The sequence below is a fragment of the Macaca nemestrina genome, chromosome 4 (assembly GCF_043159975.1).
Source record: "Macaca nemestrina isolate mMacNem1 chromosome 4, mMacNem.hap1, whole genome shotgun sequence".
NCBI classification, from domain to species: Eukaryota; Metazoa; Chordata; class Mammalia; order Primates; family Cercopithecidae; genus Macaca; species Macaca nemestrina.
The window spans coordinates 92,247,879-92,824,594 of NC_092128.1; the positions used below are offsets into that span (position 1 = coordinate 92,247,879).

The following is a 576,716-nucleotide window of genomic DNA, read 5'->3' on the forward strand; positions in this document are numbered from 1 at the left end:
GAAAATCCTTCTCTCCCTCCACCCTTGTCCACGTTATGTATCTGATGACCTAAACAGTAGCTCCCTGTTATATTTGTCCTTCACCTACTTATTTCTGTCTCTAAACCAGATATTAAAATTCCTCAAGTCACATGGTTTTCTCAATTTTACCTTCTTTTTTTTTTTCTCTTTGCAAAACCTTAAGTTGACCTCAGTCAGGGGCTTCTGCTAGAATAAAGTTCCTTTAACATTTAGCCATACTTAAAAAAAATAGTAATAAAGTATTCATCATTTATGGGAAATCACGTTAGTGTAAAGTGGTATTTCCAATGATGTTATATATGTAGCAGTGGCATCTGAGACAAAAACACCTTCATACCTCTCTTGGTTGACTACCAAATGAATGCTTTTTCCCCTTCCCTCACTAAGAGAACCCGGATTTTCCTCAGGCTCCTCCTAGTGGCTCTATTCTTAGGAGGTGGCTGGAGATGAATCTTGAACTTGAGAGTGATGATTTAGGATATCTGGTGGAAGAAATTTCTAAGCAGCAAAGCATTCAAAATGTGGTCTGTTTTCGAACAGCAAAAGCTGTTCTAACAGCTGCTTCTAACAGCATATGGTCAGATGCATTCACAAAGAGATGGTCTGAAACTGGAACTTACATTTTAAAGGGAAATAGCATAAAAGTTTGGAAAATTTGCAACCTGACCATGTGGTAGAAAAGAAAAACTCATTTTCTGGGGAGGAATTCAAGTGGTTACAGAAATTTGCATAATTAAAGGGGGGCCAAATGTTAATGGCCAACAGAATGGGGAAAATGCCTTGAAGACATTTCAGAGACCTTCACAGCAGCCCCTTCCATCACAGGCCTAGAGGCCTAGGAGGGAAGAATGCTTTTGCTGGCTGGACCCAAGGCCCTGCTGCCCTGTGCAAACTTGGGACACTGCTCCCTGTATCCCAGCCACTCCAGCTCCATCTGTAGCTAAGAGTACTCCAGATACGCCTCAGGCTGCTGCTCCAGAGGGTGCAATAAGCCTTGATAGCTTCCATGTGGTTTTAAGCGTGCAGGTGCACAGAGGGCAAGAATTCAGGCTTCAGAGCCTCTGTCTAGATTTCAGAAGATCTATGGAAACACCTGGATGTCCAGGCAAAAGTGTGCTGTAGGGGCAGAGCTCTACTGGAGAACTTCTACTAGGGCAGTTTGGAGGGGCAATGTGTGTGTTGGAGAGCCCCCACAGAGTCTCCACTGGGGTCCTGCCTAGTAGAGCTGTAAGAAGAGGGCCACTGTCCTCCAGATCCCAGAATGGTAGATCCACCATTGACTTGCACTGTGTGCCTAGAAAAGCTGCATGCACTTAGTGCCACCCCATGAATGCAGCAAAGGTGTCTGTACACTGCAGAGCAACAGGGGAGGAGCTTCCCAAGGCCTTGGGAGCCCACCACTTGCATCAGTATTACCTGGATGTGAGACATGAAGTCAAAGGAGATGATTTTGGAGCTTTAATATTTAATGACAGCCCTGCTGGGTTTCAGACTTGCATGGGGCCTGTAGTCTCTTTGTTTTTGGCCAATTTCTCTTTTTTGGAATGGGAGTATTTCGCTAATGCTTGTACCCAAATTGTATCTTGGAAGTAACAACTGGTTTTGATTTTACAAGCTCGTAGGTGGAAGGGACTTGCCTTGTTTCAGATGAGATTTTGGACTGTGAACTTTTAAGTTAATGCTGGCATGAGTTAAGACTTTGGGGGTCTATTGGGAAGGCATGATTGTATTTTGAAATGTTAGAAGGACGTAAGATTTGAGAGGGGTCAGGGGCAAAATGATATGGTTTGGATTTGTGTCCCTAACCAAATCTTATATCAAATTGTGATCCCTAATGTTGGCAGAGGGGCCTGATGGGAGGTGATTGGACCATGGGGGCAGATTTCCCCCTTGCTGTTCTCATGATAGTGAGTTCTCATCAGATGTGTTGTTTAAAAGTGTGTGGCACTTCCCCCTGCACTCTATTCTTCCTGCTCCAGCCCTGTAGAACATGCTGGCTTCCCCTTCACCCTCCACCATGATTGTAGGTTTCCTGAGGCCTCCCAGCCATGCTTCCTGTACAGCCTGCAGAACTGTGAGCCAATTATACCTGTTTTCTTTATAAATCACAGGTCATTCTTTATAGCAGTGTGAGAACGGACTAATACATTGCCCTTTTCCTTTCTCCTCAGGGCAGTCTTTTCCCTTTCAGTTATTCAGAACCTTCCTATTCTTTTAAAATTCTCTGCCCATCAAATTTTAGAGTTGTGAGATTGGATTATTAATCCTTATAGAATAATAGGAGACTGGAAATAATTTTATATTGTTATTTATTAGTGTGGTACTGAAAGCTAAGTATGAATTCATCCTTGGGGTGTTCAGCATGAATACTATTTTCCCAAACAAGAGATTGCATATTTACCATACGTTAGATGAGTTATTTAATCTGTCAGCTGCCTTGTATGTTAAATGGAGATAATAACTGCAATATCTCTAGAGTCACTGTGAGAATTATGTGAGAAAAGTCACATAATCACCAAACTTGTAGTCATCCCCAGACCCCTGGCCACTCCTTCACAGAGCTCTTGGCACACTATCACTCTGTCCAACACCACTTCCGTAACAATTTTTAGTGCTTTCAATAGCCATAGAGATGATTCTTCTAAAGCCTTAATTATGTGACCTCTTCTCTTATAGTGATCCTCAAGTTCACCCTACCTCAGCTACTGACCCCACTGGTCTTACCCTAGACCTCTTCATTTCCAGTAACTGTAAGTAAGTACCCCCATTACATTAATTCACTTCTAACCATTATATTATTGCTGCTACCTCCTATCTTTCTAGCTCACTTACTCAACTACTCACACTTCAAAAATCTTTGACCCCATCTGGCTGAGCAATCCATTGATGTCATTGCCTTTTTACTGCCTCTCAATTTCTTCATGTCTTCACTTCCCTCCTTACCCAGTTTAGCTATTATAGTAAAATATTAATGAGTCACTTTTATATCCCCTGAATTCTCCTGCCCTAATGTCTCTCAATCACACTATCCTGGCAAAATCCAAACCAGTCATGGTTAAATCCAGCCAACATAGCTCAAATAACCATGCAGTTGAATAAGGTTGGAGGAAAACATCCAAATCCATGATAATTACACTCAAGTGGGCCTTTATTGCTGCTCTGCAAATATACTATATTCCATAGTTTATTCACTTTTCCAGTCTCCTGAACACTTCCTCCCTATTTTGCATTCTTAGTTGATATTTTGCTTTTATTTCATTAGAAAATAGACACAATCAGGGCCAGCATGGTGGCTCACAAATCCCAGCATTTTGGGAGGCTGAGGTAGAGGATCACTTGAGGCATGAGTCTAGGAGTTCTAGGCCAGCCTGGGCAATAGGGTAAAACCCCATCTGTACCAATAAGAGAAAAAAAAGAAGTTGAAAATAGACATAAGCAGAAGAGAACCTCCACAAACTCCCATCCCCACTTTTATCAAGCTACCTGTATCTTACTCTGCCTTTCCTCCTGCTTCTATGGATGAAATCTGTGTTTCTAAAGGTTAATCTCTATTTAAGGCTAGATTGCATCCTTTTCTTACCTACTCAAAGATAGCAATTCCTTCCTTTTCTCTCCAGCATCAGCAACTTTTCCCTCTCTATTGAATCACTTTCATCAGAAAAAGAAAATGCAGAGATATATTTTAAAAATAAGAAAATCCCTATAAAAAGAAAACTGTTTTGTTTCTAGACCTACTTTCTACTCCATTTCTCTGTTCCTTCTAGAAAGAGTTTTCCACATTTACTCTAAATTTTCTTCTTCCATTCTCTCTTAAACTTATTCCAACCAGACTTTTGACCCTACTGCTCCATTGACAGACTTCTTTTCAAAGTCATAAGTAACTGCTCCGTGTAATGAGGTCCAGCAGTTCATTCAAGTCTTCATCTTACTTGACCCCTCGGCATTTGCACAGTTGGCTACTCCCTTTTTCTGGAAGTCCTCTTTTTTTCTGTTGGTGTCTAGAACTCTGCTTTCACTTGGTTCTCTTTGTACATCATATGCTTTTTATTTCCCACTCTACCTCAGCTACTCACCGTCATGGTCTTACCAGAGACTTCTTCATTTCTGACAACTGTAAGTAACTACTCCGTTATTTCATTGCTAATCGATACACTCTCTCGCTGCTACCCCCTATCTTTACCAGTTTTCTTTTCAGCGTTCTTTACTGGTGCCTCCTCAGCCTCAGGGTTTGGTCTTTATACAACCTTAGGTAACCTCATCTAGTCTCATAACTTCAAATATAATTTCTGTGCTGATGATTTCCAAATTTATTTATCTAAGTTGGACCTCTTTCCTGAACCTCTACTATAAATCCATTTGTCATTTCACTATCTCCATGTGAATGTTTAATAGACACCTCACATTTAACATACCCAAAGCCAATTCTTCATTTCCTTCCTCAAATCTATTTTATTCTGCAGGTTTCCTTATCTCAGCATTTTTTTTTTCAAGACAGGGTCTCACTCTGTTGCCCAGGCTAGAATACAGTGTTGTGAGTGTGGCTTCCTGCAGCCTCAACATCCTGGGCTCAAGCAATTCTCCTGCTTCAACCTCCTGAGTAGCTGGAAGTATAAGCGCATGGCACCATGCTCAGGTAATCTTTTTAAAACTTATTTTTACTAGAGATGTGATTTCGCTATGTTTCCCAGGTGGTTCTCAAACTCCTGGCCTCAAGCAATCCTCCTGCCTCAGCCTGCCAAAGAGCTAGGATTATAGGCATGAGCACTGCACCCAGCCTCTCATCACATTTTAAAGCTATCCTTTACTTTGTCAGAAAAAAATTATATTAATTCATACTCATTACTTTTTATGTATCTTATATTCAAATCATTAACAACTCCTTGTGGCTTCACTTTAAAAACATATTCAGAATCTAACCACATCTCATAACTTCTCTCTCCCTTTTAAAAAATTCCAACTTTAAGTTCATTGGTACATGTGTAGGATGTGCAGGTTTGTTACACAGTTAAATGTGTGCCGTGGTGCTTTGCTACACAGATCATCCCATCGCCCAGGTATTAAGTCCAGCATCCATTAGCTATTCTTCCTGATGCTCTCCCTCCTCCCACACCCCACCCTCTGATAGGCCCCAGTATGTGTCATTCCCTAAGTGTGTTCAGGTATTCTTATAATTCAACTCCCACTTGTAAGTGAGGATGCAGTATTTGGTTTTCTGTTCCTGCATTAGTTTGCTAAGGATAATGACATCCAACTCTATCCATGTCCCAGCAAAGGACATGATCTCATTCCTTTTTATGGCTGCACAGTATTCCATGGTATATATGTACCATATTTTCTTTATCCAGTCTATTATTGATAGGCATTTATGATGATTTCATGTCTTTGGTGTTGTGAACAGTGCTGCAATGAACATATGAACATACACATGCATGTATAATATAATGATTTATATTCCTTTGGGCATTTACCCAGTAATACGATTTGCTGGGTCAAATGGTATTTCTGCCTCTAGGTCTTTGAGGAATTGCCACACTGTCTCTCACAATGGTTGAACTAATTTACTCTCCCACCAACAGTCTAAGAGCATTCCTTTTTCTCCACAATCTCACCAGCATCTGTTGTTTTCTGACTTTTTAATAACAGCCATTCTGACTTATGTGAGATAGTATCTCATTGTGGTTTTGATTTGCATTTCTCTAATTATCAGTGATGTTGAGATTTTCTTCATATGTTTGTTGGCTGCCTATATGTCTTCTTTTGAGAAGTGTCTGTTCTTGTCCTTTGGCCACTTTTTAATGGGGCTGTTTTTTTCTTGTAAATTTATTTAAGTTCTTTATAGATGCTAGGTATTAGACCTTTGTCAGATGAATAGATTGCAAAAATTTTCTCCCATTTTGTAGGTTGTCTGTTTACTCTGAGGATAGTTTCTTCTGCTGTGCAGAACCTCTTTCATTTAATTAGATTTAATTTGTCTATTTTTGCTTTTGTTGCAATTGCTTTTGGTGTCTTCATCATGAAATCTTTCCCTGTGCCTATATCGTGAATGGTATTGCCTAGATTTTCTTCTGAGTTTTGTTTATAATTTCGCATTTTGCATTTAAATCTTTAATCCATGTTGAGTTGATTTTTGTATATGGTATAAGGAAGGGGTCCTGTTTCAATTTTCTGCATATGGCTAGCCAGTTAATTCTCCCAGCACCATTTACGAAATAGGGAATCCTTTCCCTATTGCTTGTTTTTGACAGGTTTGTCGAAAATCAGCTGGTTGTAAGTGTGTGGTCTTATTTCTGGGTTCTCTATTCTGTTCCATTGGTCTTTGTGTCTGTTTGTATCTGTTCCTGTACCAGTACCTGTTTTGGTTGCAGTAAGTAGCCCTGTAGGATAGTTTGAAGTTAGGTAGTGTGATGCCTCCAGCTTTGTTTGTTTGTTTGTTTGTTTTTTGTTTTTTTGCTTAGGATTGTCTTGGATATTCAGGATCCTTTTTGGTTTCATAAGAATTTTTAAATATTTTGTTTTCAGTTCTGTGAAGAATGTCAATGGTAGTTTAATGGGAATAGCATTGAATCTATAAATTGTTTTTGGCAGTATGGTCATTTTCATGATATTGATTCTTTCCATCCATAAGCATGAAATGCTTTTCCATTTGTTTGTGTCCTCTCTGATTTCTTTGATCAGTGGTTTATAGTTCTCCTCGAGAGGTCCATCATGTCCCTTGTTAGCTGTATTCCTAGGTATTTTATTATCTTTGCAGCAATTGTGAATGGGAGTTCATTCATGGTTTGGCTCTCACCTTGCCTATTGTTGGTGTATAGGAATGCTAGTGATCTTTGCACATTGATTTTGTATTCTGAGACTTTGTTGAAGTTGCTTATCTGCTTAAGAAGCTTTTGGGCTGAGACAATAGGTTTTCTAGATATTGGATCATGTCATCTGCAAACAAAGATAGTTTGACTTCCTCTTTTCCTATTTGAATACCTTTATTTCTTTCTCTTGCTTGATTGCCCTGGCCAGAAATTCCAATACTATGTTGAATAGGAGCAGTGAGAGAGGGCAAACTTGTCTTGTACCAGTTTTCAAGGGGAATGCTTCCAGTTTTTGCCCATTTAGTATGATATTGGCTGAGGGTTTGTCATAAATGGCTATTATTTTGAGGCATGTTCCTTCAATACCCAGTTTATTAAGAGTTTTTAACATGAAGTGGTGTTGAATTTTATTGAAGGTCTTTTCTGCATTTATTGAGATAATCATGTACTTTTTATCTTTAGTTCTCTTTATGTGATGAATCACATTTATTGATTTGCATATGTTGAACAAGCCTTGCATCACAGGGATGAAGTCTACTTGATCATGGTGGATAAGCTTTTTGATGTGCTGCTGGATTTGGTTTGCAGTATTTTGTTAAGGATTTTTCCATCAATATTGATCAAGGAATTGGCCTAAAGTTTTCTTTTTTTGTTGTATCTCTGACAGGTTTTAGCATCAGGATAATGCTGGCCTCATAGAATGAGTTAGGGAGGAGTCCCTCCTTTTCAATTTTTTGGAATGATTTCAGTAGGAATGGTACCAGCTCTTCTTTCTACCTCTGGTAGAATCCAGCTGTGAATCCATCTGGTCCTGAGCTTTTTTTGGTTGGTAGGCTATTTATTACTGACTCAGTTTTAGAACTTATTATTAGTCTATTAGGGGAGGCAATTTCTTCTTTCTTCTAGATTTTCTAGTTTATGTGCATAGAGGTGTTTATAGTATTCTCTGCTCGTTGTGTGTATTTCTGTGTGGTCAGTGATGATATTCCCCTTATCATTTCTGATTATGTTTATCTGAATCTTCTCTCTTTTCTTATTAGGCTATCTAGCAGTCTATTTTATTGTTATTTTTTCAATTAAAAAACAGCTTTTGGATTCATTGATTTTTTTGAAGGGTTTTTCAGGCCTCTATCTCCATGGTTCAGCTCCATTATTGGTTATTTCTTGTCTTCTGCTAGCTTTGGAGTTTGTTTGCTCTTGGTTCTCTAGTTCTTTTAGTTGTGATGTTAGGTTGTTAAGTTGAGAACTTTCTAGCTTTTTGATGTGGGCATTTAGTGCTGTAAATTTCTCTTAACACTGTTTTAGCTGTGTCCCAGAGATTCTGGTACCTTCTCTTTGTTCTCGTAGTTTCAAAGAACTTCTTGATTTCTACCTACATTTCATTATTTTACCCAAGAATCAGTCAGGAGTGGATTGTTCAATTTCTGTGTCGTTTTACAGTTTTAAGTGAATTTCTTTTCTTTTTTCAGACAGAATCTTGCTCTGTTGCCTAGGCTGGAGTGTAGTGGCACAATCTCAGCTCACTGCAACCTCTGCCTCCTGAGTTCAAGTGATTCTTCTGCCTCAGCCTTCTAAGTAGCTGGGATTATAGGCATGCACCACCATGCCTAGGTAATTTTTGTATTTTTAGTACAGATGAGGTTTCGCCATGTTGGCCAGGTTGGTCTCGAACTCCTGGCATCAAGTGATCCACCTGCCTTGGCCTCCCAAAGTGCTGGGATTAAAGGTATGAGTCACCACCCTCAGTCTTGAGTGAATTTCTTAATCTTGAGTTCTAATTGGACCGTGCTGTGGTCCAAGAGACTGTTTGTTATGATTTCAGTCCTTTTGCAGTTGCTGAGGAGTGTTTTACTTCCGATTATGTGATCAATTTTAGAGTAAGTGCCATGTGGCAATGACAAGAATGTAAATTCTGTTGTTTTGGGGTGGAGAGTTCTGTAGATGTCTATCAGGTCCCTTTGATCGAGAGCTGAGGTCAGGTCCTGAATATGTTTGTCAATTTTCTGTCTCAATGATCTGCTTAATATTGTCAGTGGGGTGTTAAAGTTTCCCACTACTATTGTGGGAGTTTAAGTCTCTTTGTAGGTCTATAAGAACTTGCTTTATGAATCTGGGTGCTCCTGTATTGGGTGCATATATATTTAGGATAGTTAGGTCTTCTTGTTGAATTGAATCCTTTACCATTATGTAATGCCCTTCTTTGTCTTTTTTGGTTTCTGTTGGTTTAAAGTCTGTTTTGTGAGAAACTAGGATTGAAACCCCTGCTTTTCTCTGCTTTCCACTTGCATGGTACATTTTACTCCATCCCTTTATTTTGAGCCTATGTGCGTCTTTGCAGGTGAAATGGTCTCTTGAAGACAGCATACTGATGGGTCCTGGTCCTTTATCTAGCTGCCCATTCTATGTCTTTTAATTGGGGCATTTAGCACATTTACATTTAAGGTTAGTATTGTTATGTGTGGATTTGATCCTGTCATCATGATGCTAGCTGGCTATTTCTCAGGCTTATGTGGTTGCTTCATAGTGTCACTGGTCTGTGTATGTACTTCAGTGTGCTTTTGTCATGGTTGGTAATGGTTTTTCTTACCATATTTACTGCTTCCTTTAAGAGCTCTTGTAAGGGAGGTCTGGTGGTAACAAATTCCCTCAATATTTGCTTGTCTAAAAAGGATCTTATTTCTCCTTTGCTTATAAAGCTTAGTTTGGCCAGATATAAAATTCTGGGTTGGAAGTACTTTTCTTTAAGAATGTTTAATATTGGCCCCCAATCTCTTCTGGTTTGTAGGGTTTCTACTGAGAGGTCTGCTGTTTGTCTGAAGGGCGTCCTTTTGTAGGTGACCCGGCCTTTCTCTCTGGCTGCCCTTAACACTTTTTCCTTGGAAAATTTGATGATTATGTGTCTTGGGGATGATCTTCTTGTGGAGTACCTTACTGTGGTTCTCTGGATTTCCTGAATTTGAACATTGGCCTGTCTTGCTAGGTTGGGAAAGTTCTCCTGGATGAGGTCCTAACATATGTTTTCCAATTTAGTTTCATTCTCTCCATATCCTTCAGGGACATCAATTAGTCATAGTCTCTTTATATAATCCTATATTTCTCAGAAGTTTTGTTCATTCCTTTTCATTCTTTTTTCTCTATTCTGCCTGTCTTATTTCAGAAAGATAGTCTTCAAGCTCTGAGATTCTTTCCTCTGCTTGGTCTACTCTGCTATTAATACTTGTGATTGCATTGTGAAGTTCTTGTAGTGGGTTTTTCAGTTCTATCAGGTTGGTTATGTTCCTCTCTAAACTGGTTGTTTTGGCTGTCAGCTCCTGCATTGTTTTTTGTTTGTTTGTTTGTTTGTTTTGAGATGGAGTCTCGCTGTGTCACTCACGCTGGAGTGCACTGGCATAATCTAGGCTCACTACAGTCTCCACTTCCCAGGTTCAAGTGATTCTCCTGCCTCAGCCTCCTGAGTAGCTGGGATTATAGGCATGTGCCACCAGGCCTGGATACATTTTGTATTTTTAGTAGAGATGGTGTTTCACCATGTTGGCCAGGCTGGTCTTGAACTTCTGACCTCATGTCATCCACCTGCATCGGCCTCCCAAAGTGCTGGGATTACAGGTGTGAACCACCATGCATAGCTCCTGCATTGTTTTTATCATGATCCTTAGCTTCTTTGCATTGGGTTACGACATGCTCCTTTAGCTCAGCAAAGTTCATTTTTATATTTTTATCCACATTCTGATGGCTACTTCTGTCATTTCAGCCATCTTAGCCTCAGCCCAGTTCTGAGCCCTTGCTGGAGGAGTGTTGCAGTCATTTGGATGAAAGGGGGTTGTTTGAGTCTAGCCACTCTTCCGTAGGGCTGCTGTGGTTTGCTGGGGGTCTGCTCCAGACCCTAGTTACCTCAACTTTTTCTTTACCTAGAGGTAACACCAGTGAAGGCTGCAAAACAGCAAAGATGGCAGCCTGCCCTTTCCTCTGGAAGCTCCATCCCAGATGCGTACTGACCTTTTGCTGGCCCAAACATACCTGTAGGAGGTGGCTGGAGACCCCACTTGGGAAGTCTCACCCAGTCAGGAGGAACAGGATCAGGGACCCTCTTAAAGAAGCAGTCTGGCTGCTTTTTGGTAGAGTAGCTGTGCTGTGTTGGGGATCCCTTCAGCTCCTGATTGGTTTGAGCTCTCCAAGACCCATAGACTTGACTGACTGAGACACCCAAACAGCCAAGGTGGTAGCCTGTCCTGCACTCTGGGCAACCCATCCCAGGGGGAATTTAGAACTCTGTTGGCTGTAGAACATGGGTGGGGGTGCCAGGAGGCCCCAGCTGGCTGCATTCTCTTTTCTTAGCTGTATATTACTCCATTGTTTGAATGTTAGATAGTTTATTGAACCCCTCTCCTATGGCTGGATATTTGGCTTATTTCCCGTCTTTTGCTCTTACCATTAGTGCTATAATGACTAATCTTGTGTATAGATTTCTAGAATAAAGATGCATAGAATTTTTTCTAGAAATCAGTGAACTCTATGGGGTTATATCATTTTGAATTTCCAGAAGTGATGTACGAAAGTGCCTGTTTCCCCAGTCATGCCAATAATATGATGTCAGTCTTAAAGCTAATAAGTGAAAAAGTAGTATTGTACTCTTGTTTGAATTTGTATTTTTCTTTTGTGAGGGAAGTTGAGCATCTTGTTATATGTTTAAGGGACATTTGCATAATTGAACACGGTTCAGCATTTCATGTTGATATACTAGTCAGCAAGTTGGAAAGACAAGAGGAAATGGAGAACTGGGAAATTCTAAGGGTATGATATAAGCATTTTATACCTCATTTACTTTCACTTCACATTAGCTACAAAGAAAATTTCCTAGTTTCCCTTTTAGCTAATGTGAAGTGAACGTAAATGAGGTATACAGTTTGGGTGAACATGAGTCCCATTAAAACTTGGAATAGGGGTAAATGTTGTATTACCAAGAGAAGGAAAAGGTGAATGGACACTGGGGACAGTTAGCAGTTTCTGCTACATCATCTTCTTTTAAGAAAATCCTAGCTGTTATCACAGCCCTATGAGATTTTTGTCTCATATTTCTTCTTTGTCCTTATCTCTTGCTATTCTCCCTCTTACTGGCATTCTTGCTGTTTCTCCAAAAATCAAGCATCCTCTCTTGTGGGTCTACTTGCTCTTCCCTCTGCCTGAAATGTTCTTCCAAAACCCATGGCTCACTCTCAGAATTCTGCTCAAAAGTAAGCCCTTCCTTAAACACTGATGGTAATTAACATGCTCTCCATACCCAACCTTTTACAGTCTGTTGCTTTTTTTCTTAGAATTTATCATTTGTGTCAATCAAGGAAAATGACGAGACAAGTCTCAATCATTTTAGGAGATTTGTTTGCCAAAGTTAAAGACACGCTGGGAGACAAGTCTATGCTTTTCTCCAAAGATAAATTTGAGGGCTCCAAATTTAAAGGGGAAAGGGGAGGATATTGAGAAGCACACAGTTTTCACATAAACAAAAGGGGGCAGAGGAAGAATGTGAGGAATCGCATTTTACATAAGATAACAAAATGGGGTAGGGGAACAATCAGATACTCATTTGTGTCTGGTGGGTGATTGCACCTGGAAAGACAAGCTATCAATTTGCATTACCATGGTGAAGTTTTAACAGCTCACCAATAATTTCCCTGTGGGCAAAGTATGGAGGAGGCATGTAGCCTTTCATCTTGTAGCCATCTTATTTAGGAACCAAAAGGGGGAGGCAGGTTTGCATGACCCAGTTCCCAGCTTGACTTTTCCCATTGGCTAAATGAGTTTAGAGTCCCAAAATTTAATTTCCTTTCACATGTGACATAATAAACATATTATATCTTTGCTTGCCTAGTTTCTCATATTTCCCCTCCACAACTAATAATAAATGTGCCAGGCATGGCCTAAGTGTTTGTGCTTTTAACATATTTAAGCTGAATTATTTCTCACAACAACTCTATGTGGTATATCATTTACTATTACCATACTATCACTACATAACAAACCTCACCACAACTATGTAGCTTAAAACAATAATCACTCATTATTTACATGCATCTGTGGGCTGACCGAGGGTAGACTGATCAAGACTAGCCCTCGCTGGACTTGCCTCTGAGCTACAAAAGTCAGGTCCAGGCTGGTTCCTTGCATTAGCAAGCTAACTAGGGATGTTCTTCTCAAGACAGTGGCAGAGGCACAAGAAGGCAAGCCTCACCATGCAAAGACATTCCAAGCCTCTGTTTGCTACTACACTTGATCTTAGCCAAAAGAAGTGATGCTTTTTGTTATGTCTGCCAATATCCTATGGACCAAAGCAAGTCACATGACCAGCCACAATTTTAATAGCACAAAAAGATATAAGCATACTCTTTCCACGAAGGTGGGGTTGGGGGAGAGATATTTGCTAAAAACTAATCTCATCTACTATTTTATTTTTCCTATTTCAGGTGAGGAAATTCAGGCACCCAGAAAACAGAAATGGAATGCAAATTCAGTTGGTATAGCTCCACTCTATCCAGTAGAATCTAGCCTGTATCACCAATATGAGGGTAGAAAATCGGTTTTGTTTTCTGTTATATTTCTCAACACCTAGAACAGTGCTTGGCACTTAGTAGGCATTCAGTAAAGATTTGTTAGACAAATGAAAGAATTCAGCACAGTACATGTCACATAGTTGGTATTTGATCAATGTTAGCTATTATTATTGAGAAAAAATGTATAAAACTTGGGAAAAAGGTAAAGGCATATTCATTCATTGTCACATTGAAACACTGCTTCACTGGCCAATGAAAGGATTATTAATTATTTAGGGAAAAGTATCTTTTTTGGACTCATTAACTACTATTGATCAAAGGCTCAAACTCTGTGAAGTTATGTTTTTATTTACAGATTTTTGTTCATTACAGATGTAATTTATTTCAGAAAAACAAATTATTTTTTAAAAAACAAAGGATTATTTTGCCCTGTATGGCATTAATGGTATTGTATTGAACCTAGCAATCTGACTCACCCTATCTTTCTCCAATGCTGCTAAATTTCTTTCTCTAACTGTCTTTGGAACTTACATCATTTTGTTGCTTTCCTCATTTATGAGTTAAATAAATCGTTGACATGTCTTCATCCTATATTTCGAGTTACATATTTAACTTTTTGGAAATTGCACTTTAAAGTTAGCATTATTTAAACAATTTTCCTGCTAGATTTGAAAGTGGTTATTCACTTTCAATTTAATTCAACTATTATTTGCAGAATTCCTGGTTTTCTAAGGTACAGGGATGTGAAGCTGGAATATAAGAGGGGAGAGAAGGAACTGGTGATTGCTAGCCTTGTATACCAGCAACTGGGAGCCCCAAAGACTAATATGGATGATATAAAGCAGCCTTGACAGGCTAGAAGTCATTATCAAAGTTTTCCAAGGGCCTGTGTTATTTCAAGATTCTGATCATATAACTGGAAATGTGTAGATGGTTTTCAAGGGCAGTTAATATCCTGAAAAGAAAAAAAAATTTTGAAGCCCCATCTTCTGGAAATGTTTATCAACATTCAGGTATTAAATGGACTATTGTGGGCAACAGTCCTTCAGTAGCCCCCATCGAAGAGGTGGGGGTTGAAGACTTTAGTTTGAAATAAACAATTAACAAAGGAGACTTAAAAGTTCAGTGTGAGGACTCCTCAACAAAATTCTGGTTACTTTAATAACTAGAATTTCCATATTAGTCTCAACAAAAGCCACTAATGGACCACAATGAAATCCTATTTCAGTATCATGAAACTGTTTCTAATTTGAAGCTTTTCCTCTTTGACCTTTTTACTCTTGAATTAAATGATAAATCTATAGATTTTCGGAACGTTTTGGAGATCACGAAAGGGCACTGTGAGTTCTCTTACTGGGTGTATGGACATTCCAGTAAGTGTCAGGTTGAGGATGGGAATCAGGAGGACTTTGAGTACTTAGATCTTGGATTCCCACAACTAGGAAAGTTAAATTGCAGGACTGACTCTTTTCTGGTAATATTTGGACACCTTGGGAAAGGTGAATAATAGCCTTCAACTTGAGCCCCGAAACTTCTCTGTTACTTATTTTTGTAACTTAGTCCCTTGCCCATAAAACAAAGACTGACTAGTCAGAGACCTGGCTTTCTACGGATTATTCTACGGTCAAGGTAAGAGATTTAGCACGGAGCTCGGCACAAGAGAGCATTGCTTCATCCAGAGCACTTAACCAACGCTGGGATCCCCATCAAGTGTCCAGTAGGCGAAGGAGCCTGAGGGCAGTGGAGCTAGCGCACGGGGGAGCTCAGACCGACCCGGACACGCGTCTTCTCTGCCAGGTTCGGGACCTAGAGCCCGAGGGCCGCTCCCCTCGGCCTTGGCCTTGGCGTCTACTGGACAGTGGCGCGGTGCGCTCACTCCGCCCCCAGCGGGCTGGGGCGGGGACACAGTCCCCCGGGAAACGGGACGCGCTGCTTGTCCCAGGCCTTCGCCTCGGCCTGCCAGGCTACCGCTGTGCGCAAGTGGCGCGGCTAAGTAGCAGCAGGTGGGAGACTAGGATCTGCGCTCGCGGCAACCGCGGAGGAGGGTGGGCGCCTCCCAAGGTGTCCTCGCTCACTTCGGGCTGGCCCAGAGTCTCGGGTGAGGAGCCAGCCGGCCCCGCGTTCCCTCGGACGGTTGCCCAATGGCAGCCCCGGTGGTAGCCCGGGAGGCGCGAGACTTCCGAGAAGCCCCGATCCTTCGCCTAACGTCGGGGGCCGGCCTGGAGGCAGTGCGCGCTTTGGAGCTCGAGGAGGAAGAGGAGGAGGAGGAGAACGAGGAGGAGGCGGCGGCCAGGAGAGCGCGGAGTTTCGCCCAAGACGCGCGGGTGCGCTTCCTCGGCGGCCGCCTGGAGATGATGCTGGGGTTCACGGAGGAGAAATGGAGCCAGTATTTGGAAAGCGAGGACAACCGGCAGATTCTTGCGGAGTTTCTGGAAAGCACTAGCCCGGCTTGCCTTGTGTTTAGCGTCGCCGCCGCGGGGCGCCTTGCGGCTTCCCAGGAGGTAAGAGACGACGGGCAAGGGGACCTGCCCACCCAACAAAACTACCCAGGGGAGACAGCCCAGTCGGGCCCCTTTGCATTCCCGCGGGGCGCTCACTCGGGCACTTTGACAAACTTGGTTTGAAGTCCCCATCCTGAGGCCCGCAGAACTGCTCCCCACGTGCACCCACTCTGCAGTTCAGCAGCTTCAGGTTAGTTTCCTAGGTCAGCTGTTTGTATCTGATGGAGAATCCCCCGTTGAGCCTGTTCGACCAGGGTAATGCAAGAAAACCAGCGCTTTCTTTAGCTGCCTGGGTGTTAGGCGCAAGGTAGGCTTTCTGTGCCAGAAAACTTGCGTTTCAATTGCTCTTGGGTCTCCCTGGAGTCACATCCTTTAAAAAAGGTGGTGTTTGGCAGAGCGCATATAACTTGTCACGTATTTTGACTACATGCCAACCACGCTTCACCCCAGGCAAAAGCATTGAGTCCTTAAGGAATGCCCATGCAGTCTTCGCACACATGGGTGTTTACTAACCATTTAGGGGGAGCAGTTCCCTCCTTCCTTCCTCTCTTTTTCTTCTTGAATTTAGATTACTCGTCCACTAAAAGGTTAACGTATCATCTAACGTACAGCACTTGTATTTAGCATTTTTCAAGTATGATGAGTTAGGAGCAAGATTCACAATTTTTAAATAGCCCCGTGCTCAGTTTAACATGTTATATCGTTTTTATCACTAGCTGTGGTCATTATAATAGTTGGGAAATAGGATCTCAGATAAGAGAGAAACAGGAAGGCTGCCTTAGGGTATTGTGAATTTTGAATTCTTTTGTTTTAGTACTCTCCTAATTGTAATTTTTTAAAAAATAAGTTTGTCAGTAGATAACACGATAGAACACTTAACTCTAGTATTACCTAAGTTAAATAGTTATTATAATGTTCAATAAAATGACTCAGTAGTTGTGGAAATGTTAGCATGTTTTGGTTATACATTTCTATTCTTTGATAGAAATACAAATTAACCTCTTGTGCCTTGTCTTTATCTCAGTTTGGCTTATTTCCAAACCAGAGAAGATTATAAAAACCCATTAGGATTGAAACATTCTACATGCCTACATGCTCCTTATTTGTTTTTAGTTATAGGATTTTTTTTTTAATATATAATGATCTGGTATAATTGACATGCCTTTAAAAAGGTGATATTTCCACACCAGTAATGCTGTGAAATTAGCATTATAAAAGAACGAAGAAAACTGTATACTCTGCATAATAGGGAAGAGCGGTAGAAGGACCTTGTTCATAGAGCAGGCAAGACACCAGGTTTTGTTTCTTCTGCTAGCAATACAGCTACAAGTTGGATATAGTAAATCCTGCTCGTTAACAAGAACACAACATGGTGAACTAGAACTAATTATCCTGCTCTTGTTTTAGATTCCAAGAGATGCAAACCATAAACTTGTTTTTATTTCCAAGAAGATTACTGAAAGCATTGGAGTGAATGACTTTTCTCAAGTGGTTTTATTTGGAGGGTTACCTGCATTGTCTCTTGGACATGTATCTGCTTTCCTCGATGAGGTACTGTACTGGTCTGTCTTTAATATTTAAAGCTTTCACTTATCTCCGTGACATTTGGAATTATTCAGGACGACTCTTATAATTAAAAGAAGAGCTAGGATGGGGAGGGGAAGAGAAGGGGATTGTGGGGGTGGGGAAAGCTTGTAGAAGCCAGGAGTCTCTAGCCAGGTGAATGGAGTCATAACATCTACACTGTTCCTGAAAGGAGCTCATGCTTACAGATGTTAATATTCAATAGGTGGCAGTTGCAGGGATCATTCTCTCCCTTTCTTTCTTCCAAGATAATAGAAGCAAATAAAAAGCAACTTGAATAGGCTCTTGCACCTTAGCAGTAGGTTTTAAACTTCACATTCAGAGTAGAGACAAATTTATACTTTGAAAACGAGTATTATCAGTTCTTTTTTATACTTGTTAGAAACTAACAGTTAAAGACTTAAGTTTCACTCATGGCAGATAATGGGAAAAGGTGATGAAAGTGTTAGAAATGGTTCTTAAAATTTCTTTTTCTCTTCTTAAATTAGAGAAATGCTCTTCAACCAATGTTACTGACACTTGAATGTGCGTAAGAACTGCCTGGGGATTTTGTGAAAGAGGCTGGTTCATTCAGTCTAGAGTGGAGCCCGAGGTTCTGCATTTCTAACCTGATGCTGAGGCTGTTTGTTCGTGGACTAGCTTGGAAGAGCAACTACCGAATAACCAGGTTCCATGGAACTAGAACCTCGGCTCTCAAACTTTGCTGAACATTAGAATCATCTGGGGATCTTTTAACATCATGCCTCGGTCACCCCTCACCAATTAATTTAGAACGTCCTGAATGGGAGCCAAGTGGCAGCAGTTGTTTAAGATCCCCAGGTGACTCTAATGTACAGTGAGCTTTGGGAACTGCCTGGTTAGATATCTGTCTACCAGGCCAATTTCTAAATCAGACCTCTTTAATCAGTGTAGTCCTGCCAAGGCCGATATTTAAGGTAGGAAAAATTGCTGACATATTTATTACTAGTTATTTAGCAGTCTCTCATGATCACACCTCTTCTACTTTTTGAGTGTCTTCTGTCTTTTTCAAGGGAGGTGTTTTCCTGCTGGACTAACCAAAGTCTCTCACCCCAACTTCTGTACCCTGCCTGGGTTTCCCTTTGCTCCTGTTGAATTTAATTGACTTTAACTGATTTCAGGGAGGTGCTAGGAAGACAGTCTTTTAACTTCAGTGCCAGGAACAATTTTTGGTATGCAACAAGTGCTCAGATTTTAATTGAACTGAATGAATCTGATGACTTCGGTTCATTATGTGAATCTAGACCACTATCAACTGGAACTTGGAGGGGCAGGGTTACATTATGAGATTCTTGCTCTGCTGTGTCTGGCAACAGAAGATACAAGCCTTTTCCAAATTTCTCTACTCTTTATCTCAGTACCAGGATCTGCATAACATTCTGAAAAAGGTATGCCTGCCCCTCAACATTATGATTTGTTTCCATATGTTGTTATTTGTCACCAGATTGTATTATATAATTATACTTAGCAAAAGTATTTAAAATGTCATATGGTTATTTCTTTATGTATCACACTGGCCCACATTTCAAAAGAAACAATAATTGTGAATGCTTACCAAAGCCTAAAGGGAAGATCATTTGGTTCTTCTCAGTCAATATCTGGGCCCCATCCTTGGAAATTCCAATTTAAAAAATCTAGAGGGGCCCAGGCTCCTGTATTTTGAAAGTGTTTCCTCAGTAATTGTATTGAATGGTTTAAGAACGGTCATAAAGGGAAACCCCACAGTTTAAAAAAAGAAACAGAAGGTAAGTAAAGAGATCCACGGCAAAGGCACATTTGCTCCTTTATCTACAGGTGTATATGTGCTAGGTGAACCTTACTTTGGTTCATAGAGAAAGTTTATTTTTCTTACAAATGCAAAAACTACACAAACTTACACCTAAAATAAGACAAAACCTCAAATTAATTGACTTACTTTGTATATATTTGATAAAATTTATTGTAATTAATAAGTACATCCCAGGTCTATTTGCTTTAAATCATATTTCTAGAGATACTTTAGCTGTTTGAGTTACTAATTGCTTTCCAGAGCATGTGGCTCAGAGTTTCCTAGTGTTTTATCTACAGCTCATGATACAAACATTAAGTTTTAAAAGAAGTTGGCTTTGTCATAGAATAATGTGAGAAACACATTTATCCTTCCAAACCCAAAGGATGGACTCGGAGACACACAGAACAGCAGAAGCAAGACTTTTAATGGCGGTCTTGCAAGATGGGGTGTTTGGTAGGCAGGCACACCCGGGGCAGTTACAGCAAGTAATTTATCTCCTAGCACATAAGTCCCTCTCCCAGTTCCTCACTGGTTGAGTACTATGGGGTTACAATCTTCCTGGACATTGCCTAAGTTTCATTATGCCCCTTGTAAGTTTATACCCTGGCCCCCTTCCTCGCTTATATTTTGATTTCCCAATAATGAAACTTTCTTCCCTTTTATGGACTGACTCCTCGTCTACATTCTGTTCACTTATCATGACTTTCTAGGTGCATGAGCCATAGGTTTGCATATCCACAGACTGGCTGCCAGTACTTAGATTTATCATGGCTTGAAAATGGACCATTTAAAATGTTTTCTCACAAATTCCCTCCTCTTTTCTATTTACTTTCTTTGGCTTTATTTTTGTCCAAACCCTTTTGGTTCTTGAATCACTCTAGAAGTTGTTTACTTTTTTTTTTTTTTTTTTAGGAGAGCGAGTTTAATTTGGTTTCTAATAGTACAGGTTATTTTGCTAGTAAGTTATGCACATTTGTTTATTAATAGCTCTTTTAATTTTTGTGCTAGTCCCCTTACACAGGGGGAATACAACATCTTACTGCTGTTAAGACTCCTGCCCCATTTATGAGAGATGTAGGAATTGAACCTATTATACCTTTTCATATTTTAAAACAACCTTCTACCCAACCCATTAATGGGTTATTAATTTCAGCATTTTTGGCTAGTTTGTTGGCTAGGGTTGTTCTTGTAAAGCTTTTGTGATGGTGCCATCTGGGACGGTATTCTTGGGAATGAAAATACAACACTTCCCACCCAGCATAACACATATACCCCCTTTTTCTGCTGGTATCATGTTGAGAGCAAGACTGTTTTCTCAGGCTATTTGGCTGGTGGCATTTAACTGGCTAGCTACCCCTTTGAGGGCATCCTGAGTATAATTGATGAATTTTTGTTGAATATAATAGATATAGTTAATTTAATCCATATTTTTATTAATAGTTGACCACCGAAAGAGTGCTAACGTAAACCCAGATCCCTTTGGTTTTGGGCCTTAAATGTATTAGGCACCCCCCTAAGGACTTCTACTGAGTTAACATATATATTGGGATTAAAAGAATTTGTCAAATATCTCCAGTTTTAGTGGCCATGTGTATTTTTGGCTATCTTAGGAAATGCCAGAGTGAAGGCAATTGGACTAAAGTACAAGTCCTGATCCAACTGGAGGGTAAGAGTTTACAGAGGTTCCTTTTCCCACAATACCACCAGACATTAGCCTGGGGCATATGGATACCTGGGTAATTGCCATTGCTTGACTCGCTTGTGATATTTAGGAAGTGGGTGCAATTGAGACTTCTCCCATGGGCTTATTGAATTTTGTCCCCTGCCTAGAGAGGCAAGAAGAGTGGATCATATTGCCTATGGAGAACAAGGGAATTGCTCTGGGATCTGACCTCCGCAATGCGGGAAAGAGCAATGGCAGACTTTTTTTCTTTTTGAAACAGAGTTTTGCTCTTGTTGCCCAGGCTGGAGTGCAGTGGCACAATCTCGGCTCACTGCAATCTCTGACTTGTGGGTTCAAGCGATTCTCCTGCCTCAGTCTCCTGAGTAGCTGGGATTACAGGCACTCGCCACTGTGCCTGGCTAATTCTTTGTATTTTTAGTAGAGACGGGGTTTTACCATGTTGGCCAGGCTGGTCTTGACCTCGGGTGATCCACTCACCTTGGCCTCCCAAAGTGCTGGGAATACAGGCATGAGCCACCGTGCCTGGCCAGTGACAGACTTTTATAAGTCTCATTTCCCCATGCATCCTTGTCCTGGTATAGAGCCAACAAATGGTGCATTTCTTTAAGATTGGTATCCCATCCTAGAGAAAACAGAACCACCTGTGCCTGAAGTTGTTCTACTGCACATGCATAACAGCTACTCTTGTTGAGGGCTTGTACTGAAAATTTGACCCAGGCATTCATATTTCTGTACCCTGTCTCGATTTCTAAGATTTACCTTAAATCTTTTACCTTATTTTTACCCTTTTAGGGTCATTATTTGGTGAACTAAAGTGTTTATTAGGGTTTGATGTTGGAGTAGTCCTAGGCAAATGGCAGGTTGAGTTTTGTGTTAGTTTGCTGTAGGGGTTTTTCCCTGTGATATTTGCCCCAACCCATATAACCGAGATGCTACTTTTGGTTCTTGGTTTAGAACAGCTGGACTATCAACGGTGATGAGTTATAGGATTGCATTTTAAATTCTGGCAGTTATTTGATGAGCCCTTGGACAGATGTAATTTATTCTTTAAGAGTCTCCAGGTTGGAGTTACCCACCCCATGTTTACTATCCAACCCTGAAATTGGGTAGTCCACCATATATTATCCCGGCTGGGGCAGGATGATACTCTACTGTAACCTGTATTTGTTTCAGGGCAAAGATATTTATCCACCTGAGAGAGCTGTTTCTGATTTTCCACATTCCCACAAGGTTAAACCTGGCAGGCATTAAATCTTACAGTCTGGGGTGCTACTGTCTTGGTTACGTTAATTAGCAACCTGATTGGGTAGGGAGGGTTTTGACCTGCTCTTTGTATAGTAGCCCATCCCAGCCATATTAACTTCCAAAATGGGGCCAGCCCATGTTTTCTTTTTAGGTTTCTCTCAGAGTTAACTTTAAGGGTTCCTTACGTGACCTGTGCACTTTCCACTGATCTTTTTTTTTTCTCCCTTCCATTTTTTTTTTTTAAACCAATCTCTTGACTTGAGTATAGTGAGTTCACCCCAGTTTAGCTGTTTGCACAGCCAGCTCAGTGGTCAGGAGCACTTAACAGGGACCTTTCGAGTTTAGGTGGAGCTTGTCTTCTTTCCAAGTCTTGATCAGCAACAAGTTGCCAGCCTGGAAGTGGTGAGCCATGAACTCAAGAGGTGAAGTTTGAGTCAGAAGTCCTTTTAACCTAAGGGATACCAGGGTGGAGTATATGGCCAGTATATAATTTCTTAAGAATTGATCCTTGGTTTCCATAGTAGGGAGATCTCTAGCTGTACCCAAATACAGGATCTCGTATAATAACTTGTAGAGGGACAATCCCAAGTCTTTTCTTGGGGCTGTTCTAATCCTAAGGAGTGCTATTGGGAGACATTTGGTCCAAGGCATTTTAGTTTTTAAGATTAGTTTAGCGATATGCTTTGTGAGAGTTTGATTCATTCTTTCTACCTTTCCAGAGGAAGGGAGATGCCAAGGGGTGTGATAATCCCATTTAATTCAAAACCTTTCCCTAAGTCCCCTTAACACCCTTGAGGTAAAGTGGCTCCCATTATCAGAATTAATATTTTCCATGAGGCCAAATCTAGGTACAACCTGTTTTAGTATTATTTTGACCTCATTCCCAGTGGTGACTGTGGAAGGGGAAGGCTTCCACCCAGCCAGAAAGGTGATTTATGATTACCAGTAAATTCTTTAGTCTTTCTACTTTGGACTTGAATGCTTTCAAATAATCTTAGTCTGGGAGGTCTTTCTCCCATGGCCTATTTTCTAATCACCTTTTTGTTTGTCTTTTGACGAGTTACACTACTTCCACATACTTAGCGAGAATATAAATCCCTATACACCCATAATTCCTAAGTGTTGCATCACACAGAGCCTGGGCTCCCCAAAGACGCCCTTTGTGTAATAAAGATATTAATTTTCTCATGGAGTTTACTTATTTCTCTCCCATCAAGAAGTACCCATTTGATGTCTTCAGTTTGACCCCTATCCTGTCTAATTCTTCCTTCTTCTCTCTGGTAAACTGGGGCCTTAATACTACCTTAGGGATGTCTGGGATCAGGCTAAATAGTCTTCTAATTTCTTCCTCCAGGGAGGCTTGCTCAGCAGTGCCACGTGCAAGCTTGTTTCCTGTAGCTTCTATGGTGTTCCCTTTCTGAGGACCATTTACATGTACTATGGTTACCTCTGCTGGAAGCAGGAGGCTTTCTAAAACCTGTTTGACCAATTCCACATGTACCAATTCTTTTCTGCTGCTATTTATTAGGCCCTACTTTGTCCAGATTTTTCCAAAAGTGTGTACCACCCCACAGGCATATTTAGAATCAGTACATACAGTGCCTTCTTGGGCTTTAAGGAGCTTAAGGGCCTGGTTAAGACCATATAATTCACAGGTTTGGGCTGACCACCCATTAGGTAATCTACCTTTCTCACACAAGGAGTGTTTATTCCCATCAATGACAGCATGGCGATTATGTCTCTTGCCATCTATCACTCAGGATGACCTTTCCACAAACAGTCTTATCCCATCCTGTAGTGGAGCTTCCCTAAGGTTTGGTCTAACTTTTGTTTGGTATTCTATGATATCTAAGCAGTTCTGGTCTGATGTCTCTCTTTTTCTCCTCTCCTTTCCATAGGAAACTAGTTGGATTTAGGCAAATATTTGTTATGAGCAAATCATTTTTTTTTTAAACTGCTATGGCTTCATATTTTAGAGTCTGAGAATGTGTTCAAACTGTCTCTCGGCTTTTGATTTAATATATTCCTGACTTGGTGTGGGTTGCTTACTATTAGGGCCCCACCAAATGTTAACTTTCCACTCTCCTAGCAGCAGGGCTGTGGCAGCACTGCTTGCACACATTCGGGCTGTCCCCAAGAGACAGGACCAAGAAGCTTGGAGACAAAAGCAACAGGTTCCCTCTTCTCTCTCCAGGTTTGAGTGAGCACCCCAGGGGCCACGCCCTGGTCCATTGTTACAAACAGATGGAATGGTTTCTCTAAAGATGGGAGGGCCAGGACCAGGGCAGTAACGAAGGCCTGCTTTAGCTTTTTTACTGCCTGAATTTCCTTTGGGACCATAGCAAGGGATCGGGTTTCTCTTCTAGTAACTTGAGATAGAGTCTTTTTTTGAGCATATCAGTTAATTTATTACCTACAGTAGCCAGTTAAACGTAAAAATTTTCGGAGTTCTCTCTTTGTCTTAGGCAAAGGCAGACCCACTATTGCCGATATTCTTTCCAGGTTTAGTCTTCACTTCCCTTTGCTAATTAGGTGTCCTAAATATTTAACTTCTTTTTCTACAAACTGCAATTTGTTCTTGGAGACTCGCAATCCCCATTCGTCTAGGAAATTAAGTAGGCTTATGGTGGTTTCTGATACCTTGGCCCTCTTCTCCCCAGAAATTAAAAGATTTTCTTTGTATTGTAACAACTGGGTTCCCCTGGAAGGTTGGAATTTCTCCAGGACCTTTTCTAAGATTTGACCAAATACGTTTGGGGCTTCCATGAATCCTTGTGGCAGCAGGCCAGGCACGGTGGCTCATGCCTGTAATCCCAGCACTTTGGGAGACTGAGGCGGGTGGATAACGAGGTCAGGAGATCGAGACTATCCTGGCTAACACGGTGAAACCCCATCTCTACTAAAAAAAAATACAAAAAATTAGCCGGGGATGGTGGCGGGCACCTGTAGTCCCAGCTACTCAGGAGGCTGAGGCAGGAGAATGGCATGAACCTGGGAGTCGGAGCTTGCAGTGAGCCGAGATCGCACCACTGCACTCCAACCTGGGTGACAGAGTGAGACTCCATCTCAAAAAAAAAAAAAAAAAAAACCTTGTGACAGCACAGTCCAGCGGTACCATTATTTTCTCCCAGTTATAGGATTTTCCTATTTAAAGGCAAAGAGGTCTCTCTACTCCTAAAGTCTGAGGACATGCCCAGAATACATCTTTTAGATCCACCGCACTGAACCACTTGTGTTCATAGGATATCTTACTGAGGAGGGTGTAGGGGGTAGGCACCACAGGGTGGTGGGTCTGGACAGTCTGATACATAGCCTTTAGAACTTGCACCAATCTCAACGACCCATTAGGTTTTTAGACTGAGACAATTGGAGTATTGTATGGGTGACATGCAGGATTTTAATAGTCCATCTTTCATTAATCCCTTTATTACCGGTTGGTTGGAGATATTTTCTCCCTTCAGTATAAATGGGATTTTTTTTTTTTTTTGCAAACTACTTCTCTTGGTCGTTTTAGTTTAATTTGTGAGGGTGTGGTTTTTAACCCTCCCCATTCCCTTTTCTAACCCACGCAAGGTTATTAATTTTCTTTCCTCCTCCTCTTTTGGGAGGCCCATTATTACTTTTATTTGTCCTTCCTTTATTCGTAATCGTAAACCCAATCTCACAATCAGGTTTCGACCCAGGCTGTTAGTTTCTGCTTTAGGAACATATAAGAGTGACCAATTTGTTTTGGTCCGAATCTAATTAACATTTTCTTGAATATCGGAACCTGAAATCCCTCCCCTTTACCCGGTCCTATCAGTTTTTCCTTAGAGAGTTCTGTACCCCTTGGTTGGTGAATTAGGGAGGAGCGATCCACACCAGTACCAACCAAAAATGTCACTTCTTCTCTCTCAGGTCCCACCTTCAAATTTATTCAGGGTTCCTGGTGGGACCTACTCAGAAGAAACTCTCACCCAGTCTTCATTAGCAGTCACGAGGTGGATCCCCATTTCTTTTTTCCATTTAGGACATTCTCTTTTAAAATGCCCTGGCTTTACATACTTGTAACATCCACTCATAGTCTTAGGAGCTTTTCCGTGTATTTCCCTTCTTTCTTTGTGTCGAAATCTATCATTCTCCTTGTATCTTTCGAGGGGGATCTTGATCTAACCTTTTTTTTTTGACTACGTCTTCCACAGTGGAACCATGAGTTTCACTTTTTTTTAATGCTTCTCTTCCTCTCTCCTTACAAAGACCTTCTGAGCCTCCCTTGGTAATTTCTCAAATGGTTTCTCATTCCATCCATTAGTCCTTTGTAATTTTTTTTTTTAATGTCAGGCCAGTTCTTTCTTACAAAGTAAGAATATTAAAACTTTCAAAAGGCCTTGCCCTACTGGGTCCTCTGGATCTAATCTGATGTATTCTCTGACCTTCTGCAGGAATGCAGAGGAAGTTTCCTCTTTTGGTTTTTGTTGAATCTCCAATGCCTTTGAGACCTTTTGTGTCCTAGTGGTGGACTTTTTTATCTTTTTTACAATTAGTTCCCTGAGGTTCTGCATTTGTGTCTGTTCTCTGGGTTTTTTGTTTTGTTTTGTTTTGTTTTGTTTTGAGATGGAGTCTCACACTCTGTTGCCCAAGCTGGAGAGCAGTGGTGCAATCTTGGCTCACTGCAGCCTCCACCTCCCAGGTTTAAGTGATTCTCCTGCCTCAGCCTCCTGAGTAGCTGAGATTACAGGTGCATACCACCATGCCCGGCTAATTTTTGTATTTTTTAGTAGATATGAGGTTTTGCCATGTTGGCTAGGCTGGTCTTGAGGCCCTGACCTCAGTTGATCCACCCACCTCGGCCTCCCAACGTGCTGGGATTACAGGCATGAACCACGCACCTGGCCCCTGAGATCATTATTATCTCGTTTGGGATTGACATTTGGAAATTTTTGTTCAGCTGGTAAGACTTCTTGCCCACGGGGTTGTTACCTCTCCCAGATGGTTATGGCCCCTCTCCTAATCATTCCCCTTTCTTTTCCTGTGATAAAGGATCCTTGTGCTAGACATCATTTCAGCCCAGGTGTAAAAGCTGGGTTCTAGGAATTGATTTCAGCTGGTTTGCTAAACCCAGGGGATGTTTTAGAAGTGGTTTCATTTCCTTCTTGAAATTCGTAACTTCAGTACTTGTAAGAGGAGCATTTACAAAGCCAATCTCTCCCTGTCTGTGGGAACTTCCCTGAGAGGGAACATGCTAGATGTCTGCTGTGTGGAAGGGATAGGGAAGTCTCAATATCCCTCTTACACTGTTCTAATTCTTTTCTCAAATTTGGATAAGGATTTAAAGGAGCAGTTGGTTCGACTCCGCCATGGTCTGCAGGTCTTTATTCCTAACCCTCCTGCTGCTCCTTGATTTTCCTGTCCCCTATTTTGTGAGACACATGGAGACATATGGATGATAGGGGGTCCCAGGGCTTTTCACTGGGCAGAAGCTTTTTACTAGGCTTTTTTTCTTCTTCTTTGAAGGGGAACATGGTGCCTAATTCCTTGATCCAGCAGAGAGAGTAACCCATCTCCTCTTGTGAGGATGGGGTTTTATCATTCACATAGAGAATTAAAGCTTGGCATACCCCATTTTTATCTGAGCCAAACTTAGGCCAAAAGACCAAACGCTTACGAATGGGGTCTTTAGGCCCGATAAGCAGCAATACTTTATCATTTTTTGCTTTTCTTTGTCCCTGATTCAAGGGTTATCCCTTCAATCCTCATTCTTCCCAAAGGACTATCTGGGGGAATGTCAGAGGGAGTCTGTTTGGCTCCCTCTTTCCTTTGGCCCATAGGCCTACAATTTCTGTATCCCATTTTTGGTCAGTCTTTGTGTCCAGGCTTTTCCCTGTGTACTCAGCCCCCCACTACTGGAGGTTTCTTGCACACCTCAATTGCTTTGCCTGTCTGTGGACATTTCCTTCATGGGAGAACAGAACTACGGATTGGGATTTGAACTCCGCACTTTCTTCATATCTAGGTTACATCTTAGTCACACACACTTGACTTCTGAAAATGCCCAACCACCAAGGCAGTACTTATAGTTCAATTTTCCTCCCTTGCCTCGCGCATGACGTTGCCTGGTTGCCGTGGTGCCTGCTTTTCTCCCTGTGTTGCCTCCACTGCCTCCTGAATCACAGTCTTGGGTTTGTTTATGGCCTCTGCAGGGATCCAGGATGCCTGGACAGAGCGGGCCACTTAAATTGTGTGGGACGTGTTTCCACTCTCGGCTGGAGTCCTACTCTGCACAGGCACAGAGTTCCCAGACGAGCCCCCAAGTTTGTGAGAAACACATTTACCCTTCCGAACCCAAAGAATGGACTTGGAGACACGAAGAACAGTGGAAGCAAGACTTTTAATGGCGGTCTTGCAAGATTGGGTGTCTGGTAGGCAGGCACACCCGGGGCAGTTATAGCAGGTCATTTATCTCCTATCATGCAAGTTCTTCCCCCAGTTCCTCGTTAGTTGAGTACTATGGGGTTACAATTCTCACGGACATTGCCTAAGTTTCATTATCCCCCTTATAAGGTTATACCCTGGTCCCTTTCGCCGCTTAAGTTTCAATTTCCCAACAATGAAACTTTCTTCCCTTTTAGGAACTGACCCATTCGCTACACTCTGTTCACTTTTTGTGACTTTCTAGGTGCATGAGCTGTGCGATTTGTCACATCTGCAGGCTGGCTGCCAGTACTTAGATTTATTATGCCTCAAAAATGGACCAGTTAAAATGTTTTCTCAGAATAGTAAATAAAGTGAAGTCTGAAACAGTACCCAGTACATTAGAAATGTTGAATAACTTTAATTTTCTTTCAGCTTGACTTTTAGAAAAAGCTATTGATGTCAGTGATTTAATCTAGAAAACAGTCTCCCAGTAGGTAATGCATGTTAAGTCCAACAAATCTAAACTCTTTTTTTCTTTCCAATTTTTATCTTAGATTCAAGGGCTACAGGTACTGGTTTGTTACCTGGGTAAATTGTGTGTCATGGGAGTTTCGTATACAGATAGTTTGTTACCCAGGTAATCAGCATAGTATCTGATAGGTAGTTCTTTAGTCCTCACCCTCCTCCCACCCTCCACCTTCAAGAAGGCCACAGTGTCTGTTGTTCTTTTCTTCGTGTCCATGTGTACTCAATGTTTAGCTCCTAGTTATTAATATAAGTGAGAACATGGATGGCCGGGTGCAGTGGCTCACACCTGTAGTCCTACCACTTTGGGAGGCCAATGTGGGCAGATAACTTGAGGCCAGGAGTTTGAAACCAGCCTGACCAGCATTGCAAAATCTCATCTCTACTAAAATACAAAAATTAGCTGGGCATGGTGGCACATGCTTGTAATTCCAGCTACTCAGGAGGCTGAGGCAGGAGAATCACTTGAACCCAGGAGACATGGAGGTTGGGGTGACCCAAGATCTTGCCACTGCACTTCAACCTCAGTGACAAAGTGAGACTCTGTCTCAAAAAAAAAAAAAAAAAGAAAAGAAAAGTGAAAACATACAGTATTTGGTTTTTCTGTTCCTGTGTTAGTTTGCTTAAACCTAAACTCTTCAGCCTGTTTGCAAAGTTCTTCACAAACTACCCCTACCTTCCTCACAGCCCAAGTATTGCCGTTTCTCTCAGGGGTGCTGGCTCTATTTCCAGGATGGTCATACTGGCGGTTTCCTACAAGCACCATACTCCCTGAGTCCCCATGATTTTATCAGTGTTCTGATTTCTGGAATGCTTGTTGTCTTACTTTGTTCAGGTTACTATCACAAAATAACTTGGTGGGATATAAACACTGGACATTTATTTCTCACAGTTCTGGAGCTGGAAGTTCAAAATCAAGGCAGTAGTAAATTCAGGTGTCTGAAGGCTGCTTCATGGTTTATAGATGGTCCCTTCTAGCTATTTCTTCACATGGTGGAAGGAGCGAACAAGCTCTGTTGGGCCTATTTTATAGGGACACTAATCCCATTCATGAGGACCCGGCCCTCATGATTAATCACCTCCCAAACACGCCACCTCCTAATACCATCGTTTTGGGGGTTAGGATTTCAATATATGAATTTTCAGAGGACATATATATTCACATCGTAACAACTGCCTTGCCCTATTCTTTCATCTTAAAGATTCAAACCAAGTAACGACTTCTCTGGCAAATCTTTCTTAAAACCATTCTCTCCCAGAGGCACATATTTCTCCCATGTTTTCATATGCATCCTGGACATACCTCTAATTGTAGCAGGACAAGCCGCAGACAAAACTCCTCAGACACCGGATTAAAGAAGGAAGAGGCTTTTATTCATCCGGGAGCATCGGCAGACTCGCGTCTTAAGAGCCGAGCTCCCTGAAGAAGAAATACTTGGCCTTTTTAAAGGCTTACAACTTTAAGGGATCCATGTAAAAGGGTCATGATGAATCAAGCAAGCGTGGAAAACGTGACGGGGGGCTACATGCATCAGCTAACAGAACAAAAAGTTTTACAGTGCTTTCTCATACAATGTCTGGAATTTACAGATAACACTAGTAGTTTTGGTCAGGGGTTAATATTATTTTAACGACCAGGGCCAGGTGGTGGCGCCAAGGTCGTCTAGCTATTTATCTTCTGTTTCTTTCCAACTTTTTGCTTTCTCCCCCTTCTCCTGTCTTATAAACTAGGGAAAAGGGGAGATGGGGAAAAGCTGGGAAGGACAACAGGAGAAGTGGTGGTCTCATTCTATATAATCATGGCACGTCTTATCTTGAGCGTCACAGTTCCAGGATCTCACCTACTGAGCTCACTGAGGGCGGGGACTATTTTGTACTAATTTCTGTATTACTAGCTTGACAGGTAATGGGTGCTAAGTAGGAAAAGATAATAATAATAACATTTGGAGACATTTGTTTCAACACCATTCAAAAATGAAAGTGAATTTTCAGCTTGTTTTTAGTTAACTAGAAGATTGTATCAAACTAAACTCTAAAAAGGTAGAATAAACATTTTCTGAGCATTTTGGCTAATTCAAATTTTATAGTAAAATGTTTATAAATTGGTCAGGTTACATATAGATTATATATAAGAAAAATGAAAAAAAGTTTAAAATGAATAGATACTTCAAGGGAAAGCAAGAAGAGACCAACTTCATTAATGCAGCATTCTCTTATTGATTACATAATATATTCCAGACTCTGGAAATGGAAAATATACTTTTTGAGAGTTTTCACATAGTTTCATTGATGTGTCCCATTTCATGGTGGAAGAAGTTCTGAATAAGGTCCATGAGGCTGAATAAACATGTTTCTGACTATCCAAACTTTAATCCTCTGGGATGCCACCCAGGGCTTGAGAAGATTAATTTACTTCTAGCTTCCATATGATTCAGAAAGATTGTTTTCATTAATGTGCCTGCCAGTGTGCTCAGTTTGCATTATGAGGGCAGTTTACTTACTTGACATGGCTGCTTATTTCATGTAGTGTTTGAGTTATTGGGAACCTCCACAAATGTTTGATAAATGGGTAAGTGAATGAACAGGCAGTATGCTAATTCCACTTTGACAGAATTTATGTCTAATTGATTAAGTCTAAATGGGTCATTGACTTTGTCCTCTCTTTGTAGATTTCATATTATTGGATGATATTTATGAAATTGGGCGGTCTTGTTGCCAATTTTGTATGACAAGAAAATCTTTGAAGGAACACATTTTCTGTAAATTAATATGACTGCTTTTAACAATGTTTCTCTTTCTCTAGATTTTAGTGCCAGTTCTTTCTAATAAGAACAACCATAAGTCCTGGTCCTGTTTTACTTCACAAGATATGGAATATCACATAGAAGTCATGAAAAATAAGATGTATATTTTTAGGGGCAAAATGTCTAGAAGAACTCTTCTACCAATTCCCACTGTTGCAGGAAAGATTGATCTGGATCAGAATTATTCAGAGAACAAGTACGTAACAGTACAGTATATACAGGATATTAAAATGGAGAGCCAGGCCAGCATGGTGGCTCATGACTGTAATCCCAAGCAGTTTGGAGGCCGAGATGGGAGGGTTGCTTGAGACCAAGAGTTCAAGACTAGTCTGGGCAATATAGTGAGATTTCATCTCTACAAATAAAATCAAATAATAAAATAAAATGGAAAGTCAGCATACCCATTTAATATCACACCCCTAGCAAATTCATTAGCAAATAGAGAATTACAACTACATCATATTTTTAAAATAAGTGCAGAAACACCATGTGTATTATTTCCTTTCAAAGTATGCTTTTAAAAAGCAAATTATACAAAAAGCAAACTATAGTAATTGCCATGCCAATAGCAGTATTCCTTTAGTAAAATGGGTTTTGGGGATATAATTCTTTGTGTTTTTTGAGGTTGGAGACATGTCAATGACAGAATAACATAACCCCACAACTCAAGAACATAAACATAATGGATTTTGAAGAATTTATTTTTAGGAAACTAGTTTATGGATGCCTAAAATAACTTTTAAAATCTGTGTCTTTGGATAAAATGATTCATCTTTGAATTATTTTATTTTAATGTTTGTAGGCCACCACAGTCAAATGAAAGGATAATACTTCATGCAATTGAATCTGTGATTATTGAATGGTCACATCAAATCCAAGAAATTATAGAAAGAGATTCAGTGCAGCCTTTGTTGAATGGTCTTCACTTGTCTCCTCAAGCAGAGCTAGATTTCTGGATGATGAGGAGAGAAAATCTGTCATGCATTTATGATCAAGTAAGTAGATAGCCCTAGAAATTGTAAATTAAATTAGCAAAGTCTCCTGAGCAGCAATGACCAATAGTTTTAAAGGTTTAACACACTGTATAATTTACTGGTCTGCCCTCTTTTCTTAATCCAGAGTTCTGTATGTATGGTGTGCACTTTTGACATTAAAGTAACTTTGCCTTTATGAGAATATTTTGACAGCATTTGAGATGATTGGAAATATTGTGATACCCTGGAAGAGCAGTACTTCCCCAGGGAAATGTTGAAGACTGGAAAATGTAATTAGTCAACCTAATTGATTTGGGAAGGAGTGAGGTCTTGCTTGGTAGAGAGACACAGCTTTGAAGGACTAACTTCGGTTCCTCTGCTGGGTGCTTGCCATACAAATTACTTACTTAAGGTTCTAAAAGTTAAGACATCCATTCACATGGCTTTTGGAGATTTTCTGAAACAAATTTCATATGGCAAAATTAATATTTTACATATATAATGTATTAGGTTCTCTAGAAGGATACAACTATAGCATATATGTATATAGGAAAGGGAGTTTATTAAGGAGAATTGACTCAAAAGGATCACAAGGTAAACTTCTACAATAGGCCGCCTGTAAGTTGAGGAGCAAGGAAGCCAGTGGTGAATCAGTCTGAGTCCCAAAACCTCAAAAGTAGGGAAGCTCACAGTGCAGCCTTCAGTCGGTCGCCAAAGGCCCAAGAGCCCCTGGCAAACCACTGGTGTAAGTCCAAGAGTCCAAAAGCTGAAGAACTTGGATTCTGATCTTTGAGGGCAGGAAGCATCCAGCATGGGAGAAAGATGAAGGCCAGAAGACTCAGCAGTTATGCTTTTCCATCTTCTGCCTGCCTGCTCTATCTATTCTTGCTGCTCTGGCAGCTGATTAGATGGTGCCCACCCAGATTGAGGGTGGGTCTGCCTCTCCCAGTCCATTGACTCAAAATGTTAATCTCCTTTGGCAACACCCTCACAGACACACCCAGGAACAATACTTTGCATCCTTCAATGCAATCAAGTTGACACTCAATTAAAACTATCACATATAATTATATCCAAATTTAAAAACTTAAATGCAAAATAAAATACAAGGCTAAGAAAACAATGTATTTTGAAAATTATTTTCAACTTGAAACCAGATCTCACTTTGAGTATTAAATACTGAATCACTTGTGAATGAAATAGAATTTAAATATTTTATTACAGAATGCATTATTTAGTAATCGAGTTTATATTTATTAAAGTTTTTTTTTTCCCTTTAACTTAGCTTCAGGCACCTATTGTCCTCAAAATGGTTAAGATCCTGACAGCTAAACAAAGCAGCTATTTTCCTACTCTGAAGGACATTTTTCTGGCTGTAGAAAATGGTAAGACTCTTGTTCCTCAGCCTGGCATCAGTATCACCATCTGCTCATGATCCAGCCCTTGCCTGCTTGGCCTTGACATTTACCCTTCCACCATGTTCGGGGAGTGATTGCTCTTGGCTCTTCTGATGATAAATTCATCTCACCCTTTGTACTTTATTCTCCACCCATACTAAACTACTTTTAGTTTATCTGGTATGTAGTAGATACCTGCCAAAGTGGCTCCAGATTGAAATTTTAATTAGACTGTTTGTGGAGGAGTGAGGCCTTCAGTATTGAGCAGAGGAAAAAAAACTCCGGATAGAGGTTTTCCAGCCAACAGATTGGGCTATGATGAGTCTAGTTATTCACCAGTTCAGTTCTCTGAGTGTGTTTGATATCCACCAGTTATTTAGCTTGCAAACACTCAAAGCCATCATTGAAGTTTTGGTGAAGATGAAATGTACAGAGTGGAGGGCTTGTTGAATTTTGAATAGACAATGCATGCATCTTATTACAAACCAGGAATCATAAAATGATATCCAGTTGACAGTCTTCTCACCGTCCTTGCCCGTCCACTATCTAGTTTCAGCCCCATCCAAAGATGACAATCCTGCTCAGTTCCTTGATTTCTGTTCATGTTTCTTTGCACATGGATAAGCATTTACTTACGGATATACATGATGCTGAGGTTTTAAATAATAAAATTGGAGGTAATATGGACAAGTAACTTTTGTCTCTAATACTAAAAAGTTTATTTTTCCCATATGACATTTGGAAAGTTAGGAAATACTGAAAATTCACTTCAAATATGTTTTAATACATCTTTAGGGTTTTCTGCATGAATTCAGTTTAAAAGAGGGCATAAGATAAGGAGGAATATATACAGCAGGGGCTCTGTAAGATCTGAATTCCTGTCCCAACCCCACTTACTGAGCATTTTAAATTTGCTAAGCCTCTGGTTTGTATTGGCCTATTAACACCTTCCTTGAAGAATTGCTATGTGGATTTAGTATTTCTCAATCTTGTCACAATCAACATTTTGGGTTAAATAATTTTTTGTTGTCGGGGGGCCATCTTACATATTGTAGGATATTTAGCAGTATCTCTGGCCTTTACCTGCTGGCGCCATCCCTGTTGTGGTGATCATAAATGTCTCCAGACATGGCCAAATGTCCCCTGGGGGCAAGATTTCTCCTGGTGGAGAACCACTGGGTTAGGGATAGCATATTATACACTGTACGAGGTACTGGGCATGTAGTAAGTATGCTTCAATACATAGAAGCTGTTGGCATTTTTTTTTTTCTGTGTTAGCATAGGATGAAAATTTTCTCTGGATGCAGCTTCTGCAGGAATGAATCCCGGGGTCCTCTGAGCCTTATGTGCGTGTGGCCTGGAGATACAGAAATAAAACACTTCTCAATAGAACAAGTGGCCCAAACCGATGGTCAAGCTGGAGGAAGAAAGCTCTTCTCAAAGACATAGTTCAGGCATTGTGGAGTCACCAGACATGCTGATCACATTTTAAGGATACTTAGTATTTCAGGGCACTTACCTACTAGATACAGTTATTTAATGTTGACATAAACATTGATAAAAATACTAATTTTGAAACATGAGTACATCTTGAAAAGAAAATAATTCCTGAACATTCTTTTTATTCTCAGGCTTTATTGTTACATAGACAAATTAACTGTTTACACATCAAGTGGCTGGGTGCGTCCTTGACTCCTGGTGACAAAATTCAGCAGGGTTTCTTTGTTCTTGACACAAGTCTTTTGGGTTAACACCAAAAACTAGAATTTACTTGACCTTGTTCCATACTTTGATAATAAAATTTGTTCTCAGTTCATCAGGGGTATTTGTAGCCTTGGGAGCAAAATGGAATATCATGGAAATCCACTTAGGGTATATTAAAAGGACCAGTGCTAAGCAAGAGAAAACTTTGGATTCGATTAAGCAGTCATTAATGAGAGTTAAATATTTAAATGTTTCTTCATATCTATAGCATTCTTTGGTTTGATTTTTTTCTTCCCTTTTCTTTTTTGGAGACAGGGTCTTGCTCTGTTGCCCAGGCTGGAGTGCAGTGGTATGATTATGGCTCACTGCAGCCTCGACCTCCCAGGCTCAAGTGATCCTTCCACCTCAGCCTCCTGAGGAGCTGGGACCACAGGCAGCTGCCACCATGCGCAGCTAATTTTTAAGTTTTTTGTAGAGATGAAGTCTTGCTATGTTGCCCAGGCTGGTTTCGAACTCCTGGACTCAACTAATCCTTCCAAAGTGCTGGGATTACAAGCCTGGACCACTGCACCTGGCCCTCTTATAGCATGTGAAAAAAAATATTTACCATGCTTAACATTTGTTTTATTGAAATAAAATTCACATAACATAAATTAACAATTTTAAAGTGTATAATTCATTCAAGTTTTAGTACATTCATGTTGTAGTACAACCTCACCTCTGTCGAGTTTCAAAGTACTTTCATCACTGTTCTTAACAATTTTAAACCTTTATTAATGATATAATTTTTCTCAGTCATTACATGAGTTACTGTCATAGGAAACCGGAATGAGAGAGTAAACAATTCAATTGTGCTTATACCAAGTTCTTAGAAGGAATTAACATTCTAGTGATGAAGTTTGTAATCCAAGCCATGAAGTGACAACATTGCAGAGAGGTTTTATTCCCACAGTTTCCACAGGGTTGAGTAAATTTCTTTAGACTCCAGGGGTATTTTCCCCTTGTTTTTTCCATCACAATTTATTTATGCTATGTGGGTAACTAGATCAGTGCTCTCCCAAATGACTGAGTTACAGATGGCCAGTGTCTAAAGTCTTCCACATTGCTCATGTGTAGATTGTAGGATAAGTAATACAAAGGGAACTATGACAACATTTAAGTGTGGCCATGTTGTTTTACGTGGCTCTCTTTTACATGTAAAGTGAATTTAGAAAAAAATAATAGTACACCGGAATCACGTTAATGATGGTTCTTTGCTTTCAGCCCTTCTCGAAGCCCAAGATGTGGAACTTTACCTGAGACCTCTGAGGAGACACATCCAATGTCTCCAGGAGACGGAATTCCCACAGACCCGCATATTAATCGCTCCATTATTTCATACCATCTGTCTGATCTGGAGTCATTCCAAGTTTTATAACACCCCTGCTCGGGTTATAGTTTTATTGCAAGAGTTTTGTAATCTCTTCATTAACCAGGTATGAAGCATCAAAAAACAGGAACAATAAGAATTGTTGCTGTGAGGTAGGTTTTACTAGACTAGTGAAGAATAATCTAGTATACAGTAAGAACACCATCTTTCTTTTTCTTTTTTGAGAAAGGACATTTATGGTAACAAAGGCCAAGTAACCTTTTAATCCTAAATGGCAGAAAGCTATGAAAATAAGTCAGACATAAAGGACAAGTTGTTGGTGGGTTTTGTTTGTTTAATATCTGTACCTTTCTTCAAAAGGCTTTAAGGCAGCTTCCAGTAAAAGACAGATGTGTAGTACGTTCTTTGTAGCCTTCCTTTCGTTTTCACAGAAACACTGACTGATAAAAGCCTTTTGGAAAGTGTGGTAAGTTAAGAGCATCTGGCAAAAAGAAAATCCTAAAAATATAGTAGTAGAATTGTATTGAAAAACTTCTGATTCATTGTTAGTCTTTTAAAATCTCTTTTGTAATTGCTTCTCTATTTCTTACTCAACCTGCGAAATGTTAAAAAATAAATAAATAAATAAATAAAGGACCAGCTCCCTCTGTGTCCTCATCCTGTCTCTGTGAATGTGGATTCTTCCATGCTCACAGTACCAGAGGGTATTACGTAATTTGAGAGCTAAAAGATACTTGGATGCTACATAATCCAGTGGTTCTTATTTGGAGGTGTGTCTTAGTCTACTCAGGCTTCCATAGCAAAGTACTATGGACTGGGTAGGTTAAACGTCAGAAATTTATTTTTTCTCGTATTTCTAGAGGCTGAAAGTCTGAGATGAGAGTGCCAGCGTGCTCAGGTTCTGGTGAGGGCCCTCTTCCTGGCTTGCTGATGACTGGCTGCCTTCTCACTGTGTCCTCACCTGGCCATCTTCCTCTTTTTTATTTATTTTTAATTTTATTATTTATTTTTTTTTTGAGACGGAGTCCTGCTCTGTCACCCAGGCTGGAGTGCAGTGGCCGGATCTCAGTTCACTGCAGGCTTCGCCTCCGGGGTTCACGCCATTCTCCTGCCTCAGCCTCCAGAGTAGCCGGGACTACAGGCGCCCGCCACCTCGCCCGGCTAATTTTTTTGTATTTTTAGTAGAGACGGGGTTTCAGTGTGTCAGCCAGGATGGTCTCGGATCTTCTGATCTCGTGATCCGCCCACCTCAGCCTCCCAAAGTGCTGGGATTACAGGCGTGAGCCACTGCGCCCGGCCGGCCATTTTCTTCTTGTAAGACCACAGTCCTATCGGATTCAGTTCCCATCTTTATAACCTCATTTAATCACAGTTACCTCCTAAAGACCCTATATCCAGATACAGTCACATTGGGAGTTAGGCTTTCAACATGTCAATTTGAAGGGACGCAGTTCAGATATTTTCAAATGAATTAACCAACACTGGAAAAATGGTGTCATTTGCTCAATTTCCCTAAGAAAGGAGGAAAGCCAGACCAGAGAACAGGTCTGCAGACTTGCAGCTTAGAGTTTCTGGAGTATGAGGTTGCATTGTTAGTGTTTTTCATCTCTTTCTCTCTCTGATTCTGAAAAGATGGAGTGGTGTGTGGGAAAGGCTTTGGACCCAGACCAACCTGGATTCGAATCTAATTGACCCACTTAAGGGAAGTTAAATTACTCCTCAGTTTCCACATCTGTCGGTGGGGATAATGCCTAGTCCATGGCTATTGCGAGGATTAAAAGATAACCTAAGTGAAATCCCCAGCATTGCTTGGTGTTTAATCGAGTTTCAGTAAATGTTAGTTGCCTTTTGTTCTTTTGACAAACTGTTGACTTACAGGCTAGTTGCAGCTGTTGGTAGGAGATAACAACAGGTCGATATTTTATCATCATCTCCTCTGGTTTTGTTCAATTTCTATTACTCTATTGGGCAAACTCAGTTTTGCCCTTTTGTTAAACAGGCTCCCTGGACCCTAATGGCTTGGGTGTCTATGTAAAACACCACAATCACTGTTGCAGGGTCAAAAACTATAACCACCACTTCTCCCAAACCCCTTTTTAGGGACCTATTTCTCATTTTGAGAATAATTGAAACTGTTTCATTGCAAATCCTTGTTAATGTATAAATCACAGAGGGGATTATTTGTTAGCACAGGTGACTTATTGTAAGTCCTGGTTACCTGTAAGCCTGTAAACTTCTCATCTCTGACTTCTACTCTGTGTCAACAGCCAGATTCTGCCAAGTTCCTGATAAAATAATGTGGCTTCTCTTGTTCCTTAGTTCTGGCTTCTATCCAAAGGTTTCATTGACCTGATTCCTTTGATTCTATGAACAGCAGATTTCAGACTTTGTGGTAAATATGCCCAACATGTTAGGAGTCAAAAGTTAACAATTAGCCAGTATCTATAGCTGGTTCCCTGAAGCACTAGCCACCAGCCACCAATTTTACTACTTTTATATAGTTATTTAACAAACACTATATCATACTTATTCAGGAGCTTTTCCAAGCCCTTTACAAAAATTCAAAAGTTAAGCAACACTATGACATAGGTATTATTAGTAGCTTCATTTTATAATGAAAAAAACCCTGAAGCCTAAGAAGATAAGTAACTTTCCAACCCAGCAAGTCAATAAGAGTTCTCACCCATTGTACCATGCTCCATATTTTAAAATAAGTTTTTTTATGTCTGAATGTGACCTAATACATGGTATGCTAATGATAATTGTAAAACATTCTCATTGCATAGTGTTGGAACAATGGAAATAGTTCTGCAGTTTTATCACTCTATTAAGCATTTATACATTTTATCATATGTACAATTTTGTACTAACTTCTTGAAAGATTTTGTTATTGCTGTATAGTTGCTTCCAGCTTCCTTGATTATAACAAACATGCAGAAAACTATACAAAGATCCCCTCTTTTGACTGGAATAATTGGCTTACTATAAATTCCTGATGTTGGTCAAAAGGTACAATCTTTTCATGGCTCTTCGGCAATATTTAATACTTAAAAATTATTTTCTAAAAGGTTATATCAATTACGTTGCTATTATCAACGTGTAAAAGGTTTCACTATGACCTGTCAACTTGGAGCATTGCCATCTTTCAGAAAATTGGGGGTCATTTATTGTGTTCTAGTGGTAACATGTTTTTAAATTTGTACCTTGCATGATATGTGTGATTACACATTTTATGTTTTCTATAATTGTATTTCCTCTTGTCACCTACATGTTCTTTGCATTCACGAATTTATTGATCAAGTTTTTGTGAAAATTCAAACCCTTCCTATGTTACATATTAGAGGTCATAAGCTGACATGCTATCAGCACATTTGGCCCAAAGATCAATGCAGTGTTTTTATTTTGTATAATATTTTTTAATTTAAAAATTGTTGTTAATACTTAAATCTCATTTAAATGCCAGCATTTCAGCCTCCAGTGAAAACTCAGTGCTTGCGCCATCCCCATAGGCGCAGCCAGTGACTACAGCTTCAAATGCTGCTTTAGGTGAAACAGGTGCTTTCTAGATGACCATGACCTTCTCTGTTCAGTCGTTTCTGATCTACTTTACTCAGTTTCATTATATGCCTGACCCTATGACTGGAATGCCAGTCAGAGTCAGAAACCCTTTGTTACTTTAAAAACAAACGTATTTCTTTTCTCTTGTTTTCTAGTGGTGACCACTAACATCATTATTTAGGCTAGACACATAAAAGGCATCACCTGTTCACCTTGCATGCTAGACAGGCTTTGCTAATGGGGTCTTAATGCCTTGCCTTTCTTCTCTGGTAACCTGACTCTACTCCCTGGTCCTTGTGTGTCATTACCACTCTAGCCACTGCCTTGTCTATTCCATGGCTTGGTGTATCTGTTGTAGACATTGTCACCTACAAGATCCTAGGTGAGGAAGAGTTTAAGTCTGAGTAGTGGAGTAGAGCTGTCAGGATTGAGCTAAAACAACAGTCCGTAAAAACACATGCAAAAGAATAGAGAAGCAGCAGCAGAGAGACAAGCCTCAAACTAACAATATCATTGGTAAATTGGTTAATCGATCAGCTTATCGATAAATAAGTTGGTTAACAGTATTTTAGTTTATAAGTCCTCTGAAGTGGGACCAGTTCATCCTAAATCCTGGTGGCTTTTAGCTTGTTTGTGCTGGCACCATTAAGTACGCGATGATAGAGCTGCTGTGGTTAGGCATGCTCCAGAGCGGGTACTGTGAGAAGTCGAAAAGAATTTAGAGTTTATGAGCTAAAAGGGATTTTGAGATTCACCTAATTCATTTCCCTCATTTTGCAGCTAAGGAAACAGATCCTCTGAGACAACTTAACTAGTATCACAAAAGTAGTTCATGGCCCCTAGAAGGATCACAGCCAGCCCCTGCCTCAGGTCTTGCTTTTTCCCTCACACATTCTGCCTCCCCATGCAAGGAGACAGACTGGGTGTTTTCATTTAGGACATTAAGTACTATAACCTGTCTTAGGAGGCCTTACTCAACAGTGGTCTGTATGAACAGGAGGTTCCTTGTCTATGATTGTCTCATCTGTGTGAGGGCCAGCCAGGAAGCACATGAATAAACATTAAGCATGGATTGTCCTAGGGACGTTACTTTAAACACAAGTAATTAGGTAACAGGGGGCTGCTAAAGCAGAAGGGGCCACTCAAGCAAAAGATGGAGTCGTTTGCCATAGATTTTTCAGCATCCTAAAAAGATACATTTACTATAAAGAATACATAGAGATAAAGGTATATGGAATACACCATATACCATATCAAAGTGTAAACTCTTTTAAAATTCACATTGCTAAGGGATTCCTGGTGGTTCTCTTCACTGTCCTGAATGACTTGCTATTATAGCAGCCCTCATGTTGAGGTTAATTTTCTATCTAACGTGATTGGGAAATAAAAGCATAGATTGGGAAGGAGTCTAATCAGTAGGGGTTTTAGACACTAAATGAATGATTTTCTTATTGCCTTACAAATTCATGGCACAGAGCCTATATTGCCTGTAAAACTGTTTTCATTAATGGGAAATGGAAGGTCATATGCCTACATTTAAGGAAGAAGTGCTTCCCTCTGCTATTTTGAACTCAGGGCTTTCATTACATTATCCATTGACATCTTGAACAACTTTCTAAGCAACTACAAAATTGAAGGCACACAAATTAAACCTATAATTCATATGAGGTTAAGATGCATCAGGAAGAGGTAGCATACAAAAGAACCTTCAGAATGCACAGGTTCTTGGTCCTTGAAGAGGGGAATTCTGAATGTGGGTATCAAATATGAAGAGAGAAGAAGTTGGGAGTGTTGGTTGGTCCCATGAGAATTTGACCAGTGCCACATGGATCTTCTAGTCTTTTCTTTCTCTTTTACCCTTCTCTTCTCTTCCTTTCTTTTCCTCTATTCAAAACTAGTTCATGTGGGACATGTCAGCTAGACTGTATGTCCTGTAATGTTACTTAAGCCCCCAGAAGAGAAGTTTGCTAACTTGAAAGAATTTCCACTGTTACACACTCCTAATCAGGTCTTTCCCTTTGCAAGTGGCCCTGAACTACCAGATAAAGTGAGTGTACTTTAAAAATTCATGTTCTGATAGATTTCCTTGTCTGGCTTATATATTCTTTATATGAGAAAATGATTGTTCAGAATATTTGCTGGCAGGCACACTCATGCAAATTACATGACAGTTGTCATATAATGAGGCTTAGCAACAATTTAGTCATTTGCTAGAATGTAAAAATCCAGAAATAGTAGGGTCTCCTGTATAAAATTCTAACTTATACAAGTATGTAATCGAAGTCCAAGTAGCTGAATTTCTAGAATTTGTGCTTGCTTTCTTTCAGCATTGCTGGCCCACCTTTAGATACTGGCATTTAAAAATGATTCTTCGAAACAAAGACAGTTACAGGGAAGAATTATTAAACACAGTTTTGATCATTGTTCCCTTTCATTAAATCCTAGGCAACAGCTTTCCTTTCACCTGAGGACCTTTTGAAGGGAGAAATAGAGGAGTCACTGGAAAAGGTGCAGGTGGCTGTTAACATCTTAAAGACTTTCAGAAACTGCTTTTTCAACTATAGAAAAAAATTGGCAAGCTATTTTATGGGAAGTAAGCTGAGACCATGGGATTTCCAGTCTCATCTGGTGTTTTGCAGATTTGACAAGTTTCTTGATCGTTTGATAAAAATAGAGGTAATCTTTTTTTCTTGCACTTATTCATGTTGAAGGTGGGTTCAAAAAGGCCGTAGCTTTTCACATGATTCATGGAATGGTTTACTTTACATCATAGGTGGAGGCCTCCTTTCCCAGTGATTCTCAATAAGGAGCTCAGCAGGCCAATGCTATGATGATACAAGGGCAATTTTTAAATCTTTCATTTTGATTTTTTAAAAGTTCATTTTTGATTCTGTTATTACACTGAGTATAAGTAAATCTCTTTATATATCAGTGACTGTTAGAATTTACTAATCTGGAAGAGTGTTGTAAATCAGGAAGCAGTAAACTAATCCTCTGTAAATAAATCCACTTTTCCTTTTATATATTTAATCCTTAAAATTGCTATTTCATACCCTAAAACCCATTGGATAATTTAAATTATCACACTATTTTTTAGTATATGAATATATGCTATACTATAAAAATATTAAAACTGCTGATAAAAATAAAACATGGAAATACGTGCTCTGTAAATTAAACACATACAACACACAAACTCTTACACTTGTATGGTGCCTATTGGCTTAGATTTTTTTAAAAAAAAGTTTAAATTGATGACATTGCCTTATTTTCTTTGTAAAGCTGTAAGAATTTTGGACATTGTCATTGATATAAGATTTGTTTTATTTCATTCAAAATTAGAGCTTTATGTCTTGAGAATTCTCATAATCACTTAAATGAGTCTGAATGCCTCTTCTGTCTCTGAATGTGAAATACCTAATGAAGGGCAGCTTACATATCCCTTCCTTAACAGTTTCCTGGGCTCATTTTCAGTAAAACAGCTGACTCACAGCAAAGTATGGGGTGATGAAAACAGGAGTTTTGGATACTACCTGGGGATCTGACTTACATTTAGGAGGATATAAAACTGGGGGAGTTATATGTCTAGCTATGGTGAATTAGAGGTTACTTACACTGAGAGATTCTTTTTTTTTGTTTATAGAGACAGGGTCTCATACTGTCACCCAGGCTTAAGTGCAGTGGTGTGAACACAGCTCACTGCAGCCTTGACCTCTTGGTTCAAGTGATCCTCCCGCCTCAGCTTCTCAAGTAGCTAGGACTACAGGTGCATGCCACCATGCCTAGTTCACTTTTTTGTGTTTCGTAGAGACAGAGTCTTTGTTGCCCAGGTTGGTTTCAAACTCCTGGGCTCAAGCAATCCTCCTGCCTTGGCCTCCCAAAGTGCTGGGATTACAAGCGTGAGCCACTGCACCTGGCCAGTGAGAGTTAATTTTTAATAAATATGAAAATGGGAGAGTAATTTTAAAAATTAGCAATGACTTTGTTAATTAAATAATTAATATTTATTTTCTGTCATGTAAGTGTCCATTGACTCATTGATTTTGAACACTTGAAAATGTTCTTGATTTGAAACTTTAAAATATTTTGCTGCTCAATATAGTGGAAAGGTCTTTACTGTGTTTTTTTACAAAGGATATATTTGTGAGCACTTTGGAATTTGAAAAGCTGGAAAGACTGGAATTCGGTGGTACCAAAGGAGCAATTTTAAATGGACAAGTTCATGAGATGAATGAAGAATTTATGGAACTCTATAAAGTTTTTAAACAGAGCACTTATGACCCATCTGATTGCAATAACATGGTAATGTTGTACCTTTGCATTTTCATTTCATGGGATCCTATAATTTCATAGCTGAAAAGGAAGATTGGTCTCAGTAATAATAGGAGCCGTCCATTCCAACATCTCTAGGACCAGAAGAGGTTAAATGACTTGCTGAAGTCTTGTAGCTACTTAGTTAGTAGATCAGGGATCAGAACTTAAGCTTTTGCGTTTTCAGTTCAGAATGATGGCTGATAAAACTGCAGACCTCAGTCTGGATTTGTATCTTGTTTGTGTATACTAAACAGAAACTTTCCACACTAACTCATTTTGATCTGATGTCCATGTAACTCACGTGCTTTATTTTAGCCTTTTCTTGAATCACTGGCTATTTTTTTTTTTCACCTGAACACTTGGTTTCACCCCATTCATTACGTGTATCATTAGCATGTTGGTTGTTTCTTACAATTTTTGTTATTCTTGAGAGCTGATTATAATTTCGTATTTCCAACCACAGGAAAGGGGGAAGCTTTCTGAGTTAAGCTGCTTCTGTGCTCTGTCAGTTCCAGCATGTTAGTAGCCAGGGAGCTACCTGTGAGCATCCCTGCAGTTCTAGGATAAAAATAGCTTCATTTTAGTAGTTTGCCAAGAACAGTGAAGCCCAAGTCCAAAAGAATGAGGATTTAGCTCTTGTTCTTATTATTTTATACGTAAGTTTATTCACTGTTGTTTATATTTGGCCAAACAATCGATTCTTTGATGTACGAGTACAGTATGATAGCTTTATAAGGATGTAGTTAGCAAACTTAAGCCCTCTGAATTGTAGTCAGTTTTGGAAAGTGGAGTGAATGGTAGGACACTGCTCTAGTGGGTGACTCTTTGCTAAACCAGCATCCTACAGTTTGTGAAAATGTATGAGGAATATAGGATCATGGTGATGAATAATTTGAGTGAGCTCATCCCCAAAGCCTTGTAAGATGCCTGGCACTTGGAAGGCATTCAATAAATATGTACAGAATGGGATTCTTCAGAGAGCCTCTAGGTTAGCCCCGCTGAATAAGCTAGTGGAGGAGGAGTGTGAGACTGAGCCTGCACAAGATCCTTGGGGACATTTGAATAGCAAGAGAGTCTTGATTTTGTTACAACTGCAAAAACTGGCAAGTTTTCAGAGTGCCAGAATTAGAGAATGTGGCCAGGTTTGATTGACGTCACTGCCTTGGCAATGCCAAAGGTCCTGATTTTACTCCTGTCTCTGCCTAAGGCCTGCACAGCCACAAACATGTAGGAATAGAAAAGTCATTTGCTCTTGAGGTGTATACCTGCTTGGTATTTGTATTTTGGAAGCCCCTTCTATTTTGCAGAGAAGGTGGGCAGTGTTTACCTCTGATCTTCAGTCTGGTTGGAGACATCATAACCTTCCCCTGAAGTTCCCTTCATCCTCCTGGCTGATTCTTGCCTTAGAGTGTAGAAGCTCCTTGAGTTTGGTAATTCCCTAAAATTAAAACGTGAATTAACTAAAAGTTAACTTAATTGGCATACTTACGTTGAAGACGACCATTGCTTTTTTAAAAAACGTGTCTTGGCTCTCATTGTTACTTTAAAATACTGCATTTATCGTATATTTTTGCTTAATAAACTGTTCATTTTGGTGCTTTTTAGCTGAGTTCCCTGTACTTTGACTTCATGATGAAATCAGTTGGTAATTTTTGAGACGTTATTTCAACAAACAACTTCCAACCTAGTGTATGCATGTATTTGTATGTACATATGAATACATGCCCAAACCCTGCCCTTCCCCTCCCATTGCATACAGCCCCATGTTACTGCTGCTGCTCCATCCCCTCTGACTAGACTAGTGCTTATGTAACAGGGAAGTGTGTCAGGGTCAGCCATTCTACCCTTTGGTATATACATGGTTTAAATATGTTCCAGTAAATTAAAGAAATGATCGCTGGTAATTTGCTGTTTGAAATGCTGTTGTTTATTTGTCTTCTTATCAATCTCAAGCCTATTAATCAGGCTTTGAGCTTTGCCGTACCAAAAGGTTTGCTGCTGTGGTCCATTTACAGAATGTGGGGATTTTATCAGGTGTACCCACAAAAATGGTTTTGGGTTTCTCAATTGCTGAATGTTACTTTAGGTATTTTCTTTGACATCTTCTTAGGGGACTGTTTGAAATCTAGAAAATTATGAGAAGAAACTTGCTTTTTTCATAATTGATGTTGAACAGTTAGTCCAGCAATATTAGACTCAGTAATTTTGCTGTCATTCTATGGTGTTTCTTGATGAAATCCCTCAGATACCTAAGCAAAGATGGTCGCTATTCTTGTTGAGGGTAACCTCTTGTCTCCACTTAGTCTCTGCTAATGAGAGCCAATTAATATTTACGGAACAATGCTGGGTGCCAGGCATGGTGCCAGAGTTTTCCCACATTATATACCTGCTTAATTCTCACTATAACCCAGAGAGTGGTCCCCTAGGCAAATGACAGTTTCACTAAATTATCTGAGATTATAGTTTCCAGTTGGTGGAATGGAAGTTTGAATCCAGAACTCTCAACCACAATCCCTGCATACTTTTATTTTCCCTCCCTCCCTTCCTTCCTTTTTTGTTTTGTTTTTTTTTTTTTAAGAGAGAGTCTCACTCTGTCGCCCAGGCTGGAGTGCAATGGTGTGATCTCAGCTCACTCCAACCTCCGCCTCCCAGCTTCAAGTGATTCTCCTGCCTCAGCCTCCTGAGTAGCTGGGATTACAGGCACGCACCACCATGCCCAGGTAATTTTTTTGTACTTTTAGTAGAGACAGGGTTTCGCCATATTGGCCAGGTTGGCCAGGTTGGTCTCAAACTCCTGACCTCAGATGATCCACTCGCCTTGGCCTCCCAAAGTGCTGAGATTAGAAGCGTGAGCCACTGCACCCGGGCTTGCTTTTTTTTTTTTTTTTTTTTTGAGACAGTCTCACTCTGTCACCCTGCACCCTGGTTGGAGTGCAGTGGCATGATCTCGGCTCATTGCAACCTCTGCCTCCCAGGTTCAAATGATTCTCCTGCCTCAGCCTCCTGAGTAGCTGGGATTACAGGAGTGTGCTACCACGCCCAACTAACTTTTGTATTTTTAATAGAGATGGGGTTTCACCATGTTGGCCAGGCTGGTCTTAAACTCCTGGCCTCAAGTGATCCACCTGCCTCGGCCTCCAAAAGTGCTGGGATTACAGGCATGAGCCACCACGCCCAACCTCTGCATTCTTTTCACTACACCACCCTGTTAGTATTTATCTTGCTTGTTGTGTCCTCATTGAAATGAAAGGAATAAGTTCATCTGGGGGAACTCACCTGAGGACCCGTGCCCGGAGATGGAGAGATCCAGGTAGCTGTGCCTGTTTTTCTGCTGATTTTCAGTGGGAAGCTTTATTCAGGTGCCTAGCTCACCATGATATCAGAATCTAAAATACATTTTAAAAGTAGTTATTTAGTTCACCTGTACTAGGTTGTATTCTATTTCCTAGAACGAGTCTATTGTTCTGCTGTCACCCACTGAACTATTCCTTTGCTATTACTTTATGTAGTGTTTTCTCATTTTAATTATACAGATTTCATCTTTATTAGTCATACACAGTATTTCCATGTTTTGCCTGCATATTATTCAAGATGAAATGAATTATTTCGCAACCTTCCTTAGTAATTCTTTTGGAAAGGTAACATTTGTAAAAACTTGGTCCTCTTTTTCTCACCCTATAGCCTTTTCCCTAGTCTTCCATTTGTCCTCCCCAAAGGCATCTCTATTAAAAATTTCTTATATGATGTTCCAGAGATATTTGGTGCATGCACTGGCATATACATCGTTTTCTGCTTTTGCATTAATAGCATTTATACCTTGCTTTTATCACTTACTATATTTTGACAGTCATTCTGTATCACTACAATAGCATTGCTCATCTTAAAACAACTGCACATTCCATCAGTTTTGTATACGAAAGTTTGTCTTATTTATTTTAAAATGTTGTTTAGTAGATATCATTGTTTAAAATTTTATTAGAAACGTCTGCTTCTGGAAAGAGGGAGATGTACTTTTCCCTATTCCTCCCACTAAGTGCAACTAAAACACTGGCCATTATACAATAGCATGGTTCACCTGTGACCAAGACTCCTCTAGCTCTTGTTGCTGCTGATTATCCTACCTGCTGGCAATGGAGATTAACTCTGAGGCTCCGACATGATATTATCCCTTGAGGAGACCAAACAGCTGCTTGGTGGGAAGGTAATTACCCAAGAAGGACAGCAATTCATCTTGTATAGGATTGATACATATTCCAAGAATGTGTCTTCCTTGCCTGCCCGAAAGGCCTCAGCAAGCTTGGCGGCCACAAACAGCCCTTGAAAATGTCTATTGCAGGAAGCCCAGAAAGGAAGCACCAAGTTGGTTTAAGGGACTGTTCTTGGAGTTGTAGGGGAGAGGAGATAAAAGGAAGCCAAGATCTGAGATCCCAGAAGATATTAATACTGACTCAAGACCCTCTTGAAAGATGTAAACTCTGATAGAGGGTATGGATGATGTGTTTGATCCTTTCTGGGGCTTAAGCCAAGACCCTATCAAGCAAGTAAGTGAGAGATGGTGCTTATAAACAGCTCTTTTGAGGTAAGACAGATGTTCTCCTTGCTTCTTAGAATATTTTAGGCCAAAGCATTTTGTGGGCATAAATTAGTCTAATATTAGTGTCAGTGCTCTATTTCAGCTTACTCGTGAAGGCCTGGTCTTTGTGCTGTAAGCAATTAAGAAAGACAGAATTCTTAAGTGTATTTCAAGGAAATGTAAAGAAAAAGTGTTCAATGCACACTTATGTATATATATTATGTTTATAACAAAAGTATAAAAACATACATGGGAAAGATTGAAACTTACTTTGGGGTAGTGGTTTTCTGGGCAGGCAGGAAGAGAAATGTGTCTATATGTGTTACTTATTTCTGAAATGAAATAACAGTATCTGAGCCAAAAAAAAAGACAAAAAAATCCACTGGCCATTATATATAAAACAGACATAAGAAGAATCTGAAAGGTGAAAATAAAAAGGCAGAGTGGCTAAGGATATTGGGACTCAAGAAACAACAACGTGATGAGTTCCCTGGATTTTCCTGTTGCCGGAAGTAACAGACTTGGAGCTGAAAACACTGGCAACCAGGAAATGCCAGTGGGCACAGACCAGAAAAAAAGGCCAGTAAAAGCCTGATCTCTCCCTAGCCAAAGGCTCAAGAAGGAGAGAACTTAGCACAAAAGAAGATCTGTCAAACCATAATCTCTCCACTCTAGCCAAACACCACAGAAGAAACTGTGCCCCACCCCTCCCCTTGCCAGGAAAAGGTGAATAGGGAACCTAGACTTACACCCTGTCTGTCTGAAAATGCTCCAACTCCCACCCTTGCTGGGGTGGTGTCAGAGATGACTACATAAGAAGCCATGATTTTCATCCCTCCTGGCCAGGAATTAACTTCATTCTCTATGGTGTCTGGAGACCATGTGGGAACCCTGGATTTCCTTCTTCACCCAGCCTGATGTTGGAGCAAACCTGATGGAGAGTCCAGACTATCACCCTGAGGTCAAGTGGTAACAAGGCCACCTGCACTTGTGGCATCAGTAGAGACCACATGGGGAACTGGAAGTCCCAGCCCAGCTGTAACAAGGAGCCCTGCCCACCCTTGGGGATGAATAGATGCCAAGTGGAGAACCTGGACTGTCTCTACTTTATTATAATGAGGCTGGAGCAGTATCAGAGAAAGTCAGCAAAAACAAAAGGTTTAAATAAGAGTCAGAGTCTTATAATAATATGAAATTTCAGTAGAATATCAGTTAGTATACCAAGAACCAGGAAGATCTCAACTGAGTGAAAAAAAGACAATCATTAGATGCCAATGCCAATATAATAGAGATTTTGGAATTACTTGAAAAAGATTTTAAAGTAGTGTATTAGTCCATTTTCACATTGCTACAAAGAACTACCTGAGACTGGGTAATTTATGAAGGAAAGTTGTTTAATTGACTCACAGTTCCACAGACTTAACAGAAAGCATGACTGGGAGGCCTCAGGAAACTTACAATCATGTTGGAAGATGAAGGGGAAGCAAGGACCTTCTTCACATAGTGTTTAGAGAGAGAGAGCAAAGGGGGAAGTGCCACATACTTTTAAACCATCAAATCTCATGAAAACTCACTGTCATGAGAACAACAGAGGAAAGTCATGCTCCATGATCCAGTCACCTCCCACCAGGCCCTTCTTCCAATTTGTCATGAGATTTGGGCAGGGATACAAATCCAAACCATATCAGTCCACCCCTGGCCCCTCTCAAATCTCATACCCTTCTTCATATTGCAAAATAAAATGATCCCTTCTCAACAGTCCCCCAGTCTTATTTCAGCATCAAAACAAAAGTCCACAGTCCAGATTCTCACCTGAGGCAAAGTAAGTCCCTTCTGTCTATGAGCCTGTAAAATAAAAAACAGGTTAGTTATCCAAGATACAATGAAGGTACAGGCGTTGGGTGAATGTTCCCCTTCCAAATGGGAGAAATTGACCAAAACAAAGGGGCTACAGGCCCCGTGCAAGTCTGAAACCCAGCAAGACAGTCATTATGTCTTAAAGCTCCACAATAATCTCCTTTGACTGTATGTCTCACATCTAGGGCACGCTGATGCAAGAGGTGGGCTTCCAAGGCCTTAGGCAGCTCCACCCCTGTGGCTTTGCAGGATACAGTCCCGACAACTGCTTTCATGGGCTGGTGTCGAGTGCCTGCAACTTTTCCGGGTGTGTGGTGTAAGCTGTCAGTGGATCTACCATTCTGGGATCTGGAGGACAGTGACGCTCTTCTCATAGCTCCACTAGGCAGTACCCCAGTGGGGACTCTGTGTGGGGGCTCCAACCCCACATTTCCCTTTTCCAACCCCACACTGCCCTAGTAGAGGTTCTCCATGAGAGCTGTGCTCCTGCAGCTGACTTCAGCCTAGACATCCAGGTGTTTCCACACATTCTCTGAAATCTGGGTGGAGGTTCTCAAGCCTCAACTCTTGGCTTCTATGTACCCACAGAAACACATGCCAAACACAACTGCCTACTCAACGTCTCCACTGAGATATTTCATATACATCTCAAAATCACATTCAGATCTAAACCCCTGCCTATCCCTCCCCAAACCTACTCTTGCCTGTCTCTCCAACTCATTAAATGGTATATGTAATGGGCTACGTAGAAACTTTGAGTCATCTGTGATCTTGCTCATTTTCTCACAACAAACATCCAGTTCTTTCAGATATGCCTTGAAAGTATTTCCAAGTCTTTTCTGTGACTTGGATTATTGTGCTTGCCTCCAAACTGCTCCCTCTTCCCCATCTTGGCTTTGTTAGTTTATTCTCCACATGGCAGCCTGAGTGCCTTTTAGATACTAAGTCAAACCATGGCTTTTCTCTAATTACAACCCTTCAATAGCTTCTCATGATGCTAATAAAGGCAATTATGCAGTTTTCAGAATACAGTAACATTTTTATAATGATTTCTGAATAATACTAGCACATCATTTATTCTGTAATACATATTTATTGAGAAACAAGTATGTCCTGGGAACTCTATTAAATATTGGTACTGTAATTGTGAAAAAATAAATAAACCTGGCAGTTACGCTCAGAGATTAGAATCCAAAGGAGAACGTAGATAGGCAGTTGTCATATGGGTGCCCGGTGCTGGGGTATGAAGAGTACAGAGTGCTCTGAGAACATTTACATAGGCCTCCTTTCCAGAGGAGGTGAAATGTAAACTGAGACCTGTAACATAAATAGAAATGAAGCAGGTGAGAAGTGGGTGAAAGAGAGACACAAAATGTGATAAGGCTCCATGGCTGGATCCGAGAGTGTGAAATTGGGAGAGGTGGCAGAATAGTTAGCAGTAAGTGGCATCCAGACCACATAGGGTCTTATGTAATAGATTATGCTAAGACCTTTGGACATTATCCTGAGAAACTGACAATTCTGAATTAAGATTGTGAGTTAAAGGATTCTAAATAAGAAAGTGACATGATAAGATTTCTATTTTTAAAAAGATTATTTAGTCAGCCATTGGAGGATGAATCAGAGATAAGACTAGAGGCAAAGAGTAGAAAGTGGTTAACAGATATCCAGATGAGCAGTAATGGTGACCTGGGCCAAGGGCATCCTGGAGAGATGGAGAATAGTGGAGAGATGGAGAATAATAGAGAGACTCCAGAGGTAGTTAGAAGAGCATTTGACAGAGAAGTCAAGGAGGTTGCCCAAGTTTCTATTAGGGTGTATAAAAAGAAGAGCAGCTTTGTAGAGAAGATAACGAGTTCAGATTTGTACTTGAACAAATTAAGTATGAATTTTCTGTGGGACTTTCCAAGGGAGAGGGCCCATGTGCAGTTCTAAATTTGTTTTCAGGAATGAGTGAGTGAGGAGGGAGGGGGGTGAGGGAGAGATATCAGGGAGGGAGACTAGCATATTTTTCTCTCCCTGAGATACTTATTCAATTAATTCTGAATATTCAATTAATGTTTGGTGACCTTAAGCCATATGTTCTCTATTACCATACTAAGAAGAGGGATGTTAGGCTTGTTAAAACTTGTTGGGAAGTTGTGTTTACTTTATTAGCCAATGAGCCTTGAATGAAGAGATTGCTTGGCTCTAATTCAGAAGTGGAAACTTCTTCTTGATGCTAAATATAACATTGTGGTGTGTGACACATAGTGTCCTAGAACTTTGCTGTTACCCTGCTTTTCCGTGTGTGAAATTCAGCATAAGGTGCCCTCTGTTTAGGTTGCTATAACAAAATACGATAAGCCGGGTAGCTTGTAAATGACAGAAAATTATTTTTCAGAGTTTTAGAGGCTGAGAAGTCCAAGAGCAAGGCTCCCACAGATTCAGTGTCTGGGGAGGGCTACATCCTGGTTCACAGATGGCACTTTCTAGCCGTGTCCTTACTTGGCAGAAGGATGGAGGGGTCTCTCTCAGGCCTCTTTTATATGGGCACTGATCCCATTCATGAAGATCCCACACTTATTACCTAGTCACCCTTGAAAGCACCACTTCTTGATATCATCGTGTTAAGGGTTAGGATTTCAAAATAAAATTTTTCAAGGACATAAAACATTCAGACCCTAGCAGGTATATTCCTTCAAAGAAACATAGCATCTGGGATCAGAAGCCAGGTTGCCTGGCTTTAAATTCCAGCCCTGACATTTACCAGTGGTGTGATTTTAGGTGAATCGTTTAACTTCTCTGAATTTGTTTTGTCACCTATAATGCGGAAAAAAATATTACCTACATGAGATGTTGTAAGAGGTGAGTTAATCATGTGAAACATTTAGAACAGAATTACTTACATGCTAGCTGTCATTTATTCTATTACTGTTATTACTGTTAATAGATGGAGGCTCAGTTTACAGAGGTGGCAAAGGCCTTCATTATGAGAAATCTGTTGTGTGTACTTCAGAGGCCTTTTGACTGTAAAGCACCAAAATGTTTCTGAAATCCTGGGATTTCTTTACTGGAGACTCAACTGTGATGCTATGAAGATCATAGTTATTCTTTCACCGTTTCATACATAACCATGGTTATGTATTAGGAGGAAACTGAGGGATGTTAACTACATATTAATAAAAAACTGGGAAAATGTAAGAGTATTTGTTTCCTCTGTATCACTAATGATGTTTTCTTACCTGTGGATTTCAGTTTACACCTGAAGAAATAGTGTTTCCATGTAGATTTTCAACTCCGTGAAAAAGCAAACAAAAACCCTTCCTGTTTAAACTTATAGATGGACTAAAGTTATAATGAGGATAGGTTCTTTTTTATTTTCTGAAAAACTTCACTTTTTCATTTATAATCAAAATGAATTGGGATAAGGAGGAGAGACTGAGGCTTCTATGTGAGCACGTGGACCAAAGCACTGCTGTTGGGGCCTGAGCCACTGAAAAGCACTGGGAAAGCATAGGGGAAAAGTACTAAGCTTTCAGTGATTCTGTAAGGTGGCACTTGTAGTCAGTCAGATATAGCTCTTTCTTGATCTTCCCTGGAATCCTGCTATGAAAAATAAATTCACTCAGAAGGCGAGAGAGAGCTAAAGTAAGGTCACGCTTGTGTGATTGCTATTTTCACTGTTGGATTCTTTCCAATGCACTAATATTTCACTTTGAATTTTACAGGAATTTGAAAGTGATTATGTGGCATTTAAGTCCAAAACTCTGGAATTTGACAGAAGGCTTGGGACAATTATTTGTGAAGCTTTCTTTAACTGCAATGGCTTAGAAGCTGCATTTAAGGTTAGTTCTGAAGAAGCTATCATAAAAAATGTTTTACTAATGAATAATATAGGCTGTTAGATGAAAGGGGTGAATTCTCATTCAGGTAGAGTATTAACTAGGTTAACTAGTCATATTCCCTTCAAATTCAGCTCACTGAATAATAAACTTTGAATAATGTACTAATGAATAATGACACTTTGTACAAGATGATTTTAGGACATTTAGTTACTGTCTTTTTCTTGCATTCACAGTGTTTTAGCTCTCATTATCTTCACAGAAAATTTGGCCTGGCCAGTGAAATACTGATTCAAAATTAAGTCACAGTAAAAAGTGAAAAATACCTTAATTCAGGAATTTCTTTTATTTACCATTGTTTAGATATGTTAGGTTCATCTGCCTATTTTATTTTTCTGACTGAAACAAATAGCAATTTATATACTGTATTTACCCAGGCATAAGACATCACTGATGATCAGACACACCATTATTTTGTGTAACAATTAAAAAATGCTGCCAAATAATTATAATTTCATTGATTGCATAATGTATTTCAATTGCAGAGATTTTGAAACATAAAAGTATGCTTGTCACAGAATTGATGAAATACAGTTAAGAGTTACATAAAAGAAAAGCATCTCAATAGTGTCCCCATATGAAAAGCTTATAATATGGGGAATAGGAACACCATGTAAAACTTGCTTGACAAAAAAAATTACAAATCAAGTATAAATTAATAATCAGATAACATCCCAAAAGAGGGATGGAGGGTTCAGTATCAGAAGAAAAAGAGCTAAGAAATCATGGGTATAATTCATTGAGAATGGCAGTGTCAAACAATATAGCAGACACAGATTTTTTAAAGATATTGTTTGATTTTGACCTGTAAATGAATTGACTAGTCAGTGGTGAAGCCATCAGCGTTCTCAGGCCCCAGTTGAGCATTTTAACCTAAAGAATTCATGAGGATCTGGATGGGAAGAATCAATGTGGTGAAAATGACCATACTGCCCAAAGTAATTTATAGATTCAATGTTATCCCCATCAAGCTACCACTGATTTTCTTCACAGAATTAGAAAAAACTACTTTAAATTTCATATGGAGCCAAGAAAGAGCACGTTGTAGCCAAGACAATCCTAAGCAAAAAGAACAAAGCTGGAGGTATCATGCTACCTGACTTCAAACTCTACTACAAGGCTACAGTAACCAAATCAGTATGGTTCTGGTACCAAACCAGGTATGTAGACCAATGGAACAGAAATAATGCCACACATCTACAACCATCGGATCTTTGACAAACCTGACAAAAACAAGCAATGGGGAAAGGATTCCCTATTTAATAAATGGTGTTGGGAAAACTGGCTAGCCATATGCAGAAAACTGAAGCTGGACCTCTTCCTTACATCTTATAGAAAAATTAAGATGGATTAAAGACTTAAATGTAAGGGATAGGATGATGACCTAAAACCATAAAACCCCTAGAAGAAAACCTAGGCAGTACCATTCAAGACATAGGCATGGGCAAAGACTTCATGACTAAAACACCAAAGCAATTGCAACGAAAGCCAAAATTGACAAATGGGATCTAATTAGACTAACATGCATCTGCACAGTAAAAGAAACTACCATCAGAGTGTACAGGTAACCTACAGAATGGGAGAAAATTTTTGCAATCCATCTGACAAAGGTCTAATATCCAGAATCTACAAGGAACTGAAACAAATTTACAAGAAAACAAAATACCCCATCAGAAAGTGGGTGAAGGATATGAACAGACACTTCTCAAAAGGAGACATTTATGTGGCCAAGAAACATGAAAAAAACCTCATCATCACTGGTCATTAGAGAAATACAAATCAAAACCACAATGAGATATTACCTCATGCCAGTTGGAATGGTGATCATTAAAAAGTCAGGAAACAACAGATGCTAGAGAGGATGTGGAGAAATAGGAATGCTTTTACACTGTTGGTGGGAGTACAAATTAGTTCAACCATTGTGGAAGACAGTGTGGTGATTCCTCAAGGATCTAGAACCAGAAATACCATTTGACCCAGCAATCCCATTACTGGGTATATACACAAAGGATTATAAATCGTTCTATAAAGACACATGCACAAGTATGTTTATTGCAGCACTGTTCATGATAGCAAAAACTTGGAACCAACCCAAATGCCCATCAATGATAGACTGGATAAAGAAAATGTGGCACGTATACACCATGGAATGCTATGCAGCCATAAAAAAGATGAGTTCATGTCCTTTGCAGGGACATGGATGAAACTGGAAACCATCATTCTCAGCAGACTAACACAGGAACAGAAAACCAAACACCACATGTTCTCACTCATAAGTGGGAGTTAAACAATGAGAACACATGCACACAGGAAGGGGAACATCACACACTGGGGTCTGTCAGGGAGTTGGGGGCTAGGGGAGGGATAGCATTAGGAGAAATACCTAATGTAGATGATGGGTTGATGAGTGCAGCAACCACCATGGCACATGTATGCCTATGTAACAAACCTGCACATTGTGCATATGTATCCCAGAACTTAAAGTATTAAAAAAAGAAAGAATTCATGAGCATCAGATAGTTCTTTGTTTTATAAGAACTCTTCAGTGAAACTCAGGTGCCATCAGCCACAATATACAGCCTGTTGTTATAAAATGACCTGTAATCTAATATCTCATATCTAACATTTATAATAGTCATATATAATTATTATATTTAATACTGCCACTATTTTTTGTCTAGATCTGCATACTTGTTTCTTTTTGACAAAAATGACATTATATTTTCATCCTCTACTGTAATCTTCACTTAACAAAGAGTCATACAATTTTTTCTTGCCTTTATAACAGAATTCAACTATTATTTTTTTAAATGTCTGTGTGATAGTCTATCATATTCTTTGCTACTGGAACTAGTTTTCTTTCATGCTTTTATAAATAACCAAAAAAAAATGTAGAATGAAATCTCAATTACAGAGGCTCCTGCCATTTTCAGTTCAAGTCTCTCTTTCTCACAACCATTAATATAAATTCTGTTATAGTAGCTGCCAGTTAATTTTTTTCTAAACAATTTAATCTCTTAGGTAAAAGGTTTTTTTCTTTAACTTTTCACATATTTGACCTGTTTACTGAACAAATATGAGATCCTACTGTCATAAGCTTGGCGGAGGTGTGGCATCATCTTACAGCTTCTGTGTAGATTGCCTTCCATGGTGACTTGTACAAAGTGGCATTTAATAACTACTTGAGGTGAGGTGGACTGACTGGTAGTTCAAGTAATGAAATAACATACTGATGAGGGTAAACTGCTGCAAGTGTAATGGCAGAGGAAGAAATTACAAGGGTGTGTACTTACAGAGAAAAATATTTCACCTATAGGGATAGGATGATGAGCTCTGACCGTTTACTGTTAGTCCCTGGGAAGAAAAATATCTGTAGACTGTTCTCTGAAGACTACTGTTACAATATCTGCTATTGTCAAAGACGTGGCCAGGAAGGGCACTGGGACTGAGGGCTGTTCTACTCTAATATAAAAGTATAGTACTTCAAAATCTAAAGTGCTAGGTGTGCTCACCAAAAAACAAAAACAAATACTACTGAATGGCTCTCTAAAATTTACACGAAAGCAAACCGAAGTGTGTAAAAAAAAAAAAAATTTGTCTAGAAAGGACTTCAGCTTTGCAAACTATTAAAATATGAAGTGTATGTGGTTTAGGTGGCCACGGATTTTTAAAAATCATTGAAAGTGGCACACCTAGGAAAAATATAAATATGTACTACACTGAACAATGGCAATAGTGTTATGAAAAGCTGTATTATGCAATGAAAGAAGTGGAGCAAAATTAAGGCAAACCTTGCAGATCTCAGATGGGATATTTGGAAAGAGAAGCATGTGGTGGGAATTACTCTTTAGTCCTGAAGTCAATGTGAAAGAAAACATCTCTACTCTTCATAAAATAGCTTTTAGTTTTACTGTGAACAAAGAAGCAAGAGCTTGAAATGACCTTTACTCTCCTCCTGGAGGGTAATTTTTATACATTTTGGATGACAAACAATTACAATAATGTATACTGCCTAAAACTTTGAGACTTTTCCTACTACTTTTTGGCTTTACAACCTCGCCTCAGAATATTTTCCTCTTGAAAACTTGGAGTTAAGGACCGCTAAGCTGGTAGGCAAGATATGATGTAGCTAGGAAACTTCTACTGTTCTTTCCATTGTGGTCAATATGATAAGTGTTTAAAAAATAATGTTGTGAAATAAATATACTTATAAATTCTTTTTGGGGTATACTTTTTTGATATGAGACAATGTTTACTTTAGAAATTTTATTTGAAACCCAAACTCAACAAAAAAATGACTGTGGGAAGAAAGTTAATCAGTTACGTTTTGCTAGGTAGCAGCTGAGTAGTAGATTTAAAAATATTTAGCAGTTTCTACTGCAGTTATAATTGATGTTACCAGAAAAAGTCAGAATGTGTTTGTCTAAATTGACCCCTAAGGTATAGTTATAGTTACATTTTAGTTTCTATAATTTTTTCATGGTAATTTTATTTTCAGTGAAGGTAGTTTATGGAAATATTTGCAAATTTTTATTATAAAGCTGTTTTTTAAGTGAAACACATTTTAGGGAACATCTATTATTTCCTTAAAAAGAACAAAGCCCCCTCCTTTGCCATATTGCTAAACAAGGCATGACCTTGGATACAGTTTATCTGCCACTGTAAATATACTTAGTTGTTTTGATATGTCTTCTTTCAAAGCAAATATCTATATGACAGGCTTAGTAACTAACGTATTATGAAGCCCACACAGAATGATCAGATGACAAAATGATATAACTTTCAATGGCATATTAGCTGATGAGAAGCTACACAGTGAAACAGAAACCCAAATGCTAGACTGTCTGGTTTCAAATCCCAGCTCCGCCACTAGCTGTTATTTGGGAAAATCGTTCCCTCCTTGTAACTCAGTTTCCTCACCTGGAATGTGTAATAACAGCACTTTTAAGGCCCTTGACGTATAGTTCCTGGGACATAGCACTATAGAAACATTGGTTATATACAAATAAAATTTGTTTTATACAAATTTATATACAAATAAATGTCATTTTGCTTGCAAGGAAAGAGCTATTTTATGCTAGCACACAAAAGAATCCACACTGGGTAGTAAACAAGAGACTAATGGGAATCCAAAATCAGACTCACTGGATAACTAAGCTTTGTGAACACTGGCAGTGAAGGTAAGTTTGAAATCTAGGGGACTCCATTGACTGAACAAGAGGAGCTTGTGAGACTTCACACCTGCTTTGCTGGTGATGTGATCCTGTTCAGTCTGTGTGTCTGCTTTCTGCTGTCCCACCATCAGTTGGCTTCCTCTGCTTGCTAGTAGTTTCTGCTCACTGATAATTTTAGCCAACATGGATTCAGCCAGGCCCTGACTCTGAGAAAGAATCTGATTAGCTCAAGGCATTGATTTGAGCCAGGACATTCATGTCAAAGGAGTCGTCCACCTGTGGAGTGGTTGTCCTTGTAACAGTCACCACTGTAGCCCCAGGACACTGTTGGGGGTGGCTGGGTCACGTGGATGTACCAGGGGCCATAGGCATGCGTCCATGGTGACTGGCACATCTGGTATAATTATTCATGCTGTGACCTAGAGGGCCTCAATATGGATATATGGATATTTATATCTAAAGAATACATATGTAGGAGGGAAGAACAATAACAAGCACATGAATCTTGTTTCTATTCTTGTGTCTGCAAAGCGTCTTCTGAAACGTTACCTGCCACCCAACAGGAAATAATATTAGCTGTGAGGAGAAAGTGCAGACAGACAATGGTTCCTTTCTGCTGAGAAAGGGAAATTATTTTACATCTAGAATTGGTTTATTGGATGTACAGAAATTTTAGGGAGATGCAAAAAATACATTTTACATTTTGAAGCATCACAGGATACTTTTAAGATTCTAAACTAGTCATGTAAGAGATTTGAAGGGGGACATTGTGAGCTGGGTATTTGTGTTAAAAACTCATAGTGCTTAACGTTGCCTTAACTTTGATTTTTATAGCTTTTGACCGTATTTGGAAATTTTCTACAGAAGCCAGTTGTCATGGAAATTTTCAGCCTACATTACAGCACACTAGTGCATATGTTTAATACAGAGCTGGATGTGTGTAAGCAACTGTATAATGAACACATGAAACAGGTAAGTGGTGGATAAGGTTGGACACATTCACAGCATCATTTTTGTAGATAATGACCATCAACTAGAACTCTGTGATTATATCTAAAGACTAGATATAGGCACTACCTTTTTGTGCTTTTATTTAACTGGTTTCCTCATGGAGATGGTAAACTTGCTTTAGGACTGTAACTCTTCTAGTAATCAAGTGATTAAACACATATGTTTTATACTACTGTAAAAATACTAAAATGAACAATTGGTTACAAGGTTGGAAACCATTCTGACTGAATGTTCCCTTTCTTCCTCTTCACCAAAATATCAACTTGCAGATTGAACGTGGACATGTAGTTCTTAACAAGAACATGCCATTTACCTCAGGAAATATCAGATGGGCCCAACAGGTCCTCCAACGACTTCAAATGTTTTGGTCAAACTTTGCATCTCTCCGTTATCTGTAAGTAGTTAAGCTTAGGTCATGGCAAATTATTCTAATGGTATGGGTGACGTTTTATATAAGAGAGTGAGCTGTTCATATTAGCACTTAGGAAGCCATTGCCCTGTTCACTTCTCTCACTGGTTGGGTTTGTGGAGAGGGATTCATTCCCATGGTTTTGGAATATTTATAATGGGACTCTTAGAATTTCATATGCTTACATGTTTTCTGGACCTTTTTTCTTTTCACTTGTCCTTTCCACCCACCATGTTTGGAGTTTCTTGCTGTTATTGTTTTTCCTTTTTCCAATAAGTAACACTGCTTTTATTATGCAGTCTTTTTGCGTTTTTCTTCTCTTCGTAGGAGCCAGTAGCTTGTTGCTATCAACATTTAGTAACATCTTGAGTTTCATTCATCTTATAACTTTATCTTTTAAAGCAAAAGCAATTCATAGGCATAATTTAGTCTTGACTGTTTCTCTTCCTGGTTGTTTATAGTGCATTATCATATTTTATATATTTTATATTGTGTATTGTATTACTATACAATTATTAAGCTGAAATCTATCTAATATATGTATAAACCAGTAGAAAAACCTTATTCCTACAGATTTTTGGGCAATCCTGATAATGCCTTAGTTTATCAAAAGTATGTTGAAATGACCACTTTGCTTGATCAATTTGAAAATCATGTCTATAATGAATGGAAAAGTAATGTGGATGAAATCTGTGAATTCAATTTGAATCAACCCTTGGTTAAATTCAGTGCCATAAATGGTCTTCTCTGTGTCAATTTTGACCCAAAGGTAGGGATTTCATTTTTTAAGATGATTTATTAGAAGCATGTTTCTGGTATTTCCAGTCATTTGTAATTTACATTTGGGAAAATGTCAGAGTTGCGAGGACTATAACTGTAAACAATTTCTTGTAGGTCTTTGTTGTAGAGATTTCTCAAATTCTACTCATTACTCTATTAATTTGTATTGTAATTATTTCTTTACCACTCTACCCTCACTAGATAATGAGCCACCGAGAGTAGCATCCATTTCATTGCGTCTTTGTACTCTGTTTCTCTAGTTTAGTGTCTGGTGCTTGGTTACACTTGGTAAATGATAGCTCAACTGAATTGAATCATTTGTCTTTACCAGATAGTTTCTGACTTAAATATATTCATAACATACACCAGTGTTTTCGTTAAAATTTCATCATATAAGTTAAGATTTGGGGAATCAACAGAATACACGGAATGAAAGACATGTCACATTTTTGATGAGCACTGGTAAATTTTAACTTATCGTCATTTCTTTCAAAGGGACAGTAAGCTTGTATATGGTAATTAAATTGATGGTAATTTTAAAAAACATAAAACAATATAAAAATATTAACAGTTAAATAATATCCAGGATGAATATTTTATTTATTAAACAGGTCTTTTGTTACTGCATGGTAAATCATGTAACAAAGGAAATTTCATATATTTTCTCAATTCATTTTCTCATAATTTCATTACATGTTATGTAACAATGGGACTTTGTTACCATTCATATATGTGTATGTGTATATAATTATATGTGCAAATATTTAAATACTAGATGTACATGTACATATGTATACACATTGTATATTTTTTAAACAAACAATCTCCAAGTCTGGCAACTTGCTAGACATGAGACACAAAATAAGCTTTCTTTTCTGTTTACCACCATGGATATGCTTTAGGGTAAGGGGCAAGCTTATAAGACTATCTATTTGTAATTTCCATGACAAAACACAAAATGCCTTAAACATCTGGCTGGATTTTTAGGGGGTGAAGATTATACATTCACTCTTAGTGATTACCTGGAGTCTCTCATGACAGTCCATATGCATGCCTAGGAAGTGGGAAAGTTAGCCTCACTGAGTTGGATAAGCATACTCTGTACCCGAATTCTGATCTGTTTCCCTAAAACATATACAGAGAATAACTGACTTTATTTTGTTAGTAAAACTCAGCACACATACCTAAATATATGACACAGTAAACTGAGGATTCCTTCTACTTTCTAATTTCATAAAACCAATTTATAGAAACTAATTTCTTGAGAGGTTTTAGGGATAATTCATATACCTTTACTATATTATGGAATGTATGATATTTGTTTTTAAAAAATATATGAAACAAAAGCCCATTTACCTTGTTGATTTGGAAATATAGTAATCCTTGGATAACATCCTAAGTGTTTCAAGTTAAACTTGAGTTAAAATAGAGTGACATTATTAAAATATGCGATAATTTTAATAATTGTTGTTTTAATAGCTAGTGGCTATATTGAGAGAAGTGAAATATCTTCTGATGTTGAAGAAACAAGACATACCAGATTCAGCTTTAGCCATCTTCAATAAAAGGAACACTATTTTAAAGGTTTGTGTTTTTTGTTAAAAAAAAAAAAAAGATACTAGGGCCTATTATGAATATAAATATTTTGAATTGTAATTATTATATAGACCTATATGACATTTTTACGCCTTTAAGAGAGAAAATAGCTAACATATTTGGCACTTTTTGTTTTGTTGTTTTCTTTGCTCAGTACATTGGAAATCTTGACCTTCTTGTGCAAGGGTATAATAAGCTCAAACAGACGCTCCTGGAAGTTGAATACCCTCTGATTGAAGATGAGCTGAGGGCTATTGATGAGCAGCTGACAGCAGCCACAAGGTGGCTGACGTGGCAGGATGACTGCTGGGGCTACATCGAGAGGGTGAGGGAGGCCACGTCCGAGTTGGAGCACAGAGTTGAGCGCACGCAGAGCAACGTGAAGGTGATCCAGCAGACCATGAGGGCCTGGGCCGGGTGCGTGCTACCTCCCAGGAGAGAGCACAGACGAGAGGTGGCCTTCACCTTGGAGGACAAGGGTGATTTGTTTACAAAAAAATACAAGTTAATCCAAGAAGATGGCTGCAAGATCCACAACTTGGTTGAGGTAACGGCTTTTAAGCTTTCAAGATTTATGGATCTTTTCATTGAGTTCAGAGAAGAGCAAAAATGCTTAACCTAATAATGTGGGACTCTTTTATCAAGCCTGAAAGAACTTCATGAATGGTTTTATTAGGCATTCGAAATGGGAGAATTTGTGTTACTTGCCTACAATTTCTGTAGCCCTCACTACTCTCATTTCTGAGGGAAGAGATCAGAATGTGAGATGTGTTGATGAAACAGAAAGGCTAGTGATAGAATCTTTACCTTGTCACAGTTGCGTCCTCTTTTGGATGCTCCTAATAGCTACCACTGTTTGTTGACTGCCTTGTATGTGCCAAACAAACACCTTGCTTAGGTCATCTCAAGGAACCCTCTCAACCATCTCCTAAGGATGACAACAATAGTTACTCTCCTTTTAACAAAAATTTGAGTTCCTAAAACAGTAACAGGCACTAATCTAGGGTTATGAATTCAAGGAAAAACAGAAAAAAAAAAAAAACTAACACAAAATGCAGAAGGCAGGAAAATAAAAGCAAACAAAAAAGCCCCCCCTCCCCAGCCAAAATCCTTTATTTCATGGAGCTTACACTCTAGTCAGAGGAAGTTAGCAAGAGAAATGAACAAATAGATAATATGTCAGTTGTGTTAGGAGTAGTGATGAAAAATAGAGCCGAGCAAGTGGAATAAGGAGTCGCTTGGGGGTAGGGTGGTTGGGCAGGCCTCTTTCCTAAGATAGTATTTCTGCAGAGAACTGACAGGGAACAAAGCATACGGATATGAGGAGAAGGACATTCTGGAGAGCAAAAGTGTAGACACTTCGAGGCGGGAGCAGCCTGTCCTGTCCCAGGATCAGTCAGCAAACTGGGAGCAGAATTTGCAAGGGGAGTGGTAGTGGAGGATGAGGTAGAAGAGACTAATGGCACATTATGTGGGGTTAGCAGGCTGTTATGAGGACTTTGGATTTTACTGTAAGGGGAAAAAGAACAGCCAGAGACTTTCTGCTCAAAGGCTTTCCCTGTGGAGGGTAAGCCACAGGGGAGCAAAGAAGTGGTTGGCAGGGAGACTCTTCAGAGCCTACGCTAATAATCCAGGTGAGAAATGATGCTGCCTTGGGTCACGGTGCTAGCGATCAAGGCAGTTCATATCCTGCATATATTTTGAAGGCAGGGCCAGCAGAATTTGCTTTGAGGAATCAGAGGAGAGAGAAGGATGATTTCAAGGTTTTTGGTCTGAGTGATTGGACTGGACTGGAGTTGCCCTTTAATATGAGGGCAGATATGAGGAAGACTGTGGTGAGCAGATTTTGTAGGGGAAAAAAAAGGTTTGCTTTTGGACAAGTTAGTTAGAGATGCTCGTCCTAAGGGACAATTTTGAGTAGACTAGAATTGCACCTGTGTCTTGTGTTCGGGTCAAAATCCAGGTAAGTAGCAGAGAATTGAGATTCATGCACATATGTATGGTATTTAGAGGCATATAAATAAGAACATGTAGGAATTATAGATAGAAAAGAGGCCCAAAAACTAGCCTCAAAATCCTCCCTAGGTCAGGGAGAAGAGGAAAATCCTGCACAGGATGCTGAAAAAGAGAGAGTGATGCCCTGGAAACCAATAAAGAAGGAATTTCAAGGAGGAGGAAGAGCTCAACTCTGTCCCATCCTGATGTAGGACCCGAAAATAAAGACGGAGGCTAACCCTCAGATCTGGCAACATGGAAGTCATTGGGATGAGAAGAGGCAATTTCATATGGTGGCGGAATGGAAGCCTGATGGGAGTGGGCTGATGAGAGAATGGGGAAATGTGAGTGGAGGCAGCCGAGGAGATCCTGAGGAGCTCTGCTGTGGGGCAAACCAACAACTGGGCAGTACCTGGGGCCTGTGTATCAGGGTAGGGAGGGTTTTTTTTTTAACAGTGGTTGATGTTTCAGGATGTTTGTATGTTAACTGCAGTAATCTAGGAAGGAGAAAAAATTGTTGGAAGAAAGCCATTGAGGGAATGGGATTCAATAAATACCTGTAGAAGGTGTCTTAAGATAGAAGCATGAAGCATTCATCTGTAGTACAGGATGGAGGGAAGGCAAAGGTAGCAATGTGGTGCTCACAGATGTGCAGTGCTGATGATAGCAACATGGGGAGTTGATTTATTGTCGTTCCTATTTCTTAAGGAAAAAAGGGATGGGAATGAAAGAGCGTATTTCATGTTTCCTCTGAGCATCCTTGTTATGTGGAGTCTTCTCTATAGACAGGCACGGTCCTTAAACCATGAATACTCTCCTTTGGACAAGGCAGACAGACCTCGCCCGCCACCCACAAACACAAAATCTCTCTCGCTCTCACATACACTCTTTTTCTCTGTATGTCACACACTCTCACACACACTCTTCCTCTCTCACATCACACACACACTCTCTCTCCCTCATGCACTCTCTCTCTCTCACACACACACACACACACACACACACACACACACACACACACACACACACTCTGAAGCCATCATAAAGTAGCACAGTGTGGGGTAGGGAAAGTGTCCTTGGTAAAGGCTGGAAACCACAGTCTTCCAGAGGTTGGGCCTGAGTTTTCTCATGTGTAAAATGAAGGTCCTTGTCTCTAGGCTAATTCTCAGCAGAACAAGAAATAGATTATGGTTTTCCTGCTGGGAATTGTATGCAACCCATTATCTATCTTGTCTTTGCAGTCCATCATCATTCACTTATTTGAGAAATATTTATTGTGAGCCTTGCGTGTACCCACCACCTTTCTAGGTTTTTGAAATATGAAAGAGAGCAGAGCAGACAAAGATCCTTGCTCTCATGGAACTTGAATCTAGTGAGGGGAGAGAGATAATAAGCAGTGACATAGTAAGTCGTGGTGTGTCAGAACTGGTACATGCTGCAGGAAAAAGATCAAATTGGAGCAGGGCAAGGGAATTCTGGAGGGTGGGGTCGAAGATGCAGTTTTAAGTAGGATGATCAGTGTAGGCCTCAACCAGAAGGTGAAATTTGAACAAACACTTGATAAAGGTGATAGAGTCAGCCAAGCAGACCTTTGGTGAAGAGTGTTCCAGGCAGAGGAGATAGCTGTTGGGCAGGGGCTCCCTGGGCATGCTCGAGGAAGAGCAGGGAAGTGTTGGGGGGGCAAGTAGAGGGAGCTGAGTGGAGAGTTGTTGAGGTGAGGTCAGATGCTAAGCTGCATGGGGAGGGACTGGCAGCTCAGGGGAGGCTTCATAGACCCTTGTGCAGACACTGGCTTTGGCTCACTCTGGTATGTGAAAGACACTGCAGAATTTTGAGGAGGGCAGTAAATACAATCTGACTTTCATTCTAAAAGGATTTCTGGCTATTGTGTTGAGACCCTCTGTAGGGAGGCAAGGGAAGAGGCAGGGTGACCTGGTAGGTTGCAGTTCTTACTAGTAATCTAAGGGGTTAGTATGTTCAGGCTGCTATAGCAAAATACTGAAAACTGGGTAACTTTAAAACAACAGAAATGGTTTTCTCATAGTTCTGGAGGTCTAGGTGCCAGCATGATCAGTTTCTGGCAAAGCCCCTCTTCTAGGTTGCAGACTGCCAACTTTTCACTGTGTCCTTGCATGGAAGAAGTTCCCCTGGGCCTGTTTTATATAGGCAGTACTCCCATTCATGAAGGCTCTGCCCTCAGGACCTAGTCACCTCCTCCTAAACCCCTCCTCCTAATACCATCCCCTTGGGGGTTAGGATTTTCACTTTTGAATTTGGGGAGGACATAAGCATTCAGACCGTGGCACAGGCACGTAACAGATGATGGTGCTGGAGCAGGGTGGTAGCAGTGAAAGTGATTATAAGTAGTTGGATTCTGGGTATATTTTGAATTAAGTGGAGCAAACAATTTCCTAAAGACTGGATGTGGAGCATGAAAGAAAGACACGTTAAAGATTATTCTACACATTTCGTCATGATCAACTGGAAAGGTGAAGTTGCAATCTATTCGGATGCAGAAGGGTGTGAGAGGAAGAGACTTAGCAAGGAAGGTCAAGATTTCAGTTTTGGCCTTTTTGAATTTGAGATGCTAATTAGCCAAGTAGAGGAATTGAGTGGGCTATTGGATTTACTCATTTAGAGTAAATGAGAGGGGTCCAAACTGAAAACACAAATGAAAGAGGAGTGGGTGACAATGATATTTAAGCCAGGAAACTAGATGAGATCACTGAGAACATGAGTTTAGCTAGAGAATAGATGAAAATCAAGGACTATTGGCTGGACCACCATTCTTCCCTTAGGAGACTGGGGAGAAGAAGGACCAGCCAAAGATACAGAAAAGGAAAGGCTGAGACAGGAGGAGGAAAACCAGGGCAGGAAGCTGAGTGAAGAAAGACTTTGAAGGGTAACAGATTTTCTTACCAAAAAGTAAAGTACAGTACGTTTGATATGCTCTAGTGGATAGAGCATATTTTCTAGAAGAAAATAAAAAGAAGTACATAATTAACATGGGTTTCAATGTTTCTGTTGACTTCCAACATTTTCTGGAATTTCTAAGAAAGTTTTAATTTTCCCGTCGATGACAGTTTGCTAGGGCAAAGACTTTGTTTCTATCTTCCTTAAGTACTGCCTGGAATAGCATCCCAAGGTTGCTATGACAAGGTCCACAAACAGGCTGTCTTGAAATGAAAGAAGTTTATTCTCTCATAGTCTAGAGGCTAGAAATCTGAAATCAAAGTGTGGGCAGGGCCCTTCTCCCTTGGAAGGCTCTGCCAAAGACCTGGGTAGCCTGGAGAGAATCTCAGGGGTGTCCTGACATGTAAAGGAGGCATTTATCTGGAAATTAATTTGTTTTTCAGCAGTATCTTAACTAAGTCACGCCATAGACTATTTCTAGTTGTTCACTGAAATGCTGTGAATTATTCTGTGACTTTTAAGACACCTCTACAACCGTTTATGTGTTAGAATCTGTCTCATAGGGGACAGATGATGGATTACAATTAGTTTTTTTCTGTTACATTTTCTTGGTAATAAAAAAATATACTCCCCAAACTTCAAGGATTTTAAACCATTAAGATTAATTAATCCTCATGAAAATGTATTAAAAGTGTGGCCAAGACATGACTAGAAATCGTCATAAAAACAAGATTTTGCATTGTCATCTCAGAGAAAAATGTTAGAATTTGTTCTATTAATAAGTGGATCCTCCTATTTTTGTCCTTCAGGCAAAAACTAAGAAGCTTTGAAATCACCGTTCTCAATCTGAGAATGGAAGAGAGCTTTTGCCTTGAGGGAATGTAAGCCAGCTTTAAAATGGAAATGAAATGATTATTTGTTTTCTTTAGTTGGGTCTTTTAAGTGATTATTTTCCTCTTGACTTGAGGAACATGGTTTGGGGAAAAGCTGTAGAAATATGGCCAAGGGTGAGTCAGTTCTGCCTTTTACATGTTTTCTGGTCAGTGGGATGTCAGTGAGTGGTCTGGAGTCAGAGTTAAAGATGAAGAGAAGAGAGGAACAGGACCATGGAATATTGGGTCTGGAAGGGACCTGAGTGATCATTCAGTTGTCTAAAGCTCTCCTTTCTCTTCCTTTTGCTCCCTTTATCCTAGTGTGCTGAAGATACAGCATTTCTCATCAACGTGACTGTAGTGATATAAAGTGGATCTCTTGGTATGAAAAAGTGTATATGACTGTGACATGATGGGAAAGGCCCTACTCTGGGAGGTTAAGGGGGCTGGTTTCTAGTCCTAGCTCAGCTGTTAACTTCCTACTAGTGTGACGCTGAATGTATATTAGGTCTTTGTTTTCATGTCTGTGTTAGTCTGTTTTCACACTGCTGTGAAAAAAAAGAACTACCTGATACATGGTCATTTATGAAGAAAAGAGATTTAATTGACTCACAGTTCCATATGGCTGGGGAGACCTCAGGAAACTTACAATCATGGCAGAAGGCAAAGGGGAAACAAGGTCCATCTTACATGGTGGCAGGAGAGAGAGAAAAGGGGAAGAAACATGCACTTATCAAACAACCAGATCTCATGAGAATTCTATCATGAGAACAGCGAGTGGGGGATTGGGGCAGGGAGTCCGTCCCCATGATTCAATCACCTTCCACCAAGCAACTCTCCCAACACGTGGGGATTACCATTCAAGATTAGATTTGGGTGAGGACACAGAGTCAAACCATATTAATATCTCTAAGATGATGGTCTCTAAGGATTTTTCTTTAGCTGTAAGAAAAGAAAAAGAAGATTTTTCTTTAGCTATACTTTTCCCTTTTAGTGCCTACATAGGGGCCAGGACAGCTGTGTATACTTCCTGGGATGTGTACTGCACAATTCCAGGTGTGCATGTCACATGATTACCCAGATTTGAATGGTTCCACCTGGCTGATGGGCAACACAGCATTCCTGAGAAGGAGCAGTTCTTAAATTTGTTTCAAGGCTAGGATTCTCTCATCTCTGCCCTGCCTTATTAGAATCTATACTCACCTTTCTAGTTCTGATTCTTGCTTAAAGCATACACCTTTGCATCCTGGATCATATATCCATAGTAAAGAATAATCAAAACAGAGTATAGTCCACTTTATAATCAGATCTTATTCCAATGTCTTCTTTGCTCTGTGCTACACTACCTCCCTTGGGCATCTGCTGTCTGATCTGTATAGACTAGTTTAGCCACTCAGATAGCCTCTCTGGAATCAACTTTGCTGCCCACCTGACCTTTTGAAACCTGTGTCTCTGGGCCATGCACACCACGTGCTCAGCCTGTAGTCGTCTTTAACCACACTTCTGCCTTCAGGTCCTGTTTTGCCCCAACTGACTTGTCCATTATGTCGCCCAAACTCTTGGGAGACACTAAGGTGCAAGAATCTCATATTGTTGATGCAAGAAGGGAGCTTAGAACTTCCCCAGTCCAGTGTTTTCCAAACTGGGTCTATTCCACAGGTTGCTTATTACAGATGGTTTGCAAAGTAAATACATACATACATACATACATATATACATACATACAAACAAAATATTTGTGCTTAAACAAGGTCTGAAAACAATTGGGCTAAACCACATTTAATGGACTTAGAGTAAAAGTAAAAAGTAAAATAAACTTTTAAGTTCAGGGGAATATGTGCAGGTTTGTTAGATAGGTAAACTTGTGTCATGAAGGTTTGGTGTACAGATTATTTTATCACCCGGGTATTAAGCCTAGTACCCATTAATCATTTTTCCTGATCGTCTCCCTCCTTCCAACCTCCATCCTCCTTTAGAGATCCCAGTGCGTGTTGTTCCCCTCTATGGGTCCATGTGTTCTCATAATTTAGCTCCCACTTATAAGTGAGAAAATGCAGTATTTGGTTTTCTGCTCCTGCATTAGTTTGCTGAGTGTAATAGCCTTCAGCTCCATCCATGTTCCTGCAAAGGACATGATCTCATTCTTTTTTATGGCTAGTTAGTATTCCATGGTGTACATGTACCACATTTTCTTTATCCAGTGTGTCATTGATAGACACTTAGGTTGATTCCATGTCTTTGCTACTGTGAATAGTGCTACAGTGAACATACATGTGTGTGTCTTTATAATAGAATGATTTTTATCCCTTTTGGTGTATACCCAGTGATGGGATTGCTGGTCAAGTGATACTTCTGTTTTTGGGTCTTTGAAGAATTTTCACACCGTCTTCCACAGTGGTTGAACTAATTAACACTTCTACCAACAGTATATAAACATTCTTTTCTCTATGCAACCTCACCAGCATCTGTTATTTTTGACTTTTTAATAATAGCCTCAATGGACTTTAATAGAATACATACATTGTGAGTCTCCAAGAATGGCATAGAGTACATAGTACTTTCCTGACTTGATAATCTTCAGATGTTCCAGAATAATGTTCTCTGAAGGACCAGTTCAACAGATCTCTTTATGATAGGGAAGGCCCTGGAAGACAAAGTCTAAAGACACAGAGTTAGTGACAGAGCAAGAACTAGAGCCCGGGTCCGATATGTCTAGAATTCATTGGGAACTAGTGTATTTCCTGTCTGCATCTGAAGATAGCAATCTTCATAGAGAACTTTCCTTGAAAAAATGACTTTTGAATGTATTTCATGTGTGAACTTAATGTTCTAATTCCTGCTTAGATCTTTGACATCTAGCTTAAGGTTCTGCAACTTAGTATTTGAATGTTCCTGTCTTGTGCACAAAAATGCAGTCTCTTCTTTTACAAACGATTTAAATGGAAAGTTTTAATTTTATGCTAATTATTTGTGTATATTCATCTACTAATACTTGTCTGTTTCTAGGAAAATAGGAAGCTCTTCAAAGCCGATCCCTCTCTGGATAACTGGAAAATTTATGTAGAATTCATTGATGACATTGTGGTGGAAGGCTTTTTTCAGGCTATAATGCACGACTTAGACTTCTTTCTGAAGAATACAGAGAAACAGTTGAAACCAGCACCATTTTTTCAAGCACAAATGATCTTGTTGCCTCCTGAGATTGTGTTTAAACCTTCTCTAGACAGAGAGGCTGGGGATGGCTTCTATGATCTGGTAGAAGAAATGTTATGCAATAGTTTTAGAATATCTGCCCAGATGAACCGAATAGCAACACACCTGGAAATTAAAAATTATCAGGTATTTTCTTAGTTAATGGGTATTTAGCTTTTATATTAATGATTCAAAAACAAATTGTGGCTGGGTGTGGTAGCTCATGCCTGGAATCCTAGAACTTTGTGAGGCTGAGGCAAGAGGATTGCTTGAGCCCAAGAGGTCAAGACCAGCCTAAGCAGCATAGGAAGACCGTCTCTACAAAACATGAAAAAATTACCTGGGTATGGTGGCATGCACTTGTAGTCCAAGTTACTCAGGAAGCTCAGGCAGGAGGATTTCTTGAGCCCAGGAGTTAGAGGCTGCAGTGAGCTGTGATAAAGCCAGTGCCCTGTAGCTTGAGCGACAAGGCGAAACCCTGTCTGAAAAAAAAAAAAAAACACCAGAAAACAAAACCCAGAACAAATTAGAATAATGGTAAGCACAGGGAAAAAAGAAGTTGGAAAAAGCAACATGATTTTTAATTTTTCTAACTACTTTCCCTTTGAAGAATTACCTTGGTAATGTTATGTTGTAGATAATTGATAAAGCAAGGTTGGTTTGAATAAGTGCTGTGTTTTCCTCTCATTTAGAATGATATGGATAACATGTTAGGCCTGGCAGAGGTCAGGCAAGAGATCATGAACAGAGTGTCGAATGTCGTCAACAAAGTCTTAGATTTCAGAAACACCCTGGAGACCCATGCTTACCTCTGGGTGGATGATCGAGCTGAGTTTATGAAGCATTTTCTCTTGTATGGCCACGCTGTATCTTCTGATGAAATGGATGCTCGTGCAAATGAAGACATTCCCAAACAACCACCAACTCTTGAACAATTCAAAGAACAGGCAAGGAAAACTCTTAGCATTTAATGCAGTGAACTGGCTTTTCATTGAGTTGTTCTAGTTAATTTTTTTCTAACTACAGATCGACATTTATGAAGCTTTGTACGCTCAGATGAGCAAATTTGATGACTTCAGAGTGTTTGATAGTTGGTTCAAGGTGGACATGAAGCCTTTCAAAGTGAGCTTGTTAACCATAATTAAGAAATGGAGCTGGATGTTTCAGGAGCATCTTTTGAGATTTGTCATTGACAGGTAGCCTTTGTACTTTGGTATTTGGAATTATAACTTTCTAAACTGCTTTCTAAAACTGAGATGGTACTTTTAAGAGTGTTAATGTTGCCAATTTCATGATAGAGATAAATAACGTTTAATCGGGTACATAATGAAAATAAGATTCAATCAGAAGTCTTATACTAAATGTTTTAATAAACTTATTTTTTTGTGTATGTACATATATATTTAATAGTCTGAATGAGCTACAAGAATTTATAAAGGAGACAGATGCAGGACTTCAAAGAGAATTAAATGAAGGTGATCATGATGGTTTAGTTGACATCATGGGGAATCTTCTGGCTGTAAGAAGCCGACAGAGAGCTACTGATGAACTCTTTGAACCTCTAAAAGAAACCATCACCCTCTTGGAAAGCTATGGCCAGAAGATGCCTGAGCAAGTCTATATTCAGCTAGAGGTAAGTGCAGAGGTGAAATAATCGTAATTACCATAAATTGAGCATCTCTTTTATTAAAGTACTTTACATGTACTCCCTTATGATGTCCTTACAACAATCTATACTGTACACATTTGATGTTTTCAGTGTACAAATTAGGAATCTGATACTTAAGGAGATTTAATAACTTTCTCAAGGTCACACAAATAGTAAAGCCAGCCAACACTCTTAAGTGTGTTTTTTTTGTTTGTTTGTTTTTTGTTTTTTGAGACGGAATCTGGCTCTGTCGCCCGGGCTGGAGTGCAGTGGCCGGATCTCAGCTCACTGCAAGCTCCGCCCCCCGGGTTTACGCCATTCTCCTGCCTCAGCCTCCCGAGTAGCTGGGACTACAGGCGCCCGCCGCCTCGCCCGGCTAGTTTTTTTGTATTTTTTTAGTAGAGACGGGGTTTCACCGTGTTCGCCAGGATGGTCTCGATCTCCTGACCTCGTGATCCGCCCATCTCGGCCTCCCAAAGTGCTGGGATTACAGGCTTGAGCCACCGCACCCGGCCTAAGTGTGTTTTATGACAAAATACTCTTAACCACTGTGCTCCACTGCCTTCTTATTAGAAAGAATGTAGATTGTAAAGAACCTATGAGTTGCTTTTTTGAGTTCAGTTTTACCATCATTTTCGCATATGAAATATATCCATACTTTTTTTTTCGTTCAAAAAAACTACCTATCAGTCAAGAAGTGTCCTAGTCTTGCAAACATATCATGGACACATTAATAAAGAATAAATAGGCAAGGTGTGGTGGCTCACACCTGTAATCCCAGCACTGTGAGAGGCTGAGGCAGGCAGATCACCTGAGGTCCAGAGTTCAAGATCAGCCTCGCCAACATGGTGAAACCCCATCTCTACTAAAAATACAAAAATTAGCTGGGCATGGTGACACGCACCTGTAGTCCAGCTACTCAGGAGGCTGAGGCAGGAGAATCATTTGAACTCGGGAGTTGAAGGTTGCAGGGAGCTAAGATCACACCACTGCACTCTAGCATGGGGACAGAATGAGACTGTGTCTCACAGTAATAGTAATAAGTAAATGAAACTCAATTTGGATGGGGAAATCACTGTGTTTTCTGAACAGATTTCTATGCCATCCACCTGTTTCCATGCTGTGGAAAGATTTGGGGGCTTTTTAGCAACAAAGTTTCTTTAATTATAACTGAAACCATGAACCACAGTCTCACAATTGAGGTTCTTTTTGTATGCCAATATTGATATTTTATAGATTGTGTGTGTGTGTGTGTACACACATGGGTACTTGAATTTTGCAAGTGTGATCAGTGGACACATTAACCAAAAAGCTTTCACTGGATTCTAGTTGATCTAGTTTAGTAGTCAGAGCACAGAACTCAAATTTAGATTTGTTTTGAAGTACTGTATGAGTTCATCTTTTCTGCTTGCCTTGGCAAGTTTGTTAATGTCTGAGACCACACTTCCTTTTGGTAAAATATGCCTCATGATCGCTCATTTAAACAATTTCTCTATACTCGCTCCCATCAATTTCTGTTTTTTTCTTTTTTTATTGAGGTGAAATTTACTATTCAGATAACATATAAAAGTAACCATTATAAAATGTACAATTTAGTACAATATTGTGTAACTACCACCTCTATCTAGTTCCAGAAATTTTCATCACTCCCAGAAAGAAATCCCATACCACTTCTCTGTCTCTCCCCATTATCCTCCTCCATGCCCTGCCAAGCCCTGCCAAGTCCTACCCACCAACCCTTGGCAATTGCCAATCTATTTCTGCCTTTATGGGTTCATTTACTCTAGATGTTTCCTATAGATGGAATCATACAATATGTGACCTATTTTGTTAGGCTTCTTTCACTTGGTATAATGTTTTCCAGGTTCATTCACATTGTAGCATGTATCGGTACTTCATTTCTTTTTATGGCTGAATAACATTCCATTGTATGTCCATACCACCATTGGCTTATCCACTCATCTGTCAATGGACATTTGGGTTGTTTCCATCTTTGGGCTATTGTCAATAGTGCTGCTGTGAACATTGGTGTGTATTTATTTGAGTATCTGTTTTCAATTCTTTTCAGTACACTTAGGAGTGGAATTGCTGGGTAATCTGGTAATTCTATATTTAACTTTTTGAGCCATTGCCAAGCTATTTTTCACAGTGGCTGTTTTGTTTTATATTCTGTCATTTTGCTTTGTGAGGATTAAATGCAGCAGGGTATTTACAAGTGTTCTCTTGACTATAAAGACTATGAGAATTACTGTATGTGAATTGTTAAATTCTATTTAAGTATGAAACTGCCCTTATAGCTTGCAAGCCAGTTAGACATGGAGCAAGATGACAAGTTCTAGACAGATAGATACATAACAAGACCAAGAGATAAAACAGTCACAATAGAAGCAACTATAAATATTTCTTGTTTCTAGGAAGACTTATATATTCCTTGAATCAGATGTTGAACCTTAAACTATATATCATAGAGGGAGTAGTCATAACATAAGTAATTGATGAGGGAAGTTTAGATATGGCCTCCAGAATTTGTATTATAAAAGTTTAGTTCACTCCTTCAGGTGATGGTAGTATTTGAAAGTATTAGGCTTTTCAACATTTCAGAAGCAGGGTACAATTTTAGCTGTGTGTCAGTAATTTAGACTTGTCAGGAGGAAAAATAAGATTCATGGGTGGTATGTGGTGTATTTGGAGGGTGACGGGGCCCAATTTTATTTTAATTTAAGCAACTTCAAGTGATAGTTACTTTCAGTTTCTCCTTTATTATTATGAGAAGTCATAACATTTTCCAAATAGTTGTCTATGCTTAGTTCTGTGTGAAAACACCCTAAAGTCTGGCTGTGCCTATTAAGAGTTGAAGTATTACTTCCTTAAAGTCATGGGGACTCACCACCAGCAAGATGATCTTTCTCTTGGTGGAGCATCTCTTCAGTCTTTTGCCTCTTTTCATTGCTGTTACACCCGCTTTAAATTTAATTTAAGCTCTTGTTACTTCTCACCTCCCAGCAATAGCTCCTTAATGCATCCCATTCTTCCTCACACCTCACCCACAATATACTCTGAAACAAGATGAATTCTAATCTGCAGGACTTATCCAGTCCTTTTTCTCTTCAGAAACCTTCACTAACTGCCCCTAACTTCCCGAATGCTGTCCAGCTTCCATAAGAGCTCACACACTCACACCATCCTATATTGGTCGTCATACCTCAAGGGATCTCACCCTAATCTCTGCCTGTTGAAACCTAGTCATTTCGTTAAGCCTCAGTTTCAATGTTACCTCCTCCTTGAGTGGATCATCTGACTTCAAGAGGCTTTGGAGATCATCTGATCTTTTGGGTTTCAAGAAAATTTATTTTTATCAAGTAAAACTTGTTTGGGATCCCCAAATATAAAGCAGATTTGCTGTGTTTGAAGAGGGATAAGGGGGCATGAGCTCATGGATGTAACTTCTTCCTGGCTCCCCAGCCATGGCCTCTGAGGGACTCCATGGAATACTTAGGTTCCATGGAATGGAATTGGAAATGCAAAGTGAGACTCTGTACAGAGGGAGAATGCAGAGTTTTGATGAGAAGCCACAAGAGGGAAGGACAAGGGGGTTTAGTGCCCAGGTCCCTTGTTTCCTGAGCTAGTTTGGTATTCCTGTCATGTCACCATATTGTCTCCCAGCTGTTTTGATTCCATAACACATAGACATCCTGATAGTTAACACATTTTGTTGTGTAGAATAGTTACTGTGTGTGCCTCCTGCTCACTCTGACAGATTATAAAACAATTTAAATCAGAGAATGTGTTTTGCCTTTTTAGCACCCTGTTCGCCACACAAATAGTATTTAGACTTAGCACAGTGCGTTCTTCATAATTGGCAGTTACTGAATCATTCATCAAATATTTATTGAGGGTTACAAAATAGTCTTTAGAACCTTTGAGTTTTGCACTTCAGCTACACAGGTAGAGTTCCATCACTATGGGTGGTTTTGTATGACAAAACAATTTCAGTGTCCCAGGAGATGACCCAGAGGAACAGTGCTTTGTTAGCTGGGACACAAGGAATGCTTTTCAACAGTAATTATGCCCCATGCATGGCTCCTCAAAGAAAATAACTTGATTTTGTCCTATTTGCATTGTAGGCAGGGAGAGCAGAGTTGAGTTGGTACCTGAACTATTTATTGTGTCTTTTGTCCTACATAGAGTAGGAATTCACCTTTCTTCCCTTTGCCTCTTCTCCCTTCAAAAACTCCTAGTCCCCTAAAATAAACCCAACCTCAATCCTCAAACTCTCCAACAAGAAGGAGAATGTACAGAGCTTTGGGAGCTGGAGAAAAGCTGAGGATGAGATTGATTCACATTTTCATCCTTGCCCAGCATTTTCAAAGCATCTTTTTTTTTCACTTGCTAAATTACTAAATATGGCTGGCTTCCATTTCTAGTTGTTAGAGATCAACAAAGTCATTTCCAGAGCACTTTAATTTTATTCCCACAGCAGCAAAGCAATTGGGTGATTTGTGTTTATTTTAAAAAGATTTCCATGGATTCTGAGATGAAAACAGTTCTGGTACATGTTTTGGAGTTCTGAACCCAGCAGTGCCAGTGAATCAGCCTGTACTGCAGCCCTGGTTCTAAGCCTTTTCATCACTTTCATCCTTTTTTTTTTTTTTTTCTTTTCATAAACTCATTATGTAAGAATGAAGAGATGTCATGGGTTAGTGTAAAGAAATTAGAATCATTTACCTGGGCATGGTGGCTCATGCCTGTAATCCCAGCACTTTGGGAGCCAGAGGCAGGTGAATCGCTTGAATTCACTAGTTCAAGACCAGCCCAGACAACATGCTGAAACCCTGTCTCTACAAAAAATATGAAAATTATCCGGGCATGGTGGTACCTGCCTGTAGTTCCAGCTACTGGGGAGGCTGAGCTGGGAGGATTACTTGAGCCTGGGAGGCGAAGGTTTCAGTGAGCTGAGATCATGCCAGTGCACTCCAGCCTAGGGGATAGAGCCAGACCTCATCGCAAGAGGAAAAAGAAAAAAAAAGAAAGAAATTAGAGTAATTTAATCCTATAGGGTTGATTTGTTTTAGGAATTGAAGTAATTTCTCATTTGTACCTTTGCTTTTGCAGGAATTACCTGAAAGATGGGAAACTACCAAAAAGGTCGCAGCAGCTGTCAGACAGGAAGTCTCGCCTCTCCATAATGTGGAAGTCACTCTTATAAGGAAAAAATGTATTTTGTTTGACGTAAGCTAGTTACCAAGTTTTTGCTTTAAGAAAGGTTTTACAACGATAATTGAAGTATTTGTTTGAAATTCACTTTGTTTTTTTTTGTTTGTTTGTTTGTTTTTTGCACTGATCAGGGAAAGCAGGCCGAGTTCAGAGAGAGATTCAGATGCTATGCCCCTCTTGGATTTAATGCAGAAAATCCATACACAGCACTTGATAAGGTAATACAGATCTCAAATATCCTATGTGCCTTAAAATAGCTACTTTAAAAAATGTAAGTTTAGACACAAAATACTGCCACATTTTGTCTCTATTTTGCTGTAATAGGAATTGATTTATTTAAAACCCAGTTATAAGCAATTTCCCCTTAAGTAAATTGTATTGTATTTCAAATCATGCCTCCCAAAACCATCATCATCATTGTATTAGGGTTCTCTAGAGGGACAGGACTAATAGGATAGATGTATATATGAAAGGACGTTTATTAAGGAGTATTGACTCACACCATCACAAGGGGAAGTCCCACAGTAGACTATCTGCAAGCTGAGGAACAGGGAAGCCTCTCTGAGTCCCAAAATCTCAAAAGTAGGGAAGCCAACACTGCAGCCTTCAGTCTGTGGCCAAAGGCCCCAGAGTCCCTAGCAAGCCCCTGGTGTAGGTCCAAGAGACCAAAAGTTGAAGAACTTGGAGTCCAATGTTCGAGGACAGGAAGCATCTAGCATGAGAGAAAGATGGAGGCCAGAAGACTCAGCCAGTCTAGGCCTTCCACGTTCCTCTGCCTGCTTTCTCCTAGCTGTGCTGGCAGCTGATTGGATGGTACCCACCCAGATTGAGGGTGGGTCTGCCTCTCCCAGTCTACTGACTCAATTGTTAATCTCCTTTGTCAACACCTGCACAGACACACCCAGGAACAATACTTTGTATCCTTCAATCCAATCAAGTTGACACTCAGTATTAACCATCACAATCATCGTAGTAATCATACTAGAGAGAGTAACAACTACTACTATTTTTTGAGTCCTTACTATATGTCAAGAATTTTGTTAAGCATATGACTTACATTATTTCTTTTAAATTCTCACAGTCTCCTTATGATATGGCTTATATTACTTTTCCTATTTCAAATAAAAAAACAAACTTGTGGCCGGGTACAGTGGCTCACACCTGTAACCCAGGCACTTTGGGATTCGAGGCAGGCGTATCACGAGGTCAGGAGATCAAGACCATCCTGGCCAACATGGTGAAACCCTGTCTCTACTAAAATACATATTAAAAAAAAAAAAATTAGCCGGGCGTGGTGGTGGGTGCCTGTAATTCAAACTACTCAGGAGGCTGAGGCAGGAGAATCGCTTGAACCTGGGAGGTGGAGGTGCAGTGAGCCGAGATTGCGCCACTGTACTCCAGCCTGGTGACAGAGCAAGACTTCATCTCAAAAAAAAAAAAAAGGCTTGTATAATTAAGTAATTCCTTACAGATTTCTGTTAGTAAGTGACAGAACTAGGATTAACATTCTGGCTATCTAAACTTTTCTTTTTTTTTTAATCAGAAATTTTAAACACTATACCCCTTCTCTTGTGATTCTTTTACTTATAACTTTTAACCATAGTCAAGGAAGCCCATAACTTATACTTAACCCTGGACATGAAGATTGTTGAGTCATTCAATCCTAGTTTATAATGAGCAACTGTACTTTATTATAGTTGACTATAAGAATGAATATGGTGGGCAAAGAATCCAAATGATAAGTAATTCACAGAACACTTAAAAAGATGTTTTAAAATTTTGTTAGAAAAATGGTGTCTTTGTTTCTCTAGGAACTTTACCTAGCAACCAAAATAAGAAAATAATTGTGTGAAGTTTAGATTTAGGAGCTGGGCACCTTTCTGTGTTGCTCATCTAGCCTGTCATCCTGAATTCACTTCATGCTGGAGATAGTCTTAACTCCTTCGCCGGGTGCAGCTGACAGAGCCCTTACCTCTCTTTCCAAATTTTGGGTTGAATTTAGATTTAATTGCTTTAAACTTATTCAGAAAACACCATTCTATAGCATCATGTTGCCTCTTTCACTTGGCAGAAGGAAATTGGTTAACATATTCATTGAAAAGGGAGTAGGTTAGAGTATGCTAATATACTTGGTTTTATTTTTTATTTTTTTAAGATTATGTCTAAATTGCAGGTGGTCTGAACAGATTGTGGATGGGGAAACGTTTTTACTTGACTAACCAACATGCTGTATGTAAACATTTACTACAGTTATTTATTGAATTTTATCATGTTCCTGCTATACTATAACAGCATATAGTTACATATTGAAAAGTCAGAGATGCTTATGCTTGTAACTACAGGAATATTTTGAATGTAGTAGGGCTGGGTGAACTTTTTCTTAAAGTCATGTTGTTGGTGTATTTGTTCAGCAGACATATCTAATGTTAATCTAGTTAGACTCAGCGAAAGTCATATGAATTCTTGCTCTGGGCTGGTATAGTGGACCCTGGTACTGAAGGCATCTCAGTCCACAAGACAGAAACCACTGACTTTCCACAAATAAGGGGAACAGTGCAGTGAATCCCTCCCTTTAAAATGAGGCTCGGTGGTAAAGTGCTACCTTTTCTTCACAGCCAAAGATATAGTAACCATCTAATAACCAGCTAAATTAACATAACTGGATATTTCTTCCTTTCCTTTCCTTTCCTTTTCCTTTCCTTTTCTTTCTTTGACAGAGTCTTGCTCTGTTGCCCAGACTGGAGTACGGCAGCATGATCTCAGCTCACTACAACCTCTGCCTCCCAGGTTCAAGTGATTCTCCTGCCTCAACGTCCCAAGTAGCTGGGACCACAGACAGGCACGCATCACCACACCTGGATAATTTTTGTATTTTTGGTAGAGACGGGGTTTTGCCGTGTTGGCCAGACTGGTCTTGAACTCCTGACCTCCAGTGATCTGCCTGCCTCAGCCTCCCAACGTGCTGGGAATATAAGCGTGAGCCACTGTGCCTGGCCATAACTGGGTATATATTTCTAGGAATAATGGAATTAGTATACATAATAGGAAAAAAAATGATTAAAAAATAAATCAAAGGGATATTGACTTTGGAGATTATGGTAGACCAGACATTTTGAAAAGCCCTCTTTCACAAAACAGATGCTGAACACATACTCACAAATGTGTAATTTTTAATCTATTGCTGAGCTCACAAGAACATAAGACAAATCTCTAAAGGACAAGAAAAAGTAGAGGCAAATGCCGAAGCCTGTGCTGCTGTAGTGAAAATGAAAATATCAGAAGTCTAGAACTATGAGATTAAGTTTCTCATGGAGAAATAAAAGATGCTCTTAAGGGTGATACCCTCATTGGAGAGTGAGCTAGGGAAGGTCTGCAGCCTGCAAAGGAAGCCTATGAGTCTCTCTGGGTCTTCGCTAATGCTCAGAGTAGGGTGAAAAAAACAGAAAATGATGCTCTGGGAGTTTGTTAACATATTCCTGTTCTCACAAGGGTCTATGGTCCAGTTTTATACTACCCATATGATTAAGGAATTTCTAAGCCAGGAAATTGAAATGGTTACAAGTATCTTCCTAGCAACTAGTAGAAGCAAACCTAAATCATCTCTGGAAAAAAGCACTCTCATTCAGTCTCTTTAGGGGGTCCAACAGATTAAGTTCAGTCAAATATGAGTCCACAATAAAACAATAAACACACCATTACACATAAGAGTCGGTTGAAATAAACTACAGATATGGATCCATACAAAGCTTTAGATATTAGAAGGGAATAAAAGATAATATTGAAAAAAATGAGCAAGTTCTCAGTTTTGAGACTATCAACAGTGATCAGTTGAATTTGAAAAAGGGCCAGATACTTATGAAAATGAAAAATGCAGTTGTGAAAAAAAATACAACTCAGCAGATGGGTTAAAGAGCTCATTAAAATTGGAAAGAGAATTAGTGAAATACAAATTACATTGGAAGAAATCACTTAGAATGCAGGAATAGGTGTAAGGAGATGGAAAATATAAAAGAGCTTAAAGGACACACAGAAGTTAGAATGCCATCCAGCTCTTCTATTGGTACTTCCTGGAAAAGAGAATGAACAGAATATAGTCTGCAAGACAATAGCTGAGACTTTTAAAGACTAGTTGTGATGGTTAAGTTTAGGTGTCAACTTGACTAGATTAAGGGCTACCTACAGAGCTGGTAAAACATTATTTCTGGGTGTGTCTGTGAGGACACAGGAGAGACTGGTTTGTGAGTTGGTGGACTGAGTGGGGAAGATCCACCTGCAGTGCGGGTGGGCATTGTCCAATTGGCTGGGGGCCCAGATAGAAGAAAAAGGCAGAGGAGAGGCAAATTCACTGTCTCCCCTGGAAAAGGAATACTTTTCTCCTGGTCTTGGACATCAGAATTCCAGTGTCCCTGGACTTTGGACTCCTGGACTTGAACCTACAGCTCCCCACCCTCAGCATCTGGTTCTTAGGCCTTTGGCCCCAGACTGAGGATTGTACTATCAGCTTTCCTGGTTCTGAGGCCTTTGAACTTGCACTGAGCCACACTACTGGATTTCCAGCTTGCAAATGGCTTATTGTGAGACTTCTCAGCCTTCATAATCGTGTGAGCCAATACCCCTAATAAAACTTCCCTCATATATCTATTTGTTTTTCCCTGTTGGGTCTATCTTTCTGGAGAACCGTGACTAATACACTGGTCAAAATATGAATCAATAGATTCAGGAAATTCACTGACTCCCAACCAGGATAAATACAAAGACTGCATCTAGACACATCACAGTGAACTGCAGAATACCAAAAGCAAAAAGATTTTCAAAGCAACCAGATAGAAAAGACTGGTCACTTGTTAGAAATGATGATTAGGCGAAGGGCATGCTTCTCATTAGCAAAAATGAGAGCCAGAAGGTAGTGGATGATGTCTTTCAATTCTACTGGGAAAAATTATATCTCAATAACAGTGAAATGAAGATATTTCAGGTAAACAAAAATGTAACATATTTACTACCAATAAGCCATCACTAAAATAGCTCTAGTTATTTATAGTAAACCATCACTAAAAAATAGCTCTAGTTATTTATAGTGATGAATAACTAGTTTTACTCCAAACAATGCCAAATTTGGTTCTTAGAAAAGACTAACTCTGTGGACAAACCTCTGGTGAAATCATCAAGGGAAAAACAGAAAAAAAGGAAAATTAACAGTATTAGAATAAAATAGGGAATGATTGTGCAGAAACAGCAGACATTCAAAAATATAGAGCACTATTAACAAGAAGCTTAAAACCTTAAACAAAATGGATAAATTTTTAGAAAAACAGAATTTACCAAATTCTGTGCTGGAGTGAAGTAGAGCTGAGACCGGAGTTGGGCCTTCTATGGCAGAGGGTAGTCAGGGGTGAAGGCCAAATTGAGCTGATTTTCCTGCTGCTGCTAGGAGGAGGCCTGCTAGTGGAAGGAGATTTAAGTTAGAATTTAGGGCTAATATTTGTTGAAAGTCTCATGAGTTGCAATGTAGGAGAAATCATGTTATGGCTAGGATAAGACCAATGTCACCAATGCGGTTGTATAGGATTGCTTGGATGGCTGCTGTATTGGCATCCGTTCGAGCGTGTCATCAGCTGATTAGGAGAAAGGATATAATTCCTACGCCTTCTCAGCCGATGAAGAGTTGGAAAAGGTCGTTGGCGGTGACTAGAATTAGTATGGCAGTGAGGAAAATAAGGAGGTATTTGAAGAACTGGTTGATGTTTGGGTCTGAGCTTATGTACCATAGTGAGAATTCTATAATGGACCAGGTAATGAATAGTGCGATTGGAATGAATATTATGGAGAAGTAATCTAGTTTAAAGCTTAATGTTAGATTTAATGTTTGGGTTATTACTCAATGTCAACTCCAAATGGTTGTTTCTTGGTTTAAGAAGATGTATAAAGTTGTTGAAGGAAGACTAGTAATAAAAGCATATATTACGGTTATTTTCACATAGTTTGGGTATGAGCATTTTTTACTGGGGTTAATGAGGGTGGCAAAAATTGGAAGAGTTAGGGAGATGAGGGTTGTTATCATAATAGGAGTGTACATGGTTATTACTTTTATTTGGAGTTGCACCAATATTTTTGGCTCCTAAGGCCAATGGATGGCTGTCATCCTTTAAAAGTTAAAACTGTAATTTTAAGTACGGAGACATGGATTAGCAGTCCTTGCGAGTTTTCTTGGTAAATAAGCAGTGGTAAGCTTCTATAGTTAGATTCACAGTCTAATGTTTTGATTAAACTATATTTACAGGAAGTAAACCCTAGAATGATGTTGGGGTTGAGGGATAGGAGGATAATTGGAGCAAGGTGTATGAATATTAATATGTTTTCTCGTGTGAAGGGGGGTTTTATGTTAATTATGTGGTGTGTAAGTGTTCCTCGTTGTATTGTGATGAATATGTGGAGAGAGTAGAGAGCTGTGATTAGTATGTTAAGTCCTGTTAGTATGATGGTAATATGGGATCAGGAAAATGAGGTTGCGATTACGAAGAGCTCGCCTAGTAGATTGATAGTGGTGGGTAGGGCAAGGTTAGTAAGGTTTGCTGTGAATCATCAAAAGGCTATTAGTGGGAGTAGGATTTGGAGTCCTCGGCATAGTAGTATGATACGGCTGTGGGTACGTTCATAGTTTGAATTAGCTAAGTAGAAATATATGGAGGAGGTGAGTCCGTGGGCAACTATAAGGATGGTTGCGCCAGAGAAGCTTCAGGGGGTTTGAATAAGGGAGGCTACAATTACTAGGGCTATGTGACTTACAGAAGAATATGCTATGAGTGATTTTAGATCTGTTTGTCGGAGATATGTTGAGCTTGTTATGACTATGCCTCATAGGGATAACATGAGGAATGGGTAGGCTATGTTTTCTGTTAAGGGGTTAAGAATGGAAGTGAGTCGTATTATGCCGTAGCCACCTAGTTTTAGGAGTACTGCGGCAAGAACTATTGATCCTGCAATAGGGGCTTCAACATGAGCTTTGGGAAGTCATAGGTGTAGACCATATAGGGGTATTTTTGCCATAAAAGCTATTATACATGCTAGTCAGGTAAAGTCGTGGGATCAGGTGGTTGTTAGTTTTTGGTCTGTGAGTGTTAGTAGTATAATATTTAATGAGCCTGTGTTGTTGTAGGTATGGTTTAGTATGATGAGTAGGGGTAGGGAGCCGGTTAGCGTGTAGAATAGAAAATATGTGCTTGCGTTGAGACGTTCTGTTTGGTTTCCCCATTTAGTGATGATAATTATGGTAGGAATAAGGGTAGTTTCAAATAGGATGTAGAATATAATTAGTTCTGTAGCCATGAATGTCAGAATTAAAGTGATTTGTAGAAAAATTATTATGGAAAGGTAAAGTTTTTTTTGTGATGGGGGTTCGTTGCATAGGTGATATTGGCTCGCTATAATCATGAGAGGTAGGAGTCAGGCAGTTAGCGTTAGGAGGGGTGTTGTTAGTGGGTCAGAGGATAAGTAGGTTGAATGATTAAGGAGGTTGCTGTTGGTTTGGTTGAAGAATAATAGGGGAATGAGGCTGACAGGCTGTATATGGTCAAGTTGATTCAGATTATATTATTTTTGGAAAGTCATGTTATAGGCAGTAGTATGGTTGTGGGAATAATTATTTTTAGCATTGAAGCAGGCTTAGGTTGTGGATATAATCTAATCCGTATGTATTGGAGATTGAGATTAGTAAGGCAAGACCTACTGCTGCTTCGCAAGCGGCAAATACTAGCAGGATAATGGGTATGATGTTGATTAGAGGGAAGTGTATGTTCGAGGCAATAAGGGCAACTATGATAAAGAGTGATATCATTATTCCCTCTAGACAGAGGAGAGAAGCTACTAGGTGTGAGCGGTAGGTTAATATGCCTAGGAGTGAAATGGTAAATGCTAGTATAATGTTTATATAGGTGTTTATATAGGTCTCAGTAAATCTGAGTAGTCATATAACTATTCAAACTTAGCCAGCACGAAAATAAAAAGAAAAATATTAACCAGTTATTAAAACACGGGGAAAAAAAAAAGTTTCAAAAGAGAGACTAAGAAGCCCTGATGGCTTTACAGGTGAATCTTAAGAAGCTTTCAAGAAACATCCCATTCACAAGATTCCAGCAACCTGAAGAAGAATGAACACTCAAAAATTATTTTATGAAGCATGTCTGATTTTTATAAACCCATAGTATAAGAAAGGAAAAAAATATAGATCAGTCTTTCTCATGTACATGTAGATACAAACATACGAAACAAAGCAATCAAATACCAATATACAAGTTTTCATTTAAGGAAAATAAGTTTCACTTAACATTAGAAAATCAGTATAATTAATTGCATTAACAAATTAGGAAGAAAAAATCATATGATTATCGCAAGAAATGCCAAAAGAACTTTAGCTATCATTCAACATTCATTCATGATAGAAACACTTAGAAGACATTTTTTACCTAATAAAAGAATTAAACCTCTACATAAAATACTATACGATAGGGAACATGAAAGTTCTTAGTAGCATTAGTAATAAGGGTGAAATATAGGAAAAGCCAAAATGACTATTAGAAGTAAAAAAAAAAGTGCATATTCATATAATGTAGTACTGTGCAGTAGTAGAAATGAGCTTCACACACATCATCGTGAATATATAAGTGAACATAAATATCAATTGAAACGTGACATATGTAGTAAACTACATTTCACAAACATAAATTTTAATATCTAGCATTTAGCAGTACATTAATGTGAAAATATAAAAATTAGACTATTACATAAAAAATTAGGTTTTGTGGTTAAATAGTAGGGAAAAGGGATAAAATTGAGAAAGGCATTAAAAATTATTAGTCATATTTCTTAGGCTAGATGGGGAGCAAACTCATATCTTTTTACGTGTATAAAATGTTTCATAATAAAACATTTTAAAACTAAGAATTGCAGTTCTTGTTTGTGAAGATATAACTTGTGAAAATGAAAGCAGGATACTAATATTCTTCTTTACATAGTAGGAAATGAAGAGAGCAGAGCTGGGGTTGGGAAGATGTTAGGCAAGGGCAGAAAATTTCAGGAATAAGTTCACAAGACTTCTTGTACAACATAGTGACTATAGTTAATAGCAACATACTGTATTTTGAAAATTGCTGAGTACATTTTAAGTGTTCTTACCATAAAAAGTGTGAGATGATGAGGTATGTGAGGTAATGCATATATTAATTAGCTCTATAGAGCCATTTCACAATATATAGATTTGTTTTGTTTTGTTTTGTTTTGTTGAGACAGAGTCTCACTCTGACCAGGCTGTAGTGCAGTGGCACGATTTCAACTCACTGCAGCCCCAACCTTCCCTGGTCTCAGGTCATTCTCCCACCTCAGCCTCCCGAGTAGCTGGGACTACAGGCACATGCCACCATGCCCAGCTAATTTATTTTTATTTTTATTTTTTTGCACTTTTAATAGAGATGGGGTTTCGCCACGTTGCCCAGGCTGGTCTCAAACTCCTGGGCTCAAGTGATCCACTCACTATGACTTCCCAAAGTGCTGGGATTACAGGCATGAGCCACTGTGTCCGGTCTCGCAACTTCAAAGCATCATGTTGTACGTGATAAATATGTACAATTTTTATTTGTCAATTGAAAAAGAGTTGAAGGTTGATGGAACACAAAAGCATTAAGTATGGGTATTTAAAATTCAAAGAAACTGAAGCCATACAATTGTTGAATCTTGGGAGGAGGATGGGAGAAAATAGAAAGTGGAAAAACAAAGTCAAATCCTTCTTTTGCAAAGCCAGTAGTAACCTAATATAATGTCTAAATGTGATCAATCAAGAGAGAGCAGCTTGAGCACAGAATTGGGAGTTACAGAAACAGCATCCGAAAGAATGAGAGTGAACCTGAAGGATTGCTTTCCTGCCTTGCAAATGCTCCTCTACACCTTGAACTTTTACCATGTAAACATAGTACCATTTTGTTAATTAAAGATGAAAATTAAGAGTTGGTTCATCACAAAAGAAAAAACATGCCAGTATTTAAGTTTGGTGTAAAATGTAAACTGTTCTACATAGATGGCATATATACGTGAACCTTGATAAAGATAGTCATATGGTGATGTTTTCATACTGGGCTGTGTTTTTAGCTTTGTGCTTTATTTCACAAATTCTCTTCAGTGCATTTGATATTATTGATAATCTGTAGGGTATTTTTTAAATCTGAAAGTTTTAATAAACAGTCATTATTAAAAAGATAATTCATTCTTACGTGGAAGTTTCTAGAGCCCCACCTTTTGTTCCTCAGAGAATTCCCCAGTTCTCAGTACAAAAACCAAGAGGAAAAATTGTATTCAGAGAACTCTGATGAGGAGGAAATTTTGCTAAAATACGTGTATAGGGAGAGGATTGTTAAGTTACTGTGTTTAATAGTAGTCGATTCTCACTTTGAGTAGCTGAGTTTGCTCTTCTAAAACCTTCTACATTTTGCCAATAATTATGCTGCAGATTTCTTTTTATTTTCCTTTTAAAAATCAAAGATTGAAATGTCGAGATAACCAGAACTCCAGAACTGCGCGTCTTCTCTTTCTCTGGCAGTTTGTATGCAGGTGTTTATGTTCTCTCCTTAGGCAAATCAAGAGCTCGAGGCCTTAGAAGAAGAAATGTGGCAGATGCAAGAATCTACTCGTCTTTTTGAAGTGGCTCTTCCAGAGTACAAACAAATGAAACAGTGTCGCAAAGAAATAAAATTGCTCAAGGGACTGTGGGATGTCATCATTTATGTTCGAGTAAGATGTACTTTTTCAAAATCTGCTTTTTATTTAGTAGTTCTTTTATATATGCAGTTTGTAGAGCCTGGGCATTCTATTTGGGTTTTGTAATGCCTTGAAATATGTGGAAATTAGGTCCCCACCCCAGCCCCAAATTAGAATTCATATATCTCTGTTAGTGGATTATTATTCTTTGAATAGCAGTTGTTTTTATTTTTAGTTCAGGATGCAACTTTGTATAATAAGCTAACTGCCTCAAATCCTTTGGGGAGATTGTATAGAATATAAATAAAAATTAATATATAAATATATATTACACATGTAGTCATCTGTGCATACCAACTCATACATATACCTATGCTTATACTTACATGCCTGGGCATATACAAACAGACCCTTACTAGAAATAATTTGTATATGGTTAATTAAGTTAAAAACTTAAGTGAAAAAATAAGTTCTAGGGAATGAGGCATATTGCAACAAGCACTATAATCTTTTAGGGTAATTGAAAGCCATATAGAAATATAATTATAAAATATGGTCAAGAAATGGTTAATGAGAGTTTTGTTTATAATGGATGAAAATTTTCATGTGAAAGCTTATTACATGTAGAATTGTAAAAGTCTGTTATTTAATCTACTTATCAGTTTATTCAAAGTACACAGGATTAAGTGATAATGATGGTATGTGTATGGAATTTATCATCGTTACTATAAATTAATATATCATAATGTTTTAGCCTTTAGTTTGACATGTTCTGACAACTTTTTTGTTTTGGTGATAGGGAAGTTTTGACAAGTGCAGTTAATATTTAAAAAATTGACTTTCCACTGGATGATAGAGTTACTGTGAATCATCAGTTTATATATTTTGCTGCAGAGACTTGCTTTCACCAAATGTTGTTGACACTTTTATCTGCTTTTGCGTTTTCAGAGAAGCATTGATAATTGGACTAAAACCCAGTGGAGACAGATTAATGTGGAACAGATGGATGTAGAACTCAGAAGGTTTGCCAAGGCGAGTTCCATAACTGTCTATTACAACAATTTATCTTTCTCAGCACCACCTCCTTCCATCTCCCCTAACCTAGTATCTGGTGTATTGGGCTGCATGTACTTATTTACTTCTAACAGAGTGATAACAGACAGTGTTTTTTTCACCCTTAGTCAGTTGCACTTCTAATCAAGCCTGCCTTTCTGTGAGTGAATTGATAGAAGCATATTAGGGTTAATGAATTTATGAGAAGCTACTCTAATTATGAGCTTCCTACAGCTTCCTAGAACAGAGAGGAACATTATCAGGGCCAAGGGGTCAGACTTCTGAAAGCTTTTGATTTCTTTACTTAGCAACCATAAACATTTTGTATCTGAAAAGGTACCTTTTGGTTCTGGAATTTGGGCAACTAATAGGAATATGCCACCTCTGGATTTATGTGGAATACTGTGATCTCTGTTCTTATTAATGACTCTGGTATCCCAAGGGAGCTCAACATATTACAGAACTGAGCCGATTGTAATTTGGTACTTACTGGACTTTGATATCTTTTCTGCATAGCAGTATGCCCTCTGAAGACAGAGCATCTTTGGATAAAGCCAGAATGCATATCAGTGAAAGGCAGTTAAAAGTGACAGGGCCATTTGCTTTTTTCCACCCCAGGGCTTCTTTGCTTCGGCTCCTACCCACTCTCGCCTGTATTTTCCCCTATATTATGCCAGTCCCAAAGACCCAAACTAAAATGTCCCTTCATTCTTTTGGATGTCATGGGGTCACATTGCCCTTTATTTAGTGCTGAGTTCTAGTTATTTTCTTATGGGTTTTCTCATTCACAATTGCTGATGTCGTTCCTTGGGCTGAGAGGACCAGCCAAGTCAAGGGACCTATTTGGCATTTTAAGATGGTGAAATATTTAAGTTTCAAGAAACAGGCACTCAAAGGTAATCATCATTCCAAAGCTATTGTTTAAATGAGTCATGTATTCCGAAGGAGATCTTAGTAATCCAATAACAGTCTGTTTTCATTTATTTATGTTTATAGAGGAAACATTCTTTATTGCACGTGTCCTGTGAACTCTGTTACTTACCTGTGTTTCCTCATGGGACATTCGGTTAGATCTTGTGAATGAGAAAGCAATGTATCCAAGTGGCTTGTACATAGTAGACTTGCAATGTACAAATGAGTGGATCCCTTTCCGTTTCTCTGGTTTTGGTCCTTGGTCTAGGAGTTCAAATGCTTTCACTCTTTTCTAATCCAGGAGTTGGGAAATGTATGTTTATTCTTCCAAAGGAGGCAAATTATTAATATATACTTGTTGTTATATCTTTGGAGCCAGGTTTTATCCTCCACTTTTCTTTAGGAAATTGGGTCACTCAACAAGGAAGTCCGCATCTGGGATGCTTACACAGGCCTGGAAGGCACGGTTAAGGATATGACAGCCTCCCTGAGGGCCATCACAGAGTTACAGAGCCCTGCCCTCAGGGACAGGCATTGGCACCAGCTAATGAAAGCTATTGGGGTCAGTATCCTCGGTCTCACTAATTGAATATTTTTGTGACTGTGAAGTGTTACTTCTTGGTTTGCATCATCCAGGATGAAGTGTAATTTATGAAAAGGTCTCTAGTCAGACGTAGGAGATCAAGCTCTTTGAGGGGACCAGTGGTCTTGGATGCCCAAGGTCCTAGTTCTTGCTCCCCTTTTTTCTCTTACTGGCTATGTGACCTTAAGCAAGTCACTTAACCTCTTTCATTTGAGTTTTGCTTTTTAGTAATCAAATGGGAAGGGATGCTATCTGCTCTTATACATTAGGGGTATCTTGCAAGGAATAAGTGAGATAATATGAAAACATTTTATAGAGCTAGCCATCTGGTGAGATGGCTGCAAAGAATCTTTCTATGGAAAGGGTCACAAAGCATAAAAGTGAATTTGTGGGAAAAAGGAATCCAAAATTGTGATTTCTTTTTCACCCATAATTCATTTAATAATGGTGCCTTTTTTTCATGGTCTTTTGATGATTTTGATTTTATTGCAGGGCATAAAGTGGTTTCTCATGTGTCCAGGCCACTTGAGCTTCTATTTTCTTGCCTTTCTATGTCTATTGAAAGCAAATATAACAACCTTATGCACTCTTCACGGAAGATGACCTTTATGAGTTTAAAATATATAAAAAGTCTAATATGTGTATGTTTTCATTAAGCAAATCAAGAGTTTGAGGGGCACACTGAAGAAAGACTCTCAGGATGTGAAGGGGTGTTGCAGAGTAGGAAAACGGGCAAGGGCATTGTGGAGAAGTGGGGACAGCCTGGGCTTTGTGGTTCTAACCCTAACACTTAGCAGCTCTGGAATCTGGGACAAGTTGCCTGTTCTTTATGACTCGGTTAGCCCTTTTATAAAATAAATATAATACTTCCCATGCAGACTGGGTGAACACATTGGAAATTTTATATATATGTGTGTATATATACACACACCCACACACATACGCATACATATATATAATATATAAAATATAGATGTACACACATATATACACATATATTTAAAACACACATATGCATACACATATATACACATAGTCATGCACTGCATAATGACATTTCAGTCAGTGCTGGACCACATGTACTATACTGGTCACATAAAAAGATACTGTATTTTTACTGTAGCTTTTATATGTTTAAGTATGTTTAGATACACAACTACTTAGCACTGTGTTATAATTGCCTGCAGTGTTCAGTAACGTGCTGTATAGGTTTGTAGCCTAGGAGCATGGCATAAATGGCATAGCCTACTACACACCATCTACCCTAGTTGCATAGTAGGCTATGCTATCTAGGTTTGTGCAAGTTCACTCCATAGTGTTCACACAATGACAAAAATCACCTAACAATACATTCCTCAGAACATATCCCCATTGTTAAGTGATGATTGACTATATATAAAGGACCTAGTATGTAGTAAGTGCTTAATAAATGGGTCTCTGAAGCTATTGTCACTATTGTATTTTTTATAGAGTCTTTTAGACATTGGCTATTTAGACTTTGTAATTAATTTGTGCATTCAGAAAATTTGTATCGAATCTTTGAATGTGTAGTAGATTATGTGCTCTGCTCCCCATCCCCTTCTCATATTTCTGCCCATAAAATTTTGTCTCAGCATAGCCTCTACTTGCCTGTGTTATGCCTTTTTGCCAGCTAGAAAAAGTCGCCTGCTCTGACAGACAATTTAGAAAAAGGCACCCTCCTCCAGGCTGTCCCCAGGACAGCAGAGCAGAGGCTGGATTCCATCTCCATTTGTCATCTGGGCTGGTGTCCATGTTCAGTACACAAATTGCACAACTAATCAGGGTGGCCCTATTACACATCTCTGCTCATTCCTTCTCAAGGGCAGACCTAGCTCCCTGGTCCCAGCAACTCTAGAGTGAGGCCAAAATTGACACAGAGATAGCCTGGCAAAACTCATCTGGTTTTCTCAGGACTTTCCAGGTTTTAGCACTGAAAGTCTTACATCCCTGAAATCCACTTGCTAGAAACCCCTCAGTCCTGAGCAAACGAGGGCGTTTGGTCCTCTTATGCAGAGGGATGGATGGTACTGAAGAATGTTAGAGGGTAGGGAGGGGCAGAGCAGACAGTGGCAGCTTCCCAGAAGCAGTTCTGGATATTCTTAGCAAAAGCAGGAAAGAAAATGGCTTTCCTGCAACCCTGTGGCTGTCTCAACTCTTCACTTTCAGGAGACATGAGTGAGTTTGGGTATGTCAAAGAGCTGAGGATGTCTTCAAGACCAAATATAGGGTAGGGAAGGGTAGTCAATGTGAGAGAAGAGGAGTCATTGTCACAAGGCAATGTGGAAATGAGAATTATTTTTCACATGGTAAATATGAAGAATGACACTATGAGTAAGAGTATTTTTTGCCAATGAACTGAGATTAAATTAGTGGTAAAACTAGGTTAAATCACAGAAGCAGCTGGGAATTATGTTCAGTGAATAGGGTTCTTTAGGAAGAAAAGACAAATGAGCCACTATCTGATTCCTGGGATTTCAACCAAATTATAATAAATGAACAATGAGATTCTCTTTAAAAATGGGTTTTGTGGGCAAAGGAGCTAAGAAACGTGCTGACAAGGGAAAGATAAGAAACAAAGAAAATAGGGTAGCACAAAAGTGACTAAACCTTGGCCCTTGCTTCTGGCAGGTGATGCCTCAGGAATTGTGAGTTAAAAAGGAATGTCTTAGATTGTCCACATCTTTCAAGACGAGACATGTATTCAGCACCTGACTTGAGTATATTTTAGTTAGGATTCATTTTACCAGCCTTTAGGCAAAAGGAACCGTTAATGTATGTGGAATATAAAGTCTATCTTTTTTTCACCCCAATCAGGTCAAGTTTTTAATAAATGAAGCCACAACTTTGGCAGATTTGTTAGCACTGCAGTTACACAGAGCAGAAGATGATGTCCGAAGGATTGTGGACAAAGCAGTGAAAGAGCTGGGGACTGAGAAGGTAGTGTCCTTGGGCTGGGTCATTTCTACTTGGTTAATTTTGGGTATTTGCATAGAAGCCAACTTAGAGAAAAGTCCTTTTGATGTCCTGGGAGCCTGGAGAGATGAGTCCCACTTTGTTCCTTGCTGTTCATTAGGTGTGGGATGAGCAGGAACTAGGATCATTCTAAGCCATAGTAAAACAGGAGGATTGGTCCTGTTGATGATGATGATTATAGCAGAAAATACTTACATATCCTTAATATAAATAAAGCCACTCTAAGTGCTTTATTTATATTAACCCATTTAATCTTCTGAGGTAAGTAATAGTATCTCTATTTTACAGATGGGGAAACTGAGGTATACAGAGGTAATTAACTTACCCAGATTCACACAGAACACTGAGATTCACATTTAAGGCGTTAGCTATTTCATGCTGGCTAATTTGTAAATAATATCTACCAAACATTTAGGTAGTCATTTAAGTCCCTTCTTGCTCTCAAATTCTGTTTTGGTTAGGGATGATAAACTCACATTCAATAGAAGTTTGATATCCGTGTGATGCTCATTCCTTTGATGTGATAATATTCATTCTTCAAACCCCATCACTGTGAATTACTTGGAGGAAAAAACTGAAGCCAATAATACTTGATATCAGTTTGCATTTTTGAAAATCGAAAAATAATTAATTCCAGATAATAGCCTAGATGTTGATTCTCAATTAAATTTTGTGCACATTAATTAATTTATATTGTTGATTACTAGGTTATTAATGAAATCAGTCAGACCTGGGCAACCATGAAGTTTTCTTATGAAGTTCACTATCGAACAGGCATTCCATTACTAAAGTCTGATGAACAACTTTTTGAAACTCTAGAGCATAACCAAGTAAGATGGATATTTTTATTGCACATGTTTTTTAAATTTTATTTTTATTTAACAAATAATTGTATATATTTATAGGGTAGAATGTGATATTTTGATACATGTTTACAATGTGAAGTGATTAAATCAGTCTCACATACTTAACATTTTTTTTTTTTGTGGTGAAACACTTAAAATCTCCTTTAGGAATTTTGAAACATACAATGTGTTATTATTTATTATAGTCACCAACTGTGCAATAGATCACTAAAGCTTATTTCTCCTGTCTAACTGAAAATTTGTACCCTTTGATCAACAGCTCCTCTTTCCCCCTCCCCCAGGCTCTGGTAACCATCATTCTACTCTCTATGAGTTCAACTTTTTTAGATTTCATGTATAAGTGACATCATGCATTATTTGTCTTTTTGTTCCTGGCTTATTTTGCTTAGCATAATGTCCTTTAGGGTCATCCATGTTGTTGCAAATCAGGATTTTCTTCCTCTTAAAGGCTGGGTGGTATTCCATTGTGTTTATATACCACATGTTCTTTATCCATTCATCTCACAATGGACACCTAGGTGGCTTTCATATCTTAGCTACTGTGAATAATGCTGCAATGAACCTGAGAGTACAGATATGTCTTCAGTCTACTGATTTCATTTCCTTTGGGTATATACCCAGAGATGGGATTGTCAAATCATATGGTAAGTCTATTTTGAGTTTTCTGAGGAGCCTCCATCCTGTTTGCTGTAATAGCTGTATTAATTTACATTCCTACCAACAGTGCAAAAGGGTTCTCTTTTCTCTGCACTCTCACCTACACTTATCTTTTGTCTTTTTGATAATAGCCATTCTAACAGGTGTGAAGTGATATCTTATTGTGTTAAATTTGCATTACCCTGATGATTGTGGATGATGAACATTTTTTCAAATATCTGTTGGTCATTTATAAGTCACCTTTTGAGAAGTATCTGTTTGGGTCCTTTGCCCATTGTTTTGATTAGGTTACTTGGTTTTTTGCTTTTGAGTTAAGTTTCTTATATATTTTGGAAATTAGCCCCTTATTATATCTATGGTTTGCAAATATTTTCTCCCAATCCATGCATTGTAGCTTTGCTGTGTTGTTCCCATTGCTGTACAGAAGCTTTTTAGTTTGATGCAACCTCATTTCTTTGTTTTTGCTTTTGCCTGTACTTTTGAAGTCATATTCAAGAAATCTTTCTGTAGACCAATGTTGTAGAGCACTTCCCCTAGTTTTCTTCTAGTAATTTTATAGTTTTAGGTCTTACATTTCAGTCTTTAATCCATTATGAGTTGGTTTTTTTATACGGTGTGAGATCAGGGTCCAATTTCATTTTTCTACTTGTGGATATCCCCTTTTCAAAGCACCACTTATTGAAGAAATTGTCTTTTCTCCATTGTGTGTTCTTCTAAATTTTGTTCAAAATCAATCTACCATAAATATGTAAGTTTATTTCTCGGCTCTGTATTCTGTTCCATTGGTCAATGTGTTTGTTTTTATGCCTGTACCATGTTCTTTTGATCACTATAGCTTTGTAATAGATTTTGAAGTCAGGTAGAGTGATGCCTCCAGCTTTGTTCTTTATGCTCAAGATTGTCTGGGCTATTCTAGGTCTTTTGTCATTTCATCTAAATTTTAGAATTTTTTTTCTATTTCTGGAAAACATTACATTGGAATTTTGATAGGGATTGCATTGATTCTGTAGATCTCTTTGGGGTAGTGTCTTAGTCTGTTTTATGCTGCTACAACAGAATACCGCAGACTGGGTAGTTTACAATGATCAGTAATTTATTTGGCTCACTGTTTTGGAGACTGAGAAGTCCAAGATCAAAGGGCTGCCATTGGTAAGGGCCTTATTGCTGTGTCATAACATGGTAGAAGGCATCACGTGGTGAGAGAGAAAGAGAAGGTTGAACTTACTTTTAAAACAAACCCAGTCATGATAATGAACCCACTTTCTTTTACATGTTTTTTTTCTTTAAAAATTTTTTTGCACATGGTGACTGACAAGAATCCACTTTCTTAATATAACTAATTCAATAATGAGGGCAGAGCCCTCACAATATCTCTTAAAGGTCCCACCTCAAACACTGTTGCATTGTTGATTAAGTTTGCAACACATGAGCTTTGAGACACAATAGCAGGTAGTACAATAAATAGCAGGTAGTATGAACATTTTAACAATATTAAATACTGGGATAACTTTAAATATTGAATACCTTTCCATTTATTGGTACTATCTACATTTTTTTCATCAATGTTTTGTAGTTTTTACTATACAGATACTTCACCTCCTTTGGTTATATTTACTCTTAAGTGTTTTATTGTTTGATACTATCATGAATGGGATTGATTTCTTAATTTCTTTTTCAGATAGTTTGTTGTTAGTATAAAAGAATGCTGATTTTGTGTGTTGATTTTGTACCTTACAAGTATGCTGAATTCATTTGTTAGTTCTAACAGTTTTAGGGTGGAGCTTTTAGGATTTTCTAAATAGAAGCTTATATCATCAGCAAACAGACACAATTTCACTGCTTCCTTTCCTATTTGAGTGCTTTTTATTTGTTGTCTGATTGCTCTGACTAGAACTTCCAGTACTGTATTGAATAGAAGCATAAGAGTGGGCAACCTTCTCTTATTCCTGCCCTTAGATGAAAAGCTTTCGATTTTTTGCCGTTGAGTATATTAGCTGTGTGCTTTTCATTGTTCAGCCTTTGTTGTGCTGAAGTACATTCTTTCTATGCCAGATTTGTTGGGAGTTTTTAATCATGAAGTGATGTTGAATTTCATCAAATGCCTTTTCTGCATATATTCAGATGTTTGTTTCATTTTGTCCTTTTAAATATGGTATATCCCATTGATTGATTTGCATATCCTTGCATTCCTGAGATAAATCCCATGGATCGTGGTGAATGATCCTTTTTAGTGTACTGTTAAAATCAATTTGCTAGTATTTGGCTGAGGATTTTTAAAATGTATGTTCATCAGGGATATTAGCTTCTAATTTTCTTTTCTTGTGGAGTGTTTTTGGATTTGGTATCAGGATAATGATGGCCTCATAAAGTGAGTTTGCAAGTATTTCTCAAGTTTTTTTGGAAGAGTTTGAGAAGGATTAGTATTAGTTCTTCTTTAAATGTTTGGCAGAATTCCACCATGAAGCCCTTCTGTTCTAGGCCTTTCTTTTGAGGGGAAATATTTTAGTATCAAATCAGTGTCTTTACTCATCTGTTCAGATCTTTTATTTCTTCTTGATTCAGACTTTGTAGATTGTGTGTTTCTAGGAACTTAACCTTTTCAATTTGTTGGCGTATAACTGTTCATAGTAGTCTCTTATGATCCTTTGCATTTGTGTCGTATCAGTTGTCATAACTCTTCTTTCATTTCTGATTTTGAGTTATCTCCCGTTTTTCCTTAGTCTGGCTAAAGGTTTGTTGATTTTGTTTACTATTCAAAAAACCAATTCTTCATTCCATTGGTCTTTTTGTTGTCTTTGTAGTCTCTATTTCATTGATTACTGCTCTGATCTTTATCATTTTTTCCTACTATTGATTGTGGGCTTAGTTTGTTCTTCTTTTTCTAGTTCCTGAAGGGTTAGCATTAAGTTGTTTATTTGAGATTTTCTTGTTGTTGTAAACATTCATTGCTAAAAACTTCCCTCTTAGAACTGGCTTTGCTGCATTCCATAAGTTTTAGTATGTTGTGTTTCTGTTTTCATTTGTGTCAATATATTTAAAAATTTCTCTCTTGATTTCTTCTTTGACTCATTGGTTGTTCAGGAGCATGTTATTAATTTTCATGTATTGGTGAGTTTCCAAAATTCTTCCTGTTATTAATTTCTACTTTTATGCCACTGTGATTGGAAAAATACTTCATGTTATTTTTGATCTTCTTAAGTTTTTATCTAAGATTATCTGGCAGACTTAAAAAACATTTATGTTTTTTCATATGGATGCATAAGAGATGTTCATAATTTGGAGATACATGTGATAATTTAATATATTCATATAAAACATAAAGATCAAATCAGTGTAATTGGGATGGCCATCATTTTAATATTTGTCTTTTCTTTGTGCTAAAACTATTGGACTTTTTCTCTTCTAGCTCTTTTGAAATACACAATAGATTATTGTAAACTGTAGTCACCCTACTGATCTATCTAACAGTGGGTCTTATGAGATCCACTTTTTAAAAAAATTTCCCACATGTGAGTGGGAATATGTGATATTTGTCTTTCTATACTTGCCTTATTTCACTTAACATAATTTCCATCCACATTGCTGCAAATGACATGACTTCATTATTATTTTTATGGCTGAATAGTATTCTATTGTATATACCATTCTTGAATCTGTTAGTGGGCACTGAGGTCAATTCTATACTTTGGCTATTATAAATTAGTACTGCAAAAAAACATAGAAATGCAGATGTTTTTTCAACATATTGATTTTCTTTCTTTTGGGTATATACCTAGTAGTGGAGTTGCTGGATTAAATTTTTTGTTCTTTGAAAACTCTCCATACTGTTCTCCATCGTGGCTATACTAATTTACATTTCTACCAACAGTGTAAAAGCGTTTCCCTTTCTCCACATCCTTGCCAGCAGCATCCATTGTTGCTTATCTTTTTGGTAAAAGCCATTTAATTGGGGTGAGATCATATCTCATTGTATTATGATTTGCATTTCTCTGATGATTAGTGATGTTGAGCATTTTTTTCATGTAACTGTTGGCCATTTGTATGTCTTTTTTTTTTGAGACAGAGTCTCACTCTGTCGCCCAGGCTGGAGTGCAGTGGCGCGATCTCGGCTCACTGCAAGCTCTCGACTTCCGGGTTCACACCATTCTCCTGCCTCAGCCTCCTGAGTAGCTGGGACTACAGGCACCCGCCACCATACCTGGCTAATTTTTTGTATTTTTAGTAGAGATGGGGTTTCACTGTGTTAGCCAGGATGGTCTTGATCTCCTGACCTTGTGATCTGCCTGCCTTAGCCTCCCAAAGTGCTGGGATTACAGGTGTGAGTCACCGAGCCCAGCCTGTATGTCTTCTTTTGAGAAATGCCTATTCAAATTTTTTGGCAATTTTTAAATCAGATTAGGATTTTGTTTTGTTTTGTTTTGTTTTGCCACTGGGTTGTTTGAATTTCGTATGTATTCTGGTTATTAATCCCTTATCAGATGAGTAGTTTGCAAATATTTTCTCCCATTCTGTAGGTTGCTTCTTCGCTTCATTAATTGTTTCTATTGTTGTGCAGAAGCATTTTGTCTTGGCATGATCCTATTTGTCCAGTTTTGCTTTTGTTGCCTGGCCTTTTGAAGTCTTACACACACAAAAACCTTTGCCCACACCAATGTCCTGGAGCATTTCTCCAGTGTTTTCTTCTAGTAGTTTTATAGTTTCAGGTCTTAGATTCAACTCTTAATCCATTTTGATTTGATTTTTGTTTACATTGAGAGATAGGAATCTAGTTTCATTCTTCTGCATATGGTTATCCCGTTTTCCCAGCACCATTTATTGAAAATACTGTCCTTTCCCCAATTGTATGTTCTTGGCACCTTTGTTGAAGATTAATTGGATGTAAATGTATGGGTTTATATCTTGGGTCTCTATTCCGTTCCATTGGTCTCTGTGTCTGTTATTATGCCAGTACTATTCTGATTTGGCTACTATAGCTTTGTAGTAAATTTCAAAGACAGGTAGTTTGATGCCTCTAGTTTTGTTCTTTTTGCTCAGGATGCTTTGACTATTCAGGGTCTTCTATGATTCCATATAAATTTTGAAACTTTTTCTATTTCTGTGGGAAAAAAGTCATTGGTATTTTGATAGAGATTGCATTGAATTTAGACATTGCTTTGGTAGTATTGTCATTTTAACAATACTCTTCCAATCCATGAGCATGGAATATCTTTCTGTTTTTTGTGTGTGTCTTCAGTTTCTTTCATTAGTGTTTCATAATGTTTCTCATATAGAAACTTTCACTTTTCATCTTTCACTTCTTTGGTTAATTTGATTCTTACATATTTGATATTTGTAGCTACTGTAAATGTGATTGTTTTCTTGATTTCTTTTTTCAAATGTTTTCTGTTGGTACATATAAATGCAACTGTTTTTTGTATGTCTACTTTATATCCTGCAACTTTCCTAAACTTGTTTATCAGTTCTAACAGTTTTTTTGGTGGAATCTTCAGGTTTTTCTAGGTACAAGATCATGTAATCTGAGAACAAGGCTAATTTGACTTCTACCTTCCAATTTGAATGCCTTTTATTTCTTTCTCTTGCCTATTTGCTCTGACCAGGACTTTTAGTACTATATTGAATACGAAGAGTGAAAATTTTTACATTTCCTTCTTAATTTCTTCATTGATTTATTGGTTAGGAGCATGTTGTTTAATTTCCATGTGTCTGTGATGTTTCTAAGGTTCCTCTTGTTACGATTTCTAGTTTTATTTCATTGTAATCAGAAAAGGTACTCAATATGATTTCTACTTTTTAGAATTTTTTGGAACTTGTTTTGTGCCCTAAGATATAATCTATTCTGGAGAATCCATGTGCTGACAAAAAGAATGTGTATTCTGCAGCAGTTGGGCAGAATGCTCTGTGTCAGTCAGGCCTACTAGGTCTAGTGTGTAGTTTGATGTTTCTTTGTTGGTTTTTGAAATCTGGAAGATCTGTCCATTACTGAGAATGGGTGTTAAAGTCCTGTACTATTATTGTGTTGCAGTCTATCTTTCCCTTTATCCCTTTAGGTCTATTAAAGTTTGTTTTATATACTTGGGAGTTTAGGTGTTGGGTGCACAGATATTTAATATTTGTAATTATTATATTCTCTTGCCTAATTGATTCCTTTATCATTATGTAGTCACCTTCTTTGTCTCTTTTTACAGTCTTGATTGTAATGTATTTTATCTGATCTAATTATAGCTACTCCTACTCTTTTTTGGTTTCTAGGTGCATGGTATATCATTTTCCACTCTTTCACTTTCAGTCTATGTGTGTCTTTATAGGTGAAGTGGGCTTCTTGTAGGCACTGTATAGTTCTGTTACATTTCTTTAGCTGTTCAGCCACTTTATGCATTTAATTGGAGAATTGAGTCCATTTATGGTCAGTGTTATTAAAGACTTATTACTGCCATTTTGTTACTGATCTTCTCGTTGCTTTGTAATTCCTCTTTTTTACTTTCTTACTGTTTTCCTTTATGGTTAAGTGATTTTCTCTGGTAGTATGTTTTAATTAATTGCTTTTTATTTTTAGTGAATCTATTATAGGTTTTTGCATTGTGGTTACCACGAGGTTTAGAAAAAATATAACAAGTTATTTTAAAGAGATGACAACTTCTGTTAGATCACAAAGAAAAAAAAACTAAGGAAAAAATGAAGAAGAAACTCCATTCCTTCCCCTACCCCACATTTTGCGCTTTAGTTGTCTCAATTTGCATATTTTAATATCATCTACCTCTTAACAGTTTGCTGTAGCTATTGTTTTTGATAGATTTGTCTTTGGGGCTTCATGATAGAGGTATGAGTGGATTACACACCATAGTTATAGTACTAGAATATCCTATGTTCATTCATGTATTTAATTTTACCACTGGGTTTTATGGCTTTAAACAAATTGTTTAATGTCAGTGTTTTTCTGTTTCAAATAGAAGAATTTCCTTTAGCATTTTGTGTAAAACTAGTCTGGTGGTAGTGAATTAGCTCAGCTTTTGTTTGTTGGGGAAAAGACTTTAATCTCTCCCTCATATTTGAAGGATAAGTTTTCTGGACACAGTATTCTTGATTAGCAGGGTTGTGTTTTTGTTACATTTAGCACTTGAAAATGTCATTCCACTCTGCTGGCCTGTATTCTTTCTTTTGAGATGTAGCTTGTCAAATTGGAGCTCCTTTATATCTTATTTGCTTCGCTTCTTTTGTTGCTTTAGGATTCTCTATCTGTCCTTGACCTTTGAGAGTTTGATTATTATATGACTTGGAGTAGTATTATTTGGGTCCATTCTATGTGGTGTTCTCTGACCTTCTTGTACCTGAATATTTATATCTTTCTCAGGTTTTCAAAAGTTTTTAATATTATTTATCTTGTAGATAATCTTTACTGCTTTTCATTCTTTTTTCTCTTAAATTTGTTAAGACTTGTTTTGTGGCTGTATTAGTGTGTTTTCATGCTGTTGATAAAGACATACCCAGGACTGGGCAATTTACAAGAGAAAGAGATTTATTGGACTTACAGTTCCATGTGGCTAGGGAGGCTTCCCAATCGTGGTGGAGGGTGAAAGGCATGTCTCACATGGCCGCAGACAAGAGAAGAAAGCTGTGCAGGCAGACTTCCCTTTCTAAAACCATCAGATCTCTTGAGACTTCTTCACAGTCAGGAGAACAGCACAGGAAGGGCCCGCCCCCATGATTCAATTACCTCCCACTGGGTCCCTCCCACAACATATGGGAATTCAAGATGAGATTTGGGTAGGGAGACAGCCACACCATATCATTCTGCCCCGGCCCCTCCCAAATCATGTCCTCACATCTCAAAACCAATCTTGCCTTCCCAACAGTCCCCCAAAGTCTTAACTCATTTCAGCATTAACTCAAGAGTCCATAGTTCAAAGTCTCATCCAAGACAAGGCAAGTCCCTCCCACCTATAAGCCTGTAAAATCAAAAGCGAGTTACTTCCTAGATAAAATGGGGATACAGCTATTGGGTAAATACAGCCATTCCAAATGGGAGAAATGGGCCAAAACAGAGGGGCTACAGGCCTCATGCAAGTCTGAAATCCAGCAGGGCAGTCCAATCTTAAAGCTCCAGAATGATCTCCTTTGACTCCATGTCTCACATCCAGGTCACGCTGATGCAAGAGGTGGGTTGCCACAGTCTTGGGCAGCTCCACCCTTGTGGCTTTGCAGGGTACAGCCTCCCTCCCACCTGCTTTCATAGGCTGGTGTTGAGGGTCTGTGGCTTTTCCAGGGGTATAGTGCAAGCTGTCAGTGGATCTACCATTCTGAGATCTGGAAGACAGTGGCCCTCTTCTCATGGCTTCACTAGGTGGTACCCCAGTAGGGACTTTGTGTGGGGGCCCTGACCCCACATTTTCTTTCTGCTCTGCCATAGTAGAGGTTCTCCTTGAGGATACTGCCCCGACAGCAAACTTCTGCCTGGGCATCCAGGCATTTCCATACATCTTGTGAAATCTATGCAGAGGTTCCCAAACCTCAATTCTTGACTTCTGTGCACTGGCAGGATCAACACCACTTGGAAGCTGCCAATGCTTGAGGTTTGCATTCTCTGAAGCCACATACTGAGCTCTATATTGGCCCCTTTCAGCCATGGCTGGAGTGGCTGGGATGCAGGGCACCAAGTCTCTAGGCTGCACACAGCATGGGGGAAACCCCTTTTTCCTCCTAGGCCTCCAGGCCTGTGATGGGAGGGCCTGCCATAAAGATCTCTGATGCCCTGGACACATTTTCTCCATTGCCTTGGGGATTAACATTCAGCTCCTGGTTACTTTTGCAAATTTCTTCAGTCAGCTTGAATTTCTCCTCAGAAAATGGGATTTTCTTTTCTATCACATTGTCAGGCTGCAAATTTTCTGAACTTCTATACTCTGCTTCCCTTATAAAACTGAATGCCTTTAACAGCACACAAGTCACTTCTTGAATGCTTTGTTGCTTAGAAATTTTTTCTGCAGATACCGTAAATTATCTCTCTCAAGTTCAAAGTGCCACAAATCTCTAGGGCAGGGGAAAAATGCCACCAGTCTCTTTGCTCAAACATAAAAGGAGTCACCTTTGCTCTAGTTCCCAACAAGTTTTTCATCTCCATCGGAGACCACCTCAGCCTGGATTTCATTGTCCATGTCATTGTCAGCATTTGGGTCAAAGCCATTCAAGTCTCTAGGAAGTTCCAAACTTTCCCTTTGTGTGTGGGGCCCTGACCTCACATTTTCTTTCTGCACTGCCATAGCAGAGGTTCTCCATGGGGATACTGCCCCTACAGCAAACTTCTGCCTGGGCATTTTCCCGTCTTCTTTTGAGCCCTCCAAACTGTTACAACCTCTGCCTGTTACCCAGTTCCAAAGTTGCTTCCACATTTTCAGGTATATTTTCAGCAGCACCCTACCCTACTGGAACCAGTTTATTGTATTAGTTCGTTTTCATGCTGCTGATAAAGACATATCCAAGATTGGGCAATTTACAAAAGAAAGAGGTTTATTGGACTTACAGTTCCATGTGGCTGGGGAGGCCTCAAAATCATGGCAGAAGGTGAAAGGCACGTCTTCTATAGTGGCAGACAAGAGAAGAGAGCATGTGCCTGCAAACTCCCCTTTTTAAGACCATCAGATCTTGCAAGACTTATTCACAATCATGAGAACTGCATGGGAAAGACCTGCCCCTGTGATTCAATTACCTCCCGCTGAGTCCCTCCTACAATACATGGGAATTCAAGATGACATTTGGGTGGGGACACAGCCAAACCATATCACTGGCTTAACACATGATCTGTTTTGGAGACTGTTTCATTTGCACTTGAGAAAAATCTACATTCTGCTATTGGATGAAATAGTCTGTCTATGTGTCTATCAGGTCTATTTGGCCTAAGGTGTTCAAGTCCACTGTTTCTCTCTTGTCTGTCCAGGTGATCTATTCATTGTTGAAAGTGGAATATTGTAGTCCCCTACTATTATTATATTGCAGTCTATCTCATACTGCAGATCTGTTCATATTTGATTTATATATTTAGGTTCTCTGATGTTGGTTACATATGCAGTTTAAATCAGATTTTATTTTAAATTGTGATTTTTTACTTTTTTCTAGTTCTAATACTCAACATGTATTTATTTATTCATTGAGCATCTAACTGTTACCAGCTCCAGGTACGATACCATTTGTGATCTAAAGTTATGAACACTTGTTCTCTAGGAAGATGCACTTGAGTAGGGAGACAAGCAAAAGGACTCCAAGGAGTCTCAGAAGAGACAGGGAGGCTTTGTGATTAAGGTGGGTGAAAGACCCAGGGAGGGCCTTAGAAGATGATGGTGCTTATGCTGAGACTTGACAGATACTCTATTATTCAGTCTATTATTCTTCAAAAAATGACAGTCAGGAAAGGGTGTTTAGGCAATGAGGACAATATTAGTAGCACCTTGGAATGACAGGATGTCTCTAGCGTTCAAAGGTAATGTTAAGACTTTAGTTTCCTTGAAATACAGATTTTCTTTATAGGGATAGTGAAAGGTAGGCCTGGACAGATAGTCTGAGCACGTGCTGTATGGTCTTGAATTCTAAAATCGTAGGTGTTAGCGTCTCTTCAGACATGAGAAGAAATGTGGAAGAGACAAACTATTCAGAGGAAATAACAGTAGTATTATTACTAGATGTGAGATATTTAGGAAAAGAAACTGGTTTGGAGAGATGACACTGTTGTTATTGGTTTATTCAGTGTGAGAGCCGTTTATGCAAAGGTGAAACCAGACCACAGCTCAACACAGAGGTTCAGCCAAGAACTGGTGTCTGGGAGTTCACTGTCAGTATTTGAGACTTGATGAACTAGATAGAGAGTAAAGGAGATAAGCCAGCTGAGGATAGAGCATTGGAAAAGGCTGAATTTGGTGAACAAGAGGAGAAGACAAAAATGAGGCAGCAAGAGAGTGGTAAGAGAAATAGTTGAAATAGGATACTGTAATATCATAGAAAAGTCAAGGGATAAGGGTTTTCCCTCAAAGAAGAGTCAAGAATGTTAAATACCTAGAGTAGAGAAAAATGAGGAGTAGAGGTCATTCTACTCAGTGACTTTCTGAGATTTCAATGTCATAGAATGGTGAGAAGTACTAGCTAGACTGCATGGCATTAAAACAAGTGCTGCTGGGCTAAATATTGAGTACCCATGGACACAAAGTAGGGAATGATACACACTGGGGCCCACTTGAGGGTGGAGGGCAGGAGGAGGGTGAGGATCAAAAATGTACCTGACAGGTACTATGCTCATTACCTTGCTGATGAAACCATCTGTACACCAAACCCCTACAACGTGCAATTTACCTATGTAACAAGCCTGCATATGTGCCCCCCAAACCCAAAATAAATATTGGAAGGGAAAAAAAGACATATGAGGACAGACTTAAAACATTTAAGTTAGGCAGATATGTAATGCTCTGTGATAGAAGCGTTTCAGACGTACTAGACTTATTTTAATTAAAATATAATTTGTTAGCTTTTCTTTTAATATAAACATGAGAAACAAAAACCACATTAATTATAGCATTCTTTTCAAAATAAAACTGCAACCAATAATTGAAAAAAAACAAAAAACAAAAACAAGCACTGGTGATAGGAGAGCTGTGGAGCTTAGCAGTAACTGAAAAGGGAGGAAAGTGGAAGCTCGAGGGCCTAGCAGGCTGGTGGGGGGCAGTTTTGTTTTATTATATTATATTTTATTTTATTTTATTTTATTTTATTTATTTATTTATTTATTTTTTTGAGACGGAGTCTCACTTTGTCGCCCAGGCTGGAGTGCAGTGGCCTGATCTCGGCTCACTGCAAGCTCCGCCTCCCAGGTTCACTTCATTCTCCTGCCTCAGCCTCCAGAGTAGCTGGGACTACAGGCACCCGCCACCATGCCCAGCTAATTTTTTGTATTTTCAGTAGAGACGGGATTTCACCGTGTTAGCCAGGATGGTCTCAGTCTCCTGACCTTGTGATCCGCCCACCTCAGCCTCCCAAAGTGCTGGGATTACAGGCGTGAGCCACCGCGCCCAGCCTATTTTTTTAAGATTAATAAACATATACCTACACAATCTTGGCATGACTAATAGGCAGGGATGAGGGGAAGAGCAATGAAAGAATACAGTTTAATTCCCAATGCTGAACCCCGATACACAATTTTTTTTTCTGCTGGCAGTAGATCCTGGGCCTTTTTGAGGAAGACATATGAGATACAGCTGCTTATATTTACCTTTTCTCTTTTTGGAAAAATGTTAATATGAATATTTACTACCATTAATTCACTCATTCACTCATTTAGCAAAAACTTATTAAATGCCAGTTCCAGATATTACATGCTACGTCTAAGAATCCAGCAATAAACAGATATAGTGCCTCCCTCATAGCACTCACATTCTACTAAATTTAGCTACTATTTAAAATTCTTCGCCTTTATTTTAGGTTCAGTTGCAGACTCTTCTTCAAAGCAAGTATGTAGAATATTTCATTGAGCAAGTGTTAAGCTGGCAAAATAAATTAAACATAGCAGACTCGGTCATCTTCACCTGGATGGAAGTCCAGCGAACTTGGTCTCACCTGGAAAGCATTTTTGTCTGTTCAGAAGATATTCGAATCCAGCTTGTGAAAGATGCTAGAAGATTTGATGGGGTGGATGCTGAATTTAAGGTTTGTCAAAGACAGGTTGTATGCTATTCTAGCAAAGTTTTGTAAAGAAACATGATTTGGAGCATCGTATTTATAAAAATGAATATATTTTTGCGTGAGTAAGCAGGAGTCAGGATACTTTTCCTGCAACGGGTCAGGTAATAAATATTTCAGGCTGCGTGGATCATGCAGCCTCTGTAACACCTTCTGAATGCTGCTATTATAACATGAAAGAAGACATGGGTAATATATAAACAAATGGATATGATTGTATGTCAATAAAGCTTTACTTGTAGATACTGAAATTTGAATTTCACATAGTTTTCATGTGTCACAAAATATACTGTTTTTTATTTTTATTTTTATTTATTTATTTATTTGTTTATTTTGAGGCAGAGTCTTGCTCTGTCTCCCAGGCTGGAGTGCAGTGGCCTAATCTCAGCTCACTACAACCTCTGCCTCCCTGGTTCAAGCGATTCTCCTGCCTCAGCCTCCTGAGTAGCTGGGAGTACAGGCATCCGCCACCACTTCTGGCTAATTTTTGTGTTTTTAGTAGAGGCAGGGTTTCACCATATTGGCCAGGCTGGTCTCGAACTCCTGACCTTGTGATCTGCCCACCTTGGCCTCCCAAAGTGCTGGGGTTACAGGCGTGAGCCATCGCACCCAGCCGGTTATTTTTTTCAGTGATTTAAAAATGTAGGCTAGGCTCGGTGGCTCACACCTATAATCCCAGCCTTTTGGGAGTCCGAGGTAAGAGGATGACTTGAGGCTAAGAGTTCAAGACAAGCCTAGACAATATAGTGAGACCCCTTCTCTACTAAAAACTTTGTAATAATTAGCTGGGCAAGGTGACCCACACTTGTCTAGCTACTCGGGAGGCTGAGGTGGGAGGATCACTTGAGCCAAGGTAGTTTGAGGTTACAGTGAGCTATGACTGCAGCACTGCACTCTAGCCCAGGTGACAGAATGAGACCCTGTCTCCAAAATAAATGTAAAAACCATTTTTAGCTTCTAGGTCATGCAAAACAATCATCAGGCCATATTTGTCCCAGGTACCATAGATTGCCGACCCTTGTGGTAATAAAGGTAAACAGATTCATCCTTAGAGGTAAAAGACTGAGAAAAGACAACAGGTAGAAAATACTACTACTAGTTTCGGTTTTTCTTTTCTGTAAAAGCCATAGAAAGCACGTGGCATGGTGCACATAATGATAATTGATTGGAGAGATTTCTAGCAAAGGACAATGACTATTTCTTTCTCATAAAAATTGAGATTAAATGTTTTTTCTTTCTACCTAAAGTAGAAGTCACAGATAAATTTTAATTCATTTCACTTTTGAGGAAGAAAAAATAGATTGTTTAGGTCTCTCTCATTTTTATATGTAGGTGTGCTTTTTAAGATTCTGGGCGCTCTCTCATTCTCTCTCTCTCTTTCTCTCCCTTTCTCCCTTTTCCTCTCCCTCTCCTCCCCCACACTGCTCCTACCTGTCTCCCTTTCTCTTCTCTTTCCTCTTCCCATTCTCCGTTCCCTTTCTCCTTTTGCCTTTCTTTATTCTTTTTCGTTTGATTTAGAAGAGAAAAATTCTCTGGGCCTAAAGTGGTGACAGAGCTTCTCACATTTATTTTGATAAAAACGGTGTGCTTGTACATGCTTTTGATCTTCATCTAAGAGTTGAAAAGCAAAAGTAAACAGATGTGATGTCAGACATTCTTAGAAGTATCTTTAACCTTGCCTCTTCATTCTTTGTTCTTCATTTTTTAATTCTCGAAACGTTTAAAAGTTTAGAAAATATTGTTCTAATATCCACGGCTCCGTATTGCACTTTCATACAGGAGTTAATGTTCAAGACAGCCAAAGTAGAAAATGTGTTAGAAGCAACATGCAGACCTAATCTCTATGAAAAACTTAAAGATTTACAGTCCAGGTAAGAATAAAGCTATCGAAGATGATCAGTTTACTGTAATTTTATGAAGTCCCTTTCACATACCTAATAGTGTTTAATACTGTGTTAGGGAGGTGCAACCTCTTGTAAATTATTTTGTAATTTTGCTTATAATAGTCTAGTTGTCTCATACATATTACATGGAACATACATATAGTAAGTTAATGTAAATAAATCCAAAAATATTTGTTTTCTGAAAGGAGTATTATGCTAATATATCTTCTTATCAAGATAATTGACATGGTTGATTGATCAATTCTTTCATCAAACTATCCTGTAAATATTGATTGAGCACCTACTGTGTGCCAGGAACTGGGATTGCACTCTGTTAATGTAGTCCTTTAATTTCTGTACGGTTTCATTTGATTAGAAATTATCCTGAGGCAGCACAGTAGCACTTTTGAAATCATGGTCCCAAGGGCCATTTGTAAAATAATTTTCACATTTAATTCTGGCTTTTGATAAAAAATGGTCAGATCTGCTACTAAAATGATGGGTTGTGGAACTGCGATCCTTTTTTTATTGCAAGGTAAGGAAAGACCTAAATAAAATTTTGTATTACATAAACAAAGCAGTTTTAGAGTCTGAAAGTTTTTTTGGTAATGAAAAGGGCAAAGTTAATTATTTCAGTTGAGTGATGCTCTTTGGGGCTTTGGGGCTCTGCCTCTGGGTCATTTCTGCTCTGCTGAGGGCAATAAAGTGGAACCAATTCTGGATCTTATGACTCCTCTGAATACCTGACAGGAGGGAAGTCACTTGTGTTTTGTAGACATCCAGTGGGGGAAAAGAAGACTGTAAACCAATTACATCTTACTAGTGCATTTTGCTCTCAGGTTGAAGGATGGCAACCTGGTCTTCTCCACTGCTGCTTAGGAGTGTCATTCAGAAAAGCAGTGAATAACGTAATCCTAAGTCTAATTCATATTTAGCCACAACTAATGGGGTGTGTGTGTGTGTGCGTGCGTGTGTGTGTATTTGGCATAGTCCTCTTCTACTTGGCATAACTTGTATATTAGTCATAAGCAAGATAGATGATGGTGTCAAAAAGAAGGAAGTAAGCTACCTGTTAAACAGTAAGTTTACTGTAATGAATGGACAGGACTTGAGTTTTGTTTTGCTGAAGTTTTAATGACTGAATGGACAAGATATGCTTAAAAAGATTTTTCATTCATATAGGCTTTCTCTTTGTGAAAAAGCTCTCACTGAATACTTGGAAACCAAGCGCATAGCCTTTCCTCGCTTCTATTTCATCTCTTCTGGTGATTTACTTGACATTCTTTCAAAAGGAGCTCAGCCTAAACAGGTAATATTTCTTTGAAAGTCTCGTATTATACTGTGTTAGCAGAGGAAAGTCATAGTGTCTCTATCATTGTCAGATGCTACCTGTCATGTCACGTGGGCCAGGAACTAGAAAATCTGCAGTTAAAATTTGTAATGCAGCACCAGAGGTATGTCAGAGGCTGTGCAAAAGGGAGTGGGAAGAATAACTGTCTGGTGCTCAGTAAAGAGGAACGATATTAAATGTGTAAGGCTTACAGTGCTGAAAGAAGTTGATGGAAAGAAACACTATCACCAAATCCCCCAGAATTCTGGGACAAGAGCTGGGGCATCCATTGCCTGGTTAGCAGCTTTCCTAGGGGAGAAAGGGTCACTTGGAAAGAGATCATGGCTGGTACCTTCTTACTCCTCCCTCCAGAGTCACCTTCATAATTACGACATTGGGCTAATCTTCAGTGCTGTCCAAGTTAGATTTGTGTAATTTCAGGATCATCCTGAATTAACCCTCGAATTTTCCCCTATCTGTGCAAAAATAGTGCATCACCTTTTTGCTGATTCCCACGTCAATATTTAAAGCAAATCAAAACAGATATTATCGTGTGTAATCTGAAAGCTCAGATCAGAGACAAACTTTGTACAAATTCCAAAGCACTACTTCCTGTAAACTTTAAGAGAATGTTGTCTTTCATTTAGACCTACTCAGTCATTCCTGTTCACTAAGATCTTACAGTTGTTGTGGCTGACGTAGCTGGGCGCTCCTAGAGTTGACTGTGTATTACAGATTATTTTGAAACTCAAGCTTGTGCTATATAATTGTGGAGTTTTCTCCAGTTTTTTTTCTTGGAAAAATTTTTCTCTAGATATTTTTTATGCCATTTTCTTTGGAATGTGTGTCTCTTTACACTGCAGTTCCCTGAATTTTGCTGTTCTTTGGGCGCAGTATTTATCTTAATGATTTCTCTCTTCATCATTTAACTTTGAACCTAAATTCAATTGGTTGGCTATTCTTGTTGTTGATAATATAAGTGCGGTTGTGCTATTAGTAACAGAATTGTTGGACAGTTTGGGCAACGTGTTCAGGGTCACCACTCAGGTAGTATTGTTTTGTATATTCATGCTAATTTCCAGATGGCTTTGCAAATAAAATCTCTGTGATTAAACTGACGATGAATCTACTATATCCGTCTTTTACATACTTATTAGCACACAATTAGATATCTTTAAAAAAACTATTTTGAAACATAATAGTTGTAACTACACTATGCTTCAATAAGCCCCTGAGGGCATCCTCATGACCAGCAGCTGAACCCTCTGCCCAGGGTGACTGTATGAGGGTAGCAGGTATTATATTTCATTAAAGTACCTGTTTCTGAATACTTTTCAAATCTGACATGCTTACAATGCCAAATGAATTTTCAATAAGTTAGCAGAGAGGTGCATAAATCTGTAAATAGGTAAGCATTCTTTTTCTTTTAATCATATTATTTAAACAGAACGAACACTAATGTGACTGGTTTATTGAATAATATTAATTTCGTGGAATAACAGTCATGAAACAGTTTTATCTTTCTGCAATTACTAATCTCACATGTGCCCTTCTGAATCTCTTTGCACCCGTAGCAGACCCCTTTATAATATTTCGGGCAGGTATTGTAATTTCCTGGTCTTCCTTTCTTATTAAAAACTTAAAAAATAAACCAAAAGCAACTCATCATATTCTAGTTGGAAATTTCCATCTCACTCCATGTCAAGACTAAGCTGTCATTTAATAACTTGGGGTTGAGAGGGAGACTTTGGCCCTTTCCTCCCCCGTCTCTGCCCATTTATCATGGAGAGGGGTTTAGAGGTGTGATCTCTCTGTTGTTGCCCTTTCTTAATGACTGCTCCTGCTTCCCTCACCAGCAGTGACTGTTCATCTTCACCCTTAACAGCAAGGATCCACATGCTGGGTTTCTGGTGGAACATGTGTGCAGGTCCTCTGGACAAAGGGAACCTCCCCAGGGATGTATATGCCAGAGCCACCCCCACTTTAATCCTTCCAGTTCTTGCTCCTGGCAGTGTAACCAGCCACCTGGTTCCATCTTCCTTCTCCTTTTCTACCTAGGCAGGTGTCCAAACAAGGGGCACATCAAAGATTCACTTCCTACTGGTACCCAGAGTTTTTACGAGTGATTCTCCTATTCCTCTTGCTTGACCTTAGAGTGGAGGTTGGGGGACCCAGTCTTCTATCTTACCCACAAAAGGGGAGGGAGATGCCATGGCCTCCGCATCGTGGCTGATAACTCACACTGTGCAGATGGCCTCCTTTGCCCTCTTCCTCCCTATGGTACTTTCTGTAGAAGGCGTGCATGGAGGTAGAGGAGGGTGGGGTATTGAGATGTGTCTTACCAAACCCTGGAGGGACTAACTGTCCTAACCCACATCCGTTACCTTCAGAATGTGCACATACTCACTTCCTCTTTGTCCTTAATCGAAGTCCTACTCTGTGCTAGAGGAAAAGATCTCTCAATGAATTCTTGTCACCAACTCTGTTCACCCTCCTTTTAAATCCTCAAAAAAATCCTTCGTGCCTTAGCTAAACTACATGTTGACTCACAGTCTGTGCATCCCTGATGCCAGTTTATTTTTCAGATTTCAATGATGTGCTTTGTAAACCCTTTAAAAAATTTTTCACAACATGACTTTGGTATTTTACAGAGTGCTATCTTCTCCTTTATCAGTGTGACTTACTGTGGATGTGTCCTCGCCTACCCCATTCATAGCATTTTAGCCATGAGTTCTAAATCCGTGAATTCCAGGTACATTGCTCAGTACTAGTACCCCTCCTTAATGAATGACTAGATTATATAAGGCTTTTGAAACATTTGAAATTATGATGAAGCTGAATGTTAAAATCACAGCATGGAGCTCTCCAAACTCCCTCACAGCTGTGCTGATAAATGCCACCATGCTAACAAAGGGAGGTGGGTATTTCTTCTTGCCAGCTAATAGGATCTAGCCCTGTGGCCACAGTATAAACATGCTTACAGTTCTGACACACAGATTTGAAGTGGTTGGATATATTTTTGATGTATTTTGAAATTTTGAGAAAATTTGTATTTCAAGTTGTGCTCAAAATGGGATTTCATTGAGGTCTTTTTGTGTACACTACTTAAATTTTGAACAATTAAAATTTGCATAAAATGCTATCACACTGTTACTAAAGGTCTATTATTAGAAGAAGTGTTTAGCAGCCTTTCTGGTACAAATAACTATCCAAAAGTGACTTGTTGAAAAGGAGCTAAGGGTCATTTGAGTCATCTAGAGGAATAGCCGGCTTCTTTCCCTGAAAGAAATGGTTCTGCAAATTCAACATGCATTCTTAATTCTTGCTCACTAACTATGGAATAGTTAATGCTACAGGCTGTTAACGCCAGATAGTGTGATCTTGCCACACTCTCTTACCCTCTTTTCATTATTAGAATCAGTTTCAGACCACCAGACTTAGTCTTTCCGTCTATGCCTTGTGTGCTAACATTCCTGAATGTGCTCCCTGTAGTGTGACCAAGATAACATGGCAACTGCAGCTTGTGGAGCAACAATGCAATTTCCCCATAAAAGGCGCCCTTTGTGGGTAGATAACTCATCTTGACATCTTGTGAATGACTTGAATTTTCCAGGCCCCCCTCCTTTACCCACCCACACTCCATTTAAGAGTGTTGGTCCAAGTGAGAGTTTCTGTAGTTAATTGTGGAATGTGATCAGCTTGAATAGACCAGCCAGGGAGGTCTGATAACCACTACAACCCGAATTCTGTAAGCAGAAACCCCCAGTTTAAGATACAAGAGTTGGAATGGTAGAGGGATGAAATTGGTGTGTCTAGAATGCTGTCAGTAATTATTAGGTTTTGGTAAGTTTGGTTAACATCAAGTTTTAAAAATTTTCTTCCCCCCAAATTCAGCCTGACCTCCCAAGGTTATCAGTTAACTAAAGGATGGTGGATACAGGTGCTGCTTAACTTCAGTGGTCAAACTCTCTCGTAGTTGCTGTAGAAATAAAACTTAAAGGTGTATTTGCAGGATTCATTGATGTGGTACAATAGTTACGGACAACTGACCTGAAGTCCTTATGGGATTCAGTATTAACATTCTTTGGTATTTTTTTCCCCTTTCGGAAAAAATTTGTATTTTTTAACTGAATTAGTACAGTGGTTAAAGTTAGACAAAATAATATCAGTTTACCCCTTTGCACCCTTTCAGGTTGTTATATACTACCTTAAAATAACTGAAAACTTTGGGCAATCAAGGTGTTTGTAGCCACTGATTCCTAATGTGAAAGGTCTTTTTGTCTGAGAACAGTTTGCACATTTTCTTTCTCTCATCTATGAAACATTTAACTTCTCCATGAAGGTGAGGTCTGGAGAAGCTAACCCACAATGGAGCTTATACTAAAGAAAGACTTGCTGTCAATGTGATCGGCTCTACTTGTGCTTCTAATGGGGTAGCTGTGACCCTTACATGGCCACTGAGCACTTGAAATGTGGCAGCTAAGGAACTGACTTTTTATTGTAATGAATTGCAATTGATTTAAATCTAAACCTTGATATTCGATTCAGTTATCGGAAAACATTGTGTGTTTGAAACAACTTGGGTGTGTGAATCTACCTTTGCCCCTGCGTATTCTATGAAATGAAAATACATGTGTAGCATTTTCAGATGAAAAATCCAAATTGAGCTGTGCTGTAAATATAAAATACATACCTGGTTTCAAAGACTTGCCACAAATAAAATAAAGGAAAAGATCTCACTTTTTGTATTACTCACATGTTGAATGATAATATTTTGGGATATACTGGATTAAATATACATTAAAATTAATTTCACCTTTTAAAAATATGACTTAATGTGGCTGTTAGATGGTTGTAGCTGTGCAAATTGAAGCCACAATGCATTCTCTAAAATGACAAGATACATACACTCAGGAATGCTGAATGTTTGCATGAAGAAATGCCCTTCAAGGGCATCTGCATCAGTCTACACACAAGGAAATCTGCCAACTTGTCTTTGGAGAAATCTCCTAAATTGCAGTGATGAGACAGATGGTACTCAACTGATACCTCTAATAGACTGTAAATATTGGCATTCAAAAAGGTGCTTGTGAGAAATGAGCTTTATATTAGGTGATGAAAAGCACCATTGGATCTTAAAGGAGCAAATATCTGGACCCCACATTCCCACAAGCACAGTATGTTTTTATGCAGAGCTTCCATTTGGTTATCTTCCTGATGGAGTAAAAGTAAAAGTGTCTCAGCATATGAATTTCAAGAGGATGGAGCTCAATGATCATTCATAGTATGCCAAAACCTTCGCTGACAGGAGGAGATTCTTCTTTAGAAAATTAATAGGAAAAGGACGCAAAATGTACATGGTAAGTTGAGGGCATGCAAGAATGAATTTTAGTTAAAATGAAATAAAACTTCTAACTTTCCTAAAGGAAGTAGAAAGCTGGAAAGATATGAGGTGTCTAAAGTGAAGGAAGTGGTTGCTCCTGAGTTTAAGTTGGGGCTGAAGAAGGAATGAGAAAGAAGGAGCAAAAGGGCACAGAAAAGGGGTCGTGGTTTTGACCATCTTGCCATTGGCTCTGTGTACCTGCAGCTGAGGAGCAAGGAATAGAAGCTGCTCGTGAAAGGGTAGTCTGTCACAGAAAGTGCAGCATAAGAGCAACTCTACTTGTCATGACTTAGGAATGTGTAATATTTTAAATGGATACCTTAATAAAAATGCAGCCTGATTCACTTAGAGGTTCAGGTATTTAGGTGTATGACAAGAAAATAGAGAATCCACTTTCAAAATAAATGTCAAATTTTATATCCCATGGAGATTATCCTTGATTATCTTCTCAAAATGATAAATATGTGGTTAATCACAAATTATATAACAATATGCACAATTTTTTCTTCATTTTGCATATGTGTTGCCACTGCATTCTATTCTGTTGTAGCCCCTTTGGAATTCTCTCCATGGCCAATGTATAAGTTATACAACAGCATTAGGGTTATTACAATGTGCGGTTAAAGTAAAATATCACTTCGATGTTATGAGATCCAAAAATTAAATGTTGTGAACGTGGGGTCCTGCCAGCAAGGAGTTCTAGGCCCTTGTATGGAATATGAAATTGTTCTGGTCTCAGCCTCGCTTTGATGCCACTTGATGAAGGTTGTCCAGTTCCAGCTTAAACTCAGTGGGTAGAGCTTCCAGCTATAACAAATTAGCTTTTAACAGAGTACCGTTCTTTCTGGGAACAACTAGAAAAGTGGCTAAAATATTTAACTAAATCTGTTTAAATGCACTGAAGAACATTTAAAGAGCATTGAAGAAGTTAGTGTTTCAGGGGCTAAGATAGCAGCAGAAGAAAGCACAAAGAGATTTGCCTAATGTTTGATGCTGCTTTTCTCCTTGAGACATTTGATAATTCATAGATGTGGCCAACGGCATGAGAAGCTGATCAGAGGTTTCAGGAGGCTCATGGAAATTTAAAGAAGGAGGAAAATAAAATAAAAACTGGAACTCAGACCCCGTTAAGGAGGATATTATACAGAGAATCAAACAATAATAAGAAATGGCTCTAAGGCAGATTGGATAGAAATTTGCCAGGGTTGGGGGAGGAGGAATCTACTAGATCTAAAAATTAGATATCTAAATCAGATATCTAAAAATTAGATGTCTACCATATCTAAAAATCAGTTCTAGATGGATGTAGATCTAAATGTGACAAGTAAAACAATGAAACAATATACAACGTGTGAGGAAGGATATCTTCATGATCTTGGAATAAGCAAAATATCTTAAACTGGACACAAAAGTCCTAACTACAAAGGAAATATTGGATAAATTTGACTATGTTAAAATTTTAAAACTTTAGCTTATCAAAAGATACTTGTTAAGAGAATAACAATGCAAGCTGCAAAGTGGGAAAAGGTGTTTGCAATACAAACTAAAGACTCATATATGGAATATATAAAGAATTCCTACAAAAGAACAAAGGCACATAATCTAATATAAAAGTGGGCAGAATCCTTAGACAGTTCACAAAAAAAGATTCTAATGGTTAGTAAACATAAGAATGGTTGCTCAACTTCAAAAGTTATCGGGGAAAAATGCAAATTAAAACCACAACAAGAGGTATATTTTCTGTTTCTGGCCAAGATGAAAGGAACTGGATTTACCTTCTTGCCTGAAACTTAATGAGCCCAAACACACAAAAACAGGAAGAAAACTACACCAAATTGCTCAAATTGGTCAAAACAATATGGAATTCTCAAAATCATCCATAAAACCAAATTTTATACAAGTGAACAAACATAAGGATGACAACAGACTTCACACTGGAAACAATGCAAGTGAGCAGACAGTGGAGTAGCAATTTCTATTTTCTTTTTTTTTCTTTTTTGAGACAGAGTCTCGCTCTGTTGCCCAGGCTAGAGTGCAGTGGCCCGATCTCAGTTCACTGCAAGCTACACCTCCCAGGTTCACACCATTCTCCTGCCTCAGCTTCCCAAGTAGCTTGAACTACAGGCACCCGCCACCACACCTAATTTTTTTGTATTTTTACTAGAGACAGGGTTTCACCGTGTTAGCCAGGATGGTCTTCATCTTCTGAACTTGTGATCCACCTGCCTCAGCCTCCCAAAATGCTGGGATTGCAGATGTGAGCCACCATGCATGGCCTACAGTGGAGTAGCAATTTCAATGTACTGAAAGAAAAAAACACCTGTAACCCTAGAATTTTATACCCAGTAAAAATACCTTTTTAAAAAATGATAGCAAAATAAAGATGTTTTAACACATTCAAAAACTCAAAGATTTCATCACCACCAGACTGGCACTACAAGAAATGTTAGAGGAAGTTCTTCAAGCAAAAGGAAGATGACACTAGATGGAAATTTGGATCTATACCAAAAAATTATGAACACTGAAATGTCAACTGTATGGAAGTAGACAAAATTGGAGCATTAGCCAATCACTAGAAGATGGAATGGTATCAAAAAAATAGGAACATTGAAATAATATATATGTAAGTTTAAATACTGGCCCTATTGATTACTGACAATGTTATTGCTTAACGTTTCTGAACCTCAATATCCTTATATACCAAATGGGGAAAGCATTAGGTATTATCTCTTTGGCTTCTAAGTAACAGGCAAAACAAAGTGCATAAAGAACCAGTAAAAGTATATAACATATAATATTGTAAAATTGGCCACAAATTCTTTGCTTTCCTGTATCCATGCCCTTTCAATGTGGTGTGGCAGTATTTATCAAGGCTAGATACTAATTCTCCATTTGGGTTGCCATATCACTTGTTTTGGCCACTGTGTCATTAGCAAAAGCTTGAAAAGTTTTTGTATGCCAGCACTTGCCCTTTTGCTGCTCTTTGGAAACCTGTAATCACCCCATCATGAATGAGTCAACACTAGCCTGCTGGATAATGAGATGAACATGCCCATACCCAAGCTACCAGCTGGGCAACCATCACACATGTGAGAGAAGCCATCGATCACCAGCAGACTACAAATGTGTGGAAGAGCCCAGCTGGACTAGCTGAGGCAACCCAAAACCAACACACAGAATTGTGGCTCATGAAGAAGCCAGTAAATCTTGGGGTATTTTGTTATACTGCAAGGTTAATTAATATATGTTCTTTATGTGTTTACATATTTATATATGTGTATGTGGATATATATTCATCAATATCAAAGACTTTATGTGCTACTGATTTAAAATATTTTACTTGAAATTTAAAAACAAAGCAAAAAATTTATTAAAATCAAGTACTAATTCAAGTTTTTATTTTCTTTTATTTTTTCCCTTCTTGAATACATTGATATCGTTGTTTTGACGTCAGTGAGTTTGGGAAGATTGGGGAAAACAGCATAAGTTAATGTGTTTCTCTTTACTAGACGGAAATACTCTGCCTAGTATTAATTTTCCCTTCTCTTTTTAATTTGCGTGGATATTTCCTAAATTGTTAATATGATTTGGGATTCAAAAAACACGTATGCTTGCTAATACAATGAGATATCAAGATCAAACTCACCAAAGGCTAAAATTAAAACTCACGAAACAATAGGATGTGGAGTAATGGGAATGTTCATATCTAGCCATCAGGATTATAAATTAATACAACTACTTAGGGAAACTGTTTAACAGCATCTTCTAAATAGGAATATATCATACATTTTTATCTAGCAGTTCACCTTCTCAGTGTACATTCAGCAGAGATACTTACATATATGGACCAAAAGAAGTATACAAGAATTTTCATAGCTGCTTTTTTATAATAGTCCCAAACCGGAAGCAATTTAAATGTCCCTTAACAGTGGAATGGCTAAATATATTGTATATATTGTATTGTCTTTATACAGTGGAATACCATATAGTAATAAAAATGAAAAAAACCTAGTGCTATACCAAATAACATGAATGAATTCAAGTGACATAATATTGAACCATAGGAGGCAGATGCAAAAGAGTGCATACTATGTGAATTCACTTCTGTAAGGATAATGTCCCTTTTTAGAGAAATAGTAACTGGCAGCATCATGAGGAGTCTTATGGGTGCTGGTATCCTATTCTTTTTTTTTTTTTTTTTTTTTCTGGAGACCGAGCCTCACTCTGTCACCCAGGCTGGAGTGCTGGAGTGCAATAGTGCAATCTCGACTCACTGCAACCTCCACCTCCTTGGTTCAAGCAATTCTCATGCCTCAGCCACCTGAGTAGCTGGGATTATAGGTGTGCACCACCACGGCCAGCTAATTTTTGTATTTTTAGTAGAGACGGGGTTTTGCCATGTTGGCCAGGCTGGTCTCAAACTCCTGGCCTCAGGTGATCTGACTGCATTGGCCTGTAATCCCAAAGTGCTGGGATTATAGGCATGAGCCACCATGCCCAGCCACTATTCTATTCCTTAATCTTGTGGTAATCACAAGAGTTGTGCTTGCTTTGTTAAAATTTATTAAGTTGTACACACATGATGTTTTCCTGTTTTTCTGCATATGTATTCCAATTTCCAAATATTTAAAAAAGCCAGCATTTGTGTTGTGAACACATTTATACAAAATTATATAATTCATGCATGTAAACATTTTATGAAAGAAACACAAAATCAATCCTATATGCACTGATGATACATGGATATGTTTAAGTTACAGTAGTAAGTGAAAAATCAAATTACAAAATATTATACTGTGATTTTATTTTTGGTAAAAGCAAATCTGAATTATGTAAGTAATTGCATGTTCATTATTGAAAGTTTGAAAAATATAGAAATACATTAAAAATGAGATTAATATACTCATTGCTATTTTTGAGTGATCATAGTTTTTTAAATGTGTCTGTGTTTGTGAGTTATAACATATATACTTAATCAAAATTGTAATATTCCTCTACCATTTGATGTTTTGTAGCTATAAGAGATTTCATTTTATGAATGTGCCATACTGATTTAACTAGTTTCTAGAAGGCTTTTTTTTTTTTTTTTTTTTTAGATTTAGTCTCTTAACCGTATTGCATGCCTATTTCCCTGTACATGACCAAAACTGTTATTTAATTTTATTATTTTTTTATTATTTTTTTCTCTGGAGATGGAGTTTCATTCTTGTCGCCCAGGCTGGAGTGCAGTGGTGCAATCTCAGCTCACTGCAACCTCTGCCTCCCGGGTTCAAGCGATTCTCCGCCTCAGCCTCCAGAGTAGGTGCGTGCCACCACACCCAGCAAATTTTTGTATTTTTAGTAGAGGTGGGGTTTCACCATATTGGCCAGGCTGGTCTCAAACTCCTGACCTCAGGTGATCCACCTGCCTCTGCCTCACAAAGTGCTGGGATTATAGGCGTGACCCACCGCACCCGGCCCAAAACTGTTATTTAAAACACACACACACACACACACACACACACACACACACACACACACACAACCATTTACTATTTTGACACATTGACTTAAGTTTTTACACATGTAAAAATCATGGACTCACTTTATCTCATTCTAGAGAATATCATCCACAAAAGACCAGGGTTGCCCATATTTTGGTCATGATTTATATTGTTACAAATATTATTATTGTGAGTATTGCCATTATGAATAAATCAGTTAATGAAGACATATGAAGGAGTCCTAAGGTGCTCACCAGGCCAGGAGTGGCACTAGACTTGGTGTATATTTTATCCCATTTATAAGCAGCAGCTACATCTTTAGGTAGATAGGGCAAATACGAACTTAGATATAGGCAGAAAGCAAGCATTAAGGTTTGAGAATATAATTGTAAGCTATTGTAATTTCATCTTTTTTCCCTTTGTTTTCTAAGTGAACAGTAGCTGTAAGTCATGAAGGTAGATTAACTGATCACTGTACCGGTATGCATTTTAAATTATAAAATTACCTAGTGATTAAGTATTTTCAGTTAGTTACAATTAGATAAATGTAAGTTCTTTTATTTCATAAGAGGTTCTCCCTGTGCACAGTTCTGATATTTATGAATTTCAGTTACTAAGGTTTGGTTAAATAACGCTAGTGCCCTGACAACACGGTTCACATTTCAGATACTACGGTATGTTAACTCTGAGTGATTGCATAAAGCACATACTTGATTACTAACTCTTCAGCCCACAGAAATCACTGCCTAAGTAACAGATGTGCATCATGATCAGTGACAGTCATGTCACATCTTTCTAATTCTGTCAGTGATCAGCCACTGTGCTGCTTTTACTCACTTCACACACAGGCAGCTAAGCTTGTAGTTAGTTCTATGATGAACCTACATGACATTTTTCATTAGTTAATGGACAGAAGGAAATAGTAACAAAGTTGGAAGTATAGCAAAGAAATGAAAATTGATAATGCTAGAAGCAAAAATGGAATCGAACGTAGATGGGAGTCCCAGAAGAGAGAGATGATGGGCAGTGACGACCGAACACCACTGGAGAGAGTGATATGCAGCCAGGGGAACTTAGTGAAGATAAACTCGGGAATATGAATGACAACAGTGGTTTTGACAAAAAGGATGAAAATGTACCAGAGAAAGTGATGCCAGCAAAAACAAACACATTAAATAAAACAAACCCCCCCAAACAACAAAAACTGACTTCACATTAAAGAGATTTACAAGAAATTTCATGACATTGAATGCTTGAAAGATAAAATGTTGATGGCCGGATACAAATTCAAAGGGAGTATGAGTTTGTCAAGGCAGAGAAAAGATGCTCGTTCTGGACCTTAAGTAGTAAGATGAGAAGGAGGCAAGTGCTATTCAAATAACTTAAGTTTTCTGCAGAGAAAACTGTTTAGTGTTTTAAAATGCAGTCGACAAAATATTTGTTGATGGTTTTTTTTGATCACCCTGTATGTTTATAACAAACAGAAGCTTTATATGTTTTGACAAAAATTTGTAAAGGTTGTTGTCCCATCATAGGTTACTCCCATTGATCATTCAGATTGCATAATGTGATTTCAGCCAGTGTGGTCATTTTTATGATTTTGTACTATTCTGCAAAGCCAGGACTAAGTGTTTTCAATTTTTGCACTAATCTTTTAGAAACCTACTTAAAATACATGATGAGTTGTTGGTTCTTTTTAAAAAATGATTTGAAGTGCTCATTTCCTTTCTCTATCAAAAGAGGGGCCTACGAAGTCTTCGTTTATTTATTTATTTATTTATTTTGAGATAGAGTTTTGCTGTTGTTGCCTAGGCTAGAGTGTGGTGGTGCCTTCTCGGCTCACTGCAACCTCCGCCTCCCGGGTTCAAGTGATTCTCCTGCCTCAGCCTCCCAAGTAGCTGGTATTACAGGCATGCGCCACCATGCCCGGATAATTGTGTATTTGTAGTAGGAACGGGGTTTCACCGTGTTGGTCAGGCTGGTCTTGAACTCCTGACCTCAGGTGATAAACACGCCTTGGCCTCCCACAGTGCTGGGATTACAGGTATGTGCCACAGCACCCAGCCTAATTTATTCTTTTTAGTTGTAAAATGAAAGGCCTTTCCAAACAGCTCACTGGGAAGAAGGAATTTTAATTTTGGGTTAACAAATACAAAGAGATCTCATTAAAAATAGAACAAATCTGAGGGCAACAGGGTCCACACTAGTTAAAAAAATAGTCTTGTTCCCTCAGAAAGTTTAAATAGAAGACAATACGAAAACATCTAACTTCAACTATGCCATATATAAGAAATAGGAGAACTCTGCCTAAGGTTTGTGTTTCCTGGTCATTGAGTTACTACAGAGCTAGAAGTTCTCAAAATTATTTTCTCACCCAAGCAATAATGTGTGAGGGTGTCTGATGGCTGAAGTCTCATTTATCCGAAGGTTTTTCAGTTGAATATTATCTAGGCCCATTACACAGTAGAAGCCATTCAACATCTGTGTACTTCCTGGCCACTTCAGCTGTGAGAGTGATTTATGAGATTATTGGAGACTTTCTCTATATTAATATCCTCTGGGTAATGTACAGGGATGGAGGAGAACAGAACTCAAGCTGTGATCAGGCAGCTACCACACTATCTGTGTTTAAAGTAAGCGAGAGTCTCAAAAACTCATCTATTTTAAACTCAGAGGACTTCTTGCTGTGATTTTCTTTGATACTAAAACTGCATGTACAGCAAAAATGAAAAGGCTGAAAGCTTCAAAGATTAAATCACCCTAAAGAAGTTCCTTACCAATATTGGTGTTGGTCTTGTCATGCAGAAAATTTAGGCAGGTTGCTATTGTTTCTAGAAGCTGCTATGGTATACTTACCATGTCCGGTTAAACTGCATTTCAAGAAAAGTTTGTTACAGCAATGGAGACTATATGCTTGGAAATGTTTTGTATTGCTTCACCCTATCTTCTGGTTATCAGCAGCTCATATTTTTTTCTGTTGAGGTAAAATTTAACATAAAATTAACTGTTTTAAGTATGCAATTCAATAGTATTTTATACATTCACAGTGTCTTGCAACCACCTTTAATCTAATTCCAAAACATTTTTATCAAGCAGAAAGTAAAACCCCCTATCCATTAAGTAGTAGCTTCTCATACCCCTCCCTCCTGCCCCTAGCAGCCACCAATCTGCTGTCAGTATCTGTGGATTTATCTACTGTGGATATTTCATATAAATTGGATAATACAAGATATGACGTGTAGTATATTGTGACTGGTTTTCATTTAGCTTGTTTTCAAGGTTCATCCAAGTTGCAGCGTGTATCAGTAATATTCCTTTTAATGACTGAACAATATTCCATTGTATGGATATACCACATTTTGTTTATCCATTCATCATTTGATGGACATTTAGGTTGTTTCCACTTTTTGGCTATTGTGAATGACGCTTCAATGAGCAGAGATGTACAAATACCTGTTTGAGTTCCTATTTTCACCTCTATGAGTATATACCTAGGAGAGGAATTGCTCGATCATTGGTAATTCTGTTTAAGTTTTTGAGGAACCACAAAACTGTTTTCCACTTAGCAGCTTTTATTTGCACCATGATAACAAGGGAACATGTATTCCCATTTCTGATACTTCTTCTGGGCTGACCCCTGCCCTTGACTCAGTCTACCCCAAGAGAGATGATAGAGTAACTTCCCTGATTAGTAAAGTCTGTTCTCTTTTGTCCCCTTGGGTGTGAATTTACCTACGCAACACATGTCATTGTTTCCTTTCCTCCATGACAAAAACATAGGGCAGCGCTCCCCAGAGGAGGCTTGTTCTGGTCTGTACTAATGTAACGAGATGAATAAGTGTTGTACATGCTGGGATTGCGGTTGGAGGCCAGTTAGATTTTGTTCTTCAAACTGACTTCTGCAAAATAAATGCTAATATTTTGTCTTTCATCTGATCTTTGTTGTTGTTTTTTTTTTCTTTCCCCAAATTGTCTGGAACCTGCATAGAGTTCAATGTACTATTTACTGGTTTTCTACTGGAGAATGCAAAACTTAGGATGTAAGAGGTTATGACACCAGAAGAACTTGATCTGTATAGGTGTGGCCTGGAATTATAGATTCAATGTCTAACTGCCACTTACTTTTATATGTCAACTTGGAGAATTTACTTAATATTTTAGTTTCAATTTCCTTATCAATGAAAAGGGGGAAATCCTACTCACCTTTCTTATGTACCAAGGATACTGTGGGGCTCACCAAAGTATCAAGGCAAGTGCATGTTAACAGACAACCGCCCTCAAAAAAAAGTAAGATTCTTTCTAATTGACATTTTTCATTTCAGACACGTTAATAGCTTTTTCATAGTGTACACTAATGCTGTGAATTTGAATTTTTAAAATTTGACTACAGAAGGCCCAGCAGGATGCACGTCTACAGGAATATGGTAGAGATAGAGAAGTCAGTAATCCTCCAGTCATCAAGTAGAAAATAGATCACTTTTCGTGGTAAGCATTCGTCAGCCAATATGTGATAGTTTGACCAGAGTGCCTGGCCACTTCTCCACCAAGATCCTTTCAAGCTCTGATGTTTTAGAAGTAACTTTTATCTTGAGGGAAAACATTTTGAGAAAACTCTAACTCCAGAAAGTTTCATGACTTCATATTGCATCATCTCTAGATTATCAGAATACACCTACAGTGAGAAATGCTCTTATCTTTTCTAATATTCTCATTTTAGGTAACACATCACCTTGCCAAACTTTTCGACAGCATTGCAGATCTGCAGTTTGAAGACAATCAGGATGTCTCCGCACACAGGGCAGTTGGAATGTACAGCAAAGAAAAGGAGTATGTCCCATTCCAAGCCGAGTGTGAATGTGTGGGCCATGTAAGATTTGATTATGAGATTTTCCATGTTAGGGGAGTATTTTCAGCATACTCTTAGAAGGTTGAATTAAACAAGAAAAAAATTCAACTCAGGTCAAATCAGGCTCTGCTTAGTTTTGGGCTGGGAGGTTCCTTTTTACCTGTGTCCCCTGTGACAGAGGGCTCTTCTGCCATGCATCCCAGTTTCTACTCATGTGGCTTTGGCACCCAGCAGGGTCTCAGAGATGCTAGGAATTGAACTAGACGGAAGCAACTGTCACAGATTGAATGAGTGACCCCAGAATTAGTGGCAAATGCAGCTCAGTGACTGAGTCTCCTACAAAGCGTATTCTGTTTTCACCACTGCTCAGAGAACAGAGAAGGGTTATAGTGAAGCAGCACCTTGCAATAAAGCTTGTTTTAAAGAGGCTTTGTGGTTCAGTAGTCCATTGTGAATGTTATAAATGGCTCCTCGTAAATACAGTTGATTGAGTCTAGCAAGCTGATGTCCTATACTCTAATTACCATGTGCACAGAATTAAGTTAGCATATTCTCTCCTCTCGCAGCCAGATACCTCAAAAATATTCTTAACAGTTATCCACAAGAATGGCTCATTATGATTTATGAAAGCATTTCTGGTGTTTTCATCTGATTTAGGGGAATTGCATCTTTTTATGATGATGATCGCATAGCTTGGGTTAATCCACAGAGTGACTGAAGGAATAGCGTCTATTGGAGAACCATTTGGGTTGTGGCAGGGGTTCCTTAAAGTATTTGCAGAAATGCGAGTTGCAACCTTGTTTTACAAGGGTTTTCTTTACTCCTTTCTGTTCCTTTTTAATATTGTACCAGAAAAATCCTGCCAAATGAAGGAGAAGCAGATGGTGGAATACTTTGATTAAAATATATTTTTTGATCTCTTGGGCTTTTTAGGATGATATTATAATGATTAGAAAAAGTTGCCATAAACTCTCTTGACAAAAGTGTGTTGCTTGTCTGCTCCCTCCCAGCAAACTGCTCGCTGACTGGCATGATGCCCGGAGGGGGTAGTCCAATTGATGGATGTGTTTGTCACTAGCAGGAACCCTTGATATTGAAAGTTTTTATAGTGCTCTAATTTATTCTGTATAAGCAACTTATGCTAGAGACTTGTAAACATATACAAATTCACCCTCTAATTGCCTTCCTTTTATAAAAAGATGCTTTTAATTTGGTGCTTTTTTTTGTATTTCTGCACTCTTTTAATTGGATTCCCCCCAATTTAGTCCATTAGTATATTCTTCGGCAAGTGTTGAATACCTACTGTGCGTCAGATGCTAGGTCAGGCTTTTGGGAGTTCAGAAATGGCCCTTGTCTTCGAGGAGCTCTTAGGCCCATTGAGAAAATGGATATGCACATAATAATGGAGGTAGCAATTGTTGTTATGGGGGTTGGTTGAGAAGTACCAAAAAGGGAAGGATCCAGCAAGCACCTCATCAGAGCTTAGTTCTCAAAGCATACTGAGTTAGGTTGTCATTGTTGGCACAGTCATCTGTACGTGAGCTGACATATTGACATATATGTGTGTTTGGTCTTCCCAAATGGACTGCAGAGTTCTTGAGAACAGGTGGCCATGTGGAGGATGTGGATCCCAGGGTATCCAGGAGACGTACAATAATGACTGAATTAGTGAGGGAACTTGTTGCTTGGTGACATTAAGAGTTACCCTTAGTTATTAAGGCAGAGATACCAGACCCCATTGGTTAGATCAGAACAACCTGATCTAATTCGATTAATCTGAACTCCTGCTTGTTAACAAAGCACAGTTGTGAAGCCAGAGGGACGGCCCTTAAGAAGAGATACTGAGGCTGTTGCCAGGGCAGTGTTTCCTGTTTCTTTCAAGAGAGGAGGTTGTCAGCTTGTTAACCACATATTACTCCATCCCAGTTCTCCAGAGGTTCTAGGAATGCTGCTGCTCTCTTCACAGGGGTGGAGGAAGAAATCAGTTGTATCATCTTAAGAATCTCATGTGATTCTTGGTATTTATTTATTATAGTCACTTTTTATTGCTATGGTCAATTATTTGCAAATAATATATGTATCCTTTTAATTATATGATATCCCAAGGAAACAAATACCTGGATTAATGTAACAAAATACATTTGACAGGATGGAAAACTGGCTAAGTTGTATTTGTGGGAGCAAAGTAAGCTTCAATTAAAAAAAAAAAAAAGATTAAGTTTGACAAGTCAGCAGTTGTTCTATCTCTCATACTCTCCTGTGGTCTAATTTCTGACAAGTGTGAAGATTAGAACCAGTAGGGAATATAATTAAGGTACTTGCTGAAAACATTTTATCTTAAAACTATGAATTATGAAGATTTTAGAGAAGAGTTCAGTAGATTTAAAAATTAATAGGAAAAAAATTTAACTGAATTTGTATTATTAAAGCTCTAGAATATGACTCATACCTCTACAGGTGTCTGTGACATTTGGTTTCTGAAAACACTGTGTGTTACCAGAGGGGAATCTTGGTCTAGAACCTCTTTGCTTTCAAAGCTGAGAAATGAGTAATGGAGAACCCCTTTTCTGTTTAAGCTGTTGAAAGTTGTTAGCCAGCTGGTGGGTAAAGTAAGATGAGCATTATTCCTGGGAGAAGACAGGTTCATGTAGGAGAAAGATTTCACCATCAGTTCACTTTCCTCTATGAGTTATCCCTCTTGCAGTTTTCTACCTGGGTTTAAAATGAATCCACCTGGGGCATTACCCGCTGCATGGCCTTAGAGCCAGTAGGAGGATGAAATTATCCTTCCGTAGTTAATCCTGTGTTATAACATTTCAACTTGCTTCCAAAGGTGGAAACATGGCTTCTGCAACTTGAACAGACTATGCAAGACACAGTGCGTCATTCTATCACAGAAGCCATAGTGGCCTATGAGGAAAAACCTAGGGAACTGTGGATTTTTGATTTCCCGGCTCAAGTTGCACTAACCAGCTCACAAATATGGTGGACCACAGATGTAGGAATAGCCTTCAGTAGACTGGAAGAAGGCTACGAAACAGCCCTGAAGGATTTCCATAAAAAACAGGTATTTTATAGATTTGTGATTTTGAGACATAAAGGAACTTCAAGATGTAAGCTTGCTTCATTCATTCTTTTAGTCATTCATTTACAGAGTGTCTTCTGTGTGCAAAATACTATGCTGGGAAGATTTTAGCAATCAGTTGTTAAATCATTTTTTACCTTTGTGGTATCCTTCTAAATTTCTATATGGGTTTTTAAAAAGTACATCATGTCTATTGTCTTCTAAGACTCTAGGATAGCACTCATCCTAGATACTGTACATACTTATTTTCTTCTCTGTAAGACTCTCCAACTAGGCAGATCATGTATTTATTAGAAAACATGTGCATGATTTGCATTATTCAAAATGGTGGAGGGTGGCTTAGCAAGAGCAAATATTTTCATGGGCTTTGGTTTTCTGTTAATTATAAATTACAGATGAGAACTTTGAAAAATAATCTGTTTTGAATTCTGTTGATCCCAGTTACCCTGTGACCTTTCCTTAAGTCTTTCATCTTACTATGTGCTGTGAGCTAGATAACAGTTCAGAGATGTAGTCTTTCTTTGAGCTTATAGAATCAGAGTATATTAGGCTTGAAAAGGAGTTTAAGTATTAGTTCGTCTACTCTTCTGGTTATCAGTGGATAAAATCTGAATCCAGAAATATGAAGTGGCTTTCCCAATGTTGCACAGTTTATAAGTAAACCTGGTAGGATTGCACCCTCTTCCTGGTACTGAGTTAAAATGCTTCCCAATGTTCCTCATCACCCCTTTTCTGCCTTAGCAGTACTTTTACTTCAATACCTTAAGAATCAAATGGATTTAGATAGCGAGTGATCCTTGTATTGTTAACACATTTGAAGATTCAAGTGTAGATTATTCCTTTTAATTTTGCTCTTTCAATCTTGCATAGTGACCACCCAGCTTATTTATAATACTAAAGAAGTTTTTGTACCACTTACTTTTGGAGAAAAAGAAATTCTTGATTTTACACTCTTAGGAAGATAAGGTAATGGTTTCTGTTTAATAGACTTGAAGTTACAGGATTCAATTTAAAGAAGTGGCTGGTTTCTTCCTAGGGTGCCATCTTTGCAATTCTAGTAACTGCCACTTGGTTGCTGAAGCTGAGTAGTTAAATTTTTTTTTCATGGACATAAATAACTGAGATAATTAAATGCAATTCTATTATGCCTTTCTTATAAAATAGCCTCTGGTTAATTTATTGATATTTATGCTTTTATTATGACCATTTACATTATGCATTTAAGGACATTTAAAAATACTTGGTTAAAATAATATCCTCTTTTAAATTTCAGCTATTATCAATCATTGCTCAAACTTAAATCTTTCTATAAGCATATTCCTACTTATTTTACTCTGTTATTTTTCTCTTAACTCTTATCTCCAACTTGTCTTTTTTTGTTGCTATTTTATTGCTTATAAGGTTAAATGATGTTTTATGGGTATTATTTATGTCAGCTTTATTTTTATTTTATGGTTTCTTTGTTATTGTTTGCTGTTAAAGATGATAAAGCAAAAATAGTCACAGAAAATGAAAAGAAGGGACATAACATTTAAACAACATCCATAAATTCATTTTCAGGAGAAAAATTATTAACATTTTGGCATGCAAACATCAAAAGTTTTTTCTCTACTGTTTATCTTTATCTGTATTTCCCTATGTATGTATAGACATCCCTATTTATAGGTATAAGCATGTGTAAATCTCTAGCTATTTATATATTAGTGTAGTTATTTATGTAGCTATGTATCTGTGTCTATAGATATACATTTTTAAAAATTCTTTTACATTCCATACATTTATTTGATTACTGTATATTTTCACTCAATATATTATCTACATTTTTTCTTGTCATAAATATACATCGATCCACACTAAAAGTGACTGAATATTATTTCTTTATATAGGTATACCAGAATTCATTTTCTTTCTTCTCCTTTCTTTCGGTTTACTCTGGTTCTCTTTTTTTTTTTTTTTTTTTTTTTTTTTTTGAGACGGAGTCTCGCTCTGTCACCCAGGCTGGAGTGCGGTGGCCGGATCTCAGCTCACTGCAAGCTCCGCCTCCCGGGTTCACGCCATTCTCCTGCCTCAGCCTCCCGAGTAGCTGGGACTATAGGCGCCCGCCACCTCGCCCGGCTAGTTTTTTGTATTTTTTAGTAGAGACGGGGTTTCACCGTGTTAGCCAGGATGGTCTCGATCTCCTGACCTCGTGATCCGCCCGTCTCGGCCTCCCAAAGTGCTGGGATTACAGGCGTGAGCCACCGCGCCCGGCCTACTCTGGTTCTCTAACTTCTTATCAGGCACTGTTCTAGGTTCTGTGGTTCTAGCAGTGATGTTCCTCCACTCAGACACTTACATTCTAATTAATTGTTAATAGATCTTACGTCTCTCCTCAAGAATCTTAGGATCATTTACTCTCTTCTCCATCCCCATCTTACATGCAGTCATTTAAACCTTATTTTTAAAAATTTATCCATTAATTAGGGTGGGAGTGGTATTATTTCAGATCTTAATTAGATTCACCAACATATTTACCAATGACTTTGCTCACTTTCTATTTATTTTTCACCTGATTCCCTATTTGCGAATTCAGCTCTCTTCTTTCTATAGAATATATTTTAGCAGTTTGTGTAGTGATGAATTGTTACAGGAAAATTTCTGGTTCCTTGTCTTTATTTTGACGTCCTTTTTAATAATGTAGCTGGGTATATAATTCTAAGTTGATAATTTTTTTAATACCTTAAAAATATTTTTCCATTTATCTTATGGCTTTTATTGTTGTTATTGTAAAATCTTATGTCATTCAAAGTATTTTTCCACTATGAGCTGTCTGTCTTGTTTTGGGATAATTTTAAGATTTCTTTCTTTTTGTGGTTCTGATAAAACTTTTTTTCCTTGTAGCATATGATCAAGAAGAAAGAGGAATCCAGGGCCAGATTAAGTAGGCTCAAATCTCAGCTTCTACTATTTATTAGCTGTGTGACTATGGACAAGCTATTTAACTGCTCTGTGCCTTAGTTTCATCATCTGCAAAACACGGACAATGACAGTACTTGCATCATAGGATCATTAGAAGGATTACTTAGTTAGTATATGGAAAATAATTTTTTTTTTTGAGACAGATTTTCACTCACTCTTGTTGCCCAGTTTGGAGTCCAATGGTGTAATCTCGACTCGCTACAACTTCAGCGTCCCAGGTTCAAGCAATTCTCCTGCCTCAACCTCCTGAGTAGCTGAGATTACAGGCACCTGCCACTATGCTCAGCTAAGTTTTGTATTTTTAGTAGAGACAGGGTTTCACTGTGTTTGCCAGGCTGGTCTCGAACTCCTGACCTCAGATGATCCACCTGCCTCAGCCTCCCAAAGTGCTGGGATTATAGATGTGAGCCACCGTGCCCAGCCAAATACTATTTTTAAATAGTGTTGATGTGCTATATAAGGACTGGCTATTGCTGCTGTTGTTAATGCTATGATAATAATGACGATGGTGTCCAGTGTGATACACAACTCATTTAATAGATTTTTCTTAGTAATTTGTAATAAAAGTTTTCAAACATACAGAAAAGCTGAAAGAATTTTGTAACATGTAGATTCTATAATTAGATTCTATAATTACTATCTTGTTTTATTTTCTTTATCACATGTCATTTATCAAACCCTATAACCATCCATCAATTCATTTTGTATCTGTGAATCATTTCAAAGGAAGTTACAGATACCATAATCTTTACCCCTAAATATTTCATTATTTAAAATTTTACATTTTAATTGAAAGGTAAACACCATGTATATTTATGGGTACACATAATGTTTTGATATCTGTATGTATCATGGAATGCCTAAATCAGGGTATTTAACATATGCATTACCTCACATACTTTTTTGTGTGGTATGTTTAAAGGTACTTTCTTAGCACTTTTCAAAAATATGTTATTTTGTTACTAACTGAGGTAATCGTGATATACAGTAGACCTCTTGAACTTACTCCTCCCATCTGAAATTTTGTGTCCTTTGACTAATCTCTCCCCAGACCTTCTACCCCTCAGCCTCTGGTAACCACTATTTTGCTGTTTATATAAATTGGACTTTCTCATTTAAAATTTTTAAAAATTTTATTGGCATAAATGTATGAAGTACAAGTGCAATCTTGCTACCTGCATTGAATTTGTAATGGTGAATTTAAGGCTTTTAGGGTATCTTTCATCTGAACAATGTATACTGTGTCCTTTAATCTCTCATCATCCACTCCTTACCACCCCCTAACGATTCCCAGTCTCCATTATCTATCATTCCACACTCAATATCCACGTGTACACATCGTTTAGCTCCCACTTATAAGTGAGAACATGTGATATTTGTCTATGTCTCACTTGTTTCATTGAAGATAATGACCTCTAGTTCCATCCATGTTGCTACAAAAGACGTGATTTTATTCTTTTTTATGATGGAGTAGTAGTCCATTGTGTATATATGTCACATTTTCTTTTTCCATTCATCCATCGATGGCCACTTAGGTTGATTCCATAACTTTGCTATTGTAAATAGTGTTACAATAAACGTAGGAGTGCAGATATCTTTTTGATGCAATGACTTATCTTCCATTCAGTAGATACTTGGTAATGGATTTGCTGGGTCAAATGCTAGTTCTATTATTAGTTCTTTGAGATATCTCTGTACTGTTTTCCACAGGGCTTGTACTGATTTATGTTCTCACCAAGAGTGTATAAGAGTTCCCTTTTTTCTGCATCCTAACCAACATCTGTGTTGTTGTCATTGTTGGTCTTTTTAATAGCCATTCTGTCTGTTATAATATCTCATTGTGGTTTCAATTTGCGTTTCCCTGATGATTAGGGATGTTGAGCATTTTTTCGTGTGTCCTTTGGTTTTTGTATATCTTCTTTTGAAAAATGTCTATTTATGGAGTTTGGCATTTTTATATTCCACATAAAAGTGAGATCATACAGTATTTGTTTTTCTATGCCTGGCTTATTTCAATTGACATAATGTCCTCCTGGTTGTCACAAAATGACAGGATTTCCTTTTTTTTAAAAAGGTGGAATAATATTTCATTGTGCATATTTACCGTATTTTCTTTATTCATCCATTGATGGACACCTAGGTTGATTCCATAGCTTGGTTATTCTGAATAATGCTGAAGAGGTACAGACATCTCTTCAACATATTGATTTCAGTTCTCTGGTATGTGTCTTTATTAGTCAGATTGCTGGATCATATGGTAATTCTATTTTTAATTTTTTGAGGAAACTTTATGCTATTTTTCATAATGGCTACACTAACTTACATTCCCACCAACAGTGTACAAGGATTCCCTTTTCAAACACTTCAATTTACATACCCAATTCTTCAGTTTAAGTTCAGTTATTATATCTCAGTTTCCCAAAGTTGGTTTTTATGTTTGTTTGTTTTTTTTGTTTTTTGTTTTGCTTCTTTAAAAATCAATTTTATGATGACCTATCTTGTCATTGTGGTTTCTATTCTTTAATCTCATTAATTATTTTAAAAAGATGTTTAATAGTTTTACTTAGATTGTTCTACTAGCTCTAGTTCTGGGGCTGGATCTCCTGTTAAATTTGATTGTTTTTTAATGTTCATTTTTAAAGGTTATCTTTATGTTTGTTTGTTTTTTTCTGTAGGAATTTTCTTCCCTAAATTGAGCAAATATCCTTACAGTGTATCTCCCCTCCCCCGGCCCCGCAATTCTTTCAGGTCTCTATAGATCTCGTAAGTTCTGGATGATGATGATTGGTTAGGATTACGATTGAGATTGAGATTATGATTGAGACAGTCTTGCTCTTTTTCCTGGGCTGGAGTTCAGTGGAGTGATCATGGTTCACTGCAGCCTCAAACTGCGGAGCTCAAGCTAACCTCCCACCTCCTAGCTCATGTTCCTGAATAGCTAGGACCACAGGTGCATACTACCACACCTAGCTAATTTTTGTTTTTTTCTTGTAGAGAGATGGTCTAACTATGTTGACCAGGCTGGTTTTAAACCCCAGACCTCAAGCTGTCCTCCCACCCCAGTCTCTCAAAGTGCTGGGATTACAGGCGTGAGCCACTGCCTTGGCCGGTTGTAGATTAATTTTGCAGTTACTCAGTTTAGGATTTTCTGATCACATTAGCAGGGTTAATTTGGATGCCACAGCTTCACATGGTATAAATGTGAGATTTTGATTTCTTTTAAGAGATTTTTTCTGGTCCAAAGCCTCCAGATACTTCCAGCTTTCATGTTGCTTCTTGAGCTGACAGGTAGAGTTTTTCTAGAATTGTAACACTTTCAGTATCTCAACTTTATGTTCAACGTCTCAGTTCCAACTTTCTGCATTGCTCGAGGGAGTATGAGAGGCACAACTGAAATGGGAACATTTCTGTTCCCATGTGGCAGTTTAAACCTCAGCTTCGGATGTTTGGCTCTCTATACAAATTCTTTGAGCTGCCATGGCATTCACTTATCAACCTCATCATACCTCTTCACTTTGAGGCCCGTTCCTGTTGTCAGGAAGGGATCAATCTCCTTTCTCTCTCTCTCTCTCTCTCATTCACTCACTCACTCACTCACTCACTCACTCTCTCACTCACTCACTCTGTCTTCCCCTCCCTCCCTCCCTCTCACTCCCTCTCACTCTCTCTCTCTCACTCCACTATTGACCACTCCCCCTTTTTCTCTCTCCTCTCCCTTTCCACCTTTCTCATGTTTGGCTATGTACTTTATATTTAGGTATGTTCTGTTTTATTTAATATTTCTGTGTTAACAAATTGTCCATGTTCATTTAATCTAATATATTGCAATACCACCTATTATTATGATTATTATTATTGTTGATAATACTGGCTAGTTGGGTTGCTTTTTCATTTTTGGTTATCGTTAATAATACTGCAAGGAAGAGCCTTGTATAGACATGTCACATGCATTTTTATTTATTCAGGATAAATTTCTAGATGTCAAATTGCTAGATCAAAGCCTTTGCAAGATAGTGCCAAATTTACTTTCCCAATATCAGTGTATAAGAAGTGTCCACTCCTTCCCCTGTCAGCAACATTGGACTGGTTCTTTTTCTTCTCATTCTTATAAAGGTATTCATATCCCAGTAGCTTTGGCTTGTTCAACTAACTCATGGAATTTAGTGTTTGTCTCTTAACATCTTTTAAAAGTTTTCTACTTTGTTCAAAAGTTATACAGTGCTTCTTTTTTCATGTTGGATGAGAAGTAGAGAAAGGGGATGATTTGTGAAGAAAGCATTTATCCACGTAATTATAAAACACTTCTCGCATGAATTGAAGTGTTTGACAGACCAGACAAACAGATGCCTTTACTACAGTGTTTCAGTTTTGTGACTGGCACTAACATGTATATTACAGAAGCTAACATTTGAATTCTACTAAAGCTGTGGTTTGGGTCATGAGAAATGTTTGCATCTAAGTTGAAACCTTTTCCGTTTTCTTCCTTTCAAAATGAATGTAACCATCTGCTGGAGTGTACTTTTAATTAAAATTATTCTTACTAATACTGCAAGCAGTTTGTTTAATGAGCTTTAGTCATTTAAAATAACTTAATTTTAAAACTTGTATCAGAGTTGTATATAATTGATGATGATAAGTAATTCCTTTCCTTGGTTATCCCAAATTGTAGTGAGATAAATAAACCAAGGTAATAATTTTAAACTCTATTTCCCCCTGGATCTATGGTGATTGCATATTAGTATTGCGATTAAAAGCAAAAATACTGCATTTTGAATATATATCGATCATATATATATATACACACACACACACTGCCTTGTCAGAGTCTTTGAAAAAAGTGGCAAGTATGATCAATTTAATTTCTCAGATTTGAAGGTTCCTTGGTGAAAGTGTTTTGTTTTGGAGGCTTGGGATATGGTAAGAAAGTTTCTCTACTCCACTTTTATTGTTGAGCTGTGTGAAAATCATCAAAAGAGAGATAGAAGTGTTTTAAACTTGAAAAAATTAATATCTGTAGTGTGCAGGGACATTACCCAGAGACTTTTGCTAAGAACTCATGATAAATAATATACAACTTTTCTCATTAACCATCCTCTCCCTCTCAACAAAACTCAGAAATACCAGTATACATATAAGAAAGAGACCCTCATTTTGCTGCTGAAAGCCAATTTTTGGCCTCACTTTTAGTTGCTAAGAAATTCTTTTAAAAAATTTGGATACAATATTGCTAGCATTCTTATCTTGTTTCAGCCCTATTACTGAATAGAGAGGCCTGTCAAGCCTGGAGCTACGAAGTGTATACTGGACACAAGTATTTTTTTTTTTTGACCTTTATATAACAACATGATCTGATATCTTTATGCTTTATAATCCAGCAGTAACTCACAAGATCATGAGTAGAGCACATACTCCCTACCTCCCCTCTCATCAAATATTACATTGAATGACGGGTAAGATATATGAAAAAAAATCATATTGTTCCTAGAAATACAGGAATATATGATTTGAGGAATGCCAGGAACATATGAAATTGATTTGATAGCTGACTAAGAACAGAGAAAATCAGTCCAAACCTATAAAAAGAGGAAGCTATTGCAATGGAAAGCCAATTTCCACCCAGGAAAATTTCAGATAAATTATGAACTCACCTTAAACAAATATAAGAAACGTGGAATTTATGGTTAGTGATAAGGATTAAATCTAGAAGAAATGGACAACTGGAGCCGCTTCTCTCCCCTGTATATCCCAAGAGGCTATTAGTAGAAGTGTTTGTCCCCAGTACAAAGCCCTGAGAAATGCTTTGCAAGCAAAGTGAGCCATTTATAGAGGGCTTCTGTCATGAATATGTCTCGACTGAAGAGCAGGAGTTGGCCTACTTTTTCTGGGCAGAATCAGATAGTAATTATTTTTGTCTTTGTAGGCCACATAGTGTCTTCTGCATGCATGCATCTCTATTGTGGTGGTTGCAAAGAAGCAATTGGTAATTTGTAAGTGAATAGGTATAGCTGGGTTCTAATAAAATGGTATTTGCGTAAACAGGTGGTGGGCCAAATTTGGTTCATGGCCTATAGTTTACCACCTTTGCTTTAGAGAAAGAAGCAGAACAAATCCTGAAGTAACTGAAAATCCCCACAATGAGAGATGGAGGTAAGAGAAAAAAGGATTTGTCACCCATACATGCCGTTTGATTTCAATATGATCCATTAACATGAGAGTTGGTTCTTTGAACAGACCAATAATGCCAAGAAATTTTTGCAGTTCGGAGAAGAAATTAAAAAAAAATACAATAAAGGGATAGGGAAAAAACATCCCTATAAGTAACAGATTTTAAAATGACTGTGTAAGTATGTGATTTTTTTTTTTTTTTTTTTTGGTAATTAAGTCAAAATCTAAAATAAATGGATGTTTTTCTATGAATACTTTTTCTAGAATTGAATCAAAATAATTTAGAAAACTCAAGCAGATCATTGACAATGGAAGAATTGAAATGGTAGTCATGGTAGTCAAAGATGGGCACTCCTTCCTAAAAAGGACCCTTTTTCAGTGATTTTATCATGGGAAAGATAAACACCATGTTACGTCAACTGTTCTGGAATGTAAACAGAGATGTAAGGATTTTCCACTCCTTCTATAAAGTTCTAATATACTTAATACAAAAACCACACAATGATAAAATACAAAGGAAAGTTTTTTTCGGCAAATCTCCTAAGTTAGCATATCTTCTTTTTTGTGTGGATTTTTTACTTAATATTGGGAGATAGTCCTTATGGGTCTTACATTTGTATACATCTTATGAACAGAGGTAATGACTGCCCTTTGTTCCAGATATATTTTTATAGTGAACATTCTTGAAAATAGAGACAGTATCTCTCTCCAGAGCAAAGGGCATTTTGACTTGTTATTTCGTATAATAAAAATAATATCTCTTCCTGGGGCAAATGTCAGACATGCTGTCTTTTATAAAAGATTTGCACTCCCTAAATCCAGAACGTTTCTCTTGTAACACAGCTCACTGCATGTGCTAGCCCTCTTTGAATATCCTTTGAAAATCTGTACTCAGAGATAGTGCAAATGCTAATGTTCTACTATTGTTCGTGATATTGCTGTAATAAACTGTCCTTTATCTCTGACCCAGGAGTCTCATGTCTTCTGCCAGCATCCATGACTTGTTAGCCTGCAAGTAGGATAAAATTTCAGACCCTTCACATTTTTCAATGAACATATTTTTGAGATTCATGTCTGTTGTTGCATGTATTTGCTGTTCATTATTTTTTATTGCTTACTAATATTACATTGTATACATGTACCACAATTTTTCTACCCATCCTGTTACTTGATGTTTGGGTTTCCAGTTTGAGGTTATTGTTTCTAAGGCTGCTTTAAACATTATTGGATAAAGTCTTTTTGTGAACATACATTTTCATATCTCCTGGGTAGAAACCTAAAAGTGAAATTGCTGGATCACAGAGAAAGTATACATTTAACCATTTAAGAAACAGCCAAACAGTTCTCTATTGTTATATTCCTATGAACAATGTAACAGAATTTCAGCTGCTTTACATATTTGCCCATATTCATATTGTCAGTCTTTATAATTGCAACCATTCCAGTGGGTATAAAATAGTATATCATTGTGATTTTAATTGGCATTTTTCTAATGTCTAAAGATGTTGAGCAACTTCTCATGGGGGCATTCATACATCCTCTATTGTGAAGCATCTATTAAGATCTTTTGATCTTTTGCTCCTTGTTCAAGTAATTGGATGATTTGCCTGATATATTTTTAAGACAGGGTCTCACTCTGTCAACCAGGCTGGAGTGCAGTGGCATAGTCTGCAGCCTCAAACTCCTGGGCTCAAACGATTCTCCTGCCTTAGCCTCTTTTGTAGCTAGGACTAGAGGCAAGCACCACCATATTCAGTTAAACATTTTAAAAATTCTTTTTGCAGGTCTTGCTATGTTTCCCAGGCTCTCTAGAGCTCCTGACCTCAAGTGATCCTCCTGCCTCAGCCTCCCAAAGTGTTGGAATTAAAGGTGTGAGCCACTGTGCCTGGTCTTTTTTAATTGTTGATTGTAGGATTTCTTTATTTATTTGGGATACAAGTTTTCTGTTACAAAATGGACTAATTTTCTTAATGGCATATTTTATCAGAAAGGTATAATTTTGATGCAGTGTAGTGTATCAAATTTTTTTTTTTCATGGCTAGTGCTTTTTGTGTCTTTTTAAACATTTTTTTTCTTTCTGTGTGTTGTGTGTGTGTGTGTGTGTGTGTGTGTGTGTGTGTGTCGGTGGGGGTGGGGGGGAGAGAGAGAGAGAGAGAGAGAGAGATGTTACTGCCTGTCCAAAAGTCATGAAAATATACTTCTGTTTCTTTCAAGGTGCTTCATGGTTCTGGGTTTTTCCCATTAGGTCTACAATCCTTACCTCTTTCCTTTTTCTATTGAGTTAATGTGACACCTTGGTCAACAGTCAACTGACTATATATTTATGTGGGACTATTTTCAGATTCTCTTGTTCCATTGATCTGTTTTTCTGCCTTCATGCCAAATCCACCTTTCTTAATTACCATAGCTTTATAGTAATCCTTAAAGTCATTTTATATATATCCTTCAACTTTGTTCATTATTTTCCCCAAGATTGTTTTGACTGTTTGAGGTTCTTTTCTATATAAATTTTACAATCACATTGTTTATTTTTACAAATCAAATTAATTTTTAGCCTAATTAAATTGTGACTGGGGCAGGCTCTAAATATAAATTTTGGAAGAATGAACATCTCAATAATTATGGTTCTTGTAACCCAAGAACATGGTATATCTCTTTATATAAGTTTTTTCTACCTTCTCTCAACAATGTTTTCTGTAGTTTTCAATGTAGAAGTCTTGCACATTTCTCATTAGATTTATTTTTAGGTAGCTGATATGTTTTTTATTCTATTTTACATACTAATTTTTAAATTTTATTTCCCAATGTTTTTGGCTGGTATATAGAAATTTATTGATTTTTAAATATTCACCTTATATCTTGGGGCTTTGCTAAATTTACTTACTACATTTAGTAGTTTTTAAATATATATATATGTATACTCTACAGGGCTTCCTATGTACAGAAATACATCATCTATAAGTAATGACAGTTTTCTTCTCTTCCATTCTTTTTCCTTTTGTTTTTTATTTCCTTTTTTTGAGTTATTGAATTGACTGGGCCTCCAGCACAATGTTAAATAGAGGTAGTGAGACATCCTTGTCCATTTACATTCTTTGGGAAGAATAATGTTTCTCCAGTAAATATGATGTTAATTGAATGTTTCTTGGAGATGCCCATTATCAGATAGAGGAAAGTCCTTTCCATTACCACATGCAGAGAGTTTGCATCTTAAATCAGCATTGAGCTTTCTCAAATCTCACAAGATGACCATGCCATTCTGTTATTGTGGTGAATTTTCGAAAGTGAAGCCAACTTTGCGTTCCTGAATAATAAACACTTGGTTATGAATTATCCTTTAAGTGTGTAGGGGTGTGTGTGTGTGTGTGTGTGTGTGTGTGTGTGTGTGTGTGTGTATCTTTGGCTGGATTCTATTTGCTATTATTTTGTTAACAAATTCTACATTTATGTTTATCAGGGACATTTGTCTGTAATTTTCTTTTTCTATGATATCTTTTCCAGATTTTGAAATCAGGGTATACTCTTAGAAGGAGTTGGAAAGTGATCCATTTATGTCTGTTTTGTGAAAGAGTTTATGATAGACATCACTTGTGATGCATCTGGGCCTGAAGTTTTGTTTGTAGAACATTTTTTATTATAAATTGATTTCTTTTATACATATGCAGCTGTTTAGTTTTTTTTGGGGCTTCTTCTTTTCTTGTGTCAGTTTTGGAAGTTTGTATTTTTCAAGATATTTGCCCATTTTAAGTAATTCAGCATGTGGCAAATTACAGACCTCTGGCCAAATCTGGCCCAGTGTCTATTGTCTGTGGCTATTTTCACATCATGATGTCAGAGTGGAGTGGCTGTGACAGAGACTGCATGGCCTACAAATCCAAAAAGATTTACTATCTGGTCCTTTACAGAAAAGGGGCCACTCTTGGTCTATACTTTTCAATTTATTGATGTAAGTTGGTCATGCTATTTCAGTATTATCCTCAGAACATCTGGAAGGTCTGCCCAGATGTCCTACTTTCATTTCTGGGGTTGGTAATTTTTTTCTCCTTTTTTTCTTGATTGAGTTTTCTAGGTGTTTATCAATTTTATTTCTGTTTTCAAAGAACTAACCTTTGACATTATTGGTTTTCTCTATAGTTTGTTTTATATTTCACTTATTTCTGCCCTTATTTTGATTATTTCCTTTCTTCTTCTTTAAGCTTAATTTGTTCCTTTTTTTCAAGTTTCTTAAGGTGGGTGCTTATTGACTTTATACCTTTTTCTTTTCTAATATAAGCATTTAAAGGAACTTTTAAAACTTGAAAAATATCTACCAGAAACCTGCAGAGAAAATCATACTTAATGGTGAAACATTAGAGTCATTTCCATTAGTGTCAAGAACGAGGTAATTAAGCTCACTATCTCTGACATTCATTGCTCAATTTTGCACTAGTGGTTTTAGCAGTAGTATTAAAGGAGAAGTAGGAAGTGAGCATTGGGAAGGAGAACAACAAACTGAAATTCAACAATCCATGTTCTGATAGTTTTAAGAGTATGGGACTTGGTCTCTTTGTCATTTCCTTTGCTCTGGCTGGTGGAAATGAAAATTCATTGTTTCTGATATTGCTGAAGGTGAAACTGGTAGGTTTCAAGATTAGAGGTCCTTGTTGCTCTTATGAAACAAGAAAAACTTCAGTATTATGTCCTGTTAGAAAGGGATTGAGAGTTCTGGTAACTGATCCCCAAGGTGCTATACTAGTTATATTGTAATGTTCACTTTGATCTGCTAAGCTGAGGACTTCTAGCTCCAGACGACTTTTCTATTTTTAAGAGACTGGGTCTCGCTCTATTGTCCAGGCTACAGTGCAGTGACATGATCATAGCTCACTGCAGTCTCAAACTACTGGACTCAAACAGTCCTCCTGCCTCAGTCTCCCAAGTAGCTAGGACTACAGAGGCCTGACACCATGTCTGGCTAATTTTTAAATTTTTTGTAGAGATGGGGTCTTGCTGTGTTGCCTAGGCTGGTCTCAAACTCCTGGCCTCAAGGAATCCTTGCTCCTTGGCCTCCAGAAGCACAAGGGTTACAGGCATGAGCCACCAAATCTAATGTCCAGATCTCAACTTTTCTGCAGAATGGCCTCTTCCAGCTTCTTTGCTACCATGGCTTGGGTGTCCCCATATTGGAAGATATGCCATGGCTGATGCTGGCAAAACTGCAATGCTTCTGCTGCAAGGAAGATTTTTTTTTTCTTTGTTGCCTGATTTAAACCTATATTATTTAGGGATACACTCTTTAAATTCACAGTATGACCTCCTTCTACCATGATGCCATAGGAGCCAGGATGGAAAAAAATGGGGGACCAGCCACCACTATGTATCAGGAATCACTGCTTCTCTCTGACCTTGAGTCTGTTACTTTCTAGGTCTGACATTGTCCTACATGGTGAACCCACCATCATTCTACCGCGCTCACTGACCCTCTTTGGGAACACTGTAGTTCCCTTAGATATGTGTATCCTATAAACCCCAATGGTGGTCAAGATCATGCCTTTTCCTTTTTCTTTTTTTCATGGTATGTGACATAGAAGGTGTAAGATCTTGTCTTTTTGTTAGGAAGCATTTCTATGTTTATATAAATAAGAGAATTCATAGGTGGGGTATACTGAGTTATCTCTCGCTCCTCACCTTAATCATTGGAGGCCAGCACTTGCCTGGTCTGATGCCCTGTTATCCACATAAGAAGGTTTTGTATTTGTAAAATAAACAGTAAGATCTTAGAATTGTGTACTAGCCCCTGGCTCCACCATTTATAACTGTGTGATCTCCGGCAGATTATCTCATATTCTCACATGTAAAACTGGAATACTAATTGTGCCTACTTCATAAAGTTGTGATGATTAAATTAGAAAACACACAGTACACATGTACACATACAATGCCTGTCAGTCAGTGCTTTTATTATCTGCTGACATCATCAGAGAGGAACTAGAGCAATGGCCATCAGGCTGATGTCCCTCCCCCGATACCATCCTCCAGGTAGGAGGCAAGGGTGACCTCCACTGTCCAGAGCCTTTTTCCACCTCTGCTCTGGGTCCCTTCTGCTCTGACCTCGCTCAAGGCTGCCCTGACTTTGTTTCCTCCCGTTTCTTCAGTTTCTCCCTCTTGCTCATTCCCATCAGTAATTAACATGCCCAACTCCCTCATTACTCAAAATAACTAAAAATTATTCATTCATGCCACATCTTTTATTTCCTGCCTTATCTCTGTAACCTTTTTTATAATCAAGCTTGCTGACCTAATGTCTATACTTGCTCTTTCCTTTTTCTCATCACCACAGCCTATTTCTACCACTTGATTGAGTTTATTTCTATTTTCTTCAACTTAGAAAATACTTCCTAGTTCTTCACATTACTCTCTTCCTTTATATTCATGTTTTTTTTGAATTCTAGTTTTCTAACTAGAAAACTTGGGCAGCTCTTTACTTCACCTGGCTGGTCTTCCTCCTGCTCCTTAAATATTCCTGTTCCTTATGGCTGTATTCTGTTTTGGTTTGTGTGTGTGTGTGGGAGGGGGGGTTGTTTTGTTTCGTTTTGTTTTTGACGGAGTTTCACTCCATCGCCCAGGTTGGAATGAGGTGGTGCAATCTCGGCTCACTGCAACCTCTGCCTCCCAGGTTCAAGCAATTCTCCTGCCTCAGCCTCCCAAGTACCTGGAATTACAGGCGTGATCATGCCTAGCTAATTTTTGTATTTTTAGTAGAGACGGGGCTTCACCATCTTGGCCAGACTGGTCTTGAACTCCTGATCTCAGGTGATCCACCCACCCTGGTCTCCCAAAGTGCTGGGATTACAGATGTGAGCCACTGTGCCTGACCTGTTTTTGTGTTTTGTTTTGTTTTGTTTTGTTTGAGACAGGGTCTCGCTCTGTCGTCCAGGCTGGAGTGCAGTGGTGTGACTTGGCTCACTGCAACCTCTGCCTCAAACAATTCTTGTGCCGCAGCCTCCCAAGTAACTGGAGTTACAAGTGTGCACCACCATGCCCAGCTAATGTTTTTGTATTTTTAGTAGATACAGGGTTTTGCCATGTTGACCATGCTGGCCTGATCAAGAGATGGATCACTCTAGTGATCCTGCATCTCTCTGCTGAAGCACAGCCAGAAACAGATAGGGATTTTTCACTGAAGTCTCACAGGCACATCCAACCTAAAAGATCCAGTGTACATTCGCTCTTCTCATACTTGCCTCCCAATGTGCCCGGCTGCGGGAAAAACAATAACAACAACAACAACAAAACAACAAAAAAACCCAACATTCTTCACTAGTTGCTCACACTAGAAGCCCGCTTGACTCTTCTTTTGCTCAACAGCCAATCAACCACCAAATCTCTTTAACTGTCCCGAAGATCCCTATTCTCACTGCCTTCTCCAGCTGCTTTGATAATATCCTAGACCAAGCCACTCTCTTCTCTCATCTAAATGACTGTAGCATCCTCCTCTCAGGTCTTTTTTCTTCCAGTCTTACTTTCCTCCAATTCATTGTTTACAGCATAGCCTGAGAGATCATTTAATAACACAAATCTCATGATCACTCTGCCTTCTAGACCTTTCAGCACCATCTCATTGTCCTAACTGAGCTGAGTAAGCCCTGCACACGTGGGCACTTGCTTTCCTCTGCAGCGTCTTTAAACACCTGTCCTTCCTCTGCCGCCCACTCCTGCCATGGGTGACCTCTTTCAGTTCTTCCACAGAGCCACCTGTCCATTCAGGGCCTTTCTGCAGGCTGCTCCCGGTGGCTTAACGACTGCCTCCCTGTTGGCCAACCCCTAAATTCTTCTCAACCTAAATCCTGCTCATTCTTTAGGTCTTAGTATACATTCCTCTAAAGTGCCTTTCTAAGCCCTAGATCAGGCAAGCCCTATTTCTGTGTGCTGTCAGAGTACTTTCTACTTGCCCTAGCAAAACAATTTTAATTGTTTATCTGCATTCCTTGTTGTCCTGTAGGGTCTGGAAACAAGAACCACATTTGTCATCTTGTATGAATGAGTGAATGAGAGAACAAAAAACTGTTGTTCTGGTGTGTATTGTTGCTATTGTTCATTCGTTCATTTCTTCCTTCATCAATTCATACAGCGAGTGTTGACTTGGACACATTCTTTATGCTGGCTGCTATGCTAAGCATGAGAACACAGCCCAGAATAAGATAGATATGGGCCTTGCTCCTTTAGAGCTTAGGGTGGAGGAGACAGACAAATACATGATTGGTAGGATGCTCATAAGTTCCATAAAGATAATAAAATAGAAGCATTTAGAATAAATAGGGGGTAATAGTAAATAGAATGGCCAGGGAAGGCCAATTTGAGGAGGTAAATTTGAACTACAACTTTGAATAATGAGAGGAAGCCAATCATACAAGGATTAGAAGGAAGATGACTCCAGGCACATGAAATGGTTGCTGTGGCATTAAAGCAGCTGTGATAGGAGAACAAAGGGAAGGCCAGCATGGTTACTGAAGTGAGATAGGAAAGGAGTGGTGTGAGGTCATGGAAGACTTTGTACTCCAGGAACAAAAGTTTGGATTTTACTCTAAGTTGGGCTTATTTCTAGTTCAAGATATATGCTGTACTTGCACTCTAATGAAGCCAAGATGTACCAGGAAAACAGCCACTTGAGTTTCAAAGGGACGTAGGTAGACTTGAGCCAGACATCCTTGATCCGGTAGAAAATCATGTAACACTATTGCAATCAGTGGCAAGAATATGTACTGATTACACGATAGGGTTTATTTTCTTAAAGTTGCTAAGGAATGTTTTATATGTCACATACCATAAACTTATATGCAAGTACAGTACTGACCATGATGATTGCTACCTGTTGCCACTGCCCAAATACTACAGACATTTTTTAACTACATTACATAACTATGGGTGCAGAATTTTATTACTTACTAAAGAGTATCATCAGAGAAGGTTTAATCTTGATATACAGTATAAGATCCCCAACATATGATGCTGTGCAGATTATGTTGACAAGCTGTGTTTTTAATCATCTTCCATTTGACTGCACTTCTGTGAAAAATGAATCAATAATGCAGAAATCACAGGTTGTTGGGAGGCTCAGATAAGACAATGCATGTGAATGCACTTAAAATTATAAATGTTCTTATAAGGCATACGATATTATTACTGTTGTTGCAATCACCCTTTTTTTTTAACCAAATACTGATAGTGGTATAAGATTGGATACTACAAAGACCAGATATCTTGACCCAGGTAAGAAAATATCCAAGGCCTAAATAACTCTTTTCTCACTAAAGTGTATATTAATTTTCCTTAGAAACTTGTATAGGCATGGGTTGTTATTGTACATTAATTCATCTTTTCAGCAGATACACATTGAGCACCCACACTCTGACAGTTCTTCAGTGGCTCTGGGATAAGGCACCAAATAAGATAGATGCTGTCCTTGACTTTATGGAACATAAAATCTAGGGGATGATGAGCAGTGAACATATTAGACATAAAACAATAATCACATCTGCTTTTTAAACATTTAACTACTTTTTAAAGATGCAGTTTATTAAAATTCAGGTGTATCTTATTTTACTGTGATTTGCTTTACTGTGCTTTGCAGATACTGCTTTATTTTTGTAAGATTTGTGGCAACCCCCTCTATGCTGGGCATTGACATTATCATTCAAACAACATGAACTTGCTTTGTGTCTTTGCATCACATTTTAGTAATTCTTGGAATATTTAAATTTTTTATTGTATCTATCATAGTGATCTGTGATCAGTAATCTTTTTTATTTTTTGAGACAGAATCTCACTCTGTCACCCAGGCTGGAGTGCAGTAGTGTGATGTCAGCTCACTGCAGACTAGACCGCCCAGATGCAAGTGATTCTCCTGACTCAGCCTCCCGTGTAGCTGGGATTACAGGTACACATCACTATGCCTGGCTGATATTTTTTTATTTTTAGTAAAGATGGGGTTTCACCCCATTGGCCAGGTTGGTCTTGAACTCCTGACCTCAAGTGATCCACCTACCTCAGCCTCCCAAAGTGCTGGGATTACAGGCGTGAGCCATCATGGCCAGCCTGTGATCAGTGCTCTTTTATGTCACTCTCGTAGTAGGTTAAGGCACATCATTACCAACAATATCTTTTGACTTTTTTTATTATAGCCACTGTAGTAGGTGTGAGGTGATAGCTCATTGTGGTTTTGATTTCTCTAATGATTAGTAATTTTGAGCATCTTTTCATATACTAGTTAGCCATTTGTATGTTTTCTTTGGGAGAATGGCTATTCTGGTCCTTTGCCCATTGCTAATCAGGCTATTTGTTGCCATTGAGTTGTATGAGTTCCTATATATTTTAGATATTAACCCCTTATCAGATATATTGTTTGTAAATATTTTCTTCCATTCTATAGGCTACCTTTTCATTTTGTTGATTTTTTCTGTTGATGTACAGAAACTTTTTAGTTTGATATAGTTCACTTGTTTTTTATTTTTTTATTTTGTTGTCTATACTTTTGGTGTCAAGTCCAAAAAACCATTGTCAAGACCAAAGTCATGAAGCTTTTCCCACATTTTTAAATGAGTTTTACAGTTTCAGGTCTTATCTTTAAGTCTTAGATCCATTTTGAGTTTTTTTTTGTGTGTGTGTATAAGGGTCCAATTTCATTCTTTTGCATGTGATGTCCAGTTTTTTCCAACACCATTTATGTAAGAGCCTTCTTTCTTCACTGTTTTTGGTTCCTATGCTAACAATCAGTTGAAAATTTTATTTTTTAACTCTCTGTTCCATTGGTCTTTGTGCCTTTTTGTATGCCAGTACCACACTGTTTTGATTACTATAGCTTTGTAATATAATTTGAAATCAGGAGATGTGCTGCCTCCGGCTTTGTTTTTCTTGCTTAAGATTGCTTTGGCTATTCGGGTTCCTTGGTGATTCCATACAAATTTTAAGATTGTTTTTTCTAAAACTGCAAAAAAAAAAAAAAAATGCCATTGAAATCTTGATGCAGTTGCATTAAGTCTACAGAGAATTCTGGGCAGTACAGAGATTTTAACAAACATAAATTCCTCTAACCCAAGGGCATGGGATAATTCCATTTATTTTTGTTTTTAATTTTTTTTCTTTGAGTTTTGTAGTTTTCAGTGTACAGATCTTTGACCTCCTTGGTGGTTGGTAGGAAGTAGTATAGCCATTATGGAAAACATTATGAACATTCCTCAAAATATTAAAAATAGAACTACCATATGATCCAAAAATCTCACTTCTGGATATATAGATAAAGGAAATAAAATCACTATTTTGACAAGATATGTGTACTCCCGTGTTCATTGCAGCTTTATTCACAATCACCAAGATGTGGAAAAAAACCCAAGTATTCATTGATAGATGGATAAAGAAAATGTGTAGACACTCATGCAAGCACCCATGCACATACACACACCGAGGAATATGATTTAGCCTTTACAAAGAAGGAATCCCACCATTTGTGACAACCTGGATGAATCTGAAGGTCGTTATTCTATGTAAAACAAGCTAAACACAGACAGACAAATACTGCATGATCTCACTTATAAGTGGATTTTTTTAAAAAGTCTAACACATAGTAACAGTAGAATGGTGGTTATCAGAGGATGCGGGGGAGGAAAACAGAAGATATTGGTCAAAGTGTACAAACTTGCAGTTGTAGCATGAATAAGTTCTAGAGACCTAATGTAGCATATGGCAACTATAGTTAATAATAATGTAGTGTACACTTGAAATTTGCTGAAACAGTAAATATCAAATATTCTCACTTAAAAGATATGTGAACTGATGGATATGTCGATTAGCTTCCTTGGGGTAATAGTTTCACAATATATACATATATCAAAATATCACATTGTATATCTTAAATTTATACAATTTTTATTTTTCAATCATACCTCAATAAAGCCAGAGGGTGGGGGAAATAGGACAAATGCTTATAAAGCTGTCGTGTATCCTGAGTGTCTAGGGGATATATAATAATATTTTTATTTCTTTAAGCCAGCTTTCCTTTGTGTTTGACTTTGAGTCTGTCCTGAATGCTTCTTGCACAGCTACAGTTTCTCAGACCTGAAGGGATGGGTAGGTCTTGTGGAGGCTGGAGAGGGTCTATGTGATGAATCTGAAGTCAGACTGTTGGAATTTGAATTTCCCCTCCCTGGATTGGCAAATGTGGTTAATAGGCCTTTGACTCAATTTTCTCATCGGCAAAGTTCAGATAACAGATTGTCTTAAGATTAAGTGCAATGAGATCAGCAACGTGCTTAGTCAGTGCCTGGAACACTTCTGTGTTCTCATTTCATGGAAATTGCGCATGTTACGGTTGTCTCTTCCTGCCTTTCTTCTCCCTTCTTATTCCAGCTGTATGACTTTCTCCGGCCTCCAGCTGCACAGCAATCTCAGGGAAGTGTGCAGGCTTTTGCATTTTCCGGGGCGTGATAGTAGTACAATAGCGAACCTGTATTTGACAGTAGGCTACAAAGGGTTGAGTCTCTGGTGACCTGTCATATTCACTTACCGCCAGCTTTCTCAGGTGCTAGCAGTTTGTCATTGACTGTCCTTTTGCAGAGCTGAAGAGAAAAGGGGATGGTATTGTTTCACAGTATGATACCTGGAATAAGGCAGAAATACTGGTTTTGTAAATAAGGCTTGAGTAAGGGAGAAATCTTTTTGTGTAAATAACCATACTAACAAAATGACCACCTAAGACAGAATCTTTCAAACCTCTCTGACCACAATTCACCATAAGAAATATTTTCTATCAGATCCAAGTTCATATGTTTATGTAGGTAGTCAAAACAGAAATAAAACAGCATGAAACAATACATTCTCTTACTACCTGTAATGCTGTATTTTCTATTCCAGTCACTTCAATGAATTGTCATTCGTGGCATTCCATTTTATTCCTTTCCATTCTATGAAAAAAAGACCAGCAGTTTGAAAAATACTTATCTACGAGTACAACGGACCTAAACAAGAATAGGGATGTAAATACGAGTAAAGGAGGACATTCTTCAGCTCTACATTTTAAATATTTTTTCAGTAATCATCACTACCTTGTATTTTTAAAAACCAAAGCAAACACAAATTGTTAGGTGAATGCTTCTCTAAAGAAAAATAGAATTTGTCATTTAGCTCTTACTATGCTTTTTTAGTCTAATTTGGCCTTTTAAGATTTGTGGTCATTTCTGTTTCAACAATGTTATGGACCAGATTATCATTAGGGTAGAGGGTCAGTTCAGTGCAGCCAGGAAACCCTGTGTCTGCCCCGGCTTTGTCATTACTCACAGGTTCTCTTGTCCTTCATCTGTGTGAGGGAATAATAATATTGTCATTCCTATACCAAGGTTCTTTGAGGACCAGGTGGGGTAACACATTTGAAATTGTTTTGTGGCCAGGCGTGGTGGCTCATGCCTGTAATCCCAGCATTATGGGAGGCCGAGGTAGGCAGATCACTTGAGATCAAGAGTTTTGAGACGAGCCTGGCCAAAATGGTGAAATCCTGTCCCTACCAAAAATAAAAAAATTAGCTGGGTGTGGTGGCGGGCACCTGCAATCCCAACTACTAGGGAAGCTGAGGCAGGAGAATTGCTTGAACCCAGGATGCAGAGGTTGCAGTGAGCTGAGATCGCGCCACTGCACTCCAGCCTGGGTGAGAGTGAGACTCCATCTCAAAAAAGAAAAAAAGAAAGGAAGAAATTGTTTTGCAAACTGAATCAGTCTTTACAAATATGAAGAATTTGGGGCTCTTAAATTTTATATTTGTAACCCTTCCCTCCTTTTTAAAAAATGATTCCTTCTAGATTTCTCAGCTGAATACACTGATTACACTTTTGCTGGGAGAACTTCCACCTGGAGACAGACAGAAGATCATGACAATTTGTACCATAGATGTCCATGCCAGAGACGTGGTGGCAAAACTTATTTCTCAGAAGGCAAGTTGTTTGTAGAAATTTTATGTATTCATTATTGTTTCCTGAAAGTGATGTTTATTGCCAGAGTAGTTCCAAGAAAGTCATTGTTTTTTGAAAGTTTGTATGTTTTAATTAGTCCTGAAAGGTTGTGGTTTACTTGGGTGCATTTGATTTTGGTTAGCCAATATATTATCCTGATGAGACTTATTCCAAGTGATATCCCAAAAGGTTTTGCCAAGTTAGGAACATCAGATCATCAAAAAAATTTTATCACAACGGAAGAACCATGAGAAATCACTGTGTTCATCTCTCTGTGTGTGACCATCTTGGTCATTGGCCTGTGAGCCTCACCTCTGTGATTTACACAGCCAATAGCAGTAAGATGATGTGTATGTAATTTAAACCAGGTCTGTGTGCCTTTGATACATTTCCCCTTGAAGAAAGAGGTGTTGGTCATAATTCTAGGTTGTCACTTGGGTAATCCTTTGTCTCTTCCTTGAACAACTAGATTATTGTCTTGTAAGAAGTTATTTTCTAATTCTTTTAGTATACTAATAACCTTTCTTTTACATATCTTTAAAATGTCTGTGTGTCTTTAAGTGTTGGCAGTGTTTAACGTGAAAGGAGAATTTTGTCATCCTTCTTTCCAAAATATATTCCTATTTACAAAAGTCAGGAATATGCTTGTCTACTGGGTTACGCTTGTTTGGTAGTACTAAAACAAGGCAATTCCTTTCACAATTCGAATGCCTGTATGTATTGTGAAATGTTTCTGTGGTTTTTCTGTTTCTTTTTCTCAATTTATTAAAAGCAAAGTGAATTTAAATTATTTGTATAAAGTGCAAGAAAATGCTTCTTCATGTAAACCATAAACATACATTAATATTCCTTGATCCAGCTTCAGGACCACTAGTGAGTGATATTCTTTAATTGCTAGTCCAAAACTTTTCCTTGCAAAACATCACTTACCATGTGTTCTCATTTTAATAATGAACTGTTGATAACTACTCCTTTAATATGGTCTTGTATCTTCTTATATATTTTATTCTGTTTTATAAGTCTGATGATTTGCAGTAGGATAAATTCTGATTTAAAATATGTCCTTTATTTTGTACTAAAAATACTTTTGTCTAATTCCCAACCATCTTATATACATGAATATGCAATGCTGAAACCTATGTAGTCATCAGACAAATTAGTATACAGTAATTTTGGTAAGTTCAACTGATTCTCAAGAAATCCAAGGGTCACATTTATCTTGAAAGAGACAGGGATTTTTAACTGGAAGATGAATAGTTAGGGTTGAGTAGATGGGAAAGAATAGCAATGAAAAATACTGTTATTTGATGTGATTAAAAATGAAGCAGAAAATCTCTGTACTAAAAGCAGATTGGTTTCAGACTGAACTTGGTTGAAAGTGTAGTTTATTTATGCCTCTGCAATGCAGAAATTGTGGATTATGTATCATTTAAATATGGAGAGTGTATTTTTCCATCTGACTTCAGTGATATGAGTATAAAGTTACAAAATTTATCTAATCCCCTGGGGTGATTCATAAAAGGGGTAAAAAGCATTGCTTGAAGAAATTCATATTGTTTTATATAAAAGTTTAAAATGAAGATTTATTACATGCATATTTCTTATTAAGTATTTAACCATGTATGTGCCATTATAATTTGCAATAACATGCAAGAGATTTCCTGTTTGTGATAATTTTAGAAATAAAGTGTGAAGCAGTAGAGTTGATTAGATTAATAATTTGCTGCCCCCAAACTACCAGTGTCCTGTGTGTGATGATTATGCAATGCCTTTAGGTTGTCAGTCCCCAAACTTTTACATGGCTGTCTCAACTTCGTCACCGATGGGAGGATACCCAGAAACACTGCTTTGTTAATATTTGTGATGCCCAATTCCAGTACTTCTATGAATACTTAGGCAACAGTCCTCGACTGGTGATCACTCCTCTGACTGACAGGTAACAATTCTAAGTTTCCATCCAGATGGGAAAAACCAACCCAAAAAGGTCCCCTAGCTTGAGCAGAGATGTGTGAGAATAAAAAGGAAGGAATGAGAGGAAACCATGAACAAACAATGAACTATGCAAAAGTGGTATGTAAAGTAATAAATAAGGTAAGGTAGTGAATGTTGACTTTAGGAAAAGGTGAAGAGAACTGAATTAGAGAAACAGAATTACAGAAGCTGCACAATGCACAAATGATGAAATCATGAGTGGATTAATATGGCTCAAGGAAACATTTTTGATTCTGCCCAGTTATCTACAACTAACATTCTGGTATCAGGATCTATCACCACCTCCCTCCATCCCCACAGGATTCCTTTATTGAAAGCGTAAAAATAACTAGGAATTGCCTGTGTTCAAATTAATATTTGAGGAATTGCATACAGTGAAAGGAAGGGAAGGGGAAGAACAAAGCATTCATTAAATGATTCAACAAGTACTTCTGAAGTACTCTGCTAAGTACTATTCCAGTGTTGAACAGACAGAGTTCCTGCTGTCACAGAGATTACTTTCTAGTAAGTGGGGATAAAGAGAAACAATGAACAAATAAATTAACTAATATAATTATTTTAGGCTGTAATATATGCTATGACAAAAATTTAAAAAAGGTCAATGTGTTTAAAATTATCTTGAAGGGAGAGCCTACTATTGTGGAGAGCTTGAGCTGGAACCTAAAAAATGAGGAACCAGTTAGTCAGGGATCCTGGGTCAGAAAGTTACAGGCAACAGCAAGGACAAAGTTTCCAAGGTGGGGAGACACGTGGCCAGTTCCAGGGATAGAAAGAAAGCCAGGGTGGCTCAAGTACTTCAAGGGGGCAAGAGGTTACTATTATTAATAGTTCATTTCCACTTGACTCCAAGTAAATACATACTTAGTCAGAATATTGCAGAGATAAGAATATGTCACATCGAGAGGAATTTCTTTGTTAGTATTCCAATCTCTGCTGACCTGTTTGATGGGAGACAGCACATTTAATCTTTGGCATTCATGAAGCAGAAATCACACCTCAAGGTCATAGTAGCAGGCCCAATTATCCACTATCACCGAAGTGTAGACAGTTTCAAATGTAAGTCTATAAAGCTGGTTTGCTATGGTAGTCCTGAGAGGCTGGTAGGATCCTCACACTACATTTGTGATTGTTCTTGCACATATTAATCTCATAATTGCAACATTTGTGTATTGTATAGTTTCTATAATTATATCTAATTCATTTCTAACTTGTCTCTGATTAAAAGTCAGCATTCACTGTCCTCATTAGTTAATTTATGCACTGCTCTCAGTGAGAGGGATTAAAATTGGAGCTTGACAGTGTCACTTGAGAATAGTCAAAACTGCAAATGTGAAGAGTCTACTGTATGCATCCCATTGTCAATAGAGAAGGAGGAAAGGGAGGCCCAGGGTATGGGAGAAAAAGGGAAGAGGCATTTTAAAGTTTATCGTTATGTGAGGCCTGATAGTTTATTAACTTCAAAATTAGAAGAATCACTATGTGGGTTTTTTGGGAGCTAAAAGGAAGATGAATGTTCCTTTTAATAGTGTGAATTGCATTGGATAAAATGATTCCATTTCCATTTCATTCTTTGAATTATTTACTAACTGTTTACATTGACAAAATGATGCCCTTCAAATTCTTCCATTATATTTCATTTGGTGCTGACCATCCCTTTGTGAGGTAGGCAGGGGAGACAGTGTCTCCTTCTTCCATATGTGGGCAGGTTCAGAGACTTAAGTCTATGTATTGGCTAGGAGGATGCCAGTTAAGCTGCTGTTAGATATTCCAAACAAAACACAATGGCTGAAATAACACAGAAGCAGGTGTCTCACAATCCAGAGGTGAGTGGGGCAGCAGTACAGACTGGCAGGTGGTTGACATGCTAAACATGGTTTCCACATGTGTTTTAGCCAGTGAAAAGGGAAAAAAGAGAGTCCAGGTCAAATATCTCCAAGGACGTGTTCTAGGAATGGCACTAATCATTTCTGCACATATACTATTGGTTGGAGTTTGGTCACTTGGCAACTCCTGACTGGAAGGAAGGCAGGAAATGTAGCCTCTAAGCACTGGCTGCCATGTGCCTACCCAAAACTTGGAACCACTGGAGAAAATTACAAGGCGAAAATCTCTACTACAAAAAGTACCCTGATTCCTAGTCTGGGAGCCTTTTCACTCATTCATTGTAAGATACACTGAAACATGCAATGGATATCAAATGCAGAAACACTTTCTGTTTTCATAATTAATTGCTTCTATTTGCATAGTACTTTCAATTTTTTAAGGCATTTACCTTTGGCCTTCTGAATATTTTCCTACAATTAACCTCATTTAATGGAGGAGAAAACTGAGGTGTGTTGATGTCAAAAGACTTATTTAATATTAGCATCTGATGATTGGCAAAGGAGACATTAGTCTCTCGTCTCCTGACCTCTGTGTGTGTATCATTTCACTAGACCTGCTGTCTGTACTAAGAGAAAAACGATTTTATGCATCGGAGGAAACCCCAGATAAAGAATAAAGCCATTTGATGTCCTTGCTATGTGTTTTGTCTTCTTTTATTAGATATTCTTGCTTCATGATTTTCTAAGAACCTCTGAGTCTTTGCTGCAAAAATAAGTATTATGGTAATCTAAGTGCATGTAGCAACACATTCCAAAGGAATTTCTAAAATATATTTAAATACAATAAATTGCCCTTTTATATTTGCTTTATATATTGAAATAGGGATATATTATTTGTATGCTATGTATTTATAGACATTACATATTTCTTAATGTATTAAGTAGCAGTTTAATTCAGCCAATGTTTAATTCATTCATCATCTAAGACTTCTCTTCTACTTTTCCTTTATAAACAATAGTTTGAGATGTTGTCTGCCGTATTAATAGTATCTTTACCTAGAAATATCAGAAATTTAACAGCGGTACAAATCCAGTGTTATTGGTATTCAAATACACAGCTCTTAGGAAATGAGATCAATAAACAAAGAAATACATTCTTTTCTAGTATTTTTAGACAGCTAGCCCAAAAATAAATGTGATAGAAAATATTCTGATTCGTTATTGCCGTGAACAAATGAGAAGTAAATCAGTATTTGATGCTACTGTCACATTCTAGAGCTTCGTAAACTTTTTTCCTAATGTTTTGCCTCTGATGTTTTACAAAAATCTCATATTAGACTCTGATATTTGTGTTTTCTGTTGCTTAAAGGTGTTATATTACTTTAACTCAATCACTTCATCTAACCATGAGTGGGGCTCCTGCTGGCCCTGCGGGTACTGGGAAAACAGAGACCACCAAAGACCTAGGACGTGCCCTTGGCATGATGGTTTATGTATTCAACTGTTCAGAGCAAATGGACTACAAAGTAAGTTAGTAATCATGTGTAAAACTGTATTCTATAACGTTATTCCTGATTGGGAATTATTCAGTATAACAGCGTAAAAACCCCTTCTGTTAAATTCTGAGTGCCTCACATTATCATTTAGTCCATAGGAAATATCTATAAGGGATTGGTGCAGACAGGAGCTTGGGGCTGCTTTGATGAGTTCAACCGAATCTCCGTGGAAGTTCTGTCAGTGGTGGCAGTGCAGGTGAAAATGATTCATGATGCCATCAGAAACAGGAAAAAGAGGTGAGTGCCGTGTGGGTTGTCTCTTGTTACAAATAGAAAAGCATGGAGTCATGAAGGTAACCTCCCCTTCACTGTCTATTGCTACCTCTCCCTGTCTCATGAAATAGATAAAGGAAGAGTCTGGTCGATTTGGGGGAATTATTTTGAATGGTCTCCCATTTTTATTAGTGGTTTCTAAGTGTTGAGTACAACCCATGTGTATTACATTACTTTAATCACTTAAAAAACAAACAACTTCTAGGATTGCCCAGACACAGTGACTCACGCTTGTAATCCCAGCACTTTGGGAGTTTGAGGCGAGAGGATTGTTTGAGCCCAGAAGTTCAACACCAGTCTAGGCAATATAGCGAGACCTGGTGTCTACAAAATAAATAAATTTTAAAAATTAGCCAGGCATGGTAGCATGTGCCTGTAGTCCCAGTTATTTTTGAGGCTGAGGCAAGAGGACTGCTTGAGCCCAGGAGGTCAAGGCTGCAGTGAGCTATGTTTGTGCCACTGAGCTCCAGCCTGGGAGACAGAGCAAGACCCTTTCTCCAAAATTCCAAAAGACTTCTAAGATGCTCATTCCATTGATCAGTTCTCAGTCCTCATCTTTCTTGACCTCTGGCAGCATCTGATGCAGTTGGTCATTCTCCACTGCGTGATACACTTTCTTCACGTGGGTTGAGGACAACACCTCTCCTACATCTCTCTCCCCTCACAGCTGCTTCATTGCTGGTTTCTTCTCATCTATAAAATGGGGGAAAGAAGAGTACCTGCCTTATAGACTACTGTGATGATTAAATGCAAAGTACCTGGACAAATGCCTACCACATAGTAAGCACCATATCTATGTTTGCTGTTATGTTTTATTGTTATTTCCTGGCCAATTCATGTTAGACATCACAGGCCCTTCTTTGGATTTATTTTCTTTATATTTTCTCCCCTTGTTGATTTCAACTAGTCCCAGGGCTTTAAAAAACTCTGTCAATGCTGCTGAGTACCAGATGCCCAGGCCTCCTTTCTCCTCATCTCTGGACTGACCTAAACAACTGCCTGGAGCATCACAAGACTCTACTGGAGGTCTCCCAGTCTTCTCATATTTAATATATCCAAAATCAAAATCTTAGTCCTTCCACCAACTCCTTCTTTGCTATTTGTCTCATCCCAATAGGTTATACCTTCTTGTTCTTCCAGTAACTTGGGCCAAGACCTTTCAAATTATATTTGAAATCTAAATGCTTCTCAACACGATGCCACACTCCAAAAAGCAAAACGCAACTGGCACTTACCTTTGATGGCTTAATTTGAGAAATAAATTAATATAGTACGCAGCACAAATCTGGTTCTCTTTTTAACATTTTTATCAACAGGGCAATCTTATTTATCTGGCCTACCTGTGCCCCCTTAGTTTTTAGAATATTTTTCTCAGCTAGCTATCTTGTCCATAGGAACATTTTCATTCTCCCAAGGATTATCTAGCTTCTTGGACTGTGTACCTGTTGTAGAAGTTTCCAGGTTATCAGTAGATATATTTGGATATTTCTGCCTTCTAGAAAATATCTCACTCAGCCCTTCTGCCACGTGGACCTTGGGCCCCAGTTTTACGTGTTCAGGTGTCTGTTTCCTGACCTGCCCCATCTCTAAGGCCGTGATAGAGAAGCTCAGTTCTTTCTTCTTAGATCTCCAGCTATATTTTATCTAGCTTTTAGTCAAAATCTTTTTATTTGCTGTAACCCAGATGTCATTTGAGGCCATCCTTTCTTATGGAGATTTATGTAACTGATCCATGTACTGATTTCTGAACATTGCCAAGAATACTCCTTGGTAGTCTCCTCTTGTCTGAATGTCTGTGGGTCTTCTCTCTTCATCTTATTTTAGCCCATATGCAGACAGCTCTGCTCCTTCTTATTTCATGAGCTTATTAAATTCTCTTTACACATGAAGATTTAAGAGATGGGACCATGCCTCGGTTACAAAGCCTTCTAGTGCCTTGCCAGCTCTACCCTCTGGAGGTCCACACCTTTGACCGTGGCTGTCTCTCCTGTGTACAGTGGGAGAGGAGGCAGTTATCCTGTGGCAAGAGCCACCTCTCTGTGTGTGAGCAGCCCTGTCAGCCTGTCTACCTTCCCTAGCCTGACATTCTGGGAAATGAAGTTTTCCCCATTTTTATCTTGACTATACAAAATCCACCTGCTCCTAATTACCTAGTATCTAAGACACTCTTAGTCCTAAAAACTGTGGTTTCTGTCTTCTCTCTTTCATGATGCAGACCGAGCTCCTTAACTGTTTCAGCCCTTCCCTCTCAGCAATGCAAGAGATCAGCCTTATATTTTGTCTCATTTACTCTCATTGGAAAGTTTCCTTCTACCTATCTCTCAATATGGCTCCCATAGCACATTACCATTCATTACCCTGGCCAGCAACAACCCTCTAGGGTCCTCGCAAATCTTTGTGAAAACCTTTCACTATTTCTCCAATGCAAATCTTTCACTGTTTCTCCAATGCCTTTAAGTGACAGTAATAGCATTAGTCATAGCTAACATCTCTTGAGTATTTTCCATGTTCTAGGCATTGTACTTTTACCCGTTTATATTTATAATCCCTTTAAATCCTTGCATAATCCAATAAGGTGGGTAATATGATTATTATTTTTAGTAGATGAGGGAATTGGAACATAGGATAATCAACTTGCCTAAAGTGATATGGCTGGTATCTGAATACTCACAGTCTGGCTCCAGAGCTATTGTACCTCTTAGTGATATTTAATGGATTTTTCTTGAGTCAGTGGAAGGTATGGAGGGAAAGAGGAAGAGAGAGAAGTTGAAGAAATAGACAAAATTTAAGACTGAATAGGACGTCCCTTTCTCCTCTTAGTTTGGGCATTCTCTGTCTATGCAGCATCCCATTCAAGGAATTGCAGCCCATGTTGAAGGTAAAAATGACATCACCTTCCATTAAATGTTAAAATTATCAAGTCTTTATTTTTATATTCTAGGATTCTAAGGCTATGCTAAAATAAAAAAAGAATACTTCCCATTTTTATAATTCCTCTGGGAAAAGGGAGGGTATTTTTAATAAATATGCTTCAAAACATATTCAAAATATGTATGCTTATGAATTTTAAAGAAAATTACACAGAATAAACAGCTTCCTAATAATTTGCATTTTGCAGTGGTTTGCATTTGTCAATGTGCATTCATATTCAATGAACACATTTAATTTCATCAACATTCTTTTTATGGTAGATTTGTATTTCTTGGGGAAGCTATCGCACTGAAGCCATCAGTTGGAATATTTATTACTATGAACCCGGGTTATGCTGGTCGAACCGAATTACCGGAAAATCTCAAAGCTCTTTTCAGGCAAGTGTTATGCTTTGTGGCTTAGCATCTGGTGCACTCATGCCACCTAATGTTGTTGTTCTGCACTGTTAAGTGATTTGCTTTCGCTTGAAAATTCCTAAGGAAAACCCTGTATTATTTCTTTGGGCTCCTTTTACAGATAGAACTTTCACCACGATAAATTAACCCTTTTGAATTATAAAACCAGGACTCAAAATCAGTATTTAAAAGTTACGTGGTATATTTTCATATTTACTGTTAGCTATTTTGTAATGTATATTTTTATTATAAACATAATTTTCATAAATTATGAACTATTTGGAAAATATAGAAAAGAATAAAGAAAAAATTATATCACCATCCAGAAATAATGATTGTTATGTTTTCTAGCCTCTTTTATAATTTATATTTTGTGGGATTAAGATATTACGGTAGGCACGATTTTTCCTTAGTTCTCTTCATTTAATATTTTGGCATACATATTTTAGCGTATTATTAAAAAACCTTTAGAAATGCCTCGTTCATAAATGTCTTAACCATTCACTGTTGTCTGTCACGTAGGGTTTCTCGTTTCCTTTTTCTTATTATAATGAAGTAGCAGACCGTAAACTTCTATTCACATGAAAAATTACTCTTATTTCAGAATAGATTTCTAAATGTAGAATTACTTAAGTGAATGATTAAAATCTCTATTGATGACCTGCTTTTCAAAAGTACTCTGCCAATGCACTTAGCAGGAGTCTATAAGAGAGCACGTATTACTACATCTAGTATCAGTTATGATTCATTTATAATTTAAGTCAACTTCATTCAGGTATCATTTTTTTTGGTTCAGTTTTCCAGAAAACTCTGTATTACAATTTTACAGAATTGAAATATGGTTTATGTTTTATTAGAGAATGAGAGATCAGGTTTAGAGATAAAATTATAAAGTTTATCACCATACCAGGTGATAGTAAAAACATTCAGGTATAATTTAATACAATCAAGTGTACAGTTGGTGAAAGCATAACCACAATCAAAGTACAGAATATTTTCACACCCCCAGAAATTCTCTTCTGCCTCTTTGAAGTGAGCCTGCCATACCAATGATGTACTTTCTGTGATTATAGATTAAATTTGTCATTCCTAGAGTTCATGTAAATGAAAGCAGACAATATGTACTTATTTGCATCTGGCTTCTTTGAGCATTGTGATTTTGAGATTTATCCAAGTTGTTGAGCGTATCAGTAGTTTGCCCCTCTTTCTCACTGATTAGTATTCTATTATATAGACCTACTGCAATTTGTTGATCCATTCACTAGTTGATGGACACTTGGGCTGTTTCCAGTTTGGGGCTATTATGAATAAAGCGGCTATGAACATTCATGTGCAATCTTTATATGAACATGTATTTTTATTTATTTGGGACAGATATCTGTGGCTGGAATTGCTAGTCTACATGGCAAATGTATGTTTTACTTATAAGAATCTGCCAGTCTGGTTTCCAAAGCGATTTTACAAGTTTACACCCTCACCATCAATGTATGAGAATTTCTTGTCAAAAATTGATATTGTCAGCCTTTTTTATTTTTAGCCAATCTAATAGATAGGTAGTAGTGTGTCATCATAGGTTTAGTTTGCATTTCCATGATGGCTAATGATGTTGAGCCTCTTTTACATACTTGTTGTCTATTGCTATACCATCTTTTGTGAAATGCTGCATTCTGCATACAGTTCCTTTGTTAGATACATACATTGCAAATATTTTTTCTCTCAGTTTGTGGCTTGCCTTTTCATTTTCTTGTGTCCAGCAAAGATAGAAGTTTTAAATGTGATGAAATACAATTTATCAATTTGTTTTTGTTTTTAATATCATATTCGAGAAAATGTGCTTAGCCCAAGCTTGCAAAATTTTTTAACTATGTTTTGTTTTATAAGCTTTGTTGTTTTATAGTTTTCATATGGGTTTTCTCCTTTATTCAATGTGCTGAACTATATTGATTGATTTTCAAAGGCTAAACAGTCCTTCAGTGTTGCATTCCAGAGATAAGCTCCATTTGGTCAGGAAGTATTTTATTAATAGGTACTGCTAGATTCAATATGACACTCTTTTGTTAAGAAATTTTTAAAAATCTATGCCATGAGGGATATTGTTCTACAGTGTACTTGTAAAATGTTTTTCTGGCTTTGGCATCAGAGTAGTGCTGACATCATGAAATAAGTTGGCAAGTGTTTTCTTCTCCATCTTCTTAAGAGTTTGTGTAGAATTGCTGTTATTTAATCCTGAAGTATTTGATTGAATTAATCAGTTAGGCCATTTGGACCTAGAGATTTTTATTGGAATCTTTTTAATAATGAATTTAGTTTCTTTAATAGACATAGGGTTTTTCTGATTTTTAATTTTTTCTTGATTTGATTTTGGTAATTTAAATCTTTTAAGGAACTTATTGGTGTTATCTAGTTGAATCTATTGGCACACATTCGTTCATTGTATTAGTCCATTCTCACATTGCTATAAGTAACTACCTGCGAATGGGTAATTTATGAAGAAAAGACGTTTAATTGACTCAAAGTTCCAGAGGCTGTACAGAAAGCATGGCTAGGAGGCCTTAAGAAACTTACACTGATGGCAGAAGGCTAAGGGGAAGCAAGCATGTCTTACAAGGTGGAGCAGGAGAGAAAGAGAACATGCGTGAGGTGGGGAAGTGCCATGCACTTTCAGCCCACATATCTCATGAGAACTTACTCACCATCATGAAAACCACCATTCATGAAGCATGGGGAAAATCTGCTCCCATGATCCAATCACCTTCCACCCTCCCCCAACATTGAACTGCAATTCAACATGAGATTTGGGTGGGGACACACGACCAAAGCATATCATTTTAATATTCCCTTATTATTATTTTTTAATTTTTACTTTTATTGTACTTTAAGTTCTGGGACACATGTGCAGAATGTGCAGGTTTGTTACATAGGTATACACGTGCAATGGTGGTTTGCTGCACCCCTCAACCCATCATCTAGGTTTTAAGCCGCCCATGCATTAGGTATTTGTCCTAATGATCTCCCTTCTCTTGCCCCCCACCCCCTGACAGGCCCTGGTGTGTGATGTTCCCCTCCCTGTGTCCATGTGTTCTCGGTGTTCAACTCCCACTTATGAGTGAGAACATGTGGAGTTTGGTTTTCTGTTCTTGTGTTAGTTTGCTGAGAATGATGGTTTCCAGCTTCATCCATGTCCCTGTAAAAGACATGAACTCATTCCTTTTTATGGCTTCTTAGTATTCCATGGTGTGTATGTGCCACGTTTTCTTTATCCAGTTTATCACTGATGAACATTTGGGTTGGTTCCAAGTCTTTGCTATTGTAAATAGTACTACAGGAAACATACACATGCATGTGTCTTTATAGTAGAATGATTTATAATCCCTTGGGTATATGCCCAGTAATGGGATTGCTAGGTCAAATGGTATTTCTGGTTGTAGATCCTTGAGGAATTGCCACACTGTCTTCCACAATGGTTGAACTAATTTACACTCCCACCAACAGTTTAAAAGCATTCCTATTTCTCCACATTCTCGCCAGCATCTGTTGTTTCCCAACTTTTTAATGATTGTCATTTTAACTGGCGTGAGATGGTATCTCATTGTGGTTTTGATTTCCATTTGATGACCAGTGAAGATGAACTTTTTTCCATAAGTTTGAACTCCCATTCACAATTGCTACAAAGAGAATAAAATACCTAGGAATACAACTTACAAGGGATGTGAAGGACCTCTTCAAGGAGAACTACAAACCACTGCTCAAGGAAATAAGAGAGGACACAAACAAATAGAAAAACATTCCATGCTCATGGATGGGAAGAATCAATATCTTGAAAATGGCCATACTGCTCAAAGTAATTTATAGATTCAATGCTATTCCCATCAAACTATAATTGACTTTCTTCACAGAATTAGAAAAAACTACTTTAAATTTCACATGGACCCAAAAAAGAGCCTGTATAGCCAAGACAATTCTAAGCAAAAAGAATAAAACTGGAGGCATCACGCTACCTGACTTCAAACTGTACTTCAAGGCTACAGTAACCAAAACAGCATGGTACTGGTACCACAACAGATATATAGACCAATAAAACAGAACAGAGGTCTCAGAAATAATGCCACACATCTACAACCATCTGATCTTTGACAAACCTGACAAAAGCAATGGGGAAAGGATTCCCTATTTAACAAATGGTGCTGGTAAAACTGGCTATTCACATGCAGAAAACAAACTGGACTCCTTCCTTACACAAAAATTAACTCAAGATGGCTTAAAGACTTAAACATAAAACCTAAAACCATAAAAGCCCTAGAAAAAAACCTAGGCAATACCATTCAGGACATAGGCATGGACAAAGACTTCATGACTAAAACACCAAAGCAATTGCAACAAAAGCCAAAATTGACAAATGGGACCTAATTAAACTAAAATGCATCTGCACAGCAAAAGAAACTATCATCAGAATGAACAGGCAACCTACAGAACGGGAGAAAATTTTTGCAATCTATCCATCTGACAAAGGTCTAATATCCAGAATCTACAAGGAACTTAAATTTTACGAGGAAAAAAATCCCATCAAAAAGTGAATGACGGATATGAACAGACACTTCTCAAAAGGAGACATTCATGCGGCCAGTATTCCCTTATTATCTGTAGTGATGTCTTGAATTCCATGCCTGATACGTGGGTAACTTGTATCTTCTCTCTCTTCCTTTTTCCTCCAAGATAAGCTAGAGGATTATCAGTTTTATTTTGGGTTTTTATTAGGGTGCTCAATATGTGTGCTCAATACTATTCAGTGTGCTTTTAAAATAATAATATTCCACTTCACATATAATCTAAGAACCTCTACAGTTTTTAGTGTGATCTCCTTCCATTCTTTCAAACTTAAAGTTTGCTTGTCCATCCATCTGGATATTTAACCATATTTTATTTGTATTTTCTTCTAATTTTTATAGTATTACTATACTTATTAAATTTAATCTGATAAGAACTTATTTTGGTTGATAATATGAAATGAGTGTTTAAACAATTATTTTCCCTAATAGTTAATCAATTATTCTAACATTGTGTATTGAATGTTTTTCTTTCCTCATAATAACCACTTTCTCTAGCATAATGATTTTATAATGTCTAACTTTCTTGAAAAATTCTAGATAGAGAATAACCATTCTAGAAATAAATGTAATAACTACAGAATAGCTTTGTTTGAAAACTGTGTGCCTTTCCAGTATCCTATTTGTGACCCAACTTATCTCATACTTTCTTTCATTTGGGTCTTGAAATTTGAAATTGTTTTGTGAATTTTTTAATAACTTTAGTGGGTGATGAAAGTATTACTCACGCATGGAGGCCATATGCTTGTGCCTTTGGAGTATTCTGATTCCACCAATCACCAACCATGAGGCCTACAGCATGTGCTTGAACTTCTGAGAACATCAGACTGCATCTCTGTAAAATGAAGATAAGAGGAGTGGACACCTCATAGTGTTGTGGGGATTAAGTGAGAGAATGCATAAAAAGATTTTAGCACCCAATATGGTATGAAGTGCTCAGTAAAAATTAGTTGCCTATATTAATGTAAATATAAAATATGTAGATATGCTAGCCTTTTCTCTCTCCGTTTACTCTTCATCTTCTGGTGTCACACGAAAAGTAATAAATGTGTGAAGAAATATGGGGTTAGTTTACATAGAAGAGATGTAGAATAACCTAGATCCAAAGATACTCTAAGGTTGGATGTTTGGGATGAAAATTAGGTATGCAAGAAGTAGACTACAATTATATTTACAAAAACAGGTAGGCAGGTATTGGAATGTATACTTTACGAAGTCTAAAATAATGAGCTTATTTATTTACTCTTCCTTCTTCTTTGCACTTGACTTCAGTTGAGTGGAATGTTTTCAAACATTGCTATGAATAGCAATTGTCTTTGGAGAGGGACTTTTTGGAAGTCCCTCACCAAAAGAAAGGAGATTTGAAGCTGTGTTTTTCTGAAAGTCCCTTTAAAAGTCTATCCAAGTTGGTCCTAGGTAGTGATGTGCTGGCAATGGCTGGTACAAGCTTTTGGTAGCTGATGGTTAAGTTTTCATGAATGTTCTGAGTTGGTTCTTTAGTTTAATGAAAACTAAATTATATCAACTTTTGATTCAATAAGTTGTATTAAAAACAAAGGTGATAAATACTCCAAACTGGTCACTTTATTTATTTTACTGATATTTAGGCTCTTGAGGTTATTTCTGTCTGTTGTGTCTATATATGGTGGTATACTTCTCAGCTCCACATTTAGTGATGCTGTGTTGGTATCCTGGAATCAGCCATGGTGGAAGGGTTTATTCCATGGAAATAAGCAAATGCTATTTTCTAGACAGCCGGTTGTGAAAACATTAACCTGCACACCATTAACCACAGGTAAAGCCTTGGCCCTAGCTCAAAACATAATTATTCCTCTTTCTGCAGTGACAACTTATACCAGAAGTTTACGGAATGTATTCATGGATTTTATTTGAACTCCTACACCTGTGCTTCTGCCATTCCAGACTTTCTATCATTTTTTGTGTCCAGTAATGAGTGGACATTTTTTAAGTTGAAATGAAGGGTCTTATTAGCTGTGATTGACAGACATAATTATGATCTGCTTAGGAATGGTTAAAATGTTGGTACGAAATAATCAGTTGATTTAAGCAATTTGTGCTTATCACCTTGTCACATTTTAAAACTAAAATTCATATTTACGTTTTAGACCCTGTGCCATGGTGGCCCCAGACATTGAACTAATCTGTGAAATCATGTTAGTTGCTGAAGGTTTTGTGGATGCACGTGCATTAGCCCGAAAGTTCATTATGTTGTATACGCTTTGCAAGGAGCTCCTCTCCAAGCAGGTGAGGGATCATTTGTTACATTTTCTTGGTTTTTACATGCAACTGAAAAAGCTTTTGAAGTATGGATTTTAGGTAATTTATCATTCAAATTACATTAGACATTAAAAATTTTTTGTACTTTAAAAAAATATTCAATAGTTTGGGGGAACAGATGTTTTCTGGTTACATGGATAAGTTCTTTAGTGGTGATTTTTGAGATCTTGGTGCACCCATCACCTGAGGAGTGTACACTGTACACAGTGTGTAGTCTTTTATCCCTCACCCACCTCCCACCTTTCTCCCAAGTCCCTGTAGGCCATTATATCATTCTTATGCCTTTGCATCCTCATAGCTTAGCTCCCACTTATAAGTGAGAACATATGATATTTGGCTTTCCATTCCTGAGTTACTTCACTTAGAATAATGGTCTCCACCTCCATCCAGGTTGCTGCAAATGCCATTATTTCATTCCTTTTTATGACTGAGTAATATTTCATGGTGTGTATATACCACATTTTCTTTATCCACTCATTGGCTGATGGAAATTTAGGCTAGTCTGTGTTTTTGCAATTGCAAATTGTGCTGCTATAAATAGGCATGTGCAAGTGTCTTTTTCATATAATGACTACTTTTCCTCTGGGAAGATACCCAGTAGTGGGATTGCTGGATCAAATGGAGATTCCTTTAAAAACTAGAACTACCATTTGATTTGATGTTAGAAATATTTTTATATTATCTACAAATTTTGAAAACTTTATTTTATAATTTTTATTTTTTTCTGAAGTTAAATTTGAGATATTTTAGTTCTGATACTTTATTTGTATTAATACTTTTTTAAACCAACAAGCTGTGTGATTTTCTTTAGCTTTGACAATTTTGTAATTATAAATGGAATTTTATGTTGCCTCCCTTTCTTCGTGAAAATATTTTCTAGTAAGATAGGGCAGGAGTATTCATAAGAGTAAGATAAGGCTAATTTTCTGAAGAATATCTCAGGGAATGTTAAAATTATTCTCTTTTATTGGTAATTCTTTATTTAAAGGTAGGGTTGACTGATTTTCTGTTCTTTTAAATTTTTGCTCTACAATTTCCTTGTCTCTAAAATGGGTCAAATTTACATACTCTCTACTCTCCAATCATAAGCTTCTTGAAGATGTATTGAAGCTGCTGATAAGCCACAGAAATTACGTATATGTCAGCATCAATATTTTAAAATTTAGCTGTATGATCATTTTTGACTTTTGATCTTTTGATAACATTTCATTAATTACTGGTGACATTATTCTGTAGTCAAAATGAAAGTATCAAAATACCACAGTTGCAACCACTCAGTTACCTTACTGCCACATATTCATTTTAACTTGCTCATTGTTAGGGCAAAATATGGAATATGAGAGTGATTTATGTTGTCCTTTTAGTAACTGTGAATTTACATTGAGTGGGTGGAATCATAATTTTTAACAGTTGTCTCTGGATGGTAAGATTATGGGTATTTTTTTTCCTTATTCTTATCTTTTAGTGAGCCTATTTTAATTTTATCATGGTAAAAAGTCAGAAGAAAAAATGTAATAGAGCCCAGGGAATGTGGCGTTTCAACTGTATCCATTTTCAGTAGTAATATTTAAACATTTAATGAGCGTCTAGTATATCTAAGTAATGTGCTTTTTGCTGACCATGATGAATGGGTAAGATTCAAAACAAATGAAACACACACCCAGATGTATGACTTTGAAGAATTTAGGTAATTCAGTTTACATGACATAAAAATTGGGAGACAATGGAGAATGAAAAGATTATCAGAGTTTTCAAGGGAGAAAGGAACCAGTACTTATTGAATGGGTACTATGTGTTATGTTACAAGATTGTCAAAAGAAGTTTACAAGTTTGATTTTATTAGCCCTGTTTTACATATGAGAAAACTGAGCAAAGCAACCTGTCCCAAGTCCGTATAGCTAACAAGTGGTAAGAGCAAGATTTGACTTCAATTCTTTCTAATTCTGTCTAAGACACACCTGTGGCCAATTACAAGCGGAAGGTGTTGGGAGTACAGGTAGAACAAAGAGAAAAGAGTTTGCTAACTCAGAAATGTCACAAGTGAGAGGAGCAGAAAGAAATCTAGCCAGGACAGAAGAGCTGTGTTAGGAACACAATTCAAGGATACCTTTCTGTGCTATAGAAATGGATTTGGGAAAAGAATCAGTAGACATTTTTGACCAATAGAATGATATGATGAAAATTGTGAAGATACTTTTAGCAATTTGCATTGTTTAAACTTTTAGCAGAGGCACCAAGTCCTCTGAAATCTGTGGTCCAAAATTTCTTCTGCATCCACTCCTTTTATTGTTACTGCATGAATTAGCGACTTCCCATTGAGTCCTCAAAGTTCTGATTCTCAGAAATACCATTTGACCCAGCAATCCCCTTACTAGGTATATACTCAAAGGATTATAAATCATTCTGCTATAAAGACACATGCACACATATGTTTATTGCAGCACTATTCACAATAGCAAAGACTTAGAACCAACCCAAATGCCCATGAATGATAGACTGGATAAAGAAAATATGGTACATATACATCATGGAATACTATGAAGCCGTAAAAAAGGATAAGGTCATGTCCTTTGCAGGGACGTGGATGAGGATGGAAACCATCATTCTCAGCAAACTAACACAGGAACAGGAAACCAAACACCGCACGTTGTCACACATAAGTAGGAGTTGAACAGTGAGAACATATGGGCACAAGGAGGGGAACATCACACACTGGAGCCTGTTGTGGGGTGGAGGGATAGGGGAGGGATAGCATTAGGAGAAATACCTAATGTAGATAACAGGTTGATGGGTACAGCAAACCACCATGGTACGTGTATACCTGTGTAACAAACATGCACATTCTGCACATGTATCCCAGAACTTAAACAACAACAACAAAACCTCTGGTTCTTTCCCCTCCCTTTCCTCTTCAAGCCTCGTCCTACTCCATCAGTGGCTTTCAAATGGTCTTTACCATGACCCACAGTAAAAAATACTTCTTCTATTGCAACTCAGTGTATACATACATACACAACTGAACCATACATTTCACCAAACACGTTTTCCTTTTTTTTGTTTTTATTATTTTGAGAGAGAGTCTCGCTTTGTTACCCAGGCTGGAGTACAGTAATGTGATCATAGCTCACCGCAGCCTCGACCTCCCTGGCTCAAGCGATCTTTCCCTCCCAGCCTCCTAAGTAACTGAGACTCTAGGTGTGCATCATCACACCCGGCTAATTTTTCTATTTTTTGCAGTGGTGGGGTTTCCCCCTGTTGCCCAGGCTACTCTGGAACTCCGCCTCAGCCTCCCAAAGTGCTGAGATGACAGGCATGAGCCACCACACTCAGCCACTTTTTGCTCTTATTTGCACCACACCATGGTGTTTTTCATTTCGTTCCATTTTATTACAGACAAAAATGATGGTCAAGACCTACTAAACTGATTTTATTATCCACTAATGGAGTAAATGGGATGTTTACGCATGTAACATTGTTTCACTGCCCACAAAAAAAAAAAAAAATTGTACTCACATTAATTCACTTTACTCCTACAACCACTTACAAAGTAGGTGGATGCTTTTATCTGCCTTTTTATAGATGATGATTCTGAGGCTCTGGGAGGTAAAGTGGCTTTCCCACAGACACAGCTGAGAGACATTTGAGAGATGGGTTGTTACTATGTGGATTGTAGCTGGATGGCGAAAGAGAGAAGGCCAGTCCCGTGTAAGCAGTTAGTTCATTTGGAATATCTTTACTGAGCACCTACCCTGTGCCACGCACTGTGCTAGCCCCAAGAAGACAGTGAGTATATGGGAAATAAGTTTAGCATGAGAAAAAAACAGAAGAAAAAATGTAATTGGACCCAGGGAGCATGGAGTTGCAATTGTATCCAATCTCAGAAGTAATATTCTGAGATCCTCCAGGAGCCCAGACCCTGTGGGAGGAGTCTTAGGGATAATGTTGAAGTCTCATAAAAAGATAATTGAATCTTAAGGACATGGTTTTTATTATATTATGTGCTGGCATCTAGGCAGAAGTGTCTGATTAAGAGATGGAGTAATTAGGGCCATTAGGGATCGAAGTCTGGGGAGAAGTAGAATATCAGGGCCCTTGATAAAACCAGCACAGGTGGAGAAATGTGTTTCTGGTTGGAGGTGAAAAGGTGGAATTTGTTGAGCTGCTGAGTTAGCAGGGCTGTTGAGAGAGTACAGCAAGGGAGGTGGACGGAGCCTTGGGCAAATGTTGCAGTTAGGTGCTATGGAAAGAAGAGACTTGCTGACAGAGGCCAAAAAACAAAAACACAGGCAAAAGAAACAGGACGACACTACGGGGACGTGATTTTCACAGTCTCAAAGAGGAGAAGAAAATGGTATTTTGAATCATTAAAGGGTGTATTTATCTGAACTCCTTTTTTTAAACTTTCAGCTCTTACCTCTGGAACGAGAATCTTACTCCGTCATACAATTTTTGAGAAAATAAACCTATGTTTTGATTTTAGGATCATTATGATTGGGGACTTCGTGCTATTAAATCTGTCTTGGTTGTGGCTGGCTCTCTGAAACGAGGAGATAAAAATAGACCTGAAGATCAGGTACTGCAATGCTAATATGATTTTGCTGAGTGAGTAGCTGGCCAGCTTCACAGAAATGAAAGTATATGCCTGGATGGTGGGGCATGCACAGCACAACTTTTAAAAAGCATAACATCTATTGTTAATGCAGGAGATTTGAGGATTGGCATTCCTTATAAGAGGTCACAAGTGTTCTTGAGTACAAAGATATGAATCTGGAAAAGAAAATGTGATTTTACAAGTACTTTTGAAATAGCCCCAAAAAGTATTTTGACAGTCATAATCAAGTAATTCAGTAATCACTGATTTCCTCTGAGGAACATTTAAGAAATCTGAGTGAGTTGGGATGTTAATCCTGGAAAGTCAGTGAAGGCATAATGGGAGAAAGAACATCCATTTCATGGGACGTAAGATGGGCTTGCAGAATGAAACAGGAAAGGAGGGTGCCTGACACCAATGAAATGCTTGATTGGTTGGTCAGAGCTATTGGAGAAATGTTCTGCTCTCATTCCTGGAGAGAAATGATAACACATCATGGATTTTTCTCTTAAGTAGCGAGAGCAATGGATTTATGTGTTATCAGTCCATTTTCACACTGTTACAAAGAACTACCTGAGACTGGTAAATTTATAAAGAGGTTTGATTGACTCACAATTCCACAGGCTTAACAGGAAGCATAACTGGGAGAACTCAGGAAACTGACAATCATGGAGGAAGGCAAGGGGGAAGCACGGACCTTCTTCACATGGTGGCAGGGGAGAGAGAGAGTGAAGGGGAAAGTGCCACACACTTTAAAACCATCAGATCTCGTGAGAACAGCAAGGAGGAAATCTACCCCCTTGATGATCCAATCACCTCCCACTAAGCCCTCCAATTTGACAGGAGATTTGGGTGGGGACACAAATCTAAACCTATCAATATGTATCACCATGTGTATGTGCAATATGACTTGAGAAATAGCAAAAAAAAAAAAAAAAAAAAAAAAAAAAAAAAAAAAAAAAGGTCCTTTTTTAAATTGAGGGATATTTATTATGTATTTTTCTACTTTGCCAATATTTCTCTCTTTTCCTCTTAATTTCCTTGTAATTTAGTACTAGGTCAAGATTTTCTTTCGTTTATTTGTTATCTTGCTTTTTAAAATTTTTGTTGGAATGCTTAGCTCTTTCTGTAAAAGTTATCCTGACGTTTGAGTTACTGCTTTTAAAATCTTTGGCTTACAGCTAAGATAGAACAACAACAACAAAACTAAAAATGTTTGAGATTATCATTCTAAGATTCGCAGAGGACTTTGGACAAAATGATCTGATGAGCTTGATTAATTTAAATTCTGGAGTTTGAGGATTCAAGAGAGAAGGCCCTTAGATTGTTTCTAAAGATCAAAACAGATCATTGGCAGGGAAGGAAAAGGCCTCTTTGCTGTTCTTATTCTAAGGATTGTCCATGGTATCAGTTCAGCCTTCTCATGTTCTGATACCTCAGTTTTAAACATTTAACCTCCCTATTGATAGAATGCCATCTTAATGGAGAACAGTAACAATATCTCATGCTTCACATATGAGGATTAAAAATAACAAACATCTTTAGTTCTTCAGGTGTTTGTTAGAACTTGTTTTGGCTTTTTTATAAATTTTTTTTTTTCCCCTAGGTACTCATGAGAGCATTAAGGGATTTCAACATGCCTAAGATAGTGACTGACGACATCCCAGTGTTTCTTGGCCTGGTCGGTGACCTGTTTCCAACCCTGGATGTGCCCCGGAGGAGGAAGCTGCACTTTGAACAGATGGTCAGGCAGTCTACCCTGGAGCTCCGCCTGCAGCCTGAAGAGAGCTTCATTCTCAAAGTAAAAGGAGCATTTGCTTTTCATGGCAGCTGTTGGGATTGTCAGTTGAAATAATTGTGGCTAACTGATGCTAAAGCAAGATGTTAACTTGTACCCTAAGCTTAATAGGATCTTAATATATGCTTTCAAGCATTTTCATATGGCAGGATTAAGTAAACATAAGTATTTTAGTAGCCCCACTCTGTAAGGTGAAAACAGATATGATTGACATGGCTTTAAATGTAAGCATACTTTTAGTTAGGTTTAAAAACTTGTTGATTCTTGGAGACATGCACTAAAAATGTACTTTGTTCTTTCCTCCTTTTTAGAGAACATTGGAAGTAAAATCATTAGTGTATGCTTTTAATGAGGGAAGAATGACAACATGTATGAGAATAAGTTAGGTAGATATTATCTGACATATCAAAGCCTTGTGCATATTATTCAGTTTGAATTCAGTGAATGCATGGACATTAAACACTGTATACATTATCCATTTTAGATATTCTATACGATATAAATCATTACTCAGTTGTAGATGGTGATTGGCTATGTACAGTGTTTGTTCAAAACTTCATGAAGAGTTAACGATTTTTGTAAGTAACCCCTGCCATATACTGAGTACTGCATAAAATCACGGTTTGGCTTTAGTCTTATCCCTGTGGTCTACATGGGAAATCCAGGAAAAATTATACTTTTCACTTATGGTCTATTTTAACTTTCTGTGAACGTACTATTGTCAGTGGGGGCTGGTCTGGGTGTAAGGAAAGAAGAATTGGGCAAAAATGGTAGGTCATCTTTTTGTCACCAACTCATTAAAGGAAACCAGCAACTGGCTGTTTGCTCTGCAGGTTGTCCAGCTTGAGGAACTGTTGGCTGTGCGGCACTCGGTCTTTGTGGTTGGAAATGCAGGCACAGGGAAGAGTAAGGTATAGTAAATTGCCTAATAGCTTACAGCTATGGAAAGAACATTTGTCGTTATTGTGGTTTGGCCTATTTTCAATGCTACTCAAAAGAATTCCCCACCATGAAGCCTGCCATAATTTGGGGTCAGAATCTGAGACTCTAATCTTGCTGCTTGATCAATTGATCTTTTCCATTATATTGGGTCAGCAGTGGGGAGAACAAGAAACAAATAGAGCATTGCATTCACATAGGAAAAGCAAGCTGACATGAAGATTGAGCTTTCCACATGAGATTTTCAGTATCAGATGAAGGCATTTCGATACACGCCATCCTACCTTACGCACCTTTCAGTACATTTATGCTTGGATTCTTTTATCAAAGATAAACATATTAAGAGACTGTGGAATAAGATATCTGGCTGGAAGATTTGATTGGCTCTAGCCACATTTATCAAACCTATTTTCTTTTCCAAGTCATCCTTGATTCTCCTCCCCACATCATTCAGAAAAACAAACCCAAATATTTTCCTTCAGTACTCCCTCAGAAATATAACCCTCTATATGGCCAAACAAAACCTAAAAATAAAAGGAAGTGGCAAAACCCACATTTTTGAGGTACCTATTACATGCTGTGCTAGGTGCATTATGTATGATTTACTCTGCACAACAATGATATACTATGGGTGTTATTATCCCCATTTTTAGTTCACCGCTTGATTTTGTTTGGTCTTACTGACAGTCCTGGCAACATACTTATTTTCTTGGTTGGCAGACGGTATATGCAGAACTGCATGCATTTTAATTCAGGATGCTTGGGTATAAACATACTTGGTAGCCAACAGCTAAAAATAATCAGATTGAGCATATGAGATTTTAGAGGATGGCAGTATATGGAACTTGCCAGTATTTAGATCAGAACCCAAAGTGGAACAACTGTAAGATAAAAAAAAAAACTCTGTGTAGACATTTTTCTAGTGAAAAATATAATAAATGAAATATTAAAGTAGATAACTGATAGACCTGTAATTATTTTGTTAGAGTAAGTTACAGATGTAGGCCACAGTTCAAGGAAGGATAAAATCAAATTCCATACTTTCCAGTAGATTAATGGTTTCTAAAAATATAAGCTTAATATTCCTAAGGCATTTACTTACTTTCTTCTAGTCTTCACCAGTTCTGTTCTACTCAACAGGTACGTAACCCGAGATACCCGGAGCGCTGCAGCTCAGGGTGACGTTCTTTAGCATCTTATCATTTCAAAGTGTTTGTCAATTGTTTATCCGTTTTTTCAAAACCCCTGTGAGTAGGGGTTTTGTCAGCATGATAAATATCTAAGACAAAAGCCACAGCTTTTCAAAGGAGCAAAAGGGAGAGTAAGGGCAGATATTTGACTGAAGGTATCAATTAATTGAATAGACATACACTGAGCACTTGTTCTGTGAGTTCACATTCTCAAGGCTTTTCCTCAATTATCAGGATCAGGGTTTCTCAGCCTCAGCACTGTTGACATTCTGGACTGGGTAACTCTGCTATAGGGGGCTATCCTGTGCATTGAAAGATATTTAGCAACCTCCCTGGTCTCTATCCACTAGATGCCCAGAAGTCCCTTCCCCTTTCTTCCCCCTAGTCAAGACAGTCTGTTTTTGAGAACCACTGCCCTAAGTCGCTAGGTCTCAAAGCATGGCCAGACCAGTGTCATTGGCATCAGCTGGGCCCTTGTTGGAACTGCACATTACTGGCCCCACCTCAGACCTACTGAAACAGAAGCTCTGGGATTGGGCCCAGCAATCTGTATTTTAATACCCTCCAAGCAATCTGATGTAGGCTACATTTTGAGAGAAACCAATCTTGCTGATTCAGGCAGGGTAGAATTTTTTTTTTTTTTTTTTTTTTTTTTTTTTTTTTTTTTAGTCTCGCTCTGTCACCCAGGCTGGAGTGCAGCAGGCGGCGTAGATTTTGTAATCAACATGGATGCTTATTTATGTATGGTCCTCCACTTGGCACACATGATTAAAAATCTCAAATGAGAAAGTGACTCCCTTTACTCTAAATGGTTCAAAGAGTCAAGTGAACTGATTCTGTCTCGCTGAGTATTTGTAAGATGAAGCTTTTCAAGATGGTAATGGAAATGCACATATGTGCATTTTTCCCCTTCTGGATCTTAGCGCACACAGAGCATCTAGGAGCATATACTGAATAAGGAAAACTCTTCAGAAATCTTTTACTTTCCATTTGGCTTATGTTAGTATTAATTTTTTTTGGCTCTTTCCTCCTTCCCCTCAGATTTTGAGAACACTGAACCGAACATATGTTAACATGAAACAGAAGCCGGTTTGGAATGACTTAAACCCTAAAGCTGTGACAACAGATGAACTCTTTGGTTTCATACATCATGCTACCCGAGAATGGAAAGATGGCAAGTAGTATTTCCCCTTTAGAAGTGCTAAAATTTTTTTTTCTATCCAGAAAGCTGTTTTTCAATACAAGCCAATTTTAGTCATAGTCACAGACTCACTGTTTATATGTTGGCATTATTGGAAATATAGCAGATCACAACAGCATTTATAATGTATAAATTAAAACTAGATTTGAATAAGTACTTGATTTGCATTCAGTGGATTTGTACTCAGAGCTGTTGTATTTTATCCCACGTCAATTATGTCAGGGCTCCCTGTAAATCAGGAGTGAAGTCAACATGAATGCCTCAGGAAACATCTATAAAGTACCTGATACGAGACACTGACTGAAGTTCAGGCAGACGTTCCAGGTGCCAGGGACAAAAGTAAATAGGGCATGTTTCCTGCCCTGAGAGTATTTGTGAGCAAACAGATCCCTTTGTGACAATCTGTTAGGAGTTCCTTTTACAGTAAATGTGCTAACCTTGGCATCATCTTTGAGGCCTGTCTCCCTGTCACACCCTACATCCAACCTCACAGCAAATCCTATAGGCTTTACCTTTAAAATGTATGTGAATTCCGGTTCTTCTCACCTTCTCCATAGATGCCACGTTAGTCGAAGCCACCATCATGTCTCGCCTGTACTACGGCAGTGGGTAATCTCCTCCTCCTGGTTTCCCTGCAGTTCATTTGACCTAAAGCAGACAGAGGGGCTTCAAATGTTACTTCTCTGCTTTTGATTTCAAGTGGGTTCCAATCACCTTTAGAATCCAACCTTTTCCATGGCTTATAAGGCTCTATGTAATTGGATCCCTGCCCCCGTCCCCAAATCCCACCATCCCTGACTTCGTTTCCCACCACTTCCTATAATCCATTCATTCTGGCCTCTTTGCTATTCCTTGAACTTGTTCCCATCACGGGACCTCAGCACCTCATGTTCCTGTCATCAGCAACACTCTTCTGGATGCCTGCATGACTTGCTTCTTTATCTTGCTTCAGCATCTGGTCAAACGTCACATCATAGAAGACTTCCCTGATGGCTGATCTAAAGTAGAAATGCAAATCAAAATCACAATGAGATAGAATCTCACACCAGTCAGAAAGACTATTATGGAAAAGTCAAATGATGCTGGTGAAGCTGTGGAGAAAAGGAACCACTTACAGACTTGGTGGTTCAGTCACTATGGAAAGCAGTTTGGAGATTTCTCAAAAAATTTAAAACGGAACTACCATTTGACCCAGCAATCCCATTACTGGGTATATACCTAAAGGAAAACAAATTGTTCTACCAAAAAGACACATGCACTCATATGTTCATTGCAGCACTGTTCACAATAGCAAAGGCATGGAATCAACCTAAGTACCCATTAATGGTGGATTAGATAAATAAAACGTGGTACATATACACCATGGAATACTATGTAGCCATAAAAAAGAACAACATCATGTTTTTTGCAGCAACATGGATGTAGCTGGAGGCCATTATCCTAAGTGAATTAATGCAAAAACAGAAAACCAAATACTGCATGTTCTCATTTACAAGTGGGAGCTAAACATTGGGTACGTGTGGACATAAAGATGGGAACCATTGACACTGAGGCCTACTAGAGGTGGGAGGGAAGGAGAGGAGCACGGGATGAAAAACTACCTGTTGGTTCCTATGCTTACTACCTGGACGATGGCACCATTTCTATCCCAAACCTCAATGTCACACAGTGTACCCATGCAACACACCTGCATGTGTATCATCTGAACGTAAAATAAAAGTTGAAATTTAAAACACAGTAATAATAAAGCAGGACACCTTTTGTCATTCTCTATCCTCTCGTCTTGTGTACACTCCTTTTTCTGTGGGACAGTTTTTGCTGTCTCAGGCTAGCTTCTGTCTTTTTGTAAAGAACTATGGCAGGGAGAGTACCTATCTATTTAGGCTGAAAAACTGTGGAAACTCTTCGAATCAGTGACTATTAGAAAAGTTTACTGGCTGCTTTATGAATCGTGGTGGCAAGTTCCATTAGATACTGTCACTTTTGGCACAAAATATGTCACAGAGGAAACATCATACATGCATCAAAACAATTTTGTTCACAATTCTATTAGATTTACTAGAGCTTGAAAAATTTGCAACTGTTAAATCTGTCACATCAAACACACAATGCTTAGATATGTACTAATGGCAAAAAGGACTGTAGATTTAAAATGTTATTGCGTATACATCTTGTTAAGGAATGATGAGTTACTATCCCATTGAACACATTTCTGTAAGAGATGTATAGTGCTTCTGAATGCTTTAGCGTCAGAATTTTGCCCTTGAAAATTGGTATAGAAAAATGGAGAAAGGGTGAAATAAACAAATATTTGATCTAAAATGAATACTGAACATACGTGTATGAAGAAGGATCATGTCTTCATTTGGTGTAAGTTTTGAGTTTTATGTACGTTACCTTCTACAGATCCCACAACTGTTCATGAAGGAAAGTTTTTGTTATCTCTGTTTGGCATATGGGGAAGCTCAGTCGTGGAAGTTAAGGGTCCTTCTCAGTGAGGTGAAGCTTGCACATTGGTAAATAATAGTGCTGGATCTGGAACCCATGTGTGACTCAAAAGGTGTTACACACTGCTCACTAGAAAGAGGCAGCAAAATCGTTTTTATTTAGTTAATAAAAGAGCTTCCAACATGAATTATACCAATCTATTGTAGAAATAAACAGCACTCAACGACTTTATATATTAGGATTGTTTACTCTTGTTTTATAGGTCTCTTTTCATCCATTCTGCGAGAACAAGCAAATCTTAAGAATGATGGACCAAAATGGATAGTCCTGGATGGAGATATTGACCCCATGTGGATTGAATCACTCAATACTGTAATGGATGATAACAAGGTGAACAAAACTTCAGTTGTAAACCTTAAATATAACATCCTGAGTGTATTAAGAGTTCCATTCACTTGTTGGTGTTAATACTAGTTTTTGCTCATTAACCTGGGATTCTTTATGTAACTATTATTTCGGTAAGTGCTGTTTTCCTGGTAATTTTTTTAAATTTCACCATTAAAGAATTTCAAGGAATATGTTCTCTCTGTTTCTTTGAATGCAGCCACCTTTACTGAGAGTTAGATACAGATCTAAGAATTTAGTTTACACATCTTACCACTTTCTAAGAGGTAGGCATAAATTATTATATCTTGTCATCTTTAAGTATAAATACTTAATGAAAGAATGGGTTTGTGCTATATGATAATTGAAATTAACTAGTTCCTATGGCTATGGATTGAGTTAAAATGTTTTTCCAAGCTTTTTGCCACAGTTAATTCAGCATTCCCAGCAAAAACAAAAGGTGATGGTACAGGTCTGTGAGATATCATTCAAGCAACACAGGGTCTATTGTTGGGGTCAGCAGAGAGAGATCAGTAATCATCATTACTCCAGAATAGATTTAGTAACCACCTTGAAGTAACAGTAATTACTGCTTACTCAACTGAGACACTGTTCATCATAAAATACAGGTTTGGTATCTTTATACTTGTGTAAGTTTCTTTGGACAATTGATAATCATGGTATTTCAGATTCTAAAGAAAGTTTTTTTACGGTATTCAGGTCCTTTCATGTGATTAATTTTTATAATAAATGTCTTATCTTTGGCTTAGTAATAAAATTACTACAATTATGTAAAGGTTGCCATTCACAAGTCCATTTAGGTGAGTTTGTTCCTCAAGGGTCAGTCAGGTCATCTCAGGGGTGAGCTTAGATCTTTATTCAGACTGCACTTCTGATTCAGGACAATGAGCCCACAGCCTGTGGTACTTCTGATAGGGGAAAGTACTTGTTGCTTCTATATGTTTGCAGCATTGCTTTTGCCCATGGGTGACAGTGCACCTCTGTGCACCGCTGTGCTGCTCACTCCAGGTGCTGACCCTCGCCAGCAATGAGCGCATCACCCTCACTCCCTTCATGAGGCTTCTGTTTGAGATACATCACTTAAGGAGCGCAACCCCGGCCACTGTTTCCAGAGCTGGTATTCTGTATGTGAACCCACAAGATCTGGGCTGGAATCCGTGAGTATTTCTTTTTTGTTTATTGTAGTAAACTGTATGTAACATAACATTTACCATTTTAATAAATTTTGCTTAAGCACATTCATGTTGTTGCACAGCTATCACCACCATCCATCTCTGGAAGTTTTTTATCTTCCCAAACTGAAACTCTTTATCCACTAAACAATAACACCTCATTGTCCCCTCCTCCCAGCTCTTGGGAACCTTCGTTCTACTTTCTATCTCTATGAATTAGACTACTCTAGGTAGCTCATATAAATGGAATCATACAGTGTTTGTCTTTTGGTGACAGGTTTATTTCACTTAGCATAATGTCTTCAGAGTTTATCCACGTAGCAGCATATTGCAGTATTTCCTTTTTTAAGGCTGAATAGTACTCCATTATGTGTATATACTGTATTTTGTTTACCCATTCATCTATAAATGAACACGGATTTCTTCTACCTTTTGGCTATTGTGAATAATGCTGCTGTAAACATGGGTGTACGAATATTTCTTCAAGACCCTGCTTTCCATTCTTTTGGGTAGAACTCAGAAGAATTGCTAGATCATATGTTAATTCTAATTTTAATTTTTTGAGAAACTGACACATTGTTTTCCACAGCTGTTACCCATTTATATTCCCATCAACAGTGGACAAGCCTTCTAATCTCTCCACATCTGTGCCGGCACTTGTTATTTTCCTTTATTCTAACAGTAGCCGTGCTAATGGGCATGAGGTGATATCTCATTTTAATTTGCATTTCCCCGATGGTTAGTGATGTTGAACATCTTTTCATGTGCTTATTGGCTGTTTGTACGTCTTCTTTCGAAAAATGTTCACGTAAGTTCTTTGCCCATTTTTTATTCAGTGCTTTTTAAAATTGTGCCTGGATCTTGTTAAAATCTTAGTATAAAATTCTAAATATTTATATGCTCACTTGAAGGTATTAGCAATTAAATTTAAAGCTAATGAATTAGGCTAATTTAAAGATAATTAAGTTAGCACTGGAATGCCTTTGTCATTTTTACTTGGACATTACCTGATTCACATACCTTGAAGATGTTAAGAACTCAGTAAATATTTGTTGAGTAAGTGAATAAATAATGAAAGCTTATATGGAACACTTATATAAAAAGAAATCGCTTAGGTTATGTATGTTTGCATGTATATATACTATGCATATATGAACAGTTGTAATGCTTTGATTTAGAGCAACTTTACGGTGCCCAGTTGCTTACTCCTCAAATGCTTACATTTTCTACAGTTCATTCTGGTTGTAACTTGTCACCTCCAGCATTTGCACTTAGAACTGTAGGAATCGCTGAGCTCTGCCACTGAACCCATGCTTGTGCCTGGCATGCTTCTTATGTCAGAAATCTTTTGTTTACCTCTCTGGACACACTCTCCAGCCTTCTCACCCTCTTCTGTGGTCTGTATGGACCACATTAGTGGGCTCCTTGCCTTCCGGCTTCTGGTTGGTTTGGCTAATGAAGAATCCTGGCAGGAAGTGAGAGGGAGAGAGGACAGTGAGGTCAGGCTATTTATTCTCCTTCCCAACAGGGTCATGTCAGGATGGTTCTGTCTCTCTGTGACTGCAGGTCACAGCTCATCTTATATCTCTCCATTAAGGATCTTTCCTTCCAGGTTCTGGCAATCCTTCATTCTCTTGTCCCTCCAGGCATAGGTACAGTAACCATTCCTTGTAATTACTCTCTTGGCATGGTACTGTCCCTTCCATTTTCTCTACTCCTTGCCCACACTTCTGTAACTAGTCCTTTTATTGATCCTTCCCTTATTATCGTGATTTGGAGATGACATCTGTTTCCTGCCAGAGGCCTAACTGATGTACTTCTGCAGGCTGCCTTTCCTGTGTGTACTGATGCGCTCACTAAAAGTCTCATTCCTTACCTCTGCGGCATAGTAGAGCCATGCCCAGGCTTTTGCTTTTGACAAAGTCTTTATTGGATATGTTTTGGAGAAGGAGTGATTTTCAAAAGTTTTAAATGGAGTGTTTTTCTTGGGATAATAACTCCTTTCCACACTTGGGATTCTGTCTCCTGGGATGCTTCTATTGGTTGGGAGCTACCTGAGGGAGTTTCTACAGCAGCCCTGACTCCCTCTGTACAGAGAACCTGGGCACTGCATTCATTTCCTTCATGAGACCTCTTACCCCTCCTGGGTGTGCCCTGATTGCAGTAGTGAACCTCACAGCTCCCGAGGCATATGTCATTCAATCTCAATCCTATCCTGTGGAGATTTGTGCTCACAAAAGCTGGGTCCAAATCTCTGTTTAAAGAAGGACTTTCATGTAATACATCAAAGGTCATGGGTTGGCTAAAGAGACACCCAATTTTTATTCCTAAGAGAGTCAAACAACGCTGTCTTCACCATTCGATTTTGCTTTTGGGTTTTTTTGTTTTGTTTTATCCAAAATTATTGGGTAGGTGTTAATTTTCATGGATGTGACCAAAGAATTCATCCAGGTCATTTTCCAAAATAATGGAAATCTTCTCTAAAAGGTATTTTTCTATTTTCACCTCCCATTGCAATAAACTTTCAATAAGTCACGAAATAGCTATTTTAGGATAAGGGGTATTTTTTCCTCTCCATAGTTATTGGAGACCTTCACATCTTACTTCAAGGTAGTTATATTAACAAAATGATAGCTTTATACATATTAATTCATTTAATACTCAGTTACCTTCTGAAATAGACATAATTATTAGCCCAGTTTTCCAAGCGAATCTCTTAAGTCTCAGTTGTCAGCAATGCTTTTTTCAGAGTCAAAACTTTGAAATAAAGTTCAAAGCTATAGAAAAGTTGGAAAGGTAGTACAATGCACAGCAGAGACGCTTTTCCTACAATCACTAACCATTTTACCACTTTTACTTTCTCTCTCTTTCTCTCTTTCTCTGGCATAGAGGCACATTTTCTACTTTTATTAATGTTTGCTGAGATATATGAAACTAAGATGGAGACATTAAGACACGTCATCCTGGCCGGGTGCGGTGGCTCACGCCTGTAAATCCCAGCACTTTGGAAGGCCGAGGCGAGTGGATCATGAGGTCAGGAGATCGAGACCATCCTGGCTAACCCAGTGAAACCCCATCTCTATTGAAAATACAAAAAATTAGCCGGGCGTGGTGTCAGGCTCCTGTAGTCCCAGCTACTCGGGAGGCTGAGGCAGGAGAATGGCGTGAACCCAGGAGGCGGAGCTTGCAGTGAGCCGAGATCACGCCACTGCACTCCAGCCTGGGCGACAGAGTGAGACTCTGTCTCAAAAACAAACAAACAAAAAAAAAAACAAAAAAAAAAGTCATCCCTAAGTCTGATTATGAAAGACTAGATACTGCTAGATGACTCTTGGAAGCCACAGCTTTAGATCATCCTCTTTCTTCTATTACTTGAGCTTAAAATATTCTTCTGGCTTTGTATCACTAATACTTGCACCTATATCAAATGAGCGTATTGTCTTCTTTCCCTACAATCCCAATGCCTCATATTTGGATACTGTATATATTATAAACATGCAACTTCAGAAATAATTGGTATACACTGCTAGTCAGCATGTGCTGCTGACTGTCTACCATTTTTCCAGGCCATGGTGAATGACAGAGAACTCAAAACTTGCTCTGAGGGTAGACTTACAGTTTGTTCAATTCCTTCTATCTGATACAACAGGATCCAACCCCAGAGGACTGAGTAATAAATAAAAAGTTTTCAGAGGTCTGAGAACTTTGGCTACTCTAGAAAGTTTAGAAACCACAGGGTTTTAGACTTCACTTAATAAACCTGGAACAGTTCTGGAGGAAGGAGGAACAACTGAGCTGCTGATAGGAGGACTCATTTGCAAATTCTGGAAAGCCAAAACTCTCTGTTAATAACCTGCATGTTGCCATTAAGATGATACATTGGGGCATTACAATGTAGCCGTTTCCTGAGGTGGGGCACCAATGTGGGTGATCTTTTCTGTGGGCAAGGAAATGCCGTTTTAGTATGCCATTTTCAATTGTATGTAATATAATAGTAGTCATGTTCACATCTATCACATCTTTTAAAAATCATAAGGAATTTTTTTTTGTGAAGCAGTGTTGCAAGAATTGCACACAAGTGTAGCTCTATAGCTTCAGTGTTTGCTGAAGGGTAACAGTTTCTCCTTCTAAATTTACCGTCTTTTAATGTGTATTTTATTCCTAAGCTATGAAAGTTTAGCAATAATTTCTACATAAATTTTTAAACTGTCCAGCAACATAGCCATTTTTACTCTCTATCCTGTGCTGTGTGGTGTGATTGATCCCTAGTAGAGGTCATTTATCTGATTCTCCCACACACACACACTTTTTTTTTCTCTCTCTCAAGCAGAATCAGCTCTTACCACATCTCCTGGTTTGGTTGGACTGACTTTTTTCTGGAGCAACTCTCACTTGTGGAAGTAATTTGTGCAAAAGCATCATTTGCTAGTGGGCTCAGTAGATTTTCTCTGAGACTTTAGTTGCTGCTGATATGACTCCATGAAGTCGCTATTACCTGCACCCTAAGTGCAAAGCCCACTTCTTCCTTCTGGGCTACTTTTTGAAGTTACTGCTCCTAGTGATCCTTGCCATGGCTTTCTGCTCCCACAGAAACCTGGAAGAAACTTTGTTGGGAAGTGGGGTGTAGGTTTTGTTATATCCATCAGAATCCAGGATGCCAACTCTTGTGCCCAATGGGACACTACTGCCTTTAGGAGAAACACAGGGAGATGGAGCCGCAATCTAATCCTGAGTTTCCCAATGCCACCAACTCTGTACTAATGAGTAACATTTATTGAGAATTTGTCAGATGCTAATGTAAGCACTTTGCACATGCAAACTTGCATAATCCTCACAACCACCCCAGGAGGTTCATATTATTACCATCTCCATTTACAGAGGAGAAAATTGAGGCACAGAGAGGTTAAGTAAGTTGCCCAAGGTAACAGTTTAAAAATGGTGGAACGGAGATGCATATCCAGGCAGTCTCACTTTAGACTTTCCTTTCCCTGGGCAATCCTCTTTCCCCTTTCTTGATAAGCTCTAGATACAAAAATTCCACTTTCCACTCTGGCAGCTGATATAGGGTAAAATCAGTAGTTGAGAGGGTGGCCTTCATTCCTTTGTCCCCAGGCACTGACACCTGCTTTCCATCGTTCCGCAGTTCCCACTGTCACTACCACACAGAGACACTCTATCAGGTTACTCTTATGCAATTGGACTTCTACTGAAACCCATTTATCTTAGACCTGAAAAAGTTTTGACAGTTGACATTTTATAAATTTCATCAGAGTGTAACATAACTGACTGTTTAATAAACTCTATTGTGAAGCCTTGCGAAAAGTGAAAGTCTTGCCTTAATGTCTCCTGATGCTCAAAATGCAAGGTGTAGCTGAAATTGACCTGTGGTCATACTGCTTCTCTGCTGACTGCTAAATGTATTTATTCCCCCTGCTTCATCCTTAATGAGAACTTTCTGAGGGATTATTTTTAGTTTAACATCATACATTTTTGCCCTGTAGACTACTATAGGTGCTACTAAGTCATGCTTTGTTTTACTGATAAGTATTATTTTACTAATACATTAAGGATATTTAATGTATCAGATTGATAACATTTTATGTTTCAGATTACACACACACACACACACACACCCAAGCATGAAACGCCGTGTCAGAGCCACCTATTGGAAACTCATTTGCAGCTATCAGATTGGAGTTACATTTAGTCCACTGAAAAAGGAGGCACTTTGAAATAGCCCCTATGGAATTTTCATCTTTTTATTTGTAACTGATTTCTCATTACTAAATAATTGATGCCAAGATTAATCAAGAAAAATCACAAGCTGTTTTCATAAATAAGGCCTACACTATGGGAATAGTTTGAGCCCTTCAGGAAATGACACACTGCACTTCCTCATAAATGCTCAGTAATGGTCTACTTATATTCCATTATGTTTGGCTTCTAAGTGCTATTAGGAGTTTCTTTTACAGTCTTTTCATTAAGGTAAAATGGCCATTAAAACAAGTTTTTAAAGGACCATTTTAAAATATTTGCAGTTTGAGAAATAGAACGAACTCACTAAACGTGTCCCTGAATTGTTGCACCAAGCTGTGTTGAAGGAGGAAACTTTTGACTTACTGAAATTCTGCTTTTCAAGCCTAGTGTTCAATAAAAGCTTTTCTGTGTTCCTTTTCAGGTATGTGGCCAGTTGGATAGACAGAAGGCGGCATCAATCAGAAAAGGCCAATTTGACTATTCTTTTTGATAAATATGTCCCCGCATGCTTGGATAAGCTGAGAACAAGCTTTAAAACCATCACTTCAATTCCTGAGAGTAGCCTGGTGCAGGTTTGTCTTCGGTTACACCATTTAACATTCCAGTCCTGATGCGGTAGTGTTTGTTGATCAAGGCAACAGAAGTTCTTGCTTGCCCAAGAAAATGAGAAGATTTCTGGAACTGTTAGATTGCCCCAACCCTCCAGCCCCTGCCCCCGCCCCCCATGTTCTCTGGAGCTTTTTGCAAACCTCTATCACATTCTGTTGGCGTTTGAGTTTGTGCTGTCCTCCTTTTCACAATCTTGTGAATGAAGGTTGGAACCAGGTTTTATTGATTTTTTTTTAATATCCCCAGATAGCTCTTAGCACATAGTAGGTGCCAGATATGTGTTTGTTGAACCATTGTGTTCCTTTCCAGTGTCTTTGCACAGAATTAGAACAACAAAGTTTCAATAGCTTTATTTATTTTTCTGGTTCCTAAGTAACTTGCCCAGAGAAGGTGCTCAGTATGTTTTCTGAATAAAATAAACTTGTGCAATTAAAGATGCCAGCCCGTGAGTAAGAGAAAGCCTCTGAATTCTACCACCTAGGTGCCACCGCTCACAGACCTCCCCCTCCCAAAAATATTCATGGAGGCGTGTCAGTCTGGATGAAGAGTTCATAATATCCCAGGGATATATTTTTTCTCATCTTCATCTTGAGACAGATGGTAAGAGTGAAGGGCACACATGATAGGTTGTCATGGAAGCCAATGAAAATAATTCACAGCACACAGAAATGAAGGCTGTGATCTTAATCTCAGCATGAAGAGAAACTATCCCCAGCCCTTACAAGCAAAAAACTTCATGAAAGGTTTACAATTTGAAAACCCCCCACACCCCTTTTTTCCTATAGGAGCAAAATTGCTTTCTAAGTGCTTTGTTACCATTAAGTGAGTGCCTTACCAAATTTGTTTGATGCAAAATTAGACATAGTCACAAGCATAATAAGAGAAAGTTCAGGTTTTTTGATAATTCACACACCAATTAAATAAACGATAGTCTTCAACAGTAATTATCTGAGGTATAATTTATTTCTGAAAGCAGGTCTGAATTTATTCATTATGAATTAATTATGTAGTTAGCCTAATTAGACTTCCTCTGGTGTAATACTTGCAAAAAAGCATGATCGTGTTCTTTCTCAAGTTGACTTATGTATTTGTGTGATTCTCTGTGGTGTGAACTTTTCCATTCAAGAGTAGTGTGAAAATAGGTCAGTAGGAATTAATATGACTTCTGCTCTACTTCTTTATTTCACTGTATTCAGAAATGGCATTTAATTTTTAGCTCCTTTTAAGCTGTTGTTTTATAGAGTAATTTCTCTTCTGTGGTTACTAATAAGTATGGGAATTTGAGACAAAGATGAATGTAAGAAGATAGTAACCTGAAATGGCTATCTTGAGAAATTAATGCACTCTGTTTTCGGATGTATGATGCCTCTTTAAATTTGGTAAGGTGTATTAACTCTTTCAGATTGTGCATTAAAGTGTGTTAAGTGCTGACACAGAACTCAAAATGTTTCTCAAGTACTGTGGGAGAAAATAGAAGAAACATGGCCTTATTCATGTGCTCATCTCAGCAGATAGCGTCACGTTGAGAGCCTTCAGTCTTTTTTGTTTTGATTTCAACAGTTCCTTAGAACAACATGGCTTCTACTAAAAAGTAACGAAGCCTCAGTTTTACACTGTGTTTCTTAATAGCAAATTGGTGGGTTTTATTCTATTAAAAGATTATTTCAAATTGGCAAATGTGGCACAACGTGAAATAATAGAAATCAAGAAAGAAGATTTAAAAATGTAGTAAGTGCTCAACAATTTAAATGAAAAGTATTTCCCCATCTTTTGTGGCGAGGAAGGAAAGGCACACACACGGTGCTGACCTGATTTGTGATAGCTTGCGTTGCTGTGTGTATAACAGAGATGAAAATCTATCTTTGCCTGCAAAAACCGGGGGAAGAGTCTCTTGAGTTTTTAGGATCTGTAACAGTGCTAATTAATGACAACTTTCTGTGCTTTAGAGAACTAGCCCCCAAACCTGTTCATTACTGGTTATTATTGCACATGGTGAAGTCCCCTGCAGCGGCCGCATTCCCCTCGTTGCTGACGCAACTGCCCTAAGCATGGGCTAGGTCTATTAGGACCGCCCAGCACGTTGCCATTTCACCTGGAGGGTATGAACATGTGCCTGAGTTCCTGAACAGCATTTCTTTCAAGGTTAAATTTAGTTCGGTGTCCAAAAAACTGCCACAGGCCTAAGCTGCCAGTCCAACATTCTAAATTTATGACAACAGGTGGGAAAATGACTGCCAAAGCGCTTACCGAAAGAGGTTTATCTAAATGTCCAACAAGAAGGAAATAGTAAAATAAATGCCTGTTCATCCAATGGAATCTTCTGCATCCATTCCAGTGATGGTGTAGAGCAACACTTATTGATAAGGAAAGATGTCTTCAGTTTTTAGTCGAGGAAGTGGATTATAGAATACTATTTAGAAAATGGTTTCCTATGTATAAAAAGGTGAATACAGATATATGCCCCTTTTTTTTTGCTTACATGTGATTTTTGGTTTGTATACTGATTATTAACTGGAATGTTTAAATTTTTATTTTTAAAAAATAGTTTGTTATTACCTAGATCATTTTGGTTGAAAGGGACAAGTTTTCTACTGTTAACTTAGACACCTAAGGTGGTAATTTTTGTCTCTCCCAATGTAGCAAATCACAGTTGGGAAACGATGTACTCTCTTAAGGATAGAGTGGAGTTGTAAAAATATTCTTTGAACTTACTCCACTATTTGAAAGATGTTGCCTTATTTGACTATTTCTTTTTCTTTAGACTATATGTGTTCTTTTGGAGTGCTTGCTAACTCCTGAAAATGTGCCTTCTGACAGTCCAAAAGAAGTTTATGAAGTCTATTTTGTATTTGCTTGTATCTGGGCTTTTGGAGGCACCCTGCTACAAGATCAGGTATGTTTAGAAGTAGTTTACAGGACCAGTTTCCAGTCTTGTGTGGGACAGGGTCAGGGGGAGGTTAAAATATGTGATCCATACCTTTTTGTTATGTTATAGGTCTATACTACTTGCCCTGTTCTCTCCTAAGTCTGTGCATTCTCTAGGTAGTCCCATCCCTGATGGTTCTAACCCCAGCTGACAATGCCAAATCCATACCCTCCAGCCTGGCTGTGTCTTCTGAACTGAAAGTTCTGTGTTCCAGCTGCCTCTGGGGCTTCACCTCCAGCATGCTCTTCTACAAGAAATCCCACTCAGCGTGCCTGAGACAGACCGTCTCCTCTGCCCCATACTCCAACTTGCCCCTGCTCTTCCTTCTTTTCTTTTGCTACATTCTTCCCGGTAGCTCCAGTTAAAAACGTGGGAGACATCACTCTTCCTGATTTCTGTGTCCTGTGATCTCAGACCCTTTTCAGTTGCACCTGTAAAATAGCTGCCAACCCTGTTCCCTCTTCTCCATCCCTGCAGCCTAAATTCAGGGGCAATGCATCTTTAGATTGCCCTGGCTATCATAGTGTCTTAGTAGCTCAGATCGCCATAACAAAATACCACAAATTGGGTGGCTGAAGCAATAGAAATTTATTTCTCACAGTTCTGGGGACTAAAAGTCCAAGATTATGGTGTCAGCATGGTTGAGTTCCAGCAGGGACTCTCTTCCCACCTTTCAGACCCCCACTTTCCCGCTGTGTCCCCATGTGACAGAGAGAGAAAGACATACTGGTTTCTCTTTTGACGAGGATACTAAACCCATCATGAGAACCCTATATTCATGACATCGTCTAAATCTAATTATGTCTCAAGGCCGCACCACCAAATACCATCACACTGAGGGGTAGGGCTTCAAAATATGGATTTGGGGGTGGGACATGGAGGGGGCACAATTCGGTTGTAGCATACGATAACCTTCAAATTGGTCTCCCTGTCTCCAGTCCCTCTTGCTTCTAACCAGTCTCACACACTATTCCCAGGATAGTCATTTGTGAACCATAGTCAACCCTGGGCCAATTTCTTTATCACTGGTCTTTTTTTTTTTTTTTTTAGCTGAAAGTGAAATATTCATGCCTGTACAGATTGCTTGCATAGCCCTTTTGTGGCTTCTGATTAACACTTGAGACAAACATTTGCACCAGCACACATATCCCACGAACTGCTTAGGCCTACCAAAGTGCAAAGTGGGAATTATTCAACTTTAGAAATTTGCAGATCTAATTGCCACCATGTACCTCTATGTGTAATTTTTCTCCTGTGATCTTTACCCTGATTCTTCAAGCTATCCTCATTGCACAAGTAAAGTAAAGCTCAGAGGGGCAAAGTAACTTGTCCAAAGTCACGCTGATGGGAAATGGCAACATCAGGATTCCCACCTGAGTTTCTTTCTCCAAAAGCCACACCTTCCATGGTACCTCAGGGCCTCTCATGGTTCATAGTGCTTCTATGGGTGCCCCTGAATTTTTACACGAAAAATAGGTAACACATTTTCCAGGCTTCCTCCCTCTTTCCAGGTGTAAATGGGGTATTTACACTGAAAGGCATCACAGCCAAGAGTGACCTATATTGCTGTTGGTTTGCTCACTGTAGATCAGAAAATAAATGGTTGATATAATCTGTTGGCCAGTTCCACTTCTCGCCACTAAGTTACCATAACTCGTGCCTATTATTATAATAATATATTTGGAATTCACTTGGCCTCCTAGATCTTATTTCAGCCATTCTCAGAAGCCAGATTCCTTCTGTAATTTCCAAGTGCTCTCTAAAGATTAGCAGCCGATACTATGTGAGTGAGAGTCAAGTGTTCGTGTCGGGGACTTCATGTGTCTTTCTCAGAGGCACAGTTTACAACATGTGTGGGTTTCTTGTTTATGGAAGCCACATGCAGACAATAGGCAACCCTCCTCATCCACCAGATATTTCTTTCAATATTTACCACAAGTTTTCTCGCTTTCTAGGACTATAAAATCAGTGGGATGTTGACAGCGGACATCTTCCCCCTCCTGCTCATAACCCCTCACCTCCCTCCCAGCTGACCCTCTTTTAATCTTTCCAATTTCCAAATGTATCAGCCTTCCCCCCCCTAGTTATATAAGCTGGAAGCTGGATATCACTGGCACCTTCCTTTCTGTAATTAATAGTCAACATGAGCAGCAGCAGCAGCTTAAAATTTTCAAAAGGGCTCTAACTACAAAGCATTCAAAAACAGGCCATGATGTTGGCAATATGCGTGAAACAGACACAAGAAATGTTCTCAGGATAGCCACTTGGTAGCTTAACAAACTGAGTGCCTAATATGTGTCAAGGAATATGCTTAGAGCTTTTCATAGGGTACCTCATTTAATCTTCAAAAACAATAAAACCCTATATGGATTGGTACAACTATTCTTTTACAAATAAGGAACTGAAGCTTAGAAAGGTATATTAATCTGCTTCCAAGTACAAAGCTAACCCATGCCTCAGCCAGGTTCAAACAGCAGCTGACTGACTTAGGACCTGTGTTCTTTAGTCGTTGCAGCCAACCTCCAAAACGAGTTTCAATTCAAGCTCATCTGAACTCCCATAAACCGCCATCATTTCTCACGTGGCTTCTGAAGTAGCCTCCTCACTGGGCTTTCTGTTTCTACATTTGTTCTGATAATTCATCATCCACTCAGCAGTCAGGGTGATTTTTTGAAATGCACATGAAATCATATTATACACTCCAGAGTTGAAAACACTTGAATGGCTGCTTATTGCCTTTAAGATAACATTTCAAATTTTAATTCTGTTTATAAGGCCTCTGAATCTAGCCCTGCTTAGCTCTTCCTGTTTCTTCTTCTGCCACTCCCTCCCCCACTCCCCACCCTCCCCCGCCGCCCGCCCGCCCGCCAGCTACGGGGTCCAGTTTCTTGAACACACCAAGTTCTTTCATCCCACAGGAATTTTGTACGTGCTGGACTCTTCCTGAAATGGCACTTAAAGATGACTTCCCTGAGCATCCAATTAAAATACATTGCCTCTGTTACTCTCACTTATAGCAAACCACTTTCAAGGCAACTGTTGATTTCTGCATTTGTTGACTTAGCCTCAGCTGGATGACACATCTTCATATTCTTCCCCTCTATCTTCCCCATAAACTCCGTGAGAGGAGAGACCCTGTTTGTTTTCTTTTCTACTTTAGAACAAATGCACTTTAGTTGAATGAATTAATGAATGAAAGATTTGTCACCAAAATCATTTTGCCTATGTAGTGGTTAGGTGAAGCAAAGTTTGATGTAAAGTAAAAGTTAAATGTAGTCTGCCTACAGAGAATGGTGCCAGATAAGTGATATCGTCTGAACTGTCCTGGCTCAAGACCAACTTTTATAGGGTGAAGAAATGTCTTCTGCCACCAATCTGAAAATAATTTAAATGAACCTAAATGCATAACTCATGCATGGGGTGGTAGAAGGATGTTCTCAGCTGGTTTGGAAGATGGTGGGGCAAGTTGTCCCTGTGAACACTGATCACCCCCCCTGCCCAGTTTATAGGCCATAATCCATGACATAGGGACATCAAAGTAAAAGCAGGTTTAAAAACTTCTCTGCGGAAAAATCACAGTTGAAGTCATAGATAAAAATGAGATTGTTGAAAGCAGTAGACACACACAGTATTTTTAAAAGTTCATCAAACTCACTTTGTCAGGTCATGCTATGGATATAGGATACACTGGGCCAGGTCTCCTGTGGATATAAGAGGCACTGAGCCAGGTCATCCTATGAATACAAGGGTCACTGGGGCAGGTCATCTGTGCATATGGGAGTAACTGGGCCAGGTCATCTGTGGATATGGGAGTAACTGGGCCAGGTCTTCTGTGGATGGATAGAGGTGTCACTGGACCAGGTCATCATGTGGCTATGGCAGTGACTGGTCAGATCATCCTATGGATATAGGAGTCACTGGGCCAGATTATCCTGTGGATATAGGAGTCACTGGGTCAGGTCATCCTGTGGACATGGGCATCACTGGGGCAGGTCATCCTCTGGACATGAGCATCACTGGGCCAGGTCATCCTCTGGACATGAGCATCACTGGGCCAGGTCATCCTCTGGACATGAGCATCACTGGGCCAGGTCATCCTCTGGACATGAGCATCACTGGGCCAGGTCATCCTCTGGACATGAGCATCACTGGGCCAGGTCATCCTCTGGACATGGGCATCACTGGGCCAGGTCATCCTGTTGATATAGAAGGGTTTTTCTAGTTGTTGCACACAGTTGTCCTCCTCTTTATTTTCCAAACCCTAATCTAGCAGTAAATGACTTCTATCTATACTCATATTAAAACAAGCACCTCCCAGTAAAGAGAGTCTGTTCCTTGCTACTATAAATCTCTCTGGAGGCTGAAAGTTGGTCCCTATGCAGTTTTCAACTACAACCCTTAGATCTGGTCTGGTGGGAAAACAGGTCCATGTGTTTCTCCATTCCTCCATCTCTCATGGCAGGGATTCCCAGGTTTAGAATTCCAGAGATCAACAGAGTTTCAATGATGATGTGTAGGAATGGTATAGAGTTGCCAGTTGTTTACTTTTCTAAGCCAGAGCATTTATAAAAATAACTATTTATCACCATAATTTTATAAGGGAAAATTATTTTATTATTGAAAGGGCCAGGAAAGCTATAAGCTCAGAACAAAGGACAGTATTTAAATCAAATAGTGTTATTAATTTTTTAAAAGTACTCCATTCTTATTTTTCCCATTTTCCCATAAATTGTTGTGAACATTGGTAGAAGTGAACACCACTGTTCAATAGTGACTACCTAGCACAGGAATTTGCATAATATATTGTCATTAGATTGAATAACCAACAGGTAATCTGGCATTCACCTAACTTTACCTTGCTTTTTAAGTTAATTATTTCACAAAATTTGTGCTTGATGGGTATATGGTAATTTTAGGCTTCTACTCCTATGATGATATTATTCATAATTTGTTTCTTGTTTTTTTTCATAGTTTTAATTACCTTTGAGTCTACAATAAGTATTTCTCTTGTTCTCCTTAGCTTTCTGATTATCAAGCTGACTTCAGCTGGTGGTGGCAGAAAGAGATGAAAGCAGTGAAATTTCCATCCCAGGGAACAATCTTTGATTATTATGTGGACCACAAAACGAAGAAATTATTGCCTTGGGCTGACAAAATTGCCCAATTTACTATGGATCCAGATGTGCCTCTGCAGGTAGGTGTGTGGAACATAGCAATTGTATTAGTCCATTTTCATATTGCTATATATATTTTTTAAAAACCCTGAAACTGGGTAATTTATAAAGAAAAGAGGTTTAATTGGCTCATGATTCCACAGGCTGCCCAGGAAGCATGATGCTGGCATCTGCTGGGCTTCTGGGAAGGCCTCAAGAGATCACAGGGGAAGGGGAAGCAGACACTTCACTTGGCCAAGGCGGGAACAAGAGAGAGTGAGGGGGCAGGTGCTGCACACTTTTAAATGACCAGATCTTATGAGAGTGAATTCACTATCATGAGAACAGTACCAAGATGGATGGTGCTAAACCATTTATGAGAAACCGCCCCCATGACCCAGTCACCCCCCGACCAGGCCCCAACTCCAACATTGTGGATTACAATTCAACATGAGATTTGGCGGGGTCACGGATCCAAACCATATCACCAATATTCAAGTGAAGTGTGCTGATGTGATCCCTTTAAAAAAAAAAATCTTTTTTTTTCTTTCTTGCCTGATGAATAAGTTATTGTGTTAATATGCTCAGCATATGACATATATCACTGGGAGAGAAGAATCGCAGCTATAAGAATGCTTAGTGAGATGGCTGTTATATTTCTGCATCCTCTTTTTAAAAAATAGTACAACTTAAATCTGCAATAACTATAAAATATAAAGAAATAATTTGTTTATATTTTCCTAGAAACTTTGTGAGTTTGTAAACATTGAAGGCATATTTCTGTTCAGTGATTCTTACTTCTGAACTTATTGTAAATTTCTTAGATAGCGCTTTTCACATATAACTTTCTTCTTATACCCTCCAGCTATCAAATGAATATGTTTAATCTCCTCTTCTCACTGAGTCACGTGACAGCTGATGATCCAAATGAAACTTTCTCTCTTCACTGTTTCTTTGCATAGATCACTCTTCTGCATTTCCCTTAGATTCAGTTATTCTTTGATCATCTTATTCTGCCTCAATGTGTTTTCCTTTTCATTTTATTTCTTCCTCGAAATCATGTCATTCTGATTCGTTTTGGAGCTTATTATTTTGGGAGTGCTGTATGAGTGGCATATAGGTGATTTCTGTGGCATTTATTAGGAGGCAGTTAGTGCCAAATAACAGAAAGCCCAGTGCATTCATTTCCTGGAGCTGCCATAACAAAAGACCAAAGACCAGGTGGCGTAAACAGTAAAAACGTGTTTTTCTCTTAGTTCTAGAGGCTAGAAGTCCAAGATGGAGATACCAAGGGGTTTTGTTTCTCCTGCAGCCTCTCTCCTCAGTTTGCTGATAGGCATCTCTTGCTGTGACCTCACATAGCCTTTTCTCTTTGTGCACATTCATGGTCACTGTCTCCCTGTATGTCTAAATTTCCTCTTCTCCTAAGAACGCCAGTCACATTGGATAAGGGCCTACCCTAATAACCTCATTTTAACTTAATTATCTCTTTTATAAGTCCTATTCCCAAATACAGTCACATTCTGAGGTATGAGGGGTTGAGGCTTTAAGAGATTAATTTTGGAGGAGACATAATTCAGCCTGTAATAATGTGCCCTCTTGACTCCCAAAATTCAAGTCCTACTAACATACAAAATACATTCACCCATTCCAACAGCCCAAAATTCTTTTTTTCATTTCTTTCTTTTTTTTTTTTTTTTTTTTTGAGACAGTCTCACTCTGTTGCCCAGGCTGGAGTACAATGGTGCAATCTTGGCTCACTGCAACCTCTGCCTCCCAGTTTCAAGCAGTTCACCTGCCTCAACCTCTCTAGTAGATGGGATTACAGGCACCCCACCACCATGCCCAGCTAATTTTTGTATTTTTAGTAGAGACAGGGTTTCACCAAGTTGGCCAGGCTGGTCTTGAACTCCTGACCTCAAGTGATCCACCCACCTTGGCTTCCCAAAGTGCTAGGATCACAGCCATGAGCCACCACACCCAGTCTACCAACGGCCCAGAATTCTTAATCCATTCCAGTATCAACTCTAAGTCCCAAATATAATCCAAGTATCATCTACATGATACACTTCATCTATCAATTCATGAAATAAATTGAGGTACAATTCATCCTGAGGCAAAATTCCTCTCTAGCTGTGAACTTACAAAACCAGAGAAGTTACCTGCTTGCAAAGTACAGTGGTAGAACAGGCATAGGATAGACCTTTCCATTTGTAAAGGGAGAAATCAGAAGTCCAAAACTTAGCAGAGCAAATTCCTTTAGATTCTTAAGACTTTAGAATAATCTTCTTTGGCTCAATGCCCTATACCAGGGCCCACTGGGATGATGGCCCTGCTTCTGGACCCACTGAGGTGGCAGTGTTGCCCTTGAGAGCAGCCCCACCTCCATGGCCTTGGGCAGCAGCCCTGTCCCTGGGGCACCAGGCAGTAGCATCCTAGCTCACTGACAGAAGTGGTAACCCCACTCCCTGAAAGTGAGGGAGAAATAGCTTCATCTCCCTGATCTGTACCTTTTGGGCCAGTGATGGCATCAGTGGATGTTCTGCTGATCTCTGAATTGCCTTTGGAGTTACTTTCCCTTTTCTTGGAGGTTAATACACATTTGCAGCCAGGTTGCTAAATTGTCTTGTCCTGTAGAACCTAAGAAGTCTTACCTTCCTTCATTTTGTCCTGTTTCCATCCTCTTTACCCCAAGATGGCAATATTTCTGCTGGTATAACCACATCTGTATCTCTGACTTCTTTTGAAATAGCTGATTTTGTCTAAGAATTACACCCATAATTTCTTTATGGAGTCATCTTCTGGCCACACTTTGGCTGGCCACACTTTGGTGTTCTCTCCAGAATACACTTTCTCATGTTCTGCATATGGAGAAGCTGAGAATTTCCCAAATCTTTAAATTCTAGTTCCTTTCTGCTTAACAGTTACTTCTTCAATATGTCTTTCACCTCTTTAATTTTGCCAGCAATAAGGAGAAACTAGGTCACACCTTCAACACTTTTCTTAGAAATCTCCTCAGTTAAGTACTTGAGCTAATCACTCACAGATTCTATCTTCCACAGAACACTAGAATGCAATTCAGCCATGTTCCTTGCCACTTTATGACAAGAATTGCTTTTCTGCCAGTGTCAAGTAGCATATTCCTTATTACCATCTGAGGCCTCACCAGAAGCCTCTTTAATGTTCATATTTCCATCAGCAATCTCTTCAATGCAATCTAGGCATTTTCTTGCCTGCGCCTTAAAACTATTCTATCCTGTTTTCTTATCCTGTTCCAAAGTCACTTCCACTTTTTTAGGTATCTGTTACAACAGCAGCCCACTTCTCAAAATCAAAATCTGTATTAACCATGATGAGATACCACCTCACACCTGTTAGAATGTCTGTTATCAAAAAGACAAAAGATAACAAGTGTTGTCAAGAAAAATGAGAAAATGGAACCTTTGTACACTGTTGGTGAGAATATCAATTAGTACAGCCATTATGGAAAACAGTATGGAGGTTCCTCAAATTAAAAATTGAGCTACCGTATAATCTAGCAATCCCACTTCTGGATGTATATCCTAAGGAAACAAAATATCTGCACTCACATATTTACTGCAGCAGTATTCACAATAGCCAAGATATGGAGTTAACCTAAGTGTCCATCAATGGATGAACGGACAAAAAAAATGAGGTTCATACACACAATGGCATATAGGTTGAGCATCTCTCATTCAAAAATCTAAAATGTTCCAAAATTGAAAACTTGGAGGGCTGACATGATGCTCAAAGAAAATGTTCATTGGAATAGTTTGCATTTCAGATTAGGAATGCTCAACCAGTAAGTACAATGCAAATATCCCAAAACCCCCAAAAATTGAAATCCAGAATACTTGTGATCACAAGCATTTCAGATAAGGAATATTCAACTTGTTCCATTCAGCCTTTACAAAGAAGGAAATCCTGTCCTTTGCAGCAACTTGGATGAACCTGGAGTACATTAAGTGAAATAAGTCAGACACAGACAAATAATGCATGATCTCACTTATTTGTGAAATTTTAAAAGTTGAACTCATAGAAGTGGAGAGTGGTATGGTGGCTACCAGGGGCTGGAGTTAGGAGGTTGGGGAGATGTTGGTCAAAGAATACAAAATTTCAGTTAGACAGGAGAAATAAGTTCAAGAGATTTGTTGTACATGGTGACTATAGTTAATAACAATGTATAGTATTTGTAAAAAGCCATTAAGAGAAAAAATTGTAAGTATTCTTCCCATAAAAAATAAGCACGTGGGGCTGGGTACAGTGACTCACACCTGTAATCCCAGCACTTTGAGAGGCTGAGGCAGGTGGATCACCTGAGGTCAGGAGTTCAAGACCAACCTGGCCAACATGGCGAAACCCCGTCTCTACTAAAAATACAAAAAATAGCTGGGCGTGGTGGCATGTGCCTGTAATCCCAGCTACATGGGAGGCTGAGGCAGGATAATTGCTTGAACCTGGGAGACAGAGGTTACAGTGAGCCAAGATTGCGCCATTGCACTCCAGCCTGGGCAACAAGGGTGAAAATATCTCAGAAAAAAAAAAAAAAAAAAACAAAAAAAAAACAAAAAACTATGTGAATTGTAAGTGTATGTTAATTTGCTGGATTTAGCCATTTTACAATGTATACATATTTCAAAGTATCACGTTATACACAATAAATATATATAATTTTGTCAATTAAAAATTAACTTTTTTTTAAAAAAAAGCATATTTTAGCTCTGTGATCCAAAAAAATTAATTATAGTTGTAACCTAGAGAAACCCAACCACACATACAAAGATGATCATGGTCATGTTGTTCCTGACAACAACCAAAAAAAGGAAAATTGAAAAACTAAGTTGTAATGTATTAGTAGAATGGAAATCTACACAGCAGTAAGCAAAATTACCTAGACCTAGATACACCAATATGAGCATATCTCAAAAGTATAATGTTGATTGAAAAAAGCAAACTACAGAATAATCTGTATATTCTGAAACTGGTTGCGTAAATTTACAAATAAAAATTCAAACAAACAAGCAAATCTGTACAGTAGTCCCTCACTTATCCATGGCTTGGCTTTCTGAGGTTTTGGCTACCTGTGGTCAACAGTGGTCCAAAAATATTCAATGGAATATTCCAAAGATAAGCAATTTATAAGTTAAATTGCACACTGATCTGAGTAGCAGAATGAAATCTCGTGCCACCCCACTTCATCCCACCCAGGATGGTAACCATCCCTTCATCCAGCTGTCTTGGTGACCAGGTCGATTATTGTGTATTGCAGTGCTTGTGTTCAAGTAACCCTTCTTTTACATAATAATGACCCAAAGTGCAAGAATAGTGCTGCTGACAGAATTGTTCTATTTTATTATTGTTAATCTCTTAGTGTACCTCATTTATAAATTAAACTTCATTATAGGTATATAGGTATAGGAAAAAACAGTATATATAGGGTTCTGTACCATCTGTGGTTTCAGGCATTCCCTGGGTGCCTTGGCACATACCTCGCCAAAGTTAAAGGAGGACAACTGTATTAGTTTGCTAGGGCTGCCATAACAAAATCCCATAGACTGGGCAACTTCAACAACAGAAGTTTCTTTCTTCACAGCTCTGGAGGCTAGCAGTCCAAGCTCAAGGTGTCAGCAAGTTTGGCTTCTCCTGAGGCCTCACTCCTCATAGCCACTTTCTCTCTGCATCCTCACATGGCTTTTCTCTGTGCATATGTATCCCTGATGTCTCCCTGTGGGTTCAAATTTTCTTATAAGGACACCTATCAGATTGGATTAGGACTCAGTCTAATGGCTTCATTTTAACTTAATCGCCCCTTTAAAGCCTCTGTCTCCAAATACAGTCTCATTCTGAAATACCGGGGTTAGGACTTTATGACATGAATGTTGTGGGGACACAACATTATCAGCCTGTAATATTACTCCAGTATGACTTCATCCTAACTCATTACATCTGCAGCAACCCTATTCCCAAATAACATCACATTCTGAGATACTGCAGATTAGGACTTGAACATAGAAATTTGGGGAGGAGACAGTTCAACCCCAAGCAATGAGGAAATTTATTATTTCACAAACAAGGAATTCAGAGGTCGAATAACCACAATGCAGATTAATTCTGTGACTTGGCGGCATCACCAAGGATTCTGATCATCCCGTCTTTCTGTACTGCTCTTCTTAACATTGACTTGAATTTAAGACAGCCATCCCTTTTGTCTCAAGATGTCTCTAGTGGTTCCAGAAAACAACTTCAAAGGAGGCAGGGACTTTCTCCTATCTTTTTATTAAGAGTGAGGAAACCTTCCTCAGAAGTCTGGAGCTGACTGCCTCCTGCATCTAATTCTGCAGACTGGGCCATGTGCCACCTCTAATCCAGTCTCAGGCCTCGGTAGCGGGGCTGCCGTGATGGGCTTTGATGAGTCCTCACATCCTGCAGGAGCCAGGCAGAGCTTCCTGTGGAGCACATGGCTATGTGGGGGAGGGGTGAGGACTTGGACAAAGTGGGGTCTTTCCCAACAAAGAAGAAGCAGGGAAGGCCGGGCGCAGTGACTTACGCCTATAATCCCAGCGCTTTGGGAGGTCAAGGTGGGTTGGGTCACCTGAGGCCAGGAATTTGAGACCAGCCTGGCCAACATTGTGAAATCTCTTCTCTACTAAAAATACAAAAAATTAACTGGGCGTGGTGGCTGGTGCCTGCAGTCTCAGCTACTTGGGAGGCTGAGGCAGAGAATCGCTTGAACTCGGGAGGCAGAGGTTGCAGTGAGCCAAGATCGCGCCATTGCACTCCAGCCTGAGCAACAAGAGCGAGACTCCATTTCAAAAAAAAAAAAAAAAAAGAAGTCAAAAGTGTCTGCTCCATCTACTTTATCTATTTGAAAATCTTGCTTTTTGTTCAAGCTACCTAGAATTCAGCTATCTACAAGTATAATCTAGCTGGTTGAAGGCTGAGAACATGTAATCAACCAAGAACTGCTGAAGACCTGAAAACTGCTATCACAAGGTTGATGCACCTTAGTGATGATATCTTGTATTCAACAGAGAACCTATGAGCAGTTTGTGCTCTTTCTTTCCACACAGTTGTACCAAATGTGATTACTTAATTAACAGCATCTTAATATAGTGGAAGATAACCATAGAAAGTCAATAATAATAGAAATACTAATATTATGCTGTTATATGTCAAGCGCTTTACTGAATGCTTTACATAAAGCAATCCTTATAGCAACCTTCTAAGGCAGGAACTGTCACTAGCTCCCCCCCCCGGCTTTTTTTAAAAAACATATGGAGAAACAGGCACGAAGAGAAGAAATATATCCAGAGCTATACAGGTAGTAAGTATAGGATGACCAACAGTTCTAGTTTGACTGGGATTAAAGGAGTTTCGGGAACATTGGACTTTAAATTTTGAAATCCCTAGCAAACTAACAAGAGTTGGTCACACTAAAACAAGCAAAGCAGGATTCACAGCCAGGCAGCCTGGCTCCAGAGTCCATGCTCTGAAGAGCATTCTATGTGTAGATAAGAGAGAGGTCAGGCTCTGACTTGGGTTTGAATCGAAGTACTGCCACTTACTAGTAACCATGACCTTGACCAAGTCGGTTATGTTCTTTTAGCTTTAGTTTCATCACCTCTGAAATAAAAATAGCAACTGTCTTTATAGGTTTGTTATGGGTGTCTTATGACATTATGCATGTAAAGTGCTTAGCATGGTACCTGCCACACCTATATACTCATTTCTCAGTAAGTGTGAATTATTGGTATTAGTATGTGAAAAAAGGCCAGCAGACAAATTTAAAAGCAAATGATGACAACTAGCAGCAAGAAAGGAGAAAAAAATATGAGATGCAGCTCAAATGTTTATTAAAGAGTAGTCTAGAACTGTTTAGTGTAGCACAGAACAGTTCTGTCTTTTAGGAAACCCTAAGAGTATCACTGAATTAAAATGAAGTTCTAGAGTACATGTTCAGTCATGAAGATGATCTTGAATTGTGTATAAAATATTCAGTTAAGTCAGCCTTGGTGGCTCACACCTGTGATCCTAGCACTTTGGGGTGCTGAGGCAGGTGATCGCTTCAGCCCAGGCGTTTGAGACCAGTCTGGGCAACATGGCAAAACCCCGTCTCTACAAAAAATACAAAATAATTAGCTGGGCATGGTGGTGCATGCCTGTAGTCCCAGCTACTTGGGAGGCTGAGGTGGGAGAATAACCTGAGCTCAGGAAGTCGAGGCTGCAGTTAGCCATGATCATGCCACTGCACTCCAGCCTGGGTGTAGGAGTGAGACCCTGTCTCAAAAAAAATAGTCATTAAAAAAACTCATGATGGGCTGGGCACGGTGGCTCATGCCTGTAATCCAAGCACTTTGGGAGGCCGAGGCAGGGAGATCACAAGGTCAGGAGATCAAGACCATCCTGGCTAACACGGTGAAACCTCGTTTTACTAAAAATACAAAAAATTAGCCGGGTATGATGGCAGGTGCCTGTATTCCCAGCAACTTGGGAGGCTGAGGTGGGAGAATAACCTGAGCTCAGGAAGTCAAGGCTGCAGTGAGCCATGATCACACCACGGCACTCCAGCCTGGGTGACAGAGTGAGACTCCATCTCAAAAACAACAACAACATAAAAAACAAAACCAAAAAAACAAAAACCTCACAATATTCCATTGTGTTTAGTATATGCTAGCCAGGTAGAGAAGAATTTCATCCATTATAGACTTTATGTGGATTTCTTACAAACAATATGAATCTTGCAGGTAGATTCTCCCCTCCTTTTAAATTTGAACACCAAGAAATGCAACAAATCATTAATTATCTTTTGTATTTTGTGTTTTGTTTTGGTGCCAAAACCCAGAATCACCTATCTTTTAATCACTGAGCAAAATTCTGTTTACTGCATATCTACATCTACTTCTTGTTCTGATCTTACATTGTAATGTGTTCCCTGAGTTTGATTTTTATTTATTTGTGTTCCTGTAAGCCACTTCAAATTGTTTGTAAAGTAATAGAGTGCATAAATAGCCAATTTTTGAAACATAAAAATTAAGTTTTAGTTTTTAACAAAGCAAGGCATGATATGTTTCAAATGTGTTTTGGTTTCTTCATATTCCACTTAAAAGCCATCATTTCTCCCTAAACTGGTCTCTTCCCACACTGAACTCCTTTAGCATGCTGAATCATTTAGCCATTTAATCTAATGAGGCCAAGGAATTGGTCCCAATTTTCGTTTGTGTGTGTCTTGACTTCTCGAACATTTTCTCATCTCCTGAAATGTTGTAGATAGTTTCTTATATGTTTACTGTATTCCCTTCTGTGCTTACCACAATGTTGGGTAGAGTAGGTATTCTGAAATAAGGAGCCTTGGGGGCTAGTACTTAATTTGGAAATGATAAATCAGTTGTTTACTTTATGGTACGTTGATGGCATTATCTAATTGCTCCCCTCAAGCTACAAAGTCTGAACAACGACCATTCAAAACTGAAAATAAGGTGGAATCTCTCCCATTGGGTGCTAATCTGAACTATGAATTATTTGGATCTCAATTCTAAAGTGACTGTGTTGAGTTTGATAAATAATTTTGAAATGCCTCTCGCTCGCGTGAGCGTGCTCTCTCTTTCTGATTTTTGTTCCATTCTGTTTCTCCTCCCAGACAGTTCTGGTTCACACATCAGAGACAACTCGTCTTAGATATTTCATGGAGTTGTTGCTTGAGAAAGGAAAACCTCTAATGCTAGTAGGAAATGCAGGAGTGGGAAAAACAGTCTTTGTAGGTGACACATTGGCAAGTCTCTCTCAGGATTACATAGTATCACGTGTGCCTTTCAACTACTACACAACATCCGCAGCTCTGCAAAGTAAGTGCACCTGTTTATTTTCCAGAAACAAGGGATCAAAAATCATCAAGGTGGGAACATGTGGCCCAAAAGACTCATAATACCTTTCCCTAGAATTTAGAGTTGTTGCTTGGGCCTCAGATGAATTTGTACTTATCATCCTTGTTAAATATACGTTCTTTAAATATTGTTGTGATTTTGGCTTTTTGTGTCACTCATGGCTTTATTTGGGTGATTATGCTTTAGAGCAGCAAGAATATACATCAGTAGTGTTAATTTGGTACCTCAAAACCACTGGTTACCTTTAATTGCCTGGAGTCTTACCAATATAAGGGTATACTCAAGGAGGTATGTTCTGGCTACTTTTTCAAGTAAGAGATTAATTTAGGATAAATTCATTAAAACTGAGTAAATGACAGAACCAAGAGGCATTAATGAAATCTTAAAGTCGGCCGGGCGCGGTGGCTCAAGCCTGTAATCCCAGCACTTTGGGAGGCCGAGATGGGCGGATCACGAGGTCAGGAGATCGAGACCATCCTGGCTAACACGGTGAAACCCCGTCTCTACTAAGAAATACAAAAAATAGCCGGGCGAGGTGGCAGCGCCTGTAGTCCCAGCTACTCGGGAGGCTGAGGCCGAAAAATGGCGTGAACCCGGGAGGCGGAGCTTGCAGTGAGCTGAGATCCGGCCACTGCACTCCAGCCTGGGCTACAGAGCGAGACTCCGTCTCAAAAAAAAAAAAAAAAAAAAAAAAAAAGAAATCTTAAAGTCACTAGAACTAATTTTGAACTACTGAATAACTAATCAATGTAATCAAAAGAACCTCACAGATCTGGGGCATTCCCAGAGTTAGGTAGGGTGAGCAAGAGACATGGGAAGTAGAGGGGAAATCACAGAGCTGATGTGGGAAGGCCAGTCACTCTCCAGCAGAGAAAGGGGGCTCTGTTGGGGGACAGCCAAACTCTCTGATGTCCAATTGTTTATTAAAACCATTGAGTTGTCCTGAATGTGAGTTTCCGAGGTGTCTGTTTATATGTGGATATATGTTGTTTTCTTAGCTATATCAGTGGAGACTAATAATACTAAAAAATACAAAAAACTAGCCGGGCGAGGTGGCGGGCGCCTGTAGTCCCAGCTACTCGGGAGGCTGAGGCAAGAGAATGGCATAAACCCGGGAGGCGGAGCTTGCAGTGAGCTGAGATCCGGCCACTGCACCCCAGCCTGGGCAACAGAGCGAGACTCCATCTCAAAAAAAAAATAATAATAATAATAATACATTTTCTTACTCACTGACATCATTAACAGCCAATAGTGATTTTTCTATCAACTTTTTATTAGTCATTTGGTCTTATCTTTATGAATGGAACCCTTAGAAAGCCAACTCAAGCCAGGTGTGGTGGTACATGCTGGTAGTCCCAGCTATTCAGGAGGCTGAGGTCGGAGGATTGCTTGAGCCCAGGAGTTTGAGTCCAGCCTGGGAAATGTATTGAGATACCTGTCCCCCAAAAAGAGCCAGTTATTTCATTCATCTCTTCAGAAAATACATATTATTTACCTACTTTTTCCCAAGCATTATGTGGGGTATATGTTTTTCATTTGCAGATATGAAAGAAAGACTCTATGATTTATAAATGGAAGATTAGGCTACAGTTCAGTAGTTGAACAAATTACTTGACTATGATGTGAGGGCATCTTGCTAATTCCTAAAAGGAATACAGGCATGAATAAGATTTAGAGATGGCCTATTAGTATGAGGAGTAGAAAGAGCTATGGTTGTCAGTATACTTGTAAAGAGAATTATGGTTTCAAACATTTGAGTTGGGGCGACAAATAGGCAAAGAAGAAGATTAGGATAGAAGGACCAGCTTAAGGAAAGACATGGAAGAAAGAAAATTGTGGGACACAGTCAACGAATTGAATCTCTGTGATGCCTGAAGCATGATGATTGGGTGGAAGATATGGAAAAGGCTAAGCTATTGATGTGGAGTTATACTGCAGATAGGGTGACCACCTATCCAGTTCGCCAAAAGACCAAAGTGTTTTCTGGAACGTGGGACTTGTAGTGTTAAAACTGGGACGGTCCCAGGCAACCACCGATGGTTGATCACACCAACTGGAGAGAATGCTGAGACACAAAATGAGGGGACTGTGAACCATTGATAGGGAAGCAAGTAACTGACAAGGTGGGCACTGTCTTTTGAGAAGAGAGATCTGAGGTGGGGAGATCAGTCCCCCTGAGTAGTATAAGAGCTATATGTAATGTGACCCTGGACCAGAGTTGTAGAAAAGGAGGTGGCAAGTTGGGAACATATGGAAATGACATGAAGTACCATTTATAGGCTGTGGTTGGAAAACACGGGACTAGGAGAGAGAGATTACTGGGAGGCTTTGCATCTGGCTGACTGGGCGTGTTAACCCCATAAGCAAGAGCACAGAGGCAAAAGGGAAGAGGTGAATTATGAGTGAGGAAGAGAAGATGTTAAGCTGAGTTGGAAAAGAGGCAGATTTAGTGTTGGCTGAACGTTGGATGGTAATGGCTAGTAAGAATTAGTGCTCAGCAAGTGTTTGGAAATGTGGGTCTGCCTCTTGGAAAAGGTGTTTATTTATTGTATGATTCTTTGTTCATTCATTCATTTGTTTGCTCATTTTAAAAAAGTATTTGTTGTGGCCATTGTTGGTGGTATAGCAACGAATATGACATAGTTCCTTGGTCTCAAAATACTTACAGTCTGTTTGGAGAGTCAACAAATAATTAGATACTACATCTCAGACACACACTGTTCTGGATTTCCTTCACCCAGGACTTTAAAAAATAGACACAAAGTCATATAGACACAGGAAGAAATGTAACTTTATTTATACACGGATGGTGTCTACATTGTGGATAGTGTCTACGTACACTGTTCTTGTGCTTCTGCACTCCAGCCGCCTAAGAAGACAGGTATGGGAGACTTTCCTGAGCTGTTCCCAGACTCTCCTGCAGAGATGATAAGAGAAGAGAACTGAGAGACCAGGCCATAGCTGGACTAGCAGTGGCCATATAGAATGGGTACAGGGGAGGAAGTACACAGATCAGGAGTTGAGTTGTTTCAGCTGTGATGGACAAGGTGATGTCGTGCTGCACATGTTGCAGTCTCCATAAAGGAGAGGTGGAGTGACTTCTGGCAACAGGAGGGAGATTGGCAGGAGAGCATGACACAAAAGGAGGGGCCAGATACACATGTCAGGTCTCTTAACCTATGAAGAGGTGATACCTGAAACCATGGGGTAGATGAAATCAACAGAAGAAGGTAAGAACAAAAGAAAAATGACTAAACAGAACATTTACATTCTATTGATTGGTGGACAGAAATATATGTTTATTTCAGAAATTCTTGAGAAACCCCTAGAGAAAAAAGCTGGTCATAACTATGGTCCTGGAGGAAATAAAAAATTGATTTATTTTATCGATGACATGAACATGCCTGAAGTGGACTTATATGGCACTGTTCAGCCTCACACCCTGATCCGGCAGCATATTGATTATGGACATTGGTAAGCAATTCTCTGTAGTTTACTCTCTCCCAAAATCTAATAATTATTATGGATAATAATATTTATCCATATTTATTATGCATAATAAAATTTAAAAAAATATTATGAATAATTATTATGGATGAATTCAAGTGGAATTATCACCAGTTTCTTCTAAGGAATATCTTTTGGGTTTACTTTGTATCTCTTTTCATCATATTGAATGGAATAGTTTCCCTTTGTATCTTTGGAAGATTGGATTGAAAAGTATCTCAGAAATGTTAAGACTGTCTAGAAATCATGTCCTCTTTAAGTGTTAACTCACACCAAATTATTTAAGAGAAACTTGATCTGATTTGGCAGGGTGTAAATGTTTGGGCACTGTAGTCATCAATCCCTGACAGTTAACTATAGGGACAGCCCCCAGCCCATCCACTGGAGTCTTGCTGTGGATACAAGATAGCTTCTACAGAGTAACATGAGAATCAATAAGCAGTAATAGTTTATATTGATGCAGCTCTTGATCTTGATTTTGGCATCAAAGGAGTTAAGTCACCTTCAGTTTTTTGAGCTTCAGTTTTGATGTCTCTCAAATAAGGCTCACAAGGTCAACCTCACAGAGTGTTTATAAAGATAAGGAGATAATCTGTGATGAAGTCCTTTATGAACTGTTATATTTTGTTGTTTTGTCATCTCCAGTTTTTGGATTTAAGGTTCTATTTTCTGTCTTTCAGGTATGATAGACAGAAGGTGATGCTTAAAGAAATCCACAACTGCCAGTATGTCGCCTGCATGAATCCAATGGTGGGCAGCTTCACCATCAATCCTAGGCTACAGGTAGGGTGTTGAATACTGCACTCAAAAACTGTAGATCTGTATTGTACTGCTTTTGAGTACAGATTAGGATTCCTATGGGACATCTGATTAAGCATGTTTTTCATGGCAGCTGTACCATATTTTATTCCCACTAACAATAGACAGGGGTTCTAATAAGCCTTTTTGTTTTAATTAGTAGACTTTTTATATCAAAGTTTATAGCAAAATCAGCTGGAAGTACAGATAATTCCTATGTACTCTCCTAATGCCCCCACTTGTTTTACCCTATTATTAACATCTTGCATTAGTTGCAATGATCAGCCAATATTGACACAGTATTATTAACTGAAGTTCAGAGTTTACATTGGGATTCCTTCTTTGTATTATATATATTCCATGGGTTTTGACAGATGTATAATGACAAGTATCATCTGTTAACAATATCATATAGAATAGTGTCACTGCCCCAAAATCTCTGTACTCAACCAATTCATTCCTCTCTCTTTTCCCTCTGAGTCCCTGGTAACAATTGATCTTTTGTCTTTTCTTTACTATTATTATTGTTGTAAAATATATGTTACATAAAACTTACCACATTAACCATTTCAAGTGTACAGTTCAATAATATTAACTACATACATAATGTTGGGCAGCCAAGATCACCACCCATCTCCATAACTTCGTCTTGTGAAACTGAAACTCTGTATCCATTGAGCTCCCCTTTCTCTCCTCCCCACTTTCCGCTGGCAACCACCATTCTACTTTCTGTGTCTATGATTTTGGCTATTTTAAGTACCTCATATAAGTGGAATTATCCAGTATTTGTCTTTTTGTGGCTGGCTTATTTCACTTAGCATAATGTCCAGGGTTCATCCAGTTGTGGCATGTTGCAGAATTTTTTCCCTGTTTGAGACCGAGTCATATTCTAGTACATGTATTTACCACATTTTCCTTAGTCATTCATTTGTTGATGGACACTTGGGTTGCTCCCACACTTTGGCTAATGTAAATAATGCTGCTGTGAACATGGGTGAACAAATATATCTTCAAGACCCTGCTTTTAATTATTTGGGGTGTACACCCAGCAATACAATTAATGAATTGTATCAGAATTCTACTTTTAATTTTTTGAGAAATCATGATACTGTTTTCCATGACAACTATACCTTATTTTATTCCCTACCGACAGTGCATCAGAGTCCCAGTTTCTCTACATCCTCACACACATTTATTTTCTGTTTTGTTTTGTTTTTTGACAGCAATCATGCTGTTGAGTGTGAGGCAGTATCTCGTAGTTATGATTTGCATTTTCCCAGTGATTAGTGATGTTTTTATGTGCTTGTTCATTTTTGTATCTTCTTTGGAGGAATGTCTATTCAAGTCTTGTGCTCATGTTTAAATTGGGTTATTTTGTTGTCATTGAGTTTTAGGAGGCCTCAATGTATTCTGGATATTAATCCCTTAAGCACTGATATTTTCTCTGTTTCTATAAATTTTGCCTTTTCCAGAATTTCATGTAGTGAGAATCGTAGGATATGTAGTCTTTCCAAATAGGCTTTTTTTCACTTAGCTTAACTATGCACTTAAGATTTCTCCATGTCTTTCCATGGCTTGGTAGTGCATCTCTTTTTATTGCTGAATAGTAATCACTGTATGAATGCATCACAGCTTGTTCGTCCGTTCATCTACTGAAGGACACCTTGGTTGCTTTCACTTTTGACAATCATGAAGGAAGCTGCTACAAACATTTGTGTGCACGTTTTGTGTGCGCATATAAGCTTTTTAATCATGACAACAGAAACAGCTACCGCCAACATACATTCAGTAGCATACAGTGGTTGCTTATTCATCTGGACTCAGCTGAGACTGAGCTCAGTGACTGCTGATCTTGGCTGGGCTCATCTGTGCATGTTGGGGATAAACTGTCAGTTAATTTGATGTGGCTTTGGCTGGAGTAACTGTGACAACATGGCCCTGCTTTATGTGTCTCTCATACTTTAGGGCCTGTAGAGTTTATGGCAAAGTCAGAGGCTTAACAAAGTAAGTAGAAATATACACCTCTGACAACGACTGGCACACTGTCACTTCTGCCTCCTTCTATTGGCTTAAGTAAATCACATGGCCTACCCCAGAGTCAGAGTGGAACACTAAAAAGCTACATGGTAATGGGCCTGGATACAGGGAAGAGTGAAAAAATCAGGTCTTTGCAATTTTCTGGTACAATCGTAATCTTTACACTCTTATATTCGTTTTTCTTTTCAGAGACATTTCACAGTGTTTGCATTCAATTTTCCATCTTTGGATGCACTAAACACCATCTATGGCCAAATCTTTAGTTTCCACTTCCAACAGCAAGCATTTGCTCCATCAGTTCTCAGGAGTGGCCCCACTTTGATCCAGGCAACAATAGCATTCCATCAGACAATGATGTGTAACTTTTTACCCACGGCTATTAAATTCCACTACATCTTTAATCTGAGAGATTTATCAAACGTCTTCCAGGTACCTTGACTGCTCTGTGTTATGCCTCTTGAGTAGACAAATAATTATAATACTATGTATTAGCCCACTTTTTGTGTCACTATAGAGAAACACCTGAGGCTGGGAAATTTATAAAGAAAGGAGGTTTAACTGCTTATGGTTCTGCAGGCTGGACTAGCATGGCCCCAGCATCTGCTTCTGGTGAGGGCCTCAGGAGCTGACAATCATGGTGGAAGGTCATGGGGAGCCAGTATTTCACATTTTGCATGGCAAGAGCCAGGAGCAAGAGAGTGAGTCGGGGCAGGTCCCCAAACTTTTAAACAACCAGATCTTGTATGAACTAACTGAGTGAGAATTCACTTATTACAGGGGGGATGGTCTAACCATTCATGAAGGATCTGCCCCCATGATCCAATCACTCCCCACCAAGCCCCTCCTCCAACACTGGGAATCACATTTCAACATGAGATTTGGAGGGGCACACATCCAAACCATGCCATAACTGTTAACGGTGTTCATTTATAAAACAGCTTAAAACTATGGTTATATACTTTCATATGTATTCTTTAACTTTACTCATAAACTTCTCAGGAAGTAAATATGGCAGGTTTATTATTCCCATTGCATCAATGAGAACAGTGCTTCTCCACAAGTCATATAATGTCTTTGTCTGTGCTGCTGTGACAAAATACCTGAGATTGGGTAATTCGTAAATAATAGAATTTTATTTCTCACAGTTATGGAGGCTGGGAAGTCCATGATTAAGGCACTGGCAGATTCAGTGTCTGGTGAGGGCCTGGTCTCTGCTTCCAAAATGGTGCTTTACGTGATGCATCCTCACAGGGCAGAAGGGACAGAGCAAATGGGGCAAATGCCCAGCACCCCTTTCATAAGATCACATTGCCCTCATGATTTAGTCACCTCCTAAAGGCCCCACCTCTTAATATTGTCACATTGGCAATTAAGTTTCAAGACATGAATTGTAGGGGCCATTCAGGCCATGGCATATGGTGACTTGGCAGTGGAAGCAAAGGTAGATGTCTGGGCTCTTCAGATTGAGTGAGTGAGTGCTTACTGTTCTGAGTGCCAAGTAAGAAGGATAATTGATCATGTATTTGCATAAGGCATTTATGTGTGATTTTAACCATATGTTAAGAGAAATGGTAATTTTTAAATTATTGGATCATTTTGGTTTAATATTGAAAATTACCTTGCTTACCTGGTAAAAGGACAGTGTTTATGTATTTGACTTAGGAAATTCTGAAAAGGGAATTGAAAGTCTGGAATTATTTTTTTAAATCCAACTAATGCGGTCTACACTGTACAGTACAAATGGATGGCTGAAATTTCTTTTGTGAGAGAGGTGGTATATTGATTAAATATGAAAACTCCATAGGACTTCTTTATATTTTTATAACCGTCTTTTCAGTATCACGCCACAACTGCCTCAAGTCCATAACACAGCATTAGTCAGTTGCTTCTTATGAACACGGAGCAGCTCTTTTCATGTCTGTGTATCTAGCTCCTGCCGGAAAGATTGCTTAATACCGTGCTGTTTAAAAGCAGAATTTTAATCTCGGAAGGACAGGGAAGAGAGGTCATAGGTGAAATGGGACGAGAGGACTGCCTCCTTACTCTTCATATCCAGCCTGTCAGCTGCACCTGACACTGCCAAATAATTTTTTAGCCTTTTGCAACTTAATTCTCCACAACCCCCTTACTATTCTCCTGTGCATCCAGAGTAAGCAGCCTCTCTCCATGACGAGTGAGTGGATGTGAACCTAAGATACTGAAAGCACCATGAGTGGGCACAGGAGTCACAGTGTGTTGGTGCTAGACCCAGATCTACCCATAACGTATGAATTTGGGTACTTTACTTTTGGTCTTGTATTCATCTGTGAAATGATTAGACTGATATCAAATGATTTTGTAGTAAAAAAAAATACGATTCTGTGACTTTCATGTTAGTACTGTGACTTTCTGTTTGTACTTTGGTTTTGTAAACTTAGTCCATTGTAAGGCTTAATAGGCTCAAGTACTCAGATGTGATATTTCACACCTGTGCTGGCTCTTGAAATGGTCTTACTTGCATACCTAAAAATGGGTATAAGCATACTAAAATTTTCAAATATTGCACTTTTCAAAAAGTAAACCTACTTTTATACATAAACATGCACATTACTATTGATGATATTTCTTTTAAGCATTTGCTAAATTCACATTTTAGTTTAAAAAGTGTTAAACTTATTTGGAATGTCATCAACCTTTGAATTTAAGTTATTTTCCCCCATTTTTGCCTTGTAGGGGATTTTATTTGCTTCTCCTGAGTGTTTAAAAGGTCCACTTGATTTAATACGTCTGTGGCTTCATGAATCTGCCCGTGTTTATGGAGACAAACTGATAGACACAAAAGATTGTGATTTGTTTCAGAAAAAAATGCTGGAAACCACTTATAAATATTTTGAAGTAAGTGTGTGAATGTCAGAGGTCACTACTTACTCCAACACCAACTGGGTATTGGGACCAAAGTTAGATGAGGATATGAGAGAGGTGCACAAGGGCTTACCTTTTTGCAATGGCTGTGACTCCAGAATACACGTGGTCTATGCTTGGGAACATTCCACCCATGCTTGCATGGGTCTGCAAGCATTTCTCTTGCTAGGTCATGCTGCCCGCAGCCGGACCTCGGTGGATGATTAACATGCCATATTTTCCCCTTTCTCATCCTGCAGGGTATAGATAGTCACATGCTACTTCAACAGCCCCTCATCTATTGCCACTTTGCTAACAGAGGGAAGGACCCACATTACATGCCAGTGAAGGACTGGGAAGTGCTGAAGATGATTCTTACGGAAACCTTAGACAACTACAACGAACTAAATGCTGCCATGCACCTAGTTTTATTTGAAGATGCCATGCAACATGTGTGAGTTAGTCACGATGCTTTTTCATAAAAGGAAGAATCGCTGGGTATCCACAACTGTCATTTTTCAATAGATCATACTAAGCACTCTGAACCACCAGTTCTTATCTGCTGTTTGACATATAATTTTAAAGTATAAGAGGGTTGCTTTTTAATGTCACATTCTTAATAATGTCTTACATAGGCACACTGTTTTCTGAGATGCCATCATATCCATTATTTTACTTGAATATTAAGAAAGTGGAAACGTAAATTACTTGTTCAAAGTCACATAGTTCATAAGGGACAGAGGACTGATTTTCATTGATTAAGCAGGTTTTGTTGAGTGCCAGCTAGGAATATTGCCAGCCTTTCAGCAATTTTGTGCAAATTATTTAAAATGGGAGAGGGTTCATGCTGTGTTGGCAGAAAATTAGAAAAAGGCACCTGTCCTTGGATAGAGCATGGCTGATAAGGTTCTCGCTCACCTCCTAGACCTGGTACCTCATGTAGTGCACAGACTGTGCAACCATCTACAGCCCCTCCTATCAGACATTGTTCTAGGTGCTGAGATACAGCAGCAGTGAGCACAATCCAGTCCCCTCTATAGTTGAGCTTACATGTTAGCGATGAAGATGGACATCTATAAGGACATGAACAACTAAGCAAGAGAGTGAGCAAGAAAAATATCCAAGAAGGAAAATAGGTTGATTCTGTGAGAAATACAATATGTGAATTTCCAAAGAGGGACTGGGCATCTCTGTGAAGAGGTGACATTTAAAGTGAGACCTGAGTGATAACTAGGTGCTACACATGGAAAGATCTGGAGGAAGAACATTCTAGACAGAGATAAGATTGCATCTGACCCTAAGGCAAGAATGTTTGAGATACAGAAAAGAAGACCAGTTAGGCTGCAGCATAGAGAAAAATATGATAAAAATGGAGAGGCAGGAAATGGCCTTACCAATAAGGAGTATTTCCTTATAACCAGAAGAAGGAAGTTTGATTTTATTCTAAGTGCAGTGAGAAGTGGTTGGATGGGTTTTAGCATGGGGATGACACAGTTCATTGTCTGGGCTAAACAACTTAACATTGCCACTGCTGTGTAGAAAGTTCATCACATGTTTACATCTGATACTGCTCTGGTAGTCCAAGTCACCTTCATCTCTCATTGACACCAGCAAAGACTTAAATAAGTGACAACAGCCAAAGACTTGAAAAAGAAAAAAGAAATCATTGAAAACAAGAAGAGGCTGAGTGTGGTGGCTCACACCTATAATCCCAGCACTTTGAGAGGCTGAGGCAGGAGGATCCCTTGAGGCCAGAAGTTTGAGACCAGCCTGGATGACGTTGTGAGACCCCATCTCTACAATTTTTTTTTATTTTGATGAGCTGGGTGTGGTGGCATGTGCCTGTAGTCTCAGCTACACAGAAGGCTGAGGAGGGAGGCTTGCTTGAGCCCAGGAGTTTGAGGCTGCAGTGGGCTAGGATTATGCCACTGCACTCTAGCCTAGGCAACAGAGTGAGACCCTATCTCTCAAAAATAAAAGAAAAGAAGAAGGAAAAATCCAGAGAAAATAAGATGTGGAGAATTCAGTTTTTAGAAGAATTAATCTTTAAACTTATGTTGGGCCCCAGAACCTACAAAAATAGTAGAGCCCTTCCTGTCATCATAACTAAGTGTTGGTAGTTTTATTGATCCCGTTGCAGTTGTGATCCTTCCTCTGACTATGCAAAGGAAGTTTCAATTGGAATCTAAGACCGTGGTGTTAAATCAACTATTAGCAATGCTATCTGTCATTGGGTTAATATACAGTCACTGTGTATGTGCGTCCTGGCTCAGGTGAAACAGAAACCTCCCATTGATACTGAGGAGACGTTTTCCCACATAATCCCTCAGTACGGAATTTTCAGTGGCCTAAAAGGTAAGGCTGTTTCTTTGATCGGGGATTATGAGCTAGAAGCTGATTTACTCAGCATTAGAGGTGATTTAAGAGCATGTCCTTGAGTGTTATAGAAAGGGACTTTGCCACTTAGTGAATCTTGTGAGGTTAAAAACCTCAAAGCATACATTAAAATGAAATGAAAACCCTGCTTTATAGCTTGGGGTATCTCTCATGTCAGAGTAATTTTATAGCTTTCCCCAAGGTTGTGTTGTTGTGTGGTCATGTGAAGTAAAATTTAATGTGATTACTGAGCTTGTAAAAATAACCTATCTTTTCTGTTATTGGAGGTTTTCAGAAAATGTTCACGTGTGCTGGTCCTAATATAAGTGATCCCAACTTAATCTTTTTCAAAAAGCACTGTTTAAAACAATTTATGTAGATTATTCAGGTTCTGAAGTTTAAGTTCATTTCAGAAAAGTAACCTAGAGCAAAATGATGGCATCAAATTCAGGTGTTTTACTATCTACATGCTTATATTTTGTTTTTTTTGGTTTTCTTAATATTTTTAACATAATTATGAACTATTTATTCAACCAAACCCATCTTTTGTTAACGTTAAAGCCAGTTTATTTATAGCTGTAAAATATAGCAGTAGTATAAATAGATTAAGCATTCAGAATGCCTTGGATATTACAGAACAAGGGATTAGTTGACCTTGGTGGAAATTTAACTTTGCGGTGCTGAATGGCTTCAGAAAATTATTCTAGAATGGTGTAGTTACAAGGGAAGGCTCTAGTGTGAAGGAAGCAAAAATTACATTAAGAAACAAGTGCTTGATTTGCTGAGTAAGTCACACGGAGAGATCTGTTGGTCTAAACAAATCCATTCTTTCCAAAATAATTCTACAGCAAAGATTTCTGGCACAAGGCTACTCCTCCTTTGATGTCCTCATACTTGGATGCTGGTGTGGAATTCGGATCTTTCTTGCCAATCAAAATATTTTGAAGACTTTAACACAAGGCCTTTGCATATATTTTCTTTTTGGACTTTTGGTGGTGATAGCAAAGCACTAAAAGAATTCAAAATGTTATTAGCATAGGATGGTTTGTCATGGGAGCAGTTCAAGGGTGAGGGTGAAGATACCATCTTTGATGGGGAAACAAATGAACAAGGACTAGAGGTTTCCAGTAAAAACTGGAATTTAGTCTCTCACTATTTATCTAAAGAATAAACAAAACAGACATAGGCCAGGCGCTGTTGCTCACGCCTGTAATCCCCGCACTTTGGGAGGCCAAGGCAGGTGGATCACTTGAGGTCAGGAGTTCAAGACCAGCCTAGCCAATATAGTGAAATCCCGTCTCTACTAAAAATACAAAAATTCGCGGGGCATGGTGGTGGGTGCCTGTAATCCCGACTACTTGGGAGGTTGAGGCAGGAGAATCACTTGAATCCGGGAGGCAGATGCTGCAGTGAGCCAAGATCACACCACTGCACTCCAGCCTGGGCGACAGAGCAAGTCTCCATCTCAAAAATAAATAAGTATATAAAAATAAACAAAACAGACATAGTCCCAGGGCATTTTCGATTCTGTGCCACGATGGGCGCTTTCTTTCCCCAGGTGTCGCATCAGCCGGATCTTACGAACCCCTCAGGGCTGTGCTCTCTTGGTTGGAGTGGGGGGCAGTGGCAAGCAGAGCTTGTCCAGGCTGGCAGCTTACCTTTGTGGCCTTGAGGTCTTTCAGATCACTCTGACCGAGGGCTATGGAATCCAGGAACTTCGGGTGAGTAAAGGAGACAGGCAGTTCTTCTGACCCTTCTGCTTGGCAGTTAAAGCCGAGGCTCCCAGTGCGCCCACCTGGGCTGTGACTCCCAGATTTGGCCAAGGCCTCCCCAACCACAGGACAGCGGGAGCTCTTTAGAGCAGTAATTGACCTTTGGCGGTTTTGCCTTTATGGTCAAATTAGTAATAATAAATTTTTACAAGTTTTATGTAGGTTTAATAACATGTAAACCTGGCTTAGAAAATATTTACTTAAATACTTGCTTACACAAATGTCTTTCTGTTTTCTATTAATCAAACCTGATGCTTATCGCCATTAGTGTTCCTGTATGACAGGTTGGGGAAAAAAGACACTAACTTCACAAGTGAAAATAGATTTCTTCCACATTGGATAAGAATAGGAGAAGATGATGCAATAGGAGTAACACGTTCAGGAAACTCTCGTGTGTTTTTCAAGCTTTGCTTTTTAGTAACAAATGTACTTACAAAATAGTACCTACAATTTGTGCCAAGTGATATTTTAAATTTTAAAAAATCACGTATTTTTAATATATAAATTTAATGAAATAAAACCCATTTTCAGTAAAATAGGACAGTTGTTAAAATGAGCAGACTTCTTTTTATGGCACTGCTTGAAAAAGGCGTCAATGAATTCGCTTGTACTCAGTGAGAAGGGAGTTGGTGATCTGAGTCTGTTTTCATCTCTCTGCTGCAGTAAGCCAGAAACACAACACTTATCCTTACATGTCGGAAATGGAGGTGGTGTCGCACTGCTGTCCCCTAGAATGGGGTCTCTCAGAGAAGGAATATGTGAACCAGTGAAAGGCACCCCACAGTGCTATGGCGATACAGTTACTCAGTTCTCCCCGGCACTCACACACATCCTCCCAACGCCGCATCAGCATTTTAACACAACATGAATGATGGCCTTTCCTTACAGGTAGATCTTGCCAATTTGTACATCCGAACTGGAGCCAAGAACATGCCCACTGTATTCCTGCTGACAGATGCCCAGGTTCTAGACGAGAGCTTCCTCATGCTGATTAATGACTTGCTGGCATCAGGTGATTAAACCAACACCTTTCTTGAAAGATCTTCCCCAATGACAAATTATCTGTAGTTTCAGTGAACTTTAAAGAGAGAGAATTCGTCTTTGAGATGTTTGCTGGGCAGTCTTTGGGGAGAAACCTATAAAGCTAACTAATTTGAGGTGTATGGCTTTCTTAGTCTGTTTATGGATGAGAAGGCCTTCAGTGAAGCAAATGTTCTTCCTACATGTGTGGGTGTAGAGGGTGTGTTCATCATGGCTTATATGTGTTGTGTGTCTTGTAAATAAAAAAGCAACATGACATTTCTGATTTGAAACTCATCATTTATGCTGAACTTTGTCTTGTAAAACATTTCAAACGTTTAAAAGTTACATGTAAAATTTAAATTGCAATGATCTTTTAGTAATTCTACTCATTCTTTGGGGCAGGAGAAATCCCAGATCTGTTCAGCGATGAAGATGTGGACAAGATAATTTCTGGAATTCATAATGAAGTTCATGCTCTGGGCATGGTGGACTCCAGAGAAAACTGTTGGAAATTCTTTTTGGCCAGGGTGCGACTACAGCTCAAAGTAAGAAATACTTGCTTAATTGGCATATTAGTTAAAACCTGCTATTGCAACTATCTGGTTCTATTCTGAGTTTTTTATTATGAGTTTGGATTTCAGTAATGCATTTTGAAAGGATGTGTGCATTTTTACACACCTGTATCTGGAGTGTATCTTCCTAAAGTGTCCCATGATGCTGGGCTCCTGCAAAGCACTGCTGAGCAGTGTGTGCAGTCCTCAGCTGAAGCGCCTGTGGTCTGTGCCCTTGAGGAACTTACACTGTTATAGAACACAGGAGACATCACAAATAATTATCATACAATATAAATGTAAACAGTGCTGTGGGATTACAGAGGAGCGCAGTATCCTTCGTCACTGGAGCTGGTCATCCTGGAGGAAATGATGAGCCACGTGTCAAGCATGGAGAAGAATTCAAAGGGAGGAGTTTTCAGGGACAGGAAATGGCATTTATATAAAGGTCAAGTGCATGGTACACATTTGGAGAAACCCAAGTTACCTCTAAAGGCCTGGAACATAGAGTTCTTATAGGGAGAGTGAGATCAATAAATCTGGAAAAGTAAATTGGAATGAGATAAGAGATTTCTAAATCATGAAGTGAATAGTGAGGAGAGTTTTGAATTAAGAAAGTGATGATGATGTCAGTAACTTCAAGGAAAGGAATTTAGAAGTAACACTCAGATGGGCCAGGCGCAGTGGCTCACGCCTGTAATCCCAGCACTTTGGGAAGCCATGGCGGGAGGATCACCTGAGGTCAGGAGTTCAAGACCAACCTGGTCAACATGATGAAACCCCATCTCTACTAAAAATACAAAAATTAGCCAGGTTTGGTGGCATGCGCCTGTAATCCCAGCTACTGGGGTGGCTGAGACAGGAGAATCACTTGAACCCAGGAGGCAGAGGTTGCAGTGAGCCAAGATCACGCCATTACACTCCAGCCTGGGTGACAGAGTGACACTCTGTCTCAAAAACAAAAGAAGTAATGCTCAGATGTTCTGAAGGATTACCCCAGTGTTCTTCCTCATTGGCTGCTCTGTGCTATAGTGTATCACATAGGCAGACAATATAACCAGATAATAGAACAGTAAAGGTCAAGTATCACAAGATAACAGGGAGAGCCTCCAAACTCATCAGGAAGCCAATTTAAGAATGCTGCTAGGACAATTCAGGCTTTCTAGTATGGAATGGTTAGTAATCTAGGAATGCTGCTGCTTAACTGTTGCTTCTCATGTTGTTATGCCTGTCAAGTTAGTGGCAGGCTGTGGCAGCTATAGAGCTGGAGTATTTAAGGACAGGAGATGGGGACTGGCACTGGCCCTGAATATGCCTTTGATTGGACATTAGGGAGTAGAGTCACTAAGTTTCTCCAACATTCTGCTATTTCAAGTTTCACATTAATTTTACTAAGCAATTCTGGGCTGAGGTTAGAAGGTTAGAGCTTAAGGTTCAGTTGCCCAAAGAGGTTTCTCCCCATCAAAAATAGACTAAGAATACATTTGTCAGCTAGGAACAAGGCCAGGGATTTCTTCCTGTTCCCTTGTGATATACTAGAATCAAATTTTCTTTATCAAATGGGAAAACAAGTACAATGTTAGAATTTGAGGTAGTAATAGTATAAATCAGTGGTTCTCATAATCTATTGCTCAGAGCTGCAGAATCAACATCAACAAGAAACTTTTGAAAAATGTAGTTTCTCCAACTCCACCCCAGACCTCCTGAAGCAGAAACTTTGGGTGGCCCCAGAAATCTCTCTTAACAAGGCCTCCAGGTGATTCAGAGGCATGATGAAATTTAAGAGCCATTGTTATAAATAGTGCCAGAATGAACATTGTATATATCTTGCATGCTCAACTTTGCTTGCATCTACAGGATAAATTCCTAGAATGGATATTGCTAGATTCAATAGTTACAGCTTGTGGTAGTTTTAAAACATGCCTTCAAATTCTTTGATGCTCTTCTTACTCACAGGTGGCATCTAGATCCCCTCTTCTTGAATTTGGGTGGGGAGCTTATGAATCTTCAGCTAATATCCAGTATGACAGAGGTGATGCTGAGCAACAACTAAGGCTAAGTCATAAAGGGCTCAATTTGCTATTGGATTGTACATATTTTTGTTTATAAGAGTTCTATGTATTTATATGTGTCTCATGTATATTTTTCCTATTCTTTTGTCTTTTAAATGTACTTATGGCGCATGTTCATTTATAGGTCTGTAACTTTCCAATTTTTTAACGGTTTATGTATTAGATTAATCAGTTTTTCCCTTAATGGATCCTCAGATCCATTTCTTAGAAAAGTATTTTACTCTTCAAGATAATCTCTTTTTATTTTTTGTTTTTATTTATTTACTTATTTATTTTTTGAGACAGAGTTTCACTCTTGTTGCCCAGGCTGGAATGCAATGGCGTGATCTGAGCTCACTGCAGCCTCTGCCTCCTGGGTTCAAGTGATTCTCCTGCCTCAGCCTCCCAAGTAACTGGGATTACAGGTGCCGGCCACCACACTTGGCTAATATTTTGTATTTTTAGTAAAGATGGGGTTTCACCATGTTGGACAGGCTGGTCTCGAACTCATGGCCTCATGTCCACCTGCCTTGGCCTCCCAAAGTGCTGGTATTACAGGCATGAGCAAGATAATCTTTACTAGAAGCAGTTGGAACTCACATTGAGCTACAGTAAGAGAAAACTCAACAGTTTCTTGAAGCCTTTCACAATAGCAAGTCCAGACTGGCTCAGTATTACCCTTAGAGGCCCCTTAGAAAAGATGCTCATCTCTCATCTTTCCCTTCTGCCTGCTTTTGTCGTGATGCCTCTTGCCTCCTGATCACAGGTGGGTACAGTATGTTTATGTTCCAGGCAGGGGGATGGAAGGGGAAGAGGACCTGGAGACTCTGTACCAGGAAACCTAAGCTCCTCCCCAAAACCCTAAGCTGATGTCTGACTGGCCTCAAATGCTTCCCATGCTGTCTCCAGCTACTAAGGAGTCTGCGGGAGTAAATATTTAATTTGGGGACGTTGCCTTTATGAGTAAAATTTGAAATGGGTTTTGGAATAGTTTTAAAAAGAAGCAGTATCAGTCATTTCAGTGCCTATATGCTTTCATGCTCTGTTTAAAACTTTGCTACCTCTGAAATACATTTTTTATTAAATATGGTGAAGTGTGAGCTGAGAGGTTTCAGGTTATTTTTCCCAAAAAGACGTCTTCTTGCCTAAACACCATGTGTTTCTTCCTTACCAGCTTCAAATACCATCTTTAGTGTGTGTCCAATAGCCATATTAATTGTGTCTGTTTCTAAATTCTCTGTTCTCTTTTCTTGTTAACTCTCTGCTACTGATTTCAGCATTGCACTATAAATTAGTAAAGCTTTATCATTTATTTCCATTTCCAGTTGCTCTTTCTTGTTAAGCTTTTTCTACTTATTCTCCTGTGTTTATATGTTTGGATAAGTATTAGCATCATTTTGTCAAATTCTTAACACACTCCATGTCAACTTTGATTGAAATCATGCTGAATGCTTATTTTATATTAGAATTTAATCTTCAGGGTACAGTGTCTTTTATTGCTTTTAGAGAAAGATTGTTTCATAAAGTTTTGTAATGGTGTATTATTTGTATATAGGAGAGCTATTGATTTTTAACTTTATAATCAGCAACCTTACTGTCTCTCTTATAGTTTCTAATAGTTGGTTGATATCATATAGCCTGCAAGTAAATATATTTTGTCTTTCCTGCTATTCTGTTTTTCTGCTCTTCTCCCTCATTGCATTGGCAAATATTGCAGAACATTAAGTAATTTTGATAATAGTAGGAATTCTCTCTTAATTCTTACTTTAATGGGGATGTGTCTAATGTTTCACAGTTAGGTTTTATGTTGGCTTTTGATTCAGAATATGTATCTTGTCAAAGAAGTATCAACCTAGTAAATTCATTTTCAGCATCTATTGAGATATGTATATGTTTTTTTCCTTGTACTTACTAATATTCATATAATACAGAATGATATACGGAAGTTTTACATTTTTATATTTTTATATCCATCAGCCTTTTTCTTTGTTTCCTTTGGGTCTGTGTGTAGGCAGACCTTACCGAAACTGAGGTCAGTTTTGTGTTCATCTCTATTGTTGTCTAATCCTTTTTATGGTCTCATTTTTTAGTATTTAACTCAATGCAAGATGGAATTTATTTTGGAGTTAGATTTGGATAATTCCCCACCCCTACCCCCCGATCATCACAGGACTATTAATTGAATGACTTATCTCTTCCCTACTAAAATGAGTAGGAGGTTGGTTTTGTTTTTGTTATGTGCTATTTTGTTTTTAACATCGAGTAGAAATAGGATATCTCTGTCAGAAGAAGGGATCCCACTTCTGATCCCCTTTGGCCTTGTCACTTAGTTCGATCCATCCTGCAGAAGGCTGATGGTCAGCACCATGACCTCTTTACCTTGAAGGAGAACTGTTATGGTAAAAATGAGTAGTATTTTAGCCTGAAAATGCCAACTTCTTTCTTTTAATTTATGTATATTACCCCCACATCCTTGGAATTTTAAAGAAGAATTCCAAATTGCTCTATGTTATTTTCAGATATCATGATACTCACCAGTGTGTACTAAAGACTCAGAATTTCTGATGAGCTGATATCTCCTTTGCATACATTCCAAGCCGGGCACCATGGAAAGCTTAATGTGTTACAAGGGGTTGGTGAGCACACCTGGCAGGTCAAGCTAAATGATGTGAAGTTGCCACCCCATTACCCATGCTCACCACCCAAAGTCAGTTCCCACTTGGAATGCAGAGACAATGAGAACCTGTTGGCATGCCAAATGTGACCTCTGAATCCCAGAGGGCAGTTCTCATTAACAACCATCAGATGTGTGTCCTTGGATTGCCTCAAATAAGCCAATGAATAGCAATGCCAGATGCCTTCTCTCCTTCACATTTGTCTATGTGCATCTTTTCCCACACAGTTCTCATCTTACAGCTAGAATACAGAACTTCCGTCTCCTCTCTGGTGGACCTTAGTTAACCCAGTAACTTTTCTTTCTTACTTTCCTTCCTGACCATCTGATGCTGTAGTGCAGAGGACACTTGATTTATGTGGCAGCCTCTGATTCCCTCCCAAGATTTTAGATATTTGCCTCGTTATCTACCTACTTAAGTGTATATATAGGATCCATTTCTGATCATTTAAAAAATATATACTCATTGGAGAGAATTTAAAAATACAAAACAACATGAAAACAATATTTTTAAACTACCCTTAATAATATTGCCTAGAGATAACATATTGGTATCTTTCCTCTCAGTTTTCTAAGTGCATATAAACATATGAAGTATATATTCAGAACTAAAAAATTTTTATTCACATCTCACGCAGTCTTCTTTAATTACCTACCCATTTCCTTTTCTGATTAGAAGGCTCCCATAGCGGGTAAAAATCAAATGATTCAAGAATTTGGTGAATGGAATGAACTATTTAACTGAAATGCACTTTATTCTAAACAACTCTTTGTAGAAAAAGTCCTTTATCCATTTATAGCTTTTTCCAAATTTCCTATTGGTTTGCTGTAACTTCATATTGTTTTATATGAGCACTTTATATAGTGGATATTATTTATATGTCCAGAATGTTCTGGTATGGTGTTTCCAGTTCTTTTTTTAATTTATCATAATTCTGCTAACTTTATGATGACCTCCTGTTTTACATTCATATGTGTTAAAAATGTTAAATTTTTATTTTATGGCTTTCATGTGTTAAGGCTTTTTTAGGAAGCAATTTTTGCACTCTATGGTTATAAAAATATTATTCTGAATTTTCTTTACATTAATTTATAATATTTTTAATGTTCAGCCAGACAGTTTTGTGTAAATTATAAGATGGCTTTCCTACTATTCCACCCCTGAATACCCTCAATGCCATTTATTATATAAACTCTCTTTTATCACTGATTCAAAATGCTATTTATCTCATCTATTAAATTCCTAAATATATGAGATTCTATTTGGGGCTGTCTATTATGTCCCATTAATTTGTTTCTGCATAATTGCCACACTGCATAATAAACACACATAATTGGTGTGTTTGTTATAGCCTTATAGTATATTCTGGAATCTAGTAGAGCAAGATCACCTTCCTTTTCCACATTTACTTAGTTATTTGCACCTTTAATTTCCTGGATTAAGTATGAAATCAGTTTGGCGACTTTTAAAAAAATTCAATGAAAATGTATAGACTGATTTTGGGGGATAATGGATATAATTACAATATTGAATATTTTTATTCATTCACCTACACTGTTTTCCTTGTTATAATTTAAGGTTTATTCTTGATAGTGTGAATTCTTTCACAACAACAAAGGGTATTATTCCAGATATCCTTTGATCTTCTTACTCGTTTTTATTCTGGCTGAACTTTAAAATCATTTTGCTAAATTCTGCTAATCCTGTTGGGAATTATTAGAATCACCTGAAATTTGTTAATGAATGTGGGAAGAATTAGCATCTTTATAATAATTGACCTCTTCCGAGAATGTGGCACATCTCTTCCTTTAGTCAAAATGTCTTTGAGCTTGGAAAAAGCAACTAATTGTCTTCAATTCATTTTACACATTTCTCATTAAGTTCTTTTCTCAATATTTTATAGCATTTTCCACTCCTGCCAAATTTCTAACTGATCACTGTGGACATAAAAGAAAGCCATTGGATGGAGGGAAGGAGGAATGATGGGTATTTAGTTATGTGTTTGTTTTACCAACCAATTCAGTGCACACATTAATTCCACTAGCTTTTGCATTTTGTTCTTTAGAGTTTGCTGAGTAGACAGATCATCTTTTAATTTTTAATCCTTTTAATAATCACCACTTTCCTATATCTTGGGACAGTCATACTTTCTGAACAACAGTTAAAATTTTTAAGTAACTATAATGATCATCTTTATTCATTTATTTATTTATGTAATGGGAATGCCATTAACTTTCCATCATTGAGTATTGGATGAAATGTTGGCCTGAGGTATTTTAAATATTTTTTAGGAAAAGGTGTTGCAGTTTATCCTATTCGTTTTTATTTAAACCCCCTTCTTTTATCTTCTTTCTTCATCTTGGCTAGTTCTACTATGAATTTCTATTATTTTCTTTCCTTCCAACCTCTTGAGAGTGCTATGCAAGTTTTTATTCTTTTCTTCAGGTTCTTATATTACATCAACTTCAGAGGAATTAGCTGCCTTGCAGTCTGCAGGAGCTTTTCTGTTTTTCTTGGTTTTATAGTATTTCTTCCTCTGGCTCCACTTAGGCTTCTTCCCTCTTCTTCCTTCTTGGATAGTAGAGACAGCAATTCACAGCTAAAGTATGGCAACAGACAAGTTGGGTGATTTCCTCCTGGCTCACGCTGCGTCATGTGCAGGGACCTAAGAGTGTCAACAAAAATGTCAAGCCCACTTGTATGCAAGCAACAGATTAACACAGACACACATGGCATAAGCCAAAAGACTTAGTAGTAACGCAAGTAATTTTCAGGGTATGTTTTTCATTTTGTGTAAAACCTCAACTACTCACCTGGCCAGTGGAAAATCAGTTACCGCAGAACCTTATCCTTATAAGATTGTGTAGTCGAGTCTCTTCAAACCTACCTCTGGCTGAGGAGCAGAACGTTTGACTTCTTTCCCTTATGCGGATAGCCATCTCGACGGCTTCATTCATGAGAGGGGCACTCTTCACCCCTCCTGCCGTACATCCTGACACATGCACTAATGAGGAACAAGAAACACTCTAACAGCCAGCTTGCCCATCACTGGTTCCAGAGCTCTGTGAGTCTCTATGCTGCCAACTGTGTTTTGCTTTGCAGGACCATATCTCTCTGGATACAGTGCTCTAGTTTCTGTCCTCCCATTTTCTGTTATTATTTGATGTAAGTAGAATGAAAAGAACTTTAGAGAAAGACAAAAGGTGCAACCTTGTACTCTGTATCTGAGGTTCACCCTCTTTAAGATTAGATAAAACAACAAAACCTCAAAAAAATTAGGACACAAATATCAATGTTTTATTTTGCCCAGAAAAGCTTTTTTCAAACTGCTATATGTTTACTCATTCATTTAGCCATTCATCACTCAGCAAATATGTACTGAGTGCCCGTGATGTGCTGAGTCCTTGGAATGTGACAGGGAGCAAAGGCTAACCCAGCCACTGCCCACCTAGAGCCACCTCATTCAATCCAGTAATCACACACAAAAAGTAAAATCACAACGATGTACTTGAGAGATAAAGGTTATGTAGGATAACAGAAGACAGGGCAAGGAAGATGTCACGAAAAAATAGTGATCAAGAAGAGAGTTCCAAAGCATGAATAGAAGTCTTTCTATTATTTTATATTGTAAAAGAAAATTTTTACACCAGAAATCCAGTGCTTAATCCCTTGAGTAAGAATATCACTGTGTGTTGAATAGCCTTTGCATTTTGGAAAGCATGTCGTGCTTTTCTCATTTTGCTAGCATTCAGCTGTGGGGCTTGCTGGTAGAGTCTGAGGCCTGTTCTTGCAATGATGCATGTGTGTAGAGTTACCCCATTGCATCAGCAGAAACACCGGCTACTCTAACAGAGCAGTGCTGATCGGAAGCCAGAGACTTGGCATGACACAATTCAAATAAAGCCCCAGCCAGAAGAAAGAAAAATAGGCATCTGATTTTCTTTAAAAACAAAACAAAACTTATACGTTGTTATGGGGCTAGAGACTGGCTTGGAACGCAGTCTGTGACCAGTGCAGGCGCTGGTGACAAGCACGGCAGCTGAGACAAGGGCTCTACTTCCTGTCTTCCCCCTCAGGAATAGGTTTGCTCTTTGCTATCTGTTGGGATTCCACACACAGTTTTCTTTGTGAATAGGAGACTTTTGTTCAGAAAAAGAAAGAAAAATTAACTAAAACTCCCTGATGTCAAACATTCTTCTAGCAAAAATTTGTAATGTCCAATATTTACACAAGTCAAAGATTATGGGAATGAGTTCATTGTGTGCTATCTAAAAGGGAAATAAATAAGAAAATGTATTGAGTGTGCACATGTTGAAGCTATTGGATCTTTTAAGAACAAATTGAAATTGAAAGGTAATTAGATAGGGGGGTGATACAGGAAGATATGAGGACCATGATAAAGTGACCCTGAAGCAGTCAAACCTGGGAAGGTTTTCCCCACTAAACCTCCATTCCTGCGAGGGTTTCCTCAGTTTTAGACGTGATTATTCTTGAAAAATACTGAGACTTTTGAGGATAAATGCAAACGTAAGTGATGAACGGAAGCTTCTGAAGTAAATATGTGGGAGGGTTACTACCATCTGAGAATAAACTGTATCAACTGGAAAAAACATACAGAGTGACTGTAGCAATTCACATTTTCATTACCAGATGAAAGGGACTGAGTCCCGTTAGTGATCTACAAATAAATATGTACTGACGATGAGATCTTATCTAAAAGAAATGAAAACATATTACAAAGCATGGGGAAAAGTGGGTTCCTGCAAATGAGTCATAGCACCTGTGTGGGCAAAAGAAAAAAAAAAAGGAATAGAAAATTCTATGGTATGAATTCCAAAAGCAAGTTCCTGACATCCAAACGTTAGAGCTGCAGGAAGTACAGAGATGGTGATTTCAGGGTTTGCTTTTTACTTGTGAGAATTTGCTTTGAGAAAAAAGCACAGCTGCCAGAGGCATTTTTAACTTTTTTTTTTTTTTTCCCCACCGACTTTCCTTTCTAATCCCACTGTTGGAAACTAACTTAAGCCAATTTGCGCACTCGCAATTATCCAGAACTTTTTGGTGGGGGTGGGAGGAGAAAGGACGGTGTAGTTCAGTGAGTTTAGGTACTTCAAGGTAGATGACACCTGTTGGGTGAGGGAGAGGGCTTTTCCCCCAAATCTCCCAACTCAAGGTATGCTTCCAGGAAAGGATGTCTCAGACTGAAGCCTCCTACAGAGAGTTGATTGCTGATAATAAGGAGACACACGCAGAAGCCTTACAACCTGCCCTATAATCTTAGTGTAATCCCAGCTCTGTTCTTCTGGGGACCTGGGTTGCCCATCCCTGGAGGTTTCTTTGGGGCAGATGTGGCAATATTTCCATGGAAAGATTCAGCTGATCTCGTTGGAATCACATCAAAAGGCTAGACTCTTTATAAGCAGTTTACCAGAGGACTGGTCAAGTTCCAAAATCCCAAGGGCCGCTGCCCAAAATATAATTATTGGGATACCTTGATACTTAGATTTTTAAATTTTGTTCATACCTTGGCACAGCTATGCACACATTTTTGGTGGGGGGATTTTGTTTCATATATCTTGAACATTACTTATTTCCTCAGTGAAAAATCATGTCTACCATCCATGATGCTGCCTAACCAAACATTTATGTTGACAAGAGAAGTAGTTGGCTAAGAGCTTCTGGTAGCTGGCTCTGCAGTGTGGGCTTCCGTTAGAGTCCATGCAAGACTGATTAGCCACCTCCCCACCAGTCTGTGTAGCCCTTGGTGGTGTATTCCAGATATTAACCAACAGCCCCTAAGGTGTAAAATAAAATGACTATTCACATGCATATTATACTACTAGTTAAATTATAGGCAATATAACACCCTTTTAAAATTATTTATTTTGTTTTTATTTCTTATAAGCCCTTTGCTATACTAAGTTTTCATTAAATTAAGGGAAATATAATGGGAAAATTATTTGGAATGATTTTTCCCTCACAGTAATGTTCCTTGTGACAACTGGGGTTTACCTCAGGTTATCTGTAAAGTTGTGTAAACTATCTTAGAAAAGAGCAGAATAACCAATGGTTTCTAGACATTAGCATGGGTTTCTGAAAAAATCTCATATGACACCACTACCAAGGAAAGCTGCGTGGCAGGAGAAATTTTATGCTCAATTTTTAGCAAAACTAGAAATTACTGAGCAATGAATTGGGTCAATTACTGCACTTTCAAGGCTAGCGTGACACTCTCCTTTCCCTTCAAAGGAATTACTAATGAACAAGTATATTTCTGTAATTTAATTCCCAGAGTCTAGTTTAGCTGATAGAATTTAGATTACATATAATTATGTATTTAAAATTCTCTAAATTTTTCATCTTACTCTGTGTGTAGAGACCTAGATTCTATGCATATTTAATGAACTGCAAAAACATGGAAAAAGTCAATGTTTCATTTAAGTATTCCTGTAGACAATTTAAAACTATCAGGCTGTCACTGTGGGTGTCAGAATCACCTGAGAGTGTTTGTTGAAGGCACACATTGCTGAGTCCCACCCCCAGAGTTTCTGATTATTTATGTCTGGAGTTAGTCCAAGGATTTGCATTTCTAACCAACTCCTAGACAGTTCTTTGAGAACAACTGGTCTCCATGCCACCCTCCCAGGCCCACTCACAATATGCAATTTTACATAGTGTTGTAAGGATCCTTATTTAAGCAATAATACATAACATAGGAGAAAATATCTTCAATAATAAAATTGTAGAAAAGAAAAATAGTTCTCTAAGTGACCATTCTATATTATTTTTCAATAAATAATTAGTCCATTCTCACACTGCTATAAAGAAATACCTGAGACTGGGTAATTTATAAAGGAAAGAAGTTTAATTGACTCACAGTTCCACATGGCTGGGGAGGCCTCAGGAAACTTATAATCATGGCAGAAGGGGAAGCAAGAACCTTCTTCACATGGCAGCAGGAGAGATAAATGCATGCAGGGGAAATGCCAGATGCTTTTAAAACCATCATATCTCATAAGAACAGCATGGGGGAAACCACCCCCATGATCCAGTCGCCTCCCACCTGGTCCCTCTCTCGACACATGAGGATTATGGGGATTTCAACTCGAGATGAGGTTTGGGTGTGGACACAGAGGCAAACCATACCAATAACAAAGGCTTATCACTCAAGTAACTCAGGGAAAGCATTTTTGCCTGAGGTTGAACAAATATGGTTCAGATACAGTATTTTCTAACACATTCTTAAGATCGGATACTATGCCAGTTACAAGCGTGGAAATAAGTGTAGAAGTGATGAAAATACTTGGGATCTTGTCAAATAAAAGAGGCCTTTTTTCCTCTGCCTTTGCTAACATTATGTGTAAATGACATTTCTAAAATTGGCACAAATGACAGATGAGTTAGGTGTGGGAAACCAACTTGGGAAGAAAGGATAAATATTCAAGTATGGGGAAAGCTGTTAGAAGAAACCTAAGAATTAAGATATAAGTAAAAACTATGCATTTTAACTAAGGCTTGTTAGCACATTAAATATTACAGCAATTATTTAGTTTGTAATTAGAATTTTATATAATGAAAAAAGATCAGTCAGCTTATGCAACATTAAAAACCATTAAACCACATGCAAAAAATGAAATTGGACCTTATATTACAACCTATGGAAGAATCAACTCAAAATAAATTAAAGACTTAAATGTAATATAGGGGAAGTCTTCAGAAGATTCATCTTGTCAATGGTTTCTTTGATATGACGTCAAAATCCCAGGAAACAAAAGCAAAAACAGACAAGTGTACTACATCAAACTAAAAAGCTTCTATACAGCAAAGGAAATGATCAACAGAATGAAAGACAACCTATGTGAAATGGGAGAAAATATTTGCCAACTGTATATTTGATAAGAAATTAATATTTAAAATATATAAGGAACTCCTATAATTCAAGTTTAAAAATCTGATTTTAAAATGGGCAAAGGACTTGAGTAGACATATCTCTAAAGAAGACATACAAGGCCGGGTGTGGTGGCTCACACTTGTAATCCCAGCACTTTGGGAGGCTGAGGTGGGTGGATCATGAGGTCAGGCGTTTGAGACCAGCCTGGCCAACATAGTGAAACGCTGTCTTTACTAAAAATACAAAAATTAGCCCAGCGTGGTGGCACGTACCTGTAGTCCCAACTACTCAGGAGGCTGAGGCAGGAGAATCACTTGAATTCAGGAGGCAGAGGTTGCGGTGAGCTGAGATTGCGCCATTGCACTCCAGCCTGGGCAACAGAGCGAGACTCTGTCTCCAAAAAAAAAAGACATACAAATGTCCAACAGGTATAGGAAAAGATATACAACATCCCTACTAATCAGGGAATGCAAATCAAAACCATGATGAAGCATCACCTCACATAGGATAGTCATTATTAAAAAAACAAAAGCAGAAAATAAGTGTTGGTGAAGCTGTGGAGAAATTGGAACCCTTGTGCCCTATTGGTGGGAATGTAAAATGCTGCAACTACTATGGAAAGCAGTCTGGTGGTTCCTAAAAAAATTGAAAACAGAATTGCCATAAGATCCAGCAATCCCTCTTCTAGGTATATAGCCGAGGACATTGAAACTAGGATCTTGAAGAGATATCTACACTTTTATGTTCACTTCACAATAGCTGAGACATGCAAACAACAAAAATGTCCATCAACAGACAACTAGATAAAGAAAATGTGATATATACACACACACACACACACACACACACACACACACACACAATGGAATATTTTCATCTGTAAAACAAAATCTTGTCATATGTCAACATGGATGAACCTTGAGGACATCATGCTAAGTGAAATAAGCCAGTCACAGGACAATTACTGTATGATTCTGCTTATGTGCAGTATTGAGAGTAGTCAAACTCCTAGAAACAGAAAGTTGAATGGTGATTACCAGGAACTAGAGGGAGGGGAAATAGAGAGATTCCATTCAATGGGTGTAGAGTTTCAGTAATGCAAGGTGAAAAAGTTCTAGAGATCTGTTGCACAATGCTGGGCTTACAGTTAACAAAACTGTACCATACACTTAAAAATGTGAGAGAGTAGATCTCATGTTTTTTGAACAATAAAAGAAAACATTTTGATCTTAATATTTATATAGCTTGAATTGTTGAATACACATGGCAAATAAAATAAACATAAAACACTTGTTAAATGAGATACTATATGGGTTCATATATGCTGGAATTTTTTATGACATGGATTTTTTTAATGCTGTAGGTAAAAAAAAAAAAATCACATCCTTTGAAAAACTATTTCATCAATTGCCCGATCTCAAAGTGTTAAGAGACTTAGAGGCAGCCACGGGGTTTGATATCATCAGGTCTGAGCCATTTCTAGAGAAGAGGAAACCAAGATTCTCCCTCTCAGACCTTACCCCGATTGACAGTTCTCTTCCCAGTGTCCTCACATACACAGGGACTTGAGAAGAAAAGCAGAGAAGGAAAGGGTGCTTACTAAACACCTCCTTTATTTTAGCATTTACACAAGGTGTCTCTGATGAACCTTCTGAAACACACAGGAGCTGACCAGGTGCTCCTCTCACTGAGTTTCTGTGACCCACTGTCATAGCCAGACATCACAGCCACCCTCGCGACTCCTGACAGAATCCCTTGTGTCCCTAAAAAAACTATGGAAATATATTTAGATTTAAATCAACTTTTAAATTGTTACATAACTATACAAAGCTTTAGATTTACAGCAGAAACTTAAAAAATTATCAGCAGGAGAATGTTTAAACTGATTTTTTTTCTTGATGAGTGTCATAGTATAAACAGAATTTTTAATTCCTTTAAAAATCTGAAGTGGGAGCTCACGTAGATTATTTCATTTTAAATGGAAACATAAACATTAAAGATGATAAAACATTGTTTTTAAAGTGTATTATGCAGCTTTATGGAGCCTGATGAATTACAAAATGGAAGGAACAGAAGATGAAAACATTGGTATTATTGTATCATGGTGATTTCTTTTTAATTTTTATTTTTTATTATAATGTTACTTGTGTAATGTAAATGAATAAAATTTCCCCCCATTAATGATAATCATCAAAAATGTTTGAGCACAGAGAGACAAATTTTAAGGAAAGCACACAGCAGTGTTTCTGTGTGTCCAGTTGAGCAGCCTCTTTGGACAGGTTTATACTTTGATTAGCAAGGAGGTTAATGTTGCTGTCCACTCTCTAGGGCTTTAGGGTAGTTTAATGTCACGGTTGGCTGCACTCCTTTCTCTCATTGTCTAAGACTGCAATGTAATTCTCTGCTCACTCATCACCCGCCTGTTTCTGCCTTGCCCCCATGTCTCCACAGATCATTTTGTGTTTCTCTCCAGTTGGTCACACGCTGAGAGTTAGAGCTCGGAAGTTCCCAGCCATAGTTAACTGCACGGCTATTGACTGGTTTCATGCGTGGCCGCAGGAGGCTCTGGTCTCCGTCAGCAGGAGGTTCATTGAGGAAACCAAGGGAATTGAGGTATGCTGTGTCAGCATGCGTCTCTCTCTCTCTCTCTCTCTCTCTCTCACACACACACACACACACACACACACAGAAAATCCTCAGTAGATAAGTACTTTCCAAAATACATCTCCTATCAGAAAGTTATCCTGATTTGTTTAAGACGCTAAACTTAGCCGTTAGTTTACATTCTAAGGAATATGATGGCTGACCTTTTTTTTGCCATACGTATTGAGGAGGATGTGCAGACGTGTGTGAACATGGACTTGCACACAGCACTTGAGTGTGTCCTTACTCCTGCACTGACTCACTGGAAGCTCAGGATCATTACTTCCTTGAATCATAATGGGACTTACTGATTATAAATCCTTTAAGTCCAAACTAAAAGCCCAGACAGAAATGTAGTCACCGTAGCCATGCACTGCTTGCTTCTTAACCAAGTAAGGCAGTGAATTGTGATTATTTTCATAGTATCGATAGTTGAAAAATAGCTCCCATATCCCATAACCAGTAAGTCAAATAATAGATCTGCTTATGGTTTTACAGATTTATGGGTTATATTTGTACCTCCCATGGCATTTTAAAATGGTTGTACAAAACAAAACAACAAAAGCTTCAAACATTCAGATTCAGAGGGAAAAAGGATGTAGATATGAGGTTATCATTTAGATTTCCTGAAGATGAAGTTTTATTCGTGTCTAGCGCCTCTCTGATTACATAGCTTGGAAAAGTGATTGCGGACATTTCCCAGGGAGCTTTGTCTTCTCATTCCATTGAGTGATAAGGTGAAAGGTTCCTAGAATAGGTCAGACACTGAAAGTGACTCTCAGAGGCAAACACAGAACTGGAGATATGTAAGGAATGATATCTGTTTCTAGTTGAAAGATTATCATGAACAGGTACAACCCATTGTAGTCCCACCCTTACTCCAAAAGGCATAACTGCCACCTTTCCAAAACAATCCTTTTACATTTTGTTGTATATTGTATCGTTCGGCAGCCATATGGTTAAAAACCTGGTCATATTTACATATTTAATTGTTTGTATGCAGCTAGCTTTATTGTTCATAATATCATTTTCCTTTGCTTCTACTACAAAAAAAAAAGCAGCTATAGAGGTAAGTACACATGCAGGTATTCACTGATACCTACAGAATTTTGTGGAGGGAGACCTCTTCTCCTTTAGTCTTTTCCTGAAATGTTTATTAATCTAATTATTTGGTGCTGGATTGCTAGGGAAGAGCTGTCAAGCAATGTCTAACTTGGAAGATACATATGTATATATACACACACACACATACACACACACATATATACACATACATATATATACACACATACATATATATATGCACATACACATATATTATATATATGGTAGAAACTTTACGATATTCCACTACCTCCCCTCTCCTTCTCTCCTCTACACTTACACTTAAAACATTTCCACAAATAAATGAAAATGATAAATTATCTCTTCTAAAGTCTGCCAGGAACATTTTGTACTCTAACATCTGGAAAATCATTAAATATGACAAATAATTGTCATAAATATTAACACAAATTTCTTATGCAATTTCCAGGTCTGTTGCATTTCTGGAATTCTCTAGGGCATCATTTTATCTTGTGATAGTTACAAGAAGGGTTCAGAATGCTGCTTTATTACAGGGAGAGAGTCAGTATGTATCTTCCAATAGCAACGTTCTGTTTTATCAGGCTGGTTTGGTAAGGAAGAGAAAGGGACCAGAGCACTTTGTTTCTGCATGTTGCTTTCTCAAATGGTAGGAAATTAGAGCTAGTAGCATGGTTTAAGTTGGCATTTGGCACAGTGCCTTTTGAAGTTCCTTCCCTTTGCTGCTCTTTGCAGGCTTTTTCTTGTCCAGGTGGGCGCCGCTTTGAAAACAGCTAAAGGAGCTTTGATATGCCAGTGACCGTTGACATCTGCTGGATGAGGCAGGACTTGCATCATGTTAAGTGCAGAGGGCTCCCGTCAGGTGCTAAGCTCCATCTGATGGTGTCATAACGCCTCCTATAGGATGCTGAGCGCCAAATAGGAATTTTAAAAGCACTTTACCATTTCTGATGAACTGAATTGTGCCTCAAAACAAATTAGATGATTTCATTTCAGTGCAAGGTGCTTATTTAACTTCCCCACCTTCCTAATTTGTTGCGCAGGAGCAATAATTCTAATTCAGAGTACAATGTGTCCATGGTCTTCTAAAAACGTGTGGTGTCTTTTCTGTAGAGGTCAAAAACAGTTTTTAAGTTTTTTGAATGAGCACAATTTGATCACTCTTTTAGTCTTAATTTCCTTTTTTAAGACTGAAAGTTATTGGCATAATTTAGGCACTTCTTAATTATTGACCTCATTTGCTGAGCGTAAGGTACTTATACAAGGTGACCACCTTTGGCCACAGAGAAAGGATTCATTAAAGGCAAGCAGTTTTGTGTGTGTTGACATGTAATTTTCCATCAGTACACACTCAGCACCCAGGGGTATGGGTTGACTGCATCTAAATAAATGTTTGTGCTATTTTTCTCTTGCCTAATATTGAACTAAATGACAGCTGACAAGTAATGACCGAAACAGTTTGACACTTGTGTTTATCTGAAGACTTTGTCAACACACGCTACCTCTCCAAGGCGATTTTGAAATGGAGATGGGAGGAGGTGTGTAAGGAGGGAGAGAAGGAAAAGCCCTCTGGGTAAACCTGGCCACAGTGTTGGAAAGGCTGTGAGAAGCTCATTGGAGAGAGAATTGGGTGAAGACCTTGGTGATTACTACATGGGTTCTACAACGAAAATTCAAGAGAAGCCGGGGTGTTGAAAAACAAGTGATGTTTTTGCTTTTCAAGGTAAAATGAATCATAAACATCTTTGAAAGTGGGGCCAGATGAAAGGAGAAGTTACTGAATGGAAATGAAACAGTGAGCTGTCTGGTGAAGGAGTGAGATGTGTGTTGGATGGTGTAGAGTAGATCTGAGCAAGGTGAAAGAGGTCATCTTTTGGGGGCATGTTGACCAACCAATGAGTTAAAATCCTCTGTCCTTATGTGGTGCCACTTAAAAGTAATGACACAAACTCTGTATCATCAGCTTTTTCAGGGAAAAGCAGTTATTCCCCATGCAATCACCCCTTCAATTGTTGAAGAGTTTGGTAGCTTGTGAAGGAAATATTTTACTACTGTTTTCCACAACTGATTGTGAGAAAGTCCACTCTAAGAGGACAGTTATTTTACTGCTATATTTAAAGACTTGTTTCTCCAATGGTCTGTAAATTCATTTTTAAAATGGCATGCCAAACACAAAGGGTATAAAACAACATTTTGTCAGTGATAGCTATATTAGCAGAGTTTCTATTATATTAATGACTTTAAGCACAGTTCTTTCCTTGAAATATAAATTAGGATTATTCAATATGAATAAAAAGTAGAAAGATAACCTTATGCAATAGAAATTGTGTGAATTTGAGGAAAATAATTCTCATTCTAAGGAATATTGAAGCCATTTAAAAATATTAAGACAAAAACAAATGCAACCAAATTTATCTTGATTCTGCCTAAATCTTCTAAGACTTGTGTCTGGGCCTGGCACGGTTCCATCAGGCCCTCTTACCAACCCAGTCCTGTCTGTGACCAGAGCATGCGGGAGGTGCACATCCATGTAGAAGAACCTCTCACTGGCTGCCAGCTCTGGATTTTTGAAATAATTCCTAATGAATGCAGTCTTGCCCAGGCTTAAGCATACCTTCAGATGGCTGAGGAAAGACCCAAGTAGTTGTAAACATCCTTCCCCATTCTTCAGGCCTCGACCTCATAAGTAGGGTCCAGATTTTGTAGCTCCCTAGGAATCTGGACATGCATATTCAGCTGAAAGTGTAATTGACTTAAATGGAGCTGTCACTGTAAGTTTGTAGTTTTGAGGCTTTTCTCTAGGTGCTGGCCTCACCAGAAGCAACCACACCATTCACACCATCTCCTGCTTTGTCCTCTTGCTATAAAAGAGGCAGCTGGATTTCTTTTTTTTTCTTTCTTTCCTTTTTTTGAGACGGAGTCTCACTCTGTCACCCAGGCTGGAGTACAGTGGCGCGATCTCGGCTCACTGAAACCTCTGCCTCTCGGGTTCAAGTGATTCTCCTGCCTCAGCCTCTTGAGTAGTTGGGACCACAGGTGCACACCACTACGCCCTGCTAATTTTTGTATTTTTAGTAGAGACGGGTTTCGCCATGTTGCCCAGGCTGATCTCAAACTCCTGACCTCAGGTGATCTGCCTGCCTACACCTCCCAAAGTGCTGGATTATAGGCATGAGCCACTGCGCCCGGCCTGGATTTCATTTTTCCTCCACTCCTCCTGAGTCTTCAATTGCTTCTTTGTTTTAACTTTCTGGCAGAGAACCATTGAAGGTACCTTTTTCAATGACTGAAAACTCACCTAGGAAATTATTGGCTTCTGTTGGACTTTGTCTTGCCTCTGACCAGTAGTTGAGCTCCAGAATTAAAGGCAAGATACAAAAAGCATAAGCAAATAACAATATAATGCACTCACCAGATAACTCAGAACAAAAAAACAGCACACGATTTAGAAAATTGTACTTGGTGCTACATTTAACACTTGTCGCTGCCCTGTGTAATGGTAGTAATCTTACTGCAACTGCTGTTGGTGCTACTTCTACCACAGCAGCAGAACTGATACAGGTTGAGTATCCCTTATCCAAAATACTTGGGACCAGAAATATTTTGGGTTTCAGATTTTTTTTATTTTGGAATATTTGCATTTACATAATGAGATATCATGGGGATGGGACCTAAATCTAAACACAAAATTCATTTTTGTTTTATATACTCCTTATGCACATAGTCCGAATGTAATTTTATATAAGATTTTGAATAATTTTGTGCATGAAGCAAAGTTTTGACTGTGACCCATTACATGAGGTCACATGTGGAATTTTCCATTTGTAGTGTTAAGTTCGCACTCAAAAAGTTTTGGCTTTTGGAGGATTTCAGATTTTGAATTTTCGGATTAGGGATGCTCAGCCAGTTCCTGCTAAAAGAAGAAAGGAAACAGAATTTTTAAAGGAGCAATGTTGTGGGCAGGAAGAAGTACAGGAGGGTATGCAGTATCTTACTAGATTTTTCAGAACTGGAAATCTAGCCCAGGTCCTAGGATTCAAACCCTGTGTCCCTGGCTCCCTCCAGAATCTTCTTCTCAGAGTGAAACAGCTATGAACAGCTTAGGACAAGTGTTAAAATGCAACACTGCTCATTTTATGCATTAGTGAGTTTTCTTTTATAAGCCATCAAAAACCACAAATATCTTATTAATATATTCTTTTACCAACCCTAAAAGGAGCAAGAAGATCAGATAGATTGTATAGCACATCAGTTTGACATATTTAAAAATTAACACAGAAATAATTTCTGAGAAAAATGTTCAAGACTTACTGTAGGTATATGGCATTTAATGTGACAAAATTGTCCCAAGTTAAACTTCAAATAGAGAGAAAGTAGATTCTTTCACCTGCCCTTTTCTCTTTTGCCCTTCCTCCCTCCCTCCCTTGAATACAATGCTTTTGAAAGCCCAAATTTAGGATTACAGACCAGTGTAGTCTTCTTTACTGGTCTTGGGAAGGTATCAAATCCTAAATTGACTTAGTGCTGACCTCTGGGTATTGGTTTACATTCCACTCTGCTATTTGTCATTTTCAAGAGGAATATACTGGCACTTGCTTGAAGAGCCAGGTGGCTGGAGTACTCGGTGTGGCAGAGACTACGACTGCCCGAGAACTGTCACACCAAATAGCAGAGATCTGTTTATGTTTTTGTGTTTACAGTAAGCCAACTGAGAGAGTAGAAATTAAACACATTTTCTTAATGTGGGGAAAAGCAGTTTCATCTTTGCATTTGATTATGCGTTGGAGACAGCATCACTTTCCAGAACATCTTAGTGAGGAAACCTTGAGTTTATAACCATTCAATACTGGCACTCTGCTTATTTTTATTTTTGCCATCATCATGATTAGCTGCTAAATGACTATAAATGGTTATCAACTGGTTTTTATTAAGAGGCCAAATCTAGCAGGAATGATATTCTCCCCTCACGTCTCTCCAAGTGAAAAATACAGCATTGTGTAGCCCTCGCTGCAGCGGCACCAGCAGCAGCTCCTCTCAACTCTCCCCCACGCCCCCCACCAAAAAAAAAAAAAAAAAAAAAAAAAAACCGAGATAAATGAATGGCAGAATAAATAATTTATGCTAATGAAATTACTGCAATTAGTAGTTCTACAATGACCCTTTTAAAAGCCACAGCTGTTAATGTCAGGAAGTGCTGTCACTACTGACCTTATCATAAGAGAAAGTGACAAATTGAGAATGCAGGGAAGACCAGTCATCAAAGAGGTCTGTTCTGGAACGATTAGAGTTTTCTGAAAAACAGTGTGAATTACAACCAGCTGCTCCCTGGCTCAGCGAGTCTCCCATGCTGTGCCATTTTGTTAAGCCCGATAACAATAGTTATTTTACCCCATTGAGACAAGTTGTCTCGGGCCACTTTCAGCTCTACCGGAAACCACTTCTTCCATCCCCGATTTACAAATGAAACTGTTGTTAAAGAGAGCTTTCAGCGCCTCCAAGGAGCCTCCTCATAAGGATCATGGCTGGGCAGAGGCCAGAGTGGTTTTTTTTCTTTCTTTCTTTCTTTCTTTCTTTTTTTTTTTTTCTTCCTGTAAGGAGGTTACACTTGGCTGAGGAATTATTTATCTATATTGTAGAAAGGTATGTATGTACCTTTAGTTCCCATTAAAACAAGACAGGACAGGTTAAATTCCTGCACATGTCTGTAGTGAAGTCAAGCTCTTGTAAAAATAAAGTCTCCAAAGAATTATGATTTATATGAAGTTTATATAAACTTCTTCATAAATTTTATTTTTCTGAGTCCACCATTTGGAAATATATTTGTATCAATAGGGTCCACTAGAAACCAAGAATATTCAGAATTTATATCACATTATTTTTAACTTTTGTTTTAGTAATACATTATTTCAGTTACTGGTGAGATGGATTTTTAATACGCAGCACAATCCAATATGGAGGTATTTTAAACCCACTCGGGAATTTGTCATGATGTTGGAAAGTTGATTGTTTAAAGACATTGTTCAGGAGCAGTTGTTTTTCACCAACAAGAATTGACCTATCTCTCCTCACCCCTCTGCTTGTAATATTAATGGTGCAGGTTTGAAACGTTTAACTGCATCACCAGCCACTTGTGTGCAGTTTTCCCAAAGATGTCTGGGCATTATTGACAACACTTTGGTAAATTATGTGTGACTTTCCTAAGAGTTGGTGTAGCTCATTTAATTCATATTAATTGATTTTTAGGCTTCCCTTGATTAATTGAACCTGGTTCATCTTGTACAGAATGCAATAAATAATCATTAAAATGAGGGAGATGTGACTCCACAAATTAAAAAGTTAACTACTTCAGAAGTCATAGAGGACAAAATAGAAGGAATGTATAGTGGGGGGTCTTCCAGTAACTCACTGAAGGAGAGTTGCTCTTTTGTGGGTTTTCTTTGCCAAATAAGAATAGAAATGGTCATGACATTTTTCTCCCAGCAGCAGTGACATTTATACCCTACTATCCAGTTTGTGTTTACATGAGTTCTCACAAAACTGTGAGTTTCTAAGTTTTGGCTTTTTTTTTTTTCCAGTGACTTTGCAGGGTTATTGCTTCTCTTTGTCTAAAGCTTAGTTTGAAAGCAGTGGCAGAAATATTTCTCAGGATATCATGTCTGTTTCTCCACCTTCTCTTTCACACACTTGGTAGATAAAAATCAAGTTGTGAAGAGCTGTATATGTTGGCTTTTGCGTTTGGTATGTGGAGCGCATAAAACCCCTTTGTCCTACTTGGCAAGAAGAAGGTTAGTCAAGCTGAATGCTTTATTGTAATCTCCCAAATCCTGTGGATAATGCTTAAAGATTAAATAAGTTTTCCTAGGTTATACTATAATCTTTTTCTGACTTTTAGGAAAAAAATGATCATTTTCTTGATTTTTCTTCTGTTTTTTTTTTTTAGTTGTATTTAACTTGAAAGGATTTCACATGAACTGTAATGTTTACGTTTTCAGCCACTGCACGAAGACTCTATTAGCCTTTTCATGGCACATGTTCACACCACTGTAAATGAAATGAGCACCAGATACTACCGGAATGAGAGAAGGCGCAACTATACCACCCCAAAGAGCTTTCTAGAGCAAATATCACTGTTTAAGAACCTGTTGAAGAAGAAGCAAAATGAGGTATCCAAGAAAAAAGAACATCTGGTGAACGGCATCCAAAAACTAAAAACCACAGCCTCTCAGGTATGACCAGGATGTGTTATTACTGAGTGACATTTATGCTGTTTAATAGAAAAATATATTTCCTTTTGAAGCACTACTAAATCCATTTATTTATTTATTTATTTTTTTATTTTTTTATTATTATTATTATTATTATTATACTTTAAGTTCTAGGGTACATGTGCACAACGTGCAGGTTTGTTACATATGTATACATGTGCCATGTTGCTGTGCTGCACCCATTAACTTGTCATTTACATTAGGTATATCTCCTAATGCTATCCCTCCCCCCTCCCCCCAAATCCATTTCTATAAGATGCCAACTGGTGAAATTTACAGTTTCATGACACCAAGAACACACTGCTACTGCTTTCCAAAGCCTACAATGGAGTTGGCTGATTACTGTGTCACAGCTGGATTAGGGAGAAGCCTTCTCTTCCCGGCCTGACTCAGTGCAAGGCAGTGTGGAATACTGAAGGAGCAGACACAGCCGATTGCCTCACTTGTCTGTGACTTCTTCAGTGCACGGCACTTGTCGTCAAAGTTTTTATCATCCTAGGATGGACCAGTATCTTTTTTGGTCTCAGATTCTCAACCTCCAGTGAAGGCATCATTTTCTGGCTAATGACTGTGGCGAGATCCCAAAGTAGAGTCGTTTCTCCTACTTTAGTGACTGGTCTGCTCCTCTTAGCCACCAGCTCTCTGAGATAAAAGTGTCCAGGCTCATCTGTGTCCTCAGTCCTAAGGCCCCTGCTCCCTCAAAGGGTGACGTCTCTAACTTGCAGGGGTAAATCAGGAGAGAATCAGCACAGGATGTTAATCATGTGTGGTTCTGTACACATATCATCATTATTTAGTTGTTAAAAAATAAAGGATTTCATGAAGTAGGTGTTGCTACTATAATTTTATATATGAGGCGTGAAGAGTTTAAGGCCAGAGAGTCAGTGAGGTTGGGTTTTAGACCCAGGTATGTGGTGCGCTGATGCTCGTGAGTTGTCCATGGCACCATGCTGCCTCTCTGTGGCTGGAAAGAAGACATTGGAATGAGAGACTCTGGAGACTTTGAAGAGTAGCCCAGCCTTTCTCTGAGCCAGCCAGGACTTAGAGCTGGAGTGAGAAGAATTCTCTCTAGTGATCACCTCAAGACTAGAAATACTGGTGGCCTCAGAGTGAATGTTGTCAGGTCAGACTCTGATATGCTTTACAAGGATTGGGCCAGTGGTTTCCCCAAGTGGCCTGGGTAACCCAGCTGTGGCTAGGCTTGAAATAAACCGAGACCCGAAGGAGGGAGCACCTTTTCACATGGGCACCTTTTCACTCTGAAGGGCTCTCTGGCCACGTCCTTCAGTCACTCTGGGCCAAAGCACAATTGCCTCTTTCCCTCTTAGTTTTCTATACCGAGAATGACTCTGTGTTCAAAACACTGTGATCTGTACTAATAGTGAATAGATGGACCACAATTAGGAAAGAGAAACCAGAGTGAGGAGGTTTCCAGGATGGTTGGGATCAAGTGGCATTAAGAATAGTTACTAGGAAACCCACAAATAGCATATCCATATTTGTGCACCTTCTCCTTTCCTCTCAAAGAATGCCTATCTAGGCCAGGCATGGTGGCTTACACTTTTAATCCCAGCACTTTGGGAGGCTGAAGGGGGAGGATTGCTTGAGTCCAGGAGTTTGAGACCAGCCTGGACAACAAAATGAGACCCAATCTCCACAAAATTTTTTTAAATGAGCCGAGCATGGTGGCGCACACCTGTACACCCAGCCTCTTGAAAGGTTGAGGCAGGAGGATCCCTTGAGCCCAAAAGTTTGACGTTACAGTGTGCTGATTGGGTCACTCAACTCCAACCTGAGCAACAGAGCAAGACCCTGTCTTAAAAAAATAAATAAATAAATAAAAAATAAAAAAGTCTGTCTTTCCTGATTCTTTTTATTCACACTTTATTTTACTTTCTTGTCTTTTGCCCCTCTCCATGTCTGTTTTCTTCTATCTGTCTATCTCATTTAAATCAAGACGGCTTTCTGTAAGAAAGATTTTCCCTGGAGTCTTGTTGTGCTAAATAAGACAAGGAAGGAGCTCTGTGTCACAAAGCATTTATATCCCTTTGAATGTCATCCCAAACTGAACCTGTTGACTTTGCCCACTATCAGGAAATGATAGTGTTGTCACCCAAACTGAGCTTTCAATACTGTGGGGGCATCCTTGGCAAAGTGCTTGTGCCATACTTAAAGGGTTGTTTTCCCAAATGACAGAGCTAAAAGCAAGTGGGGTACCATCCTGAACCATTGCAGTGGTGGCAGCATCTCAGCCATAGGAAAAAAGAAGAGGAGAGAGACTGTGATTTCTTAATAATCACCTCAGTTATATATTGATGAGTCAAGGGGATAGGAGAGGAGCAGGAGAAGGGAGTACTAATTCACTGTGTCTGCCAAGTCCAGGGCTGCTTGAGTCTCTTTACTCCCTCTTAGCTAAGAACCCCAGGCAGAAAGTCTATAGACACAAGATGTCTTGATTGACACATGAAGTCTTGATGGAAAGACTGACGGTGATTTCTTTTCATTAGGTATTTGTGCATAGAATGCTCCTAATATCAAAAACGTGGTTGGAATATTCAACAGCTACATGACAGTTTTAGAAATAAGTGGGTTATAAAAAGGAAGGGTGGTTTCCTATGTGGAGAATTGGAGAGCCATATAGCGTAAGATCAGGTTGTATGAAAAGCGTAATGCCTATATATTGGGGCATGCATCCTCTAAGGGTCTGCCTTAAGGAATGCCATGTCATTTGAAAACCTTAGCAATGCTCATTCTTTACAGTAAAGCTGTAAGCCCCTTTTATAGCCAAATAACCTCTCTCTAGAAGTCAGCTTAGGTCATCACAGATAGTCCTAGTGACCTTTCTTCGTAGATAAAGCCTTGCTTCCACAGCTTCAGTCACTTTGAATATTTCAGAGTTAACAGCTTCCTTAGAAACTGAAATTAGGGCTTGAAATAACATAATTTTGTCCTAGTCTCTTGGGTGATTCTTTTTGCTTTATTTCTATTTTGAGATGATAATAGATTGAGAAGAAATTACAAAACATACTACAGACAGGTCCCTGTCACATCTTATGGGTTCAATGGTAGGTTCATCCTGCATAACTAGTACAATGTCAAAACCAGGAAAATGGCATTGGTACAATCCACAGACCTTATTCAGATTTCCTGTTTTACTTGTACGTGTGTGTGTGTGTGTGTGTGTGTGTGTTTAGTTTTATGCAGTTTTATCACTTGTAGGTCTGGGTGCTCACACAGTCAAGACACAGAAAAGTTCCATCTACAGAAATATTCCATGTTACCATTTTATAACCACACCTACGTCACCCCCACTTCCTCCCCACCTCCTGAATCCTAGTTCCTGGCCATCACAAATCTATTCTCCATTTCTGTAATTTTGTCATTTCAAAAATGCTATACAAATGGAGTCATAAAATATGTAACCTTTGGTTATTGGTTTTCTTCACTCAGCATAATTTCCCTGAGATCCAGCCAAGGTATTAGGTGTATCCATAATTTGTCCTTTTTTATTGAATAGTATTCCACAGAATGGAAGTAGCACAATTTAACCATTCAACCACTGAAGGGCATCTGGGTTATTTCTGGGTTTTGGCTATTATAAATAAAGCTGTTATGAATACTCATGTATAGGTTTCTTTTTGTAGACATAAATCCACAAATGACCAAAAATGAATTGTTTGGTACTTGCATGTTTACATTTATAGAAAACAGGCAAATACTTTCCAGAATGGCTGTGACATTATACATTACTACCAGCAGTGTATGAGAGAGCCAGTTTCTCAGCTTCTTTGCAATAATTTGGTGGTATCTCTGATTTTTGTTTTACCCATTCTAATAGGTGTGTTTTTACTTGCATTTTCCTGATGGATGATTCTTTTGACTATGGCCTAACATAACACTAGTTTCATATGGCTAAAAAGAATGGAGAGGCATGTCAGTATGCAAAGTTACCCTGAATTCATAGAGAGGCTGAAAAATCAGTCATAGCTTAATCTATAATAGTACAAGTAGCAGTCATAGTAGTAATCACGCTTTTTAGGTAGAGTGTGAATATACTGTGTTGGATGGAAACTACAAGATTACTTGGATATAGTAATGGGATGTTGTTCCACAAGATGAAACCACTGAAATGTCTTTAGCAATTGAGTTAAAATAAATGGTTATGATTGTTCTTTGCTGCTGTGATTTTTAAAAATGGTAATACTTACACTTTTGGAAGAGAAATGTAATGAAGAGAGAATTATTGTGATGTATAAAGCTGCTTTCAGATATTTCTGAGAACTGAGTCATGTCTTTTTCTCTATTACCTCACTTCTGCTTTTAGTTACATGACCTTCAAACTGAGGAACCTAGTAATGCCTTCTGAACCTAATGAAATTTTAGCTCAAAAAAGTGGACGGTTCTTTTTAGCAGATGAATTTATGGATTCCTTGGAAGGCTAAGTTCTCCAAGAGCTCAGTAAGGTTATTTAGTGATAGACCAATGGGAGACATTTATGTCCCTGAAGCTCACTGAGTTTTGGCCACAGCATAGTAATACCTCAAACACACGGTTTGCTCTTCTTAGTAGGTATTAAGTTGAATATTGGGTTAGCTTCACGATCATCAATGAGGTGAAAAAAATCAAGAGGGCCATTTTCCATTTGATGGGAAGAGGTGAGACCTATCAGTGGGCATTTTATGTGTGTGTGGTTTTTTTTTTGAGACGGGACTCTCGCTCTGTCGCCCAGGCTGGAGTGCAGTGGCGCGATCTCCACTCACTGCAAGCTCCGCCGCCTCCCGGGTTCACGCCATTCTCCTGCCTCAGCCTCCCTAGAAGCTGGGACTACAGGCACCCGCCACCACGCCCAGCTAAGTTTTTTGTATTTTCAGTAGAGATGGTGTTTCACCATGTTCGCCAGGATGGTCTCGATCTCCTGACCTCGTGATCCGCCCGACTCGGCCTCCCAAAGTGCTGGGATTACAGGCGTGAGCCACCGCCGCGGCCACAGTGGGCATTTTAATATGCAGCCAATTAATCTGCAGTCAGGCAAGGAGTATTCATGTCTTCAACTTACTGAAGCCTCCAGCAACCTTCTGTTGGACAGTGAAGAGGCATAGTTCTTCCAGGTCGTGACCAAGTATGTCTTCCCACGACCTCTGCTTCCTTGAGCCCGAGCTGCCTAGAACCCAAAAGCAGACATGGCTGGAGGAGCATGCGGTCAGACAGAGGGAAGAGCAACTTCCCGACTCAACCTCTTAGTACTGACAAAAAATAATTATATGTCCTGCAAAATCATTGGAAAATATTCTGTTTGTTCTCACGTGGAGAAAAGCAATGTGGCTGCATTTGTGCAAATCAGAAGACAGTGAAAATCAGGGTAGAGACAGATGCAAGATACAAATTGTTAGGAATCCCTGAATTCATTCCCAATCATAAGCTCTACCTGGGATTTGTTGTGAACAAGGCCAGTGACGTCGGACTTTTGCTTTAGGTGGGAGATCTAAAAGCCAGACTTGCCTCTCAAGAAGCCGAGTTGCAACTGAGAAATCACGATGCGGAAGCTCTGATCACAAAGATCGGCCTTCAGACGGAGAAAGTGAGCCGGGAAAAGACTGTGGCTGATGCTGAGGAGCGAAAGGTCAGGCTAATTCCACCATTTAGAGTACTGAGCTATATTTAGCACAAAATAAACCTTGGTAGGTGAACAATTTTGAACAACTTCCTCTCCAGGGAGCGTAAAGTCTAAAGAATTATTATAGTTACACATGTAACAGCATTTCACACCATGATTACCACTTGACCTTTCTTTACATTATGCATTTCCCCAACCTTTTAGCTCTTTTAATGATATGAAAGAACAATAAATACTGAGCTCATTCAAGCATATAATGGATGTGGATCTTGAACATCAGGCCTATTTGTATTACAGTAAAGGTCAGGAAGTCATCTCTGAGGTTTTTAAAGGTTTCCACTTTTTAGGCAAATTGAACAACTCAATTGTTAACAAAGCCCATTCCATCACTTTGCAAGATGGTTTTCAAATTTTGCATTTTAATAATACAACTGGAGTTTATTATTAAGTCCTAAGCTAAATTTGTTCTTTTTGATTCGATTGAGGCCCTGGCATTCTGTATTATGTTTTATTGTTGGAAATAATTCCTTTTAACATTATATAGATTCTGCTTGCTTTCTACTCAGGTTTCTAGCAATTCTGAAATAAATACAATGTCTTTTGTCATCTTCTTTTACCAAAACATCAGCTACAAATGGAAGACATAGTTTTGTACATCTGATTTCTCAAAAGAAATACCATAGTAAACAAAAAATTTAATACATATTTATTTAAAAATTGAGTGTATATGTTTAAAGTAAAAATTTCTTATTTTAGAAAAAAGATTATAATCAGGGCCTAATTAATAAAAAGTTGTAAGTTGCTAACATTCTCACAGCCATTGAATCGGTAGTGATTATGCCATTTTTCTTACCTTTTAGGTTACCTGAAAATATGTGAGTTTTTCTAGTGGTGTTGCCATTCATATACAATTGAGTTGTTTTTCTTTTTTTCCAATGTGTATTGAGCGTGTCTTCCTTGCACAACTAAAGAGTTGAAAAGTTTGTTGAACATCAAAACTGTAAACAGACAGTTTTAAGAAATAAGATTATGGCATTTAAAATTGAAGATAAGACACATTTGGCACGCCCTATGTGATCAGCGGGCATAAAATTCCTAATTTGAGTTGTAAATGTTTCTGTTGAGTTGCAGATAAGTGGAGAATGTCCTTAAAAGTATATTATTGGACTGGGCACAGTGGCTAATGCCTGTAATCCCTGCACTTAGGGAAGCAGAGGCAGGAGGATTGCTTCAGCCCAGGAGTTCGAAACCTGCCTGGACAACATAATGAGACCCCATTCTCCATCAAAGAGGAGCAAAAAAGACAAAGTATATTATTACATTGAGCAATTAGTTATCACACATGATACAATCACCATGAGCTAATTCTACCCAGGGAGTATTTTTCAGGTATTACATAAACGTGTGATGTTCTAGTGGTTATTATATCATAACTTATCATCACAGATACTTTTGGAAACTTAAAATATAAAGAGGGGTTTTTTTGCATTTTTACATGTGAATTCTTAAGGAAAAATTTCCCTCATAAAAGGAGAAAGAAGTTTTAGCAAATTAGAACTCATCTGACAGGTTGTTTAGTGAACTTCAAACACAAAGAAGGCACATACTATTTTTTATGTTTAATCCATACCAAGACATAAAAATAATACTTCTAAGCATTTTCATTGGAGCTTAATTTAATTATAAATAACAAATATTAACGTCTATTTTTTCACCAGGCACTGTTGTAGACTATTAGGGATATTTCACAAGCAGGGTGCTCTCGTGTAGATTACATTGCAATGGAAAAGACTGACAGGAGACAAGTCACACATTGAGAAGCTGGATATATCGAGATAGGTGCTCTGATGAAAATCAAGTAGAGAGACATGATGGTGGGAAGGAACTACTGTAAATTAGGTATTCATGGAAGAAAGTTCTTTCGTAATTAAACTAGGAAGCATCTAGAAATTCATCAACACCTGAGTCCCTGCTGTGGGCTCACATTTGTCATATGTTCAGCAATGTGCTAGATACTATGCTATGCCATACTAAAGGGGGTGAATATGGACTGTTTCTGGTCCTATGAAATTGGGGTCTCAAGTCTTCAAACATAGGCACTAATTTAAAAGTAATGCTTCACAGCTCACAAAGTACACAGCCACGTTTAATATGACTAAACTAATGTTGGGGTTAGAGAATGTCTTGCCGTGAACCTCGACAGCCCATGTAGAGAAGCAGGTTGAAATCATTGCTTCAAATCTATAAGGTAATCAAGGGCAATTTGAACCACTGGCATTGCCAGCAATGACTTCAAGTGACACAAGCATCATCAAGCCTGTGAAAATTAGTTCTTCTTCCACCTTGGTTTGGCTTCTCAGCTCCAAATTCTAAAATGCTAAGAATTCTCTGATTGCTTTCCAACTGTGTTCTCCCTTGAGTGGAGTGTAAACCTTCATGAGTAGAGGCACCTTCTAAATTGAAGCGCTAATATCATCGCTTCAAAAGTTGAGCATCAATCTTGATTTGGAATGGCTATCAGTTTTTGTGTGTGTTTCTGTCCTGAATGTGGGTGGGCCTGGGTTTTAGAGGATCATAAGGAAATTCTTACAATCCAAAGGCTGATAAGTGTACTGTGTCAGCTTGCCAAGGCTGCCATGACAAAAATACCACATGGGGTCTTTTGGGAGATTGGGAGGCTTAAACAGTAGAAGTTTATTTTCTCCAAGTTCTGGAGGCTGGAAGTCCAAGATCAAAGTATTGGTAAGTTAGGTTTCTCTTTCTGTGACTTGCAGATGGCTGCCTTCTGCTGTGTCCTCACGTGATCTTTTCTCCGTGATTACTTCCACTGATGTCTCTTGTGTGTGTCCGAACTTCTCACCCCAGTCAGTTTGGATTAGGGCTCACCCTAATGACCTCCTTGTAAAGGCCCTGTCTCCAAATACAGTCACATTCTGAGCTTGGGTCTTCAACATATGAATTTTGGGGGGGACACAATTTAGCTCATAACAAGCAGTTTTTGGGACTTTATTCTGTTTATCCTCTCCCTGTGTTCACCACTAAATCTTAAGAACTTCTGCAAGGGGCTGTTGATGAATGCAAGGCAGAGAATTTCTTGTCTGCCCATGGGTGAAACTGTCTCCAAATTCCTGCTTTAACTTACAGGGTAAGGGAAAAGCACACTCTCTAGGCACTCCATGCAACTCTTCTCTTGTTTTATAGGTTGAGCATTGCTGACCAATACCTAGGAGCCACTGGGCAAAGGAAATTGTACACTGGCTTAACAGCTTACTGAGATATACAGAATTTTCACTCCTCTAGTATTGTTGCACCTTAGGGTGAGAGGTATTGAGAATGAGAAATAAGTTGACCAACCTGAGAATTTTCTTCATTTGTATGAGTGGGTTTTTATTTAATGTTCAAAATTGTTTTGTTTATAAAAATTACCCAAACGAAAAATACTCCATTAATAGTAAAGGAGTCAGAAATGAGTAGCAGCTACTAGACTGATAGAAATAGCACTTTAGCCAGGCGTGGTGGCCCATGCCTGTAATCCCAGCACTTTGGGAGGCTGAAGCAGGTGGATAACTTGAGGTCAGGAGTTCAAGACCAGCCTGGCCAACACAGTGAAACCCCTCTAGTAAAAATATAAAAAATCAGCTGGGTGTAGTGGAGCGCGCCTGTAATCCCAGCTACTTGGGAGGCTGAGGCAGGAGAATTACTTGAATCCAGGAGGTGGAGGTTGCAGTGAGCCAAGATCATGCCACTGCACTCCAACCTGGGTGACAGAGCGAAACTGTGTCTCAAAAACAAAAAAAAAAACAAAAAAAAAAGAGGAAAGAAAGAGCACTTAAAAGAAGTACTCTTTAAGGTTTTATCCAGTACTAAAAACCTATGATCCTGAGTCCAATTTAAAATGATTTTTTAATGATGCCGTTATAAATGGCAACAAATAGCATTTATAGATTCACTGTATCCTTATGGTAATTACATAAACCTGAGGTGATAACTCCTTTGCTCACATAAACTCGTTTATCTGTAGCAGTGTTCTGTAGCATACAGAAAATTTTCATGGTCCATTCCTGGCAGTTTTTGAGGGTTGTGGTTTTTGAGTAGTTCTCAGTAAACATGCAGGGTTTCCTTATTTACATTAACGATAGCTGTGTGTATATTAGCAGGAGGTCACATATCTACCCCGAACCAATTATCTTCATAAAAGGTACAGTACACAGCAAAATAATGGTTAATCAGGAGAAGCGTAATTACTGCTAATAAAGCTGTAGTAGACAACATAATTTGTTGTGAGCAGTGTTTAATTTTATGGTATAGTTAAACTTGTTCATTTCAAACACATCTGAAGAAATATACTTTTGTTCACACTTTATATTCCACAATCACCATCACCACAGGAACCATCTCCCATGGTGGCTAGATCCTGGTGCCTAGTGCCACAGCTTTGAAATTCAAATTTCTACTGAGGACTAAAAATTCACTCTTCCTGGCCTTTCAGATTCTATAGGTATCTTAAGGGGAGGATAAGCCACCTCCCACCTCCGCCCTCGCTTCTCATTTTGGTTTGGTTCAGGTTTACCAGCGTGAGTTTCCTCTATATTATATATCATGTCAGAAGGCTGATGCAGCACCCTCTGTGTCCTGGGAAGAGGTGCCACTGGATCCACAAGAGGAGAGTGGGTATCAATGTTATCGTTCCAATACCAAAGGCAGATGTGGGCTCTTGCATCTGTGGTTTCTTACCATGTCCTTGGAGCAACCAGTAGTTTTCACTAACATTTTATTTATAGTTAGGCATGCAATCCACAACCACAGAATAGAATATATTGTAGATAGTTGATCAAAAGAGCTTCAAATCTGTTCTTTAGTAATAGCCAACATGGCTTCTAAGCAAAAGTTAGCAAAAATTAGAGAATCCTAGCAAGAATATTTTGTGGTCTAGGTTACTAAGCTAACCCAGATGTTTGTTAATCCAGGACTCTTTAAAAAAGAAAACTGAAGAACAGAGGAATCACTTAATTTTGCTTTTACTATTAGTGGTACCTTATAATTAAATGAGTCAAAGCTTTTCTTGGAGCATTTTGAAACTTGAATCCATTTATATTGAGATTTGTTACTGTGTGTTTTTTACATTTACAAAACTTTGTATACATACTATGTCTAAAGGAAAATTAGTCTATTTAACAAATTCCTCACCTGTTCAAAGTACAGAGAAATGAATTATTTAGCAGTGCATCTGAGTCAACCTCCATTTCTCTTTAGAGATATCTGTGATAATAATTTGTATAGCTTTGTGTGCTTTTTGTCTCTAATTAGGTGACAGCCATTCAGACTGAAGTGTTCCAGAAACAGAGAGAATGCGAGGCTGACTTACTCAAGGCTGAGCCTGCACTGGTGGCTGCTACAGCTGCACTCAATACACTCAACAGGGTAAAGATGATTTATTGGTCCCTGAGTTTCTTCAGAGTAATATTTAAAGCTTATTAGACTTTGAATAACTGAACTGAGAGTGTAGCCCATGCAGCGAAAAAGTATTTTAAAAGGAAAGAAACACCCATGAAATATTAAAGTTGAAACAAACCTTTGAGGTTGTCATTATAGTTCAACTTTTTTTTGCCATCCAGGACTCTGTGCTACAGCAACCCAATAAGCAGTCTCCTTTTGAATATTTCCAACAGCATGGGATTTATACTCTTATGAAAGGCAACTGGATTGTTGGTAACTGGATTTGACCCAAATCCAATTTTTCATGTCATGTGTTGCTTTAAGAACTAGGCCAAGGATTCTTTATTTCCTCTGGAATATAAAGAGTAGCACTGATGAGAGACCCTCATGGAAAGAACAATGGGAGCAAAGATACATAGGTTTGGTCCCCACCATTTCTTTGAGTTTCGTGTTGTTGGTGAAACCTCCCTAAGCACTCAAATTCTTAGAAAGTAAGCTGTGTTCATCACAAGCATATTGTTAGGGAAAGTGAAATGGAGGGCAGTGTTCTTTTAAGAGCCTGCAGCTAATCTCATCCTGGGGTCTTCTCCCAGTCCTCTGGGGAGAGCTCAGGAAATCACTGGGCCTGAGATTCTTCAGATTCCATTTCAAAAAGTAAAGAATCTAGATCTTCACTGTTCTTCATAGAAATACTGAATTCGTTTTCTAAGTATTTTTTTGAAGAAAATAATTTTGACTGTGACTAAAGAGATACTTACATGGGTATTTCTTACAGTATTTCCATAAAACTGAAAAATGTTAAATGGAAACATACCATGATAGAATTCCAATTATTACACCTTCAAATACCCTTATGCCTTTAAAATAATATTTTTAAATGCTAATTAGCAATGTGACACATTAACCATGATATATTAAGTGAATAAGGCAGATTATAAAATAGGGTATTTCATATGACTAATTCTTTTGGTAAGAATATGTGCACAGAAAAAGACTGGCAAAAAGTAAGATTAATTGGTTATCTCTGAGTAATGGAATATTTATTTTCTTTATTGTGTTTCTCTAAATTTGCAAATTTTTCTCTGAATAATTACTCTTTACTCAGGCAAAATAGCACCACTTATAAAGCTGTGTATATTTATAAATTATAAAAGAATCTTGGTTAGCCAGCTCTCAATTATTAGCATATTTTAAGTATTTGTTTTTGTTCTTGCTTTCACTCTCTTTCCATTCTTTGTAATCATATACCAAATAAATAGGCAGCTTCTGATAAGGGAGCAGAATCAGGTTCAACATTTGATAAGGTTTTATAAGCAAGAGTGTATTACATAGCACATAAAATATCATAGGAAATACCTGGTTGGTTTTGGTTTTTAAATCATGTATTAAATATCATAAGCCTACATGAGCTTCTTATATGTGCTAGTTCCTGCCTCATAGTATTTGCCCTGATACCATATAATTTATACTATTAACATCATCTGTTGGATTAATCAATGGTCTGACCTGAGGCGATAAAGGAGTAGAGAAGAAGGTTTAGCCTATCTTGGCCCTCTCCTAGTTGAGAGTCCCTGTAGTGTAATGGAAGATATTTCTTGCTTGTACATGTAAGACAGAAAAACAAACCTAAGAGACACTGAATTAAGGAATTATGTGTCTGGGAGGGGTTTGGTTAAGATGCGAATCTATTACATAGTGGGACAGAACCTATAAATATCTTACAACATATACACACATACACACACGTGTGTGTATATCCTGGTCTCAGTGGGCAGAGCTCTGCAGGACTGACATATAGATCATTTTTCTTGGAGGCAAGAAAGGGCAGTGATGTCTCCAGAGTATCAGAGAAGTTCCCAGCAAGAATTGAACCTCCTGGAGTTCCAAGGTGGAGTCCCCAGGTGGCAAAGAATTGCCAAATTGAGACTCGTTTGATAAGGAGAGTAGGCCACTGAAGACTAGCATGACAACTTACAGAGCTTCACCAGACCTCCCCTAATCCTGTCTGTCTGTCTATGTGTGTGTGCGCACATGCGTATTTTGCTTCAGGTCAACCTCAGTGAGCTGAAAGCCTTTCCCAACCCGCCCATTGCAGTTACCAATGTTACTGCAGCCGTGATGGTCCTTCTGGCTCCTCGGGGAAGAGTGCCCAAAGACCGAAGTTGGAAAGCAGCTAAAGTCTTCATGGGAAAGGTATCAGCGTAGCCTGGCAAGATGAAAACCCTGATAATTTCCATACTGTTTTCAGTACTCTGGTTATGCTTAATAGCAAAAGATGTTCAGGTCAGAAGAAATCATCTTCACAGTTGCTGAATGTAATCTACTGTATATGTTCTCTAAACTTACAGTTTTTGTTTGCCAAGTTGGAGGTTAGCTTGGAGTTATGGCATACCTAAGTCAATGCCAGCAGCAGGTGGAAGGTTGCTAATTATTTGCAAAATTATGAAAGCAGTTAAGTGTAGGAGGGAGAAAATTACATGGATTTCTTAGGTTGGAAAAATGTTACTAATGTACAGGAAGGTGAAGCACAGGGGCTTTTTGGTGTGTTTTTGCTTTTTCTTTTCTGCCTGCCTTTTCTTCAAAATGTGAATACCTCCTGTGCTGGGACTGAATATTTTACCCCGGGATAGAAGAGGTTTTAAAAGTGTCCATTGCTAATTCTAACTTCATACTACAAAGACTGAAAAAGTCGAACAGTAGGATAAATGCAGCTTGCCAATTTTGCTTTTGTAATGTGAGTCCTAAAAGCTGATTTTAACTTTTGATCTTGGAATTTTCTCTGCAGCCAAAATGGGTTCATTGCCATAAATCTTTTTGCTTTGCAGGTTGATGATTTTTTGCAAGCATTAATGAACTACGACAAAGAGCACATTCCAGAGAACTGTCTAAAAGTGGTGAATGAACAGTATTTGAAAGACCCGGAGTTTAATCCAAACCTGATTCGAACCAAATCTTTTGCAGCAGCTGGCCTCTGTGCCTGGGTCATCAACATCATTAAATTCTATGAGGTATCAATCCTAAATTGAGTGTTTACAGATGTTATCCACAAAGGGCCACAAACGCATCAATTTCTAGGTCAGCAAAAAGAGTAAAATTTGTTATTTCGTTTTCTGAATGAGGATATATAGTTCGAAGAATAACACATGAGCATGTTAGAGTAAACAGTTATCTACAGGAGGTTATTTGAAATGTTAGAAACTATCTTTTTTTCGGGTAGAGTGATTGGCTGCTTTATATTAAAGAGCAATAAGTAGTTAGATGAAAACTTATATATGAATTTTACTTATTTACATTTAAATATTTAATTCCTGTTGACTTAAAACAACTGCAAATCTGAATTCACCTCAAATTAAATGTGGCCCCTGCTCTCAAAGCAAATATTCAAACCATCTGTATTGTTGACATAGTGAGATAAGGAAATAACCATTTCTTTGCGTTAGTATTTTAATGACAGGTAAGTTTTGTGCCTATATGTGATCTAATCTAAAATTTGTACTTTTCAGCAGTGTAGAGATAGATTATAATTTCATGCATTTATTTATCAAATATTTATCGCCAACCAACTGTATCCCAAGCACTTTGCAGAGCACTTGATCTAATAAGGGAACTATGCATGGCCCACGACTCTGAAGAACTCTCATCTTTGTCTTGGAGGGTCGTATGTTATATTCAAATATGGAATTAGAAAAAGTCAATATAGTCAATTCAATTCCCAAAGTAATTTTCATAAAGCCAGGCTATTTCCTTTATACTGTGGGGCCCACAAGAATAGGACTGTCTTGATCTCTCTCTTTAGTGGAAATCTTCATAAAACAAGAGTTTAGACAGGTTGTGGTTGATGTACAGCCTCTCTCCATAACGAAATGTCTCAGCCCTGTCTTCTACTTGTATAATAGGTGAAAACACAAGCATAGAGCTTGACTGTGGCTGCATTCTGTCTTATTTTGCTATAAAATAGGAAAGAAAATTTAATTGTCTCCCTCTCTCCCTACCAGCAGAAAAATTGATCCACCTAAATTCTCAGATGGTCCATTCAAACAACGTGTGCTTAAAGTGGTCGGGAACTTAGAAAAGAAAGTGACAATGTGGTTGATGTTGTGTGGATATCTCCCACTCTCTTTTCTGTGTTGAGAATTTTTCCACAGTTATTTTCTGCCTTAAAGGCTAGACATGATCTCGGCTTTGGCTATGGTTTCTGCACGATGTAATTTCTAGTAATATGAGGAGTATCTTCACATTTTATGATAAATTGATTTTAGTATCTTAATGGTGTTTGACTTACATCACATTTTATGCAAGTACTTGTAACTCTAAGGTCCAGATGAAATAAGTAAAATAATGGTGGACCAGAGACAATGTGGAAGGCTATGTGGATTGTGCTCTGCCTTTAGGTGGTACCATGTCTGAAAAATAACAGACTAGGTGTGGTGGCATACACCTGTAATCCCAGCACTTTGGGAGACTGAGGTGGGAGGACCCCGTGAGCCCCAGAGTTTAAAACCAGTTTAAGCAACATGAGAAGACCCCATCTCAATAAAAAAAGAGAAATGGCTAGGTGAATTAGAGATTTTAATTATAAAGCATCCATCCTATCTAGGATTGAATGATTACTTACCCTCCTTGTATCTTTATGAATTCATGAATTTTCAGGTCTACTGTGATGTGGAGCCAAAACGCCAAGCATTAGCCCAGGCAAACTTAGAACTGGCTGCAGCAACTGAAAAACTAGAGGCTATCAGGAAAAAGCTTGTGGTAAGTGCAAGCTATGACATTGAAATGGTTCCCAAGAGGTGGTCCCTGCCTCCACCTTAGGATTCCACCCTCAGACAGCACCTTATCTGAGCCCTATCAAGCACAAAGGAATTCGATCTTCCATGAGTGTATTTCCTTATATAGCATTCAGTAGGTATTTCTTATCTGCTCTATGCTAGACACTGAACTGGGAAAGTGCAAATGTTCATGGTTTCTACAGCTAAGAAACATTTGCAGTCTGATAGCAGAAAGGGGAGGGCAGCACACAGCGATTCCAGGCAAGCCTTCTGGAGTCAGACTCTCTGGCTTATATCTTGGCTCCACTGTTTACTGTTGCATCCCGTACAAGGTAGTTAACTTCTATGAGCCTCTGTTTTCTCATCTGCGAAATAGGTATTATGATAATAAGCTTTTCTTTCTTTCGTTCGTTCGTTCGTTCCTTCCTTCCTTCCTTCCTTCCTTCCTTCCTTCCCTCCTTCTTTTCATTTTCTTTTCTTTTTCTCTTTCTCTCTTTCCTTCCTTCCTTTTCTTCTTTCTTTCTTTTCTTTTCCCCTCCCTGCCTCCCTTCCTTCTTTTTATTTTAAGTTCCAGGGTGGATGTGCAGATTTGTTATGCAGGTAAATGTGTGCCACGGTGGTTTGCTGCACCTATCAACCCATCACCTGGGTATTAAACCTATCATGCATTAGCTATTATTCCTGAGTAGCATCCATTTCTCAGATAGAACTGTGGGGATTAAATAAGAGTAATTCATATTAAGAATTTACCATGGTACTTGGCACATAGTAAGAGCTTCGAAAATATTTTTGGCCGGGCGCGGTGGCTCACGCCTGTAATCCCAGCACTTTGGGAGGCCGAGGTGGGTGGATCACGCAGTCAGGAGATTGAGACAATCCTGGTTAACATGGTGAAACCCCGTCTCTACTAAAAATACAAAAAAGAAAAAAAATTAGCTGGACATGTGGGTATGGTAGTGGGCACCTGCAGTCCCAGCTACTCCAGAGGCTGAGGCAGGAGAATAGCGTGAACCCGGGAGGCGGAGCGTTCAGTGAGCCGAGATCGCGCTACTGCACTGCAGCCTGAGCGAGACTCCATCTCAAAAAAAAAAAGAAAATATTTTCAATGAATATTATATGTACTACTAAATACCACTACTGTTTTTACAAATATGTAAACCAGTCATCCTAGTCCAGAATTATCTATATATGTGTCTATATACAGAACATACCAAAAAGTACTGAGCCCAAAGAAATTAGAGGAAGTTGCTTAGTGAAGGTGGGTTGACATGGGCTTTTAGATGTTGCTTAGGAACCACCAGGATAACTAGGATGGGAAAGGTTTTCCTGACAGAAAGCAAGGAAAAGAGGGAAGGAGCAGTTGGGACACTTGAAGAGTCCAGCAGGCCAGAGCCCTGCAATGAAGGTTTTGGAGAGTACAGGGAATCAATGAAAAATGAACTTGCAAAGGTGAGCGTAGGCTTTCTTTGCCTTTCATGCTACAGAATTTAAATTTTATCTGATTGGTGACACTGAGCCTTTGAAAGATTTTAACAAGTTAATGATACAACTGAAGTGAATCAATGCTGGAAGAAGAAAAGAACCTAGAGGCAGGCAGACAAGTGAGAAAGCCACTGCTGTGGATCCCGTTAGAACCTCAGCTCAGGCAGGAGCAGCCATGATGGAGGGAGGGAGATACGCTCAGGCCTGGCTGATGGGATACAGAGAGATGGGAGGAATACAGGAGCAGGATGAGGAGCGTGAGGTGCCTGGCAGGGCAGCATGGAGGACAGCCAGCAGAGCGATGAGGCGGCACAACCCTGGCAGCTTACAGAAACCCCTGGAGCTTCAGTTTCTCATCTGTCAAGTAGTGGTAACAGAAACTACCTCTCAAGGTGGCCATGTGTGATTTGGGGCTACCCAGCATCCAGTCTGCCAACTTTGAGTGAAAACAGCTTGATTTTCTTTAGGGATGAATCTCTCCGCATTGGATGCACTCAGGCGAGGCTTTTAGCAGGAATGACCTTGCCTTTTCAAGCTAAGGACTCGATATATGATCCAACCTTTCCCAACTTGATCCCCCCTCTCTGGAGTTTGAGTCGTGAGCAAAAGGAATAAAAGACTGAAAACAGAATCCATAACATTGCAGAGATAATGTCCTGATGAGACTTGTAAACAGCTCCTGCTCCCAAGACTCTCTGGGACACCTTGATGCCTATATGTGGTTCTCAGCCTTTCTTGCCCTCCTAAGAGCTCCCCCATCTACTTCTGGCAAGCTCCCTTCAGCTTAAATTAGCTAGAAGTGGTCTCCATCATTCCCACCTATGATTCCTGATGCATTAAGATACTATTTAGTGTGCAGCACACAATAGACACTTCATAAATCTTAGTTCCCACCCTCTTCTTACAGAAAAATCCATATGTAAGTCTGCAGCAGTCATGACTGGAGTTTGAGAGAAAAGCCTGGGTCAGGAGTATATATTTGGGAATGGTTGGTGTATTCATCTGTTCTCGCATTGCTATAAAGAAATACCTGAGACTGGGTAACTTATAAAGAAAGGGGTTTAATTGGCCCGTGATTCTACAGGCTATACAGAAAGCATCACAGTTCCTGCTTTGGGTGGGGCCTTAGGAAACTTTCAACCATGGCAGAAAGCAAAGGAGAATCAGGCATCTTACGTGGCAGAAGCAGGAGTGAGAGATGGGGAGGGGCTTTTAAATGACTAAATCTCACGAGAACTCACTCACTGTCATGAGGACAGTACCAAGAGGATGGTACTAAACCATTCATGGGGTGCTAAGCATCCTCATGATCCGATTGCCTCCCACCAGGCCCCACTACCAACATTAAGGATTACAATTCGACTTGGGATTTGATGGGGACAGAGATTCAAACCATACTAGTTGGTGTAAAGATCATGTATGTAGAAATATTGCCTAATGAAAATGTGAAGATTAAGAAGCAATGGGAACTTAGGGTAGACCTCAGAGAGGATGCTTCTAACTCAAAGTAAATCCTGCCATTGGTCCCTGAGGAGGTAAACTCGGCAGCCACTGCAGTCTAGAATATGGTGCCCAGAGTGGCCAGGCAGCCAGGCCGGGCTTCCTATAGAATGGGGTTTGAATTTGACCTGCTTATGGCTGGGGCCACTACTTGGCAACTTGGCAATAAAAATAAGGTGAAGGACATTTTCTAACAGCACCTCCAAGATTTCAGGGCAAGTTATCAAAAGCAGAGGAATAAGATCAACTTGTCAGAGCAGAGCCCAAGGCATTGACTGATTTCTCGAATATACCAGAAAGGGCTTAAATTGCCACTCTCGTTTTGACCTTCAATAATTACAATGCATCTTTTTATGACATTATTTTAATAAGATGGTTAACAGTCCCAAAAGCTCTCTCCTTACAAGATGGATAATTTCAGCCCCTCTCATAATAATGCACTCCCTCTTATCTTTTAAGGCTCCTGTTTCTAATAGGCCCTCCTGACCACCACTCCCTGGCCAGGTGACCTGACCATCCCCTCCTCTCTCTCCAGGCAGGGCATATTCCTGCTGTAGCATGAAGCATACTGTTCAATGAATATCTGGTGACTGGTAAAAGAAAAGTGGGCAACAACAACTGCTGGTTTAGACAAGTTTAGGATAAACATATTAATTTTGTAGAAATTACCTTTGTTCATTAGTCAAAATTCTCCCTTTCAACTTAACTAAAACCTTTAGAAAATGTTATCTATTCTTAATGGTTTCATATCAATATTAGAAGTAATTAAATGTTTATAGGAAAAATATGAGGATACTTAAGACAACCATAGAGTTAACCATACAGTTAATACTTTCTGTGGTTACAGAACTAGTAATCCTTTGGACGTAGCCTGCAACTGGCTGAAAAGAATTATTCATACCAATTATTTTCAGAGATCTACAATTTAAACAGAAGTTTACATATTAATAAGCCTCAGAACTAACTTTTCGAATACAGAGAAAAGGAGCACAAAGTAATAATCAAAATAGCTTTATGAAGAGTGGGTCACCTCGGTCCCCCTACCAAGAGTGGATTTGGTATGAATATGACAAAACCTCTGGCTGTAGTTCCCCCCAAGGTTTAAGTCTCTACCAAGGCCATGTGGCTGGTTATGCTAAGGACAAGGTACCTTTGAATAGTTTCTGCCTGTTGGGATGCAGTCAGATAAAGGTTTGAGCACATGTGAAGGTATAATTTTTGCTAGCTTTGCCTTCATTTGCTCCAGCCTCTTGTTTCTCCTCCTCCATGAACTTTCCCTCCTGCTGATCTTATGCCTCCTGTTGCCTTCTTGCCTCACAAAGCCAGGATATGCCTGATTTCAGCATCTCTGCTGCAATGGAAATTCATTCATACCAGTGGGCTGATCTCTATGTATTTGTTCTTTTGAGGCTTTGTTTCTAAATTCAGACTAAAAGAAGGCTTCATATTGAAGTGAAAAAAAAAATTGCTGAGCTGGGTGGAACAAAGACCATCATGTCTTGCAAACATACAGGGCCTAAGGCTTACTCTAAATAAAATCCAAATTCAGTCTCTTTAGGGCAGTGTTTCTCAAAGTGTGTTCCCTGACCAGCAGTGTCAATGTCACCTGGAAACTTATTAGACATACTGATTCTCAGATCTAATCCCTGACCTGCTGAATCAGAAACTCTGGTGGTGAAGCCCAGGAACCTTGGTTTTAACAAGCACTTTGAGTGGTTCTGATGAATGTTCAAGTTTGAGAACCATTGGTTTAGGGTTTCTGGTGCACTCAAATCCTTGGGCCAAGTCCCTCCTTCCTCACTCTATTTATTTCTAGAAACTGAGAGGCCAGAGTCTGTCAAGAACTGTGAAGGCACCAACATTTTACCCTACTTGCAAACTAACAAGTTAGTCTGCCACAGTTTCATGGATGATGGAAGAAGACATGAGACTCGTAGGTCAGAGACCAAAGGATTTCATTACTCACAGCACAGCAAGGAGACTGAGCTTCGTGTTCATACCAGTTCCGCTTACCTCCCAAGTCCTGTGGGAATGATGCAAAGAAGACAGGTGGATGCTACATACACAGTTTATGTCATGGATGAGAAATCCCAAGCTTAGGAAACTCCAGGATAAAGAGAACCACAGGCAAACCTCCTGAACCTTTGCCCCAGATGGAAACATTATCTTTGGTATTGTGGTTAGGTAACAAAGCTGTCTCCTACTTCCAGGGAAACAACATCTCTGTCTTTCAAGCCCGTGATCTATCCAAATATGGTTAGATTATCCAGAACAAGAGCTGCCATTTCTTCTTCACAAGAGGCACAGAAACAAAGGAAACTGTGGTCTCCCAACACCCAGCTCCTTTTCCCAACTTTATGAAGGGAACTGATATAAGTCATTTTATACCTTAGCTCTGTGTGTATTTAGGTCATTCTGTTTCAATCTTGAAGGGCTGTGCATCTCAGTGTGGAGCTAGGAGGTATTTCCTGTGAAGCAACAGAGTCACTAATGTCACTTTCTATAGAGACTTATACAGCTACCACATATCCTATTCTGTTTCCAGTGCCCAAATAAAAAACATAGGCAAAACCTCTATTCTTCCTCAAACTGGAGAGCTAGTCACCAAAGTCTGGTAAATTTAACTCCCAAAGTAGAGGTCATCCATATTAGTGTGCAGAAAAAGACACCCAAGGAGCTTATAAAATACAGTTTTCTAGACGCCACACAAGTACAAACTCTGATTCTGAAGTTTTCAACTGGGGGCTCCAGAATCTGAATTTTAATTAAGAATTCCAGAAGATCCCAATGCTAGTAGGTCAGGAGATTTCACTCTAAGAAATCACTGTTAAGGCTGTCTTGTGTATCTATCTCAATCTCTTTGGCCCTGCCATCTTCTGATTTATAATGAATTGGATTCATGTTAATTTGGATTGCTAAAATAACCTCCTCACTGATTTCCCTAGTGCCAGTCTCTTGTCCTTTCAAATGAACTTTTATACAGTACAAATTCTACCCTATCACTTGGATGTAAAAAACATATTCCATTCAGCCAATACCATCCTCTTGGTAAAACTGTTATTGAACCAGGCATGTTTTGCCCATCACACAGTTTGCCAATCACTGAGATAATGAGTTTTGCAGCAGAGAAAGGGTTTATTCACAAGGCAGCAAAGTGAGGAAATGGGAGAACAAGTTGCACATCTACTTCCTTTAATACAGGTTTTAGGGATATTTATGAGATAAAGAAGCAGGATGGTCTATGATGGGAAGGTGATTGGAGGTAAGGAAAAGTGAGGTAATTGGCAGTCTTCACAAGCATAGTCAGAATTTATGGCTCTTCGTGGACACAAGTTCAGAACATGGCAGTGTTAGCATGATCTGAGGGTGGAGTTTTGGGCCCAGTGATGTCAAAAGGCCACCCATCAGGCACTCATGCAAGCCCAGATGTATGATAGGGAGGCTCAGCCAGTTTGAACTGGGCAAGAGTGGACTCCAGGTCCCTGAAAAACAATCATTAGTGTGGTGACCTATACATCACAGATGTTATCTATAAGGAAGCTAGTGGGAATTTAGATATATATTATTCAGCCATGTGACTTTTAGCTATATAGGATTTTTTAATCAACAAAAAGCAAGTGATTAAAAACAAGTGAGGCAAGTAAAGTTTGGTGGACCTAGTCAGGTTAGACCATGGTTTCAAAATGCTATCTCATTTAGTATGTTGTCGTTGTCATCATCGTCGTCGTCATTGTCGTCGTCATTGTCGTCGTCATCATCATCATAGCTAACACTTAAAGGACTCCTGCTCTGTGCCAGATGCAAATCTAAGCATACAGTGATTTAATAGAGTCATCTTCAAAAACCTTAAGAAGAAGGAACTGTTTCAGCTCCAGTTTATAGATGAACATCACAAGGAGGAAGATAGAGCTGGAACTGGAGCAAGGGCAGTCTGCCATGATGGGTGACTGTTACTCTATACCAGATAACCAAATTTCTTCTGTAAATCATAACTATATTAGGCTTTGTAGGCCAGGAGTCAATGTTCTCAACTCTTTTTTAAAAACTTTATTTAGCTAGCTAATTCATGAGCTAGCTTGGACATATTCTGCTACCTTTTTAAATTGATGCATAATGTATATATTTTGGGATACATGATATTTTGATATATTCATACAGTCTGTAATGATCAAATCAGGGCAATTGGGACATTGATCACCACAAATATTTATCCTTCTTTATTTTGGGAGCATTCTAATTCCTCTCCTCCTGCTGTTGTCAACTATGCAACAAATTATTCTTAACTATAGTCCCCCTACTATATTATCAAATACTAGATCTTATTTTTTCTAACTATGTACCCATTAATCAACCTCTTTTTATCCCTCACCTCCTCCTACACTTACCAGGCTCTGATAACCATCAGTCAGCTCTCTACCTCCATGAGATCCACTTTTTTAGCTCCCACATATGAGTGAGAACATATAGTATTTATCATTCTGTGCCTGGCTTATTTCACTTTGCATAATGACCTCCAATTCTATCCGTGTTTGCAAATGACAGGATTTCATTTTTTAATGGCTAAATAATATTCCATTGTGTCAGTATACAACATTTTCTTATCCATCCATTGAGGGGCATTTAGGTTCATTCCACATCTTGGATATTATGAACAGTGTTACAATAAACATGGAAGCACAGATATCTTTTTAATATGATGATTTCCTTTCTTTTACATGTTCTTTCTCCACATACTCACTGGCATCCATTATTTTTTGTGTTTTTGATAAGAGTTATTTTACCTGGGGTAAAATGATATCTCACTGTGATTTTGATTTGCATTTCCCTGATTATTAGTGATGTTCAGCATTTTTTGTATACCTGTTAGCCTTTTTGGTATCTTCTTTTGAAAAATATCTCTTCAGATCTTTTGCCCATTTTTAAATCAGGTTATTTGTTGTTTTACTGTTCCATTATTTGAATTCCTTATATATTCCAGATATTAACCCCATGTCAGATACATACTTTGCAAATACTTTTGCCTACTCTGTGGGTTGTCTTTTCACTTTGATTACTTCCTTTGCTATGTGATCTTAATATGATCCCATTTGTCTCCTTCTTCTTTTGCTGCCTATGCTTTTGAGGTCTTACAGTGGAAATTTTTGCCCAGACCAATGTCCTGAAGCATTTCCCTAATGTTTTCTTCTAGTAGTTTTACAGTTTTAAGTCTTGGATTTAAGACTTTAATCCATTTTTATTTGATTTTTGTGTATGGTGAGAGATAGGGGTCTAATCTCACTTTCTGTATGTGGTTATCTAATTTTCTCTCTACCATATATTGAGGAGACTGTCCTTTTCTCAGTGTATGTTCTTTATGCCTTTGGCAAAAATGAATTGGCTGTTCCATCCTGCTGCATTGGTCTATGTGTCTGTTTTGTGCCAGTACCATGCTGGTTTGGTTATTATGGCTTTATAGTATACTTTGAAATCATAGAGTGTGAGTCCTCCAGCTTCATTCTTTTTGCTCAAGATTGCTTGACTATTTGGAGTCTTCTGTGGTTCTGTATGAATTTTAGGGTGGTGGTCCTATTTCTGTGAAGAATGTCATTGGTATTTTGATAGGGATTGTGTTGACCCTTTAGATTGCTTTGGGTAGTATGGACATTTTAACTGTATTCTTCTAACCTATAAGCATAGGATACTTTTCCATTTTTGTGTCTCCTCTTCAATTTCTTTTATCAAAATTTTGCAGTTTTTCCTGTAGAGCTATTTTATTTCTTTGATCGAATTTATTACTAGGTATTTTATATTTTTTGTAGCTGTTTTAAATGGGATTGTTTTCTTGATTTCTTTTTGAGACTGTTCATTGTTGGTGTGTAGAAATGTCAATGTATGTTGATTTTGTATCCTTCAACTTTACTAACAGTTTTTTTGTGAATTATTTAGGTTTTTCTCGGAATAAGATCAGGTCATCTGTAAACAAGACTAATTTGACTTCTTCCTTTCCAACGTAGATGTCCTTTGTTTCATTCTCTTGCCTAAGTGCTCTGGCTAGAACTTCCAGTACTAGGTTGAATAAAAGTGGTGAAAATGTCCTGTGTTATTTCACATCTTAGAGAAAAGGAATTCCATTTTTCTGCATTAAGTGTGATGTTAGCTGTGACTTTGTCATATATGGCCTTTTTTGTGTTGAAGTATGTGCCTTCCATAGCCAGTTTGTTGAGCATTTTTATCATAAAGGGATACTGAATTTTGTTGAGTGTTTTTTTAGCATCTATTAAAATGATCATACAGTTTTTGTTCTTTATTCTCTTAATAAGATGTATTATATTTACTCATTTGCATATGGACTGTTCTTGTATCCCTGGGTTGAATCCCATGTGGTCATGCTGAATAATCTTTTCAATGGGTGTTGTATTCAGTTTGCTAGTATTTTGTTGAGAATTTTTGCATCTGTCTTCATCTGAGATACTGACTGTAGTTTTTTGTTGTGTTCTTGTCTAGTTTTGGTGTCAGGTAATCCTGGTCTCATCAAATGAGTGTGGAAGTATTCCCTCTTCAATTTTTTGAAAAAGTTTGAGTAGAATTGGTATTATTCAATTGTTTGGTAGAATTCAACAGTAAAGCCATTAGGTCCACGGGTTTTCTTGATGGACATTTTTTATTATTGCTTCAATCTCATTACTCATTACTGGTTTGTTCAGATTTTCTATTTCTTCATGGTTCAATCGTGGTAGATTGTATATGTGTAGGAATTTATTTATTTCTTGTAGGTTTTCCAATATGTTGGCATGTACATGTTAATAATAGTTTCTAATGATCCTTCATATTTCTGTGGTATCAGTTGTTATATATTCATTTTCATTTATTATTTTATTTGGGTCTTCTCTCCTTTTTTTTTCTTTATAGGTTAGCTAGTTTTGTTTATCTTTTCAAAAAATGAACTTTTCATTTCATTGATATTTTGTGTTTTTTAATCTCAGTCATTTACTTATGCTCTGATTTTTCTTATTTCTTTCCTTCTAAAAATTTTGGGTTTGATTTGTTCTTGCTATTTTAGTTCCTTGAGGTGTATCATTAGGTTTGTTATTTTAATTTTTTTATTTTTCTATGTAGGCATTTGATGTATTGCTGTAAACTTCTCTCTTAGTATTGCTTTTGCTGTATTCCATAGACTGAATATGTTGGGTTTCCATATTAATTTGTCTCAAAAAATTTTTAAATTTCCTTCTTAATGTCATTGACCCACTGAGTAGGAGCATGTTTAACTTTCCTGTGTTCGTATAGTTGCCAAAGCTCCTCTTTTTTTTTTTTTTTTAATTTTTTTTTTTATTATTATACGTTAAGTCCTAGAGTACATGTGCATAACGTGCTCTTGTTATTGATTTCTAGTTTTATTCCATTGTGATCAGAAAAGGTACTTGATATGATTTTTACTTTTTTGAATTTGTTGAGACTTGTTTTGTGGGCTAATATGTGGTCAGTTCTGGAGAATGTTCCATGTGCTGATGAAAAGAACTTGTCAGGCCGGGCACAGTGGCTCACGCCTATAATCCCAGCACTTTGGGAGGCTGAGGTGGGCGGATCACAAGGTCAGGAGATAGAGACCATCCTGGCCAACGTGGTGAAACCCCATCTCTACTAAAAATACAAAAATTAGCTGGGCGTGGTGGCACATGCTTGTAGTTCCAGCTACTCAGGAGGCTGAGGCAGGAGAATCGCTTGAAGCCAGGAGGCGGAGGCTGCAGTGAGCCGAGATCATGCCATTGCACACCAGCCTGGGTGACAGAGTGAGACTCTGTCTCAAAAAAAGAAAAGAATTTGTATTCTGCAGCTGTTCAATGAAATGTTCTATAAATGTCACTTAGACGTATGTGATCTAGTGTTTAGTTTATCATTGATGTTTCTTTGTTGATTTCATGTCTGGATGATCTGTCTATTAATAAGGGTGGGGTGTTGAAGTCCCCTACTATTACTGTATTTCAGTCTATCTCTCCACTTAGATCTGTTCGTGTTTACTATATATACTTCTTTCTTTGAACAAGCTTTCTGCATCTTGCTCTTTTCAAACTCCCTCTTGAACTCCAGTGACTGTTAGATGTGCTCTTTTGAGGTCATTCTCTGTAGACATTTGTTTGTTTCATCATTTTTCCTTTTTTCACTTCTGCATATTTTCAAATAGCCTGTCTTTGAAATTACTGATTCTTTCTTCTGCTTTACTCATTCTGCTCTTTAAAGCCTCAAATTCATTTTTTACTTCAGCAAATGTATTTCTTAGTTCCAGGATCTGTTTGATTTTTTAAAAATTATTTCAATCTCTTAAACTTCTGATAAATTTATGAATTGCTTTTTTGTATTATCTTGGAATCGGCTGAGTTTTCTTAAACTACTATTTTGAATTATTGATCTGAGAGCTCCCATATCATCATCCCATTAGAGTTGGTCATTCACTCCTTGCTTTGTTTGGAGAGGTCATGGCTCCCTGTTTGCTGCTGTTTCTTGTGGACATACATCTATGGCTTTACACTGAAGGATTAGTTATTTATGCCAGTCTTTGCTGACTGGCTTATTTTGGTCTTTCTAGAGTATGTTTGCTTACAGGTTATTTGTATTCGCCTGTTGAGTTCCTTAATTCTAGATCACTGCTTGCTTTTCAGCACTATATGGAACATTAAGCCCAGGTTTGCCTTGACTCTTAGAAATGCTCGAAGTACTGACCATCCTAAATTGAGGGTAAGGGGCCCCCCAAAAATACTCTGACTTTGTGGAAAAGCTAGCTAGGGGCTTTGTGCCCAGAAGACCCATGGAGTGTGCCTCGTACAGTGTGGTGCTGTTGAAAAGCCACTCTGATTTGGCATCGCCTTTGGCTGAGATAAAGGGCAGAGTTTCATGGGTTGCAGTTGCTAGTCTCACCTTCGCTCTTTATCACTAGATGCTTTCAGGGATTTTTGTCTCTATAGACACTTAGAATACTTCCCACGGGTTGAGGTAAAAAGCAGTTTTCCTGCAAGGGAATGTAAGGTGGCTGAGTGGGGAAAATGACTGCCCACCTCAGTCTCACTTTCTCCAGTGTAGAAACCATGAGTCTAGGGGGCATTTTCTACGTGCAGTGCCTGAGTAAATTTGGGTAGGGGCATTGCAGATAGAGACGTTCTTTCTTCTACTGCTCAGAGTGTTTTATTTCTCTGCGGCTCTGGGTAACGTCTCAGCCTCAGATTTGAGTTCTGGGATGTTGCTGGTGATAGTCTTAGCGCTGGATATTTGTTTTGGGTTTTCTGTAGGCAAGAGTGAAGTCAGATTACTTCGACTCTGCCATTTTGGTGATATCCCTCTGTGTTCTCAAATCTTTGCACAACTGTTCTCAGGTAAAGGTTAATATTTTTTACATTTAACATTTAAAAATGTAAAATCCATTCTTTACTCATAGGCCACACAAAACCAGATGGCTGCTAGATTTGGTGTGTGGGTCCTAGTACCTAGTACCTAGTGGGTACTGACCTTTGCTGTGTACTAACACTGAAAGCTATTTGGGATCTGGTACTTTATCATCTGCTAATTCTCGCTGTTCTCCTAGATCAAGCTTGGACTTTAGGGGAACTCCTTGGAGAAAATACTTGATCAGTTTCCCTATTATTCCACACACCCTACACATCAGTTGTACACTTCATCCTAACATGTGAACTTTCATTTCCTTTGTCTTCCACACTGTGAGCTCCTTAAAGTCTTCTAACTTTTTATGCCTAGCAGCTGACACATGAGAGGAACTCAAAAACTATTAGTTAAATTGACAAACAGAACCATATATTATATTTTAACTAAAGGTTTATTCTAGTTGAAGGACTCACTTTCCTTTTAACAGTTAACAAACATTTTGTAACACTGGACTAGGCACTGGAGTCAGGGGGACACAGAAGGCTCAGTCTCTGCTCTGAAAACTCTTACAGATTTGCTAAATGCTGTTTAATTTGCTAAGTGCTGCCAAGGGAGGTTGCACTGGCTGCCACTGGAGTGCAAAGAATGGCGTTGGTCAGTTCTGCAGGTGAGGATGTAGTTGGGTGCTCAGGAAAGGTTTGGAGAAGCAGTTTCCTCTTGAATCAAGTCTTAAAAGATGAATAGGTTTTCACCCAGAAGATAGGGAAAGGGTATTTCAAGAAAGAGGGTCTTGTGTCCTGTGGACAATAAGTACCTCAACATGGCTGAAGAATAGAGTATAAATGTCACTGTGTGGGGTCACTTGTGGTGAAAAGCGAGGCAGGGACATGATCACACAGGAAGTTGCAAGGGGTTGGTTAAGAAGTAAGTGTTTGTCCTATAGGCCAGAATATACTAAGCTCCCTAATATTGAAGACTCTTAATGCCAAAAAAAAAGTCCCAGACAGTCATGAATAGTAGTTATATTTTCTTTTAACTATGTTACAGACAATGACTAAGGCAAACGTAGATTCAGTGAGCTCTAGCAGAATAAACTAGCCCCAGTAGGGATCTGTGAGCTGTATATGAGAACTGCCGCTGTCAGACAGGGAGAGCAGTTGAAGAACTGCAGTTGGGGGCAGGAGGGTTAAACTGATCACATTTACCTTTTGGAAAGATAACTGTGGGCCAACAAACAAAGGGGAAGAGACTGGAGGCAGAATGAACATGGGTGAGGGAAGCAGAATGAAAACAAAGTCAAGGAGAGAAACTTGGATTACAAACAGTTTATAAACTGGATACAGAATGATGATATCTGAAAGAGCAAGAAAAAGAGATGGTTAGGAAGGTGAATGAGGAGCCAAGAGAGATTGCTGTCATGGGGGCCGAAGGGAACCATCACCTGGAACAAACAGTAAAGAGGGCAGATACCACAGTGCATCTGAGCATAGGCTGTGGGGCCAAACATCATGTGTCACATCTTAGCCCAGTACTTCCCGTCTGTGTGAGCTTGAGTAACTTTTTTGCCTTATTGACTCTAATTTCCTCGCCTATAAAATGAAAAAATCTGAGACTTACCGAAATGATCAAATGCATTAACACATGGAAAATACTTAGAATAGTGCTGGGTGCTTGCTAGAGGATCAGTAACTGTTAGTTGTTATTGTTTGTTTGTTTATTGTTTGTTTTTCAAATAATGATTAGTAACTTGAGAGAATGAAGCTTGTTTATCAGAGTCATAGGTGGTTTGTATCACATATGTTTCAGTAAAATGGTAGGAAAAAACAAAGAAAAAAAGTGATAGGAATAACAGTCCGATTAAAATAGATGAAGGAGAGAACGGGTGGTGAGAAAAGAAAAACAGCAAGAAAAGAGTTTTCTATAGAGAAAAATTTTTTGAAAACAAGGAGAAAGGTACAAGCAATATTAAGACCCATCAGAAAATATTTTGGAAACCTAATCATATTTATTTTAGAGTAAAATCATCTTGATGATTATATATTTGCTTTGAACTTTTTCTTTTTTTTCTTTTTGAGATGGAGTTTCGTTCTTGTTGCCCAGGCTGGAGTGCAGTGGCGCATTCTCAGCTCATTACAACCTCCACCTCCCAGGTTCAAACATTTGCCATTAAGTTATGTTTTCATTCAATGAAAAAATGAACCAGAGTGAATTTGTATCCCATTTGAAATAAACTCCAATGATATTTGCAGACCAAGCTAACTTCACATGTGCTTGCTGAATGTGCTATGCCATATTTTACATGTATTAACACACATTTGATTCCATAGCACACCTACCTATGAAGTAGGTATTAGTCGTAGTAGTCCCATTTTACAAATGGGAAAATATAAAGCTCACATAAAGTGAAAAATGAGCCCATACCACCAGGACCAGTAAGAGGTAGAGGAACTAAAACCAAGACATACATACATACATTCATTCATTCACTCTTATATTCATTCATTCATTCATTTGCGACAGTCTCATTCCATCATCCAGGTTGGAGTGTGGTGGCACGATCTCAGCTCACTACAACCTTGACCCCTAGATTCAAGCAATTCTTGTGCCTCAGCCTCCCGGGTAGCTGGACTGCAGGCATGCACCACCACACCAGGCTAATTCTTTGTATTTTTAGTAGAGATGGAGTCCCACCCTGCTGGCCAAGCTGATCTTGAAGTCCTGACCTCAGGTCACTTCAGCCTCCCAAAAAGTGCTAGGATTATAGGTGTGAGCCACCGTATCTGGCAGAACCAAGACATTTTTAAACTCAAAGCTGGATACTGTTAACTATACAGTATACCATGTGTGATCTGACTGGGAAGCCTGGAAGTATTTGCTCTGTCTCTTCACAACTGGACCTTCTCAAACATCTATTTTGTTAAATGCCTTCCATTAAATTGGTCCAGGACTCAGAAGGTTTGGGTTCATAGCCTTGTTTTTTTTTTCACTCACTAGCTAGTGAAACTATAGCAAATCACTCAGCTGATTTTTGTCTCAGTTTCCTCTCCTGCAAGTTATATAAGGCATTGTCTGCTTTATTCACCTTCATTCTCCAGCAAGCATAGAGCAGAGCTTTTCAGCGGTTGTATGACATGCAGCACCTCAACAGATTGAACGCAGTAGCAGGTATAAGAATCTGACAGGCTTCTGTTAAATAAGACATTAAAATTAGGTTCACAAAAATCTAAATTCCATTTTTCATTAATTTTGTTTGGGTAATATTGTTATTTTTAATAGAATTATGCTAATATATGGTGAGTTTATTCATATTCTTAAATTAATTTTTAAATTTTTGTCAGTTTTGCCGGGCGCGGTGGCTCAAGCCTGTAATCCCAGCACTTTGGGAGGCCGAGACGGGCGGATCACGAGGTCAGGAGATCGAGACCATCCTGGCTAACACGGTGAAACCCCGTCTCTACTAAAAAATACAAAAAACTAGCCGGGCGAGGTGGCGGGCGCCTGTAGTCCCAACTACTTGGGAGGCTGAGGCAGGAGAATGGCGTGAACCCGGGAGGCGGAGCTTGCAGTGAGCTGAGATCTGGCCACTGCACTCCAGCCTGGGGGACAGAGCGAGACTCCGTCTCAAAAAATAAATAAATAAATAAATAAATAATAAAAAAAAAAAATAAATTTTTGTCAGTTTTAACTTCTAATACCATAAATATTACTTGATATCATCTGTATGAACCAGTGCCCTGTAGGGGTCTGAATGTAAAAGGGTTTTGACACCAAAAATTTTAAGAACCATTGCCTTCCACTGTCCTAGGTATTATTCTATGAATCATCAAAATTAATCCTCAAAAAATCACCCCTTTGAGCTAGGTAACGTTATTAATTCTATTTTTAAGATACTGAAGTTGAAGCATAGAGAAGGTAAATAAATAGCCCCAACTTGATACTGCTTAGCTGGTAGCAGCATTCAAATATCAACCCACGGAGTCTGATACTAGAGCTTTCATGTGCTTCTGTGTTTGATAAACTGTAAGTACCCTTAATAACCCAAAATAGACCTGTAATATTTTTATTTCCATCTTTTTTTTTTTTTTTTTTTTTTTTTTTTGAGATGGGATCTTGTTCTTGTTTCCCAGGCTGCAGTGCAATGGCTCAATCTCGGCTCACTGCAACCTCTGCCTCCCAGGCTCAAGCGATTCTCCTGCCTCAGCCTCCAGAGTAGCTGGGATTACAGGTGCCCGCCACCACGCCCGGCTAATTTTTGTATTTTTAGTAGAGATGGGGTTTCACCATGTTGGCCAGGCTGGTCTCGAACTTCTGACTTCGTGATCCGCCCGCCTCAGCCTCCCAAAGTGCTGGGATTACAGGCATGAGCCACCACACCCTGCCATATTTCAAACTTATTTCTAGTGATGTATAATATCTCCATCAATTCTCATAAATTTGATGCTATTTTACATATTAATCTTAAATTTGATGTATATACATATTTATGTATATATATATACTGCTTTAGCAATATAAAGTAATGGTGAAATAACTGGGTCATCGACAAATATAGTCTCTAAATTATTAATAGGTTATATTCTGCAAGTTTTCTTGTTAAAGTTTCTAGGAACTTTGCATGCACCTACAAAAGCAATGTTATAAATCTTATTAGGTTTGTTGGAACTTAATATGCTAGCAAGATACCATAGTGAGGAGTCTCACAAGCATTTGACATCTCAGTCAAGACTTCCTGGCTATAAGTGATATGAACTCATTCAAAACACCTTAGCCAAAAAGGACACAAAGACAAACTCCTGGACAAAAGGTGACCAGGGGCCCCAAGAGATCTAGGAAACAAGAAGCTGCCATGAACTTCTCTTGGAGTCTCTAGGGCTGTGTGACTTCTCATCTTGCTTCTCTTTGTACGTCCCTTTCATCCTTTTCTCTTTCTCCACAATGGTTTTCTCTATTTTTTCTGTGCCCTGGTGGAAGGTGTTCCCTCTTTAAATGAAGCCCTCTGATTCACACATCCTCCAAGGTCTTTCAATGCTAAAGACAATGGATTATCTCTGAGTTTCAATTCCTACCTCCAGAAGAGAAAAATGTGGGCCAGGCACAGTGGCTCACGCCTGTAATCCCAGCACTTTGGGAGGCCGAGGTGGGTGGATCACTTGAGGCCAGGAATTCAAGACCAGCCTGGCCAACATGGGGAAACCTCATCTCCACTAAATCTACAAAAATTAGCTGGGCGTGGTGGTGCACACCTGTAATCCCAGCTACTCAGGAGGCTGAGGCACAGGAATCACTTGAACCTGGGGGGCAGAGGTTGCAGTGAGCTGAGATTGCACCACTGCACTCAGCCTGGGCAACAGAGCAATACTCATTCCAAAAAAAAAGAAGAAAAAGAAAAATCTGATTGGCCTAGCCAGGTCTAAAGGGCTTAGTAATTAACACCCCTCTTCACTGCCTGAATTATGAACCCAAAGAGAAAAGAATCAGTAGGTGGAGAAACAAAACAAGTCACTCTTGTCTTTAATAAAGCTGGTATTGGAGGATGAGGCTTAGGTGCAAGAAGAGCAGAGGGGAATGATAGTGCACCTACAGCACATTTGCATCTTCAGGGCACATCCATTCACCCCAGTGGCTCCTTGCATTCTGCCCAGTGGAGATGAAAGGGAAGAAGACCACATCGTGAGCTGTTAGTTTATAGTGGCACTGATGTGTTTATTTCATTGTATCCTCCTTTTCCTTCTTCCCTAAAATACGTATGGTAAAGGGACAAAGGTTAATGGGGGGAAGAGCTTTGTCCATTTACCTTACAGTAACAGATGTTTTAAGATGATTGTAATCTCTCTGTTTTAACTAAAAATGACTGAAAAGTTAATTCAATTCTGATTCAGGATCTGGATCGAAATCTGAGCAGACTCACAGCATCATTTGAAAAAGCAACAACTGAGAAAGTCCGGTGTCAAGAAGAGGTGAACCAAACCAACAAAACCATCAAATTAGCTAACAGACTTGTCAAGGAACTTGAGGCAAGTTAAACCTTTTCTTCCAAACATTCTAACTAAAATATTCAGATCTGCTCGTGGGAATTTTATTATTTGCCACCAATATTAACTAAATAGACATGGAATTAACAACAAAGGATAATATTTAAAAATCACTCGTACTGTGGCTCTAACTCACCAGAAGGAAGAAATGATCAAGTACATATCTTTTAATATATAGTCCTGAACTCAGTGTGCCATCAGTCTGATCTCCAATGAAAACAGGGAAGACATATACTTTATCAGAAGTTAGTGGTCTTGTATCCACTTTAAGACAATGGAGTACATCAGCTGTGGGTGGGTTATGTATTTATTTTTTCTACTTTCCCCCTTCCTTCCTTTCTTACCACATTGTGAAAAAAATCCTTTAAAAACAAAAAGAAAGCATGGTTTTCTTGAAGTAGGTTATAAAACTCAGGATGGCTGCTAGATAATTGTGAAATTGAACTGTTTGTTGTCTGATCCTTTTAATATACATTTGCCATTGAATTCTACCAGCAAATGATTTCTTTCAAGTTAAACCTGGTTGGCTTATGGTTTTGTTGTTACATCTTTTTATAGGTGACTGACGTGCTAATGTTAATAGTTATTCCATTAGGTAAAGGTTTTTTATAATTCTTATTAACATCCTCTTGCTTGAACGTGAGTGGTAGAGGAACATATGTTCTGTGACATCAGTGTTCACAGATTTTGTTTGCTCTACAATGTGGCATTCAACAGTTTTGGGGAAATCACCAAACATCTTCAACTTTGTTTTCTTGTGTCTAAAACAGGGATGTGGATAATGTTTCCCTTACAAGGTTGTGATGATGCTCAAAAGACATAATGTATGTTCAAGTATTTCCTAACAAAAGTCAAAGAGATAAATAACCAAATTTTAAAATAAGAAAAGGATTTGAATAGACATTTCACCATACAAGATACGCAGACAGCACATGAAAAGATGCTCAACTCCATTAGTCATTAGGGAAATGCAAATTAAAACCACAAGATACTACTTCATAACCACCAGGATGACTGTAATAAAAAATATGGACAGTAATGGTATTGGCAAACGATATGGAGAAATGCTGGTTGGAATGTAAAATGGTTCCACCTCTTTGGAAAACAGTTCTGCAGTTCTTCAAAACATTAAACATGAAGTTAGCATGTGATGCAATCATCTACTCATAGGTATATACCCCAAATAAATGAAAATAAACGTCCATTAAAAAGCTCATATGCAAATGTTCATGGCAGTATTATTCATAATAGCTAAAAATAGAAACAACCCAAATGTCCATTAATTGATAAATGGACAAATAAAATGTATATCCATATAATGTAATAGTATGCATCTATAAAAATGAATACTGAGTTATGCTACAATGTATGAGTCTTGAAAATATCATGCTAAAAGAAAGAAACCAGACACAAAAGGTCACATATCACATGATATGTGGTATCATATATCATACAGAGGCACATTCTGCCTGTGTACGAAATGTCCAGAGCAGGCTAATTTATAGACACAAAATAGACTAATGGTTGCCAGAGGCTGGACAAGGGTGTGGGGTTTGGGGAGTGACTACTACTGGATACACGGTTTGTCTTTGGGGTGAGGGAAACGTACTAAAATGAGCAAGAGGAGATAATTGTGCAAGTTTATATAGATAGTAAAAACCACTCTACTGTGTATTTTAAAGGGTGAGTTTCATGGTATGTGAATTATATCTCAATAAAGTAGTTACTTTTTAAAGTATAAAGTCTATAACTGCACTATTAGAAAGTACATAAAATATATAAGTAAAAAGTAGTAACAGTGTATAATTAAAAAGTATATAACTGTATTATTAGAAATGCCTTTAGCTGACAAGTGTGTAACTGCACTAAAATATGTAACTGCACTATTAGAACTGCATTTGGCTGGAGGTGATATCTAACTTTTACAGTGGCTCAAACAAATGGGAGCTTATTTTTCACATATTACAGAAAATGCTAAGGCTAGACCATTATCAGTGTTGATCTAGATGATTAGTGACCAGCCACCTAGGCTCTTTGTTGCCCTCTGCCTCTCCACACTTAGCAAGTGGTCATTCACCCTCATGTGTTTTGCCTCATGGTCTCAAGACCGTTGCTACACCTTCAGATTCAGAGAGACAATAGAGAAAGGGAACAATCTATATCAGCTGGGGTTTTCTCCTTTTATGAGAAAATCTTATGTTTTTCTGGAAATGTCTCTGACAGACCCCCACTTAAGTTTCTTTTGTCAGAACTAGATAAACTCCTAACTCCACCCCACACCTCCTGCCCAAAAAAAAAAAAAAAAAAGTCTGGAAAAGGGGGAATGGGGCTATCATCATTTGCTTAGCAAGTCACCATTCATCTCATGGAACTGGGCGCATTACCATCCTATTCAGATTCAGGGTTCTCTTAGCAAGAAAGGGGGAAACATGTTTTAGGATAGCTAGGTGATAGCCTCATTTCTTGTAGTAGATTTTTTTTTTTTTTTTTTTTGAGAAGGAGTCTTGCTCTGTCACCCAGGCTGGAGTTTAGTGGCGTGATCTCGGCTCACCCCACCTCCTAGGTTCATGCCATTCTCCTGCCTCAGCCTCCCGAGTAGCTGGGACTACAGGCACCCGCCACCACGCCCAGCTAATTTTTTTGTATTTTTAGTAGAGCGGGGTTTCACCGTGTTAGCCAGGATGGTCTCGATCTCCTGACCTCATGATCTACCCACCTCAGCCTCCCAAAGTGCTAGGATTACAGGTGTGAGCCACCACAACCAGCCTATAGTAGATTTTTAAAACCCTAAATTATTACCACAAATTTAATTCACCACAAGTTGAAATACACTATCTCTCTGAAATGCATAGTTCATTATGCAGAAACTCATAATTCACCCTGCAAATCCCCTCTCCATTCCATCTCAGTAACTGCAATTCTGTTCTTCCAGTTTTTCTGGCCCAAAGCTTTTGAATCACCCATGACTCTTTCTGACATCCAGTCCATCAGCATATTCTGTTGACTGTGCTTTTCAGGTTCATTCCAAATCCCAGCACTTGGCATTCTCTTCACCTCACCATGCTGGTCCAGGCTGCTGGCATCTCTCCCCAGGATGCCTCCGCAGGCCCCACCATTACCTCCTAAAGCTTATTTCCCTCATTGCAGCCAGGTGATATTTTACAAACTTAAGTACATTCCCATCACCCCTTCACTCAGAACTCCCCGATAACTAATTAATCACTCAAAGTCCAGTCTAAAGGCTTTACTGACCTACTAGGCCCTACATGATGATCTGTCTCCTGGATACCCCCCTGTCCTCACCTCTGCCACTTCCCTCTTGCTCTGTCTTCACTGGCCTTCTGTCTCTCCCTCATACTTCCAGGCACTCTCCTTCTTTGTGCCTTAGCCTTTCCCAGGCAATCACATCACTGGCTCTTCACTTTGTCAGGCTCTGCTGAAAGTTCTCATTATCAATTGGTTTTCTCTGACATCCCCACATAAAAGAGCCTTCATCCAACACACATGAGTCCCCCCCCCCCCAATTCATACACGCACATACAAGCACACATACGCATCTCTATTTTCTCCACTTGCTCTGTTACCGTTTTTTGATAGCATTTATTGCATGAACATAGTTGTACATGTATGCATACACACAAATACTTTTTTTGGTCTTTTTTTTCCCCAATTGAAATATGAGCTTCTCAAGAACAGGAAACTTCACCTTTTTTGTGCACTGCTTGATCCCAAGCATATAGAATAGTCCCGGTGTGTCATCGGCATCACTAGATATTTACTGAATGAATACATTAATAAATGGGTGAGTTTTGGGAGCCTCCTGTATTAAAATTCTGGAGCCTTTTGAAGACTTGCTTTTCTTAGGTGAGTTGAGAAATTTCACCAGAAGCAGTTTGAAGAGTTCACCATTTCTGAGGTACCTGAGAAAAAGTGTCATATAATTAGACTGTTTTCCTGGACTAGTTACAGAATGTCTGAAAGTTTTATCAAGGGGAAAGCAGGTCCTACCACGTGTCTCTAACATATAGCAATATTTCCAAAGGCTTTGCTTACTCATGATGATTTAGACAAGGAAAGGAAAAGAAGATTGTAGTATGTGAACTAAGAAAAAATATATATTTTTAAAGGATTCATTGAAGATGTCAGATCTTTTTCTTTTAGGATAAATTCTTTCTGACTAGAACAGGAGACAGTTAACTTCTGAAAAACATCAAGACTGATGATTTTGTCTGTATAGCATTGACCTGGAAGCTCAGCCATTCAGACTAATAAATCAGGCAATTTATATTTAATCATTAACTAACTCCTGAGTTGAGCAGCTGTTCAAAATTAGAAATGGGTCACCCCAGCCAGGATGACATTACAGGCAATCTATAATGCATTAGAATAAAATTATAGTGATTTTTAACTGTCTAGAAATTTATTACAGGACATGTTCCAACTCTTAAACCCTTGTTAGCCAATGTCAGTAATGATTTATGTTGCATGGATACTATAGCAAAATTATTGACGATTTCGATAGCCAATAAGTCTATGTTTAGTAAATCTTCAAATTTCAAAGCTGTTTTGGAGAATGAGGTGGGTACATTTTATTGTTTATCCTTTACAAACCAAAAACAACAAAGATAGAGGGTAGGTGAATGAGAGATTCCTCCTGAAAATTAATGGATATGTTGTCTGTGGCTGAGGAAGGAAAGTAATAAATTCTGTAGAGGGCTAGAGAGCTGAAGTTCCTTAGTGTTTAATTATATAGTTAACTTGTGGTGATCTTTATCAAGCAAAGCAAGGAGATGATCTTGAAACCACTTTGATAACCATTTTCACATGCTAATTTCATGACCTCCGACCTCAGTGTTGTAGATATTAAGATGGCTTGCAGGGAACTGGCATTCCAATCCATTATGACATCATTTTTGTTTTCTGTGGTCAATCTACTTTCATGGGGAAAGCAAAATTTCATAGGGTGCCTCTTTGCTTGTACTAACAAATTGCTGATTTCTTTTCAGGTTCCATTAATTTGCATGTTCTTAAAATGTTGTATTTTTAGCATACATTGAAACAAAATAAATTAGTAAACTACCCTGCAGTTCAGTCAATCTATACATATTTATTGCAGTTTTATTCAAATCCAATATTAAGGGCTTCAGATATTTAACCTGTAAATCAGATTTTAAATGGCCATCCAACTAGATATAAGGACTTCAACAGCATTCTCGGAGAGTATTGTGAAGTCCTGATTTCCACCTTTTTACATAGATCATAGCTTCCTCCACTGATTTAATGATTATATTAGAAAACTAACCTGATTTTAGTAACTACTAATGCTACTCTTTCATTAGTAGAATCCAGAATAGATGGCTATTTCGGCTTTATGTTTTAACTAATTAAGAAGAGTTGTGTTTGTCATTTCCCTTTGTCTGTAATCAGACCATTGCCAGCATGTTAAAAATAGGTAAGTAAATAAAAAGTTTGACTAGGGCAGTGTAGTGGGAAGAATGGAGAGCAGCTAGGCTGACATTAAAAATCCTGATATCAGGCCAGGTGTGGTGGCTCACGCCTGTAATCCCAGCACTTTGGGAGGCCAAGGCAGGTGGATTGCTTGAGCTCATGAGTGTGAGACCAGCCTGGGCAACATGGCGAAGCCCCATCTCTACAAAAAAATACAAAAATTTGCCAGGCATGGTGGGACATGCCTGTAGTCCCTGCTACTTGAGAGGCTGAAGTGAGAAGATGGCTTGAGCCCAGGAGGTAGAAGTTGCCATGAGCTGAGATGGTGCTACGGCATTCCATCATGGGCGATAGAACCAGACCTTGTCAAATAAATAAGTAATCCTAACATCACTCATTCTTGGCCACAGCTCTTGGTCATCCTCCACTCCCAGAGGGACAGGGGAGAGACTGTCAGCCTTTCAAGAAGGACCTCAATCATAATGGAAGAGTTGGGATGTCCAGTGAGAAGAGATGTTAAAGAACTAATGTCACTTTGTGATAAACTCCACTGAGGAGAGTATGAGAACTCCATCATAATGATGGGTTTCAAACACATGAAAGATTATAATAGTCACACCAAACCATTACACTCTGTTCCTTCTAGTGACTGTGTGGAAGGACATAAACTGTGCCATGAGGTAATTGCATTAAGCATTTGTGGAGTTGACGTTCACCCTGCAATTACAGCTGAGTAATTTCATCTTTCAGTCAGAGAAGATTCGCTGGGGTCAATCCATTAAGTCCTTTGAAGCTCAAGAGAAGACACTCTGTGGAGATGTTCTTCTCACGGCAGCATTTGTGTCTTATGTCGGACCCTTTACAAAGCAGTATCGCCAGGAGCTGGTGCACTGCGAGTGGGTTCCCTTTCTTCAACAGAAGGTAAGTTCAATTCCTCACCTTGCCAACAGGTAGAAAGATCATATTGCGATTTGCGTAGTAAAACCCACGTATATGCCAGACACTTTTGGACCTCTGTAATGAAAACTGACCAGAAACTCCACGGTGAAGGTGTGTCTTATGTGCTGCAGTTTTTCTTATTTTTACAAAATTCATATTTCATTATTTTAAAAATGTTTTCATTGATATATTATACTCATATGTCTTTCGGGGTAATGTGATAGTTTGATACCTGTATACAATGTGTAATGGTCAAGTCAGGGTAAGTAAGATATCTATCACCTTAAACATTTATTTTTTTCTCTGTGTTAGGAACACTATAATTCTTCCTTTCTAGCTATTTGAAATATACAATAAATTATGAACTACAATTTCCCTACTGTGCTGTTGAATGCTGGCACTTACTTCTTCTATCTAACTGTATTTTTGTACCTGGTAACCAACTTCTCTGCATCCCCTCTCCCCCATTTCCCTCCCTCTAGTTCTCTGGTAACCATCATTCTACTCTCTACCTCCATAAGATCCACTTTTTTAGCTCCCACATGTGGGTAAGAACACACGATATTTATCTTTTTGTGCCTGGCTCACTTCACTTACATAAAGTCCTCCAGTTCCATTCATGTGGCTGAAAATGACAGGATTTCATTGTTTTTATGGCTGAATAGTATTCCATTATGCATGTATGTCACATTTTCTTTATCTGCCCATCTGTTGATGGACAGTTAAGTTGATTCCGTGTCTTGGCTCTTGTGAATAGTGATGCAGTAAACATAGGAGTGCAGATATCTCTTTGACATACTGATTTCCTTTCTTTGAGTATATGCTCAGCAACTGGATTGCTGGATCGTATGGTAGTTATTTTTTTTAGGAACCTGCATACTGTTTTCTGTAGTGCTATACTAATTTAAATTTCCATCAGCAGTACAAAAGCTTTCCCTTTTCTCTACATCCCCACCAGCATTTAATATTTTCTGTCTTTTTAATAATAGCCATTCTAACTGAGGTGAAATGATATCTCATTGTGGTTTGGATTTACATTTCCCTGATGACTCGGTGATGTTGAGCATTTTTCATGTTACCTATTGGCCATTTGTACATCTTCTGAGAGAAATATCTATTCAAGTCCTTTGACCATTTTACAATCAAGTTTTTTGCTTTTTTGCTATTGAGTTGTTTGAGTTCCTTATGTATTCTGGTTATTGGTGCCTTGTTAGGTGACTAGTTTGCAAGTATTTTCTTCTATTCTCTAGATTATCTTTTCACTCTGTTGGTTGTTTCCTTTGCTAGGCAGAAGCCTTTTAGCTTGATACGACCCCATTTTTGCATTTGTTTGAGGTCTTACCCAAAAAATATTTGCCCAGATGTCCTGAAGCATTTTCCCAATTTTTCCTACAGAAGTTTTATAGTTTCAGGTCTTACATTTCAGTCTTTAATCCATTTTGATTTGATTTTCTGTTTTTGTTTTGCTTTTTGTTTGTTTCATTTTGTTTTTTTGAGATGGAGTTTCCCTCTTGTTGCCCAGGCTGGAGTGCAATGGTGCGGTCTCGGCCCACTGCAACCTCCGCCCCCGAGGTTCAAGCGATTCTACTGCCTTAGCCTCCCAAGTAGCTGGGATTACAGGCACCTGCCACCACACCCGGCTAATTTTTTTTTATTTTTAGTAGAGATGGGGTTTTGCCATTTGCCCAGGCTGGTCTCAAACTCCTGACCTCAGGTGATCCACCAGCCTCAGCCTCCCAAAATGCTGGAATTACAGGTGTGAGCCACTACACCTGGCCTGATTTGATTTTTGCTTATGATGAAAGATGGAAATAGTTTTTCTTATTTTAGTGATGGTTTCAACAAGAACATAAAAATTAATTATGTAAACTACAGAATTATAGTTGGAAAAGTGCTTTAAACAGAAGTGATAACTAAAATCAAACTCAGATCATCATGTTATTGAATAGCATGAAACTTTTGTTTTCTTACTAATATTATGGGTTATTTGTTAGAGATTTTAAAAGGCTACTTTCAGACTTAAAGTGTAGCATTTTGTATGTAAGTATAAAGTAGCTTACCCTAAATTTGAAAATTCAAACCCATAAGTCAAGTGAAATAATAGATTTGCACAATGTAAAATCATCTAGTTTAAGATACTCCTTGTACAAATGAGAAAACTGAGACAGACAAATGACTCCACTTCAGTCATAGAGAATAGAAAATCAGACCTCCTGATTTCCAGGACTCTATTTTCTGTATAACACTGTCATCTCAATTGATTACAACAGATTCTTAGTTTATATATCTAGCCCTTTCTGGAGTATGGAGACAAAGATGGACATGGGTACAGATATTAATAGAAAATTGAAGCAGTCATACCTGCTAGTCTCTGTTACTTCAGGGAAGTAGGAAAATGCAATGCAAGCTGGCCAAACCAAAGAAAATTGAAATTAGAAGAACAGCTTTGAGGAGAGTGGTAAAAATATCAAAAATACCTGTGAAGGGCAACAGGGGAGTAGATGGTAAGAGTCGCCACACAGCTTTAAGAAACCCAAGAGTATTTGGACAAGATGAGTTTATAGTCACAGTAATAAAGCTTTCATCAGCAATATTCAAAGTATAGGAGTAAAAAGAGGGGAAAGAGAATGCCAAATCCAGCCAGGTTTATAGGCAGGTAAGCCAGAAAGAAAGGAGGTGAGGAAAGTCTTGCAGTGACTAGCAGAACAGTTAAGGAATGGGAGGAGCACTTTCGGCTGAAAAGAGATGGGAGGTTAGCCAGAAGTTAATGTTAAAATATGGTAAAGTTTCCCAAAACCTTAAACACGGAATTGCCACGTGATCCAGAAATTCTACTTGTCGGTATATACCCCAAAGAAGTAAAAATAGGAATTCAAACAGATGTTTGCATGCCATTGTTTATAGCAGCACTATTCACAATAGCCAAAAGGTGGAAGTGATTCATGTGTCCATGGACAGAATGGATTTTATCTTATGTTTATAAGGTATAAACATACAATAGAATGTTATTCAGCCTCAAAAATGAAGGAAATTCTGGTACATGCTACAACACGGATGAACCTTGTCAATATTAAGCTAACTGAAATTAGCCAGTCACAGCTGGGCCTGGTGTCTAATGCCTGTAATCCCAGCACTTCGAGTGGCCATGGCGGGTGGATCACTTGAGATAAGGAGTTCAAGACCAGTCTGGCCAACAGAGTGAAACCTTGTCTCTACTAAAAATTAGCCAGGCATGGTGGTGGACGCCTGTAATCCAAGCTACTCAAGAGGCTGAGGCAGGAGAATTGCTTAAACCCAGGAGGTGGAAGTTGCAGTGAGCCAAGATCGCGCCACTGTACTCCAGCCTGGGCGACAGAGTGAGACGCCATCCCCCCCAAAAAAAAAAAAAATTAAAATAAGCCGGTCACAAAAGGACAAATACTTCCACTTTACGAGGGACCTAGAGCATTCACATTCATAGAGACAGAAAGTGGAATGGTGGTTACCAGGGGCTGGGAGAGGGAGGAGTGGGAAGTTACTGTTTAATAGGTATGTTTCAGTTTGGGAAGATGAAAAAGTTCTGGAGATAGATAATGATGATGGTTGTACAACAATGTGAATGTACTTAATGCCACTTGAACTGTACACTTAGAATGGTTAAAATGACAAATTTTATGTTAAGTATATTTTGCCAAAGTAAAACAGTAAATAGGGTAAAGGCCTGGTGTGTTCATAGTATTTGTTAGAATAAGTGTTATGTTTAAAGATGTGAAAGAGATGTAGACAGTCATAAAGAGTTGGGTACAGGAATTTTAGCTTTCAATGATGAAATAATTTCAGATTGTTACAAAGTCTGGGACAACATTTCCCATCAAAAAAGGAGGCACTCTAATACCGCTCCAAAGACATCACCATCATGGGAGGAAGGGGTGTGCATATCGGAAGCCAGGGATGGGGGTGTTGTATAATCTTCCCAGGTGATTCTGATATCATCCGCTTCCTCCCCCAATTCCCCCAGCATGCTGGAGTAGAAAGGAAATACAGTGCTTTAACATGAAAGATGTCAAGGCCAGAGAGGGGATTCGTCATCTACATGGGCACTGAGGTTGTCAAGGATTGAAAGCAGAACTTGGAAAGGCGAGAAGGACCAATAGCTATATCACTCAAAAGATGAGGAAATAGATCGGAGATTGTATATCTGGAGTCCACGGGTCTTAAAGGTGGCATTTTGACTTAAAGATGGAAGAATCATGATTTGGGTTGACTTACAGGGAAGAAAGAGGAATGGCAACTCTTTCCCACACCCACTTTTCAGTAATGGGATTATTAAGAAAATGAACTGTCTGCTGGGTATGGTGGCTCACGTCTCCCAGTGCTTTGGGAGGCCAAGGCAAGAGGATCCCTTGAGGCCAGGAGTTTGAGACCAGTCTGGGCTACACAGTGAGACCCTATCTATTAAAAAAAAAATTTTTTTTAACCCAGCCAGTTGTGGTGGCAAAGAGGCTGAGGAGGGAGGATCACTTGAGTTCAGGAGTTAGAGGTTACAGCGAGCTTTGATGGCACCACTGAACTCCAGGCTGGGTGACAGAGTGAGACCTTATTTCAGAAAGAAAGAAAAAGAGAGAGAGAGAGAGGTAGGAAGGGAGGAAAATGAACTCTTGCCACTTGCGAAGGCCCTCAAGTGAAATGAGACTCTAGAACAATGACTCTTGTACCCCACCCCAGCCTCTCATTAAAATCATGTGAGAGAGAACTTTTGAAATGTATTGATGCCCATTGATGCTGAATCACTTGGGGGAAGGGCTATGCCTGTTGGCAGCTTTTTAAAGCTCTCCCATAAGTACTATATCCAGCCTGGGGTTGACAGCCATTGCCCTTGGGGGACAGCCTGGTTTTGGTTAAGACAAGCAGGTAGAGAAGATAAGGCAATTTGGTCCAAACAGGACTAAGGTACTAAAGGGCATGGGGGAAGGGTTGTCAGAAAGTACAACCACTGGGGCATGAGTTTGAGGGATGGGACAGGGAGAAAACAGTAACACAGAGGGTAGTGGCTGAAAAGGACAGCGGCTGTGGGCATACACAGCCTTGAGGGTCCAAATTACACTGTTTTCCAAAGTTGTTTCCGTCCAAAATCACTGTTTGCTGGGCAGATGGACAGAATCATAGGCAAGTTCAAGGCAGCCTTTGCACTCCACTCATTGCTTTGACCCAGCAGTTTACAGACAGAGCAAATATGTGGAGTTATTTGTGCCAATAATTAGTTATTAGTTATTAATTAGTTATTACAAGCACTAATTCTAAGCCTCTGTGTCCTATGCAATAAAATAGAGATTTACCTTGAAGAACTCTTGTAAGGGTTAAATGAAAAAATGGCAAGAATGAATCTATATGAATAAATTTTGTGAACAGGTAAAGCCTTACGTACACATGAGTTGTTATATTACTGTAACATTAGGAGAAACTTGGAGTATTACCTCCACAGGAAATTACCCTTTTATCTTAGGAATATGCCAGTTGGTCAGTTTCTAGAGGCCAGACGGGCATTTGGTGTTATGACTAATTTCACTTTGGCTCATGGCATGTGCTTCCAGCCTTGTCTTTTCTCTCTAGCAAATGGTTATTTTCCAAAGAGTGAGCCTTCTTTTTTCTTTCAGCTCCACCTCATAGTAACATCCTGACTCACAACATGTTGACCCTACTTAATAGAGCAATTAGATGGAGCCTCACAACAGGCTAACTCTAGAAGCAGACTTTGAACTAAAGGGTTCCCTCTTTACACTTGGTTTCCAAACCCATTTTCCTTGCTGCAGACTCCAAGAAATTCTGACAAGACAAGTTAATTATGATAAAAAGGTATACTCTAATATGTCACTTAATGAAGGGGATATGTTCTGAGAAATGCCTTTTGTTGTACTTGCATAGACCTAGATGAGACAGCCTACTACACACCTAGGCTACATGGCATAGCCTATTGCTCCTAGGCTGCAAACCTGCACAGCATGTTATTTTATTGAATGCGGTAGGCAGTTGTAGCACAATGATAAGTATTTGTGCATCTAAATCTATCCAAACATAGAAAAGATACAGAAAAAATATAGCATAAAAGACTAAAATTGGTACACCTGTATAGAGCACCTATCGTGAACGGAGCATGCAGAACTGGAAATTGCTCTGGCTTAGTCAGTGAGTGAATGTGAAGGCCAAGGACATTACTGTATACTACTGTAGACTTTGTAAACACTGTACCCTTAGTCTACACAAAATTTGTTTTTAAAATAATGTAATTGTACTACAACATCATGATGGCTAGTGTCACTAGGTGATAGGAATTTTTTGGCTCCTTTATAATCTTATGAAACCACTTTTGTATATGCAGTCCATCGTTGACCAAAATATCATATGGTGCACGCCTGTGTATGAAACGAGGCTTATTTTCCTCAGCCTACACTTCGGTTAATACTAATTGTGAAAATGATGCCTGTATTATAACTATCAAAAAATATTTTGATGAAAAAAATTCTGTAGGTAGCTATGCTCCTAGCTATTTGGACACAATACTATTAAAACATCCTAAAAATTTGAGTCTCAAAGTAGTCATTGTAGTTATGATATTCTTTAACGTAGGTGTCTTCATTTAGATCAAGATGGGTTTTATTTCTTCATTTATATTGAAATGGGTTTTATTTCCCCTACTGACCAGGAAAAAAGGGGGAGATTGATATTCTCTTTGATCCCTGGCTCTCTACTCTGCACAGAGTAGGTACTCACACCATTGATTTTGGATATGAAATCTGCAGGTGCCCCTTCTGTTAGTCCTTAGAGCTTCAGAAATCAAAGTTACTCACAGCCCCCAATTGTTTCAGCTGTTTGTATTAAGTAGAAGGTAACAAAGCACATATCTCTTGCCAATAGAAAAGTGCTTATTCTGAAAGATCAAATTGCCTATGTCTCTAAGGGAACTACGTATCAAGTCAGATACCAAGACTTGTTCAATATCACTAGGAGATAGGGTTTGATTCATTTTTAAGATAACATTGTAGTCAGAGGCAGTAAGAACATTGTGCTACTTTTCCTATATTCATATCAAATTGCATCCCAGCCTTAATGTGGGAATCCTTTCAGCATTTTGTTTTGAAGCTCTGTGACAAACCAATGAACCAAACTGTTACTGCTGATATAGACTCCCCTACCTACTACAGGTAGGGTTCTTACTACAGTCTCTTATGGAGGCATGCTTCCATGTTAACCACCCCACCAAGCTGGGGGGCTAGCTCGGTATTCATCCTGCACATTTTGGTGTCTCTGGACAGTGTTTCATGTATGTAGAAAATGCTCAATAAATGTTTGGTGATTGATGACTGGAGGAGTGAACAAATACATTCTTTAATACGATTTTTGCTACAACATTATTTGTTGTCAATTTTTATAAAGAATTATGTTTATTCTTTAAAATGGATCACTCTGTCCACCCTGCTTGCCCCTTCCTCCTTGCTTGCCCCTCCCCAACCCCTTAGTTTCCAATGCAATCAAGGCAAGGATAATTTCCTCTTAGCCTAGAAGTGACATCCTTTGCACAACTGAGGAGTTGATGGAGTTCCAGTGAACTGAGTACTTTTCATTAACCCATCCCAGAAAGAGAGGTCATCTCTTTGTAGCACTGGTCTGTAGAAAAAAAAATGAAGTGCCTGAACAAGATACTGAATTTTAGCATTGCTTATATGGGAGTGGGGGTGTGGATTGCTCCATGGGCAAATACATTTCTGGTGTCCTGCCATTCTTCCTGGTGTGTCAATTCTCTCTTACCTAAGTATGGGGCAAAGTCTCTCTCAGTTGAAGCCCAGTAGATGCAATTGATAAAACCGATGTTGAATCCTACAGTTGACAGAATTCTGAGATATAAAATACTGGGTTTATCAAGTCAAATCGCATCTAATGATGAGTTGTGTTTGGCTTCTGAGAATCCACAGAAAATTATCATGTGTTTACCTAGAGTTACTTTCTCATGGCTTTGTTCTCTTCTTTTCTTGTCTGTCTGCTCTCTCTGCCACGTGGCCAATTTGTTGCATTCAACTCTGATTTGAAAGGTTTCCATTCCACTAACTGAAGGCCTGGACTTGATTTCCATGTTGACGGATGATGCTACAGTTGCCACCTGGAATAACGAAGGGCTGCCCAGTGACAGAATGTCCACCGAAAATGCTGCTATCCTAACACACTGTGAGCGCTGGCCTCTGCTGATAGATCCCCAGCAACAGGGAATTAAGTGGATCAAGAATAAGTATGGAACGGACCTGAAAGTCACACATTTGGGCCAGAAAGGGTATGTGAAGTTTGAAGAGATTGGCTTTCTGTTTACCTGCTGTGAAGTGAGTCTGATTTGTATAAAGTCGTGATGTTTCTTAGACCTCTCCATCACGCTGATGTATTACAACTTGGTGCTATTTGTTTATCTGCCTGCTCGTGTTTCATATAAAGTATCTCTGTTGAAAAGGCATTCTTGTTGGATGGCATCCAATTATCTGAAGAAGAGATAAAATTGAAGGTTAGAACAAACATTGTGTCTGTGGGGAAAAATATGTGAATTTTCTAAAGCCAACATGGATGTATATTACATTCCTTCTCTGGAGTGTTTGGATAGTAACACAAGAATTGTCAATGGTGCCTCCAGGCTTAATTATGTTTACGGTCATATTTCTAAATCTATACTCTGCCTATAGAAGGATCTTAACATGGCTACAAGTCCCAACATTGGATGCCTGAAGTTAATTTATTATCTTAGTCAAGATTTACATGTCACTTTGAGAACTGAATCTACTCCAAGAATTTCTGTTACTAAGTCATCATGATAATACTGTCTGATAGATAGAAAGCTGTCTTGTATGCAGTTGCTATTCAGTTAATGTTGAATAACTTTAGAACTATGGATATTTCACTTGACCCTTCCATCCTCTTTTTATACGTAGAGTGAAATAATAAATTTCTGTAGTTATACAAGGAAATGTAGTTCTTAGGCCGGGTGCAGTAGCTCATGCCGATAATCCCAGCACTTTAGGAGGCTGAGACAGGAGGATTGCTTAAAGCCAGGAGTTTGAGACCAGCCTGAGCAACATAGTGAGACCCCCATCTCTACCAAAACAACAACAAAAAAAGTAGGCAGGTATGGTGGTGCCTACCTGTAGTCACAGCTACTTGAGAGGCTGAGGCAGGAGGATCACTTGAGCCCAGGAAATGGAGGCTACATTGAACCATAAACATACCACTGCACTCCAGGCTGAACAACAGAGTGAGACCGCCATCTCTGTTTTTTTGTTTTTCGTTTTTTTTTAATGTAGTTTTTGCTTATCTGAATACTTGCAGAAAATTATTTTTGGTAGGGAGATATTTGTTGGAGAGTAAGATCAAAGTAAAATGATATCTCACCATTGTAAGTGACTAAACTTAAAGATTTAAAAAATAAAAGTTTGATCAAGTTATAAAGCATTTAACACATGAAATTTTACTTTAGAAAGACCCATCAAATAAATTTACATGTACGATATTTTGGTAACTTACACTTATTTCAACTATGGTTGCTATTATAAGCAACTAATCTATATATAGATTTATTAGTTCAAACTATTAAATTTCACTTGGAAAATACAACTAAAATGTATCTTAAAATTTCATATTTAATTTCTGTGTAATCTAGTTAAAGGAAACTACTACTTTATAAAATAGTTTTCTCTAAGTTTGTCCCATTTAGAATATCTACATTAAATATAATTTGATCATATAAAAAATTTTGAACATTTTGTGCCAATTTACATTTTATTATCTCAAATCCCACTGATTTTTAAGGTTTGTGAATGCCATTGAAACTGCTTTGGCCTTTGGTGATGTCATCTTAATTGAAAATCTCGAGGAAACAATAGATCCAGTCCTGGATCCACTACTTGGCAGGAATACAATTAAAAAAGGAAAGTAAGTATTCTTGAATTTTTAACATATATATCGTGCTAAATGATTTTCAGCAGCAGCATCTATTTCTTAGCTTCATAATCAAGCAGTCTATTGAAATCTTAGTGATATTTCTGAGTTTCCATTTCATGCACCTGCACTCCAAGACCAAAGCAACTGCAACATAATTCAGACTTTCAGACTATTTATTTGGTGGATTTAGATTTGTTTTATCCAATTCCTGATCTATAGGCCAAAAAAATGCATTGTTATAAATCTGAGAATAGTTGCCTCTTTTAAAATTTATACCAACGTTTCTCTAACTTCAGTAATTTGCAGAACACCTTGAATATGGCTGCCAATCTACATATCACTTGTGCCCTGTTTACTTAATATTTTTCTTTAACTAGGTTTTAAATCCATTCACTGTTTTTTAAAATCAGCATGGGTTTAATGTGCTAGCTCTGTTTTTCCTAATTTAAAATGTAACCATTCAGAAAAGGAGAGTTCATTAGTGGATCCCTGAAATCATCCCTTATGCCAGCAATATTGGATTATCAACAACAGAGAAACACTTTCCCCTATCCCTCCAGGAGCTATATGTGACTTTCTAAGAGGTGGCCATTCCCCCAAGAAATTGTACTTTCCAGAACATTCTCTCAGGGGCCTTGAAGCCATTTCTGAGGAGTCATCATGTCACTTTCCTATGAATGTGTGAAAGGTCAGGTGCAGCAATTGTGTCTTCAATCAAGTCTGGGTGGGCATAGGGGAAACTGGCACTCCAGAGACTCCTTATGCCTCTTCACACAAGCAACCAACATTCATTAGACTTAATTCACTGAATTTCCTTCCCTCTCTTCTTTTTTTCTTCAAAGAGATATAATTTCAGAACTTCCCCCACCCTGTTCTTCCTTACCACCCACGCTCTGCCTCTAGGCCCCCTTTTTCATCACTAGCTTATTCTTGTCAATTTTAAGTGGAAATAGGCCTACATCAGGATGACTAACTTCTTGGTCTCTGATTAGTATGGTATTTATCATACAACTCACTAAGTAAATCCATTTAGAGTGACTGACAACTTATAATTGTTTAATAAACCAAAATTTACCCAGGCACACATTTAGAACAATCTAACAAGCCACTTGACAAACTGCAACTCTTAACATAAATATAATTGTAGCTGTGTCTGATGTGTTAAAAATATAGTGTAAAATGTTGAATGTCACTGAAGTGAAATCCTTGTTATTAAGCTTCTGACTCTATTATGAAGACCTAAAATTTTTATCAGTGAAATGCATGTTCTCTGATATTCAACTTCAACTTCAATAGCACAATTTAGGTGTAAGCAATTTGATGACTCTTATTACATATATAGTTGGACAATCTGAAATTTCCAAAGACTGATAAATTTGAGTCATGATTCTCAGTGTGGATGTAGTTAACTATTAGTGAGGATTCTAGAGATCTTCAATTTTAGAAACAAATTTTACATAGAGCTTCAAGTCTTTATCACAAATATCAGGCCAGAACAATTTAATTCAAATTAATAATATTTACTGAATATGTACTCTCTGTTAAGCCTTGTAAAATTGATCATATTGTAGCAGGACGAGCCACAGACAAAACTCCTCAGACACCGAGTTAAAGAAGGAAGGGGTTTATTCTGCCGGGGGCATCGGCAAGACTCCTGTCTCAAGAGCCGAGCTCCCCGAGTGAGCAATTCCTGTCCCTTTTAAGGGCTCACAACTCTAAGGGGGTACGCATGAGAGGGTCGTGATTGATTGAGCAAGCAGAGGGTATGTGACTGGGGGCCGCATGCACTGATAATTAGATTGGAGCGAAACAGGATAGGGATTTTCACAGTGCTTTTCTGTACAATGTCTGTAATCTATAGATAACATAACCAATTAGGTCAGGGGTCGATCTTTAACTACCCGGCCCAGGGTGTGGCGCCAGGCTGCCTGCTTGTGGATTTCATTTCTGCCTTTTAGTTTTTACTTTTTCTTTCTCTGGAGGCAGAAATTGGGCACAAGACAATATGAGGGGTAGTCTCCTCCCTTATTCCCCCTCTTTGAGACTCTCAATCAATAGTGGGAGTTCTCACTTTTATCTTTACTACTTATGTCTTCTTGCAAGACAGATCAATAGTGATTCATATAGTACACTTGTGCTGAAGCATTTTGGTGAACTAAGGTAGCGATGAAGCTTCTTATCATTTGAAGAAGTACAGGTAGCAAACAAGGGAGCAGTAAGCAGGTTCCTATTACTATTATAACTTTTATTGTAAGAGTTTTAAATCCTCCTAGCGCTGGGAACCATTTTTTAAACATGACCCTAGGATCAAATCCATGCCACACTTGCAAGGGCACATGTGCCAGTTTTGTCATATCTTTATGTCTTCAACTACTTACCCTTGATTATCTATGTGTAGGCAGCAATTAGTAAGGTTAAATTTCCTATAGACCTCTCCTTCAGCTGCTAGCAAGTAGTCAAGAGCTGATCTATTTTGATAGCATTTCTCATCTGAGTTTCTTGCCGGGCCAGAATAGTCAAGGCTCTGCCGGTTTTATTAGTGATTATTTTTAAGACAGCTTGTAACCATATGATTCAGTTGATCATGTAAATGGGGGTCTGGTATCCCCATGAGCCATCTTGTGCCCAAGTAGCAGGCCTATAATATTGTATGATTCTCTCAGGGCCATTTATTATTTTTTTTCAATTTCCTATAGCTATGCTTCTCTTTTCACGGGAAGCATAGACAGGGAAGCCCAGGAGTTTGCCTGCTTTTATGGGCAGTGGGAAGAAAGATGGTTTAATAGTGCCAGTAACACAACTACCTGCCTACTGGTCAGGTAATGTGGCGTAAGCTCTACGCCCATATAACCAGTATAATCCAGTGGGGGCTGTCCAGTCCCGGTGGGACTCTGGATGGGTCCACACAGTTTGCAACTTTGGGAATTTACAAAATGGATTTCTCTCTTTGTGATTTGAACCCCACCAAGTGACTGTTTTTGTGGTACATTATACAGTTTCTGTCTCAGACAACTAAGTCGTCTTACGGGGTGAGTGAATTCTTTTCCTTCTGTAGCTATGCAATATTGTCTAATAATTGAGGCTTTTAGGACCCAGAAATCATTCTTTTGAGTCAGGAATTCATCAGACACTGGATCTGTAGGTACTAATTCTCAGGCTTCTTATGGCCATTGATCTCCTATTACAGTTCCTCCACATACACAACATGAAGTGCCGTTGAGAGACTGGGCTACATGCTCAGCTAATTGCAAAAACAAATTTCTTGTTTTTCCTGGAATTTCTGTTACTGGCACATTTAGTTCATCATAGAAAGTTTGAAACACTGGCTCAGGAGAGCGTTTGTAAACTTCACCTTGAACCAATATATTTGCTGGAGTATCCAGTCCAGCCCCATCAATTCCTAAGGTCACACACTCCTCTTTTTTCCAGCGAGGATCAAGGGGATTGGTTATTACTAGCTCTAAGGGGTTACATTGTCCTTTAGTACAGGAAGGGCCATTTTTTCCTTTTTGAAGGTAGACTTGATCTTTTTCTTTTTTTTTTTGGTCCAATTGACCTAAATGACACAAGATCAGTATTTACATTTATTTCCACACAGTCCTAATTTATGACAGATATACTTATTTTCTGCCATATAGCCTCTTTTCTAATTAAGAGAACAACATCTTATTCCTAACTTATTACTATTAATGACAGCACAGGCATCAAATTTTAAGGTGACTTGTTTGGGCACCCCTTTTTCTTCTGTTTTGGCTAACACTTTATTCGTATCGTTTATGAGCCCCCACCAGTCCTCAGTCCTTAATCTTATTTTAAAAACTGTGGTCATGGGAGGCTCAGATGGGTCATAACACACATCAGGTTGGTCATTTCCTGGGCTACATACCTCGTATAGAATAACATTATACAAACAAAGTCTTTTTAGAGTTCCAGTACACTTATAATAACCATAAAATAATAGGACCGTAAGGCCTTTTTCCTACCTCAGTGACTTGATGTATACACTGGGAACAGTCCTCAATCTGAGGAAGGTCTGTTGAAGTCCTTACTGTAAAAGTCTAAATTTTAAGGAAAATGAGTCCCATGATGAGTTTCCTCATGCTTCGGCCGTGCGTGGACCAGTCAGCTTCCGGGTGTGACCGGAGCAGGGCTTGTCATCTTCTTCAGAGTCAGTTTGCAGGGGTTGGCGAAGCTGTTCCTGTCCACATGCCACTCGCAGTCTATTGATGTTTAAGGATGGTCTCGGAGGTTGGGCCTGCTAAAATAAACTGAGTCCAAGACCTCTACACAGTTATGTTCAACTGAGCTCTCTGATACCGGGAGCAAGGTGGTGGGGTTCGGGGTGTCGCAAACTTCAATGGTTATATGGGGATTTTCATGGAGCAAGCTTTGGTAGTTGGTTACTCTAGCATTTGTTAACCAATGATGTCTTTTGGTAGTTATTAAAGTTACCACAGCATGGGGGGCCTTTATATTCAGGTTTTGCCTAAGGGTTAGTTTATCTGCTTTTTGTGCTAACAGGGCCATTGTTGCTAGGGCCCTTAGACCTGGGAGCCAGCCTTTGGAAACCCTGTCTTTGTTTTGAGAGATAGGCCACTGGCCTTGGCTAGGGCCCCACAGTCTGGGTTAAAACTCCAACTGCCATTTTTTGTCTTTCTGACACATAGAGTGTAAAGAGTTTTGTCAGGTCAGGTAGCCTCAGGACTGGGGCCAACACGAGTTTTTCTTTTAACTCATGAAAAGCTCATTGCTGTTGGTTGTAATAGATATAGTTTATCTAATCTACATTTTTATTAACTGTCACCTACTAAAATATTGACTCAAATCCTGCAGCTATTTGATTTCAAGCTTTAAATTGATCTGGTACTCCTTGTGGGACTCCAGTTGCACCTAAATAGCCAGCCATGAGAGTTGAAAGACCCATGAGGGGCTTCTCTCGCTTTACAATGTCTTATTTTTTTTCCTTCTGGTTGATGAAATGCCAGGATGAAAGGGATAGCCAATTAGACTAAAGTACAAGTGCCACTCCAGTTATTCAGCAGAGTGCCCTGTAAAGGTCCACCACAATACCACCACACGTCTGCTCAGGGATGAACAAGGGCTGACTGATTGATAAGCTCTTGAAAATACTTAAACTCACTGCATCCTTTCAGGTCTCCAAAGAAGGCTAAGTTTCCTCCCTGTTGTGAGAGACACGAAGTGAACTTAGTGTTGGGAGATAGAGGCTGGATGCCTCTCGGGGGCTGACCCGCAGGGTGCTGGACTTTGGGATATAGCAGAGAGAGCTTGGCACAACTTATTACTCCAAGCTGTAGAATCCTGGAAAAGAGCTACCATGCAGCCTACACCTGATCCACTAGAGGACCACGTTAGTGGAAAGGGGACAATCTGGGCCTCTGGCCTGCCATGTGCACAAGCATAACAATTGCTTTTGTTTAATGTGCAAATGGAATATTTGATCCATTTTAACCAGGCATTTGCATCTTGGTATCTTGTCTTAATTGCCAAAGTTTGTTTCAAGTCTTTAACTTCTTTGATCCTCTAGTAAAATGAATGTATGGTTTTAGGAAATTACAAATACTGGTTGGGGCAGTCCATCCTTGCTCTTTAGTGGTCCACAGAACGTTAGACCAACTATGGCATGAAAGCTCTACATCAGGGGGCAAGACTCCTGGTTGGCACTGGGGTCTTGATCGAAATCTCACTGGATTAAATAGTCCTAGTGTACTAATGTCCAGTGTGAGGAGAATCAGGAGGGACAGAGGTACTTTTCTGAAGTAGAAAGCTGTCTTTGACTTGGCAATCTCCACAAGGTATAACAAGGCAAGCATTAAATGCAATAGTTTGAGGCGAAATTGACTTGGTTATGTTAATAACTAGATGGTCAGCAATAGAACGAGGAAAGAAGAAACAGTAATAGAATAGATGAAAAGAGTTAAATTTTTCTTAGCTTTAGTTTGGTAGGGTTTTCCCCTGGGACTGTGGCCCAGAACTCTGGAGGGGGTGGCGCTTTCTTGATTCAGGTGTTATAAGCCCATCTTTTTTTTTTTTTTTTTTTTTTTTTTTTTTTTTTTTTTTTTTTTTTTTGCTGTATGAACAGCAGTCTTGGTGGTTAGCAGCACAAGGTAGGGTCCTTCCCAGGCTGGCTCGAGTTTTTTTTCTTTTCACCCTTTGATGAGAACGTGATCTTCAGGCTGGTGCTGGTTTACCGGAAATTTTAGGGGTGGTACATGTGCTAAATGACTTTTAGTTTTTGAGAGAAAGGAAAGTGGAAGATAAACCAAGTATATAATTTTTAAGAAATTGACCTTTTGTTTTAAATGTGGGGACCTTGGCAGTGGACTTTATAGTCCTTAGTGCATTTTTACTGAGAAATTTCCTTTAGCACCTATTTTTATTAGTTTTTAAACCAAAGAAAGCCAAATACCATTTTACGTTTAACAGTGCTTCTCGTATGATTTTTATACCAGATAAGCTAAATTCTATCTTTATATTAGTGTGTTATTAATGTTAAACCTAATTTTAATAAAACCTTATAGGCATATTTATCTAATTTTTAATGTTTGACCGTAAGGTAAGACTTTATAGACTCTTTTTAACCTTTTATAATTTTTGCTAAAGAACAGGTTGGTGCTTTAAGAAAAACCTGTTATGCTTTTACTTTAATGTCCAGTTTACAGAAAAACTGGATGATACTTCTTTAACTTTAGCTAATATGTTTACACACAGAATTTTCTTTACAATTAGCATTTTAAAACTTGCTTAAACCTTCAAAACAATAATTTTTTTAACTTTTTAATGTAGGTAAAAATGTACATTCTTACGCCTCCTTATAATCCTTTTACCAAAGGTATATATACCTTTTACCAAAGGTATATTTTACTTTTCTTATACACCTTGCATGTAAACTATTTTTTTGGGTTTTTTTTTTTTTTTCAGTATTTTTACGTGCAGGAGGCCTACTTTTGAATTATACAACATTTCTTGCATAAAATCTTTTTTATAACATCTTTCTCTTGCATGACTTTTGCAATTCTTTGACATGCCTCAACTTTCTGACTTATTACAAATTTTTTTTTTCTTTAAACAAGCAGTTAATTTATTTCGGGACAAGAATTTACCATATAATACTCTGTTTATATAAATTCCGCCCCCCGCCCCACCTTTTTTTTTTTCCTTTTTTTTTTCTTTAGGATACTTCTGAACTGGTGAGGTGTGCTCACAATGAGGTTTCCTCTAAACGTTATTTTTTTTTACTTTTTTTTTTTTTTTAGTTGTTAGCAAAGCAGTTGCCGCTACAGATTGAATGCATTTGGGCCATCCGATTAGTTACTGGGTTAAGGATTTTTGATAGGTTAAGGATCAGTGCTTTTGGGATATGCCCTTGTTTACACTGACAATAAAGTGGTATTGGAGTATTATAGGGTTGGAGAATACCTTCAATTATCAATTGTAGGTTTTAAATTTACCTTGGCTTTTAAAGGAATAGGGTACACTTTTTTTTTTTCTTAACTACTCGTATATCTCTCTCTTTCTCGTTTTGACTTTGTCTCTCTTTGACTTTCCTTTTGCCTCTGTCTCTTCCTCTTTCTATCTCTGCCTGTTTCTTTCTTTCTCTCTCTCTCTCTGACTCCCTCTTTGTCTTTTCCTCTCTGTCTCTTCCTCTTTCTCTTTCTCTTTGCCTCTTTTCCTGTCTCTCTTTGCCGCTTTTCCTCTCTCTCTTTGCCTCTTTTCCTCTCTGTCTCTTTCCTTTCTCTCTCTCTGCTGGTCTTTCCTTGCCTCTGCCAGCTGCTTATGCTGCTCTTCTCTCATTCACTGTGTGTTGGGGGTGGGGGATCTAAAACCCACTGTAACCAAGTGTCTATGTGCAGGAACTGGTCTGGGTTCCCTGGCTTACAGGTTACCTTGTGCCATACCTTTGAAACAAGGGACCTGTCCAGGCTTCCTTCTAATGGCCAACCTACCTCTAATGCTGGCTAGTCTATCTTACACAAAGTTTTAAGTTTTCCTGGTGTCATAGTACTCCATCAGTAAAAAGTACTGATTTACTCAATCAGTAAAAAGACAAGTGGCACTTGCTGAGACCATTGTCCCTTAAATTCTTTTTTGAAATTTTTCAACATAGTTCCTAGTAGGGTGGGCTTATTTGTGTCTGACCTATGCTTCTATGAGACAAAACACCACGCTCACACCACACGCACACCACAAAACAAAGAACAGGTAAAAAGGGCACACACACACACTTTTGCAGTTTGCACCAAAACAAAATCAAAAACAAAATCAGAGTATCCAGAAATCCAAGCCAGGTCAAAACCAAAACCAAAGTATCAAGCAATCCAAGTCAAGTCAAAAACAAAAACCAAAGTGCTGGTACAGGCACACCATGGGTGATCAGGCCATGCTTCTGCTCAAATGGAGTAAGCAAGTTCCCAAGACCAATCCTGCCAAGCAATTCAAACCAAGTCAAAACCAAAACCAAAGTGCCAATAAAGGCACGCCGTGGGTGATCAGGCCTCGCTTCCACTCAAATGGAGTGGGCAAGTTTCCAAGACCGGTCCTGTCAAGCAATTCAAACCAAGTCAAAACTAAAACCAAAACCAAAGTGCCAATAAAGGCACACCATGGGTGCTCAGGCCACACTTCCACACAAACGGAGTGGGCAAGTTTCAAAGACTAGTCTTACCAAGTTTTAGATGTCCAGACTCCAAGTGCCCGTTCCTTCCCAGTGTTCAGCCACTGCGTTGATCCTCCACGGGGGCCTGCCACACACTGCTTTGGCGAGGCATCCCACTGAGGCAAATGCTTACCCAGAAGTGCTCTCAGGATCGGGGTCGCTCGGGCTGGTCAGAGTTCCCTGCAGGGGTGTTCCACAGGGCAGGCTTTAGCCGCCTAAGGAGCTGCCTCGACCGTCTGCCAGTCACCTCGCTTCCAAGTCAGGGAACCAAGAAATGTAGCTGGACGAGCTGCAGACAAAACTCCTCAGACACCGAGTTGAAGAAGGAAGGGGTGAAACCCCATCTCTACTAAAAAAACAAAAAACTAGCCGGGCGAGGTGGCGGGCGCCTGTAGTCCCAACTACTCTGGAGGCTGAGGCAGGAGAATGGCGTGAACCCGGGAGGCGGAGCTTGCAGTGAGCCGAGATTGGGCCACTGCACTCCAGCTGGGCGACAGAGCGAGACTGTCTCAAAAAAAAAAAAAAAAGGAAGGGGTTTATTTGGCCGGGGGCATCGACAAGACTCCTGTCTCAAGAGCTGAGCTTCCCAAGTGAGCAATTCCTGTCCCTTTTAAGGACTCACAATTCTAAGGGGGGTGCGTGTGAGAGGGTTGTGATCAATTGAGCAAGCAGAGTGTATGTGACTGGGGGCTGCATGCACCGGTAATTAGCTCAGAACAAAACAGGATAGGGATTTTCACAGTGCTTTTCTTTTTTCTTTTTTTTTTTTTTTTTTTTTTTTTGAGACAGAGTCTCGCTCTGTCGCCCAGGCTGGAGTGCAGTGGCCGGATCTCAGCTCACTGCAAGCTCTGCCTCCCGGGTTCAGGCCATTCTCCTGCCTCAGCCTCCCGAGTAGCTGGGACTACAGGCGCCCACCACCTCGCCCGGCTAGTTTTTTGTATTTTTTAGTAGAGACGGGGTTTCACCGTGTTAGCCAGGATGGTCTCGATCTCCTGACCTCGTGATCCGCCCGTCTCGGCCTCCCAAAGTGCTGGGATTACAGGCTTGAGCTTCACAGTGCTTTTCTATGCAAAGTCTGTAATGTATAGATAACATAACCAATTAGGTCAGGGGTGGATCTTTACCAGGCCCAGGGTGTAGCACCGGGCTGTCTGCTTGTGGTTTTCATTTCTGCCTTTTAGTTCTTACTTTTTCTTTCTTTGGAAGCAGAAATTGGGCATAAGGCAATATGAGGGGTAGTCTCTTCCCTTAATATCATTCTAGCATTTCTTTTAAGGCCAAGAAGATTAAAGATAATCTGTAAGAATGTAACAAGTGGTATTGATTGCATGCAGTTGTTACCTGAATCCTGGCTCTTAAACCCTTATGTGTGGGAAAAACCACTTGTTTGTGGGTAAATCTCAACTCTTTATCCTCAGCTTTTCCTCCTTCCCTCTTCCATGCAGATGTTTTTAGAGTATTTTCACCCAGAGACTATGAGTGCCAGTGGAGTCCTTATATATCCTGTCAGTCATTGAGTAAACCTTCTCTGAGCACTGCTGTATGCCAGGTACTATGCTGGGGGCTGCAGATTTAGTGTGGTAAGATACAGACCCTGCACTTAAGGAAGCTACATTTCCATAAGGAAAGATAGACCTAAAAACAATCAGTGAATGTAAAGCAGAACCGTTGGTGTGGTGATTGATGTATACATGGCAAGGAGTTGTCAGTTCCATAGTGGAGACTTGGAAAGACTTCTTGGAAAAAATTACCTTTGATTACATTTTTATTCAATGCAAGGCTCAAAAGTTAAGTAGGTATTTGTGAGGTAGACAAGTGGGAAAAGAGAATCCTGGACAGAGAGCCCTAATTTCAAATAGTAAAACACACAAAACAATCCAACAGCTTTGGGGAACTGCAAACAGAATCCAAATGGGTGGAGAGTCTGTATTGGGGAGGAAGAGAGAAGGATGTGGACTGGGACAGATGAGACTGGAGAGGAGAGCAGGACCCAGAGCGCAGACTTCCTTGGTTGATCCCTACATTGGCCTTTTGCTATGTGTTGATAATTTCCAACCCCTCCTAAGTACGCTCAAGGGGCCTATTTCTATCAGTTACACTAGTTGGTAATACCAATTGTTTTTAACTAAAGGACCATGCCTTCCTGGAATCTCCATATTTTCACTCAAGTATCATGATCATAAGTTAGCGGGGAAGCTAGTAAGAACTTTTGAGCACACTGGGAGCGATGTGATCAATGTTTCTGAAAGTATTGACTGAAAGGGTGTGGACCTAGAGCCAGAGTCTAGTTAGTAAATAATTGCAGTAATCCATTTGAGACATGGTATGAGCCTAAACTTAGGCAGTCACAGTGGAAAGAGAGGAGAGGACAAATCAGTGTGGTATCAAGGAGTTAGTACCACTAGTTTATGGTAATTAATTGGATATTATTGGTGGTAAAAAAGGAGGTTTGAGGATGTTTTCTTCTGCCTTCTGTCAGGTAAATGATACTGTGCTTTATGGTGAGGTATATATAGGAATAAGAGTAAGTGTAGGGAAAGAACTAATAATTTCTCTTACTAGATATGCAAAGGTTGAGGTACTTCTTTAACACTCATTTCTAAAACAGAAGTCTAAAAAGCAGTTGGATATGTGCGTATGGAGCTTAATGAAAGGATGTTGGTTGACCATGTAGATTGGGGAATATCTATCTGGAGGAGTTCTGCCATCATGGTGGATGTGATTATCTAGGGAGACTCTATATAGCCAGAAAAATACAGGGGGTACCCTGTCTACCCTTTGCCCTTTTCCCATGAGAAAAATGGGGACCCAGAGATATTAATGTCCTCTTACATACCTTATAACTATATGAAGTTTATGTGAAAACCTAGTTTCTTAAACAGATTTTTCTCTTTTTTGTGTTTTTTAATTGCTACCTCATAGTTGTACATATTTTGGGGGTACATGAGGTATTTTGATACATGTATACAATGTGTGATGATCAAGTCAGGGTGATTGGGATATCCATCGTGTCAAACACTTTCCTTTGTGTTGAGAACATTACAGTTCTTTTCTTCTAGCTATATCAAACTATACAATAAATTATTAACTGTAAGTTTCCTACTATTCTATTGAATACTAGAATTATTCTTTCTAACTGTATTTTTGTACCCAGTAACCAACTTTTCCTTATCTTCCCCTTCCCCCACCAACTTCCCTTCCCCCACCAACTTCCCTTCCTGGCCTCTGGTAACCACCATTCTGCTGTTTGCCTCCATGAGACCCGATTTTTTAGCTCCTGCCTATGAGTAAGAAAATGCCATATTTGTCTTTCTGTGCCTGGCTTATTTCATTTAACATAATACCCTCCAGTTCCATCCATGTTGCTGCAAATGACAGCTTCATTCCTTTTTCTGGATGAATAGTATTTCACTGTGTATATGTACCACAATTTCTTTACCCATTTGTGTTCATCTGTTTTGCATTGCTATAAAGGAATACCTGAGACTGGGTAATTTATTATTTTTTTTTAAAGAGGTTGATGTAGCTCATGGTTCTGTAGGCTATACAAGAAGCATAGTGCCTGCATCTGCTTCTGGTGAAGCCTCAGGAGGCTTACAGTCATGGTGGAAGGTAAATGGGGAGCAGACATGTCACACAGCAAGAAAGGGAGCAATAGAGAGTGGGAAGGAGGAGCCAGGCTCTTTTAAACAACGGTATCTCAAGGTAACTCATTCTCACAGGGGAGGACACCAAGCCGTTCATGAGAGGTCTGCCCCCATGACCCAAACATTTCCCACCAGGCCCACCTCCAGCATTCACTGGTAGTCACATTTCAACATGAGATTTGGAGAGGACAAATACCCAAACCATATCACAATTCACCCATTATTGGACACTCAGAAGGGTTTCTTATCTAGGTTATTGTGAATATTGCTGCAGTGAACATGGGATTGCAGATACGTTTGCGATATACTGATTTCATTTATTTTGGATGTATGCCCAGCAGCCATATTGCTGGATCATGTGGCGTGATCATGAGGAATTTCTCTACTGTTTTCCATAGTGGCTGTACTAATTTACATTCCCACCAACAGTGTACAGGTGTTCCCCTTTCTCACATTTGTTATTTTTTTGTCTTTTTGATAATAACCATTCTAACTGGGATGAGATGGTACCACCTTGTGGTTTTGATTTACATTTCTCTGATGATTAATAATGTTGGGCAATTTCATATACCTATTGGCCATTTGTATGTCTTCTTTTGAGAAAGATCTACTCGGGTCTTTTACCCATTTTTAAATCAGATTATTTGCTTTTATTTTTTATTATTTATTTATTTATTTATTTATTTATTTGCTATCGGGTTGTTTGAGTTCTTTATATATTCTAGTTATTCATCCTTGATCAGAAGGATAATTTACAAATATTTTCTCCCATTCTGTAGGTTGTCTCTTCACTGCATTGATTGTTTCCTTTGTTGTACAGAAGTTTTTTAGCTTGATGTAATCCCATTTATATATTGTTGCTTTTGTTGCTGTTCTTTTTGAGGTCTTATCCCTAAAACCTTTTATCTTTTAGCAAGCTTTTGCAAATAAACAGGCACTACTATCCTTTGGTAGGGTGTTGATGAGTGCCATGTTACCAGTCTAACTCTTCCCCCCTCAGTTTTTTCCTAAGCCTCATTTATTTCCCCATCATTGTTTTGGAAACTATGTTTTTCATACCTACAGTTGCCTATAATATAGCCCAGGCCTTTCATTTCTTCATGCCACAGATTATCCCCCCTCCTGTGATATGTTGTTTTACTTAACTGTTCTTTTCACAGCCTAAATTCACTACATTCAGGATTTAACTGCTATTTAGCCAATAGCAGTTAAGTGTTAACTGGACATTTTAATTTTCCATATTTAATGTCTCCTTTACATAGTATATTTTCCTTGTGTCATTTTGCAGTTTTTTTCTCCCCCTTACAATATGCTTAATTTTTTTCACTCATACATAACTGTAATTGATTATAAGTTCTTTATGGATAAGAATCATATACTATATGTCTTTAAAAAGATGGTTAACCAAAACAAAAATAGAGCAATACAAACATAAAATTTTTATTTCTCTTACTATGGTGGATTAGGTATTCAAATTCTAAAAACAAAACTAAATATGTTAGTTAAAATATTTAAAACACCTTTCAAAATGTATTATGAGTGGACAAAAAAAAAAAGTACAACCAAAAAGCAGGAACTCAGAGAGACAAGGAACACCAAAGATGGTTTCCTTCCTGAGGGTGCCTGCAAAAAAAACCTGATGACCTTGGGGTTCTCTTTTGATGATGTACAAAGCTTGGACAAGGCTAGAGCCTATTCAGGATATGCAGTCTGCTAAGAGATTCCTGTATAAAGCTAGAGGACACTCCTTCCGTTTAAGGGTAAATTTGTTAATAAACACACACAAATAATTACTAAATCAAGAAAACTTTCCTTTTCTAGCTTGGCACTGAGAAGAGGCAGAAAAAATGTCCTATCCTAGTTGCATCCTAGAAGAAGTATTTTGGGTTTTTAGTGTGCTTTAATTTTATTTAATACTGATACCTATAAAATACATAATATATAAAGTTATAAAGCATAATAAATTAGACATGTATCTGCCATTCAAATTATTGACAATATTCTTTAAGCTACCTTTGTGCTCCCCTCCTTGGCAATTCTGCCTCCACTTCCAAAGGTAACCAGTGTTCATATATTGGAATGATATGATCAGTTCCATAAAGCCTAACAGAGAGGACATAGTAAATATTATTTATTTAATATTTTAAATAACATACATTAAATATATTTTTAATTCAGTCAATAAATATGTATTTAGTCAAGTTTCTAGAATGTGGCTGGCGTATAAAGATCAAAGATCTTTCCCATTAAAAGATAAGTAAAAGATCTAAATAGACATTTCTCCAAAGAAATACAAATAGCTAATAAGCACATGAAAATATGCTCAACATCGTTAGTCATCAGGGACATGCAAATCAAAGACATAGGAAGGTGAAGATTCTGAATGTTGCTTATTACTTCATTGTTTTATTTAAAATAATGTTTTATCATATGTGTATATATTCTGAAACAACATATTCTTTTAAAGCTTTATAAAAACACCATTATGGTGTATATAGTTTAAAAGGACTTGATTTTTTCCCTCAATCATATGTTTCTAAGCTTTAATCTACATTGCTGCTTCTGGCTCTAGTTCTTGCAATTTCATTACTATAATATTCTTTTTGAAACAGAGTCTCACTCTGTTGTCCAGGATGGAGTGCAGTAGCGCGATCTTGGCTCACTGTAACCTCCACCTCCCAGGTTCAAGCGATTCTCCTGCCTCAACCTCCCAAGTAGCTGGAATTACAGGCGCCTGCCACCAGGCCTGGCTAATTTTTGTAGTTTTAGTAGAGACAGATTTTGCCATGTTGGCCAGGCTGGTCTCGAACTCCTGACCTTAAGTGATCTGCCTACTTCGTCCTCTAAAGTGCTGAGATTACAGGCATGAGCCACCACACTGGGTCTATTACTGTAATATTCAATGATATGACTATTCCTCAATTTATTTAACATTCTTATTGAAGATCATTTTGTTTATTTTTAGATTTTTTGCTATTAATGACACTGCTGTGAATATTACTGAATATTCCTGTATACATCTACAGGCACACACATTCATATATACATCTACAGGTACACACATTCATGCATACAACTACAGGTACACACAGCAAGATTCTTCAGTGTTTATATTCTGTAGTAAGATAGGTTGTAGAATGTATGCACAATCAACTTTAAAAGATAATGCCGAATTGTTTTCCAAAGTGTTTAGAAATGTACATGCTCACTAGTAGTGTGTAAGAATTGTGGAGTCTTTCAGAGAACTGAGCGGGACTTTTATGCTTCTGCTGTTTTTATAATCCAAACGATTTCCCATATTTAATACTATTAGCCATCTCTTCGACAAACTATTCCTGCCTCCTTTTTTCCCCCACTTTTAGTTTTGAATGAACAAATTGAGGGCACTCTAAACTTTCAAAATAGTTTTGTTACAAATGCTTAAAAAGTGCTTTAATGGAATAATAGACATTGGAGACTCTGAAAGGTGGACCGTGGGAGAGGAGTGAGGGATAAGAAGTAACCTTATGGGCTCAATGTATATTTTTTGGATGATGGTTACATTGAAAGCACAGACTTCACCACCACCCAATATATCCAGGTGACAAAGCTGCACTTGTAGCCCCTAAATCTATAAAAAGCATTTTCTTTAAAAGCATTTTGAATAAATTTTGATATTTTTGTTATTGCACTGTTTTTGCCTGATAAGAAGTATCTTTGAAACAAAATAAAGGCTTTCTTATTTCCTCATCTAACTCTTTAAAAGAAAGGAGAGAAACTAAAAAGTATTCATACATATGCAAAGTAGGAAGAGATATGGTAAAATAAAAATTAGATTGGTACAAATAGGAATTATTTTTCTTTTTTCAATGCAACAAAAGTTGGGAGAAAATAGAAAAGAAAATTAATGGGAAAATGTTGCTAAAATTAAAATTAATAATAGAGGTACTGATTTGCAGTGTTATAACAGGAACAGAAAGTTTTTGAAAATTAATCTACATGTTTGTAAATTTTATAATGGATCTTCCTGTTTACTTCCAACAATGAACATTTTACTTGATTTCTCTGTCCTCTTTTTTTTTTTCCTATGTGACTCTATCTCTATGTAACCTGTGGGTTTACAAACATTTTCCTTGGTATTGTAAAGACAAGAGATAGCATTGAAAAGAGAGAGCAAGGAAAACAGCCTGCAGGGACTGTTGATCTGCCACATTCACCCAGAACATCTTTATCATATCCTCAAACTCCACCATCCTCCTTTGAGAAACTCACATCCCTCAGAAAGTTTTTGGCTATCAATAGTGTTTTTGTTTATTCTAGTTCTATTTGCTTGGGGGAGTTGTGTTTTTTTTTTTAACCAGTATTAGTTTATTCTTCCTAATAATGAATGTCTGAGAAATGTTTGTGATAGATATAGCATAGTCCAAAAGTTGAAGTTCATTAATAATTGGAGTGTTGTGGAGTATGAAGTAATGAATACTAATTACTCCTTTCATGTCTGACAGCTCCCTGTGGACCAATATATCAGCCCAGACTTTAATTTGGTTCGAGTAATGGTTTCATCAATAGCACATTAAATCTGTGTTTGAGAAGATATACAGGTGAACCTGGCCCACACAGTAGATACCACTGTCATAAAATGGCCACAGGCCGACAACAGCTGGGTAATTACAAATAATTAAATCCACCAAGCTCCAGACAATCCTAATTTTAAATAAAATATATTTTATATCAATCGACAGAAAACATACCTGGAAAGATTTATCAACATGTAATTTTTCCAGAGCAAATTTACTGGCTTACATATTGGAGAAGTTGCTGATCTGTGAAGCATCTTCATAAAATTCTCTTTAATCTTTCAAATACCCCTAAATGTTAATGAATTTTTTAAACTATTAAGTATTATAATTTTTTAAAGACTGGAGTAACTTTACTATAATATGTATTTCAGGTTTTTTTGGAGTGTATACACATATTATTAAAAGATATTTTATACTTCATTCTGTATTTACTTTTCATACAGTTATTATTTTAATAAGTCTTAAAGTAGCATGCCCTAGAAAGGAACTTAAAATTGGCTAATAGAAATATTAGCTATATGATTTTTAAAATATTTTTACAGAAGTGGTAAGAGGGAGATGATATTTTACAGATATTTATTTTATAATGACTAGATTTCCTGAAAGTTATGCTAACATTAAGAAGAATTGCTTTCAGTCAACAAGTTTCCAGTTTATTAACTATTATTATGTTGCTGTTCTTGGAGTTGATGCCATGTGATTATAGTTGACTATAGATCTATTCAAATGAAAAGTTAGGTTAGATTTAAGACAGGACCATGTTAAACTGAACCCTATGCTGTAGTAGACTGTACTGTCTTGAGCTAGAAGCTTATGAATTTTTTTTAAATTTTATTTTATTATTATTTTTTTTTTTGAGACAGAGTCTTGCTCTGTTGCCTAGGCTGGAATGCAGTGGTACAATCCTGGCTCACTGCAACCTCTGCCTCCCAGGTTCAAACAATTCCCCTGCCTCAGCCTCCCAAGTAGCTGGAACTACAGGCCTGTACCACCATGCCTGGCTAATTTTTGTATTTTTAGTAGAGACGGGGTTTCACTATGTTGGTCAGGCTTGTCTAGAACTCCTGACCTCAGGTGATCTGCCTTCCTCAGTCTCCCAAAGTGCTGGGATTACAGGCATGAGCCACCACACCTGGCCTAGCTTATGGATTTTAAATAAACTAGATCTAGAGTTATGTAGTTCTCTCATTATTTCCTTTGCGGGTAAGAATAGATTTATTTTCAAGTTCATTCATGCTCTCCTATAATAGAATTCAGCATTCTAGTCTGTTCTAATTTCCAAATTCAAAATAAAATTTAATTGCCACAAATCTCCAACAGCTTTTCTATTCCTAAATTTAGTAAAGTTTTTTTTTTTTTTCCTTAATAGTGTAATCTTTAGCGTTTGCAGATAAAGCATTCTCACATTCAGTCATCTTGGTAATAGTTGTTTGACTTTATCTGAAAATAAATACCAAACAGGACTTCAGATAAAGAATCCTCAGATTCTTTTATTTTCTTTTTAAAAAGCAATCTTCCAATAAAATAACAAACAAATGCAATTTTCTTTGTTTTTGATGCTACATTATGATGTTTAAATATGGATATGTTGAAGTGTGTGTATATGTGTATCAAAAGAGAAATAATCTATGACTTTTTTTAGTTATCTGGGGTTTTTTTTTTCTTTTTTTTTTTTTTTTTTCCTGTGCAATATTACCTGGAATCCTGAAACACCAATGTTGTTATTGTTTTTTTAAATTCTGGTTGAAGTTTGCTTTTATCTTAGAAGGACGTGTTGGTTATATTAACTGTATGAAGCAGCAAGACAATTAACTCATTTCTATTCAGGGTTTTCTTTCCTTCTTTTCCTTGAACATCTTGCCAGCTGTGCAGCTTTCAACCAAAACCTTTCTTCGGTAAACGGGTTTGACCAACTTGCACAGCCCTTCCCGCTGAGGTTGCTAAGTAACAACTCCCCTCTTGTGGTTTGCTACATTTGCTACACCTGATCTTTTCCGCTGTACTCGTGACTGTAGCTGTTGGAACTCCCAAGTCTAATCTAGAAGCTTTTAATTTTAAACAGCAGGATGTGCAGTAAGGCTTTTAGATGTCCATTGAAAAGTTTATTTCTTCTCCTAAATGTGTTCCCTCCACCCCCACCAACTAGTAGGCTATATTATTTGCTTATCTTAAAAAGCAGCTACTATCTCTTTACCTTGACAAAATGGCTCTGTTGAAGCCTCCAAAATGGAATTTCTCCTATTCAGAGAACATGTTGGCTATCTGAATTGTCCAACTTAGAGTGAGAATCTTCAATATAATAATACAATATCTTAGGAAATCTCTCTCCAAACAGCGGGTTTTGCAAATCTTTTGAAAAGATTCCTGCTGCAGCCATTTCTAATAAAGCCACTGCTATTAAAGACTCTGGTCTGCCACAGTAGTAAGTCTTCATTCCAAATTAAATATGTTGCTTTCCATGTTTGGTTTTAGATAGCAATGAAAAATAGTGATGGTGTTTGTTCAGATACTCAGACTATCTCATAGCTAAATAAATGCATTTTGGTTTTATAATCAATACTGATGGCATTTCCAACAGTAACTATACTAAATCTTGAGAACGCTTCCAATAAAGTACAAGGGACGTCTGACTTTTCAGATGAAGATTTTAGAAATAAGAATTTCAGATTGTAATCGCTAAATTGAAATTCTCATCTTGGTTATATTAAGATAATGGTTCCTCTCTCAGCTCACAGAGATTCTGGTTTTCAGGAAACTGATAATTGGGACCAGTGTTTGAATTGTTCTATCACAGAAGTCCTTTGAAAACTAGGCAAGAAATCATTCCCAAGTGTTTTTAACGTAATTTCCATAGCTATCTTCCACAACGGTAACAACTGTCCATGATTTGAAGTTAGACCTCTTTTTTTGTCCCAGGACACTCACTTTTTGGCTGAGTTTTAAATAAACATTGAAAGCATTTTGATATTTCCAGTGTACCTGGCTTTTATGCAAACCTAACGTATGAAAGGTTAATTTATAGATGATATATGTTTGAAGATGGCTGTTGTTATTATAAAATAATTCATTTGGTTAACTAGCAAACATTTTGGCACACTTAATATATTTTCTTTCCCTGAGAGGTAAACAGCAGAAAAGTTTTATATAAGTTGAATTATTTATTGTAAAAAATATTATGAATTAATAATTCAATTTATGAATCTATTGACCAGAAATTGTAGATCTTAGATTAAGATTTAATACTTCGGTAGTTGTGCTGTTCTCCTTCATAAACAAGGACAGAGTTTCTGACCAAAGACCAGCAGGGCGTGTGCTCTGAACTGTGTCTGTTGTTTTTCTCTAGTGGCTGTTGATTGGTACTGAGTCAGTCATATTCTCTCAGTACCCTCTTGTGATAGAAAGTCAGGCAGGTTGACAGAGGCTGACATTACAGGCTGCCGCTGTCAGAGCAAATTAACCTGCAATGTTATGCAGTGAAATGAACTTTATACTAGGAGTCTAGAGACCCCAGGTTCTAGTCCCAGCTCTGCCACTGAGCTAAGCGACCTTGGCCAAGCCATAAACACTTGAGGTCCATAAAAAGAAATCAGTTGGATGATCTCTAGTGGCTCTTCTTGGTCTAAAATTATGCTCTGCTAGATGAAACAGCATGTTCTTTTACTCACCCCATGTCCTAGCCAATTAAACCATGGTATTTGTACTCAGAAAAATAATTTTATTTCTGTTCTGAGATTGCATAAGCAGCTTCTCACCTCCAAACCAGCAAATCTCAGGCAGTGGGAAGAGACAGAGGAGGAGCTCACTCCTGCAGAGGGATGTATAAAAATCCTATGGGAGCAGAGCCCCATGCCAGATTGGGAGATTCACACCCACTTGACTCTCAGTGTGAGGCAGTGACAAGGGCCAGTATATTTTGTTCCTGTGGAGGGTGAAGCTGGAAGATGGATTAAGAAGCTCTTTTTAAGAAAATAGCCACACTTCCAAGTTTTATGTTACTCTTCACACCTGCTGTTGCTGTTGTTTGGAGTTTAAGTTCAAGAGCTCATAGCTACCTTTAGTGTTCTAGAAGTCATAACCTCTGGATTCATGTCTTTCGCAGAAACAACAAAGTGATTCTGTTTGCTTTTCCCACCCCTCCGGTTAACTTTGTTGCTTTTTGATCCTTCAAGTCATGAGAGAACATTAGCAGTCAGTTTAATTTTCCCAGATAGGAAATTAACCAAAAATTAGTTTAGCAGCAATGATAAAACCCACTGAGTCATTATACAATTTTTGCCTTTCATAGATCATAAACACCCCAATTGAGGATAATTTACTATCCCTGGGAAATCTAAACATATCAAATAATGTTTCAGAGCAAGATATCGAACCCAGTTTTATAGGCAGACATCCTTCTCCTTTCCAACAGCACAGCAGCATCCTCCTCCCCTCTATCAACCTCTCTTTTCACACAGAAAATCAAACCTGTTCCCCAAGCAGATGCATTTCTGCTTTTCAAACTGGAATCTCTGAATGCTTCAGGGTATATGTAGATATGCAAGAGAGACACAGAGGGAGGAAGTCATCCATGAAGCATCTTATGGAGGTTAACTCAGATACTTGATTAAACATTTAACCAGTTAAAAGCTTCTGTTGGCCAGGCATAGTGGTTCACGCCTGTAATCCCAGCACTTTGGGAGGCTGAGGCAGGTGGATCACCTGAGGTCAGGATTCAAGATCAGCTTGACCAACAAAGTGAAACCCCATCTCTACTAAAAATACAAAAATTAGCCAGGTGTGGTGGCAGGCACCTGTAGTCCAAGCTACACGGGAGTCTGAGACAGGAGAATTGCTTGAACCCAGGAGGCAAAGCTTGCAGTGAGCTGAGATTGTGCCACTGCACTGCAGCCTGGGTGACAAAGTGAGACTCCATCTAAAAAAAAAAAAAAAAAAAAGCTTCTGTCACTTGCACACAGAAGCAAAAGTGTGAGAACCTCATGCTTCTTTTAATTGGGGCATTTAGCCCATTTACATTTAAGGCTAATATTGTTATGTGTGAATTTGATCCTGTCATTATGATGCTAGCTGGTTGTTTTGCCTGTTAGTTGATGCAGTTTCTTCATAGTGTCCATGGTCTTTACAATTTGGCATGTTTTTGTAGTGGCTGGCACCAGTTGTTCCTTTCCATGTTTAGTGCTTCCTTCAGGAGCTCTTGTAAGGCAGGCCTGGTGGTGACAAAATCTCTCAGCATTTGCTTGTCTGTAAAGGATTTTATTTCTCCTTTGCTTATGAAGCTTAGTTTGGCTGGCTTTCCATTTGGTTGGTAAATATTCGTCCATCCCTTTATTTTGAGCTTATGTGTGTCTTTGCATGTGAAATGGGTCTCCTGAATACAGCACACTGATGGATCTTGACTCTTTATCCAATTTGCAATCTGTGTCTGAGAACCTCATGCTTCCTGATGACTAGTCTCACACATTTATTCTTGAAAGCCTAGAGGAAAGAGCATCGTTATACATTGTGGCTAATAGGAAAAATTAGCTCCTATTGCTCTGAGAAGAGATTACACTAGTACCATTAGCCAATGTGATCCTCTAGAGTGGCACTGAACAAGGGGCCTGTTTTGGTGCAACCCAGGAGCCAAGAATGGCTAGCCAAGAATGCTTTTAAAGGATTGGAAACAAGAAGAATATATGGCAGAGATGTATATGACCCACAAAGCCTAAAATATTTACTCTCTGATCCCTTTACAGGGAAATTTGTCAACCCCTGCTCTAGAGGGATTTCTCACTGAAGCCTGAACACCTGCTACTTTAAAAAATAAGTTAATCATCTTGCTGGTGGTTTGTGCTGCTTCTCATGCATATGTGAATACACACACATAAACACAAACACATACACACATACCACACAAATCTCTAAATTAACCTGACTTCTTACCACAGTTCCTAATCCCATGACAGTGAACTGTCCCCTTGAACAATAACAAAAATTCTAGTCTTCTCTGATTCAGTGTTCTTGACTTAAATTTACATTTCATATTTGTTTAATTTTTAATTATAGGAATGTATAAATTATCTTTTCATTGGGGAATATATGTTACTGGTTGAAACAGGAAGTTTGTGAAGTATGAACATAAACCTGGTGAAAATTCTTAAGCAAATGAGGAAATATTCAAACAACCTGAAATGATGGAAGGTGGTGACAGCCTGGAATTTCTCTGAGACTCTCCACAAGAGGAGGAATGAATTCCACCCAAGGTAGAGTGGCAATGAAAAGATCACAGGATGGGCTGGGCACAGTGGTTCATGCCTGTAATCCCAGCACTTTGGGAAGCCAAGGTGGATGGATCACCTGAGGTCAGGAGTTCAAGACCAGCCTGGACAACATGATGAAACCCCGTCTCTACTACTAGATAAAAATTAGCCCAACACGATGGCACACACCTGTAATCCCAGCTACTGGAGGCGGGGGGGAGCTGAGGCAGGCGAATCACTTGAACCCAGGAAGTAGAGGTTGCACTGAGCCAAGATCTCACCACTGCTCTCCAGCCTGGGTGACAGAGCAAGACTCCACCTCAAAAAGAAAAAAAATCACAGAATGTACACAGAGGTGTATTTAAAATATAAGTTTTATTGTAGAGATGCAAATGAGTATAAATGTTGGTATCGCTTATCTGTGAGAACCCTAGGCCCTAATTACTTGAAACCTTCACTCTTGAAATTTCATTTAAACGTCAGTCAATACAGCAAAACGATAATAATAGGAAACCTCAGCACCTTACTTTCAGCAATGGACAGAACATCCAGATAGAAAACCAAGAAAGAAACATCAGAGTTAAACCACACTGTAGACAAAATGAACCTCACAGATGTTTACAGAACATTGCACCCAATTGCACAGAATATACATTCTTCTCATCAGCAAATGCAAGTTTCTCCAGGATAGGACATATGTTTTGCCACAAAACAAGTCCCAACACAATTTTTTGACAAAATTGAAATTATGTCAAGTCTTTTTTGTGACCACACAGAATAAAAGTAGAAATCAATAACGGGAGAAACTTTGGAAACTATACAAATACTTGGAGATTAAAAAATGTACTCCTAAACAACAAATGGGTCAAAAAAGGAAATTAAAATAGATTTCTTGAAACCAGAAAAATAGAAGCACAGCATACCAAAACCTATGGAACACAGCAAAAGCAGTTCTAAGAGGGAATAAATTCCTACATCAAAAAATTAAAAGGATCTCAAACTACCCATGGTTATGCCTCAAGGATCTTAAAAAAAAAAAAAAAAAAAAAAAAAAAACAATCTAAACCCAAAATTAGTAGAAGAAAAGAAGTAATGAAGATCGGAATAGAAATAACAAAATAGAGACTAAAAGAAAGACGAAAGATAACAAAACAGTTGGCTTTTTGAAAAGATAAACAAAATCACCTACAATTCCAACACTTTGGGAGGCCAAGGCAGGAGGGTCGCTTGAGGACAGGAGTTTGAGATCAACCTGGTCAACAGAAACCATATTTCTACAAAAATTTTTAAAAATTGTAAGATAAATTAGCCAGGCATAGTGGTGCATGCCTGTAGCTCTAACTACTTAGAGGTAAAGGCAGGGGGATAGCTTGAGCCTAGAATTTCAAGGTTGCAGTGAGCTATGATCACACCACTGCACACCAGTCTAGCACTCCAGCCTGGGTGACAGAGCAAGATGCTGTCCCAAAAAAACCAAAAGCATAAACAAGATCAACAAACCTCTACTTAGACTAAAATTTTCAAAAGTTTCAAATCAGAGATGAAAAAGAAAACATAACTGATACCACAGTAATAACAGACTATTACGAACAAGTATATACCAACAAAATAGAAAATGTAGAAGAACTGGATAAATTCCTAGACATGTACAACCTATCAAAATTGAATCATGAATAAATAGAAAATCTGAACAAACTAATAATGAGAAATTAGGTTGAATCAATAGTCAAAAGTGTCCCGTCAAAGAAAAACCTAGGACCTGATGCATTTACTGCAGAATTCTATCAAACATTTAAAGAAAAACTAATAGCAATCCTTTTCAGGCTATTCCAAAAAAAGAAAAACGAAAAAAAAAAAACACAAAAGAAGTAGTTCTTCCAAACCCAACCTGAGTCCAGCATCATCCTGATACTAAAACCAGATAAGGACATACACAAAAATCTGTGGGCCAATATGCCTATAAACATAGCTATAAAAATCTTCAACAAAATAAGACCAATCAAAATTCAACAGCACATTAAAAAGATCATTCACTATGACCAAGTGGAATTTATTCCAGGAATGCAAGAGCGGTTCAACATATACAAATCAATAAATGTGATACATCACATTAACAGAATCGAGGTGAAAAAACATACAATTATTTCAATCAACACAGAAAAAACTTTGATAAAATTCAAGATCCTTTCATGATGAAAATTCTCAACAAATTGTATATAGAAGGAACATACCTCAAAACAATAAAGGCCATATACGACAAACCCACAGCTAACGTATTGAACAGGGAAAAACTGAAAGCTTTTCCTGTAAAATCTGAAACAAGACAAGGATTCTCACTTCCACCACTTCTATTCAGTGCAGTACTGGAAGTTCTAGGCAGAAGTAAGTACGAGAAATAAAGGGCATCCAAGTTGGAAAGGAGAAAGTCAAATTGTCCCTGTTTGCAGATGACATGATTGTATACATAGAAAGTCCTAAAGACTCCTAAAAAAAAAAAAAAAAAAACGGTTAGAACTAATAAACACATTCAGTAAAGTTGTAGGATACAAAATCAGCATACATAAATCAGTAGTGTTTCTATACACCAATATTATCTGAATATTCAAGAAAGCAATTCCATTTACAAAAGCTACCAAATAAATAAAAAACCTAAGAAATTTAACCAAGGAGGTGAAAAATCCTTACAAAGAAAACTATGAAACATTGATGAAATAAATTGGAGGAGGACACAAACAAATGAAAAGATATTTCCTGTTCATGGGTTGAAATAATTAACATTGTAAAAATGTCCATACTACCCAAAGTGATCTACAAATTCAATATAATCCTTATGAAAATACCGGTGACATTCTTCACAGAAATAGAAAAAACCATCCTAAAATGTATATGGAATAAGAGAAGACTCCAAATAGCCAAACCAATCTTGAGTAAAAAGAACAAAGCTAGAGGCATCACACTACCTGACTTCAAAGTATACTACAAAGCTGTATAACCAAAAGAGCATGGCACTTGCATAAAAACAAACACACAGACAGATGAAACAGAATAAAAAACCCAGAAATCACACACTTATAGCCAACTGATTTTCAACAAAGTTACCAAGAATGCATATTGTGGAAAGAACAGTCTCTTCAATAAATGGTGTTGGAAAAATGATAACCACATGCAGAAAAAGGAAACTAGACCCCTATTTCTCATCAATGACAAAAATCAACTCAAAGTGGATGAAACACTTAAATGTAATACCTGAAACTATAAAACTACTAGAAGAAAACATTGGGGAAATGCTTTATAACATTGGTCTGGACAAAGATTTTTGGGATAAGACCTCAGAGGCTCAGGCAGCAAAAGCAAAGATAGACAAATGGGATTACATCAGACTAAAAAGCTTCTGCACAACAAAGGAAATAATCAACAAAGAGACAACCTGCAGAACGGGAGAAAATGTTTTCAAAATATGTCTCTGACAATCAAGAGCTTAATATCCGGAATATGTAAGGAACTCAATTTAGTAACAACAACAAAAAAAAGGACGTGATTTTAAAACAGGCAAAGGACTTGAATAGACATTTCTCAGAAAACATACAAATGACCAACAGGTACATGAAAAATATTCCACATCACTAATTATCAGGGAAATGCAAATCAAAACCACAATGAGATATCATTTCACCCCAATTAGAATGGATATTATCAAAAAGACTAACAATGGCTAGAATGGATGTGGAGAAAAGGGGATGCTTTTACACCATCGGTGGAAATGTAAATTGATATAGCCATTATGGAAAAGAGTAGAGAGATTCCTCAAAAAACTAAGAACTACCAGTTCTTAAGATCCAGCATTTCTACTATGATGAATCAAAAGGAAATGAAATCAGCATGTCAAAAAGATACCTGCATTTGCATGTTTATTGCAGCATTGTTCACATTAGCCAAAATCTGGAATCAGCCTATCAACAATTGAATGCATAATGAAAATGTGGTATATATACACAATAGAATACTACTCAGTCATAAAAAAGAATAAAATCGTGTAATTTGTGGCAACATGGATGAACCTGGAGGACATTATGTTAAGTGAAATAAGTCAGGCATAAAAAGACAAACACTGCATGATCTCATTCATTTTTATCTAAAAAAGCTGATCTCAGAAGTAGAGTAGAAAAGTGGTTACCAGAGACAGGGGAGGGAAAAGGAGAGGGGATGGTGGGGAGAGATTGGTCAATGGTTACAAAATTGCCCATTGATCGTTTTAACAGATCATTGTTACTTTTTTTTTGGTAGCACCATTATCAAGATATAATTCACATACTGTATACCATTCGCCCACTTAAAGTGTGCAATTCAGTGGTTTTTAGTTAGATGGGAGGAATACGTTCTGTGTTCTATAGCACAGTAGGGTGACTATGGTAAACAATATTATAGTGTATATTTCAAAATAACTGGAAGAGAGGATTCTGAATATTCTCACCACAAAGAAATGATCAATGAGATGATGGATATGCTGAATATCATGGTTTGATCATTATACAATGTATACATGTATTGAAACATCACATGGGGCCCCATTAATATGTACAATTATGTGTCAATTACAAATAGTTTTTTAAAAAGTCAATCATACAAATGCCAAAGTTAAGCTGAGTCAACAGAACTAGCAGTGAACTATACAGTGAATAGCACTAACAGAGATTTTCTCAAAACTACTTATGAGATCATTTTGGAAATCCTTGGAAAGAGGAAACTCAAATAATAGGAGAAATTTTGATGATGCTCTCCATTGTAGACATATTTGACTAAATTGTCAGTCAAAAGAGGCAGGTTAATTTAGAAAGGTGTCCTTATCAAACAAGATCATCCTGTGATACACATTGCTATACTCAAAAGACAAGCATGAACCTCTGAGAAACTGTATTAGCATGGTAACTTACAGATTGATAAAAGCCCAAATGTTAATGATTTGACCTCTTGATAATTGTTCCATTTTTTTGGTAGCATCCTTATCAAGATATAATTCACATATGATATAATTTGCCCACTCAAAGTGTGTAATTCAATGGTTTTTAGTATATTCGCAGAGTTGGGCCACCATCAGCACAGTCTGTTTTAGAATTGAAATTCCTGTGTCTTTCTGTATTTGCCTGTTCTGGACATTTCACATAAGTGGAGTCATGTAATATCTTTTGTGATCTTTTGTGACTTCTTTCACTTTGTACATTTTCAGGTTTCATTTGTGTCATAGCATATATCAATACTTCATTCCATTCTATGGCCAAATATTAGGTTGGTGCAAAAGTAATTGTGGGTTTTTCCATAATATTTCATTGTTTGGATTTTTAAACTATTTTTTATTTATTTTTTTTTATTTATTTATTTTTTATTTATTTATGAGACAGGGTCTCTGTTGCCCAGGCTGGAGTGCAGTGACCTGATGACAGCTCACTGCAGCCTCGACTTCCCAAGGCTCAGGTGATCCTCCTATCTCAGCCTCCTAAGTACCTGGGACTACAGGTGCACGCCACCACACCATGCTAATTTTAAGGAATGGCCAAACCGTTTGCCAATGTGGTTGCACAATTTTACATTCCCATTAGCAGTGTATGAGTTTCTCCATGTCCTCACCAACACTTGTTACTGTGTTTGTTTTTTTATTATAGTCATTCTCATGGGTGTGAAGTGGTACCTCACTATGGCTTTGATTTGCATTTCCCTAATGACTAATGATATTAAGCATCTTTTCATATGCTTATTGGTCATTTGCATTTCTTCTTTGGAGAAATATTTATTTAGTTCTTTTACCCACCTTTCACTTGTACAGATGTTTGATCCCTGTATGCCTATCAAATTGTAGAAACATGACTGAATACATATTTATTGGCTGAACAGATGACAGAATAAATCAGTATATTAAAAGTTGATGCTGACCGGATGCGGTGGCTCACGCCTGTAATCCCAGCACTTTGGTAGGCCAAGGGGGGCGGATCATGAGGTCAGGAGTTTGAGACCAGCCTGGACAACATGGTGAAACTCCGTCTCTACTAAAAATACAAAAGAATTAGCCAGGCGTGGAGGCACATGCCTGTAATCCCAGCTACACGGGAGGCTAAGGCAGAAGAATAGCTTGAACTCGGGAAGTGGAGGTTGCAGTGAGCCGGGATCGTGCCATTGCACTCCAGCCTCAGTGACAGTGCGAGACTGTCTCAAAACAAAAAAAGGGACTGGCTGGGACAGAAGAGGGTTGCTAACTGAGTTGCTTATTCTCCTCTTGAAAAACAGTTAAATAGTAAGAGATACTGACAAGGTAAAAACAAATCCAAACTGAATAAAGTGAATAAATTCACCATTCAACTAACAGGGTTTTCAAAAGTGGCTTATTTGTCAGAATTTTTTCAAGTTTAGACACTTAATCAACAACTCGGAAGGTTTTTGTTGCCGGTGTAAGATCACTCTGCAGGGAAAACAAAATTTGAGAGTTAGATGAAGACAGTAGGTCATAGGTCTGATCAGTTCTTTGGGATTTTAAATTCATATTCAGGCAACAAAAGCTTTAGTAATGTAAGAAAATTATAATATTTAAATAGTCTTCACACGTTAAAACCAGTTGTCTCATTAAAAATGTTTCCAGTCAAATAACACAGCCAGTGGTTCAGAGGCACTTTCCTTACCATAGACACAAGAGACCTAATCTCTCAGCAAGACATAATTATAAAACATCCTCCAAGAACCACATAAAACATTGCCACTTTATGGCATTCTGGATATTGCTCCTCAGATTAAAAATTGTTGCTAATATTGTGACATTTTGATAAAAAGGAGCCCTGTCTGAATGTGATAGAATGTCTTTGCTTTAGAATTGACCCAGTTGTTCAAAACTGACAAATTCAGTGAATTAACATCTCACGTGGAAGTCAATGAGATGGGAAATAAATATTTTTTTCTCATGGCTATTTAAAGTAATTTCAATTAAAATAATTGGGGTCTAATTTTCTGTCATGGTGATATCTATACAATTTAAATATTTTATACACTGAAGGAAGGAAGAATCCAGAATTTTCATATGTAAGGTAAAATAGAAGACTGAGAAGAGACTTTTTGCTGCACCCATGCCTCTAGGTCTCATAAGAAGTTTCACTCTAAGCAGCTTAGGCCACTTTGAGAAGTTCCAGTATTTGTGGTTTTGACTTCTCTGTCTCTTGCATGAATTAGAAATTAGAATTTACTAGATCGTCACAGCAGGTTCCTAGCAGGAAAGAGACCATGAAGCCGATATGAAAACATCTCATGTACCCCATAAATACATGCAATTACTATGTACCCTTAAATTTAAAAAATAACATGAATTAAGCTGGGAGCTTTGAATAGAATTAGCCTAGTGACTATTTACAGAAATAATTTTCAGAGGAAAATGCTGAGGCAACCAAGGATTTGCAGTTACAGGAAGCCAATGCAGAAAGTATTGGAAAGTAATTTTTTAAATGTATGTGTTTTGGGCTGGGCAAGGTGGCCACACCTGTAATCCTAGCACTTTGGAAGGCCAAGGCAGATGGATCACCTGAGGTCAGTTGTTCGAGACCAGCCTGACCAGCATGGAAAACCCCACCTCTACTAAAAATATACAAAAATTAGCTGGACGTGGTGGTGTGCACCTGTAATCTTAGCTACTCAGGAGGCTGAGGCACAAGAATCACTTGAACCCAGGAGGCGGAGGTTGCAGTGAGCCAAAATCGTACCATTGCCTTTCAGCCTGGGTGAAGGAGAGAGACACTGTCCCAAAGAAAAAAAGAATATATGTGTTTTTAACATTTCATCTTTATAAAAGTAAAATATTTTAATACATTATTTAACATACATAAGTATATTAAATACATATGCACTTAAGATGCATTATACGTATATACACAGATACACATAAACACATACATACACATTTTATCTTATCCTTAAAGAATAGCAGTATTTAATGTACTTTTAATCACAGAAAGTACAGCTGGCCCTGAAATAACATCCTTTTAATGTTAATGAGGGAAAAAAAACAAATCCTGCTTGCTGGGACCACTGTCTGTGTGGAGTTTGCACATGCTCCCCATGTCTGCCTAGGTTTTCTCTTGTCCTCCTGTTTCCTCCCATATCCCACAGCTGAGCACGTTAGGTGAGCTGGAATGTCTGTATGGTCCCAGTGTGAGTGAGTGACGGGGGTGGTGTGTGAGTGGCCCTGCCATGGGATGACATCCTGTCCAGGGCTGGTTCCTACCCAGCGCCCTGAGCTGCCAGGGTAGTCTCCAGCCACCCATGAGCCTGCACTGGAATCAGTGGGTTGGAAAAGGAATGAATGAGTGAATACAAACTGTTGTCAAATAAAAATTTGTAAATTAGACGATAATCATACAAATGCACGACACTGAACATTGCAGTACAAAAGCCCTTCTCAAGCCTGCCAGATCTGTCATTGCTTTTGAACTGTGTGGTGGTAGGAGGTGCTGCTTAAGATTTTCTGCTTCGTACACATTTATTTCTCAATTTAACCTACCCCCATTATGCCCACCATTTCTCATTAACGCACCAAAAACTGAGTAAATAATTATCTTACTTGTTTTTATTAACCTTTTTAAATATACGTATAGCTCACATTTATTTCAGTGTTTAATATTAGAAGTGTTTGGGGCCTTTAGTTAGAAGTTTGATGATGTTTTTGTGACCAGGAACATGCCATAAAAACTTCACTCTTGTTTTTATCAATTAGCCAGTGGTAAAACTGGTTTCTACATATGTTGTTTTGCTTAAAGTCACAGTTTGCAAGTTTATCAGTGACATCAAGGACTTACTGTATAATAATAAAAGCTACTACTTGTTGTTATAGGTCTTTTATATGATTGTATTTAATCGTTAGAGTGACACTATGAGGTGAGTACTATTATTATCAATATTTCTCATATGAGGAAACTAAGTCATATAGAGATTTGGTGGGTGATTGCTGATCCTGCTGTACTTTAGGAAATTTGGGAGCAGCTGAAAAATTCTAAATCACCTAAGCTTCTGGCCAAGGTCCATTATAAGAATACAGGAATGGAATGACACCTTAGTATCAGTTATGGGTCATAGGAGTCTCCTGAAAGTCTGTGTTTTGCTCCCTTTAGGTATATCATGATTGGAGATAAAGAATGCGAATTTCACAAGAACTTTCGCCTTATCCTTCACACAAAATTGGCAAATCCTCACTACAAGCCGGAATTACAAGCTCAGACAACTCTCCTCAATTTCACAGTCACAGAAGATGGTCTAGAAGCCCAGCTGCTGGCAGAGGTTGTCAGTATTGAGAGGCCAGATTTGGAGAAACTTAAGGTAAAAATGTTTACGTCACCACCAACACTTATTCGGCACTTGCTTTGCACAGATCGTAGTGCTAGACACAGAAGTATAAAATAGGATTCTTGCCCACTAGCATCTTGCAATCTAATTGGGAAAAATAAGTATACATGTTAAAAGTTAAACAATTCAAAGTTGCTCTTCATAAATGCTAGATTGTTACGGTTATACCACAAGTAGGAGATAGGGTGGCTCTGGATCTTGTCTGACAGCAAACAAAGAGGCATACGAGTCATGTAAAATAGAGGTATGCCCAGGTAGGTTGGAATGTAATCGACTAATTTAGCCTGGGCTAAAGAATGAAAAAGAGGTGTAATGAAGAAAACTTGGAAAAATTAAGGACCTGGTAGCTAGTTATGACTAGTATTCCAAGGGACATTTGTGGCCCTAAGTATATTAAGAAACAATGCTGAAAATAATGAAATTTAGTGTTGTATACAGAAAACAAAACAACATAACCTTAAAATGTAGAAGAAAGGCAATAATAAAGATAAAATCAGAAAATGGAGAAACAGAAAAGATTAACAAAATAAACAAGCTAGTTCTTTGGCAAGAAGGGGTGATGAAGTAATATAGTACATATACCTCCATAAGGACTAGTGAAGAATAAAAGATAAAAGGCAAGTAAAAGAAGACAAAGGCACATAACTACACACAGAGGTTGTAAACTATAAAGGAATGCTGTGCTCAGCTTTCTTTTTTCCTTTTTTTTTTTTTTTTTTTTGAGAGGGAGTCTCGCTCTGTCGCCAAGCCTGGAGTGCAGTGACATGGTCTTGGCTCACTGCAACCTCCACCTCCCGGGTTCAAGCAATTCTTCTGCTCGGCGTCCCGAGTAGCTGGGACTACAGGCATGCACCACCACACCCAGCTAATCTTTGTATTTTGGGTAGTGATGGGGTTTCACCATATTTGCCAGGCTGGTCTCAAACTCCTGACCTCGTGATCCTCGTGCCTCAGCCTCCCAAAGTGCTGGGATTACAGGCATGAGCCACCATGCCTGGTCATGCTGTGCCCAGCTTTCTAACAATAAATTTGAATATTGAAATGGTGATGTGAAAATTAAAAAGAATTTACATGCTAACCTGGGCAAATTTGGCAATAGTGTGTCTCAAAAATTTAAATGAGATATATTAAGAATTAAAACAAGGATTTATATTTCAGATGTTAGAGATTCATGGCCTACATTTTGGAACTTGAAAGGATTTCTTCCCACAGATGAACAACATTATTCATATTTTGAAAAACTAAGCTAGAATACTTTTTCTTAGTACAAATCAGGAGTCTGCAAACTGTGGCTCCCATGCCTAATTTGGCCCGTCACCTCTTTTTGTTAATAAAGTTTATTGAAACACAGCCATCGCCAAACACAGTGGCTCACACCTGTAATACAACACTTTGGAAAGCTGAGGCTGGATCACTTGAGGCCAAGAGTTTGAGACCAGCCTGGCCAACATGGCAAAACCCCATCTCTACTAAAAATACAAAAAATTACCCATGTGTGGTGGTGCACCACTGTAGCCCCAGCTACTGGGGAGGCTGAGTCACAAGAACCACTTGAACCCAGGGGCAGAGGTTGCAGTGTGCGGGGATAGTGCCACTACACTCCAGCCTGGAGGACAGAGCAAGACTGTCCCAAACAAAAACAAAAGCAAACAAAAAATTGACTTGTTCATATATTTACATATTTTCTGTGACTGCTTTTGCACTATGATGGCAGAGTGGGGTAGTTGCAACAGATACCTTATGGCCTACAAAGCCAAAAGTATTTACTATCTGGCCCTTTCCAGAAAAAGATTGCCACCCTGGTATAAATCAGTGATTCTCAAACTGGGGGTCCTGGAGCAGCAGCATCACTATCAGCTGGTGCTGATACAAATACGCTTTAAATGCAAATTATCTGGCCACAGCCCAGATCCCACTAAATGAGAAACTCTGGTTGGGGGTCCAGCAATCATGTTTTACTAAGCCGTGCAAGAAATTCTGGTCCATGCTTACACTCTTTGTGAGGCTGCTTTACTTGGATTTGCCACTGCAGCAGTTGCCATGTAGGCAAAGACAGCTGTGAGATCAAGGCTGGGTATGAATGGACATGGTTCCCTGAGGCCTCCTTACAAATGTGCTACATTCAGTGGAACTGCAACATGCCAGGAGTGGGTCATCCACCAAGTCAGAATTCAAAGGAGCAGTGGCTTGCTGCCTTGTGCACTAATTGCCAGGCTGGATCAGGGACCATGTCTGTAATCAAGGCACCACCAGACCATATAAGAAAATAGTATTTTTTTTTCTGTTAGCATAAAAAAGTTGCAGGAGTTCTTGTGTTCTGAATGTCAGATTCTTATTGGATCTATGACTTACAAAAATTTTCTCCCATTCTGTGGGTTGTCTTTTCACTTTCTTGTTAGTGTCCTTTGAAGCACAAAAGTTTTTAATTTTGGTAATGTTCAATTTATCTATTTTTTCTTGCTTGTGTTTTGGTATCATATCTAAGAAATCATTAACTGACAGTTCATGAAGATGTATGTTTTCTCTTAGGAGCTGTGTAATTTTAGTGCTTACATTTAGCTCCGTTGTACATTTTGAGTTAATTTTTGTACATGGTGTGAGGTAGGGGTACACCTTCATTCTTTTGCATGTGGATATCTAGTTGTCCCAGCACCATTTGTTGAAAAGACCATATTTTCTCCCTTAAATTGCCTTTGATCCTTGTTAAACATCCGTTGGCCATATTTCTGTGGATCTGTTCATATTTCTGGGTTCTCTGTTTCATTCCATTGATCTGTTTGTCTATCCTTTCATCAATATCACACCACCTTGATTACTGTAGCTTGATAGTCTGGAAGCCAAGTAGTGTCAATTCTCTGACTTTGTTTTTCTGTATATTTTTGATGATTCTGGATCTTATGCTTTTTAATATAAACTTTAGAATCAAATTTTCAATATCTACAAAATAATGTACAGGTATTTTGAATAATATTGTGCTGAATTTCAGAAAGGAATAATGAATGGCTTAACAATATTGAGACTTCCTATTCATAAACATGCAATATCTCTCCATTGTTTAGATCTTTGATTTCTTTCATCAGAGTTTTTTACTCCTCCAGACAGATCTTCAACATACTTTGTGAAATCTGTACCTAAGTGTTTCAGTTTTTTGGTACTAATGTGAATGGCATTGTGTTTTAAATTTCAAATTCCAATTGTTCAAAGCTGGTGTATAGAAGAGCAATGGCTTTTGTATATTAATCTGCATCCTGCAAATGTGCTCTACCTGCTTATTGGTTGCAAGAGGCCTTATGTTCATACTTTGGGATTTTCCACATAGATTATCATGTCATGCGTGAACAAAGACAATTTTTTGTTTCTTCCTTCCCATTCTGTATACCTTTTATTTCCTTTTCTTGTCTTACTGTATTAGTTAGCACTTCTAGTACAACACTGAATAGGAGTGGAACCTTGCCTCATTCCTGATCTTAGGGAAAAAACTTCTAGCTTCTCACCATTAAGTACAATGTTAGCTATGATTCTCTTCTTTTAGATGTTCTTTATCAAGAAAGTTCCCCTCTATTTCTAATTTGCTGAGAGTTTTTATCATTAAATTACTGTTAAATTTTATCAAATGTTTTTTCTATATTGATTGATATGACTACATTTTTTCTTCTTTAGCTTGTTATAGATCATTACTTCACTTTTGAACCAGACTTGCATACCTGGAATAAATCCCACTTGGTCGTGGTGTTTCGTTATTTTTGCACATTGTTGGATTTGATTTGCTAATTTTTTGAGGATGTTCACATCTATGCTCATCAGAGATACTGGTCTGTAGTTTTTTTGTTTTTTCCTGTAGTGGGTTTATCTGGTTTTGGTCTTAGAGTAATGCTTGCCTTATAGAATGAGATAGGAAGTGTTCTTTCTGCTTCTGTTTTCTAGAAAAATATTGTAGAGAATTGATACTATTTCCCCCTTAACTCTTTTCTTCCAGTGGAATCATCTGGACCTGGTGGTTTCTGTTTTGAAAGATTATAAATTCATTTAATGCATATAGGCCTTTTCAGATTATGTATGTGTTTTTGGTAGGTTCTGCCCTCCAAAGTATCAATTCACTTCATCTAAGTTATCAAATTTGTAAGCATGTAATGGTTTATAAGATTCTTTTATTATCCTTTAATGTTCATGGAATTGGTATTTATGCCCCTCTTTCATTTCTCATACCAATAATTGGTGCTGCCTCTTGTCTCTTGGCTAGCCTGGCTAGAGAATTATACATTCTGTTGATTCTTTCAAATAATCAGCTTTGGATTTTATTGATTTTCTGGTTAAAATATTACTGACTTCTGCTCTGATTTTTATTATGTATTCATAAGCTTGCTTTAGATTTACATTGCTCCTTTATTTAATTTTCTAAGGTAAAAGCTTAGATAAATACCTTTGGGTTTTCTTCTGTACTTTTCTAATATATGCATTCAATGCTATAAATTTCCCTTTAACCACTGCTTTTTCTGCATCTCACAAATTTTGATATGTTGTATTTTTGTTTGCATTTCTTTCAAAATATTTTTAAGTTTCTCTTGAAACTTCTTTGACCCATGTGTTATTTTAAAGTGTGTCGTTTAATCTCCAAATATTTTTGAATTTTAAGCTTTCCGTTACTGATTTCTTATTTAATTTTGTTGTGGTCTGGAACATACTTTGTATGATTTCTATTCTTTTAAGCCTTTTTGGTGTGTTATTTGGTTCATCTTCGTGAATGTTCCATGTGAGCTTGAGAAAAATGTATATTCTTCTGTAGGTGGATAAAGTAGTCAGTGACATTCAATCCAGATGATTGATGATGTTGCACAGTTCAGCTACATCCTTGCTGATTTTTTGCCTGCTGGATCTGTCAGTTATGATATAAGGGTTTTGAATTGTCCAGCTATAATTGTGGCCTTGTTTATTTCTCCTTGCAACTCTTAGTTTTTACCTTGTGTATTTTGACACTCTGTTATTAGGTGCATACACATTAAAGATTGTTATGCTTTCATGGAGAGTAGACCCCTTTATTATGTAATGCACTTCTTTGTTCTCAATAATTTTTCTTATTCTGATAACTACTTTGTCTTAAATTAGTATAACCACCCCAACTCTCTTTTGATTAGTGTCAGCATGATATATCTTTCTCCATCTCTCTCTCTCTCACCTTTTAATTTTTATATTTAAAGTGGATTTTATAGACAGTAGATAGTTAGGTCTTGTTTTTTATCCACTATGTCAATATAATTCACATTTAAAGAGATTGTTGCTGTAATTACATCAATATCTACCATATTTTATTGGTTTTTATTCATTATACTTGTTTCTCACTAGTTTTTTTTGTCTTTTTCTCTTTTTCTGCCATCTTTGGTTTTAAATGAGCACTTTCTATGATTCCAGTGTCTCTTCTGTCTTAGCTGTATATATTGCATGCTCACGCTCACGCACTCTTTCTCTATATATGTATATATTGCTGTAATATTTATATAATACAATATAAATATATGTATTTTGTATTTGTAATATTTTTCTTTTCCTCTTCTTCTGCCTCCTTTGGTTTTAATTAAGCATTTTATATGATTCTAGTGTATCTTCTCTTAACAAAATATATTGCTATATATAAGTACAATATAAATTGTATTTCTTTTTAAAAAAATTGTTAGTGGTTACCTTAGCATTTGCAGTATACATTTACAACTAATCTAACTCAATTTTCTTTTTTTTCTTTCTTCTTTTTCCCTGAGATGAAGTTTTGCTCTTGTTGCCCCGGCTGGAGTGCAATGGCACAATCTCAGCTCACTGCAACCTCTGCCTCCCCGGTTCAAACAATTCTCCTGCGTCAGCCTCCCGAGTAGCTGGGATTACAGGCATGTACCACCATGCCCAGCTAATTTTGTATTTTCAGTAGAGATGGTTTTTCGCCATGTTGGTCAGGCTAGTCTCAAACTCCTGACCTCAGGTGATCCACCCGTCTCAGCCTTCCAAAGTGCTGGGATTACAGGCATGAGCCACCGTGCCCAGCCTCTAACTCCATTTTCAAATAACACTACTGCCTCATTGGTAATGCAGGTAAAAAATACCGCATTACCAATGCAGGTAAAATGAGACTATTCTCATTTCCTTCCTCTCATCCTTTATAACATTGCTGTCATTCATTTCACTTCTCCATAAGTTATAATCACTGACTATATTGCTGTTATTACTGTTTTGAAAAGACAGCTCAATTAGTAAACTAACTTATTTTATTTTCATTTACTCCTTCTCTAGTACTCTTTCATTCTTTACATAGATGTGAATTTCTGACCTATGTCATTTTTCTTCTCTATGAAGAATTTTTGTTTTTAACATTTCTGGTAAGGCAGATCTACTAACAACAAAATCCCTCAGTCTTGTTTGTCTAAGAAAGCGTTTATTACTGCTTTACTTTTGAAGGATAATTTTACAAGATACAAAATTATTTGTTAATTTTTTTCCATAAAATTTTAAATATTTTACTCAACTCTCCTTTTTGCATAGTTTCTCAAGAGAAATTCCATGTAATTCTTATCCTTGTTCCTTCATAGGTAAGGTAATTTATTTCCTGTGGACTCCTTCAAGATTTTTTCGTTGTCTTTGATACGCAGTTTGAATATTAAATGCCTAGGAGTTGATTTTTTGGCATTTATCCTGCTTAATGTGCTATGGGTGTCCTGGATCTATGGTTTAGTATCTTTCATTAATTTTGAAGAATTTTTAGCTACCATTATTTCCAATCTTTCTTCTGCTCATTTTTTTCTTTCTTCTCCTTGTAAGCATCTCACAGTTCTTGGATATTCTTTCCTTTTTAATTTTTATTCTTTTTTTCTTTTCAAGTATCTACTGACATGTCTAAGCATACTGATTTTTGTCACTGTGTCTAATTTACTCATGAGCCCATCAAAAACATTCTTCGACCAGGCACAGTGGCTCATGTCTGTAATGCCAGCACTTTGGGAAGCCGAGGTGGGTGGATCACAAGGTCAGGAGATCAAGACCCAGCCAAGATTATGCCACTGCACTCCAGCCTGAGTGACAGAGTGAGACTCCGTCTCAAAAAAAAAAAAATTCTCCATTTTTGTTACATTGTTTTTTATTTCTAGCATTTCCTTTTTATTCATCGAGTTTCTATCTCTACTTATATTGCCCATGTGGTCTTTCATGGTGTTCACTTTTCCAGTAAAGCTCTTAGCACATTAAGTAGTTACTTTTAACTCCCAGTCTGATAATTCCAAAATTTCTGCCACATCTGAGTCTCGTGCTGAGGTTTGCGTTCTCTCTTCTGGTTTGTCTTTTGTTTTCTTTTGGTTTTGTTCTGTTTTTTGCTTTTTAGTACACCTTGTACTTGTTTGTTGAAAGCCAGACATGGTGTGTTAGATAATTGTCACAGAAGTAAATACCATTTTAGTGTGAGGTTTTATGTTTCTAGGGCTAGGAGTTAAGGCTGTGTTTCATGTTCATTGTAGCTGTTTGTATTGTAGACTTCAGTTTTATCTAGTGTCCTTGTTTTTGTCTCCTTTGTTGTCTTTAGGTTTCCCTAAAAACTGATTTGGCAAATCTCTCAGTTATAATCCACTGATATTATACTGGAGTCTGTCAATGTGTTGGTAAGGTATTATGGACGGGAAGCATTCTTTTATCTTATCATTAAATCTCAGGGTTTTTTAGGAGCCCTGAATCACTGGAATGTGACCTTCAGAAGAGTTACTTAGCCTTTTTTAAAGGACAGGAAGTCTGCCCTTCCCCAGAGATATGGTTTGGCTATGATATCACCCAAATCTCATCTTGACTTGTAGTTCCCATAATCCCCATATGTTGTGGCAGGGACCCAGTGGGAGGTAACTGAATCATGGGGTTGGTTTCCTCCATGCTGTTCTTGTGATAGTGAGTGAGTTCTCATGAGATCTGATGGTTTTATAAGGGGCTTTTCCCCTTTGCTGGGCACTTCTCTCTCCTGCTGCCAAGGAAAGAAGGACATGTTTGCTTCCCTTCCGCCATGATTATGTTTCCTGATGCCTCCCTAGCTATGTGGAACTATGAGTCAATTAAACCTCTTTTCTTTATAAATTACCCAGTCTCAGGAAATCCTTTATCGCAAATTGAGAACAGACTAATACATCCAGGTCATATTAGGCACTGACCAAGTAGTTTCCTTTGTGGGCAGGATTTTGTTAAGGAGAACAGAAAGCTCTGGACATATTTAAAATAATTACTTTGCCTCTGAGCTTATGCCATAATGGTTACTTTTCCTATCCTGAGCCCAGAGCGGGTGTAGATTTTATCTGACTTTCACTGTAAGAACCTGATGGCGTTTCCTGGAGGTAAAACTCAAAGAAGTGTAGAGACTCCAAAGACTGGGCCCCGCTGAAGTTTTAACTCAAGTTCTACCTTCAGCAATTAGCCAATTACCATGTCAGTGTTCCTGAGAAGTTGTGATTCTGTTTGCCTATTTTTAGGATGGCAATTTGCCCTGTGACCTCAGTTTTCCGATGCATGTAAGAAGAATTGTTGATGAGTGTTTTTCCTATTTTGAGAACAGAAACAAGACTTCTAAGCCTTTATACATCTGAGCAGAAACCAGAAGTTTCTGATGTTTTCTTAAACAGATTCTTCCTATGGTTCATGATGTTAAATTATTGTAAGTGTTTATACTCTGCGCCCTGGAGTGCAACTAGATCTTAACATACCTTCTGAAGTTTTTTAAAGAACTTCTAAAAATTATGATTGGTATGGTTTCAATGTTAAGGGTGTTTTATTATATACTGATTTCGTGAAATTTGTGATTAAGGAAACTCTGCTTTAAAAATAAGTACTTGTCCAGGCGCGGTGACTGACGCCTGCAATCCCAGCACTTTGGGAGGCCGAGGTGGGTGGATCATTTGAGTTCAGGAGTTCAAGACCAGCTTGACCAACATGGTGAAACCCCGTCTATACTAAAATACAAAAATATAGCTGGATGTGGTGGCAGGTGCCTGTAATCTCAGCTATTCAGGAGGCTGAGGCAGGAGAATCGCTTGAACCTGGGAGGCAGAGGTTGCAGTGAGCCAAGATTATACCACTGCACTCCAGCCTGGGTGACAGAGCGAGACTTCCTCTCAAAAAAAAAAAATAAATAAATAAAAAATAAATGTACTTAACCACCATTTTTCACACTTTTCTTGGTTTGTATTAGTTGGTATTGACAAAGCACCAAAATGATTTTAAGATTGAGCTCAAGTATCTGGAAGACGACCTCCTTTTGCGCCTTTCTGAAGCAGAGGGAAGCTTTCTGGATGACACCAAACTAGTAGAGAGCTTGGAGGCAACAAAGGCCACTGCGGCAGAGATAGAGCGCAAGGTAGGAAGGGCAGAGGATACCTGGCAGATTCTAATGGTCTGTTTGAATAAGACACATGGGGCGGGCAGTGTAATCAGACTTAGTAATTCCTCTAAGAGGACCACTGTGTGGAATTCAGGTGATTTAATAAGCTGCAACTGGACTGTGTGGGATTCTAAATGGAGATGGAGATGGTTGAATGTGTGCTTCTCCTAATTCCATAGAGATCTCATTCAAATCAGACACTGTCCAGCTACTATTTTTCCTGGGTGATCAAATGTAAAGAAAGTTGAGGCCTGCTGGCTTCTATGGCTGAAAATCTGAAAAGCCTTAGCATCCGGCTCTACCAAACTTATATCCTACAGCTTCTCTGCAGATTCTCCAAGCTGTTGGACATTTTAAAGAAATTCTTAGAGTGGAAGTTTTGTTTACTGGCCTGCCGTGGCAGGATACTGAGCAAATGATAGTCTCCTGCTATACTCAAATGCACTATTCACCCCTGGAAAAATGACATTTCCTAAAAGCCAGTAGAAATTTTTATGAAATAGGCTTCCTGCTAACGTCCAGCATGGGTCCCAATATGCCTTATGTGTGATGTGCACTTTGGGCTTTCACAAATGACCGTTAACCCTTAAAATTCCATCATTTCAGTGTGAATTAGACCCTTATTTGCTTTCTGGAATACCCTTATTACTAAGTAATCTAGTAATTACCCAGCAGAAGCTGTGTCACTACACATCCTATATATTTGTCTTAAATTAAGTGAGGAAATGGAATCCCAAATTTCTCCATCTTTTCAAGTAAGTGAATATTAGGCAGCTCCTAAGATGGTAAAGTTAGAACAATTAAGTAAATTAACTTAGCTTTGAAGTTAACTTCTAATTGTCTCTTAAAATGTGTCTTCCTGTCTTCTTCATATATCACCATGTAGTGACTTCCTTCTCTGCCCTACATTTTATTCCCTTTTATACACAAATATTATGAGTCAAGTCTGTAGAGAAGGTTGGGGAAAATACTGTATCCTGTGGGACCAGCGGTAGTCCTGGATAAAATAAATAGATATTTGAGCCTTGGGTAAAACTGAATATATTGGTTGATGGTGGTGGTGGTTTTTCTTTTTTAATTATCTCTCTGAATGTGCCCAGAGGCTAATACATAAAGATAAACTAAATGGAAATATATGGACATATGGATGATTCAGTGCAAAGTTAGAATTAGGCATGAGAGTCTTTATATTAAGGCTTTTTAGTAAGCATAGTTACCGGATATATTATTGACCTTGACTGCTTTTGTATGCCTTGTTGCCTAATAAAGTTATTGGCATTGAATTGACCCAGCAGACTTTTAAGAGCCATCCCTGGGAGGTGATATAGCTGGGTTATTAAGCCTTGAAAGAGAGAGAAGGAGCAGAAAGGTGACATTACTCAGAAACAAATTCTGTAGAACCGAAAACAAGTAGGTTTGTTTAATCTGTAACCTAGAAAACCACTAGAGTTATGTCCATTCTCACTGAAACTCAGTTTATTAAAAAATTATTTTAAAATATGAATGTAAACATTTTAGAAAAGCTCATGCACATGGATGCCATGCATGTTATCTATTTTAATACTCATAATTTTTCATTTCAGGTACGTCTTCCGTTCCTTGGATATGTGTAGAGAATATGAAGAGTAAATAAGTTACTTATTTTGTTTGATCCCACCATAGGTGATTGAAGCCAAAGAAAATGAAAGAAAAATCAACGAGGCCCGAGAATGTTACAGACCAGTGGCAGCAAGAGCATCTCTTCTTTATTTTGTTATTAATGACCTCCAAAAAATCAACCCCATCTACCAGTTCTCTTTGAAGGTAATGCTGAATAAGCTAAGAAATATGGAAAACTTTAGGAGTTCAATTTGTTTCTGGAAATTTGGAATTTATTTTATTAATAATAATAACTATTATTATTATTATTGAGACAGAGTCTCACTCTGTCGCCAGGCTGGAGTGCAGTGGCATGATCATTGCAGCCTCTGCCTCCCATGTTCAAGCAATTCTCATGCCTCAGTCACCTGAGTAGCTGGGACTACAGGAGTGCGCCACCACACCGGGCTAATTTTTGTATAATTAGTAGAGACAGGGTTTTGCCACGTTGCCCAGGCTGGTCTTGAACTCCTGGCCTCAAGTGATCCCCCCCTGCTTCGGCCTCCCAAAGTGCTGAGAGTACAGGTGTAAACCACTGCGCGTGGCCAGAATGTATTTTTAAGCAATCAGTGTATACCCAGTAAGGAGTCATGAGGATCTGGTTAACAAAATAACAAAAGCAAAATCCTCATTCTCAGGAATTTTCATTTATAATTTTCAGTAAGACTTTGAGGTAATTAAACTATGGATATGGTATCATATTATATTGGTGTATTGCTCCTGAGCAGACTCTTACTTTTTTTTTTTTTTTTTGAGATGGAGTCTCCCTTTGTTGCCCAGGCTGGAGGGCAGTGGTGCGATCTTGGCTCACTGCAAGCTCTGCCTCCTGGGTTCATGCCATTCTCCTGCCTCAACCTCTCTAGTAGCTGGGACTGCAGGCGCCCGCCACCATGCCTGGCTAATTTTTTTGTATTTTTAGTAGAGACGGAGTTTCACCATGTTAGCCGGGATGGTCTTGATCTCCTAACCTCGTGATCCACCCACCTCGGCCTCCCAAAGTGCTGGGATTACAGGTGTGAGCCACAGCGCCTGGCCAGCCAACTCTTAAATTTAAGAGAATTTTTCTTGAGGCTCCTATTTTGTCTTTGTGAAAATGTGTCTTGGAAAGAGAATGCTTATATTTCTTTGCTAAAGAAAGAAAAATAATAAGAACAACTATTTATTAAGTCACTATTACATGCAAGGCATTTTTATAGTTTGGCTCATTCTTTATCCCTGTTACATCTCAATAAAGAATATAATATCATCCCCATTAAAAAAATAAGGATGACATTTTCAGACTTTAAATACATTGCCCAATAAATTATATCTGTTATTGTTAAGAGCCAGCATTTCAACCTGTAACTGTTTCCAAAGCCCATGCTCCATACCTTGTATCATGCTGCTGCCTGCTGGGCAGTGCTCATTCATTCTGTTCATCTGTTCATCCATTTTTAGACAAATGTTTATTATGATCAATCATCATGTCAGATGTTTGTCACTTGAGTATATACTTTTGGAAAGAACATAAGGGTGGAGCTATATCTATATATAGATACATAAAGATATATATGTACACATAGATATAGTTCCACCTTTATGAACACACATCAGTTTATAAAAGTAGAAAGTACTGTAAGAGAGAATGATAGAGGTGGAGAGGCTGCTTTACTGGGGGCTCAGGGAAGGCCTCCCAGAGGAAGTAACATTTATTTCTGAAGGATAAGTAGGACTTAGCTATGTAAAGAGAGTTTGGAGAAAACAGGAATGTGTGAGATGAAAGAATTCAGGGATTCCAGGTAGTGAGTGAATTTCTGTGGTTGGAGGGTAATGAGCTAGGGGAAAGGTAGCAAGAAATGAATCTAGAGAGGTGGGAAAGACTTGATCACACAGAATTTTGTAGACCACTGTGTGTGGGATTTGGGGATTATATTCTGGGTGCAACAAGAAGCCATTGGAAGATTTCAAGCAGTTAACTGATGTGATGACAAAAGACTCAGAGATACATGAACAGACCTGAGATATGATTTGAACCTGGAATCATTGACTCTTGGAGATGGACTGGTTATGGGCAATAATAAAGAAGAAAGGATCGAGCATAACTAGCAGGTTTCCTAAGAGTACAGAACTAGTATGCAAAACTTTTAACAAGCACAGTGTGGTTGGAGTTTGAGAGTAACTGTGTATTAGGAGAAGGATAAAACTAAATCATCAGTGTCAGCTCAGTATTAGCCAAATTCCAAAACTACACTAAGGCATTACAATAAAAGAAAAATACTGGGCAGTCCCCCTTGGAAACATTGTTGGTAAACTCCTCCAGAAAATGCTGACAAATTGAATCCAGCCATATACAAAAAGCACAACATATTATGACCAAGTGGAATGTATGCCAAGAATCAAATTGGTTTAACATTCAAGAATCACGAAGTGTAATTAATCAATTAACAGAATAAAAGAAAAAAGCTCATATGGTCGTTTTAATTGATGCAAAGAACTTGAAAAATTTCAAGAAATTAGTTAAAAACAACAATAACCAACTCTCAACTAATGAATAGATGGTGACTTCTCAACATGATAAAATGCATCTAGAAAAAATCTACACCTAAGATGATACGTAATGTTGAAAATGAAATGCTTTTCCCTAAAATCAGGAACAAGACAAGGATATCTTTCTCTCAGCACATCTATTCAACACTGCACTGGAAGTTACAGTCGGTACAATAAGACAATAGAAGGCAAGATATTGAAAAGAAGAAGGAAAACTCTATATTTTCACAGATGACCTGATTATGTATATAGAAACTCCCAAGAAACTCACCAAAACCCTGCTAGGACTAAGAAGTGAATTTTTAGCAAGGTTGCAGGATATAAGGTTGATATACAAAGTACCTTGTATTTCTATACATGAGAAACAAGTGGAAAATAAAATCAGTATCTTAGCACTGTTTACAGTGGCTTCCAAAGCCATGAAACTTGTTAGGAATAATTTTATTAAAATATATGTAAGGTTTGTATTCTAAAAACTACAAAATATTGTTGAGAAAAATTAAAGAAGGCTTAACTAAATAGATACACCATGTTTATCAATTGGAATGCTCAATATTAAGATGTCAGTTCGCTCCAAACTGATAGACTCAATTCAGTCCCAGTCAAAACACCAGAAGACATTTCCTTTTTCCTTTTGGTAGAAATTGGCAAGCTTATCCTAAAAATTTGTGTGAAAATTTAAAGGCTTAAAATAGCTAAATAATTTTGAAAAAGAAAAAAACAGTGTTGGAAGACTTACAATTTCTGTTTTTAAGACTTCTGTGAACAGGCGCATTGGCTCACGCCTGTAATCGCAGCACTTTGGGAGGCTGAGGCAGGTGGATCATGAGGTCACAAGATTGAGACCATCCTGACTAACACGGTGAAACCCCGTCTCTACTAAAAATACAAAAAATTAGCCGGGCGTGGCGGCGGATGCCTGTGGTTCCAGCTACTCGGGAGGCTGAGGCAAGAGAATGGCGTGAACCTGTCAGGCGGAGCTTGCAGTGAGATGAGATTGTGCCACTGCACTCCAGCCTGGGCAACAGAGTGAGACTCCGTCTCAAAAAATGAAAAGACATATCTACACAAATCAAGATGTTGTAGTACTGGCCTGAAAAAAAATGCATAGATCTGTGGAACAGATTAGAGAATCCAGAATTACACCCACAAATGCATGGTCAGTTGATTTTCAGTAGGGGTGCCAAGACAATTCAATGAGGAAAGGCTAGTTTTTACAACAAATGGTGCTAGGACAATTGGATATCCACATGACATAAAATAAACCTCAAATTGTTATACCATATAAAAAATTCAAAATGAATTGATTAAGCTATACATTTTCTAGGAAAAAAAATAAGAGAAAAGCTTCAGACTTTGGGTTAGGTAAAGGTTTCTTAGGACACAATAAAAAATAAAAAATTAATAAATTGAACCTTATCAAACTTAAAAGTTTATGGTTTTCAAAAGGTATGAAGATGAAAAGGTAGGCCACAGACAACCAAAGACAATATTCTCAATACATACATATAAAACAAAGAATTTGTATCAGGATATATAAAGAACTTGTACAACTCAGTAATAAGAGTTGAACAGACATGTAACACATTTGAATTATCCACAAGCACATTAAAAATGCTCATCAGGCATCAGAAAAATTCAAAATAAAAGCAGAATGTGGGGGGCTACAAGTTTAGAAGACTGTTAATAGCAAGTGTAACACAGATATGGTACCACAACTCTCTCACATTGCTGGAGGAAACACAATAAACCACTTTGGAAAACAGTTTGGCAATTTCTTATAAAGGTAAATATACAGTTACAAAATATGATCTCACACTTTTACTCCAGGCATTTACCTAAGAGAAATAAAAATGTATGCCTGCAAACAGCTTGTTAACAAATGTTCAGAGACACTTTATTCATAAAAGTCAAAGTCTGAAAACAACCCAAAGGACTGGCACATTAATAGTTATGCAGATTTTGCATGTTCCCACAGTGGGCTATCACTCAAAACATAAAGGTATGAATTGTTGGTGTACACAATAACATGGATGTGTCACCAAAACATTATGTTGAAAAGAAGCAGCCAGATACCAAGGAGTATATACCATATGATGCTATTTCTGTGAAATTATTGAAAAGGCAAAATTATTCTACAGTGACAGAGGCAGGTCAGTAATTGACTGGGGCTGGGGATGGTGGTGGAAATTGGCTGTAAATAGGCACGTGAGAATTTTTCTGGTGATGTAAGTAGAAAGGTTCTATATCTTGGTTGCTACAGTTATTAGAATATATCTATTTGTCAAGACTCATCAAGCTGTACATATAATAGGCACATTTTATTGTGTGTAAATGAAAAACTGATTTTAAAAAAGTGTAAATATCGGCTGGGCATGGTGGCTCATGCCTGTAATACCAGCACTTTGGGAGGCCTAGGAGGGCGGATCACAAGGTCAGGAGATTGAGCCCATCCTGGCTAACATGGTGAAACCCCATCTCTACTAAAAATACAAAAATTAGCCGGGCGTGGTGGTGGACGCCTGTAGTCTCAGCTACTCAGGAGGCTGAGGCAGGAGAATAGCGTAAACCCGGGAGGCGGAGCTTGTAGTGAGCTGAGATTGCCCTACTGCACTCCAGCTTCAGCGACAGAGCGAGACTCCATCTCAAAAACAAAAAAAGTGTAAATATCAGGTTAGTACAGATTGAGCATCCTAATCCAAAAACCAGAATGCTCCAAAATACGAAATTTTTTGAATGCTGACGAGATGCCGCAAGTGGAAAATTCTACACCTGACCTCAAGCACTTCTTGCACAAAATTATTTAAAATATTGTATAAAATTAACTTCAGGCTATGTGTATAAGGTGTATATGAAACATAAATGAATTTTGTTTTTTCATTTTGTTTTGTTTTTTGAGATAGAGTCTCACTCTGTCATCCAGACTGGAATGTAGTGGCGCGATCTCGGCTCACTGCAACCTCCACCTCCCAGGTTGAAGCAATTCTCCTGTCCCAGCCCTTCGAGTAACTGGGACTACAGGCACCCACCACCATGCCTGGCTAAATTTTGTATTTTTAGTAGAGATGGAGTTTCACCCTGTTGGCCAGGCTGGTAACAAACTCCTGACCTCAGGTGATCCACCTGCCTCGGCCTCCCAAAGTGCTGGGATTATAGGCATGAACCACCAAGCCCAACCTATAAATGCTTTTGTGTTTAAACTTGGGTTCCATCCCCAAGATATCTCATTATGTATATGCAAATATTCAAAAATCTGAAAAAATCCAAAATCTGAAACACTTCTGGCCCCAACCATTTCAGATAAGACATATTCAAGCTATCCTTCATTAATGCCTTCTTACCAATGTTTACTGTATATATCTGTCATTGTAGGATTTTACTTTCACTCAAATATACATACTTCAAGGTTAATTAATCTGTGGTCTCTCGTCCCTATCATCCAAAAATAAATAAATATTTGTATATTGACAGCTATTTATATATATAGATATATTTTTCAAATTTATATATATAGAGAGAGATATAGCAATCCATACAATGCCGTTATCACCAAGGCATGAACGAGAGTAATAAATATCAAGAGTAATCCTTAAAGGAAGAACAGATGACCAAAGGGCATCCCGAAAGTACATGGAACCAAAAAAAAAAAGCAAATAACCAGATTTTAAAATAGGATAAGGACGTAAGTGGACATTTCTCCAAAGATGTTATAAAAATGGTCAACAAGCCTGGGCAACACAGAGAAACCTTGTGTATACAAAAAAATTTAAAAATTAGCCAAGTGTGATGACACATACCTGTAGTCTCAGCTACCCAAGAGGCTGAGGTGGGAGTATTGTTTAGGACCAGGAGGCTGAGGTTGCAATGAGCCATGATTACTCCACTGCACTTCAGGCTGGATGACAGAATGAAAGTTTGTCTCAAAAAAAAAGACCAACAAACATATGAAAAAATACTCAACATTACCAATTTTTAGGGAAATGCAAATCAAAACCACAATGAGATATCACCTCACACCCATTAGAATGGCTACTATAAAAAAAAAATAACAAGTGTTGGTGATGACGTGGAGACATTGGAATCTTTTGGTGGAAATGCAAAATGGTACAGCCGCTGTGGAAAACAGTGTAGCAGTTCCTCAGAAAAATTACAAATAGAATGACCATATGATCAAGCAATTCCACTTATAGCTGTTTATTCAAAAGAATCAAATGAGGGTCTCTAGGAGATACCCAAACACCCAAATTCATAATAGCATTACTTACAATAGTCAAAAGGTGGAAGCAACCCAATTGTCCATCAGAGGATGAATAGATTGATCGAATGTATATCCATGCAGTTGAATATTCTTTTGCCTTAAAAATGAACAAATTTCTCATACATGCTACAACATGGATGAACCTTGAGGATATTATCCTAACTCAAATGAGCCAGTCACAGTAAGACTGTGACTCTGCTTGTATGAGTGTATTAGTCTGTTTTCACACTGCTGATAAAGACATACCCAAGAGACTGGGTGATTCATAAAGAAAGAGAGTCACAGTTCCACGTGGCTGGGGAGGCCTCACAATCATCACGGAAGGTGAAAGGCACTTCTTACGTGGCAGCAGGCAAGACAGAATGAGAGCCAAGTGAAAGAGATTTCCCCTTATATAACCATCAGATCTCATGAGACTTATTCACTACCACCAGAACAGTATGGGGGAAACCGCCCCCATGATTCAGTTATTTCCCACCAGGTCCCTCCCACAACACATGGGAATTATGGGAGCGATAATTTAAGATGAGATTCGGGTGGGGACACAGCCAAACCATATCAGTGAGGTACCTATAATAGTCAAAGTCATAGATACAGAAAGTAGAATAAAGGTGGTTGCCAGGGTTGGGGGGAAGGAAGAATATACAGTTGTTTAATGGGTACAGAGCTTCAGTTTTGCAAAATGAAAAAGCTGTGGCATCCTAGTGACACAAGATTTAGCTTTTCTTGTTCCTCTTTGGGAGCTATTTGTGTTAATATGGACTGCCACACGTAATGTTTAAATTGGACTCATCACATTGTGTTGTATTTTTGTAATCTTACGTGAAGAGAATCTGTACTGCAAGTAAAACCTACTCCCCCAAAAATGTGTGGCCTTGAGTCTGCATTAAACAGTGTAATTTATGTTCATGAAAAAAAAATTCCAGAGACTGGTTACACAAGAATGTGAATATACTTAACACTATTGAACTGAATGTGTGTACACTTAAAATTGTTAAGATGGTAACTTTTATGTTATGTGTATCCTACCACAATTAAATATTAAAATATTGTTTTAAGTACATGGGCAGAAGGAGAGAAAATGATGCAATTCAGTTGCTTGGAAAGAGACTGAATGGATTTCATGGAATCATATTCATAATAACAGTAATGACAGCAAACATTTGATGAGCATGTACCATGTGCCAGAAACTATAATCCTTCTAAAAATTTTGCCTCATTCTCACTCCCTATTGATAAAACTTAAACCGTCGCCCTGTGTATCTGGGGCTAGCTAGATATCCAGGCACCAATTGTCACATTTTAATGGTCACATTAAATTTCCCAGGCATTTAACATGCTGTTCCACAGAGTGATTGAGCAGGCTGACAAGGTGGAAGACATGCAGGGACGCATCTCTATCCTGATGGAGAGCATCACCCACGCCGTCTTCCTCTACACCAGCCAGGCGCTGTTTGAGAAGGACAAGCTCACCTTCCTGTCCCAGATGGCTTTTCAGGTAAGGAGATCAGTTACTTGAAAAAGGATCCCCAGAACCAAAGGCAGATGCCTCTCTCTCTCTCTCTCTCTCTCTCTGTCTCTCTCTCTCTCTCTCTATATATATATATAATATATATATAATATATATGTATTTTTATGTAAAATAGTATATATTTTTATGTAATATATAAAATATTATGTATTTTCTGTTGAAGCAAAATATAATAGGCACGTTTTTCAGAAGCTCTTGGTGGCATGAGGAGAATTTGCCTCCCATGGGGAACTTGGGCATGTGACAGCCTTCTCCTAGGTCCCAGTGCTTTGGTTTGGGGAGTGGGCACTGGGGGGTGGGTATACACATTACACTCCTACCACAGTGGTCACCCTGAAAAACATTCATGAGACATTCTTCTCACCTTCTCGGGTCCTGTAAAGAACCGTCCAGGCCCTACCAGGAAGGTTCTTTGAGATGAGGGTTATGAGTCCAGATCTGAGTGGATCTGGGAGTTGTTCAGAGTCTCCCTACAAAACAGCGACTGGGTTCATCCATGTTGTCACAAATGACTGAATTTTCCTTTTTTAACATTGTGTGTAGTTAATAATGTGTATTTTTAAATTGCTAAAGGAGATTTTAAGTCTCATCACAAAAAAGATAAGTATGTGACGTGATGGATATATGAATTAGCTTAATTTAACCATTCTACAATATAAACATGTATCAAAGCATCACACTGTACCACTTAAATATATATAATTATTATTTGTCAATTAAAATTAGGAAAATGACAGCAGTGAATAGGTAAAGAGAGCTCCAGGTTTCTTGCCCACACCTTCAGTGAAACCTGCTTCCTTTTTTTTTTTTTTTTTCCTTTTTCACATGAATTTCTGTGAAAGACTTTGTTTAAATAAAAGTGTTTGTGGCCAGGCGCAGTGGCTCACGCCTGTAATCCCAACACTTTGGGAGGCTGAGGTGGGTGGATCACAAGGTCAGGAGATTGAGACCATCCTGGCTAACATGGTGAAACCCCGTCTCTACTAAAAATACAAAAAATTAGCCAGGCGTGGTGGCGGGCGCCTGTAGTCCCAGCTACTTGGGAAGCTGAGGCAGGAGAATGGTGTGAACCTGAGAGGCAGAGGTTGCAGTGAGCCGAGATCACTCCACTGCACTCCAGCCTGGGCGACAGAGGGAGACTCCGTCTTTTAAAAAAAAAAAAAGTGTTCATGATAAGAAAAAAGAAACCCTTGCAGACCACATTCCTAGATAAAATAAGCAGGTTGTCCCTTTTTTTTATCAGCTAGTTTGCTTTATGTCTTTTTCTATCCAAATGTTAAGGAAATATCTACATCTTACCTATTCTGTGTGTGCCAAAGAAGGCACTTTATACACACCTGTAGCTAATGATGAACTGTACATCTAATAAACAGGAGCAAGGCATTACACAATGAATTACTTGTTTTTTTGTTTGTTTGTTTTGAGACAGAATCTCGCTCTATTGCCAGGCTGGAGTGCAGTGGCGCGATCTCAGCTTACGCAACCTCCGCCTCCCAGGTTCAAGCGATTCTCCTGCCTCAGCCTCCCAAGTAGCTGGGACTACAGGCACGCACCACCACACCCAGCTAATTTTTGTATTTGTAGTAGAGATGGGGTTTCACTGTGTTGGCCAGGATGGTCTTGATCTCTTGACCTCATGATCCACCCGCCTCTGCCTCCCAAAGTGCTGGGATGACAGCCGTGAAATACTTGTTTTGTATGTACTGCTCATTAATAGGAAAAGGCCAGGGATGATAGTACATGACATGAACATCTATTTAAAACTTCCCTTTGGAAGCCATAGCTGTATCATAACCTCAACTCCTGACAATCTACATAAATCAAAGTTTCATAACTATATGGACAATTACTTGTTTGTTGAAATAAACTCAAGAAAAAAAAATCTAATAAAATATTTTAATGCATGTTATCACTTATAACACCTTTTGAAAATATCTGGAATTTTAAGATAATATAAAGCTCAAAAATACCTGTTTAGCTCTGTGGGGTGTTATGGTTTTTATATGAAAATTAGGAATACTTCATTTGTACTCTCCAAAATATACTATGGATTTTTTATCAGTTCTGTGAGCAGAATATCTGAAGTTTATTCCACTTCACAATGTGTTTAGTTGTACCTGTAAAAGGTTTTCTCATTCTTCTCGATATAATCTTACATATTAAACTTCATGTACCTCGTAGTTTATTGAATAACTACTGTACCAGAATTAACTAATAATACTGATTCTACCTTCTGTTTAGTAATTTAATCCATTGTCACCAGAGGCTTTCTCATTTTGAATAAGTGTTAAGACAAGTTTGATCTAATAATAAAACACTTATGAATGCATATTTTAAATATGTTGCTAATAGAGATAGGTGTTAGAATTGGAGTAAATCAGCCTTCATAATTATTTTCTGTTAGATTTCTGATCATGGTTTTGAGATCATTGACATAATCTGAGATTCACTATTTCAACAATAGAACAGATATCAACTGGACTTCCCAGCAGGTGTGGTTCTACCTGCTCAGTCATGTCTGTTAAATGTGTGACTACTTCCGGTGTCATGATTTTGATGTAAACCAAATAATCCTTTTCAATTTTGTCTACTCTCAAGATTTTGTTGAGAAAGAAAGAGATAGACCCCCTTGAATTGGATTTCCTGCTTCGATTCACCGTTGAACACACTCATCTGAGTCCTGTTGACTTCCTAACTTCTCAGTCATGGAGTGCTATCAAGGTATGTTAGGAATACAGTTTCTTAATTTCTGGATCTTATTTAAAATACTAGCTCTCTCCAGTGTTGAAATGTAAACATTAAAGAATACAAGTGATGTATTAAGCACCATTTCAGTTTAGAAATGCCCTATATAATGTAATGTTATTAATCTTTGTATTATTAAATTGGTTAATTTCTCATTTAGATGTAAAGGAGCCTTTAACTTATGTATGGGTGGAAAAGTTAATAAACATGTACAATCTGTCAGGACCTTTGATAAAAGCCAAGTGATACAAATGAATATTTTTTAAAATTTCCTTAAATCTACTTTGTTTTCTTTTTAAATTGTTTCTCCATTTTTCTAAATAGTTCTTTAAATTACACCACAATAGGTTAGTTTATTCTCATTGTAAAATGTTTAAGCAAAGCAGAATATTATAGAGAAAAAAGTGACAGTTGGCTTAAACCTCAATTATCAATGCTCATTGCATTTTTCTGTCAAAGGCCCTATTGTTAGGAGTTAATTCTCCCAGGATCTGGAGTATCTTAATGATGTTCAACATACGCTAAGCTTTGCCCTACTCTTTTTTCTAAGAAGGAAATATTTCTATGCATTGAAAATAACTGTTACCTCTTATTTTTATATATGTTCAGTTTTTTAAATTAGTATTTGTAATTAGATTGTAACTTTAGAATTCAAAATTCAAGTTCAAATGTGTATCACTCAGGGTGTCAACAGGAAACAGATGGCACATTCAAAAGGGTGATGAAGAAAGTTTAACCAAGAGTCTGTTTTCATAGTATGGGCAAGAAGGATTAGGAAATCAGCCAGGGGATGGGGCAGGAAAAAGGAGGAAAAGGACAGTTACTGGAACTACTGAGAAATGAAGTTATGGGAGAGAGCCAACCGTAGGGGATCTGTGGCCTGTGGCGGAGAAACGTATTCCCTGCCAAACCACATTCCTGTGAGAAAGAGCTGGGGTGGAAATGTTCCCAGAAAGGAGTCCTGATCCAGACCCCAAGAGAGGCTCTTGGATCTCGTGCAAGAAAGAATTCAGGGTAAGTCCGTAAAGTGAAAGCAAGTCTGTTAATAAAGGAACGAAGAATGGCTACTCCATAGGCAGAGTAGCCCTGAAGATTGCTGGTTGCCCATTTTTATGGTTATTTCTTGATGCTAAACAAAGGGTGGATTAGTCATACCTCCCGTTTTTAGACTATATAGGGTAACTTCCTAACGTTACCATGGCATTTGTAAACTGTCATGGCACTGGTGCAGTGTAGCCGTGACAACAACCGGGGTCACCCTCATCACCATCTTGGTTTTGTTGGGTTTTAGCCAGCTTCCTTACTGCAAGCTGTTTTATCTTTATGACCTGTATCTTGTGCCAACTTCCTGTCTCATCCTGTGACTTAGAATGCCTTAACCTCCTAGGAATGCAGCCCAGCAGGTCCCAGCCTCAATTTACCCAACTCCTATTCAAGATGGAGTTGCTCTGGTTCAAATGCCTCTGACAGAAGTACCCCCACTTCTCTCTTCTCCAGTCTTCCAGGCTCCTGTCATTGCATTTTGTTGGCCAAACCCAACTAGGTCAGGGAACCAGGGAACTTAGCTCAAGTGTCCTTTGAGCTCACCCGTTCCGCAGAGCAAAAAACAAAAACAAAAGCAAAATTAGGAAATCTGGAGAGGAAAGTGAACACTATCCAGCACGGATTTTTTACATAAAATTAGGCACATTCACAAGTCTTCATCTCAAACTATGAAGTATCGTTCACACCATTCCTACTTGTTTCCCTATCATATTACAGGCAATTGCCCTCTTGGAAGAATTTCGAGGCATAGACCGAGATGTGGAAGGATCTGCCAAGCAGTGGAGGAAGTGGGTAGAATCCGAGTGTCCAGAAAAAGAAAAATTACCTCAAGAATGGAAGAAGAAGAGTTTAATACAGAAGCTGATTATTCTGAGAGCAATGCGCCCTGACAGAATGACATATGCTCTCAGGTGGGGTGGTCAGCAGTTTTGGAAACACAAGTAAACATATAGGAAATGTAGTCTGAGGAGTTAGGAGGATCTGGTGGAAGTGTTTACCATCCATATTGATGGGGAGTGATTCTGCTGAGATTTTGATATTATAATCATTGCTACTGTTAAAATTTGCTAAACACTAAACCATGTGCTAGGCAGACTCAGCACATTCTTCCTGAAAAACTTAATTCTGAAATCAGTAGAGGGGAGACAGGGGACTGATGAAAATACTCCTGGAAGAGAAATGGGTGTCAGCAGAGTTCAGAGGCCAGGAACATGCATTCATGCATTATCCAAGTATAATTTCCATCATTTTCATTCAGTGATGGGATGGCATTTTGGCTCTGAAGATTTTGCATGTAAAACCAAAATGAATTCCTTTCATGAAGTCACTCATAGTCCCTCTAACTTTACAACCAATGCAATTTCAAAGCAGAAACCCTTGTCTACATCTTGGTTTAAGTGTCCTTTTTCTTTGCCCTCTTGGCTTCTAAATGGTAATGTGCTGCTTAATTCACACAAGTCTTATTCTAATTTGAATTCACCAACGAAAGAGTTCTCAACTTCCTTCCCTATTGTGTTTCTTCAGTAACATTCATGTGCCTCAGGTTTTTTCCTTTGCTTTGTCTAGTTCAGCCAATTTTCCCTTTGCAGAAGCCTCTGCTGAACTCTACTTTACAAGTTAATTCTGCTTAGTAGTACTTACTTTCTGCTAAATCTGATGCTGCTGGAAAATACTTGCTTAATTGAGCCTCCCTGTGTTAGAAACACCCCAAAAAGCATTTGTATATTCATGAGAAGCCCAGCAGGCTGGAAAATTGCACTGTGGCAAATCTAATGAACTGTTAATAAGTAATGGGGGAATCTGGCAGGGGATTTGGGGGATACAAAGCCATAGCAGACAGCTGATGACACTCGGAGGGGGGTCTCAGTAGCCCCCCAAAATGGAATTGTAGGCTTCTGATTTTCAGGGCTTCTAAGGAAGAGAGGGATTTCATTAACACACCTACCCCATACATCCAGTTGGATTCATATTGTTATTCTAACAAGACATCCCACATAATAAACATGGTTACTTCTATCCTGTGCCTGTGTGGTTTAAGCTTATCCAAATGGTGACTCTCTTCAAGGTCAAAACGACTGATCATGTTTTTTTGTATTCTTGTTTTTTATAGAAATTTTGTAGAGGAAAAACTGGGTGCAAAGTATGTGGAGAGGACCAGATTGGACTTAGTTAAAGCATTCGAAGAAAGCAGCCCGGCCACCCCCATATTCTTCATCCTGTCTCCAGGGGTAGATGCCCTTAAAGACCTGGAGATTCTTGGTGAGTGGCAGGGAGGCTCACTGGCCCGCCCTTTCTCCCTCCCTCCCTTGCACCCCCCACCCCCTTCCCTTCCTTTCAGTTCACAGTGATCTTAGTTTCTTTTTTATTGTTGTTGAAGATTGGATGTATGGAAAATATAAAGCTAATAACACCATAGTCTGAAGAAATGTTGAAATGGAACATTCCTCTGGCTGGCATAATGCAAGTTTCCTTTGTACTGTTTTCCACCTTTTGACTATATGAGGGCCAAAGGGCAATTTTCCCCATGTTCATGTAATCTTGTGCCCCCTGTGACTAAATAATGGTCATTAGAGCAAGTGTATTTGATTGCACAAGGCACTGTCGCCTTTGTATTCTGGATTACCATTCCCCACGGCCTGCACCAAGAATACCAGGTTAATATAGCTGTGACCTGACTGCTCAATTTAAATGCAGCCTCACAAGGTGAGAGGCTTGTGCGTTTACCCAATGAACAGATCCATTGAAAAAAAATGATGGGATATCTACCACATGTTGCTCCTTTTTATGAGAGAAATGCTTTGCTACTCCTGCAAGAGTTTATAAAGCTCCATAACAATGCCTGCCATCTATCAAAATGTCAAAAGCTTCATTATCATAAAACCTAAGGAACTGGCTTCCACAGGCTTTTCTAATGCTTGCAGTGAGGCAGCTGTGGAGAGCTCAAAATGCTGCCTGTGGATACAACAGAAGTTTCATTTGGATTCTTCAGGACAGTCACCCAGAAGATGGCTGCGGTGACCACAGGTGTGCATTAGACCGCAGAATTCCAGGCTCCTCTTACCCTCCTTCATAGATGTTTCCTCTCACCATGGTGTATTCTCCCACAGGCAAAAGACTTGGCTTTACAATTGACTCTGGAAAATTCCACAATGTGTCTTTAGGACAAGGTCAGGAGATGGTGGCAGAAATGGCACTGGAGAAAGCTTCCAAAGGAGGACACTGGGTCATCCTCCAAGTGAGTATTAAGTTTCAGGGAAGACACAGGCATAAACACAGAGAAGGGCCAGGGCAGAGCTGTCCAGCCCATCAGAATGCCCCGTTAACAAGGCGATTTGCAGAGTCCAGCCAGTTCTGTCAGTGTTCATGATGCCCGCAGAGACGGCGAGGGGCTCTGCGGACAGTGATGGCTGCCGTCTTCTGAGAGACTGTCTCGCCACTGTGCTCTGAAATTACAACTGTTAGGAAGAGCTTCATCATTCCCTTCACTTAGAGATATCTGGAACACTCAATACTGCCTGAGAACAAACAAGCTCGTTTAGATTGCCAACACTGTTATCATAGTATCTGGGTTGACATTAGAGTCGACAGAACTCTTTTTAATGTATATTATTGTTGCAGAATTTTGCTCCTTAGCTCAGTTAAAACCGGGTTCTTGTCACACAACCAGAAAGGACTAGGAACACAGACACATTGAAGGGTGGGGGGAACGGAATTTATTGAGCGAAAAAGAAAAAAAAATACTCTCAGCAAAGTGAGAGGGGATCCTGCTAACACACCCCGACCTCACAGATTGAATACCAGGCCACCGCACAGGAGCTGTAGAGGCCAGGCTCCTCCCCACTGCAAATGATGCCAATTTCCTCTGGCTCCACCGCGTTCTCCCAATGCACAGGCAGGTCAGAGATTCTCTGGGGACCCTCCCCAATACCTGGCTCCTGCGTTAATCATTATCTCATACAAGTCCAACTCTGCCCCTACCTGGTGTGTAACATTCCCTTTGATTATAAATTAAATTTGAGTAGAAAACTCCTTTATCCCTTCTCAGGCAAGCATCATACAGACCTATGGTTCTCCCACCCCAGTGTCCTCTGGGATGGCCCCCTTGGCTGAGTATTACAGGAACCAGTGGAGCAAAGGCCAGCATTAGAGGGCACCTGAGAAATGTGCTGACTCCATCCACAGCACGCTCTGCTAGCTGTCTCAGCAGGTCTAGGAATGGCTGTTTGGTTTTCAGCTCAGTCATGCAAAGGTTCAGTAGGCAATTCACAGGCTACCTTATCTCGGATCATTACAACAAAGCTCCAAGGGTAGAGTCGCCATTCTCCATATAAAGATGAGAAAAGCGAGCACCCTAGTAGCTGGAGAGCCTCAAGGCCACATGGCTGGTTGGATAGCAGAGCTAGTACTTGAGACTAGGTCTGTTTGGCAGCAGGTGACATTCCTGAAAATAGCCACCCTTATGCAAGATACAGCATTGGCCTCCCTTAGTGTCTCCAGTATCCAGACTCGGTGCCTTTGGCATTTGTGCTTGAAATGCAACTGGATTCATAAAGAAGCTTCCAGAGTCTAAGCAGGCTTATGACTGCAGGAATGTAACCTTCTGGGACAATACCCACTGCTTCGATGAGGCCTTCATAGAGAGACCTTTGTAAGGGGACTTGAGGGCAGTGTGGTGCATCCCCTTCTGAGGCTCAGAATCAGAAACACAGGAGGGTTGGCTTTTTCAGAGAAAACAGTTGAGGCTTAGACAGTTTGGTAAATTTTAAGATTGTCTCAGAAAGGAAAGAGCTCTTTGAGCGTTCTCATGCTCCCAGTGGCTCAGACTGGAGAGAACATTAGGAGGGCTATAGTCATCCTCAAAAGAACATATTCAAAATAACTGTTTCCATTACTTTTGTATCTATGCTGAGTTACTTGTTGTCCCTAAAATTGCAAGTTGTAAGTTTTAACGTAAAAAAAAAAATGTAAAAGATCTTATTTTGTCAAGGATCTACTTTTGGATATTTGTTTCAGACCTTTGATTTTTGTTCTTAGGGCTAAGCCGGTAACCAAGAATGTAACTGTTTAAACCTCTTCACTCTCCATCCCCGTACCCACATAGAGTAATTGGTAAGGAGGGATTATACCAGGCTTTAGGCCATCCCAGTGTCTAGAAGTTTCTAATATCGTTTGATCAGCAGGAAAAAGAGAAGCAGGACTTTGAAGAAAGAGAAGACAAGCATAATGGAAACTTGTTGTACTGTTCATAATTTACATTATATTAACATGGGTATATGATATTTATGTACATGTTAATTGGTTCTTACCCAAGCCCCAATATGATCAATTATTATGATTAGATAGAGCCCGCTAAAGGTGTTTAGATAGTAGTTAATCAAAAGCCCATGTTCCAAAGAAAACTATCATAAAAGTAGCAGGCTGGCAACTATCTTTATCTCATATGCACACCAGAAGTTTTGTGAATTAACATAGCATACTAAAAACCATTTCTCAAGGGCAAAATGACCATTTTTCATGCGTTTCCAAGACACATAGATTGTCTAAACAAGCATTGCTGTTCTTGGAAAAATAGGCATAAGAATCTAGCCAGTCCCGAAGCCAGTACCCTCAAGAATAGCTGCCAAGCTAGATTCCGACGTGTGCCTGTGCTCCACGATGGCTCGCTGGGAGGTTTTTCTGTCCCCTTCAGTAACTCCAAAGTCACTGCCTTGAATATTTTTACATTTGTTTCAAGTAAACTTTTCAAGTAAGGTACTGCTGTACCCCGTAAGACAGAGAATGAAGATATAATTGAGTTTACAAAGCAGGTTTTATTATTGTTTCTTTTGTTTTCTTTTATGATTGACACAATTAGGAGTGAGAAATACTCTTTCCTTATAACGTGTTAACAAGCATGTAAAGGAGGGAACTTAGAGCCCTTATCTACTGTATTACTGTGCTAGAGTAGACGGCCAACTTTTTGTGTCTTCTGTGTTTCTGAGTCCTAATCCCTTCTTCTCATAAAGACATCAGTCATATTGGTTTAAGACCCTTCATAAGGACCACATTTAGCTTTAATCATCTCTGTAAAGACTCGATTTCCAAATACAGTCACATTATGAGATGCTGGGGGTTGAGACTTCAAAATATGAATTTGAGGGTACACAATTCAGCCCATCACATCTACCGATGTTCATTATTTGCCAAGGGAATAAAAACCAATAATGTGAATGACTGAGTTGGCTTAGGTCTTTTTGCAATAGAAATTTTAAAGAAGAATACCTGCATTATTATTTTGTTCCATGTTTGCCTTCATTCTCTGTATTTTTGTGGCTGTCGTGATCTTAAATGTTTTTCTTTGTTGGAAATAATTATATATATCTGGGTGTGATGTTTCAATTACTATATCAAGGACTTCTCCAAAGCCAGAGAGCGTGTAAGGTGCAGCCTTTATACCTCCCTCCCAGCACCAACTACCAAGCTATACCCTGTGGGTGTTTGGTATTGCAGGAGCAAATATGTGAATCATAAAACGGAAAAGCAAAGAATGATGACGGTGGCGGCATTTAATTTTTTGTGTGTGATTTCTGACAGCCCTAGGATTTAAGGAAAATCATCTGTTAGGAATACACAAAGTATCTTAACAATGAATGATTGCTTTCTTTCAGCTAGCCTTGCTTCCCTTGTATCCTTTTGAGTCCATATGCTTATGAGCAGGAGTTTGAGTAGAAGAGGTTTCCATCAGAAACCAATGAAGTAGATGATGAGGCACATTTCTGGCTTTTAGTTTTCATATTTTCTCAAACTAACCCCGATACATCTCAGTAATTGGATTTGAACCATAACAAAGAAAAGTACTAGGCAACTGCATCTCAGAAATGACTGGTGGGTGTTTGAAGTAGGTATGTGTATTGCATGAGATTTTGGGTTACAAAGACAATCTGTGTTGATTGGCAACATTTAATATGTTCAAGGTTCAATTTCCTTTTGGCTTTTTTTTTCCTTTTTATGATGTATTGATAAAGAAAATGCTGAATCATGGTTCTCTGAGTTTTCAGTGCAATTATATATAGGAAAATGTAATCTTATAATGCAAGTAATATGCCTCACCTTCACAGGAATTATGCACCATACTGTCTTTCAGAATGTTCATCTGGTAGCCAAGTGGCTAGGAACCTTGGAGAAGCTCCTTGAAAGATTCAGCCAAGGAAGTCACAGAGATTACAGGGTTTTCATGAGTGCCGAGTCAGCACCTACACCAGATGAGCACATCATCCCTCAAGGACTGCTGGAAAATTCCATTAAGATCACTAATGAACCCCCCACAGGGATGCTGGCCAATTTGCATGCTGCCCTCTACAACTTTGATCAGGTAAGAAAGTGAAGCATGCTAGGCAGACAATGAAGTCAGAGTTTTCTCACTGTGGGCCCAGCATCAACCCAGGCAGGTCATTGGGAGGGATGAAACAAGTTCTCAGTGTTCGCGTGTGGAGGGGTTGGGGTGGGTGTGTTTTAATCTCTTGAAAGAATTGCCCCATCATTTCCTATTCTAATGACCAGTAAATATATTTCAGTTTCACCCTAACGCTAAGAAAAATTCAGCTACTGTGTAGGGAAAGCAAACTAGGTAACTTCTTAAGGAACTTGCTTTTTTTTTTTTTGAGACAGAGTCTCACTTTGTCGCCCAGGCTGGAGTGCAGTGGCATGATCTTGGCTCACTGCAACTTCCGCCTCCCGGGTTCAAGCAATTCTCCTGCCTCAGCCTCCTGAGTAGCTGTGGTGACAGATGCACACCACCACACCCAGCTAATTTTTGTATTTTTAGTAGAGACGGGGTTTCACCATGTTGGCCAGACTGGTCTTGAACTCCTGACCTCAGGTGATCCACCTGCTTCAGCCTCCCAAAGTGCTGGGATTGCAGACATGAGCCACCACGCCCAGCCGGAACTTGCTTCTTGAAAACAAATATGGCAGACTAGTATCTCTGACCACAGAAAGAGGAGAAGTCATTGTTGTTATTGTTGATCATGGTGACAGTAATGACATGGTAAAAGTTTCAGTGTAATGTTTTAGCCCTGGTTTGATATGAGTAAATTTAAAGCCTTCTTTCCAGGTTATATCTATGACACCTTATTTATATTTTCATGTTTTTTGCAAGATAAGACAAAAAAAATTCATGTATGTATGTATGTATTTTTTTTTTTTTTTTTTTTTTGAGACAGAGTTTTGCTCTTGTGCCCAGGCTGGAGTGCAATGGCACGATCTTGGCTCACTGCAACCTCAACCTCCCAGGTTGAAGTGATTCTCCTGCCTCAGCCTCCCAGGTAGCTGGGATTACAGGCACCCACCACCATGCCCGGCTAACTTTTGTATTTTTAGTAGAGACAGGGTTTCATCATGTTGGCCAAGCTGGTCTCGAACTCCGGACCTCAGGTGATCTGCTCACCTTGGCCTCCCAAAGTGCTGGAATTACAGGTGTGAGCCACCACATCTGGCTGAATACATATATAAATTAATGATACCTTTATTACCATTACTCTTTTTACCCAAACTATCATATTTATCAATATCATTATCAAGTCTTTCCTTTCTTGCTATTGCTCTGAGATCTTCCTTCCTTCCTCGAATTTTTTGGAAATCCTTGATAAATCGCATTCTTGTTAGGAGAGTAGAATGAACTCTAAAGAGGAAATACATATGATTTGGTGATAAATATTCAGCCCCCTCCTAGAAATATCGTTTTCTGTGAAGCATGTCAACATCCTTCACTTCGTTTCTAGTAGTTTTTGGGTCAGTACCTAAACCAATATTATGAAGGAATTATGATAATCGACTACCTAAGAATACAGTGTTGAAGAATGCAGTTAATTACTTCATTAAATAATTGAGTAATTTGTATCCTATATATAGACAGAAGATTGTGTAAATAGTAGGACTCAAAAAATCTTTTGAAACTATTAAATATTTGCAATATGCCACTATGACAGACATATATGTTTTTAATCATCCCTTAATTTATAATTTCTGGCTATTTATGACATTTTCAAGCTATTCCCCAAAGTAAGTACAAAGAGGAATTTGATTTGATTTATTTAAAATAGGACTTATCTACCCCCTGAAATAATTATCTTTATTCATGAAAGTGAACATTTCATGAACAAATATGCTTCAGCCCAATTATCCTTCAGCTTTTTTGTTCATTTGTTTTGTTTTTTTGGTAAAGATCACTTTGAGAATCTCATAAAACTACGGACACTCTCCCCAGGGAAATACACATTCAAAGATGTACTGCATATTGGGCCAGACACAGTGCCTCACGCCTACAATCCCAGCACTTTAGGAGGCTGAGAGGAGGATCACTTGAGCCCAGGAGTTCGAGGCTGCAGTGAGCTATGATCACACCACTGTGCTTCAGCCTGAGCAACAGAGTGGGACAGTGTCTCAAAAAATAATAAATAATAACTGTTAAAAATATGTTGCATATAATGATGAAGATTCACAGATTCCCCCAAAGCCTATGCATGAATTCCCTAGTTAAGAACACCTGTTCTGGTCTTTTCATGAACCTGTCAGTTCTTTTGACTGCTATCTGGAAAGCCACTTTTATTAATTGAAGATTACGCTTATTGAAAAGACTTTTAGGAACTTCAAGGAAGAATGTTTCTTCTTTAGCGGAGAGGATCCTCTGAAATATTAAGACTGAACTTAATAATAAGTAGCAAAAGCAAAGATAACCAAAGTGATTCACTAAATAATCTTCTCATCAAACCTATTTTAGCCAGAACCAACCAAAAAAATAAAAACTCTGCAGAAAATCTAAAATGTTAGTCCTTTATGAATGCTGACCTGTCATTATGTTAGAAAACAAAATGCAGTTTTTAATCAGATTATATAATTCAAGGGATTTAGCCTGTGCTCCCTGGCTCTCTGTGAATAAGTTCCCATTACCCTTCTATCAGTTAGAATGTTGGGTTGGCTGCTTTTGAAAGAAGTTCTTATAAAATAACAGTGGCTTATACACAAGGCCAAAAAGTAGTTCTGCCACATAAGAGTTTTACAGATAGTCCATTCAGAACTCATGTATTACCACAAATTGTCATCAGTCTGGCTCTTTATGGTTCACCATTTCTAGTATGGGCTTGTCATGGTCCCTGGTGACTGCAGGAGTTGCAGCCTCCATATCCACATTCCTGACAGGAGGAAGAAAGAAGAAACAAAGAAGATGACAAAAGAAAAAATACCGTGTTTGCGTTGGTGTACAAGTGCTTCCTACAAGTTAACATACAGAAATTCTCCTTTAATCTCATTGGTCAAACTTAGTCACATTGCATTACCTAGCTGCAAGAGAGGCTAGGAAAAGTGAATTTATCTTAAGCAACCATATGCCCAGCTAAAAATTAGCAAGACTTTTTAAGGAAGGCAGTCAGCAGTCTCCATCCCAGATGTCCTTTCCCACATCTCCTTGTATTATCCTGGGTCTTCTGTGTTGCTGCTGTGGTCCAATCTTGTTAAAGCCTGTCTATGGATAGAGTGATGAATGCTATCTCTCTTGTTACCCATATGGGTTAGGTAAATGAGGACCAGTTGTTCCTGTTGCCTGGGTGTCCCTCACAGTGGAGTAAAATATCCAAGAGGTTTATACAAGTCAACTGTACTGCTAGGATATTTTTCAAATCAAATCTAATTAAATCTTTTTTTTTTCTTTCTTTCTTTTTTTTTTTTTTTTTTTTGCTCTGTCACCCAGGCTGAGGTGCAGTGGCACACTTATAGCTCACTGCAGCCTTGAACTCCTGGGCTCAAGTAATCCTCCTACCTCAGCCTCCTGAGTAGCTGGGACTGCAGGCATATGCCACTATGCCTGGCTAATTTTTAAATCCATATTTTTAATCTTTCCTCACAAATTAGAATTTGCCTCCAAACTTTGGCGTGTGTATTCAAAATGAACAGTTTAATATTAGTGCTTTATTATCCCGAGCATTGCATAATATTTTTGTAAATTTAATTAAGTGACCAAGACATAAAGAACCATTTCTTGTAGGATGCCATCTACCTACACCTTTCAGCTAAAAAGCCTCTTGAGGAAGGTGTCATAAAGGAGTACTCTTTTGGCTCCCTTCACACCCAGATAACTATATTTTTTAGAGTAAGAATATAGATTTCTGTTTCTGTAAAATTTGCAGACAAAAACAAGTAACTGATCATTGTGCATATAAAATTGGTGATTGTGTACAAATAGCACTGTTATGTGTATGCAGATGCCTGTTCTCTGTTCACAATGCAGTCTGTATTTATAAAATATTAATTTACTTATCACTTGGTTTGCAAAAATACCACTGGCCTGAAATGTGGATTGGTAGGTAGACTCATACCTTTTCTTCAGACAGCCTGATTCATATTTTCTTCCTACATCATTTATGTTATCAGAACACAATGAAATGGATTGACTTGTTTCTTTTAACACTGAGGATAAAGCCAAGTCAGTTATATAAAATACAGATTGAAGTGATGTGCTTAATTATTGTAGTGCCTTGGGTTTTATGTGGACTACCTGTAATTTAGAAAGGTATTAAGTGATTTGTTAGATCATAATTCCAAAGTGAAATTTTGATACTTATATGGATCTCCTAGAAATTTCTTACATTTAAAAGTAATATTCTTTTATACCCTTCAAGGTTAATTCCAGTTATACAGTTTCTCTTTTCTGCCTTCAAAAGCTTGCCCTTTATTTGTGGAAAAGTTAGTTTTTAATGATTGTATATTTCCAAGCCCCATAAATGACCTAAAAATGGCCTAATGATTTAGAGTGACCTAGTGATTTAATTGGATCTGCACTACATGCTTCCTGGCCAATTCTAGAACCATATTTGGTGGAAGCCCTGGATTCTGCTAAAAGCACTGTCTAAAGAAACTAAGCTCTCTGGTCCTGGCCTACACAGAACAAATCTGGTCTTGGTTTAGTACCACAAGTCCTCTGGAAGACTAAGTCTGAACCCCTACTCACTGGTTCTACGTATACTTCATATATGGCCCACGTTGTCAGATCCATTTCAAATGTGAACTGGCTATCGTTTGCCCATTTTAAAGGACTAAGCAGGGAAGGGCAGATTTTGGCCTCTTCCTCCCCTATTGCTCAATGCCAACTGAAGGAGTAGTCCTCAACTTCCTTTCCTTGCCTCACAGAACTGCCAAATCTGAACATGGGTGAAATATGACTTTTAAGCCATAGATTGGACAGCTATTTTTCTCCTTTTAATTTTATGGCTGTTGAGCATTAACCGTATCAATGTAGCATTCCAGGATTCCACTTTCCATCTGCATTCTCAAAAAAATCTCATAGGTCTCGGCTGGGCGCAGTGACTCACGTCTGTAATCCCAGCACTTCGGGAGGCCGAGGTGGGTGGATCATGAGGTCAGGAGTTTGAGACCACCCTGGCCAATCTGGTGAAACCTCATCTCTATTTAAAAATATATACAAAAATTAGCCAGATATGGTGGCGCATGCCTGTAGTCCCAGCTACTCGAGAGGCTGAGGCAGAAGAATCACTTGAACCAGGGAGGCGGAGGTTGCAGTGAGCCGAGATAGTGCCACTGCACTCCAGCCGGGGCGCTGGGTGACAGAGCAAGGCTCTGTCTCAAAAAAGCAAAACCAAAAATCAAAACAAAAAAAAACCTCACAGGTCTAGACATGTGTTTCCCAATTTTCCATATGTCACCTAGCCATCCCAACAATGAATTTTACTTTTAGTTCATTGGAAGGAAATGATGTGTCATGGTGATTTTATTAAAGGTACAGGCTAAGCTGCTGTAAGAAAGAGAATCAAAGCTCTAGGAATTCAAACAAGATAGGAGTTTTTTTCTCTCACATATTAGGCAGCTTTGTTCCATGAGATCATTCACACGCCCAGACTGATGAGTGCTTCTGCCATACCTAACTCAAGGTTTCCAGACTTGTCCAATCGTCATCATTTCTAGACATAGAAAAGAAAAGAGTTTGCTGGGCCCCGTGGCTCATGCCTATAATCCCAGCACCTTGGGAGGCCAAGCAGGGTGGATCGCCTGAGGACAGGAGTTCAAGACCAGCCTGGCCAATGTGATAAAAACCCATCTCTACTAAAAATACAAAAATTAGCTGGGTGTAGTGGCATGCACCTGTAATCCTAGCTACTCAGGAGGCTGAGGCAGAATTATTTGAACCCAGGAGGCAGAGGTCGCAATGAGCTGAGATGGTGCTGCTGCCTTCCAGCCTGGGTGACAGAGCAAGACTCCATCTCAAAAAAAAATAAAAATAAAAAATAAAGTCAGGAAAAAGGGAAGAGTGACAACACAAGCAATTTCATTTTCAGCAAATGACCTGGAAGTTATACACAACACTTCAGCTGAAATTCTGTTGGCAAAAATTTGGTCTTATGACACAAATGTCTTCAAGGGAGGCTGGGAAACAGTCATAGGTGTCCGTGTGCCCAGGCGATCTCTACTGCAATGGAACTAGGGAAGAATGGATAGCTGTGGTTAACTAGCATTCTCCAAACTCTAATAGCGTTCTACTACAGTGATGAAATCAAGATGATGGCTTTATGTCATCCAGATTCTACAAGGAAACTTTTGCAGGGGAAAATGATGTCAAGCAGTATGAAATGGCTAAAATGAAGTGTCTCATTTTCTAGTGAACTTAGAAGCATTTAAAAGCATGACTGAAGCAAAATAAAAGTATTCCTCTTAAGCCAACAGACTGGCAAATGCCCAATCATCTCCTGTTGTGCTCTCATAGGATAAGGAGCCATGCTGAAAACTACATGTGACCTCTGTAGCATCTTGCTCTCAAAGTTCTTTACAAGATTATTGAAAACTCAGACCGTTGCTCTTGGAAACCATACAGATGGATGAATAATCGAGTATTTCTTCTCTTTTCTCCCAGGATACACTTGAAATATGCTCCAAGGAGCAGGAGTTTAAAAGCATCCTCTTTTCTCTCTGCTACTTCCATGCCTGTGTTGCTGGGAGACTGAGGTTTGGCCCCCAGGGCTGGAGCCGAAACTATCCTTTTAATCCTGGAGACCTCACCATTTGTGCCAATGTCCTCTACAACTACTTAGAGGCAAACCCTAAAGTAAGTGCTGGTGGTCAAATAACCTCTTCCAAGGAGTTTACAAAACTGTCAGTCTTTGGGCACAATCAAAATTGACCATAATTTCTCTTTTGAAGCTATTATTGAAATAGCCGACACTATGTATGTATCTTCTGCCAAGTGTGAAAATAAACCAGATCAAAGGTTTTCCAGCAGTGGATGTTCGAACTTCATAAGATAGGTCAAACCAGTTCTACATCAGCAGCTTAGTGCCAAAAAAAAAAAAAAATGTCCTTCATTATGTTAACAAAAACAGTGGTTTACATGTGCGTATATGCCAGATTCATTAGGCAGGTAATGAAGCATTTGCACAAATGTAATTACATACAGCAGTTCTGACAGTTCATAACACTGCATTAATAATCACTACAATTAGTTCTGATGATGGAAGCAATTTACAGCGCGTCACATGTATAAATAATGGTGCATTTCCTGCATATGTCATTATTATGTATTAAGGATGCCACCTTGTTGTGACTTTCTCAGTAATGTTCCCCTTGATTTGAAGTTAAAGGTAGATGAATGATTTTATTTCGTAGCTAAAATGTGTTTTACAGATGGGAATGGGAATGCCTCATCAAGAACATTTGTGTAAATTCTCATAAACCCAATGATTGGATTTCAAAAAGCAAGAACCATTCATTCCTAAGGATTTTCTAGCTTAATCCTCACAAGGGAAACTTTTTTCATTAAGTTAAATCCGTTAAAACTAGGATACATGTGTCAAAACCAATCAAGTGTTGTACTCTAGGCCACATTTTCTATAAAGCGTTTTAAAAATCACCCGTCCCTGTTTCTAAATGGAAACTATTGTTTTATGTTCCTTCAGTAACAATTGTTATAATTTTTGTTGTCAGTTTTCTCAAGCTTCAGTGGTGATTTGATTGCTATTAGAATAGATATCCTTGGTACCTAACATAGGTGTGTTTTCCTAAGGAACAAATTTTAAATAAGTTATATCCAAAATACATGGTTTTAATACGGTGTTTGATGTTCAGTGTTCCATATCTCTCATTTTTCTTTTTTCTTTTTTTTTTTTTTTTTTTTTTTTTTGAGACAGAGTCTCACTCTGTCTCACAGGCTGGAGTGCAGTGGCACGATCTCGGCTGACCGCAAGCTCTGCCTCCTGGGTTCACACCATTCTCCTGCCTCAGCCTCCTGAGTAGCTGGGACTACAGGCACCTGCCACCATGCCTGGCTAATTTTTTTGTATTTTTAGTAGAGATGGGGTTTCACTGTGTTAGCCAGGATGGTCTTGATCTCCTGACCTCATAATCCACCTGCCTCGGCCTCCCAAAGTGCTGGGATTACAGGCGTGAGACACCATGCCCGGCCCCATTTTTTAATTTATAGAATTAAAAAGTAATTCTGAATACTTTGAGCATATTTTGACCATTCTAATTGTACTAGTTTTGTGTTGATTCCCAGCACATTTTGTCTAAACTATTGCACTTAAAATGATAATAGTTCTAGGTAGAAAAAGGAATGGACCATTTAAGACTTTGATTCAAGTCCTTCATAACTGTCCTGTGAGGCTGAGACCAGGAATAGAATCGTATTTCAGCTGAATCCTATACACAGTTGAGGTGGAAAGAAAGGGGAGGAAGAGGGAAGTGGACACATGCGTTTCTCTCCAGCTCTTACATCCTGAGTCTTGGAAACACCAGTTGACCAACTGAGTCACACTGTGTCCTGCTTTTCTTCATCCTGGGGCTTCAGGATCAACACAGCCTTAAGTTTTTAACACATTCTCATGTTTCAGGTGTCTTCAGCTTAGTCATTTTCTGCACATCATAAAGCGACTTATCAGGATTTGGGAATTAAATTCCTGTGAGCACGTTTAGTTGTACAAAATGCCCTTTTCCAGAAAGTATATGTAAAAAACAAAGACCAGGATTGAGGGAAAGAGAATCTATTAGTGAGAAAGAATAGATCTGAGGCCAGGCATGATGGCTCATGCCTATAATCCCAGCACTTTTGGAGGCCAAGGCGGGAGGATAGCTTGAGTCCAGAAGTTCTACACCAGCCTGGGCAACATGGGGAAACCCAGTCTCTATAAAAAATACAAAAGATTAGCTGGGCATGGTGGTGTGTGCCTGTAGTTCCAGCTATTTAGGAGGCTGAGGTGAGAGGATTGCTTGAACCCTGGAGGTGGAGGTTGCAGTAAGCTGAGATCATACTACTGCACTCCAGCCTGAGCAACAGGACAAAACTCTGTCTCAAAAACAAGAGGAAAGAGCAAATCCTTAGCTAAATAATTATCAAAAAGAACAGATAATTATTGAAATAAATAATTATTGAAAAGAACAGATCCCTAGTTAAATAAAAATTGAAAAGAGATACATATTGAATACTGAAATGTGTAGCAAGCATCAATTAAATGTAAGCGGAAAAAGAACTAAAAGTCAGAAGCCTTTGTTTTCCATCCATTTCAGCTCTTTGGAAGGTAGTCCATGCAGTGGTTGAGAGAGCATGTTGTGGTCTAGGCACCACTCTCTTATTTTTCATTCACCTCAACCCGGCTTAAAAGACATATTTGAAGTTCATTTATTCAAATTCAAATAAACTTGTAGCAAGTACGTTGGCATAGTTGAAGCAATTTTACTTGTTCTGTTCTGTCACATCATGCAACAAGCGAAGGCTATAATTACGTTTTTACTTGAACTGTTGGGAGGCAGTATACTGCCCCCGAGGGTGTAAAGGTTCCTGTCTAGAAAGGCTTCATCACACACTGGCATGTTTTGCAAACCCAGAAGAAGCTAAAGGGTAGTAAAGAGAGGCTTCAAACCCTGCTCAGCCAAATAAAGAGGAGATACAGTGATTTCTTGAGTAAAACATGGTAAAGTCATTAGTTACAACCCTTACAACAATCATTAGGCCAGTCATGCCATAAGACAAGCCCTCAACTCCATCTGTGGCAAGGGGATTTGTTTGCCTGGACTTTTGGAAAGTACTAGGATTCTAAATACACTCCAAATTCACATTGTGTGGATGTTGCTTTCTTTTCCTGAATCTGATAATATAAGCTGATATAAATCAGATAATAAAAACATGTCACACTTCAAAGGCCTTATGAACCAACATCCTTTCACAATTTTTAGATGAGATTTTGAATGTATAAACTTTCCCTGCAAACATGTTCTAGGGGTGACTCAGTTTCTTTTAAAATCTGCATAAGGCTGGGCATGGCAGCTCAAGCCTGTAAATCCCAGTAATTTGAGAGGCCAAGGAGGAAGGATGGCTTGAAGCCAGGAATTTGAGACCAACCTGGACACCGTAGTGAGACCCCTGTCTCTACAAAATTTTTTTAAAATTAGCCAGATGTGGTGTCTTATGCCTGTAGTCCTAGTTACTTGGGAGGCTGAGGCGAGAGGATTGCTGGAGGCCCAGAGTTCAAGGTTGCAGTGATCTGTGATTGTGCCACTGCACTCCAGCTTAGGCAATAAAACCAGACCTCATCTCTTAAAGAAAAACAATCTTCATAAATAGCTCAATGTTAGTGAATTTTCACTGACTATATTAGAAGACACTGAAAATAATTCTCCCAAGACATTATCTGCAGAAACTTAGACAATTTCTGAACCACCTTTAAATCCTCCTATTGACAGAGGCTTGGAGGGCATTGTGTTAAAGTGGCACGTGCCACTGGTTGGCTACTCTGAGGCAAACTCTGCACCCGGCAGTGAGTATTTGTGTGGTTCTCCCCCCAGGTCCCATGGGAAGATCTCCGTTATCTCTTTGGTGAGATCATGTATGGAGGCCACATCACAGATGACTGGGATCGCAAACTGTGTCGGGTATATTTAGAAGAATTCATGAATCCATCTCTGGTAAGACATTTGTAAATTAATTAATTTGTAAATTAATTTCACTGAGGAAAAAATTCTGGTAAGAATTTTATAAACGAATTATACTATGGGTAATTCTTAATGTTATTGAGGATGCTTGGCCTCTTGGGAAATTTCTTAGCAAAGCAGAATCTCGGGTTCCATCCCAGACCTACAGAATCAGAATCTGCATTTTCACAAGTCTTCCAGGTGATTTCTGTGCGTGCTAGAGAGTGTACCAGCGTGAGGCACCCTCACATGCACTGACTCATCGGTTCTTTATAAAAACCCTATGAGGTATGCAGAGCTGACACTGTTATTCCATTTTATAGGCCGAGATGCTGAAACATGGGGATTTGCCGCAGGCCACTAGGTTGGCATGGGCAAGAGATGTGTGCGTCTTTTGATAGAAGTCTTTTGATTTATATTCCAGAGTTCATTTCACTAAAGTTTCTTTTTTGCCTGTCATAGAAGTCCTAGAGAATAGTCTACAGTTTGACCAGTATCAGTTACTCTATTATAATATGTGCTCTAGAAAAATGTGGTGAATAAGTATGTGAGGTGATAGATTTGTTAATTAGCTTGACTTAACCATTCATGATGTACACATGTGTCAAAATATCACACTGTGCCCCATAAATATATATAATTATTATTTGTCAATTTGAAATAAAATTAAATCTAACAAGATAGTCCAAAAGATTATATCAACCACGTGCAAGGTAAGAACCTTATTTGGATCTTGTTCCAAATGAACTGTAAAAAAAAAAAGACATTTATGACACGATGGGAAATTAACATTAACCTATCATGGTAATATAGAATTCCTGTTAATATTTTATGTGTGATAATAAAGTAATATAGTTATTTTTTTTAAAAGAGAAAAGATCCTCCAGGGTGAACCTGGAGGACATTATGTTAAATGAAATAAGTCAGCCACAGAAAGACAAATACATGTTCTCATTCACATAGACTCCTAAAAAGCTGATCTCCTATAAGTGGTGAATAGAACAGTGGTTACCAGAGACTGGGGAGGGAGAGAATGGGGAATGAATCGTCAATGGATACAAAGTTACCATCCCTAGAAAGGAAGAATAAGTTCTGGTGTCTGTCCTATTGCACAGCAGGGTAACTGCAGTCAACAATACAATATTGTATATCTAAAAATAGCTAGAAGAGAGGATTTTGTATGTTCCCACCCCAAAGAAATAAGAAATATTTAAGATGCTGTGCCTAATTACCTGATTTGATCATTACACAACATATACATGTATCAAAACATCCCATTGTACTCCATCAATATGTACAATTATTATGTGTCAGTTAAAAAGACAAGTATGGTGATTTGAGAGCCTCATTCTTCCTTCTCTCGTGAGGAAGAGGCAGATCACCCCTATAGGTGGAGTTTTTAAAGACCAGGCATCCTTGTCCCATTTCTCATCTTAGTAATCCCGTGTCTATGTAAATGGTTCCAGTCCGGGGCTGTGTTTTCTGGAAAAAGTACTCCATTTTTGTTTCTCATACTGCACAAGCTGAGTGTGGTGGCTGTAGTTTTCTCATGCTCTCTCTCTCATGGCATCCAGGTTCATGGCCATTCCTGGTTATTTCTTGGAAACCTAAAGCACCCATACACCATATCATGTCTATTTCCAGCTGGGTGAGACACCAACTATGTTTAAAGCAATGCTTTTAATAGTTTGAGCAATGTCCTATTTATAGTTTCTCTGAAACTTTCACCTCAGAGAAGCATTATATAGATTCGATCACCTTCCTCGAGTTCATTTTTTTTTTTTTTTTTTTTTTTTTTTTTTTTTTTTTTTTTGAGACGGGGTCTCGCTCTGTCACCCAGGCTGGAGTGCAGTTGCCGGATCTCAGCTCACTGCAAGCTCCGCCTCCCGGGTTCCCTCGAGTTCATTTTAAGAAGTAATATAATCATATCAGTCTAATATTTAGTCTATATTAGATTAAATCACTAAAATCGTATTAGTCTAATATTTAGTCCATTTTAGACTAAAATACACCAGGAAAACATAGTGTATTTTAGTCTAATATAGAAAACTGGGGACATTATTTTGTTACTAATTTTAATAATGTGGAACAATTTGGAGAGAGTGCAAAAAATGCACAATGTTATGTAATTGCTTCTTTTGATGGTGAGTCTCATGGTCTTTCCTTAGTTCTAATGAGCAGGACTTCACATGTCAGAGAGAGACTTCCAATTTAGCACAATTAGAAGTCACTCCTCAGGAGAGGTCTGGGAGCAAGTTACCATGGAGATGGGAAAGCTAAACAGTGCCAGGCATGCGACCTTTACAGAGGCTGATTTCTCTGAATGATGGTGGAGGGCAAGGGGCCCGCAAGGAGCTCCCGCGGATGCTCCCTCCCCTGGCTCTGGCCTGTGGCTGAGGGGAGAATTACTGTTGTCAAATGCAGCAGTCCATTAACCTTCACAAGCCTGAACTCCCATTCAAATGACTGTAAAATAAATATAGGTGATGAAACCTGAAGGGGCATCAGTGGTGTGTATAAGCCCTTCAGAAATTTAGGTACCTGACCTTCCATACAGATCTGGTGAAGTTTTCAGGATCGAAATGCTTCATTTGCAAACTGGCATCCTCACTGGAGAGGAACCTCCTGAACTCACCAAAGGAAATTAAAGCACTTAACTGACTTGCTGTCAGAGGCTGCAAATCCCAGTTATTTTGTTCTCATGCACGTTTCTCCTGTTCATGCTGTTGATATGATTAGCAACATGATCTAACACTTCATCTGCAGGACATCTTTTTGCCACTTCCCACAAGTGGTTAACATATTTGGAAATTAGTGTCTTTGGTTGCAATGGAACATGATCAAAAAGCAACACGTTCATGGTGTGGGGTTTAAAGTTCTGCTGCTCTTATCAAAAGAATCAGAGTGCTTTCAGTGATATCTTGCTGTTAGGAGGATCAGTGAGTTTCTTGTTGAGTGAATGAGTTTGCGCTCAGAGAGAGTTCTCCAATGGGCTTTAGAGGGTCTCCGGCCAAAGTTAAGAAAGAAAACATTTTCTCACATAAAGCATGTATTTGGCAGTGTTAATTAAGAAATACAGTAAATAACTTTCAGAGAATAAGGTACCAGATCACCTTAAAGTTATATCATACAAACTATTTTAGTAATATAGAATAACAAGAATCTGGGCTTTGAAGTAAAAAACAAAAACAGAAAACACCATTGAAGTACCTCTCTGTACCTCTATGTATTTGCCGTATGATGTACTTGACCCTCTCTTAGCCTCAGTTTCATCATCTACAAAACAAGAATGATCAACTTACAGGTTTGCTGTCAGGTCTAAACTTTGGTACAATGCTAGAACAATATGCTTAATAGATGGGAAATCTTTTTATTATGAAGTATACATTTTCATTATATATATTTAATACTTGGCTGTACATTAATCTGTGATAACAATGGGAATCCTTTAGTAAATACCTGCTCTTTGCAAGGGTCATTACCACACACTTTATATGTATGATTCCTTCTTACTATAATCTGGAGGAGTAATTATTATCCCACTTAATCAAAAAAGAACCTCAGGCTCAGAGAGGTCAAGCAGCCGAACCAGGATTTAAACTCACAGTCAGACTCCAAAGGCTGGTCTTTCTCTGCACCATACTGCTGTGGCTGGAGTGCTGAGCTGTTTGTAGCACAGGTCACCAAAACAATGACTTGTATCTGTATGTAGATGGTGTACAGGCCGACACTGAGAACAACACGGGCAATATGGAAGACCAGAGTTCTGGTTCTGCTACTGACTTGCTGTCTAGCTTTGTGCATGGCTTCCCTGTGCCTCAGTTCATTCATTTGTAAAATTAAGGTATTGCCTGGAAAATCACCAGTGTACCTTTTCATTCTCAAGACACCATGATAATTCAACCTTGAGTAATATCTAAAAATCCCTAACAGCATTTTGGGGCCATGGCATTTTTGACCCAAAAGGCCAAGGGCAAATGCATGTGTTTAAACTCACAATGAACTAGAGCTTCTTGTCATTACCAACACTACTTGGAGAGGCAGTGGAGTCAGGGACGGTTTTTTATTAAATGCCAGAAAGGAAAATGTAAAAAGGACACTAATCTCATGGAGTCCAACATAGTGGGCTGGATGCTGGTTCTCCAGTTTCTAGTAACTGTCCCTGCCCCTGATTTCAACAAGGATGATTTCAATTTTTTTTTTTCCTTCTTTTTGAGACAGAGTCTTGCTCTGTTGCCCAGGCTGGAGTGCAATGGCGTGATCTCAGCTCACTGCAACCTCCGCCTCCCAGGTTGAAGTCATTCTCCTGTCTCAGCCTCCCGAGTAGCTGGGATTACAGGAATGCACCACCACGCCGGGCGAATTTTTGTATTTTTAGTAGAGATGGGGTTTCACCATGTTGGTCAGGCTGGTCTCAAACTCCTGACCTTGTGATCTGCCCGCCTCGGCCTCCCAAAATGCTGGGATTACAGGCATGAGCCACTGTGCATGCCCAAAAATATCATCCAAATTTTTGATGATATTTTCATGATGTGGAGGTTCTTTCTGCATGAGCATGATTCTATTGATTATTTTTTAAAAAGGTTTTACTAAGATATAATTTGCACACCAATTTAAATTACACAACTCAAAGGTCTTTAGTATATTCTGCAACCATTACCAGTTTTAGAACAGCTTTATTACCCACCCCCACAAAAAAAACCCCTGTAACCATTAACGGTCAGTCACCATTTATTTCCCACCCCATATTCCCCTATTCCCCACCCCATATTCCCCTATTCCCCTATTCCCCAGCCCCCGGCAGCTACTAATCTATTTTCTGTCTGTATAGATTTGCATGATCTGGGCATTTTATATGAATGGTTTCATGCAGTATGTAGCCTTCTTTCATTTAGCGTAATGTTTTCAAGCTTCAGCCATGCTGTAGCATGTATCAGTACTCGATTCCTTTTAAGACCGAATAATGTTCCATTGTGTGGACATACCACATTTTGTTTACCTCATCTCTCAGTGGACATTTGGGTTATTTCTCCTTTCTGGTTATTATGAATAATGCTGCTATGAACTTTTACGTACAAATTTTGTGTGGACATATGTTTTCTTTTGTATATGTACCTTAGAGTGGAATTGCTGGGCTAAGTGATAACTTTATGTTTATCATTTGCAAGTACCACCAAACTGTTTTTTAAATAGTGGCTGCACCATTTTATATTCCCTGCAGCAATGTATGACGGTTCTATTTTCTCCACATCCTCACCAACACTGCTACTGTCCACATTTTTTATTTTAGCCATTCTGGTGGAGGTGCAGTGGTGTCACATTACAGTTTTGATTTGCGTGTCCCTGAAGACTAACAATGTTGAACATCTTTTCATGTGCTTATTGGCTATTTGTGTATCTTCCTTGGAGAAAATGTCTATTTAGAATTTTTGATTCTTTGAGGCTTTATAACAGCTTTCTCAAACAAACCTCCCCCAAGGCAAGAACGTTGGCCACTGTGTAGAGAGCTCTACAACTATGTCTCCTTTGGCAAAAAGCAGCTTTTCATAAAAACTCTTGAGTGGGAAAGGAGAAAGTCTAGATTCAGCTTCAGGATTCACCGGGCTCCTTGAGTATATTAACGTCTTGACAGTTTTCTTAAAGTAAAAGGGAACACAAGTCTCTATATGGAGGACATTTCCCAGGTTTTGTTTTTTCCTTCTAGAAAAATCAAGATGTACTAAAATCAAGTCTACTGCTAGGGTACGAGGAAAACCAAAACTAACATAAGAGCCTGCTGTGTGCTGAGCTGTTTGCATACCTTATTAAATTCTGATAGCCACAACCATTAGGTTGCTGTTATGAGCAACATTTTACTGATAAAGAGAGTGAAATGCAGATAAATTGTCATTTCTTAAGGCCACCAATCCATTAAGTGATGGGAGCTGAACCAGGCTGTCTAGCTGTAAACCTCAGGCTGTTTCGAGTTGGCTGTTTTCTTTTGCTTTGCTCATTGCCTACCATATGGAAGGCACTTGTCACATGTCTATAAAGACTAATTTTCTTTCCAAAGAGCATGGGTCATTTGCAGTCCCATCAACAGTACATGAGCATGCATTCAAACAAATGTCCCCATGGCAGCTTAACCTTTCCAAGTGGTTTTGGTTTTGGTCAGTTTCTTTGCTTGAAATTCTGTTTTTAACTTTTTGTTTTTATTAAGGACAGATTAACTGCGGCTTCTGAAACTTCTTTCAATTTCCTAGTAAGCACAAATAGAGAAGACCAAGTACTTGTTTGTAGGGAGCAATGTTCAGTTGGGATGTGTGGATTCTAGGTTTTGGTTTTCTTATTCATATTTTGCTCATATTTTTATTCTGGCTACTTTATCCATCGTATACTAATAATGATGAGTTTAACTCTCCTGCATGGTTTTATCTTGGTCACCCTGAGCCAGGTGACATTTAAGTTTTGATGATTCTCATATATAAACATGAAATGATACAAATGTGAATAAATAAAACCAAGCCAATGGATACTGGTGGTGGAATAGTCCAACTTCTTCCTTCCCATATTCATTGGGTCAAGATTTCCATTTCTGGCAATATGAAGGATTAGATAACTTAAAAATCCTCCTGGTACAAAATAAAAATAAAAATGCTCAGTCAAATATTTAAAATGCGCTTGGAATTCACAGAAAGCAGTTGAGCATCCTTATTAAGGACGTAGGCTTTCTACATAACCTGGATTGTAGGTTTAAGAAGGAAAGAGAAAACCACTGTTACGCACATGATTGTATGGAAATTCACACTTACTTTGTCCTCTTTAGACTCCCAGTTCCTTAATAACGAGGTCATATGGAGCTTGTACTTCTAAGGTTTGTTGTAGTGTACTGGGTGGTGAGTACATATTACTAAATGAATTAAAGAATATTCACTTTGTCTCCAGGTGATAGTGAGGGGACCACAGCGTAGCATACACAGTTACAGACAAATCCATTTCAGAAACCCACTTAGAAAATCTAGGCAGAAAATAGCTACATTAGGTGATAATTTAAAAATAACATTCCCCTGTACATTTAAGTGCACATACAGACAGGATTTATGGTGCAAGAGACTGGGAGAATTAAGACAGAGGGGTTAATGGTCCCTGGAAACCAAAGAGCAATCAGGGAAAAATAAATCTAAGATTATACTGTTACTTAGAAAAATGTAAGCACTTGATTGACTCTGTGTTTATGGCTGGTCAGAGACTCAGGCTCATAAATTCTTTTGTTACATTTTGAAGTTCTATGTTCTAATGTTTAGAGGGTTTGTTATTGCTATTCACATTGCCTTTGTTCAAAACTTACCTCTAAATGGAATGTCTACCCTCTTGCCCCAGCCTTATTAAAGTAGATGGGCATGATAAAAGCCCACTTTCTCCAGCCTTTCACTCAGTAGGTAACTGTATTTAGCTCTCAGGGTCTGTGGATCCTAAACAAGACAGACTCTGCTGTGAGTAGCTCAAAGTCCTGGGAAGGTAGGATCCGTCTGACTCTTAGTATATATGGCCTATAAATGGTACTTATATACACACATATTTTTCATTAAATGCATGTATCATTATTTATATTTATAAAATTCAGGTATATAAATTCACATCATATATAAAATGATGGGATGCAGTACTGTGGGAAGTATGGTGCCCTGGGGAAGTACAGGCTATAGAGTCCTACTAAAATGAGTTCAGAATTAAGATTTAAATCAAATGTCTACCTCAGCAAATTCACATCAGAGTCTTGACTTCCTCTCTGGGAAATGGGGATGGTTGGGAGAATCAATGAATAGGAGTGTGTTATAGGGTAGCCCGGGCTCTGTGATGGCTCATTCCTTTTATGTGCATGTATCACACTGCCCCATGCACACTGCAAACTGAGTCTTCTTAGGGATAGGATTAATGGGTGTTCCTTGGGATCCTCCCCAGAGATCAGTCTGGTGTTGCATACAGAGCAGAATGGTTGATTATAAAACAGTTTAGGGAGCCTGCTACCCAGCCAGCATTGTGCTGGGGCCTTCTCGTCAGGGTCTTCTCGAAGTGTTGAGGAAGTGAAAATGGATGCCTACCTACATTTGGAATAACTGACTTTTCTTTTGTGGTTGAAGATTGAAGATGAACTGATGCTGGCACCAGGATTTGCTGCCCCACCCTACCTAGATTATGCAGGCTACCACCAGTACATAGAGGAGACGCTTCCTCCAGAAAGCCCGGCACTGTACGGCCTCCACCCAAACGCTGAAATAGAATTCCTGACAGTGACGTCCAACACTCTCTTCAGAACTTTGCTGGAGATGCAGCCCAGAAATGCACTCAGTGGTGATGAACTGGGGCAGTCTACAGAAGAAAAGGTAGAGAACTTTCCTTCCTTTTCTTTTTCATTGAGGTATAACTTACTTGTACTGAAGTGTACTAATCTTAATTGTGCAAATCAACAAGTTTTTACCTAGGCTTATACTCATCTAACCACCATCTAGATGAAAATAACATTTCCAACACTCCAGGATACTCATGCCTCTTATCAGTCAACATATCCCTCATCTCCCCAAGAGATAATCAGTATCTTTACCTCCATCATCACAGATTAGCTTTACCTAATTCCAAATATATGAAATCATACAGTGTGCATTCATCCATGTCTAACTCCTTTCATTCTGTATTACATTTGTGAGATTCATCCATGTTGCTTATGTACCAATGGTTCATTTTTGTTTTGAATTTTATATGAATATAAAATTCTTCATTCTACTGTGAATGGATGTTTGGGTTTCTTGTTTTTCACTTTTATAGAAATATCACAACCATGAACATTCTTCTACAGTCAATATGCAAAGGTAACTCCCAAAGGCATCCATTCATACTACCCATTTCTCTATACCCAGAAGTGGGATTGCCAGATAATAGGGTATGATGTTTAGCTTTAATAGTATTCCCAATCAGTTTTCTCAAGTGGTTGTACCAGTTACTCTCCCACCAGCAGTGCATGTGAGTTCCAGTTGCTCTATCTTTTTGTGATTTTGTAAGAGTAATGATATCTCATAGTGGTTTTAACTTTGCAGTCCTCAGTTGAGGAATAATATTGAGCATCTTTTCACATGCTTACAGTCATTTGGATATACTGTCTACCCCTGCTGTAAATGAGTTTAAGATTTCGGGACCAGATAAATTACCTGTCAGAGTGATGCCAGCTGGCAGGCATGATGTCAGAACTAGAGGCAGTAGTCTGAGAAACCAAGGAAAGAAGGAAAGCTGCCTGAGGCTAAGGACAGGCAAAGTTCTTCCATCTTTTCTCCTCTCTAGATATTGACTGGTTTCTCCAGCTCAGTGGAGCTGTCTAGATACAATGAATACCATGTACATTCTCATACCTTTAATATAAAATCTTTCATTCCTTCAGAGCAACTACAGAAGATAGAAGTTTCTTTGTTAAAAATGTTGATCTAAATTGGGAATTTTAGGATGCCGTGGTTGGGAGGGCAGGATCATAGTTCACCAGAATTTGCTTATGCTTAAAAGGCTTATTTGGGTTATGTGACTTTTATTTTTTATTTTTTGAGACAGTCTCATTCTGTGGCCCAGGCTGGAGTGCAATGGCACCATCTTGGCTCATTGCAACCTCTACCTCCCAAATTCAAGCGATTCTCATGCCTCAGTCACCCAAATAGCTGGGATTACAGACACGTTCCACCATGCCCAGCTAATTTTTGTATTTTTAGTAGAGACAGAGTTTTACCAGATTGGCCAGGCTGCTCTCGAACTCCTGACCTCACGTGATCTGCCCATCTTGGCCTCCCAAAGTGCTGGGATTACAGGCGTGAGCCACTGTGCCCAGCCCCTGGTTCACATGGCTTTTAAAAGGATCTTGTTAATTTAGCAGATTATAAAATACAGTACCCAAATAATAGGCTTCTACTTCCTCTGATCGTATCTTTACATATAAATAACACATAGTCGATGACAGTTCTATACTCCCTAAATGTTAAGTGAATAAACTGCAAATAACTGTAGCTCCTTCTTGACTAGATCTGCAGCTCAATGGAAGGGGGAGTGCTGGCATTGGTGCAGAAGCACCAATGAGGCAGCTGAGGGAGTTGGCACTGCCACACCACCCACCTCCTGGGAGCCGTAGGCATCTTTCAAATGCATTCGCAGGCACCTTCAGAAGTTGTATGATATATTCTGGAACTTCAAAAAGTAGAGGATATATATAGTCACCATGACCAAAACTGAAATAGAAAGGAGCTAAATCTTTGTTTTAATATTTTAAGGTTAAGAATGTCTTGGATGACATTTTGGAGAAACTTCCAGAAGAGTTCAACATGGCAGAGATAATGCAAAAAAATTCAAATAGAAGCCCATATGTTCTTGTTTGCTTCCAAGAATGTGAGAGGATGAATATTCTCATTCGGGAAATACGTATATCACTTGAACAACTGGACCTTAGTTTGAAGGTAAGCTTAAAGTGAGGCTATAGCAGACTTCAGCACATTGGAAGATATTCACTATGTGGCTTTTTTTTCTCGATGCAAGGGGGAACTGGCATTATCTCCTGCTCTGGAAGCCCAGCAGTTTGCATTGAGTTATGACATGGTACCAGACACTTGGAGCAAACTGGCTTATCCTTCTACTTATGGCCTAGCCCAGTGGTAAGCTACCCCACCCTCACTGCCACTGGCCCTGAGCAGCCTCAGTGCTGGGTTAGTGTTCTGAATAATGCTTCCTAAGAACTGTGCAGACTGGGCTTTGTGACTGTACTCAACCTGTAACTGTAAAAACTCTTCCACCAATTTCATTTGAGTTTACTTGGTATATTGAATCAAAGGCAAAAATCAGTTAAAAGACAGGGTCAGAGCAAGATTCAAATTCTGCCTCTCACTCATTGGGTATATGATCTTAGACAAAATAATCTGTCTTTTTTAAATCTGAAAAATGTAGACGGCAATAGAATCCCCTCACTGAGTTGTTGTAAGAGTTAAATGGCCATGGAAAGCAACTTGAATTTGCCTTTGTGTCATCTTGTAACTTTACTTTGCAAACCTGAGATTCCTATGCCTTCTCATAGACAACTTTTGAAAGTTTGTAATATGGTATGCAGTATGCAGTAAACTAGACTGGGGGTATAACTGCAGAGATGTGTCACAAAGCTAGGGCAGAAATTCACAGATCACTGAAGGCTGGTGTTACACCTAATTGCTCCTTGGTCTTGGTAGACAATTCAGGAAGTTTCACAAAGCTCTTTATTCCTGGGTTTTCGGTGCTGGCTTTCTTTCCCCCTGCTTTCCTGAATCATTATTCCATGAACCTCAACTATCCCTGTACCATTCCTATTATATTAGTGGAGACTGTACATTGTAGCACGCACACTTTTGATTCTCCTAACACAATGTTAGACCCTTCAGCTTCCCTCTGAACACCAGCCTCCTTCTGGTCTGGAATTGTAGTTCCATCTTATTTTAAACCACATTATTTTTGTTCTGTTTTGCTTGTGGTCAATCATTATTTTTGCTTTAATATACTGTACTGATTTATTTGCTCATCATTGCTTTTTTGGTATCTTGTTCTGGGCTTTTTTTTTTTTTTTCATCAGAGTATAAAATATAGAGCAGGGCTTGGGGGGCAGGGGATGCAATCATCTTGTGTATCTGAAACTGTCCTCACCGCACTCTCATTCTTGATTGATAGTTTACTTATATGTAGAATTCCAGGACACAACAATTCTTTTTCCTTCAGGACTTTGATGTTCTAACTCCATGGTTTTCTAGCATTGATTGTAGAGGGTAGGTCTGGTCTTAAATATTTGCATTCCTTCCCAAGTAAAGTTTTAAAATGTTTTCTCTTTACCCTTGATGTTCAACAATTTTATTATTGTATTGAGGTGTGGATTTTTAAAGTACTGTTATAAATGTGAGACTCCATCCATAGCTTTTATTCTGAAAAAGTCTTTAGTGCTTTTTTCTCCGAATATTGTCATTCTCTCTATTCTCATGTCTACATTTATCTGCCAGACCTCTTAACGTTTTCAGTGTCTCTCAGCTGTATACTTGTAGACTTCATCAGTTCCGGGTGATCTTCATTATATGTTCAACTGTATCCAATCTGTTTCTTCTCTTAATTATTTAGATTTCATTGTCCAGGTTGGGTGCAGTGGCTCATGCCCAGCGCTTTGGGAGGGCAAGGCAGGAGGATCACTTGAGCTCAGGAGTTCGAAGCCAGCCTGGGCAACATAATGAGACCCTGTCTCTAAAAAAAATAAAATAAAATAAAAATTAGCCAGGTGTGGTGGCATGCGACTGCCGTCCTAGCTACTCAAGGTGTAGAGGTGGTAGGATTGCTTGAGCCCAAGAGGTCAAGGGTGCAATGAGCCACGATCATGCCACTGCACTCCGGCCTGGGTGACAGAGCAAGACCCTGTCTCAAAAAATAAAATATATTTCATTGTCCATAATTTTCAGTTCCAGGTTGTTTATATTTTTGGAAGGGTGCCCAGCCTAGTTTCATAATTTCCTGTTTTCCTTCTTATGACTATTCTCTTTTCCTGAGAAGTTTAAATATACTTACAATTAAGTATTTTCTTCAAGACTTCTCTATTTCCTGGGTTATAAACCTTCCTGTTTGTTGGATTTGCTGGTGGTTTTTCATGCCATATACTCTTCTGTCTATACCCGAATGACAGTTTGGCTAGTTATTAAAAAATAGTAACACCCTCAGTTGGAGGCCTTTGTAGCCATCACTCTCCTCTTGTCAGATGCTGCCACGGAGATGTCAAAAGCTAGCATACTTCTTTTCCCTTTATAAATGGCTTCAGGTTTTCCCCTGGCCATCCAGGGATTATCTTTATTGTTCATATTATTCTTTATATTAGCATTGATTACTCTCTACCAAATTTTCTTGGAACGTGATGTGCCCTTGATTATATAGATTCAAAGGTATAATTTAGGAAAACTCAAATTTTCTAGAATTATTATTATTTTTTGGGACGGATTCTCATTCTGTTGCCTAGGCTGGAGTGCAGTGACGTGATCGCAGCTCACTGCAACCTCTGCTACTTGGGTTTAAGCAGTTCTCCTGCTTCAGCCTCCCTAGTAGCTGGGATTACAGGCATGTGCCACTATGCCCGGCCAACTTTTGTTATTTTTAGTAGAGATGGGGTTTCACCATGTTGGCCAGGCTGGTCTCGAACTCCTGACCTCAAGTGATCCACCTGCCTCGGCCTCCCAAAGTGCTGGGATTACAGATGTGAGCCACCACGTCTGGCCTCATTTCAGCTTTCATTTTATTGCTTTCACTCTAACCCTTTACCTCTTCACTTCCATTTATTTTTGTTATTCTCCCTTATGCTGTTTCACTTTTTGCTTCATTTCTATATTTTCTACTTCTTTTCTGGGATCTTCAAACTTAATTTCCTTACTTTTTCCTACCTGATCCCTTCTAAGTCATGATCTTGTTTATATCAACAATCACTTGTTTTAGTTGTTACAAATTGGCTGCAGTGTTTATCCTCATGATGGCAACATTTTGAGAGAAATGTCTGCCTGCCTTTGCTTTTCTTGTTCTTCGCCTTTTTCCTTTGTGTGGTGCCTATGCTGTTTCTTCTTCTTACCATCAAGTATGCTTTTTCTGATCTAGCTATCTGGAAGAATTTAATATAGGTCCAGGCACAGCGATTTTCCTTGTGGTAACATAAGTTTGAACATAAGTATTCTGAACCTTTTCTTCTTCACAGCCCAGTCAGCCAAATATCTCAGGCAGACATTTTCTGCCATGTGGTTTGTCAGGGTGTTTCCTCATTCACCCCCACTTCCTTTGCAACTCTGAAGCAGACAAGGTCCTAGAAAACTTCAGTGTCAGCCCTTCCTTCTGGAGAACGCTGGCTCTTACATTGAGGCTATGCTCTCTCTACTCCATTCTCCTGGTCCCCTTTAGGCAGCCTCTGAAACTGATGATTCAAGGTGTCACTTGTCTCTTAATTTTATCAGAGGTTCATCTGTCCCTAGCCTCTGTGAGCCAGCTCAACTGCAGATACTTCCTACCTTGCCCAATTGTGCGGAGCCGAGAACATGTATGTAACAGCAGCGTTTCTCAAACCACTGGCATGCCATTCGTGGCTGACTTTTTTTCCTTATTAACCTTTTCCTCCCCCCTTTCAGGCAGCTACTGCACGTGCTTAGATTGCGGTCACGTGCTCCACTGCCTCCGCACATGTTGTTCCCTCTGCCTATCGGCTTTCCTGGCAACTCTGGTCTTGTAACCACCATCACAGCCTTGCCATCCCTGGTCCTCAGACACCCTGTCCATACCTCCAAGTTGGCATTTGTCAGACCAAGTCATAGGGTGAGGACCTTTGTACTGTCACCATATAGCATGAAGAGGCTCTAATAGAACTTGTTGCATAAATGGAAATGAGTTTTCCACATTCCTCAGTGTATCTTGCCATAATGTAAGAGCTACAGGCATCAAGTCTCCAATGGGAAACAAACTAGCCCTTTAAAGGGACAGTGCCCTGCAAATTGTCAGGGAAGGATTTGACCAGCTACCAGTGGTATACTTTCTACCACCACCCTGCCCTAACCGCCCCCCACCACCAGAACATATTGGAAAATGGCTATTTTACTGAACAAGTTTATTTCTTCCTACCTCCCGTAAACCAGGTTCAGTGACCTCCTCCTGCGATGCCGAGAACTCGATACTTGGACACAAGACCTTGTCCTTCCAGCTGTCGTGTGGCTCTCTGGCTTCTTCAACCCTCAGTCCTTCTTAACGGGTAAGGGCTGAGGCAGTGCAGTCCCTGATGCAGACAGGACCATACCCTACCAGAAGCCCTGCCCTGTTTACCTATGATGGCATCTCCTTGCCCTGCTAACCAATCCTCAAGCAGCAGCCATTATAGAAAGGACCAGCAGCTACAGAGGAAACAAAGTTCTGGACAGGCGAGTAGCAGCAGGAGGGAAAGGGCCTCCTATAGCAGCAAAAGCAGCCAAGTGAGGTGTGGCACCGTGTCCTCTAGTAAACATTTTCTGGAAAGGGCCGCATAGCTACTCTATTGTAGTGCAAAAACCACAGACAATACACAAATGGCTGTGGCTATTCCAATAAAACTATTTACAGAAACAGCGAGCTTGTCCTGCAGGCCTTAGTTGGTCAAAGCCTGCTCCAGCGCAGCCACGTGCAAATGCCCAAGAAACACCCTATGGGACTAAAGGATGCCTCAATTTACTGGTAGCTCCTGGGAACCTTATATGCAACATTTTCATCCTATTCAATGTTTGTTATGTTTCCAAAGCAATCATGCAGACGATGGCTCGAAAAAATGAGTGGCCACTGGATAAAACGTGCTTGACTGTTGATGTTACCAAAAAAACAAAGGAAGATTATGGCCACCCGCCAAGGGAAGGTGCATACCTCCACGGACTCTTCATGGAGGGTAAGACACCCCAAGGAGTAAGTGGGGAACCTTTTCTTACTCAGGTTCAGATTGGTTGGTTGTCCTCTTACTGTTTCTCAGCATCTCCTCACTCACACAGTAACCTGATGCTAGTCATTATCTCATTTCTTCCACTTACATTCTGCAAATATATCTGGGTGGTAATGCCACTGAATAACTTTAGACTTAGACTGAATTCACATTATTTGGCTTTTCAATATAATCATTTCAAAATCTTTCTTCTACTGTTTAAAAACTGTCCGTAAATTTGCTCTAATATTTTACTACAAGACTTCTCCAAGCCTTGAAGGTGTGACTGTGTAGGGTGAAATCTCTGAGAGCGGGCTACACTATGCAATATTTTCCAAATTTATCTGGCCACGTATTTATTCTACAGGACACTTGGTCCCTACCAAGATGTTCCTTTTTCACTTTAAAGCAAGTGCCACAAGTTCTGACATAAATGAACGACTGGAACTTGGTGTAAGAGAATAAGGTGCGACGGGGAGGGAATGTGTTGAACTGCAGATTTAAAGGGAGGGCAAACTAGTTTAATGTATGTGAATTCTCTTAGAATCCCATTTCATAAAATCAGCTTACTTCCACAGGAAAGTTTAGCCACTAAGCATGGAAGCAAAGCGGTGCCTCCACTGCAGGCAGGGTAACCTACCTTTCAAAGCTCAGTCTGGCCAGCTCAGTAAAAATACCACTGACAAGCAAAAAAATATGACAAAACCAGAATGTTTATTGCATCAAACAACTTGATCAGTAGCAACCTGCCACACAATTGCAACCGTTGTGTTTTTGCTATAGGCGCCCGCTGGGACACCCAATCAGGAACCATTGTCGAAGCCCGTCTCAAGGAGCTGACATGCCCTATGCCGGTCATCTTTGCAAAAGCCACCCCCGTGGAGAGACAAGAAACCAAGCAGACCTACGAGTGCCCTGTGTACAGAACCAAACTGAGAGGCCCCAGCTACATCTGGACCTTCAGGCTGAAGAGCGAAGAGAAGACTGCAAAATGGGTTCTAGCCGGAGTGGCTCTGCTGCTAGAAGTGTAAGAACTCTAGCCTCGGCTGGAGTGCAGTGAGGATTTTCTGTTGTGTTGCTGCACTGTTCCCATGCACATTAATGTATTCTATTACAACTTTTTAGTAACTCACATGTGCATTCTTTTTTCAACGCTATCCTTAAAAAGTGAAGAAAGGAGAGTGAAAATCAGACAAAATATTAGAAACTTATTCAGGGCTGAGCGCGGTGGCTCACGCTTGTAATCCCAGCACTTTGGGAGGCCGAGGCGGGTGGATCACGAGGTCAGATCGATACCATCCTGACTAACATGGTGAAACCCCATCTCTATTAGAACTACAAAAAATTAACAGGGTGTGGTGGCACACAACTGTAGTTCCAGTTACTCAGGAGGCAGAAGAATCGCTTGAACCCAGGAGGCAAAGGTTGCAGTGAGCCAAGGTTGCACCACTGTACTCCAGCCTGGGCAACAGAACAAGACTCCATCTCAAAAAAACCTATATCACATCTGAACATGCAAAAGCAATGCAGCCAGAAAGAAGGGAGATTTTAGTTCTTAAATTAAAAATTATTAGCCCTTAAACTCTTTCAAAATATAAAAGCAGCAGGCCTCAGGTGAGTCCTGAAGGAAGAGGCTAGCACTCTGTGAGGCCTCCAGTGTCTACAATGTTGACGGTCCCCTTTTGTTCAGTCAAGTTTTAGTAAAACTGTTCTGCAGTTAATTGCACTTTGTTCAGTGTAAATTTTCAATGACCAAGAGCAGGTTAAACGATGTGTGTGGTCTATTAAACTGTGGTCACTCGTGCTAAGGCAAACTTGGCCTGGAGTTACTGTTTGGGAAGCCAAAGATAGATCAAGGCAGGAGCTGCTCATACAATGTTTTCTCTCTAACTTATCTGAACTTTAACCCCACCCCATTTAAACTGTGCTTTTTAATCACTGAACAAAGTTCAGCATACAAATAGGTCTGTGCATACATCTATATAGATTCCTCTGCTCTGCTGTCTTCCTGAGAAATCTTTGTAAGCATATAAACAATCTTAAAAAAAATAGTATTTAGAAACAGTAATCTCTACAAAGAATTTCCGTATAAAAACACAACCGTAAAAAATCTTAGGCACAAATGGTATGCATGTCTTGTTGGGGTACTCTATGGTGAGGTGGCTGGTTCTGTTTTCCTCTTAATTGTCTTCTACCAGCTCCTTTTGTAAGCTGAGAAAAAGATGGGAAATATTTGGTAAGTAATTAGTACAAAGCTTGAGAGGTTCTATAATCATCTAAGAGTACAAAGCCAGAACCCAGATCTCCTGACACTCGAAATCCTGACATTTTCTGCATCAATATCGGTACACCCTCCGGTACAGTACGCCCGAAGCACGACTTGCCTCACTCCCGCATTCCAGAACCACGATTCAGAGTTTATCACATTAATGAAACTTGTAGCTCACATTCTGTCCTCTTGCCCTGAACTCTCTCTCTCCACTAGGATTATGGCTGCCTTTTCATAATCTATGTCGTTTCCCCTCAGCCTGCCTTGTTTACTCCTTCCATTTCTGTCATACACCTCGAGGAGAAATTTTGGTTAAAGGCAACATGGAGTTGAGTTGAAAAATCTAGCAAAGGAGAATATTCCCTAATAGGGAAAATATCAGGCCTGAGCTTTTCCAATGCAAACAGATACAGAATAGATGGCACTCGTGGTTTATATAAGTCACAGAGGAAGGCAACAACTATTTGCCAAGAGGATCGCCCGTGCTCGGCCTCGGGATTTCAAGCTGTTTTTAAGCTGCTAGAGACTTACCTCTCCAGATATTCCTTAACATTGTTATAACCATAAAACTTGGCCAGATGAATGAGGATTCCTGTGGCACAGCGGCCGTCACGCTTCCGACAGTAGCTGCAATTGCAGATCCCACGACAGGGGGGACACACCCAATCCTAACAGAGAGATGACAGCAGACACTTCTCTCATTATCTACAGGCTCTGGCAAGAACTGGGATTCGGATCCAGACTGGCTCAGCTGGCCTCTCCTCCAACCTTTAATCACATGGCATCTTTCAGTCTACGTCCCAGGGGGCTCCTCACGAGGCAGGAAGGCTGATCACCCCACGTCACATGCAAACACTGAAAAACGACACCTTTCAGGGCTCCCTGCTTAAAAATTATGGAGAGTTTCACAAGCATTTGGCCAAGCACAGGGCCCTGTGTGAGTGTGCAGGTCACAGGCCTAGGATGTCAGCCCTGGTTTAGGAGCACAAGGTTTCCAAAAGATCAAGGTGTGAATTTCAGCCCTTTCAATATGTGCTTATTGTTGAATGACTAACCTGAGCAGCAGTTTATGCTGGTCAGTTGAGGACGATATATTTACCCCATGACTGCTGCCTAAGATGCCACACTTGGGAGCAGGACTGCCCCAGGCTCAAGGTCGTGCCTACTCACCATGATACTATGTCTCATTTTACCAAGGGAGCTGAGAGAGAGACAGGTTATACACCTATTTCATGGGATTAAACGAATTTATAAGAGTGAGCGACAGCTTGCACAGTACCAGGCACACAGAAAGCACTTAATACTGCAGTGTACACCTCCCTCTCAGCCTGGCCCAGAAAAACAAATGAGAGGGAAATCACTTTGCTGAAAGACAGGTACAGGGATTACTTGTATAAAACTAGAGGACTGTAAGCAAGTTTTGCTCTGACAATGGAAAATCTAACAAATTCTTCTATTCACTGGTCAGCTTGCTCTCTTTCCAGAATGAATCCCTATTTTTCATTTTCCCTGGAGCCTTAAGACACAAATGGAAGGGAAAAACCAGAGTTCTGGACCTCCCAGTTCCCCATGAGAACCCAGGAAGCCCATCTTCAGCTTGCTTCCTTCATCAATACAATTTACAACAAATGCAAACACTGCACCTACCGGGTCCAGCAACGCCGACCTGACATCCTCCCCATAGCGGTTCCGCAGGCATGGTCCACAGAACTGTCCTCGCACACCACAGCAACCCTGGTTCCGACACACTGTCTTGGTGTCAATGGTCTTTTGGCGACACTGATGGCACGTGTTACCCTACGGGGGGAAGGCAGTGAGCAGGTGAACACAGGGATATGCTGATGCCCACTGAGGCCAGATGCCATCATGTGCATTTCCAAGTGTATGAAGAAGTACCACCTGTCTCCTCAAACGAAGCAGGACTGTCTTCCTAAGAACCATAGCATCGTCTCTAGACAAGGGGTCCCGAGCCCCCAGGCTAGAACCAGTCTGTGGCCTGTTTGGAACCGGGCTGCACAGCAGGAAGTGAGCAGCGGGTGGGCGAGCATTACCGCCTGTGCTCTGCCTCCTCCTGTCAGATCAGTGACACCATTAGATTCTCATAGGAGCACAAACCATCTATTGTGAATTGTGCATGTGAGGGATCTGAGTTGTGCACCCTTTAAAAGAATCTAATGCCTGATGATCTGAGGTGGAACAGTTTCATCCTGAAACCATCCCCTGCCCACCCCGCAAATCCATGGAAAAATTGTCTTTCACAAAACCAGTCCCCGGTGCCAAAAAGAATGGGGACTACTACTCTAGAATGTAACCATCACAGGTCTGTGGCCAGAGAAGCATATTAGGTCAGATGAGGCTGAGCAGAGACCCAAAAGGAATGAAATGATCAGGCTGTCAGGAAGAGAGACAAGAGAAAAGCTTAAGTCAGGGGTGGCAGAGCCCCTGAAAGGTGACAAGTGACTGAGTGGCAATGAGCCTTGGGTGGCATCACCTTGACCCCAGCCTAGCTCTGCAGACCTGCATATCTTTAATGTGAAATCTATTTTTTTTTTAATATTGACAACTAAATTTAAAGCATTTTAATACTATCTTGACAGTGTCCCATTATCCAGAAAAACACAAAAAAAGCAAAACGCAAAGCCTCCCTCTAAATCACCATTTACAAGAAATTTAACCTGTTTCCTACCAGATATTCTGCCAAACTGTATTTTCTATGGTTATATTACCCCCCAAATACACTAACTTTTTTCAATATTTAAAACATAAAACTATATAAATATTTAAACCGTAAGTTACATATAAAAATCCCTTTTAAACTATACCCTTCCCTTCCCCCAGATTGTATGCATCCCTAAGAGAGACTGCTGTCCTGATGGGAATTACTGCACTAGGCTGCCTCCCAGGTACAGCTGACCCTTGACCCTCCAATTCAGAACCTGGCTCTGAGCCCTTGGTGAGATGGCATAAGCCCTGATAGAGTTTAAAAACAAGTGAGATTTCAAATATCAATGCTTTAGACTCCTAATAAGAATGACAATCATGCAAATTACCCATAATATATAATTTACCAGAACTTTATCATAGATTTTATCTCGAACAGTTATGGCAACATTTTCTAAGTCTTCTTCGGTGATATCCTCCACTGGCCGAAAAGAAGATATACGGTGACGTCGTCTATACTCCCGGCATTTCCCCTGCACAGTGAACACAGGCAGAACCTGGAGTGAGATGTTTTGAGCAGTTATAAAAAAATTATAAATATTTTAAACTCTCAAAGATCCATTAATGTTAACCCTGTCCCTTTTCTATTTCCCTGCAGCCATTTCATTTAGTTATTTACTGAGCTCCTGCCACCTGCCAAGCTTCCTTCTCAGCAAGGCGATACAGTCATAAAGGAGAAAATCAAGGTTTTTGGTTCTTTGCTGTAAACTCTGTGAAGAGGTGAACCACACTGAACAGCCAAACCCACAAATGAGTCCAAAGTTTCTCCCTCCAAACTGAAATCGCTTGAAACGCCTCATGCCTAAAATAGAAAGGCAACGAGGAATCACTGCACTTTTCCACGAAGTGGACACCACAAAGCTGACTGGAGCTGTGGACAGGCCTTTACTGCCTGCAGCAGAGATCAAAGCAGGGTCCTAACAAATGAGCTGCTTCTCAGCTCGGCTTGGATAAAAGACTCTCTCTGTGACCTCCAGCTTAGACCAGGGCTGCTTCTCAAAGTATGATCTCGGGAGCAACGGCATCACCTGGGAAGCAGATAGAAATGCAAGTTCTTAGCTGCCGCAGACCCACAGGGTCAGAAACAGCCCTGGGGTGACAGTGATGTGCGTTCACGTTTGGAGGAACAGTAGCTCGGACAAAAACGAATTCACGTATTAGTCAGAAAATACCCCACTAATTGTCTTCCTTCTTCGGAAGCTGTAAAACTCTTCTGCAAATTTGGCGGCTGAGACAGTGAAGTTCTCTAGAGCAAACTTCTCAGGAGGCCGTGCACTCCGGGTCGGATTCATGCGCCGCGTGATCTGTCCCTCCGAGAAGGCTCGCCTCACTGTTTTCTTCCTCTGAAATCAAGAGCACAGACAGAGGCAACTGGGCACTCTCTTGAATAAAAGCCATCTGGTGGCTGATCACCATATATCAGTATTGCTATAATTATAAGGAGTTCTACTTACAGAAGCTGAGGTCGGGGTTCGTACTGGGAAGAAATCTGGCATTGAGTTCAATTCCGCCAATAACTGGGCAAGCTGAAGTTCAGAACATAAGAAAGGATCTTACATAAATAGTGCTCCAGGGTTAGGTCATCCAACACCTATCTCAAGTCTTCCATTTTGCTATCATAAGAAACCTAACTTGAATAGTTTACATAACCCGCAACAGTTATACTTTTAACCTCACATGTAAAGATTTTATCTCCAGACCTGAGATGCTGATGTCATCATTCATATGAATGAACACTAGCCTATTCCTTATATATAAGGACAACACAACACCAGGAAAACAGTCCTGGAATGATCAAGAGCTGGAGCATGAGGTTCCGATCCTGACTCGGAGGCTAATCCAAGGCAGTGTGACCCTGGGACAATTCATTTTGCACATGTGAGTCTCAAGTTTCAGGATGTTCAAAAAAGAAAAAGCTCAATTAAGATTATTTCGATGGTTAGAGCTCCAAAAATCTGATTCTTTAAATAAATTATCAAAGTAATTTATGAAGATATTCCTAAGTGAACTAATAACACCAAATAATAGGCATTAATATGCCAGAGAATTTAATTAGGATTCATTTTAGTTTATACAATTATATGAGTGCCACCAAAAAAATCATAAAGAAAATAGCTCTTACTTTAAAGATGTAGATGGATACAGTGCTGAAAATTTCCCTTAGCTAAGTAAAAATGTTTCTTAGGATAAAAATAACCCGAAAGTAGGCATTCCATTTTTGTAAGTGATTTATATTAGACATATAAGCTTGCATATACAGTATCACTACATCATTATTTTTTTAAAAGGAAAAGATTAAAAAAACACAAAAATGCTAAAAGTGATTATAAGTGGTAGAACTATTTAAAAAAAAAAACTCTGTAGATAAGCAATTGTGAAGCAAACAATGATTCTCTACAATGATCAGATTAACAGTAACTGATTACATATAGAAAAACCAAATATATGTAACAAAGATTTCACCTTGTTCCATTCATTGTTCTAATGAAGACATTTTAGAGTGAATTAACACTGTTGAGGTTGTTTTAATTCCTAGACTTCTTCCATTCCTTGAGAAGTCTCAGAACCAGGGCCGGTCACCACAGAAGAGTGGTTCCATGGTGAAAAGCTACCTGCCCAACCTGCTCCTCGCAGCTCCTCAGTGGACTTGGTGACATCCCACTTCCTCTGCTTTACTCTGCTGGGAACAGGCCAGTTGTTCAGCCCCTGTCATCCCCAACACAACTATATACTTAGAACTTAGCTTGGTCAACAGTAAGCAGCATGATGGCACCGTGTAAGGGCTAAAAATGGTCCTGGGGAATCTCTTTCTGTTCCCAAACCAGAGCTGATCATGTAACAGTCGCTCTGGGTTCTGGAAAAGAAAAAGGATACACAATACCCAGAGTACATTTTCCTGACAGAAGCCAAAGCAACAGCAGCAACTATAGAAGCAAAGTGGTTCAAAGTGGTTCTGGGAGCCCAGCAACTGCTGCCAGAGCCTGATGCCAACTCCCAGGGCGCCCTCCGTGAAGCCTCACCATGGCTTTGTTCTCCTTGATGTTCATGGTCCTTTTCAGCAGAGCATCCGAACTCTCCTGGCTCTCATCCCGAGAGTCGTCCTCAGACTCAGAGGTAGAATCTTCCCTTTGCATCACCTGTCTACGGCCTTTCTTTCTTCCAAGAACTGTTTCTTTCTCATTCTGTAAGCGTGAGCTAGAAAACAACTGCTCGGAAGAACTGTTTTTATCTGGTTTGTTGGCCAGCTTCTTGGTGGGGAACTGAAAGGCTACTCGAAGACCAATACTACTTCTTCTAGACCTACTTCTTCTTGAGGTAGCCTTATCTTCTTCTTCATCTTCCTTTTCCTCACTCACCAAAGATGCTTTGCCATCATCACTCAAATCTGACTCCACGACCTAATAAAATAAGAGCAAGAAAAAGCACAAAGACACTGTTACAGACCCACAAAAAAGACATGCATTTAAAACAACTGACAGCATATGAGAAAAAACATGAAAAATGAAAAGCTTTCCCTTCATATTATGAGTTCCCTCTGAATTTCCTTTAAATGTCCAAGAAATCGGTTGATGAATAAAATCAAAGAGCAGGCAACCTACTACCGAACAGTGCACTGTCATACCCATGACAGAACTGGGTTTCATTGGGAGCATGAGGGCTGTAAGCGAAACACTGACAGGGTGGGCTCCTCCACCGAGGGACGACCAAGGAGCGCCAGCAAGAGGAGAGACAGTCACAAAAAAGGGTATGCCTGACAGACGTGATCTTCAGACAGGAAAGGGTGCTATGGGGGGAAAATGCTGACTGGTCTCCTCTAAATAGCAGGAACCGGACGTAACAGGGCGGGAGAGCTGACTGCACCTCAGGGCAGTGACCCAGGACAGGCAGATGACCTGCCACTGGGTCCTCAGTCAAGGGGCACCTTTCCCTTCCCTGGAACCCTCACAGAGCCATGAGGTGAAACCAGGTCAGGAGGCTCGACAGGTTGTAGCAAAACACCACTCAGTCAACTCCATAAATCCTCACCTGACGTGTTCAAATTCCACATGGTAGAGGTCTCCAGCATTCAAACATTGCTCCGTTTTACAAGTGAGAACACAGTAAATATGGAAGGCAGTAACAGGGTTACATCACCTACGTGACGGCTTAGATGTGACGGGACTCTTAGTGGTACCGAGACAGGTTTAAGTATGTGAGATCCAGGACATCTTCTGGGCATCCTTCCATGACCACAAGTTAGAAAACTTTGGGAACCATTATCTGGGAATTCTGAAAATCTACCAAGAGCGTGGAATGGCACCAATATGGGCCCGGGATCAGTTCAGGGACTCTGCTTCTTCCCCAGTGACCACCACCAACCCCGAATTCTCATTGGACTAAAGTTAGAAATAAGACAGAAGGAGAAAAAAAATGCAGATAACTGCCAACCCTAGTATATCCACACCAAGCCAAGTGAGAAATAATACTATACGGCACTGATTTCCCTATTTTTTTTTAATACCCTGAACTTTCCATATTAATAGCTTCAGAATTCAAAATGGTGTACGGCAAAGGAACCCAATTTTAGGGGACACTGTCAGGGAAGAACTTCAGTTTTGATCCATTTATCTACCATCCTCATCATCTACAGGCCTCTCTTTACCAGATGTAGAACGGCTCACTACAGAGGCCTGAAGGAAGGAAAGAACAAATGGTCCACAGCAGCCCAGAATCAGACCCGAGAGAAGAGCACAAGTCTAGCACGTGGATGTGGCTATTTCGCATCCGGCCAGCAGGCCCCTGGAAACCAAGGTTACAGCAATATCCCATTATCAAGAAAGACAGGCTCGCCAGTTCCCACAGGGGTGGGCAGGGGGCTGGGCTGGGAGGCAACAATGCTTTTCTTCTCACTGGATTCTAAAATAAAATTTGCAGGGGCCTGTGCTGAACTGTAAGCTATATCATGATCTACGTAACACATCACAGTCCACAGACTTGGGGGCAGGTGGGAGGGAAGACTTCTGGGGTAATTCACTTTCTCTCACTAGAAACACAAATGCTTCAAATAACCAGACATCACTTCACTAAAGAACAGAAAATAAGTACGTCGCTAACAAATGATGCCCATTAGGGTTTTAGAAGGATTTTAATATCGTGCTTGCAAGAAACTGGGGACTTGCTGGCCAGAACTGATGAACTGCCACACAAACAGCTTCTGCAAAGAAAGCCAAAGGAGACCTGGGGCCTCCAGGCTGGCACAGCTCTATGTTGCTACTCATAGCAAAAAATCACCACCAAACAAAGCAGCCTACCATGCGGGCTTTTATGCTCTACATTCTCTCCCAGGACAGGTGAAGGATGAGGCAGGCCTAGGAGTCACAGCTTATTTAACCTCTACAGAGTCTCTGCCAAAACTTAGTCCTTAGCAGCTTCTGACTGTGAAGAGGCTTAAACTCTACGTTCCATCTTCATACTGTAGCATGTTTATTTTTTGCATAAATGTATGCTGTTTTTAGCAGAAAACATTTCTGCACTTAAATCCGAAGGCGGTGCCTTAAAGTTACCTTCAGATTCAAACACGAGTGGGCAGTAAACTAGCCTAACTGCGCAGGATAAAAAAAAATCAACTCACAAGTCTGTTCATAGGAAGTGCTGAGAGTAGACTTCCCTCCAGAATCCAGGCAGGCCTGGGTCATCTTTAACACTAAAAAGCATGACAAATCCAAATCCACAATGCATGGGGAACACCCAGCTTGTACCACAGCCACATTTTTGCCAAATTAACTTCAAACCAAAAACTGTCACTTCACACACAGTAAGAAAGTATCTCAAGGAAGTTGTCACTCTAAGATAAACTTTTAGATAAAAGAGGTTTAAGAAACTCTTGAGATAATGTTTTCTGTTTTTCTTTTTCTTTTTTTTTTTTTGAGATGGAGTCTCACTCTGTCACCCAGGCTGGAGTGCAGTGGCTCAATCTCAGCTCACTGCAACCTCCACCTCCCGGGTTCAAGTAATCCTCCTGCCTCAGCCTCCTGAGTAGCTTGAATTACAGGTGCCCACCACCATGCCTGGCTAATTTTTGTATTTTGAGTAGAGACGGGGTTTCACCATATTGGTCAGCTCAGCCTCCCAAAGTGCTGGGATTACAGGCATGAACCACCGCGCCTGGCCAAGAGAGAGAAATTCTTTGAGAAGGACAATAAAGGATGCCTGGGACACATCCCCAGACCCAACAGGCATGAGGGGAAAAGTAATGGATTTTCTCTAAGAGAATAATGGACTGGTGGACCAGGGATTAGCCTTCCAGGAGCAATTTTTTTAGGTTATGTGAATTGCTTATAAGAAATATGTAAGAAAAAGTAAAATCTTTTCACTTGTGAAGTGACTTCTTGAAAGTAAAACTCTAATTCAGAAACAGGATTAAAAACATTACCACCACATCCCTTCCTGTTGTAATTATTACCATTACTTCTGGATTAGTCGTTCCATTCAGATCACTCTGCGTAAATCCTGCAAAATCCTCAGTCTCTGAGTCAGTGTCCTCTATAAAAATTCTTCTTAGCTCTTCTGTGAAGTATTTGGAATGAAAGCGCACATCCTGCTAAATTAAAGACACACATACATCAGAGACGGAAAGTAGAATAGAGGTTACCAGGGAAGGGTAGAATGAGGAGCTACTGAACGGATGCAGAGTTTCTGATGGAGATGACGAAAATGGACGGACAACAATGTGAACGTACTTAACGCACTCAACTGTACACATCAAAAACAGCTGAAATGGTATATTTCATGTTATGTGTATTTTACCACAATAAAAAAAAAAACAAAAAACAAACACTGGCCGGGTGCAGTGGCTCACCCTGTAATCCCAGCAGTTTGGGAGACCGAGGCAGGCAGATCACTTGAACTCAGGAGTTCAAGCCTGAGCAACATAGTGAGATCTCGTCTCTGCAAAAAATACAAAAATTAGCTGGGGTCTGGTGGCGTGTACCTGTAGTCTCAGTTACTTGGGAGGCAAAGGTGGGAGGATTACCCAACCCTGGGAGGTCGAGGCAGCAGTGAGCTGCACGCCACCACACTCCAGCCTGGGTTGCAGCCGAGATTACACCACTGTCACTCCAGCCTGGGTGACAGAGCGAGACCCTCTCTCAAAAAAACCCACATACATATATAAATTATATATATACACATTTTCTAAAGCTTACAAAATTCAGACCTACAAATCAGACAATTTTTAAAAATTGGGTGTAGTCTCAATCAGCTTCTAATGTGACTGGTAAGTGCTCATGGAATTCAGCTTCTCCTGCCAAAGCTGGCAACCAGACACGTCTGCTTTCACACAGAACCAAAACACATGGAAAGAAGACATGAGGAGAAAACCTGGCTCCCTCCCACATGCTGGCTTCCCTTTCCAACAGCCTTTCAAAGCCGGAGTCTCCTCCAAGTGGGTGAGCATGCCTCCCGTTCACCAACCGCGAGTTTCTCTGTAGGAAAAGGCTGAGGTCTCTCCCAGCCCTCACTGCCCAACACCAGAGAGCCTAGACTTGCTCCATGAGCAGACACCACGGCGGCCTGATGGAAAGCTCACCCAAGGTCACCCCCAGGAATTTCTCTCCTGCAGGAGGTGAGAGGTGAACAATCATGGTTAGGTGGCAAGTGAGCAGAAGGAAAGATGCAATGTGACTCTTTAAGAAAAGGCATTTTCTAATACTTTTTCTTGCTTTTGAAATAGGGCAAAGAAGGAAACTCAGCTCTCTTAAAAGTATGCTTGAAAGAAAGAGGAAATAAACTGCAGACCAAAGGGAGACCCATGAGACCAGCCTCCTGTAAGCCCGCCACGCCTCATCAGTGTTCGAGTCTGTCCCCAGTTTCCTCTGACGTCTCTTCCCTCCATCCCTGATATAGCAATGACCCCTTGTAACACCACAATTGGCTGAGAATCTGTATCTAACCCCTGCCTTTCCCTGATTTTAATTATATATTTCTTTGGGCTCATATATCTCTGGGGAAAAATAGAGAGACAAGTGGAAAAACTTACAGGGGCACACAAAGAAATGCCTACATCTAGCATTCTGTAAGCTTAAAAATGTCTCCTATGAATTATTATGGGTAATTGGAGTGAGTTTGCTCAGAGCTAAATTACTTTGTTCCTTTGTTGATAGCTGTAGTGCAGCTGCTTGAAAAAAAAAATTGCACACACAAAAGGGAAGTTTCTTTAAAGTGAAATTCAAATCGTGTTTAAGGGAGACCAGAGTTAGCATACACACACTGTGTGCAAGTTCGCACAGCTTCTCTCTATTGGTTAAAATGGATCATGAGTGTGTGGGGTCAGGGTAGAGAAGCAGCCAGGGCTTGATTAGTAAGGAAGAATGGTACACAGCTGCTGCTAAGGAAACCCACCATGCACCTGAGGCCTCTCAGTGCAAGAAACATCTGGCTCACAGAGCCCTGGGCCAGCCCCTGCAGGCTAATTTAGGGCGGTATTTCTGTGTGTAAATTTCATCAACTACCTAAAGCCCCTGCCTAGGGCCTGAAGAGAACAGGGCAAGCCTTGAAGCAGTGAGTTCCCATCTTCCAGTTTTTCTGGCTATTTTGATCTTGTGTGCTGGCCTTACAGGGCAATGGGCATCCTGGGAGAGATCACCATCTTTGATGGTCAGTCCTGATAGAGAAAAACAACTTACCGTTGTCCTGAACTGAGGCCTATGCTTTAGTTTCCTTACTCCAAAGTGTGTAAACACTGTTTTTCATGTGGGTCTGTATGATGCCAACCTCCACTCCACACTGCTCCACTGCATTCTGAGTTAGAAACCCTTGCACTGCTAATTGCTCTCTGGCACTGGTTCATTCTCCCTCAAAATCAATACTGGGCACTATGCTATGGGCCTTGGTCATCTACCATGATCAGGACAATAAGCAAGTAACACATCAGAGGAGAAGCTAACATAGGTGGATAAACTTATTTTGAAGTCCATGTGACATGAAGAAACACACTAGAGAGCAATGGCCTGTTGAACCAGACAGCCAGACAAACACCCCATTTCAACTGCACCCAGCAAACAACAACCCCCGTGCTCACTGTATACAGTCACGTGGGGTGTTAGATGCCTGAAATGAGAGGAAAGGAACAATACATGGCGACGAAAAGTCAGAGCCAGGGAAGCTACAAAGCACCATTCAAGTATGAGGTCCCCCCTTCTTCAAGGAGTTTACAATCTAACAGGGAGGCAGATAGGTCCACGACTAACCCTGGTGAGGGTCAGTGCTCTAAGGGATACACAAGCAATATGGCACATGGAGGGAAAGAAAATCCAGTAAGACTTCATGGAAGAAGTAGCATAACTGGATGTGAGCCACAGTAGAGGCTAGAAAAATGGTGACAGCACAGATAGGCAGGAAGGACAGCATGGACCGGTGGGCAGAAAGGGCAGAACAGTGATAATGAGCATGTCAATTCAGTTCCTGCGTCCTGCAGCATAGCAGGTAGAAAAGAGACCCAGGGGGTAAGAGGCTGAGAAGTGGTGGCCCTGGATTTGGAACATCCCAGCTTGGGACTTCCCAGATGTGGGGCCTTGGGCAAGTCATTTCACCTTCCTGAACTTCAGTTTCATCACTTGCAAAATGGGGATAGTAACAGCACCTGCAGCTTCCCAGGGAGTTCTGTGGATTAAATGCAATATTTGTATGAAAAGCAGTTGGCACACTGTCCTCCCCGGGGAGAACACGCCTGACTACAAAAGTAGTCATCATAGCAGCAGAAGCAGCTGTTCTGTTTCTTAATGCCCGGTGCCTGCCAGGCTCTGTCCTCGGCCCTTTAGACATGTTCTGCCCTGCTCAAATGCTCCTCAAGGTGGATCCAACAGGCTCTGCTCTCCCCACTGCCTGAGTGTGCTCAGATGGAGGGCTGAGTAAGGGAGGAGCTGACCACAGCTCAATCCTATAACAGATCCTAGTAAGAAGGGATGAGCATTCAGGTAAGAGCTACGAGGGCTATGGCAGCTGCAGAGGGAAGGGAAGGATGGACACCAGGAACACAGCAGAAGTTTCATCAACTTCTGGATGGGAGTCAAGGAGATGGAAGAGGCGAAGGAAGGCCAAGAACAACAAAAGATGGAGAACCAGATGGGGAAAGGGGGAAGCCAGAAAGACAACCAAGGGAAGGAGAAGTGAGCTTCGGATCTCCCTTAGCAACCAGGACCAGTCCAACTGGTAGTCAGAAACCACCTGGGGCTGCAGAGAGAAGACAAGCTCCACAAAACAATACAGTAACAGCTCAAAGCAGGACAACAGACAAGTTCACTAAGTGAGAAGATTGAAGACAAAACCTTAGAGAACATCCGCATTTAGGAACAGGGACAACAAGCGATAGTAACAAAGAGCAGGCCGGGTGCGGTGGCTCTCGCCTGTAATTCCAGCACTTTGGGAGGCCGAGGCGGGCGGATCACCTGAGGTCGGGAGCTCAAGACCAGCCTGGTCAACGTGGCAAAACCCCTTCTCTACTAAAAAAAAAAAAAAAAAAAAAATACAAAAAGAAGCCAGGCATGGTGGCGGGAGCCTGTAATCCCAGCTACTCGGGAGGCTGAGGCTGGGAGAATTGCTTGAACCTGGGAGGTGGAAGTTGCAGTGAGCTGAGATCACGCCACTGCACTCAAGCCTGAGTGACAAAGTGATACTCCATCTTGGAAAGAAAGAAAATAATAATAGAGAAAAAGGTGTAACAGAGAGGAAGAAACTCAGGGGGCTAGAAGGAGGTGGCTGGTGGGGTCAACTGCTGTGGAGATGCCAAATGAGATGAGGACAGCACAGACCAGGGAGCCCCCAGCGATCTCAGAAAGCACAGCTCCCACCCAGGCCAGAACTTACAGCGGCCCACATAATTAAGCAGGCACTTCACTTACATACAATTAACTGCTCCCCTTCCTGTACTTGCCCAGTGGAGGCAAGGTGGATTTAATTTGCTGCCGTTTTGGAGAGGCCCGTGGTCAAGGGAGAATGAGGAATTCTGAGTGCTGCAATGAACTCAGAAGAAAATGCCACTGAAGGGTAGAGATTTTGATTGGCCATTCTACTACAGGACACAATGTGACCCTCCAGGAATCTACACCTCTCAGAGAACTAACTTGTGTGTGCTAGAGATCAAAGTAATTAACGCAAGAATAAGGCTCTCCCCAGCAATCCCAAGAGTGACATGCCAACAGAATTTCACCACAGGACCACAGAGGTGCAATTGTCTCCCCGTAACCACACGATCCCTCATGCCTCGCCGCAGCCTCGCCTCTGTGGGAAGACTGAACACAGCCTCGCCGCAGGTTACAGCCCCAAGGCAGCCAAGAACATGCACTTGGATCACGTGAAGTCCATTTAAAAAAAAAAGAATTATGGTACAGGGAAGGATTAGCACAACAAAGTGAACTAGGTTCTCTCACCAGTTTTTTAAAACAGGAAGATATAATGTTTCTAAAATAAAATGCTAGACAATGAACTGATCTCACCAATCTCACACCATGTTCAAATAAAAGAACATCCAAACCAAGATTCAGGCCTCCAGATGAACACACCTACTTGGAAGGAATCATCCGTACCTGTTTCCCTGACTCCAGTGAGTCAAAACTATCGCAGCTCTCCTCTGACGAGACGGTTTCCATGGGAACATCATCTCGGAAGCCGACAAACTCTTCATCATCACTGGGGGCGTTAAAGATGTCAGCCACTTCTTTAGGGATCTGTTTTGGATTCAAAAGAGGCAGGATGAAACCAGGGGCTCTTGCTAATCACTTAGGGACATTTTCTGGAGGGGAGTAAGAGATCTCATTACTTCATCCAACTGCCACGGTTGCCCAGAAGTCCCCAGTAACCCTGAGCAAAACACGCTTCATTCAGCTAAGAACTCACGGGAAAATAAGGTGTGGGGGGGTGGGGGAGATAAAACTTAAAATTCTAGATATACCCTGTTTTACAGAGAATGTTAAAACCAGGCCAAAGAGAAGACATTTTTTATCTCTTGACAAAAAGAAAACTTGTTTCTGAGAACCAATGATCTCTTTTTTCTCCTACAGTGGATGCATCTTTAAATGTCATCTACATAAAAAAGATACCATAAAATATTATTAAGCCCTTTTTTTAGTGTTCAGCTACACTATTTATTTTTTCTTCTTTGTCATAGGCTGATTCAGAAAGTAGAAAGTTCATACAATGAAATAAGTAGTTTTCCTTCTTTTCTATATTGTAAGTCAACTTAAGTAGTTGGGGATTAATTCTAACAGAATTCAAATGCTATTAGGGGATAAGTGATCCCAGAGGGAACAGTGTCAGCACACTTAATCCACAAATATGTATCTGCTGGAGTTCATTTTTGTAAGTTGACTATTTTCTCCCAATTCTTTGTTTTAAAAAAAGTTCAAACACACAGAAAGGTGAACAAATAGTACAAACACCTGTCGATTCTTTATCTAGACCCATTATTTCTCACTGCATTTGCTTTCTTTCTCTGTTTCAACAAATATTAGGTTGAACCATGGGCATTTGCTGATATTTGGCTGTTTTTAACTTAGGAAAACAGCAATTTAATATGAGCCAACCTAATCCATATATACCCACATTAAAGTAATTTGCAGACATTGTATTGATTGGCCCTCATATAATTCAGCATGTATCTCCCACGGATAAGGATATTCTCCTATAGTACCACAAAACCATAACTGTACCGAAAATAATTAACATTAATAGTACGATTTACTGTAATTCTATATTTTAATACCTGCAACTGTTCCCAAAATGTCTTTTATAACTTTTTGGAGACAATAAGATCCACTCAAGCAAGGTTTTGCATTCTATTTGATTTTGTGTTTTTTGTTGCTTTTCACAACACTGACTTGTTTTTTAGATAGACCATGACAACTGCCTTGTCTTGTATTCTGAGCTTATCTGAGTGTTTCCTCATGATTAGATTCAGGTTATGTATTTTTGGCACCATTCTACATAGGTGACATGTACTCGTCAATGCATTGCATAAGGGGGCACAAAATATGAAGTTATCCCACTATTAATTAATTTTTAATTTTTCATTATAAAAACTTGCAAAGGTATTTCAAAAGTAGACAGGAAGATATTTTAATGAACACACATTGATCCTCCCCGTAGCTATCTGCCCAAGGCTAACTGTGCTTCCCCCGTATCCCGACCCAACTCCCCTTCTTCCAAATTATTGTGAAGCAACTGTAGACATAGTATCATGTCACTCTGTATCATCAAATGTACAGTCTGTATTCACAGTTCTTCTGCCTCATTTTTTAAAAACTTAGTTTATCTGCATCGTGATCCAACTAAGGTTCACACACTGATCAACATGGCTCTTAAATCCCTTCTCATCACTCCTTTATCTTTTTTTCTCTTGCAGTTTAATTTTGAAGAAACTGGGTCATTTGACTGTGGAGTTTGTCCAAGTCTGAAGTTTTATTTTTTTTGCAGCCCCTAGGTGGCATTTAACAGACTCATCTGGATTTACAATTTGGGCGTTGAATCTGGAGGCTCACTTCTAGTTTGCTTGCTTTTGCCAAGACTACTTTGTAGGAAGTGCTGTGCTCTTCCTTTGGAAAGCACGTAAGGTCTGGCTGTCTCTTTTTTTAGTGGTGTTGCGGTTTGGTCAATAAGTTACGGTGGAATCGGCCTGATTTGTTCTTTGCTTTAGAAAAAACACCACCACCAACAACAAAAAACACCTTTTCTTCTTTGTCACTAATAAGGACTATGCAGAGTGATACTTGAGATTCTGTGAATATCCTCCCTGATAACATCTCACTCAATAGTTTCAGCAATCATTGACAGTGCTTTCTTTAAAATTATTTTTTATTTTAATAAAGACAGGGTCTATGTTACCCAGGCTGGTCTCAAATTCCTTGCCTCAAGTGATCCTCTCACCTCAGCCTCCCAAACTGCTGGGATTACAGGCGTGAGCCAGTGCACCCCTGAATCAATTATTACATTAGGAACTGCAAAAGAGAAATTTTCAGATTTTCTCTCTCCTTCATAAAGTAGCTGGCATTCTTGTATAACACGGTGTTTCTCTCACTCTCCCCCTTTTCTTCTACCATGTACATCCATGGATTTTTTAAAAGTATTATTCAGTGTGTTATAATCCATACTCTCATAATTCTTTCTGACTGTCCCAAATTTGGCCATTGGGAGCTCCTTTAAGTCATCCTCTGTCCTTCTGACATGGCACTAGGGGTCTTTCAACACCTCCTTGCTTTCTGACGCAACGAACATGGCAAACTAACCTTGTATGTTTCCTGTCCCAGACCTCAAATCAGCCATTTCTCCAAGGAACCCTGAAACCTTTCACTGGGAAATGGCATTTAAAAACCAAGATCGGAGAACGTGGTGTACCTCAGTTAATGAAATATCATTGCTTGTAGGCTCTTTGGACAGAGCAAAGATATTTTAAATAGGTAAATCACAAGTTCATGTTGACACCTTGAATTCAAATCCAACACGGAGGCTTCTTCCTCTGCTCCCTCATCTCACATTAGCATCGCTGTTCCACCACAAGGAAAACCCTCGATCCCCAGAATTTTTAATATACTTATCCATGTGGTGCTCTATCTACAATAAATACAAAATAGTGCCAAACTGATGCCACCAATATATACCAACAACAAACAGTGCAGTTCAAGATTTCTTTGCGGTTCTTTCTAGCCCTGGAACATAGTCTCACTATACACAGGATCTTTTCCTTCAGCTAACCAGATGATCACTACACAAAGTATGGTTATGCAGAAATGTTTTACATGTACTTCCCATTTCATCATGCAGTATATTAAAAAGATGTCCTTAACAGTTGAGATTTAATAATTTTTACTGTTTCATCAGAACATTCTTACATGAAATTGACACTTTCTTTGTAAATTGAGTGCATGGAGGTGAATAATGCAATGACTACTAATATAGTTTGCTGCTACCACCTGGATTCATGCTAAAGGTCAGCAGTTTTCTCACTCTGGCTTTTGCACAATCAGTGCAAATATCAACACAGCAAAAAGGGCAAATAACATCTTAGTAGTATTATGACATTACATTTGCCCTCATGGACCCGTGAAAGGGTCTCAGGGTCCTCCATCTCACACTTTGACCACTGTGCTAGCATACACAGAGCTGTGTATTCAAAAGCTACTTAGCTTCTTGGAATTCTCTGTATGGGTGTATTGACTTAATTTTACATTTAGTCAGGTTCCATTTAAGAAATTGGTAATCCTTAATCTATTTACTTTCATCATTATTTTAATGCTTCTTGATTAAAAATAATTAGAAAATAATGGTTCAATCAAAGGAAGTATAACATAAATACAGAAATGGGATACCCCAAGTTCAGTGATGCTGAAGGGTTAATACAAACACTTTCCCACCACCTAATAAAATCACTGCAAGGGACACACAAGAATAATACTTACAGAAGTAGAGTTCAACTAACAATTTTTTTACCAGCCACATGTAGGGCAGCACTAGCAAAGCTTAACTCTGACATCGTTCTTGGGGAAAATATTAAAACTCTTCTCTAGGCGGTACGTTAAACAATGTTTGCCACCTTATCTTTTCAAAGACACCTTTTGTTGTTGGTTTAGCACTAAAAACTCAGAACTAATACACAAGGAAAACACCCAGACTAGAGAAACACAGACAATACTTATGAAAGTGTGCCTATGCTGTAGTTACATAATAGCCACTGAGGCACTGACAGGGACAGTGTGTCAACTTCAATCTTTTTCTTTTGGACTTCTCACCATTCAACAAAAATGAAAAAGCCCTGCTGGCCCAGAAGCTTCTTTTAACATAAATGGTTTAAAGGAGGAGGAGCACCCCATTTATGGATGTAATGGAAATACATATAAGGAATGGAGAGTGTTGGTGATAGGAATAAACTGCTTCCAGCAGCAACTGCATTAGTCCCCATGGTACTGTGTTCACCCCCACCCCTGCTGCGAACCTGTGTCCGCCTAGCTAATTCCTCCTTCTGCATCTTGGACTTCTGCATCTGCTCCAGAGGTACCATTAGGGGGCTGTAATTACTGATTAGGAACAAAAGGAAAGAGCACACTTTCAAAAAAACAGCGTGCATGCCTGGGGTATGCAGGGCTCTGAATCTTCAAAGCGTATTAAAAGAGTTTCAGATAGTCACAAGCTTCAGGATTTGGCAAAAAAAAAAAAAAAAAAAAAAAAACTCTGTAAAATATTCAAGTGTCCTCAATGCAACAAACTGATTCGTTTAACAGATGCAACAGAGGCAGCAAGATTTATTTGAGAAGGACCTGACAGAAAGGATACACAGCGACCTCTTCTAACGAATGACCAGTTCCACAACATAGCAATACATTAGGCCCAAGGATCTGTCACTTTCCTGTTCCATTCAGCAGTGATCCACTGGGTCGCTGCACAGTCTTTCTTTTTTTCCAAGTTTGTGTTCCATTCTATTACAATAATGCCAGTCGTAAGACTCACCAAAAAGAACACTACAGCAAGTAACTGAAAACAACAAAAATACAAAATTTCTCAATCATTGGATATTTACATTAGTTGAACTTCTACAAAATTAGGATAACTACAATCTAGTGAACCAAAAAAAAGGGAAAATTCTCATCTGAAAGTGAAAAGACCATTTCATTATTTACCATACTTTTTAAAAATTGACAACTTTATGCTATTCCTAACTTTCATGCAGTTTCTGTTTGTCTACTCTGTCTTTACTGGAATTAACAGTGTGAGTATCATCAAAAGTCATGTGGGGGACCAGGATTCAACTCCCTAAGAACACAGGTACTAGAAAGGAACCCCAGGGCACCTAACACAGGGCCCAGCCTAAAGCAGATGAACAATAAACCCTGGCTGAAAGCATTTACATGCATCTGACTTTGTGTCATTTTATTAAGAAAGGTGTATTTTACTAGGAAAATACTAAGTCAAAAAGGTACACTCTGTGACATTCCTACATGAGGGGAATTAAGAATTTTCACCCAGAATCCTAGGACATCTATCTACAAAGCAGTCATATTCACAGCTCCCCGTTCAGAAAGGACTGCAGGTTTCCCTTATAAGCCATACAGATTACCTGAGAGCTTTTCTCTGAAATAGATTATGCAAACTCAACAGGCTTTGGGGCCAAGCAGGTGGGCAACAGGGCAGTAGGTCAGTTGTAGGAAAATACGGGATGGTGCTGACTGGTGGGCTGAACACATACATCCAGGAAAGGAGGCCACTCCTCCGCTCCAGCTGATCACTGCCCTGCGGGAACAGGGGTCTAGTGTGCCTGACCTCCAACATTCCCAGAGAATCTGGGAATCTAAGTGCTGGTAAGAAACTTCCCATCTACAGACTGGATCTCAAACTTGTTCAGGGAACACGCACAGTGGAACTCATAGGGCTTAGTGGAACTCATAGGGCTTTGTGGAACACCAAGGAAACTGTAAATGCCAGAATTCCAAATATTACCAACAGTATTAATATATCTACTAGTGCTTAGTAGTAACAGTAGAGGGCATCAAAGTGTTAAGAAGATTAAGAAAAATGTTATATCCTTTCCCTTGTTCATGGCAGCATTATTCACAAGAGCCAAAAAGTGGAAGCAATCCAAGTATCCATCGATGGAAAAATGGATAAACAAAATGTGATACATATATATAATTGAATATTATTCAGCATTAAAAAGGAAGGAAATTATGACACACGCCACCACATGGATGAACCTTGAAGACATTATGCTAAATAATAAGCCAGTCTCCATAAAACCAAGAACTGTATGATTCTACTTCTAACAGGTACCTAGAGTGGTTGAATTCCTGGAGACAGAAAGCAGAATGGTGGCTGCCAGATGCTGAGGGGAGGGAGAAACGTGGAATTACTGTTTAATGGATACAGAGTTTCAGGTTTCCAAGATGAAAAGAGTTCTGGAATTTAAATATGCTTAACACTACTGAACCATACATTTAAAAATGGCTAAGACGGTAGATTCTATATGTATCTTAGTACAATTTAAAAAGAGTAAAACGAAAAAAGGCAAATTAAGAAAGACAATTTAAGCCAGGCATGGTGGTTCATACCTGTAATCCCAGCACTCTGGGAGGCCGAGGCAGGAAGATCACTTGAGCCCAGGGGTCTGAGACCAGCCTAGGCAACATGGTGAGACCCCATCTCTGCCAAAAAAAGATAAAAAAAGTAGCTGGGTTGTGGTGGCGTGTGCCTGTAGTCCCAGCTACTCATGAGGCTAAAATGGGAGGATCGGTTGAGCCCACGAGTTAGAGGCTGCATGCAGTCAGCCATGATCGTACCACTACACTGCAGTCAGGGCGTCAGCGAGACCCTGTCTCTAAAAGAGAAAGAAAAACCGGGGTGGAGGGGAATTTTTCCTTCCTTAAGTGAATGGAATCTTCCAAACTGACAGAACAAGTCCAGACTTTAGCCTAGTTTTAATGCTACCATCACTTCAGGGGCATGCGGCTTGAGAACCCAACTCTCTCACCTAAGGAAGGTTCAGATACATTATCATAGGTGCCAAGGCTTCAGCTTTAGTGTCTGACCAACCGGGTATCTGAACCTGTAAGCCCAGAAGAGAACTGATAGTCCGGAGGACAGAGCTGTTTGCAGAACCACACTTGGCTGAAATCCAGCTTTGCTCTATCCCAGCTAAGCTATACTAATAAAAATAAACCCTGCTGAGTTGCTGCTGGCTTCTCCTTGAGTAGGTGCCTTTCAGGCATACAAAGCAGTGTTTTGGAGGTCTCCACATCATTTTGACTTTTGTCAGCCTGAGTCTCCATTAAAATTCAGTTTAAAAAACTAATAAGCTATAAAAAGATGGTCAAACTGCCAGTTGGTTTTCAAGTATTTACCTTTGAAAATATTTTAATGTGAAGTATTGTTAATTTAAAACTTTATACAGTGAAATTAAATATAATATTTTTTAAATTAAAGCTTTTCCATATCTCAATGATATCTAAATTCATCCTTCCCGGATTAAAAAAATACAACCTCCTACCCAGAAGGAACACATTTATCAGTATTAGTTTTTGAAGAGAAAGAAAATAAGATTCACTTTTTAGGCCAACTGATACAAGGGCTGATTTTTATATACTCCAAGAATATTCAATGTACATTTCACCTAGAAACAAGCTCCATTTTAAGATTTACAAAGCAGACAAAAGATATTTATGCACACTACTGCATTTTCGTTATTAAGTGTTTTGAAAGCAATTTTGATAGCAATGACAGCAGAATTTGCGGGGTGTACTGTCTTGCATCTATGAAGAGGAGAACATTCCTTCCTCTTTAACACACCATGAAGGGTGAGAACTCTGTGTTATTTTCTTATGCAAAATCATTTATTTAAATCTTTTACAATTAAATTGGTTGGCCCATAAGAAAAGTACATACCATGTACCAATCACAAGAACAAACTCAAAATGGATCACAAACTTGAATATAAAACTGTAAAACTTTTAGAAGAGGAGAAAATCTTTGTGACCTTAACTTAGGCAAAGAATTCTTAAGATACAATACCAGAAGCACAATACAGATCTTTAAAATGTGTAAATTAAACAATCAAAATGAAGAACTTCTGCTCTTCAGAAAACACCGTTAAGAGAATGAAAAGGAAAGTCCCACATTGGGAGAAAATATCTGAAAATGCTATCGCTGATTTGCATCCAGAAAATATAAAGAATGCTTAAAACTGAATAAAAAGAAAACAAATAAATCAGATGGTCGACGAGTTAAATGGTAAATGAGCACAAAAGAGAATTAAATTAACACATACATGCATCTGACTTCTGAATGGGGAGGACTTTCACCATCCACGTAAAGGAGTCCAAAATGGAAAAGTATATCACTGACCATGTAACAATTTAAAGCTTCTTACTTAAAAGAAGAAAACTCAGAAACAAAAACAAACAAAAAAAGTAGGGCAAAGATCTGACAAAAATATGACAAATTATTAAAATTGCTAAAAACCTCTTACGAGATGAAATATACACCAAGGCCACACAGACAAAATGGCAAAACAAAGAAAACTCACTGAATAGGGAAAACAAAAGAGGCTAAAAACACTTGAAAAGTCCTCAACCCTACCTAGTAATGAAAAGAATGTTAAGTTTAACAAGTATTCTTTTCATCTAGCAATTTAGCAACATTTTGGTTCCGTTTTTAAGGGCATGCTCGATGATGAGGAAGGTGTGAGGAGACAAACACTCCTATACAGAACTGGTATGAGGACACTGAACCCAAGGCTTCAGAAACTAAGTATCGTCATATACATCTCAAATAGGGCAGTTAATTTTTAAAAAATTATATACAGTGCAATTTTCAAGACTGCCAGGAAAATGTGGCTAAACTCAGGGTGAAGGAGTATGTGAATTACTATTAGCAGTTAAGAGAATCATAAAATCAAGGATTATCAGGCCAAGTGTGAGGTGGCTCATGCCTGCAATCCCAGTGCAGTGGGAGACCAAGGCAGGAGGATCATTTGAGCCCAGGAGTTCAAGACTAGCCTGGGCAACACAGTAAGACCCCAGCTCTACAAAACATAAAAAATTAGCCAGGCATAGTGGCATGTGCCTGTAGTCCCAGCTACCTGGGAGACTGAGGAGGGAGGACTGATTGAGCCCAGGAGTTCAAGGCTGCAGTTAGCTATGATCTGCCACTGTAACAGAGGAAGACCCTATCTCAAACAATTAAAGAAAAAAAAAAAAAAGATCATCAGATGGACCTCATCCATCAGGGAGATCATCCATCAGGGATCTCATCCATCAGTTTGTGCGTCTCTCTTCATATAATGGAGTGACAGCCAGGCACAGAGGCACACACCTGTAGTCCCAGCTACTTAGATGGCCTAGACAGGATAGCCTGAGTCTGGTTCAACTTCAGCCTGGGCAACAAAGCAAGACCCTATCTCTATAAGAAATAAAAATAAAATAAAATTAGGGCAACCACAGTTGGACTTACTCAAAGGCATGTAGCTTGTTAATGTCCTTACATAAAAACATTTCCAAGCATCTACATAGGAAAACGATCTGTTTTTCTGTAACTATATATTAATTAGTATTCAGCAGTTAATAAAAAAAAATACAAACGCATGCTAACACCAAGAGCACAAGTAACAATTCGAGGAAAATAATAAATTGGACTTCATCAAAATTAAAAACTGTTGTGCATCAAACGATAGCAAGAAAGTGAAAAGAAAATCTACAGAATGGGAGGAATAGCTACAAATCATGTATCAATAAGGATCTACTATCTAGAATATATAAAGATTTCTTACAACTCAAGAAAAAGGCAAACAACCAATCAAAAAATAAGTGAAGAATTTGAATAGACCTTTCTCCAAGGAAGATACACAAATGACAAACAAGTACATAAAAATACACACATCAGCGGTCATTAAGGAACTGCAAATCAAAAACAGGCAATACTGGCTGGATACAGTGGCTCATGCCTGTAATCCAAGCATTTTGGGAGGCTAAGGCAGGAGGACCACTTAAGCTCAGTTCTAGACCAGCCTGGGCAATGTAGCAAGACCTCATCTCTAAAAAAAAAAAAAAAAAAAAATTAAAAATTAGCTGGGCATGATGGCGCACATGCCTGTAGTCCCCGCTACTTGGGAGGCTAAGGCAAAAGGAGCTCTTGAGCTCGGGAGTCGGAGGCGGCAGTGAACTGTGATCAAGGCACTGCACTTTAGCCTGGGTGACAGAGGAATAATAATAATAATAATAATAATAATAATAATAATAATGAAGACGTTGAATAGAAGCCATGGGGGATTGAAAAAAGCCACACACAGGTCCAGGCAAGACAATATGTTCAGAAAAGATCTAAGATGATCTTCAGTTTCCAGACACAGAACATACCCAGTCAATCTTTTGAAGATTTCCCTAGCACAGAGTCAGTCTGCAAAGATTGGAAGAGGTGGCCACTTTCTCAAATATCTAATTTTCAACAAAAGAACAAAGACATATAAAAAAGAAGAAAACCCTGGCCCATTCAAAGAAGCAAAATAAATTGACAAACTTTCCCAGAGGAAAACACTGGACTTACTAGACAAAGACAACTATCCTACGCTGAAAGAACAAAAGGCACAAAAAAATAATGTGAATCAGGAAAACGGGCAAAATGAGCCTATCAACAAAGAGAAATGAAGGAGGACTCCAAAAGAAACTATGGAGCTGAAAAAAATAGAATGACCAAGTTGAAAACTTCACTAGAGTGGTTTAAAAACAGATCTGAGGAGGCAGGCAAATCTGCAAATTTGAAGATAATGCATTTGAAAATACTGAGTCAGAGGTGAAAAAATTAGAGGAGAAAAAATTAAAAAGAATACAGAAGAGTGAAAAGAGCCTAAAATACTTCTTTAGGCACACCAATATAGGAATGATGGGAGACTCAGAAAGAAAACAGAGAGAAAGGGACAAATATTATTTGATACGACAGTGGGCAAAAACTCCCCAAACTGGCTGAAAGGCATGAATTGGAATACACCCAAGAAGCTCAATGAATTCCAAGTAGGACAAGTCGAAAGAGATCCTTACAAAGACACCATATAATCAAATATTAAAAGCCTAAAGGCAATGTTGAAAGTAGTAAGAAAAAAGCTACTTGTCACATATAAGTGACGCTCAATAAGATTATCAACTGTTCAGCCCCAGTCAGGGGCATACAGATAAAACCCCCATCTCCCTGGGACAGAGCACCTGGGGAAAGGCGCAGCTGTGTGCGCTGCTTAAGCAGACTTAAACGTCCCTGCCTGCTAGCTCTGAAGAGAGCAGGGGGTCTCCCAGCACAGTGTTCGTGCTCTGCTAAGGGACAGACTTGCCTTCTCAAGTGGGTCCCTGACTTCATGCCTCCTGACTGGGAGACACTTCCCAGCAGGGGTCAACAGACACCTCATACAGGAGAACTCTGGCTGGCATCTGGTGGGTGCCCCTCTGGGACGAAGCTTCCAGAGGAAGAAAGAGGCAACAATCCTTTGCTGTTCTGCAACCTTGCAAACAGGGTCTGGAGTGGGCCTCCAGCAAACTAACTGCAGCAGACCTGCAGAAGAGGGGACTGTTAGAAGGAAAACTAACAAACAGAAAGGAATAGCATCAACATCAACAAAAGGACTTCCACTTGGAAACCCCATCTGAAGGTCACCAACATCAAAGACCAAAGGTAGATAAATCCATGAAGATGAGGGAAAACCAGAGCAAAAAGGCTGAAAATTCCAAAAACCAAAATGCCTCTTCTCCTCCAAAGGATCACAACTCCTCGCCAGCAAGGGAACAAAACTGGATGGAGAATGAGTTTGATGAATTGACAAGTATGCTTCAGAAGGTAGGTAATAAATTCCTCCGAGCTAAAGGAGCATGTTCTAACCCAATACGAGGAAGCTAAGAACCTTGAAAAAAAGAAGAATTGCTAACGAGAATAACCAGGTTAGAGAAGAACATAAATGACCTGATGGAGCTGAAAAACATGGCACGAAAACTTCATGAAGCATACACAAGTATCAACAGCCAAATCGATCAGGCAGAAGAAAGGATATTAGAGACTGAAGATCAACTTAATGAAATAAAGCATGAAGACAAGATCAGAGAAGAAAAGAGTGAAAAAGGAATGAAAAAGGAAGGAAAAGGCTCCAAGAAACATGGGACTATGTGAAAAGACCAAACCTACGTTTGACTGGTGTACCTGAAAGTGACGAGAAGAATGGAAGCAAATTGGAAAACACTCTTCAGGATGTTATCCAGGAGAACTTCCCCAACCTAACAAGACAGGCCCACATTCAAACTCAGGAAATACAGAGACCACCACAAAGATACTCCTTGAGAAGAGCAACCCCATGACACATAATCATCAATCAGATTCAGCAAGGTTGAAATGAAGGAAAAAAGGTTAAGGGTAGTCAGACAGAAAGGTCAGGTTACCCACAAAGGGAAGCCCATCAGACTAACAGCGGATCTCTCTGCAGAAACCCTACAAGCCAGAAGAGAGTGGGGGTCAATATTCAACATTCTTTATGAAAAGAATTTTCAACCCAGAATTTCACATCCAGCCAAACTAAGCTTCATAAGCGAAGCAGAAATAAAATCCTTTACAGATAAGCAAATGCTAAGAGATGTTGTTATCACCAGGCCTGCGTTACAAGAGTTCCTGAAGGAAGCACTAAACATGGAAAGGAAAAACCAGTATCAGCCACTGCAAAAACATACCAAATTATAAACACCATCGACACTATGAAGAAACTGCATCAACTAATGGGCAAAATAACCAGGTAGCATCATAATAACAGGATCAAATTCATACATAACAATATTAATCTTAAGTGTAAATGGGTTAAATGCCCCAATTAAAAGACACAGACTGGCAAATTAGATAGAGTCAAGACCCATTAGTGTGCTGTATTCAGGAGACCCATCTCACACCCAAAGACACACATAGACTCAAAATAAAAGGATGGAGGAATATTTACCCAGGAAATGGAAAGAAAAAAAAAAAGCAGAGATTGCAATCCTAGTCTCTGATAAAACAGACTTTAAACCAACAAAAATCAAGAGAGACAAAGAAGGGCATTACACAATGGTAAAGGGATCAATCCAACAAGAGCAGCTAACTATCCTAAATATATATGCACCCAATACAGGAGCACCCAGATTCATAAAGCAAGTTCTTAGAGACCTGCAAAGAGACTTAGACTCCCACACAACAATAGTGGGAGACTTTAACACCCACTGTCACTGTTAGACAGATCAAAGAGACAGAAAATTAACAAGGATATTCAGGACTTGAACTCAGCTCTGGACCAAGCAGACCTAATAGACATCTACAGAACTCTCCACCCCAAATCAACAGAATATACATTATTCTCAGCACCACATCACACTTATTCTAAAATTGACCACATAACTGGAAGTAAAACACTCCTCAGCAAATGCAAAAGAACGGAAATCATAACAGTTTCTCAGACCACAGTGCAATCAAATTGGAACTCAGGATTAAGAAACTCACTCAAAACTACACAACTACATTGAAAGTGAACAACCTGCTCCTGAATGACTACTGGGTAACTAATGAAATCAAGACAGAAATAAATAAGTTCTTTGAAACCAATGAGAACAAAAACAACATACCAGAATCTCTGGGACACAGCTAAAGGAGCGTTTAGAGGGAAATTTATACCACTAAATGCCCACAAGAGAAAGCAGGAAAGATCTAAAATGGACACCCTAACATCACAAATAAAAGAACTAGAGAGTGGCCTGGGTGCAGTGGCTCACGCCTGTAATCCCAGCACTTTGGGAAGCCAAGGCGGGCAGATCATGAGGTCAGTAGTTCAAGACCAGCCTGGCCAACACAGTGAAACCCCATCTCTACTAAAAATACAAAAAAATTAGCTGGGCGTAGTGGTGGGCACCTGTAATCCCAGCCACTTGGGAGGCTGAGGCAAAGAGAATCGTTTGAACCTGGGAAGCGGAGGTTGCAGTCAGCCGAGATTGTGCCACTGCACACTCCAGCCCGGACGACAGTGCAAGACTCCATCTCAAAAAAAAAAAGAACTAGAGAAGCAAGAGCTATTAAATTCAAAAGCTAGCACAAGACAAGAAACAACTAAGATCACAGTAGAACTGAAGGAGATAAGGAGACACGAAAAACCCTTCAAAAAAATCAATGAATCCAGGAGTTGGTTTTTTGAAAAGATCAACAAAATAGACCGCTAGCCAGACAAAGAAGAAAAGAGAGAAGAATCAAATAGATGCGATAAAAAAATGATAAAGGGGATATCACCACTGATCCCACAGAAATACAAACTATCAACAGCGAATACTATAAACACCTCTACACAAATAAACCAGAAAATCTAGAGGAAATGGATACATTTCTGGACACATACCCCCTCCCAAGTCTAAACCAGGAAGAACTTGAATCCCTGAATGGATCCATAAGTTCAGAAATTGGGGCAGTAATTAATAGCCTGCCAACCAAAAAAGTCCAGGACCAGACAGATTCACAGCCGAATTCTACCAGAAGTACAAAGAGGAGCTAGTACCATTCCTTCTAAAACTATTCCAAACAATAGAAAAAGGGAATCCTCCCTAACTCATTTTATGAGGCCAGCATCATCCTGATACCAAAACCTGGCAGACACAACAAAAAAAAGAAAATTTCAGGATAATATCCCTGATAAACATCGATGTGAAAATCCTCAATAAAATACTGGCAAACCGAATCCAGCAGCACATCAAAAAGCTTACCCACCAGGATCAAGTTGGCTTCATCCCTGGGATGCAAGCCTGGTTCAACATATGAAAATCAATAAACATAATCCATCACATAAATAGAACCAATGACAAAATCCACATGATTATCTCAATAGATGCAGAAAAGGCCTTCAATAAAATTCAACACCCCTTCATGCTAAAAACTCTCAGTAAACTAGGTATTGATGGAACGGATCTCAAAATAAACAGCTATTTATGACAAACCCAGAGCCAATATCATACTGAATGGGCAAAAGCTGGAAGCATTCCCTTTGAAAACCAGCACAAGACAAGGATGTCCTCTCTCACTACTCCTATTCAACATAGTATTGGAAGTTCTGGCCAGGGCAATCTGGCAAGAGAAAGAAATAAAAAGTATTCAAATAGGAAGAGAGGAAGTCCAATTGTCTCTGTTTGCAGATGACATGATTGTATATTTAGAAAACCCCATCGTCTCAGCCCCAAACCTCCTCAAGCTGATAAGCAACTTCAGCAAAGTCTCTGGATACAAAATCAATGTGCAAAAATCACAAGCATTCCTATACACCAGTAATAGCCAAATCATGAGTGAACTCTGATTTACAATTGCTACAAAGAGAATAAAATACCTACGAATACTACTTACAAGGGAAGTGAAGGACCCCTTTAAGGAAACTACAAACCACTGCTCAAGGAAATAAGAGAGGAAACAAACAAATGGAAAAATATTCCATGCTCATGGATAGGAAGAATCAGTATGGTAAAAAATGGCCATACTGCCCAAAGTAATTTATAGATTCAATGCTATCCCCATCAAGATACCATTAACTTTCTTCACAGAATTAGAAAAATCTACTTTAAATTTCATATGGAACCAAAAATGAGCCCATATAGCCAAGACAATCCTAAGCAAAAAGAACAAAAGTAGAGGCACCACGCTACCTGATTTCAATCTATACTACAAGGCTACAGTAACCACAGCATGCTACTGGTACCGAAACAGATATATAGTCCAATGGAACAGAACAGAGGCCTCAGAAATAACACATCTACAACCATCTGATCTTTGACAAACCTGACAAAAAAAGCAGTGGGGAAAGGATTCCCTATTTAATAAATGGTGCTGGGAAAACTGGCTAGCCATATGCAGAAAACTGAAACTGGACCCCTTCCTTACACTTCATACAAAAATTAATTCAAGAGGGATTAAATACTTAACTGTAAAACCTAAAACCATAAAAACCCTAGAAAAAAACCCAGGCAATACCATTCAGGACATAGGCAGGGGCAAAGATTTCATGACTAAAACACCAAAAACAATGGCAACAAAAGCCAAAATTGACAAATGGGATCTAATTAAACTAAAGAGCTTCTACATAGCAAAAGAAACTACCATCAGAGTGAACAGGCACTCTACAGAACGGGAGAAAATTTTTGCAATCTATCCATCTGACAAAGGGCTAATATCCAGAATCTACAAAGAAATTAAACAAATGTATAAGGAAAAAAAGAACAATCCCATCAAAAAGTGAGCAAAGGATATGAACAGACACTTCTCAAAAGAAGAAATTTATGCAGCCAACAAACATATGAAAAAAAGCTCATCATCACTGGTCATTAAAGAAATGCAAATCAGAACCACAATGAGATACCATCTCATGCCAGTTAGAATGGCAAACATTAAAAAGTCAGGAAACATCAGATGCTGGAGAGGACGTGGAAAAATAGGAACACTTTTACACTGTTGGTGGGAGTGTAAATAAGTTCAACCATTGTGGAAGACAGTGTGGCGATTCCTCAAGGATCTAGAAACAGAAATACCATTTGACCCAGCAATCCATTACTGGGTATATACCCAAAGGATTATAAATAATTCTACTATAAAGACACATGCACACGTATGTTTATTGTGGCACTGTTCACAATAGCAAAGACTTGGAGCCAACCCAAATGCCCATCAATGATAGATTGGATAAAGAAAATGTGGCACATATACACCATGGAATACTATGCAGCCGTAAAAAAGGATGTGATCATGTCCTTTGTAGGGACATGGATGAAGCGGGAAACCAGCTAAATTATCAGCAAACTAACACAAGAACAGAAAACCAAACACCACATATTCTTACTCATAGGTGGCAGTTGAACAATGAGAACACATGGACATGGGGAGAGGAACATCACACATGGGGGCCTGTCAGGGGTGGGGGACTAGAAGAGGGATAGCATTAGGAGAAATACCTAATGTAGATGACGGGTTGATGGGTGCAGCAAACCACCATGGCACGTGTATACCTATGTAACAAACCTGCAAGTTCAGCACATGTATACCAGAACTTAAAGTATTAAAAAAAGAAAAAAAAAAAAGATTATCAGCTGTTTTATCACAGAAATCTTAAAGACCAGAAAGCAGTAGGATGATACATTTATAATGTATTTAAAATGCTGAGGGGGAAAAAAACTATCAAACAAGAATTCTCTATCTGGTTAAAAAAAACAACACAAAAAACTGCCCTTCAAAAATGAGATAAAAATTAAGACATTCCCAAATAAACAAAAGCCAAGGGAATTCATTACTACTGGCATTTGCAACAGAAAATGCTGAAAGGAGTACTTCACATTGACATGAAAATCACTACACTGTAACTTTGTCAAAGCCATACAAAAATATAAAGTTCTCAGGTAAAGGTAAATACATGGACAAATACAAAAACTAGAGTATTGTTGTAAATCTGGCTTATAATCCATTATTTTCTAAAGGATTAAAAATACTTATGAATCTGTTAATGGATGCACAACACATAAAGATGTAATTTCTTATCTCAATTATATAAAATGATGGAAAAAGACACAGCTACAATAGGAGTAGAATTTTTGTATGTCGCTGAAGTGAAGTTGGTATCATTCAAACCAGATTGCTATAACTTTAGAATGTTATATGTAATCTCCATGGTAACACAGAAAGTATCTAAGAAGAAAAGGAAATGAGAAGAGAGTCAAAATGTGTCACTATCAAGAAATCAAATAAACTCAAAGGAAGGCAATAACGGAGGAAATGAGGGACAAAAATGCCATAGGATATACAGAAAACTTATTTTTTAAATCACAAGATTAAGTAATTCCCCACCAGTAATTACTTTAAATTTAAATGTGTTAAACTCCAAATCAAAAGAAATTGATTGGCAGGAAGGATTTTTTAAAAATAGGATACAACTATACATTGTCTACAACGGACTCACTTTAGATCTAAAGACACCAATAGGTTGAAAGTAAAAGGATAGAAAAAGACACTCAATGCAATTAGTAACCAAAAGAGAGATGCAGTGGCTATACTGAGACAAAATAGATAGTCAAAAACTGTTCTAAAAGACAAAGACATTACAGATTGATAAAAGAGCCAATTCACCAGAAGACAGAATAATTATAATATACGCACACCAAACATCAAAGCTCCCAAATATATGAAGCAAACACTGACAGAACTGAATGAAGAAATAGACTGTTCTGCAACAAGAGATGGAAACTTCAACACTCCACTTTCAATGGTGAACAGAACAAGACAGAGCAATAAGGAAACAGAAGACTTGAGTAACACTATAAACCAAATAAAACTAACAGACATACAGAGAGGACTCGACCCAACAACAGAATGAACACTTTTCTCAAGTACATATGGAAAATTTTCCAGGACACGCTATATGTTAGGCCACAAAACAAGTGTGAATACATTTTAAAATGACTGAAATAAAACTATCCTTTGTTACAATAGAGTGAAAATAGAAATCAATAACAGAAGGAAAAATGAAAAATTCACAAATATGTGGAAATTAAATAACATATTCCTAAACAACCATGGGTCAAAGAAGACATCACAAGGGAAATTAGACAATACCTTGAAACGAATGTAAACAAAAACAAAATTTACCAAAATGTATGGGATGCAGCAAAAGGCACTGCTAAGAGGTAAATTTATAGCTCTACACACAACAAAAATGAAGACCTCCAACCAACGAACTGTACACATTAGAAGAATAGAAAATGTACAGCACACCAAACCCAAAGTTAGCAAGAGGAAGGAAACAAAGATTAAAACAGATATAAATAAAATAGATAATAGAATAAGAATAGAGAAAAAGCAATGAAACCAAAAGTTTATTCTTTGAAAAAAAAAATCAACAAACTGGCAAATCTTAAGCTACATGACTAGAAAATATACACAGAAGACTCAAATTACTGACGTTAGTAATGAAATTGGACATTACTACCCTACCAATTTTACATAAATAAAAAGGATTGGCCAGGCACAGTGGCTCACGCCTGTAATCCCAACACTTTGGGAGGCAGAGGTGGGTGGATCACAAGGTCAGGAGTTCAAGACCAGCCTGGCCAAGATGGTGAAACTCCAACTCTACTAAAAATACAAAAAAAATTAGCCAGGCATGGTGGCGGGCACCTGTAATCCCAGCTACTCGGGAGGCTGACGCAGAGAATTGTTTGAACTCGGGAGGCAGAAGCTGCAGTAAGCCGAGACTGTGCCACTGCACTCCAGCCTGGGCGACAGAGCAAGACTCTGTCTCAAAATAAATAAATAAATAAATAGGATTTTAAGAGTACTATAAATGACCATATGCCAACAAATTGGATTATCTAGATATAGTGGATAAATCCCTAGAAATAACCTAGCTAGATTAAATTATGAAGAAATAGAAGATCTGAATGTATTTGAAATAAGGATTTGAAGTAGTAATCAAAAACCTCCCAACAAAGTAAACCCCAAGACAAGATAGCTTCATGGGTAAATTCTACCAAACACTTAAAGAAGAACTAACACCAGTCTTTCTCAAAGTCTTCCAAAAACTTGAAGAAGGAGGAACACCTGAAACTCATTCTATGTGACCAGCATTATCCTGATACAAAAGCCAGAGAAAGATACTAGAAAACTATACAGCAATATCCCTTACGAATACCGATACAAGAATCCTCAACAAAATGTGGGTAAAACAAATTTGGCAGTGTAGCAAAAGGATTATACAAGATCACCAAGTGGCATTTATTCTAGGAATGCAAAATGGTTCAAACATATAAAAATCAATTAACGTAGTACACCATATGAACAGAATAAAGGGGAAAAACAAAGATCCTCTCAATTGATGCAGAAAAACATCTGACAAAATTCAACACCCTCCCATCATCAGAAAAAAAAAAAAAATAGAAGGAAACTTAAACTCACCAACATAAGGCCATATATGAAAAACCCACAACTAACATGATACTCAATGATGAATGAAAGATTGAAAGCTTTTCCCCTAAGATCAGGAACAAGACAAATATGCCTGTTTTTACCACTTCTATTCAACGCAGTATTGTGAGCTCTAGCCAGACCAATCAGGCAAGAAAAATAAATAACGCATCCAAATTGGAAAGGAAGAAGCAAAATTTATCTCTGCTATAAGAGACATGACTGTATATGTAGAGAACACTAGAGATTACATAAAATGTAGTTAGAGCTAACAATTCAACATTGCAGGACACAAAATCAACACAAAAATCAACTATGTTTCTACACACTGACAATGAACAATTACGAAAAGAAAATTAAGAAAACGATTCCATTTACAATGGCATCAAAATAATAAAGTACTTAGAAATAAGTTTAACCAAAAAGGCGAAAAAAGCCTTGTACACTGAAAACTACATCCCCCAAAAAATCAAGGAAGACAAGGAAATGGAGAACCATCCCATGTTCATGGATTGGAAGGCTTAATATAAGATGACAATTCTAACTGAAGCTATGTACAGACTCAACGCATTTCTTCTCAAAATCTCAGCGACCTCTTTTGTAAAAACAAAAAAAGTCCATCCTAAAATTAATGTGGAATCTCAAAGGACCCTAAATAGCCAAAACAATCTTAAAAAAGAACAGGCCAGGCATGGTGGCTCACTCCTGTAATCCTAGCACTTTGGGAGGCCGAGGTGGGCAGACTGCCTGAGCTCAGGAGTTCGAGACCACCCTGGGCAACATGGCGAAACCCCGTCTCTACTGAAATACAAAAAAAAATTAACCAGGTGTGGCAGCATGCGCCTATAGTCCCAGCTACTTGGGAGGCTAAAGCAGAATTGCTTGAACCTGGGAGGCAGAGGGTGCAGTGAGCCAAGATCACGCCACTGTACCCTAGCCTGGGGGACAGAGCAAGACTCTATCTCTTAAAAAAAAAAAAGAAGAAGAAGAAGAAGAACAGTGTTAGAGGACTCACATTTCCTGACTTCCAATACTTACTACACAGCTATAGTAATCAAAACAGTGTGGTCTTGGCATAAAGGCAGATATATATATCAAAGGAAGTGAATTAAGAGCCCAGATAAAAACCCTTGCATATACAGTTAACTGATTTTCAACAAGGATGCCAAGACTAATGGCAAAGAACAGTATTTTCAACAAACAGTGCTGGGAAAACTGGATATATCCACACACAAAACAATTAAGTTGGACCCTTACCTTAAACCATCTATAAAAACTAACTCAAGATGGATCAAAGATCTAAATATAAGAGCTAAAACTATAAAACTCATGGAAGAAAATATAGGGGAAAAGCTTCATGACACTGAATTTGGCAATAATTTCTTGGATATGGCAACAAAGAAAAATAAACTAGACCATCAAAATGAAAAACTTTTGTGCAAAGGACACTATCAAGACAGTAAAAAGGCAATCTAAGGAATGGGAGAAAATATTTGTAAATCATAATATCTAATAAGGGATTAATATCCAGGATATATAAATAACTCACTTAACAACTAGAAAAACCCAGTTAAGAAATGGGCACAGGACTTGAATTAACGTTTCTTCAAAGACGATATACAGGTGACCAATCAGCGCAAGAAAAAAATGCTTAACATCACTAATCATTGGGGAAATGCAAAACAAAATCAGGATGAGATACCACTTTATGCACATCAGAATGGCTATTACCAAAAAAACAGAAAAGAACTAGGGCTGGCAAAGATGTGAAGAAACTGGAACCATCGTGCACTGCTGGTGATGATATAAAATGACACAGCCACTGTGCCAAACAGTATAGTGGTTTCTGAAAAAATTGAATTTAGTATTATCATATAACCCAGCAATTCTACTTTTAGGTACATACACCCAGAACAGTTGAAAGCAGGGACTCAAGCAGATATTTGTATACCAATGTTTATTCATTGGTATTTACAATAGCCAAAAGGTGGAAACAACTGACAACATAAACAGATGAGTAAATAAAAGTGGTATGTACATATAATAGAGTATTATTCAGACTTTAAAAGAAATGAGGTCAGGCACAGTGGCTTACGCCTCTAATCCCAGCACTTTGGGAGCCAAGGCAGGAGGATTGCTTGAGCCCAGGAGTTCAAGACCAACCTGGGCAACACAGAGAGACTCCATCTCCACAAGAATTTTAAAAAGAAAAATTCACCAAGTAGGGTGGTACATGCCTGTAGTCCCAGCTACTCGGGAGGTTGCAGTGGGAGGACCACTTGAGCCCAGGAGGTCAAGGCTGCAGTGAGCCACGATAGCACCACTGCACTCCAGTCTGGGCAACAGAGTGAGACCCTGTCTCAAAAGAAAAATCATTAAAAAAAAAAAAAAATCTGATACATACTACAACATGGACAAACCGTAACAATATGTTAAGTGAAATGAGCCAGTCACAAAAGGACAAATACCATATGATTCCACTTATATGAGATAACCAGGATAGTCGTATCCTCAGAGGCAGAAACTAAAATAGAAGTAACCAGGGGCTGGGGGAAGAGGTCATAGGGGTAATTGTTTAGTAGATAGAGAGTTTCAGTTTAGAATGATGAAAAAAGCTCATGAGAGATCAGTGATGGTGGCACAACAATGCGACTGTACTTAATAACACTGAAAGGGTAAAAGAGTACATTTTATTATGTATATCTTACCACGATAAAAAGCCCCGCAAGGTTGTCAATGTTACGTTTAAAAGAGAAGGTATAAATGGGGAGACATTTCAGACATGTATTTACAGAGGGCTTAGAAGAGCTATTCAGCAGATGAGTACCTAATGAACCAGAATTTTGGCAGAGATCCTGGGAGTGAAGTGAACCAAATCACTTGGGAAGTGTGAAGTAATTTCCTCCTCCAAGGAGGTCAGCAGATAGGACATGTGAAGCCAATGTTAAGATTTCTCTGGAGTCTAAGTAAAAGATTATCAAATTGGACAAGTCTGTTCTCAGTGTTTTCCAACAAGGTGCAATTGACATTTTGGACAGAACAACTGCTTCATCCTGTGGGACTCTCCTGCCTGCCATATGGTACTTAACATCCCTGAACTCCAAACCACTTACCAGGGGCATTCCCATCACCCTCATCACGCTAACAATCAAAAAGAAACCCACCCACGTTTGTTACCACGACTACCATGACCCCAGATCACTCAGAGTGAATGAATCCAAAACTGAAATATAAGCGTCCTGGTCTGTTGGCATATGACAAGCTATAAAGCAGTAGCAAGCAACTCTAAATCTCAATCAATGGCTTAAAACCAAAAAAAAAAAACGCTTCTGTCTTGTTTACATTACATGTCCATCACAGGCCAGCCCAAGGCTCTATTCCACACTGTCCTCACACCAGAACCTGGGCTGATAGAGCTACCACTCTGCAGAATGCTGGCAGATGCAGCGGCAGAGGGAATGAGATACAGTAAGTGGTATGCTGGCATTTAAATAATTCACTTAGAAGTGACACACAGTACTTCTCATATTCCACTGGCCAAAGCAAGTCAAATGGCCTTGTCTGCTTCAGGGTCAGGAAAGTGCAACCCTACCACTTACCTGGAAAGAAAAGAACCAGCCCTGATGACTTCCAAACCATGCCTGCAAAGTGCTCTGAAAAGTAGAAGACGCTATGTAAATGTTAATTAAAAGTGTATTGGTAACAGTACTACTTTGCCCTTCCATCCATTCAATGGATATTTATTAAGCATCTAATACGTGCTGGACATCATCTCCTAAGTATCAAATATATGCCAGACACCATGCTAAGAGATCTGATGAAAACTGAGTCGTAAGTGGTAGGGTAAGAGAAATAATCTTTAAAACAATTTCAGTGTGGTATGATAAATGTGATCAGGGAAGTCAGCCCAGGTACTCCAGAAGTTCCCAGGGCAAGCACCTGAGCCAGCGGTGGGGGCAAAGGTCAGGAAGACTTCCAAGAGCAGTAACCTACACAGCTGCAGGATGCAGTCACCCTGGAGAACCTGCTGTAGATGCACATGTGGAAGCATGAATGTTGAAGCTCTGGATGGGGCGTCTCTGCCTTCCACCAAGTCAATGAGACCAACTTGCACAAATTCCCCATAGCCCTAATCCAGTCACTTCCACTAAATGTCCACTGACACATTTATGAGTTTTCTTGGTTTTCTAAGCAGACCAGATGTAAAGAACAGATCTCTGGGACTACTGTCCACTTTCCCCCCAACTAGAACATTCTATGAGATGCTCTAAGTTCAAGGAGACAACATTCTTTCAGTCCAGTTATCATAAGCTTGGTTCTAACCTCAGCAAAAACTGCTTTCTCTCAGCTAATACAGTCCAACAAAACGGGAAATGCCCTAGGAAAACGTGTCAGAGGCTCCTAACCATTGAAAATCAGGCACATTCCCTTTATGACATATTAAATACATTATAAAGAGTGATTAAAAATAGTGCAGACTCCAACACAAGCCATAAGATATACAGTATACTACCCTGAGATATTTACCAAAGTTCTTCTAATAAAGAAAAAAAAATTTTTTTTCAACAGAAAAATATATAAAATACACATCTGGAAACACTACATGGTCACTAAAAATGAAAACTGTAAAGACCTCTAAGCTACTAGGAAAAGTAATGCTGACAGTGCTAAGGAAAGCAGATTCCAACAGCAATCATACTGTAAAGGTTAGACAAAGATGACGGAAACTCTGCAGAAAATGGGGCATGGAGAGTAGGGGAAGCAGAGAAGTGGTTCAGTGCAGCTTACAGTAACATGTTATTGTTTAGCACAATGCAAATTTCACATAAAAGTCATTCCTATGTAAAAGCTTGGTGGATCTTATTCACATTCCCAAACTGACTTTTATAGGCAGTTTATAAAGCATAATCTGGTGCGTTCCTTAAAAAGAACCATGCTAGCTGCTGTTAACTTAACTCCAGCCATTCCAGTTAAAGGGAGGAAGGAACAGGGCAAGTTTCCTGACTCGACAAGGCCCCATGATTCCAGCAGCAAGGGCCAGGCAGAGGCTCTGGGGACAGAATCCTGGCTGAGTAACCTTCCTTACAAATTGCCCTGAGCAAACTAGTCAATTTAGCCTTATCTTTAAAATGCAGATAACACAAACTACTTCACAGAACTACAGTGAGGATTAAATTTGATGACTTTGAAGCACCTAGCACAGCATGACTTTTAAAAGGAAGTGATAGTTTCCATTCCTTGGGGGCAAAAATGGATGGCTCTTAAGGTCTCCTACTCTGCAAACCCAAGGTCCCCCAGGTCCCCATAGCACAGAGCAGGAGCCAGCTAAGCTTTGGCAAAAGCAAAAGAGGAAGGGAGTTCAAGCGTTCAAGCGTGGCCTTCTGGTAGAGTGTGGGGAAAGAAGAGTGTTTTCTGTCTTTGTTCTTCCACCCTACCAATGCCTAGCACATAACAGATGCTCAATTGAGTATGTGATCAGTGGACTAATCAGCAAGCCCTCTGTCCTCAGCTGATGATCAGGAAGGAAAACAGGCAGGAAGCACCATCTATTTATTTGAACTAAAGCTCAGGCCCCTTGCACTGTGAGATGCCGGCAGCTTATTTCTGTGCTGCATACAGGGTGCTAGCATTTACTACTATGGAAGATACATTTTTCTGAGTGTTAACTTCAGTGATATTTACCAAATATGCCTCTGAATGGTCCCATTTCAAAAAAACTCCAGAAAACACTGCTTTTCATAAACAAAAAGAAAACAAAATGGCCCCAGTAATACTTTCTTATCTCTATCCCCACCTACTTCAAGTAGCCTGTATCTATTCTACTTTAGTGAATAAAGCTGAGTCTTTTCTAAAACAAAACTGTATACTGGAGGTAAAAAATTCTAAACCATAACTTTGAGTAAAGGAAAACTCTCAAGAGCGGTTTAAATGTAATATGCCTGGCTTATTCTATTCCAATGATGTTCTAATCTTTTTTATTAATTTACCCTAATGTTCATAATTGTTTTAGGCCACAATTATCTCACTGTTTCCTGGCCTGTGTACCTGATCAGAATCGTTATGATCTCTGAGGTTTTCTCCTGATTTTTGAGAATCCTGCTCTGCTATGGGTGGGGTGGCCAGCAGAACAGAGACAGACCAACTAAGGAGCCTTTTAAATACAGGACTATTAAAGTAGCAAATCATTGTCCTTTCTGTGACCAGCTTCTGGGGCTCCGTGATTACATGTGAAACAACAGGATCAGATGGGAGCATTTTGTAGCTGAGAGACCAATACCAGAAAAATTCCCCTTTACCCCTTCAACAGTATGTTCCTGCCTATTTACAAGAACATTTAGCATCATTTCCTTCTCAAATGGGCCATCCTGTACTCTGGAGCTAGAAGACAGTACGAGGAGAACACTGACATTCAGTGCCTACCAGTTTCTCTCCTAGGGAGCTGCACTGTTGACAGCTCTTAGTAAGAGATCACACCCTTGCCTTTACGAGGTATTTCTGTCATTTTATATAAAAGCACAAAGACACAGTGGTCAGCACAGGACTACAGCCTGTGGAAAGCATAATCACTGTCAGAGGACATCAAATCCAACACACTGGTGGGATGGCAGGAAAGCAGACTTGAAAGGAGTTCAGAGTAAATGAGTCTCCTTGTTTGCTTGTTACTCATAACATTAGGCCTAAGCTGCTTTGCTGAAACACTTAGCTCTGTGCTTTCCAAGCCATAGAAATTATACTTACTCCAATGTGTGAGACTAAAACTCACTGCACACTGAGCTGAATGACATTCGATGTGCAGCAATGCCACTTCAGGCGGTTCATTACGTTGCTTTATTCATAAGGCTGGGAGACAGGATGGAACCACACGAATTTAACATCTTGCTGTGCCTGAAATGTTCATTAAGTGCTCTTATCTGCAGTCACCTGCCCACCCGATAGAACCACTCTCCACTAATTTAGAGACAATAATCTGTGCACATTTAAATTACGATGAACAGGAACATTTCCACTGGAAAAATCATCACACATCTTGATTTGCACTGCCAATTAGGTCTTTAGAAAAGGAAAAAAAAAAAAACAAAAAACCCCTGATCATCTTACATATAGTAATTTGCCTTAATTGGTGCATAATGGATCGGATATAATTTGTGGGTAACCCCTACATGATAAATAGTTTATTTAACATTTTAGAACTACCAAAAATTAGCCTCATTATATGGCAGTAAACGTTCACTTCCAACTATACATTCTGGGACTTCTGAGTTTCCTAAGCATGAATTATTAATATCAGTGGTGGAAGTACAAAGGACTCTCCAGCCTAACAACAGGAGTGATACATTCCAGAAACATTTTCTGATTACATTCACAAGGAGCTCAGGATAAATTTCAGATACATTTCCTGATTAAACTCACAAGGAGCTCAAATCTCCATCCAGAGGGTTTGTTTTTTGTTTTGTTTTGTTTTGAGTCCTGTAGCAGCAGAAACTCCTAGAAGGTTAGGACGCTGGCCGGGAGTGGTGGCTCACGCCTGTAATCCCAGCACTTTGGGAGGCCGAGGCGGGTGGACCACCTAAGGTCAGCAGTTCAAGACCAGCCTGGACAACATTGTGAAACCCTGTCTCTACTTAAAAAAAAAAAAAAAAAAAAAAAAAAAAACAAATATAAATAATTGGGCGCGGTGGCGGGCGCCTGTAATCTCAGCTACTCGGGAGGCTGAGGCAGGAAAACTGCTTGAACCTGGGAGGCGGAGGTTGCAGTGAGCGCCATTACACTCCACCCTGGACAAGAGCGAAACTCCGTCTCAAAAAAATAAAAAAAAAATTGGATGCTAATTTTTTACGGTATTAAAATTAGCACGGTAATTAAATGTTTTACGGTATTAAAATTAGCACGGTAAAAGCTAGTGGCAAAAAATAAAAAATAAAAAATCGAACCCTGTCTCATTCCCTAGGCTTTACTGTTTGTTTCCCTTGCTTTTCAGAGTTTCTCTCACAGGGAGGCATTTTAAAAATATTCTCAGAAACATCAACAACAGATTTTTCTCAAACGACCATTTTCAGGAAGGCTTCAGAAACTACTAAAAGGCCAAAGCTACCGTTAGTGGCTCGGTCTTTGCCGCCAGACTCGGGCAGGTGACAGCGGCTTGGGCTCGGGCACCTGGCACTCAGCGCCTTCCAATGCTGGCGGCCCCGCCTCCCCTTCTCCCCGGCCAGGCACGCAGGTGGAGGAAAGTAAACACCAGTCGGAGGCAAAGTGGAAGCAGTGAGTCTAGCGACTCTCACAAAAACAAGTGGAAAAAAAAAAAAAACAATCCTCGCACAAAGCATCTCTGTACTCACAAGCAGAGGCGTGGCTGCTTGTTTCCCTTTTTAAAGGTTGCATTTTTAGTTCTTTTGAAAAATGTTTTTATTGCTTACTTCTAAGTAAACATTTATCTCCATTACGATAACGTAGAGTAAAGCTCTTTTAAGAGGTAAAAAGAGAAAACTGAAGTCACGTTCACATTCCCACCACTCACAGAAACGTTTGGAGGAACTTACTCAACTGTTTGCTAATGAGTTTTAAAGGATAGTTAGGCCCTTAACGCGTAATTGGGGTCGTGCTGTGCATATGATTTGGGATCTTGCAGCTTGTTTAACTTGGCCCAATGACGTTACCATTTCCCCCAAATGGTTACTAATTCCTTGAGAACGTTTACAAAAGTTCTAGAATAAACACTAAAGTTACTCTTTTTAAACTCCATTATCCAAGTTGGACTGGTCTGGCGATCGACTATTAAAAAAAATAATACAACTTTCTTAAGCTTCCTGATCTCTGTGCCAATTCCCGGAGAAAGTGTGGGGAGTGCACAAAAAAGCCCCTCCCCCGTCTCAGGAGGGCTGCAAACGCAAGCGCTGCGCCCCGCTAGCTCCCCGCCTGCACCCCTGGCAGCCACCCGAGACTGAGCAGAGCGCCAGGCTGAGCGCAGTTCTGTGCTGGGGCGACCGGGCTCTGTGGTCCGCGTGGCACAAACGTGACCCACCGCGCACACCTGCAGGGCGCGCCCACTCCGGCACTCACTCGGCTGGGCGCGCCAGATTCCCAGCAGAGCAGCCAAGGGCCACGTTTCCAGCCCAAGGCCAGCAGGACCGAGTCGCAAAGGGAAGTCAAACTGTCGGTGCTTCCGGACGGCGGCGGACGGCCAGACCCTCACCTGGTAGCGAGTCGCCAACTCCATGCTTCCTGACGGGGCGCCAGTCTCCTCCCAGCACGCGGCCACGGGAGCCCGGACTCGCCACGGCCCGGCGCACCAAGAACGCCCCGCACCCGAGCAGCCAGCGCGCAGCGCCCGGAGCACAGGCGGGCCCCGGGAGGGGCGCACTCGGCGCTCGGGACAGGGGGAGCGCGTCGCGCTGCCCGCTCGGTGCCGCCTCACTGGGCCTCGTGGCTCCGACCACCGTCCCAACTTCGCGGCCACTGACCTTGTCTTCGCAGGCGGCGCGAGAGGGGGCTGCAGTTGGGGGTGGCATGAGCAGTTACCAGTGTTAGGGTGCCGGGTTCCCCCCTGTAGCGGAGGGAGGGAGTGGAGCCGTCCGGCGGGGTTTAGCGCGGGAGAAATGAGGGGGCTGTCCCGGCGCAGCCTCCAGCTGGCACGCGCGCAGGATACTTGGCAGGGTTTATTCCAGGTCATGCCCTAGGGCTCGAGCTTCTGCTGCAACCCCTGTCTCTGATCCAGGAAAATATTGTAGGGCGGTTTTGGGGCTTGTTTTGTTTTGTTGTTGTAAAGGGGCAGCGTTCTCTTTGGGAGGATTCCGTCTCCCAAAACATTTGCTACAGGGTTCACTTTGCAAAACGGGCAACCCAGGTTTCTTTACCAGGGCCCCGGTGGACACTGCAAATCCGCCTGAAACTTTAAACGGCCATTACACAGTAGGCCTCCACACCCACCAAACAGAGTTTGTAGAGGTCAGGAATGCTGATTAATTTAGCAGAATTGACCCCGGCACCTACTAAGCATCAGGCACTGGGTTAGTCCTAGGAACAGAAGGGTGAACAAAAACAGGCCCCTGCTCTGTTGGAGTTTACAGCCTGAGAGCCAGTTACCAACCTAATTGCATTATTCTAAATAAATACAACAATGATGCAAATAAGCGTAATAATAACAATGATGTAAATTTTATAAATTAGATTTATAATTAATATTTGATACCACTAGCAATGACAAATGTAATGATGATGCAAATAAATGTCAATTTGGAGCGATGATGCCATGAGAAAAAAGGCAAGTGGTATTATGGTGGTGTAAAATAGGGAGACAATCTGGGAGAGGTAAGGGAATACTTCTTAGAGCTCAGGTATGAAGAGTGAGGAATTAAGTTTGTGGAAATTGTGCGAGACTTGAAGTAGAGAGTGGGGAGAATAGTAAATGAAGTTGTCCTGAAATCACAGCAGGTTTGCTGGACAGTGTCGAACGCCTATTTAGAACCGTGGTCATGGGTTTACAATAGAGCATCCTGTATGCATAGGACCTTCTGCAGCCCCTCTCAACTGCTTAGGATCTGACGTTCATCTTTATTGAGTGAGTGAATGAAATTTGCTAAACATTTACTCAAGCTTTAAGAGAAAACATGGAAAAGGTTTATTTCCTTTGGTTAGTTCAGCAAACAACATGTGTTATGTGCTCTCATGTTCCAGCCCTCAGTGTTCTTACTTCCTGGTAGTAGTAAGACCAATACAACATTGTCTAACTTAAAATGTTTTATTTTTATTGGATAATGTTAATTATTCATTGTAGCTACTTCATTTTTATTATGCTTTAGAGTTTTCCTTCACATGCAGTATCTCTTTGAATCCTCTCAATATCCTTCCAGATTCTTATTGTCCACATTTTTAAAATAAGGAAACAGAATCTAAGAAAATACATTTAAGAGATCCCTGCCACCCTGCCACTAAGTGACAGCAGCAGACTGCCAAACTGAAAACCATTCCTTATTCCTCCAGATCCAACATTCTTTCCCTTTCTTGTAGTTTTTCCCTTTGGCTGCCAGGAAGCTTACAGTGAAAATTAATTCAATCAGAGCTCTTCTTCCTTGTTTTGTGGGGGCTTTTTTTGTTTTTTGTTTTTTGGGGTTTTTTTTAAGATAATTGCTTCCTCAGGAACTGCTGATCTTATTTGCACTCCTTTTCGTTGTAGGTTAAATCAAATCCATTTTGGAAAAGGGAGCACAAATTTGAAGCAGGTCAGATTTTGCAAAGCACTTGAAGCAGCGTAGCCTAGCTACTTCTGTATCAGGAAACCTATAAGCTGTTGAGCCTGTCTCTTCAGAAATTTGCTATAACCAGCCCTAAGTCCAGATGACAACCCGGACATTTTCTTCCTGGGCTTAGCAAAGCCTGTGCACCCTTGATGGTATTTAGTAATTGGTTATATAGTGCTGGGTTTTGTTTTGTTTTGGTCAGGCTTTGGGAAAATCCCTAAGGAACCAGAGGATTTTAACATCACACTGCAGTAATACTTTCTAATAATTATTATTGATAGGGTTCACAGGATGTGAGCACTGGGTTTCCTCATGGCACTGCAAGAATGAGTGTCCCTTCCCAGATGCAACAGTGTACGTATTGCAACAGAGAAAAAGAAGACATAATGTTTGCAACTTCCTTTAAGAAGTCTGTCAGAAATCTATGCTTGATTGCTTTTTAAATGTTTCTATGAGAGAGTAAAAACTTGGTCCCCAGTACCTTGAACAAGGTAAGAAATTCGTGATTAGAAGGCAAAGGAGTTAATAATGCCACACTAAAATATGCTGCTCTGGCATATTCACTATTTTAAGTTAAAAGCACTTAAAAGGAAAAAAAAAAAAAAACAGGTACAAGAAGATCACTCTGAACTTAATGTTGTTTCTTAAAAGCAGGCGATAAAATTCCCCTGTGAAAGATGTCCTCCCTACACAAGAAGGAAAGCCACATGCTTATCAAAGACAGGAAACTGAAGCTGAGGGAAATCTGTACAAACAAACCTTGTTAAACTAACCCTTATCTTCTTAGACACTTCTCCATCCAATTAACTACACTAGCCCATGCCCTTTTGCCTTACTGCATTTTCAGTTTACTACTCTGTGCAATTCACTATATAAATGTCCAACTTGAACTTCATCCTGGGGTCTTCATTTCCCTAAGAAGGCACCCATGCCACATAAAACTTCGATTAAACAAATCTATATGCTTTTATCTTGTTCATCTATTTTATGTCAGTTTAATCCTCAGACCCAGCCAGGACTCAAAAGGATGGAGATGAAGTTTTACTCGTAACCCTACAAAGCCATTATTTAACCTCATTAAATGATGTGAGAGAGCTGTGATTGGATGTCAACCCTGGCCCACAATTTTTGCTTTGTAAAAGGAACCCAAACGTCTCTCCTCTATCTGAAGTAGTATCTCTGCCTTCCCCACAGACCTTAGTTGTGGGCAAACTCCCTAGTCCTCCCCACATAACAGAAAATCATGCTGGTTTGGTGCTCTGGACAACTCACCAGAGAATCTACCTTCTGCAGAGAGCTGGAAACAGCATGAGCAACTGAGAGGTAATTTCATTAGGTCTGCCTCCCCTGCTTGCTTTTGGTCATTTGCCTCTTGATGTTGTATCCTTTTCTCATGAAGTTGAAGACTGCAGTTGCTGAACACCGGGCCACTGAACACTGAAACTTAACCCTCACTGGCTACTTTATAGATAATATTCATAGGTCACCATGGTAATTGTTGCTTCCTTTTTTTTTTTTTTCCAGAAACTTAGGCCAGCTTCTGTCCAGTTCAAACTGGTTGAGACCACCAATTCTTCAAGTGCCTGAGAGATGTCAGAGGGTCAAAAACTCCAACCTCAGATTATGCTAACACTGCCATTTTTCTGTACACACGTCCTATATAATGCCATGAACTCTGGCTACATTTGTGCAGGATGAGCCTGTTACTTCATTTTTTCCCAGTGCCAATTACATTTCCCCATACCTCAGACCACCCCATTTCCCTAAACCATAAATATCCCTAAGCCTTATCTTCAGGGAGGCTTATTTCAGAGCTATTCTCCCACCTCCTCACTCCATGCCCTTGTGAATAAACCTTTTTTTTCTTTTGCAAAACTCTTGTCACAGTAATTGATTTACTGTTCAGGGCAGAACACACTAGGACCTAGCTGGTAACAGTATCTGAGTACCACTTAGCATTGTATGTGGTCATGAATAAATAAAGTGACGGTTAAACAAGAAAGCATCACTGGTTGTTCTCTAGCTCTTGGTCTCTTGAAACTTCCATCTCATTGTGATTAGATAACACCTACCCTAGAAGGGGGAGACCTCCCTAAATTTGAAACATTCAAATATAAAATTTCCAAGTTGCTAAGAATCAAAGATCTAGAATTGAGTCTTTTGTAAAATCATCATCTAATACTGACTGGGTGCCTTTCTCAAACATTTTTCTTTATTACTATTACAACCTGGTATTCCATTTTCCTGACTTGGCATGTCAAGATGATGTTGTCACAATCTCACAATGTAAGTACACTCTGATGAAAATTGCCCTATGGCTTATGACAAAATAACCTGGACAATCAATAATCAGATCTGTCCATATATCAGATGCAGAAAAATACATATCATGATGAAACTTTAATGCCTGTGGTCTTTCAAAAAGTCAATAGTAATAGTGATATCAAGAATAGCAGCTAATTTAAAGAGTACTCACCATGCTCTAAGCCCTGCGCTGAATTAACCTTTGAATCTGTTCCCTCCTTGAATCCTTCAACTGAGAGTTCTACATCTTTTCAAAACTAGTGCTGTAAAAGTAAGTAAAACAACATTTTTAAAGTATTTGGGAATTCTTAAAGATGCTATGTAAACTCCAAATACGATTAATGCAACCCATATTACATAGGTTTTTGCAATAGATAGTGCATTATTTATCATTTAGTATGTGAACATAAAACATTATTTTGACTAGGCACTGACAATAAATGAGTGAAAATGAAAACATGTTATTCAATAATTCTTTATGAATTTAGGTCTTATAAAAGAAAATTTTTAATTTCTAATTAGTGGTATCAACAAAAGCACTCTAGTACATAGATTTTAAAGAACTACATTTTTCTTCATAATCATTTAGGCAGTATACTTAAAAATAATCTATAAAATGTCAATATACAGAGTTCAGAATAAATGTATCTATAAAAATGACTTTTAAATTACTTCTTAAATAACAAAAAGTCATAAAATATTTCATTAGTTCAATAGATAAATGCAGGATATTTTAAAAAGCAGTTTTTAATTTCTTTTTTGTCAAGGCTAAAATAACCAACCATATAGTATTTCAGAAACGAAAGTCAGAGTATTAATATTTGTTATAATATTTGGAAAACTTTATTGCTTCAGGTATGGTAAGTAATCTCTATTTGCTAGCCCCAATTCAGTATTTGACAGGCAAAAATAGAAAATCTTGGGTTATAAAATGGAAAATTTGGGATCAGAAATAGAGTAATACTATCTATCTATCTATCTATCTATCTATCTATCTATCTATCTATATAGTTTTTCTTTTGAGACGGAGTCTTGCTGTTACCCAGGCTGGAATACAATGGCACGATCTTGGCTGACTGCAACCTCTGCCTCTCACATTCAAGCGATTGTCCTGGTTCAGCCTCCCGAATAGTGGGAATTACAGACATGTCCCACCACACCTGGCTAATTTTTGTGTCTTTAGTAGAGATAGGGTTTCACCATTTTGGCCAGGCTGGTCTCGAACTCCTGACCTCAAGTGATCCACCAGCCTTGGCCTCCCTAAGTGCTGGGATTACAGGCATGAGCCATGGCACCCGGCCAAGGAATATAGTAATACTAAATTCCTGAGAGAAAAAAAAAAAAAACAACTTTCCAGGCTTTGCAGAATTTCCAAAGTTGTTACAGACTTATCCTTCTTGAAATAATCAAGTATTTGTATGCTAGTGATAAGGCTGGATGGCATTTGTGATAACAGAACACGTATGGAAGTGAGGCAGTTATGGGTTTATTTAGTCCTTTTAAGCCTCCAGCTGATTCTAATGAGCAGGCATATTTGAGAATCATTGCTCTAGTATAGCTCAGTGGCTTGCAAAGTGTGGCAAGATCAGCAGCATCCATATCACTTGAGCTATGGTAAGAAATTCACATTCTTGGGCCCCCTTCTGGACCTACTGAATCGGAAACTTTGGGGGTGGAGCCCAGCAATCTGGACTTTAGTCACCATTCTAGTGATTCTTATCCTCACTGAAATTTACAAACCTCTGTAGTTGTAATCCAAGGTGTACTGCTCACCGACCAGGCAATCTAGAGACTAATCATTGAGCTTCATTTTTCTCATCTATAAAATCAGGATACTAGATACCTGCCTGACCCCCTCAACAGTATTCTTCTTTTTGTATGTGTCTGAAGGTTCTCATTTATTTATTTGACAAGTAAAAATTGTATATGTTTATATGTGTACAACATGAGATTTTTGATATATGTGTACATTTTGGCATGGCTAAATCAAGCTATTTAACATATGCATTACTTTGCATAGTTGACACTTTTTGTGAACCTTACAGTCAGCCCTTTTAGCATTTTCAAATACACATATTTTGTTATTAACTGTAGTCACCATGATGTACAAGAACTCTCTTGAACTCATTCCTCCTGTCAAATCTAAATTTTGCATTCTTTGACCAACATCTCCCCAGTCCTCCCACCCGTTTCAACAGTGTTCTTACAAAGATGAACATGTAGTATCAAATGCAATTGTATTTTGAGAAAGCTAGAGTGTTTTACACTTGTAAAGTAGTACTAATAGTTGTAATCCTTCCATGTATTGATCACTAACCATGTTCCAGAACCTGTTGACACATTATACCACTCAGTCATTACCACAAACATGTGTTGTACAGAATACCATCTTTTTTTTTTTTCATTTCAGATGAAGAAACTGAGGTTTTGAGGGTTTAAAACACTTGCTCAGGGTGACCCAGCAGAGCCAAGTTAGAGCTCAGATCTGGCCGGGCGCGGTGGCTCAAGCCTGTAATCCCAGCACTTTGGGAGGCCGAGACGGGTGGATCATGAGGTCAGGAGATCGAGACCATCCTGGCTAACACAGTGAAACCCCATCTCTACTAAAAAATACAAAAAAAACTAGCCGGGTGAGGTGGCAGGCGCCTGTAGTCCCAGCTACTCGGGAGGCTGAGGCAGGAGAATGGCGTGGACCCGGGAGGCGGAGCTTGCAGTGAGCTGAGATCCGGCCACTGCACTCCAGCCTGGGAGACAGAGCGAGACTCCGTCTCAAAAAAAAAAAAAAAAGAACTCAGATCTGTGCTATCAGGCTATACCCTCTCACATTTTTGCCTTTCTTCAGATAGCCTGAGAGAGAGGGAAAAGAGATTCAAACTTCAATTTTAAAAATGGAGCCTGGGCAACATTGTGAGACCCCCATCTCTCCAAAAGTTTTTTAAAAATTAGCCAGGTGTGGTAACATGCCCTTGTGGTCCCAGCTACTCAGGAGGCTGAGGTAAGTGGATCGCTTGAGCCCTGAAGGTTAAGGCTGCAGTGAGCTGTGATGGCACCACTTCACTCCAGCCTGGGGGACAGAGCAAGACCCTGACTCAAAAATATATATAATTAATTAATTAAAATGGGACTGGGAATGGATACAAGATTATAGCTAGAGAGGAAGAATAAGTTCTATGCGTTCTGTAGCACTGTAGGGTGAATACAGTCAACAGCAATTTATTGTATATGTTTAAAAAGCTGAAGAGAAGGTTTTGAAAGTCCCCAACACAAATAATAAATGTTTGAGGTGATGGATATGCTAAATACCCTGATTTGAGGATTGCACATTGTATAAAATGTATCCAATATCCCTTTGTACCCCATAAATATGTACAATTATTACATGTCAACTAAAAATATTTAAAAGGCTAATGACAACCTAATTTGTCTATCAGGACATGTAGATGTAAACTGTTTCATTCATACACTAGAATACTGTATATCAGTTCGAATGAATAAATTGGTCTACATTTATCAATCAATAAGCATAAATCTCAAAAAGCATTAAATTAAAAGATCAAGTTAATAAACAAAATAATAAAATTAAGGAACTAGGTCCTTTACATACTACCATCCCAACCTGTTTATTTACTGTGCCTAGAATTCTGATACCTTCCCCCTATTTCTTTCTGAAAATGATTATTTATCTGTTTATAGGCCATTTTTAACAGTATTCCTGAATTCTTTTCAAAAGACTTTCTCCACTTCATCACGCACACACCCCTGGCTCTCTTTTCTGCAATCCACAAATAGTCTAGACTTTAATGCTGTAAAATTTGCCCCAGCTGGTTATTCGAATCTGATAATCTGATCATCATGTCTTTAACAGCTTTCAGCTCTGACCTACAAGTCATGTCTGGATTCTTTTATAGCTTTTGAGTCCAAACAAGCTCCTGACCTTGCTAACTATAGCCCAGCACCAGGAGATTTCTGACAGTATAAAATTCAAGGCCTAATCTTAAGACTATTCATGAAATTGATAACCATAAATTCCGAGATGGGCTCAGTACAACAGGACTTGGCATTTCTGGCCATTACTTCCAAAGCAAATCATATCTGTATATGAAATATAACAAATTCTGCTAGTCTGAAAGCATGTTAAATATGGCTTGTTACGTTCAGCCTTTCCACAGTGCTCTTACAAACAGGAGGTGTTCTGTTTCCATCAGACTCTGAACAAGTAAACTTAAATGTAATGATGTTACAGTCTGAGTCTTTTTGTTTTTAAAGAAAAGCAACATAAGCAACAAAAGCTTCCCTGCCTCCTTCCTGCAGTTGCTCCCACTCCATCTCTTGCTTCCATTTTCTTTCAGAACACTCTGAAACTCTCAAGCATTTTCTATAAAAGAACTTGCAGTTCTCCATAGGGATCAGGAGAGGCGTAGATGAATTTTTTTCTGGAAGGAAGCATAGGTTTTGCAGTTTCTTAGGAAAGGTGGGGCATGTGAGGGCCAAGACAGAAATCTATCATACTTGAAACAAGCTTCCCCAAAGTAATAAGAAAAACAAAACAGGCCAGGAGCAGTGGCTCATGCTTGTAATCCTAGCACTTTGGGAGGCCGAGGTGGGCAGATCACGAGGTCAGGAGATCAAGATCATCCTGGCCAACAAGGTGAAACCCCATCTCTACTAAAATACAAAAAAATTAGCTGGGCTTAGAGGTGAGGACCTGTAGTCCCAGCTACTCGGGAGGCTGAGGCAGGGGAATTGCTTGAACCAGGGAGGCGGAGGTTGCAGTGAGCCGAGATCATGCCGCTGCACTCCACCCTGGCGACAGAACGAGACTCCGTCTAAAAAAAAAAAAAAAAAAAAAAAAAAAAACAGAAAAAGAAAAGAAGAAATAATCAAAGTCAAAGTCAAAGTGATAATAAAAGTTGGAGATGGAGTTCTATTTTTTTTTTTTTTTTCCAGAAACTGCCTGTGTTCTCTGACCTACTAGTGCCTGGATATTCATAGACCATATTCCAAGAGAAGAGAAAGTAAAGAAGTGTCTATGTTACAAACAAAAAGGAACTGAGCTACAAGGCTGAAAAACTGAAAGAAACGGCAACGTAAACATGCCATTTACTTGACATCATAAATTTATCTTTGGTTTTCTACTCCTTTCCCTCAAAAAAAAAAAAAAAAAAAAAAGCAAACTAAATGTATCAAAATAGGTTAGGCAGAAGTCATAGGCTAAAATCAGCAGTTCTGAAATTCATTAACTTCTGGGCAAAAGTATAATTGCTTGAAACTGTTTAGATTTTCTTCATCCTCATGAAATCTTTTAACTGAAACCCAGGACGTGAGCAAAAACAGTTGTGTTAACAGCTTCTGCTTCAGTATCTCCATTTTGATCACTTCCAGCAACAGGGCTGGTGTGCAACCTTGTTTCATATTTTTACTGACCATTTGGTAGTCACTGTAGATCTCTAAACTTTAGAAATCCCCAAGTTACAGCTACAAATACATGACAGAGCATGTGCTCCTGTGGCAAAAGCTGTAAGTCATCTGTTTCTTATTTCCTCCTCTTTGGGAGCAAATATCAAGGTTGACATAGACCTCTAGAAGTGTCCTTTTTAATTACAATACTTATTGAGATAATTGCTGATTAATAGACAGTTGTAAGAAATAATACAGAGAGACTCTGTGTATACACTTTGCCCAGTTTCCCCCAGTGGTAACATTTTGGGAAACAACAGTACACTGTCCCACCTAGGATACTGACATTGATAGGATCCACTAAACTTACTCAGATTTCTCCAGTTTTACTTGTCTGTCGTGGGCACCACCTGTATAGGTTTGTCCATGCACCACCACAAGGAGGACACAAGGTTCCCCCTGTTGCCCTCTATAGCCACATCCACCTTCCTCCCATATCGCCTCCTCCTTTCTTAACCCCTGGTAACCATTAATTTATTCCCCATTTCAGAAACCTTTTCATTTAAAAAATGTTACATGGATGGAATCATGCGGTATATAACATTTTGGAATTGGCTTTAAAAAAAAATTCAGTACAATTCTCTGGAGATTCATCCAAGTAGCAATGTATATTAGTCAGTTGGTTCCTTTTTATTGTTGTGTAGTATTCCATGGTATATATGTGCCACCAGTTTTTAACCATTCACCTGTGGATGAGCATCTGGGCTGATTTTGGTTTCGGGGTATAGCAGATAAGGCTTGTATGAATATCTGTGTGAATGTAATTTTCATTTTTCTGGGGTAAATGCCCAAAAGTAGTTACTGGGTCATATGAAAGTTGAAATTTAGTTTTACATGAAACTACCGAACTGTTTTCCAGAGTGGCAATACTGTTTTACATTCCAACTAAAATATATGAGTTATCCAGTCTCCAGGATTCCAATATTCTTCTCCAAATGCATCCTCTCCTGCATTCAGTGTTGTCACTATTTGTCATTTTAACCATTCTGAGAAATGTGTAGTGATAGATTACCGTGGTTTTTAGCTTGCATTTCCCTGATGGCTAATGATATTGAAGATCTTTACATTTGTTATTAGCCATCTGTATATCTTCTTGGATTAATTGACTATTCAATGTCTTTTGCCCATTTTCTAATTGGATTTTCTTTTTACTATTGAGTTTTGAGAATTCTTTTTTTTTTAGATGGAGTCTCGCTCTGTCGGCCAGGCTGGAGTGCAGTGGCTGGATCTGGGCTTACTGCAAGCTCCGCCTCCCAGGTTCACACCATTCTCCTGCCTCAGCCTCCCCAGTAGCTGAGACTACAGGTGCCCGCCACCACACCCAGCTAATTTTTTGTATTTTTAGTAGAGACAGGGTTTCACCATGTTAGCCAGGATGGTCTCAATCTGACCTCATGATCCACCCGCCTCAGCCTCCCAAAGTGCTGGAATTACAGGCGTGAGCCACCACACACAGTTGGGAATTCTTTATGTTTTAGATACTAGTCCATTGTCAGATACATGGTTTGCAAGTATTTTCTGCCAATTTTTAGTTTGTCTTTTCATGTTCTTCAGGTGATTTCAAAGAGCAAAAGTTTTCAATTTTATGACCTTCAATTAATCAATTTCCATTTTATTTATTTACTTACTTATTTATTTATTTTTGAGACGGAGTTTTGCTCTTTTGCCCAGGCTGGAGTGCAGTGGCATGATCTTGGCTCACTGCAACCTCTGCCTACCCAGTTCAAGAGATTCTCCTGCCTCAGCCTTCTGAGTAGCTGGGATTACAGGCCCCCACCACCACGTCTGGCTAAGTTTTGTATTTTTAGTAGAGACGGGGTTTCATCATGTTGGACAGGCTGGTCTGGCGCTCCTGACCTCAGGTGATCCACCCACCTCGGCCTCCCAAAGTGCTGGGATTACAGGTGTGAGCCACTGCGCCCGGCCAATTTCCCTTTTAAGTATCCTGCTTTTGGTGTCAACTCTTTGCCTAGACCTAGATACTGAAGATTTTCTCTCTCTTTTTTTTTTTTTGACTTTTATTATTTTACATTTTATGTTTAAGTCCATCATCCATTTTATGTTAATTTTTTATAAGATGAGGTTTAGGTTAAGGCTTTTTTTTTTGGCTTTTATCGAAATGTGTAAACATTATTGGGTGAAAAGGCAAAAATCTCTCTTCTGTAGAATTGCTTTTGTTAGTCTGTTCTTGCACTGCTATAAAAAACACCTCAAACTGGGTAATTTATAAAGAAAAGAGGTTTAACTAGCTCACAGTTCCACAGGCTGTATGGGGAAGCATGGCTGGGAAGGCCTCAGGAAATTTACAACCATGGCAGAAAGGGAAGCAGGCACGTTTTAGGTGGCCATAACAGAAGGAAGAAAGAGGGAGAGGTGCTACACAGTTTTTTCTATTTTTTTTTGAGAGGGAGTTTTGCTCTTTCGCCCAGACTGGAGTGCATTGGCTCGATCTCGGCTCACTGGCAACCTCCGCCTTCCGGTTTCAAGTGATTCTTCCACCTCAGCCTCCCGAGTAGCTGGGATTACTGGTGCCCGCCACCACGCCCCACTGATTTTTGTATTTTTAGTAGAGATGGGGTTTCACCATGTTGGTCAGGCCGGTCTTGAATTCCTGACCTCGTGATCTGCCTGCCTCAGCCTTCCAAAGTGCTGGGATTACAGGCATGAGCCACAGCGCCCAGCCAGTGCTACACACTTTTAAACAATCAGATCACATGAGAACAGCACCAATGGAGGAAATCCACCCCCATGATCCAATCACCTTCCACCAGGCCCCACCTCCAACCCTGGGGATTATAAATCGACATGAGATTTGGGTGGGAACATAAATCCAAACCATATCAGCATTTTTGTCAAAAATCAGTTGAGCATATTTATGTGGGTCTACTTCTGGGTTATCTGTTCTGGCACATTGATCTATGTGTCTATCTCTCCACCAATATGGCACTGTCTCATTACTACAGCTATGTAGCTCGGCCTTAACCTCAGATAGAGCTCTCCTACTCAATTCACCTTTGTCTAGATTGTTTTAGTTACTCTAGGGCCTCTGCCTTTCCATATAAATTTTAGAATAAGTTTGCTTATGTCTACATAAAACTTTACTGGAATTTTGATAGTAATGGTGTTATGTCTACAGATCAATTGGCAGAGTATTTATATCTTTATTATGTTGATTCTTTTAATTTATAAACAAGGTATGTATGTTAATTTATGTCTTCTGCTATGGTTTGGATATATGACCCCTCTAAACCTCATGTTAAAATTTGATTCCAGTCGGGCACAGTGGCTCAAGCCTGTAATCCCAGCACTTTGGGAGGCCGAGGTGGGTGGATCACTTGAGGGCAGGAGTTCAAGACCACCCTGGTCAACATGGTAAAACTCTGTCTCTACTAAAAGTACAAAAATTAGCTGAGCGTGGTGGCAGGCACCTGTAATCCCAGCTACTCAGGAGGCTGAGGGATGAAGAATCACTTGAACCTGGGAGGCGGAGGTTGCAGTGAGCCGAGATCGAGCCACTGCACTCCAGCCTGGGTGACAGAGCAAGACTCTGTCTCAAAAATAAATAAATAAATAAACAAATAATAAAATAAAATTTGATTCCCAGTGTTGGAGGTGTGGCCTAATGGGAGGTGTTTGCCTCATAGGGGTAGATGCCTCATGAATGGTGGTGTCCTTGTGGTAATGAGCAAGTTCTCACTCTGTTTCTGCTAGAGTTGGTTGTTAAAAAGAGCCTGGCACCCCTCCTGCTCTCTCTTGCTTCCTCTCTTGCTACGTGATCTCTGCAGACCCTTCTGCCTTTCACCATGAGTGGAAGCAGCCTGAGGTTTTCACCGGATGCCCAATCTAGCAAGCAGAATCATAAGACAATTAAACCTCTTTTCTTTATAAATTACCCAGCCTCAGGTATTCCTTTACAGCAACACAAATGGACTAAGACATCCTCTTTAAATTTTTAAATCAGCATTTTGTAATCTTGAGTATACATGTTGTATATGCTCTTTAAGTATATACCTAAGTATTTATTTTCTTTGGAGAAATTGTAAGTGGTACTTTTACAACAGTATCATAAGTAGTTTCTCTTTTTTTTCTTTTGACGCAGGGTCTCACTCTGTTACTCAGGCAGAAGTGTAGTGGCATGAACATGGTTCACTGCAGCCTCAACTTCCTGGGCTCAAGCGATCCTTTCACCTCAACCTCCTGAGTAGCTGGGAAGACAACAGGGATGCACCACCACACCTGGCTAATATTTTTATTCTTTTGTAGAGACAGGATTTTGCCATGTTGTCCAGGATGGTCTTGAACTCTTGAGCTTCAGGATCCTCCTGCCTTAGTTTCTCAAAGTGCTAAAATTACTGGTGTGAGCCAGCATGCTTGGCCTATAGTTTTTAATTTCAGTTTCCACTCATTCATTCTTACTATATAGAAAACAGTTGATTTTGTATGTTGATCTTTTATGCTATGACCTGACTGAACTTAGTCCTAGAAGTTTTTTGGAGACTCCTTGGGGTTTTTGTTTTGTTTTGTTTTTTGTTTTTATTTGACACAGAGTCTTGCTCTGTTGCCCAGGCAGGAGTGTGGTGGTGCAATCTTGGCTCACTGCAACCTCCGCCTCCTGGGTTCAAGTGATTCTCCTGCCTCAGCCTCCCAAGTAGCTGGAATTACAGGCACGTGCCACCATGCCCGGCTAATTTTTTGTATTTTCAGTAGAGATGGGGGTTTCACCATGTTGGCCAGGCTGGTCTTGAACTCCTGACCTTGTGATCTGCCTGCCTTGGCCTCCCAAAATGCTGGGATTATAGGCATGAGCCACCACACCCAGCAATCCTTGGTATTTTCAAAGTAGACAATCATCTCATCTTCAAATAGACAAAATTTTATTTTATCCTTTTCGAATGGTCTTATATTTCTTTCTCTTGCCTTATTGCAATAGCTAGTACAATGTTGAATAACACTGCCATTTAAAATGCTTGCGTTTTCTAAATGCTTCTCACTTTAGCTTTAGGCTCTGGTAAAGAGCAAAATGCCTCTCCAACCTTTCTGTCTCATGTGCCTTCTCTCCTTCTTGATGACCACAACATCTGGCACCTGGACATTATTTCGAATGTTAAATAGTGGTCCACAGATGTGGTTTTTTAAAAAATGGATGAACATTGTAGTGCTTCTTACAGGGTTGAATGAATAAGCATTTTATATGTTTTCATTGTGGCCCCATTGTATGGGGTAACTGCACACTCATACATTTGTGTCGGATATTATGAATGCTTGAATGAATTGTGAACTAGAGTCACTGAATTGTGCCCCTGCCAACCCATGCCAAAATCATATGTTGAAGCCCGAACAATGTGACTGTATCTGGAGACAGGGTTTTTAAGAGACAATTAAGGTTAAATAAAGTCATGAGGGTGGGAGCCTAAGCTGATAGGACTGTGGCCTTATAAGAGGAGGAAAATATTCTCTCTCTCTCTCTCTCTCTCTCTCTCTCTCTCTCTCTCTCTCTCTCTCTCCCCCTCTCTCCCCCTCTCTCCCTCTCCCTCCCTCCCTCTCTCCCTCTCTCTCTCCCTCTCTCCCTCCTCTCTCTCTCTCTCCTCTCTCCCTCTCTCCCTCCTCTCTCTCTGCCTCTCTCCCTTCCCCCCTTTCTCTTCCCCTCCCACCACTTTCCGCCCCCACCCACCACCATATGAGGACACAGTGAGAAGGTGACCATCTACAAGCCAGGAAGAGAACCCTCATCAGAAACCCAACTGGCCAACACTTTAATTTTGGACTTCAACCTCCAGAACTGTGAAAGAATAAACTTCTGTTATTTAAGCCACTCAGTCTATGGTATTTTGTTAAGGCAGTCCAAGCTGACTAATACATCAAATATGTATCGGTCACACACAGGGAAAAAGGCTCCTGGTACAGTCAGCCAGCCCACACTATAAAGGGAGTTTAGAATATGCCACTCCAAAATATGCTGCTCTGGCATATTCACTATTTTAAGTTAAAGGCACTTAAAAAAAATACATAGTAGGTACATGAACATCATTGTAACCTTCATGCTGTTTCTTAAAAGCCAGGGATGAAATTCCCATGTGGAAGATGCCCTCTCTACCCTGAAAAGAAAGCAGCATTCTTATCAAAGATGGAAAATTGAAGCCAAGGAATATCTGTACAAACAAATCTGGTTTATTTTTTATTTATTTATTTGTTTTTTTGAGACAGAGTTTCACTCTTGTTGCCCAGGCTGGAGTGCAATTGTGTGATCTCGGCTCACTGCAACCTCCTCAAGTGATTCTCCTACCTCAGCCCCCTGAGTAGCTGGGATTACAGGCGTGAGCGACCACGCCCGGCTAATCTTTGTATTATTGGTAGAGACAGGGTTACACCATGTTGGCCAGGCTGGTCTTAAACTCCTGACCTCAGGTGATCCACCTGCCTTGGCCTCCCAAAGTGCTGGGATTACAGGTGTGAGCCACTGCGCTCCGCCATGAACCTTGTTAAACCAACTCTTATCTTCGTAGTCATTTCTCCACCCAGTTAACTACCTTAGCCCAAGTCTCTTTGCCTTCTCTTATTTCACACCTCACTGTTCTTTGTCCAATTCGTCATGTAAGTGATTGACTGTAACTTCAGGTCTTCATTCCCTTATGAGGACTCCCCTGTCACATAAAACTTGTGTTAAATAGATTTGTGTGCTTTTCTCTTGGTTAATCTATCTTATGTCAATTCAATTCAATTCAATTCAATTCGAGGGCCTGAAGAATGAAACTCACACACCCTGAAGGGCCATGCTGCTCAGCTGATGCTGATGTCGCTGAGGTGGGCCCAATACACCTGGTTCTACAAGGGTCAGAAAATCCCAAGCTGGATTCTGCTGCCTCTGTGGGAAGGAACTGCTGCTGCCTGGGTGAAAAAGCATTGCTGGGGAGATATTGATAGAAACAAGAGCCAAGCAAGTTTCTTTTTTAAAATAAATTACGCAGTCTCAGGTATTTCTTTGTAGCAATGCAAGAACAGCCTAATACAGAAACTGACACATCCATAAAGCTAGTGTGAGAAATTTTAAATCTATCTCTGGAAAGTTTTTGATCAAGCTTACAAAATATTAAGAAAGATCTAAAATATACATTTGTGTGCATATAGAATATGCATATCCTAAAACATATTTAAAAATTCAGTAGGAATAAAGGAAGTATCAGTTATTTGCAAAGACTCAGAATCACAACTATCATATTCTCTAGTCTCAATGAAAATAAAAAAGAAATCAGTAACAGGAAGAAAAAGAAACCAAAAACAGATTCTTAGAAACCAAAAACTTACTTCTGACTAACTTGTAATTTCAAAGGAAATAAAATAAAAAATATGAAATAGCACCAAAAAGTATCCAAAGTATTGCCAGTCACAACTTGGGGGATGCTGCTAAAGACAAACTTGTGGGAAATATAAAACTTTAAATGCATCTATTAGTATACAATACATATTTAAAATAAATGAGCCAATCATTCATCTGAAGGTTAAAAAGAAAAAACGGATAGAATTGATAAGACAGGAGATAGGGAAATACTGGGTAGAAGAGGGTAGCTCCCCAGCAAAGACCCCACCCTCAAGCCTGGAAACCCGTGGCCCTAAATGGGTACAGACATTCCTGTTTTCAAGCCCCAAATGTTGTCTTTTGGCCTGCCACACCCCCAACCTGTACCCATATTAACCCCAAACCCCCAGCTCCAGGAGAAGACAAGCAGACAAACAGCAGAAGAGCACAACAGAGAAGGAGAGAAGAGAAGGGATGTTGAACACAGAGGAGTTCAGCTGAGGACTATCAGAGAGAAGACCAGCCACTGGACAGCCAAACTCCACAGGAAGATCATCTTCCTACTTCATCCCCCTTCCAGCTCTCCATCCATCCCACCTTCAACCCTCCGTAAAACCCCTGCATTCACTCTTAAAGCCCGTGTGTGACCTGATTATTCCTGGACTCTGCACAAGGACCCGGATACCAAGAGGGGACTAAACAGGTTAACACTTAAGCCATCTGCGGACAGCAAAGCTAAAAAAGCGACGCTGTAACATGCCCACTTGGGCTTTGAGAGTCACAGACACCCACCCCTAGATGCTACCATGGGGCCGGAGCCCAAAGCGCTCACCCCGGCTCCAGCACCTGCTCCTCTGTGTGCTCCTCCTTGCGTAGGGAGTTTGAGCTCATGGTGGCCGAACAGAGAGCCAAACCCCTGTCACACGTCCTGCGAGGGGGGGCTAGAGAACTGTCCCATTTCAGAATGAATTCCAAGGAAATAATAAGGATTAAAAATAACACCTAACAAAGCAAAGAGTAAAAGCAATGTAAAAAGCCAAGCTAGTTCTTAGAAAAGACACAAATTTCTACAAAGTTCTGACAAGACTGGTGATGACAAAAAGAGAGAAAAGATAAAGAACCACTGGACGCAAACAAGAGCAGATACTGTTCAGGCTGTGGACTTTCCTGAGCCCAGGAAAGCCGAAGGCAGGGATACTGATTCAGACAGCAGCATTGACTGCTTTTTCCCTCCAGTGACAGGGAGACCTTTCCAGTGCTCAGCTTGGTTGAAGACATAGGAAAGCCCAAGGTCTTAAAGCACTTCCTTAAATAGAAGCATTGAGCACTCTATTTAGGCAAGTTCTTCCTCAGCAGTGATGTAAAAAGGTCAGCAGTAAAGCACAGAATGAGGCTTCCCAGTTGTCCCAGACCTCTCACCAGACATTGTCAATGTCTCTGGTTACTTCACATTCCTCGTAGAGGATTTCAAGGATTAAGGGAAACTGCCCTAAAATAAGATTATCTTATCTATATCTGCCCTTATCCCGTGTGGCCACTTCCTTTCTGTTAAGACTTTGGAGCATAAATTGGTAATTTTGTGTGTGTGTGTGTCCTCCCCTTAGTCACTAAATGTGGTATTTGGTGTCATCATTGGGGTTGGCCTCACCCCCAGCCCCCACCTCCCCTCAGTTATATTTGGAAGGAACATCTGGAAGCTGAAGAAAAAAATGCCGAGGACTCCTGTGTAGAGACAGGCTAGCCTTTGTGCCACTGAAGGAGTTGTGTTAATGGAATTTACCCAGTTGTCTCCTAACTCCAACTGGTCCTGCTCAGTGGTTAAAGAGATCTGAGCTGAGGGCAGAGTTACCCCAGATATGGTTCCCTGGTTTCCCAGAAGCACACAGCCAAGTAGCCAAGGATCCCTGAAGTGAGGGGGAAGCTTAAAGTTTGGACCAGGTACCTTGAGTGAACGCCAATATCTGAAACCTGGGCCATGATATTAGGAAAGATCTAGCGGCTGAGGGCTCCTCAGGCCCCCATTAGACTTCTGAATGGAGACTTCCAGGCAGAAATTAGATAATTGCTGATGTTTTTGATGTAAAGTGAGAATGGAACTAAAAATATTTTAATTGATGTGACTCTACCTGCGTGATTGATCAAAAAAAGAGGAAGTTAGATTAAGATGAAAAAATGAAAGTTTTACTGACTTCTCTATATTTTTCTTAAAAAATTTAGTTACACATATAGCACACGAAGACATTTGCATGAACTTACTCAAAGTGTAAGACGTTACGGTTCCTCTTTACCTCCGTCACCTCTCCCTGCAACTCCCCACCCCCCCACACAGACACCCAGGGGAGATCTTGAATCAAAGGTATGTGTCTGCCCAGGCCTTTTTCATCTGTATTTACAGATATGTCACATTATTACTTTTAAGAAGAATTTCTGTTTTAATGTTTATGAAACCATCTTCCCGTTCTTTTCATATTTGAACCTGTAGCTTCAGGAAAAAAAAAAAAAGACAGAGAGAGATCAGGTGCAGTGGCTCATGCCTGTAATCCCAGTACTCTGGGAGGTTGAGGTGGGCGGATCACCTGAGGTCAGGAGTTCAAGACCAGCTTGGCCAACTTGGTGAAACCCCATCTCTACTAAAAATACAAAAATTAGCTGAGCATGGTGGCATGCTCCTGTAATCCCAGCTATTTTTGCAGTGAGCAAAAATAGGGCCACTGCAGTCCAGCCTGGGTGACAGAACCAGACTTCACCTCAAATAAACAAACAAACAAATAAATAAATAAATAAATAAATGAGTGGAGTCCTTGGAACTATATGGTTTGGTGAAGCTAATTGAGTTTTAAAACAGAGTTCAGAGGTCAGGGTCTTGCAAGAAACTTTTCTATTTGGAAGAACTTGCTTTTAAGTGGAACATTAAAAATTCAGTACTATTTTTATAACATCCTGTGAGTCTATAATTACTTCAAATCATAAAAAAAAAATAATGTTTTAAACCAGCATGTGGTTCAACATCTTTTCTGGGGCTCTGCAGTTCTGGATGCATATTGCCAAGATGGAACTTACATCAGCTTGGGTCTCTGGGCAACCGCGATGAGCAGAACATCACTGGTCACCCACGACATATATGTGGCAGACGTGAGAAATAAGCTTTGTTGTGTTAAGCAAAAGCAATAACAAAAACAACATCAAATGCACAAACTGGCTTCTGTCACAGTTGTGTGTCTTCTCCCTTTCCTATCTTTGTTTCTCTCTCTCTCCCTCTCTCGGCTCACTCCCTTTGTAGGAAGCCGGCTGCCACCTTGTGAACACATCAGGCAGTTTGTGAGGAGGCTCGGTGGTGAGGAGTTGAAGTATTTGGTCAACAGGCAGGAGGAAATTGAGGCCAACAACCACAGGAGTGAGCTAAGAAGCAGATCTTCCCGCGGCAGTGCCTTCAGGTGACTGCAACCTTACCTTAGGACAAACCCGAGCCTGAACAATCGAGCTAAGCCACTCCCAGATTCCTGACCCTCAGGAACAGCATGAAATAATAAATGTGTGTTGTGTAAAGCTACTGAATTTTAGGATAATTCGGCAAAAAATAACTAACTAATACACACCGGCAGGGCTGCATGGTGACTTTTGTGGACCTTCGATGCTTGTGCCTTTGTAGGTGCCCTCCTCCATAACCTATGTTAAAAATGATATTTCGTGACTATGTTGATATAAAGACAAATATTAATATAATTAAGGCTGGATTCATTATTATTATATGCATTTTTTTCTTCTGATTTTAGACAAAATTAAAACAATTTTTTTAGGCCCTGAAGTATCACAGGCCTCAGCCTTCTGTGCCCAGTGGATGTCAGCCCTGCTCTAGGGAACAAAATAGGAGGGACATGCAGTCAAGAATAAGTTATTAGGGCTGGGTGCGGTGGCTCATGCCTGTCATCCCAGCACTTTGGGAGGCCGAGATGGGTGGATCACCTGAGGTCAGGAGTTCGAGACCAGCCTGGCCAACTTGGTGAAATCCTGTCTCTACTAAACATACAAAACCTAGCTGGGTGTGGTGGTGCATGCCTGTGGTCCCAGCTACTCAGGAGGCTGAGACAGGAGAATCACTTGAACCTGGGAGGCGGAGGCTGCAGTAAGCCGAGATTGTGCCACTGCACTCCAGCTGGGATGACAGAGCGAGACTCCGTCTCAAAAAAAAAAAAAAAAAAAAGAATAAGTTTTCAGCCCTGATTCTGCCCAAATCCATGCAATAAGCCCATCACCTGGTAAGACCATTATGATTTTGGCAAAATTGTATCCCATGATCGTGGACTGTTTTGGGTCCTGCCCTCCAGGTTGGAAAGAAGACTGACTGTGTGGGGAACTGAGTAGAAGCTGCTCTAGGGTATTCCCAAAAGGCCATGACAGGAGCTGTACTGCGGGAGCCAAACCACATGATCCTATGAAGCTTGGGGCATCAGCTGCGACTTCTTAGCCTGACAGTGGGCAGCGTAGCAGTGGCTTTGAACCCCGTGTCTCCCGGAAACTGATATTCACAATTTGCATTAAATCTGGAAGGAGGAAAGTGGTTCGATCTAAAGACACAGGAGCCAGCTGGCTTGGATTTAAACTCTACCTTTGGTACTTCCTGGTTGTGTTACCTTCGGCCAGTTTTTTATGCCCTCTGTACCTCAATTTAATAATCTGTAAAGTTAGAATAATGATAGAGGTAGTTGTGAGAATTTTACGAGTTAACCTTCAATATTATCATTCATTATCACTGTTGTGATTATTACTAAGCTTCATCTGAGCTCACACTAACTGCTGATGGGCATTTTATTACTCTCCTCGCCGTTTTCAATCATGTCTTGGGTATGTCAGAGCAACTTTAACATAAGAAGGAGCTGCCAGGAAGTCAGGAACATGCCAAATGGGAGTCCTAGGTAGAGAGAACCAGGCTCTTGAATAAGGCCCAGCAGAGCTCAGAGATGACGCTGTAGTGCCGTCTCATGAAATCCAAATGGTGGTCCCCATCTGCGGATCAATGGGCTATACTACTGAGATTCGTTTTTTTTTTTTTTTTTTTGGAGGACAGGGTCTTGCTCTGTCTCCCAGGCTGGAGTGCAGTGGAACAGTCATGGTTCACTACAGCTTAGACCTCCCAGGCTGAGCAGATCCTCCCACCTCAGCCTCCTAAGTAGCTGGGACCGCAGGAATATGCCACCACGCTTAGCTAATTTCTGTATGTTTTATCAAGATGGGGGTCTTACCATGTTGCCCAGGCTGGTCCTGAACTTCTGGGCTCAAGCGATCCACCCACCTTGGCCTCTCAAAGTGCTGGAATTACAGGCATGAGCCACAGGGCCTGGCTGAGATTCTTCTTTAATAGTTACAAGCCACAGCTTTGTTTACTGATAGCCTTAGACTGATAGCCTTTGCTTGGTTTACTGATAGCCTTAGGCTGTCGATGGAAAGCTGCCTCTCTGTGGCCCAACTTTGCAGCACCTAAGTGGGAAGAACAGAAGACAATCAGCCTATAGGGCAAAGTGTGGCCAGCCATGATTGTGGACCATCTGGCACAGGTTCATAGCAACTCCTGGATAACTTCCAAAGGTGCAATAAGGCCAAGTGGACATGAACAATTGAGGAGTATAAAATAGACCGCATTTGAGCTCAACAGTTACTGGGCGGAAAATGGGGTCCTATCAAGGTCAAGTTTGAATAGTACATAACAATGAATGTTTTATTAACCTGCAGAATGTCAAGTGGGTTCGTAGGCTGTCAGGGCATGGCAGGCTGCAGGTCATGCTGAGGTAGGTCTCTTTGGTCAAACACCAAAAGGGTGGTACAGAACATGGACAAAGCAAATATAATCAGGCACAATCTCAAATGCATATGCATTCCCCGCTGCTGGCAGATGGACTGTATCAGGCCCCTGTCCACAGAGCAAGACGAGTCTGCTGTGTTCTGAATGAAGCCCGTGTCTCTTTGGATTTGGAATTTTGTTTCTTATTTGAGAGGCTTTGCAGCTAGCATTATACAGGGCAAATCTTAATTAATTAGGACCTTGAACCTAATGTTATTCCATCTAGGGTACATGTTCTACCAGCCAACAATAGAAAACATGGTCCAAAAGAATGCCAAGTGGTTGTGTCACACAGCCTATCTTCAAAAATCAAAAGAGCTGTTGGAAAACTGAAATGGGTTATTAAATGCCTCTACATTATGAAACCATTATACACAAATGAAGTATATGACAAAAAAAGTGTTACTGAAATATGTAAAAGAAGATCTGAATAAAGGGACAGATACACTATATTGATGAATGAGAAAACTCCAATCGTCAAAATCCTGTATTTAATGTGTAAAGTAAAATAACCATAATTAAAAATACAACAAAATTCTGTGTGCAAATTGACATATATATACACACACACACACGTGTGTGTATACGTGTATGTATATATGTGTGTGTGTGTGTGTATATATATATATTTTTTTTGAGACAAGATCTTGCTCCACTGAGAGCAGCAGCCACAGCAGAGAGCTTTAGAGACCTACAGAGACATCCGAATGACTTGTCTGCAGAGAGGAGCCATCTTCTCCAGGGCCTCCTCTTTGGAGTGGCTAGAGTGCAGTGGTGATCATAGCTCACTGTAGCCTCAACCTCCTGGGCTCAAGCCACCCTCCCACCTCAGCTTCTCGAGTGGCTGAGGCTCCTCAGCCACCATGCCTGGCTAATTTTTTAATATTTGTTGTAGCAAAGAGGTCTTGCTATGTTGCCTGGGCTGGTCTCAAACACCTGGCCTTGAGCAATCCTCCTACTTCAACCACCCAAAGTGCTGGGATTACAGGCATGAACCACTGTGTCTGTCCTGAATTCTAAAATTTATATGTGAGAAGAGAGTTCAGGAATTGAAAAGAACTATAAAAGAGGAGACTTACCCTACCAAAGACGAAAACATATTATATAGAGTAATTATTGTAGTATCAGTGTTACAGGATCTCTGGGGTGTCAATTTTTCTGGGTAGAAACTGTGGCCACAGTATCTTTGCCTGAGTTCTTGTCCTGCATCCAGGAAGAATGAGGTACGCAGACAAGTGAGGGGTGAAGAAGAAGAGCTTCATTTCGTGTTAGAACAGCTCAGAGGGGTGGATAGCTCTTCTCTATAGGCAGGTCCTCCTTCGAGTGTTCAGCTATCAGCAGAAAGGAGGCCCTGGAGAGGGTGGCTCCTCTCTGTAGACAAGACATTTGATGTCTCTGCAGCTATCTGCTGCGGCTGCTGCTCTCAGTGGAGAGGGTATTCCTCTCTGTAGCTGGTCATCCCATTGTCTCTAGCTATCAGCCGAGAGGCCACTCCTTTCTGCAGCTGGTCGTCTCTTCGTCCCTCCAACCTCTGCTCTCTTTGTCTCTGGCTTCCCTCTGCCCTGTTCTAGCTGCGCCCAGGGCTTTTATGGACCTCAGAGGGGAGGACGTGTGTGCCGATTGATCCATGGGTGGCCATAGGTGGGCCCAGAAGAGGCACCACGAGTCCCAACTCAGGTCCCTGAGACTGGCAGCCCAGCCCCCAGCCTTCAGGACCTCCCTAACCTGAGGGTGGGGCCTTACTGGGGACCCCACCCCTTTCCACCCAGGACTCTGTCTGCCTCCTGCTGCCATTCCAACCCAGATGGAAATTAGCGCTGAGAGTGGAGAGGGGCCAGGTAGTGGGAGCAGACACCCCTGAGCCTGCAGGGACAGGGGGTCCTTCCTGGGCACTTGAGGGTGCAGGCTTCAGAGACACCCAGGTCCTGCACCCGGGAGGGCAGCCACAGCTGCATCCAGGAGCTCCCGCTTGTCCCCAGCTCCTGCCTGCTTCCTGGAGCAAGAGGCCCAGGTCTGCAGCCATGGGTGCAGCGGTTGCAGCTGCACCTGAAAGGGCAGATCCTACCTATTCCCGGATCCCTCAAGAGCACAGGAAGGCTCAGATCCACAGCTGCAGTTTGGGTGGCTGTAGCCCCACCCAGGAGGGCAGGGATCCTGCCTGCTCCTTAGAGTAGGAGGCCTGGGTCTGCCGCTGCGATTTGGGTGGCTGCAGTAGCACAGGGAGGGCCCCTCCCAACTCAGAAGAGGCAGGGCTCCCACAGGCTCCATGGAGTATGCAACCCCAGCACCCCTCCCAGCTGCAGCCTGCCATCATTAGTACAGGAAAAATAATAGAACACTGAGAAAGAGGACCATGTACATAAGGGATTTTAGTATATGACAAAAATCAACATTTATAATTAACGGAGACAGTAAAGACTATCGGCAAATATTGTTGGGAAAATTGTTGAGCCATTTGGGGGAAATTTTTTACATTAAACTGACAAGTTTACCTATATTAACATTTTTAAAAATTGTATTTAAGAAATCACCATAGCAAAGGTAAAAGATAAGCCATCCTTCTGTTAAAGATGCTAGGTTGACTGTTTTTATCTTTCCCCTTTCTCAAGGCTTCACTAAAATGATTGGGAAGTTAAAACAAAAGTATAAACCCACAAGAGCAAAAAAATATATATGGAAGAAAAGATATCAGGATGAGATATTTCAATCCACTTTTGGAAGAATCACAGCAAATGGATGGCTGGTAACTGATTTAGCATAGTGGAAGAATTTGCAGCCAAAATCCTGAGAAGGATATGGAAGAGAAGAGATACAATTTACTGCAACAACCAGAAGAGGGTTAGTATGGCTAAGTATGGCCTAGGGCAGGGAGAAGTGAGGCTCTGAAAACAGAGAAATTGATTCGAAGTCTGCATGGACTGTGATTGGACCCGAGACTTCTTCCTTTACTCCTCATGCAGTATATCAGTAGTCTGGAATCCAACCTGCAGACTGGACAATGGGGGAGGAAAACACACGCACACTGACATCTGTGGGTCTTCAAGTGAAATATTCAGTGCTCTCTTCTGTTGTCCAAAAGTGAAGCCCAGTGGCCAAGACGTCAGCTCCATGCCACCAGAGTTTCTAATCAGCATAATATGGGCTACTCTTGAATATAAACAATACAATACAACAAGGAATACCAGATAATTTTGGGAATGCTCCAACACGAAACAAATTTGACCAAACCAATAGGAAAAATAAACTCACCAAAAAAGGAAATAACAGACACTAGAAGAAACATTTTTTAAATCTTTGTTTTGTATCCTCAGAAAGGTTAGATTATACTCATATATAAGAACAGGATGCTATGAAAAAGGAACAAAATAGAACAAGACAGAGCTCTTAGAAATTAAACATATAATAGTCAAAAGAAACATTCAATGAAAGATTTTGAAGATAAGGTCCAGGAAATTTCCCAAAGTAAAGTAAAAGAAAAAGAGGTTGAGAGTATTAGAGAAAAGATGAGAAATGTATAGAATGAATGCAGGAGTTCCAATATTGACTAAGGGAGTTTCAGAGAACAGAGAAAATAGAAAAGGAAGAATTAGGCAAGTAAGTAAATAGATAGAGTGGTAGATAAATGGATATATGGATGCATATATAGATAGACAAACAGGCAAATAAATCAATCCAGAAATGGGAACTTAAATATCCTGACAGAAAGAATCCACTGATTAGCTAACATAACAAGTGATGATATATCCTCACCTTCGTGCTATTCCAAATCATCACAGAATTTCAGAACACAAGGAATGAAAAGAAAATCCTAAAGTTGGTGGGGTACATTGGCTCACACCTGTAATCCCAACACTTTGGAAGGCTGAGGCCAGTGGATCACGAGGTCAGGAGATCGAGACCATCCTGGCTAACACAGTGAAACCCCGTCTCTACTAAAAATACCAAAAAATTAACTGGGCGTGTTGGTGGGCACCTGTAGTCCCAGCTACTCAGGAGGCTGAGGCAGGAGAATGGTGTGAACCCGGGAGGTAAGCTTGCAGTGAGCTGAGATTGTACCGCTGAACTCCAGCCTGGGTGATGGAGCAAGATTGCATCTCAAAAAAAAAAAAAAAAAAAAAAAAAAAAAGATCCTAAAGTTTACAGAAAGAACAGATCACAAGTATCAGAATAATATCAAACTTCTTAGCAGGTAGTCTGGATCTAGAAGAAAATGGAGCAATATTTCCAAAGTACAGAGAGAAAATTATTGTTTTTTGGTTTTGCTAATTTAAAAAAAATGTTTTATAGAGATGGAGGGGTCTTGCTATGTTGCCCGGGCTGGCCTCGAACTCCTGGCCTCAAATGATCCTCCTGTCTCAGGCTCCCAAAATGCTGAGATTATAGCCATGAACCACCACACCCTGTCAGAAAATGATTTTTAACTGTAACTAAATACCTAGCAAAACTAGCAGTTTGATATAAGTATAAAATAAAGACATTATTTGATACATGAAAATTTACTTCTTATATATTAGAGGATTATCTCAGGGAAAACAGGGGAGGAAACTTAGACAGAGACCTAGTAGATATGGATCCAATAAGGACAACGTCAAAGGAAAATCTTGAACAGGAGCTATAAAGCAGGCAGAGGAGGTAACAGCTCAGATTGGAGCAGAGTGGAGGACTCCAAAGGGAAGAGCCCTAGAAAAGAGGGGAAATTGAAAACTGCGAATGATCAAATGAAGCATTAGGGAAACTAGAGAATAGCATATTATACAAGGAAAGAGATGAGCAACTTGAAACTTCAACAAAAACACAAAGCTGTATTACAAAGAAGCTGTAATTGTGGTTTAAGTCTTGGTTCTGAAATGTATGATGTTTGCAGAGTTGTGACATAAATATTGATTATTTATTTGACTAACAGTAATGATGAAATACATAGAGATGGTGAAAGAAGTAAATGTAGATGATTAAATTCGAATCTGTCAAGGAAGAAGCCATTAGATAATGCCTAAAATTGGATAAATCAAGAAATAGTATAAGCATATTATTTTGGAATATGAAAATTACTAATAGAATCACAGCTTTAAAAAAAGAAAAATATGGGCCAGGCGTGGTGGCTCACACCTGTAATCCCAGCACTTTGGGAGGCTAAGGCGGGCAGATCATGAGGTCAGGAGATCGAGACCATTCTGGCTAATACGGCGAAACCCCGTCTCTACTAAAAATACAAAAAACTAGCCTGGTGTGGTGGCGGGCACCTGTAGTCCCAGCTACTTGGGAGGCTGAGGCAGGAGAATGGCTTGAACCTGGGAGGCAGAAGTTGCAGTGAGCTGAGATTACACCATTGCACCATTATTTATTTGACTAAAAGTAATGATGAAATATGTAAAGATGGTAAAAGGAGTAAAAGTGGATGACTAGATTAAATTGGAATCTGTCAAGGAAGAAGCCATTACATAATACCTAAAATTGGATACATCAAGAAATAGTATAAGTGTATTATTTTGGAATATGAAAATTACTAGTAGAATCACAGCTGGGTGACAAAGCGAGACTCTGTCTAAAAAAAATGTGTGTGTATATATATGCAAATATGTGTATATATATATATGACTCTAGGGATTGGGAAGGATGGAGAAGTAGCAGAGGAGACTTCTTGGTTCTATTATAAGCTTTTGAAATACTACCGGGGCACATCTGGGTTCTATGGCACTTGAAGTTCTTACAATATGGGGAGAGGGGAGTCCTGTTTAAACAAAACAGTAAACATTTATAAATAAAAATAGTTATAAAAGTGAATATTTAGAATTTAAAAAACACAAAAGTTACAAATTTTTAAAAATACAAATCCACAGACACCACAAAATGTGGGGAAAAAAACATATTTTTATTCATTAACTACCTGACACATCCCTTTAAAACATTTCCTGATTTTTTGGTACACATTTTTTGACTGCCTCTTCATTTGTAATATAAAAATAAGGTCACACCATTTCTTTTGGAGGAATCAAACAGTCCTTACTTAGCACAGATAACTGAAATTGTTCTTTATTATTGACAGTTTAGTAAAGTTTCTGCCAGGAGCAATGACTCACACCTGTAATTCCAGCACTTTGGGAGGCTGAGGCAGGAGGGCCACTTGAGGCCAGGAGTTCATGACCAGCCTGTGTAACATAGCAAGACCCTGTCTTTACAACAGAAAATTAAAAAACAAAATGAGCAGGGCATGGTGGTCCACGCCTGTAGTCCTAGCTACTCAGAGGTTGAAGAAAAAGGATCAGTTGAGCCCAGGAGGTTGAGGCTGCAGTGAGCTATGATCACACCACTGTACTCCAGCCTGGATGACAGAGCAAGAACCTATCTCTTAAAAAAAAGGAAAGGACAGAAAAGTTTCTCTAAGCTCACACCTTGCTATTGGTAATGCCATTTAATTTAATAGAATTTATGAAAAATTTTGAAAAGTTCTGTTCACTTTCTTTAATACATGAACAGTAAAATTTCAGGGCATTTAAAGTTTTCTTGTGCAGTGATTAATCTTAATATTCTGAATTGAAACTATTCACAAACCAACTTGTTATCTATGTTCTCCTTGTAATACTGTTTTGTGTATTGATATAAGGATTCATTATTACAGTTGAGAACTTCCATTTTGACCAGGCATGGATGAGAACCTTGTCCTCTGTTTATAATTTACATAGCCGAACATTGGAAGGATTTTCCATAGACTAGTTTCTATGGAAATTTCAAACCTCATTTCTCCTCCCTTACTCACATACTTCCAGTGCTGGGAGAATAGAACCCATTTATATCTCAGTATGACCTCTGGCCCCAAACCTTAGTGTCACAGTGCTAGGTGAGTTAGCATGATGAGCAGATGTATTTCTGAAAGCCACACCTACACCAAGATATCCAACAATAACATTACTATATGTGGAAGTGACTGTGAACCACATAAATGTATCTCACTAAACCCAAACAGCATATGTCCCCAATTCAGTATCCCCTTGGCCAGACCCCAATAATTCCAGCAGCTGCTCCAACACCACTAAACACAAAGGAAGGAAGAGGCAGCAGTCGCAACAGATTGTCATTAATATATCTTACTTTGTCAGCCAACAGACATATAAAAAAATGCTTAACATTATTAATCATCAGGGAAATACAAATCAGAACCACAATGATAGGCCATCTCACAGCAGTCAGAATGCCTATCATTAAAAAGTCAAAAAATAACAGATGTTGGCGAGGCTGCGGAGAAAAGGGAACACTCATACACTGTTGGTGGGAATATAAATTAGCTCAGCCACTGTGCAAAGCAATTTAGAGATTTCTCAAAGAACTAAACATAGAAATACCATTGGACCCACTATATACCAAAAGGAAAATAAATCATTCTACCAAAATGACACATGTACTCATATGTTCATGGCAGCACTGTTCACAATAGCAAAGACAAGAAATCAACCTAGGTGCTCATCAACCATGGACTGGATAAAGAAAATGTGGTATATATATACCATAGAAAACTATGCAGGCACAGCAAAGAATGAAATAATACCCTCTGCAGCAACATGAATGTAGCTGGAGGCCATTATCTTAAGCAAATTAATGCAGAAACAGAAAACCAAATATCACAAGTTCTCACTTATAAGTGGGAGCTAAATCTTGGATACACACAGATATAAAGATGGGAACTGTATTGAGTACTTCCTATTGGGTAGTATGTTCACAGTATCTGAGCAACAGGATCAATAGAAGCCCAAACCTCAGCATCAATACCATATACCCTTGTAACAAACCTGCACAAAACAAAAATAGAAATTAATATACATCTTGCTTTGCAAATTTTACAAAAACTCATGACAATGTGGTACACTGTTATGGCCTCATAACAGAGCCTCTCCCAGGGCCTTGCAAGTGAAGGCCCTGAAGTTTAAGCTTCATTAGTGTCAAGGGAAATCTACTTCTAGGCATGAGCTTATTGTTTTTTAAACTGTGTGCACATATCTTGATTAAAAGCAGAGTGGCAAGAAAAGAGTACATTAAATAAAGAGTAACTGTTAAAATATTTGGCTCATATATGATAGATAAAAAATGAACTTCCAGAGTAGAATTTTTTTTTTTTTTTTGAGAGGGAGTTTCTCTCAGTTGCCCAGGCTGGAATGCAGTGGCACGATCTTGGCTCACTGCAACCTCCACCTTCCAGGTTCAAGCGATTTTCCTGCCTCAGCCTCCCAAGTAGCTGGGATTATAGACATGCACCACCACGCCCAGCTAATTTTTGCATTTTTAGTAGAGACGGGGTTTCGCCACGTTGACCAGGCTGGTCTCAGGTGATCTGCAAACCTCACCCTCCCAAAGTGCTGGGATTACAGGCAGAGTAGATTTTTAAAAAGTCATACACATGGCTGGGCATGGTGGCTCACGCTTGTAATCCCAGCACTTTGGGAGGCTGGGGAGGGGGGCAAATCACAAGGTCAGGAGTTCGAGACCAGCCTGATGAACACGGTGAAACCCCATCTCTACTAGCTGGGCGTGGTGGCGTGTGCCTGTAATCCCAGCTACTCAGGAGGCTGAGGCAGGGGAATCACTTGAACCTGGGAGGTAGAGGTTGCAATGAGCCGAAATCATGCCACTGCACTCCAGCCTGGGCGACAGAGCAAGACTCTGTCTCAAAAAACAAAAACAAAAACCTCAGACACATTAGAAAGGGAATAAGGCAATAGAAAAATGAGAAAAATTTAGGCTATCTGTGTCACAACAAAAGAGATACACAAATGGCCAGAAAATACAAGAAAGGATGACATTAGTACCCAGGGAAATGAAAATTAAAATACAAGAAGAAATAGTAACCTGGGATATGTATTACTAAAAATCACCATGTTATTATTGAATCTTGTACAATATAAATAATAGGCTGATGGGAAAAAGGAATTACAGACACAACATTAAAAACTATAAAGTTTGGCCAGGCATGGTGGCTCATGCCTGTAATTCTAGCACTTTGGGAGGCTGAGGCTGGGAGAATCACTTGAGACCAGGAGTTTGAGACTAGCCTGGTCAACAGAGTGAGACTCCATCTTTAAAATAAATTTTAAAATTAGCTGATTGTGGTGGTATGTGCCTATAGTTCTGGCTACTTGGGAGGTTAAGGTGGAAGGATCACTTGAGCCCAGGAGTTTGAAACTGTGTCGTGCTATGATTGGGCAACTGCACTCCAGCCTAGGTGACAGAGTGAGACCCTTGCTCTAAATCAAACAAAAAATAAACTCCCCCTTCAAAAATAAAAATTCAACAGTAAAATCTCAAGAGTAATATGTGAAAAAACTAATTAAAATAAACCACTCCCACAAAAATGTGACTCTAGTTTTAAACAGTTTGAATTCCTAATAGAATAAATGTAGGACTAGGCCTGGATAAAAGAAGTAACGTGGCCGGGCCTGGTGGCTCACACCTGTAATCCCAGCACTTTGGGAGGCTGAGGCGGGTGGATCACGAGGTCAGAAGATTGAGACCATCCTGGCTAACATGGTGAAACCACATCTCTACTAAAAATACAAAAAACTAGCCAGGCGAGGTGGCGGGTGCCTGTAATCCCAGCTACTCGGGAGGCTGAGGCAGGAGAATGGCCTGAACCCGGGAGGCGGAGCTTGCAGTGAGCTGAGATCTGACCACTGCACTCCAGCCTGGGCAACAGAGCAAGACTCCGTCTCAAAAAAAAAAAAAAAAAAAAAAAGAGGTAACGTTTGCTTGATGAGAGTGATATGGTGATATGGTGAGATGTTGTGGCTTCCAAAGGATGGAGAAAGAGGTGGTGAATAGGACCATCATATTAGAAGCCAGATGTGCAGTAGCAGAGGTAGATGACTCATTTGCCCTGATTTTGTTTCTTCTGGTCTGGATTCAAAAAGAAATCCTGCTTTTGTTGTTTTCAGTTTCTTCCTTTCTTAAAGCAGCAGCTTATATGGCTCCAAGCAAAACTAGATTCCACGAAATGGTAGGCTGCTGGGCTTAACATCATAGTCATTATTTTCAATCCACTTCAAATGCTGTTCAACTCCACTTAAAGCCAGGAAAACTGTGATGTGTTCCGTTCTCCTTTCTGCTAAGTTTGCGGCCTTGTCTCTGAAGGCACACGATATATTCCTTTAGGCCTGTTGCTCTGTGGTATGACATTCATTCTTCTATCATTTCTTTCAGATGTCTTTTATTATGTCGAGATTTGCTTCCATAATGAAGGCTATCTTTTTTGTGTGTTTTTATTGTGTTCTTAAAACCAGCAGGCTTACTCATGTTTGGGATTCTGTGTTAAACATTATTCAAAAACTTTTTATTTCAAAATCATTATAGACTAATTAGAAGTTGCAAAAATAATAGAGAGATTAGGAGAACCTTCACATAGCCCCCACCTCCTCACCACAGTGATAACTTATACATCTATAGTACATGATCCAAACCAGGAAATTGACATTGGCACATTTATTAAACATTTGCATCAAGAAAATTATACAAACGTGAGACAACAATGTGAGATAACCACAGGGAAGGTGAACTGGGCTAAGAAGAAAAAGATGAGGCTCTGTGTATTTGTGTGTGTGCCTCAGTGCATGGTCCACTCCTCCATGGGTCAAGGTCTTCAATGATGTCATGGGTTTTTTTGGTTCTGCTGACACAAGCAAAAAGCATAGTCACCTCCTTATCTGCTCTTTCTGGTGACAGTGATAACGAGGCAGGCTCATTTCCAGGAGACACGAGAATCCTCTATCAGATGACTCTGGCTAGAAGACTGCCTGGTGGTGTTGCCAGGTTCCTCCTGGCGCAATAAAAATGTGACCCTAGTTTTAAACATTTTAAATTCCTGATAGAATTTAAGGAAGTCTCAGACACTTCCACCCACACACCCCTCTTTCCTTCCCTCTCTCCTGCACTAGGGATTCACTCAGGGTCTGATGATTCTCCCAGCCTCTCCCTCCCCATTTTCTGTGACAGATGTTTCTCCTTGTAAGTTTCTTGCATGTTTAATTCTGTTGTGATGTCTCCTTCTCAGGGGTACTCAGACTAACACCACATTTTGTTGGTTTGTTCCCCTGCTTATCTACCGTGTATGAGCAGATCCAAACATCACATTCATGTGTGAGAACAGAAGAACTGTACCTTTTCCATCCTCCTCATAATTTTTGCAAACCCAGACCTATTTCTTCCTAATCTTCTCTATTTCACAAGTTAAGTCTTCATGGGCCACCTTGGTTTGGCCTTGTGGCGACATGGACGTCCCCTGCTGGATTCTACAGGAAACCCAATCACACTAAGCATAGCATGAGTTTTGGGGTCTCTCACTCAATATTTGTAGGTCACAGGGCATGAAGTCACATCTTAAAGAACATGTCTCAGCCATTTCACTGGTTTCAACCCCCTGGTCTCCTTCCCAATATAGGTCTGCTCAGTTCTTTACTGGTGAACCCCTGCACAGACTCCCAGAAGGTCTAAAGTAGTACTGTCCTTTCTCCTTCACCCTGTCCCTGCCTGATGGCCTTCCCTAAACATGGCAAGAGCAAACACATGAATGATTAAAGAAATCGGTGTTACAAAGTAAGTTAACTGCATCTTAGAACAAGGCTCAAGATTATTTTTACAAATTTTGAAAAGTGTATAAATAACAGCCAGGTGTGGTGGTGCATGCCTATAATCCCACCTACTTGGGAGGCTGAGGCAGGAGAATCGCTTGAACCCGGGAGGCGGAGGTTGCATTGAGCCGAGGTTGTGCCATTGCACTCCAGCCTGGGCAACAAGAGTGAAACTCTGTCTCAAAAAAAAAAAAAAAAAAAAGAAAACAGAAAGAAGACTAGAATCTACAATGGCTTTCCTGATAATTATATAGGGTTTATTTGGTATTCGTGTGTATATACATATTTTCAAGAATTATTCAATATTTTAAAAATATTTATGTTAGAATCATGCACTTTTAGACATACAAGGAAACTTCAGTATACTAACTCCAATCTTATCACTTTATAGATAAGGAGAATGAGATGCAGAAGGGTAATTGATTTGAGCCCAGAGAAATAATAAACGAAGGCAGGATTGAAACTCAACTATTTCTCGATTTCCCCAATCTCCTTCTGTTTCCACTGTACCATATGGTATCTTTAGATTAAAAAAAAAAAGGTGAGAGAAAAATTATTGATTATTCCTTCTTAAAATAAAATTTCATATATATTTGGAGCAATTTTATAAACAATATATATCTCAGCCTTGATTTACTTGAAAAATTGTACGTATTAATCAAAGATAAAAGCTGTAATAATATCAATTGTTTAAAAATAAATATACAAAGAGTCCAAATTATAAGTTTAAATTTCTATGAAATGAAAATGTTGTGCTCTATTACCTGTCAGAAATGTATATTTCTTTCTATGCTTTCAGAATTTCTGGTGTTGGACATATATTAAATGATAACTTTGTGATAAAAGCTAAAAAAAAGGAAAATGTATAAATAAAACCCACCACAACTTGGATTATATAAAAAATTACTGGGCATGTTAAGAAGCAAGAAAACATGGTCTGTAATGAGGAGAAAAAAAAAATCAATAGAACCTGACCTAGAAATGGCATTAATGATAAAATTTGTAGACAAGACAATTCAACATTATGTTAAGATAGACAAAGGCATGTGCATATTACACAGAGACGTGAAAGATATTTTTTTAAAAACTCAGTTAAATTTCTAAAGATGAAAAATACAATGTCAGACATGAAAACCCTGACACTAACCTCAATCCAACAGCCTGACTTCTTCATCCTCCACCTGAGCTGCTAGGGACTGCATGATAAAACTACATGGGGTTGGTACCAGCATCAATTCACATCCATTGGCCTAATGGGTTTCACAGTTCTTCTAACATGTCCAAGGGCAGCCCCTTCCTGTTTCCCTAAGCAACTTCTCCCCAACTTCACCATTTACCATCATCTCTTCCATTACTCTCATTAGATGATGTTGGGACTGATTCACTGAAAAAAATGGAAGCCCTCTTGAAGCATATCTCTCCATAATATGCCTTCAATTAACAACCTCAGCTCCATCACACTCATCCTACCTCCTTCACCTCCTGTCAGAGGAAAAGGTGCTTCTCTTATATCTGGTTCACCCCTTTCTTCTGGCCTTTGGACATCACCTTCTTCCCCCTCACACACATACCTCCATGATGTCTGAGACCCACTCATTATTCTTTTTCTTCTGTAGCTTTAAGTTCTAGCTCTGCTCTGGTATTTTCTCTTAACTTAGAAGTAGGATACATCTCTGCTCATCTCAAAATAATTCTTCCCTGGTTTCAGATTCTCCCCCCTTCTCCTTTACTACATAGCCAAACTTGTTAAAGAATCGTGTATATGTAACTATAAAACTCTTAGAAGAAAACACAGGGGAAAAGCTTCATGACACTGGATTTGGCAAGAATTTCCTGGATATGACACCAAAAAGCACAGGCAACAAAAGTAAAAATAGACAAATCAGTCTACCTCAAAACTAAAAATTTCATTGCATCAAGGGGCACAATCGTTTGAGTGAAAAGGCAACCTATGGAATGGGAGAAAATATTTGCAAATCATATATCTGATAAAGGGTTGATATTCAGAATATATAAAGAATTTCTACAACTCAGCAACAACAAAAACCTGATTTAAAAATGGGCATGGGACTTGAATAGACATTTCTCCAAGGATCTTATGAAAATGGCCTAAAGAAGCATATGAAAAGATGCTCAGCATCACTAATCATTAGAGAACTATAAATCAACACTACATGAAATATCACCTTACACCCATGGCTTCCATAAGAAAGACAGAAACTAAGTACTGGTGAGGATACAGATACATTGGAACTCTGTGCTCTGTTGGTGGAATATAAAATGGTGCAGATTTAAAATGGGATAAATAGCATAATATGGCAGTTCCTCAACATTTTAAAAATTGAATTCCTATATGATTCATTAATTCCATGTCCGAGTATATATTGAAAAGAATTAAAAGCAGGATACTGAAGAGATATTGTATACCCACATTTATAGTAGCATGATTCACGCTAGCCAAAGCTGAAAACAACTCAAGTGTCTATTGACAAATAAGTGGATAAAGAAAATGTAATCTAAAAATACAACAGGGCTTGTGCAGTGCTCATGTCTGTAATCCCAGCACTTTGCAAGGTCAAAGCTAGCAGAGTGCTTGAGACCAGGAGTTCAAGACCAGCCTGCGCAACATAGCAAAATCCTGTCTCCATGACAACAACAACAACAACAACAACAACAGCAAAACTAGAATATTACTCAGCCTTAAAAAGGAAAAAAATTCTAATACATGCTAGAACATGAATGAACCTTGAGGCCTGTATTAGTTTGCTAGGGCTGCCATAACAAAATACCACAGACTAGATGGCTTACAAACAGGAATTTATTTTCTCACAGTTCTTAAGTTTTGAAGTCTAAGATCATGGCACCAGCTAGCTTTGTTTGTCCTGAGAACACTCTCTATGGCTTGCAGGTGACTGCCTCGTCACTGCGTCCTCACATGGACTTTTTTCTGCACACATGCATCCTGGAGTCTCTCTGTCCAAATGTCCTCTTTTTATGAAAACACCAGTCAGATTGCATTAGAGCCCATCCTAAAGGCCTTATTTTAACTTAATCACCTTTTAAAAGACCCCTATCTCCAAATCAGTCAACTTCTGAGGTACTGGGAGTTAGGGCTTCAACATATGAATCAGGAGGCACACAATTCAGTCTATAACAAGGCCATTATATTAAGTTAAATAAGCTAGTCACGAAAGGAAAAATACTGTGTGATTTTTAAATACTTAGAGTTGTCACATTCATAGAAACAGAAAAGAGAATAGTCCCCAGGGGACTGGGGAAGGGGAAATGGGGAGTTGCTGTTTAATGGGTATAGAGTTTCAGTTTTATAAGATGTAAAAGCTCTGGAGATTGTTTGCAGAACAATGTGAATATACTTAACACTACCAAACTGTACACTTGGAAATGGTATAGATGATAAATTTTAGGTTATGTGTGTTTTTAAGTACAATAAAAAATTATTGAATTAAATTAATTAATTATTTTGAGACAGTGTCTTGCTCTGTTGCCCAGGCTGGAGTGTAGTGGTATGATCTCAGCTCGCTGCACCCTCGACCTCCTGGGCTCAAATGATCCTCCCATCTCAGTCTCCTGAGTAGCTGGGACTACAGGTACCTGCCACCACATTTGGCTAATTTTTGTATTTTTTTGTAGAGATGGGGGTCTCATCATGTAGCCCAGGCTGGTGTGGAACTGCTAAGCTCAACTGATTGGCCCACCTCAGCCTCCCCAAATGCTCGAATTATAGGCACAAGCCACTGCGCCTGGCCAAAAAGAATCATTTTACAAAGAATAGTATACATGGGGTTGTTCTGCCTGTTTACCTTCTCTTCAGGATGGCATCACCATCATCACCTGCATTGTCATCATACAGGACAGCCAAGTACCTCCCGGATACCTCCTTTGAAAGCGTCATAGATGCTTCCACCCATCATAAGAAGACTATTTCGATTTTCCCAAACCTACTCTTCTTCCTACTCACCTTGTCTGGGTGAAGTTTATTCCTCTCTTCCCAAGGGATGAAGCAAAAACAATTAGAGTGTTCCTCATCTCCTCTGTTCTGCCCTCCCCGCTCACATCCTTTCAAAAGTTTCTCTCTTAAATGTCTCAGGCTCTGACCCTCTCTCCATTGCCACTACTGTCTCGGTCACACCCTATCTCTGCTGGGCCTACTTCACAATTGCTCCTGTCACTAGTTTTCTGCCCTGTGCTCCCACGTTCCAAATACACCTCTGAACTGCTGTCAGAGAGCTGTAAATCACAAATCTGGTCATGCATTCCCCTATTTAAATTCCTCCAAACTCCCCAGGTTAAATTGCAAGTGAGGCCTCCCTGGGCTGGCCCCTGCCACGCTCTGCAGCCTCATCCCTCCCCTCTCCCCATAAATGCCTTCTTGTCCTGCAGCAGCCCCAGGAGAGGACTGAACGCAGCATGCTGCTCTGCGCCTCCCCATCCTAGGCCCACCCTCCCTCAATGACCTGACTTGGCTCCTACCTGTCCTTTCACAGGTGTGACCTCTTTCCTGAGCAAGCAGTTCTTGCTTACCTTCCTCCCTGGTAATTCCCACTCTACGTGGCAGGTATTTTCTTATTTGTCTGCCTTTCCCATCAGATACTGAGCCCTATGATGAGCAAACTAAGAGCCCTTCCTTTATGCTACACACGTTTATTGAACTGCTATTTAGTGTAAATCACCATGCTAGATCTTTCTGCCCTCATTACCAGTGTTTAGAAGAGTATTTGGCATGCAGTGGGGAACTTGATGAATGTTTATCAAATTAAATTTTAAATATTTTCAGCTTAATTAGCATTAATTAACTGCCTTGAAAGCACCTGTGAAGTATGAGCTGCCGCCATTCATAAGGGCTTGAAATCTAGTGAAGAGAGGAGAGAAAGCAGTGAAGGATTCCAAGTGGCGCCTCAAGGGCCGGAGACGAGCAGAGCCCAGGCCTTGGGAAACGGGAACCCGGAGTCCGGGAGTCTGAGAGCAGGGCCGGCTGCTGGAATTCAAACATCAAATTTGTGTTTTGTGTTTATAAAAGCTCTCCCTTATGTCACTCGGGAGACAAATCTAAAATGCAGCTAAAGTAAATGAGAGCTTACATTGAATATAAGGGCTCATCAGCAGGTCCCTAGCTTGGCCTGGGGAGACCATTTTTGATTTCCCCAAATTCTGCTCAGGCTCTCAGGCATGGATATTCCAGGGTATAGAAAGAAGGCTCATTTGCTTTTAGAATTGCCTGACTATTTTTAAATATCTATTAATCTCTATATCCCCACATCATCAAAATTACCTTGATACATGGTTTATCTCCACACACTTTTGGGCCAAGGTTACCTATTATTGCTCATGGCATCACAGTCTTAGGAGCACTGAGGAGTGTCACTCACCCATAAATGAGTAAATACCATGGGCCAGACTCGAATTACTAAGAGACAAGACTCTGAACAGAAGGGTCTCGCACCTGTGGTTAATAATGATGAGGACGTTACCAGCATGAGCGTTAGAGCAGATACGCTCCTCTGCTTACAAGCTGAATAACCTGGGGGAGTCACTTAAACGTTCCATGCTTCTGTTTCCTCATTTTTAATTGGGATTAAAAATAATATCAGAGTTGTTGTGAGGATTAAATGAACTAACATATGTCAAGCCCTTAGAATCATACCAGGCTCATAATAAGTGCTATGCAAAAGTTAGCTAGTATCAGCATTTGTCAAGAGGCAAAAAATGATTCAGGCATTAGTTTGGGTGCTTTGCATGGATAATTCCATTTATCTCACACGCACACACACCTGTGTATGTAACACCCTTTCCCATGTAGGCATCTTGATCCTCATAAGAAAGTGGAGGTGCAGGCCAGGTGCGATGGCTCACGCCTGTAATTCCAACACTTAGGGAGGCCGAGGCGGACAGATCAGCTGAGGTCAGGAGTTCAGAACCAGGCTGGCCAACATATAGTGAAACCTGGTCGCTACTAAAAACTACAAAAGTTAGCTAGGCATGGTGGCGCATGTCTGCAGTCCCAGTTACTTGGACAGTTGAGGCAGGAAAATCACTTGAACCCAGGAGGTGGAAGTTGCAGTGAGCAGAGACCACGCCACTGCACTCCAGCCTGGGCTACAGAGCAAGACTCTGTCTCTCAAAAAAAAAAAAAAGAAAGAAAGAAAGAAACTAAAGGTACGGTATACCTATACAGATATTTGTTAAATGAATGAAAACAAAAAATCAAACTCAAGACTAATGCTTCACATGCTCATATCACTTTGCATTCTGGGTTATATCTATTCGTGTCCATGTTTTGTCTCCCCTTAAGAATGGAACCTTTTGAAGTCCAGGTCTACAATGGACTCATCTCTGTATTTGAGTGTAATGGGAGGAATGGCCTAGGTTATGCTGCTGCCAGAACTCCAACATCCCAGTGGATTAACCCAACACAACTTGCTCATTCATGCTACATACCTGCCTGGTACAGGTCAGCAGGGAAACTTCACTCATTGTAGCCATCAGGGATCCAGGATGACAGGGGACCATCTCAACACTGACTTCTCAATTACAGAAGCAGGGGAAAAGGGAGTGTTATAAATTGTGTACTGGCTTTTAAAGGTTCAGCTTGGAAGTGTCACACATAATTTCTGCCCACATTTTATTAGCTAAAGCACGTGACTTGTCCATGTATATCTTAAAGGGAAGAGAAATGTTATCCTATCATATACCTAGAAGGAAAACTAAAATGTTTGTGAAGACTCATGCACAATCATACAGAGTAGTTATCACTATGCATGTAGTGGGCATCCAATAAATATTTATGAAGTGAATAACAAGGTAGAGCAAGCATTTAGATCCGAGGGTCTCAACCTTGGTTGAACATTAGAATCACCTGGGAAGATTTCTAACACTCCAGTAAACCAGAATGGACTTCAGACTACCCAAATTGCACTCTCTGGAGGGCATCAAAAGTTTGTAAAGCTCCAGGTGATTTCAGGTGGAGAAACTTGATTTAGACCCTACTCCAAACATCACTTCACATAGGCCATCCTGGCTTGAGTGCTGCAAAGAAGTGCTCACACCTGGTTATTGTAATTATGTGGTCTGATTTTGATTCCTGAGTGGTATATTCTTATATATACATACAAGAGTGTTTATTTTTGCATGGCACACTTAGTCATGGGATAACTCCATAAATTACTCTTCTATTAAATTATTCTTAGCCTATGTAAGCTTCCTTTTATATAGTAACATACATAATCCTGGAAATCTTTTTGATGCATCTAATGATGAGGGCATACACTTTTCAGGCCTTTTGAGCAATTTTTTAGGATACAATATTTCACTTTGTATATAAAATTTTAACTTAACTCACTTTAAGTTTTATTAGGTTGGTGTGAAAGTAATTGCGGTTTTCACCATTACTTTTAATACATTTCAAAACCTTTCTGGAGTACACAAGATTAGTTCAGTATCAGAAAATTAATTAATATCATAAACAAAATTTATAAACCTAATGGGGAAAAATCATATTATTATCTCCATATATGCTGAAAAAGCCCTTGACAAAATTCAACATCCATTCATAATTTAAAAACCAAAACATACTCAAGAGAACAGAAAATGAGAAATTCTTTATATGTGGTATGTGTGTGTCTGAATCCTAAAGCTGACATCTTATTTAATGGAAATACATTCAAGGTGTTTTCACTAAGATTATAACAAGGCAAGGATGCCTGTTAGAGTCCCTGTTACTAGAAATTGTATTAGAGTATTAGCCAATGCAATTAGATACAATAAATCAATTAGAGGCATAAGAATGGGTAAAAAAAAACTATCTGTTTGCAGATATGATAGCATAAATAGAAAAATCCTACAGAACCAACATTTGAACCAACAGAAATAATTTAATAAAGTGGTAGATTATAAAATTAACAAATGAAAATCAATAGGCTTTATATATAAGCAATAACCAATTAGAGGACATTATGATAAAGAGAACTCATTTAGAGAATGAACAAAAAGATAAAATATTAGGAATAAATTTAAGAAGCAATGTACAAACCTAATCAGCAAAATTTTAAAACACTTCTGATAGATACAAAAGTAGACTTGAACAAATGGAAAAGAATCTTCCATTCTCGGATAGAATGACTGAACATTATAAAGATAACAGTTTTTATGATCCACCAATCCTACTGGGTACATATCCAAAGGAAATAAAATCCGTATGTTTAAGAGATACCTGCACTCCCATGTTCATTGCAGCACTATTTATAATAGCCAAGATATGGAATCAGCTTAAGTGTTCATCAGTGGATGAGTGAATGAAGAAAATGTGGTATATATACACAATTAAATACTATTCATTCTTTAAAAATAATGAAACCCTGACATTTGCAACAACATGTATGAGTCTGGAAGACATTAAGTGAAATAAGTCAGCCACAGAAAGATAAATACCATGTGTTCTCACTCATATGTGGAAGCTAAAACAGTAGATCTCAAAGAAGTAGAGAGTAGAATAGTTGTTACCAGAGGTGGGGAGGCATAGGAGGGAGGGAAGAAAGCAAAGAGGTTAGTTAGAGGATATGAAATTAGCTGGGCACGGAGGCTCAAGCCTATAATCCCACACTTTGGGAGGCTGAGGTGGGTGGATCACCTGAGTTCAGGAGTTCGAGACCAGCTTGACCAACATGGTGAAACACCATCTCTACTAAAAATACAAAAATTAGCTGGGCGTGGTGGTGGGCACCTGTAATCCCAGCTAGTAGGGAGGCTGAGGCAGGACAACCACTTGAACCTGGGAGGTGGAAGTTGCAGTGAGCTGAGATTATACCACTGCACTCCAGCCTGGGTGACAAGAGTAAGACTCTGTCTTAAAAAACAAACAAACAAACAAACAAATAAATATAAAAATAAAAATTACAGCTAGATAGGAGGAATACGCTCCAATGTTTTTTGTTTGTTTAAGACGGAGTCTCGCTCTGTCGCCCTGGCTGGAGTGTAGCGGCGCTATCTCGGCTCACTGCAACCTCCACCTCCCAGGTTCACGCCATTCTCCTGCCTCAGCCAGGCTAATTTTTAAATATTTTTAGTAGAGATGGGGTTTCACCGTGTTAGCCAGGATGGTCTCCATCTCCTGACCTCGTGATCTGCCCGCCTCGGCCTCCCAAAGTGCTGGGATTAGTTCCAGTGTTCTATAGCACTGGAGGGTGACTATAGTTAAAAATGATTTATTGTATATTCTCTAATCGCTAGGAGAGAGTGTTTTGAATGTCCCCAACATAAATGATAAGTCTTTGAGGTGACAGATATGATAATTACCTTGATTTGGCCATTACATATTGTATACGTGTATTAAAACATCACTCTGTACCCCATAAATACGTACAAATATTTGGTGCCTTAAAAATAATTTAAGTAAAAAACAAAGTATCAGGGCTTTTTGATGAGTCCACAAGGCACTCTGAGAGAATACAGCATAAGGATTCACACATTCATGAAAAAGTGTATGCATGTAAGGACTCTCCCAGATGACATTTTGGGGAATTCCTGTTTTGCCTTTGATCTCAGTTGCTTTCCCTTGATCTATATTATCCTTCTTTTAGTCTTTTTTATTAAGCTTGAAATGGCCAGGATTTATTTACAGGAGTGCATAATTTAAGAATAACAGTATAAAACAAAGTTTATTAGACACACACTACTGAGATTAGACTTTACGTTTAATTCACTGTACTGTTTCTCCGTACAGTGCTTTCAATAGTGTCTTATAGTAACTGCTCAATAAATGTTGAAGCAATGAATGAAAGAATGCATAATGTATGACTTGAAGCTCTGGATATTTTCCAGCCAGTCAGGTTTTTATTATTTATTTATTCTTTTTTTTGAAAAAGAGTCTCACTCTCTTACCCAGGCTGGAGTGCAGTGGTGCAACTGGCTCACTGCAGCCTCTGTTTCCCAGGTTCAAGCAATTCTCCTGCCTTAGCTTCTCGAGTAACTGGGATTACAGGTGCACACCAGTACCCCGGCTAATTTTCGTATTTTTAGTAGAGATGGGTCTCACCATGTTGGCCAGTCTGGTCTCAAAGTCCTGGTCTCAAATGATCCGCCGGCCTCGGCCTCCCAAAGTGCTGGGATTACAGATGTGAGCCACCGTGCCCGGCCCAGGTTTTTAATTACTCTTTAAAACGTCAAGATTTACCAGCATTATTCACAATCTCCAGAAGGTGGAAGCAACCCAAGTGTCCATCGATGAATAAATGGTAAACAAAATGTCATATATACATACGATACAAGATTATGCAGCCTTAAACTAAAGAAGGAAATTCTGACACATGAATTGGATGAACAGCTTGGATGAACCCTGAGGTCATCATGCTACCTGAAATAAGCCAATCATAAAAAAATACTATATGATTCCACCTATATGAGGTATCTACAATAGTCAGACTAATAGAAAGTAGTTGCCGAAGCTGGGATAAGGAGAGATAGGGAGTCAATTAGTGGGTATGGAGTCTCAGTTTTGGAAGATGAAAGTGTCCTGGACATTGTTTGTACAACAATGTAAAAATTCTTAACACTACAGAACATGACAGAAGTTACTACCCTTTTCCTAGAAATTTCTACATAAACCACCCCTTAACCTGCAAGCAATTAAAGGTAGGTATAAACATGACTGCAGAATTCCCCTGAGCTGCTACTCTCAGCACACTGCCTATGAAATAGCCTTGTTCTGCAGGAGCAGTCACGGAGCTGTAACACTGCCACTTGGATAAAGCTGTTTCTTCTACCATCAGCTTGCCCTTGAATTCTTTCCTGGATGAAGCAAAGAACCCTCCCAGACTAAGCTCCAGTTTGGAGCTTGCCTCCCCTGCATCACTTGATTCTAAAAAACCCCAGGATCCCTTCCTTTTCTTTGAGACATCCTGCATTAATGAAGGTTTTTCCCAATGCTATACTCTAAATAAGTTAATCCCTTTCATTTTGAGGTACATTTTGTCTTGCACAGTTTGGTTCTGTGACTTGGATAGGTTTGGACTTCACCTTCTGCTCTCCATGAACTCCACCTAAGCAACAAGCCCCTTGGAGCCTTTTGTGATTCTACACCTGACAGGTGATCAGAGACCCAATGGTGAATCCAACTCTTGGTTTTATACTCCAGATTCTTGCCCATTGGTAGCATAAGTCAAGATTGGATTTGGATTATTTTTGAGTGCTTGCTTCATTTCTTGTGCCTGCTTCTTTTGGTTTTATGACTTGACCATTTGGTGACCTCTGTAAATGGATTGACGGTTCTTAGAGATCCCTGTTGGGTAAAATCTGGTATGTTAGCCTTTCCTGTTGATTTATTTATTTGTTTGCTTTGAGCTCAAATCAATTAAGAATTCATACCAACTGGAAAGAGAACAGTTCTTTGAAATAGACAGTAGCTTCTGTAATTCTTTATTTATGCTTTATCCATGGCTGAAATTTTAGGACTGCATCTAGAAGCTCTCTGTATTTGTAGATATGTTTGATTCCTCACTGTGTAAGATTTTCCAAATACCACCAAATTAGATTATAAAATCCAAAGGAGCTCTGTTCTGATTGGCTTAAATAAGCATTTTTACAAATTGAGTATTCTTTAACCACCACCCCCCACTGCAAATTATGAAAATTGAACCTCAAATACTTTCAACAGGGAAAAAGGTGTTCTTAAGCCATTAACTCAGAATTTTTTTTTTTTTTTTTTTTTTTTGAGATAGAGTCTCATTCTGTCCCCCAGGCTGGAGTACAGTGGTGTGATCTTGGCTCACTGCAACCTCTACCTTCTGGGTTCAAGTGATTCTCCTGCCTCGGCCTCCCAAGTAGCCGGGATTACAGGTGCGCACCACCACGCTTGGCTAATTTTTGTATTTTTAGTGGAGACAGGGTTTCGCCATGTTGGCCAGGCTGGTCTCAAACTCCTGACCTCAGGTGATCTGCTCACCTTGGCCTCCCAAAGTACTGAGATTACAGGCGTGAGCCACTGTGCCCAGCCTAACTCAGAAATGTTTTAACACTCCAGAGAATAGAAACACTCAAGAGAATAGAAAATGAGAAATGCTTTCTTTATATGTGTATACGTGTATATCTGCATATGCTTATGTGTGTGTGTGTGTTGTCTAAACCCTAAATCTGGTATCTTGTTTAATGGGAAAATATTAAAAGTGTTTTCACTAAAATGACTAACAAGGCAAGAATACCCACTTTCTTCCCTATTACTGAAAATTATATTAGCATATTCACCAGGGCAATTAGATGAGATAAATTAATTAGACACATCAAATAGAATGGGTAAAAAAGAAACCAAAGTCTGTTTGCAGATAATATGATAATCTAACAAGAAAATCCTACAGAATCAACAAACTAGCAAAAACTAATAAGGTGGTAGGATATAAAATGGACAAACAAAAATCAGTAGCCTTAATATATACAAACAGTAACCAGTTAGAGGATATTATGAGAGAAAAAAATCTATTTAGAGAACCAACAGAAAGATAAAGTATTTAGGAATAAATTTAACAATGTACAAACCTAATCAGGAAAATTTAAAAACACTTCTGAAAGATACAAAAGTAGACATGAACAAATGGGAAAGCATCCTCCATTCTTGGAGAGAATGTCTGAACTTTATAAAGATACTAGTTCTTATGATCCGGCAATCCTACTCCTGGGTAAATATCCAAAGGAAATAAAATCCATATTTTGAAGAGATATCTGCACTCTCATGTCAATTGCAGCATTATTCATCATAGCCAAGATATGGATTCAACCTAAGTGTTTATCAATGGATAAGTGGATAAAGAAAATGTGATATAGGTACACAACAAAAACAGAATAAAAAAGAATGAAATCCTGTCATTTGCAACAACATGAATGAGCCTGGAGGACCTTGTGTCAAGTAAAGTAAGTCAGGTACAGAAAAACAAATACTGCATGATATCATCTACATGTGGAATCTAAAATGGTGGAACTCATAGAAGTGGAGAGTGGAATGGTGGTTATTCAGGGCTGAGAAGCAGGAGAGTTGGGAGATGTTGGTCAAAGGATATGAAACATAAGCTCAATAGGAGGATAAAGTTCAAGAGATCTACTTTACAACAGAGTGACTACAGTTGATAACAACATACTGTATTCTTGAAAATTGCCAAGAGAATAAATTGTAAGTGTTCTTACCTCAAAAAAAGGTAAGTATATGAAGTACTATATATGTTAGTTTGATTTAGCCAATCCACAATCTCATATTTCAAAACATGTTGTACACAATGAATATAATTTTTATCAATTAAAAATATATTTTAAAAATTTAAATTCATGTTAGTAAGTGGAAAAAATATAAAGATACCAGTTCTTTCTAAGTTAATATATGTATTTAATAAAATTCCAATAAAAATGTCAGTGAGCACTTTGATGGAGCTAGGCAAGTTGACAGTAAAGTTCACATAGAAAAGTGAAAATGCAAGAAAAACCAGGAAAACATTGAAAAAGAAAAACTATGAGGGAGAATGAATCCCACTGACATGAAAACATATTATGAAGCTCTATAATTTGAACAGTGTGGTAATGGCACATCCATAGACAGAATGGAATGGAAGCCCAGGAAAAGACCTAAGGATATATGGAAATGTAGTATATGATAAGAGTGACATCTCAAATGAAATGATGGAAATTTTAATAAATGGCACATTGACAACTGGGTGTCCATTTGGAATAAAAGATTAAATTAGATCCATATCTCACAAAATACACAAGAATAAACTCCAAATGTTTTAGCAAATCTGTTAAAATGAAACTATACTTGTGCTAGAAGAACATATTGGTGAATTCTTCAACCTCAATGTAGAGAAACTTCCTTTAACTATGACTCAAAATCGAGAGGCAATATAAGAAAAAAAATCAATGCATTTGTTCACATAAATATTAAAACATTTGCATGGTGAAAGCACTATAATCAAAATTATAACTAAAAGACAACTGGCAAACTGGAAGAGACTGTTTACAGTATATACTACAACCACAAGGCTGATATCCCTAATGTGTATTTAAAAAAAAAAACTTATAAAAATTGAGAGACAAAAATACCAAAAACTCACTAAAAATTGGGGAAAGATATGAGCAGACCATTCACCAAAAAATGATATAATAGCCCTTGACTATATGAAAATATATTCAAGCTCACTCATAATTACAGAAATGCAAATAAAACAATATGAGATACAATTTCTTACCTAACAGATTGACAATAATTAAAAAGTATAACATTTTGATGCACTTGTTATCGTACTTTTTATTGTATAATAGCTGTTGTGAGGCTGTGGGCAAACAGGCACTCCTATATAACTCATGGAACTGCAGACTAAAAATCCTGCTGGGAGATTTTGGAAATACTTATAAAAAAACTACATATGTACCTATTTTTTCCAGTTTTTAAATTTTAATAAAATATGCATGACATAAAATTCACCATTTTAACCATTTTAAAGACAGTTCAGTGGCATTAAGTATATTCACAATGTTGAGTAATCATTACCATCATGCACTTCCAGAACCGTTTCATCATCCTAAAGAGAAACTCTCTACCCATTAAACGCTAACTCTCTATTTCTTCTTCTCCCACCACCTGGTAATCACCATTCTACTTTCTGTCTCTCTGACTCTATGAATTTGACTACTTCAGGTAACTCCCGTAAGTGAAGTCATACAATATTTGTCCTTTTGTGTCTCACCAATTTCACACAGCATGTTTTCAAAGTTTATCCCTATTGTAACACGTCTTAGAATTTCCTTCCTTCTTAAGGGTAAGATTTCCTGGTATGTATATACAATATTATTTTAATTCATTCATCTGTTGATGGACATTTTTAGCCTTTGTGAATAATCCAGCTATGAATACTGGAGTACAAATATCCATTTGGAAATCCATGCTTTCAATTATTTTGTCTATATGCCTAGAAGTAGAATTGCCAAATTGTATAATTTTATGTTTAACTTTTTTTTTCTAAGAGAGAGGATCTATGCTGTTCAGGCTGGAGTACAGTGGATATTTACAGGCATGATCATAGGCACGACAGCCTTGAACTCCTGGTTTCAAGTGATCCTCCTGCCTCAGTCTCCCAAGTAGCTGGGACTCTATGTGTAACATCAAGGAGCTGTCAGTCTGTTTACCATAGCTGTACTTACTTTTTGACCCAGTAATCCTGCTTTCAAAAATCTGCCTTAAAGATACACATCTGACATTTAAAAATTATATGTATAAGCTATTTGCTACAGTACTGTTTATAATTGAAAAATATGGGAAACAATGTAATTGTCTGTCTATAGGAAAGTGGGTTGAATAAACTATGATAAAGCCACACAATGAAATACTACACAGCTATAAAAGATAAAGAGGAAGATCTCTGTGAACAGATAGAGTAGTTTCCAGGATATATTGTTAAGTGTAAAAGGCAAAGTTTATAAGCGTTTCTATTATATGCTACCTTTTATGTAAGAAAAGAGATATAAGGAAATATAACTGTATCTGCTTTTTTTTTTTTTTTTTTTTTTTGAGACCGAGTCTCGCTCTGTAGCCCGGGCTGGAGTGCAGTGGCCGGATCTCAGCTCACTGCAAGCTCCGCCTCCCAGGTTTACGCCATTCTCCTGCCTCAGCCTCCCGAGTAGCTGGGACTACAGGCGCCCGCCACCTCGCCCGGCTAGTTTTTTGTATTTTTTAGTAGAGACGGGGTTTCACGGTGTTCGCCAGGATGGTCTCGATCTCCTGACCTCGTGATCCGCCCGTCTCGGCCTCCCAAAGTGCTGGGATTACAGGCTTGAGCCACCGCGCCCGGCCTGTATCTGCTTTTTTGTGCAAAAGAAATATAGGAATTCTAAACCATAAATTAAAGACATTGGTTACCTACAAAGAATGGCAGGCAACCGGGTAGAAAGGATGAGATAATGGGAACACGGTAGCAAGAACAAGGAGGAAGTAACCTTTCTCTGAGCACAGACTTTTTATAACTTTGACTTTCAGAATTATAGCAAAATCTCCCATACCTTAAAAAAACCTAAGTAAATTTGAAAAACATAATTTTGACTTGCAAGTGGAAGGCTAAAGTCTAAAGAATCAGTATACAATTACTGTAATGTAGTTAGTAAATTTGTTTCCAACAAGGATACTAGAATTATATACCAGATCAGATAAAGAGTCAAGTTTCTCACTGTTGGAGAAAGACGTTATACATAAGGAAAGGGGCAAGGCATAAATGAACCCATGGAATTTATTCGAGTTACAGATCTTGGTATAAACCCATGTTTATATACATATACAAACACATATGTGTGTGGGCGGTTGAGTAGATGATAGGCAGGCAGACACACACACATACAGATGTGTGTGCCTGCACGAGTTAGTATACATACACACAGTTCCTTGCTCTGCTGGAAGGTCCTAGAAACAATGACTCTCTAGTAGCAATGAATACATTTAGTGCTTAGATCTTAGTTTCTAAATATCCCTCTTGAATAAAAAGAACCATGCTCCTTGGAGAAGTTGGTGATTCTAAGACTGGGGCAGGCAAAGTATAAAATGAGCCTGGAGGCCGGGCTCATGCTTGTAATTCCAGCATTTTGGGAGGCTGAGGTGGGTGGATCACCTGAGGTCAGGAGTTTGAGACCAGCCTGACCAATATGGTGAAATCCCGTTTCTACTAAAAATACAAAAATTAGCTGGGCATGGTGGTGGGCGCCTGCAATCCCAGCTACCCGGGAGGCTAAGGCAGGAGAATTGCTTGAACCTGGGAGGCAGAGGTTGCAGGTAGCTGACTTTGCGCCACTGCACTCCAACCTGGGTGACAGAGCAAGACTCTGTCTCAGGAAAAAAAAAAAAAAAAAAGAGCCTGGAACACCATGTGCCAGAATACAAGGAAGTAGCCACAAAGGATGGAGCCATGTAAGAAGAACACGGAGCCCACCTGAAGGAACTCCCAGTGGCCAAATCTGGAGTAGTTTTGAGCAAGCAAGAAAGGGTAATAGCATTGGATTATAAGCCATAGACTGAAATAAATATCCATGAGCCTACAGTGATATAAGGTAGTAAATAAATGGGAGAGAAGGGACACATCTTCATTACAGAAGAAATCCTATTAATAAATGCAGAAGGAAAAGAGGAAATGGGGGGAAAACCCTGCAATAAAAATGGTTGTAGACATCAAAGGATGCTAAAATTAGTGGCTATAAGTTTAAGGAGAAACAAGATATTTGCATAGTCTTAAAGTATCTTCCCAGATACATTTATTAACCAATTACTAATTGGAAAATAGTAATTTTACTTTGGAAAAACTGGTAGTCACCTCCCTGACTGGGAACGAAGGCTCATATCTGTTGTAATAGACATAGGACATCATATGATGCACAGAGAAGGGTGCAAACTGATTTCCACGGCATTCCTGCGAAAAATGCTTGACCTCCTTTATCCATGAGAAAACATCAGATAAGCCCAAACTGAAGCACATTCTATGAAATAACTGATTCGTAGTCTTCAAAAGTGACAAGGTCAGGAAAGGTAAGAAAAGACTCAGAAATTGTTATAGACTAGAGGGGACTAAGGAGTCATGACAACTAAATGCCATGTGGGGTCCTAGGCTGAGTCTTGAACAGAAAAATGATGTTAATAGGAATTCAAAAAAGGTTACTAGATTCAGTTCACAGTATTGTAACTGTGTTCAAATTCTTTTTTTTTTTTTGGAGACCAAGTCTCACTGTGTCGCCCAGTCTGGAGTGCAGTGGCACAGTCCCAGCTCACTGCAACCTCTGCCTCCCAGGTTCAAGCAATTCTCCTTCCTCAGCCTCAAGAGTAGCTGGGATTACAGGCGCACGTCACCACGCCCAGGTAATTTTGTATATTTAGTAGAGATGGAGTTTCACCATGTTAGCCAGGCTGATCTCAAACTCCCAACCTCTGGTTATCCGCCCGCCTCGGCCTCCCAAATGCTGGGATTATAGGAGTGAGACACTGCACCCAGTCTTAATTTCTTTACATAACTTACTGTGGTTATGTAAGATTATGTTATGGCCATGTATTAGAAAAGACTGAGTGAAGGGTATATAGAAACTCTTTGTACAATTTTGCACCTTTTCTGTATGTTTCAAATTATTTCAAAAGAAAAATTTAAAAATGAAACCCTTGTTGGGCCTGAGTTTTCTTGTCTGTACAATGAGTATGTTGAGTCATATGATGTGTAAGATCCATTCATTTGGGGCATGAGATCATGAGTCCCCAGTCGCCGTGCTGGGCGAACATCATCCCTTCACCATCAATGCATGTGCTTAAGCAATAACTGTCATCTTCATTTACTAAAACAGGATTTTGTGGCCAGGCATGGTGGCTCATGCCTGTAATCCCAACACTTTGGGAGGCTAAGGCAAGAGGATCGCTTGAGCTCAGGAGGTTGAAGCTGCAGTGAGCTATGATTATGTCACTGCCCTCCAGCCTGGGTGACAGAGTAAGACCCTATTTAAAATAAAACGAAACAAAAAACAACTGTATTTTGTTTCTGGTGAAGACAGCACTCTAGCATACATACATCAATTTAAGGTAGTTGCAGATGTCCACACTTCTTTAAGAAATGACACAGGGCCGGGCGTGGTGGCTCACACCTGTAATCCCAGCACTTTAGGAGGCCAAGGCGGGTGGATCACCTGAAGACAGGAGTTCAAGACCAGCCTGGCCAACATGATGAAACCCTGTCTCTACTAAAAATAACAACAATTAGCCAGGCATGGTGGCCCCCACCTGTAGTTCCAGCTACTCGGGAGGCTGAGGCAGGAGAATGGTTTGAACCCGGGAGGCAGAGGTTGCAGTGAGCCTAGATCGCACCACTGCAGTCCAGCCTAGGTGACAGAGCGATACTCTATCTCAAAATAAAGAAAAAGAAAGAAAAGAAATGACACAGATTCCACCTCAAGGCTGGCAAAATTATCTTGCCTCAGTTTAAGGCAATGTTGGAAGATTGAATAAAAGCAGAAATTAATCGTGGGATAGTTTAATCCATTAATGTGATTAATACTAATTCTAGTATTCCAACAAGGATACTAGAATTATATACCAGATCAGACAAAGAGTCAAGTTTCTCACTGTTGGAGAAAGACCTTATACATAAGGAAAGGGGCAAGGCAAAAATGAACCCATGGAATTTATTCAAGTTACAGATCTGGGTATAAACCCATGTTTATATACCTATACACACACATGTATATACACACACACACATATGTGTGTGTGCGGGCAGTTGTGTAGATGATAGATAGGCAATTGATACGGCAATATCAATTTTAGTATGAATCGCCACCGTTTGTTGGGGATCTATGCTGTGCAGGGCATGTCAGCAAGTTGTGTGTATGGAAATGGCTAATCCCTAGAGAAACACATCTGGAACTAGTTGCTGGCTCCATTTCTCCCAGATGAGGAACCTGGGGCTTGGAGAAATCAGAGAATCAGCCCAGGGGGTGAGTGGAAAACCCACGATGAGAACCCTTTAGGGTAAAAGCATCTGATCTTTCCACCACCCAGTTGTAGTTTTTCAGACACAAACAAAGGAAAACATATAACAAAAAAAAGGGTGTCAATCCCTCACTTTGTACCTTTACCTCAGAGCAGTAATATAGGAAAAGAGATAAAAATACAGCTAAGGTCTCTGAGACCGGCTTTCTTTAAACCAAAGACTTGTTAAACTTGGTGGTGGGTGGGGACAGAGAGGGTTAACCCTCTCTGTTAATATCGTGGATAAAAGCATCCGGCCTGAGAATTACCAAATACATACATATTGAAACAGATAAAACAACTTTCCCGTTAACACCATCCGCATTGTACTACGGAAGAAAATACCGTTTTTATTATTCACCTCATTCCGGTGATTTGTGCATTGAGGGAGGGAGTGCTCTTCTAGAAAGACAGCAAAAATCTTTCTCTAGTCCTTCAGCCTCAATTTATTGGCTGTTTTGTACAACACTGCCATCTACTGGAGTAACTTAGAATTACAGGACACTCCAGAAATTTTCATATGGGCTAAAAATGTTAATATCTCAATTCTCAGTTAGTGTTATGAACAGCTCTATTTTATTAATTAATATGTTATCATAGGGCAAAGACATGGTCAATTCCTGGATATGCACTGAAACCACATACCAGCCTACAAATGTTGCTGAAGGGTTTCATACTAGACCAAATAGAAACAGATGCGCATCTATCAGTCCAAGTTTCTTTTTCTTTTGAAATAGAAAAAAAGTATCGCAAAGAAGCTGTCCTTTGTAGAAAGATAAAAACATTTAGGGAAGCGGCCAAAGGAAAACATAATCACTGTAATTTTCCTGCTAAAATATAGCTATCCTTTGAAATTTCTTTGTGTTTCGATTATTTACAATTATGGAATCATATTACACTTATTGTACTGTAAATGGATTTTTCCATTTAGTAACAGACATAATCATCATTGTTCCAAATGCTCTAATCCTTACAGCTTAGGTCAATGTACGTCACTATTTCACCTCAGTTTCATGTGAACAGTAGGGTCTCAGGACAACTCTAAACAGGGACTTTCGTCTCCTTTGGGTGTTTATCCATTCAATCAGCCCCCAGATACCTTCTATTAATAAAGCGGCAACAGAACAAGAAGCTCAATATTTTCCAACCTGCTAGGTTCCCCATCTTTCTAACTGTCCCTCATATGGCAGAGGGGAAGTGAGGTGGAGGCGAAGTTGAATCACAGAAGAGAAAATAAATTAAAAGACCAGTTTCAAGAGGCTTCTCTGCCCCCAACAACCAGTTCTTAGGGTTGCCTTAAATATGTGGACTCTGTGGTGACTAAACTGTAAAACACTAATCCCCATTTTAAGAGGAACAGGGAGATCACTGGAGTTATTTTCAATACCTCTGCTTTTCATAGAAAACAAAAATGTTAGCCATGAGCCATTAAATGATTGCCCCCAAAACTATTCTAAATTCTAAAAAGAGCAATACCATTAATAATTAAGTGTTACTAAAAGCAAGAATACTCAACATATGGGTTCAATTTGTTACCAGTGCTTTTTCTCTTTATGTACTTGCTTAACCTGGGAATAGTTTGTATGTGCCTATTTTGCAGAACCTGGAAGACAGTTTTATTCTTAAAAGGACGCTAAAGGTTTATAGTTGTTTAATATCTTCTCCTTTGACACATTTTGGGTCATATTAATGATTTATTTGATTCTGAGGCCTTGTTCAGGAATATAACCTGCAATTAGAACATCATTCCTATGGGAAAATATGCAACACTTGGCAATGATTTACCTCACAATGTGGTTTCCAGGAGACCATTATGGAAACAAAAAGTAGTATGTCTGTACTTGACTTTGGAATCTTGTGAGGACAAGCATGATCCTTCACATTACAGAAGGCAAATGAAGTTTCAGAGCTGGAGTGACTTTGTCTCATAAAAAGCAGAGTAGAGGCTGGCATCTCAGTCTTCCTTCCACAGTGCATTTTTCTGAAGTTATATTCTTGGCTTGGTCAAGGGTATGGACCTGGTGCCTGGGTTTGAGTCTAGGCTGTGTAATTTACTAACTATGCACTGGGCAAATCTCTTTATTCAATATCCTCATCTGTAAAATGGGATGATGATAATCATGGTACATTATCTCAGAGTTCTTAGGATGTTGAACAAATTAATAAAGGATTTGAGACAGTGCCTGGCAGATTAAAAAAAAAAATCTTCAATAAATGTTTGCTACCATTCTCTGCATGGCCAATGAAATCGTATACTATTTATTGTAAGTTCCCCAAAACATCAGCAAAGGTATTAACACTATTTAGATGACATTAACAAAATCAGCTGTTTCCATTTGATAGGTGCCTACTATATGCCAGACATTACGTACTTTATTTGTTGTTTTATCCTCATTTTAGAGATGGCAAATAGGAATCTCAGAGAAATTAATTAATTTTCCCAAGGTCACACAGCCACCAAGCAGTAAAGGTTGACCTAAAATCCAGGCTCCTCCATTGCTAAAGCCTGTGGGTGTTCCATGTACTAAGCTAGATGGCAAAACTATCTTAACATTTTTGCATTGCTCATCTGATGTGGCCTGCCAACAATTTCTTTTTAAACTACAACTTATTTTATTTATTTATTTAACTAATTAATTTGTTGTTGTTATTGTTGTTGTTTTTGAGACAGAGTGTCTCTCTGTTGCCCAGGCTGGAGTGTAGTGGCATAACCTCAGCTCACTGCAACCTCCACCTCCCGGGTTCAAGTGATTCTCCTGCCTCAGCCTCCCAAGTAGCCAGGATTACAGGCATCCGCCACTATGCCCAGCTAATTTTTGTATTTTTAGTAGAGATGGGAGTTTCACCATGTTGGTCAGGCTGGTCTTGAACTCCTGACCCCAGATGATCCTCCCACCTCAGCCTCCCAAAGTGCTAGGATTACAGGTATGAGCCACTGTACCTGGCCTACAACTCATTTTGAAATATATTACTTTCTGAGTGTTTGCATAGACCTGGCATTGTAGCAGGGCCTGGAGAGCCAATGGGGAACAAGACACAGTCCTGTGCTTCGGTTGCTCATAGGCTGGCGGGGGGAGTTAGACCACTAATTGGAAAATGGAATGTGTTCCTAAGTAAGGGTGGAATAAAATGTTATGGGAATATGTTTTTTAGAAGGAGCATTAGCCTAGTCTTGCAGGGTGGATGGTGGGGTACTGTGGGGCATCAAAAATACCTCCTGGGGGAATTGATGAATGAGCTAGGACTGTACTTACCCCACCGGGTTTTAAAGAGCCCCAGTTAGCACATGCTTATTACCTGATCAGCATGTGGCATGCACCCAAGACACATTATCTTATTTAATCCTGACTACAATTTTCCAGGAGTGGTGGCATGATTCTTTTTGTAGACGAGAAAACTGAGGATTTGAGAGACCCAGTAAGCTGTCTAAGATCACCCAGCCAATAAGAGCTCTGCCTTGAGTTTAAACCTGATTTGTCTGACCAACATACCCAGGCCATTAACCACTACATCATACTGCCTCCAATCTTACGTAGTTTTATTGTGTTTGATGCAGATTATTCTGAATTATAATTTTGCCTTGCCTCCTATCTGTGTTTTACTTCACTTGTTTCAACAAGTGTTATTCAATAAATGCTTTTTAATAAGAAAGAAAAAGTTCTGAACCTGAACTATTTTGTTAATAGGCTAACCCTATTAGATTGTCTTTTCCTCGTCCTTACAAAGGTACATGTGTCTCTAGCAGAGCTGAACACCTGTGGTGCAATAGATTGGTAAAGTTGAGAGAGCACCATTCAATTTTGAATTCATTTGTGTGGATCTAGATCCCCAATTTTCTGTCCTCAGCTCTGCTAGAAAGGTTTGAAACTTTTTGGTTGGAAGATTATACAAGGCAACACCCGGATATGGAAAAACAGATTTAATCTTGGTCTTATTCCTTAAGAAATCTACAAAGAGGTAAATTAATGGCCTCATGACATTCTCATGTATCAAATAAATCAAAACCAACTAGATGCACAGCTATCCAAAAGAGAGGATGCTGGAGCATTTAGCAAGTTCTAATCAGCTGGAAGGTAGACTGGGAGCCAAGAAGACTAGTGAAAGGAACACTGTATCCAGGAAACTCTGCTTTGGCTACATTCCTTTTTGGGCAAAATAGTGGGCATGATCTGGCCCCTGGTTTGCTTTCTTCTGTCATCTCCTGTCATTTCTCCTCGTTCTACTCCTCCCCTTCCAACCTCAAAACCCTCAGCAACACACAGTTGCATTCCAGCCATGCAACTAAACATGGCTAATCTCTAAACAAGCTGTGCTCTTTCTTCCCTCCCAGTTTTTGAACTTGCATTTGCCTCCTGTTCTTTCCCTGGCATGTCCTTCCCACACATAACGTTGACCTCTGGCTTCTCATTCTTTCTTCAGGGTTAATTCATGTTCAGATCCTCTATAGAGACCTCTCTGAGTACTCATCAAAATCATCAGGAGCTTTCTCATGGAGATCCTCATAAAGCCCTCTAAAGCCTTGATCCTCTCTCTTAAACCATTGCTCTCATTACTTGTTGTAGATCTTATTTCCTCAATAAACCATAAAGGCTGGAGGACAAGAATCATTTTTATTTGTATTTGTGTTTATTTCATCTTCAACAGTGCCTACTAAGTGTTAGGCACTTAATAGTTGAATGGATTGATGGATGGATGGTATTAAACCGGAACCACAGACTCAATGCACACTCTCAAATCAAGTCAGAAAGGAAATCCTTCAGTAATAATGCCACCAGTTATCCAAAAGTTAACCATAAAGGAATTTCAGATTCATAAATTAAAGGGTTAAGAAGGAGCCTGTAACTGCAGGAATCTTTGGCCCAGTGATTATATAAGGAGCCTGTAATCTTTGGCTCAGTGAGTTCCTCCAGCTTAGACTAGTTGTTCTATTTCATTGACCTAGGCTAAAAATGGAAAAAATTAGGGGGAACATTCCAATAAATAGCATTTACAGATTTCCTGGAAGTAACAAAGACATCTCAAATAAGCAAAAAAAAAAAAAAAAAAAAAAAAAAGTCAGACACTCAAGATAAAAAATGATGGCAGAACTATTCAGAGTTGATAAAGCTCGCTGGTGGGTTGGTAGATTTTTAAAAAATATTCTCTATACTTTATGTATATTTGAAATACATTAAATAAGAAAGTTTAAGGTTTGCTGATATCTAATGAAACTTGGATCTTAAAAAAATGTTTAAATGAAATGAAGACAAAAAGAGAGCAGAATATACAAGGCTTTGGAGAAGCTAAGGCTGTTCAATCCATTCCAAGCTTCTTCCCAAATGTTTCAGTGTAGTGATGGATCTGTGAGAAATCTTATCATTGAAAACTTAGAAATGACAGTTTTTTAAAATGTTGGCAGGCTCTGGATATAGGGAAAACAAACATGGATCACTCTACTCTGCAGTGGCCTTCCGAATTCTAGTCCTTCCCTTGAGGGTCAAGAGCTGAGAAGGATTTCCGGTGAAACTCCTGAAGTGGGAAAAAAAGAAGAGACATTTGGCCGGTGCAGTGGCTCATGCCTGTAATCCCAGCACTTTGGGAGGCTGAGGCGGGAGGATTGCTTGAGGTCAGAAGTTCTAAACCAGTCTGGGCAACATAGAAAGATCCCATCTCTACAAAAAATGTTTTAAAAATTAGCCAGGGGGAAGCTGAGGTGGGCAGAAAACGAGGTCAAGAGATCAAAACCAGCCTGGCCAACATGGTGAAACCCCGTCTCTACTAAAAATACAAAAATTAGCTGGGTGTGGTGGTGTGCACCTGTCATCCCAGCTACTCGGGAGGCTGAGGCAGGAGAATTGCTTGAACCCGGGAGGCGGAGGTTGCAGTGAGGGGATATCTTGCCACTGCACTCCAGCCTGGCGACAGAGTGAGACTCTGTCTCAAAAAAAGAAAAGAAAAGAAAAGAAAAAATTAGCCAGGCATGGTGATGCGCACCTATAGTCCCAGCTACAACTCATTTTGAAATATATTACTTTCTGAGTGTTTGCATAGACCTGGCATTGTAGCAGGGCCTGGAGAGCCAATGGGGAACAAGACATAGTCCTGTGCTTCGGCTGGAAGCTGAGGTGGAAGGATCACTTTTCCCTGGGAAGTCAAGGCGATAGTGAGTGTGAAGGTACCACAGCACTCCAGCTCGGATAGCAGAATGAGACCCTGTCTCAAAAAAAAAAAAAAATAATAATTTAAAAAGAAACATTTCTGTCCTTTCTTAAGGGAATGAAGAAGTCCTTTATGAAGCAAGACTGCATTTAAGACTGTGGAGGAGTGAAGTTGTCTACTACTGTTACATCCTTCTCATTTCTACATTGTGAAACAGTACTCCTCAGGCCACAGGAAAAATGGACAAGAAGTTTCTGTGAGGCAGGTTTCGTTATAAACACCTCCCTCCCCCATCCCTATTCTAGCAACTCTTACTAGCATACAGTGGACTTCCTGTCTCTTTAAATTCTGCGTCTCTCCTGGGGGGTGCCTTTACAGCCTGCCTCTGGGGAACTGACTACTGCAAATGTGCATGGTTTTATCCACAATATACAGTATCATGTGAAGCTTGCTTTTATTGCCTTCAGCCTTTTCTTTCTCACAATTTATTTTAATACATTTGGAATTATTATCCCAAACATTAGCCAGCTGGCCCGCTGGGGTTTCCTTTGCTGGGTTCCGGGTCTCTCTTTTTCTAATCCTCTCTTCATGGATAATCCACTCTAATGCTTCTTGGCCTTTGAAGGGGTTTTATTATTACTACCTGTTGATTAGAAATTCACTTTGTCTTGTGTAGGTGGTTCTAATCGTTCGGTAGTGAACACCTTATTTGAGTCAGCTGAGGTCAGAGTGATATTCATGAGATTTTCTTTCTTCTTTCCAGAGTTCTGGATGCTTACTTGTCTTTTCAATATGGTTTTTTTTTTTGTTTTTTTGTTTTTTTTTTTCTCACAAGCTACCATTCAGCCGGGGCTTTGAAAACAGTCTGTAAGGCCAAAGAAAGAAAAAAGAACAGTACGAAAGAAAAAGAAAGCTGTGTAGCCAGGCCAGAGAAAGAGAAAGACTTATTTTCTCCTGCAGCTGTTTAACCCCAGGTATTTAACACTTTTGTCTTTGCCAACTACAGAGCCTCAGGGGTCCTTGCTGAGGGCTCCACTGGAGAGCCAGAGTTTGTCCCTGGGACAGGATGAGGAGTCCAGGAGAAGCAGCAGCAGACAGGCTGTGCTGGGAGTCATCAGAGGCCACCAGGATGCAAAGGGTGGGGGGAACCCAGCTGTCTTGCTGACTTGGCCTTGAACCCTGATGTCTGGTCTCTCGGTAGTAAACCAGAAGTGGGGCGTGGGACGATGTGACAGGAGCACCAACGCCCCCACCAAGCTGTCACAGCAACAGGCTTTGTCCAGGATCTCTGGGAAGGATCCAAAATGAATTGCGCTTCCTAACACTCGTTTGAAGAATAGGTGCCAAAGTCTCTATTTAGTGCATTTCTGTATTGAAGGGAACATCTGCCCAAGGGAATCCACAATTTACAATAAGCATAATCACTGGCTATATTTCACGTGAAAATTTCAAAGAGATGATGATATGTTTCTGAACAGCACTCCCTGTCCCATGGAGGGATTGGAATAGGGATCCTTTAGTCTGTTTATGGCTGTACTTTGGAAGTTTTAGTGTGACTACTTCCTCAGGGAACTCTATTATTTCCATCTGTTTATTCTCAGAAACTGGTATACTTCCTGGCAGTTATTAGGTAATCAATAAAAAGAAGGAAGTAGGGGGAGAGGGAAGGGGAGAAGAAGAATTGGGGAGGGAATAGCATGTGCTCATTATAGAGATTTGGAAAACATAGCAAGATACAAAAATGAAAATAAGAATTACTCAAAAATCCCACTAAGAAATAACCTTTATTAATGATCTGTTCTCTACTCTTTCAACCATCTAAACTCACATCGTTTCATTGTTTACAAAGTTCAAATCACACTGCACATTCAATTATGTATCTTGCCTTTTAAATTCACATTCTACTACTAGTATTCTCACACATTCAAACTTGAAAATCACATCTTTTTTTTTAATGGCTAGACGATTAATCTAGCACATTACATTTTCTTTCTTTCTTTCTCTTTCTTTTTTTTTTTTTTTTGAAACTGAGTCTCTTTCTATCACTCAGGCTGGAGTGCAGTGGCACAATCTCAGCTCACTGCAACCTCCAACTCCTGAGTTCAAGTGATTCTCCTGCCTCAGCCTCCTGGGTAGCTGGAACTACAGGCGTGTGCCACCACTCTCCACTAATTTTTCTATTTTTAGTAGAGACGGGCTTTTGCCATGTTGGCCAGGCTGGTCTCGACTCCTGACCTGACCTCAGGTGATCCACCCGCCTCAGCCTCCCAAAGTTCTGGAATTACAGGCGTGAGTCACCATACCCCAACAAGCACATTACATTTTCTAAAAACTACCAAGGTAATTTAGCTCCACAGATTTTTCCTGGGAACCAGAACTTCACCTCTCCTGCAACAATGATGGGGCAATTGTTCAGAAGAAAAATACTGACCAGCTCATCTATATTTCAACTTCAAGTTTCCTGGCACAAATATGACATTTTATAATGTGTTGACAAGGAACTATCAACTTGACACACAGTCACAGTCACTCTCTTTCCAAAGGTGTCAGGTGTATGGAGCAGAGGAGAGTGGAGAGTAAGAATGGGAGAGAGGATGGGACTGCTCTGAAATCCTCGACCCTTGAAGAAAGGCCAAAGAACCACTCCCATACGGCGGTTGCTCTTTCTCCCATTCTCCAAGGCTCTTTACCTTTGTGATTCAACCCGTCAAGTCTGACTGTGACTCTTCACTGAGAGCATAACCAAATTGCAGGTTCATTCACTTACCACTTGCAGAATGCAATTAACAAGAGCAAAGTCTTGTATAAAGAAAGTGACCTTTTATTCCAAAGCTAGCTTAGGGGAAGAAATATAGTCTTCTTGCCTTAAGGGTACTGCGTGGCTTCTGGAACAGAAATGTGGACGCTTTTAAAAGGGGGCCTAGCATGAATAGCACCCAAGGGAGGAAGCGAGCAGGTGGGGATCCGAGTACTCACTTTGGTGCCTTATCTACCGGGCAATCAAGTTAGCACCTGTGTGGGCAGAACTAGGTTGTAAAGGTGGCCGAAACTCTGCAGATGGAAGAGTGCGTGGTGGGCGGACTTTGGGCTGTGGATTAACTGTTGTCCTTCGAGGCAGTCTCCTGGTGGAAAAGAGTTCCACTCTGGAGCTTCTAAGCTCATACTTAACTTGCCTTGTAGGAAGTGTTTGGTGAAGGGGAGGTAAAAGGTTCTACTTGCATTTCTAAAGGACTAAGTAGGAAGTGGGGAACAGAAGGAAACAGATAAAAAAGAATAGAAGAGAAAAAATTAAAAAATATTAACTCATTCTCTTTTTGTTAGAAAAATGGGGGTACTCAGTTACAATAGGAATGAGTGCCTCCTATTCCAATAGGCTGCTCTGGGACTAGCCCATTCCAGATTCCTCCATGTGCCCCCAGAGGCAACAGGCTGCCTGGCACGATGAGCTCTCAATTTTAATGTCGATTCTGAGAATCAACTGGTGAGCAAACAGGATTCTAATTTAGCAGCTTTTAAAAAAGTTATTTTAGGCTGGGCGTGGTGGACCATGCCGGTAATGCCAGCACTTTGGGAGGCCGAGGCAGGTGGATCATGAGGTCAGGAGATTGAGACCATCCTGGCTAACACAGTGAAACCCCGTCTCTACTAAAAATACAAAAAATTGGCCGGGCGTGGTGGCAGGCACCCGTGGTCCCAGCTACTTGGGAGGCTGAGGCAGGAGAATGGTGTGAACCCGGGAGGCGTGCAGGGAGCTGAGATGGAGCCACTGCACTCCAGCCTGGGCGACAGAGCGAGACTCTCTCTCAAAAAAAAAAAAAGTTATTTTAAAAAATTAAAGCATTTTAAATATGGGAGTCTTTTCCAGTTAATCACTAAATAAAAACATTTGGTTAACAATAAATATATTTTTACAAATTTGGTGAAAAACATTTACAATCTTTTTTGTTAAAAACATGAGAGCTGATCAATGTGATGGTTACAGTGAGATTTAATGAGATTTAATGACACAATTGAACAATAGGCATCGAGCAAGGTTGCCCAGATTCCTGTTATTCCACAGAAAGTTCTAAATTGAAATGGTTGTTATTTATGCTACAGGTTAGTGATCAGATGAAATTTTATAGTTGCTGTCTTGAATAATTCCTCCTCTTCCTGTACATATATATTTAGGGATTGAATGAGTATATTTAAAAATCTTTCTGAAGTATATAATCTTGACTGTTTCTGAGTCTGGTCCCCTTCCAGCCAGGATGCTGATGTCTAAGGTAAGAGAATTTGCTGCTTTGTCCACTTGACTTACTCATGGGGCTTGACTTGGCCAGTTTAATGTGTTGGATTCAAACAGAATTAGATTTGAATCCTAACGTTGCCACTTTCTAGCTGTGTTACACTGGGCAGTTTTTTTAACTGCCTGTTCCTTGATTGGCTTATTTGTAGATGCAGAAATAATATCTACTGCATCTGGTTATTGTAAGGATTAATTCTATGCTAATCCTTTAACATGCCTGACATGTAGCAAGTGTTGGATAACGGTGGCTGCTGCTGTTTTTCCCTTTTAATCTGTCCCTGTGCATATTTCCCCTTAGCACTTTGGTTTCCATTTTTGCCGTTTTATTTTCTGCTTGATTATTATTGTATTAGCTAGACATTTCCAGTGGGAAACTCCCAACGTGATGAATGGAACAGTGTGGCCTGGGGGAACTTTTTTTTGAGATAGAGTTTTGCTCTTTTTGCCCAGGCTGGAGTACAGTGGCATGATCTCGGCTCACTGCAACTTCTGCCTCCCAGGTTCAAGCGATTCTCCTGCCTCACCCTCCTGAGTAGCTGGGATTACAGGTGCCCGCCACCATGCCCAGCTAATTTTTGTGTATTTTTAGTTGAGGCTGGAGTTCACCATGTTGGCCAGGCTGGTCTTGAACTCTTGACCTCATGTGATCCACCCGCCTCAGTTCCCAAAGTTCTGCATTACAGGCGTGAGCCACCGCACCCAGTCAGCCTGAGGGAACTTCAACAGTAGCCCTCTAGGAGATCAGCTGCTCATGGTACACTATTAGGTCTTACAATTTCTGTTGCTGTAACAATTACTCAACTAAATAAGAATAGCTTAAACAGCGAAGAAGTTAGTTATTTCTTATGGAGTTACTGAGAGTAAGAAGTTCAAGGATGATTTAGTGACTCTGTGGTGTTAGAGAACTGCATTCCTGGATACACCATCCTTTAGGACATTTTCATCTCATCTGAGTCTACCTGTCAACATTGCAGCAAGTAGGAAAGAGAAAAAGGACAAGGAGAGGACATGGGCACATTATTTCCTTTTAAGGACATGACCTGGATGTTGTACACATCACTTCCACTTGTATTTCTTCTGCCAGAATCTAGTCATATGGCCACATGGAGCAGTGAAGCTTGGAAATATGGTTTTTATTATTTGAGGCCATGTATCCAGTTAAAATTTAGAAGTATAGTTAGTAACAGAAGAAGGGGAAATACATTTTAAGAAACAAATAGCAATCTCTGCCCTGGGTATCAAGTTTGGCCATCAGCTGTGGAAGTTCAGAGGGCTCTGACCTTTACAAAGTCCCAGAATTGATCACTGTTAGGGAGGCTGACTCACATTAAAAAGCTTACAAGAGACTGATGTATAAAATAAGAATGCAATCAAAATTATCACAAAAAATATTACTTCCAAAGAGACAGGATGGATGGGTTGTTATAAGCACAATTGTTCCATGTTATATTACAAGCAGCACGGGGGGCCAAATTACCAGGGGGTTGCTTGGTAAGCAAAGAATCAGAGGCTCTGAGTACACAATGGCATGTCTCTGCTGGCCCGCGCTTCCATCCTCGCACTAGATGGACAATCACACTGGTTTCTGTCTTGGGCAGTGCTCCAATGGACCCTGCCAGACATTGGCTTCAAACTCTTCCTGGGTTGTGTCCTCTTCGTTGACCTCTCTCCTTTTTGATCAACAACTTATTTTTTTTTTAATTTTTATATTTTATTTTTATTTCTCTTTTAAGACCAATCTTTCCATTTTTAAAAAATTATACTTTAAGTTCTAGGGTACATGTGCACAACGTGCAGTTTTATTACATATGTATACATGTGCCGTGTTGGTTTGCTGCACCCATTAACTCGTCATTTACATTAGGTATATCTCCTAATGCTATCCTTCCCCCATCCCCCAACCCCATGACAGGTCCTGGTGTGTGATGTTCCCCTTCCTGTGTCCAAGTGTTCTCATGATCAACAGCTTATTTCTTTAGACGTGTTAATAATCCACCAGGTTTAATACCTTCATACTCAATCCTGAAGTCCTTTCTGCCTCTCCGTCTCTCTGCCCTGTTCCATATGTATTTGTTCATGGTTTTGCGCCTATTTACCATGTCACCTCTATACTACTACGAGATTTTAGTTATCATTTCATGTAGTTATAGCCCCTTTAGGATGACACCCTCACCTCACACCGCCTGGTACTGAAGCTCTTCAATCGTGTCCTACCATGGCACTCCCAAATCATGTTGATGATGACCACAAGATGACAAGGCCTCTGTTGCCACAAGTTTATGGTGTATCTATAACCTGAGCATGAGGTGGTCACAAGTACACTCACAAAAGTAGGGCCAGTGCTGAGAATAAAAAGTGAATGTAGATTTAAGGACACATCATAGTCAGTAGTTAAAATACAGAACTGTAGCTTTTGCACTTTGCAGTTGTAGTAGGAAAGAATGAAAACGTATCGTGTATTTTTAAAAAACTTAATGTGACCTTGCTGTATTTCCTTCATGTTGCAATAAGACTCCCAAACTGAGTTAGTTTCCCACAGTAGCTGTGCGTGTGTTTTCGTACACACGCACACACGTGCATACTATAACATAGCATTCTCCTGTGTCACTTCTGGCTTTAGCGGATGATATGGGAACGCATGACTGGCTTGGTAAAATTGGGTACTTAGCAATGCTAAGACCAGATGCCCACTAAACACAATGCCAAAGAAAAATGTTGGCACCTTGTTATTTTGGAGAGGTGACTGAATCTGATGAGTCCCTGACAAGCTGGTTTGAGTCTGGGTGAAGTCACAGTCCATAAGCACTCTGAACCTAGCAGACCAGGCAGAAGCTATTAAATATGAATAGTTAGAATTTGCAGCTCAGTCATTTCTGTGCCATAAAGCATGCAAAATCCCCCTTTAAAGTCAAACATCAAGCTGAGACCAGCCTCTCCAAGGAAATGGGAATGGAAGTTTTTATGGGGAGAAGAAATGGGAATGTTTAAAGTCACGAGCACTGGAAATGTTTAGCGGGTGAGGAAGAAGGGATAACTGAGAGCCCAGGAGCCGATCTGGAAGGGGTACTCAGGGAGTCAGACAGAGAGGAAGCCAAGGAAACTGTACACTCAGAAGGGCGCTGGAGCATGGCCCCAGGAAGGCAGGGGCAAAGGGTAGTATTGGCCAGAACCAGTCTTAGATAACAAGGAAATGGGCGCTGCAGTTGTAGACCATTTAGAGAAACTTGTCAGGAAATAAAGAGAAATAGGCAGATGGAAGAAGCAGTTAGATCAAGTGAACCCCCGCCCCCCATTAGTCCTCCCTAGCATCCAGCTTTGTGGGATGGGGCTTTTGGGCAAGGACACACATCAAAGCTATGTGATGAACAGTGGGAGGGCTGTTGGTATTGAAGGTGTTCTAATGGAAGAATATGACAGCCTAGGACAAATGGCATGCTGCATGGATCCAAGAAGTGCAAGAAAGGGGATACTTGCTGCACCCACATGGGAAGTAAAGGGATAATGGAGACTCAGGGCAAGGGGATTCTTGTACACCCATGGAAAGTGGGCTCTTCTAGGCTGAAAGGTTCAGTCAAGAAAAGTGTACGGCCTCCTCTGGACCTGACTGTACGTATATCTCACTGCTAGGTGGATAGGCCTATTTCGTGATGGACTGGACCTGCCCAGCTTTCCAGGAATTCAGAGTCCTAAGGGCAAGTTTATGATGTCTTTTGGTTTATTTAGTCAGTTGGTTGGTTGGCTTTTGTGGTTGTTTTGGTTAAAAAAAAAAAAAGATTTATTTTGCAACAAGTTGAGAGGCAGAAAGGAAGCAGTTAGGAAAGAGAGCAGTGGAAGAAGCAAATATGTGGAAGGAAGGTTACTAAGGAAACAGGAAAGGATAGGATTGAGGATGGAGCATGAAGGGAAGACAACGTACTGATGGATGTGATACACATCGTCAGGGTGCTCTCTCACTCCACGTACAACCATTATGTGCCTAGTAGTTGCTGGGTCAGTGTTTGCCTCTCGTCTTAAGCTCGATAAAATAGGTGCTTAGAAACCAGCTTGTGTTGGGGGCTTGTAGAAAAGAAAGATATTTACAGAAACTTTTGGGGTTGGAATTTGACTTTCAACAATGAATCAGGCTGGGCTCAGTGGCTCACGCCTGTAATCCCAGCACTCTGGGAGGCCAAGGTAGGCGGATTACCTGAGGTCAGGAGTTCGAGACCAGACTGGCCAACATGGTGAAACCCCGTCTCTACTAAAAATATAAAAATTAGTCAGGCGTGGTAGTGGGTGCCTGTAATCCCAGCTACTCAGATGCTGAGGCAAGAGAATCACTTGAACTCAACTGGGAGGCAGAGGTTGCAAGTGAGCCGAGATTGCGCCATTGCACTCCAGCCTGGGCAACAAGAATGAAACTCCATCTCCAAAAAAAGAAAGAAAACAACAACAACAACAGAAAAAACAATGATTCAGAAGGTGAATCAGCGAGAGTCTAGTGGAAATGGACCAGCAGGAATTTGTAGTGGGACTTGAATGTCGGCAGAGTTATCTAATCCATATTAAAGAATTAAGAGAAATGGAAGCCACACCAAACCCAGAAATGCTTTATAAAAATAGTAAGGTCTAGGGAAAAGGGTAAAGCTCACAGACAGGCACTTTCAGGATCCTCTCAGCTGTGGTGTTTCCTCATTGTTGTTAATAAGAAGACAGTTTCTGAATTCCCAGGAAAGTGGAGAAGAAAAGCTAGATTTGCGGTTGAGTGGAACCACAGTTTACCAGTACAATAAGGGGCCTATTTCTAGCAACAGAGGCTGGTGCATATTAATTCATTCAGCAGGCTCCATTGTTTATAATTCTTGCTTATATTTGCTGTCATGCATTGGAGTTAAAATTTACACCCTTTTTTTGGATACAAGAAGTTATTTTTATTTATCCTTCTTTGTTCGCTGTTTCACTTCACAATAATTAATCAAGTCACCAAAGCAGCATCGAACTGGGGAGTGAGGATTTATTTGCAATATTTGGCTTTTCTAACAGGGTATCTCACAGGGTGAGGGCTCGGCTATAATACGGGCCCTCTTATTTTATAACAGGTTGCAATTTCCCTGTAAGGTTTGACGTGGTTCATTTTGATAATTATGCTAAATTAAGTAGTTCTACACATTATAGAAATATATGTTAAGATACATTAACATTAAGCATTTTAATTAGGTTCTATATATAATAGAAATACATATTAAACAAGAATTCATCTCAAATTCAGAATCTGAATATGATTCTACCTAACTGAAACAAATTACTAGTGGAGAGGCTAGGAGTATCCCCAACCTCCCAGCTTTTGCATGTCATGAAATTTTATAAACAGTGTTAAGGCCACACATAAAAAGAAAAGCCCATCTACTTTGGAATTCGCCTCGGATTTTCTCCTACTTCTAGTCTGTCCTGTTCCAAGTGTTTCATCTCTTGGTGCTCAAGTATTAGTAACAGGGACACTGGGCAGAAAAGCCACTTGACGTTTCCTGGAATTCTTAGTGGAAGCTTTAAAGAAGGAAAAGAGCTAAGAGAGACCGTGCCATCCTGCTGACAGCTGGGTTTGTTCGGCCTCACTGAACAGGGCTTTGTACCGCATTAGCTCTGTGACCACAGCTTTTTCTGCAGGACCGGGGATCCCAGTGACGGTGAAAGAGGAAGACCTGGAAGACCGTGTCGCCTCTCTCACCCAGGTGTCCTGGTTCACCAAACACAGGGCTGGGGTTGTCAAGGTACAAGGGCTGTTGCCACATAAGGCACTGTCTGCTCCCAGTATGAGAGGTCTATCTAGAAACATGGCTCTGAATGTAGAGGGGGCCACGATTTAAAACAATTAAAGCATTTGCAACGTATCAATCCTCTGTACCAGTTAAGTGGTGTTTTTTTTTTTTTTTCCGTTTTGGGTTCTTTTTGTAAGGTAGCTGAAAACAACTCTGTTCCTCCCACTTTCCCTTAAAAAGGTAGAGATGTATTGGAAAGATATTTGAGAAGCTCTCAGTATCTATGGAAAAGCTGAACGAATAGTCCTGGGGTCAGAACGGGGCCTTCTCCCAGGACGTCACATGATAAAGCACGTAGACTTGTTCTGTGGAGCCCTGATGTTGATGAGATTCGGCTCCAACCCCTCTTGTCCGCAAGAGTCTTAGATGATGCCCACTTCCAGGCTCAGCTGCAGTGAGGTGTCCACCTCTCCATTGGTCAGTGGTGGCCAGGGGGCACAGCACAGGCTGACCGTGGGGCCCTCTCCTCTTTGTTAGAGCATTCCAGAGAAACGGCATTCACTGCAGCTGTAAATCACCTCGTCGTTGTCTTCTACAAAGTTCTTCTGCTCTGTACTCCACTCTCATTACAAGCTGTCCCCAGATCCCAGGGTTGCCCACTCGTCAGTTAAGACCCCAAGTCAAGAGCTGGGAGATACCAGCCTGGGGCACTTCTCCTTTCTTCTTCCTGACCTGGACTCTCATTGATTTGAAAGTACACTTAGTGCTGTATGTCCTAGATCTAAAATTGCTATAATTGTGTTCCCATCATTTTCATGGAAATGAAAGTTCTCACTGTCTCTGAGAGCTACACTTGACCATGGATTCTTTGTTGCCTCATCTTCTAAAATCAATATGAGGGTGTTATTACTTTTCTCCTCTCCTTTAGTGGCTTCCTGCTGCCTTCAGAATACAATCCACATTTCTTCACAGGGATATAAGCCCTTCATTATCTGATCCTTTCCTGTGTGTGACGTCTTGCCTTGCCAGAGCCCTACGCGACCCTGAACTTCTCAACATTGTTTGCTGAGCTTGATTTTATGATCCTCTGTCTTTGCATGCATTATTTCTTATGCCGATATTTTCCCTTCTCCTTCATCATTCCACCCAGATGAACACAAACACATCTTGCTAGATTCAATAAAAAGTCATCTCTTGTGCAAAACATCTCTGACCTCCCCCTGGTCCTTGCCAACAACTTATTATTTACTTCTTTATGCAGTTGCTGAATATTTCTTATTTAAATCCATCTCCCCTTTGAGACTATGAGCTCCCCAAGGGCAGGAGTTGTGTCTTCGTCATCTCTGACTGTAATCCCTAGAACACAGTCTCCTGTAGGGGTTCATTCATCCATGTTGCTGGGTGGGCATTGATGATAAAGGCTACACAAAATAGCTTGTGTCTATTTACAGTAGACAGCAAGTAGGGTCTGGTCTTTTCTGGAACACTTTATCTCTGCAACCCCATAGCATTAAGTAATCTGTAGGTGAGAGGCTCCCAGATGGCAAATGCTAACACGCTGGTTTTGTTACATCTTGCAGCATAAATGTACATAACTAGCGTGAATCTCAATCCACAGATTCACATGTACAAGAACATCACATGCTGTGTTTTCTTAAAATTGATTTAATTTCTGAATCTGATCCTTAGTCCTGCCAGCTGGGAAATTAAACCTCCTCCTTTTGTTCTTCTGAAGCCATTTATTAAGCACCTGCTATGTGCAACACATGTGGAAGATATACTATCTGTCAAACTAAAGAGCTTCCTCACAGCAAAGGAAACTATCAACAGAGTAAACAGACAACCTACAGAATGGGAGAAAATTTTTTGCAAACCATGCATCTGACAGAGGTAAAATATCCAGCATTCATAAGGAACTTAGACAAATTTACAAGAAGAGAAAAACAACCGCATTAAAAAATGGGAAAAAGACATAAACAGACACTTTTCGAAAGAAGACATACATGTGGCCAACAAGCATATGAAAAAAAGCTCAACATCACTGATCATTAGAGAAATGGAAACCAAAACCAAATGAGATAGCATCTCACAGCAGTCAGAATGGTTATTATTAAAAAGCCAAAGAAACAACACTTGGTGAGGTTGTAAACGAACGTTTATACACTGTTGGTGGGAGTGTAAATTAGTTCAACGATTGTGGAAGACAGTGTGGTGATTCCTCAAAGTCGTAAAGACAGAACTACCATTTGACCCATCAATCCCATTACGGGTATATACCCAGAGGACTATAAATCATTCTTTTTTTTTTTATTACTATTTTTGGAGAGAGTCTTGCTCTGCCACCAGGCTGGAGTGCAGTGGCACGATCTTGGCTCACTGCAACCTCCACTTCCCAGGTTGAAGCAATTCTGCTGCCTCAGCCTCCACTGGGAGTAGCTGGGATTACAGGCGCCCAGCACCACACCCGGCTAATTTTTTATTAGTAGTAGAGAAAGGATTTCACCATGTTGACCAGGCTGTTCTCGAACTCCTGACCTGAAGTGATCCACCCACCTCGGCCTCCCAAATCTCTCTGTTGTATTTAGATAAATTTTAGAACCCATTAAATTAAGAAACTTAAGAAAATGTTGACTTTGTTTTTCCTGTGAGATTCACTTGGGTTTAAGGATGCTTTCTCGCTGCATCTTAAGAAACAGTATTATTAGACTATGGTGCATTGTGGCAAATTTAAGATGTTCTTATGCCAGTAGTTTTAAAATTATTGATCACATTGTCCCTTATTTCTTATCATCTCTCTAAAGCTCAGAACAGCGGTGGTTGCTACAAGGAAGAAGAGAAAGTTGAGCTCTATCATCTATGTAAATCTTATTTTAATCAAAGCAAGACTTTGTTACATGAATTAAAAAATAAGAACAATATAGGATATTAGGAGAATTAAGATGGGTTTTTTGGGTTAGAGCTGCTCAACTTTCAAGGGGCATTTGGCAATGTCTGAAGATATTTTTGGTAGTCACACCCAGTAAGGGTGTGACGTGCTACTGGCATTTGTGGGTAGAGGCCGGGGATGCTGCTAAACCCACAAAGCACAGGACGGTCTCTACAACAAAGGGTTATCTGGCCCCAAATGTCAATAGTCTGAGGTTGAGAAAGCCCGGTTGAGAAAGCCCGGTTTAGCAGTACAAAACCTCTCCCTATGATAAAAAGTCTCACCCATTATCATTATTTTATTTTCAAAGTCCGCCCTAGGAGACCACCAGGAGGGAAGAGACTAAAGTTACTTTGGCACACTGGAACCCCATCTGCCCATCTCCTTCAAAGTCTGGGAGACCTATGAGTATGAAGAGAAAACCACCTTCTGTCAAGGCATGTTTTACCAAATTTGAATTTGTTGCCAACCATCTATTTGGCCACATCAGGTAAAATTGCTTGCTATTTTTCATTTGAAATGTTGCTGATCCTTTTAAAGCTGCCTGGGTATTTTAAAGGACATTTGGGAAGATAATTTTCTAAATGGTGAAGTCAAAAGGTGGCAGCCAGATCTTTTCAGGAGTGCCCCTGGATTTCATCTGGAGAGGTAGAAATTTGGATTTGGCTGCTGATTTACTCGAGACTCTGCTAAGGAAAGAGCATTTTTGCAATTATTTTGTGCTGGGAATGAAAGTAAACAAAGAGACTAGGAATGGATGCCCACTTTAATCCTGTGGAAGGAGAACTTCAAATTCCTCATTTTGTCCTTTATTTCTTATTATTGTCCTGCCTTAGAAAAGTTTCCTTAAACTGTGTGGAAAATCTTAGGCCATTATTATAGGCTAAATTTTGTCCCCTCAAAAGTCATATGTAGTAGTCCTAAACTCCAAGAGAATGTGACTTTATTTGGAACTCAGTTTATTGCAAATATAATTAGTTAAGTTGTTGGATGAGCCATACTGGAGTAGGGTGGGCTCCTAATCAAATCTGACTGGTGTCCTTCTAAAAAGGCACAATTTAGACATACACACACATACAGTGAGGACACATGTGAGCATGAAGATGGCCACCTACAGGCCAAGGGAAAGGGCCTGGGACAGATCCTTCCTCACAGCTCTCAAGAAGGAATCAACACTGCCAACACCTTGACCTCAGACTTCTAGCCTCTGGAACTGTGAGAAGATAAATTCCTGTTGTTTAAGCCACTCAGGGTATAGTGCTCTGTGACAGCAGCCCTAGGAAACTCACAAAGCCCATGTCTCTTGGTCCAGCCCTTGGTGAATGTTCTTTGGGTTCTCATAACATCTGGGTTAACTAGAGCTGTGTTACTCAAACTTTAATGTGCATGTGAATCTCCCAGGGATCTTGCTGAAATGCAAATTTCGATAGAGTAGGTGAGACCTGAGATTCTGCATTTCTGTTTTTTGTTTTTGTTTTGTTTTGGTTTTTTTTGAGACGGAGTCTCGCTCTGTCACCCAGGCTGGAGTTCTGTGGCGCAATCTTGGCTCACTGCAAGCTCCGCCTCCTGGGTTCACACCATTCTCCCGCCTCAGCCTCCCAAGTAGCTGGGACTACAGGCACCCACCACTACGCCCAGCTAATTTTTTGTATATTTAGTAGAGACGGGGTTTCACCGTGTTAGCCAGGATGGTCTCAATCTCCTGACCTTGTGATCTGCCCGCCTCGGCCTCCTAAAGTGCTGGGATTACAGGCGTGAGTCACTGTGCCGGCCTTTTTTTTTTTTTTTAAATGACAGAGTCTTGCTCTGTCACCCAGGCTGGAGTGCAGCGGCGCAATCTTGGCTCACTGCAACCTCTGCCTCCTGGGTTCAAGCGATTCTCCTGCCTCAGCCTCCCAAGTAGCTAGGATTACAGGCACGCACCACCATGCCTGGCTAATTTTTGTATTTTTGGTAGAGACAGGGTTTTGCCATGCTAGCCAGGCTGGTCTTGAACTCCTGAGCTCAGGTGATCTGCTTGCCTTGGCCTCCCAAAGCGCTGGGATTATAGGCCACTGCGCCTGGCCAGATTCTGCATTTTTGATGAGCTCCTGAGTGATGCCAATGCTACTGGTTCATAGACCACACTGTGAGTAGCACGATTACAGCACTCTTGAGTAGCAAGGGGCTTCTCGATTCTGGCTTCACATTAGAATCACTCACTGAGAGTAACTTTGCAATGTAATATATTGGAACCTCTGTGGGCAGGACCTGACATTGATATTTTTCAGAAACTCTCCAGTGATTCTAATCTCCAGCTAGGTTTGAGAACCACTGAACTACGCATGATCCATTTGAGATTTATGTTTCATCATTGGGCTACTGACTTGAGGCAATTAGAAATGTGGAACAATAGAGCTTCTCCCTATGTTAAACTTCTGGGAGAAAGTATTTGAAATGACCTTTTCCCCAAGTTTGTATGTTTGTTTAAAACAATTCAGCATGCTCAACAGCTCCTTCTTCATCATTAGAAGCTGGGAAACTGTCAGAAGAAGCTCTAGCCTCCAGGGCTAAGGCATTCTATACCACGTGCCCACTGGGTACCCATTCTAACCCCAGCTGCCTCCTCCGTGCCTTGGACCCTCCTCTCCTTCAGGGAGTGCCAATCTACCAGGAAAACACCATTTAACAAGGCTTACACAAACTATAGCCCCTCTCAAGACAGTTTCCAGGCTTCTTTTTAATTCTTTACCTTGGGGAGACTGGCTGCAGCCTTTCAACCCCACAACATACGTGTCTCTCTTCCCCTGGGTCTTCTCTTCAGATAGTCTTCTGGTTTTTCCTTTGGCCCCCACCTCTGATTAACATCTTTGGTTCTGCCCTTTGATTTACCTCCTGCTGCAGCTGGCCTCCATAACCCTAGTCCCTTCTCAGCTCAGCCCCAGAGAGCCCAGCCCACAGCAGAGGCCTGGGTTTCTAACCCTAAAAGTAAGGGAAGGACAGAAACATCTATCCATTCATCTATCCATTCATTCACCCATCCATCTACTCATCCATTCACTCATCTGCCCATCTGTCCACCTACACATGTACCGATTCATCCTCTCATTCACTCATCCTTCCATCCATCTACACATCCATCTACCCATGTCTTCAACACATATGTCTACTATGTTAGATGCTTGGGAATTAAATAATGGGCATGACAGCCCCAGTCCCTTTCCTCTCCTCAAACCCAAAGTCTATCGTAAGGATGGCTATTGAACATTACATATGTGATGAGAATTACAAAAGAGTTTGTAAAAAAGAGAATCCAAATTCTCTCTGAAAGGATGATGGAGGCTATCAAAGGAGGGGAGTTTTAAGCTGAGACAGAAAGAACAACTGGAAGTTGCTCATCAGCTGGTGTGACAAGAATAAAGGGATAACAGGAAAGAAAAGGCATAGCATCAGGAAAGAACTTGGTGTTTTCTGAAAAACAGATATGATTGGAGCAGAGAGTAGGGGTGGGGAGTAGTCAGAGGAGGTGCTGGTGATGCTGGCAGAAGCCAGGTGAGGTATACCCAGCAGCTGGGGCTTCATCCCAAGTATCTATGAATGTGACTCTAGTTCCTTGACTCCTGAAATTCTTTTCTTTTTCTTTTTTTTGGGGGGTTCCTTTTCAGTGCTTTCTAAGGCAATTCCCTGGCTCCCGACTCCTGAAATTCTTAAGGGTTTTATTTTCCTTTGCTAGGTTCAATGTGAGGATATTGGATCTATTGAATATGTACTTGAGGATGTATTCTAAGCACCCATGCCATGCTGTGCTCAGCATTGCACAACAGTGCAACTGGGGGAAGTGGTGGAAAAGAGAGAAAAGGCCCAGGGTCTACTTTTGAAGAGCTTACAGTTGCATGGAGACAACAGTGTCTAGTGTAGGATGATGGAACAAAGTCAGAGCTGCAGATGGGATGCATGACGGGGGTGTGGAAAAAATTTCAATAAATACTCATCTACCCAGCCAGCCAGCCATATAATAAAATCAATTTTATTTTATAAATATAAATATATAGTTTTTTATATAAATATAAATATATAATGTGTTATATAAGTATACTATATATTAATTATAAATGAAATATATAAATATAAATGAAATATATACAAATGATAAATTATAAATATAAATGAATATATAATATGTATGAACTATATATTATATATATAATAAATATAAATGAAAAACACTTAGCTATAAAAAGCATTCCCAAATTGAATCTGAGTATTTTGCTGAATCTGGGGCTTTGATTTGGGGAGGAGCATCGGTTCTTCTATGAATGCTGAACAGAGTGTCCTTGGGTCCTTTTGCTCATGGTCCATACAATACTTTGCCCCAAATCATATAGGACCGAAGAGGCAACCCAAGCTTCAGCCTCCAGGGCTGAGGTATCCTATGTCATGTGCTCACTGGGCACCCTTCCCACCCCCAGCTGCTTCCTCTTGGCCTTGGACCTTCCTCTCCTTCAGGGAGTGCTGATCTGCCAGGATAGCAACAGCTGGCCCGCCGGAGCCCACCAGCTCACTATTGCTCCATTTCGGTTGGCCTTTTTACTTGGAAATCCCTTACCTCTTGAATAGTCAGCTTTACCAGGACAAAAAATAGATAACTGCTTCTGTAGAAAACTAAACAATGGTGGCCAATGAGGGTTTAGCATCGGGGACCTTCCGTCCAAGATGAAGGAAGCATTAGGACTAAATTACAGTGGAGGCCTAAACTTTGCTTTTATATATTCTTTTCCTGTCGGGGCCCTATACAGTAGAGAAATTATTTTGTTTTTCCTTCCATAACATTTTAGCGTGCAAATTTAGACGGCCCTACAGGGGCACGACTACAGCACTGAGGGGGTTTAACGCCGTGCAATCTGTCTAAGCAATGAGAACTGTGAGGCCGATTATTTAACTACATTTCCTCTAAGGCTTTTTTCTTAGTGGGATGACTCAGTCCCACATAAATCCACAGTAGGGGGACCTAACTTGGGACAATTATGTTGAATCATGTGCCTTCCCCAAACAATTTACTCTGTGGGGAAGTCCCCAACTTGTGCCTGCCATTCTTTCACAGAAGTCTTATTTTATTTTGTTCACCTCAGTGGGAGAGGAAATGGATGTTATCACTGTTGTGCCCAGAAAGAGCAATACATGCTAGATACGTGCGTTTTATAAACATCACTTGAATCGGCGGAGGGGATGCTTTTTTCTTTTTAGAAGACTGCTTGGAATGTGTATATTGATACTTAGTTGTTATAAAGTAAAAGTAAACTGGGATGAAGTAACTCAAGGAGAATTAAGTGAGGGCAGTGGGTGTAGAAGGGACAGGAGGGAGGCAAGGCGGGTAAAGGCTGCTGTCAAGATGAAGCCTTCGATGTACAACACAGGTAGTACCAATCACTGAGTATCTCGTACCAGGAATTAATTGATGTACATGCAACAGTCATTCAATTTGCCTAATTACCAGTTGTTCACACCCACACCATAGGGCTTTGTTACAAATGACTCCCTTGCTCAGTCCACTGAGTGGAGGGTGAAAGCCCACTCTGGAGTGGTTTGTGAGGGAAATTTGCATACGGCATTTCCCCCACCAAATTATTAATTGGCTCCTGGGGACGCCCTGGTTTCTGAGGTTCTGCTTAATTGCTATTCATGTCAAGTTTAAACATCTGCCCCTGGTAAGCAGAGGTACCTGCTAACCCATCTGCCTCACTGCTGTCAGCGTCGTGTTTACATTCACAGCTAGGGAGTTCGTGTCAACACATCCCTTCCATGAAAACAACAGAGAATATTGCTTTGACACTGTTGATACTGACTGCCAAAGGTCGTGTGGGTAGAAGGTAAACAAGGAGAGGAGGCGGCTGGGGGTGCTCCACTCAGCGTCAGGCTGTGGGGCAGTTCACCGGGAAGGAAATGCAGCTTCCAGCCATGGAATGAGATGGATTCCTTTCCTTCCCTCCTTGCCAAGGGGGCAACATTGCTGCCCAGGTTTAAAATATATATTCTCAACTCATCTACCGAGCAAGTCCGGAAATTTGCGAAGCACTCTGGGTTTTTGGGAAATGAGATCATTTTTTTTTTTTTCCCAACCAACAGTCCTCTCGGATTAAAAGATTCTGTTGTGGGATATTATACTAAGGTTTGTTTTGTTACCTTGTACAACGAATTTCTTGGCCAGTTTTCATTTTCAGTGTACCAACATCATTGATTGAAGGATCAAGCTTGTAAGGCAAGAACAATTTCTGCTAAACAGATTGTGGTCATGGCCGCCAGTGCTGTAGGGATCTGGATGTCAATGATTTTGATATGACCTTCAGGTTCATTTCAGATAACCCTAGGTCCTTCAGCACCTCATATGCAACTTACCTGAATGGGACAGTTACGCCAGTTAGGTTAATGAGCAGCCTCACATCTTGGCCTCTTCTATTCTTCTCCAAAGCTAATCAATACACATTGCATATGCTCAGCTATCTTTGCAATTCAAAAACCACTTTCCATTTAGCTTACTAGGGAGAGACTGATTTCAACAGCAAGAAGAGATGGAAAGAAAAACTTAACCTAAAAATATACTCTCAAAATAAATCAAGAAATGATTTAGAACAGGGGCTGGTGAAGTGCAGCACACAGACCAAATCCAGTCTGCTGCCTGGTTTTGGAAATAATGTATTATTGGAATATTGTCATGCTCATTCACTCACCAACTATCTGCTATGGACTGAATTGTGTCCCCTCAAAATGCATATGTTGAAGCCTTAACTCCTAGTGTGACTATTTGGAGACAGAACTTTCAGGAAGTATTAAGGTTATGTGAGTTCCTGAGGGTGGGGGTCTTAATCTGATAGGATTGCTGGCCTTACTGGAGAAGGAAGAGATAGGGGCCTCTCTATGTGTGCATTGAGGAAAGGCCATGAGAGCACCAAGCAGGAAGGGGACAGTCTGCAAGCCAGGAAGAGGACCCTCAGCAGGACCTGACCCCGCTGGCGCTTTGATCTCGGACTTACAGCCTCCAGAACTGTGAGAAAATAAATTTCTGTTGTTTAAACCACCCAGTCTATGGTGTTTTGTTACGGCAGCCTGAGCTGACTAAGACATTGTTTGCGGCCTCTCGTGGGCTATGGCAGATTTGAGCAATTGGGTAGAAACTGTCACACGCAAAACCAGAAATTTTGCTATCTTGCCTTTTACAGCAAAAGTTTGTTGATGCCTGATACAGAACTCCAGCCTCCAAAACTGTATATAGAGAGTATGACTCTTACTTAAAGAGGGGAGAAAAGCCCTCAAGACATATTAGAAGCAGGTAGCAATGTAGCAGCTATACAGATGAATATAGACAGCAATGGATAATATTATTAATTAAAAAATACAGAAGTTGATATATGGCTAAATACAAATAGACACCAATTACTGATAGAAGTAAACTGAAAATAATTGAAGGAGCATAACTGAATGAATGTGAAGTTTGGGCCAGAGTTTTGTATCAGTGGCTGATTTTATATTGTTACTTTCTAAAATTTAGGAGCTACAAACTTAAACATTTATAGCAAACAGGCAACATACAGGCACCTGTTTGGGGAATATTCTACACTCTGCCACAATGGCTGAATCTAGCTGATTCTTGTCAGCCTTTCTGATTTTGTGAAAAAGCTCCAAATCCTGATTCAGAGGCTTGTATGAAATCTCCCAATTTTTAAACGTAAAATCAGTCGCTCCTACAGAGGAATGTAAGCAAAACTGGATCCATGAGCCACCAGTTTGTGCTTAAATCTTTTTGTGCTACATGTATTTCATAAAGGTTTTTTTAAACAAAAGAATAAGGAAAGAAAGATAATATTTTCTTTGCTGATCTTCTTAAATCATTGTTGAGGATACGACTTCTAGAGAGGCTTGCTTTTCAGATACATTTGGTTGCAATATTTTTCCCATGTTTTCCCAAATGTAGCTAAGGGATTAGCCACTGGGGTGTCACTTAAGCCTATTAGTCCCCTCACTGCAGGCTGGTGTAATGTGGCATGATGCATGAAACTCAGGAAACATTTACTGGTGGCTTTAATTGCTTTCACTTGAACAAATACTATATATTTGTTTATATATGTGTATATATGTACACACACACACCACACACACTTTTTTTTTTTTTTTTTTTTTTTGAGAAGGGGTCTCACTCTCTCGCCCAGGCTGGAGTGCAGTGGCACAACGTTGACTCACTGCAACATCTGCCTCCTGGGTTCAAGTGATTCTCCTGCCTCAGCCTCCTGAGTCCTGAGTAGCTAGGATTACAGGTATACACCACCACACCTGGCTAATTTTTTTATTTCTTGGTAGAGACAGAGTTTCACCATTGGTCAGGCTGGTCTCGAACTCCTGACCTTAAGTGATCTGTCCGCCTTGGCCTCCCAAAGTGCTGGGATAACAGGTGTGAGCCACTGCGCCCGGCCTATACATTTTTAAAAAGCCAAAGTAAATAAGACAGCAGGACCATGTTTTAGAGGATTCCTACATGCCCAACATCTACATGGCAGCAGAAAATCCTAAATGATACTGACTGACATCATCCCTTTCAGTTGTGCTGGAGCAAGAGATTGTAAAATTTGTTGCTGTGTTTTGTAAAGCAAAACTCTCACTCTGTGTGTTTTTCCTTTTTTTTTTTTTTTTTTTAATGAGATGGAGTCTCACTCTGTCGCTAGGCTAGAGTGCAGTGGCGCGATCTCGGCTCACTGCAACCGTCGTCTCCTGGTTTCAGGCGATTCTCCTGCCTCAGCCTCCCAAGTAACTGGGATTACAAGCATACACCACCACGTCCAGCTAATTTTTGTACTTTTAGTAGAGATGGGGTTTCACCATATTGGCCAGGATTGTCTCACTCTCCTGACCTTGTGATCCGCCCACCTCGGCCTCCCAAAGTTCTGGGATTACAGGCGTGAGCCACCACGTCTGGCCTTTTTTTTTTTTTTTTTTTAATGTGGTTGAGTTGCCTTAAAATGACCATTTTCCAAGAGAAATAACTGGTGTGAGAGGAGGAAAACTTGTTTGAGGCCAAGCATATAACTAAAGTCAGAGCTACAACCAGAGGATCCCATCTCCTGTGCTTTATGGGGGTTTTAGAATTAAGTTCTTCGTGGTCACTTTGTTTCTTCAAAAGTTCAAGCTATAGACAACATTTGACACATTTATCACAGATCATAGAAACTCTCTTAACCAAGAGATCAGGACCAATATTGGCTACTTAGTCAAAAAAGTCATTTAAAGTGGGACAATATTTTTTAAAAGGTTCTTAGTTTATACGTTTTACTTCAATGTAAAATTACAAATGGACATTAACTTGACAATTTAACTTTACTATGGAGAGTCAAGACTTTTTGAAAATGGGTCCTCTGGTTAGAATCTCTCAACATCTTTCTTGCATTAACTATAGGCACAATCCTTTGGCACAGTTTCCAGCTTTCTTTCCTCAAAGTGGAGTGGGAAATTAACATGTACGCAAAGCAATCTGAATACATGAGTTCTTCCAAACTCTGATGATTTCCCCTGATCTATCACACTTGTCTTACCCACTCATTTGACAGGAAATTTTTAGCAAACTTATTTTTATTGTCTTCATAAAAACCACATCTTTATTTTCACTTTCATATTTCATGGCTCTATATAATATTTATTTAAATGATGTAATTACAATAGCAACTACACTGGTATGAAATAGGTCTGGGAACCAATCAAGTTAACTCTTGGTAAGTGTTCAACTCAGCTGGTACGAGGGGATGTATGAGGTTATATTTGAGAGAAACCTACTACCTGGGAGTGTTCAGTGAGGTTAGTGTTTATGATTTACAAGAGGGAATGGAGAATTTTGCTTAATTCTATATATTGTTCAAATGGAGGTCAACAAAGAGAACTTCCATTGTACAGCATTGCTAAAGAAGAAAAATGTCACACAGAGGGAAGAAAATCCCTTCTAAGCATGTGACAGCTAAAATGGTCATATAAGAGAATAACGACGACTTATGGTCAGTCACTCCATAAATGGTCCATTACAATAGACACTTCATAAATAATTTGAGGCCTTTCCTCTGGGCCCCAGACTAGCTGTGCACTGCACACTTCCAGTGGATAATGTACAAACTTACTCAAACTCAACCTGCTCCAAATGGCATGTCTTATTCTCTTGCCCCAAACCTGTTTGTCCTATGGTGTTCCCCACTGAAGTGACTGATGCCATCATCCACCTAGGATCCATGCCAGAAAGCTAAGCAGGATCCTGGAGGCTGCTCTCTTCAGCATCCCTTATATTCAACCGGACATCAAGCCATGTCCATTTGGACTTTACACTTCTCTCTAATTTGTCTTCTTCTCCTTATGCCTACTGATTTGGCCTATACATTTATTTTTCAATGCTGTCTCCACTGTCTCAATTCTATCTTCCACATGTCTGCCAGCATGATCTTTCCAAACTGTACTTCTGATGATCTCACTCCCCTGAATAAATCTTCCAAAGGATCCCTATTGCCATCAGGACAATATTCATTCAAACTCTTTAGCCTGACATTCTCAATGTAGCCTCTGCCAACATTTCAAACCACATATCTAAACACATGCACCTAGTTCACTCCACAACCATAGTGAACTAGAACATTCCCCCAAACACATCAGGCGATTTCACTCCTTTGCTTGTTTTGTTTCCACTGTCTGTATGTAGCACCTTTCCTCATCAAGTCCCCTTGTCTATTATGACAGCTCACAGGCCATTAACTCTGTGTAAGTGCTTCCTGAGCCTCGCTTATGCATCCTTTAAAATGCTATTAAAACTATGTATTGAATCTAGTTATGATTGCTTGTTACATATGTATTATCTATCTATCTATCTATCTATCTATCTATCTATCTATCTATCTATCTATCACCCAGGCTGGAGTACAGTGACACGACTATAGTTCTCTGCAGCCCTCAACTCCTGGGTTCAACTGGTCCTCCCACCTCAGCCTCTTGAGCAGCTAGGGCTACAGGTGCATACCACCATGCCTGGCTAATTTTTTTTTTTTTTTTTTTTTTTTTGTAGAGACAGGTTCTCGTTGTGTTGCCAAGGCTGGTGGCAAACTCCTGGGCTCAAAGTGTGTCCAGAATTGGTGGGTTCTTGGTCTCGCTGACTTCAAGAATGAAGCCACGGACCCTTGCAGTGAGTGTTACAGTTCTTAAAGATGGTGGGTCCGGAGTTTGTTCCTTCAGACGTTCAGATGTGTCTGGAGCTTCTTCCTCCTGGTAGGTTCGTGGTCTCGCTGACAGGAGTGAAGCTGCAGACCTTCCCAGTGAATGTCACAGCTCATAAAGGTGGCATGGGCCCAAAGAAAGAGCAACAGCAAGATTTATTGCAAAGAGCGAAAGAACAAAGCTTCCACCAGTGAGGAAAGGAACCTCAACGTGTTGTTGCTGGCTGGTTCAGGCAGCCTGCTTTTATTCCCTTATCTGGCACCACCCACATCCTGCTGATTGGTCCATTTTACAGAGAGCTGATTGGACTGTTTTGACAGGGTGCTGATTGGTGTGTTTACAATCCCTGAGCTAGATACAGAGCACTGATTGGTGCGTTTACAAACCTTGAGCTAGATACAGAGTGCTCTGTGTCTAGTTAACCTAGTGGGGACTTGGAGAACTTTTCTGTCTAGCACTCTGTGTCTAGCTCAGGGATTGTAAATGCACTAATCAGCACCCTGTCAAAATGGTCCAATCAGCTCTCTGTAAAATGGACCAATAAACAGGATGTGGGTGGGGCCAGATAAGGGAATAAAAGTAGGCTGCTGGCGCTAGCCAGCAGCAACCCACCTGGGTTCCCTTCCACGCTGGTGGAAGCTTTGTTCTTTTGTACTTTGCAATAAATCTTGCTGTTGTTCACTCTTTGGGTCCACGCCCCCTTTATGAGCTGTAACACTCATGGTGGAGGTCTGCAGCTTCACTCCTGAAGCCAGCGAGACCACGAACCCACCCACTGGGAGGAACAAACAACTCCAGACGCGCCACCTTTAAGAGCTGTAACACTCACTGCGAAGGTCTGCAGCTTCACTCCTGTCAGCAAGACCATGAGCCCACCAGAAGGAGGAAGCTCCAGACACATCTGAATGTCTGAAGGAACAAACTCCAGACATACCATCTTTAAGAACTGTAACACTCACGGGAGGGTCCGTGGCTTCATTCTTGAAGTCAGCAAGACCAAGAACCCACCAATTCCAGACACAAAAGCTTCCTCCTGCCTCAGTCCCCCAAAGTGTTGGAATTACAGGAGTGAGCAACTGCGCCTGGCCTCATCTGTCTTTTCTATTAGATTTATGTTTCTTAAAGACAGATTGTATTTTGATCTCCTCTGTATCTCTTGTATGAGTATAAAGCCCAAAACATGTTGAGCTCAATAACTATTTGTTAGATGAATGAATGAATGAATGGGCAAAAGTCACAAAAAGAGTCTGCACTATTCCTTACCCACTGGCTTACTCTATTTACTAGTGAAGTGATTCACAAGTGAGCAATTTAATTACAGCGGAATTAGCTTCAAAGTAGTGACGTTTTTAATGTTTCTTAAAAGGTAGAAGGAAAAAAGCATAGCTACAAGAGATTTTACCTGTACCTTACCAAAAGTATGTAAATTATTATCATATAATGATAAAATAATGTTGTGGTTTTACAATGAGAAGTTTGAGGATTCTGTAAGATAACATATGTAAGCCGCGGCAACACATAATAGAGCCTATTGTTAGACAAAGACACTGTCAAAGGGTAGCTATTGTTGTTGTGGTTATTATTATCTCTTTTGAATTAGTAGAATGATTCTGTTATTCTACACATACAATTGTTATTTTAAAGCCTTTATTTCAAAACTTAATACCTTGAGACATAAACACCAGGTGTGGCAAAAACGAACCTTTGGTTTATCTTCTTGTAGAATTTATTGAAATGGCATTATTTAAGAGAACACTACTAGTAATTACATAGCTAGTAATTTAAATGCCAACTTGGCAATGTTTGAAAATGATTTGGAAAATGGAACCACAATGCAACTGTGACCAAACATTGTCATCTAGTTATTTTCAAACCTTAATGTGCATAGGAATAATAAATCTTATTAAAATGCAGATTCTGGGGTCTGGAATGGGGCCTGAGATCCTGCATTTTATGTATGTATTTTTTTGAGCTGGAGTTTTGCTCTGTCACCTAGGCTGGAGTGCAGTGGTGCGATCTTGGCTCAGTGCAACCTCCATCTCCTGGTTCAAGTGATTCTCCTGCCTCAGCCTCTCGAGTAGCTGAGATTACAGGCGTCTGCCACCATGCTTGGCTAATTTTTTATATTTTTAGTAGAGATGGGGTTCCACCATGTTGGCCAGGCTGGTCTCAAACACCTAACCTCAAGCAATCTGCCTGCCTCAGCCTCCAGAAGTGAGCCGCCAGGCCAGGCCTCTGCATTTTAATAAGATCCCATGTGATGCTGATGCTGCTGGCCCATTGACCAGATTTCAGTGGGAGCAGTGTATCACAGTTCTGATTAATGGTAAGAGTCTCTTAGGATGCTTATTAGGAACATAGATTCCTGGAGTCTCCCAAGTGTAAACACCTCACTACCCTGACCTTCCACTAAACACACACACACACACACACACACACACACACACACACACACACATACCCCTGTGTTCATGGAACAGAACTTTGGGGACTTGGAAGGTTACTAATGTCTACAGGTTGAGTATTCCTTATCAGAAATGCTTGGGACCAGAAGTGTTGCAGATTTTGGAATTTTTAGGACTTTGGATTTTTTCAAATTTTGGAATATTTGCATTATAGTTACTGGCTGAGCATACCAAAGCCACGAATTTGAAATTCAAAATGCTCCAATAAGCATTTCTTTTGAACATCATGTTGGTGCTCAAAAAGTTTTGGATTTTGGAGCATTTCAAACTTGAATTTGGGATGTTCATCCTGTAGTATATAAATATGTATTAGACACATAGATACATTTCCTATGGAAACTCACTGATATTCACTGTGAATTACTAAATTTCTTTTTTTTTTTTTCTTTAGAAGGCAGGATCTCACTCTGTCACCCAGGCTAGAGTGCAGTGGCAGGATCATAGCTCACCATAACCTCAAACTCATAAGCTCAAGCAGTTCTCCTATCTTGGCCTTCCAAAGTGCTGGGATTACAAATGTGTGCCCCCGTACCTGGCCTGAATTCCTCAGTTTCTAAGAAATTACCCAGAGGCTCCTTACAGACTTCAGATATTGTAATAAAATACCTAACAAAAGTCCTTGGACAATTTCTGCTTTTCATTGTTTTGTTCTATCCTTGTTAGCATTGCGCCATTCCTAATTATTCGATGAAGTAACACATTTTTCCAGATTTTGAAGCTTTCTAGATAAATGGTTAAAATTCTGTTTCAGAAATGTTCAAAGTTATCATCTTGTTAAATTTTCTTCTATTTATCCTAAACATTTAGCTCGCATTGGAAGATGGGATCTGATTTAACAAGATTATTGTTTTGGTTCTCAGAATTATTTCACTCAGGAAAAAAATCCCTCTTCTCCTTTCTAATGGTGTACCCAATTTGATGGATTCCTCCTTTTACCAATGATGATGATGAATACTTTTTCAATGCTTACTAGATGCCAGACACTTTCCAAGTGCTTTATATCAATCAATCCTTACTACAAGTCAATGTGAGAAGTGGCATAATTATCCCCATTTTACAGATGAGGAAACTGAAGCACAGGGGAGTAAGTACTTTGCCTAAGATCACACAGCTCACGAACAAGGAATTTAATTTCAAATCGTCTGATTCTGCAGTCTAACCTCTTGACTATTACAATCTACTATCATCATAAATATTTGAGCCTATATTTCTGGTTTCCAATACCCCTTTATTTCATTATCATCTCTAAGCACCTATTGATATTCCAGCCCTTACTACCTTTTTGTTTGTTTGTTTGTTTGAGACAGGGTCTCGCTCTGTTGCCCAGGCTGGAGTGCAGTGGTGTGCTCATGGCTCACTGCAGCCTCAACTTTCTGGGTTCAAGAAATCCTCCCACCTCAGCCCCCTGAGTAGCTGGGACCAAATATGTGCACCACCACACCCAGCTATTTTTAATTATTATTATTTTTTGTAAAGGTGAAGTCTCACTATGTTGCCCAGGATGTTCTTGAACTCCTGGGCTCAAGCAATCCTCCTGCCTCAGCCTCCTAAAATGTTGGGATTACAGGCAGCAGCCACTAAGCCCAGCCCCTTCTTGCCTTTAATATAGTAATCAGTATGAAATTGAGCAGAACAACCATTTACAATTATGTATGTGTGCTCTGCATGACTGCAGGAGATATCATTGTAATTAGTAATCCTCTTAGATCTATGTAGTTATTACAGTTTTCTAGAAGATGGTAGTAAAATGTCTTGAGAAAAGACATAATCTGCATAGCTATCAGTGGGGACTGAAATTTGGTATCTCTAATTATATGGGCACGGTAGATTGGAAAACATGGCCAGAATATTTTTGTAGCTACCCCAATAAAGAGATAGAATCTATTTCTCTACTTCTTGAACCTGGGTTAGCTTGTGACTTGGTTTGACCAAGATGTGGTAGAAGTGATATTCTCCAATTTGAGGAGTGTAGGTTTCAAATGGCCTTGCAGCTTCTGCTTTTGAAGCAGAAGCTTTGGAACTCCTCTACTCTTCTATGAAGAAGTCCAGTCCAACCTGAAGGAAAATGGAAGGGTCCCAGCTGACATGTCCAGGTGATTGTCAGCCATGGAGAGAATGGCCCTCCATCCTGTCATAGCTAAGCTTAGCCCAAGTTGGCTCACCAGCTGAATGCAGCTGAACAGGTGAGCTCAGATGAACCCTGCAGGTTAACTTGCCAGCTAACGTACAGAATCAGGGGAATTAAGAAATCACCTCGAATGAAGGGAATTTCAAGCTATTAAGTTTTGGGGTTGGTTGCTAGGCAGCAATACAAACTTGATGCAGTTGTTTAAAAGATAAATAAAATCAAAGGCAATATAACTATATTTCTACTTAATGATATTCAGAGATTTGTTCAATATAATAAGGCTTTTTGATTCAATAAAATAATTTTGTGTAAAAAGCCTGTGACCCAACTGGAGATTGAAGGGGACACATTTACTTGTAGTGATTTCCACAATTACATATTTTCATAACTAGAGATAACAAAGAAAGCTGTTAACTAACTGCATTGCTACAAATTCTGAGTTGTTATCATTGATTTTATAATCTGAGATTTGCGACCACTGGATAGAAAAAATTTTAAGTATCTACATTTTTAACAGTAAATATGACAGTGTGTTAAAAATAATATAAATCCCCTTTTTTAGTAAGGATAATATGAAATCAGAAATACAAATCTCCATTTAAGAAGGAATTCAACTTCTAATTAAAGGAAGACTGTAAACTAATCTCCATGGATCTAAGATCACTTTTTTTTTTTCTTTCAATTATTATGTTGTAAATTCCTTCTCTGTGTTGGCAAGAAACTTGTCAAATTTCTACAGAACTTGTCTTGAGCCACTTAAATTGTAGACCTTTATATTTTTATTGCTGTCAAAAGTTTGTAAAATATGTTTCAGATAATTATGGAAAATCATAAAACCTGCCTGTGGTAGGAAACAATAATAGTTCACAAATTACACTTACCGTTAATCAGTTCAGACATAACTGAACTGCAAATGAACTTACTTTTATTTTTTTCTGCCTCAAGCAAGCCCCATGTTCTCCAATACATTGTGAACTCATTGGAAACAACAGGCTGCCTTTTGTCTTTTCTCTGCAGTGGTGACAAATATAAGAGCTTCTGATGGTTTCAAAATCCTACAAATAACACAGAGCATCGTTTATTACTCTAAGAGCAGCAGTAATAAAACACAATCTGCAAATAGACTAATACCTGCATGACATTACCAAGCATGATGCCTTATATTGAAGCATAATGTTCTAACTATTATAACAACTGTTAGAGGCTCCACTGAAGAGGAAAGAAGACTGTTCCAACATTCACAAGTCTCCTATCCCCTTGATGGAAATTCCAAAAGCAAATGGTTATTTATTATTTTGTGTACTTTAGGTCCCATTGCAAAGTGTTAGTGACTGGAATAGGTTTTCTTGAAATCACAATTTAAAAAATAGTAACCGCTCATAAGCAATTGATTATTTTTTCTAGCTTCTATTAGTGATATTTACTAGGAAGAACTGATAATCTATCAAAACTTAATGGTAGTGCGTTAAATTTCTTTTGTTATCTTCTAGGAGCCTATTTATGATAAATCTTTTGTTGGGATATACATCCTGTTTTTCCTTTTTTTTTTTTTTTTTTTTTTTTTGAGGCAGAGTCTCGCTTTGTCACCCTCTGTCTCCTGGGTTCAAGAGATTCTTCTGCCTCAGCCTCCCGAGTAGCTGGGACTACAGGTGCCTGCTACCACACCCGGCTAATTTTTGTATTTTTAGTAGAGATGGGGTTTTACCATATTGGCCAGGTTGGGCTCGAACTCCTGACGTCGTGATTCACCCGCCTCGGCCTCCAAAAGTGCTGGGATTACAGGCATGGGCCACCGCGCCAGGCCTACATCCAATTTTTTTTTTTAAACATAGATGTAAATATTTTAGCTGGCAGTCGAATGGGCATATAAGATTTTGTGACACCTCTGTTAGAATTGTGCATTAATATGATCCATGTATCATACATCCATGAAAGGAAATTTCCCACCGGCTAAAAAAAGAAAAAAAAAAACCATTGAAGAATTCTAATGAGTGAGTTAGTCTTAAACATTGCCTGGAATTTTAAAAGACCTTTTCAACACAGTTGAATTTATCGTTTGATTTTTCTTAAGATTGGTAATTAATATTTTCTGCTGGTTATTTTTCTCTGCTCAGTGTTCGTTGAGAAACTGTCAATGAAAGTGTCCACAGTTTTCACATAGAAATGTAGATTTTCATGCCAGATGGAGTCACACTTCTCCTTCACATCTAGATAAAACAGGCTCAGCCACCCTTCCATCTATTTTCATGTCCTCCATGAATTCTGATGACTTCCCCATAATGTCTGTAATTCTGGGGAATTATATATTTATATAAGCATATAAAATGTATATCAATTTTTACATTTATATTTATATTTTTATGGTTATATTATAACCATAATATGTATTTATAGTTACCCTTGGCTTTCTGAGCTGCTTCTTCTGTGGCTTTAGTTGATTTTGAGGATGCTTTTACTGTCTCAAAACTGCTGTTCTTTTCCTAATTGGCTTCAAACAAGATGTGAAATTCAACTGCTTTCTTTGATTGCCGAAGAAACCTCAAAACCCAGAAACCAAAAAACAAAAGAACTACTCCCAGAAAGCCCTGGTATGAAGCCTTGACTTGAATGTTTGGGAGAGATTGGGAGCCTTTAAAAGACTGTTGCAGCTTTTAAAAGACTGCAACACATAGCAAACCACTTATTACTTAACTGAAATGAATTTACTACATATTCTTGTACTTTTCTTTAAAATTAAAATATTAATTTAATTTCAAAAGACAATGAATGCACTTAGTAACATATTCAAAACATGCAAGATCTAAAAAAGTGAAAATTCTTCCTCCCACCTCTGATCCTCTAGTTACCATATTCCCCATTCCACAGAGGCAACTACTGTTACTAGTTTCTTGTGAATCCAGAGTTATCCTATAAGTATAAAAAAAATATGAATATATTACGTTTTAAGAAAATAAAAATACTATCCTGCAACTTTCTTCATTAAATGCTAAATCTTCAAGATCGCATATAATCATACAGCATTGCCTCAATGCATGCTATTCATTGTCTTCATGTATTATAATTTATTTAACCAGTCGTATTTTGGGAACATATAAGTGGTTGCCAATCTTCTATCACAATATTGGGATGCATATTTGCACATATGCATTTGGCACTTAAGTCAGTATATCTATAGGATGAATTCTTGGAATAAGAAGTGTTTAATATAAGGACATGCACATTTAAAAGTTTTTGCTATGTATTATAAAATTGTGCTATTTAATTTTTTAATATAGGTGAGATTGTACTATAAAACAATTTTAGTTTCCGAATTTTTTCACTTAACTGATTTTATGTATCCTTTCCCCATATTATTCAAAATACTTTATATACATTATTTTCAATGACTTCAATATTTTTCGATGAAGATGCCATAAATTAGTTAATTGTTTTCTAGTTGCTAATGAGTCATTTCTATCTTTTGCTGTCTTAAGTTATCCTGTGATAAACATTTTGTAACAAAAATATTTGTCTACTTTTCTGAGTGTTAGCTTCTAGAATAGGCTTTGAAAAGAGAAATTATTGAGCCCAAAGCTAAGAATATATTTAAGATTTTTTATTCTTATTCTCAGATTTATTTCTGGGAAAGTAGTTACAATTTTGTATCATTGTTGGTTATGTATTAATAGAATGCCTAGCTCACCACGTACTCACCAGTAGTGCCACACATACATACACACACAATGATTTAGGAGAAAAATAATGTTACATTATTTTAATTTGAATTTGAATCTTTTATAAAACTTGATTTGTAAATGTTTAGGCTTCCTCGTTTTATGAATTTCTTTCGTAAATATGTTACATATACATGTATGTTTCAGTTTTATGGTCCTATATTTAAATTATGTATGTGTAGTTTGTATATTAATGTAGAATATACACATATATTCTGTTTCTGGGCTATGAACACTTTTATTACAACTCAATGTGTTTTCACTTCTCAGTGTACACAAGATAGGCAGAATTTGCTTTCTGTAACAGAAAAACTATTAGCATACTCCTCATTTATATACAGCTTTTTCTCTTTTTCCAAATTTTAGACTGACTTAAGTGTATTATTGTGGGAGCCAAGTTTCTCGCTGTTGGAGTGAAAATTTACAGATAAGCGAGGGGGAAGAGACTAGAATGACCCATATGGTAATGATTAGAGTTGGAGATATAAACATGAAATCTTATTTAGCTTAATAGAGATGGTTATATATAGAAATGTATATATGTATGGGTTAGTATGATTATATATAGATATGTATATAATTTCCTTGTTTTGTCTGTAGAGAGAGCATACAAGCAACAGCACCCCAGTAGCAATGAGCACATCTAACATCCAAATCTTGGTGTCTAATCCCATTTGTCAGTAAAAGCAACCAGGGCTCCTTGGTGAAACGGTTGATTCTAGGACCTAGGTGAAAACTACACAAGGTGAACCTGGAGCATCTCATGTGCCAAAAAGTGAGGAACTGATTACAATAATCCCCTCTTATTCATAGTGTTGCTTTTGAGGTTTCAGCTACCTGCAGTCAACTGTGATTTGAACATATTAAATGGAAACTTTCAGAAATAAGCAATTCATAAGGTTTAAATTGCACACCATTCTGAATGATGCAATGAAATCTCCTGCCATCCTGCCTGGGATGTGAACCATCCTTTTGTCCAGAGTATTCATGCTCCAAAAGCTACTGGCCAAGTAGTCACTTAGCAGCCATCTCAGTTATCAATTTAGGCTGTTGCAGTGTCACAGCATGCTTGTGTTTTAGTAGCCTTTATTTTACTTAATCATGGCCTGAAGCACAAGAGTGGTGATGCCAGCAATTCATCTATGCCCAAGAGGAGCCATAAAGTGCTCCTTTCAATGAAAAGGTGAAAGTTCTCAACCTAACAAAGAAAAAAACCATGTGTTCAGGTTGCTAAATTATCTGGTAAAAATGAATCTTCTATCTGTGAAATTGTGAAGAAGAAAAAAGAAATTCATGCAATTTTGCTGTCTTACTTCAAACTACAAAAGTTATAGTCATAGTGCATGATTTTCAAAAGTGCTTAGCTATAATGAAAAAGGTATTAAATTTGTGAGTGGAGGACATGAAGAGAAATGTTTCAAGCGATGGCAGTCAGGTTCCATAGTATATGAGGTTTCAGGTGATCACTGGGGGGCTTGGAACTTATCCCCCATGGATAATGTGGGCCTTTTATTTTGCTGTAAAACAAAAGAAAGAAGTTTTTTACCCCTTTAAAGAAAGAGGCTAAAAAAGTAAACTTGGCCAGGCACAGTGGCTCACGCCTGTAATCCCAGCACTTTGGGAGGCTGAGGTGGGTGGATCACAAGGTCGGGAGATGGAGGCCATCTTGGCGAACACGGTGAAACCCCGTCTCTACTAAATATACAAAAAATTAGCCGGGCATGGTGGTGGGTGCCTGTAGTCCCAGCTACTCGGGAGGCAGGAGAATGGCGTGAACCCGGGAGGTGGGGCTTGCAGTGAGCTGAGATCACACAACTGCACTCCAACCTAGGGGACAGAGTGAGACTCCATCTCAAAAAAAAAAAAAAAAGTAAACTTTTAGGGGAAAAACTTAAAAAACACCATCTCAGCCAGGTGTTCAAAGTCAACATCAATAGTGATAAGTTATGTTGACAGCATGTCAACATATGCATTTGATATGATGTGACGAGAACAGCATTTTATCTATGGTCTTCCTTCCCAAACCCATAACCCCAGTCCAATCAGTAAACATACATCAGACAAATTGCAAAAGAGGCACATTCTGCAAAATACCTACCAGTACTCTCAAAACTATCAAGATCATCAAAAACAGGGAAAGTCGGCCAGGCGCAGTGGCTCTGCCTGTAATCCCAGCACTTTAGGAGGCCGAAGCAGATGGATCATGAGGTCAAAAGATCAAGACCATCCTGGCCAATATGGTGAAATCCCGTCTCTACTAAAAATACAAAAATTAGCTGGGCGTGGTGGCAGGCGCCTGTAGTCCCAGCTACTCGGGAGGCTGAGGCAGTAGAATTGCTTGAACCTGGGAGGCAGAGGTTGCAGATCATGCCACTGCACTCCAGCCTGGCAACAGAGTGAGACTCCATCTCAAGGGGGAAAAAAAATACCAAGGAGAGTCTGAGAAACAGTCATAGACAAAAGGAGCTTAAGGAAACGTAATGGCTAAATGTAACATGGTATGCTGGGTGGGATCTTGGAATAGAAGAAGGATGTTAGGTTAAAACTAAAGAAAACTGAATAGAGTATGGACCTTAGTTTATAATAATGGATCAATATTGGTTCATTAATTATAACAAGTGTGCCATATTAGGATATAGAGAAAACTGGGTGTCTTTGGGGTATATGGGAATTCTCTATATTATCTTTGTAATTTTTCAATGAATCTGAAACTTCCAAAAAATCAAATTTATTCTGAAAAGTATGAGTATCAAAGAGATATACAAAAAAGGTGTGATGGTTAATACTGAGTGTCAATTTGATTGGACTGAAGGATGCAAAGTATTTTTCCTGGGTGTGTCTGTGAGGGTGTTGCCAGAGGAGATTAACATTTGAGTCAGTGGACTGGGAGAGGCAGACCCACCCTCAATCTGGGTAGGCACAGTCTAAGGGGCTGCCAGCACTGCCAGAATAAAAGCAGGCAGAAGAACACGGAAAGACTAGATTGGTTTAGACTTCTGGCCTACATCTTTCCAAGTTCTACAGCTTTGGGACTCTTGGAGCTTCGACCACAGACTGAAGGCTGCACTGTCAGCTTCCTTCCTTTTGAGGTTTGGGGACTCTGACTGGCTTCCTTGCTCCTCAGCTTGCAGACGGCCTACTGTCAGACCTCACCTTGTGATCATGTGAGTCAATACTCCTGAATAAACTCACCTTTGTATGTAAATATATCCTATTAGTTCTGTCCCTCTAGACAATCCTGACTAATACACAAGGTGAAAAGGTAAAATGAACACCATGTGTCCGCTCCTCAGCTTAGAAAATGATGCTTATGGATAGAGTTGAAGTCCCTTACATACTCCTCTATCAATTATACTCTCACCTCCCTTCTAGAGGTAACTACTATCCTGAATTTGGAATTTATTATTCCCATGAATTTACTGATATTTTTCTGATACGTTGTTTGATGTTTTTAAATTTCATATCAATTGCATCTTATTACATCTACTTTGGAAAATGTTTTTATTCACCATTATGCTTACAAGATTCCTACCAGTTTACGTAGTTTTAATTCATTTATTTTCTTTGCTATCAAGTCTTCCATTGTATGAATATACTCAAATCTGTTGATCCCTCTGATGGACCTGTAGGGTGTTCTGTCATTCCTGTAGTTGAAGTCCTTTTATTTGCCTTTGTTTGCCCAGACAGGGATTTCTCACTGGCTAACTCATTCCACACAACACTCTGCATCTTAGTCTGGCTGCCTGACTCCTCCCTCCCCTTCCACTTTCCTCCTTATCCCCTTCCTCTCAGATTGGCCTCTAGAGCTCTGAAGTCTTTTCTTCTCATGCACAGCTGCTCAGCTTTCTTGTCCCTTCTCACAAATACAAGTCCCAACCTGCCTCTGCATAGCTACAAACCATTCAAGATTTTAGCTGAACAAAGAGGTCCTCTGCTTCAGCGGTCCTCAACCTTCTTGACACTAGAGACCAGTTTTATGGAAGACGATTTTTTCATGGATAGGGGGAGTGGTGGGGATGGCTTGAGAATAAAACTGTTCTACCTCAGATCATCAGGCCTTAGATTCTCATAAGGGCCACACAGCCTAGCTGCTCATGAAACTAGGCCTCATAAAACTTAGAAACTAGGCCTCATATAGAAAAAATTAACACCAGGTGGCTCTGGATAGGGTCCCACCCTGCCTCAATAGGGTCCCACCCTGATAGGGTCCCACCCTGCCAATTCCAGGAAACAACCTCATGGGGTCCCACCCTGCCAATTCCGGGGGTCCCACCCTGCCTCGAAGTTCCCGGAATCAACAACTCCAGAAAAAAAACCTCATAAGGTCCTGCTCTAACCAATTAGCATAAGACACCTTGCTCAGGCCATAGACAGACCCAATTACCACGCGCCTAAAGCTTTGTTTGAATTTCGCACCCTAAGCTGTGTTTGAACTTGTATTTGCCTATATAAACAGCCTGTAACAAGCAGTCGGGGTCCCAGGGCCAACTTAGAGCTTGGGACCCTAGCGCGCTAGTAATAAATAACTCTCTGCTGTGAATCTTGTGTCGGTGGTCCTTCGCGGCGACCCCTGCCCAGGAGGGAATCGACAGTTCGGTTCCAACACTCACACGTGCAGTTCGCAATAGGGTTCACTCTCCTGTGAGAATGTAAGGCCGTTGTTGATCTGACAGGAGGCGGAGCTCAGGCGGTAATGCTTGTTCACCCACCACTCTCCTCCTGTTATGTGGCCAGGGTCCTCAGAGGCCATGGACTGGTACTGGTCTGTGGCCCAGGAGTTGGGGACCCCTGCCCTACTTCTTCCCTGGCACCTCTCATCCATGCAAAATTATGAAAAAAAATTATAGTTTAAAACTTGTTTTGTCCAGATGTGCTTTAAAATAATTAGAGAGAAAAATATCCATAGTCCTTTTACTGAAAGATATCCAGTGCCCTTGGATATCCAATTGTCCTTGGATAAGTGAGGACAATTCAAATATAATCTTAAATATTGTCTTAAGCAATCTGTACAAAGCAAATTTTCAATAAATGTAGGCACTGTAAGGCACAGGGTGAGGGACAGAATTTGGAAAGAATCCTCTGGGTGTCAGGGTAAGCTTGTCCTAAGTGAAAAGGAATGCATATAGGTGTTTATGTAACATCATACCCTCTGAGTGTATCTATATTCCCCTTCTTTCTGTTTAAAACCATCTCTAAGGATAAAAAAAAAAAACCTTTTATCTTTGAGGAGAAATATCAAAGATGCAGAAGGAGTTAATTGTGGTCAAAGGCATCTTTTAATGAAGTGGAATCAGAGTTTGGAGATCCGTGAAGCTAAAGAGAGAGATTTTTGAATACAGGTAGTTGTCCTGCGGCATTTTAGTTGCATTCCAAACTGTAGAGAGTAGTACTCCTAGCACTAAGGTACAAATTAATCGTCACATTTAAACTTATATTAAGATATAATATTTAATAAAATTACATAAAATCTATGCTGTTCCCCCAAAAAGGAGACTATTTTTAGCTCTTTAGAGATCAGTCCAGGGGATCGTTGTACAACATGGTGACTGTAGTTAATAACAATGCATTGTACACTTGAAGATTGCTGGGAGAGTAAATTCTAAATGTTCTCACTACAAAAAAAAAGGATAAGTATGTGAGATAATGAATACGTTAATTTGCTTAAACTATTCCACAATGTATACATATATGAAAACTTCATGTTGTACACATAAATATATATAATGCTTATTTGTGAATTAAAAAAAAATCAAAGTTTTTTTTTAAAAAATGAAAAAAGGAGATAAGCCTAATAGAAATGGTCTTTTTGTAGTATTAATCTAGCAACTACATGTCAGATGCATGAGAAGGTGAAGGTGTGGGCATGTATTTATAAGGGGTGGTAATGAGAAAAATCAAATATAAGTTAATACAATAATGCAGCCCCAAAGTTACAAAGGCCTAGATTGGGGTAGTGACAGTGAAAATGAGAAAAATGGAAAAGAGTTTTAGAATGAACTCTTGATATCCCTTGGCCGGACTGATCAGATGATAAGCAAAAAGACAGAGGGGTCAGAGTGGTGTTGTAAGTGCAGCGTTGGGGGCCAGGATAAGGGTGCTGCCATTGCCATAAATGGGAAGGAACAGACAGGTGGCACATAGAGCCCAATGGTGACACCCACAGGGAACCAGCCCAGGGAGGACCTGAGAGAGAGCACATGATCTCCAAATGGGAGGCTGAGGCCTATTTCATAGTCGGGAGAGAGCCACTCAAAGGAGCCGGCAAAAGAAAACAAAAACAGTGAAGGCATTGGCACCAAAATGGACAAACGGAGGATGTGAAGGGGAAAAAATTCCATTGTCAAATACAGCCAATGTGGGGCTAAGAAGAGGTGCTCGATTATGTTTAGGTAGAACAGTTGTGTGTTTCTATATCCCCAGAGACTTTCCTAGTACACCCTGTGTAATTTCTGCAGGGAGTCATGACAGAACTCCTTTCTGTTGTCCTGCCTTAGTAAGAATTGGTGAAGCGTACCACAGTTCCCTCTGTGACAGAGTAATGTAGCATAGTTACCTGGGAGTGAGGACAAGAAATGGAGTGACAGAAAAAGAGCAGCAAACTTTTCCTGACTCACAAGTATGGCGAAGGCTGCTCATGAAACGCCCCTTTCTGCAGATGCTAAAATCAGTCTCCTGTCACCCACCTCTGAAGAAGGTGAAGAAGATGGGCATTTGTCTCAGCTGGTTGCATAAGAGCCCTTATTTCTTTCTTCTATCTCTGTATCTATCATTTATTTCATCCACCCCATGGGGTTACATTTGAGCATTCTCTTTGATATTCTCTTTTATAAATATCCTTTAACTTCACATTTTGAGACTTCCTCAAGAAATTTTCTCTCCACCAGAAATATCACCTCCATTTATAAATTTGTGAGTTTATGAATTGCTTTGAATGAACAGATCTGAGTTGAAACTATTCATTGAGAATGAAGAAGAAATAAATGGCCACAGAACTACACACCTCATCCATTTACCCAGACACCCATCTACTGAGCACTAATATGTACCAATCACCAATACAGGTGTGGGGGATACAAAATCCAGTAAGACATAGTCATCATTGCCAAGGGATCTGCAGAGAGAGATGGATAGGGTGAGATTGGCTTTCTAGGTTGCCCTTGGGGAAGGATCTTCAAGAGATACAGCTGCCCCCTCTCACAGGTGATTTTATTTTATTGCTAGTCCTAGAGGGTATTTTGTCTGAAGGATATAGCTTTAACAAGGGAACAAAGTGGTTTTCTTGTTGTCAATGTTTATTAATGTTTTTACAAAAGTATAGTCATATCTGGATTCCGTTATAAATGTCACATACAACTCAGTTTGTAGGAGTTGATTTATCTCTGGGTTGGGTATAAAAATAACTATGGGATTCTGTAAATGATTAAAAAAAAACACGAAGGTTTTCATGTGCCTATTTAGGATGTTACTAGACTTACCAAATATGGAGATTCTACTCTTGGTCTGGGCCTTTGTATCTTCTATTGCAAATCTACCATTCCTTAGGAGCTAAATAAAAGTTAAATAGCCAACTGGAGTTTAATTATTTTTCAATGCTCTTCTGCATTGGTATTTTTGCCCATTAGGAAAATTAGGCAGATTGGACCAAGAACCCTTAAAGAAATAGATGTCCCGCGCCACGACCGTGTTTCACAGCGTAGAAGAGCATGGAAGACAACATGATCGCTTCCTTTATGCACCATTGACAGTGAGTCTTGTCTGGCCAGCCTGTAGCCATCCCCTCCCTCTCTCCGACCACAACAGCAGTCATACTTTGTAATTCAAATAAGCCTTTCTTTAAAAACAAGTGGAACGGCCTTAAATCTTCCAAGGCAGTTAAGCAAATTTTGCATTTTATGAGCGAGGATAATCCTTTCACGTTTTCAGAAATAAGTTTACAAGCCCACACGCCTGGTAAGCAATGGGAGCCGCGTGACAAATGGGGACACAGAGCATCCTCCAGGCAATCTGCGTGACACGCAGTAAATCCTCCCGCTCTGGCAGCTCCACAAGTGCGGTGGGAGAACAAGATCAATTCTCCCCCGGCCTCACAAAAGATCCTTCATTGCTGATTGCTACGAAACCAGAGGAGAAGCTTAATGAAGGAGACGCTGGAACCTGACAGCAGTATTGGAAATGAATATAGAGAAAATGAAAATATTATGCACCAAATTGGCAGAACCGAAGACGGAGTGACTATTAGTGGACACAAACATAGAGTGTGGCTGAGTGTTTTCTCAGGCCAGCTGGTGACAGCAGAACATCCGCGTGAGGAAGTAGTAAAATGAAACCCACATGGGATGGGGAGTATTTGGAAATCCAAGTTACAGCACAGAAAGCAGCGCATCAGTTGGAAATTTCGGCCTGCCAGTATTTTGAAAAATAAATACAGCCACGGTGAAAGGGAATTGGGTACCTGAGTTGGGGAGTAACATGAAAGCAGAAAGACACAGTCATGAAAGATAAACACAGAACATAAAATAGGATCTGCAGGTGGAAACCCTTTTATCTCCTCTCTGCTTGTTTTTCTCCTCCGTCTGCTAATTTGTTGCTTGTTTTACCTATGATTGGTCACCATATTTGTGCTTTCTATTCTTTCTCTTTTGTGTTTTCATTCTGTGAATTTACCCAAATATACATGAAAAATACAATTCAAGTGGAAAATTATTGCAAAATGGGAAACATGATGTTTTACAGTTTTAACTGATGTTATTAGCAGCTGCGTCCATAGACATAACAGAGTGACAGAATGGAAATACATTGGAATCAATGAAGAAAAGTGAACCAGGACATTACCTTCCTGCTTTCAAGGAAATGAGGCTTGGCCATTGGCAAGAATAAAACATTTCATTGAAAACTGAACCCTCTTGATGAGAGAGAATCTCTGCCTATTTTGTTGAGCTGAGGCAACAGGATCGCTGTTGACAGCTCCCTGGTCTGCTTAACATATTGCTATCACCCCTGGAAGTTCCGCTGAGAAATTGTACATAGAGTGCTACCATCACTCTGTGTTCAGGTCAGGGTAGCATAACAGGAGCACACTACTTCATCTCTAAAGATATCTGAGGGAAACGTGGCAGGTCCCAAATTACTTGACTGAAATGTGTAAACTCTGATAACATATCAGAAAAGCAGAAAAGAATAAAACAAGAAGAGATCACACTATTAGGAGTAAATGGGCTAGACTTGTTTAAAGTAGAAAATGGTAATTGGTCAGCATGGATATGGTCATATTTCTCTATCATCACCCTGATTAGCATAGCGAGGGGTAATAGGAATATAACGTGCTATGTTTGAGCTATCCACTGGACCACAACCAAATGGGAACATGTCAGTTGATTTATAGAATGCCAGGATTTTCTTGCCTGCCTCAAACCAAAACCTCAAATAAAGTAAAAATCTTTTTATTATTTTTACTACCAACATGACTTTGAGTGTTGGCTCCAAACGGAATGAAATCTTTCATTGGGAAAACTGTGTGTGTGTGTGTGTGTGTGTGTGTGTGTGTGTGTGCGTTGTTTTGTGACTGCCTTCCCTGGAGGCATGTGGATTCACATCACAGAGCTTTGCCATTTCCCCAAAGAGACATCTCGGGAGTTTGGGGTCTCGACTGGAGGAATTTGTATGCTCTCACCTTCCGTCTGTGGCCAGTTTTGAAGACTATGCCAAAGAACGCGGTAGAAAAACTAGCAGAAGAGACGAAGAGGGAGGGGGGAAGCGAGTGAAACAAAATAGATTATGAATTTGAAAATTGCCAATTATCTTGTATCATACAGCTCAGAGCCCTGGCACAATGATCAGCCACAATCCAGATTTTTCAGCTTAAATGGCTTTACATTCAAGCAAGCAAATTAACCATAAAATAGAGGAGGGGGGGAACAAAATGTCCCAAGAAAGAATAAACTACAGATAATAAGCACCAATCTGGTGTTGAATGCAGCCCAAGATACCAATTGTTTTAAGTCACGACAAAGACAGCTGAATGCTCATCTTGTGGATGCAGAGCGAGGATGATTGCTTGCCATGAGTATCTTCTCTCACAAATAACAGTTTTTTCGCTCTTAATTTTCTGCTAAATTGGAAGCTAACTGCTTCCCACATTGTCATCGGAACACCTGCAGCTGTGCTGGATTTCTGCGCACCATTTCTTTTAGGTAAAACAGCACTCCACTTCCTTCAGCTCCTCATTATGCCGTGAGGTCTTCTTTTCACTGCACTGCAGCACTAATGATTCAGGCAGGCTGGTCAGTCATTAAGTGACAAGCAAATGATACCGTGTGCAACGTGTGAGTAATCGGTCTGAACAAATGAAATCACAGACTTGCCTTTCCCATCATTCATTTCACAAACAGTAGCAATGTGGCGCACAGCAGGTAGTTCAGTTAAAACCAGCCTTGTAAAACAAATTTCCTGCAGCCATTTAAGTGAACTGCGATGGGCTGGATGCTTCAGCTAGTGGATTGTGCCCGGAGGAGTTAAGAAAGGTTGGGGTGGAGGGAGGAAGGGAGAGAGGAGCTGGGAGGAGAGCCTTGGCACATACATTAGAGTAATTAAGGGTTTCGTGTCTTATTGGTATGTTTTTCATTTGCATGGATCTCAGAAATGACTGTTGGATTAGCAAACCCAAAACATACAGCATACATTTCAATGTGCCTTGTCAGGAGGTAGCTGTTAAGAGACTGAAGCAAAGTTCCCAAATAAATGCTCTAAATTTGGAGTCATGAAGACGTCATTGTAAATCAGATGGATTGCTAGGAAGTTAGTGATGCAAATCACAGTGATAAAAAGCTTCATGGCTTTTATTTTCACAGTAGATCCCCTTTTGGTTCTTTAATTATTTTGTGAACAGTGCAGACTTGGCTGCTAATAGAAACCCCACTTGCGTGCTAAAGCTTAAAACGTATTAGATTAGTTTGAAAAACAACAACAACAACAAAAAAGGTAAAATGAGAGAGGGTGATGTCAAGGTCTTTGTAGTCCCAAACTTTTGACTTCAGGCCTCTGGCTAGCTGATCTGAGGCTAAGCTGGCTGGGATTCGGAGAGGGACTGCTTTCTGGGGACTGAAGTCTCCAGCAGGTTTCACTCACATCAACCCCACCGTTTCTCTTTTGCCTGAGGTCCTGGCTGATAGGAAGATGAACTGCTTTTGGTTGAAAGTGTGTTCTGAGCCTTTTGTAGCAATGACGTGAGGTTGTGGGAGGACAGCCTGGAACTATGAGGTCCTCATCAGCTCTTTTCTTTCCACACCATAAAGAACAAAACTAGGCCAGGCACAGTGGCTCACGCCTGTAATCCCAGCACTTTGGGAGGCTGAGGCAGGTGGATCACCTGAGGTCAGGAGTTTAAGATCATCCTGACCAACAAGGTGAAACCCCGTCTCTACTAAAAATACGAATATTAGCCACGCGTGGTGGCGGGCGCCTGTAATCCCAGCTACTCGGGAGGCTGAGGCAGGAGAATCGCTTGAACCCGGGAGGCGGAGGTTGTAGAGAGCCGAGATGGCACCACTACACTCTAGCCTGGGCCACAAGAGCAAAACTCCATGTAAAAAAAGAAAGAAAGAAAGAAAAAAGAACAAAACGAAACAGGGTCTCACATCTGGCACCAGTTTTTCCTGTCTCTGGTCATCCTGATTTCAGCTTCAAACTTACTCATCATATCCTCTTAGGCAGCTGGTAAAAGCTTCCAGAAGAGAACCTGAACAGTTCGGCTTGACTGGAACCCACATGATACAGATATACTGCACAGCTACAAAAGGCAGCAAAGCAGGATGTCCGTGGGCCCAGGCTCTGGCATCACCCAGGGCTGGGCTTACACTCGGACCTTCCTGGACACTTGCTGACTACATTAGTGTCCACAGTCCCTTTCTGGCCCCTGACACACTGGTTAATAGTCAATGTATTTATAAGGCGTGAAAGGAATAATGCTCCTCAGTCAAGAAAATTTGAATGCCATGAAGTTCCTTTAGTATGAGGCTAATATCTTTAGTCTGAGATCCCACTGGGGATTGTCTTGAAATAGCTAAGATTCTCAACAAATGCTGATAGGATGAGGCATTCTTGCAAATGGACAGTAAGGCATCCACTGCAAATAAGACATTCCTACAAAATGATGCAATACGATCCCTTCAACCGTACCTCCATCTATGCCCCACTGGAAGTCTACCAAAATAAGACTGACTCCAAGCTGTCTTTGACTTGCAAGAAGGGTGCACAGATTTTTAAAGTTTTCCAAAATATATTATTGAATTAACACATGCTTATTATAAATAAATCAAACAGTATATCAAATTGTATAAAACACTCCCTCCCTCCACGCTTACCTTCACCAGGGGTAACAACTATCCTAAGTGTGGTGTGTGTTATCTCAGACATTTTCTATGTTGATACCACCCTACACAGAGGTGTAATCACACTCCACATCCTGTCCTGCAACTGGTTTTCTTCACCGATCAAGACACAGTGGACACCTTTTTGTGTCAGCACCGGCAAATTAATTTCATTTGTTTTAACATCAACAGACTATTTTGGCATGTGGATGCATTTTATTCAACCAATCTTTCTACTGAAGGACAATTAGGTTGTTTCTAAATCTTGATCTATTGAAAGTAACACTGCAGTGAAAATCCTTGTAGGTATGTCTTCATTCATTTATGTGAGCATAATTGTAGGGTGAATTTCTAAAAACAGAATTACCAAATAGCTTAATCCTTGGCAATATGACAGTTGATTGTTTTTCACATTTCATCTTATTAAACTAAAAATAAGGTTGAGAATCTCTTCATGTTTCAAAGAAATTTGTAATTCTTTTTGTCTGTGGCTTGCTTATTTGCCAATTTTTCAGTTAGGCTGGCGGTCTTTTTCTTTTTGATTTATAAAAGCACTCTTTAAGGCATGTTTATCCAAGATGTTTATCCAGTATATTTTACCAATACTTGTTGACACTTTGACACTTTCATAATAATGTTTGCTTTAAAGAAATTTTTGATGTTTGTGAAATTTAACAGCTCTTAACTCTATGACTTTTGGGAGTTTCATTATGTTTGAAAAGTCCTCCCGACTGTAGTATTGTAAACATATTCATTCCTTTATTTTCTTAAAGAATGTTTATAACTTGAGCCACCTGGACTGTATTGTAGTTAAAAATGGGTGAGAGATGCAGCGTGATTATTTAGTAGTCCATCTTAAGGAGTAACATGACCATCCCAGACTGTCATCACATAGAAAACCATATTTTAAGCCAGGCTGCTTTCATCACAGGGTCTAGGGACTAGGCACTCAAAGCTACATATTCACAAGTTCTTCCCTTTAAATGTCAACAATCTGAATTTAACATCATCAAGATGTTAAGCTCATTTCAGAATTCTGTGACTTTTTAATGCTGCTGGTGCCAGCTTACCCTTGGGATCAAGGATAGAACACCATCCATAATCCCATATTCAGGATGCTGAAATGCAAAAAGCTCTGAAAGCCTGCAAATGTTTCTTAAGTGATTTGATGGCAAACCTAACCTTACCCATCATAAGGCTATGCATAGCCTCTATTCCACTTCAGCTGAATATCTCCACCTTTTCTCCAGACCTCTCTATACACAATATGAACAATGCAGTATTCCTTAGAAACTGAAATAGGCATGAATTGAAAAAACATCTGGTCCCAAGGATTTTAGAAAGAAGATTGTGGCTCTAGTAAGAGTGATTTTTTTTCTCTTACAGAGAAGCAGAAAACTTGCTAATAAAAGGAGAAGAATGGAGTATGGTGAGAGTTAACGGAAAAAAGGAAGGAGGAGGAGGCAGAAGATGAACATTTTAAGAAACTGCAGTTAAGAGGAGGAAATGGTTTCATGGACTCTTCCTATTTAAAACTGTGAGGATTTCTATCCACCAAACCAAGTTCAGTGATATCAGGCCTGAGATTTTATTAAGTGAGTAGCAATCAGAAAGTCACTCAGATCCCTTGAAAACAAAACAAACCTGAAAGGTCTTGAGATTCTGAACATTATGAATATAAAAAAGATGACTAGTATTCTAGTACTTTAAATAATGTTTCTTCATTTCTTCCAGGATCTTACAATACTTCTTAGTACTCTGGGATGAGATTTCATTTCTGTCAAAGGGCAGGTCCCAGAGATAGATTCTCCCAGGCACATTTTAGGCTGAGATTTTTAGAACCTTAGTATAGAAAGCCAGAACTCTCAGCTACAGCTGTTTGAGCTAAATAACTGTAAAGGAAATAGGCAGTTGGTCTTTTCTTCACTGAAATCAAACAGAAGCAAAAAAATAGGAAGAGAAGGAAAACCCTAAATGTCCTCAACCCAGGTTTCACATCAGAGTCATCTAGGGAACTTATAAAAATATCAACCTAAAGGGAATTTCCTCTCATGCTTGAATGTGACCAGAATACTGGAAGTGCTGATTAAAACATAGATTACTGGGCCCAGTCTTGGAGTTTCTGATTCAGCAGGTCTTAGGGGATGGGGGTGAGAATGTGCATTTCTATGAAGTTCCCAGCTGCTGCTGCTGCTGATTTGGGGACATTGCTTTGAGATCTTGATTTAGTTAGTGTAGGATGGGTCTTAAGCATTATTCATCTTTCAGAGTTCCCAGGAGGATCTAACATGCAGCCTGGCTGGAGGGCCACTCCAGGAAAGAGAAGTATGGGAAAGAGACTTTTCCTATGCTACCTGACCAACCGATCCCCCTTTTTTCTCCCATACAGTAATGAGATGTTTCTCAGTCTCCTTCATATCTTCAGTTGTTTATCAAAGGGGATAAGCATCCTCATACGACTCTGGAGAAAGAGGTAAAATCACTTTTTTGAGGAGAAATATTTTCCATGTACACAGATAAAAAGGAGATAGGGTATGACTGGAAACAAGATTAGGGAATTTTAGATAAAATTTAATTTTAAAGCACACCTTTTTGACTGGGCACAGTGGCTCATGCCTGTAATCCCAGCACTCTGGGAGGCTGAGGCGGGTGGATCACCTGAGGTGAGGAGTTCGAGACCAGCCTGACCAACATGGTAAAACCCTGTCTACACAAAAAATACAAAAATTAGCTGGGTGGGGTGGTGCATGCTGTAGTCCCAGCTACTCGAGAGGCTGAGGCAGGAAAATTGCTTGAGCCTTGGAGGTGGAGGTTGCAATGAGCCGATATCGTGCCACTGCACACCAGCCTGGGTGACAGAGCGAGACCGTGTCTCAAAGAAAAAAAAAAAAAAACACCTTAGAAGCACAGATCAATTTGAAACAGAAAGCTGGGTTCCCAATTGAATGGATATAGAGAATTTTCAATGGGCTATAGCTTAATTTGGAGGATAGCCCTGTGCAAAAGCAAATTTCCTTAAAATTGCAATAAAGGAGAAATTCCAGAGACTACATAATCAGATGATAACCTGAGAAAAGGTATTTATGAATGATGATTGTCATTTATTACTGGAAACCCAATAACCTACTTTTATCAAAAAACCCTTTTAATAGAATTGTAAAGATGAATGTCAAAGGTGGGTTAGACTTTGTTTGAAATTTCATGTTAACTGAAGATTTTGTTTGTCTGATATTCCTAAATTCTGGAAAAGGCAAGGGACATCCTCTAACATTCTAATTCACTCCCTGGTCATCTGTGACACCAGACTGATTTGATTCCTTCTTCCCCTTCTTCTTCATTATTATTATTATTTTGAGAAGGTGTCTCGCCCTGTTGTCCTGGCTGGAGTGCAGTGGCGCGATCTCAGCTCACTGCAAACTCTGCCTCCCAGGTTCACACCATTCTCCTGCCTCAGTCTCCCGTGTAGCTGGGACTACAGGCGCCCGCCACCATGCCCAGCTAATTTTTTTGTATTTTTAGTAGAGATGGGGTTTCACTGTATTAGCCAGGGTGGTCTCGATCTCCTGACCTCGTAATTCGTCCACCTCGGCTTCCCAAAGTGCATTATAGATGTGAGACACCGCGCCCGGCCCCTTATTATTATTTTTTAAAGTCTCTGACAACATTGTACGGCTCTGTGGTAATAACCACTGATACTGCCAAAAAGAAATCTAGGAGTTTCTGATCTGCTTTTGCTTGTTTTCCAAATCTGCTTTGAGGACACATAGAATTGGTTCTGATGGATCGTGAGGTAGATTTAGAGAATATAGACTTTGGTGAATGAAACAAAACAAAAGGAAATTAGGCTTTGGAATTAATCAGTACTGCAGGACTAGTTTCTTTATTAGAATACTTATCTATATGCTTACCGCAAGCCTTACTATGTCTGCTATACATTATATTTCATTGCTCTGCAGTCTACATTCAGGTGAGAACACCAACTCTCACACGTACTAGCAAGAAGACAACAAACAACAGCAACAAAGATTGATGTCTGGCTTTACAGGAAAAGGCTGTGCTTAGCTTAAGCAGTAGGGTAGAGTGCTTCTTAATTTCTTCTCTAATACAGCTAATTATGCCCAAGGCACTGGGGTTGATTCAGTTTCCTCAGTTGGTGATTTATGAGACAGTGTTTCACCACCCAAGTGAAAGAAGCTTTTCAATTAGTTTTATTTATTTGGACCTGAAATAGCTAGAAACCAAACAGATGTCCGATTTGGGGGATTTCTAAGTTTAATTGCTTTTCAGCCTTGTATTCGTCTATTCTCAGCTGCTAAGAAAGACATAACTGAGACTGGGTAATTTATAAAGGAAAAAAGTTTAATGGACTCAGTTCAGCATGGCTGGAGAGACCTCAGGAAACTTACAATCATGGCGGAAGGGGAAGCAAATATGTCCTTCTTTACATGGCAGCAGGAAGAAGTGCCAAGCAAAAGGGGGGAAAGCCCCTTATAAAACCATCAGATGTGAGAACTCACTCACGATCATGAGAACAGCATGGGGGAAACTGCCCCCATGATTCAATTACCTCTCACTGGGTCCCTCCCATGACATGTGGGGATTATGGGAACTACCATTCAAGATGAGATTTGGGTGGGGACACAGCCAAACCATATCAGCCTTTACTTACCTTCTTGAATAACACACAGGTTGCTGTACTCCAGAGCAGAAGAGAGGGTCAGTTTGGCTGCTATGTTACCATCAATCCTCTTACTCTGTGTCCAGCCATTGATGCCAAGGATGTGCTTGTGCCTGCCTCCACCTCAGTGAGTGTCATTTTGTCAGTTACAACCTCTGCTAGGCAGGGAGGAAGGGAAGGCCAAGGAGGTCAAATGCAAACCACCTAGTTTTGTTATTTAAAACTGTCTTAAGTTAAATTACAATTTGGTGACAGATCTGAGCTCTGGTGCCCTACCCCATCGTGGATATTACATTGCAATGGAGACAGCCTGGCTGGGTTTTGGCCATCCTCACTGGCAAAATCACTGACTAATCACTGCAAAGTTATTAGTGGCTCTGACAGTGAGGAATACCAGCTAACTGCAAGCTTTTCCTTCTCAAATCCCTTTTGGTTTTTCTCCCTGCTGCCCACCCACCTCAGCATGCTGTGACACTGGACTGACAGTGGGGAATTGGGATGCCTCTTCCTCCAGGTCACAGAGACCATTAGAGTCATCCTATCCACCACAGAGCATATACCACTAACCCATCTTTTAACACATTTTCCTGGAAACCCTTCACTCCTGTCCTGTAAATTTCCAAGCTGGCCTCTCGTGTATGAGCTTTGACTTCTTCTCCAACAGATCCTTAATTTCCTGCTTTTGGTGTGTTCCCAGGATCCTTCTCCCTAATAACTCAGGTCCTAAATCCACAAAGGATGGTGACTTGCTCTGCTATCATATTCATCTGAGGATATATATCATTACAGGCTTGCTTCTTCCTTCCTTCTTCCTTTTAGAGTCAACCCTGGAATAATGTGTCAATTGCAACAGGCATCTGCAATATTTGCTGCGTAGTAGACAGAACCTGGAATTTCCCTGAGAAAAATTATGTTAATAACTGACAAAAGATGAGAACCCAGCATAAAGAAGTCATACAAATCAGTTATGAAAGACAAACAATACAAAAGAAAAAGGAGCAATAATCTCCATGAAAGGATCATTGAAAAAGAGAAAACCTGAACAGCCAATAAACCCTTGAGAAGAAACTTAGCCTCACTAGCAATCAGGGAAATGCAAATAAAACCACCACTGGATTAGCAAAACCTTAAAGTTTGATCATACAAAATATAAACAAGGCTGATGGGGTAATGAATATTCTCAGAGCCTTCTGGTAAGAATGCAAATTGTTCAACCCCTTTGGAGACACTATATCAACATGCAGGGACACTGCTAGTGTACATGACACGGGGCTCCACATTTTTTTCCAAAGTAAGAATCCTAGAGAATCTTTTGCAGGTGTATATAAGAAGATGTTTACCAAGATGTTCATCAAACCATTAAAAAAAATAGATACATTCTAAATATTTGTCAATAGTAAATGGAGAAATAAACCATGGTGTATACTCATATGATGGAATAGTACCCAGCATTTAAAATGGGTGATCTAAAAGTTACAATGTATCAACATGGATAATCTGGAAAACCCAATGCAGTATAATACAATTTATCTAGAGTTAAAAGTAAAAAAAAAAATGATGACTATGCATGCTATTTCTAAATATATACCTTTATAGTCAAAGCATAAAATGATAGAAAAAGTGAGCACCAGTTTCCATACTGTGCTGACTCTGGCGAGAGTATGAGGAATGGGAAGAGGAAGGACTACTCTAGGGACTTCGACTATATCCAAAACTATTCTATTCCTTTAAGAAACGAAACACACTGTTAACATATATATTAAATATAGCTGGGCATATGGGTGCTTTTCTTTGTATCTGAAATTCTCCTCTTTTTTCATTAATATTATAATAACTTCCATTTTACTCAAGAATGGATCTTTTAAGCCCTTGATATGACAGATAAACCTAACAACTAAACTCAAGATCCTTCCTTCTTTCCGGATTTTGGGCCTCCTCTTTGGGGCTTTGACATGAAGCAAAACAAGGAAGCCAAAGCAGTAAAACTGTGTGCTGGACTCACAGGGCGGTTTGGGTCAACGAACCTCTCCTCAGGCTGGGGCTACAAGTCAGTGCTCAGACACTTCCAGAATACTCTTTTTGCTTCATTCTCCTTTAAATGCTACAGAGAAGGAAACAAAGGGAGATGCCCCCCATGGCTTTAAGTCAAACCCTTAATTTTATTTGAATATAGTTTTGTCATTTAATTACTGCCATTTTTTCCTTTTCTCTCATTCTATCTTTTTTTAAAGCTTCCAGATTGCTGTGTAATTTTTGTATCTATGCAGATTAGACTAAGAGTTTATGAAGAACCAGCCACATAATTAAGGATATAACAGAATCTTCCACTTTACAGCCATCTTCCCCAATTTAAAAAAAAAAAAATGACACTTTCCACTTGTGAATCATGCATTGCTAGCTTCCAAGATTTTACTTCAGACAAATATTTTCTGTTCAAAGCCTGCTGCAATGAATTTCCAGCCTGGCAAGTAAACATGGATTTAAGTCAACAAGTCATCTCTGGAATTCACTGGCATTTTTGCTCTGGATCCGATTCTAAGAAGAAACAGTGATATATGCAGGAGTGGTCTTATATGAAAACCATATGAGAAATTCCTCCCTCATTCAGGGCCTTTCCTTGAGAGCTTTGGTAGGACCTCAAGTTAGAACTTATTTGAGATTTAGAAAGACCTCCTGGCTGCACCTGGATGTCTTTTCATTGCCTGCCTGAACTTGGACACTAAATTACTTTAAGAGATATAGGTATGATAATGGTGGCTTCTCAGCCAGTATCTAGGGAGCAGGTAGCAGACCCAAATTTGGAAATTTGAAGATGTTTCATACAGGGACTGTTTATAAAGACATCATCAAAGTAAAGGGCACCACAAGACTTGGCTTGTTACCCCCGCCTTGGCTTCAACCAGCAAGGGGAAGAAGGGGTTTACTGCCAGAGGGAGCTGTGTGGAAAAGGTAGCCTGATGGAAGCCATGACCAAGGCACTGTGCCAGGGAGGGGCCAGGAACTAAATACTTCAATTACTCTCCACTCTCCCTCCATTCTCTTATTGGTGCTTCCCACTGGCCAAACCCAACTGGACCCAGAGAGTAAGGAAGCTCCTTGATTTCAGGAGAGCACACAGCAGTGCTGACTAAATGGGAGGGTGGATATCAACACACCAGGCTGTCCACAAAAGTTCTATCAATGCACTACATATCCACATGCTTAATATTCCACATGAGATAATGTACATTAAAAATTATTCCGAGGATAATATATTCTCCATTTTTGGCAGGTAGGGGAGTCAAACTCCTCAGACAATTTATGGAGATGCTCTGATTCCCAAACTAATCCACTAGTGGGGTCTAAAAATCAGCAGGCTCAATATTATGCTTTGAGTGTATACATGCAAATGATTCATTGCTGGAAAAGGCAGCATGCTTTGTACTGACCAGGAGTGTACTAAAATAAAAACAAATGCAATGGATATCATTGGTGAGTTCTCATATCAAGAGAAAAATCTCTTTTTGTACTTTTGTGTTGTGTAGAGCATTGATAGTGTATCTTCCTATTGACAGAGGAGACATCTGGATCATCAAAGAAAAAACATACTATGTTCTTTCTAATGTTAAGATTAAATAACATTCATATTTATTAACTAAGATACAGATTTGAAAAAAAGTTGTAAAATGTCTTATTTTTATACTAGAGATGTAAGATTTAAAAAGCCCAATCCCCGTCACCCAAGACAAAAACAAATGGTCCTATTCTGCTAACCAGCAAAGTAATATGCTTTCCATGAAGCTGGATAAACCCAAGGCCAGACACAGGCAGAAACACAGCCATACCCCACCCACTGCACCTCCTTTCCAACTCTGCCTGAATCCTTTTCCACATAAACCTTTAATATGGTTTGACTCTGTGTCCCCACCCAAATCTCATCTTGAATTATAATCCCCATGTGTCAAGGGAGGGACCTGGGTATGAGGTGACTGGATCATGGGGGCAGTTTCCCCTATGCTGTGTTCATGATAGTGAGTGAGTTCTCGTGAGATCTGATGGTTTGAAAGTGTTTGGCAGTTCCCCGCTTGCTCTCACTCTCTCTTTCTCTCCTGCCGGCATGTAAGATGTGCCTTGCTTCCCCTTTGCCTTCTGCCATGATTGTAAATTTCCTGAGGCCTCCCCAGCCATGCAGAACTGCAAGTCAATTAAACCTCTTTCCTTTATAAATTAGCCAGTCTCAGATAGTTCTTTAAAGCAGTGTGAAAATGGGATAATACTACCTCCTACTTACTTCAGTTAAATGATATGATGTGTGTATTTTGTGCATATCAGGGTTCTGGTATATGCTATGTGCTCAATAAATGTTAGTCGTAGTAAAAAATAATAATACAGATGAAGGAAGTTCACAAGGCATTCAGAATAAGAAAGTTTATACATAATTTCAAAATTCAAAAAAACAAGTTTTATTAAGAAGTTAATATCTGAGACATGCCTTAAAGGATGACTGGATTCTAACAAGTGAAAAAGTGAGTGGGGCTGGAAAAGAATACTGGGTCAAAGGAACAGCATTTGTGAAAGTAGTAAATGCTGGTTATAAATGAGAAACAGGTGTATCAGTCATATTATTGGGCTGCAGAATTTGGACTTAATTAAGTTAACATTGGAGAGCTATTGAAGGAATTGGGGAGGGAATTGGCAATAACGATAATAAGAATAGCTGTTGTTTATTGAGCACTTACTATGTAATGTATCAGGCACTGTTCTAAGTTCTTTACATGTGGTACTACATTCATCCTCACAACTATGCTATGAAATAGTTGATCTTAAGGACTACATTGGGTTAGGTGCTGCAAGTGATCTCAAAAAGGCTCTCATAGTCCCTAACTTCATACATACATTTGCTGGGGATGGGGAGAGGGGGAGTATTTGTATGGAGTTCTTAAATCTCAGGATTGGAAAGTGCTTTAAAGTTATTAGCTCATTTAATGTTCACAATAATCCCATGATGTAGGTCCTATTATTTTATCAATTTATAGGTTAAAAAACTATAGCAGAGAAAGTTAAAATAACTTGCCTAGATTCATGCAACTAGCAAACAGGGGTCCTGAAGTGTTTGATTTCAGGTAGTTTAACTCCCTGTTAAAGGGTTCTTACTCTTTACCACCACCAAACTATTCTCCCACTTAAGAAACATCCACTGTACATTTGTCAGCTGTCATTAACTGGGCTTAAGACTGGGGCTACAGAGATAAATGGAAAGTGGCTCTTGTCTCCAAGGAATCCAGGGTTTCAGGGAGAAGAAAGAGTCATAGTCACAGACAATTACAGTAAATATGATAAAAGATATACTGGGGGCATCCACCTGGGGCAATGGGGACTCAGAACTGGAGAGATCATTGACTAGAGGGTTCAAAGGTGGTTTCCCACGGGAGGTGGCCATTAACTAGGTCAGAAAGACCATGCACATGTCTGACAAGCGATGAAAGAACTCACTGGGCAAGAATGTAACATTTCCAAAGGGGCATGAGAGAACATGGCAGTTTCAGGAAATGGGTGGTATTACTTATGAAAACAGCTCAGAGGGATGTTGAGAGGGTAGAATTAGCAGGTGTTGGAGTTGGATTGGTTGGACGCATAAACAGAATGTCTTCCAGAACTCTGGTCTGGTGTAGTGGGATAGAAAGAAGAGTGAGTCACCAGGATAGGGAATAGGGGAGAGGAGGATTTAGAAGCAGGAGGTCTGGAGGGAAGGCTAATGAGGTGAGCTTTAGACATGTTCAGCTGAGGTAGAGGTGGGGCCTCTGGGTGGAGGGGAAGGCAGTGGGAAATTGGAAAAGAGGGTCTAAAGGAAAGAAAACTGACATCTGTTGCAACATCCAGGGTCTGTAACAGCCATCCAAAGTAAATTATATCATTTAATCATCATGGAAGTAAAACAACTCTACCCGTAGAAGGTGTTTTGGGGTGTCAACGTATGATATATGGTACAAAAGCCCTTGGAATTCCACCAGACATTTTTTCAGAAATAGAACAATAGTTTTGGGATTTGGTGTTTTGAGGTAGAATTTGTATTTGGAAAAAGTAAAGAAAATTACTCATAAAATATTTTGGCAAAAAGTAATCATACCTCTAATGAAAAGAAAACAGTGTTTTTCCAAGAAAACAATGGGTAAATTCCTGGACAAATACACCCTCCCGAGACTGAACCAGGTAGAAATTGAACCCCTGAACAGATAAATAACGAGCTCTGAGATTGAGGCAGTAATAGCCTACCAGCCAAAAAAAGCCTAAGGCCAGACGGATTCACAGCTGAATTCTATCAGATGTACAAAGAAGAGCTAGTACCATTCCTGCTGAAACTATTCCAAAAAATTGAGGAGGAGGTACTCCTCCCCAACTCATTCTATAAAGCCAACATCATCCTGATACCAAAACCTGGGAGAGACAACAAAAAAAGAAAACTTCAGGCCAATATCCTTGATGAACATTGATGCAAAAGCCCTCAGCAAAAATACCTGCAAACCAAATCCAGCAGCACATCAAAAGCCTAACCCACTATGATCAAATAGGCTTTATCCCAGGGATGCAAGGTTAGTTCAATATACACAAAGCAATAAATGTGATTAATCACATAAACAGAATTAAAGATGAAAATCATATTATTATCTCAATAGACACAGAAAAGGCTTTCAATAAAACCCAACATCTGTTCATGTTAAGAACTCTCAATAAACTAGGTATTGAAGGACCATGCCTCAAAATAATAAGAGCCATCTACGGCAAACCCACAGCCAACATCATACTGAATAGGCAAAATCTGGAAGCATTCCCCTTGAAAACTGGCACAAGACAAGGATACCTTCTCTCACCACTCCTTTTCAACATAGTATTGGAAGTGCTGGCCAGAGCAATTAGGCAAGAGAAAGAAATGAAAGGCATCCACATAGGAAGAGAGGCAGTTAAACTATCCCTGTTTGCAGACAACATGATTCCATATCTAGAAAACCCCATAGTCTTGGCCCGAAAGCTACTTCAGCTGGTAAACAACCTCAGCAAAGTTTCAGGATACAAAAATCAATGCACAAAAATCACTAGCATTTCTATATACCAACAACAGGCAAGTGGAGAGCCAAATCAGGAACATATTCCCATTCATAGTTGCCACAAAAAGAACAAAATACCTGGGAATACAGCTAATCAGGGAGGCGAAAGGTTGCTACAATGAGAATTGCAAAACACTACTCAAAGAAATCAAACATGATACAAACAAATGGAAAAAACATTCCATGCTCATGGATAGGAAGACTCAGTATCATTAAAATGGCCTTATTACTCCAAGCAATTTATAGACTTAACGCTATTCCTATCAAACTACCAATGGCTTTCTTTGAAAAAGAAATTAGAAAAAACTATTTTAAAATTCATATGGAACCAAAAGAGTCTGAATAGCCAAGGCAATCCTAAGCAAAAAGAACAAAGCTGGAAGCACCTAACTTCAAACTATACTACAAGCCTACAGTAACCAAAACAGCATCATACTGGTACAAAAACAGACACATAGACCAACAGACAGAATACAGAGCCCAGATATAAGGCTGCACACTTACAACAATCTGCTTTTTGAAAAAACTGACAAAAATAAGCAATGAGAAAAGGATTCCCTGTCCAATAAATGGTGCTGGGATAACTGGCTAGCCATAGGGAGGAGATTGAAACTGGAGCCCTTCCTTATACCATATGTAAAAATAAACTCAAGATGGATTAAAGACTTAAATGTAAAATCCAAAACTATAAAAACCCTGGAATACAACTGAGGCAGGACCATTCTGGACATACGAACTGGCAAAGATTTCATGATGAAGATGTCAAAAGCAATCTCGACAAATGGGATTTAGTTAAACTTAGGTGCTTCTCTACAGCAAAAGAAACTATCAACAAAGTTAACAGACAGCCTACAGAATGGAAGAAATATTTGCAAACTGTGCATTTGACCATGGTCTATAATAATATTCAGCATCTATATGGAACTTAAACAAACTAGCATGAAAAAAAACCAAACAACCCCATTAAAAAGTGGGCAAAGGACATGGACAGACACTTTTCAAAAGAAGATACACATGTGGCCAACAGGCATATGAAAAAAGCTAAATATGGTTATCATTAGAGAAATGCAAACCAAAACCACAATGAGATACCATCTCATACCAGTCAGAATGGCTATGATTAAAAAGTCAAAAACATAAGAGATGCTAGCAAGGTTGCAGAGAAAAATGAATGATTATACACCATATGTAGGAGTGTAAATTAGTTCAACCATCATGGAACTATGAGTGACGATTCCTCAAAGAGCTAAAAGAAAAACTACCATATGACCCAGAAATCCCATTACTGGGTATATTCTATCATAAAGACACATGCACACATGTGTTCATTGCAACACTATTCACAATAGCAATGACATGGAATCAACCTAAATGACCATCAATGGCAGATTGGATAAAGAAAATGTGGTATGTATACACCATGAAATACTACGCAGCCATAAAAAAGAATGAGATCATGTCCTTTTCAGGAACATGGGTGGAGCTGAAGGTCATTATCCTTGGCAACTAACACAGAAACAGAAAACCAACTACAGCATGTTCTCGCTTATAAGTAGGAGCACATGGACACCTAGAGGGGAATGACACACACTGGGGCCTACTTAGGAGTGAGGGTGGGAGGAGGGAGAGGATCAAAAAAAAAAAAAAAAAAAAAAACAACAACTATCGGGTACCAGGCTTCGTACTGGGTGACAAAATAATCTGTACAACAAACCCCCATGACACGAGTTTACCTATGTAACAAACCTGCGCACGTGCCCCTGAGCCTAAAATTAAATTAAAGAACAAAAATCAAACAATGTTTTTAGTTATAGTTTGGTGCTGGCTCCAAAGGCAATTAAAAAAAAAAGTCTCATTTCCTTAAAATGACATTTGCTACACAGGATTGTCAAACCAGGTAGAGGAAATAAGGCAGGTTTAGATGGAGATGGCGGGAGATAAATTAGGAGGTAAATGCTTTTAGTTCAAGGACAATCAAGTGCAAGGTTCTGTGAAGGTCTGCTGGTTTGCAGGCCAGGACTAGGATGAGACAAGAGAGTGACTGTCTCCTTAAATTTTGTGTCTCATTCAGGTCCCCCTGGTCCCGGCCCTGGTGATCTGATTAAGAATCATAAAGAGGCTGATTAAGCAGTGGGTGGCATTTTGTGCAAAGGAGGAGACAGTGGGGCCAGGCAGACCACTCACAGGTGTGATGAGGACAGCTAGTGGTTCTTGGTCCCAGCTGAATACTGGAATTATCTGGATAACTTGTAAAGAAACCAATTCTTGGACATCCTCTCCAGAGGCTCTGATTTCACTGGTCTAGAGTGAGATTTAGGCACTGGTATTTTTTAACATTCCTAGATGATTTTTACATTCATATAGGGTTGTAAAAGGCTTACCTAGAAAAGACGACAACTGCTGGCAGGGGAAAATAGGCAACATCAGATCCAGGAAAATAATGTCAAGTGTATAACCAGAACCATCCAAATCTTTAGATGTTGGAAGACATTGCATGTATCAGTAGCATTAGTAATGACACCGTTTTAACAGGGTATCTACTTTGTCCACCAACATAACCATCCAGGGTGAGGGGGCTTGGACCACTTAAATAAAAATGTAATGTCTACGAAAACACAAAGCTACAAATGGCCCATAGGAAGACAGTCAGTGCTAGACCATAGGATAAATTTTACAACACTGGGGCATCTTCATGAAGACTCTTGAATATATGCTCTGTCAGTGATGGCTGCTATAGAGTAGAAGGTGTCATCATGGTGTACACGTAGATAAAAGCAGATTGAAACAATGTTTATTATAAGCAGGTAGCCAATGTTCAAAAGATCATCCAGCAATTTCTACAAACCCAGCTCTGCTGTAAACTGTAAAATGAGAAAGTACTCTTTTGAAGGAAGTACAGTCCAAAAGCAGAGAATTCCCACCAAAAATAAAAAGGAGAACCCCATCCCCCTTTACTTTCCATCTTCATGGAAGGTTTTATGCTTTTGTGTGTGTGTGTGTCCCTTGCTTCCCTCCTGTTTCCTGACACCCTCTAATTAGTGCTCTCATCACTGCCTCTGGCACCACGCATGCTGTAGGTGGCTGGCGTGACATTGGATGCCTGCCCCTGCAGTGCTATTAGGCACCCTGTGGAGCACAAACAAAAAGCCCAGAAAGCCTGACCCAACTATTTTCCTATGAATAGAACATGCTTTCTTTATCAAGATAAAAGGTGTTTGTCTATTTGTATAGAGAGGAGATACACATATAGGCGTAAATATAGAGGACCTTGTGTATGTGTATTGCATGTGAGTTTCTTAGTCTAAAAAGATTCTGGGTCAGAAATATTTTGGCATGTCCTTAAATAGATTCAAAGTTCCTGAAAGATGTCCTCCACGTTTGAAAGACTTAGAGAGTGAAACTTTCTTAGAAGGAAGCTGGAACTGAATGAAAATCTCTTGATCTTGAGATTAAAGAAGCTCCTAAGAAATAGATAACCCTGACTTTCTTCCAAGCTTCCTTCATGACATCTTAAGGTGGAGCTTCTTCCTTTGCCTTGGAGAGAGAAATCACAGGATCTCTGTAGTTTCAGTCCCTTTCCACCTCCAGTATGGGAAGGAAAGAAGCTGGGTTTTTCTCTCACAGTCAGATATCCAATTAGTATTTATCAAATGAATACAAAAGGCTACTTCATTGGCCAAAGAGGACTTTTCCTCTGAGGTTCTTTCTCTGGAGAGTTATACCACCACACCTCTGTGGGTGTTGAGCTGCTAAAATGATCATGGTGGATGGTAGTGATCAGGGCTGAAAATGGGATCCCAAGGGAGGATTTGCAAGCTGGTGGGGCAGCCTCTTGCTGCGTTGGAAAGTCCTAGTACTTACCCAAAAGGGCCAGGGTAGTAGAGAGCATGATGACTATTTAGGACTAGATGTTAGACACATCACAGCCCACTCGACTCTAAAACTCAATGAACACTTGGCTACAGGCCTTAATGATCTCCTATCCTGTCCTAACGTAGGAGGCAGGTTGTCCTCCTTTGCCCTATCTTGTCAGAGACTAGAGCTGATGCCATCTTAAACAGTGGGCAGTGAGAGGCACTCCTTATTTTACTACTGTAGACATTAGGATGCATACATCCCAGTTTGTCTGTGACAGTCCCAGTTAATTCTTGGTGTCTTGGTGTGCACCTCCTCTCACAAGTGTCCAGGTTTGGAAGGTAAATTTTATTATCACCCCAATGAAAACTGAGTGCTTAACAAAGACTCGATGTTCTGTCCTTACATCGGACTTGTAATATAGGAATTGAAATTGAGAGCCTGGCTAATCCAAAGCTAGGAAGATTCATTCTGTTATTAATGATAATTGAGGACTATCTACATCTTAAACAAAATGAGTTATTTGTCAAGCTTTGAGGTGCCTTCCCTTTGCTGGGGCAGTGTTCAGTGCTTGGGCTCTCTCATGTGGTTGTTTAGGTGTTCCAGTGCAGACAGAAAGTGCACAGGTGAGGGGTAAGCAGGGGCTGGAAGCTCCCTCTCCACACCACACACAGAAGAGGCTCCTTTTCCAGCTCACACAGAGCACTGTGTGGCTAATGGTGGCCTCAGACACGGTTCGTCACATTGGAAAATGCACATTTTGTTGAAAAGACAGGATAAACATATCACAATTATCGTTAAACCCTACAAGACAATTTATGATTAAATCTAACTGTGGAGTGCCTGGAGCAGATCGGGGTAGACAATCAATAAATGTTGAATAAACAAATGGATGACTATCATTGACTACTCTAAATGTGTGATGGGTTCAGAGAAGGGGAAATGAACAAGGGTTAGCATAGAATGGGTTGTTTTCATGGATGAGATGGGAACCTTGAGGGGAGGATAAGTTGAACTGACTGGATGGGGAGGATTTATGGGGGTGGATGGGATGGGAGAGGAGCTTTCCATTTTAGAAGACTAACATGAGTATGGGAGTCACACAGTGCAATAGTAACAGTAAATAGTAATCATACCACATATAGTTTTGCCAACAAAAAACCAAAAAATTTGGTTTTTTAGTGTAAGAGAAAGGAATGATAGAGTCAGTTTTAGAATCACCTTAGCTATTACTAACCATGTCAGTCAGTGGTCCTTTTGAATACTCTTTGTAAGGCAAAGTGAGTACAAAGTGAGTACAACTCTTAGGAGTTGACATCTCATGAACAATAAAACATTTCACATATAGCTGTGAATACACTCAATGTATCTGAATTATTTGAGGTAAGGGAGGCAAGTTTATACTAACAATTCTGATTACTGGTTTGCAACTTATAGACCAATGGAATATGCCATTGATATTTCCAAATAGCCAAGGATGCAATAGGGTTTAATATATAAAACTTTTAGTATAAAACTCTAGAGACAAACGATCTTTGTCTCTTTGTTCCTTGACGTTTCCCAAGTGTCTAGACCAGTTGCTGGCACATGGTAGCCATGCAATCAGTGTTTGTTGAGTCAATTATACCACTGTCCAAGAGACAGCTCTTCATTACCAGAAAAGAACTTTGTGCCCATTAGTTTAGCTGTCTGAATAGATAAGAGGAAGATTGTTCTGATTTCCTCATGCTTAACATTTAGCCAGGATTATAATGGCTGAAAACTTTTAAGTTTTTAAACAGATCCCAGTTCTCTATTTCACTGGGGAGAAATCGCCCAGGACCCGTGAATTTTGATGGTCTCCATTTGAGCAACATTCATAGAAGATGTACTCAAAACAACGCAGACCATATGGGGGATGTTAAGAGCCTTTAGAATCACACAGACTGAAAATCCATTCTTTTACAACCCTAAAGTGCTGCTGAGATCAGATATTCTAAAAACCAATGCTTGCTAAACCTTTGAAAAGTAAATAGCTTCTATACTGCATTATTGGGGTTGAAAGGGCAAACTGGGTATGGCAGTTTTTTTCTATCTAGTCTCAAATGCTTTGACTTGACAGTCAGGATGGAGGGTAGCATTCATGTCGTAGACCAAAAAATCACGTGGGCTCCAACAAGGTGATTGAGACCGTGTAAGGGTGGACTTATATTCTAATTCTACTTGCAGTAACAACTAATGTTACCTTTAGCAAACTGGGTTATTCTCAAAAAGATAAAGACCATGCCCTGAAATTGGTCTTTGGAATATAGCTTATAATTAACAATAAACCAACTTGCAAATGGCTGTACCTTAGATATAAAAATAATAACAGTTCTAACCACCAAAATCAGCACAGTTACATAGTTATATTATTGAAATGAACAAGGAAATATATATATATAAATGTATAGATCTCTATATGAAAAGAGATGAAACTATTGATCTATCTAAATATATTTCTATATTTCTCTAGTAAGGCATTTACTAGGCTTGCTATCAGCATCACAGAAGGAATCTATAACACTGCTAAAGATAGACTATCAGCTCACTTACCAAAACTGTACTCCACTCTTTTGTGTCTTAACAATGTACTTTCTACCATTTTCAATGTTATTTAACAGCTACATATTTGAGAGTCTTTCAGTCTATTACAACTCTTCTTTGTGCACCTCACCAAAAGAAACCCAAACTAAAGAGAGCAAGGCACACTTTAACAGACTGTTCAGATATGGTCTGGTTTAAAAACCATCCTCCTAAAGCCAGAGAAAAACTCTTGACTTAGGTCAGATGACCTCAAATCAAAGCAATAATAGGTTCTCAACAAGTGTTTAATTCAAGATAATATAACAGAAATACCTAGCACAGGGCCGGGAACCTAACAGTAACTCAGTGATAGCCATTGCCACTATTATTTTAGAAAACTAAAGCCTGGCATATGGTTTTGCTTTTTTTTTTTTCCACGACTGAGTAAATATATTTCATTAAATTGTGGTTCTCAAATCAAGCTGGGCGTGAAAATGAGCTGATGTTTAAAATACAAATTCCAGACCTCCCTAAGTCAGTCTCTAGAAATGAAAAACCCTGAATCTACATTAAAGAAAAAAATCTTCCTGGGTGATTCTGACGTAGATGGCCAATGGACTTGCACAGGGAGCCATTCCATTGCCTTAGGAGATCTTTCATTAAAAACTTGAAATATCAAGAATTCTATTATATTTTATCAAAAGGAAAAAAGTATACAATTATACGTATGTGTAATATATGCTACATATATATTACATATATTAAACGTATGTATAATTGTATACTTTTACACATAGTATATGTGTCTATCTCTCTATGTATCTATCTATCCACCTATCTATAATGTGTGTATACACATACAGTTGATCCTTAAACAACAAGGGTTTGAACCATGAGGGTCCACTTATATGTAGATTTTTGTCTGCCTCTCCTATGCCTGAGACAGCAAGACCAATCCTTTCTCTTTTTCTTCCTCTTCCTCAACCTACTCCACATGAAGATGGTGACAATGAAGACTTTTATGACAATCCACTCAAATGAAGAGTAATGACATTTTATCTTCCTTATGATATTCTTAACTTTTTATCCAGCTTATTTTAAGAATACAGTCTACAATATGTATAACATACAAAATATGTGTTGACTGTTTATGTTATTGGTAAAGCTTTCAGTCAATAGTAGGCCATTAGTTTTCAGGGAGTCAAAAGTTATACATGGATTTTAAATTGTGTGTTGGTGGGCACCCCTAACCTCTGCATTGTTCAAGGGTCAACTGTGTATATATATATATATACACACACACACACACACACCACACACACACACACATACATGTATGTATATTTTTAATTTCCAATTACTCTTTCTCAGGGAGTAAGACTTGTCTTTTTTTTTTTTAAGACTTGTCTTATAAGCATTACTATTGCTATCCTGAACTAAAGCATTGCTATCCTGAACTAAAATGAGTGACAGAAGACAATAAATCTCTTTAAAATTTTAGCAACAAATCATCTACATACTGGAAATTTTCATCTCAATACATATGTCCATTGACATCTGTAATATGAAAAGACTGAATATAACTTTTTGAAAATCTGAACTCAAAAGGTGCTTTTGTATTGAACAAGGGGACTTAGAAAATATTGTTCTCTAAAAAAGTGGGGGAACTTTCAGAAATTTCCCAGGATGGATCCCTGGCACTGAGATGGTCGTTGTGCATCTCTTGCCTCTCCTCTGTTCAGCCCTCCCCGCTGTGAACACTGTACTCAGAGCTTGATTGTGTACAAATGTTTAGATCATTTCATTCAAGGGCTGGAGGGAGGCCTGGGTACAAAGGAAAATGAGGGAGAGCCCTTTCTGTGGCTGGGGAGGCCACTTAAGTCAGTGGGAAGTTAATTGACTTTTGACTGGGGGTGGAGGTATTTGCTACATCCTAGGGAGAGTCATTTTTAATGGTTTTGCAGTCTGATCTGTACCCGTATTCTTAGACATGAATAATTTAGAAAGAAAATACTTCTCTTTCATTCTCTTCTTTGATTCACCATTTGTGGGAATATTCTAATAGGAAAGCCTATAAAATTCTGAGACTAGGACTGAGGGAATACCGTAGAGAACAATTCCATGTCATGTGAGCAAGGATAAAAACAATGCCGTTTCTCTCCCTCCCTCCCTCCCTCTCTGTCTCTGTCTCTCTGTCTCTTCCACAGAAAAAGATGAGCCAGCTGGGCCAAGGCAATTGTAACTGTCAGAATTCAGGGGTCTTATCCTTCATGGACTAGATGTATTAAGATGGTTATAGCTTTATCATAAGGAACAAATGAACAGAGAGTTTCATGCGCCTCAGAGACGGATGCGATTCTTAGTAAACAATCCACATAGGAAGATAATTGAGCACAACTTTGCAGACAGAGCTCATGATGCTCTGGGAGAAGCCCTGAAGAAAGTAATACAACATTGGGTCAAACTGTCCTGTTCACCAGTGTCTTCCAAATAAGTGCCTGCCCAGCATGGTGCCCGTTACATAGGTGCCACACCAAAATTATTTACTAAATGAATAAACAACTAACTTGAGCTATGACAAAGGCATTGTAGGGAAAAAAAAACTGGAAGGAAAGTGCCCATATGTTAACAGTGATTTCTGTCTCTTTTACTTTACTTTTTGTACACATTTTCTATAACATGTATTACTTTTATAATTTGAAAAGACAAATACAAAAATAAACAAGGTCTCCTTGTTTTCTAATTCCTCAGTTTTCCCTGCCTGAGAGCTTTGTGGTCTGTTTCACCATTGCTGGCAATTACTTTCCTATTTCACCCCATGAAGGAATGTTCAGCATTATTGACTTTGATGTCTTTAACTCTTTGAAGTATGTATGGTGCTGTATCTTCCCCCCTTTTACAGATGGGTATATTGGGGCTCCCAGAGATGGAGCAACTTCCCGACCTTTGCACTGCTTACAGGTAGGCAATAGGGGCAGACCTGAAACTGGGTTCAATTTCCTTTCACTATGCCACACTGCCTTTATATACCCTGCAGGAAATTAAAGAGCTGAAATGCCCCTGCCTATGGCACTGAGATACTCTAAAAGTCATTGGCACTAAGTGAACACTCCCCAGCAACAGATCAAAGTAAGAATGAGAAAACAGATGCCCTTTTGCTTGGAAGGTTTAAAGTCAAGTAAGCAAGATAGAACTTAACAGAAAACTACCATTAGGCTTAATAACAATCTAACAGGAACAAACAATTAAACAAGGAAAATCTGTCCTCAGAGTAGGAAATGACGACACTTCCATAGGTTAGTGATGCTCTCCTGTCATTTACTTCATTATAATTATGGAGTCAAAACAAAGAGGGCCGGTAGCCAACCCTGCAGGCTAGCTAAGATTTTCTGTGCGTTCTTGTGTGTTCATTCATTCCATCACTCACGCATTATCAAGACATGCTTATCAATCATGATGCTTGTATATGAGGCTGGTTGAGATTCAGGCCAAACTTGTGGCAAATCAGAGACCTCCAAATTTCTTTCAAAGTCTTAAAGGACTTTGCAAATACTACTACTGACTCTTTAACTGAAAGAATCTCATTGATCCAAGGAATTCCACACCACAGCTCCTGACCTGCTGAAATGCCTTTGGCAAGAGCAGATATGGCTGCTTCAGCAGGGTCTGCAGATCAAGACCATACTCCAGGCATTAGTAATAAAGAACCTTTCATTTGTATAATATGTTCTATTTCAATTTGTATAGAAATCTCAAAATCCTCTGTCAACATTATTGACTTTGATGTCTTTAACTACACTTTGAAGTGCATATGTTGCTATATTTTCCCCCACTTTTACAGATGGGTATATTAAGGCTTCCAGAGATGGAGTGACTTCCCGACCTTTGCACTGCTTGCAGGTAGGCAATAGAGGCAGACCTGAAACTGGGTTCAATTTCCTTTCAATATGTCACACTGCCTTCATATGCACTGCAGGAATTTAAAGAGCTGAAATGCCCCTGTCTATGGCACTGAGATACTCTAAAAGTCATTGGCACTAGGTGAACAGTCCCCAGAACCTGATCCAACTTGATGTGTACATGGGCAGGTGATTTTCTGTTAGACATCATCATCATTAGCTTTCAACAATTACCATTCTTGTCCCTTTAGCCCAGAAAAGCCAATAGAGAAGCTGTTTAGGTAGTTCTGATCCAAATTTCACAGATCCAGGAGGTTTGGTGTGGCGGTGGAGTGGTGCCAAATGGCTGACCCTTTGGAGGTTTGCTGACCACCCCAGGTTGTTCTGTGCAGACCTGCCATCTGGCGGCTGCAGTTTTCAAGCAATCACCCGTGGCCACTTAGTGACAGTATTTAGGAAAGTTAAGTTGGGATTTTTCCCAACTCCTAATTTACTTCTCAATAAAAACTGAAAGTTTAAAAAAAAAAAAAAAAATCCCGGCTTGGCTGCAGCATCTGAGTGTTTTTGAAAGACACAGCTGGGGCAGGTGGGTGTGAAGGAAGCTATCTGACCAAGGACTCGGATGAACTGGAGATGCTGGGAAGGGTGTGGGGACAGCCCCAAGAGCTGTTTTCAGGGGCAAAGGAACAGACAGTTTGAAGAGGGTGAAATCTGATCATTTGTCCTTATCCAGCGGGTGCTTCTCTTTCACGGATATTCAGAAGTAGCCCCTGTGGTTTCTGCCCATTTCCAGGATGTTTTCTTCACTCTCTTTTAATAGCTCATCTCAAATCCTGTGTCATCAACATAGAAATTTAGGAATCTATTTTGTAAGGCCAGGAAATTCTTATTTCTATATGTGACTGTTTAGGACTCTTTAACAAAAATGTCAATTCTATCTTAATTTTTAACCTTGCAGGTGGCCTACTTGTTTTAAAAATTATTTCTAATTCAAAGAACTTGATAAAATCTATAAAACAAGGAAGTGGGAGGAGAAAGCCACCTACAAGGCTGCTACCTGAGCCTTCACTTTTCCTCCATGACATTTATTTCAGGGGAATTTTTAAAAAAGAAGTTTTCCATTCAAGACGCCGAATATTTCACACAACTAGGCTTCAACACTATAATAATGATGAAGTGGCTGGCTTCTGGAGGGCGGCCATTGTTTTAAACATGAGTGAAGGATCCCAGAAACCCTCAGCTGACAAATGTTTTGCTTCTCCCCCAACCCCTCCACATTACTGTACATTCTCCCACCTCCTGTGGCTCTATTCCAAGAATTCTTGACATTGAAAATTAGCTCAGCTCCTTATAATTTAGGCAAGACTTAATTTAAACAAATGGTTCAGTTGCCATCTGGGAAAGGCCTGGCAGAGAGTTAGAAAACCCTCTAAAATGTTTAGTCTGTTTTACTCTACATTTTCCTAATATTTTGCTTTATATGTCTCCCTCTAGTTAGTAACTATTATTGGGTCTTCATCTTTCTGCTGGCCCTCTTTCACCTGTTTAGCTTGAGTTTCTGTACTACTTCCTTTTCTCTCTAGTTTCTCCTTCTTTTGATCTACTTTTTCTTTCCCATTCTGATTAGCTAGTAGGATGGTGTTGCCTCTTGTCTTAGGCTTGCTAAGAAAGGTTCCTGTAGGAGGAGTTGCTTACCTGTTTTTGTCCATCCTGGACAGTGGAATCTTAATACGTAGGTGGGGGTGGGTTATAAAAGTGATGATTTAGAATGAGAAATGAGATCATAACCAAGGACAATTTTTTTTTGTTTTTTGAGACGGAGTTTCACTCTTGTTGCCCAGGCTGGAATGCATTGGTGCAATCTCAACTCACTACAACCTCTGCCTCCCAGATTCAAGCAATTCTCCTGCCTCAGCCTACCAAGTAGCTGGGATTACAGGCATGCGCCACCATGCCTGGTTAATTTTGTATTTTTAGTACAGATGGGGTTTCCCCATGTTGGTCAGGCTGGTCTTGATCTCCTGACCTCAAGTGATCCACCTGCTTCAGCCTCCCAAAGTACTGGGATTACAGGCGTAAGCCACTGCACCTGGCCATAAATTTTTAAAAGTTGACAAATATCACAAATGTCACGACATCCAGAAACATGGCATCATATAATTTGTATATAATTATTAAAATATTAATGAATATATTACTGTATATACATACATAGTAATTGACTGACCAGCCCAACATTAGTTTTGTCTACATTTTGCCTGCACACTTTTTATATGATGATTTCCGTGCTGCCAAATAAAAGCAGCTGAGTATCCTTAATGCCATGTAAATCTTTCAGATTGACATCAAATTTAGGAAAACCTCTATTAAGTTGTTTTTTTCAAATGTGAGTTTGTGATTTTAGGGAGTGACTAATTTTAAATACTATAAATCAAAAACACTTCAGAATCATGGATGTCATTGTTGTGGAGGCTCATTATGAATTTTTTCAAATTTTTTTTTTTTTTTTTTTTGAGGCGGAGTCTCGCTCTGTCCCCAGGCTGGAGTGCAGTGGCCGGATCTCAGCTCACTGCAAGCTCCGCCTCCCGGGTTCCCGCCATTCTCCTGCCTCAGCCTCCTGAGTAGCTGGGACTACAGGCGCCGCCACCATGCCCGGCTAATTTTTTGTATTTTTAGTAGAGACGGGTTTCACTGTGTTAGCCAGGATGGTCTCGATCTCCTGACCTCGTGATCCGCCCGTCTCGGCCTCCCAAAGTGCTGGGATTACAGGCTTGAGCCACCGCGCCCGGCCAAATTTTTTCAAATTTTTATCTCCTGACCAGATAGGACTACTTTGACCCAGCATCAATGAGCACTAAGTCCGCTACTTAAATATTACATTTCTGATGACTGTACACGTTTCATGCAGACTAGTTTCTGACTTCATACATTTTAAACCTTATTTCTCCTTCATTGCTTGCATATTTTGGTTTGGGGCACCTTTGGCTCACACTCTCAGGAGAACCACCGTGGACCACAGGTATATTCATAAAAACCCTTCCCACACTGGGACAATCAATATAACTCAGCCTAAGTTCTTCCAACGTGAAATAATTGTGAACCAAATCAATACAATCTCATAAAACCCAAACAAAATGTATCTGTCATTCAGCTTTCCCTTAACTGGATCCCAAAAATGTCTTTGGCTACTCCAATGCCACCAGATATAAGAAGTCATTAAAGGGTAAGTTAAAGCAGAAAAGACAGTGGTCTTAACTGACTACAGTTAAAATATCTTATTTTTTCAAATTTTACAGCTCTTGGAAGAAGTTGTACAAATGCATACCTCCGAACCTTAAGCTTTATTATTTCTTTGCTTCAGTATAAATCTACTTCTGCTGTAGAAAAATTTAACTTTTTTTTTTTTTTAGAAACAGAAAAAAGCTTTAAGAATGGCAGAAATCTTATTCTGTAGTGAGAACTAAATTTTGTTGCTTCCACATATTTGTGTAGACAAAAATCATAACTTTTATACAGTAGCTGTTTGTACAGATGCAGCTACTGAGTAACAATTCAGGCCCATGGACCATGAGAGGCACGTGAGATGGCGGTGGGAGAGAAGGGGGCTTGTTAGACCAGGGCATTGATGAGGCAGACCTGAGCAGCTGGGAATCAGCCATGGTTCAGACTCCCGGCAATTCCAGCTTTGCTCTGAGCCTCTTTGGAAGCCCTTCCCCAACATCACACACAATGTTGCGGTAACCACCATCTGATCCTTAGCAAACAACCTCCTTCAAAACAAAACAAACAACAAAAACAAAAACAGCAACTTCCCTTCTCTTCCATCTCACCCAAAAACATCATTCTTTCTTGGTCAAATTCATTGATCCAGTTGGTAGGAGAAATGAGAATTCTTTTTTGTGGTTCAGTGGGTGGAAAGGTACATCAGCCTCAGCTTTGGAGTTCATTTTTATTCGACATGACTTCTGTAATGGGTTCTAATGTGAGTCTTGGTGTCGTCACACTAGGAAACCAGTGAAAACACTTCCACAGCAGGTTCAGACACATGGGCAAATTCACCATGAATCCTTACCCAGTGACCCATGACAACACGGGGCCGTGGTGGGAAGGAGGGAGATGCATACTCCTTTGCTCAGATGAGTGTGTTTCCCCCTTTCAGAAACCGTACTCTTTGCATGTTTTCACCTAGAAAGTGGAAAGAAGAGCCCCAAAATCCTACTGACTGAAAGAATAACCTCTTGCTTGGAATTTGAGCTGAAGACATCCATATCTCTAAGCCTGGAGCCAAGGCTTCATGGGGAACATTCTTAAATATCCTCTAGGCAACAGTAGCACTGGATTGTGCTATTTAATCACTCAATCTGTTCTTTCTGCTGAAAATAGCTCTGCCCAGGTTATTCTCTGAACTTTATGAGACTGAAATACTGTAGGACAAACCAACGGAGCTTAGGAGAAGATATTTTATATTCTTGAGAAGTTCTTCTGGAACTTTAAGGTCCCTTTGAATTCCAGTTTTGCAATTTTATGATCTAGAAATCTGCTTCCAGGATGCCTCTGATTTGGAAACACTGAAAGTATCTATTAAATTTTGTATGTCTATGAGGGTGAATGGTGTACAGGGAAAATGTTGGTGTTAATTTTTGTGAGTTAATCATGAATAAGTTCCAAATTATTCGAAGTTCTAATTTCTAAATCGAATACAAATGTAAAATCTTTAAATCTGATACTTTAAGATGGTGAGAAGTGAAGCCAGCTGGACTTCCTGGGTCGAGTGGGGACTTGGAGAACTTTTCTGTCTTACAAGAGGATCGTAAAATGCACCAATCAGCACTCTGTAGCTAGGATTGTAAAAAGCACCAATCAGCATTCTGTAGCTAGCTAGAGGTTTGTAAAATGCACCAATCAGTGCTCAGTAAAATGGACCAATCAGCAGGACATGGGCGGGGACAAATTAAGGGAATAAAAGCTGGCCACCCGAGCCAGCGGGGGTCCCCTTCCATGTTGTGGGAGGCTTGTTCTTTCACTCTTCACAATAAATCTTGCTGCTGCTCACTCTTTGGGTCCACACCACTTTTAAGAGCTGTAACACTCACCGCAAAGGTCCACAGCTTCATTCTTGAAGTCAGCGAGACCAAGAACCCACTGAAAGGAACCAACTCCAGACACAATGGAGCTCAATGTAAATAAGTTATAGTTGATAGAACAGCAAAGGTGTATAAGATATCAGTATTTTATGGAGTGATTTCTAATGCAACTGTATTATAAGAGATTAATAAACACACCAAGAAAGGAATGTTTCCACCTTTTAAGAAGAGAAATTTTATTGCACGATGTGACTTTATACTTACCTTATTGTACTGATGCACAGAAATAGAGATTTGGTTGCCAAATATTTTTAAGTCTACTATAAGTTGAATTTTAAATAATAAAAGGTAAAATAAGTAGCCAGGAACAAAATCTAAAATAGGCAGTGGTCTAGCATATGATTGTGACTCTTCTACAACTGTTTAATTCTATAAAATGAAAAAGAAAACCAAACACCACCTACAACAAAGACACATTTGGAAAAAAACATCCTCCTGCCTCAGCCTCCCAAGTAGCTGGGACTACAGGTGCATGCCACCACACCCAGCTAATTTGTTTTATTTTTAGATATAGCGTCCTGCTATGTTGCCCAGGCTGGTCTCAAAAGTCTGGTCTCAAGTTATCCTCCTGCCTCAGCCTCTGCAGTAGCTGAGATTATAGGTGCGAGCCACAGCTATATTTTAAATCTATGTCATACACGAACAGGCACTTTTCAAAAGACACACATGCAGCCAAAAAGCATATGGGAAAAGCTCAATATTACCGGGCATTAGAGAAATGCAAATCAAAACCACAATGAGATAGCATCTCACACTAGTCAGAATGGCTATTACTAAAAATCAAGAAAAACAAAACAAAACAAAACAAAAGCAGAAGCTGGTGAGGTTCCCGCGAAAGGGGAACACTTATACACTGTTGGTAGGAGTATAAATTAGTTCAACCATTGTGGAAAGCAATATGGTGATTCCTCAAAGAGCTAAAAGCAGAACTACCATTCGACCCAGAAATCCCATTACTGGGTATATACCCAGAGGAATATAAATCATCCTACCATAAAGACACATGCACACTGTTCATTGCAGCACCATTCACAATAGCAAACACATGGAATCAACCTAATTGCCCAACAATGACAGATTGGATAAAGAAAATGTGGTACATATACACCACAGAATACTATGCAGCCATGAAAAAGAATGAGATCACGTCTTTTGCGGGAATATGGATGGAGTTGGTGGCTATCATCCTAAGCAAACTAATGCAGGAACAGAAAATCAAATACCACATGTTCACACTGACATTGTTTTGTATTAGAAGTGATTATTTTCATTTTTTAGGAAACCTAAGTGTGACCAAAAAGTCTTTATTAGAGGGAAGAACTTAAAAGGACAATGGGTGACAAAATTTTTAGATATTGATGAGTGTTATGCATAACAATAATATTTAATAGCAAAGTAAGGTGGTGGGAATTGATGGAGAGGGAGCGCTTTTCTTGGGTAGTGTCATCAGAGAAGATTATTGGGAAATGACATTTGAGTGGAGGCCTGAATGACTCGACAGCAGGCCCTGCAAAGATGCGGGGGAGTGAGCCATAGGATCAGGAGTGGGAATGGCCACTTCCTGCCCTTTGGAGGTAAAATTACTAATGTAATTTCCTAATTACCTGGTGAAACATATTTTGAAACAGAACACAGATGTTTGGGAAAACCTCCAGCAAATTGACTTAATCTGATTGATTCTCTTATTTTGTGTTTTTCGAAGCAGGAACTGCACCCATTGTGACAGCAGAGGCGCTAAAGCTACAAATTCCTGGGCGTCGACCCACTAGTTCCTAATCAGAAATTCTAGGGTGCGGACGCGAGATCTGCATCCCCGGGATCACACTGCCTTTGGAAAATCATCCACCTGCCGGCTCCAAGTAGGTCGGGGGAGCAGCGGCACCGGAGATCCCACTAGACCGGGAAGAGTCAAATCCAGATCTCTCCCTGCTTCTCCAAAAGGCCCCCTGCCTCCACTGCAACGGGAACAGTCTCTGTCTGGGCACCGCGGTTGCTTAAGGCTCGGTTTCGTGCTCCTCAGTACTCCCATCCCCCAACACCGCATCAGGCGGCGCCCAGCCTTCCAGGGGTTCGCAGACGCTCACTCCCCAGACCACAGTGACACCTGCCGAGGCCCTGCGGAACCGCGCTGCACGGCGACCCGGCGTCGGAGCTCCAAGCGCGGCGAGGGGAGCGGCCTGGGGCCGTGAGTGGGGAGAGGCGCCCCCCGGAGACCACCGTGCGCTGCCAGACGGGACACTGCAGGAATGGCCAGCGAGGTCTCGCAGGGGCACTGACTTTTAGGAAATCAAGGGGCCCGCGCCCCCCAGTGCCGGCTGGGAGATGCCTTCAGGGTTAAAAGAGAAAAGATGCGACCTTCAATCTGCTCCATTCTCCCTATCAGACGGACCCTGCGGCCCTAGCTCCTGCCACCGCTGCCTCCCCATGATGTGTGCTTCTGCGCCCCACCCTGCTGCCCCCCACCCCACCCCCAAACGGAAATCCTGCAGGAGAAACTGAAACACTAGCGACAGTGGGACATATCCCTGGGAGCAGGTGCGGGAGGCAGAGAAGGAAGGAGCAAAGGGGAAGAGGAAGAGAGAGATCAAGGGTGCCTTCTTGGAAAGATTTAATCCGACAGCATGAAGGCGGCGGGTACCAAAGCAGCGAGCTGGTGAATGAGCGTCCTGACCCGCCACACTTCCCTCATTGACACCCCTCATCTGTGATACCCCACAGGACAGGATGTCCAGCTGCCCTTACTTAGCGTGCTCCTGGGCATTTGAGAGGTTCTGAGAAACGCAGTAACTTATTACCCTCACATGATATATTGTCACTTTCTGCTCCTTGATTGTCAGCTCAATGAGATAAGGGACCTTGTGTTTTATTCCGTTGTACCCCGTGCCTGACACGTGGTAGTTGCTGGATAGAGAGTTCTTCGATGATTGATTATAAAACACACTAATTTAGAGCTATAAGATCTCCATCTGCAGTGACTCACTTATTCCTCACAACAAGCCTAGGAGGTAAGGTTTTCCAATAAGGAAAGCCAGGCATCCCATAACGAATGTGCAGGGTGTCACATTCCCAGCAAGTGCTGAAGCTGGGGTCCGATTTAGGCAACCTGGCCCAGTGCCCTCACAGCTTATCCGGCCTCCACATGGCCATTTTGTCCATGAATAAATGAATAAGTGAATGAATGTGTGCTAATTTTGGTGAGTTGTCTGGAAAAATGCACAGGCTTTTGGGCTGGAAAAGGTCTTAGTCAGGAGGCGGACCCTTTCTGAGTGCTGGGGAAGAACTAGAACTCCCGGGGCCCCCAGGCTCTGCTACCTAAGTGCTGCGGAATTTTGCACATGGTCACCAGCCTCTAGTAGCTTATTATTTTGAGCGGTGCTGGTGGTTCTCAAATTTATCTACATGTTAGAGTCACCCTGATGAGAATTTTTTTAAACCCAGTGGCTCAGGTCATCCTCTCCCCACACTACCTGAAATTAGAATCTTTCAGGGTGAATCCCAGACATCAGTTCAGCTTCAAATTTCTGAAAATTTCCCGGGTGGTTCCAATGTGCCATCAAAGCTGAGGACCTCGTGGGTCTTCAAGGAAGTGGGAACTACATTCTTTCTCAAAGGGTGGACACTGATCCTCTGAGAATCACTGGGTTTGCTGGTTTACAGTGCAGATTCCTGGGCCCTGTTTTGGATTTACCAAATCCATATCTTCTGGAATGGGCCAGAAGATCTGCTCAAATGAACAAACAAAAGTTCCCAGGTGATTTTTATGGCCATGAGAGTCCAAAAGCTGCTGGGAAAGCTTCTTTCAAAGTCTGGTGTTGCACCAGCAGCAGCACCTGGAACTTGCTAGAAAGGCAGATGCTCTGGCCCCACCCAGACCTACTGCACCAAAAACTCTGGAAGTGGGGTCCAGCAATCTGTGTTTAATAAGCCCTGCAGGAGACCTTGGGTGCCAAAGTTTGATAACCAGTAACAGGCCTCTGGAATCATACAGCCCTGGTTTCAAATTCCAGCCTTGTCACTCACTAGTTTTATTAGTCTGTTCTTGCACTGCTGTAAGGACGTACCCAAGACTGAGTAATTTATAAAAGAAAGAGGTTTAATTGTCTCATGGTTCTGTAGGGCTGAGAAGGCCTCAGGAAACTTACAGTCAGGTGGATGTGAAGCAAACACATCCTTCTTCACATGTGGCACGAAGGAGAAGTGCTGAACGAAGGGGGAAAACCCTTATAAGTGATGGTCCTTATAAAACCACCGGATCTCGTGAGAACTAACTATCACAAGAACAGCATGGGAGGAACCACCCCAATGATTCAGTTACCTCCCACTGCATCCCTCCCACAACACATGGGGATTACAGGAAGTACAATTCAAGATGAGATTTGAGCAGACACAAAGCCAAACCATATCATTCCACCCTGGCCCCTCCCAAATCTCATGTCCTCACATTTTAAAACACAATCATGCCTTTCCAACAGTACCCCAAAGTCTTAGCTCTTTCCAGAATTAACTCAAAAGTCCAAGTCCACAGTCTCATCTGAGACAAGGCAAGTTTCTTCCTCCTATGAGCCTGTAAAATCAAAATCAAGTTAGTTACTTCCTAGATACAATGGGGATACAGGCACTGGGTAAATATACTCATTCCAAATGAGAGAAATTGGCAAAAACAAAGGGGCTACAGACACCATGCAAATCTGAAATCCAATAGGATAGTCATTAAACCTTAAAGTTCCAAAATGACCTCCTTTGACTCCATGCCTCACATCCAGGTCACACTGATGCAAGAGGTAGGTTCCCACGGCCTTGGGCAGTTCCACCTGTGTGGCTTTGCAAGGTACTGCCCCCTCCTCCTGGCTGTTTTCACAGACTGGTGCTGAGTGTCTGTGGCTTTTCCAGGAACATGGTGGAAGCTGTTGGTGGATCTACCATTCTGGAGTCTGGATGACATGGGCTCTCCTCTCACAGCTCCACTAGACAGTGCCCTAGTAAGGATTCTGTGTGGAGGCTCTGACCCCATATTTCCCTTCCTCACTGCCCTAGCAGAGGTTCTCCATGAGGGCTCAACCACTGCAGCAAACTTCTGCCTGAACATCCTGGCATTTCCATACATCCTCTGAAATCTAGGCAGAAGTTCCCAAACCTCAATTCTTGACTTCTGTGTACCTGCATGCTCAACACCACATGGAAGCTGCCAAGGCTTGGGGCTTGCACTCCCTGAAGCCACAGCCTGAGCTGTACTCTGGCCCCTTTTAGCCACAGCTGAAGCGGTTGGGATGCAGGGCACCAAGTCCCTAGGTTGCACACAGCAGGGGTCCCTGGGGCCAGCCCAGGAAACTATTTTTCCCTCCTAGGCCTCTGGATTTGTGATGGGAGGGGCTGCCATGAAGGTTTTTTGACATACCGTGGAGACCTTTCCCCATTGTTTTGGAGGTTAAAATTTGGCTCCTCGTTACTTATGCAAATTTCTGCAGCAGGCTTGAATTTCTCCCCTGTAAATGGGTTTTTCTTTTCTATTCCATGTTCAGGCTGCAAATTTTCCAAACTTCTATGCTCTGCTTCCTCTTGAATGCTTTGCTGCTTAGAAATTTCTTCCACCAGATACCCTAAATAATCTCTCTCAAGTTTCTAGTTCCACAGATCTCTAGGGCAGGGGCAAAATGCTGCCACTTTGCTAAAACATAGCAAGAATCACCCTTATTCCAGCTCCCAACAAGTTCCTCACTTCCATCTGAGACCACCTCAGTCTGGACTTCATTGTCCATATCACTATCAGCATTTTGGTCAAGGCCATTCAACAAGTCTCTAGAAAGTTCCAAATTTCCCCACATTTTCCTATCTTCTTCTGATCCCTCCCAACTGTTTCAACCTCTTCCTGTTATCCAGTTCCAAAGTTGCTTCCACATTTTCAGATATCCTTATAGCAGCACCCCACTATCTGTGGTACCAATTTACTGTATTAGTCTGCTGTCATGCTGCTATAAGGACATACCTAAGACTGGGTAATTTATAAAGGAAAAAGGTTTAATAGACTGATGGTTCTGCAGTGCTGGGGAGGCCTCAGGAAACTTACAATCATGGTGGAAGGGGAAGCAAACACATCCTTCACTTGGCAGCAGGAAGAAGAGGTGCAGAGTGAAGGAGGGAAAAGCCCCCTATAAACCCACCAGATCTCATGAGAGCTCACTCAGTATCATGAGAATAGGATGGTTAGAACCTCTCCCATGATTCAATTACCTCCCACTGGGTCCCTCCCATGACATGAAGGGATTATGGGGAACTATAATTCAAGATGAGATTTGGATGGGGAGACAGGCAAACCATACTGCTAGCCTTGTGACTCTGTGCAGGTTATTTGACTTCCCTAGGCTTCAATTTCTTTATTTGTTAGTTGGAGGGGTTGTTATTTGGTTGAACAAAATTCATATATTGAGGTTCTAATTCTTAGTACCTTAAAACGTGACCTTTTTTGTAGATAGGGTTATTGCAGATATTATTATTTAAAATGAGGTCATACTGGAATAGGGTAGATCCCGTCCAATATGACTAGTGTCTTTATAATAAAGGGAAATGTGGAGACAGACATGCACACTGAAATAATACCATGTGAAGATTGGAGCCGTACTTCAAGAAGCCAAGGAACTACCAGAAACTAGGAGAGAGATCTGGAACCAATTGTTTCCTAGTGTTTTCAGAGGAGGCACAGCTCTGCTCTCACCTTGATTTCAAACTTCTAGTTGCCAGAACTGGGGGACAACACATTTCTGTTGTTTATGCCATCCAGGTTGCTGGGTTTGGCAGTCCTAGCAAACTAATATGGGACATTTGGGAGGATTGTGTGAGATACTATATCTAAAAGCACATAGCACAATGTAAGCAATCTCTACTAGAGATTTCTCAGTAAATATTAGATTTTTATTAAAAAAACAAACAAACAAACAAAAAAAGGTGATCCTCTACACTGCCTCTTTAAGTAGGGATGAAATCTGAGACGTAGGAAAAGGACCAAAGTTGGACATTGCACCCAGTAGACTCAGGCCGGGCAGTAGCGTTGGTGCACGCCAGGCCTGCTTGGCCCTGGCTGCAGGCTAAGAAACAGTGGACAGATGGTCATCATTTCAGGTCGCCCCTGATCTGGACAAGAACCAAATGAGGGATCCAGAGGCAATGGTGTGTTCAGCTCTGATGTAGCTTTCCTCCTCTCTAAAGCCCTCTGCAGAGGCCTCAGTTGCCTTCCATGAATCGTCTCAGTCCTTTCTGGTCATAAGCATCCCTGTCACAGGGACCAGAATCCATTACCAGGCTCCTGATCTCCTCAAACCCTCCAAAACTGCCTTCCTGAATGTGTGTGTTTAAGGTTCATTAAGTCACCTGAAATGGAAATAAATGAAGCAGAATAGAAAGTTCCCTTCCCTCAACCCTCACAGCATAGTTATCTGGCTGCCAGTTAGACACTGCCACCTTGGAACGGAAACCCAACCCCTGCAAGCAAGTAACTAACTTCCTTCACCTCTACTTGTCCTCCAGAGAGAGGCAAGGGGCTGGATTGTCCCAAAACGTCCTTCTGTGCACGCTACCTGCGCAATCAGGAATCCACTTCTTTCTTCCCAACTCCAGCATACACCATGCCGGCAGCAAGGGGACAGGAAGCCTATTTTGTAGAGTGTCCCAAGGTGCGTGGCAAACCAGGTTGATCAGGGGAGTGGGATATTACATAGTGTCAGAAGCTCTTTTCCATTTTAAAGACTGTACTATTTTCAATTTATGGAGGAGGTAGAGGTCATCTGTCAGATTGCTTTGCTGCAGCAGCTACTCAGTGACAAGTGAAATCATCCCAGCAGGCAGGGCTGACTTCTGTGGCTGCCCTAGGTAGGACCTGTGGAATTTCATGGCAATCTGGGGAAGTCAGCTGGGCTCCCATCATACCATGGTATCACAAGTGTGACTCTCAGACCAGCTGACTTCAGTTTCTAAAGTATGAGGCCACTGGCTCCAGCAGGAAGCTAGCCCTCCAACCAGCAGCACAGTTTAGATTAAAATTTCCTGCCCCACCCGGTTCTCAAATATTTTCCTTTCTCCCCAGGCAGTAAAGGAAATAAAAGGCATTAGTCTTGGAGGTGCAAAAAGACTCTACTGTGTGACCTTGTGCAATTATGCAACCTCTCTGAAATTCAGTGTTTGGAGTTTTCTTAATTAAAATGAATTTCATAATACCTTTCTTGGCTTTCCTTATGAGGTTGTGAAAATCCAAGGAGCTTGTGTACGTGAAGTGGTTTGTAAACAGCAGGGAGGGATGCACAGGTAAGGAAAGTGATTACGGTGCTGTGATTATATCTTGCAGAGTTCTTTGACCTTGGTATGGTGGTTCTGTTCATGTCTTTAAAGAATGCAGATGAAGTGCAACAGAAAAAGTAGATTGAATAAGGGCTATATGAAGTGAACTAACATTCAATGGACAGGAACTGACCACACCTTATCTCATTTAATCCATTCAAAAATCAAGTGAGAGGGAAGTAATTAGCTAAATGTTAAACCAGAGGTTTCTAGACTTTCTTAGTTCATGGTGCTTTTAGTGTGTCAGCATTCCTAGGCCAAAAGGAAAACCTAACCATTCTATGTATTATGTAGCCAGATTCAAACTATTTAATAGGTATTGATATCCTGACAACTTGGCTCCTATTGGTCCCTGCGTAGCTTCTCAGATTTTAGAATCAGGACACTGGCACCTCGGTGGTTGTTCCACGTTGATTTTCACACAGCACTAATATTTTATTACAAATAAAATCCTAGCTTCTCATTGATACGACATTGTTACAGGACAGGGATCCCGATCCAGACCCCAAGAGAGGGTTCTTGGATCTCACGCAAGAAAGAATTCAGGGTGAGTCCGCAGTACAAAGTAAAAGCAAGTTCATTAAGACAGTCAAGTGGTGAAAGTACAGCTACTCCATAGACAGCACAGGGCATTCCTGAAAGTGAGGAGGAACACATCGACCCCAGGTACAATACCTGTATATATGGGGAGATGTGCTCTGCTACAAGGGTTTGTGATAAAGGATTAATTTTCTTATTTGCTATATTTTAAAAGAATCAATATTATCTTTAAAGCAAAATTAGGAATGCCTTTATTGTCCGGATATCAGGGTATCTGGACACTCCCAAGTCCGGGTCTGTTTAGTAAACATTATTAATTTGTTCCCTTCACCGTAAACACCTAGAGGCTAGGAATGCCTAACCTTCTGAGAATGCACCCCAGTAAGACTCAGCCTTATTTTCCCAGCCCTCATTCAAAATGGAGTTGCTCTGGTGCGAACGCCTCTGACAACATCATCAAAAGGAATGCAGCAATTTCAGTTGTAACTAAACTCTCTCTAGCTAGTAGTGGGATAGTTCAGTTCACATTGTGTTGGACAGATGTTGTGTTTCCCTTAAACATTTAAAATATCTCAAAATGTCCCTGTGAGTTCCTCAGGGTGCCCCCAGGCGCCTCAGTGCACGGTTTGCAAACTGAGGTAGTAAACTAACGCTCAAAGGTTGGAAGAAACTTTCGATCATAGCTTTAAAACTTTAATAAGCCCCCAGGTGATCAGGGGTCTTGTTTTAATGTGGATTCTAATTCAGTAGGTCTGGGGTAGAACGCCTGAGATGCTGTTTTTCTAACAAGCTCCTGAGCATGGAGGATGCTGCCAGCTCATGGACCAGCAAGGCTTTACAAGATCTAGTCAGGAGAGGTGGGGCAGGCAACATAACAATCCAGGTCTCCAAAGCTCTTTTCCACAACAATGCTACTTCCCATATAATAAACTGTAGAGAAAATTTAAAAACTCTATTAGTGGACGTTCCGTTCCCATTTGGCATATAAGGAAGCTTGGAAGTGATCTCTCCCATCCTTGCAGTAAGAAAAAAAGCTGAACAAACTGAAAATCAACTCTTCATAGGACCACCACAGGATTGAGGCAACAGGTCAAGCTGCTGCCCTCCAAAATTAGAGAGACAAACAAGTAGATACAGAGAATCTCCGCTCAGCAGCAGAAACCTCCTGGAGACCAGGAAACAGTACATGTAATTGACAAATTGTAGCTGGGAACAATGTTGAGCGTTACAACTGGCCTCCTATACTTCCTGTGAGCGTTTCCTGGGGGAGCCAAACCAGGTTCTCACAATGAAGATTAGAGACAATCCCCCAGCATTTCTGAGAGGGGAAGGGGAAAAGTAGCCTTTCTTAAATACACCCAGAGCCTTCTCATTAACAATGCCCCTCAGGAGAAACTATTTAACCAGAGACTAACCTCTGGGGCTTGCCCCTGGAGCTTTCTCTCTCATTTTTCTTGCTGCGACCTTGCCACATTCTTGTTGCCACTGGATCAACCAATTGTCTTAGTTTGCTAATTGTTACTGTAACTGATGACCACAAATCTAGAAATTTTCAACAACAAAGATTTATATCACAGCGTGTAGGTCTGATGTTCAGTGGGCTCAGCTGATTTCTCTGAGTCTCTCAAGGCTGCAATCACACTGGAAACAGGGTTTCGTCCCTTTCTGGAAGCTCTGGGGGAGACTATACCTGCAAAACCATGCAGGTTGCTGGCAGAACTGAGTTCCATTTGGCTGTATGAGGTTGTGTGTTCCATAAGGTCCTCCTTTCTTGCTGACAGAGGCTGAAGATTGTTCTCATTCTAGAGGCTGCCCACATTTCTTGGCTCATGGCTCCCTTCTTCCATCTTCAAAGCCAGCAACAATGGTCGGCTTTGAATTTCCTCTTAGATTTTCCTTCCCTACCACATCCCTAACTCTCTTCTCACTCTTCCACTTTTAAGAGCCCATGTGATTGCATTGCATCCACCTGGATAGTCC

At 39.4% G+C, this 576,716-nt stretch overlaps 2 protein-coding genes and 2 long non-coding RNA genes across 10 annotated transcripts; 1 reads left to right on the forward strand and 3 right to left on the reverse strand.

Moving 5' to 3' along the window:
* Nucleotides 1-15,341: 15,341 nt before the first annotated feature.
* LOC105475674 (dynein axonemal heavy chain 11) lies at nucleotides 15,342-389,024 on the forward strand. Its single transcript, XM_071094928.1, has 82 exons — nucleotides 15,342-15,870; nucleotides 17,278-17,421; nucleotides 31,894-32,090; nucleotides 32,697-32,889; nucleotides 34,154-34,253; nucleotides 37,233-37,444; nucleotides 43,342-43,572; nucleotides 45,031-45,198; nucleotides 55,351-55,467; nucleotides 61,533-61,670; nucleotides 61,979-62,103; nucleotides 62,692-62,887; nucleotides 64,378-64,482; nucleotides 64,649-65,041; nucleotides 73,281-73,613; nucleotides 74,159-74,413; nucleotides 74,493-74,662; nucleotides 74,877-75,099; nucleotides 80,227-80,343; nucleotides 80,460-80,546; nucleotides 90,946-91,104; nucleotides 92,020-92,103; nucleotides 93,440-93,598; nucleotides 96,455-96,577; nucleotides 97,321-97,443; nucleotides 110,590-110,814; nucleotides 112,627-112,718; nucleotides 113,913-114,039; nucleotides 129,644-129,793; nucleotides 132,606-132,839; nucleotides 155,801-155,932; nucleotides 157,726-157,886; nucleotides 161,135-161,291; nucleotides 161,413-161,558; nucleotides 164,786-164,902; nucleotides 171,651-171,789; nucleotides 176,303-176,395; nucleotides 178,020-178,214; nucleotides 179,045-179,122; nucleotides 181,382-181,514; nucleotides 184,252-184,379; nucleotides 185,403-185,551; nucleotides 191,745-191,895; nucleotides 194,694-194,825; nucleotides 199,879-200,052; nucleotides 209,670-209,874; nucleotides 213,222-213,387; nucleotides 214,101-214,203; nucleotides 216,445-216,684; nucleotides 218,968-219,129; nucleotides 219,396-219,589; nucleotides 223,070-223,232; nucleotides 224,172-224,295; nucleotides 224,709-224,851; nucleotides 239,926-240,087; nucleotides 248,193-248,426; nucleotides 253,939-254,085; nucleotides 259,387-259,500; nucleotides 261,565-261,708; nucleotides 262,341-262,523; nucleotides 264,166-264,267; nucleotides 282,497-282,635; nucleotides 288,852-289,018; nucleotides 297,100-297,335; nucleotides 298,853-298,975; nucleotides 331,235-331,439; nucleotides 340,660-340,824; nucleotides 342,511-342,651; nucleotides 350,598-350,768; nucleotides 353,400-353,522; nucleotides 355,308-355,501; nucleotides 356,701-356,849; nucleotides 357,698-357,825; nucleotides 361,714-361,941; nucleotides 368,485-368,676; nucleotides 372,405-372,524; nucleotides 380,651-380,893; nucleotides 382,811-382,993; nucleotides 383,073-383,188; nucleotides 387,191-387,303; nucleotides 387,823-387,963; nucleotides 388,777-389,024. The coding sequence occupies exons 1-82, from the start codon at nucleotides 15,511-15,513 to the stop codon at nucleotides 389,022-389,024; spliced, it is 13,536 nt and encodes a 4,511-aa protein (XP_070951029.1). The 5' UTR covers nucleotides 15,342-15,510.
* LOC105475675 (uncharacterized) lies at nucleotides 45,669-48,598 on the reverse strand. Its single transcript, XR_983567.2, has 3 exons — nucleotides 48,487-48,598; nucleotides 46,538-46,648; nucleotides 45,669-45,768 (listed from the first exon to the last, which is right to left on the reverse strand). It is a non-coding gene; the product is annotated as an uncharacterized lncRNA (long non-coding RNA).
* On the reverse strand, nucleotides 150,891-181,881 carry LOC105475673 (uncharacterized). Its single transcript, XR_011622226.1, has 5 exons — nucleotides 181,825-181,881; nucleotides 170,253-170,359; nucleotides 154,837-154,912; nucleotides 154,516-154,608; nucleotides 150,891-151,022 (listed from the first exon to the last, which is right to left on the reverse strand). It is a non-coding gene; the product is annotated as an uncharacterized lncRNA (long non-coding RNA).
* LOC105475672 (cell division cycle associated 7 like) lies at nucleotides 388,689-433,771 on the reverse strand. Of its 7 annotated transcripts, none has more exons than XM_011731135.3 (10): nucleotides 433,641-433,771; nucleotides 404,545-404,685; nucleotides 399,426-399,560; nucleotides 396,004-396,381; nucleotides 394,438-394,509; nucleotides 394,156-394,326; nucleotides 393,331-393,456; nucleotides 391,910-392,059; nucleotides 390,794-390,930; nucleotides 388,689-390,204 (listed from the first exon to the last, which is right to left on the reverse strand). In XM_011731135.3, the coding sequence occupies exons 1-10, from the start codon at nucleotides 433,662-433,664 to the stop codon at nucleotides 390,174-390,176; spliced, it is 1,365 nt and encodes a 454-aa protein (XP_011729437.1). In that variant the 5' UTR covers nucleotides 433,665-433,771; the 3' UTR covers nucleotides 388,689-390,173. The 7 variants fall into 7 exon arrangements, with proteins under 7 accessions (XP_011729437.1, XP_011729436.1, XP_011729434.1 ...); XM_011731134.3 differs by having other exon boundaries at nucleotides 393,331-393,480; XM_011731132.3 differs by having other exon boundaries at nucleotides 399,426-399,563.
* Between the last annotated feature and the right edge of the window lie 142,945 nt (nucleotides 433,772-576,716).

What these genes read in the sequence shown, in the direction of transcription:
- LOC105475672 (XM_011731131.3), bottom strand. Translation starts at nt 433,664, where the DNA reads ATGGAGTTGGCGACTCGCTACCAG. An exon ending in AGTTGGCGACTCGCTACCAG is followed by an intron (nt 404,686 to 433,640) that starts GTGAGGGTCTGG and finishes AATCCAAAACAG; the next exon opens with ATCCCTAAAGAAGTGGCTGA. An exon ending in TCAAGGAGAACAAAGCCATG is followed by an intron (nt 394,510 to 396,003) that starts GTGAGGCTTCAC and finishes TCTGAACTTCAG; the next exon opens with CTTGCCCAGTTATTGGCGGA.
- LOC105475674 (XM_071094928.1), top strand. Translation starts at nt 15,511, where the DNA reads ATGGCAGCCCCGGTGGTAGCCCGGGAGGCGCGAGACTTCCGAGAAGCC. An exon ending in TAATGACTTGCTGGCATCAG is followed by an intron (nt 224,296 to 224,708) that starts GTGATTAAACCA and finishes TCTTTGGGGCAG; the next exon opens with GAGAAATCCCAGATCTGTTC. An exon ending in CCCTCAGTCCTTCTTAACGG is followed by an intron (nt 387,304 to 387,822) that starts GTAAGGGCTGAG and finishes ATGTTTCCAAAG; the next exon opens with CAATCATGCAGACGATGGCT.